The 537,045-nt window shown below is 48.8% G+C and overlaps 1 protein-coding gene across 7 annotated transcripts; it reads right to left on the minus strand.

Moving 5' to 3' along the window:
• Positions 1 to 28,964: 28,964 nt before the first annotated feature.
• Agap1 (ArfGAP with GTPase domain, ankyrin repeat and PH domain 1) lies at positions 28,965 to 461,506 on the minus strand. Of its 7 annotated transcripts, none has more exons than XM_052192067.1 (18): positions 461,283 to 461,506; positions 315,472 to 315,530; positions 310,814 to 310,901; positions 292,925 to 293,010; positions 290,473 to 290,614; positions 287,429 to 287,563; positions 260,142 to 260,269; positions 258,554 to 258,709; positions 252,686 to 252,778; positions 197,008 to 197,112; positions 179,326 to 179,494; positions 157,696 to 157,854; positions 135,183 to 135,344; positions 91,919 to 92,073; positions 88,844 to 88,934; positions 83,411 to 83,633; positions 36,400 to 36,655; positions 28,965 to 35,488 (listed from the first exon to the last, which is right to left on the minus strand). In XM_052192067.1, exons 1-18 carry the CDS (start codon positions 461,443 to 461,445, stop codon positions 35,285 to 35,287), a joined length of 2,574 nt encoding a protein of 857 aa, XP_052048027.1. In that variant the 5' UTR covers positions 461,446 to 461,506; the 3' UTR covers positions 28,965 to 35,284. The 7 variants fall into 7 exon arrangements, with proteins under 7 accessions (XP_052048027.1, XP_052048029.1, XP_052048024.1 ...); XM_052192069.1 differs by lacking the exon at positions 461,283 to 461,506 and adding an exon at positions 365,989 to 366,094; XM_052192064.1 differs by lacking the exon at positions 461,283 to 461,506 and adding an exon at positions 338,539 to 340,025.
• Between the last annotated feature and the right edge of the window lie 75,539 nt (positions 461,507 to 537,045).

Consider the following 537,045-nt stretch of genomic DNA (forward strand, 5'->3'; position numbering starts at 1 on the left):
ACCTGAAGGTCGGCACTTGTTCCCTCTCCTTTCTGTTTGGTTGAGCCTAATTGGTTTAACCATTTCAGCTGTGTCTGGTGAGCCTCCCACAGGGCCTCTTTAGCCTTAGGCCCGATCAAGGCTCGCACTGGGTGCCCTGGAGGTTGGGAGGGACATTCTAGCTCACTCTAATTCTCCTTTAGGACCTCTCAAGCTCCTCAGAGCTGCCTTGAGGGCCTGTCTGTAGCTGTCTCTAGCAGCCCTGCCAGCCAACTTGGCTTTGGTACCTTCTCCTTCTGGACACCAGCTATGATGCCAGCTATGACAGAGCCAAGTGATCCGCTTGGCCCAGCTGTGTGGCCCTTGGGGAAAAGGTCCTGTCCAGATGTGCACAGCTGGGGCAGATGGGCTCCTCTCCCCACTAGGAGCTGATCTAATGCCCTTCCTTTCCACCAGCTCAATCAGGTCTAGCTTAGCCAACTTTTGGGATCTAGGAGGGAGCCACAGCCCAGGTCGACAGTGATGGCCTGGACAGAGAGAGGGGGCATTAGTCTTCATTTGGAGCCCTTATGGTGTGTAAACAGGAGAAATATGATCTTGCTAACTGAACATGAATGCAAATCACACCGTCAGAGTAATAAAGCACCTGAAACCACGACACACAAAAGCAACACCATATGTATGAAGACAACCTGCATAAATTATAAATTACATCATAAAAATTGATTGCCTATTTGAACAGTTTCGAAGTGGGAACCCTAAGCTGACTTCTGCCCTCTGTAGCTTTGGGGACAGGTCAAGCTGTGCCTTCTCCCTCTGTAGGCCCCCTAATCCGAGGACCCGAGTTCAGGTTGTGGCAGGTAGCATAGGAGACAACAGGTATGAGGTGTTGGAATACCTGCATCTACTGGGTTGTGATGTCAAGGGCATGGGGGCTGTGGGTGATCACTGTTCACCGGCCCCGCGCCCCCGCTCTGTCGCCCGACCCCCGCCCTGTGCTTCTGCCCAACACACAGTGCTGTGGTCCCAGAAACTGCTGGGATGGTCTAGGCAGCTCTCCCCAGATGGAGTCGGTCCGCGGTGAGCAGGCAGTGAGAGCCGGAGCAAGTGAGAGCAGTGGTAGGTGTGTGACGTGTGTTTCCCCCCTCTCTCCAGCTTTCCCCCACATCCCCAAGTCGGCTACAGTCAAGAAGAGCTGGATGAAGAGCGCCCATTGTGCTCCCGCAGCTTCTCGGGACCCCACCCAGCCGTGTATCTCTCTTTCTAGTAGGAAGCCTGCCTTAGCTGCGCCTCTAAACTCTCCCAGAATCTCTCTCCAGATACCCAGATGCTCCACTTGGCCTGAGTTCTCTCCTACATCGCAGCATGGAGTTCCTCCCCGGCCTCTGGAGGACTGAGTTCCAGAAGCGCCTCGTTCACCCTCTCCAGTCTGGCCTCTGGCTTGCTCAGTCCCTACGGTGCAGACACACCCGCGAGGCCCTCTTCCTGGAACACCAGGCTATGTATGGTTCTTCCCCGGTCCTCTGTGTTCCCTCCGTCTCCAGCCCGTCACCCACCGGGGTGGCTGCCCAGGAGCTGCACCCAGGCTGACCTCGCAATATCGAGGTCCGAGCTGCAGAAGGCCACCCGACCCCACGGAGCTGGCTCCTGCTCAGCTGTTCAGGCTCCCCTCCCCCGAGGAACATCCAGAGAGAGGCTAGAGAGAGGCGTCCAGAGACTGACGGAGGTCTCCATGAGCTCCTGACTCCAAAGTTGAGACCCATGTGGCCAGAGCGCAGGCAAAGGCCTGAGCAGGCTAGGTCCTGGAGGCACATCCACCCCCCACCCCCGTGACCCCTGCCTCAAGCCTTCATCTCTTCATTTCCCGCCACTGGATCTCTTGTGGCCTTTGTCGTGCCAGAGCGTCTCTAGTGGCCGCGCGTCGCCTTAAAGGGCCCGACCCCCCACCTCGGGCTCCCGGCAGTTCGAATGACAATGGCTGAAATGCGATTACACTGATCTGATCCTATTAAGTCCGCCCCGGCCCCCGCGGTCCTGCCCAGCCAACTCCGATCCCTCCCACCTCCTCTTCATTGCCCCTCTGCCTACCCCCGACCCGGCTTCCGGGGGGGGCGCACCTGGTTGCACCGGGATTCAGCGGAGCTCTGAACGCCACGGGGGTTTGGAAGTGGCCGCCTGACCCCGGGAAAGGAACTGGGCGGTGGGGGCTCTGAATAACAAAAGCCAAGCGGGGAGCCAGGCCCCAAAAAGAGAAAGGAAGGGTCAGCCTTCAGCCAGGCCTACACTGGCCCTGACCGGCTTGCAGGCTTGCAGAAGGGGGTGCTATGCTGGCTGCCTGGTTCTGCTAAGCAATCTCTATGGCACCTCTTCAGGGTCCCAGGCAGGCAGTGGGGCGTCCAAGGTGCCAGGAAAAACCTTATGTCCAGCACCTCAACTCTCCGCTCCTGTCTCTTGCAACCCTAGAGGCAAAACTAGACTTCCTGTTCGCAGACACTGAAGGGCTGGTTGGCAGAAAGTCGGCAGCCCTGCTTCCTCCACAAGCTTTGAGCGCCAAGGCGAAGGCTCCAGTCAGAGCACTGGCCCGTGGATAGCAGGGCTGGGGGATGAAGGCCGGAGACAGAATCAGAATTCACGTAATGGACTTTTGATGGGCAGGGGTGGGCAGATGCTAGACTCTTGTTACAAGTTCATCTTCTCTTCTTAGCACATCATCCTTACTTAACACCTAGTAGATGGTGCAGGAAAATAGCATAGCATGAACAGGTATGAAGCAATCTGGAGAAGGGCCATCCTCACAGAGGCCAGCCTTCACCAAACCACTGAGAACCAACCTTCCTTCCTTCCTTCCTTCCTTCCTTCCTTCCTTCCTTCCTTCCTTCCTTCCTTCCTTCCTTCCTTCCTTCACTGCTGCTCACCCTGGCCTAACCTTCAGAAATCTCCCCTTTCTGGAGGCTTAATGATATGCAGGATAAGTGTTGCCGACACATCCGAGCCACCTGGCAGCCTGCTTAGAACCGCTTCCGCGGGCAGTTCATTCTTTTAGCCAAGCGTTTTCTAGTCAGCACCTGCAGGAACTGATGCAAGCGAAAGTGAACCGGTACTGGCAGACAGTGAGCGTGTGGACCTTGCTATCTTCCCAAAGGCTGGCTCTGCTGTCCAAGACGGAGCAGAGACCAGAAGTTGGTGGGCACGTTTCTCCCTAGCATCCACCCCCACTCCAATTCTGTCCCTTGTGGAGATGAAATGGCTGCTTCTCTTCACTCACTTGGAAGACCAGAGTTCAGGTCCTGTTCCTGATATTTTCATACCTGAGGTATGTGTGGGTGGGAGAGCACTGGGGCTGGGGACCACCGTGCCAGGGACACCTTGGTGGAATGGTGGCTTACCTCTTCATCCTGCAATACCACCTCAGCTCAGGTTTTCCTTGTAAACTGGCTCATTTGCCTACACATCCTGTCTCATCCAGCCTATAAAGAGAGTCTGGACTCATTAAGGGGTCCCTAGAGCTGGCAAGGGATGGGGACAGGGACCGTGGTCTGTTGGCAGCTCTCAGTGAATGTGCAACTTGAGTGCGGCAGAGACCTCATCCCAGGAAAGCCTCATCACACCTAATGTTTGCACAGTTCCACAGACTCTCCCGTCTCCCCGCAGAGCTGTCTGCTGTGGATTATTGAGAGAGCTGGCAGGAACCCAAGCATGGCGAAAATGAAGATAGGAATTTAAGCTCTGCGCTGTCACCATCTTTAGTCGCAGTCTCTCCAAACCAGGCAAGATCTAGGCAGACATATCATTCAGTTTTCCTACACCACAAGAGTACCTGGATCGGTGTGGCCACACACGCATGCACACAATTATTACTTTTACACTTTGGGTGATGGATCATTTTAAATGTTTATAATGGTGCATTCAAATAGATTTCCATTTTCCATGACTATGGCTAGAATTTCCTCCCAAATAATTTTCACATTTCATAATGTTGAAGGCTATACATTGAGAGAGAGAGAGAGAGAGAGAGAGAGAGAGAGAGAGAGATTGAAAATCGCCTATCTTTAAATGAGAAGTTGTTAATTTGGGATTTATAAAGGACTTTCCTTAATGAATAGTAGTGAGGGGAAATTTGTCTTCTTGCCTCATTCTCTAAAGTCACATTTGTATAGTCAGGAGAGTTCTACAAGGGGGCAGAGGCTATCCCAGACCAGGATATAGCTTTCCTGGGGGTTCTGTTCTAATTACTTCATTGTCCTTTCCTACCCGAGTCAAGAAACTTGGACACAGGACAGATTTTAATTGTATAGGAATGTCCATACATGCCAGAAATATATCCCAGTCACGTGACAGACCAATGTCCCAAGCTTGGCAAACATCCACCCACTGACCCGGGAAATCCACAGGTGTCTGAAGAAAGACAGTGAATTCCAGCATTTGGGGACTAATGTGACCTAAAGCCCGTGGGAAGACCCTCCATGTCCCCAGCTAGCAAGGGTAAGCAACGCATGGCAGGTCTGCTCTGAGGAAGGCCAAGGATGAACAGGCATTAACTCCATCAAACACAAAGCTGTCTTGTCAGCTTCCATGGAGTCTGGTCTACGCATCTCCACATCGCTGTGGCTTTAGGTCTGCATCCAGTCTCCACTTAGTGGGATTAGTCACCTGGGGCTCAACCGCTGACCACTGACCTCCTGCCCTCAGGGGTCACAGCTTCCTTTACACATTGCTCCCTGGTAAGTCTCACCCTGTCCTGTTAGCTATGGAACAATCTCATTAGAGCACAGCAATCACAGCCCACCACAGAGATGCACAGAGGAGCAGGGGGCAGACCTTGGAGTGCCTGGGCTTCCAAGCTGACCCTGGACATGAGTAGTTCCTTGGGGCTGGGGCTGCCCAGTCTCATTTCAGGTGCCTTCTTTTCCTAAGGCACCTCCCTTGACAAAGGCAAACAATTTAATAAGTGGTTCAAGGTCTCACACCCTGGGATATGTGGACCCCTGGCATTCCTAGGAACAGGGAACTTGGCTGGTGGCAGCCTAGAGAGAGCTCTTAAGGGGTCTGAGCTTTCCAACTGTCCACTGAGACTTTAAGAAGATCTTTTCAAAAGGAATGAATGAGTGCTAGGGAAAGATTATTGATGTACACGCACACACACACACACACACACACATACACATTCCCAGGCCCTACTTAGTCACCAGACCAGTGCAGGAAGGGGCCTTCCAGCTCAGCTTGGAGATTGCCACGTCCAGGCAATTCAGTACATTGAGCCTGGAGGTAGCCAGTGCCATCTTGACTCCGCTCTGTCAGCTGCAGGAACTCAGCGGTGTTTTCTGGGTATTTCCTCACAGGGTTGACTTCTGCTTGCAGGACTGATTTAGTAGGAGGAGTTCCTTGGCCTTGGGTCCCACCCTCAAGGCACAAGATGGAATCCACTCTTCCTCCTCCTCCTCCTCCTTCTCTCTCACCCTGGCTGAGCTGGGCCCTAGGAAGAGGCTTCGGGCACAGGGAACTCAAGTGTGCACTCCTGGGGACCACGGACATGTCAGAAACCCAGTGGCCCTCTGAGATTTGACCGAATAGATCAAAGTACACCTGGTGGAATAAACAGATACCAGAGCCGGGAGGTTTTGAAAGAAGAGGGTGTGCTTGCTTTCACAGAGCCAATGCTGTACTGAGGGTGACAGCCACTCTCCTGAGCACTGGGCACTTAAGTAATTAATAGAATCCTAAGAAAACCTTGAGAGGGGATTGTCTTAGAGTCTCTACTGCTGTGAAGAGACACCGTGACCATGGCGACTCTTATAAAGGAAAGCATTTAATTGGGGCTGGCTCACAGTTCAGAGGTTCAGTCCATTATCATCATGGCGAGAAGCGTGGCCGCAGGCAGGCAGACAGACACGGTGATGGAGAGGGAGCCCAGAATTCTACATCTGGATCCACAGGCAGCAGGAAGAGAGTGCCACACTGGGCGTGGCTTAAGCATCTGAGACCGCAGTGCCTGCCCACAGTGACACGCATCCTATATATCTATGGGGGCCATATGTATTCAAACCGTCACAGGGATATTACATTTTATCATCCCAAGTGAATGGTGTTGATCATTTGGGGCCCTACACTATTTCAGAAAGTAAAAGTGCTGGCTGCTAAGCCTGAAGACCTGAGTTCAATTCCCAGAGTCCACGTGGCAGAATGAGAGAACTGACTCCCACTACCAGTCCTCTGATTGTCACACGCATGCGCTGTGACAGAGGCACAGGCACACAGAATGAGTGAATGAATGAATGATGAAAAATGGAATAGCATTTGTACATTTTATCAGGCTGGCCACTGGTAGACCTAAGATTTAAGTCTAGTCAGGTTAGGGGCCAGGCTAAATGACTTAACAGCTTTAATCCCGGCCCTCAGGAGGCAGAGGCCGGCAGATCCTGGTTAGTCTGAGGCTATCCTTGTCCTCATAACATGCCTGCCAGAGATCCGTTCAGAGACGTGTCTCCACTGATCAATTCTTCAATCCAGTCACGCTGAACACTGAGGAGCCTGTGCCTTTGAGACCCCAACACATAACCGACCCCTCAGAAGTAGCCTCTAGACCAGCAGTTTTCAACCAGCGTGTTGTATGTAACCCCTCTTGGAGTGACTCGACCCTGTCTCAGGGGCTGCGTATCAGAAATCCTGCATGCCAGATAGTTAAATTACAATCCATGACAGCAACAAAATTATAGTTAAGAACTAGCATAGAAAATAATTTTATGGTTGGGGTGGGGGTGTCACAACAACACACGGAACTGGAACTGTATCCAGCAGCATTTGGAAGGTCGAGAACCACTGTTATGGCTTAGTTTGTGATAGTTTGTGGAGAAGGAAGAATCTGTGATTTGGAAAACTGGCTAATTAGGAGGACAGAAGAGATCACTCTCTTCCGCGGGCCACATATCAATTACAGGTGGATTAAAGACGCATAAAGGAGCTTCCCCCAGACCCCGCCCAGGCTTAGCTGAGTCATTATCCGCTGGAGGGGGAGGGGCCTGGCGTGGAGGGGGGTGGGGGAGGGGGGCTGGGGCGGGCGGTGCCTGAAAAGCCATCCACCTGGGAACTGAAGCTACTGTTCATTCAAAATTCATAACGTGATGAAAGCGTTGAAGAGCAGGAGAGACACTTGTTGGGAGCAGAAGCAGACGCACCAGCCCGCGTTCGCAGAAAGACCAGAGAGGAAAAACAAGGGCTGGAGAGGTGGCTCAGAGGTTAAGAGCACTGGCTGCTTTTCGCGAGGAGGACCCCGGTTCAATTCCCAGCAAAACACTAATGCATTCGGCGGTACAGGTTTTTAATCAGAAGCAAGCGGTTCGAGGCCATGTATGTCGTGAGGATGACGGATGACATAAACGGATGAGCACACGCCGTGTGTCATAAAGACATGAGTGGTAGGAAGGGCAATGAGGCAGGGGAAGGAGGGGGTGGGAGGCATGGCCCTACTCTTGGAAGAGGAGTGGGTATAAGACATTCACAGATCTGAGGAAAGAGCTTTTCACCCAGAAAGGACAGGCTTAAAGAGGAGGGTGGGAACGCAGGTTCCCAGAGACAGCCAGGCACTCGACCTTGGAGAGGGTGATTGTGGTCTGGTGAATGAATTTTTATTTACCAATAAATAAATACAGTGTTCAGACTCAAAGGGGCACACGTTAAAATGGAGTAAATGTGTCGCACCACACAGATGCTAAGGAGGCGCAGTTAGGTGGACCCAACCATAGCTGGTGAGTTCCGTGGGGTAACAAGCATTCTCCAATCTGTGAGACACAAGAGGCCGCAGAGAGGGAAGGAGAGGGACTCATGCTGGAGAAGCAGGGTGAACATTCCTTTCTCAGCCTGTTGTATACTTGTTAATCAAGAACTGGAAAGTGTGCTGTCAAAAACAAGAATAGGAAAAGCAACGTTACCTCTGAAATTAGAGATCCTTGCCACAGCAGTAAGACAGGAAAACATGTAAGAGGCATAATGATGGGGGGAGGGGGGTAAATGACTGCTTAGTTATGAAAGATGCATTTATCTAATACCCAACAGTCAGTCCCCAAGGCAATATGATACTGTGTGAGCAGTTTGTATTTAGATGTGTGTGTGTGTGTACATACATGCATGTAGGTACAGTTAATGAGAAAAGCAGCCATGAATTTGAAACAGCAAATTTAAAGGGGAAGAGAGGGAAGGGGGAGGTCATGTAATTATAATATACTTTTAAAGTAAATATATTTTAGAAAAAGGGAGGATGCCTTTAAAAACAAAGATGTGTGTCTAGAGAGAGACGCTTCAGAGGTTAAGAGCACTTGCTGCTCCTGCAGAGGATTCAGTTGCTCCAGTTCCAGGGCCTCAGTCGATGCCTTCTGGCCTCTGCATGCACCGGGCATGCACATGGTGAACAGGCACACAAGGTGAGGCAAAGCGCTCATACACGGAAAATTAAACCGGAAGAAAAAAATTGCAAATATTTGATATGATTCTACTTAATATGTCCTCACGATATTTGAATAACTGGGGTTAAAACTAGCGTTGACATATGTCAAAAGGAAGTTAGAAGGAGGGGTCCAGATATGCCACTGATCAGGCTCCTCGCAGGTTCTAAAGCTGAAAGAAGTCACGGTGAACAAGGAAATAAAAGGGGAACTGGGGACAATACCTTGGGTATAAATGTGGATACTTGTTTTTTGACAGAAACTTGGATTCTCTCTCCAGAGAAAAGGAAGAAATGGAGATCCGTAATGAGACAGACAAACGCCAAATAAATTACAAATCTTTTTTTTTTTTTTTGATTTGGTTTTTTTTTCGAGACAGGGTTTCTCTGTATAGCCCTGGCTGTCCTGGAACTCACTATGTAGACCAGGCTGGCCTCGAACTCAGAAATCTGCCTGCCTCTGTCTCCCAGAGTGCTGGGATTATAGGCGTGCGCCACCACTGTCCGGCAAATTACAAATCTTAATACAAATACTTTAGAGAGCTTTGGAACAATGTAGATATGTGTACATACTATCTTTTTTGAGACAGGGTCTCTCTAGCAGCCCTGGCGGTCCCAGAACTCTCTATGTAGTTCAGGCTGGTCTTGAACTCACAGAGATCCAATCACCTCTGCTTCCTGAATGCTGAAATTAAAGGTGTATGCCACCATGCCTGGCTCTGGGCAAAGGATTTTTAAACAGCATTTCTGAGAGAGCTCTCTGTTAGGGAGGGCTGACCTTGATTTTTCTATGTAGCACAGGTTGGTCTCATATGCCACAATCATCCTGTGTCAGCCTCAGAGGAGTGTTGGGATTACAGATGTGAGCCATTGTCCCTGGCCTCTGAGGACATTTTTTTTAAAGCTTCAAATTATAAATTTTTTTAATTACAATTGGTATTAAAAATAACATAAGCCAGGTGGTGGTGGCAGCATGTATTTTTAATCCCAGCACTCTGGAGGCAGAGGCAGGCAGATCTCTGAGTCCTGGGCAGCCTGGTCTACAGAGCAAGCTCCAAGACAGCCAGGGCTACCCAGAGAAACCCTGTCTCAGAAAAAGCCAACCCACCAACCAACCCACCAACCAACCAAACAAACAAACAAAAAAGCCCCCCAAAAATATATGTGGGCTTTTACAGAGATGAAAACATGGCTGGTGAGTATTTTAATTAGTATATAACTTTATCTTCTTTGTAATCAGAGAAATCCAAGCAAAAACATTTTTACATTTTTCAGACTGGCAAGGGTTTAGAAATCTGGCAATATAGACACCTTAAAGTTCTTCCACACACAGTTAGGGGAGTATCTGTGAAGGTTTGCACAATTACACGAGAAAATGTGATATTTTACTGTGAAGTCAAGTATCTCCTGCCACAAGGCAACTTGATCTTTTAGCTTTTTTTTTTATTTTTATTTTTTGCTTGCTTGTTTGTTCTGGTGCTTGTCTGTTTATTGTTTTATTGTTGTCTCACAGGTTTAGAGGTCATTTCACAGTCCTGGGATCTGTCGGCTGTGGATCCAGCAAAGCAGAGCATCCCAATGATGGGATGGGGGCGTGTGGTCAAAGCTACTCACCTTAGGACAGACAGAAGCAATGAGGATGGGGAGACACAGGGATGGGACGCTATCTAGCCCTCTGAGGACAGACGCACGGCCGATTCCTCCAATGAGACATTAGATTCTAAAGCTTCCCAAAACATCCCAAAACAGCACAGGGAGCTAGAGACCGGGCTGAAAACATGGGAACCAGGGAACATTCCACACTGCCACCTTCGTGAGTAGATGTTCAGACACTGGGTACCAACAGAGGTGTCTTTCTGTGGAGCTTGGAGAAACAATGGCTTTTATGGTGTCGGTTCCTTCACTGTTTCCTCCGACCTCTACCTGGTCACAAGTCTCCTTGACCTCCTTCCCTTCCCCACAGGAAGCTTTTTCTTTGATATACCACACAGGATGTAGCAAGTCCAGGCTGACCCACACAGACACAGTAAGACACCAACCTTAAGGGTAGAAGAGCGAATGGCTGACCATCACCTCATAAATCAGCAAGGTGAACAGTCCCCAAAGACAGGGACAAAGCACAAATGAAGTTATCATCAGACCAGTCATTAAAAACAATTTCAGCATTTAGAGAAAGGAGGACACAAGAAGTTAAGATAAATTAAAAATTCATACCTGGCACATTTTCCATTGCAGAGAACTAAAGCCAGGCGATCAATGAATGGTTGTTTTTTTTTTTCTTAATTATTTTAAAATTCTTTGGCAGTTTTGTCCAAGTCCAGACAATTCTGTACACTTGGGTTGTTTCCTCGATGCCCTCCCTCATTCCCCTCCCTTTCCTGATGAACTCTTCCTTTTCTAAAAGTCTCCCTCCTTCCTACATTATGTCTTTTCGGCTGTTTTGTGACTTTCATGGTGGCTTGCATGAGCTGGGGTAGGCAGTTTACTAGAACACAGCGACTATCACTGGCTACACTACTGAGGAAAATAACTGCCCCTCCACCAATAACTATTAATGGCTAGCATCTCCTAAGAGAGTAGGCCAGGCCCCCCGGTTGGTCATGGAGTGTTGACAGGTCCTATCCTGGGCAGTAGCCACAGCTGTTGTGAGTTCCTGTGAAGCCCAGAAGATCACACAGCTCCCCTTTCTCCAGCCCTTAGATCTTCCAACACTCTCTCTTCCACTAGGTTCCCTGAGCCTCTGAAGGGGTGACACAGATGTTCCATTTAGGGCTGAGTGTGCAACGGAGCCTTATTCTCAGCTGTTGGACCGGTGCTAAGCCTCTGCACTGACTACCGCAGACGCAAGCTTCTCTGGCCAGCGCTGGAGCAGCACTGATTTGTCCAATTATTAGCTGTTTTTTTTTTTTTTTTCTGACCATCTTATGTTTCTTGCATGCTGCCAGGAGGTCCTAATCATTTTCTGGTTTCAGCCGGGTTCTTGTTGTCTGCTTACTTTTTGAGACAGTGTCTCGTGGAGCCCCAGGTTAGCCTTGAACTCCATACACAGCTGAGACCCGGACTCCACCTCCCAAGTACGGGGATTACGGAAGGCATGCCACAGCACGCCTGAATATTTAGATGACTTGTGAGGAGAGATGAACGAAGCAGCAGCTTCAAGGTGGGAGATGGCTGCTGTAGATATCCAGGGTGTGACGTGACGTCCTGCTGACGAAGCTCAGGTGTTCCGAACTGCCCCTGGGAACATCTTAAAGGGTAAGGGTCATCTTGACTAGAGGGTTCAGAGCTTATGTCTGTGGCCCGCTCGCTTACCCCTAGGAGCCAGGAAGCAGAGGGGGCAGGGGGAGGGGCTGGGATCTAAATATAATCCTCAATGGACACATGTTATGTGACAGCCTTTCCCTGGAGAGACACAGCACACACACTTCCCAGAGAGGAAGCTCATAACAGACCAAACTACAGAGAGAGCCAAAGTCCAACTCGATGAGCCAGTGAGTTTTATTGGGGTTATTTACAGAAATATGAGGGAGGGGTCACTTACAGGAGCTTAAGACAGTGGAGTCACCAAAGCCCACCTCAGCTCACAAACCCGGGAGCCTGGAGCACACTGCACAGCCTGCAGGCAGCTCAACAGGGTGGAGACGGACCTTTCCAGGTGCCTCGGTTTATCCAAGCCAGTGGTTCTCAACCCACTTAATGCCACCCCCCTTTTTTAAAAAGATGTATTATTAAATGTAAGGACACTGTAGCTGTCTTTAGACACTCCAGAAGAGGGCGTCAGATCTCATTACCGGTAGTTGTGACCCACCATGTGGTTGGTGGGATTTGAACTCTAGACCTTTGTTTTTTGTTTTTGTTTTTGTTTTTTTGTTTGTTTGTTTTTTGGTTTTTTTTGGAGTTTGTTTTTTTTTTTTTAAGACAGGGTTTCTCTGTGTAGCCCTGGCTGTCCTGGAACTCACTTTGTAGACCAGGTTGGCCTTGAACTCAGAAATTCGCCTGCTTCTGACTCCCAGAGTGCTGGGATTACAGGTGTGCACCACCACTGCCTGGCTTTTTGTTTCTTTGTTTGTTTGTTTTTTGTTTTTTTGGTCTTTTGGTAACTCAGGACCTTTGGAAGAACAGTCTTAACCATCTCTCTAGCCCATGCTGCAACTCTTTAATATACAGTTCCTCGTGTTGTGGTGAACCCTCCACCCCCACCCCCAGTCATAAAATTATTTCATTGTTACTTCATAACTGTAATTTTGCTAGAGTCATGAATTGTGATGTAACTATCTGATATGTGCCCCCTTTGAGACCCCTAAAGGGACTGAAATCCACAGGTTGAGGACCACTTCCGGGCATCTTGGCTAGTCACACTTCTCCCAGGCACCTGGTCTGCTCTCAGAGTCTTCTTCGAAGTGTGGCTTGTCTGAGAGAGGCTCTCAGCAGTCTTAACTGTTTTTATAGTCTTGTGGGGAGGGACCTGGAGAATCTGGGCAGTTCCAGGGACTTTCTGAAGCTGTTTTGAGTTGGAACCAAGGCTTCCAGCACATCAGAAAATAGCACCTCCTCAGCTCGAGAGACTGCTCAGCAGCTAAGGGCACTTGCACTCTTGCAGAGGACTGGGGTTCTGTTCCAAGCACCCACAGCAGGCTGCTCACAACTGTCTAGAACTCTATGTCCATGGCATCCAATGCGTGCTTCTGACCTCTGTAGATACCTGCCCCCATCCCCAATAAATCAGAAGAGCACCATTAGCTGGGACTGTCCAGGCTTGAGTGTGTCAAGATCTTTCATATTCAAACCAGAGATTTTGCACTTCATTGGACAGTTTTTAAAACATTACAGCTTGAAGAGCCACAAGATCTACCTGTTCATGGAAGGAAGCAAATATGTCTTTGTGGAAGTGGGTGTGGTGACTGTGGTGGTGCATCCCTGAATTCCAGCGGCTGCATAGCAAGTTCAAGGTCATTTAGCAAGTAGAGGCAGGAGGATCAGGAGTCTAAGGCCAGCTTCAGCCACATAGTAAGTTCAAAGCTAAAATGGCCCAAATGAGATCACACAAACCATATGTATACACAAACACATTCATATACAATATAACCATATATATTATCTCTGTACATAATTTATAGAGGGGGTTCTGGGAATCTAACTTAGTGGTAAAACACTTACCCAGCATTTTCAGGACCCTGAATTCAATCCCCACACTGTTGATTCATTCATGTATATGTATGTGTATGTGTATATGTATATATATATATGTACATGTATGTATATATGCATGTATGTAATACATCGGTATATATGTATATGTATGTGTGAGAGAGACATGCACATACATGCCTATATAAAGACACATATTTATGAGCTATTAACCATTAGATTCAATTATGCTTTACATATTTGGTAGAATTGCCTGCTTTGTATTCCTTATAAATGGGAAGGTACTCATGGGAAACAGTAATACAAAATCTCAAAAGAACACACCGAAAAGGTATAATTTTATTTTTCAGTGCTCATATTTACAGTGTGTCAAAATCACATCTTTTCTAATTATTAAACTTATAAGTTAAAATATTCAACTGTGTTTGATTTTTATTTTACACTTAACTGATTAATTACTGAGTGTTTATTTATTACATTTATTACATGCATGAGCACACCATGGTGTGTAGGTTGAATCAGTGGACAACTGAGGGAGCTGGTCCTCTCCTTCGTGTGTGGCTTCCAGGGCCTGACTCTGGTTGTCAGGTTTGGCAGCAAGCACCACCTGATGTATCTTCTCATAACTGAGGCTTCAGCTTTAAAATACACAAGAGGCTCCGCTCTGCGTTCTCCCCATTCTCCTAGGGAGCACAGTTGGGGAAGGCAGGAGGCACAAGCCTGGGGAAGCATTTGCAACTCTGCCACACTGGGCGGGCAAGAAGTTTAACGGCAGCTTGATGATACAAACACAGGCAGCTCTGACAGGAGAATGGATTAACTGTGGTACATTCCAGACCCAAGCGAATGACTGGACCCTGGTGGCACAATGTGGACAAGCCTTTGAAACATCTGTGGAGAGGAGAAAAAATTGATTTCAGTTTTAGAAAGTTCAGAAGCAAGCAAGCCCGTTATGCAACTCAGCTTTTTGAGATGGGGGTAGGAGCAGGGTAGGCTCTGACATAATGCCAGCTGGCTGGCGGCCAAATGTCAAATATGTAGCTGAGGATAACCTGTATCACCAGCCCTATATGCTACCGGGGATTGAACCCAGGGCTTCACCCATGTTAGGCGTCCCCATCCTTTAACTACTTTTTCTGAGCAAGGAAACAATTGTTACTACATTGGATGCAACAGTTACCCTTAGCAACAGTAACTCTGGGATGCTGGTAGTTTCTGGTTCAGAAGTGGGCCGATGGGCTAGTGCACCAGTCATGGTCACACTTACATAGGTGTATGTTGCAATGCTTCATGCCTGATCCAGCCAAGTCCAGTTTCTTACTTAGAAACATTTCAAGGTCCTAGAAAAGCTAAAACTACAGCAAACAAACATCGTGTCTGCATCTGCAGTCCTCAGCTATCAGCACCTACTCTTCTTGTTTGTTGTCTGTCTGTCTGTCCGTCTGTCTATCATATTTATTACTTGCATATGTGCACAGGTGGGTGGGTGTGCCATCGCACACATGTGGAGGTCAGAGGACAACTCTATGAAGCAGTTGTCTCCTTCCACCTTTATGTGGGGATCACTCAAGTCCCCAGGCTTGAGCAGCAAGCTTCTTCCCCCATTAAGCCATCTAGCAGACCCATGTGTCCATATTGGGAGACTAAAGTCCGCTCTCTTTATTCTGCAACTGTTGTCTTCCTAAGAAAATAAACAGTAATTCTGAAACAGATTTAATATTCAGGCTCTGTTCTACAATTTCCACACTTATCTCATATTCTTATAGCTTTAAAAAAGAAAAAAGGCCCAGCATTCAATCAAGGTTCATGTATTATCTCTTGATCATTATGAATTTCAGTCTTATTCTAGAGTAATGCGCCTTTCGTCACATTGATGTCCTGAAGGCTGTGCATGCGTGTTTATGTACTTGTTCCTGTGGAGCTGGGGATGGAGCTCTGAGCCTTGTGCATTCTACCACAGAGCCACGAGCCAGCCAGCCCCATCTCTGTGTTCTGGTAAATGCTCTCCGGACCACATAGCACAGCTTCTGGGGGCTTCAGCCTTCCCAGGTCCCTCTGGCCATGCTAGGCTTGATCTCTTGATTAAAGTGCTGAGGGGGAAACAGCCTGGAGGAGAAGACAAGTGATGCATTTTATTGTATAATTTTTATGGAGTCGAATCTGTTCATTTTTCTAAGCTTTTGATTTTTATGTCTTGATGAGGCAAGCTTTTTTCTGTCCATTATTATGAAAAATATTCCTCATTTCCTAATACCTTCCTTTTGTTTTTTTGTTTTACATTGTATTAATCGAACTGGGGTTTATTTGAATCTAAACAAGTTGTTCTAGTTTCTTCTCTGTGGTTGTGGGGGAAAAAAACAACTAAAAAAAAAAAGGCAATTTAGGTGAGGAAAGCAGGCCTGTGCTTGGTTAGCTTTCTCACACACCTAGACCCACTTGCCTAGGAATGGTGTCACCCACAGTGGGCTGGGCCCTCCTACAATTGACAATCAAGACGATATCCACAGACATGCCAGCAGGTCAATCCGACCTGGGCAATCCCTCAATAGAGACTGTTTTCTCTAGGCTGTTTCAAGTTGACAGTTAAAACTAGCTGGGACAGTAGTGAGGGAGCGAGCAGGTCCCCAAATGTCTATGAGAGTAAACATTTGGGGACATGTTTAGTCTCATTGGCCACGGTATCTTTCATTCATTGAATATTCATTAACTATGCATCGATGGAACAGCTTTATTGTATACCAGGAACGAACTAAGCTGTGGGTTACTGGCCTTACAGCTTTAAATTCTGCAGTTGGTGTGTTGGCTGGTATGTTAACTTCTTCCTCACTAGTTTCACTTCATTCTCAGTTTTTCTTAGAAATATATTTCTTTTATTTTCTTTTCCAAAGATATTTTGGAACAATCTCTGATTTTTGTTTTCATATTTTCCCGATTTTTCTCTGATTGCTTTTTTCAAAATCCATTTGGACGAATATGCTACAGGGGAGTGTTGTCATTCCTACACCCTGAGTCCTGTCAGGATCATGATCCACCTCTCATGTTCTCCAGGACTTTGCTATGCTTCCTTTACCATTTAAAATGGGGGCAGGAGGAGTGAGAGATGGCTCAGAGGTTAAGAAAACTTGCTGTTCTTGTGGAGGACCTGAGTTCAGTTCCTAGCACCCATATTGGATGGCTCATAGCTGCTTGTGACTCCAGCTCATGGGAACCAGTGCCCTCTTCTGGCCTTCATGAGAACTTGCATGAATGAGTACACACACACACACACACACACACACACACACACACACACGAGAGAGAGAGAGAGAGAGAGAGAGAGAGAGAGAGAGAGAGAGAGAGAGAGAGAGAGAGTTTAGAATTTGGGGGCTGGAGAGATGGCTCATTCAATAAAGTACCTGCAATGTAGACACAGGTTTGGCTTCCAAGCACCCTTGTAAAAGGCCAGGCCTGGAATGTAGTCATGCAACCACATTTCTGGTGGTAGTGAGGTCTGGAGATGGGCACCTTGAGCTTACAGACAGACAGACAGACTAGTTAACTGTTGAGTTCTAATTTCAACCTTGTGTCAACAAATAAGGTGGAGAGAGATAGAAGATGATGTCAGATGCCAACCTCTGACCTTTGCATGCACATGCTCAATTCACACACAGAAGATCTGGAGTTTGAGAGGAATGGTGGAGGGTGGCATAGCAGACAAGATTTAGAAGTCTCCCTGTTTAGGCTTCACTTATTCCTTCCTGAGTTAATCTCTAGGTATTTGAGGAACAGGGTTGGAGAGACAGTTCAGCAGCTGCTCTTGCAGAGGATCTGGGTTTGAGTCCCAGCACCCACATGGTGGCTCACAACCCTCTGCAACTCCAGTCCCAGAGGATCAGATGATATCTGATCCCCTGGCATTGCATACATGTGTCACATAGATATAAATCAATCAAAATACCTATACACATAAAATAAAAAATGAAAAAAATGTGAAGAAGAGAAGCATTAGTAGTTGTTATACATGAAAACTTTGAGCTATAAGCATTTCTGATTGCTTAACCATGCATGATGGTAAGGCAGTGGTGGGTATGTTGCATGGACCCTCTTGCTCCAATGTGTACGCTTTGTGATTGCTTGAAGGAGACCAGCCACATAGGTTCATGTATGAGTACTGTCTCTCCAGTTGTTGCAACTGTTTGGGAAGGATTAGGAGGTGTGGCCTTGATGGAGAAGGCGGGTCACACTGCCCCCAGTTAGCTCCCTCTGCCTCACCCTAACATAGCAGAATGTAAGCTCTCGTCTATTATTTTACCACGGTGCCTGCTTGCTGCCACGCTCCCTGCCGTGATGGTCATGGATTCTACCCCTCTGACACTGTGAGCCCAATAAACATTTTGTTCTGTAAGTTGCCTTGGTCATGTTTGGTCATGACAATAGAAAGCCTAAGTCACACATCTTTTTCCTTCTTGTCTGGCATTGGCTAGGTGTTCCAGTGTAATAGGGAATGTAGCAGTGACAGTGTGGGTCTTTGAATGCTCCTGGCTTGGATGGTGGGTGCTTTCTGGGATAGAAGTCCCAGAAGACCCAGGTGTTCAAGGCTTGGGCACCAGAGTTGTATTATTGAGAGGTGGAACTTTTCAGAGGTGCAGCCTCACGGGAATGCTATAATCCACAGAAGGGACTCACTCGTGGGTCCTGTTTTCTCTTTTTTCTTTTGCTTCTTGGCCACGAGGTGGGTGGCTCTGTTTCGCCACATGCTCGAGTCATGATGTGTTGCCTTACCAGAAACCCAAGGCAATAGGGACACTTCATCACAACTGAAGCCTTTAAAACAGCAATTCAAAATAAACCCTTTATCAGTTAACTGCCTTGGGCATTGCCTTATAATGAATGGCAAACTGGAGGAGGGTTCATTTGGTTTTTAAGTCTATAAGTCACCAGAGGTTTAGGTCTACAATTGTATACACAGGCATGCCTCCAAGCCATGGCTTGATGCTCTCCTAGGGACAACTAATAATATCCCAAGGTATGTTCAGACCTTGACGAAAATCCGAACTTGCCTTTATGAAGTTGTCTAGCCTCAGGCAGCTTCCTGACCTCTGAAGGGCTCAGCTAGCTGTTTCTGCGTGAGGCAGGGGTGTGAGTCTCTCCTGGAGGATGGGTCTAGAGCCAGCAGAGTCCGTGCTGTGCCTGCTCCTCTCATCGTTATGGGCTGTGTACTGAACCTGAGATCACTGCTACCCCATAGACCGTGTGAAGGGAACCAGTTATATCTGCTGCGATCATAACATGTCTGCTTTCCAGGCTCCACTCTTGAGTCTCCTGATGGTGAAAACCCTCTTACACCTGAGTCCCAGTGTCCCGGACAAACCCGCTGGCTACCCCAAACCATGTTATAGCGCACACTTGAAGTGGGACTCAATACACCATTAAAGTGGCTCATTCAGGGGGCTTCTCTGTACATATGTGACCACAAAGCCTTCTGGCATGAAGACTACATGGAGCAGATGATGTGGTAGAAGCAGAAAAGTGCTCATTTGTGGTGTGTGCCAATTTATTTCTTCCTTCTTTTCTTTTTCAGCAGAGTCTTGTGTCCCAGGCTAACCTCCCAGGTGCTGGGATTTCAGGCACAGGCCACCATGCATGGCACGTTTGCCAGTTTCCATGGCATAGATATCCTACCCATGGCCAACTTCAGGCTATTTGAGTGACGCAGACTCAGGAAGACTCTCGGGACCCTATCTGTCCTCAGGTCATGACTGCGCAAGTGCCTGAAGATTTACATCTGCTCCCCAACGGGCCACAGTGACGTCATGCCACAGGATCGTTCCCTTGAGTCTGTTGGTGTGTATCAAGGAGTACATCACCTGTTAGCCACGTGCTGTGGTTTACCCTAGCAAACTGCATCATGTCCATCATGACTTTGTGTAGCCAGTGACTCCTGGGAATTTTCTCCATCATTAGATCCAATGAGAAGGCTTGAGTTCCACAGGTGCATCGTCCGCCTGGCCCAGATGCTTTTTTAACCAATTCCCCGATGCTATCTATGTGTTGCAGTGATTTCCAGCCTGGTCTGGGCTAGCCAGGGCTGCGAGGAATAACTTCGCTCTCTCCGGATTCATCTTGAGGGCCCACTCAAGGCCGTTGGCTCCTCCTGCTTGCTCTTCTCCCAAGGGCATCTGCAGAGTGGCTGTGAAGGACCTTTCCCTCTGTGTTAATGCCTGGTAATGAGCTACAAGGTGCCCTCTGCCAAGCTCTTGGAACTGCCACCATCCCTTTGCACACACTCTGAGCCCCACGTGCTCTCACGACACCACTCACACTCCCATCCCAGGGGCCAACTGTATGGGCCTCCCCAGATGATCCATTCTTGGAGGAAGGAGGGGACGATGGTGGGGGTGAGGGCTGGAGCCTTCTACAAAGCTATGATACAGAGTATCCACGAGCATCCTTGACTGTCACATGAGAGGGAAACGACAGGTGTGTAGGATAGGTGAGGGGTGTGGCGGGTGCAAGGACAGGACCAGCCCTTGTCTTCTTGGTTTGTTGAGTGAACCCACAGTGGGCAGCTAGCCAGTGCTGCCAAGTGGATCTGGGCACAGTGATGTGCAAAGGGTGTGACATGATGGCAGAGGCTGCTACGGTCCCCCAGATCTCCCCTTCCGTGATTACATTGCTTTGCTAAAGAAAGGCAGCACCTCAAACTCTAGACAGTTTGAGGTCACTGGTATGCCTCAGAGTCTGGAGACCCTGCAATGTTTTATCTCTTCTTCTCTTCCCAGTCTGCTGTGCCTTAGTTGCCAAGACTAAGGGTCACACCCTAGCCATGGGAAATGCTGGGTCTGGAGGCTTCTGTAGCCTGAGGCTGGCCCTGGATATGTAACATGTGTAACAAAAGTAGCATCTGAATTCCAGTTGAGTGGTCGTCTTCTTTCCCATTTGTGATCCTACGTGAAACTTACTTAATGGGGAAGACCTTGAGGAGCCCTGTGCTCCCCGCCCCCTCCCCTAGCTGCACACGGAGAACCATGAGGGTTACTAAGGACCCTCTCAAAACTACAAAATCAGAATATTCTGAATGGGACCTGCATTGCCTTCTTCAAAAGGCTCCCCTGTGACTGTAGTGGGCAGCTGCAGTTGGGATGGATAGCGGGCCACCCTGGAAGAGACAATGGGTTTCTGTTTGGGGAAGTTACCCTTGAGATGACTTAGCCATCGGTGCTTTGCGACCTGGCCTTGCCAACGCCCATTCTCAGCCTCCTTTTTCCTTTCCACCCACAGCATCAGTGTGGAGGCTTCAAGAGATCAAGGCTTGTTTTTAGACTCTCTTGCACGTAAATGTGCTCACATGTCCAAATCCTGGTCCAGGAGTAAGTCAGAAGGTTAAAATGTGCTTGAGAGTGGTAGAAAAGCTATTAAAAATGTATTTATTAATCCATGTACATATTGTAATTAGCTATATTAAATGCACACATGCAGATGCATGAGCATGTGTGCTCATGTGCACAGACACAGATACAGATACACACACACACATACACACACACACACACACCCTATACTGCATGTGGAGGTGAGAGGACTCTTGGGAATTGGTTCTCCTACTGTGTGGGCTCTGGGGAGTCAAGAGGGCTCAGGGGTTCAGGCTTGGTAGCAAGCAACTTGCTGACCCTGTCTTGACTACTCTCATAGAAAGAAACAACTTGGCCTATGCCAGGGTATTATCCCATGATTCATGTCTAGGATAGGATTTCTATGTCTCAGGGTAAGGCAGTCACCTTTACCTTTGGTGACAAAACTCTGTTAATAATATGAAGCAGGGGCTGGAGAGATGGCTCAGCGGTTAAGAGCACTGACTGCTCTTCCAGAGGTCCTGAGTTCAAATCCCAGCAACCACATGGTGGCTCACAACCATCTGTAATGGTATCTGATTGATACACTCTTCTGGTGTGTCTGAAGACAGCTACACGGTACTCACATATAATAAATAAATAAATAAATCTTAAAAAACATAATATGAAGCAATATGAAGTCTTTAAAACTTGGCACTAGAATCAGAGACCAGCTCTGGGCTGCCTGCTCTTAAATCCTTTTGTTATGTTATGTAATTAAGTCTTTAAAGACAGATGCTGTTGCTTACAAATGCTGCAAGCAAATGCTGAAATTCTTGGACTATGTCCTGTGCACAGAGGAGAGAGTAGGGGACTGAACCCTCAGGCCCAAAATAGGATGGGTGTTGCAGGTCAAAAGAGGAAGAGTGGCCAAGGAGATGCAGGGGACAGCAGAAGGTGCTGTGTGGGCACACGTGCTGCATGGACATGCAGTCTGTGTTGTGGGACCATGGGCTGTATGTACAGGTTTTTCTGACACTTGAATTTTCTATTTAACAATGTCTGGTGGACATCTTCCTGTTCCAGCACATATGACAGATCACATGATCTTTCTTAATGAAAAAAAAATTAGCCTGTCATATGGGACAGTATGTAATGTATGCATTACACATTGAAACCTGGTTCTGGGGCAGGTATGATGGGAAATGTCTTTAATCCTAGCATTGGGGAGGCCGATGTTGGTAGATCTCTGAGTTTGAAGGCAGCCTGGTCTACAAAGTGAGTTCCAGGACGGCCAGGACTGTAGCCTTGTGTACAAGGAAACTCTGTCTAAAAAAAAAAACAAAACAAGCAACCCCCCAAAATAAATACCCCCCCCAAAAAAGGAAAGAAAACTGCTTCTGAAGTTGGCGAGGATGGCTGAGCAGCTTAGAGCACTGGCTGCTTTAGCAAGGACCTGGGTTTGATTCTCAGCACCAGCACCCACACGGCTCACAATTGCAACACCAGCTCCAGAGCATCTGATGCCCCCTTCTGGCCTCTGTGGGAATCAGACACACATGTGATATACAGACATGCATACATACAGTCAAAACATACATATACATAAATAAATAAACTTTAAAAAGAAATTAAAAAATATTTCCTATATGCAGTGACTTGAAAGAGAATGCCAACCACAGGTTTATATGTTTGAATACCTGGTGCCCAGTTGGTCAAACTGTTTGCAATGTATTAGAAGGTGTGGCCTCACTGGAGGAGGTGTGGCTTTATGGGAGGAGGTGTGGCACTGAGGGCTGAATTTGAGATTTCAAAGACTCCTGCTGTTCCCAGTTAATGTATCTTTGCTCTGTGGTTGCTGTCTCAAATGGAAGCTCTCAGCTACTGCCCCAGGGCCTGCCTGGCTGCCTGGCTGCCTGCCTACCTGCCATCATTACTGTCCATCATTGTCTCATGAACTCTGACTCTCTGGAACTATGAGCTCTAATTGCCTTGGCCACGATGGCTTATTACAGCAATGGAAAAGTAACCAAGACACCACTTGTTGTTCTTTTTATACAATTAGCTAATCATTTAGAAAAAATAAATAAATGGACAAGGGCTGAAAGCTGTAATAAAGTTCCCTGGAATGATAGAAATGTCCTAGAGAAACCGATTTTGTTTACATTTATTTTATGTGTTTGCTTTTGCACCATATGAATGCAGTGCCCATAGAGGCCAGAAGAGGGCGTCAGATTCCCCCGCTCCCTTGAACTAGCTACAGATGGCTGTGAGCTGTCATGTGGATGCTGAGACCTGAACCCAGGTCCTCTGGAATAGTAGCCAGTGCTCTTAACCCTTGAGCCATCTCTCTAGTCTTTTCCTCTGTTGTTTATCAAGAGAGAGGTAGGGAGAGGAAAGGGAGCTGAGAGAGACACACAAACAAGAGAAAGCTTTCTAGTATGTTAAAACACTAGCTATGCCAATGTGGCACCTTTGAGCGTTTGTAAGATATTCCACCCTTCAGCTCCTCCGCAGGTTTAAACATTTCCAACGGTCCCTTGAGGCAGCAACGGGGGTTAACGGTTCTTGTCTCCAAACCCAACAAACTGACTTTGATTTCTGGTACCCACAGGGCAGAAGAAAAGATCTGCCTCCCAAAGGCTGTCCTCTCTCTGACCGCCAGATTCTTACCATGACATGCACCCAACCACTTGAACACTCAGAATATGTAACTAAAATTTAAGAAAAGTTAAAATCTTCTCAAATATTTAGTAAGAACTCTTGCCTAGCACGTGCAGGGTTCTCAGCTTCACTTCAAACACTGGAGGGGGCGGGGAAAGCTTTTACGTCTGTCTCTCAGGTGCGAGAAGCTGATGGCCGGTCTTCCGGGAACGCTCTGCAGATGGGAAGGGAGCTGTGGCCGGAGAGGCAGCTTGTCAAGGCCAGGGTGTCGTCCATTCGCAGCGCAAGCCACACACAGGCTGCCATCTGGGCACTTCTGCTTCCCCAGCTCCCTCTGCAGCCTGAGAACAGACCGGCCACTCCCTGTGGTCAAGCAGCCATGTGGCTGAAAGGCAAATCTATCAGGGGGACCTGATTAGAATCAGTCCCTGACTTCCTCAGGCAGTCCTACTGTGCCTGCTAGTGTGCAGACTTGTGTATGTGTGACAGCAGTTCCTTTCTGTCCTACTGTGCCTGCTAGTGTGCAGACTTGTGTATGTGTGACAGCAGTTCCTTTCTGTCCTACTGTGCCTGCTAGTGTGCAGACTTGTGAATGTGTGACGGCAGTTCCTTTCTGGTGCAATAAGCGAAGGGTTTTTTCCCCCCTTCTCCAGTGTTTAAAATAAACAGATCTTGCAAGCTAGTTGCCAAGATCGGTCAATACCATATGCAAATAAATAAGTGCTAATTGCCTGCAGTGTCTTTGGGTGTCAGGTGCAGTTACTGGACCACATTTATGGGCCAATTAGGCGCCTTACTGGACTTTAGTGGTGATAAATTGTGGCTTAGCGGCTGCTTGGAACGTGCTGGAGACAGTGGGCTGAGTGTAACTCTTTCCATCCTTGTTGGTTGGGATTGTGGAGGCTTTTGTGCGAGGCAGCAGTGGTTCTCAACCTGTGTATCAGGACCCCTTGGGGGTGTCGAAGTACCCTTTCACCTGGTTACCTAAGATAGTCTACATATCAGATATTTATATTATGATTATAATGGTAGCAAAATTATAGTTATTAAGTAGTAATGAAAATAATTTTTATGGTTGAGGGTCACCACAACACGATGACCTGTATTAAAGGGTCCCACATCAGGAAGGTTGAGAACTAATGGTCTAAGGGCAGCTGCAATCATCTGTGATGCCACAGGGCATGTTAGGCAGGGCAGGCTAGGGGGTGCGGTAGTGGGACCCTGTGGGGCACAGACATCATGTGGATGGGTAGTTGAGACCTGCAAGCCATGTGTGGCAACAGCAGTGTCTTGGTGCTGGGGAGTCAGTACAATTGAGGCTGGGCTGAAGGGCTGAGTCGCTGTGGGTGGCAAACATGGTGACAGGAGTGTCCTGGATGCAGGCCAGAAGGCTCATCTTCATCTTGAAGGGTTGCCTCCACACCAGCTTCCTCCTCAGCCCTGCCCAGTCAGGCACTCTGAGGCTTGACTTCCTGAAATGACCTCCGTGATAGCGTTTCCGTGGTTGGGTGGTCACCATACCCTTGCTGCAGGGGAGGCTCTGATTCCTGTTCCCAGTCACTTAGAAACACGGGGTGACCCTGACAGAATGGCTTCCTGGAGCTGGCAGGAGGTGCTGCAGAGGACTTGAGACCCTGCGAGGGCCTGCAGTGGCAGCTCCAGAGTGCCATGGAGGTCAGGTCACCTAATGTGACCTTTGAGGGACAGCCATAGCGTCTGAGAGCCCATAAAAGGGAGGAACTGGTCACCAACAGTGGGGCCTTCCAGGGTAGGGGAATGGCGGGCAAAGGGTTCTGAGCTGCAGAGACAGTGGATGAAGGGTGTGTGTGTCTGTGCCCAGTAAGGGGCAAGGGCAGGGGCAGGGGCAAGAAAAGGCTGAGGAGGAGGGTAGAGAGAATCAGTTAGACAGAACCCTCAGCGGGGACCATGATGGAGTTTCAAATAAGGAGAAACCAAATTAGAAGCTCAGGGCAGGAGCTATGGGGACAAAGATGGGCCAGGGAGAAGCATTCAGTGCCAGCCTGGGGACCAGTGGGAGAGGGGCTGGGAGCAGGGAAACACACATGCCTAGACCCAGGTCCAGGAGTTACTAAAGTCCTCAGCAGGCCTGCACAGTTCCAGCCACACTCGGAGGCCGGATGGAGCCTTGGCTCTTGGGGCTCTCCTTGTTAAGCTTTGCTCTTTACCCTGATGCCTCCTAATTCCTAATCAATTCGTTTCAGTAACAAAGGAGTTTATTAATCAATTAACCAATTGGTTCACTGACCTCAGCATGAGTGAACAGTATGTTAATAAACAGTTCAACGGCTTTCCTCATTGCCAAGGGGAGACCAAGAGCTTCGGCCTATACCGCCATGTAACTCTTAAGAAAGGAAACCAGTGTAAACCCCCTGTTGACATTTTAAATCTCCCAATATATTAAAAGATTATGTTTACAGAGCTCCCTCTCTGTCTCTGTCTGTGTCTCTCTTCACAAGGCTTCTGTGTAGCCCTGGCTGTTCTGGAACTAGCTCTGTAGACCAGGCTGTCCCGGAGCTCAGAGGTCCACCTGTCTCTCTGCCTCCTGGGTGGGTCACCCCCCACTGACCAGCACAGAGATCAGTCTTAAACATATCTTGCACCCTCATTTTTATTTACAGAATTTCCTTGAGTGACAAACACATTCTGAGACAGGCTCTGGCATAGCTCAGGTTGGCGTCAAGATTGACATGTAGTTTATACTGACCTTGACCTTCTCATCTTTTCCATTCATCTCTGGAGTGTCTGGATTACTGAACATGACACCTATACCTGTGGTTCAAGTCCAGGGCCTCATGCATGCTACACCAGGACTCTACCAACTGAGCTACCTTCAGCTCCAAGCTCTCTAATTATTTGTCTCTCTTTCTCTCCCTTTCCCTATGTTTTTTTTTGGGGGGGGAGGTGTATGGCACGGGGGTTGAATCCAGGGTTTCATTCACACCAGAGCCTGCATTAGTACTCTAAGCTCTATGCCTCAGCTCCCAGCCTCCAGCAAACAGTGTGTTCATTCTTCCCTTTATAGGCTGGCCTGAGTTCCTTTCTAGTTTTGTTGTAAATGGCACAGTGATGGGCATCCCACATGCAGATGTCAAAGGTCATCATCCTCTTCTAGATTTCCAAGTGGTAGATTCTCTCGGGTGCTCTGTATGACCTCTCGATCTAAGGTGGCACAGTATGTGGCACCTGGATCTGTGGTCGAGGGAAGAGCTGGGGCACTCTCACATCTTCCATCGAGTCTCTCATGATTTGTACAGCTGTTTGCATAGAAGCCTGTCCCCTAGCCGGCACTGAATGATCACGCTGAAAACCTTGGGGGTGGCTGGTGGGTGGGCCAGGGTAATGGCTCAGTGGGTAAAAGCATTTGCCATGAAAGCCGGGTATCAGCAGCCCACGTAAAAGGATGGAGGTGGTGTCTGTGTCTGTAGTTCTAGCTCCCCTGTAAGACGGGAGGCAGAGACCAGAGGATTGCTCGGAAGCCCTCTGGCTCTCAGCAAGCCTGGAGCACAGCTTTGTGGACCAGAGGCAAGAAATGGGACCCTTCCTCAGCATGGTGGATGGAGAGAAAGAACTACCTCCTGGAAGTTGTCTTCCAGCATCCACATACACCCTGTGGCAGATGGGTCTGAACACATATAGACACACACTGACATAGACACACACACAGACACACACACACACACAGTGACAGACACAGACATACACTGACATAGACACATAGACACACTGACATACATGCACACACATACATACATACTGACAGACACACACAGACACACTGACATACATGAACATACATACACACTGACACAGACACACTGACATAGACACACACAGACACACTGACATAGACACAGACATACTGACATATGTGCACATACACACACACTGACAGACACACACTGATACACACATTGACACAGACACACAAAGACACATGACACATACACAGAGATAGAAACACAGACACAAAGAAATACACACACACACACACACACACACACACACACACACACACACACACATGGACTGGGCTGTGACTCAGTAGTAGAGCACTTGGCTCACATGTGTAACGCCCAGGATTTGACCACTAGAATAATAATTTTTTAAAAAGGGAGGAAGCAAGTTTGCCTCAGTACCTGCTTTCCTCAAGATTTAAACCTGAGTTGAGTTTTTAGCCCAGAGCTTTCCAGAGCTCTGTCCTGGGAAAGGGGTTCAGATCCCACTACCGGGACACTGAAGTTGAGTCCTCCTGGGAGAGAGACCTGAGGATGAACTGGAGTCCTGAAGAGGGTAGAGACAAAGGCCCTGGGGACAGAGAGGCAGGAGAGGAGCTGCTGCTCATATGGCTTGACCAAAGTATGCGTGCATGTTGACTGAAGACAGTGGGATGACAGGGACTGTGAGTGCCACTTCCCTCCCTCCCAGCAGACTACCAACCCACCAGCCACACACCCCAGCCCTCCGTAGTCCTGAGTGACCCCATCCTGTCAGTGGTGTAAACAGGGCCAGGAGGGATTCTTTCTATTGCCTCATCCGTCTGTCCCATCTAGCTGGAATGCAGATCCTGGAGAACGGTATTCTAGATACTTGGAGGTTACAGTACCAAATGCTTGGTGGCAGGCCCAGAGCACACTGACCTGTCCAGGCAGTCACTCGTGTGGAAGAGTGACCTTCATTTCACCCGTCACTTTGTACTCAATCTTTCACCTAAGGGAAACCAGCATGTGTGGTACACCTCCCGAAAGCCTCTTTAACGTCACACTCTGGTGGCTATGATGGTCCACGTGGTACCCTGTGCACTGCAGCAGGCAACTGTGCCATGGGAAAGGGTCCAATGGCGGTGTCCTCACAGAAGCACCCATTGGCACGTTGTACCTGGAACACTGCTGAGTGCTGGGCAGGTGTGTTGGAGTGGGTGTGTCCAGGGTGGGTGTGTCCAGGGTGGATGCTCCCTTTTGTTCTGAGTTGGAAGTGATGATATAATGTACTTAGCGTAAGGAAGCCACAATGATTCTTTTGACAGTGATCGCATTAGCAGTAAAGTTCTGGATGAGATTATTTTCCCAGCAGTCCACAGCATTGCAGTCACTCATGTAGGGAAGGTGGGTGGGGCAATACTGAGCCCCGCCTCCCCCACAGAGCTTTGGGAACTGCCAAACTTACCCTCAGGGCCTGTGATTGAGAAGTGGAGGAAATGGCTGTCCAGCCAGCTTCTGGGCTCCCACTTCCTGGGTCTCTGGCTACAGGCTAAGGGACTAGTTCCTTCCAATAAGGGTGGCCTGTCTCTAGACAAGCCTCCCTTGGGCAGTCGCTGAAGTCCCTCTTCTCTGATCTACCTTTTCTGAGAGCAGGAAGCCAATTAATTGTGACAAATGGGTACCAAGAAGACACTTCACAGACGCACTGGATACATATTTTCTTTTCTTTATTAGAAAGAGGTCTCTACATTATAGCCACCTCTCTCCATTACTTTACACGCCTTTTCTTTTCCCCTTAGAATACTGTACAGTTGACACAAAATCCCAAGGCAGGAAAATACAAACCAGCATATTTCAACCCGAACAAGGTCGCATGAACGAACAAGCAAAGCGAAATGTCTGTGGATGGTTTAATTACAGGACAAACGGCATAAATAAAGCATCAGTCATCGGGAAACATAAAGTCATGGAATGAGGTAATATCACAATGCCCCTGATCGGCCACCCACCTCTGGAGAACTCCTCACTGTGCTTCTGCCTTCTATGTGTGCCAGGCAGGTGAGGTGGCCTTCCTCGCCCCTACCCAGAAACGTGCCAGCGGTGCCCTGCCTTGCCTGGGGTTTCTCTTTGCAAAGAAGCTCCTGCAGGAAGAAGACGACTCAAGGTGGAACTGGGGGAAGGAAAGGAAGAGGGAAAAGATGATACTCCGGCCCTGTCTTCTGCAGGTCCAGCCTCAGGCTGTTGTAAAGGGCCAGCCAGCTCCTGTGCCTTCCTGGGGCTCAACACCTAGAGCTCAGGGCTCATCTCAGAAGCTGGTACATTTTAGAACAAAAGTACCCCTCCCCCTAAGCCCCACAAAGTAGGGAAGGAAAGGGATGGTTTTACATACAAGAAAAGGGTATTTCCAACAGGAAGGTACAGGTGTCTTTCCCCTCTGATCACAAGGATGTTTTGAAGGTTATCTTTTGCCTCTCTGTCACAAAATAGCCAGGTCTCCACTAGACTGCCCTGGGTCCCCTCAGTACCACCCTGGTAAGGACACTACAGGACTTGATTGTTTAGGTGAGCAGTGTGAGTGGAAGCACAGGAACTAGAAGCCACATTTGGGCTGGCTCCATCGCACAGCACTCTTGGTCCCTCCCCTGCCCATCCTGATGAGCCAGGCGGGTCAGGTACCCTCTGAGCACATCAGCTGTAGACAGAGGGCTGTTGACAACATTCTGTTTTGGGGCCAGCCCTTGGTGAGTCCACACGAGCCACCCAGGAGGCTAAGGAGGGTTTTTTTTTCTTGCAAGCATCTGACAATCACTTCTAACATGTGGGCTAGTGTGGATGCAGTCCTGAACCCAGACACTGGGGTACAATATGATCCTAGAGCGGTTGTTCCCAGCAACAGTGTGTTAAGGGGCTCTCCTCGGGGCCTAATCCCATCCCCCACCCACTCACACCTCTTGGTTCCTTCATTTCACCCGCAACAAGACAAACGCTATGTCATTCCCTGCACACAGAATTCCAGATCAGTCCTCCCTTTGGCGGGAGAGTCCATCATATGGCTTGATTCACGACCCCCTGGGGGGGTCCCCAGCAGATGCCACATGCCCAGCAAACTAAAGACAAGCCCTGAGCTGACCTCTCTCTTACTCCCTGAGGCCACTTGCTTGGACCCTAGAGTGGCGGCCAGTGCTGGGTGTTCACACCCACCTGAGGCTCACTATGGAAGAGGAAGGCCTGAGTCAAGAATGTTCTGACCAGACAGGAGCAAACCCAAACCAGATACTGTTCTATAGGAAAACTGGCCCCTTGAGGTGAGGGACAGGAGGCCAACTTCTCTGTGGACCCTCAGTGTGCACTGCCTTGGGCAGGTCACCATCGAGCTTCTGGCACTGAAGCACGCCTGACCCGGATCTGCTAAAACGTAAGAACATACAAAGCTTGCTGGTTGTCTAGAACTACCCAAGATGAAACTCTCTCTTCAACTCTGACCCAGGGTCCACACCAATGTTGAAAGAGCGGCAGGCACAGAAACTAAACGGGCTCTCAGCATCTGAAAGAGCCCTGTCAGGCCAGGACTTCTGAGTGGGAGGAGACTGTTGTGACTTAAAACACTGAGGCCCCAGATGGTGTCCTTCCCCATGAAGTGAGGGATAAGCCCCGACTCCAGGCCAGGCGCTGGAATCTCTAATTAGCTGTTCCTGCTTCTTGCTTCCAGGGCTGGGACTAAAAGCCCAAGGTTGATTGCTGAATGGCACCAGCAGAGCAGCCGGGCCCCTCCCCTTCCCTTTCCCACTTCTCAGGAAGGAATGTGACATTTTGGCTAAAAACCCATCTAGCTCAGCTGTTTTAAAGAGAAGGGCCCAAAACAGGCCAGTTATGAATAGCTGGGCCATGTGGTTCTCTTAGACCCAATATGACTTGGTCCTGCTGCGTACCAGGCACACACTTGGTGTGGTGCTAGCCAGGGCCTAGCAGGAGTAGGGCCATTTAGAATCCAAGGGACAGTGGAAGAGAAGGTGGCACATTGGGCACCAATGGCCCTGGAGGCTGATGAGTGACAAGGGAGAAATCGCCTCCAGCTGTGCCCTTCACAACAGAAGCAGTGGGGGATAAATTCCATTATTTTATTTTTTTAAGGAGTTATAAGGGTGATATTTTTATCACCCGTGTCACATTTCTTCCAATTCCTTCCTGCTTTTTAATTTGTTTGCTTCAAAGTCATAAATATGATCCTGGGGGGATTTCTAGCAAAGCCTCCGAGACCTTGTAGGGTGTGAAGGATGGAGACAGACACGCTGAGAGCCCACCAAGAGGCAAGGGCTTGCCTCTCAGAGAGGTCAGTCTCTCAGGAGTTTGGAGGCCCGGATGACACAGCTCCCAGCTGTGCTGTTGTGGGGTGTCTCCAGGAGGGACAGACACTGACCATTTCAGGCTTGAAATGGGCATCAACTTCGAGGAGGAGGGGCAGAAGCCTTGGCAACCAGGAGCACAAATCAGGCTCCGGGCCAGCAGGTCTCTAGCTCACCAAGTTTAGACACAAACTCACTGTGGGTCTTGACAGAGGAGGATGTTAGAGTGCCCTGGGGTTCACCCTCTGGCCAAGCTTCTCAGGGGATAGAGGCAGTGAAGTCCAAGGTCTGAGGTGCTATGATGCTCAAAGTTAACAGGAACAGGGCACTGACAGTGTGTGTATGCCCTCAAGTGTGTGTGTGTGTGTGTGTGTGTGTGTGCGTGCATGCTCGAGTGCGCACGCATGCTCCCCAGCAGCCTCATGGTAGGAACTGCAGGGAGAAGGAGGCTTGATGAACCGGCAGCAGGGGTGCGAGGTTGCAGGAGAGGAAGCTCATTTTAGGCTTGAGTGACACTTGGGGATGGTAGGAGAGCAGTGCTTACTTAGCTCTTTGTGAAACCAGACAAAGCACTGGAGGGGCTTCCTCAGAACAAGGAGGCTTCCCTCCCTCCCCTGACACTGTTCACGGCCTGGGGAGGGTAAAAGAAACTCAGCAGAGGTAGCCCCAAGAGCCTGACATGTGCCTGGCTTTATCACTGCCTCCCCAGGACAAGTGATGACAAGTCACAGGCCCCCTTGCTGCTGAGCCCAGCGGGGAACTTCTCAACAAGAAAGGAGACTCACCCTGCACAGGAAGGCTTGCTGCACGGCCCTCGCACCTGGCAGGAGCATGGTCTCCGCCAACATGTTTCCTCTGCTTAACCTGCTTCTGACTTTTCACACTTCCTTTCCTGATTTTAGTAAGCCCACCGAGTGGCTATCTTATTCTGACGTGCTCTTCACATTAGAGGGAAGGTTTGGTACTGGGGCTGCCATGCATGACCCTGTCCCTGTTTCTCCCAGCCTTGGTGTCTGCATGGAAGTGGGAACAGGAAGGCTTTTGTTGAGGGAAGGACCTGGTGTGCACTACAAGCACAGTCAAGCCAAGTCTCTCCTTTATTTGCACAGAAAACCTTGGAGGCTCCGCACCACCCTTGCATCTGTTGCCAAAACTCAGGTGTATGAAAAGTGGGCTATCCTTGGATAGTTCAGCATGGAAAAAATGGGCAGGGGAGGGGCCGCGTGTTCTGAGGGAACTGATGGTGTTGGAGCGACCTAGGGAGGGAGGGAGAGAGGGGGGAAGGGAGGGAGCCAGGGTGAGCGACCGCACATTCAGGCAGCGGAGGGTGATGTGAGACAAGGAACCATTCGGGAAAATATCATATTATAAACACACAGTAATATGTACACACTCATATACACCCCGAGGAGAGGCCTCACAAAGGACCCCGTTTCCTTTCTGAAGTAGGCTCCCCTATGATAGAAGCATTCCTAGTGGGAATTAGCTACACTGAAATAATTTAAGAATCTCATTTATACTCTATCTGTGTTCTCTATAGAAGTCTATGGTAAAGGCTACGTGGAGGCGTATGCGGATCGCAGGGTCGGATGCTAATGCATTCTTCAAAAATAGGCAATGACAGCTAGTTTTCTCTATTCACACTGAAGTAACGACACAGTGATGGAGAGCAGGGAGAAAAACCAAACGCAGGGCCTATGGAGCCGAGCTCAGGGGCCTCAGACCGAGGCTTGCGCATCAGTGACGTTTCTGGGTACTGGTCAGTTCCGGCTGTGTGGAGACTGGAGATCACCACAGGACACTCACCCACAGACGCATGCTGTGAAGCCTGACTTTTGTCTCCATCTACTTTAAATTTTTTTTTTTTTGAAAAAGTTAAAGAGGAGGAAAAACTCTTACAAAATATAAAGTTCAAATATATAAGCGTAAGGAGCGTCTCCACAGGATGCCAGTGGCGGCTTTGCCCAGCGTCCTGTCTTCCAGTGTGATGGCCCTCCTCCCTGCCACACTGTCACGGGGAGGGCTGTGTGTGTCTCTGGCAAGGCTGTCCCAAGTTAGTTTTGTAAGAACTAAATAGTGTCACGGGTTGGTGTTCCTGTCTGACCCTGTGCTGAAGGTGTCTAGTATCTGATGCCCTGGGCCCTATGATGGCAAATCGGATGTTAGAGCCAGACGAGCCGGGCCCTACGGAGTCTACAGACTCAGGAGCCAGCTGTGCCACAGCGGCGAGCAGCTGCTCACAGGGCGCCTTTGTGGGTCTGGTGTTTGGAGAAATCGCCCCTTCTTGCCACAGCCCCTCGGTTTGGTTGGGAAGATGGTCCTGGTTCTAAAACCGGCCTCTGGGATGAGGGCTCACACCCTGCTTCCCCTCCCCCTTCCTTTCCTGACTTTAATAAGCAAATTGTGCCACCGTCTTATTCTGATACGCACCTTTTAAAAAGCTGTTTATCACATTAATGGAAGTGTTCGCTGCTGGGAGTACTTCCCATGGACAATGATCTGTAACCCTCTGATCTCAACCAGTTGCACGTTATTAGTTCCTATCCAGCTCAATTTATAAATTAGCATGGGTGCCATTTGTCTGTGCAAAAATCAATGCATATTTATGAACTTCTTTTATTCAAATAGATTTTCACACATCTTATCTACGACAGAAACCTGGGTAATTCAGACTTTGTGGACGGGGAGTGGCCGAGGCCTGACACATCCGTTGTGGCCAAAGTACAGAAAAATCTCTTAGAAAAAAAATACCCTCACTTATTTCCTTAGTTTTGGAACATATGTGAAAGCTGTTTTCAGCTGAATTCATGATTTCTTTTGGAATTTCCAAGTTACTCTTTATTTACTTTTTTTTCCCCCCATTTTGTTTTTGTACCAAGGAAGAGGACTGAAGTCAAATAATACCTGGCAACTGATTTCCTCTCTTTGGACTGAAAAATTAAACAGATACTAAATTATGACAGTGAATTTAGAAAGGAGAGCTCCGAGGGCTGGAGAGACACGTCCGGGATAATATGATGCTGCTAGGCGCACTGCAATCATATTGTGGCAATCACCGGAGCGTGCCGCGTAACTACCTCCTCGGCTAATATGCCTTCTTCCCGGTGATGACTAATCACGTTCTATTAAACAGCGGTAATGCTGGAGGAACTCGACTATACAAGTGTAATGAAGCCGGTATTCTCCCTGGACAGATTAGCTACAACTGATTTGACACCTACCATCATAGGGGCTTCAGACCTGACAAACTGTGCTTGCTTCTGATTTATGCCGTCGAGCTCCCCCGAGAAGACGGGAAATCCAAGCCTCCTTTCGGTCGAGGTGAAATGTACTGATGTGCTTAACCACCAGTTAGGGACGCTGTCCCTTCTTCTTGCTACCCCTCCCCCTGCTCGGTCTCCAGGCCACTGGAACAGGAGTCTCCCTGTTGTCGTGTGCTATCCTCAAAGCCAGGAGGTGGTCGGTTCCTCCTACGTTGCTTCCGGAGGGTGGGAAAAGAGTTCCGTTCTGTGGCCTGCAGCTTCCTCTTCTCCCCTTGAGGATGTCCAAGTCTGGAGACTTCGTGGGGTGAGTGAGTGGCAGGTGGGTGGAAGGCGTCCACCAGGAAGAGGGAGAGAACTGAGGGACTCACGTGGTGTTGCAACTTCCGGAGCAGGCGGGGCTGGGATCCCCGGATGCAGGCTGAGCTCAGATGACACTGGGCGCCCTCCCGCTACTGTTGTTCCTGCTGTTGTTTTTCCTGGACAGGTTAGGGGTGGCCATGAGCACAAAGCGCTCGTCGGGACAGCCGTACTGTAGAAGCACGTCGATGCACTCCTGGCTGGAGGCCTGCCGGGCATAGGCCAGCGCTGTGTTCCCGTGGGCGTCTCGGGCCATGACGTCCACCCCGTACTGTGGAGGCAACAGAGCACGAGTTAGTGTCCCTGGAAATTTAAGGGCAGGCAAGGATAGCAAACAACCTCAAATCTACATAGGGACTGAGCTGGGGTAGACTCCTGGTGACCACGAAGCTGAAAACCAACGCTCACATGCTGTTTAGAACAGGCTCTGGACCTGTTGTTAGGAAAAGACCACCCCCCCTGTGCATCACACAAACAGGTCAAAGAGGACCTCAATTTGGCTTTCCAATCATATATACATGGAGAAGGGCAGAAAGATGGCTCAGAGGGTAAAGGTTCCTGTCAAGACTGAAATCTGAGTTTGATCCATAGAATCTACATTTCTGAAGAACACAATGCATTTCTGTAAACAGCATTCTGACAGCCACAGGACTGTTGTGTCCCATTCTCACGCACACATGCATGCACACATGCAGATGCATTAGTTTTCACTTGCGTTGGTTCCCTGTCACTAGAGTGGAGACAGGGTACTGGTGGCTGATATCCCTGAGGTGTTTTTATAAGCTGCCTGGGAACGTTACATTTTGTGTTATGGAAATAAAAATTCAAAGGTTTGGTTGGCAAAGGGACTCCTAGAAACCATTCAAGTTATTTATGTCCCACCCCAGAAGATAATGAAAAACAGGTCCCTTCCCCCCAAAATGCTTGACCTAAGAGGCCGTACGGAAGACACTTGAGAACCGCCAGCAAATGGGCGTCTGTTTCATTTCTGCTCTGTCCCCAGTCACTCCCTACCCTATACCTATACCCTCAGGCAGGTAAGTCCAGATGGAAAGTTCAAATCCCACTAGGGTCAGCTCTCAGGCATGGCCTTCTACAGACAGAGGTCAGGAGAATATGCATTCTGACCCCAAAGAGGCCTTACCCTCTGGTGGGCACGTGGTGGGCACCGCAGTCACTTACCCAGATCAGCAGCTGAGCCAGGACCACGTTGCCCTTGCGACAGGCTAGGTGCAGCGCCGTGCGGCCGTCTCCTTCCCCACAGGTTTCGTTCACCTCATCCCGGGAGCCATGCGCCAGAAGTAGGATGACAGTCCGCAGGTCCTCCTCGGCGGTGGCACGTAGCAGTTGCTGGCCCAGGGAGAACTCCGTGCATGGCAGTGGGGCCAGGAAGAGTTTCTGCTCATACTTGGCCCGGATCCACCTTTCCTTTTCTTCCCTGCGAAGAAAAGTCACCACACAGGCACGAATTAGAATTGAGGCTGGAACCTCTGCTCTGGCAGTCACCAAGGTTAGGATGCACAGGAAGGGAGCAGAGTCAGTCTCCTCTTCGAATATGGCCCCCCTGGGGGGCGCTTGATTCGGGGTTCCAGAATGGTACCCTTCCGCCTGCAGCATTACTCCCAGTTCCAGAGCCAGAACCCCTGGGTGTGGTTTGTGAGCTATTGCTGAGGCCACTGTGAGCGGGGCACTATCTACCCTGCATGGCCTGGGGGCCTGCAGCAGAGTAATACAAACATGGGCTCTGTAGCTCAAAGGCTTGGACTTTCTGAGAACAAGGAAGGGATCCCCTAGCAAGATGTGCTTATATTGACCAAAAAATAAGGTCCCAGGTGAGCTGCCCCTATGCTCAAGGGCTGGCAAGTGACCAGGCCTAGGGGTAGGGCAGCAGAGACTTCATCTGAGGTACCGTGTCCCTTTTGCTCTTAATTCGTTGGCATTCTGGGACGGAGGCACGGGTGAGGGCCTTCCATCACTTCTGGCTGAAGAGACACTCAAGATTCACACAAGATTCTATCATCTCTTCGGAGACTTGTGAAAGGCTTAAGGGAAGGGCACAGAATGTTGATCTCTGAGGAAAAGTGTTCCAGGGCCCAGTCTCAAGGGCAAGAAATGGGCAGCCTCTGAGGCCGGAGTAAAGCTCGGGCCAAGAGAGCAGGGTGAAGCCAGAAGGGTCCTCAAAGTGCCAAGCCCTGATCATGTGATGGACAGGTTTCGTCTTGTCTCCAGCTCCTAGCAAGACCTACAGACTAGGCCTGGCCTCTCCCCCAGGGTCAATCTATCACTTGGGAAGTATTGCAGATGAGGAGGAAGGAAAATCTCCTAGGGTGCTGTGCTTATAGATCAAGAAGGTAGGCTCTGGGCGCAGTGAAGCGGACCTTTAATCAGAGCCCTCGGGGGAGAGGGGGCAGACAGGTGGATCTCTATGAGTCAAGGCCAGCCTGGTCAACACAGCGAGTTCTAGGCCAGCCACAGGTATGTAGTGAGAGGGTCCCGAGAACTGCCTTTGCGCTCTGGGATAGTTAGATGTGGGTGCAGGTTTCTCAAAAGCCAACCAACCAAAAAACAAACAAACCAAACGAGAAAGGATGAGACACTGAACTCCAGGTCCTCCCGATTCTACTCCTCATTAGGAAAAGGGTCGAGGTGTGTGTGTGTGTGTTTGTGAAAAGAGGACCTGCAATTTCATGAGTAGCCCTTAGAATTTTCCCAGCAGCCTGTGGTGCGTTCCCGAGGCCTGAGCGCTGCTTTTCTCACGAGGTTGGTGTAGAAAGCAAGCAAACCCCACACATATGGACAGACTGTAATTATCTCAGACTTCAGTAAGACCCTGACTCACAGTGACTTCTGAAACCCAGAGCCTCCCTCGCACAGGAATAATCAGAGCACAGAGCGATGGCTGGCTGCAGGGAGGAGTCAGGGGCCTTCCCCAACCCTCCAGAAAGAAAACTCATTACATTTCTGCTTCCAAGGCCCCGAAGAAAGGCCTCGTTTACACCTCTGCACAGTGTTTACATTGCGCCTGGTGACTGAGTGTCAGGTTAGCCCTAATCTGTTTTTAAATACTTAGGCAAACAGATTCTTCCAGGAGTAAATCTGGATTAGTTTTGCTTCACTTCCTGGTACATGTGAGTGACCCCCAAGTGACCCCTGACTCTTCATTCAGAGACTTCCAGGACAAACACTTGGCTGCAGCTGAGATAGATGAACTGGCTCCGGGAACCTCTCTCTGCAGGGGAGCCCCTCAGAGGCATCCTAACTCAGGCAGAGGATGGGGGACAGCCAGGGGATGGGGGGCCCAGACCGCAGTGCCTCCCACTCTGCTTTAAAAGACTGTTTCTAACACTAATGCTAAACGTTGGTCGAGGCAGTTCATGGAGGAGGAAGGAGAAGGCAAGCGGGGAGTTAAATGAGAAGGGCTAATGGTGCCGGAGACGCCCAGACCTCCAGTTTCCAATCTGCTAACTCTCATTTTTGGGTAGGCATTAAAACCACCCTGTCTTATTCTGCTCCAGTTCATTTTAAAAGTCATTGCCAGATCATCCAGGGGTAACGGGAGAACTTAACATCAGAACTCCGGTCTTAACTGCGATGATTAAAATTTCATTTTAATATTCAAATACCCAGCCAAAGACTGAGCACAGACTTCAGCCTCCACCAAGGACAACCCCTAGACCTGCCAGCCGTGTGGCTTTAGTTGCAGATGGAACAGAACCCTGCAGTGTGTGGCTGCTGGGCAGGACCCCTGGCTTTGGAGCTCTCCATAAGTCTTAAGTGAGGCCACAGGCTTCATGCTTGCATCAGACCTGACTCTTATTATTTTTTTGTAGCTGAAATCTATTTAGGATAGAAATAGAGTCTGGTCCAGGGCAATAGAAGGTTTATAGGCGAGTTCAGTTGCTCCCACCAACTCCCGAGTACTCCCTGTTGTTCAGAGTCTGTCTTCTGTGGCCACTGCCTACACTAACAAGTGCACCCCAACATGTAGCTTGGCGAGTTTTGTCCAGTGGTTGCTGGGAAGGAAAAGGGGCCCATTGCTGCTGTAAGGGTGCGCTCTCTCCTTTAGAGAGAGGTCTCAGGGCCTCAGCACTCGCTCTACTGGCCCTCCCCTACTTGGACACTTGTTTTGCCACCTGTAAAACATGCTTATTAAAGTTAGGGCTGTTGAGACTTAAGATCTCTCGTGTGGTTTACACACTGGCCACAGTGGTCCTTCTGTAAGCAGCAAACTGTAGAGAATCTATCTTTCCTCTCCCTCTGTCAGTCATGGTCAGACACGCAGCACTCGCCAGCGTGGTGTCTCTGGCGGACAGGCAGAGATGGAAGTTTCCAATGAGGTGGGAGCAGCAGAACTCTCCATGCTGAGCATGGGGAAGCAGGCTGCTCTTGGCCAGGGGTCTAGTGAGTCCCTTGAGGGTGTGGAGACCCTGGACATTTCGGGCAGGGGCCTTAAGTGATCCCGTGGTTGTCGGTGTATCTGGGGTTAGGTTTGGGGTGGGTGTATGTATGACCCTAAGAGGCCGAAGGGTCCTCATTGTCATGGTCCAAACTGATTGACCCCAAGCTCACATGTTGAAGCTTTAGCCACTAGTGTGGCTTCGTTGGTGACAGGTCTTTAGGGAGAGCATAAGATCAAATGGGGTCCTTGTGGAGGGTCTCCAGTCCACTATGGCTAGGGTCTATAAGAATAGTTTTTAAGTCACCCTCATCTCTCAACACACAGCAGAAGGGCCATGCAAGCCAGGAAAAGGCTCAGGGATGAGAGTCCACACACGCACACCTTGATCTCCACCAGGCACGTCCAGTTCCTGAAGCCTGCACAACACTTTGCTCTGGCCGCTCAGCCTTCCTTCCCCACAGATCTCACCAGTGTGAGAAGACACTCTAATCATAGTTTCTTCTGTTCTGTCAACATCACCACCCTAGGAAACCTTGGTGCCGGCACGGTGGGCTCCAATTGTTACTCTCAGGTCCCTTGGCCATGCGCTTCATTGTCCCCAAGGAAGGCCACTTCAAGAGCAGCCGAGCTGGCAGTAGATCACCTCGCCTCATTCCAATGCCCCGGAGGACCACTGCTCACAGCCTCTGTTAGCTAATGAGCTAAAAAATGAATTATTGGCTCGGCTGCCATCAGCAAGGAGGAGGGGCTGGCCCCTCATCAGGTCCTGGTGCTGACACACCTTTAAATAAATCAACTGCAGGGAGGGAGGGAGGGAGGGGGTGCTAACCTGTCAGGAGACAGACACTAACCCCATCCCTAAAAACACAAAGAGAGTGTTCAGGAGATACCTTCTCCTCCCTGAAATGGAGTCCTTTGGGGTGGCCCCCTGCCTCCCTCTGTGACTATAAAGTGCCTGGTGTGTAAAGCATAGGCTCACAGTGACCAAACACAGGGCTTGGGGATAGAGAATGGGTAGGCCGGGGGTGCAGAGCTAGGAGCATCTCCTGGGCTCAGCCAATCGTGCTCTGACACTAGGGTTTGATGGGTAGACAAAGCTACTCCGGATCTTAGGGAGGGGTGACCTGGTCAGGCCCCCAGCTGCCACCACAGGAACAGCTGCCTAGTGTCCTGCCTGGTTTTATCCCAACTTGACATAAGCTAGAGATCTCAGAGGAGGGAGCCTCAGTTGAAAAACTGCCTCCGTAAGATGGGCTAGAGTCAAGCCGGGAGAGCATTTTCTTAATTAGTGATTGACAGGAGGAGGGCTCAGGCATTGTGGGTGGGGCTACTTCTGGGCTGGTGGCCCTGAGTTCTACCAAGAAAGCAGGCTGAACAAGCCAGTAAGCAACACGCCTCCATGGCCTCTGCATCAGCTCCTGCCTCCAGGTTCCTGCCCGCGTGGTTTCCTGTTCTGATTTCCGTTGATTGTAGTCCTAACGATGGACTGCAGTGTGTTAAGTGTAAGGCACATATGCCCTTTCCTCCCCAAGTTGCTTTGGTCATGGTGTGTCATCACAGCAACAGTAAGCCTAACTAAGCCACCCAGTCATGTCCCACTTGAGGTCTACCGGTCAGAACAGGCAGCTGGTCACTCAGAATGCCCAGTGACGCCCACACTGAGAACGTGGTGAAGGGAGGGCTGGACCATGACTGGCTTCGTGGTCCACAGCCTCCTGATGGCCTGCGAGTAGAAGTCAGAGGTCACGGACGCAGGGCCAATGACTTCGTGGTACCAGATATCAGGATGGGGACAATCGCTACCACAGGTGAAGGAAAACAGGAAGTCAGGGCATGCGGAGGACTCTGTCACTTCTGTGGAGAGCTGGGACAGGAGCTCTTCACTGTGTGCAGGCTACGCCGGAGCCCTAGGGTCTGGTCCTCACACGAGTTCCTTGTGCTTAGTGTCGGAGGAGTGTTAACTGCAGAGCTTGTCACCAGGGCAAAGCCAACCAAATGGCAACACTGTCGATTGCTCCGATGGTGATAAGTGTGACATGCCTGTGCTCAGGTGACGGAGGCTGTGTTCGGGAATGCGCACACCATTTCTAGCTGCCTAGCACTGTATAAGGCTTTATTTCCCATCTCAGTGAGTGAAAACCTGCCAGCAGGACCCTTCCTTGAGCCCATGAGGGTAGTGCCTCAACAATCCCGCTCTGGAACCAGGATGCTCTGTACATACGTGGCCCCCAGCCCCGAACTCCTCTGCGGAGACCACAAACCCCAAGATAATGGACTTTTGAGCCAGGGTTTTGAGGAGGATATTGTTTAGCCAGCTTAGTAGCTAGAACGTGGGAGATCCTGGGCCCTGACTCCAGTTCCCCAAATAAATTCCTCAGTCTAAGACATTTGTTACAACCACCCACTAAGACCAAGAGGAAGACCCAGCCTCTCCGTATCATCTCACTTTTATTCACAGCTGCATGAGCCAAGTGGAGATGGGTCATGACTCCATGGATGGAGGCTGGGATGGAGACGACAGAGTGTATCAGGGTTGGGTTGGGCGGAGAGTGCATATAATCATAATGACTGTCCTGTTAGGTCCAGGATCTGGAGGGCTCCCACTGGTACCCATTGAGGATGCCACAGATACAGATTGTCTCTGCCACCGCAATCTCCTCAGGTTTTCCCTTCTAACTTTCTTCCTTACTGAGATCATTTCACTACCATTAAGAACAAAAAACCAACCAAACAAAAATGTGCAGGACAGGTATAGAATAAAGAGAAAGAAAATTACAACTGAGTGTGTTAGGAGGGTGGGCTAAAGCCACTGTCTGAGGCTAAAACCCACCAGTGGGACACTACTGGTAAGCACTGTCATTTGAGCATTGCACGAGGCCTGGGAGTGGCAGAGGTCACACTGTGCATGGGACACCTTTCTCAGAGAAGGGGGTCCTGTTAGTTTTTTGTTTTGTAAGACAGAGTTTCATGTAGCCCAAACCAGCTTTGACCTCACTACATAGCTAAAGCTTGCTTTGACCTTCTGATCCTCCAGCCATTGTCTCTGAGTGAGGGATTACAGGTATACACCACGTCTGGTTGTATACAGTGCAGAGAACCAAACCCAGGGCTCCAGGCAACACTATGACAACTGAGTTTCACCCCCAGGCAGAGAAAATCCTATGACAACACCCGATCAGAGCGCTCTCTGATCGTCTTGCAAAGATGCCCTTTCTCAATCCCTCCGAGAAGCCCTGCCGACTGTCGCCAGCTGTGTTTTGGGTCTGGCAGGGAGGGCTCAGCACACAGCCAAGGGGTAAGAAGGTTAATGGGTGGATTCCCGGAGCTTCTGACTGGCTTTCGGCACAGTCCTGCGGATGTCTAGGAGATGCGTCACCAAAAGGCAGACGTGGGGGTGGGTGGCCAGACAACCCTTGGTCTTCAGGGAGCCTGCTGTCCTGGCTGGTGCTAGTGTTTCTGGGCTGCTGTGATGAGCTGTCCCACAGGGCCTTAGTCCTCAGCTGTCAGAACTCACAATTCTGGTTTGGGAGGCTCTGTCATACCAGGAACTTTTCCCAGAAGTCTACTCGCTGTGAAGCCCTCTGAGTTTCTTCTCATTTGAACCTTCCCCACGAATGGTAAAAGACCAAGACGCAATTTTGTGTTCGCACACGTCACCGTGCTGCTCCTTCTGGAAACATCTTTGCTCCCTAAGGCATGAGAGGGGATTTCTTTTTAATACTGATTTTATAGGCTGTCCTGGAGTAATGAATGCCCTCTGGGTGGGGAGGTGAAACTGGAGGAGCTGCTCTTAGTCCTGAACTGGTGACAGATGAGGAGAGGAGGACAGAGGAAGAAGCGAAAAGAAAAGGCTAGCAGCAAGGAATTCGCAAAGTGCTTCCTGCCCGGAGCTAAACAGGAACTGGGAGAGGAGGCATGGAAGACGGGGCTGGAACAATATGTTTGGGGAAAGAGGGGGGCTTCCTCCCTGCGGGGCAGGCCGGGGCCCAGTGCTCGCAGAGCACAGACCCCTGCTCCCATGCATACCTTCTCCGGAGCTGCGTTGCTAGGGGTCAGGCCACAGCAGCCAGGATGGCCAACAAAGACCAATGGATATTTATTCCTTAATTACTGGAAGCTTTTAAGAAACTGGCCACTGTAAATCCCACATGGAGGGAACAGGAGGCAACAGACAAGAATTTATACTCACGGAGCAAAGACAAAATAAATATCCGGCCTGACTTTTGATCAATATTATGACTGTTTTTTTGCCAACCTGCAGGGTATTTTATGAGCATGGGGGGAACAGAACAGGATCATTATTAATTAAATAAAGTCAACTGTATTAGGCTTATTACTTCTTCGAGTCACAGGGAACTGTGCAGGGCCATAGGGTCTGCAGATCTCCATGCAGGAGCAGGTGCAGGCATCAGAAGGTGGCAGGTTCCTGTCCAAGTCCTCCCTATTCACAGAGGCCATTAGGATCGCAGTGCTTGGTGTAGCCCACGTGGCCCAGAGGGTACCTGGGTAGTAGTGGAGTTTTCAGAGCTCAGTCTCACCCTGTGTTCTGATCTAAGATAAGGCTGACACCTGGAGCCCCTCAGGGTCACACGTTAGGAACACCAGGCCCTTCTCCACATTTGCCCCTAGGAGCCTGCCGGGGTGCTAGGACTCAGTACTGGCAAGGGCCCAAAGACGTCTCCAGGACACGGCCCAGCAGCAGACAGACATGCCTGGAGTTCCCTTGTAAACTGCCAGGCCTAAGACCCTTTTAGCTCCAGCCATGATCACCTCCGTGTGTCTCAAAACTGGAAGACAAACAGAGCAGAAGGTCTGCACTCAGCATGTGTGGGGGGGGGAGGAAGACGGGACACATGGGTGGAGGGGTGGGTGTGGGTGGGTGGGTGTGGGTGGAGGGCTGGTGGTGGAGAGGTAGGGTTGGGTTACAGTGCAAGGTACTTGGGGACTAGAGGGCGGGCATTTGCAGCCACCTTGGATTCTGACCCTGGAAATGCTATGGGTTTGAGCACAGCCTGAGCTAGGCTGACAGCCCTTGATGTGAGTGCTGAGCTTTGGCTGCCTGCTCCATGTATTTCCAGTCACACTGGCTGTCCCCATGCTACCTTGAAGGAGGCTCCTAAGTCTGGTAGTTTACAAGGAAACTCAGCCGGGGCTGCAGAGTGAGACCTTTTCTCCAAAACTCAGAAGAGCAGAACTGAGGCAGGTGTGCTGCTTTTTATCTCTCCATTCTGACTAAACAGTCAACAGCTTTTCCTAGCCTTGGTCTTGGCGGGAGCTGGTTAGGTCAGCCACATCTTCCCTCATGGAGCCAGCAGAGCACGTCAGATTGGATGCAGAGCTCTAACTGAACTTGCCCAGATCTCGTCAGAGCATCAGGGGCAGGGTGAGAGAGCTGCACCTCCTGGCTGGCACTGCCCCCAAGCAAGGCAGTTTTTTCGCTATACATCAGGCTTGACATGGTGTCTATGTATTAAGTGGCTAAGGACTGTGGCTTCAGATAGGATTCTGACAGCGAACCTCAGAGACCTGTCTCCCCAGGGATCACAAGCTGCCTATGGGAACTAAGAGCCTGAGGGTAGACACCCCAGGCACTGGCCTGTGAGAACTCCCCTAGGAGGCTGCAGGAATGAGTCTCTGCCCAGGCCCTCTGCTTGGTATCTCTCAGAGGACCCGGGGCAGAGTAGCTCCTCGGTCAGCGGCTGAAGGTCAGATCTTGTATTTCCTCAGCCCTGGGTTTGAAGGCTCCCTTAAACTCTGTGGAGTGATATCAGGCTCATTTATTCAAAAAGATGAGACTACAAGTTATCCATATAGTAAAAAATGGAGAGAGGCTATGTGGGGTGTGCGGGGTGAGGGGCAGGCCAGAGATGGGGTGACGGGGTATCTGAGGAGGAAAGTGAACCAGGAGCGAGTGTAGGCTGAGGGAAGCCCCAGGAGAAAAGTGGCAGACAAGGCTGACTCTGCCTCAGAGGACACAGTGGATGCCTAGCGGATGTCTGACGCTTAGGGCTGATAGACAGGCAGGACCAGGGGCTCGGGACGACCAACAAGTGGTTGGGATGCACCGTGGAACTTGAGCAACAGGCAGCCACTGCTTTGGATGACCTTTCTTTCCTTTTTCTGGGAGGTCATGGGGAAGACACAGCAGGAAAGGACAAGGTTCCTGACTGGTACTAAAGGAGAGGAGCCAGTCTATAGAAATGGGACGCAGGAGGCAGGGCGAGTGAGTGGGCCTCTCAGACGGAGATGGATGCGAGATGGATGCCTGGGAGGCCGGGCACAGGGAGCGGAAACCCAGGTCCGGACTAGCAGGTAGGACACCGACAGAACTTAGAAATCTAAGTTCCAAGCAAAAGACTTGAGGATATGCCTCACTGTTGGAGAAAGGAAAAGCCTACTTTGCCCCCCGCCCCAAACAACCAAGATATGATGCCAACATTTCCCTCTGTCTTGTTTCCCTGTTTTCTACCCTAGAGTAAAATAACACAACGAAACACAAACACAAAGGAATCCACCCCAGCTTTGCCTCTTAAACACAATTTCTCTAGGGGAGACTTCTCGGTTAAACCAGGCGCAGACACATTAGATGTGTCTGAGGCTTGATGGTGGGACGAAAGCAAAGAACTGTCTATTTTAAGGCATAAATCCAGGAAATCTGTGCCAGGCGAGGGCGAGCCTGGGCGAGGGGAGCGAAGCAGATCTAGATTCCGTGTAATGTGGCATGAAACACAACTAGACCTCGGTGGCCCTCCCGGCTGCCCTGGTGGCGGAGACCCCATCACAGCGAATTAAGTCTGCCCTAACAGAGGCTGATGCGATGGGCTAAACATAGAAGGGAAGAGAAATGGCCCTTTTCCTCCACCGGGATAATGTAAGATGGATGCAATCCCTCCCCTGGTGTGCACCGCTGCCCTTTAAACACAAGGGAGAGGACTTCCAAGGCCCCTTCCGCAGGGAAAGGAACCACAAAACGCACCCTCCACCCATGGCTTCTGGAAGTGACCCTCAAAACAGGAAAGGCCCCAGGTTCCTAAGCTGCAGCCCATTTAGAAAAGCCATAGGAAGTCCTGAGCGTTGGCCAGGACTGACGGGCCGCTTTCGCCATAAGCTGCTGGCCGCCTTTAAGAACATAATCCTTGGTAACAGTCTTTAAAAAAAAGATGTAAGACCACTGGTTTTGAACAATACAGTATCTTCTTAATGTACCTTTTTCTTAGAATCTAGGGGTGGGAGGAGAGTCCATAGTCACAGCTACCAACCACACAGTAAGGACACAGGCTTTCCAGGAGGGGAAGGCATTGAGAATTTGCAAATGTGGAGACACTTAAAGGTAATTTGCATTTTAACTTTTTTTTTTCAAAGTAGAAAAACATAGAAAGTGCTGTGGAGGTGAACAGGATTAGTAGTCTGGGACCTGCTGATCCAAGTGGGCATTACCACGTTTCTTAGTGGGGAAGGCCAGCCTTTGAGCAGCCGAGGATGGGCTCTGCTACAATGGAGTAACAGTGAAAATGTTATTGGAGACCAGAGAGCTCTTTCTCGGAGGAAACCTTACCAATGAACTACTGCTGGTTTTTCTTCATCAGCTAATGGGCTGATGTCACTAATGACGGGAGCTGGGGTGGCCAGGGATGGGTGGCTTGCTGTATAGCACGAGGGCCTTAAGTTTGGGTCCCCAAATCTATATAAAACAGTAGTGTATGCTTATAATCCCAGCACTAGTGGGGCAACAGGAGAGTCAGAGGTTTGCTGACCACAAGTGCATACAATATTTCTTTCTCTCTGTCTGTATCTGTCTCTCTTACTCACACAAATCCACATATCCACTAGGTAATTATCCAAGTATATAGCTCTGTTTCAGTGGACCTGACCACATTACAATTCATCTTAAGGGCATGAATTCATTTTCTGTGTAGAGAAAGCTGTATTATTTAACCAGGGTCATTGAAACTATTTCATTAAAGTCACCAAACCTCTAACTAATGGTATCAGGAGGCAGAAACCTGGCCAGATGTTTTATTTTCCACAAGCAATGGAATCTAGCCTACTTTATGCCATTGGCTTTACAGGTAATGTGAGAGATGAGCTTTCTCAGGGAGAGAGAGACCTCAGAGCAGGGGCTGAAGCAGACCCTGGCCCCAGACACAGCATGGCCGCACAGCTTGCATTGTGGCTGCACAGCTCTGTGGCACAGGGAAGCATGGCTTGTGGTGAAGATTCTACTGTCATTGTCAGAATCTCAACAGTTACTGCTCAAGGGTCCCAAGAGTGCTCTAGACAGTCCCGAACAGTTCAGCTGACTGAGTACCAGCTAGTTGGTGGTGGCAGACTTTTGGCCAGTCCACAGAGAAACAGCAGAATGGAACCCAGGGGATGAGGGTCTGTCAGAAGATTCTGAACCCACTCACCACACCCTCTCTCTGCAGAGAAGTCCCTAACTGAGACGTTTTTATTGCTGGCTGCACAACTGTCCACAGCCTAGCACTCTCTGCTCTGGAGCCCGGAGTCCATCTTCATTGAGAGCTTTTTTTGCCTTTTTTTTTTTTTTTGTTGGTTTTTTCAAGACAGGGTTTCTCTGTGTAACCCTGGCTATCCTGGAACTCGCTCTGTAGACCAGGTTGGCCTTGAACTCACAGGAGGAGAGATGGGCCGGCCTCTGCCTCCTGAGTGCTGAGACAAAAGGTATGAGCCACCACTGCCCAACCATTAAAAACCCTTTTAAAAGACTTCTAGGGAAAAAAAGTTCCAAGGTATCAGACACTTCTTCTGGCCTCTGTGAGCACCAAGGATACGCATGGCACAGACATATGCACATGCAAAGCATTCATACACACAAATAATGACGTGATGATGATGATGGATGGATGCTACAGTCCCTCACAAGCAGGTGCCTAGGGCTGTATATGAAGCATAGCTGTACTTAGTGCCAATAATGTAAATGTTTAAAGAGTTAAGATGGCAAATTTTGGATAACATATTTTACTACAGCTGTTCTTTTTTTTTTTTTTCCAAGACAGAATGTTTCATAGTCCATGCTGGCCGTGGACTCCTTATATAGCCTGAGATGACCCTGAGCTACTCATCCTCTTGGTCCCCTTCCTACATGCTAATATTACCCACACTAGCCACCATGCCTACTTTCTATAGTTCTAGATACCGAAACCATGGCTTCAGGCATGCTTGGCAAATACTCTGTCAACTGAGTCACTCCTTGATGTCTGCAGTCCGCGTTATTGTCTAAAGTTACTTTTCTACTGCTGTGATAAGACATCACAATGACGACGAAGGCAACTTTATAAAAGAAAGCATTTAATTGGGTTTATAGTTGAGAGGGTTAGAGTCTGTGACTGAGCAAAGGTAGCAGCGGCAGGAACAGCTGAGAGCTTGTATTTTATCCACAAACAGGAAGCAGAGAGGGAGGGGATAACTGGGAATAATGCAGGTCTTTTGCAGGCTCCAAGCCTGCCCTCTCCACCTCCTCCGAGGCCACACCTCCTAATCCTTCTCAAACAGTTCCTGGTACCAGCTGGGGACCAAGCATTCAAATGTATGAGCCCGTGGCACCATTTGCATTTAAACCCTCACAGCTATTGTGAGTGAGGCTGTTAGGAAAGTTTTATGCATTTTGTGTTAAATTTTTATTTTCTTTCTAGCCAAAATGTCTAAGAGTACTAAGTACCAAGTCATATAGGAAATCAGCACACATCCACCAAGCTTGTTCTCCACGCTAGAAGAGATGAGGCTTTTAAAAGCAAATACTAAGATGATCAAGTATATTTTAGAGGCAGTGGCAACCCCGTGCCAGTGTGTTGTAGACTCAGCCCAAGCTGGCATCCACTACATCACCACAGAAGGTGGTACACACTCACAGGTACAGCTATGCCAAAGTCTGTTAGAATTAAAATACATGCCACCAAGGAGAAGATAGCACACAGGCGTCAAATAACAGCTGGTATATATGTTTGAAGGGTTTGTAAGTGGGCTTAGAGAGATCCAGTCTATAAGGTTGTCAGCAACATCTGTGAGACAGCCATATCTGCTGGCTTTCAGCAGGAAAAGTTAAAGGTCTGAATATCTGGACGTATCCAAGAGAGGGCAGGACCTCCCAGCACTGCCAAGGCCCTAGCCGGGTGGCTCAGTTCAATCGCCCATTTTTCCATGCCTCTCTTCTGTCTCTTTGTAGTCTCTTTGGGAACACATTTGGAAATTATTGAAAAAGATAAAATGACTCTAATCTGTTACCAATTAGAAGAAATGCGAAAATTATTTTCTAATTTGTGACTCTGGAGCATACGTCTCAAAACCCCAAGAGAAGTAATTGGAATAATCACGCCTGCTCCTGAATATTTCTATTATGCTCTTGAAATAAGAAAGTGGCTCTGTCTCTTCTGAACCCTATGCCTGGGGGCTGAAGCTCTGGTGGCGAGTCACAAGTCTATCTGGGCCATGCAGAGGGCCCTATGTAGCTGGCACCTTGCTCTGGGCCGGGTGCAGGGGCATGACTGGAATGAGAGGAACTGTGATCCTCCTGCAGTACAACCCACCCCCAACTTCCCCATCCTGGAGACTCATTTGTAGCTAGAAAACCTCTGTCTAGGCATAAGCCTGATTTATGAGAGAGAATGTGGGTTCCCCCCCTTTCCAAACCTAGTTATCCTACGACTTGAGTGACTACCCCCTGAAAATTGATAATTTCTTGGTGCTTAACAGTAGAAGGTCCACCAATGAGGAGTGTGGCACGCTAATAAATTTATAGGGCGTTATAGCCAATTAGAGCGCACCAGCCGTTTGCCGCCAGTCAACTTACCACTCTGCAAATGCACTCTTTATGGCCCGTACTCTGGCGGTTCCATCCCTCATTGATAGGTTTGAAAAGCAGCGCATGAATGCTGATGGTACAGGAATCTGGGATTTGTAGCAGGCCTTCTGGGGAAGGACCTCCCTTTTCCTCAGGGTGGACTTCTCTTTGTTCTCTGGTGGGAGGTGTAGACTTTGAGATGGGTACGGCACCTGCACAGAACGACCTTTGCTCAAGATGTTGGGTATCTCCCGTGAGTGCAGGCCATTTTGGAACCTTCCTGCAAAGAGTAGGATGCTGCTGTTTTTTGAAATCTCTGCTTCCTAAGTTACCGGGCAGAGGTTCAGAGGGCAATCGGAAATGGACAGGCTGGGAAGTAATTGGTCAGGAGGAGGAAATGGGAAGCCCAGCTTTGTGCATAAAGCATTGGCTGAGATGTCTCATTATTTCTCGTGGGGTGGGAGCTCTCCATAAGGATTCCGCTTGGCTGCGGCCACAGGTCTGCGCAGTCTGGCCTGGATGGTTTCCTTGGATGCTGTGGATGTCTCTCTGTCTTTCCTCTGTTGTTCCATGGACACCCCCTTCTCCTTGGAGTTTTCTGGGAGATTCTTGCTTCCGTCCTTTCTTTGCAGCAATGCACTCCTCACTGTGTGTCTTTCTAGTGTTTGCCCTGTCCCATCCTGTCTTGCAGTCATTGTTTAAGGGACTACCGGTTGGGCATTCTCAGTATGTTGGTGAACCTGTGACATCCACACGGCACCATGTGAGGTTCTGGAGCACGTGGGTGGAGGTGAGCAGAGGTGAACGTGTTGTCATGAGAGTGACATTGGTGGAATGTGCACTTGTGTACTGTGATCCACGGGAGTAAAACCAATCAGCACAAACCATGTTCTCTTAGTTTCTAATATACAGACAGCCTAAAATTAATTAAAGTAAAACCCAGATCAAGAATTAACACTGCTTCTATCAGCTTAGGAACATAGAGGGACACCAGCAAAAATGAGCTTATCAATATACAGAACCAAAGACACAAACAACAACTGGTACTCAGAGGCACCAAAATATCTCTGTGCACCACCGTCTGCCAAGAGCAGACGATACCAGCTGACTGACACACTCACCAAGTGCTTTCCGATTCACTCAGCAGTTGCAGAGTGACCACCATGATGCAGACTTCAAGGTTTCTTATTTTCTATCAGAGTTGGGGTCACCTTGCTCTTCCTTGGGGTACAAGTACCACATGAGGAAACTACCTTTGCCAATTTCCAAATAAAAAATACTCGTGACTTCTTTTAGCAAGAGTGGAGACTTTCCTCTTAGAGACCTGACTAGAGTATGGCAGAGGAGCAGGCTAGGTACCTCGGGTCTAGCTGGTCACTTCAAAGTGAAATGCACACTAGCCAAGAAGACCCTCAGCTGTCTGGGAATGAACATTACGGAAAATCTTTGTGGCTCCAGAGTGAGGCCCTGCCCAGAGTGTATGTTAACATACTGGGTACGTACATGACCCTCCTACCTCTGTGCTGGATTCACTGGGCTTCCCATGTTGAGGCTGTGCTGGAGGCTGCCATCAGCAAATCTGACCAACCGAGCCTTCATCTTCAAACACTTCTAAGGCAACAGAGAACAATGGGACCTCCTCCTCACCCTCTGGATCTGTCATTTCCCACCAGGGCCCACCCTACAGTCACATGATAGGAGCTAGTGAATCAAGTTTTACAGACACAACTTGATGGACAGAGGAAGTAGCTACGCCTTTAGCTGCCATATGCAGATGTCACGGTACCACATACAAATATAGAAAGCTCGTGGTGAACAGGGTGCCCGGGTCACCACATCCATACACTTCTACTCAGAATACCACAAGTGGAGAATTCTACCACCACCTTCTTAGGCTGAACCCACCATTTCAACAGAGACTGTGGGTCAGGGACAGGCATGTCATGGTAGGGTCACGACAAATGGACGGTCATAATATTTGAGGTAAATGGCCCTGAAAGAGGACCAGCTCCTTTATAGGAAGGGGCTGGGGGACTCTTTCAAGAATGAACACAGAGCACACAGAACGCTGTCCCCACCCCTGCCCCCACCCGGGGCTTTGGCTTCCTCTCCTTCCCACCTCGGCCCCTAAACAGCACTGGAATGCCCTGTCCCCTGATGGGTTTCATAATGAGCAGAGCTGTCAATCACAGCTCCATCAGCCTGGACAGACTTTCAGTTCCTGAAACAATTTATTGGATTCCCAGAAGCAAATGGGCCTTCTTCCTTTTCAGCTCTGTTTTTAGGGAGCTATTCAGAGGGAGTGTGTGTCCTTCTGTCCCTGCTGGGCCGCCTTTGTCTCCTCCATCTACTCATGAAAACAGTTTCCTGAGTCTACCTACCTCCTCTGTCCTTGGTTTTCCTACTGTTTGCCAAAATGTCTTCCCTCCCCTGTTCAGCTGCCTTACAAACTCACCAGCTGTTTCCAGCTACTGAAGCAGGGAGGCAGCAGCGAATTTTATTTGCAGATTTTTGGAGGGGACAAGAGCAGGGGGTGGGGGAAGGGAAGAGGCACATTACATGAAATTAAGCTGATGTAAAGAAAGAGTGAGCGAGTCAGTGAGGGGTAGCCAGTTTCCACCTGGCCTGTCATCTCCAGGTTCCCACCTTACCTTTCCCCAATAGGAACTTAGCAAACTCCATAAAGAATGAGTAAAGATGTAGCTGCCAAGTTTTATCCACAAGCATCCAGTTTTCCCAACTGCGAGGCAGGATTGTAGTTGCTCAGGCTGACCGCAAACTCTTGATCGCAGCCGGCAGAGCCCTGGGTTACATGTAATTGCCCAATGCCTGCCAAGTCATTTTGAATGCATGAGGTCCTTAACATTTTTAGGATCTATGTTGATGATGACTGAAGTTATGTTCTGACAAAATTTTCAAATTATATATATATATATATGTATGTATGTGTGTGTGTGTGTATGTATAAAATCAACCCAGTAACCCACACTTAAGGTCTCTGTAACTTTTGGTCTCTGAGCAGGAGAGGGGGGCTGAGAATTATGTCCCATAACATTTCTTTCTCTGCTCTTCTTGAAGAATGACATGCACAGTGCCCCTGTCCCTGAGCAGGAAGGTGCTTCTTTTAGGCATAAATCACTTTAACTTTTAGCCTGGGAAAACAGGCTGCAGAAGCAGAGGGCTATGCCTTGCCTTCTGAGGCTCTTGTGTCAATAGTAAATTGGGGGACACCATTGTGCCATGGAGATCCAATCAGGATAAAATTATGCAGTCATGTACGAAATAATATCTATTAGGCTAATTTAATCACCGAATACTTTACAGATGAATTAGAATTTAGAATCCAATTATTTCCAACATTCGGACTGTCAGAGCCTGTTTCTAGGAAGGAGGAAGAAAAAGGGGGAGAAAAAGGAGATGATGATTAGGGTTGGCTTTAAACATGCAGTCGCACGGCTGGGATAGTGAGGGAGGAACAGCGGCTCTGATCGGGGTTTCTTGGGCACACACTCTGCCCCACCCTACTGGGACCAGGACACAGATGCGTTAGCCCTGATGGACAGCCATTGTCCTGGCCAGGGACCAGACAATCCCCAAAGGGACCCTCCTCCTCAGGGCTGCCACTCCACAAGGCAGCTGGCTGGACCATATCCTGGGGTGGCCAATGGTGCAGACCAGCTAGCAGGGCTGGGGGTTTGCAGTGTGCCCCAGGAGGACACTGTAGAAGCCATGGTCATTTCCTGGGTGATCTTGGTTCTCTGCCCCCAGCCCCTGCCCTATCTAGTACTGCACTGCCTTTTGGGGACAGTAAGGCCGTCTAGAGACTGGGAGAAACTGAGAAGAGAGCAGAAGCCTGTGGACCTCTGAGGTGGGAGATTTTGTTACAACACAGACGAGGAAGTTTCTGTGGGGGAAACTGAGGCCTGGAAAGAGTGGGTCAACAGTAGAGGCTGGGCTCATCTTAAAAAAAAAAACAACTAAAACTGGAGTTGGAGAGATGGCTCAGCGGTTAAGAGCACCAACTGCTCTTCCAGAGGTCCTGAGTTCAATTCCCAGCATCCACATGGTGGCTTAAACCATCTGTAATGGGGTCTTGTGCTCTCTTCTGGTGTGTCTGAAGAGAACAATGGCGGTGTACTTATATGCATAAAATAAAAAAAAATCTTTAAAAAAAAAACCTAAACCGACTCAGCACATTTTTTACTCATGTTCTATGCATGCATGCATGCATGCATACATGTGCTATAGGAGGTATGTGGAGGACAGGGAGGAGAATCAGCAGTCAGGTCTCACCTTCTTCTGGTGAGTCCTTGGGACCGAACTTAGGTCTTCAGGCTTGGCAACAAACACCTTAAGCTTCTGAGCCATCTTGCCAGCCCAGCTGGGTGTTCATCATGGCAAGAACAAACTGAGCCAGGAGACTGCCCCTTTCCTAAACAGAGACCATTCTATTCTCAAAGAATCAGGCTAGTGGTTTTTATTTCTCTATTTTTCTAGGTTAGTTCAGGTAGCAATGGGTAGTATAAACAACTATTTAAAAATTATCACTTGATTTATAAATAGAAGTTTGAATCTCTGGGTTTCAACTATTTAAATCCCAACAGAGGTTTTTGTGAAAGAAAATGGCTGAGACACAAATTCTTCTTCCTTTTTCAATGGCACATTTTCTTTGGGGAGTACAAGCACGCAGAGATCTTCTGCATCTGGGCTATTTTGCAATTCTCAGGACTCTCCCACATTTCCAATAGTAGAGTTGGGATGTTAGGGGAAACCCACCACTTATAATTCCTTCCAGAATGATCCTTATAGCATGAAAGGAATGAATGCACTATCCCTTTAAGAATCAACTTAAATCCAGCAGACTACAGGGCTATTGTCAAGACTGAGTACATTTGTTTAAGTTTAAGACAGCCATGGAGACCCCTATTCCTCAGGAAGACACAGACACAGTTAACCTCCTTGCCAAAGCCACTGTCCAAGGACCTACCCCGCCCACTGCAAGGTGGGAGGGTCCTCGATGTCTGCAGGCCTCAGGGGGTTTATGATGGAGGCTTCCTGCCTGGCTGAACAGAAAGCCTGACCCTGTAGACTTTGGGGGTCCTCCTGCTCGGTTTCTTCCTCCCAGCACAAAAGGTATCCTTATTATCCCTTTAATTACTGACCGGGCACTCTGCTGGGCCTGCCCCCTGTCCTCAAGGACTTTTGTGTGTGTTCCTGGGTGGATGCATGTGTTTTCACATCTGCTTCTTTGATTCATTTGATTGAGAGCAAGGCTCTGGATGGGATCTCTAAGGAGGCAGTCCTTGTTTTAGGAGGGTTTATTGCACCTTTTAATACCACCTGTCCGGGGGCTGAAGAGTTAGTCAGCTAAGCTGTTAAAAACACTGGCTGTTCTTGTGGAGGACCTGGGTTCATTCCCCAGCACCTACATGGAGGCTCACGCCATCCGTAATCCAGTTCCAGGGGCTGCACATGCCTTTTTCTGAACTCTGTGGACACCAGGCATGCACGTGGTACACACAGGCAAAAACCTCAAACATGTAACAGTAAGTAAATAAACAAATGTCAAAACAAAAACCAAAGCAACACTTGCCCATCAAAAACTAATCTTTGTGTTCAGTTTCTTTAAAGTCTTAAACATTTTTTTCTTATGCAGTTATTAAGAAAAAAAGAACCCCCCTCCCCGTTATTGTAACAATAGAAACTTGGCTGGAAGTGTCTGCTCACACCTTTAATCCCACACTCAGGTAGTAGAGGCAGGTGGATCTCTGTGAGTTGGAGGCCTGCCTGGTCTACTAGTCAAGGCTACTTAGTAAGATTCATCAAGCTCCACTTAAGACCAGATATAGAGGGACAGTGAGGGATAAAGGCATTTGTCACTAAGCCTGGCATTCTGGGAAGAGGACACTGACTTCTGCGCATGTCATAGCCTATGTGTACCTCTGTAACAAATCAATATAATAAAGACTTGAAAAGAATATTCATAGAAGACCTGCCAAAATTTGGTGGAGCGCTCCCTGAACCTAGGGGTACACTGTGCTCTGTGCTCTGTGGAAGTCTGATGAAGGCCCTTTAGCCAGGGGAATGTAAGCAGAGGTGGTGGTTGCTTGAGGAAGAAGGCCTTTTGATTTAAAGTCTGTGTGTAGAGGGGACCACATGCAACATTTCTACACCAGTCCTGATCGGTTCAGGAAGAAATAAATAATCACTTCCTATGTCAAAAGGAAAACAATCCTTTCCTAATTCCTTTGGGAACATTATACTGTCCATTTGATAAGACCTTGAGGAAGATGACACTTCAGTCTTAGACACTCCCCAGGAGCCACCTACACTGCCCACACCACCACAGGCTCACCTGAAAACCTGACAAAGCTGAGGTGAGCCTTGGGCAAGCTCACCCAACCCATTTATGTGGACAATGAGGTCTCTGACCAGGTGACTTTCACCAGCCACTTGCCTCTGTGGGTAGGCTGTTTGCTCCTCAACAGCCTTTAGGGCCACACCTTCCTTTCCAGAGTGACAGAGGAGTGGCCCTGCTTCCCTGCGAACCAGTGGGCAGCAGACGCTTGGCAGGACCTGGTCGTCAGCTCCCACCACATGCTTAATTAATGACCCTGCTGGTCGCAGCTGGAAGAGCAGAGCTGGGGGTGATTAATTAAATTAGCTGGCAGAGGAAATTACAGTGGAAAAGCCAAAGTTTGATTGCTCCATAATTAACCGCAGCGCAAATAATATCTGCATCTATAACTTCCAGCGATGGGATCAGAAGCCAGTTGAATCTGGCGCTGATTGAAGCTGTAAATATCCTGCGGTGAGAAATGATAGGTTTGTTCTAGAGGGAAAACTCGCAGAAATGGACTGCTAGCAAATGGGATCAGGGCGGAGAGGGCATCAGAGGAAGCTGCAGGGAGGAGGCCCCACCTTTCATACTGCCTTTGGCCAACGTTAAAACAAGTCTTTTCATATTTCCTTTGGATTGGTGGCGAGGTGGGCCTGCCTACATGCCCCAGCTCCACGCTTCCGATCTGATTTCCCATGTGCCGGCCAACGCTGGGGTTCCATGCCCACCTTCATTCCAGGGATTAAAACCCAGTTCTAAAATAATTTCATAGGCTAATAGATGGGAATACTTTCATCTCCCCGCGAAGAGGAGAAGGCTCTATTTGGGCCATCCAGTGCGTGTGCTGTGGCTGCTCTTCTGGCGAGTGGCATTTAGTATTTGCAGCAATTTCATGTCCCAAATATGGTTTCATTAGCAACAGGATTCTACTTAAAAGGGGGAAAAGTATTTCATACAGATAATTGCCTTTGGGGGGCACAGAACTTTCAGCAGACGAAAGCATTACTTTTTTGACTGCCCACTGACCATTTCAAGGCTGAAGTGACCGTATCAAGGAGGCTCTCAAAGGGATGATGGTGGCTCTGTACCACGAGGTTTGGCTTCTGCCTGCAACTACTCAAGAATGATTGCCCCAATCTTGATGCCCAAGAAGCACTCAGTCCATCGGAGGGAAACACATCACTGAAACGGGATGTTGGTTTCCTGACTCACACATGATGTCAGACATACACACCTGGCTGCCTCCCTCTGAGCTTTACAACCAGCGGGGGGAGGAGGGCAAATCTGACTCTGATGAAAGCTCTGGATATTAACAGCATGGCAGGAAAGGGGCGAGCATCCTCATGCCAGCCCAGACACTCCTCGTGAGACCCTACATTTGTTTAGAGCAGAGGCTGGCTCCCTGTGCACACTGGTCTGAGATGACCCATACGGATCACAAATCTGGATGCGAGGAAATGAGCAGACAGAGTCCCAGCTGTTGTGTGTGAGGCACTGGTGACACAGGCTAGGCCCACAGAGAGCAGACGGCATAGGTCCATATGACAAGGCACAATTCTGGCTCCCAGAGATGCTCACATCCTAGTTTTCTCAAGCTGTGAGTACATCAAGTGACACGATAACCCGACTGTGGGTATGAAGAGGCCAAGGTCCTGAGGACGAGTGAGCTTAGGATACCTAGGTGGCCTGTGTGATCACAAGGTTCATGTGACAGGGAGGCATAAAGACCACCGTGATGAGCCAGAGTCCGAAGTGGGCACCTCCGGAAGCAGGGAGGGTGGGAACAGTGGTTTCCAGAGAAGCTGCACTCAACACAGGTGGAGGCTCACTGTGGACTGCTAATCTCTAGGACTGTGAGAGAGCAAACCTGAATGCCCTTCAACCACCGGTGTGTAGCCATTCCCTCTGTGGACAAGGGGCACACATCCGCTCTGTCACAGGGAAGGACTGAGAAGGTAAAAGTTGGGATGGGCTATCTGTGACGTAGCATGGGCTGCCCTTGGTGGCATCCACTGGGCTCACCCCCTTGCAGCGTGGGGCCTTTTGCTTAGGCCTCAGGATGGAAGTCACACAGACCCCCCAAACCAGCCAGGTCACAAGCCCAAGCTAGCCCAGTGGAGGGCTGCAGTGACTAGAGATTGCTTCTGTGAGAGGTTGCCTGATCCTTGTCCTTAGTCCCAGTGAGACGCAGGGAGTCTTCCCTGTTTTCATGTCTTTCTGGCACAGGCTATGAGTGCTCTCAATAGACTTTCCAAGCATGCACACAGTGGGACAGTCTTGGAAGTCCATGGCTTCCTCCAGGGCTCCGGTCAGCTGTGAGCATTGTAAAAGCTCCGGCTGGGGGATGTCTCGGTTGCTAAGTGTTGGCTTGAGTTCAATCTTAGAGTACACAGAAAAGAAACTGGAGAGTGATGGCACACGTGTGCAATCCCAGCGCTAGAGAGGCAGAGACAGGAAGACTCCTGGAGCTCCCAGGACTGCTAGCCCAGCCTAGTGGCAAAGTTCCAGCCCAGTGAGAGACCCCATCTAAAATGAAACTGTGGCCAGCATCTAAGGCTGTCCTTTGGCTGGCATGTGTGCCCGTACACTCATGCACACCTTAACACACACATAATAAAAACCCTGGCCCCTGGGCCAGGCTCCTCGCCTACCATGGACCTGACTACCATGGGACCTTCTATATACAGTATTCATTGGCCCCAGGACTCATCCCAGTGAGGGGGCAGGAACTGATCCAATGACTGATATTCTGGCCACTGCTTCCTCTGTCTGACAGACACACTTTCCTTCATTACCCCAGAGGGTCATTTGCCAACCAGTCAATGTTGCCAGTTGGGTACAACTTCAGATCCTTGACATTTTCCCCCCCTTTTCCAGTCTTACCCGGAGTATTAGTTTACAGCAAACAGTGAGATGCTCATGACTAATCTGAGCTAGGGCTCCTTCCTGTCTCTGTACAGCAGGTCCACTGTCTAGGCCCTGGGGGGATTGTCTCAGCTCCCTCTACTCTACCACAGAGTTCGAGGGGCCGTCCCATTAAATATTTCTCCTGTGTGTGCCTCTATTTCCAGGCTCAGGAAACTGCAGGCATGATGTCACAGTCAGGGTTGGGGGTGAGGCTGGCAGAAGGAACTCTGCTGCACTTTGTGTAGATGTCTGTCCCTTCAAGGGGGCAGGAATTGGGCTACCATCCCCAGCTTGTGTCCCGGCTGAGGATAGGACTGTGGTCTTACTGTTGGGGGGAGGAGGGTTAACTGCAGTGAAGGCAGGGCTGTAAGCAAGGTTGTGAGTGGGTGTGGTCACTTGTCTACCAAGAGGGGATGGAAGACTGAAGTCTAGGACCAGTCTGAGGTTCCTAAAGGGAAAGGGGCCACCAAGCCCAGGTCACAGGAGCCAGGTAGGGCCAAGCTATAAGTGATAACCACGTGGTGGGAAGGGCTCTGCCTGCTCAGGAGTGTGTATGGAGTGTGTGTGGCTGATATTGCCTGTCTAGGGAGCAAAATCCTTAAAAGGCAGAGAGCTCAGTAAGATCTTCTGCTAAACTGGAATTCTCTGGACGGCTGAAACCACAGTAGGTGATGGTCAGTGATGGTCAACCTCACAAGGCCCTGTGGCTGAGCCTAGGGGGTCCAGTGATAGGCTAGGCCTTAGGTAGATGTGACTCGTACTCATGTAATGGACATGGCTTTAACAACAAGGTGGGTGGGGTGGACTCATCAAATTAGTTGGATCCTGGCCCAGCCTATTGCATTACTACTATCCTGTGGCCAGACAAGACAGACAAACCAGTTCTCTAAACATCTTTCTCTTACACTCTCCCCTCTCCTCCCCTCCCCGCCCAGGTCTGTTTGCTGGAGCAGGGTGGGGTAGGGAGAATGTTTCAGAACTCAGTAGGTTTGAGTTGAGCAACACTGGGTCCGCGTTTCAGAATCCGAAACCTGTGGATCTGGGATGGGTTCTGAGGAGCAGCAGCAGCAGTGAGAAAGGACAGAGGTGGAGAAGCCATGCTGACCAAAGGCTCCTAGCAGCCCATGCCCTCCGACTAGCTGGGCTCTTCTAAGGAACCCATCTTTACAAAGGAATCAGTAGTCCCACAGAGTGTGCCCACGGGCATGCCCATCCTGGCATCCTCAGGATCGCTTCAATTCAAACTGCCCAATGCACAGAGGTGAGTGATGAGACCCCCCCCCATTATGTTATATGCCACTGAAAGTAAACAGTGCCACAGTCAGAAGCCACAGCCTCACATGTACCAGGCTGGGGCTTCACACGGGAGGGACTACATACAGCGCTAGCTCTAAAGGCGTGCTTCAGGTTTCTACAGTGAAAGGGACAGAGGATCCCAGCAGCCTGAGGGAACAAAGGCAACATCCTTTGATGAACAAAGGCAAATGAGTAAGTAAACAAATAAATATTGCCTTGCTTGCATGTATGTCTGTGCACCACACCCGTGCCTGGTGCCCGAGGAGGTCAGGAGGGGTTGGAATTACAGGTAGTTGTGAGCCGTCATATGAATACTGAGAACTGAACCTGGGTCCTCTGCACAAGCATAAGCACTCTTTCGTGCTGAGCCATCTCTTCAACCCTCTCAAAACCTTTTTATTTATCAACTAAAATTCGAAGGCTAGGCGGTTAACACTGAGCCTCCTTATAAGGTGGCTCCAGGACGACCCTGGACTTGAGTCTCAAGCCTCAGTTTCTCCTCTACTGTAGGAGAGATGGCCCCAGGCTCAACTCTCAAGGCTGTGTTAAACTAGGTGTTTAAGAGAAATCTACACAGGAATACTATATAATCTCGCAAACACTGAGTAATCTGGAGCAGAATCAGTGCCCCCTCCCCCCCAGTCATCCTCACAGCAGCCCTTATGAAGGGTCTGTTTGGGAAATGCTGCAGAGGCTGGTGCGCTCAGCACTAGGGTTTCCCCTTACCACCCCAGAAGCTGCACAATGTTGAACATTTTCACCTTATTCCCCTTCTCAGTTTCTGGAAACGTCTGTTACCAGTGGCCGGGACTAAAATTCACAGGGGCATATTATAGCTTTGGAAATCCTGGCTTGGACTGGGTGTTCTGGTTCCCGTGCCCACATGGTCAAGACGGTTTCAGGAGTTGGTGATCTGCCTTCCAACTAGTTGCCAGACTCTCTCAGTGAGAAGTCTACATCTGTGGAGGGCCCCTGCAGGCAAGGATGGCTGTGGTGAGGAGTGGGGGTGCTTATAGCCTCAGGCTGGGACTCACAGACTTCTGATCCCTTCCAAGCATACTTCTCTTGAGATTAGCCTCAGATTGCAAGCCACATACTTGAAAACACATCTCAGACCTAGAATCAATGGTGGTGGGCCTGACAGCATGCACACATGGGTGTGTGCCTGTGAGTGAGCACACGTGTATGCGCACGTGTGTGTGTGTGTGTGTGTGTGTGTGTGTATGCGTGCACACAAGTCTGTGGAGATAGGAAGGTGGATCTTGCAGGTGTAGAGAGGCTTTCTAGAGGAGGACGTGCTCTGCAGTCCACAGAAGACTTGCCATGTATCCTTGGAAATTTCCAGGATTGAAGAGGCCTGGCAGATCTGTATTTACCCGGAGGCTTTGAAACCCTAGGAAACCAGGGCTGGGGCCAGATGGCCTGCTCTCTGGCTGGAACTCAGCTCACTGTTATGACCACTGGGGAAGGGAGGGTCCCTTTGTGCTCCCCCCTTTGTTTTGCCTTTTTGTTTTGCCCTTTCTTTGGCTTTCTCAGTAAACCGGGAGCCCCCTGGAGTGGGGGCGGCAGTGCTGAGTCTTTCTCTTCCCTAACAGCTTTATTGACGTATAATTTACATGCCATAAAATTCACCTGTTTTAAACATACAGTGCAGTGATTTTTATAAGTCCACAAGGCTGCACAAGTATCTCCAGAATCTGGTTCTAGCCTGTTCCCATCTCTCCAGAGGATACCTCACGCCAGGCTAGGCCGACTGCCCCACACTAGCAACACACCATTCCTCTGTGTTGTCTCTCCAGATCTGCCTTCCCTGGTTATTCCACACGGGGGAATATCACAGTGTGAGGTGTCTGTGTTCAGTTCTATCACAAATAATATTCAGTGCATACACAGTGAATAAAATAAAAAGGGAACGAAAAGCCCACCTCAAGTGCTTTGCCAGGGGGAGTTTCTAGTCTCCGTTAAGTTACTTCTGTGAATAATCTGTGAGAATCCTACACTTCTCTTTAGGTTTGGTGTGGATCAGAAACACCACTATGGTAGGTACTAGGTTTTAGGGGATAATTATTTAGCAAAGAACAAATGACCCCTGTTTTTTTTTTTTTTTTTTTTATCCCTGTTCAAATAAATTGCTGACTTTTAAACTTGGGAGAATTAAGAGCCTGTGCCAGGCTGGATAAAATCTGAGCGCTACCTTACAGGAGTGGAGTCACATTCCCACCTCTCCACCTTTGGTTAGGCAGATGAGGCAGCTCTTCCATTCTAGAGATGTGGATGGGGAGTTCTGATGGACGGGGAGCCCGAGCTCCCCATCCCCCATCTATCATGTGCACTCAGCTTAGCCCATAGCAAACACCTACACTGATCAATTGACCACAGGTGTGCGCCTCTGTAAGCAATGGGGGAAGGGCAGGTGCTATGGGTTGCCCACATTTCAAGGGACTCCTGATTTTCTTGAATTATTCTCAGCAGAACCCAAAACACACCACTTAGGCACCCATCTGTGAAGTGGCGCCCTCGGGTGGCTGGGACGCACAATGCGTCTCTGAAAAGGCCATTAGGGGAACTCTAATGAAAGAAGCCACTGGGTTTTTATGAGGAGGCTGAGACTGTAAAAGGCCATCTGGAAGTCAGGAGTCCTGGGCTGTGTTCCCAGGAAGCCACCTCCATCATCCTTTGCCTTTTCAGAAGTAGCTCTGACTTCTCTAGAAGTGAATATGCTTTCTGGAATGCATGTGTGCTTAAATAAGGGGCCCTAGAGACCAGGCCCGGAACCAGGAGGTTTTCGTATACAGCTCTAGGGCTAACTTACAGAGCTGTGTGTGGATAATGGGGCCTGGGGCGGCACCAAGCTGGTAGTAACATGGCACATGAGGTTCCATTGGCCACACAGATGCCTGGTCCAGGCAGCTGCACTGATGCACAAGGTCTCAGGATGGACTCTGACACTGTTCATGTCCGCAAGGGAGAAACATGAAGAGCAAGCAATACTGAAGACAAATACTGAAGAGCAGATAACAGGTCTGGGGAAAAATATGGGTGTTCCAGAGTGCTGGAAAAGCAATCAGGGCTTTAGGCATTTGCTGCGGTTTGGATGGGGACTGGTCCCCAAAGGCTCATGTACTGTTAATTGGACTTCACGTTACTGTTAACTTGAGAGGCTGTTGGACCGAGAGGAGGTCTGATCTTAGGCATGGCCCTTCTGAATGAACTCGTGTCTTTCTTTTCAGACTGGGCTGTCATGGATGGAGATAGTACAAACCTTACATATCCCAATCAGGTGACTGCTCCATCCCCATAGCTGTACTGAAAATTGGCAGGGCAAGTGGTACTGTCTCGATACAAGTGGTATACACATTGGCTGGGCAAGTGGCGTTCAGATCCAGGATGTCTAAATACTAGTGTCCGCTGCACACCTGAAGTGTGGCTAGGCTCACTTAAGATATGTGGTGTACACTAACATATTGTTAACACAGGCTTGGTACTAAAGAAGAATCGAAATAGTTCACCAATACTTTCAATTGTCTGTCAGTCAGTCATGTCCCATGGTATGTATGTAGAGGTCAGAAGACAACTTATATAGTCAGTTCTTTCCTTTTATCATGTGAGTCCTGAGGCTAGACCTTGGGTCATCAGGCTTGGCAGCAAGCACCTTTACTTGCTGAGCCATCTTGTTAGCACCGCCAACACTTGTCTATAGTGATTATGATATTGAGATTAGGACATCAGCTAAAATTACTTTCACCATGTTCTTTGATTTTTCAGACATGACCACCAGAGAAGTGACAAGTGAGGAGTAGAGGAGAAAATGCCAGGCCTTGGTAGAGGCTTGGTGCTAGAGAGCTGGCTAGCACATAGAAGACACCAGCAATAGGAGACCCCAGCACACAACATAAAAAGCACACAAGGAAACTGCAGCAGAAAGCAAGGGAAAACAAAACAAACACTTCTCAACAAGGATATGGAAGAACCACAGATAACCTGTTCTTAAGCTAGCTTAGCTCTCTCCTGGAAGTGGTCATCATTTGAAGGATGATCAACTGGTCTAAGGGTGATTCTTACCAATGGTGCCCAGCTCAGCATCTCTGACCTGCAGAGACCCTGGGGGCATACATCCTTCCCACTTCCCACCACCATTGGTCCTTGTGAAAATGGTCTCTTAATTCAGCTCTTGCAGACAGTCAAAGCCAGACAGCTGTATATGTCCACAGGGCTCAATTCCACGGAGGTAAGGGTTTCTTAGAATAGAATTCTGGGTTATGGCTCATGATTGGGGGGAAATCAGGGTAGATCTGACAGAAGCTGTAGTGTCAGAATACAGCCCTATATCCATTAAAGAGCAGAGAGGAAATGAATGCACTGCAGCCTGCCTGGATCCCTGCCTAGGGAATGTGCTGCTCACAGAGGACTGAGTCTTACAAAATCAATTCACAGTTGAGACAATCCCCCACAGACATCCACAGGCCAACTTACTATAGACATTTTCTCAGTTGAGTCTTCATTCTAAGCTGTGGCAAGCTGACAGTTAAAACTATTACATTGTTCCTCACAGTTCAGAAGCCCTCCCCTGGTCTGCCTCAACCACATCTTTTGGAGACTTTAGAACCTGCATGCCTGGCTTGAGCTATTCTTTGATCCTTTAGAAAGAATGCTAGGGACAAGACCACTGATGGTAGAATAGTGAGTATGAGCTGCCTCTAAGCCTGGCTGGGCCCTGTGAGCCCTGTGGGATTTCTACATAGTTACAGTCTGTCCTGAAGAATCATACGTGGGGTCTTCAGTGACTGGCTTCTTTTAGGATAGTATCAAGGTTCAGTTACGTCAGAGTGTATGGTGAGATGCCATTCATTAACAGTGTGGATAACAGAATGCACATAGGCCACATGCGTTCATCTGATGACAGTTACAGCATGCTGCTTGTTCCCACTTCTTGGCTGACAAGAACCATGTTGTTACGAACATTAAGGTAGGCAGGTGTCTGAGTGTGCGTTTTCTTTTTTAAATATTTAATTTTGCATGTATAAGCGTTTTGCCTGCATGTATTTCTATATACCACTTGTGTGCCTGGAGCCCAAGGAGTCCAGAAGAGGACACAAGATCCTCTGTAGCTGAAGTTACAGGCCCTTGTGATTCACCATGTGGGCTCTAGGTACAAACCTGGGTCCTAAGCAACAGCAGCCACAGCAAGTACTGCCGGCTGCTGAGCCACCTCTCCAGCCCCTGGATGTGCACCTTCTTTTGTCTTGAGGATACACCTGGAGGTGGAATGTTAGGTCAGACCGACTCATTCCTCAGTAACTCGTGGTGTTACGGATGCTCTTGCCTGTGAAAGGCCTTTAGAGTCAGCTCACGCTCCATCTTATTCACAGAGACAGGTGAAGAAGGCCATCAGAAGGTTGCCCTTGACCCTTTATCCCCCCCACCTGAGATCTCACCTATGGGAACAGTACCTCTTACCAAGAGGAACGAGGAGGTCTGAGGAGGCCAGAGCTCAAGGCTACGTGGTTCTTAAGAACAGAGCAGGACTCAGGTCAAGTGCAAGGCTTCCTCCAATCTCAGTGTTCTTAGCACAGGCTCCAGATGAGCGCACAGACAAGTGTGCACCCAGGGTGCTACCGCCTGCTTGCATGTGGTCACTCATCTTGGGGGTGCCCCATCCCTTCAAGGCTTTGATCTCACAGGAATCTTATTCACATAGTATCAATTAACAATTTAGGGTACATTCCAATTGATAAGATACTTTGTGTATACTGTGGCCATCTGTCAGTTACTACATTTCTAGTTGTACTATATGTAATGGCTAAAATGTCATATTGTATATGCTACAGGATTATAGCGCAAACATACAGAAATAATATATGTGTCACACTTCAAAAATGTATGGCTAAGTAATTACAAGTATTACAATACAATGTTTGCATAGATGACTGCATTTATGTGCCGCATACAATATTCTACATTAAATTATTATATATACCAGGCCTGCTGAAATAGTTCAGTGGGTAAAGGAAGCACTACTAAGATTGAAAACCTGAGTTGTATCTGTAGGGCTCACATGGTGGGAGAAAAGGTCTCCCAAACGTTGTCCTCCAACCTCCACATGTGTGCTGTGACACATTTCCCCAATCCCTCACAAATGAACAAGTGCAAAAAATTAGAATAAAATGCTGCATCTACGTCAATTTACCAATCTTGGATTCTTGCTCTATCTAAAGCCTGAACTGCGGATGCAGGAACAGGGCAGGATGGCTGTGCAGAGTCCCCCTACACATGTCTCCCACTGATCTGGGGAAGTGTTAGGGAAGCAGCTTGGGGTCAGAAGCCACACCACTGCAGAGGCTGTGGACTGTGGTGCTAAGCTCTTTCCAGGAAGGGTCTTCTCTGTTTTCACTTTTACCATCAGTGTTGGGAAAGGCAGAAGGGAAAACGGGCACATTTCCATGAAACCGTGGCTACTCTAGGGATTCCTGGATTTTCTTTTAGGAAATCAAAGCAGGCTTGTCCATTGGCTGTTTCACACTGGCCTGCTGTTGATTATCTCAGGTCAGTAAGTCTTTCCCTGTTACAGGAACATCCACCTCACCCTCCTCCTGCCCAGTGAGTTGGTGCAGGACCTGTGGGTGACCTCGAAAGTCTACAACTTTCCCTTGGGATATGGTCTCCAGTACACACTGTTCTGCGGCTTCCTTGAGTCACCAGGGAAAGGCACTCACTGGAGCTCCCATGAACCCTACAGGCTGGCAGAGAGCCATGTATCTCTCCAGCATGGAGAGAAGACAGGCTCTCTTTCATTACCTCAGGTACACACAACCCTTGGTTTCAGCCTATAGTTCAGGGCATATACTATTTCACACTGTTCATTGAGAAAGCTATTAATCCATTCCAAAGGGCCTGGATCAATATTAGTTGTTGCTGTAGATGGTGGTAAAGTGTTGCAACTATGTCATTGGAAATTGTAGCAAAGATGACATGGTTACATGACAGCTTGTTTTTCCTAGTTTGATGGTTACTTATTTAATATATAGGTGTGTTTTGTCTGCACATATGTTTGTACATCATGTGCACATAGTGCTGGGGCTGGGTCAGAAGAGGTAGCTGGATGGTTTGGTGGTTGTATGCTGTCATATGGGTGCTGGGAATCAAAACCCAGGCCCTTCAGGAGAGCAGCTAGTGCTCTCAATGGTTGAGCCATCTCTCTAGTCCTTTCATTGTGATGGAACTGGTGAGTTCCAGGGTCAGTGAGACATGTAAGGTGGGGGGTGGGAGGGTGGAGAGATGCTCAGAGGTTAGGAACACTTGCAGAGGGAGCCAAGTTCCATTCCTAGAATCTAAATCTTGTGGCTTCACAACTGTCTGTAACTCCAGCTTCAAGGAGTCTGTTATTTCGGCCCTGTCAGGGACTTGTACAGAGGTGCACATACTAATACACAAACAGATCCACACACATAATTAAAAATAACTCTTTAAAAAGAAGATGAATTGCCGGGTGGTGATGGTGCATGCCTATAATCCCAGCACTCTGGGAGGCAGAGGCAGGTGGATTTCTGAGTTTGAGGCCAACCTGGTCTACAGAGTGAGTTCCAGGATCGCCAGGGCTATACAGAGAAACCCTGTCTCAAAAAAAAAAAAAATTCCAAAAGAAGATGAATTAAGGAAGAAATGTGGTGTTGACCTCAGGTCTCCACATGCATGCACATCCATGAACATGTGCAGATGCACACATCACACATAAAACATTCAGGGGTGTCTGCATACAACCCAACTATGATGGCTCTCTGTGCTAAAATATCATGCAAAGTAAACCTATCTATGATTTTGCAAACTGCCAGCCACAGGTTGGACACCTACCCCTGCATTTAACATGTGGGTGGAAATACCAGACACCCGGAGCCTAGGGCACAGTTTCTGTGTGTATGAGGGCGTTTCCAGAGAGGAGTAACTGAGTGGAAGGCCTGTCCTAAATGTGGGTGGAAATAACGATGAGCTGAGGCCCCCAATCCAATCAAAGGGGGAGAGCGTGTTATGCACTGGTCTTCCTGGTCTTTCTGGTCTGCCAAGACATGTGTGAGATGCTGCTATGTGCTGCTACCATCGGGCTACCCAAAGGTCATGCCTACCCTGCCAAGGTGGAAGGCATCCCCACAAACTAATTTACACAAGGCCTTCCCCCTTCCCCTCTTCAGTTCTCTATATCAACAAGAAAGTAACTGATACACATGCAGATCACATGCCTCTGCTTATAGGGATTTTTTAAAGAGATGAAACTAACCTGGGCTAATAAATATTAGATGCACAGCTGTCTTAAACAGGGAGGGCAAAGAGGAGGGAACTCCCAGGGGTGTAGAAAGGGCCATGAATAGGTACATGCATGCAGCTACCAAAGTTGACTTGGCAGCAAACCTATGATGTGTACAATGCAACTGCAAAATTGACCTCAATTTAAAGTTTTATATTAATTTTAGGTTTATGTGGGTCTATAGGCGGGTATGGACATATGTAAGTTCAGGTGGCTGTGCAGTCCATAAGAGGATATTGGACCTTACAGGACTGGAATTAAAGGCAGTTGTGAACCATTCAAAGTGAGTGCTGGAAATTGAACTATGGTCCAATGAAAGAGCAGTCCACTCTCCTAACTACTGAGCTATCTCCCATCCCCTCAATATAAGTTTTCTTTTAAAAAATATTTATTTTATGTGAGTACACTGTCACTCTCTTCAGACACTCTAGAAGAGGGTATAAAATCCCACTATAGATGATTGTGAGACACTATGTGGTGGCTGGGAATTGGACTCAGGACCTCTTAACTACTGAGCCATCTCTCCAGTCCCCTCAATGTCACTTTTAAAACGATCAGAGGCAGGCATAGTGGCATATGCTTTAAATGCCAGCAATCAGGAAGATGCAGGTGGGTCTCTGTGAGTTTGAGGTTAGCCTGGTCTACAAAAAAGAGTTCCAGGATAGCCAGGGCTACATAGAAGAACCCTATCTTAAAACAAAAACAAAAAACCCAAACAATATTCTAGTTGTCCTCAGTGATCCAGTTGTTCACTTTTTTTTTGTTTTGTTTTGTTTTTTGGATTTTTGGATTTGTTTTTTTCCGAGACAGGGTTTTTCTGTGTAGTCCTGGCTGTCCTGGAACTCACTCTGTAGGCCAGGCTGGCCTTGAACTCAGAAATCCGCTTGCCTCTGCCTCCCAGAGAGCTGGGATTACAGGCATGCGCCACCACCACTGCCTGGCTCACAACTTATTTCAATAATCAAGGATGGCAGTCTATTCGGATGTTTCAAAAAATGCATTTACATTTCAGGTAATGACCTTGACATATTCCCTCTACCTGGCTGGTCAATGAGCCACATTTTAGCCAGTAGATCTGTTAGGGATGGAGGTCAGTCCTGGAGGAAGAATGGTTTGGGGTCAAATGGGCTAAGGATAGTTTCTAAGGATACAGGACATCCTGAGCCTGGACAGTACATTCAACAGGTAAAAGTGGATCAACTGTCACTGACACATGCTCTATCACCCTGGGGCCAGTCCGTGGAATCTTGGCTGAACCTCCGAGGGAAAAACTGTACTTACTGCAACTTTCTATTTAGTAGTGAAGTTACTTCCCCAAAGATGAGCTCGGCAGGCAATATTATGGGCTTTCAAAGGTGCTGTAATCCTCCTCGGACCGTGGACCCTCAGCCTTTTGTTTAGCAAGCAGGGTTCTTAGTGAGGTGGTAATCAGCAGGGTCCTGGTTTTTAAACGGGCAGTTCCAGGGACAACTGACCCTTCATCCTTGCCTTTAAAATAGGATTTTGTGGTAACTATGTGTGTAAAATCACTGCCTCTTTTCCTAGGAGCGCCTGGCCTTGACAAGCCCCTTCAGACATCACTTGCTTGACCATGGCCTGGTCAAACTCACCTCTGATTCATGCAAACCAAAGCCAGAGGTGTGCTCCCTCTGTGTGTCACTTAACTCCCCTTGGGTGGCCATTTTGAAACTATAAGAGGAATCACTGTTCACTGCAATGCGGTCCTGAAGCTAGAGGCTTCCATGCGCCCTTGTGGAGTAAGAAGGGTGGCTTCCTGTCTGTGTCTGCACCTGCCTCCCCTGCAGACTGTCATAGTGTGCAGAGCACCAGAGGATGGGGCAGGGGGGGGGGAGGGCGATGGGGGGGGGCTTTTGCGAGCACCAGGCTCTGGAGGATACTTGAAGACTGTTGGAACCAACACAGCTGTTTTTGTACGTGGCCCATCTGTGATGGACACACTTGGACAGGGCCGAGTAAGGATAGCAGACACAGTGTCTGAGGGAATCTGGGTTCAAGAACTAGCTCCAGAAAGCCAGTAAAGGGTGAAGGCCAGAGTCTCATGCCCATAGTGTGGCTACACATGCCCTGACAATGGCTGCTCCCAGAAGCCCAGAGTCCAGGTAGAAGATGCTGTGGCTGGTGTGGCATTGCGCGGGTCTCTGGCCACAGCAGGAAACTTCTTGCTGGCCTGTGAAGGGTGCTGGAGGAGAAGGTTGGGGGCCTACAGACATCACTGAGGGTACAAGCCTCAGTGGCAACTTGGCAATGTCGCTCCTGCCACACCACGGCTGGTGCCCAAGAAGGCTGACAGAGGAAAGAAAATGACCTGGGGTAAGAGAAGCTTTGCCTTCCTGAGGTGTCCCTTTCATTCATCTTTATCCACATGGAACCATGGGCTCCCCCCTCTAGCTTTACTGTTGGCTATGGAGTGGGATTCCACTTTCCTGGGCCCCGTGGCATCCCTCAGATCCCAGAAGGCTGTTTAAAAGCAGGTCTGCCGTAGCTCCCAATGGCAGGCTGTGTGGGTCCACGCTTCCTCTGGTGTCCCAGTGTAGTGTCTCTGAGTTGCCCAGCGTGGGAGAAAGGGCCTGAGAGCAAGAAGGAACTACCACCATGCTCAACACCACGTCACTCTCAGAAAGGAGCAAAAGATGCGCAAAGAGCAGACAGCCACACTCAAGGACACCGGGTCCATCCTACACACGCAGACTAATGGCACCCGGGTAGACTGTCGCACACACACTATCATACACACGCAGCAGCGAGTGCTTCGTGGCTCTGTAGAGCACTGTTGCCTAGCGTCTTCCGAGGACAAACCCGGGCTCCTCCAAAGCTGCTTAGAACAGTGCTTCCCAGGCATGTGGTCAAGCAGCCTGGACACTTGGTGGCTAACATTCTGCACAAATGTGCCCAAGCCAGCATTCCACAGCATTCTGTCTGTGTGGTGTCCCCATTCCCTAGGAGACAGATAGAAGTGTAAGTCAGGGCACAGGGAGGGCCCCAGGTGACACTCTGAATAGTACCTGCAGTCACCCCTCCTGAGCTGCCTTCCTGGCCTCTATGACTGACCAAGGAGGAAACCTGCTCACCCATTTTCCTGGCTTTTGCTTGAAAGAACTTTGAAGGTGCCCCTCCCCACTCAGGACACTGTAAGAAACCCACTCTGTCAAGGCAGCGTTACTTAAGTGAACAGTCATGGGCGTGCCTGAGGCCCAGGAAGGGCCAGGCTTGAAGGCGTCTTTTGTCTGCTTTGCTCTCTATTCGTGTCTCCTCCACCTCCCCTGCCCCGGTGGACTTCCATAGTTACGGCCACAGCACTTGGACTTAGCATCTGAAAGCCACGAACAAACCTAAAACAATCCTACAGCTGCTCGAGACAGGTCAGCACATCACATCTCCCGCGTACTTTCTCAATCCGAAGCCGAATTTTTACAAGTTTACAAGCAAGGAATCTGTCTGCACCTCGTGGAGTGTCACCTTCATCAGCCCCAGGTGCCGATGCCTCGGCAGGTTTGTGCTTCCCGCAGGGTCTGGGCCCCTCGTCACAGCCAGGATCCCATTTTCATCTTTGTCTTCCACACACACAGCTTTATCCAGTGAGTCTTAGGGAACTCCACACCCCAGAGTTTTCTGAACCAACTAAAAGCTTTAAAATTTTCATTTATATCTATATCTTTATTACGTGCAGATGTTTGTCTCTACATGTAGGTATGTGCACACAAGTACAGAGGCTGAGGATGTGGACCACGTGCTGCGAGCGGCCTGGCAGTCTGAGTGGCCGAGCCATCCTTCTGGCCCTTTAAACAAGCTTTGGACTACAGAGCAGGCAGCAGCATGAGTTAAGATGGCATGTTCTGGGGTTTACCATATTCTACACAGTCTTTGGAAAGACAGATGGTCTGTATTTTAGGGGTCACTTTAACCATGTGTTACAGCCCACATTTAGTTTGGGTTTTGGGGATAGAAATCTATTACTAAGTGACATAATCCCTCAGTGAGTGCCTGCCACATCCCTCTGGATGCTACAGGTGTGACTACTCATACCTTCATTTAGCATTATTTAGAAAGGTATCCTTCAGCACACTAGGGTGAGGACACACCTGTCTTTCTCGGCTCATTCATCCCACACCTGCCTGGGAAGGTAACAGGGTTCCCACGGGGCCCTGGCAAAACAATCTGAAGGACACTATGGTGGTTTTAATGGGAAATGTCTCCCATAGTCTCGGGCAGCTGAATCCTTGTCCCCAGATGGTGGTTCTATGATGTAGCCTTGCTAGAGGATGTGTGTCACTGGGGGGCAGGCTTTGAATTTAAAAGCCTCGTATTGTTTCTGTCTGTTCTTCATATTCAGGTTTCAAGGTAAGAACTCTCAGCTTCCTGTTCCCACCACCATGCCGGCTGCAATGCTGGTCTTCCATCATGGACTCTAACTCCATCTGAAACCATCAGCTCCAATCAATTCCTACTTTTGTACTCATAAGTACAAAAGTACTCTACTCATAAGGAAGACTCCAGGTGCCTTTGTTACTGCTTTTTGAGATAAAATTATTTGGTCAGTTTTATACTCTTACACATCTAGACCAATTATATTTCTCTATCAGGTTAGCCAATGTTTTTGGTGAAAAAATAGCTATGATTTTGGGAAAGATGTGCTGAATTTATACATCAATTTGGGGGAGCTGCCATCTAAGCAATATCAGTGTTCCAAATCACAAGCCACATCCTGACAGTGCTCCTATATCTTACAATTATGCTTTGTAGTTTTCTGTGTACAAGTTCAGTTTTTTAAATATTTATGTTTTTGTGTTTTCATTTTTTGTTGTTGTTGTTTTTTGTTTTTATTACACTGTGATGGTTCATATATGATTGGCCCAGGAGGTGTGGCCTTGTTAGATAGGTGTGTCATTGTGGGTGTGGGGTTAAGACCCTCACCCTAGTTGCCTGGAAGTCAGTCTTCTACTAGCAGCTCCAGATGAAGATGTAGAACCCTCAGCTCCTCCTGCACCATGCCTGCCTGGATGCTGCCACGCTTCTGCTTTGATGACAATGGACTGAACCTGTAAGCCAGCCCCAATTAAATGTTGTCTTTTATAAAACTTGCATTGGTCATGGTGTCTGTTCACAGCAGTAAAACCCTAACTAAGACAGACATACACAGAATTGTCCCCTTAATTTTATTTTGGCTGTTTACTGATAGTTTTAGTGATACACTTGAGTTTGTACAAGGATCTTCTGTCCTTCAATCTTGCTCAGTCTGATGGTTACCTGTGATGGAGTCTTGGGATTCCTTTCGATTTTTAACATAAACATTGTATCATCGGTAGGCAAATGTTTTATTGTTTCTTTACCCCTGACAAATTCCCTGGCTTGGAACTCCAAGCACAATGTTGAAATGAAGCAGGACAAATTGTGTCTGGTTCTTAAGCTTAGCTGCGAGCTGGCAGCTCCTTACCACCTGGCTATGAGGGACCTGTTGCCTTTCCATGGATGTCCTTCCTCCAATTTGGGAATTTCCCTTTTACTCTTTTTGTAAAGGCCACTGGGGTTTTGTATCACAAAAAGCTATGGGTTTTGTCAGATGTATTTTCTACAACTCCTGTGATGATTACTTTAGTATACTATACAGTCGTGTGTGTGTGTGTGTAAATAAGGAGAGAGAGAGCGAGAGAGCGAGAGAGAGAGCGAGAGAGAGAGTGAGAGAGAGAGAGAGAGAGAATATGTGTGTGGTGAACTAACCTTGCATTCCTGGGGTAAACGCTACTTGAACATAAAGTGGGAATGGTCGTCTGGGGGGCCAAGGGAGGTTCTGTGGCTGTGACTCTTGCTGGATGATATTTTAGATGGACTGAAGTGTGGCAAAGGGCAGAGAGTCCACAGGCAGGGTTATCGACATTCTGATCATATGAACAAAAGCTTCTTGAACTACAGCATGTGTCAGAATCACCTACAGGGTTAAAGCACATTTCTGCACTTTACCCCTGAAATGCCAATTGCCCAGGCTTGGGTGCGTCGCGAGGGTGTGTTTTTAGATGGTACCGATGCTACATAAGCCAGTGTTCAGACACTGTGCAGAACAAGCACTGATAACATTTTCCATGCACCCAGGGGAAAGCACAGAGGCCACCTGTCTCTTTTACTAGCAGCATGCAGGATCCAGGAACAAAGCCCAGGGCACTTTCTAGATAAGAAACTTCATAAATATTGTTTTCTTTTAGCATTAACTCTGCATGATGAAGTGGGCAGGTATAATGACTAGTTTCATTTTACAAAGGATCAAACGCCATGGCTTTGAAAACCAGAATCAGAAGATGCTGAGCTACAAATCCTCTGGCAGACTCCACATCTCATCACGTAGAGACAGTGGTGGGTGAAGCGCAGCCTTCATGGTTTTGTAAAGGGAGTTGTGTCAGGGACACATGCAGAGTGAGGCCAGGGCAGGAACAGGGCACAGCCTTGTGGGACGCTCAGCCAGCACGTGTGCTGGGTGCCCAGCGGCTCACCATTCTCAGTGCCATCTTCTGCATGAGAACCTAAGATCAGTACCAGCTGCCAAGAATGCAGATTCTGACTCCTGAGCAGAGTACAGGCTTGCCTCGTGACAAACGTCCCTCACCGTTTTCTTCCTTTACTGCTGTGAGGCTTTTAGAGTTTATTAATGGGAAGGCATGGTGGACACATCATCATATACAAGGAGCTTTTACAGCAATGCTCACACCCAGACATAGGACAGCTAAGGACAGAGAGACCGAGTGCAAGCCGGGCTGGCCTGAGTCATGGGTACTGCTGACATCACAGCTTCTCTGGCTGCTGTGTGGCTGTAATCTCTCCTGAGCTGCAGAGCTGAGAGGGAACGGGTACAGAAGGACTAAGGACAGTGCCAGGAGGCAGGTTCCGGCTCAAGTGGTCAGTATGATTCCAGGCAGGGGACGTGGGATCCTATGCCTGCCTTATCCTCATTTGCAAACCACTGGCCATCTCTCTGAGCTGAGAAAAAGCACCCAGGGTGCTGGGGACATGAGGGATGCTCACCCTCCTTCCCTTCAGAATGGCACAGGGAGAGGAGCATTTCCCACGTGGAACCACATAACTGCACTGAAAGACACGAGCCTTTGGAGCGTGGCACGGGAATCAAGAGAACACATTTGTTGGCTTGTGGTTTATAATTCAAGCCTAAAACAGTTAACCTCCCTGTTCCCTTCCTCCACAAGCTCTTCCTAGTGGACAGGGGCTCGACTGCCCGAGGTGCCCAAGAGACATCCTCTAGCCGCGGGCTCCTCACTCAACTGTCTCCATGGATACACTTCGGAGAGTCAACAACACAGATTCCCAACCCAAGCCTGCTCTCCGGCAGCCAGGCTGGCTTCCAGCTCACACTGGCTGGGTATAGTGGCATAAGAAGCCCGCATACCACCCTGTCCCAAGGCGAAGGTCAGTACAGGCATCGTCTGTAAATGGAAACCCTTTATGGTTAAGCTTAGAAGATTCTTCTTCGAGCAACCCTTCCCAGGATAAGAGCTGGTCTGTTCAGGGCTTAATCGGAAGCTCCCTGTGTGAGCACAAATTTTCACCGAGCTGGCTGGCCTCGGCTCGCGTGAGAAACTGCTCCGCTTCTTGTCACTGTAATCTATAGGTATTATTTTTAAGGCAGTGTTAATGCACTCCTCATCTGTACATTTTCCTAATTGGCTTAATATTTATAGTAGAATCTTTGGGATCCGGGCCCAGTGCTCTAGTAAACCCACGCATATTTAGCAATGTGCTAATGAGGCCCGTCCAGTCAGGAGGGCTGCCCTGTGAGTTATGGCGCTTTAGGTCGGATTCCAACTCGGCTGCTAAGAGAAGTTGCTAAATATCTTAAGTAAAAGCAGAGGTTCCCCAGGCAGCTGTTGGGTTTGCAGAGCCGAGGATGGATAAACTTTATTGGCAGTAAATGTCACTCCTCTGAGAAGATGCGTGCCTGCAAAGCCTCGGCTCCTTAGGAGTCTGCCGATGCTGGGGCTTGTGCTGGACACGCGGGACAGGGAGGGTGGCCTTACTCTGTGGTTGGGGTTGGGGCATGGCCGCCGACAGGCACGCAGTGGTGACAGAAATTCACTTTGAGTTGCAATTAGTGGCACTGTCATTTTCGGGGGCTCCTGCCAATTAATTAAGGCTGTCAAACAGAAAAACCACAGCGTTCACATGGTAATTTATATTGGAAGAGACAACGCACAGCAGCACAGCGGCTTCCTCCACAAACAGATTTCTCCCTCAGAGCACTGAAATAAACACGGGAAAATAACCAAGATAAAAGACGCGCGTCGTGTGCACGCGTGCGAAGGGGTCTGCGTGGGCAAAGAAGAAAGTTAAACTGCCCTTGTTATAACTGTTAACTCTGGTCGCCAGAGAAGAAGACAGGCTGATTAAAACTCCAAACGAGCCCCCAGCTCCCTGAACCCTCTGCGTCCAGGATGATAGAATCAGAGGAGTTTATTCATGCCATTAAGCCCCAGAGAACTTAATTGAAAGAAGAGCACAGCCCGGACCTTGACAAGCGGGAGGTCACAGTAATTGCTGCCGGACATATTTAACATTAAGATAATCAGGCCATTAATTACCCTTCGGATCATTAAATCAGCCAGTTGCAAAATGAAATTTCTGCCTCTATTACTCACTTGAGAGACCACAGGGGTGGCCTTTAATTTATCAGGGAGCGTGAGCTACAAAGGCTGGGGCTGGGGGAGGGCAGCCGAGGAGGGGGCTCCCCCACAGGCACGCTGTGGCAGTGGTGGCCGGGCAGGCATCAATCCGCCATGCTTGGTGATCGTGGCAAATTAACTAGGTAAGATAACCTCCCCGTGCAAAGGCAGAAGCTGGGGGTATGTAAATAGATGAGGGCAGACAGGGAGCTCAGAGTGTGCACACCACTTAGGAAGATAATAAAGGGAATCATCCTTGATTATCAGTGCTAATTTGGACACTGCCGGTAGCTTGTTATGCGTGTTCTGAGTAGCATTTAATTAATTCAATTGCTTGTTAATGAGGGAAGTGACATGTGGGGAGCAGATGCCACCCAACTGCAGATGGACTCTGGTCAGCCCAGCAAAGGCCTTTTTTCTGTCTCCGGTTCCCCCCCACCCTCCTTCAGTTTTTTTTTTTAAAAGAACAAGACTAGAGAAAAGTGTCCAGCATAGAGGAACACTCAAAAGACACAAAACATTGACCTCAGCAGGCCAAGAACTGTTGAAAAATAATCAGATGAGACAATCCCAGGGCCGCGTGGGCAGTCATGTCCCTGAGGCCACATTTAGAACAGTGCATCTTTATGCCAGAAATTTGAGCCTGAGATTACTATATTGTGATCCTATGATCAAACCTAACAAGACAAAGACATGGCCAAGTGGGGCTGCTTTTAATATCTCAGAGTCAGCTGCGGGGATCCAATTATTTTCAGTTTGGATACATTTCCCCTTTATCAATATCGCCGTGTGCATAAATAAGATGAAAGCGGCCCTGCAGAATCAAAGGGAAGTGGTACTCCCCTTGCCGGGCAGACTGGTTGGGTCTGGAAGTGTGTGGTCAGTCTTCTCCCACGCAGGTTTCTGATGTGGGCCCTGATCTTCCTATCGATGGCCACGTTTCTTTATAGGTTAAAGACAGAAGAGGGTTTAGGCAGGGAGATGGAGTTACGGATAATGAAAGAGGGGTGGGTGGGGAGGATGCTCAGAGAATGTGTACTAAACAGGCCAACGGTCCCTTCCAAGAGGCATCAAAGTGGTAATGGGTGATTTCGGCTGTGCTCAGAGTTTCTCTCATGAGCTGTTGTTCCTGACAGAAACATAGTTTGGCGTTCCAACTCCCTTCCATTTCCCTGCCCAAGCCAGCAGGTGCCAGGCACCATGCAAACAGGAGGCTACCTGCACTAAAATGAAAATAGCATGGTCCCTGCTGACCCTCCCTGGCCAGATGCCATCAGGGAGACAAAGATAGGAAGCAGAGTGGGGTCAGCTACGCCACCAAGCCTCCCCTTGTTTGGTAGGAGAACCACCTCCACTGAAGCCAATATAACCAGCTTCAGTGTGAGAGGGCACGGCTGCGAAGGGGGACAGTTCAGCACTGTGCGCAGGAAACACAGCCATGAGGACAGGTGTCGCAGGGGCCTGCGGGAGCAGCTTTGCTGTGCTACAGACTCTTGAGCTTCCTCTCACCCACAGGAGGGGCAGGAGGCAGAGACGTAACAAGAGCACCTGAGGTGACCACGCTGTGTGCAGTGCATGGCATAGCCAGGCACGACTCATAATGCTTTTACCATAATGTGGCCATTTTTGTTGCTCTTCATCTCCAAGGGTCACACTCCCTCCAGTGACAGCCAATTAGTCTCTTCCCACTGGAACCCAGAGCCCTGAGCACCTGCTGGCTCCAGACTCAGCTGGTCCAACTGTCTACAACACAGCTTGACACATAAACACATCCACGGAGAGTCATACAGCACACCCCCATTCCTAGCCTCAACTCCAGGTAATTCTGTCCCCTGTTGCTGCCTCTATGGCCACCAGCACCCCCATTCACAATCAATATTTTAAGTTGTGTGCTTAAATGGTATCAATAGCGGAGGGGGGGCTATTCTGATTCTAGCCCAGATGTAGTTAATTGTTGCCACACATTGATCTCCCCTCTAACATGATTCTTTCTCCAAATCAAACCACCATTAGAGAGGGGTGGAGGGCATCTTCTCCCCTCCTGCGACAATAAATTTAGTATCGAATGCACTAAAAAAAAAAAAAATGGCAGCTGTTGCAGAATCCATCCAAAAAGATTTTTTTTCTCCTTCCTGGGAGTAATTAAAAGATGCTTTCCTTGACTAATGATCCCCCTGTTTAGGAATGGGAAGTCGATACTGCTTCAGCTGTCGTCAGCTCCGATTGATCACAATGCTGCTCAAGTTTGAACGGCAGTTCTCAGGGCGGCTGAGGATCGCTGGAACCAATTATAGGCTATCCAGAGCTGGCCTAATAGGGGTGTGGGGACGGCAGGCAGAAGGCCAGCCAGCTGTGCCAGGCTCCTGTTCTCCCAACCTGCCTGCAGCCATGGCTAATGCCAATGCATGGTTATTTCAGGGGACTGGCTGCTTCTTTGCAGAAAGATATCGTGTGTGCTCTTTCTCCACAGTGCTATGTATGTATCTAAGCACACAAGAGTGTATGCATTCATGTAAGCAAGTCTATGCACATGTATGTGTTTTGTATGTTGGGATGTATATGTATATGTTGGGATATGTGTATATGTGTGTTGGGGTGCATGTATGTTTGTATGTTTGAGTGTATGTGTATAGCACAATTTCCATTATATTCTACAGTCAGATGCATCTCCTGAATCATCTTGAAACAGACCTAAGTGCAGTGGGAAAACATCTGGGCCCTTATTTCAAAGAGTGACACTTGGTTTTTCCATGAACATCAACTTTATGGAACTATTTACTTTTGGGATTGACTTCAGTCCCCTGGATTTCTACTAACTGGCCTTGCAAGCTTAGAAGGTAGGAGGGCCGGTGGGGCATCGTAGACAGGCAGTACCTATAGACAGGCAATGCCTAGACTAGGTGTCTATTCTCTTGGGGTGAATTCCAGACTGATTCTAGCCAAGACTTCTAGGCTTTTGCTCCTATTTGGGGGAACAGTGGGAGGTGGGGAGGTGGCAGGTGGCAGGATTGTCACTGTACGTGGGCTGCAGTACGTCTCATTTATGATGCTGTCTCTAAGGCTGGGAGCCAAGGTGGCCCTTGGCTTGCTCTGTGTTGGTCTGGTCTTTTCGAACCACCCTGCTGCCAACTTCAGCCTTCCCTGGATGATGAAGAGACGGAACCTTGGCGGACACAAACACAGACTGTGGGTCCTACCTGAATCCTTCTGTATCAGATACTCTGGCTCAAGAGCTTCCCAGAATAAACCCATTCTTGCTTCTTGTTCTGAAGAGGGTCCAGCCCTGCAGGTGGCACACTGCTAGACTCGTGTGCTGCAGGCAGAACTTTAGCTTAGGTAGTTTTATCCTCCTACACCTCTCTCCTGGAAATCGGCCACGAACTTCTCGGAGCCAATGTCCTCAACTGGTCCCAACAGGGCCCACCCAAAATGAGGCTCCTGATCCTTTATTCATTCCCTCCCTTTTCTTCTCTCCCTCCCTTCTTGGGAATGCTTGGTGAGACCCTCCTCCCCTAAATAAAACCAACCAACCAACCAACCAACCAAAAAAACACCCCAAAATGAAACAAAACAAGCAAAAAACTTGGGAAATTTTTACCAAAGGCTCAGGTAAGCCTCTGGCGCTCATGCTTGTCTGAAAGTTCAGAGATTCCAGAGTCACCTCTCAAGATGCCCCAGAATCACGCCACATCACCACAGCCTTGGGGAGGGTCCTGACTCAGAAGGGCTCTCGGGAGGATCCAGCTTGACCAAAGCTAAGAGGCTCAGCTGCAGCCACTATGTTTGTGAGGAGGAAGACCCCCACCCATCTTTAAGCAGTCGGGGGTGGGGGGTGCATAGTCAATGCTAGGCAGAGTAGAAAGCTCTAGCCAAGAGCTCAGGGCAGACAGCAGTCAGAACTGTCCACTGCCCACAGAGCAGTTCCTGCTGGGTGCATGAAGGCGATCACACATGGTGTCTAACTGTTCTAGATTCTAGAAGAACAGCAAAGTTTCTAATTTACAGATGGCATTAAACACAGCCTATATGTTTCGTTTAAGCCTAAGTGATCAGGTGCCTAAAATGAATTTTTTTTTAGCTCATTTCAATGATTTTCTTCATACATTAAACAATTTAATTTCCAATCATTTTTCAATTTTTAAATTGAAATTTAACCACAGCATGGACAAAATAGGTACCACAAAGGAAATCAATGTTTTAGGATTGTTTGGAGTGAAGAATCCCGCTGGCTTCCATGTGAATGTTAAATCAGGAAGGGCAGGTTCCTCGTAGGGCAGGGTACCTTTGACTTGTAAGAAAGCCACCCCTTGTCTGTACTACGCAGGCCAGGGGAACCACGCACCGAGGAGCTGTCAGAGCGAGCCCACCGGGTTCTAACAAGCATACCTTGTGCACCTTGCTGCCTGCCCTTCCAGTTCCCCTTCCCATCAGGGCTGACGTGAGGGTGAAGTGTACACCAGTTTCTCTCCTGATTTGCCCCAGAGGGGGCGCCACGCATTTGTTTTGCAGTGTTAGTAAAATAAACTCAGCCAGCGGATCTCAGGACATCACTGTCCCCAAAACCTGGACATGTAGCTTACACAGCGACCAATTTATAGTGGCTCGGTTTCTGACTGTGTCTCATCACTGGCAAAATATACCAAACTATAGACGCTGAGCAGGACAAGAGCCTCTTCTTCCTGTTTTCTTGAGAAGCACAGTAGAAGCGGGCCTCACCTCCTGCCCGCTGTTGGGGGTGGGGTGGGGGTGGGGGTGGGGCACACAAGAGCACCCAGTACCCAAGAAGCTTGGATGTCCTCGGTTAGACCAACCAGAGATGGGCTGGCCCTTGTGCTACTTTAATTCCTTTGAAATTGGGCTATTTCAGCCACCTCTTGGGGGAATTAAATATGTATGCGTATTCTTAAAGATGGTTTATAATCACCATAAATGAAAAATGAGAAACTAAATGGCCTCAAAATAAATGCGCTTTTATCCCGGGTAACAATTAGCATTAACAAGGAGTCAGCCTACACTGGGCTTAACTGTACTTCCTTGGATATGTTAGAAGTCTGTTTCAGAAAATAAAATACGTTTTCTTATCATAAGCTCACTTGTTGGCAGGGGCACGTGAGAGGGTTGAATACCCACAAGATGCTTAACAAGGGCGGAAGAAAGAATACAAAACCGCAGAATCAAAAATTTATAATTAGTCTTAGCACAGCCTGTGCCTATTAGAAATATATTAATTAAAGTAATATATTCATAAGACTAGAAACCCAATACATTTCTAAGAGGGGAGAGGAATCCCTAAGGCCTAGAAGTAAACATAAAAAATTAAGGAGTTTGAATCATCCAGTCTGCTCTGCACCAATTTCAAATACCGATGCTCCTAGACTAGGCCGATCAGAATCTCTCTAGGTTGTCAGCCCTGGCTGCAGCGGCTACGGAGGTCAGCCCCAGCCGTGTACCTGCTGGTGGAGTGGCTGTGCGTTCCTACCTGGTGGAGTCCAGTGAGGGCTTTGTCCGTCCCTGGCTGCCCTCTTCCCACACGCTGTTGGCCAGCTCATTCCCGATGGAGGACATCACCTTGATCAGCTCCATGGGCCAGTCGTCCAGGTCTAGCGATCTGACCCGAGAGAGGTGGGTGCCGAGATTCCGGTGGATGCCTGAGCACTCGATACACATGAGGGCTCCCAAGTTCAAACTGGCCCAGTTAGGGTCTACAGGTAGAGACAGAGCAAAACTTAGTCAGACCATCACCAGTCTCTCTCAATGTCCCTGGACTCTCAGACACCTGAACAACCAGTCAGTCCCCATGTGACTTGGAGCTGCTCTTGGTGCCAAGGGAGACGTGTGTTGCTGGCAGCATAGTGCTCATCTGGACAGAAATACCTTCTGTGACACCTCCACAGGTGCACAGCACAAAAAAATCCTGTATGTGGTCCACTGATGATCAAGGAAGGAAGAAGCAGTGGGGAAACTGGGTGACACCAAGGCCTAGGTCACACCTGAGGCTGCACTGGCTCCCATAATCTTTTTGCTATTGTCAGCATAGCTTGGGCAAACTTCAAAGATTAAAGAGGCACGCTCCCGTGAGAGGGTATGGCCGGCAAGGGCCTAGCTTAGGAGGACTCATTGCAGCAATGCACAGGGGTCCAGTGGTCACTAGCAGGTCAGCAGGCAGGGAACAGAGTTGTATCAGGACCCAGTTCCTCCAATCATAAGGTTTGAAGTGAACAGTGTAATGTTTCAAGCTGGGATGACTGGCTCATATAGAGAATGGCTTTGGGACAAATCTGTCATTGTGTGAAACTGGATGACATCATCAGAAGATCAGGAACTTGGATGCAGGGCTGGCTTTGGGCTGACATCTCTAGGTGTTTGGCAAAGACCCGCTGGCCTTGATGGCTCCTGCCTCTCAGTGTTGACAGACAGAGAGGCTTGACCCACACAAGCAGAACTGGCATTTACCCAAGTGTATCAGAGAGTCATCAAAAGCTATCTGACCCAGTTGGGCGATATCTCAGCTCTCTACAGAGCAAATGAACATTGATGGTTGTATGGTGCCTAACCAGATGTCGGCCAGTCACATATTTAATGTGAGTACATTTCTACAAGATGGCTGGTTTATATCCCAGGGGTGGCCCTGGCAGAGGCCTGTGTTTTCAGAGATGTTCCGATGGGGAAGGGAAAACCTAGGTCTCACACAGAAGCAAAGAGAACAGGATACAGAAACACAGAGGCTCCATGAGAAGACAAGGAGGGACTAAGTTATAGGTAGGAGACATCCGTGCTGTGGTTGTGTGAAAATGTCCCCCATTGGCTCACATGTCTGAATACTTGGTTTCCACATGGTGGCGCTGTTTTGGGTGGGTGTGAAACCTTCTGTAGGCGGGGCCTAGGTGGAGGAAGTGGCTCTCTAGTGGGAAAAGCCTTGAGGTTTGCAGCTTAGTCCCATTTCCTGTCCTGGCCTGACCTCCTGTCACCAGAGGACCCATCCCCACCACATGACAACTAAAGTCAAAACAAACCCCTTCCCTCCCTACTTGCTTCTTGCTGGGTATTTTATGGTCTCAGAGTAGTCTCAGAGCAGCAAGTGGGCACGGCAGAGAGGCAGCATGGGCAGATGGAGGCCTAACTCAGCTGCTAAAGAGTCGGCTATCCCCCACAGCTCGGCTTCGGCCCTGCTCTATCGCCCTGTCCACTGAGACAGCCACAGCTGCCAGCCACCTCCATGGCGAAATCCTTCAGCCCATTGCTGGCCTCATGTCTGCTGCCCATCTCCTGACCAAGTTGAAGTTAACTGTCTCTGAACTTTTCTCCATGGTTTTCGTCTTTCCCCCAGCATTTTCTCCTCAAACTGGCCCTCACCTTGGGTCCTGTCATCTCTTCTGATGCCAGTTTCTATTCTCACAGACCAAGCTTGACTCTGGGTGTAGTGACAACCTAAATTCTAACAACGTTTAATGGCTCTCACCTCCCTCTCCCTCCCAGTGGAATCCTGCACAGACCTCCCCGCTGTCAGCGTGCCCTGATGAGGGATTTTTCTGTCGGTCTTCTTTCTACTGCTCCCAACCACACCAATGCTCGCTCTTCCAGGATCTGGGGAGTTGACACACATGCTTCTGTCGTCCCCACAGGTACTTTCTCAGATTCAACACTTTGTTCTTGAACTGAGCCTCCACTCCTGTCCTTATTCTCCCCACACACTGTGGTAGGACTGTGCAAGCTTGTGTTTGTATGTTCACATTCTGACCCCTGCAGGCCACCTCCTGACAGCAGTCATGAAATGTGGTACATGAAATGTGTAGACCTAATCATGTAACACTGAGATTCAGAATCTGCTGTGGATGACACCTGCCCCTGGGATCAAGTTCAAGGTCTCTGCAGGCAGAATCAGAACTGAGCCCCATCCCTTCCTATCTCATGCGAGACCCTCAGTATCTCCACCCACCTGTGCACAACACTCATGCCCTCCCCGGCATGCTGCTTGCCCTTGGTTCTCAACTAGAATTACCTTCCTTCGGAAACCTTTCTTGGTTACTGTCTACCCACTGCACCCCCAAGATAATAAGGTGACATCACAGAACCCATGCTCTGCTTTGGGCAGGACTTGGTTGCTTACTCCTCCTGTTGGTTATGGCATTAGAGACTATGGCAACACACCATATCCAGATAAATACAGAGCAGCCCCACCATGGCAGCACCTAAAACTAAGGGACCGAGGGATGGTAGGAACTGGATGACATCATAAGATCTACTAGGGCTGGTGGGTGAGGCAAGATCTACTAGGAATCGACCAGGCTCTAGCCTGACTGTCTGGACAGCACTAGCAATGACAGAATGTCATGGAGCAGGAGTCAGAGGCTACGGGCGCTGCCTCTCAGTTTTGTTCTGGAAGGTCTGGCACACGGGTTTGGACCATATGTGCACAGGGTTCTCCAAGCTCTGGGATTCCCCAGGTCCCTCTCTGAACATGCTCCCAGTGGCTCGCGACTGGTACCTCCAATACACATTTCCACTGTCAGTGGATCCTGGACAGAGCTGGCTGGGCCAGGTTGTCAGCTCCCTCTAGGGCAAAATTCTCAAGACAGTGATGGGCCGTTCTTTTCCTAAGAGGTAGATACCATTGACTTTTCCAAATTCACTGGAATAGAATTTCTCCTTAGAGACAAGCAGCCCATAGCTAAGGTGCCCAGTGCCACCACTGGGACAGATTAAGTGTGCAAGATGGAGGAGATGCTTGGTGATCTGCAGTGGTTGTGGCTTCAAATCCCACACTGCACTAAAGTCCTCAAGCCATAGCCTCAACCCCCAGAGGGGTGACACACATGAAATGGTGTGCCAGTGTTGACTCTTAGGTGGGCTTCCCCAAGAGTCACATGTCTGTTACGCCACCAACTGATGTCATCAGTATCTTTCCGGAATCTTTAGATGTGGGTGGCTCTGACTGCAGTCCACAGTCAGTGTAGAAGGGCATCTTTAAAGCTATTGTCTGCTCCCTTCCTGCTGGCCTCCTTCCTAGGGGCACTGCTGTAATCAAAGACGCTCACCCTTTATAGGTATTTACCACATTGCCTTGACCCCCTGAGGACGTGCTCACACCACATTGCTTGTGGGGTATGGAGACCTGTTTCTTGGCATTTGCACCAAAACTGGGTATTTATACTTAAAATTCTTCCCTGACGTACTCATCAGTCCTCTAGGTATCTTAAGGCCTCTGAGGGAAATCAGAGGACTGGGAAGGGTGTGGGTTGAGTGGAACAGCCCCTGCTTGCTGCTGTGGCCTTGACAGACTGGAGACCCTGGGCTCTTCCCTCCCTGTCAAGGGCCAGTGACCATATGAACTCTCACTCTTGATAACTCGAAAAGACAACACGTGTGAGCTGGGTGCAGCATACTTGCTGAATGGTCTTGAACCTCTTTTCCTGACGAGTCTAACCCTGCCTGTATCATCTTGGTCCCATCTGCCCACGTGGCCTGGTCTACAGTCTGGTCCCATGGCCTCCCCCTTCCTGCCCATCCTGAGCATGCATGTGCCCACCCCGTGTCAGGAAAGACCCGTGACCTCCAATTTGCCACATGCTATGGCTCCTGTAAAGCCTGTCAAGGGGTGGCTTCTTTTTGAGGAATCTTTAGAAGCATGCTGGAAACAATTACAGACGTCAATCTCTGCACTGGATTTTTTTTTTTTTTAATATGCCTCAGGTTTTGCACTTAAAAAAAAAAAAGACTGATTTAAGGAAAGTTTTGGATAAAAACACACTTCAAATAAATGTTCTCTTTTCCAACTCACGTTTTGAAAGTAAAATTTAAAAACTCAAAAAAAAAGAGACACTTTAAAGCAGTATCCAAAGGAGCCTGAGGAAGATGCCCTTCCTGCCCTGAGGACGGGCTCCTGCTGGGCTGTGGTCAGCCAGGCCATGTGGACAACTGGCTGGCCAGGGCCCTTGGGGGAGGCTCGGTTCTTCCCCTCCGTCTGGAGCAAGCCTGGCCTCATGCCTTGGTGTCTCCTGCGGAGATGTTCACCATCCACCCCCAGGTCTCCAACACACGTTACTGTTCTATTCCCATACAGTGAGCTGGTGTGCTCAGGTGTCTCCCCCATAAGCCAGCTCCAAGTCCTGCTCCTGCTGTGGAATGCGGGCAGTCCACGCCCGCCTACGAATGCACAAAGCCCTCACCATCTCTCCTCGTGGTCCCTGAGCTTCTCCATCACCTCCCCGTTTCCAGCCCGGGTTGCCACTCCTCCTTTCTGCTCACCCAGGGAGGCCTCTTCAAGGCTGCAGCCTCCAGTCACATCCCTTCCTCATCCCCTGCTCTCCCCCAGAGGCCCGCTGACAAGCCAACTCTGGCAGGAAGCGTCCTCTGAGGTGGAAGGTCCAGGTCCAAGGTGCCCTTTGCTCTTTCTCCAAGGCTCTAGACTACACCGTGTGGGCTGATGCCTTGCCCACTGGGCCCACTGATGTCTCAACCAATGACAGAGGTGCTCAGTTCCCAGACATCCCTCATGGGAACCAGCACCTTCTACTGAGTGAGCTTGAACTGCACTTCCCCTCTTCAAGCCTCTTTGTGGCAATAAACGGGCAAAGTCTACACTACACAGCTTCTGAGGGTATAGACGCAGAGCAAAAGCAAGGCTCTACACCCCGGGATGTAAGGAGGAAACAGGAAGCGTGACATAGAACCGGTCTAATGTCAAGGGATGCAGCCATTACAGTTTTGGTCCTTCGCCCACTGTGTTGTTTGAGGCCTAAGCAGGGCTCAGAGCAGTCCGGCATACAAGAAACCACCTGCTTCTGCCAGGGAAGCCATGTAAAGGATACGGGGTTAAAATAAAACCCAACTGAACTATGTCACGCCCTCAATGCCAGCAGCCCTCTCCACTGGCCGATGAGGATCCGGGGCCACTGTCATCCCGTGTACTTACTTTGTGTGTCACAGTCCACGCAGTGTGAGTTTCCTCTCATGTTACGGATGGACTGCAGGGCCATGGCTTCGCTCTGGCTGGTTAGTCGGGACTACACACAAAGGAAGGCAGAAAATGCAAGATGTGAACAGTTGGGAGAAATCCACACATCTTCTAACAACGTCGGGGGGAAAAACCCCAAAAGATTATACACAGGTACAACAGTGTGTGAGTGCTAAACAATTACTCCTTTTCTGGTGTCTGTGAGGGAGAGATAGGTCATACATCAGGGTTATTGGCTGAGATGGACTCTGCCCAAAATGAACAATGTAGTCAGAACACCATCATTTGTGAATAAACCAGAGCCTGCTACTCGGAGAATGTCACTGGCTAACACACCTTTATGGGCACACACCTCCTTAGTATGAAGATAAAAGAACAAGGCAAAAAAAAATGTATCTGTGTATCAGCCAAGGGTCAGGCCTTATCAGCATGCCTGGTCCTTCATCAGGAAACCCTCAACTAAGCCACACATCACAGCCCTGAGAGCTTGCCTCATGTGCGGTTTCTCTCAGTTGCTACGGCATCAAATGAAAGTCACTCACTGGAGTGAGGCAGGGGCATTTATTCTTAAGCATACTTGATGGTCTTCAGAATAGATCTTTTTAGAAAAGGCTCACCTGTTGTGGACCAGGTTAGAAAATGTGGGAAAGACACAAGCATTTATAAAGTAGGATTTGATTATCCAGAGAGCTTCTAGCTCAGTGGTTCTCAACCTGTAGGCTGTGAACAATATTTTTGGGGTCAGAGATCAGATAGCCTGCATAGTGTATGTTTACATTATGATTCATAATAGTATCAAATTAGTTGTGAAGTAGCGATGAAATAACTGTGGTTGGGGGTCACAACATGGGGAACTGTATTTAAGGGTCACCGTGTTAGGAAGAGTCACTGCTCCAGCTATTTCTCTGCACCTCTGTGCACGGGTGCCATGGGAAACCCGGCCGGGCATATGCTGCCTTCAGTGTGCCTTTTCAGCCTAGTCATTCTGTCCGTTGCTCAATGCCAACAGAGCCTCCGACTTCATCACTAAGTGCATGCATATAGCTCACTTGGTGAGGGCACAACAAGTTCCTTGACTATACATTTGGACTGTTCTTATTGTCCTAGACCCTGGACAGTGCTGTGAAGAACGGGCTACCTATAAACTGCTACACACATTCCCAATTAGGCAACGCAAAAAGGATGAAATCTTGGAAGCAAAGGTTCAGAATGGGTAATAATATGTGTATTTTTAAAAATTGTGTTTATTTAATATGCATTTGAAATTACAGTTAAAGCAAAAGCTGATCAGTTTCAGAACTTAGAATAAATTGTTTGTGTACAAATTCCCTATAAATTAAGGTACCTGTGCTAAACAATTTATCGCTTGCTACTTAATAATAAGGCATTTGTTTCTATTGTTTAATCAGCATCATGGTCTACTGTATTTTTAATTCCCTTCTGGAATCAGAAATCATTTTTTAGCAATTCGGATTTGCATAAGGAGGTGTCACACACACATACAGAGGGGTCTGCCTATCTGTCTGTTTCTTTCTCCATAAATTCTGTGGCTCACTGGTCAGCTTCTCCATCTGGGTCAGATTCAGATTATCTACCAGGAGCTGAAATACTGGGTGCTGCTCTCTCTAATGGAGTCTGGACTTTTCTCGTCATCTGTGAAGCCATTTCTACAAGTATGCTTGCCCATGGGTACAAAGGCTTGTATCTGCCTCTGGTCCAAGACATCTTACTGTCTAGGTTCAGGGTAGCAAGCTGGAAAGAGGCTCTCAAGGAAGTAAAGTGGGAGAAGCCAGCACTGGCCAGAGCTTCTGGAATCGAAGAGAAAGGGATATGGCTTCAGTCAGAATATGTGAGGTTAATTTGCCCATACGACCTGGGATGTGCTTGTCTGATCAGCAGTGTGTGTCCCCTCCCCTGCTCTGAAGCTGGGACTCCAAGCCTGTGGAAGGTAAGTGTCTGTCACTGTGCCCATTGGTGAGGAGGGGAGACACACGGTGGTTGGATGGAGACATGACCTGAGAATGCAGGGAGCTCAGAATAATAGACTGTGGTTCTTCCCAGTTGGGTATAAACTATCTTCTAAGAGAGAAGCAAATTACATAATGCTAATAATGGCTGTGGTCTGGCTTACCCTGCCTGGCTCAACACACCCTGGCTCTCTGAAAAAAAAAAAAAAACAGACTCCCTTCTTAATGACCAAGCTGGCCATACATCATGGGCAGAGGTTTCTTTAAATGCTTATAAATGAAACTGCAGGTGGATGGCAATGTCTTTCTTTGGTTTCCAGTCGATCGCAGTTTGAAAAACCAAAATGCTCACTAAGAGTCTCAATGGGTCAGCAAAGGGTTCTGACTATCTAAGGGTTCAAAGACTGAAATGGAAAGAACCCGGCTGGGAAAGACGGGACCAGTACAAGGAAGATCGCCGAGCAGCGGCCCCGAAAATGCAGTGAGCACACTTTTATTTCTGGCCAAACAACTGCTGGGGGACTCTTTTTAATTACTGAATGAAACATATACCAGACTTTAAAAAACCCAGAAAATTCACCTTGCCCAAACTCCCTACAATCTCCTCTGCGTTTGTATCCCTGTGACATTGGAGACATTTATGAGGGCAGCATAGGGCATCTTTTAAGTCCATGTCTCTTTTTCTGATTTATTCTGCCTCAAACAATAACAACAAAAAAATAAGTATGGGCGCATAAGCAGGCAGAGTCCAAAGGCTCCATCGCCTACAGAGAAAGGCGAAAGCTTCCCACGTAGCGCTGGCTGCCACAGCAAAAGCTTCACGTCGGACACCCTGCCACACGCGGATGGCCAAGCCAGGACACCAAACATGCACAGTGTTTGTAGATACAAAGTGGTTTTATCTTTTCAATTACTTAGTTTTCTTTTCCGTCACAAAGCATACGTGGGTCCTGTCATCCGCACAAGCCATCTGACGCCTCTGTCCCCCCTGGGGCTCCACTTGGGCCTTCTCTTCCCTTTAATGATCAGCAGCCTTGATTTTGGGGCGGCCTGCTGTGGACCTTACCTTATTCTTGCTGCTCTCGCACGACTGTAGGCTGGCGAGGATCTGGCTCTCGATGGCTTGGACCCATGCGTCTCGCTCCTCGTATGTGGTGGCTTCAAAGTGCCACGTCTGGCCAGTGAGGGACACAATGATAAACTCCAAGTTTTCCTCTTGCTCTGGAACACAGAGGTGGGATGAGAGCTCACTTTCATGACAGCGGTGCCCGGGCCCATCCTGTCACAAGTGCCTCTGGATTCAATGGCACCAGCATGGGGCTGGTGGCACACACAGGACGGGAGTGCTGAGATCTGATCTACACACCCGCCGCCAACACGCAAAACCGGCTTCCGAAAGCCAGCAGAGATAACTAGGCTTCAGGTGATGCTTGGGGGATGGGGAGAAAGGAGGGACTTCGTGGAATGTCAGGATCTCTGTGTGGGCGCAGAACAAGCAACTTAGGAAAGTAAGTTTGCAACTTATTGCTGGCCCTTGGGTCTGCAGGAGGAAAATGGAGTTAGCTCTGCTAGATATGAAACCGGGCAAAGTTGGGTCTGGATCCAGGTAAGCTGGGAACACTAAGATGGGTGTCCTTCCAGGGCCGGGCCACTATCAGTGGGAGTGTTAACTCTCACTGTGCTGAGACTTGGACAAAGTGAATCCAGGCAACTCAGAGGTCGTTAGTGGGCACAGGTCTACCTGGGTGGCCACAGAGAGACATCTGCTATGAAAGGGGAAGAGAGAGGCTGAGACTAGATCCTGTGATACTACCTGCCCTCTGCCTTTAGGTAAGTCCCACTCCAGAGGCTCATTTTCCTCCCTTGTGGACTGGGCACAGGCAGCTTCTAAGGAGTTTGGCACGAGCTAACTATTGTGCATGAGCACACAAGGGCGCAGACCGGCCTCGGGAGACTGTGTGTGCTCAGTCCTTCCTTCCCAGCACTTGATCAGAGGTGAGACTGCTCAGCAAAACATTGCCAAAAGCCAAGGCTGGGCCCTTCACATGCCTCAGCAGAGAGGGAATCTCTAGCACTGGCCTAGCACTGGCTATGTGGTCTCGTACAGTTACAATGAAAGAGTAACCTGCAGGCTGGCTTATTAATGTAGTCATCACCCACCTCACGCCCACCCCCATCACCCTTGCACAGACCAGGACGTGGCGGCTCTCTTATTTCCAAAGACCCCTTCCTGCCTCCTCATCTCAAGGACAACATCAACCCCACTCCTAGGAACTGGGACACTGTCTAGGACTGGGGTACCCATTGATGTTCTCAACGTAACACTTCCACCACCACTGCCATAGCATGCCACCAACACCGCCACTGGTGGTGCCACACTTATGTGGAGTCTTTCGAGTTCTGAAGATTATAATGCAAGCAAGCTGGCGCTTTCTGGACTTTTGAACCTCTGAGCAGGCCTTAACCCTGCTAGTGTGAACACTGTCTGGAAGACGGGTAAGCACACCTCTGTGTAACCCCTCTAGCTTCTCCCAGAGAGCCCTGCTACTCAGCACTGGCCATGTTGTGTTCTCTTGGTTCTTGGATGTTGAAGCCTGAGGAGTAAGAATTCAGAAGGCATGAATGGTGATGTGCTGTCTTCGAGCTCAGAGAACAATGAGGCCTATATCTGTGTGGAGTAGAGCAAGTCCACACACTGTGTGAAGGATGGCTGGGGAGGAAGCCCTAGGCCTTTGGACATGGGGGCTAGTCGTGTTTCTATTAAAAAGTTAAAAAAAAAAGAGAGACCACTCAGTAACTTCAGACAGACAGGTTTCTCCGAAGCTAATCTGCAGCTGCGAAATAATTCACAGGTAGAAAAGAGGGATACTCGGTTATTCACGGAAGGCCATGAGTACTATTTATGAAGATGTCTTTGCACAGCCTTATGTCACCTGGTGTTTGTGGAACTCAAGTATGGTAAGAATGTTCCCTCTGGTCAGGATTTACCACGTCCAAGGGAGAAATGACAACCATGAGCCTCTTAGTTTAGATCTCTGTCCACTGCTCTCTCTCGGAGGATTTCTGCCCGTGCTTCTAGCTGGGGTCACAAGCTGCAGTGTGAGCTAGAGGCAAAGGGCTTTACTGGCTTGGCTGAGGTACAGGCGTGGCCCCAGGCTCTCTGCCACCTGCCCTATGCCTTGGATATCAGGGGAGGCAGAGGCCAATCTCTGAAGGATCCTACTCTGTGGGTACACACTCACCCGGATGCCGGCGGGGCACCCAGGCCAAGTGCTACGAAGGTATCACCGAGCTGTCTGTGTCTTCTCACTCCAGCTTGGACAGCTGTAATATTCAGATGAGCTGTGGAGGCTCACAGCAGACCCCACGCACCACACCGTGAGCTTTCCCCAGCGGACAGAGATTTCCCTCTGCCCTTCTGTCACTTAGAACCCCACCTCCCATTCCTGATGCATCCCTGTCGCCCCTCTCTGCTTTGTTATGGCTACCTCTCGCATCTTCTGGGGGATTCTGATTCTGTAAGGATCTCCTCAGTCTGCTCGAGGCTCCTAGAGTCCCTCTAGAAATGTGCTGAGCGCCGTGTAGGGTGTGCACTCCATAGTGGACACCTCTCTGCCCCACTCCACACAGCGCCATCGCACACTCTGACACTCCTGTGCTCAGTCCTCCCCTGCTCTCCCTCACAGACACTACTCTGACACCTCGCTTCCGAGCCTGTGAATGAGCACGCAGTCAGGCCAGGGCTCTGCTGTCTTCTTTCCCCTCAAGCCCGTTTCTCTGGAATAGCCGGCACCACGTAGATACCTCTTCTGTCTCCCCAACGCTCAGCCACGCAGAAGGGAGGAAGGTATTCAGCTGGGAGAGGAAAAGGGAGGTTGGAGAAGTTACACCGCGCAGTGACTCCCTAGATGCGTCCTGGAAGCGGGTTGTATGACCTCACACGCCTGTGCCTCCCCCCCCCCCACCATGTTTTTATAAGGGTCTTGAGTAAAGTATGCTCATCCATTTTGAAAAAGAGGGAATTCAGGGAGGACAGTAAAGTCCAGAGTCAGAACCAAGTACTCTGTGGATAAAGTAATCTGAAAACTCAAGAGCAAAAAATGTTTTGAAACCTAAAACTTTGAGTCTTGACATAATACATGCTTCATTCTAGAACATGACAGATGTTAACCCACAAAGCTTAAGCATACTCTGTGCGGTCCTGCCCTGTCCTCTGGTGGAGGTCACTGAGAGCCACTGCACACTGCGGAAAACAAGTGCTAGGAAGCCCAAGAGCTCCCAGGGCCCAAGCGCGATGTTCCTGCAGCCAGCCGGCTAGAGCTTCCTATGCCACAGCTGGTTACAGGGGATGCTTTACTATCCTTACGGCCTTTTCCACTTTACAAAGGTTTCTGTCACTTGGAACAAGTACTGATGAAGCCAGTGGACAGGCACTGGCGGGCCATGCCAGGTGACAGCCAACGCTTACTGATGGCACCCCAGAGGCCTCCAGACTTGATCCATGCTCAGACTTGTACAGTGTGGCGGTGACTGAGAAAGCGGATGGCTGGCCCAGTGGAGCATGCTCCTTCCTGTAAGGCTCAGACATTTTACCAGGTGACACAGTGCCAGCCAATTCCCCAGGGGCCATAAGGCTATGTTACTTTATAAACTGACAGTTGATCATCTTAGGGCTTAAAAATGATTGTAAGCACAGCTGGCAGTGTGGGATGGGTCCGTCAGAGAGGCTCAGCACTACTGTCCTCTACTTATTGGTCTTTTGAATCTGGGCCTCAAATTCAAGACCCTGCCTTGTCTCTGTCTCCCAAGGAGTGAGATGACAGGTGTCCCTCCACTGCCATAGCCTCTCCCCTAAATGACAGATGCTTTGACAGTGGGCCATTTAGGTTTTTTATCCCTGGTGTCATTTGCAGATACAAACCCCCTATTAATAACAGGTATAGTGGCTCGTGCAGAGTTCATGTTAAAAGGTCTCAGATTATAGGACACCCTGCTGGCATATATGTTAGAAGAATATTCTTAGTTGGGGACATCCACGCAAGCACAGTTATTTCCTACCCCAAGGAGAAGCCCACAGGCCACCTCACCCTAGCCTGGACCTCTAGGCTAATGTACCTTCTGGTCCCAGCCCACTGAAATGGTGATTGGGCTCCGGGGGACTTGAACAGTTTTCTGTGTTTAACGGTTGGCTGTGGAAAGGTCCACTATAATAGTATTTTAGAGCCATGAACCTGTCGAAACCAACCTGCCCAATTATTCCCAATGACATTAATAACACCGGATATCGCACTAATTGTGTCCAGTTTCTATGCAGACGAGGCCCCGGGGGGCTAATTTTGCCTCCTCAGGGGCAAGCATCTCAGCCATCAGACCGACTTCACAGGGAATCCCTCCTCATTACACAAGTCTGGGCTGTCAAACTTTTTTTCCCTTAAAGGTTAATGGGCCAATCAGTCATCAATTATTTTTGTGGAATTCTAGCAGACAAAGGGTTAAAGGGCTACAGACAGCTGAAAATAGTTCAAATATGCGGCGGCTGTTTTTAACAGGAGACACCTGATGAGGGTGAATGCGGAGAATGAGGAGGGGGCGGGAGGGATGGAGAAGTAGACACTTGCAGATACTGGCCATACAGATGGGACGGGAAAGACAGCTTCCACCAAGACCAAGGCCCCACCAGAGCCACGCTCCAAAGTGGTGCGACCCGGCAAGGGGGGAGGGGGTTTGTCTTCCAAGTTGAAAGGATGAATGGCCTGCAAGGGACACTTATGTCAGTTTGTCACTGGTCACATGTAAGCCTGCACTCTGACCATGAGGTCCATCAGGGATTCCGGCCCTAAGGTGGAGCCTGCTTCCAGCCACACTGATGGACTGGTGCTTGGCAAGGGCGTGTGCTTTTGGCACTGCGCAGAAAGGAGGGCTCAGGTGAAGGAGGGAGGAGGTATCCAGAGGTCTGACTGATGTCAGTCACCAGTGCAGTGAGCCTAGAGCTATCCAGATGGGTACTACTGAGCATGATCAGAAAATAAAACAGCCAAAGCCCTCAGGGAGAAGGGCATCCTGTCCTTGGTTTCTGCCACAGAAGGGCGGGCCTTTGGTAGGGCACACCATACATGCCTCTGCTCAACATCAACACCAACTCTGCCTTCCATTCATGAACATTAGTTAGCAAGGGGTTTCTGCAGTGGGAGATAGATCCACACGGGCGAGAAGGGTTTTCTCTTACACTCTGTTTATCGGGCGCCTAAAAGCAGGTCGTTCCATCTCTCTGTAAAGATTCATGCCTGGGTGTGGGTGTGCGTGAGGGTAGGCACTCCCAGAGGGAGGAAGGAGACTCTGGATTGTGTGAAGCTGGGGATACAGAGAGTTAGCAGGCACATTCTTGTGGGTGCTGGGAACTGAACTTGGGTCCTCTGCAGGAGCAGCACGGACTCGTAGGCACCGAGGCACCCATCCTCTCCCCACCCTTTCTGGCTCCCAGCTACATCAGCATTAGCTGGCTAGGGATGACCACGGCATGCTGTCCCACCTGCCTTTTGCAAGAGAGATATCCCTGGGATCTAAAGATCCCACTAACTATTGTCCTTGGTGTAAACTGTAAACAGAGGGACAGTGCTCACAGTTCCAGCCTCTGGGTCCCTCACCACCTGGGCCCGTGGGCCTCTGTGAGGCCATTTCACACACACACGGCCTCAGCCTTGGATACTAATATTTGGAGCAATATATGTTGTACAGTGTGTCTGTGTGTGTCCTTAAGCAATGTGTATTGTACAGTGTGTCTGTGTCTGTCCATTAAAAGCCCACACGCACCTGGCAGGTAATTGAGGTATTTTATCAGGTGGTGGAAGCCACCTGTTTAAGATGCTAGCTCAAACCCACCATAGCACAAAAGTCAGCTTTGCTCTTAAATTTTCTCCTATTTCTAAAGGGGAAGATGAATATGATGACCATGACGGCTGATAGTGCTCTGCATATTTACTGCTGGGAGGCTGTCTATGTCTTAGATGTTCAGGGTCCCCTGGGCTCCCAACCACCCTCTCTCGGCTTGCCCATGCATGCGAAGTACCCAGCACAGCCAACATGGCCAACCACACTTTTCTCCCCGACGCTAATTCTGGAACAGAGGTTTTACAATCCGGCTTTAGTTCCTGTCTGAATCCTAGGTCCCAGTTGACAGAACTGATTGGGAAGGATGAGGAGGTGTGGCCTTGTTAGAGGAGGTGTGTCACTGTGGGTGGGGCTTTGAGGTTTCAAAAGCCCATGCCATTCACAGTTAGCACCCACTGCCCCTCTCCCTGCCTCATGGTTCTGTCTCAAGATGTGAGCTCTCAGCTCTTGCTCCAGTACCATGCCTGCCCACCTGCCTACCTGCCGGCCGCCATGCTTCCTACCATAATGGTCATAGGCTCATTGAATCTGTGACTCCCAATAACCCCTTTCTTCTATAAGCTGCTCTGGGCATGGTGTCTCGTCAATGACTTAGTATGGTAAGTAAAGCAATGCATCAACACAGTCAGCACTTAGGTATGTTAGCTTCTGCCACTTTGTCCCTATACTGACAAGTGACTTTCCACGGAGTGAGTCTGGGTTGAACTCCACAGACCAGATCTTGCTTGAGAGGCCTATGCCACACAGTAATGACCCACTGTGGAGAGAGCAGGACCACAGGGTCTTTTTGGATATTGGGCCATTTCTGAGTCTGGCTGATCCTTGGGTACAGGGGTCATCTGCAGTGTGAGGTGACTATGTCCAGGCACTCTACTGACTGGAAGAAGGAAGGGGTAGGCTCTGCATACCAAGCAGGGCTCGTTGCTTCCAACCCCTCTTCCCTTTCCGTCACCCCTTATCCACATATCAGAAGTACTTCTCTAAGCCAAACAGGCTAACGCACTGTCACTCTGGTCCCTTGGCTGATGAGGCCACTTGCCTCTGGCCACTAGGGGAGGGTAGCCCTGTCTGCTATGTCTCACTGACCTGGGGGATTACTGCCACAGAGGCCCCTGTTTTTTCTTCTTGGCTCGTAGGCACTCTCTAAGAAACATGTGCTGCAGAGTCAAACACTCAAAGTGAGCCCATTCACCTGACATCTAGACCTCTGTTTTGCTGGGGCTACGAAGAGGGCTGACTAGCACATCACAGCACTAACAGGCCCTGGGGCTTGCTCCACAGACTTCTGAGACAAGTTAAACCTGCAATTCTTGCTTAAGGACTTGCAGTCACTGTCACCAACCACAGGCCAGAGTTTAACCACAAAAAGGCAGCAGGGCTTTAACCCTGCACGGTAGAGGTGCTCCCAAGGGTCTGCCTCGCTTTTTAGGATAAGCAGTCCAGATGGGCAAGGGTTAACCCAATGCTGTCCTAACAATCCACTCACACACATTCTCTCTCTCACATACCATGGTCTCTCTCATAGAGTTCTATAAATGAGTGAGACAGAGAGATGAGACAGAGATAGATGGAGTGTGTGTGTGTGTGTGTGTGTGTGTGTGTGTGTGCGCGCGCGCATGCAGGGGATGTCCTGGAGCAGGGGAACTTCCCACAACCTCAATTCTCCATGTGTAACACAACACCTCCTTGGCAGGGGTACTATGAGGAGCGAATGAGACAAGGTGGCCCAGGGGTCGGAAAGGAAAGAAAGTGAATAAAAAACAAAACAAATCCCAGTCTTTTGGTGAGATCCTGGCTTAAAGTACAACCTGACTGTCTCACAGCCTGTGTCCCCAGGATGGTTCAACAACTTCTTCGGCTCCTACCAGAGACTGGGTTGATTAATTGCACCCCCTCATTAATAAAGTTAATTTTTGCATCTAGGGAACTGAACTCTGGTGCCAAACTTATTCTGGTGTTTTCTGGGTATCCCTAAATAAATCTACCAATTTTAAGAAATATTACATTTCAAGATGCGCTTTTCAAATTATCTAACAAAAGTCTGAGTGTTTAGCATACACATTTTCATAAAGGGCTAGTTTATAGACAGTGGTCATGCGGTACACATTAATTGCCTGGAATCAGAAAAATATTTTGATAATTTATGGAATTATATGAATTCTGTAACAAATTATCGAATGTCATATGGCATGAGGCAGTATGCGCATGCGCGCGCGCGCACACACACACACACACACACACACACACACAGCAGCTTACTGTGGCTGGAAATATGGGAGGAACTGGAGGGTGGTTCCCCCACCCCAACCCTCATGGCTACCTGTGTCTCGATCCCCATAGCTGCTTGCGCCCAAATCCCTGTGGATCTGCTCATCGCCTGCCCTCAGCTGGTCCTCCCAAGTGGCCTCCTGCCTGAAGCTCTGGCTGCCAAGTCCCCTGTTATCGAGTGGTGACAACGGAGAAGCAGGCCTTCTGGTGACCCCTCACACACACAGTCTGTCAAGCCAGTCCAGCGTGTCTTCTGGGAGGCCCTCCTGGTGATGGCAGGAGGTTTTAGCTAAAGAAAGGACTGTGTGCCTTTCTCACTACTCAGTATTCAATGCCTTAAAAACCAGTGTCAAAACTTTAGTTTTTAAGGCAAGAAGTCAAGCAGTAAACCTATCACTTCCACCATATAAAAGAAAGACGTGCATGGCAGGGACTCAGGAAAGAGAGAAAATTCATACCCTGAACTGAAAAACCCTGGGCAGGGGCACGCTAACATCCTCTAAGCTCAACAGAAAATTGTAATTGATGACATGGCTTAAGTCCCTGTTCTCTTAGTTTTGTTTTCTGAATGTTCTGAAGGGACATGCGGCCAGGCCATGCAGTGGTGCCAGGGTGGATGCCCCCCTCCCCCAGTAATGCAGACACAACTGTGATTACAAAACGGCTTTTTAACAAGCCGCCCCGTGTTTTGTGCACTCCCTTCTGCCTGAAAGCAGGGCTTTTGGTGGGGAGGTGGGAACAACCGTGAAGGGACTAGAGAGAGGACAGGACATAAATCAGGAAAGGTTAATGACCGGGATGCGAGGAAGGGACTTTGTTTACGGAAACGGTGTGCAATTTAAAATTTACAGGAGATTTAATGCCACTGCTTGGCAATCGCTAAAATCAACAGCCCAGAAAACAGTGACATTAAGAAAAATATTACAGTTATAATCATACCCAAATAAGTCAATTAGTGTTAGGGCACGGGGATCACCATTACTTGACCCATTTGGCTCGCACTTAAGTGAAAAAGAAGTCCCCCCATTATACCGAGCTTGCTGGACTGTGGCCTGCTTTGCATCGTGTAGTACCGCCAGCCTCTCTTCCTTGCACCTGGGTGGATGGTGCTGGTTTTCCCTTGCCTGGCATCAAAATAATTCTGACCCCTGACATTTGTAATCATAAAAAAAAAAGGCAATTTATAATTGTGTTGTTCAAATGAAGGTGTTGGGGGGGGGGTTCCAATCTGCTATTATACAAAAGCAATGACGGCTGTCTTCAGTGGAAAAGCAACCCAAGTCAATTTGTGAACTTTGGCACCAGACGACCTTTAGAAACAAAACAATATACGGAATTTACAAGCAATAGCAGCCCATGCAAATGGCCCGGGCCTGCTGCCTCTGGATTAGAGCTGCAGAGAGCATTATGGAGAATGCTCCCACAAAACAAATTAAGACTGTTACTTAAATGTCACGGCACACTATTGTATTTGGCTACAGATCATTACACCTGATACTAACACTTTAAAAAACTATAATAACTTGGGAAATATTACATTGAGTGCCCACATGTATAAAGGAAAGGGGGGGAAAAAGAGGAGAAAATAGGTTTCCAAAGTAATTTAAGCATCACTACCCGACGACTGAAGGAAAAGGTCAAAATTTAAGTAAGCTGAAAGGAACATGAATGGTAAACAGAACACACAAACAGAAGGATGAAAAGACCACAGGGCGGACTGCAAACACAGCAGGGGGCATGCGGCTGCGGGGTGGGTGGGCGGGGCGGGCGCATTTCCATGTCTGCATGGGGAGGAAGGCAGGAAGGCAGGAAGGCAGTGCGGGCGGTGCGGGCGGGGTGCGGTTACCTTCGGTGTTGGTGCTGCTGCTGCTGTATATGTTTCGCAGGCTACCAACACGGTTTAGTTTCCATGCTTTGCGTTTGGCTGCATCCCGAGAGCAGAGAGGGCAGGGGGGAAAGAGACAACAAAAAGGAAAAGAAAACAAATGAAAAAGGGAGAAAAGAAATGTCAAAGTAGCGCGTGAAGTCACCTCTGAGCACGAAGCAGGGGGGCAGCTCCCATGGGCTCCTCGGAAGGCTCTCCACTCCCCCTGGGACAGCACAGAGGGGCTTGAGAAGGTAGGTGTGCCAGCTCTGGTAGTTGAGTGCTCACAAAATCAAAGCTGTTCCCAAGCAAATGTGCATACACCCCTTGGTAAGTCCGAGGCTACTCTCTGAAGGGCAAACGCTGGCCTTCGGGCTGTTGTAGGCCATCCTTCAGAAGCTACAAGTTCTTTGTCTGCCAAGAACAAGAACGCGCTCAAGCGATCCTGGTGGGAAGCAAGTTAGGTGGAATGTTTCTGAGGCAGGTCTTTTAAAACAAGAGCGTTGCTGTTAACTCCTCTTCACCCCCATATTAGATGAACACTAGTGGAAAGCAGCTAAGCCCCGGGACCATCTTGGAGACCAGGTGGGCTCCCCCACAGCAGAAGACTTCTCAGACTCTTCAGAAAGGACAGACGCCAAGTCACTTCTAGAAGAATGCTAGGGTTAGCAGTGAAATGCTGAGCCAATCGGACATAGTGCAGCATAGAGCAGTGCAACCATGGACACTGCCCAACAGACTGTGATAAGATACTCCAAGGACACAGGCATGTTACACACACACACACACACACACACACACACACACACACACAGAGAGAGAGAGAGAGACAGACAGACAGACAGAGACAGACACACAGAAACAGACAGACACATGGAAATACAGAGTCACACACAGATACACAGACAGACAGAGATAAACAGAGACAGAAAGGCAGAAATGCCATGCATGCGTGTGATAAGGTACTCCAAGGACACAGGTATGTTACTTACACACACACACACACACACACACACACACACACACACGCACGCACGCACGCACGCACGCACGCAAGCACAGAGGACACCTAAGGCTTGGAAAAATAGGACTTCAGGATTCCCTCAGCCCTTGAGGATATAAGTCACAGAAGCAACAGGAGTTGACAATTTGGCTCCTGGGAGCCAAAGGCAGAGCCATAAATATTCACCAGGGGGTGAAAGTTGCCGTGCTCCCAAGGAAGGGTACCATGGGTCATCTGTTTCTCAACTCCACATTCAGAAAGAGAACCTGACGGAAGCTTACATCAGGTGATGTGGCAGGGTAGGAGGCCAGACTGACCCTGACTCAGGACAAGTTAACCACCCCTGTCTGCTGAAGTGTTTAGGTCATTCAGCTGCAGCAGTATGGTGTGAAGCCCTGATCAGGCTGTGTGACCACGGGGTCTCTGATGGGTAGGAAGTGACCTAAGGACATGTCTAGGTGAGTTCAGTAGCTGGAGACACGCTCCTTGTGTTCTTTATAAAGATTGTCAAAATAGATGGGAGAAACCCAAGCTATCAAGGAAGCAGAGTTGGTTCTGAAATACAGCCTTATATATTTAGTGCAAAGTTTAATCACAGAGCAAACAACTGTAAGGCCACTGTCCATTTACTTAAAATGATTAAAGTTGCTCTAATTAAACACTTAAGGCTCACGATATATTTGTGGTGTCAACAACAACAAATTTGATAAAAAATGTAATCCCTAACCAGTAAATACCTGCAGCTGCTGCCTATTGTCTATGGGTCGAGACTGAACTTTTCATGGGGGGTCAGTGTGGGGAAGGGAGACGTCGTCAAGGTCTGTCCCAGGAAACAAGACACCTGGGAAGGGCTGTTCAGATATCGGCCAGCATGGATGTCAATCAACCACGGGCAATGAAGGAAATCCAACTGCTCAGTCCAAGAAAACAAAGGCTTGCTGCACACACACACTCTGTCTCTCTCTCTTCCACAGGTTACACTGTGTTCCCACAATAGGGGATGTGTCTCCTTTGTCGCTAGTGGATGCTCCCAGAGTCTTGGGGCATATTTCATAAGTTCCTGGGAGAAGTGGTTACTACAAGGCGTCCTTTCGGAGCATTTACATATAAATAGGTAGAATCCGGGCTGCCGGCTTGGAAACCTCTTCCTGGTTACTCTGCATTCTGCATTTTTCATGCTCTGTTCTCTCATTAAGGTTGGGATGTATAACTAGGAAGTGAACTTACAGCCTGGATTTCTATTAACCTATTGATGAAATAATCAATTTTAACTTATAAAATGTCATGGCTTTTTCTCCCTTGTAAACAAATGGCTGTTTTCTGGCTGATACCAAGGTCCTGATATGAGCATTTGTCTCTGGGGCATTGATTGCTTAAGTCGCCTTGTTTAGGAGATTTTCAACAAGAACTACAATCATGATCATCGATAATGTCTTCTCAGGGAAAACAGGCACACAATACCAAACGGAGCCCCCAAAACTCCAGCCCCATGCGGTGGGCTGACCATCACATACCCTGCAGTACCCCCTGGTCTCAAGTCATGGCCAGAAGCCTGATGCCTAAGGCTACCAAGCTCAAATGGTTTCCAGTGCAAACTTTACTCTTCTGAGAGGGTCTGAGCTTTTATCCAGGCATGTCTCCGCCTCCTCTCACCTCAGCCTCAGGCCACAGACAGGCTACGCTGTACCCCACTCATAATGTCTACATTAAATTACAGGTTTTTCAAAAACTTTCATGAACACTGTTTTGTCTGTTTTGTTTCTAAACCACAGGCTAGCATTTAGGTTTTTGTTACTAATGTTCCTTCTCAGAATTTCCTGTGTAGCTAGATAAATGGCAGCCTGATAGAAGCCGTGGTTGCTCCCCACCCCCCACCCCCAGCTCTGCGCATGGGACAAGCTCAGGTTAAGTTGGTTACAGCAGTTACCTAACTCACAGGGCACACCAAAGTCTCCAGTGGTAGACAACTCCATGGACATGACATCCCAGGAGATACAAGGCTGGACCCAAGCACAGACCCTGGGTGTACTATCTCCTCTCCTGTTTTACTTTACAAATGAAAGTTCAGCATAGGAGGACAGAGAAATCACTAGGCTTTGCAACACACAGCTATGAGTACAAGGGGAAATGTCACCCTCCTCATAATGACAACTAAACAGGCACACAGAACTGAGTCACACACAGGCTTGCTTTGGGACATACAGAGGCAAGCTGGTTGATGGCGGAGTCCTTAGGGCAGAGGGTTAGAAGTACCCTCCCTGGACTGAGTAATACCATTCTCATTGCTGCAAGCTCAGCGTAAGGAAGGTAGGCTGTGTTTGGCATCTGGCTGGAGGGTACAGTCTGTCATCATAGGGAAGGCTCGGGAGCAGGAGCTTGAAGCAGCTGGCCACACCGTATGCACAGTCAGAAAGCAGAGACAGGTGCTCGCGCTCAGTCCCCCGTTCTCCTTCTTACTGGGTCTAGGACCCTGGACTGTTACAGATAGGGTATGGCTTCCTTCCTCAGTTTACCCACTTGAGCAATTCAACTACAGTGGTCTGTCTCCAGGATACTTCTATGTCATACCCAGATGATGGTCAAGATTATACCCAACAATGGTTGCAAGGTTATTTTCTAAGGACTAAAAAGTTGACGCACTCAAGCCAAAAGTGCAGAGACACAGTTGGTGACCCTGTGATCCAGCAATGGTATGCCCGATTTTCTTTGAAACATACACTAGTTATGAGCACTGTGCTAGACTGAGAGGACCATTCTTGGGGACCAGAAGATATCCCAGCTGGAACCTGTGATATCAGAACAACCAGGGAAGATGAGTGTGCTGAATCCCACAGTCCACTCTTCAGTCTTTTTTCTAGTCTTATAGCCGCCAGGCTGGCAAAGAGGTGGATGCCTTTCAGATCTGTGGAGCTGTACGCTCTGAATGGGAATGGCAGGTGTAGCCCCCATGCCAGTGCCTGATGGCCACGAAAGCACAACCCAGGGTCCACCCTGGCAGAAGAGGTACGGCATATTACTCTTGACTCTTGGTAATCACTAACAGACAGCCTCGGTCTTTTCAAAGACAAGGAAGAGAAAAATGTGTAAATTACAGCTCTCTGAAGCTGGAGAGGCTGGAATCACTTAGCAGCACGGCTCTTGACTGCTGCATTCCTCCTCATTCCTGGGAGCTACGGTTTTTCATATGGGCTGGTGCAACCTTCAGGGACTCAGAACTTCATTTGAAAGGAAAGTTTCTATTATTCTGTTTTCCTAAGTAAAACAATAGCTTTGTTTTATCATAGTATGAAAAAAAAAGGTTAAAAATCAAAATCAGCAGATTCTCAGTGCTGAGACTTCTAACCAGCTTTTATAAATAAATATTATAAAATAGAATATTTATAAAAATATTCCTTAGTCTGCTTGCATGTTTAAGACAATGAGGCTTTATCCTAAACTCTCCCTCCATCGCTACACCAGAAAAACAGACTTATTGTTACAGTTCTTCTTCCAGCAGCTGCCTTTGCTGATTAGATAAATATTTCCTGGATAGCTGATTTAAAGATGATGCACCCATGAGGAGGTTCTGTCCAGTTGGGATGTTCCTGGTGCCCATGTATTATATCCTGGGCACACACAGAACAGCTGATGGAATGAGGCTCCTGCAACCCTCAGAGTCAATTAGGAGAGCAAGCAGGGTCTTTTTACCTGCTCGGAGGAAGGGGCTGGACCACTCACTTCTAACAGTGTCTCATCTCAGGAAGGAACAAATAACTCTCCTGCCCATACTAGGGAGGATAAGCTGCTGCCTTTAAAAGACCCCAACCTGTCCCTTGTCAGACAGGGTGATTCCTTGTCCACACTGGACATGTGTAAATCTAAAGATGTTACCAGTATAAATCCCATCAGTGCAGAAAACAGCAGCTTGGCTCCTCAGAGCTGCGGGCTGACTGTGCCACCAGGGCCACCTCCCAGGAGCTTCTGCTGGGCAGTGAGCACATGGCACTGTGGTTTTGCGTTAGGCTCCCCATCATCTTTTGTCTGCAGCAACTGTGTCCTGAGATGGGATGGGGAATTTCCTTTGTCCACTGTGTGATCATTCATTTGCTCGACCAGACTGTACAAATGTTTACTTCTCTTATAAAAGAGGCAGGGACTCCACCATAAGATGCAACCCAGAAGATTTTTGGGTCATGTGAACTCATTGCTTGTGCTGTGCAGGGCCTTTGCAAAATGGCTGCCTCCCAGAGGAGGAGTCCTGTTGAAACATTCCTCAAGAGGAACTTTGAAAGGATTAAACAAAATCTGAGACCAAGCAGATGGATATACCACAGGCAACTTTAGAAGACAAAATACCTTTGCTGCTGGTAGCACCCAGTGAGACCAGTCATCTTCCCAACTCCAAACCACAGCAATAAAATATCTCCTAAAAGGAAACTACTAGAACAACCCGTCGATCCTTAATTGAATAGTTGCAATTTAATTTCTAATGACTCGGAATGGCTTTCTTTACCACAGACACCATTTTAACACATTGGATTTGAAAACTGCCAAGGGTTTTTATGTAGTGGACTGATACAGGTACTTTGGGAAATGTCACTAACCCTGGCAGACAGCATGAATAAAGTCAATGCAAAACTCCAGACTCTCCAGAAAGCCAGAAGCTCTCAAGATGGGGGTAGCGGGACTCTTTCCTGGGCTAGAGATGCACTTAACTGAAGAAGGAAAGCTCCAGGTGGCCCAGGCAACTGGGTGTCACAGTCTGATGCTAGTGGGGGAATGTGCAAAAAGACGCCAGCAGAAACAAGCGTTGTCTCCATGATATGTGGCTATAATGTAGATTTGTTATCTGGCCCACTCTCAGACAGGTCAGTAACTCGGGGGAGGAAACTCAAGGGGCATCTCTCCTGGTATTCCTGGGACAGTGTTTCTAAGGAGGCTGAGCCCGGGAGCCCACGGCCTCTCGGCTTCCCTGTTCACCAGCGCTTGTAGGAAGAGTGGAAGACAGCCCTGAAACTGTGGAGAACACTGTCTCCATTGTGCCACAGTGTGCTGCAGGGCTGATGCCTGGCTTCTATCAGTAATGTACATGCATGCACACGTACACAGACACACACCCCCCCATATACATATGCACAATGAGCAAACTGAATTCTCACTTAGTTAACAAATGAGGGTTTACCAGTTTCCCAAACTGGTACGGTACATAGGAAGAAATGCTATATGAATCAACAGGCAAGCAGTACCTGGCCCAAGAATGGCCAAGGCCCTGACTTGATTTTATTTCATCTAGGACTATCTTGACATTCTGTGGAGTCAGTCAAGATGGCAGGCGGTGGTGAGGGGTGGGGTGGGTGGGGGTGGGGAGTACAGGGCACTGAGGCCCTCAGTGTCCCACGTCAGAAGTGAGTGATAATGGGAAACAGCCATCTCATCGTTGCCTCTCACCCCTTCCCCTTCTCATCTAGGCCCCCACCCCTTCTGTTTCTTTATTCTTCTTTTCTTTCTCAATTTCCTACAAGAAAAATATATTGCAGATTTTTTTTTCTTAAACACAAAATCTTTTTTAGATGATTCCAGGGGGAAAAATTGTTTTTTAATAAAACTCCAAATTGAGTTATCATATTTCAAAGCATTGACTAGTTAAGCAACTAATCAAAGGCATAATTATTTAATGACCATTGCTCGTGCTCCTGCACAGGGCTGTAATTGAGGGGCTGTGATCACTGGACCACCAGCCTCAATGGCAGCAGACAAGGGCCTCTGCATTTGATCTGCTGTTTCTGCAGCCGTGTTCGTTCCAAAGGGCGGGGGTGAAACGCTCCACACCGCGGCTCCCTCACATGTGGCTTCTGAACCTGAGAAGAATTGCTATCGGATCGAGCAGAGGCAGGCGAGCTACTCCCATTTGAGGCCAGCTGTAGAAACCTCCAAGGGTATTTATTGCTGATATGCAGCTTCAGACATCAGAGTCTGGAGTCTGGAATCTGGAAGATTCTTGGTAGTCAGTGTGAAAAGACAGGAGAGGAAGAGAAGTCTAAACTCACCCTCCCTGTTCAATCAGACATTTATTCCTTTACACACTAACAATCTCTTCCCATAAAACTGCTCTGACCATACCGTCAGGGTCTCTTTAGCACATTCCTTAGTCACTGTGAATGATTAAACAAGGTCATTACCATTGAAGGAGGGCCAGGGAGAAGTGCCGCAGTGCTGAGCCATCAAAATAATAAGGCGTCTGCTTTCTTTCATTAGAAACTAAATACATCAACTTTGTCCAGGCTTAACCAAGAATGCCAGGGGAAGCTACTTCCAATATGGCAGAAGTGAGCGGACTTCCTGTTCCCAGCCAGGCTTTCCTTTCCACTTTCCCTTTAGAGGATCTATCACATTAGAAGTGCCCTGCTGACTCACGTATACAGACTTTTCAACAAATGGTCCAAGATAAGCTATCCCGTTATCATAGTCAGCAGGATGGTGAGGAGCAAGATGAGCTAGTAGGTGGGTCACATTATAATAATGGTTCCTGTTCTTTTTTTTTTTTCCTTTTTCTTTTTTTCTTTTTTTTGGTTTTTTTGAGACAGGGTTTCTCTGTATAGCCCTGGCTGTCCTGGAACTCACTCTGTAGACCAGGCTGGCCTCGAACTCAGAAATCTGCCTGCCTCTGCCTCCCAGAGTGCTGGGATTACAGGCGTGCGCCACCACTGCCTGGCCTAATGGTTCCTGTTCTATGCTACGGATATGACATATCCGTACAGAACCAGTACTATTTAGAGAAGGGACAGGATCTCAGAAATGTAGGAAAACCAAAAGGTAAGGCTAGAATATCTTACATGGTAGAATTTGATGAAAAAGCTTAAGATAGAACCCCTCCCCCCAAGCCCCTACACACTGATGCTGCTGCATTCCAAAGGTCACAGACTATTGTAAGGGCAGCTGACTGCCTCATCTGGGATGCTTCCAGTAGCCAAGCTAGGTTACAGGCTAGAATGTCAAATAGGCTTCCATACCTAAAAATGTCAAATAGGCTTCCATACCTAAAAAATGACTCCAGATGATAACAGTAACAGGTGAGGAAGAGTTGTTGATTCTCTAGAAGGATTACAAATAATTTCTGTAGGTCCTCTGCCCTCAGTGGATGATGGATACAGTAACTTCCCTCGAGAGAGTCCATGATGGGGTAAGGACAGAACAGTTCACAGACTGAGGACCTAGTGTGACTGCCACACGCTGCATGAACAAGGACAGTGTTGTCATCAGCAGACAGAAATCATGCAGTGAGTATACAGGGTGCACAGACATGGTGTGTTAAAAACATCCAATACGTGCTAGTAATGGTGTCTATCAGAGTACCCCATGATACCTTCCCAATAGGTGAAAAAAGTCTGAAAAAATGCCCCAGGCAGGAGGAGCCCAAGGCCATGGAGAGGACTGACAACTAAAGGTCATGTGCATCCTGGAACAGAAAAGGTCCTTAGATAAACACTGAAGAAACCTAGGTAAAGTGAGGACTTAAATCACAAGGTATCAGTATAGGGTTATCAGCCATAACCAATGTCAGCTAATGATAGGCTTGCAGAGGAAGTGTGTGTGTGTGTGTGTGTGTGTGTGTATGCGAGCGCGCGCGCGCGCACATGGGATTATCTCTATTTCACCTTTTTTGTAAAAAAAAAAAAGATCTGTCTTAATCATTTTTTAAAATAAAATTATTTTATATAATCACACCGCTAGTTTAAGAAAGCCACTTGAAGGCGAGTCCATTCCCAAACTCTTGAACACCTCAGTGAATACCTCAGTTACAGTTTATCAGTAAAACTTTTCTCCTAGGACATTGCTTTCTCTCACTTACACTGCTTCCTTAGAACCAAATGTTGCTATTAATGCAGCGAATTCAGGGCTAGCAGTATCTATGGTGTCAAAGAGGTACAACATTACATTTCTACTTACTGGATTTTGCAAGTTAACATTGACTTGAGGTATGACTGTGGTATATGCTAAAGTGCCACTGAGCCAATCGGGAAACCTGTGACACAAATTTGCACATGTTTATTACTGGGCTGTCATGCATTCTTTCTTCTTTGCAGGGTGTTTTTACAAAGCGCTTAGGCCTGCAAACTTCCAAGAAAAAGGAACAGGGTCGCAACACGTGGAGGTCCTGAGGGTGGGCAGGTTAGTTTCCAGATGGGAAAATGACCACATCGGATCAAAATATCAGGGTTTACAAGTATCTTCTTCCAGCAGCCCTAGCTGCCCGGAAAGGGACAGGCAAGTGAAGAATGCAACAGAGAAAGGACAGAGTCACAAGCACTCTGGAAGCACTGCTGGCCGCACTTGGCAATGGCACAGGTGGCTGTGGAGTGACTTGGGGTTTCCGTGCCCTGGACTCCTTGTCTGTGCAGAGAGACCCCCATCTCACTGACACAGTCAAGAGGACCACATGTGTGGTCAGGGGCTGGGCACATGCTACTGTCCTTCCCTGGCTGTGGGACACTGAGCCCATGCAAGGCACAAAGAGTCACAAAGTAAGCATATCACACAAAGGAGAACATTGGATGAAAGACACAGAGATTGTGGGTTCAAAGTTCACGGTGCACAATTCCTGAATTAGCTTTTACATTTCTCTGAGGAACCACCCACTGCCAATCTCCATCCTTATGGGAGCAAATTTTCCAATTTGAGAAGTGAAGTCAGCACGTGTTTCCTGAAAATCCAGCTGCCCTGGACCTTTCAATTCTGATGCACCTCAGATCCTGATCTTAGGAAGTCACCAGTTTTAAAAGTGCACTTGAGATTGTACTGAATAAACTGAAGGGTGCTATGAATTGGATTTCCGTTAAGTCACTAAAACTAATGGTTTTATGAAATACTGTTCTTCAGGGTGGCTCTCATCTCTGTCCATCCATATGACCCCTTCAATACTGAGGTGACCTGTATTTACCTCGGAGGGACAGGAAGATGCAGGGAGAATTACACTCAAAGACTAACAGCCTCTGGTGGAGAGAAACAGATGCACTTCTCCTTATGAAAAGACCCTGCACTAACAGCCAATGCTCCTCTTGAAAAAGGATGACAGGGGCTAAGGGAAAGAGTCCATCAAAGAAATGTGCCTTTTGCACAGGCAGGAGCACCTGAATCCGAATTCTTGGTACCCACATAAAAACGGGTATTTGTAGTACTTGTCTGTGACCTTGGCCCTGGGCATGGGGTGCGGGTGTGAGACAGAGACGGGTGGGGTCCTTAAAGCTCACTGGCCAGGCAACCTAGCTGAATTAGTGAGCTCCGGGGTCAGTGAGAGACCCTGCCTCAAAAAACAGACAGAAAAGAGGGGGGAGTGATGGAGGAGGACAGCGGTGTTAAACTCTGGCTGCCATGTGCAGACACATGCACCCCACCCTCACATGCATGGCAGACACTGGAGAGAAGGTACGTCGGACGGGGCATGATAACATGTTCTTTCCATATCATATATGTCAAAAAAGCAGCATCTGAGGCAATGTTGGATACAGAGTCTGTCTTGTGTGTTCTCTGTCTCTGTCTCTCTCTCTCTCCTTCCTCCCTCTCGCTCTCCTCTGTAGCTACTGCTTGTTCTGCAGGGCGTCAGTCCCACTGGCACAAGGCTGAGATAAATCTCCTCATTCTCTATTATGGCCTCTGTATATCCCTCAACCCTGGTTGTCTCTAGTGGGCTCCTCACCCCATATCCTAGGACCAAGCAGCTATCATAGCATGTCCTCAATGTACAAGTCTCACTTGGGATAAGAGGAACCGAACTTGGCGATTCGGGAGACTGTCAGAGTGGTGATACTGCAAGCTGAAAGGCAGGAGCCTGGCTTGTGCGCAACCTTTGTACAACCTTCAGCAGGGCGTCTACCACAGACAACACTCTCAAGCAGCTGTCCGTGGCTTCTGGACCCTTACCCTGTGAGACAATAACACAAAAGTAAAATTCCCTAACATACCTTCTCTATGCCTAGAACCCGACTCACATGGGGAAGAACGAGTCAACCTCTCTTCTCCAGGGGTGCCTCCCCTCAGCTCTTCCTGCTCTCTCCTCCTTCCCCTTCACACACCATGCCCTCCAGAAACTCCTGGAAGCCTTCATCTCTTCTCTCCTCCCATGTCAGCTAGAATGCAGAGATGGTCCCCCTCCCCTCCTACCCTCTGCAGCACACTAGGTATAGCCATGGGAGGGGCATCTGTAGACTGACCACTGACCACAGCAGGCTTTTGCAGTGTGGCCTGGACGGTGCACCACAACATGGGTGGTTCAAAACGACATAGGTGCTCCAGGAGACTGCTCTCCTTTGGAAGGCTCCAGGAGGCTCAGTTGGTTCCTAGAGTCTCCTGGCTTTGGCCATCTTCTTCAGCCATCTCATGACTGTTACCACGCCCATCTCCTGGTCATCTCCACATGGCCTCTATAATCCTCTCTAGCATGAAGAATCAGTGACAATGACCCTATTTCCAAGGAAGCTGCATTCCCAGGCACTGGGGCTGGGACGTCTTCCTTTGAAGGGGTGCATTTAGTCTCTGACACACAGAGCTCAGGAGACCTCTGTGATGTCCATACTCTGCCTTGCTCACTAAGTTCTTCGGCTTTGGGTGCTTCTTTTCACCCATGTCTCAGCTGGACACCTCCTCTTTAGAGGTACCCCTGCAAACACAGCTCTGTCAATCTGCACCCCAATGAGGGCTCATGCCACCACTCCACCTGCGATGCTTCCTGAGCAGCTGGCATCTGCACAGTCACCCGTCCTTTCCCTCACTGAACGCTGCACCGGAGGGGGCAGGAACACAGGTGGCCGGTCTTGCCATGCTCCTGGTGGTTACAGCAGAGCCACTGCAGGTCTCCTTTCATGAGCGGGGCCGTGATGAACATCTAGGAGGGGGCTTGGAGGGAATTAGGTAGTGAGATGCAACACCATCCCTCCAAAAACGAACGTCCTCTCCCTCCCTTCCTCTCCCCATCCTCCCTTTCTCGGAGAGTGTCCTACGTAGCCTGCACTGGCTTTGATCTTACTATGTGGAGGAGGCTGGCCTTATCTGCTTATTGAGAGTGCGTGCATGCTGGAAGACGACGGCTGGTGTCCTCTGCTGCTCCCCACCTTTGTCTTTTGAGAGAGTATCTTACACTTAACTTGAAGCTCGTGATTTTGTCAAGGCTGACTGACCAGTGAACTCCTGGGACCCAGCGGTCTCAGTCCTCCAACACTGCGGCTATAGGCACGCATGGCCACGCCTGGCTTTGATGCAGGGCAGAGGATATGAACTCAGGTCCTCCTGCTTGCATGAGTAATGCTCTTACCCACTAACCATCTTCCTAGTGTCCTGCAGACTTGTTCTCCATCCTTTCCAGCTCTGGAATTACTACAGGGATATACCGCCACCTTTGGTTTCCAAACAACTTTTCCTTTAGACTGTCTGCCTTACTATGGGAGTTGTCACAAGTCTGTATGATTTCATAATTGGAAAGATAAAAATAAGAATGTAACATGTGGCTGTCCAATGAGCCAGAGACACAGACTAGCCCAGAGGGATGCGAATCCTGACAGACGCTGTAAATCTACAGCGGTAAACAAACTTTGGAAGGATGCAGTGAGCAGGGTGATACTGACGGCTGGCCTTAAGGTCTTACTTCTGACAGTAATTAGGATAGGGATCAATTGGCTGTTAGCCTACTGCTAATTCATGGCTATAAAACTCCATACTCGGTGTAGAAGGATTACATTTAGATGCTCCAAAATGATCAAGTCACTGCTTACAAGTACGAGAGAAGTCAGAACACTGCTGTGCTTTAAGAGTTTGGTTTTGTCATTCCCCCACCCTGCCCCACTTTCAAGGAAGAACAAAAGATTCAGGCTCTAGACAACCTCAGACTCCTAACTGCTCTTTGCCACCCACTAACTCATAACAACAAGCAGACCATAATGACTGCTGAGCAATCAACTGCACCCCTGCCACCACCATTAACATCATTGCCACTGCTACCACCTCCATCATCACGGTCACAGTCACCAGTGACCATGATCACTCTGCCATCACCCACCTTCTCCATTATAGCGTCACTGTCATCACCAGCACGTCAGCACTACCACCATCCTTCCATCATCACCATCCTTCCATTACATGGGTACCGCCGCCATGGCCATATTGCTAACATCAGCATCACTGTCACTGTCAGTACCACCGTCCGAAGCATCACCAGCATCACTGTTGCCACCACCACTGACCCGGGATAAGCTGAACACAATTCTGACGACTTAGCATAGCTACCTCTCCTTTCAGTGTCCTAGCCTTCCCACAAGTGAACGGCTCTCCTACTAGCTTCATTTAGGGGCTGAAAGGACCAGGATAAAGTTCTCACAGCTTTCCCATGATGGAGGTGGCTCAGGGCTCAGGCAGGTTCCAGAGCCTGTGGGCTCAGCTCCTCAGTACTCTTATCCTCACTACTCATGGGGCCCAGGAGATGTCTACAGAGCCTCGGATTCTCCAGTCCTTCCTCCCAGGACTCTCCCGTACTGCCAACAGCACAGATCTTCCTGGGTTTTGTCCCAAGTGAAGCCTCTACTGCCCATGGCAAGAGAAGGGCTGAGACCTGAGGCACTGCACATTATTAGCTGGAGCTGGTGGTCTTTCTCTCCTGTCTGAGCCGGCAGTCATTGATCACACTAAACATCCTCAGGTGGCCTTCCAGGGGCCAGTCCTCCAACCTGTTAACATTGTCAGTGCCTGGGATGGAACCGGAGCATTCTCTCTGCACGTGCCACTCCTCCATGATGGGACGAGGCATTATAATTAAAGGGACACCCTGGAACTTTCCATCTGAGATGGGTTGGAGTTTAGCAGTCCCAGTTGCTACTGCATCTGGGAAATTAATGTCCTGGGGGGTGTGGGTAGCCTGGAAGCTTTGAAAACCATCTTCTATTAAACAGATGCCTTAAGAGAGGTTGGCCTGATAAGCCAGATATCTCACACTTGATCTGCAGAAAAAAGACCTCACAGAGTGTCAACCCATCTGAGGAGACACTGAAGGTAATCTTACTTAGGGCAGCATAGTAATGTCCTTGAAAATAATACACACGATTCATGGGTATTTAAAAATTATGCCATGCTGTTCCAAAATCTATACATTATAGTAAAGGGAGCGGGCCTCCCTTCCTTTGGGGGGCTGCATTCCAGAATCTGCAGTATACCCCTAAAATGGTGACAAACATCAACTGTGCATCTGTTGTTTTTTTCCTATACATAAACACAGATAAGAATTAATCATTGATAAGAATAAGATAATGAATCAAACAATGCTAACAATAACTAATAAAAACTAAAAACACTGTAATAAAGTTGCAGTAACCATCACTCTTGTATCTATGGCTACTAATACATAAAATGATGGTGACATGCACCCAGCACTCGATCCGGTGGGGATGTGTATGTAACTGTGATGACCTCTAAGTGACTATTGGGCAGGTAGCATATAGACTGTGGCTCTGCGACACAAACAGCCATTTGCATTTGAGCTGGATAAAATAGGATTTTAATCACACTGATAGAAAAAAGGCTTAACTTGAAACTTATAAATTCATCACAATGTTTTATTCCAATATTTTCAAAATGGAGGGAAGATCAGATACAGTAGACATACACTCCACTGCATGCAAACACACAGATACAGTAGACATACACACCACTGCATGCAAACACACAGATACAGTAGACATACACACCACTGCATGCAAACACACACACTAACTTCCTAAGGACCTGCAACCTTAGCCATTCCTCCTCATCTCCAATCCATTAATGAGCAGTAACATTTTCTTTTCACCAGCTCCACTCTCGTGGGTGACAGGCAAATGCTGGCAATCAGTCTCTCTTAGTAGTTCCCAGTTTCAAAGGAAGCAGTGCACAGGCCCAGTGCCGGCCACGTTTCAGCAGCAGTCTGACATGGCTAGTCCTTGGGTAAGTGGGATGTGAACCTAGACTTACTTCCAGACACATGAAGGAAGCATGGGCTAGCCTCAGCTTGCCTTCTGTTGCTGTAATGAAACCATGACTGAAAGCAACTTGGAGAGGAGAGGGTTTATGTGGCTTTCTTTCCACAGCACAGTTCATCCCTGAGGGAAGTCAGGGCAGGAACTTAAGCAATAGCCTGGAGCAACCAATAACCCGTTGACAAGGAGACCATAGAGGAACACTGCTTACTGGCTTGCTTCCCATAGCTTGCTCAGCCTGTTTTCTTATATCATCTAGGTCCAGGGTCTCAGAGGTTGCATTGCCCCAGTGGGCCAGACCTTCTGACATCAACCATTAATCAAGAAAATAACCAACAGACTGGCCTACAGGCAATCTGAAGAAAGCATTTTCTCAGTAGAGGTTCCTCTTCCTAGATAACTCTAGCTTGTCAAGAGGACAAACAACAAAACAAAACTAGCCAGGACATCTCTGGAAGTCTGTCATGCAGGCTAGGAGCCGTGTCAGTATCCTCCATTCCCCAGATGCCAGGCTCTGTGAGGACCAGTGATGCTGATGCTAATAATGCAGGAACAAGAGGGCATCTCTCCAATCAAGAGAGCTGGTGATTAAATCCAAGGGTAAAAATGTTAGAACAAAAGGTCTAAGAGGAGGTAAATGAAGACTTCCTGACCATTTACTCTTCTCAGAGCTCTAGCCAGGCAAGCTAAGTATGTAGGTGATCACATGCAATCAATACCATCACTCTGAAGGCAGAGGAAGGAGGAGAGCAAATTTGAGGCTAATCTGGGTTATACAGTGAGGCCCTGGCTCCAAATATCACACTTAGCAACTACAGCAGGAAAGACCTATGTCAGACCCAACTTTAGGGACTCAAAACATGCCTGGTAATTCCCAACTCTAGTCTGCAGTATGAGTGACTGGCGGCGGTGAGGACTTCTACGCATGTGCAGGTATGACGCTCTGCCCATCCAGCATCAGCGGCATGTGGCTGTTAAGCATGGATGACTAAGTGGCAAAGCTCCTACTAATCATTTATTGAATAATGAAAACGACACAACTGATAAAAGGTTTCAATTCTGAGAAAAATGATTTATCGTCCTTCAGTTTCCTGGCACTGCTATTTGTGTGACAAACGGCTGGAGAGCCCCCAGTTAATCTCTGCGCGTCTCCAAGCCCGCTGCCGAGACTTTGGTGCGTACAACCAAACAATCAGAAATGGCTAATGATGCCGCTCTGAAGCTGGGAGGGCTGAGGCTGCTCTTTCATCAGGGGTGAACTCCAAATCAATTTGCACAATGGATTTTTGGGGGCCGGGTGAGAGAAAGGGAAGAGCAACAGCCCCAAAGGCAGAGGCAGAACCGTCAATAGACTCAGAGTGCAGGCAACTTCCGGTCTGCTCTGTAGAGCTCACGCAAAATCTGACGCGTAGTGTCAAAGTGCTATCAGGGCTGTCTGTCCCTGTGAAATGGGGTTCCACAACCCCTTTCCTTGCTATGGAGACTTAACTGACGAGCTCTGAACACTAGCTCTTTCCACCGTACTATTAGTCTGTTGCACATTTCTTCCCAGAAAATCACAGGACTTGGATTTCTTGCTCTCTTGTCTCCTGAGTTGGGCAATGTCAGGGCCAGGGTCAGGCGCTGGCAACGAACTTGTCAGGACCCGAAGAGGAAGAACAGGCTTCTGCTGGCCTGCCACTCAGGCGTCACTTTATCTGCACGACAAGAAGGGATCTTGAGGTATGCCTAACAGACTACACATAACCTTCACCCACCACGATACCTGTGGTTAATGGGAACACTCAGGTGTTCCCATTAACTTGAAGAGATGCAGGAAAACTCACCCAATATGATAGACTCCAATAAAAGCAGACTCCAGCACACTAGGAATGTGTGGTCTCATTGGAAGAAGGAACTAGAACCATGCCTTACGACTTTGGTTGACATATAAAGAACTCAAGCCCAGAGACTTAGCGGAGCAAAAGGTTGGGCACACCTGGCTGGACTTACAGCAAGCCTATGTGCTGCAGAGCCCTATCGTGTCCTGTTCTGCTTTCCGTACTGTGATACACACTGTGACCAGAAACAACCGGGGAGAAAAGGGTTTACTTCAGGTTACAGTCTATATCATGAAGGGAAATCAGGGTGGAGACTAAGGTCAGGATCCTAAAGTCAGGATCCTGAAGACAGGAACAGATGCAGAGGCCAGGGACAGACACTGCAGACCAACCCCTTCCTCACAGTTTGGCACAGCCACTTTTCTTATACAACCTGGGACAACCTGCCAAGGGATAGTAGGGCCCCATGGTGCCCTGGGTCCTCCCACATCAATCATTCATCGAGAAAAATGCCCCACAGACTTGCCTACAGGCCAACCTGATGGAGGGCTTTTCTCAATTGAAGTTCTCCTCTTCCCAGAGGATTCTAGCTTGTGTCAAGTTGGCAAAACTATGAGGATGCAGGGAGAGGCATCAATCCTCACAGCACCCCTGCTCTAGAAAGCACTTACCCAGGATCTATGTATCTGGGTTGTATACCAGCCAAGCTCCAGGTGCTCGCCAGCTAGCCCACATGGAAGATGAGGTCTCCACACTTTTTTTTTTGCATGTTTTAAAAATAAAGTAATACAAACTGTAGTCTTCACTTTAACCAACGTTTCCTAAGTGTGTCTCTGGACACAGGGTTCGAGCCGGATGCCATGGACTCCAGAGTTCAAAAGATGGGTACACTACATTATGCTCGGAGAAAACCTTTCATTTCAGGTCTTGCTGGGTTTTGTGTCTGGCTTATGTCACCAAAAGCCATAATTACGAAGAAGAAATACCCTAGAAATCAACTTAGCATATTCACGACGGCCTAGGGAGGTGCCCTTTGTCGTCCAAGAGCTGGTATTAGCCAGAATGTCAGGAAGCACAGGCTAGTCTGTTTCTTCATATTTTCTTTTTTTCATTTTGAAAAATCTGGCTCAATGTAGCATAGGCTGGCCTTGAACTTCCTATGTAGCTAAAGATGATCTGGAACTCCTGGTCTCTCTGCTTTGCTCCCCTAAATGTTGGGATTACAGACTGTACAGCCATCCCTGGCTGTCCTCAGATTTCCATCTCATAAATGGATGGGACAAACCCATAGTGTGCAGTCCAATGTCCCACAGTTCTAGAGAAGATCACCGTGCCCCTCCTTCAAAAGGGCCAGGTCTGACCGTCAGCTGCTGGTGTCCTTTATAATCCTAAACTGCTGCTTAGCAATGTGAACTCCCCATACCTGTGAACAGGATTCTTGGCTAAACTCATCTTCACGCTACACAGAGCTTGAGAGTCCCAGGGGCCTTAGAGAGAGGAGCCCCCTCTTCAGGGAAACAGCTTATCGGCCCACATTTTATCTGGTGAGTCAACAGACTCAGACTGGGATATGGCCTCAGATTGGAATACTGTGGGAGACTTGGGAGGCGCCTTAAGAAGTACGAGCCAATGCTACTTAGTGCCTGCTCGTCCACATTGGCCAGTAAGATCTGTATGAACACACTTCAAGAAATGGAGCCAGTTACCTCAGCAGGAGGTGGAGCAGGGCTCCTGGCTGTGGCTCCCACCTACTGCTGAAAGCATCTTCCTGGCATTGCTGGGGCTGCTTTGTGCCCTGTTCTTACATGGCTGCCTGCCTGTCTACACAGGATGCTTACAGCTGCTGAGCGGAACCAAGCATACCTGAACCATGATAGAAAAATCTGGAAGCTTTGCAATGCTGGCTGTTTCATGATTCAAGTCCACATTACCAGAGACGTCCAGAGGTCAAGCATTTTCCAAAGCCAGGCTAATGAGGAAAGATAAAGCCCTTACACGATATTCAGCAGCAAAAGAGAACCATTCATCAATAGACTAAGGGATTGCAGAATGTAATGTCTTAACTGTCCATGGAGAAAGATAACCTTGTGTGATGGCTTCATCTTTGGAGTACTGAGAGAGACAATAACTGGCACGGGATGCTTGCCAGTTTTTCAAATGTTGGAAACTCTGATGCCATTTGTACCGAGTTCCAAAATCAACCTCAGGTGGGATAAAGTTATTTAGAAACTCTTCTGCACTCTGCTCCTTTATCTGAGTGATGTGTGTATTCCGTGCACTCCCTTGCATGGAATGGCTCGTTGCACCCATTTTTTAAAAACTCTACAATCTTCTGATTCCCGTGTTGTTTGGACAACTAAATCCTGTGAGGACCAGAAGGTGGTTGCAGACCATGAAGAAGGCAGAGGGTACTGAAAATATTTTTATGTTGACCCCTTAAAGAATGGAGAAATAAGAAAGGCACATATTCTTTAATATATATATATACACACATATACACATATACACATACATACATATGTGTATATATGTATATTAAAGATAAATATATATATTCTGTTTAATCTCCAGAGGATAGTTGCAAACTGAAATGAAGTGTGGTGGATAACTATAGCTGCCAACCTGAAGGGAGTTAGAAATGTCCAGGAGATACATCTCTATGTGTATCTCTGGGGAATGTTTCTAGGTGTGATGGCTACTTTTGTGTCCTGACAGAGTTATCAGAGAAGAGAGAGCATCAAGAGATGCCTCCATTAGATTGGCCCATAGGCAGGACTCTGAGGGCATGTTCTGTTTGTTTGAGGATTCACATGGGAGGATTCAGCCCACTGCAGACAGTGCCACCCGTAAGCAGCTGGGTCGTGGGTGGTATAAGAGGAATGAGCAAGCCATGGGGAGTAAGGCAGGAAGGCAGTGTTCCCCCAGGCCCTCTGCTTTAAGCCTGCCACTATGTCCCTGCCCTGACTTCCTTGGATGGAATGTAAGCTGCAAACTGAAATAAAATCTTTCCTCCCAAGTTGCTTTTTGTCATGGTGTTTATCACAACATTAGAAACCTAATAAGGGCAGGCGAGACAATCAACCCTGAGCTGGAATCCAAGGCTTAATCAAAAGGATAATTTGAAGGGTGCAACATAACTCAGTGGTTAAGAGCACTCGCTGCTCCTGCAGAAGACCAAAGTTTGGTTTCCATTTTCCACATGGTAGCAAAGAAGGGCCTTGCCTGTCTATCTGTCTGCCAGCCCCCCCTCTTCTCTCTCTCTCTCTCTCTCTCTCTCTCTCTCTCTCTCTCTCTCTCTCTCTCTCACACACACACACACACACACACAAAAGGTTGGGGGGGGGGGGGGGGACACAGGCTTTGCCTACAAATACCTGTGTGTCTTCTGGCCTATTGTTACCTGGGGGTATACATTTGTAATATTTTAAAGATAGGAATATTTATAATTCATAGAGAGCTTCTGCAATTCCATACTAGACACAAAAAAGTAAAAGCCAGACTGATGTCAAGGACAGAGAATTGGGACGTTCCACAAAAGCTAAACAGACTGACCATATGACTTGGGAATGCTCTAAAGTATCTGTATGACTGTAAATACTGGAATCAGCTAGTTACATGTGCCCATCTGGGAAGCTCACCATACCATCACTTAAAACCTCTGGGAGGCAGAAGCGACCCAAGCATCCATCAAAGATGAGAAACAGGTGCACCGCAGTCCAGAAACCAAATCCAACTCAAGATGCTCAAAGACAAGAACGAGGCAAAGCGGTTCTAGAGAGGGGTGGGCGACAGCAAACGAAATGCATCGCATACATCTAGGATACTGTCAAAGAACAAACTTCACTGGTAAAAAGAAAAGAAATGCCATACACACGCTGCAATGTCAAACACAAGTACGTTGAGCCAAAGAACCCAGATTCAGAAAGACACATGAACATGTCTTCCTCTTTCAGTCTCCAAAGGACACTGGACTGAGATGCTGGAGCTAGAGGGTGTGGCCCAGCATGTGCTGTCAAGTCTCACAGAGGAACTGCTCATGCTGCCTAGGGATGGAGCTTCTCCACTTGTGGCTGCTTGGTCCTTACACTGAGCCACATACTCCTCTCCTACCCAATCCCCCTTCTCCAGGGGCTTCCCTTCCAACCCCAGCATCCTGGGAGGTAAAGTTAGTTTAAAGAGGGAAGCATCCATGTTTGAAAGTGACGTTTATTTGAATGGCAGACAAAATGGCCAATCAGAGAATATTTTGACAAAATAGATATGCACAGCTCTCTTGAGAAGAAGAGAGGAAAGGGAAGCTACTTAAAAGGACAGTGGAGAGAGGAAGGAAGCAGTTTTACTGGGAGAGTTTTGCAGAGACAGGCTGAAGAGAGGACAAACTAGACATAGGTAAAGACAGAACAAGCAGTGAATGAGACAGAAGATTAAAACAGATTGTCAAAGTTTCTATAAGGCCAAGCAGAGCAAGTCAGCAGAGGCAGTCCGGGCTGGGGAGCAGACTGAATCAGCCAGTTTGGAGAGGAGTTTGAGCCAGAATAGTGGGAGTGAACCAGCCAGCCAGAGATCACAAAGAACTAGGAAGGGGTGAGCTTATTCCACAGGAAGTTTCTGGGGCTAAAAATGGTCCAGGCCTAGAGAACATGATATGAGGCGAGGAGCTTCCAGGGCTAGGCTTAAATGAGCCAACTGAGGCAGTAAGCCTCCGAGATGACGATTACATCAGCCGAGTAACAGTTACTGTAGCAGTCAATGTTTCTGACACAAGAACCTGGAATAGACCCCACCCTGAGCAAACTCATAGATATGGTAACCCTTACCCTCATGGGGAAGAAACTCAGTCACCTGTTATAGGAAGACTGGGAGCAATCATGACAACATGAGTCCTGTCTGATGGGATGGGATGAGGGGTAAGGGAGTGGGGTTGTCTGTTCCTTCCTCCCATAAACTGGCTGATTAGTATTCCAAGCCATTCCCTGACAAACATGGGCAAAACACCTCCGTATCTCATCCCCATGCCTGGGATAGCAAGGGAAGAAAGGAGCCGGGTACTTTATCTTCAGTCTTCACCCACAAGCCAAGGACAACCAAATACACGCAGACACTCAGGAAGCCTGACAGTCACTACATCATAGAAGGGGCTTTCTGTAACCTATGTGCAAGGCAGGCTCCCTGCAGCCAGGCAGATCCTTCATATGCATCTTCTACCTCAGATCGCAGCACTAGTAGTGTCTGGAAGGTTAACGTAATGCTAAGAGGGATCAAGAAAATAGCTAATAGATCTCAAACTGCATGACTGACTGGCAGGAACTCCAAGATAGTTATGAGAGTTGTTCTGCATTCACTTAGCAAACGGTTCCCTTGGGTCTACCAGCTAGCTAATTCTTTTTAATCCTGGGATCTGGATTCTCCCACTGAGGTCAGGTTATGTTTTTTGAGAGGTTATTAAAATGGAGGAGAAACATCCCTTTGGTTGATCCTTTCCTTCATACAAACTGAATCCACAGGAGTTGTTAGGTAAGGCAAGCTCTGAAGAGAAGGGGCAAATATGGCCTTCCCAAGGAGGGAAGGTCACCGTGGAGGCAGCTGCGAGCAGTAAGCAGACCACTGGTGCGTTCAGTTCCTGTGGATCTGAGGTACAGCTTGCTATGTCTGTGGCCTTGAGCAAGTTAGTTAAAGTTTACGACCCTCAGTTTCCTCAGCTATAAAACCAGGCAAAAGGGGCACCTGCCTCGAAGGCTTCCAGGGGTTATGACAGGACACACAGAACTCCTTTAACAGCAGTGTCTGGCACCCAGCAAAGTCCAGCAACTATCTGCAACCCCAACGTGAACAGGATGTCAACACAGGCTTCTCAAGTTGTGGCTGATTTTCTGTTAAAAGGTATCAGCAAATCAGAATTCTTACAGGACATTATTCTCCTGTCTGGTGGTTTCTCTCTGGGCAGGTGTGGGAGTGGGGCCTGCCACGGTGCATCATGGCTTTTACTGTGCTGACTGGACAGGGAAGCAGTTCTCACCTTCAGATATCATGAAAGACCCAAATGAAAATCAAGTAGAAGAACAAAGCTTCCAATTTATCTCATTAGGAAGAGCCAAATCAAGTTATTGAAATGCCCAGCAGAGCAAGTCACCACTTAGTTCACACATCAAGCTCGGTGACGGGAGGCTCCCAGGCACCATGCTTTTAGTGACTTCAAAATATTTCCCAGAATGTGCTACATGGATAACTTACTCTGTGGTGTCCAATTTTGTGGCCTGGCACAAAAACATGAAAAGGTGCTTTGAAATTCTCCTGCCTGATAGTTCTAGAATGATATGGAAGCCAAGACTCAGATTTAAGGAGTTGACAGGAGGAAGCAAAGTTCTTGGCTCCTTAGTCCCCTGGAGATGCAATGATTTGTTTGCATGGCCTTCAGACCAGGCGACACAATATTCTTGTAGCATTCCAACCTTCCAAATATGCCTGGACTCCAGGACAAAGCCAGAAAGATCAAAATCCTTTGCAGCAAAAAGCAACAAAACACACACCAAACTATCTAGGACATAACATCACTTACAAGGAGGCAGCCCTGGCAAGAAGTGACTCTGTCTCTCATAGAGCAAAGTAGCTTTGGGTTCCTTTTCGGAGACCACAGAAATTGATCCACAGATCACCTCAAAGCTCTCGGGAGGCCTGAAAGAGGTAGCTACGTATGTGACTGAGCCTATCCAGCCTGCTCAACATGTGTGCCTGGAGGCAGACATGTTGATGTGTCCCACATATTAGCAAACATTACGTCATTAGGCAGAAATTAGACGGAAAACGAAGGGGGCCTAAAAATTGACCAGGAGTTCGGATGCTGTAAATGGCTAATCGGCCATTTTTCACCTGAAGCCCTCTCCAAATGCAGTTTTGCTATTAAGCAAAACCCCAAGAAAGGTAATCAATTCCAACTAAAAAGCACTTATCCTGAAGACGGTGTGTGTGCGCGTGAGGCACTTCAAACTCCTGGCTGCCTGCCAAAGCCAGACAACAGCCATCAATGTTCCTGCCTTCCGAGGAGCACAGGGGCCATGCATAATTGACTAGAAGATGGGCTAAAACTGTGCCCAATCAGTATGTGATCAAAAACGCGTGGAATATTCAGCGCCACTTGATTACACGGGCCTCCGTCCTTCCACTCTCCTCTCAGAATCTCTTCAAGGTCCGCAGTGCTGTAATAAGACCATTACTGTCAAGCGGTACGAATCGTGGGCAATGAGTCTTGGGATGGGGAGTCATACTTCACAAGCTCCCCTGGTTTCTCGCTCTCTTTTTTTTGTGTTTTACTGCATGCAGAGGCGGCAGGGCGACGAGGTGGCAGATAATGATCACATCACTGTGTGGTAACTAGAAAGGCACTTTTAAGAAAAGGCAGAGAGAAATCAGCTTAAGAGAAACTAAAACATTTCCCTTTGCTTTTTCCCCCCTCAAAAAAATTAAATAGAATTAAACTGTGTGCAGTAGGCGCTCTTCCTGAACTCTTATATAAAGTCATTGCATGTAACCATTTGATAGATTTTCATATTTCACAAAGCCCATTACCTCACAGAAAAATGGCCAATTTCCTCCATCTCCTGCGTACTGAAGAAGCCCCCGGGTAAGTTGTGTGCGCGCACACGGCAATGGCTGTTCAAGTTTCCACTGCCCTCCCTTCTCCCACGGGAGAGACACCCATGGCTCCATACATGCTGCTCATTACTTGTCTGAGATGAGAAGAGGGTGTGGCCGAGAGGAAGGAAGATGCTGCAGAGGGCTAAACATACAGCTTTCCGGGGAATCACGCCTTCTCTAAGGCACAAGTAACACATCTCAATAAAACAAGAGGTCATCAGGATCAGAACTGGAGTTAGGGCAGCCAAGTCTTTGATCTACACCTGAATAATACTCCTATGAATGGCAGAGGGCTCAACCAATCACTCCCTGCTTCCTGCCAACTCCAAACGGCCCTTGAAATGCTCACTCCCTTCATCCAAAACAACAAAAAGAATAGGCAGTATCATCCTGAGGGTGAACACAAAAACTGGTCATGTTTCAAGAAACTGCAAGAGAGACTGCCCTCGTCAGTCAGTCAGCGACTAATCCTGTATGTTCTAATCGCTTACAAAGCAGCTGAGCAGTGACTTGAGCCTTTACACTGTCCAAATCAGGGCAAACAAGAAATATGTTTGCAAAGAAGCCAGAAGGAGATCAGTTTGCGAAGGATAGTTTCCCACTCTCAAGAGCAGAGAGGGCAAGGACCCTGCTGAGCCTGACTGTGTTGCAAAGAAACACAAGTGGACCAGGACAGTGGTACCTCTAGGGTCTCTGCCCAAGCAAATGACCAGGCACAAAGCTAAACACAGACTACCCTGACCTAGAGGCCTAAGAGAGCCTCTGATGTCAGCCGCCATCACTGTCTGGGGAACATCACTGCTTTTCGGACCCTTTCTCTATACTTGTGATACAGAGGGCCCCCATCCGTGACTACCCACACATGACATGGTTCAGGGCAGTGATGGCCCTGCTGTGGCTTTGTAGGTGCCTGAGAATGTATCTGACAATGGATCCCGTGATTTGGGAAGGGACTGTCATGGTCTATTCAAAAAGCTTGAGAGAAAGACCCACGAGGCAGGGCAAGATGAGGCGCAGAAAGCAGGTGATGACTTGGATTGGGGAGGAAGCAGTAACTAGAGGGGTACAGCATGAGAGGCCTCTGCCTCTCCCAAGGTGGTCTCAGGTCACAACTCCATCACTGAATTAAGTGACAGCCACTTCACATGAAGACTTCAAGGCAGATCCTGACTGCGAAATGTTAGCAGACCCAGGAGCTCCTAGCTGGGCAGAGGAAAATATGTTATTACTGAATCTTTGGAGGCATGCTGGACTGACAGAGCTCCTCAGGCAGGAAGAGCGCCTCCAAGGCCAGGCAAACAGCAGGGCGTGGAGGCCTGTTGCACATCTGGGTTCCACAGTGAAGTCTTGCAGAAATGGGTTTATTCTTCTGTATGGTGGGGGGAGGGGTCAGGGAACTTCAACTGATCACTTGTCCTGTCCCACGGCAGTCTCCTAAGGACAATGAAAGGGCTCTAAGCTACCTCCTAGGACTGCTCTCATTTTCCCTTAACAGAATTCCCCTATTTTTCCTGCCTTAGGAGAGTAGACATTCCACACTCTATCATACACAATGGAGATACTTTGTCCTTTTGTGGAGTCTCCCGGGCAACCAGGATGTTCTGGCACCAGCCTTTGCTTCCTACGGTCTCCATCACTGCTCCCTGGCTCAGGGGAACTAGTTCCCATACAGTATCAAGCACAGCCCTTGGCATTCAGTAGGTGCTCAATGCACTTTCATGGTCCTGAAGCTAAACCTGTTAGTTTGTGTGGACTTACTAAAAGACCAAAACCCCTCTCCTATCAGCGGGTCTGTCGTGGTGGGAATCCTCTGTTCTGGCTTCCCCCGCAGTAATCGACTCATCTTTGTTTACTTCCAACCTGCTGACTTCCACAAAGGATCTGAGAGCGCTTACAGCTTGTGTGTGTTTGTGATGGATGAACTGTACCCTGCAGGATGGCTTTTGAGTCAACTGTGTCCAATATACAATGTCAATGTCTAGAACAAGCTCAGTCCTGCTTAGTTTCAGCAGGTTTGTTCTCTGAGAGCTGGAGGGAGCTGCCTGAGGACTCTCTTTGGAAAGCCAATCCAGTGTGTGGGCATGAGTCCATCAGGACCCTGTGGTGTCTTATAGAACCCACAGCTCAAGGGTGGTGAGACCCTGCCAGTCTCTGGCAGCCTTGGGCAGAGAATCAAAACCACAATATTATAGTTTTATCTTTGTGAACATGGTGGGATCCTTGGTTTTTGACTTTTGGAACAACTCAATGAGTCAGGATGCCCCCTGCACCAACATACATGCCTGCTTAATACTAGGTTAACTTCAGGATGCAATACTAGATAAGTCTCACGGCATGCAAACAACTGCTGACTAAGCACTCTCCATGCTGCTGCTAATGGAGACTTCACAATCCCTTTCCTCCAGGCCAGCTGCCAAACTCAGAGCAAAAGCTGCCATGCAGAGGGCTGCTGAGAGAAAGAACATGCAGTGACAGGTGACAGCATCCCTCATAAAGCTCCCACCTCCTCCCCTCCCAGAAATGACACAAAACTGAGAAATACATGTTCTCTGGGATCACATGTGCACAGCAGGTCCTGAACCCATGCTGCAGGTCCTGTACACCATGCACATCACTGTAATAGACACCCAAGAGCTTGCTATGCTCTGATAACAGAAGAAACACCGACCACCTAACCATGATGGGTTGGACCCCCAGCTTACCCCAACAGCTCCAAACGCGTGGCACTCAACACAGCCAAATGGCCAGAGATTAAGAGCTGCTATGTGCCTACAGGTTACTTGCTGATAATCCTAAGCAATGAGAAAGCAACCATTGGCTGCTGGTGCATAACTCTTTATCCTCTCTGCAAAGACCTCCGGAGCATCAGCTGACACCTCTCCTGTGGTGACTGCACTGAAATGTGTAGGGAAAAGTGATCTCTTTCTAAGATTTATTACATGAGAAGCATTGTATACCAATCTAAAGCTAAGTTCCAAATAGACCAGATGAGCCTTCGCTCACATGTAACCTGAGCATGTGGCTATGCCTCTGAATACCAAATCTTTCCTGGGCATTCCTTTGCCAGCCTAGGTATATACCATTTCGAGTACCTGTTTGTGCCATATGAAAGTTCTGAATATCCTGGGGGGAAAAGCAGACCTGGATTTTAATTCTCACTGTCTCCAATGGTGCCCACTCATTTCCCCATGGTGGTTGCTTAATATTTGATGGAAGAAAAATAAATGATTCAGAATTTCAGGGTCTCCTCTGCGAGAGTGAAGCAAAGCCAAGTGGACGGCGACCTCTGCCACTTTAGACTTAATGAAATTTGTCAACATCTTGGGCCTCACTTCTGAATGCTTGTGAGAGCAGCAGGGAGGAGAAATTCATTTTCTGCTGTAACAGAGAGGTTTGTGGGCAACTTACCTTGTCTAGGATAATTCTTTAATAGGCATTCAGGATCAACCACTCAATGGTTCAGTAAAGACCCAGAAAGCACTGAAGGAATGAGATGAGGAGGAAATAAACTCCCGTTGAGACCTTTCACACAAAGCTCTGTGAACTGGGGGGAGCTTGAGGGGGGCAACTCCAGGAATTCCACAGACGCTGTTGTATAATAAGATTGGATACACTGAGACGGGTCTTGATTTTTAAGAGAAAGATCTTTGCCACACAAATCTATACGTTCAGACCTATATGAAAGCACGGGTCTTATCCGTGGAATCTGGGAAATTCAAGGAGGCTTTCAGAATGCTCCACTCCTAGATTCAAACGCCGCTTCCTGTACCTCAAAGCTTTGCTTTTTGCCTGACGGAAAGAAAATCAAGAGACAGACGGCTCTGTCACCCACCAGCAATCTGACCCTGGACAGGAAAGACACTTAACCTCTCTCTCCTTCAGTCTTCTCACTGGGGAAACAGGGAAATTAGTACTTGATGCAAACTTGCATGAATGTTATAAAACTAATGAGGACCACCATACCCAGGGCCACCTCCCTGGCTGTGACTTCCGTTCAGCAACAATACATGACCTCACCGTTGGATGACTGCTAGGAAGGAATCCAGAAGGCATCAAGATTTACAGACAATACCCACAGTTAAGCTGTTAGAGACTAGGAACTCCTTAGTGTCTGAAGCTTTCCCAGGCACACGCTTGTAAGCACGGTCCCGGGACAGAGAAGATGGTACTAGCTGTCTTGCAGAATCCATAACCCTCAACTGTAGCCTAGTCAAGCCTGTACCTCACTGCAGTGCTGGGCCATCACCTCTTAGAACTGCCTGGCTCTTATAGCTTCCTTCTAACCCAGAGTTAGAGGCTTTCACACAAGGGTCTCACTGACACTCGACTAGTCAGGACCACCTAGTACTTGATGGTCATCTGGCATCAACTGTGCATGCCATATGCCCTGCACAACTAGTCTGTTACCAGAGGTCCATGACAAGACCCAGTGCTCTTCCCACCATTTCTAAACTCTTCACCCGTCCATGATTATCAGACCTAAATGACACAGCCAAGTTTTTCAGTATGTGTAATCATCCTTAACAAATTAACCTCAGTTGAAGAGCTAGAACATCAAAGGTATTTTCAGGCAGTGCTGGTGACAGGGCAGGAAGTGGGATCATATGATCATATGAACATGGGAGGGAACAGGTGTTAAAGGGAGAGGATGGCGGCTTCCACGGTGCCACCTGTGGACACGTGTTAAAAGAAAGGCACACAATGAGAGAGGGGATGTCCACTGTCTTGACTTTGCCTCTTGACTTAGCTTCATTCTCCTCTGAGCCTTCACAGGGCAGGTAGGGGATTGGAGCAGGTGGGCAGGAGCTACACAACCTCCACTTCTTAGGACTCCTTTGATGCCCATAGTTAAGAGCCTGAGAAGGGGCTCAGACTCCCCAAATCCACTAATAATCCCTAGATATGATTGTCAAACTACCATGCTGGAGTCCTAAATACTTACAAATTTTAAAGTGACAGTCCCTACTCTTGTAATTTACTGTGTTCATTGGATTCATCTTACCACTAAATTTTAGATTAGCATACAAGCAACAGGTTTCAACACAACATCTACACACATACATGTTAGTATTAAGATCAGAACAACTGCTCTGCTAGGTTGGTAAGGCATCTTCTGCCACGTGGCAGAGACTGCGTTAATGCTCATCTCCAGAAAAGCGAGTGTAGGGGAGCTAGAGTGGCCACTTCTGTTGTACTGAGGCCCCTGCTGGGCACCATTTCTGAAGCTGAAGCAACATAAATCCTGACACGATCTTTCAGCTCTCCAAAACCACAGAGGGAAACATCTCAGGAAGCCTGAGGAGCAGCTCTTGCCATGCAACTGGGGGTGGCACCCGGGGCATGCAGGGAGTCCTGGGGCTCCATGGATGAATACTACACCCCTTAGCTCTCTGAGGCTTCTGGGCTATGCCTATGTAAAGGAAGGAAGACTATGGGCTGCTTTCTTCAGGGTTATACAAGAGGCCCCATGGGGCAGGCGTGTGTGGGCAGCAGCTCCAAGGCTTGGGTGTTTGGCCACTGGTACACTTATACTGAGGATGGGGCAGAGATGAGGAGGCTGGTGAGACACTCCCTCCACCTCTGGCTTCCATGGACGTCCTGTACCTGACCTCTAGGGAAGGCCACGACATCTGCCAGGGACACTCCTCCCCTCCCTCCTCTTATTTCCTCTCCAGGCCCCTTCTCATGTCTCTGGAGTCTCTTCAGTAAGTCTCTAGTGACCGGCCTGGGCACACTATCAGCTTTTCCCCTAGGACTCTGATTGAATTAGCTATCCATGGGATTTTATTATTCCTATACTCATTTGACTGTAGTTGTCTGTTACTATCACGAGGTGGAAGGCAGAGAGAGCCACTCCTACTTGACAGGTCTCTTCTACAGTGTGATTTCTTACTCGGTACACCCATGACCCCACCCTTTGGTCCGCTCTTGACTATAGTATTTACCCTGAACTCATATATAAAAATATAATGGAAATACAGAAAACAGAGACTTTTTAGCATTTTCATTCCTCAGAGTGTCAGTGTCAAGTTAGTCTATTTCTGAAATGCACTTAGAATGCTTGATTTTTAAGGACTTCTGCTGGAATTGTTGACTTTCATTATGAATGAAATCATTAAATGCATTTTGGCTTGGGACAGAATTTCCAAAAATTTCTGAAGTGGTTCTACATATATGTAGTCCGCTGCTTTGCACTATGTATTTATGAAAAGTGGCATTCCCAGCCCTGATGATTATAAAATCAAAATATTGATCAAGTTTGAAAAATGTTGAAGATGCTCTAGGCATCTAGGATGTTGGCTCCAACATCCAGCCATGATTTAATTCTTTATGCAAAAAATAAGGAAGCATCCATCTCATGAGTATACGGATGGACTTTTGTTTCCTAAAGATTGTGTGTGTGTGTGTGTGTGTGTGTGTGTGTGTGTGTATGTGTGTGTGTGTAGCTGGCATTGCAGGTGGCTATTGGTCAATGCACATGGGTCCTGGGCACTGAACTCCAGTCCTCTGGAAGAGCAGCAAATGCTTTTATGTACTAGGCCCTCTCTCTCTAGCTACTCTTTTGTCTTTGGTAAGTTTTATTATATATATGCAAGAAAATCTTTTAAAAATACATTAATAATCTATTATTTATAGATCTAAACACCTATTTTATACATCTTTATTTTCAGGTGGAAATGGGTCACAGAAAAGAAGCCCTGTGCTGTGACACAGTCTACGTCTCAGATAAGACAGGAAGCCATGAGGCCTGCTGGAGGGGACCAGCGGTCAGTGCTGCAGGACAGATACAGACACCCACAGCCAGACAGTGGATGGAGCTTGGGGCCTCTTATGGAAGAACAGGAGGAAGGATTGTGGGCCTTGAAGAGGATAGGAACTCCACAGGACCCTTGGGGCTCTCAAGAGTCTGAATCACCAACCAAAGAACACACATGGGTTGGACCTAGGCCTATACGTAGCAGATGTGCAGCTTGCTCTTCATGTGGGTCCCAAACAACTAGAGCCGGAGCTAACCCAAAAGCCATTGCCTGTAGGTGGGATATGTTCTTCTAGCTGCACTGCCTTGTCTGGCCTTAGTGGGAGAGAATGGGCCTAGCCTTGCAGAGACTTGAAGTGCCGGGGGTGGTGGGGGTGGGTGGGGTGCCCAGGGGGTCTCCCACCTGCTCAGCAAAGAAGGGGTGGGGGGTGACTGGGAGGGGAAGTGAGCGGGATGCAAAGTGAATAAGTAAAAAAATAAAATTAAATTAAAAATAAAAGAATTCACTTTCTATTAGAAACTGTGAGTGAACCGAGCGGCATCTCAGCAGACCCATCTGAGACTTCTGAACATGTATGGTCTGGACATCCATCCTTGCTGGAGATACTGCAATGATTTTGTGATCTATGTACTTCTGTGGTACCTATATGCATGTACATATTCCTGGAGAAGACACAGGGCAACCTTGGCTATTACTCCTTTGGCACTGTACACTATTTTTATTTGTTGGTTTTGTAAGCAGAATCTCTCACTGTGGACTGCTGGCCAGGGAGTTCCAGGGATCTGCTTGCCTGCCCTAGGTGCTAGGATTACAAACATGTACCATCAATGGTTTAGGGGTGATCTGGGGGCTCCAACTCAGGTCCCTGTGCTTGCAAGGCAAGCACTATAGAAGACTCTCCCAAAGCAGCTGTCTTTGTGTCTGCTAGGACAGATCCACCCGGTTACAGCTTGAGGATGCAGTACAGCACAGCACCTACCAGATGACCTGAGAGTTCAGAAAGCCAGCAAATGTTACTTTCCACATTCCTTCCAACTCATTAGCTGCAAGTGCTTCTGCTGGCTTGATCTTACAGTGCTTATGCCCAGATCACATCTGGGTAAATGAATGCATGTAAGCAGCCTCAAAGAGAACTGACCATCAGCTGTGCTATGACATTAAGAACAGATACCAAGTGGAAACATGTCACATGCCCTAGACACTCTTGTTATATGACACACACTCATTAAGGGAAATTTTGCTTGGGTCTCCAGGCTGGAGGCTGGAATGGGTGGCAATGATCCCATCTTGTCACAAACCTCTTCTTGGGCAGGTTGGCGCTGTCACTGGCTGGTGGCTCTTGTTAAGGTCTCAGTAACAGCATTTGTAGGAACCTTTTTCAGCGGGAAGGGCTCAGTGCCTGCACCCTTCGATATCACTGTCCACGACTGATGACTCTGCAGAGCCATCCTTATTTATCCCCTAGTAAGGAAACTGCTCTTCAGTTTCTAACCTTGTCAGCAGGAAGCTGCAGGAGACAGAACCGGATGACCCCTAGGGAAGAAGAGGAGCTTCAGGACCTGCAGGAACCCCAAACTGCAAGGCCTCCTCAAGACATCCAAAACAACACAGCCCACCTCACGAAGGATGGGACAGCCTGCTGAGCCACACTGGCCCTTGTTGCTCGTTTTGTGCTGTGGGTTCACAAAACCACTTTCTCTATTGGGAGAAGCATCATGGCGTCCACAGTTCTGAACATTCTAACTGGGAGAATGTTCAGGCAAAACCTTGGCAGAAGGAAAGAGAAAGGTTCTGAGTGATAAGGCTCCAAAGCCTCTGTTCAAGACAGAATTCTGCTATTGTCTATCTCGCCAACCAAACTCGGTGTTAATACAACGGCATTTTGAACTCTGGACTTCTTCTGACTGATTTCTGTAGTTTAGTTGCGGTCATCTTTCTCATTTTCTTTGTGTGCATTTGTAGGTGTGTACCTATCATTACAAGCATGTGTGGAATAAAAACATTGAAATTTACTTGCAGGAGCCATTTCAGAAAGCCCACATCTGGCCACCAGATAGACAGTGGATGTCACAAGCAAGGGCGTTTTCCACAGTGCAGACACTCACTCTGGGAGACCAGGCCCCTTACCTTCAGCAGTGCCCGAGAGCCCATCAGCCTTGAAGTTGCTGGTACTTTTCTTCCTCCGGTGCTTCTTTCTGTTGGCGTGGGGGGAGGGGGGTGGGTCGAGCTTGGGGCTGGTGCTGCTGGAGATACTTGGGCTGGAACACACCGAGTCACCCAGCCCCGTGTCTGCGGCCGAACCGGAAAAGGCAAAAGAAGGCAAAGGTGAACTTGGACCACAGAGCAAGGAAAGGAGGAAAAACTCAAGCAATGTCTTCCAGTGTAAGGCATGAGGTCTCTCCTGAGGCACATAGGCACGAGGTGGCTGGGCTGGAGGCCCAGGCCTCGGCAATGAGAAGCAGCTCACGGCACTTTTGTCCTGTGCACCTCCCAGCCCGAAGCAGGAAATTCTCTGCTTTGTGTGACTGGACTCCTGGAACCCAGGCTCACACTTGGCATCAGGGAAAGCAGCGTGGAGAGGTTTCCATTCTGTCTCCTTTCTTTCCCCTATTGACCCTGCTGCACCAGGAATGAGAAACTGACGCATGCACAGCCACAGAGACGTGTCCTGAGTGGTTGTGAAACTGTAAACACAGATGAACAATTCCTGGCCACCTCCCTGAAGCACGACTTAAGTGCCGTGTGGCACAACAAGCCACGAGTCACCAAGAGCCTGCAGGAGTATCTGCAAGACCGCAGAACTGCAGGCTGAGGAGTTCCTCATACTCCTCAGAAAGGCTTTAAAGCCAGTATGCAAACACAGCACCCACTTTATTATTTATCTTTACCAAAAAGAAGGCAAAAGTGATGCTAGAAGACTGGGGAGAGACAGAAGTACAGAGACGGAACAGAACCCTGAGCAGGGCCAGAGGAGCCTGGGTGTCGCACCTCTCTCCACCCCAAGCTTTCAGAGTCCTTTTGTCTTGAGTCACCAGTACGAGGACAGAAAGGCCTGCACTGATGCCACTTGCCTGGCTCCTGCTTTCTGAATACGACCACCCTCTAGAAGCTGGGGCTCCACCACTGAGAAACTTCTACGACCCTTGCTGATGTGCACCACGGTACGAACTGGGGCCTACTGCCTTCTGTTCCATCCCTGGATGCTACCACCCTCCCACTCCTGGCTTTCCAGGCTCCAGGCTTTCTGGCTCGCGAGCCTGCTTCCCCTCCCTGGGTAATGTGTACTTCAGTGAGAGCCGACAGTCCTAGCCCCATTTCAGCCTGTGGTCTGGCAGGCTGGCTTAGGTGGTGGTGAAGGTCAAGGTAAAACAGCTTCTAGCTTCTAGCTAGGCACAGTGGCAAACACCTTTAATCCTACCACCCATGAGGCAGAGGCAGAATCTCAGAGTTCCACGCCAGATTAGTCTACATAGTGAGAACCCAGGCTCAACAAAACCCAACCCAACCAACCCAATCCAACTAATCAACAACCAACCAACCAACCATCCAACAAACAGAACAAACCAATACAACCAACCAAGCAACAACCATCACCACTAGAACCAACCAACAATCAAGCAATCTGTTTTCCCAAAGCCCTCGTCTAGTCTCTGGGACAGGTACCAGACTCCCAGATGGTCATCCATCCTAAAGCCCCCCTTCTGTGTGCTATCTAGTGTCTGAGCACCCTTTCTCTTAAATATTTCACACATAGATTTCAAAAGATGGCCCCCTCTTATGTGCACCCCCTGTGCCAGGCCCACTAACAGTGGTTCATGCCTGTCTTGTCCCTATAGGGTTCACTCATCAGGCAGGAAGACAAAGAAAGCCACTCACTCCTACCCAAAGACCTTTCCATGTAATAGGCTTGGGTGTCCCACTGTCCTGTTCCTTTAGTTTTACACTGACACCACTGCTATACACTGTATCAGTAATTCTTCATCCCACGCTATTGTGTTAAACCTGTACTCTGGGGGTCTGAGTGTGGATACTCTGCACTGGGCAGTTAGCAGTCTAAAGCTAACTTCAGAGCAATGAAGGCTTCCTTTCCCCAAATGTCCTGTAGTGCCTAACACAAGGGCTGGGGTGCACTGTAATTAAACTACTGTCCACATCCCCGTCTCTGTGAGACACTTAGAGCACATACATGGACTCTCTCTTGTCTGTGCACTATCGTCTCTAGTCTCCCTTTCACTACCTGCTTTCCACTGTTCTCCGAAGCATGCACGGTTCACAAAAGCACTCCTTCTCACTGCCAGCTGCTCCTCACTTCTCACCAGTGCCTCCGAGGGCTCACTTGGGTGGGCAGGCCTCCGGGGGCAGCATCTGTTTCCCTGCATCCACTGTGGTTCATCCCTCCCTCTCCTCAGATGGGAAGGCAGTGAGGTCTGCACAGGAAGGTGGGGTGGAAACCACGAAGCACAGGAGGAAGTCTGGGAGAGGCTGGCCCACAGTGTCTGCCCTTCCACGCCTCCTCGGCGGCCTGGTTCTCTCCAAGTGGAGACAAGTGTCTGTCACAGGGGCATCACTGGCTGGCTATGATGTGATGTCAGCTTTATGGACCAGGGTTTGCGTTTTCTCTCTTCACCAGGACAGCAGCCATGGGGAACTCTACCTGCATTTGCCAATTTTACCAAAGAACTGACTGCCCAAGTGCTGGCCCAGATGGGAGGGGACCCTGTGGTCCCCGGTGAAACAGCAGAGCGCCACCAACTCTGCCATGTCCTTGAAAACTCACTCACAAGCATGCTTTTGTGTTCACCACTGTCCTGCAAGTTTCCAACTGTCTAGAAGCTGTTTTTAGGTCAATGACTACAGCCATGAATGGTATCTATTGGCAGTGAGAGAGTCTCCCTTACACTCAGCCTACACTTACTGAGCATGCACTTTGAGCCAACTGCAGTCAAAGAATAGAGGGCAGAACCCCTGTCTCCATGGAGCCCATTTCTAAGGCCTGCAAAGAATGCCTATTTAAGTTCTTGCTTGATTCCTTCAATAAAAGACTGTTTTTCTTGGGTCCTGCCCCTGGAGCACAGAATGCTGAGAGACCCCATCTGCAGCAGACATGTCAACCCTACAGTGAACAGAAGGAGGAGAAAGGACTCATCCACACTCATGGACTGTGGCTCTGGGGACAGTAGAGGGGCCCCTCAGGGGCCAACCATTAAGACTAATGGGAAGACGGAGGTGCCACCGTTGTCACCAGGAGGGTGTGGGTAGAAAAGATCAAGAGTTGTCTTCCTATGGAAGACATGGAAGTGCTTCTGGGTCTGACCAGGTCAGAAAGCAAGCCTTATGTTTACTCTCAGGTAAGGAAGGAACGGAGCCAGTCACTGCTGCGTGCCCTGGGATCCACAGGGCACAAGACCCCAAGGGGGGAAGCCCAGCGACCCTTCCTGCTCATACAGAGATGGAGGCAGGAGATAACTCCTACCATCTTTCCTTCTGCATATTCCACATGTGCCAATGTGAGGCCCAGGGCCTGGAATCCACCCCCATCCAGCTTTCCTTTCCCACCAGTTGGGCAGGCATCGATGTGCCTTCCACAAGTTCTGCCTCTTCACCAGGCGAAGGGGGAACCGAGGAAGGCACACAGAGGAGGAAGGTACACTGAGACCTGAGGGACCAAACGCAGCCAGGCACCAGCGTCTGGCTGACGAGCCTGTGTGGAGACTTGCCCGAGGCTGATACAACCAGGCACTGAGAAGACTGTGGTGATGGCAAGGGATGATGGGCATCATAGGGGACTTGTCCCTTGGTCATGGGAGACAGGGAAAGTGGCCTTGGCTTGAGACCTGAATGGGCCAGACTGACAGCAGCCTTGTGGACACAGGGTTGGTTCCTTGTTACTGAGAATCTACACACAGGCACCTGTAGTCTAAGTATTTATGCCCTGCCGCTGAGATCTTGAGACTCCCCAGGAGCTGTTTAATATCGTCTCCTGCTCTAAAATACGAGCAGTCAAGTGTGTGAGGCTTCTACCCACGCTTCCTCAGTCCCCATTGGTCCTCAAGTCTGACAAGATGTCCCGCTACCCCACCCTCAGAGCCCACCACTTCTCCTGACTGCCTATGAAGAATGCATTTCATTTTGTATCAATTACCAGGCAATAAGACAAGAGACTTCCGTCTATGGCGTTGAATACAGGAGAGAAGCAAGGTGAAGCAAGGCAGTCAAGTTAAAAAAAAAAATTCCAGTGCCTCAGTACTTCCTGTTTGAATGTGCTGTGGTGTAGGGATCCCCCAGATGTGGTTGTTGAGCCAGGAAGAGCTGGCCCATCCTATGTGTTCAATGTTGGCTATTAGTTCTTCCCAATCGGGCATCAATGTTCAACACATACCCCCCAAAATAGATAACATGAGCAATGATGATCACAATCTGCAGGCTCTCGGAGCCCCGGCATGTGAAGTATGAGTCAAAGAAGCAGTTTCACTTTTCACTCGGGGAGCTGACAAGCATGACCAGAGGGAGAATAAAATAACATTCCACTCGCATAAATATCAAGCAGCCTGCTCGAGACTGATGGGCCAGGAATGTATTCTTAGCTATCATTCCGGCAGACAGGCCCAAGGACACTCATAACTTATTTTACAATCATTTAGTTTCAGCTCAAGTGGAAAACGTGACAACTTATCTCTGCCGACAAGATGCTATATCGAACCTCACAATTAACTCTCCTCCGATTATCTGCCCAGCCGATCATTAGTCGAGCCCATCTTGATGGGCTGTTGTGGGGGGCTCATCTTGGGAAGTGCTTCTACCAGGTGTAGAGGGTTTCTCATATCCAAGGGCATTTCCATAGACAAGGTGTCAGTTTCTCACTCCTATACCCCATTGCTTTTGTGGGCAGGGAGCCAAGATGTGTCTGTTGGGAATACTGGGACTCTTCACGAATCACTCGTGGTACTGTTCTTGTATGTGAGTCCCGAGTTACACCTGTCTGGTACCCTCCAAAGCTCTGGAAGTTGCCATTTCAGACATTATGGAGACTGGGGGCTTCCTGAAGTATACCTCCACCCACTGTCCCTCAGGGGTGTGGTTGGAAGACAGGATGATGTGGCCTTGCTCCTGTGAGCCACTATAATCCAGATGACTGGCTGGTAAGATGGCTGGCCATCACCAAAAGTATACAAAATGCTTTAAACTGTGTGTTCCTAAGAACCACGTTTCCATGAACAAAAGAGGGAAAGACAGACACCAAGAGAGAAAGGAACAAGGTGGCTTGTGTAGTGTAGGTGCTAACTGCTCCGCAGTGTCCACAGGTACCTTCGCTTCTTTGGCTGTGTTAGGTACAACACATTGCTAAAATCTTTTAGGTTTTTTTTTCCCCCCTGTATTAAAAGAATTCAGGATTTTCAAAGACAGAGCCATTTGGCACTGCCAGAGGGAACCGCTGAGGGCTAAGGCCTTCCACAAACTCAACAGCAAGTCATTGTGGGAAGTAGAAAATTAAAGGCCACTTGCTTTGATCCAAGGTCAACAATGGGAGACTCATTTGGATCTTTAATAGGGCCTCTGTCCCTTCTGAGGCTCAGAGGGATGTGTCGGCTGGTAAATAAAGAAGAGGCCACCTTTGCCATTGGAGGAAATCACAACATCCCGGGTCCCTGTTAAAAGGTGAGTGTGAAGTGAAGTTCAAACCATCGCCCTGAGCAGGAGCTTTTGACGGAGCTTGCAGCGGGAGGAGGCTGACTTCACTCCCATCTCTGAAGATGTTTCAGAGACTGCCATTATTGTGTGCTTCCTTTTGCAGCGCACGCAGGGGTATACAATGTCAGAAGGGGCAGAGGGACACGGCAGGGGGCGAGGAAGATGACAGGTGTTGGGGGAAAGGAAAAGACAACACAGTGTCAGATGGAGTTACAAAAAACAGGGAGGGAAGGCGCACAATAGGAGGGGCCAGCTCCGAAAGAGGGTCCAGGGGAGAATAATTCCTTCCCTGGCCACTTTCAATTACACCTCGGCTCTGCAGAGGAAGTTGGGATTTAAGAGAGCTGCTTGCCAGCTAGATAAAGCGCTTGCTACCAAATATGTTCATAAAGCCCTTTTAAAAGGCACAAACTGGGTTCGCTATTTACCTTAAAAAACACACACTGGGCTCACTATTAAGGGTCCATGGTTTCTCTTCTCAGGTAGTGAAATGTCCTGAAGGTGACTTAGGGAAGGTTGCAGAGACCTGTGGCTGTATTAGAAACTATTAAGGTACACTTCAAATGAGTTAAGTACTTTACGTGAATTTCACCTAAAAAGAAGTAGGGTTTTTTTTTTTGGGGGGGGGGAGGTTATTGTATTAAACACTACAAAGCAATTAAATAAAAAATGCCAGAAAAGAAAATCCACTTTGGAGTGTAAGAAGATTGGAGAGCAGTTTAGGGGATCCTTGGGCAAAGGCCAGCACCCGTCTTGGGCCATCAGACTGAGTTTAGAGAGTGAAGTGGCTGCCCCACCTAGACCACTTTCCAGCCTGTGGCTCCATACAGAGGCAGGAGGATGCCTCTTCTTGCTGGGGGCAGCTTATCTGTCACGAGCCCCTTCCCTCTCCTGCTTCCCTGTGTTACAGCTCCACTGCATCACGGCGCTGTTCTTGCATTCTGTGGGTTCCTGTGTTTCTCTTGGGTCTTATTCATAACCAGAGGCTTTGGAAAATGCACTCTCAGTATAAAGACATGCGGGCACCAGACAGCATCCCTCAATTCAGAGGACCACACAGTGATCAGGGACACGGATTGTCCCAGGAAGCTGACGTAAGCCTGTGCCACAGAGGAAAGCAACTGGCTATGTGGCTATGTCAGTCAGGATTTGATATTTAAGGGTCAGAAATCAACCGTTCTCTAGTTGATTTTTAGCTGAATGCAAGCTGCACAAAGTTTAAATTAATCTAGTGTACTTGGAAAGACGCAAAGGCAGGCTGAGCAGGGCACGGGGGTGGGAATGAAATCATTTCAAGAGATTCCCATTCCCTTCCAGCCGCGTCTCCTTTTACATAATCAGCCACAGCCATCTTTCAAGTTTGGTGCTTACAGCTGCTAAATTACAAAGAGTCTGTTTCCCAAGGAGGGCTGCCCTGGCTGAACCAGCTGGGGAGAGACCAGGCACATCTAACAAGGAGAAAACTCCAGAAGTTAATTAGATGTATGATTGCTCTTTGATAGCACGATTCCATTCCCTTTTGGAAACTTAGCCATTTCTATAAAAAAAAAAAAAAGTCACAAGAAGAGAAGAAGTGAGGTTCCCAGTTCCTGCTGAAGCCGGTTTTAGATGGCTAGGGCCCGGTGTCCCTGTCCAGGGTCCTGAAGATGGCCAGTTCCGAGTTCTGGGCAAAATACACCTAACTTGCCAAATATGCAAATATGCTGAAGTGGCGGCTTCACTGCAGCCCAGCCTCTTAACCTCCCACCTTCTGATGATTCTACAGCGCTGCACGGACCTGACATACAGAAACACAGGCCTGGAAAGGACTCAAGCTGATTTTGACATGGTGCCCCAATGATTCAGGGTTACATGTCAAAACACGTAAGCAATAGGACTCCTTTTTCTCTTTCAGAGCTCACAGGCCTTGGATGGTGTGACTATTTGCTACTGCTTCCCAGGGCTTTGGTTTTAAGTCATGAATCCACGCTTTCGTGCATTTAGACAACAGGGAAGTCTTTGAGGCATGAGTCCACGGAAATAGGTTCTCACAGGGCACTAGGTGCATACTACTAAACTGTTTCTAGAATCCAGTGCTCTCCCCACCAATGATTTTTTTTTTGGGGGGAACAGTCAGGCTGTCACTGACAGGCAGTAAGAGATGCCGTTCAAACTCCAGGCTGGCTGCGGGCTGTGTTGCCGTGGTAACAACACATAGTTTAATTTTAATTTTTTCCCACGTGAGACAGGCAGTCCTTAACTCCTGCTCTGGGCCTGCCACACCTGTTCTCTTCTCTGCCCAGGCCAGGAGGAACCCCGCCCCCAGCTCCAAACACACGGGGAGTAGCAGCAACACTTGGGCTTCTGCCATGTGGCCAGTGAAGTACAGACGGGATGGATGGACAGACAGACTCACTCTCTGACCAGCTAGGCTCTGCAAAGAGACCACAATACCCACAGCAAACAAAATAGGAGCTCTAGCCTGCATCACAGAGGTTCTGTGGAACAGTAAAATCCACCACGCACAGCCTGCATCAACAAGACGGCAGAGACTGCTGCCCACTGAACAGAAGCCCGAGGTTTGGGAGAGCTGGGATGGTGAGGGGTGACAGCACTACAGTGCAGCCTCCCTCAGTCCTGAAGACTACGCAGCACACGCAGACACCATTCTCCAATTCCCCATCCAGCAGGGTTAACCTCAAGATGTCCCAACCAGCCGGGCGGTGGTGGCGCAAGCCTGTAATCTCAGCACTTGGGAAGCAGAGGCAGGCAGATTTCTGAGTTCAAGGCCAGCCTGGTCTACAGAGTGAGTTCCAGGACAGCAATGGCTATACAGAGAAACCCTGTCTCAAAAAAACCAAAAAAGATGTCCCAACCAGAGCTGTCACCAAACAGACATTGCTTATACCAAAGAGTGGCTATTTCATAGGGAAAGTCTTGGTAACTGCTAGAGAGGCTCTTGAGCGATTTACTTTCAGAAATGTCATGACTAAAACTGGGTGACTCACTGTGAGACAGACCACAGGCAACGCCCAGTCTAGCAGACATGGGGGTGGGAGCCACCTCCCATTTCTTCCACTGTGGTTCTGCCTTCTGTGCCTGTCTCTTATGATATTAGTGCTCCCCTACCCGCTTTATGTTTCCATATGGATTTATTTATGTCTATAGGTGTTCTGTTTGTACATGTGTGTCTGTGCACAACTCTGTGTGTGTGTGTGTGTGTGCACGCGCGTGCCTGGGGTCTGAGGTGGTCAGAGGAGGGGCATCAGATCTCCTGGAGCTGGACTTACAGATTGGTGGCAGGAACCGAACCTGTATTCTCAGGAAAAATAACCACTGAGAAATGTCTCCTGCCCTCTACTTCCCCTTTAGTTTTAATCTTATCAGTGTGACTGGGGTACAGAAGACATCAAACACTGGATAGCTGTTTAATAAAAAAAAGAAAAAAGAAACAAAACACGCCAGGGGCTGTTGAGATGGCTCAGTCAATAAAGTGGCCTGCCTTGCAAGCATGAGGCCCTGAGTTCAGATCCCCAATCCCTATGTACTAGCTCAGTGTGACAGTACATTTCTATAACCTCAGCACTGGGAAGCCAGGGACAAAAGGACTGCAGAGGCTCCTGGGCCATCTAGTTGAGCCAAACTGACCAGCTCCAGTGCCAGTGAGAGCCCTTGTCTCAAAACACACAATGGAAAATGATCAAGAAAGACACCCAGCTTCCACACCTGGCCTCCACATGTGTATGCATACATATACACGAAATACACACACACACACACACACCATGAACAAAATCAAGTCTCTGCAGAAAATACCAATATACCCAGTATACCGTCATGCAGTAGACTCACAGGTAAACATAAAACCCAGGGCTTCTAACTACCAGTTGATAAATCTTCCTCCATGTCTTTACAGCCAGAGTAATATGGGGAATAAATTGCCAACATATTATGATGATAAATTATAACTTATTTTCCCTTGGGGCTTGCATGTAACCTTTTGTTATGTTTGAAGCTGATGGTTGAAAACACCAGGGTATTTTTTAAAAAAATGAAATCAAATGCTAATTTGTAAAATCCACCCTCCTCTTGTTGATACTCCAGGAACCTTGTAAACATCTATAAGGTTTGAAAGCCCCCCTGCCCCCTCCCGTGTGATTCCTCCTAAACAGGAGTCAGGTGGGTGGGTCATGAAGAGGGAGCCGTGTGGTTCCCAAGCCTTTGTTGAGGGTGGGTGGCATACTGCAGACACAGAAGACAGAGATAACATCATGGTGTCCGATGCCTCAAAAGGAAGGCCTGGCCACTTAAAAGAGACCTCCGTTCCCCAGCCTGTCTGCCACACCTGGGCTCTGACAATCGGCTCAGTCAAGGGACAGAGGTTACCCAGTGGGCAGGACACCCTGCCCTTCAATCTCTGCTCACGGGGAATGCTTTGAAGGTTTTTGGTTCTTCTTGGAATTAATCTATAGTGACCCTGAACAGACGGCCTTGTAGCTGTAGCAATAAGGGTGAGTGGGTCGTGGGACAAGGCAGGTGAGGCTCAGCCTTAGAGAACTGTAGCACTGCTGACACTAAGGAAGGGTATGTGTGGAGACAACAGAGAATGGGTGATGTAACAGGGACACCCCTCTGCCCACCCCTACCATGTGTGTATACACGCACATACAGACATAGTGGGCAGCTCTGTCTTGGGCCTGGGAAAGTTAGTGGAATAAGACCACATGAAAATTATCAGTTGGAAAACAAAAACAGCAAAAACTAGATGCACTATAATCCCGATAGCCTGAGAGCTAAGTCAGGGGGATGGCAGCCATACCACAATGAGCTCCTGCCTAAACAAATCAAAAAATTTGTAATGCAGTACTCTCATAGACTAATGCAATCCTATTCTTCAGTAGGATGGATTGATGCAAAGATGCAGAGGCTCTGTAAAGTTTCACTGTTTATAACACTTGTTAAGACACCTGCTTTCAACATGAGCCACCTTTGAATGATATCAACAATTTTGATAAAGGTATACTTCAAACATGCCATCTACGTTTTGGGAATTGCTCTATGAGATTAAGAAAAGAGTAGGCGGAGACTTGGTGCCGACATCTGAGCACCCCGCTCTTTGAGTTTTGCTAAGGACCATTTCTCACTTCACCAAGGTTGGTGCCCAGGCTTGGAGCCTTAGAAAGAGCCTGGTGAGTCTATCCTGGCTCTGACTCTCACCCTGCAGAAGTGTGCAACCTGGAAAAAGAGGTGCGGAGACAGGGACACAAGGGTCATTGCGTACTGACAATTTAGTGTACTAAGGTTGTCATCTGGTGTGCTGGCCCACTTACATCAAACATAGCCAATGCGGAGCCCATGCGAAGATGAGCGCCCTCCATCTGAGCTGCTGCATGAAGCACACGTCCCCGGAACGACTCAGGAGCACCAGACTAATGTGTCCTATTGTCTCTTCCACCCCAGAATAAGAGATGAGGTTGCAGAGGAGGCTTAAGAGTTATTAAGGCTTCCTGCTCTTCAGGGGACCCGGGAGTTCAGTTCCCAGCACCCTCATGGTATAGCTCACAGCCACCTGTAACTCCAGCCCCAAGGGGTCTGATGCCCTCCATGGCCTCCATGAGCTCATGCACATGTGAGGCATATACTTACAGATAAAATAAAATTATGTCTGAAAAATAACCGGCAGACAGTCCCTGAATTGGACAAGAGTGTTTAATAACCAGGACTGTGGTGGGGTGCGGTGCAGTTGTGAGGGATAACCTCCCATGTACAAGGTTTCAGGTTTAATTACTACTTTTGTACAGTGGAGAAAAGTAACAGTATTATCACTCCTGGCAAAGTAATTTAGCATTATGTTGAACCACTCAAAAAACAAAACAAAACAAAAACCAGAACAGACTTCATTTGCTCCAGTAAACTTCACTGTGTTACTCCTAACACTGATTTTGGAATTCGAGCTTTGCTCTAGAAAAGAAAGAAAAGGAGAGAGAGAGAGAGAGAGAGAGAGAGAGAGAGAGAGAGAGAGAGAGAGAGGGAGGGAGAGAGAGAGAGAGAGACCCATCAAAGTGATCCAAGAACCAGGGTCAGACTTCTTGGGGTTTGAAGCGTTTTCTTCATCATGGCTAGAACTTTGTCAATACACTTCAGTCAGACCTGATCTTTGGGAAAATTGCTTTAAAATCAAACGAAAAGATAAGATTGTGTTCCAAAACATAATAACTGACATTTCCTTCTTTTTCCTTAAGCAAAAGCCCCAGCCCGCTGTGGCTGGCAGCAGGGTCAGGAGTGGGTGCAGCAGGGGTGGGATCTGGATCGCTCTCCATCAAAGCAAGCCTCATTCCCATTCCTCTCCCCTACCGCTGCCTTTGATCCCCCAGGGTGAGGTTAAAACAGCAACTCCCAGAAGCCTCCTCAGCCTGGGGGGACCCCTCTCCACCTGCGGCACCGCACCGTTTCTACGCACCGCATCATTTCTACGACTAGAGCCCTCTCCTAGGCTGCACCACTCTCTTCTGCGCCCCGCTACTGTGCAAAGCTTCAGACCATTGCTCATTTTCTCTATCTACTCACATCTGCCCACGATACCCTCTAGCCTGGCACTCCCAGCTCCCTCTGATTGACAACCTGAGCGGCCTTGCTGAGCAGGAGGAGGGTCAGTTACTACCAGGTGAGAACTTTTTCCAGGTGAGCAGTCTGGGCCAGGTACCACCAGGAGTTTCTTACTCCAGAGTTATCTAGGTACACCAGCACCAAAACCCAGACCAGATGCAGCGTTCACTCTATGTCCCATGTTCTCAAACTCCAGCATAGACCGTCACGGTGATGGCTAATGTCAAGTTGACACAGGTTAGAATCATCCAGGTCTCTGAACTCATCTGTAACACTAATTCTAGATTAGGTTGAGGGCCTCGGGCAGAGAAGCAACTGAACAGCACTCCTCTCTCTCTCTGCCTCCTGGCTGCAGATGCCATGTGACCAGCCGCCTCACTCTCCTGCCACCGTGCCTTCCCCACCATGATGGACTGTGGGGCCCTGGAACGGTGGGCCCAAACATCCCCTTTGTTCCTTCAGTTGCTTTTGTCATGAATTTGATCACAGCAGTGAGAAGGAGCCATACAGCCAGGTAGACTCCGACTTTCAGGCAAACAGCTTCCTGGCTATTTTTAGCATCTCCCAATTGGACCATGGCTACAGAGCAGGAGGCAATAGGTGTCATTCTTTCATCTAATCTCTCACCCTCTGAGGCAGTGGGGACTGGATGCAGGGCTTCATACAGATGAGGCAAAAATCTCTCACTCTGCTGCAGCCTCACCTCACCAACAGCACTTTCTAGTTCCAGATCCTGGGATACCTTCTTTCAGGCAAAAGGCATCATTATCTTTTATCTCTCCCAGCAGAACTTTTCATTCTTCAGTAACAGAGACCCCAATCCTGAATCCTGGTGCTGTGACTGTCAAGGGACTGAACGAACAAGCTGTAGATCAGGGACCGGCAGCTTCTGCTGGTTCTCCAGGGGGATTTAGGCCACTGGAAGAACTTGTCACATTTGGTTCTTACTTCATGAGCAGCAGAGGAAAAAATGCAAAAACAAAAAAGAAAATTAAATTTCCTGATATTTCAAAGTGTGCAGGACTTCCAGGCTTTCTATAAAAAGTGGGCACATGCTCAGCCTCAAGTGCATGGGGATTCTAGTATGCTGCAGCTAAATACGAGGCCTGGTTGAGTATCTACCCACTGAACTGTCTGCTGTGCTATGACTACGTTTATTACAGGTCATACGTGAACACGTTTCTTAGGGAACCCTCAGTGACACCATATCTGCAAGTATGAACCTGCTCCTATTGAAGACACATCTGATCGCTTGCAGAAACAAACCTCCAGCCCGCTAACGTGCTGGAGAAAGGCCTGGGGCTTTAGTCCTAGCCAGGGGAGAGGCAGGGTGAGTCTCGGGGGTGTGGCTTACTTCACCTGGTGCCATTAATATAAAATTTGATGCCAAACAAAGGGCCTACAGCTGGTTTAAAGCAGAGTTTCCAGTCCTGAGAAATTAGGCTTAACTTTTTGATGCTTCTAAAGGTATCCTGCTCCATCTGTAGGAAATACTTGTCAAGTTCTGTGTTTACCTCAGCTATGTGCAGGATCCAGAAAAGGATTGAGAAACAGTTTTAAAAAAAAAATGATAGTATGCCCACCTAGAGGAGATGATCCAGAGAGCTGTTACTATGACAAATGCCTGACAAATACCTTGGACAGCTGTGCACACACTGGTGCCCAATTCTTGAACTCTGAGCAGCTCTGATACTCACGAGGTATGCTCATATAAAGCCCTCTCCATCTCTGTCTTTGAAACGGCATTATGATTGTTTTTCTGCAAGTAAGTGCCCGCTTTAAGAGACTGAAATATACACAGAAACCCTTTTCTGCAACTGCAGTAAGATTTTAAAGCCCCCACTGTAGAAATAATGTGTCAATTAAAATAGCATTTATAACTAAATATGTTTAAATGCTTCTTCATAAAAAGGCTAAAACTTAACTCGTTTTAAATAACCATCTGCTTCTGCCATATAAAATTTTTAGTATCATTGTGTAATTAATATTAATAACACTTTCTGTTAATAATCTTATCTGTCAGATAATCAGACAGAGATTTAGCATAAGATACGTCCAGCGACCAAAGTTCAAGAATGCAAAGCTACAGAATATAAACAGGCATGGAGGAGCACACAGTGGACCCGAGGTCAGCCCGGTAGACGTAGAGCCGACCTCCACCTCTGCCAGCCCTAGACCTCGCAGTCGTCTCACACCGTTTTCCTAACTGCTCTTCCTCAGGGCTCACTTCCATCATTCACCTTCCCGCCTTATTTTATCAGATGCCCTTAAGGTCCCTAGAGAGTTCCCATTTACAGCTTCTACCACAGGAAGCAAGGAAAGACTGAAAACCTATTGGATATTACCATGGTCTGGAGAGAGTGCTCAGCTGGTAGTTTTTGCCACACGTGTGAAGACCGGAGTTCAATTCTCTGAACTCATGTTTAAAAAAAAAAATAATCCAAGTGTGGTGGTGTGTGCTTGAAATTCAAAACTCCGAGGGCTGGAGCAGTAGTTATGAGCACTCACCAGTCTTCCAGAGGATATAGGTTCAATTCCCAGCCATTAATTCCAACCCTAAGGGATCCAATAACCTCTTCTGGCCTCTGTGTACAGATGTATATGTAAGGTAAAACACCCATAAACATTAAAGAGAAAAAGCTGTAGCGCTGGGGAGTGTGGTGGTTTGAGTAAGATGTCCCAAAACATGTCTCAGGACTCAAAATACTTGGTTCCCACATGCTGGTTCCATTTAGGAAGACCTAGGATATGTGGAGCTGCTGAAGGAAACACGGCACTGGAGGGGGCTTTGCGATTTCATAAAGCCACAGGCCATTCCTGACAGACGGACGCACACGTGCGTGCCGACCAAACTTTATGCCAACAGCTGATGACTACAGCAGAGGGTAAGATTAAAGCTGCTCACACTGCTGGATTTCTGACCAAAACCACAGAAATCACAAGTGTGCATTTTTCAGGCCTATGAGTAGCATCCAACCATGGGACAAAATTGTGTCAGGAATTCATGAACAAAACACCTAGTCTTCTTTGACCTTGGTAGCCCATGCTCCCAACATGTCGCTTTGGCTTCCCCACCAACCTGTAATGGAGGCTGAAGCACAGTGCATTCTAAACTAAAGTCAAACAAAACCTCCATTTGAGTCAACCTGACACAAGCTAGAGTCATCTTGGAGGAGGGAGCCATAACTGAGAAACCGCCTCTGTGAGATCCGGCTGTAAGCAAGCCTGCGGCCTCTACAGTATAGAACATTTTCTTAATTAGTGACTGATGGAGGGAGGGCCCAGGCCACGGCGGGTGGTATCACCATGGGCTGGTGGTCCTGGGTCCTGTAAGAAAGCAGGCTGAGCGAGCGTAAAGAACAAGCCAGTGACAGCACTGCTCCACGGCCTCTCCATCAGCTCTTGCCTGCAGGGTTGGGTTCCTCTCCTGACTTCCTTCAATGATGAACAGTGAGGAAGGCTAAGCCAAATAATCCATTTCCGCCCCAAGTTGCTTTAGTCATAGTGTCTCATTACGGCAACCGTCACCCTAAGACGGCTCCTGAAGCGGGGACTGAGGAACAGCACCAGCTGTGTCATGGTGGTACTGGACAGAGTCCAGGGAAGAGGATGGGAGACGAGACAAACTGCCCTGCTGTCCCTGCTCTCGTCTGCCACGCCACACTACTGCCTGGTCGGGGCTCTGTTTGGAGCCCTTCTGGGCCTCACCTCTACCTGTTGCCCTGACACTCATGATGCCCACCACTGAGCCCCAAGGATGCTTTGTGCCAGGTCTCAGTCACCACACACCCCTTATGTATACACCACATGCTCTCAAGGCTAAAGAGGACCTGACAGCACTGAGGCCCACGTGACGTGTCTCCCTCCTTGGGGACCACTACCGATGTATTTCAGAGCCTCAACGCACCTTGTGATGTGCTTACTAATGGAATCTTCCCTTGGTATCTGGGAAGGATTGGTGCCAGAGGCCTCTGGGATATCACAAACACTGGCTGCTCAAGTCCCTCATATGGAAAGAACTCATACCCATCCTCCTACGGATGTTATGCCCTCTCTAGACCACTGAATGCCCAATACAGCACGGATGCCAAGTACACGGTGCCATGCTCTGGGGACAACGACAAGTCTATTCCTGCTCAGTAGAGACACACACCTTTCTCTAAATATTTCTGATCAGTTGAGGATTGAAGCAAAGGCACCAGGCCAGAGGGCAGTCTGGATCTGGGGGAGGAAGGAATGGGGTGTTGTGGGCAGTAAAAGCATGCTTAGTAATCCATGCGTGAACATGTGCAGGTTAGTCCGATCATGAAGACATCCTCTGCCGACTCTCACGCTCTCTTCACTTGACAAATACATTTCAATTTGTCTCCTCATTGATTATCTATCTCTCTCCATCTGGGAGAGACTGGAATTGTGTGGCTCCTATTTCAGGACCAGGCCCAGGCCCAGGGGTGGTGGGGTGACAGTAAAGTGTCACAAGCACTTGTGGGACAAGGGCAGACGTGGCAGTGAGGAAATACAGGTCACCTAGACAGATGTGCACTGAACTTGTCTCTGGTTTTACTAGTTACTCACTGTCTTAGTCTCTCCTGTTGCTGTGATAAAATATTCTGACAAAGCGACTTAGGGGAGAGAGGTTTGTGTAGGTTCAGTCACAGTCTACTGAAGAAGATGGAGATGGAGGGTTACATTGCAGCCTTTGCTTTAGCTGGGAAATAGCAGAGAATGTTTGCTAGCCAGCGCTCAGCTGACACTCTCTACGTAGGCTGCCCATATGGCCACATGTTCGAAAGCACTGGGGATCACGCCAGTGTGGGTCCATCTCAAGCCACATGAACCACATCTCCAGCTGCCATCTCAGCACTTGGTAGACATGTCTTTAGAGATTGGGCCTCATGTTAGCCCACGTTGGTCTGAAACTCTTGGCAATCTCCCATCTCAGTTTTCCAAATTCTCTACTCTAGACATGGCCTAGAGACTTAGAGGTGTTCTTAAACAGAATCTAAGATGGCAGTGCACAGGCAGGCTAAGGGCCATTCTGTAGCCTCCATCTTTCACTACCCCATCGACAGGAGACCGCTTCAAAGCTCTCCTGCCTTCCGCTGTCTGCTTTCTGCTCTTAAAACATTCCAGTTTGCCAAAACCACGCTGGAAATGTAATTCTGCAAAAGGGCCCAGCGGTCCCGGGGACCATGCTGCAGACAGGGTTGGCCCCTGCCTCCCAGTGCTTGGAGCCCCCTTCAGCTGTTCCTACATTATGCTTGTTGAACCAGAACTCAGGCCATTAGTTCTAACTTCTGACCCATTTTCAGCTCAAGCCTGGAGACCAAGGATTAGCCAAGGCTCACACTCTCTGCTCCTTACAGCAGTGGCAGCAGGCACAGGCTGCCCGGGCCAGCCTTCTCCTTATTACGGGGACTCCCCAAGCCTTGATACAGTGGTTCCTCTACCCATAGCATCCTCGGTGCAGGCAAGCCAACTGGCAAAGGGAACCGCTGAGGCGTGATCAGCAAAGCAGACGGGGGTCCAGCCTGATGTCTCCCCATAGGCTGAAGTACAAGCCCTTTCCATTCATGTCTGAGTGGCCTTCACTGGTCGGTCCTCCTCTGCATCAGCCCTCCTCCAAGTCCCACCTTGCCTTCCATTAATGGACCGTGACTCGGGATCTATACACTGAACAACCCCTTTCCACCCCGAGCCGCTTTTGGCTAAGGTGTTTCATCACAGCAACAGTAACCACGCTGTGCCCGCTGTAGTTACATATGAATGCCAGCTTCTCCCGATCCCAGCGACACTGCTGGTACAGCTTTGGGAGAAGCTGTGTAGAGCACAGACTGAGGACAAGGTCATGAAGTGACTTTCCCAAAAAGGGAAGCTGGCTTCCATTTCCTTGGAGATTCTGGGGAAGTGGGGTAGTAACTGCTGGAAGGAGCCCAGCTAGGCCCTCTGCTGTGTGGGTTCAACTACCTCCCGCCCAGGAAGCTCTTCTGTGGGTGGGGCTCTCCTATCCTCATCTCTGGTTATATCCCTCAGATTCTCCTTCCCCAACCACTGTTACTACCAAGAATGCCCCAGCCACCATTCCCTCGGTAAGGACTGTAGAGAACCAGTGGTCTAGAAGATTGTAAGGGAGGGGGCTATAATGGCTCATGGCTTTGGCCATTTGTTTCAAACATTCCTAGACTTTTGCCTGGTGCGGGTAAGAGCCCTACTGGCCTTCAGGCATAAAAGTCACTGCTCCCTGTCCTAGTGACTGGGGTGACATGGGGTTGTCCTACTACTTCTGGGTCAGCAGCTACTGCTGGAAATAGCGGATAGCCAGGAACTGAGGAGGCAGAGTACAAAGTCATAGCATTCTGATCAGGAGGGAAAGAAATCCACCCTTCCCCCTGTAGCTGGCTACCCAGGAAGCTTCTGCTTTCTCTCAAGCCACATGCAGAGAAGGGAGCCTGGGTCATCCTTCTAATGAGGCCGCCTAGCGTGGTGGATGGAGCAGCCCTGCCCTGCAGGGGCTGAGACAGGAGTGCCAGGCTTTGAGTCAGGAGAGCACAGGGCAGAGGTTGACTAAGCAGGGGGATGGCTCTCCGATGCAGGAGGCTTTGGGAGGGACTGATGGGGAGCACTTAGGATCCTGGGGAGAAAACACCTCTCTCCCATCTTGCATTTCTTTAAAAAAAAAAAAGGAAAAAAAAGATGGGTAATTTGTATGATACTATATCTTAACTCTATGAGTCCTGCCGTAGAAAAACAAAACCACATAGGGAAAAGAATGTAAGAAAGATCTGTGCAAATGTGGATACTTATTAAGGGTGTGGTCTTAGGGAGTCATTGTTCTCAAGAGAATGAATGTCAGATATGAGGCATGAAACACATTCTAACCTTCCCTCAACTTAAAGTTGCATAAACTATCAGCTCAAAGCCCAGCAGCGTCCTATCACCACCCCCTGGCGGTCAGGTTCTAGTATTGCCAGCACAATACCTGAAGACAAAACAGCAAAGCTCAAAAAACAAATACCCCAAACCAGCAAGTTAAAACAAAACAAACTAAGTCAGAGTTCTTATCTTGGGCGCACAGGGACAGTGTAATTGCTGGAGTCCCCTGCTCTCAATGCAGACTTACTGACCCTTCTTGGATGGGGCACCGCAGAAGCCGAAAGATAACGACAAAACAAAGTGCAGACAATTACCAGAGCCACGGCGTATTAAAAGAGAAAAATACTTCCGAGATGGGGAAAGTACTTGAAAATTAGCAAACCTCAAGTGATTCCAGATCAGGGCTCACCGTGTCATAATAACCATAGGTCCTGGCAGGAAGGCAAAGAATTACCAGGAGCCCCTCCCACACACAGGACCCTCCTAATCATATAGGCTTACAGGTACATGCACACAGATGGCACATACGACTTCCCCACAGAAAACAGAAATGGTGTTTGTGCTTAACACGGCCAAAGCTGCACGAGCCGGGGAGCCTGAAGGGCGCTGCAGGGCGCGGAAGTCATAGGAAGAAATGTATTCGCTGTGGCAGCCGGTCATTGAGGCAGAAGATAAACTGTTGGATTGAAGCAATCTGTGAAAGGGTGGAGTTATCAGAACAACCTGACAGCCGCGGGGATTGGGGGGTTGAGAGCGCGGCTGCCATAGCAACAGACACAGCCGAGGCCATCGGAGGCTGGCGCTTGCAAGGGGCAAGGGGTGGGGTGGGTATGGGTGCTGGGGAGTGGCAGACTGGGCCAGACACTCCACAACACTGAAAGACAAATGCAGGTGTGCGTGTGCGTGTGCGTGTGCGTGTGTGTGTGTGTGTGTGTGTGTGTGTGTGAGAGAGAGAGAGAGAGAGAGAGAGAGAGAGAGAGAGAGAGAGAGAGACAGACAGACTCTCGCCCTTGGCACAGAGGTGATGCATCTAAAACAAACACCTTGCCTTAAAGTGTGCTATGACAACCAAGTTTGCTACAGATGGCCCTCCAGGGCCCCCTGCTCGCAGCAGGAATGCTCACTCCTGCCTAACGCTTCCAGAGGAAATTACTAGTAAGAAGATGATTAATAAAAAATAAAAAATCGCAGGCTTCTAGTAGGAGTCGAGGAAACCCTCAGCCAATAGTTGTTGCAGAGATAATTGTTCTGAATCTATCAATAATGCTAAGCCCCTCTTCATTGACTGCAAACACCAATTTCTTTCACCCAGGATTATAAGTTGGTGTTCTCGGGCTCACTACTGCCATTACGGTGATAAACAGTTCAGACCACAACAGGATCTGACGTGTAGATCAATTCTGGGTCCATAAAGAATCTACACAAGAGGTTCCAGGACAGGAATTTACAGCCACCAGTTTTTTATTCTCTCTTGCTGCAAAAATTACTTCTGTCAAACACTTAGGAGAGTGAGGAAAAATGTAAAAAAATTAATTTTTCATGTACTACTGGAACAGCCTTTTCCAGTGCAGAAGTCCAAGACGAATATACTCTGCATTTAAAAAATTACAGGCGCAGCATGTGGTACTTAGTGGAAGAGGGATCCAAGCCCTTCTGCTGCTCACGAGACAGCAGACAGCAATTTGAAACCCTGAACAGAGCTGTCTAGATTTTTCTCCGAGGGCAGATGCTGGGCTCACGTTAGCAATGCCAAATTCTATTAGACGTTTACTTTTAAACCTCAGGTATTTAAATGTAAAGGCACACAACAGTAATAGCCATAAAGCACTGGAGCATTCCATCTCACAGATTGGGCTCCTCTTGCCTTCTCTTAATTTAGCCAGCGCCTCCTGCCTCCTGCCTCCTGCCTCCCAGTTTTACCCACTACAAAGTCATCTATCTAATTAGGAGTGGCTCACCGCTGCCTAGAGGCAGACACCCCAGGGGTACCTGGGTGTCAAAGGGGTAAGGACTGAGAAGTTCTCTGAAGCCTAAGTCTTAATTTAGGGTGGATGACAGGGCAGAGAAAAGAGACTTCTGGTGCTGGGCCAGAAGACAAGCCCTTCACAATGCAGGCTGAGGTAAACTCTAAAGCATCCAGGCTGTCTGCACCACTGCCATCGGGCTAGATGCTGCTGCCCCCACACATAGATCAGAGGTGGGCCTGTGGGGCAGGGGGAGAGAGGTTTGGTGGTAGATAAAGTGATTACAAAAAGAAGAGTCTTGTGTCCCAAGAAAGAAGAAAATCATGATGGAAAGCCCTCGGGCTTGTCTTCTCAGTTGCTATCGTGGAGCACCGCAGGGGAACATTTGGGTGCTGAGATGCTGCATAATGCGCTTACACACACATAGGATTCTGTACTCCTGTGCTCCTTAAAGATGGCGGGAAGGGGGGCTGGCCCCAGATGGATCTGTGCAGTAAATGTGGGACAGTGGAAATGGGTGGGAGGTGGCACATGGTGCCTGCCCTAGTGTCGGGGAGTAGCCTGGGTTTCTGCCCTTCTAGCCAGCTCCTGGGAGCTGTCTGACACCCCTCTGTTCAGATCACCTTTCCTGACCCTGCTTCTCTCTTGGTTTTGAGAAGACTTGGTCAGAAGCATTTGTTTGTTCCTGTCTATTGGAGCGCCGTGGAACGATCAGAAGTAAGATGGTGTTTACCCAAAGCAAGCGTCCTGCTGCAGCAGCCGGTGGGTCCACAGGGAAGACCTGACGTGGAATCTTTTAATTAGAACAAATTATGCTAAAATGACTCTCAAAACCCTGTCTGATAGATTACATACAACAGTGGGAATTCCCTTAAATACCGGTGAACAGGCCACAGACAGAATGCCACGGGCAAAGCAAGCAGCAGCAGCCAGTGCACGGGGCACGCTGCATAATTCATGCTGTCACACAAACATCAAAGGCAGTTTCCAGGGTGCCACATCTGTCCCCCAAGAAGCAGGCCATACTTGTCAAAAAAATGTGGAAATCTAGGAGAGATGAGGGAGGGGATTCCCCAGAACTTAGAAGCTACGCCAGGAATCCTAAAGACTGAGAGGCAGACGAACTGACTCAACAGTACAAAATAAGTACGGGTGGTGAGATGCCATTGATCCTGGTGGGGCAGAAGACTGAGCTATAACATCTGACATTCCTTTTCAACTTCACTATGTCCCTGTTACGTAACCACAGGTAAGACACCTGTCCCATCTGCAGCCTCCACTTCTAGATCTGACAGGTGAAGAGGACTCAAGGTCTATGCCCTGAGCAGAGAACAGATGGATGATGGGATGTAGATGAGACAGGAGATCAAGGACAAAGTGCTCACAGATGACTGCTGAGACATGCGTGCCACTGTCACAGCAGCCCATGGCACCATGCTCCCGATGGAGCACGGGTGCCCTGGGCATTGAACCCAGCCCCTGGCTTTCACAGAGGACCAGGAGATGGCCGCAGTTGTGCCCCCTCTTACCACTGCTGATGGCTGAGTTTGCAATGACTGTAGCGTCACTCCACTGGTCGGCACTGGAGACTGAGTAGGAGCGCTGGTGCATGCCATCGGGTCGGCTGTTGAAGGAGACCAGGCTGATGCCGCTTGCCATCTGAGACCCAGACGCACTAGTGACATTCCCTAGGAATAAACAAGTCAGGTGAACACCATGCTGGACTGCAGACCACAGAAGCCAGCATGACCTCATCTGTGGGGCTTCACGCTGGCATAAGTACCTGAGCCCTGCACGCTACTGTCATTTTGCCTGGTAAGTCAAAGGAAGCCTTGTATAGCACAAGATCACGAAGAAAAGGACACTGTGAACCCCAATGGTGCCCCAGTGAACAAGAGTGAAGAAAGGCTGTGGGCAACTGCCCATAAATCCATTCCAAAGACAAGTAGTCCTGCTACAATCTCTAAGGACAAGAGAACCAGTGAGAACAGAGCAAGTCACCACGGGACAAAAAGAGGACCATGGGAGGCTGGTCATGCCAACCTACCCACACAGGCTCATCCACGGGGAGGCAACTGTCTGTTACTAGGGGACGCTGCTCATAGGACAACTGTCCCTTATAATCAACACAGAGGCACTACAGTGGAGACCCTCACTACTGACCTTGTAAAGATTCTCAAGAACAAAAGTCACCCCGTGCTTCAGAGCTCACAGGGGCTGAGAAGGAAGATAGTTCTTTTGTAGGCACGATGATTTGAGTCAGTTGCTCAACATCAAAACACTTGATTGCCTGGTCACACCAATTTTAGACTCAGCAAGGTAATTACTTAGCTGCTTTTCTCTAAGGCTTAGTCAGTCACAACCATGCTTGTGAATGGGTCTGTTAAGAGCAGTGTGGCTCTTTGGAGATACTGTTTGGGTTTTGATTTGTTTGCTTTTGAAGACAGGGTCTTTCTACATAGCCCTAGCTGTGTGGAAACTCACTATATAGACCCCAAGCTCACAGAGAAGGCGTGCACCACCATGCCCAGCTACTGGCTTCTCATTTTTGAACTTTCCTAGTGGTTTTGGTTCAGAACTATCTCAGTGGAAAGTTTTCCTGGAGCAGGGCTTTGAGTGAGTGGTCCACCATTAGTGCCCAAGTCTCACCAAGCAGAGGCTTTAGAAATTAGGCTTCTGACTTTCATGGATAAGGGGCAGGGCTGAAAGAATATGAATTCACACACACTCACACACACACACACACGCGCGCACACAGTAACTTAGTTGTTTGGTGAGAGGCAGTACGGAGCAGAACACCACAATGTGTTAAGTAAAGACTGCTGGTTATCTGTCCCATCACTGTGACAGAACACCTGAAGAAAGCAGCTTATGAGAACTTTGTGTCTGACTGACAGCTTGAGGAACTGGTCACATTGTAACTACAGCCAGGACCCTGAGGACCAGTGCTTAGCTGGGTCCTCCAGATCTCTCCAGCCTGGGGCTACAGATCCTGGTATGGTGCTGCTTGCACTTAGGGTCCACTCTTTATCAACTACATCCCAATCTACCAATGTCCTCACACACCAAGATGATCCTACAACCAATTCACATTAACGAACATAAAGATGTCTCTCCATCAAAAACAGAAGCACAACAGAACACCGGTTCTTTGCTGTTGTCTGAACTGAGTGTTGTTTGAACCTCAGAGGGGAAACCACCTGTGTGGGTCCAGACCAAAACCCAGAAGTCACAGCAGAGGGAAGAGCCGAGGGCCACAGACCTTCCCGTTCAGTGGCATCCTGGGAACAGAGAAGCAGGCCTGAGAGTGTCCAAACTGCAGAGTCCCCGACAGCCTGACCCTGCTGTCATTCTAGATGGCCAGGTTACATGAGTCGGAGCAGACCTTCAAGAACTCTGAACTAAGACCAACATTCAACATAGGTAAGTGCAAGCCAAGCTCTTCATCCCAACAGACATTTGGGCCAGGTGCCTGAAAGCTGTTTGTGCGTGCGAGCGTGAGTGCGTGCGTGCACGTGCACGTGTGTGTGTGTGCGCGCGCGCGTGCGCACACGCGCAGGGGTGTTCAAAGCCTCAGGGCCAGCCTCCCCCAGCTGTCACAGTCTGCAGGCATAGGAGTATCTAAACACCCTGGAAAGGAACACTACTATTCTGAGGCCCATGGTCTCAGGGACAGTGCCATGAATAACAAGACCCTGTTCCTGCCCAACACCTCCTAGCAGCTGGGGAGGGGCTGCTGTTACCAGGGAGACATTATACACAGCTGCCAGGATTCCTCACATGCCTCTTCTGAGGCCACAGTGGAGCTGCCTCTTGGTAAACTCATTCCCATAGTACAGAGACAGCACCCTTCCTCTGAGTGGGTGAGGGGGCTCCCTCCACAGGAACAGAGCTGTGGTTCCGTAGCCCCTCTGCCAGGCTGTTCTGCTGGGGGCCGCCTACATGAGCTGTGTGCACTGCTCTTAGGTACTAGGAGAAGAGGAGCAGGGCAGGGATGTAAAGGAGGGAGGGCAGGGAGACTTGGGGAGTCAGTTCTGAGGCCATTCCCTGAGCCTGCTTTGGGCTGGCTGCCTCTCTGCTAGCGTCACTCCCACTGGCTCTGGAACCCACACTGCCCATCTAGTCCCCTTTTCCTGGGCACACCGATGCCATATGTCTACCCATCGAGGCTGTATTTACAAAAGGACCACCACCCCACCCAGTGTCTCCCCTGGTTCCCTCCCATTTCTATCCCATGAGGTCTCTGCAGACAGAAGCTGCTATAATGGAAGAAGAGCCACGCAAGACTGAGAGCTATAGTACTGAAGAGGTGGCGACTGTACCACAGTGAGCTCCAGGCCAGCCTGTACTACAAACCACAGGCTAGGAGGCTTCTTCTCAGAAGAATGAAGTGGGGTGGGGAGGTGTTACATGCCCCAGGGAATGAGGGGGAGACGCCTTTTGGCCTTGGACATCCTCTGAGTCCATCCAGCCTTATAGAGACTCATACCAATTAGCAACATGTCAAGATGATTCTGCATACACATGCTTTATGCCCACAGGTCCAAACACCTCAGAAACTGAAAACAAGCTTCATCATCTTCTGGTCCAGGATGACAACACTCAACACCAGCCACCAGCAACACTCTCCAGCAACAAAGCTGTGATGGTGACTTAGGGTTTGCACTGCTATGAAGAGACACCATGACCGAGGCAACTCTTCTAAGGACAACATTTAACTGGGGCTGGCCTACAGGTTCAGAGGTTCAGTCCATTATCATCAAGGTAGGAGCATGGCAGCATCCAGGCTGGCATGGTGCAGGAGGAGCTGAGAGGTCTACATCTTCATCTGAAGGTTGCTTGAAGACTGGCTCCCACTGCACAGTGACACACCTATTTCAACAAGGCCACACCTCCTAATAGTGCCACTCCCTGGGCCAAGCATATTCAAACCACCATGGATGGTTAGTTTTAACTGCCATTTTGACAATCTAGAGTCACCTGGGAAGAGAGTGTCAATGAGGGGCGGCCTGTGGGTACATCTGTGGGGGACTGTCTTGGTTGCTTTAATTGATGGGGGAAGGGCCGGCCTGGGAGTGGAAGGGCCCTGGACTATAAGAGGAGTGAGTGTATGAAGTCTGCTGAGTGTAAGGATGGACACATTCATCTCCCTCTGCTCCTCTCGGTGGACTCCTGCCTTGACTTCCCTGAGGTGAGGGGCTGGACGCTGGAACTGTGAGCTACGGCAAACCCTTTCTCCTTGAAGTTGCTTTTTGTCATTGCATTTTATCAAAGAGACAGTAATGAAGAAACTCACAGGCATCCAAACTTTTGACACTATCATCAGTGAAGACTGAGAATAGGGTAATCATGTTATAATACGTAGATAAAACTGAATAAAGCTTGTGGGACTTGTTCGGGTGAATTCAAAACTATCTTCAGCTCTGTGTGACCTGAAGGCTGAAATCCCTTCCTGAAGGGCGGGCCTGCAGGACAACCCGCCTAACCCTTCTGAAGTGACTTTCTTGGAATTCCCAAGTCTTCATCATTGACTAGGGAAACAGGCCTTGGGAGGAACCACAAGCACCTGAACCACAAGTCCACCTGAACTTGCAGGAGCAGCACAGACATTTGGATGGAGATGTCTGAAGGAGTGCTCAGGGTTGCTGGGATGCCAAAGCGCTGGGAAGTGAGGGCAGATTTTCTCACAGTGCATCCGCTACAGACAGCACCAGGACGAGGCTGTTCACACATTCCTGGCTGCTGCTCTCCATGGCAAGCCTCTTCCTGCTGTTCATCAAATGACATTTAAGCACTAGCCAGACGTAGTAAGATGCTGGTGAGGCAGCTCTGGGTTTGGCAGGGCTCACCTTCTGAGCAGGAGGGAGTCTCCAGGGAGGCAAAGAGGACTCGTGGCCAAGGAGACCTGCGTCTAGAAGGGCCCTGGCTATCCTAGCTGCTCTGAGAAAGCAGATACTCTGAGAAAGCAGCCCCCATCTAACCAGACACCCCACATCCCAGAGGCAAGACTAAACCGACTGCAGTTATGAAGGGAGACTTCTGAGCTGTGTGCTAATACCCTGGCCTGGAGTAATGGCCAGGAAGTGCTCACAGATAACAGTTCTGCCTACGTACAATGATTTTTATACCCTAAGTAGAATTAAATTGGAGATTTTATTTCAAAACAATCCATGGTTTGGGTGAGCAAGGGGTTCAGCTAACAAAAACATTTGCTCTCTGATGACTTGAGTCTGATTCCACAGAGAGGAGAGACCTGACTCTTTCAAATTGTCCTCTGTTCATAAAATATCCCCCCCTCCAAATAAATAAAAAATCAAAATATATGGCTTTTGGCATCACTTAGCTAATGAGAATGTCTGACAGCTGTGGCCCTGGCTTTGCTCCTGACACCATGAGCAGAGGCAGCATCACCTGAACTGTCTGGACGCATCAGTCTTGACATCTTCTCAGACCCCTGCCCACTGGTTCCTACTCTTTCATGACTCAGAGTAAAACAGTTTTCCAAAAATAGAGGTAAATATCCCAGAAACCCAACAGTTCTGATTTCCTCTGGGATTAAAGCTCTTTTTTTTTTCCATATGTACTATTTTATTCCATTTTAACATGAGTTACGACTTGTACCAATTGTGACACAATAAACCAAAAATGTCTTCTTTGTCAGGCATGGTGACATACACCCAGCATTCAGGAGCCAAAGGCAAGAGGCTGGCTGGCTGCAGGTTTGATGCCAGCCTGGTCTATATTATGAGCTCTAAGATTTAAAAGGAGACCTTGTCTCAAAAACAATGACAGCATATTAAACCAGATACCCTCATGGGTGATGCAAGTATTTATTTGTCCAATTGAAAATAAGAAAGATATGAACACCAGGAATTATTTCTATACTCAATACACTGTTCAGAAGCCCATAAACATACATATATAAGACCTGGAGGCAAACCACTACCCAAAGCTGCACACACCATATAGAGTTTGCTTAGCAGGGTCAAGAAGCATCTCCAATAAACACATTTCTGGCTGTTTCTATCCCTTTAGTGAGTCTGCCATGCAAAGGAATAACCCTACAATGTTTAGGATCTACTGAGCATTCTTTTGTACCTACACCCATTTTTAACTGCATCAGGGGACAATTTCTATTCTAATTTCCTTTCCATTTCTATAATAAAAACACACAAACCGAAAGAAGCTGAGGGGAGGACATTATTTGATAATTCTAGGTCACAGTCCATCACTGAGAGAAGTTGGGGCACGAACACAAGCAAGAGCTTGAGGCAGAAACCACAGAGGAAGACTGCTGACTGGCTCACAGACTCGGGCATGCTTAGTTAGCTTTCTTATCCAGCCTAGGGGATGGTGCTGCCCACAGAGGGCTCGGCTCTCTTATATCAAACAAGAATCAAGACATCCTCCACAGACATGACCACAGGAATTCCTGATCTGGGAAATCATCAGCTGAAACTCTGGTCTCTAGGTTATGTCATACTGATCAGGGCAGTATCTTAATGCTTTTCTTTTCTTTTCTTTTTTTTTAAATATACACCTGCAAACATGTAACACATAGCTCCACTTGTTTCCAAGTGCATGCACATCGCTAATTGCTCAAATATTACTATCCCCCATGTATAGTGTCCACAGGGGAGTATCTAGCAGGACCTGCCTAGGCCACCACATAAGGAACTTACACTTCTGCAAACATCTACACACACACACACACAAGTAGTAGTTATGCTTAAGATACTTTTATTCTTCAAGCACTTGAGGGCTAGGACTCTCATTGGGTGGCAATTCACTTCATGCTGGCAAATTATTAATTAGGCCAAGAAGCAGGAGTTCTTATCTGTGAAGGACTGTGAAGTCAGTCCTTATCTAACTGTCTGAGAGCTAAAGACCTTGACCTCAAGACCACTTAAGGCAGAAGTGTGTATAAGCACTGTCTCAGACACCTTCAAAACCAGGCTGAAGTACGCCAGTGATGTGGCAGCTGGCTTTGATCCCTATCATTAAGTTGAAGGGCTAGGGTGCTGATGCTACACACGTTTAGTGAAACCTGTAACTATACTATGACCAGGGTATATCTTGAGCTTTTGCTACCTAGTGTTAGAATTTCAAGCATGAGATGGTCAACAGGATTGAGTTACAAACTAAATATGCCAGAAGTCCTATAAGACACAATCACACCCCCAGCTGAAGCTGCCAGCCTGCAGCAGCCATGCCAAGGGAATGGCCAGCAGAAAAGTCTAAGGTAGGTCTCAGCTGAGGAGCAACCTGTTTTTTTGTTTTGTTTTTTTTAAAGATTTATTATTATATGTAAGTACACTGTAGCTCTCTTCAGACACTCCAGAAGAGGGAGTCATATCTCATTACAGATGGTTGTGAGCTACCATGTGGTTGTGGGATTTGAACTCAGGACCTTTGGAAGAGCAGTCAGTGCTCTTAACCGTTGAGCCATCTCTCCAGCCTGAGGAGCAACCTCTTAAAAAGATCACATGCATACTTTGTCAGACAGCATTTTGCTGGTATGCCTGGGAAGGTAACATAAATTTGGGGTCTTTGGGATGTGGAGGATTCTGAAGGCCAGAGCTGGTACCCACTGGAAGCCATATTAGGTCTCCTCTTTGATGGGATGGAAGACGGACCTGGGAGGGGGGTGTTCTGATGCAGTCACAGACCAGGGCCTTGAAAGGAGGTATCTACTTCCTGAGGCCAAGAGGCCACCGGACTCCTCAGGGCTGAGTCTCTTGGAACAAGGCCATCTGCTTCTTTTGCTCCTGCACCCTGACGCTCTTGTGGCCTCACTGTACATGTCCTACTCGCCACAGTGGGCAGGCAGCTTTCTGTGGATCTTGGTTTTCCTTGAATCTTGTGGGTGTGATCACCAGCACCTTGTTTTATGCCTTTTTCTCAAGGGTGTCTGCAGAGCACACTGATGACAGGGACAGCGCATTCCCCAGAGAAGGGCAGAAATTTCTACTGCCTGTGATAATGTCAGTTCCTATGGCAAAAGTAGGCTTGCCCCCAACCACAGAAGACTGTCCTTCATTTAGGTTCTGGACTATATCAGCATGCTATGTGCCATGCCATCTTGAGAGAACTGGGCCTGGGGTGGTGGCAGTGCTGACCTTCTGGCCACTGCTGCTTCTGGGGTGGGCTGTAAATTATCCTGGCCCACAAGTCTTATCAGCCAGGCAACAGGTTGGAACAGAGGAGGGGTCCTCTGTGTCTTTCTTGCCCCGATTCCTTGTCTTAGAAGCCTTGTCTCATCACACTCAGGCCCTGTGCACCTGGCACGGACACCCTCAGCAAACTTGTAATCTAATTTACCTGAAGGAGTCTGACAACCCCAGGGTCCCCCATTCATGCACAGAGACACAGAAGCCTTCAGAGAGACTGAGGGGCAGGGGGCTCCCCCTGCTGGAAGGCCTCCCTTGGAACACTGTAAACTTGGAACACTGGAACTCTAAACTCCAGAGTTTAGACTGTGGAGTCACACTATCCCTGGACAATGGAGGGGGAGTGGAGCCTGCAGAGGACACACCGCACTCTCACAGGGCAACCTCAGACTTGTGTTAGCACAAAGCTCCACAGAGTGTCCGAGTCTGGTTCACTTCTCTTTAAATATTTCCCTCTTAGTTCACCCCTCCCCCAACCAGGTCCATGTCCAGATCGGTTCAACCATGGCTTCCCAGAAGCACAAACGCGGACGGCCACTGTGGTTGCGCTCCATACTCCCATCCTGGATGTTAGCAGCTGGACCCGCTTTCCACGGGCACGCCACAGCAGTCATCACCCACATACCACCGGAGTGGAGGAGGCACTGACCAATGGCAGGAGGATGAGCAGCACACAGACCAAGGGCAGGTGGCAGCAAGGAGGACCACTCAGGCTGTCAGGACTGTCAAGGGGCATGTCACATCAGGGGATGCTAAGTGACAGGGGCCATGCTTGTGTGCACTGAAGGCAGAAACGGGGGGGGGGGACCTCAGGGCTGCCAGCAAAGCCCCCCCCCCATTCAGCTACATTTCAGAATACTTCACTGCCTTTAAACATTTTTTAATGAATGTTTGTGTGTGTAGGTGCATCCTTGCCCTAGTGTGGAGCTCACAGAACAATTTTTTGAGAGTTGTTTCTCTTCTTTCACCATATGGGTTCTGGGAATCAAACTCAGGTTGTCCGTCACCTGGCAGGTGCTTTTATCCACTGAGTCACTTCCCCAGCTTGAGTTTTGCACTTTTTACACAAATACTGTATTGGTTACATTTACCCTTCCCACAAAGTTGAAGAAAAAAAAAAACAAGACCTGCTGCCCTGCTGGCTTGTGAATACAGATGCTGCTTCAAAAGCAAGGACTGGGATAGGCAGAGGAAACTTCGCAGCAGTGAGTCCCAGGGCACGACCCTGCTCTGAACAGTCTGGGATGCCGACTCTCAATACGTCCCTGAAGCACCAACTTGGCTTTTCATCTGGGAACTTCCTCCCAAATATTACCAAATATTAGTCAGTTACCTGGCCAGCTCAGGGCTTAGGGAGACTCTTCCTGGAAAACCTGCTTCCGGGATCAGCTGGTGCTGCCTGATTAGCAGGGGGCAGCCGCATTACCATGCTAATCCCCGTCCCCGGGCCTCTTCCTTGATATGGATATGTGCTGTGCGTGGGCTTAGCTGCTCCTCCTGATGAGCACAAGCTTCCCAGTGTCAGAAGCCCTGATATTCTCTCCAAAGAATAATTTTCCTTGTACTTACCTCCCCTAAAAGTGTAAGAGTTGATTTGAAAAGATACTTACCTCCACCATATGCTATTTTTCTTTAAACAATTTGCATTTCAAAGTGAATATGGCATTTATATCTGAATGAGCATCAGTATGTTGCCTGAACTGATCTCAAATGAGCGTGGAAAAGATGCTGCTCCTCTATTGAACGAGGATGTTTTCATCCCCCAAATGACATCAAAGACAGACTCCCTCTTTTAAGCCATAAGCTTAGTACATTAAAAATAGCCTGCTCTGATTAAAAAGAGTACATCCTCTGAGACGATGGCTTTCTGCAGCCTTCAAGTGCACGTTCATCAACAATCATCCCTTTAAAACACATTTTCATTACCTATTCTGTTTCCTGTCTAGCTTTACAAACAGGTTGTAACTTTACCAAAGAGTTTAACTAAAGGGGGTGTGTAAAAAAAAAAAAAACAACCAAACAAAAAAACCCAACCCAAATCCTTGGCTTTGGCTTATTGGTTAAATAAGAATGAAACAATTAATTGCTTCAGTTACTGATGAAATGGCCATGAACTTCCATGCATGCTGGGTGAGAATGAGAAGCTAGAAAGGCTCCTGTGGAACACCAAGCCAGAAACAGTCATAATGGAATTCTAACTTTAAAAACCCAAACCCAAACCCTAACTCTAGAATGTAATGGAAAAAAACCATTTCCTTACTGAGGCCTTCACTCAACTAACAGTCAGAGAACACATCTCCAGTCCAGGCTCCCAAAGCTGACATGGGAACGGATACGTAGGAAAACAGGGTCCCAGAAATCACTGCTGGATGACAGGCTATTCCAACGGTCAAGGCATTTGAAACTAGGCTGTCCCCAATATTAGGACTGACAATATTCTGTCCTCTAATTACAAGCAGAAAAGAATAAAACTCACACCACCACCATAAAAAGTGAAATCCAAATGATTGACGTGCCTGTGAGAGAGGCTGTCTGCTCCAGTATTTGCATTGGAAAGCTGCCCTCCTTTTGGCGACCAGAATTTCTGTCCAAGAGAATTGCTGTTCTCCCCAAGGCGATGTCCAGTCTTTTATTCAGGTGCAGAGCCCTGGCCTCGCAGGCCATAGCTCCCCTGCATGCTTCGGCTCCTGTTTTGTAGACAGATGCTATTCAACATGCTCACGACTGAGACATAGAGCTGGGATTATTTGCTGTAGGGTATATCTTTCTGTTACTATACTTTTTCAGTCTAGACCTCGGAGCAGTGAAACATCTGATTAACTAAATTCCCAGGATGACCACACTCAAAGTCAAAAGCCTAGAATTAGAGAAGTTGAGATGTTCCCTAAAATGTGCAAATAGTGTTTCTTAGTCTGATTTCTCTCTAGTTATGGTGCCAAAGGAAAATAATGAAAGTCTATCTTATTGCATAAATTCCTTAAAATCAATTTTGCCAAATGAGTAACTCAGGTTAAGTCCATCAGCATCATGGCAAACAGGACCACACTTTACTAGATACATGTAGATCTTTTCCTTAGCTACAACCATAGAAAAGATATTTTGCTAAATATCCTTTTAAAAAAACTCTGGCGTGCATGTGTGTAGGCACGCATCATGTGAAGGTCAGAAGACAATTTGTGGGAATCGGTTCCCCACTTTTACCGTGTGGGTCCCAGAACTGAACTCAGGCTGTCGGGATCGGGGGTAAGCATGTGGTCTGCAGAGCACTCCCTCTGCCTGGCCCTGCTTCCTGATACTGTCACACGACCGTTTATCTTATTTGGAGACCCAGACTCCAGCCTGTTGAGTTAATGTAGGCACCTGGTATTGGTGGCTCAAAGGCGATTCTAGTTGCACGTTCCCATGGTTAGACACAAGATAGATTATCGTACACTTTGGGCTTTCCTAGGCTAACTTCTCGGAGGGGTCAGGGCTGCAGTGAGTGGCGTAAATCTTTCCGATCCACATTTCGGATCATTTTCTTAATGACCAACGCCCCAAAGAGGACTGCCAATATTAGAACAACGCAGACCACATTTTATAAAACATAAAAATGAATGTGATAAGGCCAGTAATAAACAAAGAAACGATCAAACCATACACGGTACTCTCTGACCACCTCGAGAGTTGGCCATCTCATTGATAGTGGGTTCTCCTTTCCTCTACAGTTTGTTTACTTAGTTTTTAGTAAAAGTTTCAAAGCGGCTAACTCTTCCATATCCAGACAGAGGGTCTGCATGTGCTCCTTGCTGGTCTGCAGGCGATCTCCTAGTCGTGCCTAGGCTAGCTCTGGGCTCACAGTTGGCTTCACTTCATGTGAGCTCACTAACTCACCGGGCAATGCCACCGAATACATCCGGTGGCCAGGGAGAAACTTAGCACTGGGGATAACCCATGCTGTGCTGTGAGATGTAGCTTCTTCTTCTCCCCTCCCCCACCCCCAGACAGGGTTTCTCTGTGTAGCCCTGGCTGTCCTGGAACTCACTCTGTAGACCAGGCTGGCCTTGAACTCAGAAATCCGCCTGTCTCTGCCTCCCAAGGGCTGGAATTAAAGGCGTGCGCCACCACGGCCTGGTGAGATGTAGCTTCTAAAAGAGGGATAGAGAAGAGAGAGGAACACATGTGGGACACAGGGAACAGTAAGGACTGCTTCCTGTCAGTGTGTGACAGGCAGCGAGAGGGCAGCAGAGCTCCTAGCACCATCACTGGCAGCTAGTCTTCCTCAGGATGGAAGCATCAGCACATCAGCACAGCTCAAGAGCCAGCGCTGAGCATCTCAGGGCAGTTTCCATCTAAGAGAGGTGATTTAGAAAGACACATGTATTCCCAAGGCAACGCCAAAGCCTTCCCCACCAGAACCAGCACTCAAAGTTCAACCATACAAGCCCTTCTCCAGTTTGCCAATTTGCATCTGCTTACCAGCACCTGCTGGAAAAATACTGTGGGTGTTCGAGGGAAGCCATCAGGAAGCTCGCTTGGCAGCAACCCACTACATGTGTAAGTAACATGACCAAATGTACACGCAGGGATGGAATCATTACACAAAAGGGTGTTAAAACCTGGGCTTTTTGCATCAACCAAGAGCATACAGGCATAGTCAGAAAAGTAGTTTTATAAAACTTTCCAGGGTTATTTATACCTGGTCCTTATTTGGCTAACCTTCCAAAAAACAAAATGTTCAGTCTCAAGAGCCATGCCTAAGTGTTCTTAAATTAATATATATTCACATACATATATACACATCTATTTTAACATATACAAATATCTTTTGCTTGCATGTATGCACACCACATGCATGTAGTGCCTGCAGCAGCCAGAAGAGGGCATCAGAACCCTTGACCTGGAGTTACAGATGATTGTTGTCATGTAGGGGTGCTGGAGACCAAAAGCTGGGTCCTCTGCAAGAGCAGTGAAGCATTCTTAACCCCTGAGCCATGGCTCTCCAGCGCCCTTTAAAGCATTTTTTTTTTCTTTTTGGGATCAGAGCAACAGGTGTCTTTTGCACAAAATATACTTGTTTACAGTTCTTTTTTGAGGAGACTTGGCTATTGTCTCTCTAGAACAAGACAAGTCACTGGAAGAGGCCAATGGCCCTGTGGCTTTACCATTCCCCTCCCTCACCCATCCCACTGTCAATTCTTGTAGCATACATATTGTACCTAATGATGACACAGGCGGCACAGAGCAGTTATGAATACTTGGGGTTGGTGTTAGCACGATAATTAAGTCGTTTGTGGTTTTTCCCCATGCTCTAGATGTATTTCAGAAAGATAAAATAGTCTGCATGATGGCTTGATTTAAGTGTGCTTAAATTAATATATATATTCACAGTTAATATATAATTAACACACACACACACACACACACACACACACACAACAACAGTGCGGAGAGAGGCAGACTGAAGACTCAACTTCTCTGAGCTTCTCGCCTGCCAATGCTGAGGTCTGCACACTGGCTTTTCCTTTTAAAAGGCTGCTGGGGCAGCAACTGGGATCATGGCTTCCGCTTGTCCCAGGCTGTTCTCACGGGTTTGTCCTATGGTTTCATTAGAGAAAACACTGAACACACGCTTTTGAGGTGCAAAGTTTCTAGGGCCGCTTTTATCTACTTGTGGACTTATAGGTTACTATAGAAATGAGTAGTTCAGGACCACAACATCCCCTGTACACCTGGCGTGGAAATCCTATAGAATCAGGTCGACCGCTTTGCCAGAACTTACACAAAATAATAATTTACTGTTAGTTTGAGTTTCTGGGAAGGATCTTCCTAAGTTGGAAGCATATTCCCGTTTCCTTTTGGATTGCATCCCAACAGTCTACAGCAGGAAGTATGTTACTCAGAAGAAACTAAAAATGTCCTTCTTCATATTTATTACTTGCTACTCACATCATGAAAATAAAAGAAGCGTCACCAAACAATTGCTTTATCAAAATTTAATTACTGAATACCCATTACAACCTATTCTAATAAATCTGGCTTCCAGAAGCTAGGTATCATATGGTAACTGGATTTTTTTTAAAGGAAAGTAATTTCTAACCAATAGCTTTGGGTGACACATGTTCTTTCACTCCTCTGAAGGGTACTGAGCAGAAGTGCCCATTTCTGTATCAGAGGGTAGAATGTTGTAGCCAGAGTCTAAAGCATGGGGAATTATGGGTAAGCAAGCAGGGCTGGGAGAGGCCCAGCCCCAGGACCATAGGCCTAGTGCTGTTCTACACACAGGCAGGGGACCAGTGGACCCGCACTGCCCACCCATACTCTAGAGTTATTAAAATGTTTTCTAGACCATTTGAAACTAAACAAAGAAAAACTTTGTCTCTCTGACACAACAACGGATCTCATTTGGACGCTGTGTTATTATTTTTTTTCTTTAATAGCTATTACCACTGTAACAGCAGCTTAGCGACTCCGTCTGCAGCGTGAGCAGTTTTGATAAACAGCCTCTGCGGGCCACACAACGGGGATAATGTATCCTTAAGTACCGCCAATGAGCTGCCGTTCTGCACAGCCAATTACTTCTGTGCGTCTGTCACTCAAAGGAAAAATGACTGAGCCCATTAGATCAAACCTTTGTCACTGTTCCTAATGCACTCTTAGGCCTCATTAATCTCCGGGAGCAGCAACAGAGCCGCCGGTGCCTCGCCGCCTCCCCCGAACAGGCCCACGTGAAGCCTCTCATGTCTCCCCCAAGTGCGCGCGTTAATCAAGCTCTCCTTATTGCCCGGGTCCCTGTCACGGCGGAGAGCGCTCCCTCTTAAATGCTCTCATTATGACCCATCCTCAGAGCCGGCTAAGTGGAAAAAAAGAGAGAGGGAGCGAGGGAGGAAGAGGACGGGAGAGAAAGAGAAGAGAGCAAGTCCAATCCCATTAATATTCATGACAATAATTAGTATTCTAGGTCACTGAATATTCATGCTATTAGTTTGGTTTTTTTATGGGTTTGCTGGATGTCCTGATTGCTGAAGTGTGGAGAAAACAGCATGGCTGAGACTGTCGATGTCAACCGCAGTTCAATACTCCAAACACATTCCCCGTCCACCCTCCCCCACCATGGTACTCAGAGCATCAGCTCAGCCCTCCTGCAGGCTGGCCTGCCTCCAACTGCAGGGGACCTCAAGTGGGGGAGGCGGAGGAAAAGGGGCAAGGGTTCCTCTTACAGGGGTCGAGGTGCCAACCTGGGTAGAATGGGGAAAAAACCCATAATTGTAGAAACCCAACAAAGACACATGCTACAAGAGCAGGAACACAAGCTATGGCCCCAGAACAAAGATGTTGAAGTCAGAAGTCATCGAAAAATTGATGTCAAGGTACAGAAAAGGGAGAGGCCTTCACAGAGATCACGAACACCTCAAAGGACACTTCCCAGGCCACCCAGCACGGCCATCTAAGTAAGTATCTAGTGGGGGACAGTCTAGATACGTCGTCTGTCCGCTAGCAGGCATTTGAAAGGCAAACTCAAAAAATGTCATTTGGCCACCCCTCCCCCACCCTATCTTGTCAGGAACCAATGATAAGGCCCTGGAAGTCACAGACGCCAAGAACACAGAAGTTAGAGTCAGGGAAGCTGAGGCATAGAAACAGACCTGCACTGGAGGGCAGGGCCAGGGTTCAATGCTGTATTTTTGATTCCAGAGTGGCTACTCTTAGCCATAAGCTTCTCTATTTTGTACAGAGACATCAGATAACCTAAGGCTGATACAATTTTATCTAGGTCACATGTGTGTAGCAAGATTTACCAAACCAGGTTAGCTAAAACTCACTAAAGAAAACATATAAGGGCATTTCAACTCTCTTGGAAGGATTTTAGGAATTAAACTTGGGAAGACTCTCAAAACGCAGCTACTGATAAATTCCCGGTTACTATGGCAACTAGGGTCCCTCCCATAAGCTCCCTGCTAAAGGAACAGAAATGAAGCTTCCCCTGGGCGTCCAGAGGGGAGCCAGAAGAGGGACAGATGTGTCATGAAAGGGATTTCAGCCAAATGTGGATCATTTTTTTCTAGATGTTTCCATTTTACCATTTATTTTTGCTGGAGTAGGTCCTCATGTATTTTTTTTTTTAAAAAATGTTATATTCAGACAGAAATATTCTCTCTCTCCAACTAATGACATTGGTAGCCAACCAATGACTTTTTAAAAATTATTTCTGTTCTTACTGGCTTGCAGCAATCAAGCTTAGAACTGGCTTCTAGAGGTCAGGGTTATTTGTTCTGAGAAGGACGCACCCGCTCTGTCGCCAGCATCCTGCATGGGCACCACTCTTACACGCCTACAACCCGGGGTTCTCACAGGTCAGAATTGCGAACTCCTATCTGGGCATCTTTTACCTTTTTTGTTTGGTTTACAAAATTTTCTCTTCCATCCAACTCAGAGTTTGACTTTCAGACTGTCCTACTCAATGGCGGTAATTTTCTTCTGTAGCATCTTAATCAAAATTGTCTTTACTCATGCTTATTTCTACTTGATGATTTTGAAAAAAAACTTTTAAAAATGTATTTATTTATTGTGTGTGGAGGTAGAAGACAAAAGTTGGTTTTCTGCTCCCCCCAGTGCGTCCTGGGGATTGTACTCAGGTCAACAGCTTGGGCAAGCACCTTTACCTGTTGAGCCTTCACACCAGCTCCATATATTTACTTAGCTGAGATCCTTGTACTCCAGCCTGTCCTCAAGGTTGCTGTGTAGTCAAGAATGACCTTAAACTCCTGATTATCCTGCCTCTATCTCTCAAACGCCAGGAGATATATCCCCCTAAAAGCAGCCTGTGTGGGTCTGGGGATCAGACTGTGCACTGTAGGGTAGGCAAGCATGCTACTAGCTGAACCAGAACCCCAGAAATATATGGGGAGCCAGGGGGAAAGGACTGGCAGGAGGAACACAGGAAACTCAAGGTACATGAGGTACACAGGGTTCACTGGGAAGCTACCATGACAATGTGCTTTGACCACCTCTTTCCCCAGGAAAACTGGACATTAAGATTATAGCAATTCCAACAATTCAACATTCACATAGGGGAAAGAAAAATAAAACCTCTAAATTTAAAGTTATGAAATGCATAAAAGTAAACTATAACAATATTCGATAAACATAATATGCTGGTATCCCAAATACACAGAGACACATCTCTAGCCAGGTGTGATGGTGCACACCTTTAACCCCAGCTCTTGGGAGGCAGAGGCAGGAGGACTCTGAGCTTGATGGAGAACTAAACAGAGAGACACTGTCTCGTCAAAACAAAACAAAATAAAACAAAACACAATCATCCAAACAACAACAAGAAAAAGAGCAAGAGCAAGAGAACCGTATAACAGGAGCCAGGCCCCATCTACCCCCTCAATACCGACGGATATCTGCAATGCCTTAGCAGTGTGCTTAGTGCAGTAGTACCTGCACTGAGCTGGTGGGCTCCTGGAGGGTTAGCCTGCTCCTCTCACCGCATCTTCACAGCAATTGTTCAAGGCTAGGCACATAACAGACCAAGTAGCCAAGGAAGAAGTGCTGTGTCTACTCATAAACTGGATGGAGAAATGAAGTCAGTCCAGAACAGAGCTGGGCAGACGCTGTGGTATGGAACGGAGATACAGTCATGAGATGTGTCCTGTAGCTCACCCAACTAACATGACTTAGGTTACATGGCTGGATATGAAAATAAAATCTAGGGGCTTTCGTGTATGGAAACCACTGAGATCATGTAAGAGGTAAACCATTTCCCTGGAAAAAGATCAGCATGGTGACTGGAAAATTCTGAAGACGGAATGGATTAGCAAACTCTCTAGGACCTGAATGAAGACCACAGCTGGGCAAGACCAACCTGAAGAAACCCAGAAAGAGCAATGAGTCCCCTTCCTCACCCCCACCGTGCCCATAATTAAACCCAGTGTTAGGGACTGGGTTTTACACTCGTCACTATTACGCAAAGTATGTGTGGTGACACATGGCTATAATTCCAGTACTTGAGAGGCACAGGCAGGAGAATCAGCAATTCAAGGTCATGTTCAGGTGTGCACTGAACTCAAAGGAGACCCTGTCTCAGAAAAAAAGAAAAGAAAAGAAAAGAAAAAGGCCAACAGCATGAGATGATTTGGTGGTGTAGTTGTTTTCCAGTTGTTCTGAGGGTCAGGGAAGAGAGAGCAGAAATGGGCAGCAACAACTTGGGTAACTTGCAGGTCAAGGCGGGGTGTTGAGGCATTCCCTGCCATACGGAACCAAGTCTGATGTGTAACACACTGTGGCAGAAATGCAGCAGCATACAACATCTCACAAAGAACAGTGGATGGAGCAGAGAGCCCCCAGAAAGTGCATTTCATCCGAATTTAGCCGTACATACAGACGGTGCAGGATTAATGAAGATCATTCAACAGAAAAGACAGGTGGCTGCTTGAATTGACAATTTGCTTATTATTTTCTATCAGATATAATGGATCCAAACAAATCGAAGGTGAATTAGAAGTTAATGATATTTTTAAAAGGGTTTAACAAAAGAATAATAAAATTTGGAAAAAAATGTCTATCAGGTGCAAACAGACTTCAGACCATTTTTGAACAGTTCAATGTACAAACTACATATGAAATGACACAGGAAAAAAAAGAAGAAAATCCTATGTATAAATTTAAGACTGCAAAAAGTAAGAAAAAATATTTTTTTAAAAGATTTATTTATTTTCATATGTAAGTATATCATAGCTGTCTTCAGACACTCCAGAAGAGGGCATCAGATCTCACTATAGATGGTTGTGAGCCACCATGTGGTTGCTGGGATTGAACTCAGGACCTTCGGAAGAGCAGACAGTGCTCTTAACCACTGAGCCATCTCTCCAACCCCAAGAAAAAAATATTATATTTAAGTTTTGCATATTATAAAATACCAATATCCTTAATATATAAAGAGCTTTCCCATATCAACAAGAAAAAGAACCCATAAAAAGAACACATAAAGGTGACACATAAAATAATTACAAAACAGATACATGGGCAATAAGCCTAAGGATCACTCAGCTTCACAACTGATGAAAGAGATTAAACTTTATACCCAGCATGGGGTGTTTTTACCCTGTTGATTTTGAAAATGACAATTAAAAGCAGTACCAGGTAGGTACTTTATAGGAGCTATCTCTAGAGGTTATTTTGGAAATATACACCAAGAACCTGACAGAGAGATCACTGGCTGAGCCACACTACTAAAGGCTGCTGCTGGCTTCAGAGAGTAACTGTTGAGTGCTGAGGCTTAGTACGTGCAAGCCCCAGGCCAGCCAGCCAGAGTAGGAAAACTAAGTAACAATGGAACTTGGGAACTAAGTACCCCACATACTCAACCCCATGCTCTCAAAACATGAAGACAGCAGAACTCAAGAGTAAAGAGTATCATCAATTACTCGTCCAATTGTAGCAAACAGCTACAATAACTATTTTTAGCTCAAAGTCCATCACAACACTTATCTACTTGTTCCTCACACAGGAGTGTTTTATTAGTAACAATTTCAAAGCCAGGAAACTCAACTTGCAGAGCATAATTTAGCGTCTAAGAACGACAACCCAGCAAGTGCCTTAATTTCTTAAGTGAAAAGCAACATGTCATTTTACATTAATGTCCAGATGTAAGAAGTCAATTTGAATTAAAGTTTCACAACATGCTGGTGAAGTAGCTGTCTCTTACAATCCCAGACCCATACTCCAGCCTTATTTATACCCAAGGACTAGCAGGCATCGCCCAGGAACGTGGTCTGAGGCCTCACTGAGTCTCACTGGAAGCGATGACATCACCCTTATGCCTACTGAGGAAGCCCAAGCCACATTGCCCACGTTATGACTGGGGCCCTGGGGCCCTGTGACTAATGTCATACTCCTACTTCCCTGTCCCAGCTGACGTCTGCAGAGCTAAGGAAATCAACTAGGTGGCCTCACAGATCAACCTAGTGGAGGGTTGGAAAGCTCCTGTCCTAAACCTGAGGGGCGTGACTATGCAAAAGGGTCTGACTCTTGCCTCTACCCAACAAGCAAGGCTTTTCCTGCAGAGGAGATTGGGGTGAGGAACAGAGCCCCCATTCTTAGAGAATCCGGCGTATGTCTGGTGTGTTACTTGGAAGCCCAAGAACTCATGTCTCAGCACTAAGAGGTCTGAACACCTTAGTGTTATCCACTGTCTCCTGGCACACACCATGACTCTTCCCTTACGTAGGTCTCCAGCAGGCTCTGCTGCCCCCCTCCAGAGCAGTTCCCTGCCCCTGGGTCCCGTCCTAGAGATCCCAGCCCTTTCACAACTGCCACCCTGGACCCGAGAGTGCCTCTGGTGCGTGCTCGGCTTTACATTCTGGGTCCCTGGGTTTGGGAACACAGGGAACACTACAAAATTAGCAGTGACTTCAGTCAGCCACAATGTAGACAGAGTGCCTGTCATAAAGGACAAATACCTGTTACTTTTGTCAACTTAAAAATAATTTCCCAAGTGTTACAGTCCATTAAAATGTATCTAGAAGGTGTTCTAAATCCTTCCAGGGAACTCCCACATAAACGTCAATGTGGGCAGAAGCAATGCTCGCTGCCATGACTGAGCAGTGGACAGGTGACTGCCAGATACAGGGAGAATTCTGGAGGCCAGAGACTCCAAAGTCACTGTGCGCATAATGGATAAGTATTTCATGACTAAATGAAGGGTGATGTTACATAACAGAGAATGGAGACCAATGTTCTATTCATTCTTGACTCGTTCTTCTTCCTGGGGTACCACCCTCCTCCCTTCCCACCTGATGCCAGTTTTGGGAGTCAGGAGAACAGGCCAGAAAGGGCCACAGAGCAACACCCTCACCCTTCTGGAAGGAACTGGTCTTCCCCTTAGGAGAAGTCAATTTTTAGTTTGATTATTAACTGCCCCAAATCCATCACCTCTGCCCCTTCCGTGGTCCTCCTGTCTATGCTGACACAGGTAGGTAGCCAGGCAGACCTGGGTATTGACTTGACCAGCACTGTAAGATACGGAGAGGCACTGTCACTGTCTGGGAGCCACACCGGGACTCGCCCGTGGCACCCCACTTTCACCAAGCAGTCCCATTCACCCTGTACAGTTCATCACACTGACTTTAGAAGCACCTGGCGTTTCAGAAACAAGAAGCCCATTGTTCCAAGAAGCCGACACACGTTAGCACCTGCAGAAAACTCCTTGAGAAGACTGAAGCAAGTGGGAGAAGGAACTTTTTGTGAGTGGAAACAAGGCACCTTTCTGAAGAGATTCTGCATGCTGAGAGAAGACTCCAGCTCTTTTCCTGGCTTCTCTTGACAAGCAATCACAGGAGGGCCAAAATGGCTCCCAATCACCTACAAGCGTGACTTGGTAAAAACAAATAAAATGCCAGAGGCTGTGACTGCACAGAAGTTGGCAAGTTCCCACCACACCAGATTGAAAGAGAATCAAGAACAAAGTTGCTTAGTTAATGAGGAAGGGAAGGAGGGAGAGGGAGAGGGGAGAAGGGGAAGGGGGAGGGACAGAGGGAGGGGGGAGAGGGAGAGGGGATGAGGGGGAGAAGAGAGGAAGGGGAGAGTGAGGGGGAGGAGAGAGGGAGGGAAGAGTGAGAGAGAGAGGGAGAGAGAGAGAGAGAAGAGAGAGAGAGAGAGGGAGGGAGAGAGAGAGGAAAAGAAAGAGATGTGCTAGTGAAGAGAGCAACGGATAGTTCAGCTCAGTGAAGGTCTGGGTGTGCTGCTCATGGCCTCTTCCTCTTGCAGTAACCAGGTATTCATCTACCTTTGAATGACCTTAACCAGCTGATCCACGCACGCAATTGCTCTAACCCATCCTGGGAACGCCGCCCTGGACCCTTATGTTAGTGCAGCCGTGGCTTGCCTGCGGCCACAGAACACAGGCTCAGAGGGAACAAGGCTTCAAAAGCCTGCCTGAAGCTACACCATCTACCTGCGGCAGGAAGTCCTCGGCTCCTCAGCTGCGGCCGAGGCTGAGCTTACCTGAATTTGGTGAGATGTGTAAACTGCTCATGTCCTTGGCCAGGCCGTTGGTTTTGGGACTGGAGATCGGGGCGCAGGCTGACGTGGCTCGGGGTGGCCTCTTCCCCGGCACCTTCACAGTGGTTCTCAAGAGGTCTATCTCTTTGCCGTGGACATTCTGCATGTAATCCTGTGTGAACGTTAAACACCCAAGAGAGATTAGAGACAGGATGGGAGCCAAGACCCTATCGATGTCACGAGCTATAATCCTGTGGCTGTCACGCTCTTCTGCAGGGTGTGGGTGACATCCTTCTTCAAGCCCAGGCTAGGCATCTACATACTGACCTAATCTAGGACTGGGAATGGGGGAAAGAAACAACTTGGTTGGATATGTGCCAACTAGATCTTAGTTCTTTGAACTCTTGCTTCCCAGATGCAGTTTGGGAATGTAGGCTCGTGCTGTGAATTCTGAGACATAGTCCATGGGGATAATGGGGAGATCCATGAGAACAGTCCAGAATTTAAGGATGTAACTAAGTTGTGCAGGCTTGCTTCATATGGACTTTGATGAGCTACACTTATCTGAAAGGAGGAAACCTCAATTGAGTAGATGCCTCCACGAAATCCAGCTGTGCGGCATTTTCTCAATTAGCAACTCAAGTGGGAGGGAGGACGGGAGGGCCCAGCTTAGTGTGGGTGGTCCCTGGGTTGGTGGTCCTGGGTTCTATAAGAAAGCAGGCTGAGCCAGCCAGAGAGAGCAAGCCAGTAAGCAGCACCCATGGCCTCTGCATCAGCTCCTGCCTCCAGGTTCCTGCCCTGCTTGAGTTCCAGTCCTGACTTCCTTCAGTGATGAACAGTGATGTGGAAGTGTAAGCCACATAAAACTTTTCCTCAACTTGCTTTTGGTCACGGTATTTCATCACAGCAATAAAAACTCTAACTAAGACAGACTGGGGGACACGAGGTACCACCACCACCACCACCAACAACAACAGGAACAACAACAGTATGTTCACAGTGGGCACTAACAAGAATATATATGTTCTCCTATTAACATCATAAGCCCCTTCTACAAAGTCACCAGCATGACTGCATGCGAAAGGCCATGGAGTCCTCAACCCCACAAAGAACTACAGGTGACGGAGGAGAGCTGGGAACTGGAGAAGGTGGCCTTTCCCAAGGAAGAGCACACCGGTTGGCTGTCCCATGCCAGCCCTGAAAAGATTCAGACAAGTAACATTATACGGATTTGCAAGGCCTTATCTGGGGATGTATGTGCACATATAAATATATACATGTGCGCTGTAACAACTGATGAAAAGAGAGAGGCCCTGTCTCTTGAGGGAGTAGGGAGGTGCTTACGGGAGGGTTTGGGGGGAAGAAAAGAAAGGGAGAAATGTTGTAATTGAAATACAACCTCAAGAATAAACAAACAAGAATGCTTATCCTGTGCCTCCCATAAGAAATGCCCCCACAGGCTGTGTGTTTGCACACTCTGTTTCTGGCTTGGGGTGCTGCTTGGGAAGGTTGTGTGGCCTTTAGAAAGTGAAGGCTTCCTGAAGGAAACAGTCACTAAGAACATGCTGGAAGGCTGAATGGATTTGCTTCCCGAGGACAGGGGTGATGTGACCAGAAGCCTCCCAGCTTCTGCAGAGCTGGAGTAGAAATCCCACCCTTCCTTCAAATGCTTCTTTTCAGGCAACTGAAAGAAGCCAAAAATTAAAGACAAAGGGAAAGAAAAGCCTAGAAACGAATCTACCGGTCCCCTGGCTCCTGAATGTTGGCAGCCAGCAGCCAGCAACTATCAGAGGGTAGCCTGGGCTAAGTCATTTAACAATCCTCCATACAATGGCACAAACACAATACCTGGGAACAGAGTGTCAGGTAAAGAAGTTGTGTGAGCGTCCTTGAAAAACGGCTGTGTGCCGAAAGCCTAGCTGTCAGCCTGTGGTGCTCTTGGGGGGCGGTGAGACTTTAGACGGCAGGACTCACCCATCACACATCAAAAAAGGATACATCCTGAATCAGATAAATAATGTTTCAGGTACTTTAACAGTAAGCAGGAAGTAGGACTAGGAAGGAAGCAGGAAATAGGATTCTTGGTAAACTCAGGAATTTGTGTTGCCCTAAGTGATTCAATTCAGGTTGGAGCACCTTTGGAAGAATTGACTTGTTCTGAGCTCCCGGCTGTGCAGCTAGCAGCCGCAGATAGATAACCCACACATGCAAAACAGGCAGGTCAGAGCTTTAGTCTGCTGGAGATCAACAGGGTGGTGCATACTGATGGAGTGGTGGGGGGTCAGGACAAGTCTGTCCTCACTCCTGGGAAAGAGGCAAGCCATGTGATGTAATCATAGAACAATGTCCACGGTCTAGCGGACCAGGTACCCGGAAGCCGCCTGTGATGGTTACTCTTGACTGCCATCTTGGTTATGCTGAGAAGTATGTAGGGCAGAGAGGAACTGGGCTTCTAGGTATGCTGACAGGAAGTTCCTGAAGACTAAGCTGAGGTGGGAGCTATGAACACCGTGGCACTATGGGTAAAGCTTTCCCAGGATTTATTCTCTGCTTCCTGGTCACAGTGATGTGAGCTGTATTTTCCGTGCCCCGCCCCAAGATGGTAGGGTATGGATCAACGATAGAAGTTTTTATCATCATCAAGTCAGACTGAAGGATGGTGTGAACTCTGGTGGGAGGAAACCGGCACTGCAGACAGCAAGCCAAACTCTGGTCTATCAGGGAAGAAAGGGACTCCAGCCAGGGCAGGTTTTCAGAAAAAAAAGGCTGTTCTTCTCATCTCTAATGCCTGCCATTAACACCCACCCACACGCAAGCCCATTTCCAAACAGAGCTCTGCTTGCAAACAGCGAATTCTTTCCTGCGCAGTTACTCCTCTCAAATACCAACTTGCTGTAACTTTCTCCTTTAATGCCGATTCTTGACAAATTAAAATACAATAACAGGAGTGTAATTGAGCATTTATTGCTTATGAGTTCCAAAATGAGGCTAATCAGAGAGTGACTAAGGCCCAGCGTGGGCTCTTTTAATAGGCATGTTTTAACATACAATAACCAGGATATTTTATTTAAAATTATTGTAGAAATGTAGAGTCTGCTTTCTGGATGAGAACAAGATGAGAGAAGACATTTATCTTGAGCCCAGCATGGGCTGGCCGATCTGTTTTCTTGCACATGCGAGACACTGCAGCATGAGAATTGGCTCGAGGAAACTTGAGTATCAGAGGGCTGAGGGTGGCATGGTTGGCGAGGTGCTTGCTTGACCTGCAGTCTGCCTATGATCTCCTTGTTGGGGAGGTGGGTCAGCTGCCTAGCCACACTTGTGTTGCAGGTGGGAGAAAAAGTGACAGAGACACCCAACTTCAACCTCTACCCTCTGCAGGTTCAGGTGCACACACATACACACCAACCCACCAACCAACCAGAAACCAGAATATTCATCCGGCAACTCCTGCATGTCCACTCTGCCTTGTTTCCTCTCCCAAGAGAAAAACTGCTCTGAGTTTGATCCTGCTTCTATAAGAACATGGCCTTTTCATCTCTGCCTGGCTTGGTACTTGAGGAATTAAAGCTGGGATCACTAAACAATGTGGTGTCTTCAGAAGCTGACAGGATGTTCGGATCATGGGTGAGTGTGAGGCAGGGACCTCGCTGGGTAAAATAAAGACAGCAAGCTTATTTTGATATGCAAATACCACTCAGCTACCCTTCTCCATGTTAGCTGCAGAAAATGCTGATCGAAGATAAAAGAGGGGAAAAAACCTTTAACAAGGCATGAGGGTAATTCAAAGCCAAGTACTTTTAAACAGCACTTAACAAGTCCCTGGGGCCCACTCAAGAGCCAGGCCCCCCAGAGGTGCCGTCTCCCGCCCCTCAACAGCTTGAAAAAGTAGTAATTGCAAACCTATTTGCATTTTTCTCCTCAACTTGTCCACGCTTATCGTGTAGATTCTTTTTTCCAAGCGGGTACCAGAGCAAAGGGACCCGTTCAGAATGCGCCAACAGCTCGGCAGCCATGCTTGCTGTCCCCCTGCACCCGCGCCTGCACCTTTGCCTTCCCCTGTTTTTTACATTTTGCTCCTAATTACATTGCATCTATTGCCGTACACTTAATTAGCTGCATTAATGTGATTTCTTTTCACATAGTCAAGCAATTAAGAGCTATGATTGAGTTTCATTCAATTAGCCTCAACAAACATGCTAATTGATGTCCCAGATGCAAATGAGGTGCAATGAGAGAGACCTGCTTGCAATTGAGAGCCACGTCAGAGACCCAGAGCTTTCGGCTTGCTGACAGAAGCACAGTTTAACGTGGCTCCTGCCTTCTGTAGGGTGGCCTTAGGAGAAAGATGGGGGGCCATTAGCGCCTCTGTGTTCCAGATCCTTCCGGATATTGAGAATTCACTGTTTAGCTGCTGTACAATGTGGACCCACACTTCACTGTTAGGTGTCCCTGGACTAGAAGGTGATCAGCTGGGTAACATTTGGCTGCTGCAGACTGAGTGCTGCACAACTCCCATCAGCAGACAGTTACAAGGCTGTCAAGAAAATTTCCCCCAAGAACCTCAAAAGCAATCCCAGCCATCCCCAAGCCTTCTGTGTGCGTGATAGCCTAGACGGTGTTCAGTAAAGGGGAAGTTCATCTTCGTCACCTCTGGGGCATTTGGCACTTGAGTTAAGCACAAAATACAGCAATCCATCAATAGTTCCTAAAAATATTCTTAGCAGATCGATTCTCGCTGCCTTGCATCTGGAGGTTACGTTCAGATGCCTGTGAAGGATGGCTTGCTGATGCATTCGTGGGGTTAGCCAAAGCAGTTAACATGAAGCCAAAGTGAAATGCACAAACTGTGATCTGTACCCCCAAACTACATCTACTACAACACAAGGCCTGCTCTACTCGCTGCTAGCCTAGTTAAGAATCAACCAACACCACTTTTGTTAAACAGATAATTTTAAAAAGAATTTCAATGCTTAAAGACAAATGTCAGACAAAGTAAACCTTTGCTACAGTTAGATTTTCCCAATATGCTCTGGCCTCTAAGTATACAATGTGTTGATAAAGTTGACACTTTGCTACAATATATACTACTTTGTTTCAGATAACTTTTACACACATGTCAAAATTTGTTTTCTTTTAAGATTGTATTTATTATTTTTATTTACGTTCTCTCTCTCTCCTCTCCCTCCCACCCCGTGTGTGTGTGTGTGTGTGTGTGTGTGTGTGTGTGTGTGTGTGTGTGTGTGTGTGTTCTGTATAGGTCAGAGGATAAACTTGGGTCCCACACCAGAAGCCTCTCTACCTGGTGAGCCACTCCCTTTATGTAAAGTAAAGCTTAGGAGTTAAGCACACAAGACCACCTTGGAGGACCACCAAGAATAGCAGTGGCAGCGGAGTAGATCAACCTGAACTTTGAGTGTTATAGAAGGCAGAGCAGGAGAAGTGACACCAGCTCTTTGGAGATGCACAGAAGATCATGTGTGGATCTCAGACATTGGAACAAGAAGCTGTGAAGCTGAAATTGACTTGGGGACCCTAAGATGTTAAAGATGCCAGAGCCACAGGATGCCTGCCAAGGAAAGCTGCTAACAGGGAGTGGAACAAGCCCAGGAGACAGAACTTTGTTGAAGTCAACAAAGATGAAAAAGGAGTTGGAGATCTGAAGACTGCTTTGCCACCAGACATGGAGATGCAGAGTTTGGACTTTGCCCAGCTGGTTTCCAGTCTTGCATGGGGGATTACAGTTAAGTGATTAGATAAATCTCAAAAAAGACCTTGAACTTTGGACTTGTTGAGACTGCTAAAGACTACAGGGACTTTTGAAGTTAGACTAAATGTATTTCGCATTATGCTATGTTTAAGTATGGCCCCCATAGACTCATGTTTGAACAAGCCTATGGGGGCCAGGGAGTGGAATGTGATGGTTTATATATGACTGGCCCAGGGAATGACCCTATTAGGAGGTGTGGCCTTATTGGAGTAGGTGTGTCACTGTGGGTGTGGGCTTAAGACTCTCACCCTAGTTGCCTGAAAGTCAGTCTTCCACTAGCAGCATTCAGATGAAGATGTAGAACTCTCAGCAGGAGGCTGCACCATATCTGCCTGGATGCTGCCTTGTTTCTGCCTTGATGACAATGGACTGAACCTCTGAGCCTGTAAGCCAGCCCCAATTAAATCTTGTCTTTTATAAAACTTGCATTGGTCATGGTGTCTGTGCATAGCAGTAAAACCCTAACAAAGTCAGAAGTTGGTCCTCCCTTCTGTAATTTAGCTTAGCAATCTTCAAAGTGTGGCCCTCCGTGCCTGTTAGGGGATCCTGAAGACAACAAACAGTTCAGAATGGCTCTAGGAGGTAATTTGTTTTTTTTTTTTAATTGTATGGCAATTTGTTCTAATGTTGCAAGAGTGACAGGGCATTTTACAACAAAAAGCTACTTTCATTTTCTGAATTTCAACCATCAAAGCCTTCCTTCTTGTCTGACGGTCATTGGGTGCCTCATTTGGAATTACCAGCTAAACTAGCCATTTTTAAGGGAAGCAATGTTTTCATTTAATAGAAGGACTGTCACACAAACGGTATAGTTATCTCTTAGGAAATTAAAAAAAAAAAGAATAAAACTAGTCCTTCAAGGAAAATAACAGATAGTATTAGCGACTAATGAAGGAATCTGAGCTCCCTTGCAAAAATGAAAAATTTAAACCCTTATTTCTCTCTAGCCACGAGGTTGGTATCTTTCAAATACTTAACATTTTCTGAAAAGATTGGTGATGGTATTAATGCCAGGCCTATGTAGATAAAACACACAAAAAGTCATTCATGGTGCAGTGTGCCGGGCTCACTCCTGAATTCTAGGATGCATGCACTGTGCTTTAGTGTATCATCAAAGAGCAATACTAAGGATGAGTGGAAACAGTACTCATATAAATCTCCCTCTTCCACTACGACTATGTGAGTAGATGCCTTATACCTTGAACAAGAATTGTCAGGACTTAAAGAGGTTTGGAAAAATGGAAAAGAACATTGCTACTTCATGGCTTTCTTCTAAAAACTACTCTCCTTTTATTTATCTATGGCAAGAGGCACATGTGGCCAGCCAGCACCTGTAGTCTCCTCTTGCATTCTGCCATGTGACTTGCAGGGATTGAACTCAGGGTGTCAGGCTTGGTGACAAGCACCTTTACCTACTGAGCCATCTCACTGGTTTGTAAAATATATTTTCATAGAACTATTATCTACTTGAAAACAGAATGTGTAGGTCCTTACTTTAAATGAACTTGAACATTTAAAATTTTGTTTGAATGCTTGGCATGAAAAAAAAGACCCATTTCTTATTTTCACTATACTTTGAAAATGCCCAGGTTCAAAAAGGAAGCGGTAGTTCATTAACTTCTGTTTAAAAAAAAAAAAATCTCACACAAAAAGTGTATGTAAGAGAAGCCATTGTTAGATACACTGCTATTCCCAAACTCCATTTAATATATTTTTTCAAAGGAAACTAATCCATAAAGACAGATATAGCACCCGCCATTCACAGAGATCAAGCACATATGAGAGTCCCACACGTATGAATGATAAACAATAGCCTCATGCATAGTCACGGGCAGAGGAGAGGCGCACACCTAAAAATACCACGGAAATGCTTAAGGACTACGAAGAATCTGGCCACATCCTTTCAGATCATGCAACTCAAAGACCACAGTTTCTCCTTCTCTCCAAAGGGTCCTGGTCACAATAGCAAGGTAGGAGGCAGCTTCAAAGCTACAAAATTTCTATGAGGAATAGTTTTGTTTCCCAAGACACCTGACAGAATTCCAGTGCTCTGCTTTTGCAAGGGCCTTCTCGAAGAAGGACACTTTTCAGTGCATATACACCTGACCCTGGGCCATCTCGGGAACAAGGCAGCCACCAAATAAGAGTCTCACAGTGACTGAGACTGAGGAATCAGTTAGGAGACTGTCTGCCCTGGTGAATGCCTCACTGGTCTGGGTAATTACGCTACTCCTGGCAGCTGGGGGAACCTAGCTGGGGTTCACTGGCAGTCCGCTTTCCCTATGACAGTACAAGGGCCAGGGTGGGCTCACCCCTGCACGTCAGCAGGGCGACTCTCTCCATTCTGTTCACTAGTGCGACCAGCATCTGCTATGATGGGCGAAATTCCAACATCAGCCCAGGGGGATACGTTATTGTAATATAAATCTAAATAGCAGAAAATCCCACAGTGAATTATGAATATACCTTTGGCCCTTTGATTGTATCTGTCTTGATTGACTTACTCTACTGAGCATCACACTGCAAGAAAGAGTCTTCTTATTTTAGGTTCAATTGAACATTAACCAGTTGTAACCCATGCATGTGCAAATGTAGCCTGTGCCGGACGAATGCGCCCGCTATGTGAAAGACTGTCTGTCACCTGAGGAGCTGCAGGCATCTCTGAGGGCAAGGCATGCTTTACCACGGCAAACTGCTCAGGCAGGGCAGTGCTAGCTAATACTTTAGTTTATTTAAATACTGGTAGAGTCGCGGGTCATCTTAGCATCTGCTCTACAGAAATGTTCGGCACAGTGGTGTCTGGCTTGCCTGATGTCTTTAAGTCTTCAGACTGTTACTGAATAAACTGGCTAGAAGAGACACACTGTAAGAAAGAACTGACTTAGGAAGAGCAGGCTCTTACAGTGGAGGGTACAATGCCTTTACCTCTGTTACGTGACCTAGGGGACACTCAAAGGTCCCACTGGAAGCACCACAAATTTTAAGTACTTCTAATTTATAAGAATCCATATAGGCCTGCTTAGAAATCTCCTGTTGTCAGATCTTTCTGTGAGCTGCTTTCTCAGATGTCCCCGTTTCCCTTCAGGCCCACAGGGGTAGTTGACAGGACCACATACAGGTCTAACTTGCATGAGGGCAGTGACTCAGGATTTTCATGATCGCCTGTCCCACACTGAGGTTAGAAGACAACACGGCTTCTCCAGATGAGAGGGCAGGCCTCCACCAAGCAGCCCGAGTGGCTGTTAGGGACCATGACCACTTTCTCACTCACTGTGAGTGTAGGGATGGTGGCGCCAGCATCCTGGTCTACGCATCCACCCGCAGCCTTCCTGCCTTGTGGGAGGACTGCTATGAGGTTTAAGCTAAGGTGATCCACGAAAGGCTTGAGAAAGTGCCTCAGCTCTTAGTCAATAAAGGCCCTCACCACTTCTGCCCACTGCTTCTCCCTCGTCTCCCACTTTATACAGCTATTTCTTGAGCTAAAGGTGTTATTCCCAACCTCAGATAGCAGTTCCGACACGAGACGCCATCAGGGGACTGTGAGTCGATTTTTCACTTTACAGTATAGGGGAAAACTCCCTTGGTGTGCTGTCATTCTCTACGTTTCTCCCCTCCTCTTTTTTGGTGGGGGAGGCATGTATCTGGCAGTCAGACATTTTTATTGCAAAATGCTGTCTGGAAAAGATGCAAAGTAAAACCTGCTAAAATGCAAGGGCAGAAACCCCCACAAAACTAAGGGGGGAAACAAAAGGCCCCTTCCCTTTGCTTATTGAGTTCAGAGGCATAACAGGCTGCACCCTGCAGCAAGCGGGAAGCTACACTAATTTTAAAGCCATAAAACGCTATCAAGTGCCCTGCGGGGCAGGAGGCTCTGAAGCTAGTGGCACCTAAATAAGACATGGTTCATTTACTCCGTAGCTTAGCCTAATGTAATCATCAGCGGTTTCTTAGCCTAGAGTTGTTAACAGGCGAGTAGCCGGCACAGAGGCGGCCCTCCCAGCCACTGAGGGGGCTGCAGCTAGATTGCTGTTGATTAGAAAATTTTTCAGTTTTGACAAGCACTTAATGAACATAAATCGCACCTTGATTGGTTTCCTTTCGGGGCCACGGGCACACCTGAGCAGAAGAGACAGGCCTCGCCAGCGTCACCCTGCCCTACCTTGCAAGACCCTAGCAACAAGCGGGCAATCAGGTTATGAGCCATAGAAGAAAATATTTATAAAATAGAATAATGAAATCCAATCTCTCAGAGGAAGAGGGAGAGCATTTGCTATCCCCTTGGCCATCCTCTCCCACTGAGACCTCGGTGGTGACTGTCACCACAGGAAAATATCGGGTTTTGATTTATCTGCCTTTCTGGGGAATTTCTGGCCACAATTTGTAACACTAAAAGGCCCCCCAAAGGAGGGGGTGCAAAATGATACAAATTGGGTACAAAGGATAGCCACTACTATGTGGACTGTCATTTGGTATATTAATGTTTCCTGGACTCTTCTAGAAATTTAAAGACTCAGAACCATGAGCCACACGGTTAAGTCTGTGTTTATACACATGCTCGAGTTCTCTGTTTCTCTCTCTCTCTCTCTCTCTCTCTCTCTCTCTCTCTCTCTCTCTCTCTCTCTCTCTCTCACACACACACACACACACACACACACACACACACCCTACTTTCATTTTACTAAAACAAGCAAGGCAGCAGTGTCCATCCTCAGGAAGCAGTTCAGCGGAGCCCTCAAACATCGGTCTGCCGGTCTGCCTCACTCAAGGTACCCTTCATCAGCATCCAGACACATGTGCACAGGAGTGAGTGCACATTTTGGCTAGATGCATTTACATGGTCTGATATGTGTATGTGAGCCTGTGTTCATGTAAATGTTCATACCTATGTCATGGTATGTGTGGGGGTCAGAGGTTAACCTCCAGTACACCTGGCCTTCCCCCGTGAAAGTCTCCTTTTCATTGATGGCATATGTCAGGTTAGTGGATCAAGAACTTTGGAGCATCTCTCATGTCTGCCTCCATCACATGGAAAAAGCCATGGACTACAGATGTGGCTCTCTGGACCTGGCTTTCCAGGTCTTCTGAGGACTCGAACTCAGGTCCTCACACTGCACACAAAGTACAAAGTGCACCTTCTCCTCAGCTTCACTTTTATTTTTAAATCTGAAACATTGCCCAAGACCTGGAGTAGCATAAAATAAATTCTTTGGACAGAATGTAACTTTGACATAGACTCTAACCATGTATATGAAAAAGTCTGGGTCTCCCAGGGGGCCCCTGAAAATGCAGACACTGTCACAGCAAAGTCAGTCCAAGTGTATGACACTGCTTTTAAACATGCTTACAAGAAATTTGGATGAATGACAAAAATATTTACCAGGCCTCCCCTATCCTGTGGCAGACTATAACCACAGGACAGCTAGGGAGAGGAGTCTGGATGGCCAAAGGGCTTATTAAGAAGACTCCAAGGCTCATGAGGGGGTCTGGAGAATGTCCCGTGCACATCTCTCAAAGTGGGGCTCTGGAAGGCTGGCTGGCTTCACAGTTACAGCCATTCCTATAGCCCTCCCACAAGTAGGGTTTAAAACTAGGTGCGTCCAGCTCCCAGCAGTCACTTCTTGTTGGTACTAGGCACCGACTTGAGACTTGAACATGCCAGCCAGCTGAGCAGTTTACCAGTAAGTGCCTTGTCTGTCCAGGATGGCACCTTTGTTGTGTAACAATAATGACTACAATTTACTACAATTAAAGAACAAAGTGCGGCAGCCTCCACCTCCTGCCCATCCATCACATCCGTTCCCCACAGGACAGATTCTGTACCAGGCTGTGGCTTTTCCCTGTGGCTTTAAAAGCACCACTGAGTGAACTCTTCCCCTATGACTTCAGGAGCGCTAGCCCTGAAGCTTTAAGGGCAGGCGAAGTGGCACAGTCTCACTCCGACCTCCCACCGTCCACCCATCTGTCCTCGCTCCACGCCTCACCTGCTCCATCAGCCCTGCATCCCTCCACTGCTTGCTCACCTCTACCTACCTCCTACCACAAAGCATCTCCCTCCCCACTGACTTGTCCCTCTACCCATCTATCCAATCCCACAAACCCACCTCTCAACACACCTACTCCATCCACTCTCCACATTCACCCACCCAAACAGGATGTCAGCCCTCACGGCAGTAGAGAGCTGGTGTGGTGCTATGATAGCTGAAGGATAAAGAATAAAGAGAGGAGACTCTCATGGAGAGAGAAAAAGCCAACACAAAAATGATGTTCTTCTCTGGAGAGATGGCAGGCTGCAGAGAACTTACAGCAGAGTGCCGTTACTCTGAGGAAACCAGGCAGAACCGGGTACTTCAAGTAACTTCTGACATGTATGTGTAAGAAGAGAGTTGGCTGGCTCACAGTTTCACTCCAGGCAGGCCTGGGGTCATGGCTGCGCACTGTGGTTGGACCACTTGGCAAGGGGAATGGTCACTGTATGGTGTTCGGAAGCAAAGAGAGCTTCAGAAAGGTGCTGGGTCCAATGTCCCCTTCCAGGCCTGTCCCCCAAATAGCCTAGTTTTTGTTTTGTAAATTAGCCCTCATTCCTTAGAAGTTCCCTCTCTTTTGGTAGAGTCCCAGGGCTAGAGACTATGTCTCCAACAAGGCTTTTAAGGGACACCCAGCAGAGCAACAAATGCCACCTGCAGTGACAACATTCACGTAACAAGGACCTTGATGTGTCACCCATCATGGGCTTACTGGGCCTTTATCCCAACATGGAGGAAGCCCTGCCCCCAAGGATGTTCTCTTGAGACCCAGAAAAGCCACAAGCTCTTTTTACTTTCTGCCATCCTCGGAAACTTAAAAGAGGGGTCCCAGACCAGAACAATACTGACTGCTGGGGGCAAGATCCCAACCTTTGGTTTTCCATGTTAAGACTGTAACATAATCCTAATCCAACTCTGAGAGGGCTCTTCATACTGTACTACTATTTTCAGGTGGTAAGACATTATTGGTTTTGTGTGTGTGTATGTGTGTGTGTGTGTGTGTGTGTGTGCGTGCGCACGTGCTTCCTACTCCACTATGCTACTCCATGATGGATCACCCGTGTGCACATTTTGTGGTCAACGATCCTAATGGTAAGGTCTGGAACTCAGGCCATCTTGGATCAAGGACCCTACAAAGCCACAACCCTGACATCCAGTGTGACCACACTGAGGGCGACACAGCCCAGAGGCAATGAGCAATGCTTGTGTAAACCACTGGCCAGGGCAATGGTGAGAACAGTGCACAACAGCCCTGGCACTTATTCACTAAGAAGCAAAGCAGCCCACTATTCCTAAGTGACACAAACTCAAGCTATGCGTCACCAACATGACTCACTGACTACGCTCATGTTCGAGATACAGGAAGGCTGGCCGTTTCCTGTCAAATGGCTCTCCATGTGGGAACAAGAATACGGTCTTTTGAGCCTGGGATCTTGCTGAGGCAGAAGCCGGTCTGTTTTCTGCATGGTGCTGGAACAGCTATCCCTGGGCTTTGAGTGTGGCTGCATGTTCTCCACAGGGAGTAGGAGGTTCACTCTGGCAGATGTGAGGTGCTGTGGGGAGGCATGATCAGAGATTCTGCCTCCTCCAACCTCAAGTCTCCCTGTGATAAACGGCCAGTGTGCTCTGCCTGCAGGGGCTGCTGTGAGAGGAACTGCTTGTTCAGGAAGACGTCTTTCAGAAGACCTAGTTAGGAATCATCTCAGATCCTGTTCTGATGTATCAGTCAAGCGGTTTCCTGTCTGCCTGTAGACGCTGGAGCTATTAAAATCTAAATTCTGACGACAATTTCCACTGTAGCTACTTATTGTCTCAGAAAAGCGCCAAACTGAAGGCTCGCAGTATATGTGACTACGTCTTGCTAGAAGCATGGCCTCAGTTATCTAATCTCTAATGGATCTAGAGAGTAAAAGGTGTCCCTTCCTGAGTCTAGTTCCAACTTTGCGTATCAGGGAAGAAAACCCAGGGCTGATCTGGTTTCAAGAGGGTATCAGTAAGGAGGAGAAACACATCTGTAGAGGGAAGCGATCCATACAGACCCGGCTGGCCTGATGCACAGGGCGGGCTGGAGACAGCTGCCAGGCCCCTTGCAAGGAAGGCAGAGCTGGTCCCGACCGTGGCCTGCTTTCTCACACAGGGTCCCCATGTCATGTCCTTGGTTTGCAGGGCTCATTCTTACAGACATTTAGGAAGTCTACCACACAGAGACTACTCCAAGAGGAGTATTGCCAGCCATGCAAGTGGCTGTTCCCCGACAGACACGGAAGATGAATAGGCCGCGGTGCTGCTGCGACGCAGAGCCCCAGGGCGAAGGTTCTTTCTCATTATCCCTCCATTTTCCATCATGGTGCTCCCTACGGCTGAGAGTTAAGTCCACGGAGAGAGAACCCAAGGATCTCTCAACGCGTTGCTCTGCACCCACCCCACCCCTCCCATCAGGATCCAGGAATGAGCCTTAAATCCAGGAGAGCCTCATATATAGATCTCCTCCCCAGGACAGAGAAATGCTTTGAGCCTTGCAGTTCAGGGAGATGAGTGATTTAAGATCTTTTCTTATTATTTTATTTCATGTTTCTAAGTGTTTTGCCTGCACGTGTGTCTGTGTACCACATACCTAAGAATGCCAGAAGGTGTTGGATCTCCTAAAACTTGAATTAGAGTTGGCTTTGAGCTAAGATCTTCTGGAACAACAGCCAATGCTCTTAAAGCTGAGCCATGCCCAGCCAAGACAGATGATGATGATATCATCATCATCATCATCAATTAAGAGCAAGCCTTTGAGTCAACAGATGAAGGCACCAGCAGGCTTCACAGAGCCACTAGGCTTGCTCTTGGTTGCTTCAGTTCTATTTAAAAGCCTGAAGTTGTCAGGACATACGCTCCAGTAGAGGTAAACAGCAGACTTGGCTTGTCAGTCCTGGACCAAGGCAGCAGACAGCCCACACTCCTTTACAACTCCCATCCCTTTGCCCAGAACTCCCTCCGTCCTGAAAAGGCCGAATGTTCCCTGTGAAGGTATTCATTCTTGCCTCAAGTGGGCATACTTCCGGTTACCTAACCTGGCTCTCAGGTTCACTCACTCAGCATCAGCTGAGAGAGAAAGAGGAGGAAGCTGAGTGGGTTTTGGGGGATCCCAGTTTTAGGCCCAACATGTAACTAAGTGATCCCCTCAGCATCTTTGGTTTCTGGAAGGGCTTTTCCTTGGATATCCAGCTACATTAGCTTTTTATTTTGTTCAGTGTGGTGGAAATTTCTGGGTCCCGCACTCCAAAGGGTTGAAAGCCATCCTGAGGGCTGTATCTCCAAACTCCCTGCCTAGTGAATGATTCTCTGGGTTCCAGGAAAGACATCTGCCAGCCACACTCAAGGACACAGTATACAACAATCAAGGCTCTGAACGTCAGTGCGATCTTCCAACTTCCAAGCAGACCACACAGCCCATGCCCAGCACTGGTCTGGGGCAGAACCTGCTGTACTGAGACACTTTGCCAAGATGGCCTCTGGTTTCACCATCTGGAGCCCCATGGGGCCCTGTGACTATGGTGGGCACCAGTCTGCCATTATGTGCTTCTCCAGTGCCTCTGCCTCTCCCCTCCACATACAAGCAAGGAGGACCAGGGTCTGCACCATCTAAGCCTTGGGAGAGACTAGGAGAGGGAGCAGAATGGGCTACAGTCACTGGGCCAGGGTGTTCTTCTGGAGACAACCACTGGGCTCCCCAACAGGAAACAGGAAACTGAGGAGTTTCCTTCCATATATCCCATGAGGACAGGGGTGATATGGCATAGTCCAGGATAAATACAGGGCAGAGAGAAGTGGAGCCACCAGCCAAATTTTAATTATTATTGTTCACCGAGTCCCAGCTCTGTTCTCTAACGCACATGAAACACCAGAGCTGGTAACAAGAGGCCTTTGGTCTGACAGGATCTGAGGAAGAACAAAACCCAAGACAGGGCAGCCTTCCTTGTCGATTGGGCTGCTGCAGGGTAGGGAGGGCCTGGAAAGGCGCATCTCTGTGTGCTCAGGGATGGAGCCTGAGGGCGGAAGAGTTGCAGAAGCACATGGTGCTCAGTACAGCAGCTCTGGAAAAGGCACAGGCCCTGTTGCAGGTGGGTCTCCGGGATTGGATATGCCATCCTTCCACCATCAAGGCCGCCTGGAGAACCACATCTATTCCCAAGGGGTGTTCAAGCGAGAGCCACACAAAGAGATTCACACCCAAGAAAGAACGTCTGTCCACGCATGAACACAACTGCACCTTAGCATATACCAGAACCTATGAACACATGTATAATATGTATCTTCCATACATGTGCATACACAAATATATACACACAGACAGACAGACAGACAGACATACACCTTAGGATGGGGATATATATACTCTGAAAACACAGTATGGAGTGTCCTGCTTAGCCCAGCCCATCTGAGTCCTATACAGGACTTGCCTGCATCACCCTGTACTTGGGCAAACTCATCTGAGCCAGGGTCTGTGTCATACTCACACACTGACCACCTTCATAGCTCTGCTGCGTATGGTACTGAAAACGGCAGGGTGGCTGTACTGGAAGGTTTCACGCTCATGTCCAGTCAAAACATCCTGTATGGACCACTGTAAGCCAGGCATGGCAGGCACCCCCATTAGCACTACAAGCCTGCCAGGGACAGAGACTGAAGCAGGTGCTCTCTAGGGTGGCTCTGAAAAGTATAGCCACTGCTATGCATCCGGGGGAGAAAGTCACAAAGTCATAGCAGCAGCAGCACACACGATACTGGGGGCAGTGGCGGCAGGGAAAGATGCTTTAAAAAGGTGAATGTTCTTGAGTGTGGAAGGGAAAGGCCTCTCCCAAAAGGCTTTTAGGGGAGAAATATGTGCATACAGACCCCAGGGATCTGACATGCATGCTCAAGCCAGTAATATCATATAGATAAGACTCTTGAGCTCTGCAAACCGATCACTGAGAGTCTGTTAAAGAAACAGGTAAGAACCAAAGAGATATCAGGAGAAAGCCCATGCCATTCATTCATTGCCTGTGTTTTATTGACTTGAGATACTGTTGAACCATCCAGACTAACATCCATGCAGTGGCATAGTGGAATACTATACAAACATCAAAATGGTGCCCCATATTTGCTTTCATGGAAAAACACTTGTGACCTATCCCTGGAGCGGTCAGAGGAATGTGAGCTGTGTTCCTGCCTGTGGGAGCACCCAGCCCATGCGCAGAGACACACAGGTCTACAGTCCTAGCACGCATAATCAGGGAATGTTTTCATCTTCCATGCAGCATGCTTATCTTAAACCTTTCTGTTAACAACTGCAATTTTTGAAGTATTTCAGTTTTTAAATCTGTAAAAGCTCAACAGGGTGGTAAAACCCAATGGCCAATTCTCAACCTGGGCAAGTCATGGATCTGAAACAAACAGTCCCACCTTAACAGCCACCCATTGTGGACAGAATGACCGGATATCTGCCAGAGAAAAACTGAGTCCGCTCTGAGAACCTTATAGAAGTTACGAAGGTAACACATGCTGAGGAGAACAGTTTCCTGCCTTCCAAGCCGGCACCTGGGTTTGATGACTGACATCGAAGCCTGGCTCTGCCTCTGTTCAGAGGGCGAGCCTGAGGTCAGATTCAGCTGGTGTAGAGCTGCCCATAGACACTCTCCTGGCTCGCCCCCTTTGCCACTCTCATCCAAGACACTACTTCATAAGCAATGTGTACTATAATCTACTCCAGAACAGACGGACCTGGATTAACAGATGAAGAGGACGGGAGTCTGAGGGCCTGGCTGCCTTAGCTACCTCTCAGGGGATCTAATACCACTGTCCGCTTCACAAAAAGGCAGGAAGGGGTGGGGCCCTGCTCCCATCTTTGACCCGCGTACTCACGTGTAAGCTGGGGTGGTAGGTCAGCACGCCGTTGTCGCACAGGGTGACGTACTTCTTCTTCCACTCCTTGTTCAGTGACTTGCCACTCCGCTTCAGCAGCATGCCCTGCGGGGGAGAGAAGCGGGAGGAAGGCCCCATGTGAGTGAAGACAGGCCTACAAGACACAAAAGGATTCAGAGACGACGGAAACTTTCTGGTGGGGTTTGCATTTCCAGAGAACATTATCCTTGCTTTTAGATTTAATCTGGGTTTCCTTCTCTTTCATAGTCAACATGCTAGGTGATATTTGAAACTTGAGCTTTACGATAGACTCTTCTCGGTTCCCTGCTGATCGACAGCTGAAGTGGCCATCCCTGCGGTCCATCAAACGGCCCGTGGCACTGAGTCATACTGAGTGGAAGTGCCTAATGGAAAGGTGCTTTGATTCTTTGCTTGTTGGTTTTCGAGGCAGTGGGAAGTGAACCCGGAACCTTGCACAATCAAGAAAAATGCTCTGCCATGCTCCAGCCCCTGCCCCAGCCCATCCCATCCTACCCCAGCCCCATCACATCCTACTCCAGCCCCAGCCCCTGCCCCATCCCTAGTCCCTGTCCCAGCCCCATCCCATCCTACCCCAGCCCCATCCCATCCTACCCCTGCCCCATCCCATCCTACCCCAGCCCCAGCCCTAGCCCCTGCCCCATCCCATCCTACCCCAGCCCTAGCCCCTGCCCCAGCCCATCCTGCCCCAGCCCATCCTACCCCAGCCTCAGGAGTAACATTTTAAACACAGAACCTAAATTGCCTTCTCTGATAAGAAGGCAGCAATGATCATCTCACCGTAATTTTATAAACACTACAATTCCATGTTACAATTTCTTTACAGAATTTTAATTTATTCAAACTGAAATTCCATTTGCAAACTTTAGTAACAACACTGGGTGGGTGAGCAGTGTGTAATTCACCTCGATCGGTTTTTAATGAAGTCCCATTAAGGTTTCTGGGAAAGCTTTCAGAATGTGAAGCTAACATATTTTGGAACTCGCCTGTGGCCTAGCCATCCCTGGATGGCTGCTGTGGATGTGTTCCTGGTCTAAGTGCCAATTCCCAGCAAATCCTGCACCTGTTCACCTGTCCCCTGGGTAAGGACAATGTAGGGGCGATCCTAATGGGGGTCAGGCCAATGCTTCAGCCTGGGGCTCCCCTTTTTCTCGGCTGCAGCTTTCCTGCCCCACTTGCCCACTCCTGCATTCTAATTCTGAACATGTGCAGAGAGGAAGGCTCTTGCCCGTCCATAAACTGCGGCAATTATGAAGCTGAGAAGGCACGTGCCTAACACTAGCTAATTAGAACAGTCTTAGGAAGCAGGAAGCTGAAGGTTCTCAAATACACCTTGACCCCTTGGGGAAACAGAGGCAGCCCTCTACTGCTTCCTGATCTTGCTCTTCCCTAGGAATCTGCACAGGAGACTGGAAGAAGCTCACTTGTCAATTACCAACACTGCGAGGATACTGCTCTGTTTACTCATATCATAAATTGGCTTCAAATCCCAGACTGGGGATCTGGTACCTGTTACTGGGCCATCTGAACAACCCGTAAATGGACCATTGGAAGGCCATGGCTCTGCAAGATCTTATCTTGTAAAGAAAGAACCCAGGGGAAAATGTTTGTGCTGAAAACTAAAGCAACTGAAGTTCCCTTGTGTGGTACAAATGGACAGGAGACGGTAAGTCACACCCAGGGACACAATAATAAACCAACATCCTCTAAACCCTCACATTCCTGCCCCATAGGCAACTCCGTTCTTAACCCAGCAACAGAAGGCCACACCCAAATTCTCCTATGAGCTCATGCTTTCCATCATCCACTTCACTGCAATGTCACTGGAAGGTTAGGGCGGCTGCGGGCTTCAGAAGGCCAAGGCCCCTCCTGCGCAGGCAAGCGCCTGCAGATGTCTAACACAACTCCTTTGGGAGGGAGGCTCATGAGCACTTTCATGAGCTAGCCCTAAGCTTCTAATTATCCTTTCACCAGTGAAGGCTGCAGAGAAAAAGAGGAGAAACTGGCCAGGCCGGAGGCATGTGGAGAAGCCCTCCCAGTTATCTGGGGACTAAAAGAAATCATTTTTAAGAAGACTTTTTTTTGATTTAACATTCATTCATTTATTTATTATTTGTATGCCACCGTGTGTGCACGAGCTGGGTCAGCGGACAAGCTGTAAGACTCAGGTCCCTCCCTTTACCATGTGGGGTCCAGGGCTTGAACTTAGGTTACCAGACTTGGCAGCAGACGCCTTTACTTACTGAGCCACCTTGCTGGCTCCAAGCCGATCAATTTTGTTGCTAGGAAAATAATGTCACCAGGACAGAAAACATGAATGTTGACAATCGTGAATAAATTAACCTGCTCCTCAGAGGACACTGCTGCTTCGCTCCTTGTATTAGCTCAATATTCTAGGAGGAGGCAGGCCGGAAGAAGACTGACCTAAGGGCCGCCTCTTTACGCCTGCCTGCCTTGGCCCCACTGACTTAAGATCTCCTTTGACATCTGCCCTTCAAGGTTACAGGAGAGACCGAGAACCCCAACTTTTCTGTTCACACATCCTGTCTATGGTCAGCAGGGCCTTGAAGGCCTTCTCCTTCCATGGCCTACACACTGGCCTAGTACCTGGCTTCCTCGAGCACCAACATGCTCACTCCCTCTTGCTCACCACCAAGCACAGGCCAGAGGCCACAAAGGCAAGGACACAGGTTCCTCCCTGTAGACAAGACTCTGAGCCACACAGGCAAACTCATGCCTAACTACTGTGAAGGGCAGGCCTCCCATTCCCACCATTCCCTAGTTTTCAGCCACGGCGAACAAAGCTGGTCTCACAGCATAAACTCTAAGTGTCTTGGCCATTGCCGGACCCAATACCCACAGCCTGGAACTACCAGCTTCCGGAAGCACAAATACAAAGATCAGTGCCTAACATCCTTAGTGGGCACCTGTGACAGGGTTCCCTCCACAGCAAAGTCAGACTGCATGACTGTGAGGAAGGCAGGTACCTCTCTGCTTCACAGCTCTTCACAATTTACGGAGATGTTCAGCTACTAACAAGTTCCAGGTTAAGCTGGGCAGTGGTGGCGCACACCTTTAATCCTAGAACTTGAGAGGCAGAGGCAGACAGATTTCTGAGTTTGAGGACAGCCTGGTCTACAGAGTGATTTCTAGAACAGCAGGGGCTACACAGAGAAACCCTGTCTCGATAAAACAAAAAAGAAGTTTCAGGTAGCTAAGGAAAAGGACTGGACGGTCTTTCTTTTCAGGCCGGCCTGGGGACCCTGCCTGACTCTCAAACTTCCACAGAACATAATGCATTCAAGCTGGGCACTGTGGTGCATGCCTTTAATCTCAACAATAGGGTGGGAGAGGCAACCAGATGTTTGTGAGTTCGAAGCCAGCCTGGCTTACATAGTGAAAAAGCATTCCTTAGGCTGGACTACATCTGAGTCCAGAAGAGGGGGTTCTAGCAACCACCCCGACAGCAGGCAGGAAGCATCCTCAACTCTGAACATTTCTCAGGCAGGAAGAAAATCGGTGTGCATGATGGGAATGAATCTCTTTCTACAAGCAAGCTCCAGGGGCACAGCGGACAGGGCTGAAGGAGCCCTAGAGAATCTACATCATGTCATCTGCCTCTATTGTCAGGGTGTACAACAGAGAAATGGAGGGTAGGCTAGCCCTGTCCTGTCCTCCTCAGTATAAGAAACACTGGACTTGCTTCAGATAGCTTAGCTGAAAACATTGGCAACATCTCAGGAGATTTTTGCACAGAACGCGTATCAGTTTCTCCTGTCCGCAGGCCTGCAGGAAGGCTAGCTGCTTGAAACTTCGAGACAAGAGTCCTGGCTGTACCAGACACTAGGTTCTTAGCATCTGAATGCAAATATGGAAGAACTTGAGAGAGAACACGGGGCAGGAGTATGGAGAGACAGGTAATTCAACGCTGGGCTACAGGCTGCAGAACTGCAGACAGCATGCCGAGAGTCATGTTCCAACACACGTCAGCAGCTTCCTTGATAGAACAGGTCTCCATATCACACAGCCATAGATGAGGCCTCAGCCTGACAGCCAGCATGGGACTGGCCAAGTGAGGGCACCTCTGGCCACATCTCAGCCCACAGAGTGCTGTTACCAAAGGTCTCACCAACACAAGCCATTCCCGTTGTGAGTGTGACCAGGCCCAGAGACTCTAAAATGTGAAATGCATATGGCGACCACTTTCTAGCCCGCAGACACAGACGCAGGGCAGGGTCATGGTACAATGAGGCAAGTCCTAAAACAAGGAGTGACCTCCACCTTGACAGCTGCATACAGAGGCTGGAGGAAGAGATGGGCTGGCTCCTTCCATCTTGGGACCAAATGTGTGCCTAGACCCAGGGTTCTCTTGCAAAGATATAGTTTTCAACAAGTCCCCTAAACTGTTTCCATTTTTTAAGGCCATGCTCATTTGATGGGGTATAATTAGAGTCATCAATGAACCCCAATGGATGATGCCTGGGCATCACATGATTAAAGCATGTCTTCTTCCTTCTTAAGCTCACCCAAAGTGGTAATCACGGTGTCAGTCTACACTCTGCCTCTGCCAGGAGGTAGGTTGCACATTTTCTGCTATGGTCCTACAAGCTCTACCAGGACATGGAGTGGCCAGGGAGTCCTAGGGTGGACAAGGCCTGTGGTAGGCGCAGAGTTCCATGATCTGCCAGCCTGAAATCACACCCATCTCTGACAACCAAGACAAAGTGGCAAGCTACACAAACGGGTCATTTTAGACTTTCAGAGGACACAAAGCCAGTCCCGCCAGTCAGGAGACGACAGAGGCCGGAAGGCTCCTGGCTGTCTAGACACAGGCGAGGGGGGGGGGGGCAGGCGAGGGGGGGCAGAGGCTCCCATCAGTGCGTGCAAATGGCCCTTATGATTCTAAGTCTCTTTGAGTGGCTGTAACCTAGGGCAAGAATGCATGGCAGAACGTCAAGATGCATCCTTTGTCCATCTCTCTCTCAGATGACAATCTGGTACACATAAAGACAATCCTCGCTTTAGAGGGTTCTTGCTGGTCAGCATAGCCATCCATTTGAGAACACTTTATTTCATATTGGTGTGTGTGTGTGTGCGTGCCTGTGTGTGTGTGTGTGTGTGTGTGTACACCATTTATTTGGATGCTGTAAGTTTCAGGAGAATACAGGGTTTCACTCAAGAGCCTAGTTTGTTCGATGCATATACAATAGTCTACAGAAAGCCACAGCCTGCAAGCATCTGCCTCCAGAAAGCTCAAGAGTACTACTACATTGTGTAATTCCAACATCTCTCAGTGACTGAGCTGCCCAGGTGACTCAAGTCAACCCATGGCACCAAGGAATGGACCCTGCCCATGTACATCTAACATTTGTTAAAGCCCACAAGGGGCCAGAGAGATGGCTCAGCAGTTAAGAGCTATTGTGTATCTTTCAGGACTCAAGTTCAGTTCCCAGCACCCACGTGGGATGGCTCAGTTATCTGTTCTTCCAGTTCCGGGGGATCTGACTTCCTCTTCCAGCTCCTGTCAGTACTTGCACTCGCCTGCATCTACCCACATATACATAAACATGATTTTTCTTAAAAAGATAGTAAGTCTTTAAAAAAAAAAAGACAGAGCAGCTCTAGCTTTGTAGAACTCTTGTGTGACTCTTTGTCCTCAGCTATGGTATCACAAGAGATGACAAAATGAATGTTCACACCATCAGATTCCAGGGTGGATAATGCGACTTGGCATCCTGTACCACTGTGTATATATAGAAAACAAACAGCTCCTGGCCTTGGTGTGGACAAAGTCAGCAGGGACGCCAACAGGACTCAGGAATGTTAGTGGAGCGTTGTGGAGAAGGATGCAGTATCATCAGAGGCTGGACAAGGGGCACCAGGCCACAAGATGGCAGAAACGTCAGTACACCCACAACCCAAATGTCATGTGACATTTCATCAGGACCTGTGCACATAGCGGTGGATTTTCACACTGAATTCTGAAAGGACTGTTAGTCCCAACTGTAGGGAGAAGAAAGGGCCAAGTGAGTTTCCGACCAGAGAAGAAAAGAAGATCGTCCCAACTCCAAACTCCACCGTTACAAAACAGTGCCTTGGTGCTAGCTGCTTCTCCCAGTGGGAAGCTCTGGAGGAAGGCCTGGCCTCAGAGCTCAGATCAAATGCAGGCAACCGTGGTGGATAGGGCCAGGAGTGAATGAGGGTCTTATGGGAGGTGTGGCAGTCTGATCCTTTCTTCAGACCTGGGAAAAATGTCAACATTATGTCAGTTACCTTTTATATAGAGTTGGGGCTAGGAATGGTGGACAGATCTCTGTGTCACAGAATGGACTATATCTTGATTCAGCAAAGGACAACAAAAGCTTTTTGGTCGTTTTTTTTTTGTTTTTTTTTTGGTTTGTTTGTTTTTTGTGTTTTAAAACCATCCAACCTTGAACTAAAATGCTCTAAAGTTCAGAATGAAGCCTGCTCCCTGGACCCTACTCTAAGCATGTCAGGAAGGAAGCAGGACCAGGTGGTCACACATCTACTAATGCAGGCCATTTCTTGAAAAAGACAGAAGAAACAAGGACCCAGGATTCCCTGTGCCCAGGGCAGGGTACATTATGAACAGGTATCTGGCTGAACTTCACAACTCCTATGCGCCAGCTACTGTGTGTCTAGTTCCTCTCCACCTGTTTACCATGCGGGGAACTATTGCAATCTGTCACTGGGTCACTGCTAAATGGTATGCGGGTGTTATAATTCAGCTCATCTCCTGAATCTCCTGCCTCAGACAGGGAGAACTGGCCCAAGGACTTCATCCAGGTGTGCCTGTGGAGGCAACTACACCACGCACTTCCAGCCTGAAGCTCCACAGACTTGAGACTCTGGGCATGCTGGGATGGGCTGTGGGTGGGCACACTGAAGCCACAATCCTTCAGAGAAGACCTGTGAAAACCCAGCCCTGGTGGTGTTCGCACCCAGATGGCCCTGCTTCAATTTAACTGGTAGACTGTGGGATCATCTGTACTAGTTCCATCTTCAGCTTGACAGAGCCGGACAGATCTGGCTTCAGTGCCTGTGGGATGTCTAGACTACCCTTATCCAGCTACAGGCAGTGGGAAGGGAAGGCCCTGAGACTGCCCAAAGGGAGCACTAGGTACCTGAAGGATGGCTGTCATCGCTGTCTTGCTGACCTCTGCCCCCTCCTTTGCTGATGTTCTGTACATGTGAGTGAAGGATTCTGGTGCTCCAGCCCGAGGTATGTGTAGTGCACGGAAGAGCCACTGCTCCCCAGAACCCCAACAGTCTAGTAAATAGGAGCCACTGTTGTCTTATACTCCAGGATTGGGTTCAACTGCACAGCACTATAGCCAGAACACAGGCAGGGACAGATTCAGGCATCTGGGCTTCTGCTTGCGACCTCCTTGGAAACCACTTCCCCAATAGAGCAACTGTAAGACTCTGCAGCTTCTATGTTTGTTTAAGAAATTAAAGGGCTTTTGTGACAGCTCGCATTATTCCTTGCAAGTGGCCAGTGCTGATCTAATTACCTCACCTGATTCACTGACACACTGAAAAGACTGTGATTAAAATGATCTACAACCACAAATATCAGGGTCCCAGGAAGGGATGTCCCTTTTTGCTCAGGTGTCCTCTGTGGCACAGCGGCAAAAAGCAGGGCTGTCTAGCATACTGCAATCTCTTTATTCGTCTTAGGTGTGCTTCTAGTCCCAAGAGGTCATTGAAAGCCAAAAGCAATGTTAAGTGTACAAGCTTTAAATAACTTACTAAGTTAATATAATGAATGTAAGTGCGATCTGAAATCCATCACTCACTGCTTGCTGCAGCCCCAAGCTGTGATAAAACACCACTCATAAATTTATATTAAAACTCTACTCGATAGCAATTATTTACCAACAAAGATTTATTGACTGCATTAGAGTCTGGGGGTCTTTCCCAGTCAAATCAGCCTTTGAGTCTCGGGCTGAATGGCGTTGGTCTCCACTCAGACAAGGTTTGCCGTGACAAATAGGAAACAGCTGATGGCCGGGCTCCACTGCAGCAATGGAGCACCAGCTGAGACATGGCCACCCATGTAAAGACCAGATGACCCGCCAGCCCAGCCAGCCAGGTGCCTTCCTTCCAGGCAGCATGCCCAGGACCTGGTTTAACACACATCTGGGCCATGCATGCACGTGTCTGGTTTAAGAAAAGCACACATGAGATTTAGCGGGGACCAACACTGTGTCTCTGAGAGAGCGCTGATGGGCTTTTCCCCCTTAATCAAGTGTAAAAGGTAACAGTTCACCAGGAATGTGGGCGGTTTCCACTTCTCCAAAGACAAAATGAAGTTTATTAGACATACTTCCTACAGAGCCAGCAGCTCGGAAGGCGGACATATCAAGGTGACCATAGTGAGTCCCTGAGGGCTCACAATGAAAGAGCTCTCAGAAACAAATGAAAACCCAAACAACAAAGAGTATGGTTTGAATTCCATGTGGTTCTAAAGCAAGCCAGTGCCATGTTCGAACCACTTGAGAAGATTCTCATTACAGGAGCTAAAGGCTTCTGTGATTTTCTACAACATCTCAGAGGAACGTGAGCAGCTTGCACTGACATCCCAAAGACCTGGCTGCCAATCACTGAACTGATAGATCTACAATAGATGTTCTCATTCTAATTAAGAGTTCCCTCAGACGCTGTCAGTCAGCTGGCTATCACTGTGACATGTAGTCCCCAAGAGGACCAGTTTATGAGGAAAGGTTTATTTTGGCTTCTAGTTCTATGAGTTTCATTCCAGGGTGTCTCAGCTCCATTGCTCTGAGCCTATAGCATTAGAGCTCATCACGATGTGAGTTCACAGTGGCCTGGTAACCTCACCAGGGTAGCAAAGCGGCAGACAGGCAGGGGTGGCTGACTATCTCCCTGCAGGACAGACATCCAGTGACCTAACTTTCTCCAAATGGGCCCTGTGTTTTCACAGTTCCAGCATCTCCCTACTGTGTTACAGGTTACCTAGCTTTCCAAACATGGGACTTTGGGGACACGTATACAAATCATAGCATGTAGGTTACAAGTGGCTGTAAAAACCTAAGACAAGTGGTAGGTGTTTGGAATTCCACTGCCAGAAACCAGGCTGGCACAGGGCCTGAGCCAGAAGTGCCGTGCTTAATGTGTTTAACGTGTCCCCTGCATCCAAAGCACTAAGGGTCCACCCTAGTCCACCTTCTCAATGTGCAAAGCGGCCTCATGTAGGTAATAATATTTCCAAGAAGAGGCCTGGCCTCAAGGCATAGGAAGTGACGGTGCTGCACCTCTGTGGAGGCCTCAGGGGGAATAGGTGTTGCTCCTGCCAGTCAATCACTCAGGCACAGCTGGAGCCAGGACTGATCTTGAACATTACTGAGTACTTACATCTGACCCGGAGCAACTGTGAGGCTTTCGTGGCCTTTATCTGTTTGCATAGTAAGAAATTTAAGGGTTCTGTGATACCTTAAATTATCCCTCTTGTTGCACTCTGAAAAGGCTAGGGTTGATCTAATAGCTGTACTTCAGTTACTGATGCATCAGGGAGACTGTGATTATAATGATCCCCAACTACACCCATCAAGAGTCCCAGCAGGCGCTTGTGTTTTGTTCAGGCCCTGTCTTTGGGATGACAGAAAACAGCAGTATCTGTCACTGGCAGCCTCTCGTCACAGGTGATCTTAAGTCTTCAATACAATGATCTTTTTATAAAAAACTTTTTGCATGAGTGTTTTGCTTGCACATGTATGTGTACAATATATATGTGCCCAGTGTGCCCAGAAGTCACAGGTTGGTGACCAAACACCAACCAGAACTGGGCATGGTTGCGAGCTGCCACGTGGATATGGAAAGCTGAACGTGGGCCCTCTGTAAGAGCAACACGTGCTCTCGACCACTGAAGCATCTCTCTGGCCCCCAGATAAAGCTGTCTTCGCAGTTTCTTACCCAGCACTCTCACAAAGGGTGCTTGATGCTAACACGGTATAGGACCATGGCTGGCACACACCAGTCAGTGGGCTGAGTCTGACCTTCCAACTGTGCTTATAAACAGTTTAATCAGAACATGGTTGGATACCATATATCCTGTACAGAAGAGATAAGCAATTCAGGATTGATATTTGTTCTAGTTTCTTGTGATAAAACTCTTACCAAAACCAGCTCTGGAAAGGATTTACTTCTGCTTACGATTACACTCCATCACTAACGGAAGTCAGGGCGGAAACTCAGGCATCAATCTAGCAGCAGAGCTGGAGCAGGGACTTCTATGGAGGAACGTTCCTTACTGGTTTGTTCAGCTTCTTTCTTAACTCCAGGACCACCTGTTCGGGGTGGCACTGCCCACTGTGGGCTGGACCCTCCTCCATCAAACATTAATCAAGAAAGTGCCCCACAGATTTGCCCATGGGCCAATCTGAAGGAAACATTTTCTTTTATATTTCTGGTTGTGAGCCCTCTCTCCAGCCCACGAAGCGGTTTTTCTCAAAGTTCCCTCTTCCCAGAAATGTCTAAGTTTAACAAAAACAGACCTGCACAGCCCCACAGGCTATGCTGCCTGTCTGCTTCCAGACTTTTCCAGAGGGGGCTGGCTGAGACCTGTCACAAGATGGGAAAGGATAGAAGAGTCCAGCAGCCATCTTCCTCTCCCTTGCTCCCTTCCCACTCCCAGCATCCCATCTGTCCCTTGGTGTCTACATGGAGCTGCAGGCCACAGGCTCTGGGCACCCCAGTTTCTGTTAAATAAGCAGAGATGTTCCTTAGCAGCCGCCGCAGTCTCTATTGCCAGGTTTAGCAGTGCCCAACCTCTTCCTGGTCCAAAGTGGGAGTCCCGACCCTCAGCTCCCCAGAATGCAAAGGCTGACGGGACCTCCACTTGGGCAATTATATCAAAGTAAGGCCACAGTCTGGGGGAGGGGCTCTATGACTACAACATATGTCCTTATGAGGAAAGGGAAGTAGAACATGAAGGTGGCCAGACCATAGGAAAGGCTCCAGGAGAAACCACTTCTTATCCTTGGACCTGATCTCTAGCCTCCAGAGCAGTGAAGAAAATTTGTTTAAGCCTAAGCCTGGACTGTGGCATGCTGTCTTCAAATGATCCGCATGCAGGCATATGGATAGGCTGTGCAGCATTCCAGGGCAGGACCGCAGCCAGCACTAGACCAGACTCGGGACCAGTCTGGTGCTCTCACCACACACGAATGCAGGCTGCACGCTCTGCCTTCGGTCTCTTGCCCATAAGGAACCATGTTTGCTGGTGTGTCTCAGGTGCTGCATGCCCGCCCAGTCTACAAGGCACATATGGTGTGTTTCCTTGTGGACTGGCTCTGCGTCCAGATCTCAGTTCAGTATTGCACAAGTGGGGGGCCAAACCCTAGCTGGCACCTCATGGGGTGTGTAGGAAGAAAAGATGTGGTAGAAATGCCCAATCAGTGTGGAGGAAGATTAGCTTGTCATCCAAGGTACAACTCCTCTTAACTGGCCAGAGTCAATCAATAACAGAGAAATCATTAGCCGTGTACAGGGAGACAATCCCAATTACCTGGCTTTTCTGCTTGGCCCGTGAGAGGAAAACTTCTGGAGGATCACTTAATAGGTACTCAGATGTAACATCTGGTGGCTGATGGCCAGTAGACATAAGCTCCGCCTGCTTCTAAATCAGTTCAACTTTCCATCTAGTTTAAAGTGTTTCCATAGAAACAGAAGGGATGCCTCCAAACTGTGCTGAGAGAGAGAGAGAGAGAGAGAAAGAAAGAGAGAAAGAGAGAGAAAGAGAGAAAGAGAAGGACCTGGCACTGTCCGAGCAGAGACCTCTTCCCCAGCCTGCCCAGCATAGGGCTCAGGTGGGGGAAGGGATACAGGGATTATTCTAGATCTTTAACCAGCTCCCTGGTGACCCTCCCCCTCCCCCATTCTGGTTAGTAATATTTCTGTCATTCTGCCAGGTTGTCGGGTACAAAGGGTTACACTTTAATTGAGCTGTCAGCATCTCCAACCATCCTGTAAAGCCCCGATTATGCACGGCGGGGTTAGTGACACACTGGTTATTGTGGATGCCCTATTTGCGAAACCCAAACCTGCACCACACACAGGTCAGCTCACCCGCTCGACCTTCCTGTCATTAGCCGCGTCTATTCCTACCTCACTGCTGAGAAAATCACACGGCAAGGGCTTCAAAGCGCAGGCTGGGACTGGATTCGACCAGGAGCTAATCACCCACAAATCCAGCTCAAATGGCAACAATTGGCTAAACTGCTCCCCTCTCCAGAGCTCAGCAGTAATTTGGGATCATAAAGAAAAGAATTATTCAGCTAACTGCCCCAAAATGTATGCTTTGTGACCGACACACTTCACATTTTAATAATGATGGACAGAGAATCCAATTTAATACAGTCACCCGAATAACAAGACCAGGCACCAGGGCCATGGAGATGGGGGAGGGGTTTGCTGTGCTCCCTCCCCCGAGGGGAAAAAACAACCTGACCATGAGTGTTGCTGCACCAGGCCTGCCTGGTGCAATGGAGGCTCAGTTCAACTCAAATGTGGATGGCAGGAAGGAGGGGGAGAGGGGAAGAGGGATGGAGGAAAGGACAGAGGGCGCAACAGCAGAGAAACTATTATCTAGAACAACGTAAAAATAAGACCCTCAAGAAAGCCCCAAACCGTGCATCCTAGGACCCAGTACATCCCCAGCAAGCCTGGCAGATCCCACTTTGACTTGGGCAGTTGCATCTCCTCCGGTTGTGCTGTTTGCCCTTCCTTATGTTCTGTTGGTCCCTCTTGGGATTTTCAGCACCATGGATGCTGGTTTCTTAACAGGCTGTTAGGGAAGAACACACCTAAGTATTGCTCTTCCACATTAAGTGGCACTGGGGTACAGGAACCCTCACCAGCTCCCTGCCTACGGCCTGCTCCTCCTGCCTGGACAGCCTGGAGGCGGGACTCCTAAATGCAACCAGAGTCTCCATTAGGCTTAGCGCCTCTGCCCTGCTGGCCTAGGAAGCATGGGAATGCACCCAACCAGTCCCGCACAAGGCTACAGTCAAGCCCCTGGCAGGATAGCATGAGTTCTGCAAAGATGCTAACGACTTACCAACTGCCATGGCCGTGGCACGGCAGAGAGGAAGCCTGCAAAACCAACAACAAAATCCTGCTGCTGCTTTATTCCAGCCATGACCCCTGAACACCACCAGCACTGCAGGTATCACAGGCGCACAGCGACAGCCTATCGATTCCCGTGGGAACAGTGAGTCAGTGTGCTCGGGCCCCACCTGTTAGGAGTCAAAAGCTAATGTGTCAGGTGCGTGATGGGGTTGATTTTTATATCTGCATAAAGCACTCAGTGTCTGCTGCACAGGAGACCGTTCTTTGTCCACAGCCCATGCTTTCAAATATATAATATTCTTAGAATACACCCTCTGCTGGCTTTCTCTAGGCCTTTCCTCTAGCCCTGGGAATCTGTCGTTGGCCTGTCGCTGGGGAGCTGCCACTCACATCTAAGAGCCCACTGCTGTTGACGTCACACTCCTAGCCAGGAGGGCTCAAGCTCCCCACACTGTCTCACTGTGCCGACCCAAAGCAGCTCCTCTTCACTGCCCTGACTCATGCTCGAGTATGGCTGCAGTGGAGTGTCTGAGTTGCTCTTCCTGCTCTGTGATAAACTATGCCAACAAAAGCAAAGTACAGGAGAGGAAGGGTTTCATCTGCACATAATTCAAAGCTACAGTGTAACCATAGGGAAGACAAAGTGGTCCAAGTCACATGGCCTCCAGGATCAGGAAGCAGGAGGGGACGACTGCTCGCTGCTTGTCTCCCTTTCTCCGGTCCAGGATCCCTCCCGGCCAGGGAATGGCGCCTGTCTTCCCACCTCAGCAACCCTTCCAGGTTACCCCCAAAGGCACATCTGGGCTCATCTCTCATCTCCCAAATAATGCTAACTTCCCTTCCGCTGACGATAAACATTAACTATCATGGGGTGTAAGCTGTACCCAACCAAGTACTTGCAATACTCCTAAGCACGAGAGGCACCACACGCCTCCTCCCAGACCGCCTCAGCTTGAAGAGTCAATGTTGAAGACATGCTCTAACAGTGCCACCGTAAGGTGCAACAAACAGCGAGGGAGTACGGGTTGGGTCCTAAAGGAGCTGGACTACACGGGACTGCGGAGGCTCCGCAGGACTGACTCAGGTGTTAAATAAGACATACCAGCAACGTTAATTTCATGCTCTACTCCACACTGCTGCTGTTCAGACAGCACTGGCCCAATGATTTGGCCTTCATCTCTAAGGTACTGGCTTTCTAGACAAGCCCATTCTGACTTTGCTAATTCTATATACTAGATGCCTTGCAAATAAATATCCTTAAGTGCCTGACAAATGACTAAAGGCTTAGAACCATTGCCACAAGTAGAGGCTAAACACTGATGTCAGGGAATAGGAACAGTAAGCGATCTCACACTGCCTGTGGCCTCCACATACCACAGCAATAAACACTCATGCACATATATACACATACATGCATGCATGCCCCTCGTACTGCAGGGCTGGTAAGAATTACACACATGGTGGTCCAGTGTGTGTAGCCCAAGTACACCCCACAGTCATGGCTGAAGGACACTGGAGCAGAGCCTGCCCTTCAAGACTCACATCTCCCTGGATGCTGACCTAAGTACACAAGTGGACAAAGGCCAATTCAATCCAGACACACTGGAATGCGGTGCGGAAACCTGTCAGGGAAAGGGCTGGCCTACTTACTGGCAAAGTATGGAACAAGATGTGCTCAGATTAACCACCACAGATAGGACATACTTCAAAACTTATACCAAGGAAAAGTACTGGGCTCCAGGTGGACATTCAAGTCTCTCCACCCGCTCTTATCTCAGATCGTACTGCAGCTCAGGAGCATGTGCCAGGCAGTATGGCAGGCCCTGCTGCTGTGTGGAGGGCAGCAGGAACACCTCCAGCTGCCCTGAGCTGCAGCACGGGGTGTTCCTATATCCCAGTCCGAGCAGACTGACAGCCAGGTCAAGCACCAGAGCTAAAGGCTAAGTGATTTATCAGAAATATGAAAACATTCATGATTAGAAGTGGAATTAGAATCCAGAAGGCATACTGGATCTGCAGGTTGCTGCCCTCCAGGCTGGGTGTGCAGAGCTGCCCACGGACACTGAGGCACAGCAGCTTTGAGCGCCTGACCTCCACTGCACTCACTTGCTGTGGAAGACAGGTACCCCTGCCAGACGACACACTCCCCTGACCAAGGAAAAAGGCACAAATACAGACACCGAGGGCTCTCAAGAGCACGGGACAGGATCCCTGACACCCCCTATTCTTCTGGGTGATTCTCTCAGACTCTAGGGTCTTCTCCACTAGTTTCATGTGGAAATGCAAGTAGGAGGGCACAATAGATTGGGCTTAAGTACAGTCAGAGTCATCCCTGAGACCAGGCCTCAGAGAAACAAGAACTACACCACACACACACACACCTTACACTACAAGGCTGTGACTACTCCTAAACTGTCAATGGCAGTGGCCAAGTGCCTAAGCCTGTCTGGAACTAAGGTGAAGTGGAGAGCCTAAGTCAGCACACATCACACCCTGCAAATCGCACACGTGAGAACAAGAGTTGATATTTTATCTCTGTGAAGCATCCCTATAAGAACCCTAATGCCCCAGCATAGATGCTGCCACACAGCAAACTGCCGTTGCTATGAGCACAGAGCATGGTTCCTCATGAGGAAGAGGAAACTGCTATGATGCCCAGAACATCACCTTACTGATGGAAACACATTGGATGAAATACCCAGAAGTCATCTAAAACACATGGAAGAGGACATATGTCAGGCGTCACTCCAAGTCCTCACCTACCCACTACTGGTCATGAAGGAGGGTGGAGGCACACCAAACAATTCCTTGGCATATCTCACTTTTAAAAATGGACTGGCGTGGCCCTTCTTGAGGAGCTGATTGTTAATCAGGGCAGCCTGATGATGAACAACTGCAAACCTTGCGTCAGCAAGTTAAAAATGCCCTTATTGTTTCTGTGTGAGAATCACTTAGCACATGCTATATGTAGAGACTGCATTTCACGCTCCATTTAATGTAACATATTAGTGGATTCAGTCATCAAGGGACAAACGTCCCTTTGCCTGGCTCAGATATTGTGAGGGCGTGGGAGGGGCTCCTGGGTGCAAGCAGAGACGAGCCTGGAGGTTCCCTGACTGTGCACAAGCAGATAGGTGGCCCTCCTCACTCTCTGGTCCTGTCAACAGTGTTAAGTAATTACATGTCAACACCGCAGCAGCAAGTCTTAGCAAATCCTGAATCTGCAAACATAGTTACTAATTGAACCATTATTTGGTGTGCTGTTCTTTGTCTAATTTATTTGAGATTACTCAAAAGGACCACTGCATAGTACAGCCTTCCTGCAATTATTTGACTGATTTCACTTCAGCATTAAAAGTGTCAGAAGTATTTATCAGTAGGAACGGAATGCATGCTGCATGCCACAGGTCTCTGCAAAGATCAGTATGCTAGGATCCTTTCAGCCTCTCAGCCCAGGGTCCAGTGTGACTCCTGGGCTGGGCACAGGACAGAAGAGCCAGCTATTTCCCGGGCTGGATTCCCTTTTTTTATTTAACAGTATTCATCCGAGATGTTATTATCAAGTCTCCTTGGGACCAGAAGACTCAGAGGCAAGAAGGTGGTTAGAGACCTGTGTGGTTTGAGGAAGGCAGCCTGTGCACAAGAACACACAACCCACCTGAAAGCAAGTACTGACAACTCTTGAATTCAACTTATTCAGGACAGAGCTAAAGGTAACATAAGTGGTGCTCAGAGGATGGCTTCCTGAGGGAGCTTGCAATTATATTTTCCTTTTTACCTTGACTGACACAGGGTGCTCAGGTGAGCCACATTTTAAATAAGTGTATATTTTCTAATACACTTAATCCCCTTTTCCTTAGCTTGTTTATTGTTTTAATGAGTGCCTGAGTTACTTCCTGTGGGGGGTCGGAGGAGGAGGAGGAGGAAGGAGAGGGAGAGGAAGGTAAGGGTATGGCTTGGCTTCCCACTGTTGAGGACCAAAGTTAGGCAGGTGGGTGGTGTGAGAGGGGAGGCGACTGGGTTGGTGAGGCCAGCCTGGGGCCTGCTCAGGAGATCTGCAGGGGGCAGCAGGTGGAGGGCAGAGCAGTGGGCAAAGGAATGGGCTGTCTAGAACCCAAGTCACAGCTCTTTGGGGCCCACAGAGGGCTGGTCTGAGCACTGCATCCATCACATCACATCGGTCCTTTGAGTCGCTCGTGGTGCTGCAAAGGGCGGGCGACAGCTCCTCAGACAATAGCTCAGAACTTATTCAGCAAAGCTTGCTATTTTTTTTCCTTCAAAGGTTGAAGTTTGTTCTGCAGATAAAAGTAATGCCTTTGGGAAAATGACTCTAAGGTTTTCCTTCTTGACAAATGGAAGTGGCTCCGAGAATCAAGTCACTATTGTGCAGGGTTCGGTCAACTGTGGAAATAACAGGAAGGCAGGGGAAGGCAGAACTTTTAAAGAAAAAGCTCAAGAAATAAAATAAAATAAAATAAAAACAGGGAGCTAGACAGTCGGTGCCAATTAGTCCTCTGTACCTGAGTGCTGGCAGACCCAAAATAGTAGCCAGTTTGTGGAGGAGAGAGGCTTCCATTCTGGACAGGGGGAACAAAGGAGGCCTGCACTGCACATGTCAGGCCCTAGCACCAGAGTGTCCGGGAAGGGCACTTATTTCAACCACAGATCTGGTCTTTGGCTTCAGCAAACACTTCCTGTTTCACTTTTAAAACTTCCCAAGGGTGGAGAGTAAGTTAATAAAGAAACAATATGTATTTAAAAAAAAAAAAAAAAAGGCAAGGTGCCCAGAGTACGGCTAATGGAATTTGATGCTGGCTTTAATTTTAATGAAGAAAGTTGCCAGTAGCAACAGAACTGTCAACCGCTGCCGAGCGCCATTAATAAAGATCCAGACAACATTAGTGCCCAGCTCCAGTACAAAAGGTTCCCCTCGCTTCATGCTGTGCTAAATTGGCTGCCCAATTTTTCTTAAGTGTCCATTCTATTTAGAAGACAATTTATTAATTTTTGCCATTCATTGTCAGTTGACAGGCCATCATTTTGTAGCCCGAATTTTAGATGAAAACTAATTGAAAAGACTGGCAGTATTTATGAGGGGTATTATTTGTCAATTACAGCTGCAAATACTCCTTGCTCCCACCAACTTTGATGCGCCCCCCCCCCATCCTCTGGGTGTAGGCACTATGACTGCTGGCATTAAAATATGAGCTGGTCTCGCCCAGCTCATCAATTTCAAAGGCACACACGAAAAGCACCTTTCCTGTTCTGGGGACCCTTCATGCTAGAAGGAGACATTGAAACTCATGACAAAGAGTAAATCTGCATCACATAACAACTGCAACCATATACCAAACAGACTTCCCGGCGGGCTAATTCCCACGGACTGCTGTCTTTATTTCAGTACAGCTATCGGGAGTAAACACTCTTGACCTGAAGTCCAAACTGTGGTTCTGAAATAGTTCCTGCCTTCTACTCCAGTGTCTGAAACAAATCATAGAGGGGTGAACACACATGCACTTAAATATTTGCATGCGTACTCACAGGCTCTACTAGTCAGCCTGTCAAAACGAAAACAAAATGCCTTGCTTTAAGAACAACATGCCTTTCCTTTTCAGAGGAAAATATTTGTCAAGTAAAAAGTCCTCAGAATGCTCCAGCTGAAGGGTTTTAACAAGTTTATTTCATTGAAAAGTGTTATGGGGCCAGTAAGATTACTTGTTAAATCTAGGTACTTGCAGATAAAACCTGATGACCCCAGTTCTGTCCCTAGAGCCCATATTAAGGTAGAAGCAGAAAAGCAACTCTGCCTACCTCTGCCACCCACCCTCTCTCCCCTCTGTCTGTCTCTGTCTGTCTGTCTGTCTGTCTGTCTCTCTCTCTCTCTCTCTCTCTCTCACACACACACACACACACACTCTAATACTACTGACTGATAAATTAAAATGCTATGGTGCACATTTTCTAACAGATGTGATCCCAAGCCCAATAAAGGAATGCTAGGAATAATATCAACTTGCTTATCAATGGAAGAAAGATCTAAGGAATTACGATGCATGTAACCAACTTAAGTCTCCTTCCTGGGATGATGCCTTTGCTGAGGTCTGTAAGAAGAACTGCTATGCAGCCTGCATGATGTTCAATTTTCCTTTACACGAAGTTAAAGGTCAGAGCTATTAAGATGCATGTTTCCCAAAGGAGTAAGAAGAGAGAAAGGGGGATGGCTCTGAGCCATCCTGAGGTAGAGGATGGAATTCTCTGAGGTTGTCAGGGCCATGGCTGTGAATGTAGTTACAGGTACCCAATGCCGACAGCTGGTCCCAAAGGCCTCCCTGTGCTTTTTGTCCCTGCTTCCTGCTCTGGGACTCACAGCTGCTTCTACCCATCCCTTACTAGACTCCACCTTGAACTTGGAAACAAACTACTAAGGTGTTCTGCTGTGTCACTTTCTGGAGACCATGCACATGAAGAGATGGATGGTGTGTGGGTGTGTGGGTGTTTGCGCATGCGCACAGACACATACACTTTGAGTGTCGGAGACGGGATGGGAGGAGCTCAAGACTGCAGAGTCCCTGAGAGTACTCCATTAGAAGGCAAAGGCATACCACCTCATGTTAGTGCTATGAAAGGCCATCCCAGCAGTTGGGTGGGTGTCCAAGAGGCCACTGCAGAGGGAATGCCACTAAACATGGGTACCCCTACTGTCCTGATAAGGTAAGCCAGAATTACTTGGGTTGTATGTACCAGCAAGCCTGCCTCACATGCTGTTAGCATGGAGTTGAGGTAGCCCCAAGCAGCCTTATGAGGCCTCTCTTGATTTGGATCTCCAGGCACTGGAGCTAACAGGTTAGCAGTGGGCTTCTGGATGTTATACTCACATGGACCACATCTCAGAGTGCTGGGTGTGTTTGCAGGTCTGCTGGGTTAGCACTGGGTAGGAAGCACTATCTGAACATCCATTGCCTTGTGCGGTGTGGCATCTGTGAGTTCTGGGTCAGGTTTCAGAATGTGTGGCACAGGGGCCCTTCTGACTTAAGTCTGTGAACTCTGGGGATTATTCAGCCAAGGCAGGGCCATGGTGTCCTTAGTCACAGCGACATCACATTGCTATTGGATAGCAGACAATGCATTAGGACTACTCTCAGCAAATCTGAGCCACTCACTTCTGGACTATGGTTTGAGGCTACTGTTGCCCAATTTAGGGGCCTAAGTTGACATGACAACGCACAGGGCCTGACAAAGGCTCCGGTCCAATGAGATCAGAAAGAACTTTAGGTCCTCTGACACGTCCTGCTGCCAGGATCACTGAGACAGGAAGAGTGACCACGTGACTGTGCCATGCCAGCAGATGCTACTGGAATCATCCTGTGCTTGGCGGGATGCAGCTCTAAGAAGGATGACAAAAGGGCTGTTAACTGAGAAATGTGAGCATGGTGATAGGAAGATCTCCTGGGAAAAGACCAGGTGTAGTGGGGTCCTGCCAAGCGATGCCCACCATCCCCACGGTTCAGTGTGTGACCTGTGATGGCTTGTCAACAGGACTGGATATAGAGTCACCCAAAGAATCAGCTCCTGAGCCAGCCTGTGAGGGAGGGGTTTTCCAGAAAGGCTTAAATGAAGGGCAACTCCTTTCCCAGAGCCGATGCCACCCTCCCATGCCTCCACCTGGAGAGATTCAAGGGAAATGGCGTTGCCTGTCCCACCTCCCCCTTTCCTTGTTGGTCAGTCTACCAGTGCTGCTATAATCAAGCCTTTGCTGACATTAGAATCCAGCTTATTTCGCCTTCAAACACGGACTGCACACCAGTGACTCTCTAGGAATCCTCCAAGTGTTCAGTGCCAGAGCAGGCATCCAGCCTCACAGAGTGCGCAGCTGTGAGATTCTCTGACTCTCTCTGGCACACTGGTGGCCATTACTGGGAGGCCCAGCCCTTGCTGCCTAAGCCAGTCTAAGTTTTCTTTGTTCTGACTGTTGGTTTCATTCTTCTGGAGAATTGGACTACTAAATCAACCTACCTGTGCAAATCCAATGAAATGAAGCTTGAAGAGACTAAGAGACATTGCTGAGTTCAGAGTCACTGGGTGGGGCGACTTGCCACGACCTGGCAATAGGCTTCGTCCAAAGCCTCCAGTATCTTGGCCCTGGGTGGAAAACTAACACCTATCTAACATGGTTGGTGCCCATTCCCCTTGCAGCAACAGTGACAAAAGCTGCAGTGGCCCATGTGACACAACTTAGAGACATTTCCCTCGGGAAGAAGAAAGGGAGCCAGGTCCCAGGTCCTATGGTCAGCAGATGGGAGCAGAACAGGTTTTGATAGCAAACAGTGGTGGGGGTGTGGTCTCTCTCATGCAGTATTTTCTGTATTACTTGAATAAGAAAATGGGCCTAAATTTTCTGACAGGATGAGGTCCAAACCTGGAGGTTTTCTGGAGGTGACCCCTGAACTCTGGAAGACAGGGGAAGGCTAAGTGGGTGAAGCTAACACCCCAATGCCAGCCATCTGGCTTCTATACTCAGGTCTCAGTCATTCTGGGAGCTTGTACATCTGATTCCTTTCCCTACATGCAAAGCAAGCTCTGGAGGAACTTATTTCCAGTTACCTGCTTCATTAAAAACTTAAGAGTCATTAGGTATGGCTCAATTACAGCATCTAGTGTTTCTATATTGGATGCTAATGAAGACGCTCTACATTTATTAGTACTTCCTGCTAATGCCAGTGCTCCCCCAATTAATTCTGTGCATAGCTTACGATGACTTGCAACCAGCACCCTAAAAGCTAGCACACTCCTTACCCGCCAGAGCCCACCCATCCAAACACTGCTTCCTCCTCCTATGCCCCCAGAAAGTGAAATAATACCCGGGGTACATTTCAGCCCTTTAGTGCCAGGACCACACTTCACTCCTCCAACGGGGCTGAAGAATATCCTTGCCTGATTGCATTTTCATTAGCATCTGAAATCAGCACCAATCATATTATTTTATCAAACATTTTAGCTTTTGAGTCCCTCAGAGAGTCACCACAGGGTCTCAAAGTGACAACTGGTTATACCAACAAAGAAAAAAAAGCCCTGTTTTTTATGATCCCTGGATCAGAGAGCCACCGTAGGGGATGGAAGACTCCGTTCTGGGTGCAATATCCCAGCTGTGAGGGCGGTGGGGGTGGGGTAGGGGGTTATCTGTACCTGCCCCAGAAGCTCATTAGAAAGAACAGAAAGATCATCGCCATTTCTAGGTCGGAATTTGCTTAACTCAGTATCATGAGCGGAGAGAGAGCCGCAGGCAGGCTCCTAATAACGGGTTCTCCCTATGCTGGTATCAACTGGATTTAAATCTTGGAAGTCAGAAGGGGCAACCAGAGTCTCAAGTCGCCTTTGATTTTAATGCCTTACTTTTGAGCACTGATTGTCTCCAAAACATGCAATGCACCAATAAATGGGATTTTCCTTTTTTCTTTCTTTTAAAGAAGTTTCCTTCAAAGAAGAGTATAATCTCTCACTGATTCCATCTTTTGTGAAGAGATCGCCTGCTATAGAAATTAAGGGAGTCTTTTGTGAGTTGCCCAACTTCTGGAGGAAGGAGCCATCGCTTTCTCTAACCTCTTTGTTGCAAAGTGTCAAAGGTCCATCAGGGATGCGCTGAAGTCAGGACAACGGAGTGACCTGCCAGCTATCGGCCAGGGGATCTGCAGTCCACCTCTGTGTTAACTCCCACCGCTAATTCATCATGGCGCGGACAGCTACACTGATTGTGGAGCCTCACAGCACAATGTGAGGCTCGGCTGACCATCCCTCCGTCCTGGCCAGGGGGAGGGCTGATGGGCACGGGCTCCGGAGGCCCGAGATAAGTGCTGGCTGTCAGAGCAAGGACAAAGAAGGGCAGGCCCTGGGGAGAGAAAGGAGATGAAAAAAATCCCCCACAACTGCTTTATCTGATGAGGGTTATGGCTAATTAATTATAAACTCAATTACCTACCCCTTACTTCAGCAGTCTCTATTCATTAAGAGATAAAACTTGACTGGCAGCTAACTTTCTCACACACTCAGTGTGCTGCCTTCAATTTATACTCACTGACACCAATCCCTAAAAAGATCAACAGAGACTCCTGTACCTGTCAGGCTCTTGTCAACACACAGCCTATCTCAGGGGTTCCCCCACCTCTCTCCCCTAAAGTCCTTTTCGGCACCCCAGGAGGCCCCGAGTTCACGCTGGGCCTGGCGTTAGAAAACAAATACAGAACTAGACAATAGACATCATGTGCTCATGTGCCCTGTGGTGCTACCACGCATGCCTCTGCTACATTTTAAGCCAACCATTAAATCTGGGTTCTAAATTTGAGGCGATTGACTACAAAACTATTTTCCTCCCCAACTGGAAAAGGGAAGATGTGGAGTGCAGGGCATCTATTATTTTAAACACAAATTTCCACTGTCCCCGACTCCGGACGGACGGGCCTGACCTCCCGCGTCAGCTCCCGCACCTGGTTTCAGAGGCAGCAGCCACAGGCCTGCTTCATCAATAGGGCTCTATTCAGTGGAGGTTGTTAATCTCTCTCACCCTCTCTCCGCTTTGCCCACTTTAATGTATTTTCATGTCTATAAGTTCTTTTAATAAGCTGGGAGGGTCTGAGAGAGAAATACTTCAGGTTTCCTTACTGCTCGTCGCCAAAATTACCTCTGGCAGACTGCGGAAGAGATGAGCTAGTTGTGTGTCAAAACACTTCGCTTTATTTCTCCTCCTGATGGAGGTGCCCAGACCCTCAGGTTCAGTGTCAACTCAATTATTTTTACGGAGAGGACTCAGAAGCCACCCTGTCACTCTCTTCTTCCTGCTCCTAAGCTCCTTGCCCACCCTGTGTTCCCGGGAGCTGCCCTCCGACTACAAGCACACTCCAAGGGATGTGAGGGTACAGGAGAGGTGACTGACTGCCAGAGCAGAGAAAAGCCTTCCAGGCAGAACCATCCCTGTGCCTCTGCCGGCCACCATGACACACTGGTTATAGGGTGGGGTAGAGAGGGAAGGGGTTGATGACAGACACTGGACGGGGGAGCCGGGGTGAAGCCGCTTCTGTGCTACCAGGAACACCTGGTAGCTGTGGGGAGTTGCTCTGCTGCCCTGGATCAGGGAGAGCGCTGGGCAGGCATACAGCGCTGGCATCTTGGCATGATTGGGTTAAGAGGTCACACACCCATGGGTGGTGGATCAGACCGTTCTTCCTACAGAATGTTCCTCCTATGTATGTGGGTCCAGCCAGTGTCTTGGGAGCTAGCCCTGCAGGTTGTGCAGGGAAACGGAGCGGAGTAGAAGCACCTGGCACAAGGCTTGGCACCATCACCTCCTTACTAAACTGCCTTCAGGATGGGGCAGCTGATCCAGCAGGACAGACACAGTTCTAGAGGCCACTGGACCTTGAACCTCAGGGTCCCCTGATCCTCTGGACTGTATTTGAGCTCAGTAGGCTGTGGGTGAGGCATAGAGCCCTCTGCCTCTATGGTGCAATCCTTTTCTGGGATGTAGAAGTTCTCACCCCACACTGTGGGGTAGCAGGAAAACGATCACCAACACGAGCCCTCTTGGCAATATCTCTACACCAACCTAACTTCCTGCAGCTTCCTAAACCTGCCAGTATTGCAAGGAGTAATTGGTTAACAAGTGCAGAGAGGGACAGCAGAGACTCAATTGATGCACCCCATGCACTGCACAAAGTTGGTGACTCACAAGTGCTGGTACCCAAGGAAACCATGTCAGGCGTCACCCCTGGAAGGTGACAAAGGACATGAGAGCTGCCACTAATTTGCAAAACCAGATTAGTAAGAAAGAGGCCTTTAGTCACCTAGGGAACTTGACATCTCTATCAGGCTTGTGTTTTAGAAAGCCCGAGCTTTCCCCTGGAGAGTGGTTTTGCCATGCAGGGTGAGAACACGCAGCCCTCTCATGTGCCCAGCTGCCCATGTCACGCTTCGCGTATCCCTGCAGTTATTACTCCTCCGTCTTCTTGTCTACTGTGAACTGTAGCAGCCTGGGGTCAGGGATGCAAAGCGAAGTGAGGCAGGCAGGGGAAGGGTCAGGTACAGTCACAGGGGAGCAGTGGACTAAGCCATCTGGACACATTGCCCCCATTCATGTTCTTCCTGGCCTCTGGCCCCCAACAGAGAGGAAAAGGCAGTGGAGGAGGCACAGGGGGAGTGACAGTGGTGGGACAAGAGAGGGTCACAGTGGAGGAGGAGAGGCAGAGCAGGGTATGCAGTGAGAACAAGTCCTCTGGTGACTTCCATCTTCCTCCCTCAGAAGCCAGGTGGGGAGATGGTGAAGTGGAGATGCGTCACGGAAAGGACTGGCCTGTCGGCTGAGAGAAACAGAAAGCAGACAAACAAGGGGTGTGGTGAACATCTGCAGTTGGGCCATTCTCTTCTGTGGTGCACACAGCTGAGAGGATGAGAAAGGAGATGAGGCTTCCATTCTCCCAGGACACCTTCCAGGGTGGCACCTAGGGAAGCTGAGGCACACTCAAACCCAACATGGAAGGAAAGAAGGGTAAGCACACACTGGCCTGTTGACAGCAGCGTTGCTGGGATGGGGGAGCCGCCATGATGAATACCTGGAGAGACATTCCCAAACAAACTGGTTCATTATGGTCCCACATGCATCCACGATGGGCCCTGGTCATCCAATAGAGGGAAGCCATTTGCAACTTTCCTTAGAAAATTATATTCTGAATCCTTCACGAGGTGGACCTCGTCCTTTTCTGAGAAAACGATGGCGGTCTTTAGTATTCACTGGCGTAATTAGGACTGCAGTTAATTTCATTAAATTCTCTTGCTGCTAAATGAAGCAGATTATGAGACATCTTTTATTGCAAGGCGTGAAATTACAGCCTGTCAGCTGCCAATGGTGGGGTGAAACTAATGAATTACAGGGTAAATAACACCAGAATTAACCAGCCAATTTAACACAGCACCATGGAACAAAGTCATTTTTACTTGGAAGCTTTGAGAAACAACATGGACGGGACATGGATAGAATACAGGGGTGAACAGGAAGAGGGTGCAAAGAGCCAGAGGCAGGAGGAGGAGAAGGAAGCGGAAGATGCTATGGTTACAGCCCCTTAGACCCTTCTGGCATTGCCGATGTATTTAGAGACCTCCGACAAAAGGGGGCAAAAAGTATTTTCAGGCAGGGGAATGAAGTTGAGGAGCTGACTGATCCAGGAGAAGCTCTGAGGGAAATCATATCTGGAAACTGGATGCAAACAGAATCTCAACAAATGGACAGTGGAGTTTGGACAAGACAAACACATCACACATGGTGCCTTCTATGTGGGCTAAATGATGTGTATTTTTTAGAGACATGGTCTCATCAGAGGCTTCACAGGCAGAAGTTTCAAGGTAAACTGTTACCCCTTTTTGATGAGTCCAACTTGTTGTGGTAACAGTCAATCTCCCTGTCCCTCCAACCCCTACTTCTGACACTGAACAGGCTCCAGATCTACCAGTGTGAGAAGCCATCCGTTTCTGAGGGTAAGGCACTCACCACTCAGCTGGCCAGATACCATCACAGCATTATGCTGGGTAAGAGACGCACAGGGATTCAGCCATTCCCTGAAGAGGGAGATGCTGGAAGGCAACCTGAAAGGTCCACGCATTCGGCTTAGTGGTCCGTGGGGTGCTGGAGGCACCAGCCAAAGGCCCTTGGCTCACACTCATGGTGCAGCTTGTGGAAGGCATGATGGAGAGTAGCAGACCCACACAACACTATCACCACCCATGGGTCTCTGCCAACAGCATGTGCTTATGGAACTGTCTGCAGCACACGCTATGCCAATGGATTTTAATGTTTCCTACCTCACTGACCAGCCCTTGAGGAGGACTATCATTCTAAGTCTATCTCCTACAAGGTATGGATGTACAATGGGGACAAGACCACCTGGTAAGAACCCTACACCCTCAGAGCAGGGGTTGGGTCAGGCTATATCTAGTCAGAACCACACCTGAGGTGTGGGTCTACGGAATCACTCTCAGGGTGGACACACACAGGACATGGGTTTTAGCATCCACAGGCAGAAACAAGGGCAGATGGCAGCTCTTCCAGGGAACCAGCAGCCGAACTGCACTTGAGTGATGAGGACTCAAAATATTGAGAATTCCTCTTGTTTGATAAAATGACACAGATTAAATTACTCTGGCTGAAACAGTTTTACGATAAACTTGATTCATTTTAACCCTGTCATATCTTTTCAAAGATGTAATTTTCTATACAAAATGAACTTGGGGCTAAATAATTTATGAAGTGGTTCACATTACTTATGAATCCAACAGAGAGTGTGTACACTGCAACAGCATCATTTTCACTGGGAACCATTTTTCTTCAGGACCCAAACTGAAAGCAGGTCCACGCAAAGGCAGGCAGGAGCCTTCTGCATTTAGGATGGCACGGAGAGACAGAGGAGCCACGCTCCACACTGACACCCAGCTACAGGCATTTAAAGGCCCACCTTCTTTCCTAAAGCAAGTGCTTCCCTTCCTCTTCCATTCACAGCCTGTCAGGTTGCTCCGTCTTTAAACCTCTACTCATACCCAGAGTCAGCATTTGGCTCCGCAGTTGGCCTGAGGAGCACTAACTAGGCAGAGTCTCAACCTCCTGTGGTAGGAGGAGGAAGACCCTTTGGAGGATGGAAGAGAAGACATACAGGCTGTGCTCCAGGCTGGGAACCAAGGATGCTCTACTTTTACAATAGACAATGGTATAGTTTACAAATGACTTGCTTTTATTCCAAATTGTCTTCATCTTCCGAGTCTTTGATTCATGTTCCCAACAGACAAGAGAACTGGTCAGAATGCTTCTTGTGAACTTAATGGTTTGCGTTAAGTGAGCAGACCAGTAGTCCTCACTTCCTCACCTGAGCACTGTACAGACATAAGGATCCATTCTTGTTCAGGACCCATGGCCAAGTGAACAACTCAAAGCCTCTAAACAAAACACTACAACAACAAATTTTAAGATTTACATTATAAATTCTAAAAATGTGATGAAATCTTATGCTACCCTGCCTCATCTATTCTGGACCGTCTTGTTCTAGACTATCCAAGCTGTATACCCTACTTACCCAATGATGATTCTAAACCATCTTATCAAATCAATTGTTATAGTATCAGAGTACTTCATTTTCTTATGGATGGTTCCAAAACACAGAAGTGATGATAGACAAAAGGCATCATACAGATAGCAGGTTAACTCTGGCACTAAGTAGCATTACTGTAGGACGATAGGATGGATGGATGGATGGATGGATGGATGGATGGATGGATGGATGGATGGATGGATGGGTGGATGGGTGGATGGATGGGTGGATGGGTGGATGGGTGGATGGGTGGATGGATGGGTGGATGGATGGGTGGATGGATGGGTGGATGGATGGGTGGGTGGATGGGTGGGTGGGTGGATGGGTGGGTGGATGGGTGGGTGGATGGGTGGGTGGATGGGTGGGTGGATGGGTGGGTGGATGGGTGGGTGGATGGGTGGGTGGATGGGCAGGCAGGCAGGCAGGCAGGTAGGTAGGTAGGTAGGTAGGTAGACAACTGAGGTTGGTACTAGCCACAGCTTCAGGAATCTACTACAAGCCTCGAAACACATCTCTCTTTGATAAAGGTAAGCTACTGTACAAATAATCACAATGAAATATGGAACATGTTATAGTGAAATAAAGTAACTACAGAGAAATTTCTAGAAAAGTCATGTCTTTTTGCCCTACTGGAGGTGGCATGCTTGGGGTCTTGTAAACTATTGCTATCCTGACAGTTCACAAGAAGAACTTGCCAGGATCCTGCCTGCTGCTGTTATAGATCCTGAGGGCACAGCACAGAAGCAGAAGCCGGAGCCTCAGGCACAGGCTTCCTGGCCTCTGGAGGTGAGTCACACAGGACACACCTGTTTCTCTAGCAGCCAATGGCACCAGCAAAGCTGTCGACTCAGGAAGCTCATTATATCTGGAGGCCTGGGGTGTTTCAGGGCTTGTTCCACAGGTATCCCGTGCCCAGAACATACCCAGCTTTCAGACTACTAAAGGCACAGCAGGTTTATTCTTTGTGTGTAGAACAGTGGGACACTTCTTGGCCACTGAACCAAGTTCTCAGAGGCTGTCCAGGGACAACTTGTAAGCAAGCCCTTCCCAAGGACAGCAGTTTCTGGCAAAGAGAAAGGTAATGGGCACCAGACAAGAGCATTCTAGTGAAAGCAAGAGTGGGTGGAGCATTTCACAGGACTTAGGAGCACCAAGGGACCAGAGACAGGGAAGAGGAGAAGCAGGAGCTGGATGTAGGTTTCAAACCTCATCCAGAGGCCACAGTGAGCCTGGTACAGGTTTCATCTCCATAGCTGCATTAAATTGTAAATAGAAAGGCATCTATGGGGCAGGGAGGGGCTGAGGGCTATAGATCAAAGGCCGTGTACAGCCAGGAGGCCCCAACACATTCTTGGCCCATCGACAGCTGATGGTAGGTATTCTAGTCTTTCCAGGATTGATCAGTTGAGTATCCTTAGTAGACTGCCCAAGTCACCTCGTGACTGACTGGCTGTGACTATACCCAGATTCTCCTCCATCATCGTTTTTCCTTTCCTAGGTTCTTGTCTCATTGTTGCATATAGAGCCTGGCTCTTGTAACATCCCTCCTAGAACTTGGCCATGGACCACAACTGATTGCTTAGCTTCTGTGTGGCCAGCTGTGTCTTCACTACTGTGAAGCCTCTTCTGTTGTAGACCTCGTGTAGCTTTCGGTTGTCTGTACATGACAGACCGTGGCCTGTACGGTAAGTCCTGTGGCTGCTTCTATAAGTCAGCTGCCCTCACAGCTCCTATGCATGGGCTGTAACTCTGTCTGTCCTCCTGCCCCTGAATTCCAGTCCACTGAGGGAGGCCAAGGCAGGAATTTAAACAAGGCAAGAATCTGGAGGCAAGAATCTGGAGGCAGGAACTGAAGCAGAGGCCATGGAGAGGTGATGCGTACAGCCTGCTTCCCATGGCTCCTTCAGCCTGCTCCTTAACAGAATCCAGGACCACATGCCCAGAAATGGCCCCACCAACAGTGGGGGACCCATTAATCACAAATTAAGAAATTTCCCTATAGGGTCACTCACAAGCCAGTCTTACGGAAGCATGTTCTCAATTGGGATTCCTTAGCTGAATCTACTTTGTATCAGGTCTGAAAAGAGAGACCTCTGATTCAGGGTAGAGAGGAGGTCCCCAGGTATACAGCCTGGAGCTGGACAGAGCGACAGTGAGGTGGACATAGCAGCAGCAGCAGCAGCAGCAGCGCGGGCTCTACAGGAGCACGGGAACACTTCAGAACTAAGAGGGAACTTCACATCCTCACAGCTGTAGAGCTCAGAGGGCTGTGGTGTAATGGTAAAGGAACAGGACTTTTGAAAGCATGATCTCCGGCACTGACGCAGGGCGTAGTCCTACAAAGCAAGCTGGGATGGAGACTGTGACTCTGAAGGCAGAGGGTCCAGAGTTGCTGGGGCAGAAGAATGGGGATAGGGGTGCAGGACAGCAAGGAGAGAGAAGGAACCTTCCAGCAGGAAAAGGGTCCATCGAGGGCAGAGTAAGCGACTGGAGTTCGTCCTCCCTAGACCTGCCTTCCAACAGGAGAGGGTCTGTGGGCTCGGGGCACGGAGAGGCAAGAAGTGCTGAGTGCCATCAGAGCCCATCAGGACACTCGGACTCGATGGATGCAATGTGCCAAACCCAGAAGGGCGGGCACCAGCACCACGCACACCTAGTTTTAACATCTGAGGCTTTAATTTTACCTACTATTTTGTCACGGCATGAAAACATGTTGAAGGTATGGACGTGACCAAGGCAGCAGCCCATAGGGAGGCTGCATGTGTGTGGTCTTTCTCTGTCCTTCTCAGAAGAATACCTTCCATGCTGACGTCTTGAAAGGCAATGGATTACAAAAGAAACAACTATACTGAGATCTGCTCCCTAAAATATAAGAAACCTCTGTGGGTGAGGAATGGAGACATCTTTATTAGGATAGACTGAGATACATGGGCGGGTCCAGTACCTACCATACCGCCGAATAATAAATCAAAGCCATCAATTACTATGGAACCACAGGATGACAGGAGATGGCTGGGACTTGGAGAATGGCCAGGCCACTGGTTCTGCTAAGGTTATGTGCTTATCTGAAGGCACAGCTGAACTTCTGGCTATTTCCCCAAGCTACTCAAGGCGCCCTGCATTCCACTTCTAGAGTCTCGGCAAAGAACAGCCAATCCAACCAATCACTCCAAGCCATTCCTGTAGTAACAACAGAACATAAGCTGTTTGTGACCCTGGTGCCATTGAATATGTGGGTTAGGCTCTGAAACCAGGACATGGAGAAGCAGCAAAGCCCAACACTAGTGGGTACTGGAGACAGGGAGAAGGGGGAACCCAGAGATAACGTTTCCAATGTCGAGGTGAGGTCTTCTATATAAGTGGCGCCTCACATCACAGAACAGTGATCCGAGCGCCGAAGGGATGTGGCCATGAGTTTTCAGAATGCAAGCTCTCAAGTCACTGCTCCAAAGATCTGCTGGGGGGAGGGGAGTCAAACTTGGGGAGCTGAGAGCAGTGGGTACAGAGGCTTGGGGTAAAGAGGAGTTCATGAAGAAATGATACTTGAGCGAAACTCTGGGAGGAGATTTATACTTAAAATCATTATTCTTTCAGCCAGAAGGTAGCAGGAACTCAGTGGAGATCAAATGCCAGATGTGCAGGAAGTCCTTGATGGGTGCTGGGAATTCTTATACATCGCCAAATAACAAGCTACTTACTATCTTAAGATAAATGTTTCCTAGACTTTGGTCACTGTGCCATTGTGTTACCTAGCATCTTCCGGCCTGGTCCTCCCTGCCCCCTCTTCCTCAGGGTGGACTTCTCAGTACTGTCTTCCCGGTTTCTCAACTCTCCATTGCTCTAATGACACAAATGAAGACATGCTTTTAGTCTTTTTCTATTTCATGTTTCTCTTTTATCTTTAAAAAAAAAAAAGCAAATCTCTCCTCCTCTTTAGTATAAATCTCTCCATTTCCTTAGGGATTTCAAATTTCTTATCCTTGAGTAAATGTGCATGTGCATATTTGTGTGTATATGTGCTGGTATATGTATACATGTATGTCACATGTATGTAAAAGTCAGAGGTCAACCGTGGGTAAGCACATGTATATGTTATGTCCCACGGTACACATGTGGAGGCCAGAAGGTTCTCCTTCTCTCTTATGTGGGCTTCAAGGACTAAGGCTGGTACATCAGGCTTGTGAGACAAGCACTTCACTGTCTGAGCCATCTCTCTGGTCTCATCTGAGCTTACTGTTTTTTAGGTAGGATCTTTCTTAGGGCTGGGAGTTTGCCCACTCAGCTTCAGTAACTGTCTAGGGGGCCCTAGGGATGCCCCTGCCTCCATCTCTAGTGGGTAATAGGAGAGTACCACTGCACCCAGTTTTTACCGTGAATACTTGGGCTGCAACTCCTGTTCTCATGCACTGTAGGACTGAGCCGTCCCACACCCCCTGCTGCTGTGGTGCTTCTTCAATCACCCACAGCCATTACACATAGCATCCTGATTGTATGGCCTTCTCAGTCTCTCTCTGGGATCCTGCCCCTCTGGCCCAGCCACCATGACCATTTGACCACACCTCGTTATGAACCACTAGGAACCATGACTGCTGAGTTCTAACCCTTTACCTGCAGACCTTGAAAAAGAGAAAGAACAACAAACAGGAAACCGAGGAGACCAAGGAAGAAAATGAGCTTGGAAGTGACGGTCCTCACCTAAAAAGGACACGAGGTGCCCCAGGGACCCTCCTGTTCCCACCTCAACATTCCTCAGTCTTCTAAACAGTCACCACAATAGTCAAGTCCACCAGACTGCTGCCGGAGAGCCATTCACCGTCCCTGTCAGCCTGGTTAGGCTTCAGAGAGGTCTCGGACCGCCCCAATCACAATACAGGCTGATTACAAACATTCTTCTCAATGTTTTGAATACGCAGCTAATACACTCTTAGCTAGAGAATTATTTTGCCCATAAATTATTTCAGATTTTAATTTTCCCCCTTTCTGGTTATGTTGCCTCCCTCCACTGACTTTCTCATTTCAGGGGAAGTTCATAATTCTTTCTAAGTTTCTCTCACCCTGTGCTGGTGACATCTATTTCTGGGTGGAAATCAAGCTAGAGAAATGTCTTTCAATGGTAATAATCTGAAAATAAGGAACCATTTTCACATATGAAACGGCAGAGGCCTCTCCCTTCCTTAAAAGTCCCAGGAAAAGGGCGGCAACAGCCCCTGATAAAACATTTGCCTTCAGGAGGGGCTCTCGTGGGGTGTAGACCAAGGGCAGAGTCCTCACAGAAGGGGCTACCCTCACAGCATCGATTCTTAGAGGAGAAAGTAGCCTCGGAACAACATTCTTATGGGGGTACTGACAGCAGGAGCCCCATGGGGACACACATGAAGCACCATTCTCACGGGAACAGCCAGGCTCCCACCTAGGAGTCTTCATTTAGTTTCTCAAGTGAGTGGGTAGTCAGGCATGCCAGGGCATACGTGCAGGACAAAGGACAGCTTCGGGGAGCTGGTTCTCTCCTTCCACTGCATGGGTTCTGGAGATCAAACTCAGGTCATCATGCTTGGTGGCAAGCACCTTTACCAATTAAAGCACCTCAGCTGCTCTTAGAGCAGGGGTGTCTGTAAGTGCTAAGCAGGTCCACAGCAGGGGGTCTCACAGAAGAGGCGCTCTGACAGGTCTCCAGGGTTGCAGACACACTAGGAACTAACTACCCACAGATTCTGTGCCTAGCTTCTCTAGCACAGTTTTGACTTTTCAAACTCTTCAGGTTGTTCTGTGACCACCTTAGGGAAAACTCGGAGGAATGCCAGGCCTCTGCAGGCTGAATGACCGCCACCTGCAGTCTGAATGACCGCCACCTGCAGTCTGTCCTGTATGTAGTGCACAGGCCTCTCCAGGCTGAAAAGGGCAAGTCCAGGGCTTTGCAGTCTCCCCTGTGAGACATCCAAATGGAAAAGTACAAACATTTTATTTCAAACACAGGCTGTTATTTGTAAGCTTGTTGCCATTAAAAACTGCTTTCAAGTAAACAGGCTAGGCTCCTGGGAATGGAAAACACTCAGGTGTGTCTTCTGACACTTAGATTTGTCATGTTAAATATACAATATGGCCGATTTTTAAATATGGAGACTTCTACATGTTGTCTCCTGAGGAAATCCCACATTCATCCCAGTTGGTTGGGAGGGGAGCTTCATGTTTCTGAGTAAATCCCTAGCGGTGACATTTAAGCTGGAAAGTCTTAGAAAGTGGAGTGTCACCTAATGTCCCAAATTAAAGGCTCCTTCTGACTCAGGCTCTCTGTTCAGGAAGCCTGAATCAGTTCTAAGAGAAAAGTTTTGGCTTCTCACACGTCATCTGTAAAACACAGCCAACACTAGAGACAGGACAAGCACGGAGTACTGCAATGAATGTCCTCGTCAGGTTCCTTGGGCAATTTTGCCGAGGCCTGACTAGGCCACAGCTTCTGAGCTGGTCCTGACCCTCCTCACAGGTTACAGGTTCTCAGAGCTGACCCAAGCTCTCTCTAATAGATTTCCTCTTTGCACCCGGGGGAAGGCTGCCAGCACACACACCAGAGAAAGCTGGCTTCCTGGCTCTGAAGTTCACCACTCCACAGTATTTAGGTGCAAGCCACTTCAATTTCACTACATTTTCCAAACACTCCCTCCTGGGGAGGAACAGGTACTTCAGAGAGTGTGGCTTCCATCCATGCATTCTGTGGCATGGAATGTTCTGGCACATGACTTAAAAACATCTTGAACGCAAATGTTTACAAGACCAGCCTGTTTTCAGTCAACAGTACCATTAATTACATTCGTCAGATGGCTCAGCTACACATGTTAATTGTGTGGAAGTTGGCTTTGTAAACTAGCTTCCCGTTCCCTCCACATGCTTCTGTCGTGCCTGCATTCTGTGGCATAGTGCTCTTTATGTGTGCTTACCCTTTTCACATTTATCTACAATTAAGAGAAATTCACTGATGAGGCAATGTACTGTGTCCAGTCACTACTGTCCACGGGTGTAATAGGGTCTTGCCTCATCCTTACAGGAGTGCACGAGTGCAGTGCTGTTTACTGAGCTACTATTTCTGCCACCTGTGTCACATGTCATGAGTTATCTTATTCCATCTGACAAAACTAGAGAAGAAGGCCTCTCTCTCACTATTACCTCATAATGACCTGAGGTTTAGCAAGCTCTGATGGTCTGTGAAAGGGTCAGAGCTATGAAATCCCATTTCAAAATTCCGACTGGTGTTTATAACCAGCACTCACGCCTTCCATGCAACTCCGGGGTCAGGGGTCAGGGGTCAGATCAATGCCACGGATTTTGATCTTTCAGCAAGGCTCTCCCCTCTACAGAGCCAGGCTTGGCCTTGTCGAGCTCAGCTGCTCTTCATCTACTGAACTTGAGTCATTCTCAAGACTCTCGGGCACCCTCTGGCCTGCCTCTTGTCGGAGCACCAACCAGGAGAGAAGCACGCATGGGCTATCCTTTCTCTCTCTTTGTGCTAGCCGAGGCTCTAGCTGCAGGAGGCTAGATGCTTGGGGCTGCTGGATACAAACAGCTCCCCGTAAGGAGGACCTGCTTCAGTTTTTCCTTGTGGTCTCAGGCCAGGTGAGGCCTGACCATATGAAACCCTCCATCTGAATGGAGGAAATATTTGTCCTTAAAGGCAAAGCTCCACATGAGCAGAGCCCCAGGAGCCAGGATGCCAGACCCCAGACCCCGTATATCTGGTGAAGGGCTTGCAGCACACAGGCTGAGTGAGACACTGGCTTAGCACTGAAGTGTGCACCAGAACTTCAGTGACAGAGTGACCCCGGGTGCTGCTGCCATGCCCTCTCTGGAAATGCCTCTCATGAGAGATATTTTGGGAGTTGTGTCTTGCTGATTTTCTGATGGGTTCCATGGGACTAGCCTGCCAGAGCTCCAGGCTGCTTCTGCACCTCTCTGACTAGCGCTCAGTCTACATGGCTTCTGACCACTGCGCCTCTACTGAAGAATTAAGGTAACAGGGATCATATAACCATATTTACAGTGTCAAAGTTTGCTTCATTCAGAAACCGGCTAAAGGGCTTTAGATGCTGGCTGTTCAGTTTACTCTTCTGATTGCTTTGCTGCTATGTAAATCAATTTGTTAATGTTCCTTACAAAATGCATGAGCCAGTTATACTGACAAACACACAAAGCTCATTCGTAATTAGCAGTTAATTAGTAAGAAGGAACAGATGCTGCTGGAGAGTCAGCAGGCGAACAGGTTCTGTAAACAATGCTTATAAATCTAAATGAATTTATTAACCACAATACGACTGTCAACATTTTTTTGGCAACCATACAAAATATGGTGGAATCCCCAAAATGTCTTCACAACATATTAATAATCGTGGTGACAGCCGAGCCACTCCAGCCAGTGGTGAGCTGTTCTCTACCGCCTTCTTTGCCTCACTGAGAGGCAGCAGAAGCATCATTATGTCCCACCTTAATCTACACATGCTGATTACCACACGGCGTGAACGGCATTCAACTCAACATGAGCTCCCCACAATGGAGGCAAGATCCCGTTAGGGGGGTGCGCGTAACACACTAAGGGTACTCTTGAAACCCATTGTCTGGGGGAGCCAAAGGTGGGCCCATCTCCTGACAAGGTCACCTGAGCTAACAAGTAGACAGGGTGCTAAGAGAACTCCCAGCTTTGGGCAGGGGGCATTCTTATCCCTTACAACCAGAAAGGTATTAAGGCAGAGAGAGCCTGGAACGATGTTTATAAGACAGACAATAGGTGGATGAGGATACGGGTTTCTGCCAGTCTAGAAGCCAGCCCACAGAAACTATTACACAGTGTGTCAGTGTGCACACCAGGAAATGTGACAAGGCATATGGGAGCGTGTGTGTGTGTGTGTGTGTGTGTGTGTGTGTGTGTGTGTGTGTGTGTTGAACTGGGTGAGACTCAGGCTAGGGCTTCTGTGCCTCTGAAGGAGTCAGGACCCTTCACGGCAGGCAGTAGGTACCATTTGGTCCCTACTGCTTGTGACCAGACCCTCTAACATTTTCTGTTAGTTCCGTTATGGTTAAGTTTGCTCACTTGATGAGATTTACAGTTTACTTAGGAGACGAAATTTGGAAGAGTGCCTGTGAGGGCATCTCTTTTTTAAAATTGTTAAGTTTTGCATGTATGTGTGGCTGTGAGTGCTACAATACACATAAGATAACTTGGTGGAACTGGCTGTTCTATTGTTGCTAGGTTCCAGCCCCGCCAAGTGCTTTCTACCTGTGGGCCATCTCCATGGTGAGAGATTTTCTAGATAAGGTTAATTGAAATGGGAAGATGAGCCCTAACTGTGGTCACCGTCCCACAGTTGTTCAACCATCTTAGGCTGAACAACAAGAAGAAATCCAGCATCCATCTCTCTCTGCTCCCTGCCTATGGATATAATGTGACCAAGTCTCAATCAAGCTCTTGCCACGGGGCCTTTGAGGCAAAAGGGACTGTACGCTCAAACTGTAAGCCGGGCCAGCCCTACCTTAAGTATTCATCTCAGATGTTGTCCCTTGGTTTCGTGTGGATACTTCTCCAAGGGAACCATGTTAGTGCGTGCTGTGCACCTGGAGGCTGTTGTGTGACTGGGGAGGGTGGAAGTGAGCAGGAGGAAAGGGCTGTGACAGCAGGCAACACAAGGTTACAGTGACTCACCCTGATCTAATTCCTGAAAGTCACTACTGTCCAGTAGTGATGATTACGTAGATTAGTGATACTACGGCGAGGAGTCTGGAATTTTCCCCCCGACAGAGTCCGTTCCGCTTGCTTAGAGCACTAAGAAGGGCTGGGCCGTCCCTGGGTCCAGAGCTGTGTCCTCCAGCTCCAGCAGGGGATGGAGCCGATTCTCTGCACAAGTTCCCAGGAGGTGTGAGCCTTCCTGCCACACAGGCTTTCTCTCCAGCTGCCTGTCTGATTGCAGAGCCTCTCCTCCTTGGGTGACCTTTTATTTAAATGACATTTTCCTATCCTCTCATGGGGACCTCCTTCATAATAGTCTGCTAGATGAATAATCGGCAAAAATGGAGGCCAACTCCAGCATAAGGTGCCCCAAATATGACATTCCAGATAAAATATTTTCTCAAGGCAGGCTCAAATGTGTGAATTAAGTGTTATAATTACAGCTGGGCTGCAAAGAATGGGGGACCTCTGCCCTCCTGACACACAGGGACTTAGTGAACTCAGCAAGGTTAGGCAGCCGGGAAGGCAGGCAGTTACCGTGCAGACTGGGCGGAAGAGAGCAGGGAGGTATATGGAGATATCTGCACTGATAATCTACCCCCGTGGTTTTGTCTGACCCTGTGTTATCATTAGGAACTAGTCTTGAACCACATCCTAGATGGGTCAGAACAGCGCTTTGCATCTGTAGGTAAGAGTGAAGATGCCCTGGAATCTTTCTCCCACAGAGTGCTAGGAGCCAGGCAAGCGGAAGTTGTGAGCGCGCCTTTAGCCTGCAAGCTCCACACTCAGCCGACCGGCTCAAGCTGGAAGGAGAGCAGATCTGGAAATGTGGAGCCAGAGTTATGAGCACAGGACAACAAGTAGGTCAGACAATCGTGGCTGCATGTAGCACTTACACAAAAGAGCAGGGGAGCTGAATGAGGACAGGGGACACTGAACTCCTACTCCACAGGAGAGCCACTAGGACACAGCAGAGCAATGCATGGGATGAAACTAGTGGGCCTTGCTGGGTGTCCCACTTGCAAAGTGCATTAGACAGACACTACTCTGGTCATTCGCTGTTTCTGGAACCAAGACCTCATGCCTGGAACAGGACTTAACTCTGATGTAGAAGCCAGAAGATGGAAGCTTTGAGGAGAATCTAGTTTTGATGGAGAACGAACAGACCCTTGATATTCCCTCAGTGTTGATACACAGGGTCACCCTGTATCCACAGGCCTGCTTGCTGGCTCCATCCTGCCAGCAACCATCCCCAAGTTAGCTACCATGAGGCCACCCAGTCATTCTGGTGGCCCACCTAACCATCAGCTGCTCCAGGTCTCATCTCATCATGCAGTCTCAGAGCCAAGTCCCTGGTACTGTCAATTACAGAGCGTGGTACTGTGGGTATCAGCTGCCCTTTGCCCAAGGGAAGAGGAGGAGTTACCTTCTCCTAGAATCTCTCCTTTCTCCTCCAGTTCACAATACCTACCCATTCACCCACAGTATTTTCATGGATGACCACCTGCTTTCCTGTCCACAGGTTGTGCCCCTCTCTCCCCTGGGCTCAGCAGGGTTGGTGAGCACATGGTCACTCTAGTCAGCAAAACTGGAAGTCAGGATACTCTGTTCACTGCTAATTACAGAGATCAGCACTGACCCAGGACAGAGAGCATGGTTATGTATCATGCATGTTACACATTCCTGAATGCTCATCAACTGGGATTAACTTTAAGCACCTGTAATATGTAATTTATAACATGCATCACCCATCCTGAGGTCCTGGGCAATTTAATCATCAAGAGTTGAGGAAGCACTCACTCACAAAGTTTTAAAACATCATAAAAATGGCTGCAGCTGACTTCTCCAGTAAACGGTAAGGAAAGTGGTAATAAATATTACAGACCAAACTGAACAAGCCTGAGATCAGAAGGAAAGGGAGCAACAGTAAGTGTCCACATGGAGGATCGCTGGCAGGGAGGAGCTGCCCAGCAGCCCAGACCAGGGGAGGTGCTTACAGATGACACAGCCATGAGGACACATCGCCCAAAAATGCCACAGATGATGAGAATCAGTAGCAAAGCAAACAACTCAAGTTCTAAACGGGCCCCAGACTGGAACAGACCCCACTGAAGAGCCTGCCAAGGCGGGGAAGCAGGCCTTGGACCCTCAGTACTTTACGCCACTGGGAACCCACAGACGGAAATGAGGAGACAGCTGTGCAGCCCAGAGAACTGCCAGGTGCTGACAAGTGCTGACGAGTGAACGGGACAACAGGAGTCTGTGCCTTTGGGGACTGGGGGTGGGGGATGCAGGACAGTGCAGCCACTCTGGAACACAGTTTGACAGTTTCTTACAAAACTGAAAATCCTTCCCATACAACCCGGCAGTCAGGCTCCTTGGCAGTCACACAGATGAGCTGAGAATGTAGAGCCACAGAAAACCCTGGCTGTAGATGCTGGAAATCTGCCTTAACTAGCACTGTCCAAATGCAGAAGAACCCACGAGGCACATGGGCACTTGAGGCAGACTCTGACAAACAATGTGTTACAAGCTCTAAGGAGAAGAAGACGTGGCCTGGTCAACCATGGGAAGAGGTGAAAGAACTTTCAAGTGTGTGTGTGCGTGAATGCATGTGCCCTAGATTAATTTCTGAGGCTGTGATTAAAAGCTCTGAGCAATTCAGGAGGAAAGTGGGCTCACAACTCCAGGTTACAGTCCACAACTGCGGGGAAGTCAAGACAAAAACGCCAAGCAGCTACTCACATTACATCTCGTCAAGAGCAGAGAGAATTGCATCTTTCATGCTCTCCTGCTTAGTATGTGAATGGCTTCGGTTCTGCATTCCCAGGACTGCCTACCTAGGGAATGATGCCACTCACAATGGGCAGAGTCTCCCTACATCAATCAGTCCCTCATACACATGCCCACAGGCCAACCCAAAGGATTCAATGCCTCACTAAAACTCTTCCTACTTGACTTCAGGTTGTGTCAGCTGAAAATGAAAGCTCACCAGCCTACCATCTTAAAAGGCTACTATAAGACTCCACCTATATGATACTGTGTTTTGCAAAAGGCACCATTATGTGGACAGTAAAATGGCCAGTGGGGCCTGGAAATGGGGGAGAGAAGACTGAATAGGTAGAAAGGTTCCAGAACCTTTGAGGGGTACCACACTGTAATTACTTGAAACAATGATATAGTGGTAGTGTATACTCTTGGTATATGTTTGTCCAGACCTATACAATGCACTATACCAGGAGTCAGCCCTCATGTGAAGTAGAGTCTGGACAATGTTGAGTCTCGTGTGACCACAATTTGTATGAAATGTATCTTTAAGTGGGCTCCCTGGTATTGGGAACCCTGTGGATATATTTTTGGAACCATCCCACCATCAGACATGTTTGGGAGACACTGACTAGGATAATGGTGACAACTTGCCCAAAGAATCCCACATCCTCCAAGACCACTTCTCTCAGCCAAAGTTCTGAGCCCACAGAACCCCACAGAATCCCATACTGAATTCTTGAGCCCATGATGGCTTCCTTCAAAACCTGCTGTTAATCCAGGAAAGTACAAACTTTATCCAAAACTTTCTGGGTTACCAGAGAGCTAACAGAATAATGTTATGGAAGGAAAACAGCAAACCAATCAGTTCAAAGCCTTCCTGTACCAGGTTTGCTTTGACCTTGGGAGGGACAGTGCCACTGCTGACAGATACAAGAGACTCTTGAGGATTACCACAGAGCATAGAAAACCTCAGCCTGGTGAATACTTAAGTGACCCTTTAAACATAACCGCCTTACTGATAAGTACACTGAAGCACGAGGGGCCAGCCACAGTGATTTCAGGTCAGCCCACCAACTGTCATGGAGATTCCTATTTAGAGCAAAGTTCTTCCACATCCATTATCTTCAGTGCTCCTAAGCCATCTGTCTTCATGTTCTTTCTGTCTTAATCCCAATGGCCTTCCACTGAACCCTGTAGATGGTACCTGTCTTAGGGTTTCTATTCCTGCACAAACATCATGACCAAGAAGCAAGTTGGCGGGGGGGGGGGGGGGGGGGGGGGGGGAAGAGTTTATTCAGCTTACAGTTCCAAATTGCAGTTCAACACCAAAGGAAGTCAGGACTGGAACTCAAGCAGGTCAGGAGGCAGGAGCTGATGCTGAGGCCATGGAGAGAATGTTCCTTACTGGCTTGCTTCCCCTGGCTTGCTCAGCCTGCTTTCTTATAGAACCCAAGAATACTAGCACAGAAGTGGTACCACCCACAAGGGGCCCTCCCACCTTGATCACTAATTGAGAAAATGGCCCACAGCTAGATCTCATGGAGGCACTTCCCCAACTGAAGCTCTTTTCTCTGTGATAATGCCAGCCTGTGTCAAGTTGACACACAAACCAGGCAGTCCAGTACCCAACCTATAACAGCTCAAATCAAAGTATTCAGTTCTATTGTAGAATAAACAATGGAAATAGGACCGTGGGAGCTTGTTCAGAGTATGAAGCAGGGGTGACAGTTTTGGTAAGCCCTTTTCTCAAGAAGGGTCTTCTAATATGGAGGAAGACTTTCTCTTCAATCAAGGATGCAGTTTGGGGAAGAATATATAGTGTGGAAGGAGCAGGGAATCCTAGATGGCCAGTTACAGAAATCAACCCTGTCCATCAATGGAGTGACAGACATTGCCCTCACATCCAAATGACTAGTATAAATTTTGAACCTGGCATTTTTCCCTGGGCTAGGGGATGAGGTCTCACTTGTTTTGAGACACTGGGCAATATGTGAGTACAGCCCCCATTAGACCCACAAACACAACAGCAGCAGCCACCCCGAATCTGCTGTGTGCCATATAGGGTACCCTTGGGCTAGCTAAGTGCATTTCTGACTCCCAATTGCATTCAAGTTTCAATGTGTAAGGGGAGCCCTCTGCAGCTCAGAAAGTCTCCATGTTCATACTTTTGAGCCTGGCTAACATGCCATGGCACTTCCATTAGGAGAACACATTTGCCCTTCTAGACTGGGGAGACATCACTGTCCACCATACTCAAGATGGCAAAACAGACTTGACAGAGGTCATAAGCTCCAGGTATCTGCAGAAAATGGCTTCCCTCACTACCAAGGCTAGGGCTGATTCCCCCGCCCTAGGTGAAGTGGGAGGTCTGCCCTAGGAGCTCTGGATAGAACAGTGACAGGAGGATTACTACTGGCTTCTTGACCTTGAGTTCTGCATACCAGTGGGGGCTGGCAAGGCCCCGGAACACGTTAGCAACACGGAGCAGCTGCTTTGCTGTCCTGGGAACTCAGTCGCTGCCAGTGCCCAAGAGACACCCATTTCCCAGGAGCCCGAGAACAACTAGCAAATCCCATCCCCAGATTTAAAGGTCAAGACCACGATCAACATCATCTTCCTCTGAAGGACTTGTAATGATTCTATCAGACCACCTTTCTGGACAAAATTTCAGCAGATTGTTCAGTAGTCTCAGTAAGCCCTCTAGAAAGTTCACCTCCACACAGAAGCCTGCCGGGCTGGCTTCTCTGGACCACAAGAAGCTTCCATCAGCAGGCCTTCCTCTGTGGTAAACCTTGCCGAGGCACTTAGGGCACAGGACATGATTCAGGACAATACCTATCATATACAGCTCAGAGCGCATGCAGGCGGGGGTCCATGCCCTCTCCCCCCCCTTCAAGACTCACGTATGACAAAGGAATACACAACAAAGTACCCTCACACTTTAAGAACTTTTAAAAGTCATCGATGAGGTTTGTTAATGTATCAAAATGTCACCTGCTCAGTTCGAGCCATTAAAAATTATTAGCACGAGTATTAGGAAAAATAGTCATTAGAGTGCAGAAATATCCAGAGAAATACCAAGCAGATACAGACATCACCTTGGAGGTGCCCTGCCAGTCCTCGTCTCCCGTGTCAGGCCTTCAGCCAAAGCCCTGAATCCTAGCACACACATGATGATGGGTCTTGGTGGAAAACCAAATTTAGGGAAAACCCCTGAAAAAAATTAGTTAGCAATCCCAGGGGACATAATAGAAATTATCTTCAAACATGAGATGCTTGCAGAATGCAAAAGTCCTATTTGTAACTTCTGATGTTTACAATCGTGTCTTCCCAATCTGAAAACCAATGTAATTCCTCTCTGCTATTTGGGAGGCAGTGAGATCCTTGGTAATCAGCAGCCCAGGGTCGTACATGTTCATTGCTTCTTGCATCCCTCAGGTCCAAGAGGGACTTCCTGCTGAACGCTCTTATTAAGTGGAGAGCGAGCCTTCTGAGTTATCTGAAAACCGAAGGCAGTTGATCAAAATGTATTGGAGACAACAGAACCAGGAAGTAAGGTAATGAAGTCATTGCTTTGGTGGATGCCGCCCAAATTCTGACCTTTTATAATGTGGTAAAAACAAAGGGGTGAACTGAGGTAACTACAGGAACTTCTAACAAATGCAGCAGAGTTAGGTCTGTGGGGAAATGGTGATGAAAACATTTAAGGGTTTGGGGAACCTGACAAGGAGGAGGAAGCTAAACACTAAACACAAGACAGAGCTCCCCTTTCATGACTGACACCAGAGTTCCAGCACCTCTGAGTGGCAGAGGCTGTGCCCTGTCAGACCTCAACAGGCCACAGGCTAGCGAGGAGCACTCCAGCAGCCAGAAACCTGGTGCTATGTGAATCTAAGACTCCAAGCTAAATCAATCCCTGGGCCCATCTGACATGGTAAAGGTATTCAGATTAAGCATTACATTGTATTGTTTACACCCACCAAGGTGCAAATATATCTACCAGATGAACAAGAGAATCTCTGTGTCAAACTGATAAAGGACTAACTAATCCTACCCATAGCCTTATTCTAAAAAAGCAACTGCTAAATGTAAACACTGGCTGTTGTTCTTGTGCTGCCGAAAGTCCTTCAGTTCTTACCTGAAAATGAAGTACCACATGGCCTGGGCATGTATGCAGCTCAGTGACAGAGAGCTTGTCTACCAGGCACAAGGCCCTGAGTTCAATCCCCAGTACTGGGATAAACTGTACGCATAAATGATATTTACATACACAGGTGGCACAGGGCAGTAAAATACCCAACTGAGTAGTTTAAAATAAGTGGAATCACATTTTTCTAGTAGTCTCCCATATTGCTTATTGGGCCATGTGTGTAGCAGCCCACAAGAAGCCAAGAATGTCTTTCTCTAAGGGACAGTTCTGCCTTTCACAGGAGCGGCACCAACATGCATCTAAATCCCAGTGTCTGTTCCTTTGAGTCTTTCGGCCGGAAGGCGAAGGGGCTCAGGCCTGGGGCCTAGCAAGCCATCTCCGACCAACCCAGGCCTCCCGGGGTGTTCCTTCTATGCACACTCAGTTTCAGTGTAAGTAAACAAGTCTCACTGTCTTCGGAAATCATTTCCACTAGCAATTTGCACTCTCCAACAACAAATGGGCTTGTGTGTGGTTATTCTTGCCAAATTGTAAACGCTAGAGTTCTATGAATCAGGTCTACAAGTCCTCCCTACTGTTGAGAAAAAGGAGGGATTCCATGAGGGAAGGAGTGGGAGGGGCCTGTAATCTGGGACATAAGCCATGCTCTCCTGAAGGAATTGTTCCATCCCACAAAGGCATGGCCACCTCTGAGAGAGCACCTAAACCAGCCCAGAAAAGCTGTGGCTGAGACAGGTGCATTTGGGTGCTGCAGGTATGAACGGACGGATGCAGGATGATGGAAGGGCATTATCTAATCTAACTGTGAAAAATATTTTTATTGCTCTGGGAATAGTCACTGTTAACTGAATGCAACAACAAAAAGGGGGGAAAAGAGCATGCGGGCCCGAGGGGATTACCAAATCAATTAACAAGTAATTCAGGAACTAATTTCTATATTGCCTCTTAGCACAAAATTGTATCTTTAATTTCTCCTGCAATAAGCATCCCTGTGATGGTCCTAACACACACTGCCGCTGTAAATGAGTTTACAAGTATCTCTTTTTGATTGGCTATACAGCATTATTTCTTCACAGTTCAATGCTACTGCAGCCAAGTGCTCTGAAATATTTAATTACGCTGGTAGCTACCAGTTACCAATTTGCAAGACCCACAGTGAGTACAGTACATTTTAGAAAACTAGTAATCAGCTAATTAAAACCACAGCGAATTCCAGCTACTCCAATTACCAACAACGGCTGTTGGATACACTCAGAGGCTTTGCTTTAGGGGAAGGAGTCCTCAGGACTAGCTGTACCTGGATAGAACATGGATGCCATACAGCCAAGGCTGCTCCTGACACAGAGAGCTGCACAGCTGTTCTGGGTACCATTCTGTACCTAAGGCTTTAACATACAGTAACTGGTGAGAAGTTGCAGTGCTGGCTTTAGCAGGTTTGGAGAATAAGCACACTGGGTTTGAATCCCACAAGGTGAAATTTGGCTTGCTCATCTGTTAAATCTAGGATGAATGGCATGGCATGCCACCTCGGGGCTGCTGAGGGGACTAAGAAGCTTGCCTGATAAACACACACAGACAAGAGGGTGAGCTCTGCTATGAGAAGCAGGTCTTCTGTGTGCTTATTTATTTCCTTCTTCAACATGTAGGAGGTTTAAAGAAAATAGCCAGCGACAATGCTAACGAAATCTGGCTTATGACAAGACACATTGTTTATATATGTCCTTAGATGAACATGGGACAAAGAACCAGCCCCTGGTATTTTCTGTAGACAGAGCTCTGTAAGGATGGATGCCTAATCTGCCCTGCTGAGAGCTTTGTTCATTCTATCCTTCCTGGAGCTCAGTTTCCCTAAATGCAAAATGGGTAACTTTTCCATTTTCAAAGCAGCTATTTACTGTTCTCTAAGATTTACAGCTTGTCTGCCTGGGGTGTCTTAAAAACATCCGCATGTATCTTTGGAGGACAGGCTCTGTCTCCCCTGCTAGAAACGTGCCCGCCCTCAGGAGCTCTTCAAGAGCTATCAGAAGGTCCGAGATGGCTGAGCAAACGTTCCTGACACTGGGTCAAGACTGTGAATGGCAGAAAGACTGGAGAACTGTATTAAGTACAGGCGGTGAGGTGCGCACAGCAAAGGCCTGGGAAGAGGGGGTCAAACATTGGGTTGGATTATGGGGTCAAAGTTGACCAGGCCTCTGGATCCCTAACATCACATTGGTTTTGAAAGCTGTGTGAGAGGTTTGCAAAATGCTTGCGCTGGAGGAATTGAGGATGACAGACAGGACTACCAGTGAGGGCTCTTCCCAATGTTCTAAGAGGCAGATTATTTCCAAACAAAAGACTGAGTTTTTTAACATTTATTCCGTCTCAGGTCAACCTCTGTGTTTTCCTAAACTCCAGTGCCCAGCCATCCTTTTATACTGTAACTTTTACAAACAGCTTATGGTTTTTATTTTAAATTTCTTACTACACAGTTGTCCCATCTCCAAGGAGGCTCCAAAGCAGCCACTGGATGGCTTTTTCCCTTCTTTCTTCCCACACTTACTGTGACCATGCTTCCCCACGCTCTGCCCTCCCTAACTCGCTCTCCTTCCACATGGCTGCCCGCCCACCATGTCTGCCCTCCACGCCACCTCCAACAGCATGGCTTCTAGTCTTTCCTCCGTTCTTCTCTGAGCAGCCTCTGAGACAAACAGCTCAATTGCCCTAGGGTGTCTTAAAAATATCCTCACATATCTTTTGAGTCCATTCTCAAATTCCTTTATTAATGAGACAAACCCCAAGAGAGGACACTGATTTCCTCAGTATCAACTGGTATACCAGATGGGACTCCCCAAATTCCGGTTACAGTATCGGAGACATCTTGGCATGTGTATATTCCAGTATCTGCCCTGCTATTTATAAACTTTAAGCAATTTTCTATAGAACAACAAAGTGGGTAGTGGAGACTGAATATTCATATAGTATTTTAGCAAGGAAGCCATAGGCTAATATCATTAAAATCTGTGGGTTTAATGTTTAAACGTTCCTTAAGCAAAATGATGGGCACAAAGACATTTATTTAGAGACAAATTTTCCAAATGAGTTCTAAGAAATAGGAAAGACTGAAAGAAACCAGTTGTTTGAGATGATTTCTGGGCCACTGACAAAGGCTTTTATTCTTTGAAGAATAGACAGAGAATGGCCTCTTGTGTAATCCAGATATAGCACCTTATATACATGAAACACAGTTAAATATAGAGAATGATGGGTTAAAAATTAGACCGCTTCTAAAGAGTAACAATGTATAGCACAGCTTCTTCAAGGTTAACGTATCCTTTGACAAGAATTTAAAATTCATTTTAAGGGAAGAAAAAAACATTCGCGCCATCAACTTACACATTTTTCACCACTACCATCACAGCTGTCACCGTTGTGAAGTTGTCACCTCCACAACTCCACCACCATCACCGCTGCTTCACCATCCTCTCCACCACCATCACAACCTCTTCACTAAGACCACCTCTACACCACCAACAGCCTCACCTTTACTAAAACCACTCCACTCCCACCTGTGCCGTCACCACCACCACCATCATCAAAGTCAGTAAGACCATTTCCACCATCACCGTCACTGCCGCTTCCACCATTACCACCCTCACTGAATCCTCCGTCGTGTCCTCCTTGATCTGTAGACACCAATGGAGACAGCATTCCATCATGAGTACACACAGGAGGAAGGAGAAAGAAGACCCCACTATTCAACAAGGTGTGGGGGGGAAGAACAGGGAAGATACTGCATCTCATCAGTCGTCAGTACACCTCCTGGAATAGGCTTTGAGCCTCAAAGGCGACAAGCCCCAGGAAACCTCACGTACCTAGATAAGGGAAACCCAAAGCATGGAGCCTGGCCCTGCACCATCAGCATCACCTGGCAAACGGATGCTCAACTTACAGTCTCAACCTTGACTCAGCCCCTCCACCTCAGGTAATGCTATAGGAGCTCATGGGGTTTACATACTGCACAGCTCCCACACAAGACAGTCACTGGCCGCCTTGAGCAGAGTATCCTGTGAGCTGGATGGGACGTGCAGCTGGGAAGACTTGCTGAAGGCATGCTGTCGGGCCGTGAGGCTTGATGCCAGTTTCTCCACTTGTTAGTGCTGCAGACTCAGTCCCCCAGGGCCTTGGACTCCATTTGTAACAGGGCCCAGGCTGGTAGAAATTAAGTGGGTTCTGAATGAAAGCAGTAAGATGCTCTAACACATTAGAAGCCCCTCGCATGCATAGGGCACACTCAGCTCATCACTGCCAGCGCCCCACCACAGATCACACTCAGGAGCGCCAGGCACTTGGCCAATGCTGATGTGCCATACATAGAGGCCGGAGTAAGTATGGCGGCAGGTGAGGATCTGGTGTGATGCGAGAGGATTCCAGGATGAGAACCGCTTAGTGTTTCTGTCTTCCCTAGTCTACAAATAATTCTGATTCTTGGGACTTCAAAGGAAATGAAGAAACCTAGGAAAATATTTCTTCCGTGTCAATTTTAAATCACACCAACCTTCTCCCTATATAATTACAGCTGTCAGTGTTGGCATCAAGGGAAAGTGGTGTCCTTGGCTTTAAAATGTGGCCATTAGGGGCTCAGTTAAAAATAAATTCTCTTCCTGAGATGGAGGACCGAAAAATGTGCTTTTGCTCCAACCTGATAAGAATGTCACTGTGTGATGCCTTTCTTGAAAAGCCTAGGACACCACTGAGGACTTCCTCAGATGTCCCCTTCTCAGCGGAACAGGTCCACAGGGCAATCCTGTCAGTGTGGTGGGGCAGTCTACTGAGGAGCGCAAGCAGGAGCTCTGTGGCCAGTGCTGCCACTGCTTTAAGCAGAGAGAAACAGCGTCAGTACCACAGTGAGGGTGTGATATCTGCCTGGCAAGTAGTTGATGTCTCCGTTTACACCAGTCTACAAACAGCCCTGATATTAGGTATGTAAACAATCCTATACAAACATTTCCCAAACTTCCATTTTGCAAATGAGGAACTATCAGAGCGTGGTGCAGATACCCCAACCATCTTTGGGGTATCCAGTCTGAGAGTCAAGCCATACACCCCAGGGGACTCACTGCTGCTCTTTCCAAACAAGGGTTTTTGAGACAGAGCAGAGGGACCCCTTTCACCCTGAGGCATGGGGACAGGAATTAAGCAGGCGGGACAATGCCAGATGCCATACTTGAAGCTAAATACCCTTGGAAAGGAAAGTCACAACACAATGGAAATGCCTTCGTATGACTGCGAAGATTTAAAAAAAAATTGAATTTAATGTTTTAACTTTTACTAAGGCTCTCATGTAAACACTCTTCAATTTTCTTTTCTGTGAATAATCCAAACCCTCAGGAATGGACCATCTAATAGGCTCCTCCCTTATCAGGGCAGCCTTGGAAGGTGAGCTGCCAGCTGGTCAAGTGCCCCTGCGGCAGCCTGGATGTTTGAGAAACCTCTCAGTCTGAGGCACCCCAGCATCTACAGAGGGCAGTTACAGCCACAGGGGAAGGCATACTCCCATGAGAACCACTAGCCTTTACGATCAGTATGACTGTTAGCCCTCTCTTATTCTCTGTCCACCAGAGGGGGAGCACTTCCCCTGATGGCCCAGAAGGTGGCCTTGGTCATGCCCACCCCCTGGCCACATAACCAGGCTATTCAGTTCACAGTCCTTGTCCCAAGAGGCAGCCTCTTGCACTGAAATACTCTGGCCCATAAATAGCTTCTCCAGAATGGTCTATCTTTGTACTGGCAGGTAACAGGCACATCAGGGCCACCAAGTAACAGGACAACAGCCTGTGACAATATACGATGCTTAATCTTCTCTGTCAATCTGCCTGGATTTGGAGTCACCCAGGAGACATACCCCTGGGTGAGTGTGTGAGGACATTTCCAAGGAGAACTCCTGCTGCAAAGAAAAGCCATACTGAACATGGGCAATGCCACCCTACGGGTAAAAACGCCACACATAACATAAAGGGAAAGAGGATGGGGGTTGAGTGCCAGCCTCTGTCTCTCTTAGTTTGCAGACCGTGGGTACAATGTGACCAGCTGACCCACACTCCTGCCATGATGGACCACAACCTGGAACTACAGCCAAAATCAGTGACCCTTCCTTCCCATAGGTCCTCTGTAGGCATTTTGTCACAGTCATAATACAAGTAACCAATACTCTGCAGTACTGTCAGGTTACAGCTCCCCAGCACTCAAGCCTCTGCACAGAGTAAGAAGTTGGGGGACTCCTATATGTCAAGACTAGGGTGAACACTGCTCTGAGAGCAAAAACCCCACCCCCACTTTAGGGCACATCACAGCTGGAGAGCTGTGGCTCCCTAACCACAGCACAGACGTAGGGCGAAGACCCAAAGCCCTGGAAACTGCCTGGAGAAACCAAGAGTAGCGTGCGCGTGCGTTCCGGCAGGAGGGTTGGGGTTCTCTCCACACCTCCTTAGGGTTCTTCAGTCGAGGTTAGACCCTCTCGAAATATCAAAACCTCAGGCCAAATTAGAAGCCCTGGGCTTCTAAAAAGCAGAAGGCAGAAACAGTGCAAAACCTCCAAGCAAGGACTCCAAGCAAAGCAGAGCCTGGCCTGTGGGAACCCTGCTCTGACAAGACAGGGTCTTCACTGGGACCTGATTTCAACAGTTAAGCAATCCTGGCAAGGCAGGCTCCCAGGGTGGGGCTCTGAGCCTATCCACTTGCAGCTGGCCCGCATGGAGAGTGAAGAAAAAAATTCCCCAGAAGCCAGTTAAGCAGAAACAATCGTTTTCAGGTTTGGAATCTCTAAGACCTGTTTGTGCTGTGGACACCAGTGGAATCCACGTTCAGTTGTGGAAGTGTGATGGGACACTGAAACCTCGAGCCTGCTCTCGTGTGTGTGTGTGTGTGTGTGTGTGTGTGTGTGTGTGTGTGTGTGTGTGTGAGTGAGAGAGAGAGAGAGAGAGAGAGAGAGAGAGAGAGAGCGAGCACGCACACACTCCTGTCATCTCCGACTCCCAGCGTGAGCATTAGGTCCTGGCTCGGAGTCCACGGAAGGGGAGGAGGCTGAGGCTTAGGGCTATGTATCTGCACTCAAATATAGAGATTAAAAAATGCTAAAGAGAAAGAAGAAAAGAGTACACAGCTGCCGTCCCCCAAACAGACCTCCCATCTGCCACCCACGATTTGCATGTCACCTTCTCCGGGCTCATTTGTACTTCATTAACTGCCATTGACTTAACAAGATTTATGCAAATGACACCATAGGAGCCCCCTAACTCCCACTGCAATCAAGTGATTATGTATGTACAACTTGCCACAGCGATGAAAAATTAATACGTGACAAGCCCACTGGCCGCTGAGCTGGGCCGCTGGCTTTTATTTTCCTCGCTTTGCTTTTTTCAATTCCACTCAAATAGACCTTATATTAGTAAGAAAGGAAACGGGGCTCTCTACATCCATCCGCTCTGGGTAGCCAGACAGGACAAAAGAAGACTTGGGCCCAGATCCTGAAGAAATGAAATTAAAGTCTAGGAAACAATTCCTTATTCTTGACGAACCTTAGCATGGGGGAAGAGAGAAATAGTCCTGAGGGATGGTGACCTGGTGACTGACTTGTAACAAGCTAAACAGGAGGAAGGCAGTACACGGGCAACCAGTCCGGTCATGAGGTCATAGGGCGTGCACTGCCCCATTCAATTCACAAGTACTCGTGCAATTCCCATGAAGGAGCAGAAGTGACCCGAATACCAAGTGCTCAAGCACAGGAGCTTTGCAGTGACTCCTCCCTCCACCCTGAGGCCAGGGCTCTTCTAGTCTTTACCAAAATTCACTGAAGGCCAAGGACTCTTGGCTTGTGAGAGAGGGACACAGGCAGGGCGGTGTTTCCCCTGAGGACAGATCCACACTCCCCCGTATCCCTGAAGGAGCACAGCCTTAGACATACTCTACACGGTACACGATACCTTTGTGTGAGGTGAGGGTTCTCATGGCTGATTTAACACATGTAAAACTTGGGGCTGAAGAAATGGCTTAGCGGTTTACACCGCTTAATACTCTTGCAGAGGACCCAAGTCTGGTGTCCTGCACCCACATGTGGTGGCTCCCAGCGAGCTGGAACTCTAGTGCCAGGGGATCCACTGCCTCCTTCTGGCCTCTGTGGGTACTGCATGCACATGGCGCTCATAAACTCACACAGGCACACCCCCATAAAAACAATGTTCAAAACTGTAACTTTGCTTTAGAGGGTTCCTGCCACCGAGTAGCACAGATGTGAGGTGCCTAGCTGGCTAGCCCTGAATATTTACCGTTTGTGAATATTCACCCTGTTTGTGGTTAACTTAAGATCAACATAACCTAGTGGCCCCTACTCTGCTAGAGGTTAAACAGGATTCTACAGAAAAAGACATATAGATAACAAGCTCTTATTTAAATGTTCATTTATTCAAGGAATTCACCAGTGGGTTTTCTAGAACATTCTAGGCAGGTAGTGCCCCTTTCAGGCATTGCCCTCTGCTGTGTGAGGTCACCACAGCAGAGAGAGGGCTGCAAGGGGTGTAGCTACTCTTCCTTGATCCACACTTTGAAAATTCAGGCATACACAGCATGGAGCACTATAACCCAGACCACTATAAGCTGCACCTTACTCCACAGAAAGGGTGGGGTACCTGGAACACCACAGACAAAAAGCCTGCAGGCTGAACGGAATATGAACATCCTCTATGGGGAGTCTAGGTGTGGTACCTGAGCATCGGCTAAAGTGGGACCATGGGGCTGGGAGCAGACCTGGTAGGAGTTAGTCCCTGGGCCCTCACTGTGGACACCTAGTGGAGGAAATCAAATGCTCCCTCCTCCCAGGAGTCCCAAGGAAACCACGATTAACATTTCAACAAGAGTATTACTGAACATTCAGGACAGAAAAGCTTCCCAAGGGATGGATGTAAAGCACTCACTTTACACCAGCTGGTCACATCCTCGCTTTGCAAACTCAAAGTTGGGTTGGGAAGCTGACCCTGTCCAAAGATGAGCAGGGAACAGATTAAGTGAGGCTCCAATTACACCAGGGCCTGGTTGGCTCCCCAGAAGTTTCCGGTTGGGACAGTGAGCCCCCCTCAGGCTGAGAGTGGACAGGACGGGAAGGTGATGGACATTAAGAAGCAATCCTCTTCAATGCCCCAGCTCTGGTTCTTACATGAAGAATAGCTGTGTAATTTTATGACTCTACAGGAGACAACTTGCGCAGAAATCATACAATAAAATGGCCTTATGTAGAGTTATATTATAATAAATAATCAAATTGAGGAATCAGCTATGTTCACGGCCCTCAGAAGTAATGAGCCTGTTTATAAGGAAAATACCGCCCATCACTAGGAAGGTTTCTTGCCTTGTTTGTAAACACATGGAAGGTGAAAATTTTTCTTCATGGTGCTGCAAAAGCTGGCTCCTAACTTTGTCACCTAGTATGGCAAGGGTGGTCCTATGCAGACGCCTAACAGCCTCGGCTAGCACTTCTAGCCCCCTTCCTCTGGGCCAATGGCTCACACCGCCCCACGGGCGAATGTTGCCCACGGGGCACTTTGGTCTGCAGCAGAGCGGAGTGCAGCAGTGCAGTCTTGGCTTCTCAGAAATCCCCTGCGGCGGCTCCTCAGCTTTCCCATCTTCCACCTGAAATGCTCCTCCCGCTCCTCACGAGGGCTGCAGTCATTAGCTGCAAACAGGTGAAACCTGCACTGCACACGTGAGTCCACTGTATTTGCATCAATACTTTCCCCCTCCCTCGAGGCAACCAGTGCCCATGCGCACAGACCAAGGGAAGCCGGGAGGAAGCTGCGGAAGAGGCAGCGGATGCCCTAGATCACCCAGAGCTCCCAATGGGCCACCAGCGTCACCCATCGAAGGCAGAGCTGTGTCCTACCCACAGATTTACCACCCCCACCCAAACAGAATAGAGTCTAAATCAATTGGCTTTCTTTATCAACCAAAAAGATGACATTTCGAGAGCCGCTGAGCTGGGTTGAACTCTTTATTCTTATTGTTTCGGAAATGAAGCGGCAAAAGACGTCACACACGAATTCCAGTGTGTCTTGCTAGAGACGTGAAGTAATTTAGGACCTGGTTTCCGGGCTAATGAAAACCCATTTCAGGCTAGCAACATTGGCCAAAACAAATGCTTGAATTCAAGTCCTGTTGTGTAATGGGGAAGTTTAATTAAGGCCCCACATTACAGCTGTAAATGTTCCTGTGTATAATAAGGTCTAAATGAAACTGAACCTAATCAAAGTTACAATCCCTTCATTAGCAAATTACAAACAAGAGCGCACAGCTGACACGCCAGCTAGGATTATTACAACTAATTGCCTCGTTGTTACAGACCGGCCTGAAACAGTGTTCAGATGTCCGTCTGCAAGAGCAAATTAGGGCCACGTCAGGCTATTCCTGTGATCACAAGGGGTTCTTCTACAGTGATCTGATTTACCCCTGTCGCCTGGCGGCCAGCGGCCCAATCAAAGCTATGCTACAAAGGCAGCCTTTGAAGCCAGTGCGGCATGGAAACACACTCCATATGCAGGCGGGCAGACCGCACTTCATTAGGGCTGCTGTCGCATTCCCCCTTCTTATTCTAATGATCCCATTTTAATACTCACAGGAACCCCTTCTAATTGATGTCAAGTGAGTGACTTCTACATTCATCAACAGAGCACATCAAACAAACCCTGGTGCTCCAGCCAGCAGCATCCCAGGCTGCACCGAGGTGTGTCTCCAGCGAGGCGGGGAAGGGGACAAGTGTACCTGTTTAATTGGGATGGCTCGCCCGCTCCCGATGCTGTCCGCGCGGCTCTCCAGGCCTTTCTTCTCTTTGTCTGGGTCGCTCCCTTTCCTAGACTGAAAAGCAAAAAAAGTAAAGTTAGCATTTGGGCGAGGGTTGTGGCTGCCAGACGGGTCTTGCCCCTCTGCGCGGAGCTCCTGCCAACAGGATTGAGGACCGCCACCCCCAGCAGTTCATCCGCACTGACTCATCATTCCAAAGAGAATTTTCTAAACTTTCCCCCTGACTTTTCTACTGCGAAATTATCTTTTAATTCTTTTTTAAAGAGTTCAAAATGCAATTACTAGAAACCAATGGACCATCCAGGAAAGCAACGCCCAGCGAGAAAACACACTCTAGAGCTGCAGTGCGCATGGCTGAGGAGAGAGGGGGCCTCGAAGGTTATCTGGAAGCCCCTCCACAGAACAGTGTGGATTAAATTAATGTCTGCATGATTTAGAAAAGTCTATTAGCCACGCAGCAGTGTGGCTTACTGGTATGCCTCCATGCACCGTTTTAAGGGGCAAGCAATGTTTCCTTTTACTGCTTCTGGCCGGTTAGAAAACTGATTTCAAAGTTAGAGCAGTCTCCTGTGCAATGGAAGGATAACAGAGGCAAAAACTGAAAATCTTTCTGACAAAACGTCAATATTCGGGGAGCAATGAGCAACGGCTTGTTTGCCAGGTTCCTGAGCCAAGCATCTTGGAAGGGTTGTTGACGCTGCTGCTGTGTGAACTGCCCAGTGGCTGGCAGATGTCGGGAGGAGGGCACCTGGGGAAAGCCGCGGAACGCCAGCCACCGGTCACCGACGCCCCGGCTCCTGCTGGCATGAGCAAGCGTAAGCACGGTGATTGTCTGACAGATTTATTTTATTATGAGAGAAAGATCTGAGACTCGTCCTCCTTAATAACAGTGCTGACAAGTGACAACTTCACTCCATTACTTTTCAATGGGAACATTACTCACGCAATATTGAAAATGGAGAAACATTTTCCTGTGCTTTTCAAATCTGAGATGATATATGGAACAGAGAGACTCGGTGGTGTCCGGTACTGCTAGGAGCAGCTAATGAAATTCAGATTCAAAAGGATGTGGGAGGAAACGGAGGACCCTTCTAAAACAGCATCCAAAAGGATAAGGCTCTGGGATTTAATAAAAGCAAAGCCTGATGGGACAGCTTACTGCCAAAATTTAGTTGGAAGACAGAGGGGAAGGTGCTTGTGACATCGACTGGGCTGGGGCACTGCAGGGCGCTGACTTTGCCCCAGGGCAGTGCACACGAGAAAGCACACCCGTAGCGATTTCAGCAGCTTCTGCATTTGTCCGTGGCTCCTTAGTGCCCCATGCCGCTGCCCTCACCGTGAATCCCAGATCTGTCATAGAAGCCCCTTCGCTCTCTACTCCTCAGTCACTGACAACGCACGACAGGACCGCACACAGTCAGCTCTCTGCTCCACAGGTCAGTCTGTGGGCAGGTAGGCACAGGAAGGCTCCAATCAGAAAATTAAGTTCCAAAGCTTGTAGATGACAACATTTCAGGGAAATTCTGGATCAATAAAGAGCATTAAAGGCATTTTGGGAACCTTATCATCTCTAAATACCTAAATTCGAAAATTAATCTTCATTATTCTCCATTAAGTAGGATAATTAACAAAACAAACATTAAAAAAAAAATGAACATTTTCCTGGAGGCGGCGCATCTGTCCTCGGTTGCTGATCTCAGAGCAGAATTCTGAATTCCACAGAAGCAGGAAGCAGCAGCCAGTGCTGTACACAGCTCCAAAGTCGTAAAGAGACAGAAGCCTTATTTCACACAATCATATGCTCAGAGACAAGTGAGAAACTCAGCGTATTCATTGGAAAAAAAAAATCCACAATGATACAATTTTCAGTGGAAAGTGCCATAAAACTAAAGGAGATCTCTGACAGGCTGCTGAGCAGAAGTGTCTGCTGCCCACGACAGGCCGACCCAAGAACAACTAAACCACAACCAATCCAGCAGGTATGACACCCTGCACCTCGTCATCCCTAGGGAGGATTCCCTGCATTCCTGCCCAGACTGAAAGACTTCAGTGGTCTACATCCTCCCACCGCCGCTGCCAAAACTGTTGCCTAGGAGCTGCTGACAGCCCTTGGTGTCTATTGCTGTGTCCAGCCTACGCATTCCTCAGAACCAGTTTTATCACACCCACTGAGGGCAGGAGACTTCAGGCCAACCACTTCAAGCTCAGAATGACTGCTGCGTACCTAACACTGAAGACAGAGGGGAGGGAAGGGACAGATTATCTACTTCGTTTAAAAAATGGTTAGCTCCCTCTATGTAAGACACAAAGTCACAGAGGCAGCCAGTCCCTTGCACATTTAGCAGGGAATCGCCGCTGGCATCCCTGCCCATCAAACAGAGCCTGCTCCTCACTTCCAGCCAGTAGGCTGGAGCAGACGGAACACGCCATGCCAGGCGTTGGGGCTCCTGTTCTCCGTGAGACACTGAGTGTCAATCCTTTTATACTATGGATTTCATTGTGCCTTTTCCTCCTGTGAGCTTTGCTGAGTTAGGTACAGGTTCTGTGTAATCCTTGGGTACTGGGAAGCTAGGCTGTGTTTAATGGTATCAGCATCCCATGGCAAGTTTTTTATGTGGTTTTAAAAATGCCACATAGAGACACAATTCTTTAAAAGCTTGTAAAGAGATAAAGCAACACCATACAGAACTTAAGAAGCCTTGCTAGCTTAATACCCCCAAATGCAGACAGCACATATCGACCCACCCAGGTAAATGACCATCCCTGGAACAGGCAGGGGAATGGATAAGGTAGTTCAGAATTTCACTGAGGAATATTTTAAAATATTATTCCATGAAACATTCTAACCACATGTAAACCAGGCTGCTAAATGAGCTGTGCGCCCACAAATTGAATATTTCTAAAGTAGGCACCCAATGGGAGTCATCTTCTAATCTTTCATTTCTCAAAGCCATGACCTTACATTAAAAAAAATTAACAAAACACAATACAAGTTAAATTCTCATTGGTAAGGCAAAACTGCCACTGCTAAGTAATTTATAACCTGCTACAAATGGAATGATTTGGTTAATGTAATTTCATACAAAATGCATGGGATTTATTTGTTTAAAACTCGTATGTTTGCAAATAAAAACATCTAGAGAGCAGAAGATCTTGTCCCTGTGTGGCACACACCACTTTAAAAGGCATGTGTGGACAGGCTAAGTACTATGTGTATACGGGTTAGCTAAGTGGACAGAGCCCAGCAGCTGTCTATCTACATTCTGGGTTGTGGGAGGAGCTAACTAAGATGGCTTGCATCCAGGACGGCTCAATGGCATGTACACTTTGACAATGTTAGTCAGAAGTCACCCACATCAACAGGAATGAAGACTCTGAAAACTGGACACAGTTAAAGACAGGAGCAGACTGTTACCTATTAAAATCTGGCTTCTTAATTGCTTAGATTTCAGAATCACTTCACCTCCTTTTCATTGCTGGTATAACACTGACATCTAGTGGAGTCAGTGTTTCTAAGTCCTTTAACTCAAAGTGTTCCCCACGGCCTTCACCACCACTCTGCCCAAGGCCAAAGCCAAGCCTGAGAAGAAGCAACACACTAGACTTTCAGGAATTTCAGAGAGTTCATCCTGCAGTGCCACAGCACAAAACCACAGCAGCACCAGATTATTGCAGGACTCCAGATTTCTATTCCATGAACACTAGCTGGGAAACTGGGTTCAACTTTTTCTCTCTTCTGACATTAAAGAGGCGGACGGCAAAGGCAGCATTCTAAGACACCTCCGTGATTACGCTGCAGTTCACAGGGCACTTCAGTCACTGTTCTCAACAGCCCCTTGCACACACCCTGTAAGGCCTGGAGCACTGTGGCTTCCTGGCTTCTCTGTTCTTCTTTCACTGTGGCCATTTCCTAGACACTGAGTAGAGCCAGGGCTTTGAAGACCAACTATTAGCAAACCTATTTCGCTCCATCCCTCTGCCTCCCCCACCTCCTTCAGATCTTAAAATTGAGATCCTTAGAAGGTCATGTGAGTTATCACCCAGGCCCCAGGGTCTTTTTGGATAGAGGAAACAGAACCACCCTATTACTAGCTCTATATAAAGCAGTATGTCCTGGCTTTCATATGCCAGAAACCAAAGTTACTTTGCACTGATTGGTGCTAGGCAAGAACCTAGCTAGGCGTCCTCTGCATGGCCATCCTTGTAGCATGGATACAGAAGGTTCTCATCCACCAAACCAGTACATCCTTGGATCTCAATGTCTAAAGACAGCTGTGACAACTGTTTTTTGTTGTTGTTTGTTTGTTTTTTAAGGGGGAAGCCAAGTCACAAATGAATGAGCAGCCTGTTTTGGGAGGTGACATCTCTTTAACCATCTATCCTACTCTGGACATCAGCGACAGACTGATGGTGGATGTGACTGTTGTGGTATGTCTAAGAAACTGTATGGCGCACCACCTTGCATCTGTGTACTACTTGCACACGTTAGACCCTTGCCTGCACCGTACAGAAGCCAGAACGACCCCAGCAGACCTACCCCGCAGTCCCACCTACAGCCTCTGCTGAATACCACTGGTGTCCATGTTCCAGACTTCAACAGCAGTGAGAATAACATACATTTGGCTGCTATAGCTCCTCCGCCCCTCTAGAGTTTTCTTAATAGTCCCACGCAGACTAGCTCCTGCTCCCAGATCACAGAGGTTCAGTGATTTGTGTAAGGCCAAATAGTGCCATCAGCAGTGTCTGTTAGCTGTACCATACAGGACAGCGAAGGAAAGAATGGGATGCCTCAGAGGGGACCTGCTATCATCAGCAGACTGAGCATGAGTGACTTCACCATGAAGACAGCCACAGACATGTGAGGAAAGAGTGAGGCGCCCACACCTGGCAGGTACCTACCTGGCAGCACTAAGTGAGCATTTTCAAATGACGGCACCAGGGTGGACAATGAACTTCTAGCTACTCTGGGAGACTTTAGGAAGATAACAATAAGATGCTTCCTTGTGACTGAGTCAGTAGCATTCAACCAAATCCAGGGGCCAAAGGATTTGCCTGGGGTTTATTCAAAGATGAAATATTACAGAGCTGGCCAGAGAAAGACTTCCTGAAACCATACCATAGTACCTCTGGGCTCAACTACAAAGCCATCCATGATTAACTGGTGATATCTGCTGGACATAAGAAGCATAAAACAGTATGGTTCCCTTTTCTGTATTCAGGGAACACCTGTACCCAATGGCTCAAAAGCTTGGAAACTGCACACATGTGGCCCTCCCTTAGACTCAGAGTTTCTAAACCAAAGTTAAGATTTCCAAACCAGGATACTTCCTAGAGGGCTCTGAGGAAAACCCAAGAGAAGCCCACGGCAGGAATCCCTAGAAACCCTAGAGAGAGAGAAATGGGGTTTGCTATACTGACGGGCAGGCAAATCCTACGTGCCCACCTCTGGAGCCAGTTCTCGGACCCAACAGGTGAATGGGGCTATAGCCAAGGTCTCTCTGTGATTGGTCAGATGCAAACGGAAATTCTCCCCAAGACCTTCCCCATCTCTGTATCTAACACAAGTCCTCAGCAGGAGAGCATGAAAGTCCTGGGAGGGTAAAGATTATGCATAAACTCCTCAGGATTCCCACCCAGTCCCTTCTGGGAAACTCCCATTCTGCTCAGGAACCAAATCTCTGCTTCTCACCATTTCCTCAGTCTCCAGGACAGTCACTGCAGTTCTCATTAGTTTAGCTTGGGTTGTGCAGACATCATGGGACCCTAGGACAGACGCGTGATTAAGGCGCCAGTGTCATTGAGAGGTTGGCCCCCAGCACGGACACTCACTGTGAATAGGTTGGACCTGCGTTTGGACTGCTTGCGGACAGGCGTTGGAGTGTTGGCAGTGGGAGGGACGTCGATCCGAAGCTCCTTCTGGCTGGTGCTCGGGGTGGAAGGAACGGATGAGGAGTAGTCACTTAAACTCCCACCTCCGTTACTTGTCTGTAAACGTCAAAAACAAAAGCAACACACTGTCAGTGAAACAGCATAAAACCCACCCCACAGGGCACAGCAAGAAAAACGGCAGGTGACCATGGAGACGTGCTCTCTGTGAGACAAGGTGTCAACTCCTTTACCTGGCCAGTTTTATTAGCACTGATTGCTGTTAGAAACAAGAATTACTTTGTCTGAGAAAAGAGAGCTCAGGTCTCCATAATGGGCCTTGAAATTTTCTTTCTATTTCTTGAGAAAGGGCCTCATTCTGTTGCCTAGGCTGACCTAAAACTCACTATGTAGCCACACTGGATTTGAACGTGAAGTAATCTTCCTGTCTCAGTCTCTACACTACTGAGACTACAAGTATCAGTACCAATGCAGTGAACCTTGAAAAAAAATTGGGGGGGAAAAAACCCAAAACAACTTTATTTCTTTCTCTGAAAAACAAGGTGCAGTTAAAAAACCAACCCTGTGGTCCCGCCCCTGTTCCTCCTGGGGTGAGGAGGGAATGGGTACTCAGAACAATGTGCAGCCTCTTTTAAATGAACCTCATAAAATCTAAAACGTTTATTGATCACTCAAAAGCTGAAGACACCAATAGTGAAGGGGTCCAGGTGTGGCTGGGCCACCCTAGGCCCAGGTGATAAGAGCACCACGGTAGCAGCTTCCCAGGCAAACTGAGCGTCTGGAATGGGACAGTCACCCACGGAGGGCTGATCACAAAACAAGGACCAGCTCCTTAAGGAGGCTCCAGGTGGATCCCTCTGACAAGTACTTTGTTTCCAAATTAATAATTTAGTGAAATATTGCTGAGGTGCAGTACCAGCTTCTACAGGACCTAAAGGAGATAGTAACTGTAGCCAAACACCAGGTCTAAGCTTAAGTAGGTTCCTGAGGGTAAAGGAGGCACAGGCCTTTAATCCCAGCACATGGGAGGCAGAGACAGGCGGATTTCTGAGTTTGAGGCCAGCCTGGTCTACCAGGACAGCTAGGGCTACACAGAGAAACCCTGTCTCAAAGAACAAAAAAAAAAAAAAGTGTGTTGCTGAGCTGGTAAGATTTACTCCTAACTATTGCTGCCATAAACCTATCAGGAGCAGTGCTAGTGATTTCAATCAACAGCAACGACAGCAGCACACACCTGGCACCACCCTGTGCCAGCATGCCTCATAACGCAGGCAGTGTGCAGAGAGAGCATTAAAGACTGACTCCCATAAAGCCCACTTGGCCACAGCAGCTTCTCTGAAGAAAATGGGAAGTCAATTACTGACATGCTGTTATTTACAAAATTAAAAAAGACAAAAAAAACCAAAAAAACAAAAAAACAAAAAACAAAAAACAACAACAACAAAAAAGACTGCTGACAGCCTTGGCGTGGCTGCGCGCCCTCCTGCTCCACTCTGTGCCTCATCTCCCACGTCACCGTGCACGTGCGTACCTGGCTGATATGGACCGCGGACACTTGGGCAGAACACACAGAGGAGTGGCTTGGAGAGTTGGGTAAGGACTTGCAGGGGCCTATGGACAGCTGCTGCTTCTTCCTCGTGGCAACAATCTTCTGGGCAACTAGTAGACAGAGACAGGAGACATCGCTGTGAGGCTGCTGGCCGCGCATGAGGTGAACAACAGGGGCCTCTGGTGATCCCTGGCTCCTGCCATGTCATGTTCTACAGTGAATTTCGTCTGGACACCTACTACCAGGATATATAGGACATTTCCCAGGGCTTCTGGATCCCTCCCAGCTGATCATGGCCCACGCACAAACCCTGGCCAATCAGGACAGAGCACAAGCAAGCCCTGGCCAATGGGACGAGAAGAGGAAGCTCATTTGACCTGTCCTGAGGTGAGAGCTGTTCTCTTTGAAATGGACACACGAGACTCTGGTGCCAGCAGTCACCAGGTCCATTAGGTGACTTGGACCACACTAGTGAGATAGGATTCAAAACAGACCAGCCCTGACTCCTGGAAGGGCCTCAGCCTGCCTGCTTGAACCACCTCAGGGGACTGAAGCGTGTAGCAAGAGGTACAGAGCCACCACAGATTATCCTAATCAAATAGCAGTTTCCAATTATTTGATGTAAGAGTAATCCCAAAAAAGGAAAAATGAACAGAATCCCTTTTAAAATTCCTTGAAAGAATGACTTGTAACAGACTTGTAGAATTATATACTTAAACAAGAGTATCAAGAACACTTTCTTTTTCCTTTTTTCCCTTTTCCTTTTTTCCTTTTTTCCTTTTTCTTTTTTTTAAAATTCTAATATACTCCCACATACACTAGAAGTTTATCTTAATCAATACAAATATAAATTCAACCAGCCATAACTTCTCTCAGCAAATAGGCTTGCTGATAAAGCATATTGAATTTAACTGCAAGGAAGATCAGTGATCAGAAAGCCATTCTTATAGCAAGAGGTGTCAGTGCAGAGGAGCAGCTACAGAGGCCCATGTGGAGGCTGGGGAGTCTCTGGGGAGGCTGGAATGGAGCTTCCCAGCCCTCACCTCCGCACACTCTGCTGCTGCTTTGAGCCACTCTGCCCCTCTAGGACCAATGGTTACAAGAACCAGGCCACACGGTGTTCACAATTTCATTTCCAAATGAATACAACTTTAAGCAGAAACTGGTGTGTCCACAGCTCATGGCTTCTGTGCAAAGGAATGATAGTGTTAAATGTGACTATGTGGAAATTCAATCCATTAAAAATGGTTCCCAGAGACGAAGCAGGCGCTTCATCAGTCACGACCCACCTCCAAAAGGCTTCTCATCACCCCGAAAGGATGATATCAATTAATTTATCTTCCCGCCACATATTGATCATAACCTTCATCAGCTAATCATGTTTAAATTACAGAGGAATTTCGTGGCACTCCGTCATTTCAAAGCCATTGGTGTATTGATCAGGGACCGTTGAAAATGTGTATTAGACGATCTTAAGAAAAATCATTATGTGCAACTCAAAAAGAAAACCTAAGGTCAGTGTCCAGGAACTGCAAATACCTGTCACACGGAGGTTCTGAAATTTCAAACCCCAAATTCCTCCAACTCCTAACTGCCCGGGTGGGTGCCGGGGTCTGGATGTAAAAGCCGCTTTGGGCTCATCTGTCGGGAACTTACTACCCAGTTCAGGAGGCTCCTGAAGAGTTGTTCAGGAGGCTCCTGAAGAGTTAGAAGGTGGAGCCCTGTTGAAGGATATGTATCCTTTAGCCTGGTCCCACTTCCTGTTCTCTGTCTTTCTGCAGATGAAATGTGATCAGCCAGCCTCCTGACTGCCAGTCCATCGTCATCTTCATCTTCCTGCTGCTATGCCCTCCCCACCATGACAGGTCCTATCCCCTCTGCAACTGTCAGTCAAGATGAACCCCCTCACCCCAGTTTCTCTTTTTGTGAAGCCTCTTGTCACAGCAATAAAAAAGTAAGAACGCACCAGGCGACTAATCATTTGCAAAAGGAGGCTCAGATACTCAGTGTTTTGTCTTCCTCCCAGCCTGAGGTCCCACCAAGGCTTAACCACGGACCTTAGAGAAGAGGCACAAAACAGCTCCCCTGTGCTCTGCAGGCCTGCTATGAAGGCCTTCCACGAGAAGGGAAGGTTTAGGAAACTGAGAAGTTTGTTACAGAAACTCACATCGTGTGAAACTTGGAATGCAAATCCCTGCCATCTTTCCTTCTTAGAAGGAACCGGAAAAATATTCAAGAATAAAGAACAGAGCTCAGAGCAAAGCTACAATGTGTGCAGCACATGAAGTGTAAACGCCTCTGTGCCCCCACAGCAACTGTTCCTCCAACCTTAATCATCAGAACATAGACTCACAGCATCTAACAATTGGCACCATTTATTTTTACTACATTTTATTTCCTGTTTGACCTACTTCCTCATTGTTATTCTTTAGACCGTCTAACTTACACCAATAAAGGAAAGAAAGTGATTTTTAAGTTTTTTTGTTCTATGATATGAGTACTTTGAAAAGATAAAACTTAAGAAGAGGGCACATCTACTTAATGCCAGACAAGAGGATTCTGGGTAAGGATAAATGGGATGAGAAAAGGAGAAGATGAAGAAGGGTTGTCCTGTGTTGAAGGACACCTTGACACCTTGACACCTTTTTTGCCTAAGGGAAAATGGATATTAACTATTCAGTAACTTCCTGTTAACAGTGGCTTCCTATATTGTGTACCAAGGAGGAAACATCATGCCTGGTGCCTCGGCTGAAGACTTTCCTAAGCATCACTAGGTGACTGAAAAGTACAGACAACTCCAGTCAGGAAGGAACTATACGTACGATCATAGGACCATGACCACCATCATGGGACTATGTGGGAATCTGGGCAGGTCTGATCCCAGGAGATGACTGCTTGGTCCCTCCCCAATCATCAGTCTACAGCACAGGCCACAGGGACAAACGGCAGGCCCTGCCCCTGTGAGACTATAATTATTGCTGATACTTGGAATAAGTACTGGTGGGTTTACAACAATCAGATATAACCCTAGACTCCGCTGGCTGGGTGATCTCATTCTCTGAGTTTGCTAGTACCTTGGTCATTCAGCAAATAAGCTGCTACATATCTTACATCATCCGTATACATATGTAAACATCTCCTTTTATGTGTTATCCACCAAGTACACAAACACCCATGGTAGAAAAGGATGTTTTTTGGGTTTTTTTTAACTGTTGAGATTTACAATTCTCTCATGCTTGGTGGGATCCCACCACTACAGGCTCTGCTCCAGCTAAAAGTGTCACCTAGGACTAGACGACTATTGCCCTTTACCATAGAACCCCAACACTTCCTCTCTTTGGGGTTCTTTAAAGTTGCTCCCTCTACTTGTCACAAGCTTTCCGTTTAGACTTGAATAGTGGGGGCGGGGATGACAGACAACAAGAAGTCTTCCTTTGTACTTATGGATTTAATTTCATAAAGCTCACAATGGCCAAGTTCAGGCAGAGGAGCGTGTCAGAAAGGCACCGCCTTATGCAGGGGGGAGGCTAGTACCTAGGGGGTTGACAAAATTCTCTGGGTTGGAAGCTCTCCATCTTAATCTGGGTTAATATAATCCCTAAACTGAAACAACCTTCATGCACATAGCTGCATTCTCCAATTAGAAAAAGTTGCAGACTGTTAACAAAAACCGACGTGGGCTTACTTGCTTCTTCCAAAACTGTACATTTTCTACTGAACGAGGGAGCACTGGAAAATGCTGAGACTGACTGCTCCGCTGGACCCCAGTCACACAACCGTCTTCTTCCATGACGTTGTTATTGGCTCGGCCACACGAAAGCTTGAGTCACCTTGGTCCTAGCAGGAGAGTGAGCCCTCTGCTCACAGCCCTGTGACCACGCACAGAGAAGCAGTGGTCTCTGCTGGCTGAAGACTGAGCATGGTGGGAGACCTATGACCACACTCTGTCCAGTAGATAGAGTTGGGGCTCACTGGTCTTACAGAACCTGAAAGACTGAGGCAGGAGGAAAACTACTAGTTCTAGACCAGCCCCGAATACACATAGATCTAATCTCAAACCACGCCACTTATAACAAATGAATACAAAAACCAAAGCAAGGGGGGACAGCAGCTAGGACCATGCCTGGAAGGCTCAAGCAGGACCTCCAGCCCAGCCCACACTGATCCAGGACAGGAGTGGGAATCCCTTGCTCTCCAACTCCTTCCCCATTTCTAAGGGTTCTTACTTGCATAACCGCCTGTTGTAATTGAAATGAGATATTCACCCCACAGTCTCCAGCATTAGACATCTTAGTTCCCAGGGGGCGGTGCTGCTTGGGGCAGAGGCTTAGATGGTATGCCTTGTTTGCGCACACCTTTAAGGCAGAATGGGAGCTCCTGATGCTTTTTTTCCTCTTCTGCTTAGTTGTGCTTGAGGTTCGAGATGTGAACTCTCAGCTTCCCACTCCAGCTACCTTGCCTGTGCGGCTTGTCCTGACAGAAACATAACCCTCTGGAACTATAAGCCCAAATAAACTCTGTCTTCTCTTACTCATACAGTGACATAAACAAAGGAAGCTTGTTGCCAAGACAACAATGGCGTATCAACCAAGCAGAGGCATAGGCCCCTCTCTCCAGCAGCCTCCTTCAAGCCTGTGTCCTTCTCTGAGGCTACACCCACCCACAACTTCTGACCCCTGCACCTTAGGAGCTGGTCTGTCTCTGTGACCTCGTGTGGCACCTAGGGTCCCTGGTAGCTGCCTGCAAGTCAGACCACAGTTTCCTACCTGAGCCCTGGGCAATTTCTGGGGTAGCTGACTATCCTGTCCAGTCCTTTCTTTTCTAGGCTTCCAAAACACACAAGGTCCTTGGCCTTTACTCCTCAATTCCTTTGTTAGCTTCTCACAAGGTGCTTCCAGGGCTCTCTGGTCCTTAGGCTCCTCAAAGTTCCAGATTCTCTCCTGGGGAGGCACCTAGACATTCATGTTTTAGTAACCCTTTTCAATGCTGATGGCTCTGTTGAGCGAGCCTGTCCTGATGAGGCCCTGCTGTGTTCTAAAACTACAGGACCACAGCCAGTCCACCATCGGACTTTACTGTGCTGCCAGCCCATACCTCCTTCCTTTCCTCTGCAGTCCCAGCCGCCTGTGCAACTGCCCCTGGCCCCACACACAGAGAGGACACAGAAAACCATTGGTCCAACCACCAGAGATGATCCCTGACCAAGCCCTCAACCTCCCATGACTGATTAGAGACAGACCTAAAGGACCCCTAACTATAGCCTGGGGCCCAAGCTTCAGGGCCATCTTCTCCAAGATCTTGTCCAATCTGATTGTGACATTGAGATTGTGGCATTGTTCTGAGTAGGTTTTCAATGACTCTGGCCATACAAACCTTATGCGGGTTAAGGGTGGGTTTCTGCACTCCTGTGACAGCCCTACCTTAGCACACATCTCACCACCTCTTCTAGAATATCCAGAGATCTCAAATTCCCACGAGGTTCTAGAGCAGCAGTTTTCAACCTGTGGGCTTCTATCTCAAAAAGATATTTACACTACAATTCATAGCAGCAGCAAAATTATGGTTATGAAGCCGCCATGAAAGTTATTTTATAGTTGGGGCTCACCACAACCTGAGTAAGTGTATTAGAGGATCACGGCATTAGGAAGGTTGAGAACCGCTGCCCTAGAGGAAGCAGAGGCACCGAGGATTGGCAAAAGCAGGAGCTCACAGCCCTGCCATCCAGGGTATACAGACCGAAGCACTTAAGACCCAAGTAAAGACGGAAGACAGTAGCACACTGCTAGCCTAGAGTAAGAAGGCCCATTCTCAGGGCACTATTTTAGATAATTAACTATATTAATATTTTTATAAAAGAATAAAAATAGTATTTTCATTGTAACAGATGCTCTAACAAAGGCCAAGAGCCACATGACAGACGTGAATTATACATACGTGAGGTACTTGAGACAGTCTTGCTCTGTAGCCCAGGCTGGCCTCTTATCAGTAATCCTCCTGCCTATACCTCTCAACCTCTAGGGTTACAAAGTTCGCCAATCTACCTTGCCCCAAAAATATTTTAAAAGTTTAGTTGCTTCAGGTAGTGCTTCTCTCTTGTAAGTTAGCCCCAAAGCAATGCCTATTACACCTTTCACCATAAGGCCCTGGTGGAGAGCTATGAGGGGCTCACCGGGGAACCCCCATAAATAACAAAAATCAACTGCGGACTGTAAATCTTCCAGGGACAAATAGAAGATCCACTAATGTCTTCACTTTAAATTACAGGAAAATGATCATTAAACTAGCTTATTAATTAAGGAGAAATTAATTACCAAGTTACCTATATAGCTCTAAATGTGTGACTTAGGAACGAAAAAAAAGGAAAAAAAAAAGAAAGAAAGAAACTAAAGTAGAATATTTCTTACCAGAAGACTGGTAAAGTCAATCCATGTCAGAGGCACGCTCCATTCTGCTGGTGATCCAACATGTTTATACAGTACCTAAGTTTTCAGCAAGAAGAAAGCTATACCCGAAGGAAAAGGTGAGGAAAACAGAGCAAGGCTGGGGCACCGCATGGCTGGAAGAGTACAGGAAATCTGGGCTACCCTCTGCCCAGCACAGCATAAGCTGGGCGAGATGGTGCACACCTGTAATCCTGGCATCGGGAGGTGGAGTCAGGGTGTCACATCAACCCTTGCTACGTGGAGAGTTGAAGGCCAGCCTGCTCTACACGAGGCACTGCTTCAAAACCAAGCCAACAACAAAACGGGAGATGTGGGAAAGAGAGTCAGCGTGAGAGAACGGAGAAGTAGAGACGTGCGCGCTCCTGAAGTTGAGACTTCCCGAGGTAGCTGAAGGCAACTCCCAAGCCAGGAAAGAGCACAGCCTGCCACCTCAACACCTGGCTGGGATCCAGTCAAACCGTGAGGCCCTCTGATGCAAGCTTTAATACCTGCATGGGTCACTCTGCACCCCTGGGAATGCAGGAAGGAATAACTGACAGAGGGGGTCTGACAGGACGACAGCTTAGGACAAAGGAGGGAAAGAGAAATGAGAAGGGGAATTGGAAACTCAAGAGTGCAGCGGCTAGCCTGAAGGCAGCGAGGAACATCTCCAGTCCTCTGGGGTAAGGACACTGGTGTGGCTTGCACGAATCACGCCATCCCCACCTGGACACCTGAGACAGGAAGCGTGTCAGAGTGCTGTGGGTAGACTGGCGTGGCACTGGGCTCCAGAGCCTGGCTGCTGGTGTTTTGATTGTCTACTCATGTCTGTTGTCAGTCTACCCTTCCTGTTGGGTAATGCTCACCAGGCTGGCTGTGCGGCAAAGCTAACAAAGACTCTTATTAAAGGGGGAGAGGGGTCTCACTGCTCAGGGACATTGTGGCAACACCTCACAGTCTCTTTAACAGCATGGGACGCTTCTGTGGCTGACTCTGCAAGGGAAATCGCATTAACCTACGGCTAAAACAGGCTTCAGTCCCTGCCTGTCACCATTCAAACCAGCTCTCAACTCTTCGCAAGTCTAGTTCCTTCCATCTACCTGCATGGCCACCATCCCTTCTCATTTACAAACATCACTTGGCCCAACGGCATCCATGTTCCCTAGAAACCTCTCTCTAAACCCTTAGAATAGTCTTCCAATTAGAACAAATACTAACGAAGAAGGCGACTTTTCCTGCGATTGGACAAGGACTACTGAACAGGCCTTGTGGACCTCTGCTTTTCAAAGTCTTGCTGGTGGAAAGCCCAGTGAGGGGCTCTGAACAGAGCCACAGCTATGGTCCCCACGCCACCAGCAAGTCAAGAGAGGATAGGTGGCCATGGTGAATGGAGACTCTGTGGTGACTTACCTTCCTCCTAACTGAGACCAAGATGTCTACATACATCTGACTACTTCCATCTTTCTGTTTACCAATACATGTATATCAATAAACTAGTGTGTATTTATGTGTATCAATCAATCAATCAATCAATCAATCAATCAAGTAGGCTTGGTTGTCTTGATTTTTAATGCTGGGACTAGACTCAGATTCTTAAATATGCTAGGTAAGTATTCTTTTGCTGAGCTAGCCCCCAGCCCTGACAATATTTCTATTACTCTCTTTAAAATAAAAAACCCTCTAATCTAAGACACATTTAAAAAAGCCACATTGCAATTTCTTCTGGTAAGGCCTTTTGAGTTTTTCCTGAAGTAATGTAGTCTGAATTCTTAATCCGAGATTCAGTTCTTGTCTGTATTCTTTTTATCTCGTTGTATTAAAACAAATTTATCTTCATTTATGTCGCAATTACCTATTAGGGTTGTTAATTTGCTGGAAATGAAGCTATTGTTTAATTGCTCCTATTAATCGGGGATTTAAATGCCGACTGTAATAAACAGTTACCTTCAGGACGGAGCAAAGTCAAGGCTGGGGACATTAATTTCAGAATTTTAGAACCAGGGGAAATTTCTGCATCCAGGGCCACCAGATTCCTGCTCACAGGAAAAGTAAAAAGAATCCTGAATACTCACAGGAGATTCAATGGAACAACGCAGTCTGCCTGCTCCTTTTTACACGTGTAACAGAATGCCACGTAAAATAAATGAGTGTGACAAAGGGACAGGAGAGCTCGCTGCAGGAAACACCCATCCCCCTGGTCATCCTGAGCACAGTACCAGCGGGGATAGACCTGCAGATAACCCACCTGGGTGCTAGCCCACAAGGGACAAGGTAAACGTTCACTGCTCTGAGGGTGAGCCTCGCCGTGCCCCGGCTGGGGACGGCCTTTGGCTGGCTCCATTTCCACTAGGATGGACGTGGGGCTTCGGTGGGCAGAGCTTTGTACCACACACTTCTAACACGTCAGAAAAGTGTGCTTGCCAAAGCAAACAGACTCATGGGTGTCCTTTAGGGTAACATGTCAGGCCCTCGCCTGTTTCCTGTGCAGACACAGTGAGGTCTGCATAGTCAGGGTGCACTAAGATGCTGGTGGCTTCCCCAGCTGTCCCCCTCAGCATCTCAACTGACACCTGCATCTCCTTTTCTCACACAACTGCCATACCGCTGAATGATGGCAAATCCTGACTGGGTTTGTCAGGATTCCTCTCTAACCCCGGACCTTCAATCTGCATCTTTGCTTTCCTTAGCGTCTCAGCTCAGCGGCCCTGGGCTCGGTCTGAAAGCTGCCCTTCTACCATACTGAACAGCAGGGCCCGAATGATGCTCTTCCCTGGGCTTTCAGCCGTCTCAACCCAAGTGTGAGCAGAGCCCTTCTGCCCCTCCCATCCCAGTGGTGTCAGGACCAGGCCGGAAGATCTGCATGCTTACCATAGCTCAGCCCCAATGCCAAGTCCCAGGAAGGTCCCAGAAGGCACTTAGTCATGTTCATAGTCTCACGATGATGCTACTGTTCCCAGCATGCTCTTGTTTCAGGAATGTGCTTGTTGACTCCAGAATTCTCTCAGTAAGACTGTAGGTTCTAGGTGTATTTAGTTACGTTGCTGCCCTGATTACTATTCACTACATTCTTGGTTAGTGTTCCAACAGGTAATGCGGCTGATGCCCGTTCCACGGTTGACGCATGGAGCCGGCTGCCTTACTCGGCTGTACGCCACCGCTCAGCTCACCAACAGCTTCATCCGCGGTACCACTGACCTGGTGCACATACCACTGGATATACGTAGGAGCAGTGGAGACTGCCAGGCCACACTGGCTGGCCACCAGCACGCTAAAACTAAATATACTACTCCATCACTCCCCAGCCCAAGCATCCTATGGAAGAGACGAGATCTAATTCTTCAGGACTTTGCTTCCTGGAGTAACAAAAAGTAGCACTCCGCATCCCAAACGCCTCTGCTTCTTGGCACCTGTCTTGGAATTCAGTTCTTCCTGGCTTCCCTACTTAATGCTAGATAACACAAACAGTGCTGCAGAGGAGAAACAACGCAGGAATTGTGTGCACCAGGGAAGCAATGAGAGTTTGCAGATACCGCAGAGAAAGCTATGACAAGCAGGCAATGTTTAGGCAGATAAGGAAATGTGTGGGAAGTGCCTGACCTACAAAGCAAGCGACGGCAAGTTCACAATGAGAAAGGTTTGGATGCTCCGCAGACCTACACACACGGTATACTGCACCAGGGGCTCGGGCAGTGCTACGTGCCGAGTTCTAAGCTAGGACCGGGAAGGACACAGACTTGAGAAGCTGATGTTTCCCACAGTCTGGAGTCACATGACCCAGGCCAGCTATACTCCTGACCACCAAAGCCTATGTCCACATAACTAGAGCTGGACCTCTGATAAGTCCAGCTTCCTCAAAGATGCTTCAAGGAGACAAAACTAATATATGCTTGGAAAAGCCACCCCAGAGAACCAGGAAAACGGACAAGTGTGGAAGCATGTACCAATCTAGATAGCTCATGCACGACACAGGAAGGCACATCCTCTTACTGGCTTTCCTCGGGGGTGGGCTCCCTTCAGACAGTCACCTTTGCTGTTCTGCACTGAGGACCCTACAGAGAGAAGCTGACCACAGCTTCCCTCACTGCCGGTGAGCATTCACTATTATCTAACTTCACTCGATCCAACAACCAACAAAACAAATAGCCCAGCCCAATCGTAATCCTAGCAGTCAGGCAGCTGAGGCAGGAGGATCGAGAGTTTAAGTCCAGTATGTGAGGCTGACCTTGCAGGGTAAGGAAGCAGGAGGTTAGGAAGGAGACGGGAGAGGAAAAGAATGAGTGAGCAAGAGGAGGAGGAGGCGAGGCTCAAGGCAGCTCACACAGCTGGCACTTGCTTTGGCCTGACATGAAGCGAGAGATGCAGGAGCTGAAGCCCCTTGGGACAGCGAGCTGCATGGCCAGGCATGCTATACTCGGATGTGAGGTTTCAGAGAGGGGAACACACACCCACATTGATGAGAAAACATGTAATGTTTCAAATGCCACAATTAAACACTGGGGGGAAAATCTCTTCAGAAGCCAGGAGATGATTAACCTCCCTTCTCACTTGTCCTCAAGTCGGATGCAAATCAGCGCCTTCTGAGCCCAGGCAAGTGAATATCCCAATAAATTGGCAATACAATTCGGGTGGCAGGCGAGGAGCTAAAAGATAAATGGCTTAAACAAAGAGGGGGAAATGAACCTGTCACTTCTCCTCAGCTCAGCAAGCTGTCTCGCACAGAAGCGATGATCCCGGAGCAGGGCTGCTTCTGACACCCCGAAATGGGAGCTGGGGGGCGGGGGGCTGACTGGGAATTCTTCATTCTGCAGACTGGCTCACTGGCCACAAGTACAGACCTCACAAAAGACCAAACTGGTTACAAAATAACCAACACACTTTTATCAGTGACATCAAAGAAAGTATGAAGGAAATTGTGAAGGGCCAGGCTGCCACAGAAGCCAGCTAGAGATTGGAAAGCTAGTTAGGAGATGAACTGAGTAAGGGCTTTCAAACATGGAGGGGTGTGGGGGCAGGGGGGAGACAGCGACAGGCAGAGTTATGCAGACGACTGGGTAAACTTCCCAAGCCAAGGCAACAGGTCAAGATTTGAAAGATTTTAAAGACATCAAGGTCAACGAGGCTCAGGAGACAGGCAGGGTCCTGAATAAGAAAGGGAGGCCAGGCGGTCCAGTGGTAGATGCCAATCACCTCACAAACCTGGGAACTAGTGATGTTCCGAGCAAGGGTCAGCTTTCCCTTTAGTGACTACTGTTGTCCTAGCCAAGGGTAAAGTCTGACTCCATCTCCAGTCTGAAGAGCAAGGTAAACAGAAGCCAAGGTGCTCTGAACCATCTCCTGCCTCCACACCAATCTTCAAAGAGCTTTAAACTGCCAAGGGGAACAGCTCACAGGTAAAAGCTCTTGCTGCCAAGCCCAGCCAACATGAGCCTGACCCCAGGATGCAGGCCGTGGAGGAGAAAGAGGACTCGCACAAGTCTGTCCTCTGGTCCCTACATGCACATGCTCTGAGGGAACAAGGCCCCTCCTCCTGCTGTCAGTCACGATGCCTCGTTGGAAGGTCTCAGGGAACTGACAGTGACACACAGGTTGAATTATACAATGTATTGTGATGTGATTAGAAAGAAGGATGAGGTGACAGAACACATTTCCACTCTGTTCCCAGCTTGGCTTTGTGCATTGAGTTACAGCAGCCCCCTCCCCCATGAACACACCCCCCCACACACGACACACACACAGACACACCACACCATATCCAAACACACCCCCCCACACACACACACCCCCCACACATATACATACATTATTATCCCTAGCTGGCACCACCCAGAACCCTGCACTTGCCAATGCCTCACGCAGGGTTGCTAATGCAGCAGGCTTGCCTTTGGAGACACTACAGGATTCTGGCCATGTGAATGCAATGAAAAGAATTGCAAGATTGCTCAGTGAGTAAAGATACTGATGCCAAACCTGATGACCTCAGTTCAATCTCTGGAATCCACAGGGTGGAAGGAGAGGACTGACTCCTACCAGCTGTCCTCTGAACAAGAGTACATGGTATGTACGTACACACACACACACACACACACACACACACACGGGAATCCACAGGGTGGAAGGAGAGGACTGACTCCTGCCAGCTGTCCTCTGAACAAGAGTACATGGTATGTACACACACGCACACGCGCACACACACACACACACACACAGACATGCATAGCAATAATCTTTAGAAGTGACCAGGCCTATGATGACTTCCAAGAGTCCAGTAAAATACATGGTGTAAACTTCTACAAAAACAACAGGAAAGCCTTAACAGTTCTTTTAAATGGACTGCGGCTGCCAAAGAGTTAAGTAGACAGTGGACAGAAACTTTCTAACATTTCTTTCCTTTAATGAGAAATTAAGTTTATCAACTGCCATTATAATTATGCAGAGCACCTCGGTAATTAAAAGGGATCTAAATCTAATTTTATTTACATTTAGAATACCTGAGGTCATCTCTGATCAAGACTTCACATTCGTGACTAATAATACTTCAGTGTTAATTAGAGCTCAGCAGAGAATGCTGATTGATTTTGAATCTGTAATCAGTGATTTAGCAACATTGAGGGGGCTTTAGTACTTCTTCCTGGAACGCAGCTCATGTGACTGACTGGCATCCAGTACTTACAGCTCAGAAAGTCTCAAAAGAGCACAGATGCTATACTGAGCACTTTATACTAGAGAGAAAAAAGACCTTCATATTAAATATAAATTATTCTTAGTATAGGATGAATGTGGTAGTGTTATAAATACATAACTACTGTATTGACTTGTCCCTAAAACGTTTATAGTACAAGTTTTTCTACTGAGATGAACACACATTTCTGCCCCACTAGACTTGATGGTAATGTGCTGCTATGCCTACTCTACTGCACACCTACGCATCCCTCCTTCATCCCCCATCCTTCTTGTGTCTCCCTCCCTCCACTGTATGATGTATTTCAAGCTTCGTGCAGGCTTCAGTTCACCTGCTAACACTTCACCAGCATCCATAAACAAAAGGTTATGAAGAAGGCTGGAGAGATGGCTCGGCGGTTAAAAGCACCGACTGCTCTTCCAGAGGTCCTCAGTTCAATTCCCAGCATCCACATGGTGGCTCACAACCATCTGTAGTGGGATCCGAAGCCCTCTTCTGGTGTGTCTGAAGAGAGCTACAGTGTACTCAAATATGTAATTTTTTCAAAAAGGTTATGAAGACTCAGACAAAAAGTCAACCCATCTCTTCTCAAACTACTTGCTTTCTACTTGAAATTCTTGCTTTAATATATCCTAAGGAAATATGATTTTTCAACAAAGTAAAAACTACTGTTCTTTGTGACATTGGGGCTAGAAGTCACAGGGAAATAAGGATTCTAAAAGTCTGTGGTGGTCGAGGTTAGGCCTGAAGACTTTCAAGCCAAATTGTCACACTGCAAACTAACACAAGCCACATGAGAGAACCTGTAGGTCAGAAACCACCACCGCCTCCAAGTTTAAAGTACCAAAGCAAAACATAGACAACCTGCTGCCTGCAGTGAAGGGAGCGGGCACCGTGTGATGCTTATGCTGCTTCCCAGCACACCCATGCACACACGCACGCACGCACGCACGCACGCATACATGCACGCACGCGCGCGCGGGAGTCCACACACACACACTAGGCTGGCCTTAATGCTGAACACAGAAAGTCAGCAGGGCCAGGCTGTGATTCTACACCATTTTGGGGTATCACAGAGAAGGGAAGACTTTTATGAGATAATTCAAAGAAGGCAGGTTTTCCTTTTAGGGTTGGAGTCCTTCACTTATTTGGTTCAATATCAAAATGAACAGGAAAATTTAGATCATTTCTCTAATTATATGTATGTGCATGTGTGCCTCTGTGGGAATGTGCCCTCTAAGTTGAGAGGAAGATGTTGGGGACAGTACCTGCTCCTAACTGTCCAGTCATTACTGCACCTACGGCATTTTACATACTAAGAATACATTCTTTACACATGAGCTTCTCCCGTGAGGATTCTGGGAATTCATCCTGAACTCAAGGGAGTTACAAAAGCTTGCTTGTGCTGGTTATCACCCCAATCCGTAGTGCTGCCTCCGACTCAGAGACTGGAAAGCAGCGCCCTCTCTCCATGGAGACGCTCACAACAGGCCCACAGGTGAGACCCTAAGTGAGAGGCACATCACAGAAATGTAAAGTGCCAAAGGACCACACTACCAAACGAAGCTCACACATTGGGCATCCAGTAGATTGTTTTCCTTCCTCAAAAACACGTGAAATGGCAAAGGTATTATGTGGCTTTGTTTCTCAAACAGAGTTCTCTTTTCACCAAAAAAAAAAAAAAAAAAAAAAAAAGGATTATAATAAATCTGGAGAGGAGTCCACACTTGCCCTCCCTCAAATACATTGAAATAGTCACATAGCTAGGCTCTGAGCCAAGGTCCGCTGAAGCAAGGGGTCGCTCTGTTCCTGCAGCTTCTCTGGAGGGCTAAGGTTTCAGAGACCACATCCACAATCAACACATACAACCCCAGGGGCTGACCAGAAGCACTAGGGCGTGGCGGATGGGAGCCACGGGCAGGACTGACAAACATTTCAGTAAGCCTCCATGATCCAGGGCCTGAGACATCCCACTGGAGGAGACAATGGCTTATTTCCCCAGAGCAAATTGCTAGGGAGATGAAAATTGCTATTGGTATTTTGAACTTGCTTGCACTGGCCAAGGAACAGTGAGGGCCTTACCCTCTCCAAGCCACAGAAGCGATGGACAGAGTCTGGCTTGTCCAAGCCTCTAGAAGCCTAAGACAAAGCCAACTGGAGAGGAGCCGGGAGCCAATGAAACTAGGCCTTCCTCTGGGAGCACAGCTGAACACCCAACAGAGGCCCAGGCCTTCCTGCGTGCCCACGCGAGCATCTAACTGTCATAACATCTATAATTCAGCCTAGAAAAGGCATCGCGGAGCATTCATTAGCAATCTCACAAAACATATAAGGCTCCCCTGCACCTCAATCATTTGCTAACAGTTACAATAAGATTGTATTAAAAATTTAAACTGCCCTACTTAAGCAATTTACCTTCAAACGTCCATTTCCAGGGAATGAGTCCGAGGGACATGAATGTCGAACCCTTGTTCAGATTTATTGCGCTGGAGAATATTTCTCCGGATAACGCTTTGAAGAGTGAAGTCTAATGACTTTAGTTTTATTACTTTTTAAGCACTTAATGGGAAAATTTAGACATTTTCACAAGACTGAGCTTCAACCCGAATGGTACCTTTAAAAAATGACAGGCAGAGGCAGGTCTGTGAGATTACCACAGACGTACCCAGGTTAGCGCCATGGAGGTTTTAAGGCAGTGACTAATTCAGCAGGCTTGCCTCCGCCGTTATCAGTGTGAGCTCCCCCACCAAGCCCACTTTTTTTAAACTGTCTTAAATAATAACCCAGAGAATGTTTAGCAAAGACTAACTGCAGAGAATTTTATCATTATACGTGTAGAAATTTAAAGCCATTAAAAACCCCAGAGTATTTAATCTTTTCCCTTGCACTCATAAACCACCTTCCATGGGGAAGTTACAGGGCAAACACCATAATTATCTCAGTGCCATTACCCAAGCCCTGGTCAGTACGGGTTGCTTCGACCACCAACCATCTTGCCAGCAGGAGGACCACCTTTGAAACAAATATGGAAGTTTCTCTTTACCCCAAGTCATTTTCCCTCAACTTCAGCTGCAGCTGTGATCAGTCAGACTTCAATTAAAGTGCAGGCAGTCATCCTATCAATCACGAAGGACGATAAATTTCTTATCTTTCTCATTAGCTACCCCGTCACACGGCTTAAATATAAACATACCTTGCAACAGGACTGTAAATCACTCAGCCCGTGGTGACTCTGCCCAGCAGTGGAAGAGGCAGGAATGATCTGAGGAAATCCGAGGCACAAGCACCACTAAAGCTGATTTACACAGCTCGAGAAAATAAAAGGCCTCCAAGAATCACACTGACAGCGGGTCTCTTTGAGTTTGTTTATTTGGCTTAAAACGGGTAATGGCCTGTCTTTATTAGTATGACTAAGTTTTATGTGCAAAATCCAATTTTCTGTAGAAATATTTTTGCTGCATCTGCCAATAGTATCTCTTGCAGTTACCTGTAGCTATTAATTTTTTAAAAAGCTAAATCCCTAAACATTTTTTAAAGTTTTAAAGGGGAAAAAAGAGTAGAAAAACCAACCAACTATTTTTTTGAGGTAAAATGAACACGAGCAGAGGCAGACAGCAGAACTGGCTGTGGGAGGGGCGCCCCCAGAGGCCATCACTCAGAGCCACTTCTCAGCAGTGTTCATGTATTTTTTTCTCTGGGCCTGTCGTAAGATGTGGGCTATGGCTGTGCGTCTCCAAGAGCAAACTTTATACAGCCCTCAGGACACAACCCAGGTTATTCTGCTATCCTACCGTGGGGCCACTACGAAATCAAGCAGCTGTCACTGCAAGGGAACCCATTTGTGCCTCCGGTGTGAGCTTCCAGGCTCCTACACGCCACATCCTGTGTGTGCCTAGATTCACTCTATCTTTCTAATTTAAATGGAGGCAACACAAGGTCTTGCTACCATCTTTAGCCCACAGGGGCTCTAAGTAGGTTTCTGCAGATCACACCTGAAGTCAAGGCTGCATAGTCTGAAACCCTAACCAAAGGGCAGCCCTAGCTGTGACTGCACTGCCACCTAGTGGCCTACATTTGACTTATCTGGTACAACCACAGAGCAACTAGTGCTGTTTTGACAGCCCCAAAGGATGTCTCAGTGATGATGTAACAGTGAACACACTGAGAGCTGAGAGAAAAGTCAGGCCAAGACAAGCCCGAACAGGTGACCACCCCACTGGAGTTGACAGTGTGTGACCACTGGCTCAGGAAAGCAGTCACCTGAAAGCCACAGCACTCCAGCCCCAATGGCTACAAAGTATCTTCTTCAAGGAGCTGTGATTCTCCAGCTATTGGGATTCTGACAAGTGGCCAATGGCTTGGGAATCCTGGACACAGAACTGCTCCGGTGTTACAACTGATGACCAGTGTGATCTCTGGCAGGGTATCTGACCTTTCTGTGCCTCAGGTTCCTTAGCTGAGAGGTGCATGCACGGCATCTGTATTGGCTGATGGATGAGACACAGCCTGGTAGTGAAGATTTGCTATGAGATAGAGAACAGACACCAGGCAGGCAGCCGCCACCCCCTTACCCCGCACCAGCACCTACTCTAGCTTCAGCAAGTGCTGTGTTAAGTAGATTATGACCTCTAAGAGAGGAACTTGGACTCTGTCCAGCTCAGCAGTCCTGGCTTCAGATACAAGACCCGAGGCAGGCAGAAATAAGGGAAGCAATTATTCTAAGACCCTAGTTTTCAGCTGGGACATCCTAGGGGCAAAAGCAAGGCTGGAGAGAAGAGACAAGATCCAGAAAGAGAAGCAGAGCCTCAGCAAGAGGGGCAGAAGGGCAGGATGCAGGGCTGGAGGGTGCACATGCACAGGACCTTTAGTCCTGGCTGCCTTCCATCCAGAAGGTGCCCTCCCATCATACCTGCACCAAAGCCCTCTGGAGTGCTGGGGAGAAGGCATGGAGATGAAATGTGTGACTCCACACGGGGTGGACCAGGTGGGCATAGGGAGGAAGGGCTAAAATGGAGCCAGAGCTGCCTGGTAGTCTAACCTAGGCGTTGGAACAAGGGAGGCTTACTATTACTTGGGGGGCTGAGACACCCAAACCCTGACTTCTTCCCAAGAATATGCCTTTCATGACTACTAGACCACTTGGCCACACTCAGAAAAGGTGTATGTGTCCCAGTGTGAAGCCAAGGCCACACCAAAGAGTGCTAGTGGCTAGGACTGGGTCCGAGGGGGCAGGAGGCAGGTGGCAGTGCCACATCCTCTCCTGCAGTGGGAGACACTGTAGCCTGGTGTCCGGTGCCACATGTGCTTCTCACCTGAACACAGGCTGCTGTGTGCTTGCTCCAAGGGGGCAGCAGGTGTGGACAGAGGAGGGGAGTCTGCCAGGGAATCTCTAAGCTGCACACTGCTTCATTTTGTGACGGTTCTGCACCTGCTGTTCCTAGGACCTCTTTGGCGCTGGCACACTCACTTTCCTGTCAGATTCCGGTCATCTTGAGCGAAGCCACCCATTTAAGGGGTGCTGAGAGGATGCTGCTGGCTGGGCTAGGATGAACACAGAGATCTAGGGATCCGGGGAATCTAGGTGTCGGAAAGGCTGAGGGGACCTGAGACTCTGGTGCTGACATCTGCTTCACATGTGGTGCGGGCTGGACAGCTGCACTAAGCCTCTGTGATAAGGGAGGCCATGGGAGCTTCACACAAAAGACACCACATGTAAGCCTAGGAGGTGGGTGGCTGTCCCAGTAGGGAGGTGTCTCGCTTTGGTTCCAGCACAGAGGAGGCCGCCTCTAAAGAGCTTCACAGAAAGTGGAGAAAGTCCATCATGGGGCAGTTGTGAAGCATCGTGTGTGTGTGTGTGTGTGTGTGTGTGTGTGTGTGTGTGTGTGTGTATGTATGTGTGTATATGTGTGTGTGTTTGTTTGTGTGTGTGTGTGTGTGTATGTGTGTATATGTGTGTGTGTGTGTTTGTTTGTGTGTGTGTATGTGTGTATATGTGTGTGTGTTTGTTTGTGTGTGTGTGTGTAAGTGTGTATATGTGTGTGTGTTTGTTTGTGTGTGTGTATGTGTGTATATGTGTGTTTGTTTGTGTGTATGTGTGTGTGTGTGAAGCACAACTGCTCCTAAGTGTTGTGCCACCTTTCCAGCACTTCCAAATTTATTTTAGAAGTTTGAAAAATTCAACAGAATACATTAATCATTAAACATTAGTCTAATACTGCAGCCAGGTTTTTGGATGTTTGCCTGGCAATGTACAAAGCTCTGGGTTCGAACCCAGAGCCACATAAAGCAGGGGTGGTGGCACCTACCATCTTAACATGCAGGAGGAAGAGGCAGGACGGGCAAGGGCATCCACATATAAAGTCGAGGCCAGCCTGGGAAACAGGAGAACCCATCTTAAACTAAAATGCCATATATGTCTAGTGGTGGGGTCAACAGACCACTTTTTATTGGCATCTTTGTTGGTTATTTTCCTAACATATTTTAATTGTACAAGTGCTAAAATGTTTCTAAGCAGATATAAAATATACACAAATCTACTGAAATCTATTTTTCTACAAGTAAGCATGAATTTATAACAGTGTGATAACATTATCTAAGAATAAAGTCTTCCGTCTCCCAGGGCCAAATGGCTGCCTCTGCTCCTGTCAGCTAGCAATGTTGACAGACAGAGACGGCAGGGAGCCTGTGCTGGAGCTTCGCCAGTGGCCAGCGGCAAACTGAGTTAGTGGCATATTGCTTCCTTCTTCAACACCTTCCTCGCTGCCCTGACCTCGACCCGGGGCTCCCACTGTAGGGACAGCCTGGAGGACAGAAGACAAGCCAGCAGGCTCTGGGACCTCTGCTGCTCCAGTACGACTGAAGACAACAGCCTTCAACCTTACCATCACAGTGTGTGTGCACGCATGGATGTATGCGTGGATGTGGGTGTGAATGTGCCACAACGCGTGTGAAGGAATCAGACAACTCTGTAGGCTGACTCTCCCCTTCCTCCTTTAGGTGGGTTCTAGGGATCGAACTCACGATTTTGAGGTCCAGTTTATGCCACAGACCCTAAAGTTAAACTTTTAAAAATATGTCAGTATTCTCCACTGTGATAGCAAAAGAGAAAAGAAAATCCAGAATGAAAATATTTTAAGTGCTTCTGGCACCCCCTAGTGGCAGCTCACTAGATTACAACAGCACTCAACCCTGCCTGCCAACCTTGTAGATCCTGTGAGGAAACCCCCTGGATGGGTGGGTAGGGATAGTCCACTATAGCTGGTTAGTCCCCAGAACTCAGAGTGTTGAAAGGTTCTAATCCTATGAAACACTGAGAGATTCAAGCATTTTGGTTCAGGCTAGACCTTGATCACGGTGGACTGAGGGCATGATTCTGGTAATGTGCTTGCCTAGCCTGTGAGAGCCCAGAGTATTAAGTAGATAAATACATAACCAAGGGCTTTCTGTAGGCCATTCAACACCAAGGTAACACTAGAGCCAAACTACAGAGAGCTGAATGTGCCTGCTCTGCTACTGAACTGAGCGGTACCAACTGCTCCCCTGTCTGGTGAAGCCAACAAGGCTTTCTACCTCTAAAAGCCGCCCAGTTTGTAAGTCAGGCACGCATAAGATCAGCATCCTGAGGGTCGCATTTTTTTCTCTTCCATGAACCGGGCAAGCGGAGCGCTGCTAATCAAGCATCTGTAGATTGTGCCTTAATGAATGAAGATTATTCAGAGCAGAGGGGAAGAAGGGTTACAACTGCAAGATTTCAAAGGAGTGGGAAACCTCAGCTACAGATTATAACAGCTCTTGACTGTCCTGGCTAAGTGACATTTTCTTATTCTCTTGATCAGCGCCTCTGTAGAGGGCTAAATAGGTCAAAAAGCACATCACTGTTCAATCATTTTAAAAACATTAGGGAGAGCAGAGCACCGTGGCATTATGAACAGATTATGAACAAAAATAAAAGCCATTTGTATGCATTAATGATACATCAAGCTAATTCAAGCTGGCAAAAGTCGTTAGGGGAAAATCCTGGGGCAAAACACAGTACTGGTGCTTCGGCACAGACTCAGAGTAAAACAACCATTTTCTATGTCATTGATAAAATTAATTCTATGAGCCAGGCATGAGTCTTAACATGAAAATCTAAACAGAGCACTCACTAATAGTGTGCTTAACGATCTAATTCTGGCAGCATGAGCATTGATGCAGGATCTCTGCACAGAGATACGGGCATCTGTGTACAGAGCCCAGAAGAGAGCAGCAAGAATTCCAGACTGGAGTGAGACACTGCCACAGAGCACAGCCCCCCTTTTCTATACCACCCTCCATGCTATCAAACAAAAAGTCACTGCTGTCTCTGGTTGTTTCCTTGAGACTCTTCTTCCTACTGTAGCAAATGGAGACGGTGAGCGTAAGAATAAGAAAGGTTGATGTGGGCTCATGGCTTCAGAGAGGTGTACCCATGGTTCTCTGGGCCCCAATGCTCTGCCCTGGGGGGGGGGGGGAGGGCACATTGCTCTGGGAACAGGTACAGAGGAAAAACTGCTGGTCTTGGACTCCTGAGTGTGAATGAGAGAGCAGGGACCATCTCCTCACTGTCCCGTCAAGGGCCTGAAGCCCTCTGAAAGGTTCAGTCACCTCAACAGTGAAGGCCAAGATGTTAGCACCAGACCTCCAGGGACACTTCATATCTGAATTAAGGCAGAGAAGAATGCCTTCCTTCAAGAGTGAGCAGGATGAGACACGAGGGCTAAAAACAAGTGAAAGCCAGCCCAGGGCTACACAGCAAGACCCTATCTTCAAACAAAACCGAGACAAAAGTTTGTGGGCTAGAACCCAGCCGGAGGGTCCCAGCGGATGTCCGGGACCATGTAAGGGAGGCATGGTAGCTCACACCTATAGTTCCAGCACGTGAGAGGTGTAGGGAAGAGATTCAGGAGTTAGAAGTTCATCCTCAGCTACACAGCAAACTCAAAGGCAGCTTGGGCTACCACGAGAACCTGTCTCCACAAAGGAAAAGAGAATGACCAGGTTTCAGAAATGACCCGAACCATCAGGGCAGCAGCTGTGGTATGGACCACCGACCTTAACAATCATTATGACGATACCCACTGAAACGTGTCCATTTTGCATGGGTGACTTTAGACTAATCAACTAAAAAGCTAAGGAATGAATTCTTTTAAAGTCCATCTTCTGGGTCTACTGAACAGTCCAATGAACCGGAGCTAAAAGTGGAAGGCCTAATAAGAGCGGGCAGACTCACAACCTGAAATGACTGAAATAATGACACCCAGAAACTCTGGGCTCGGTCAAGGATAATCACCTCAAACAGACCCCAGCTCACTCTGGAAAAATTCAGTGTCACTTTAAGTAATTTCATCCTGACACACTCCTACTTCCTGTCTCAGGAGCCAACTTTCATGTGGTTAACAGTTTAGAGACTGTAGATCCAGCTATGACGAAGGCTTCCATCCAGGAAGTTTCAACAAGTTTTCAGTCAAGGAGCATTGAGAGGGTCGGGAGAATTGGGGGTGACACAGAAAAGTGCAGGCAGATACCAGAAATGCCAGTTTTGTGGGGTACCAGAAGCGCCTGAGACCCTGGGAGCAAACACCTTTGTGCTCGCCTAGTGGGCCCCGCCTCCTTCACCAGAGCATGCTCACAGAGCCTGGCTCGTCAGCTCCCCTTCCCAATTATGTTCAGTGCTCCCAACACTTTCAGATCATCTATGGCTGTCTTGCTTCCAAAGATGAAAAACCTTTTTTGAATGTATTCTTTTACTAAAACACGTTTAGTTTTTCGTAAACAAAGAACAGCAACAGAAACAGAAATAACTCAATAATCACCCCCAATGACTCCCAAACAAGAAGCTGACGGCAGGAGAGGATCAGGCGAGCCCCAGAGACGACAAAGCTATGCAACAGTGATGACAAGGAGCTGTGGTGTCAGCACCGCACAATGGTTCAAGGTGCTCCAGCCTAGACTAGGACACGCACATAACGATGCCCCCGCATGTGCTGTCGGGCTGCACAGCACAAGCAGGCTCCTTAGCACAGCCACCTTCGCTTGACTGGGCAGCTGGAGATGTGTGATATGAAAGCTGCTTCTCTGTGTACCCAATGCCAATCTGTGGGAGCAGCAGATGCCTTCGCATGACATAACCAGGAAGAGGCGGGCGACCTCTCCCAGCACAGGCTTCTAGCCAGCATTTGCACATAGGCAAGCTGTCAGCGGGCAGGGATAGAATGGCTAAGAAAATGCTTTCCAGAATGTTAACTAAAGCATAAATGTGACCCACTAGGATGGTGGAGTTAAACTAGAGGATTGTCACATGCCTTTGCAGAACAGGGACCACTCTGCCAGATGCCTGCCCAGGATGATAGGTAACAGCCTGCAAAGGAAGCCCTGGCAGGTGAGGGCCAGGGACCCAACCAGGGGTGCTCGGAACCTTCTGACATGGGGTTTCCCATTCTCGTGCATCCAGAGTGGAAACGTTTCATTTGACAACAACAGATCTAAGTAAGAAAGGATCACATATGTGATCTATGGTGGGTTGATAGGCTCGCGTATCTGGATGCTTGGTTATTAGGGAGTGGCACTACTTGAGAAGGATTAAGAGGTGTAGCCTTGATGGAGAAAGCATGTCACCGTGGGTGGACTTCGGGATTGCAAATGCCCAAACCAGGCCTGGTCACTCTTCCTCCTGCCTATACAACTCTCAGCTACCTCTCCAGCACCATGTCTGCCTGCCTTGATGACAACGGACTACATTTCTGGACCTGTAAGCTAGCTCCAATTACATGCTATCATCTGTAATCATAGCACCTGAGAAGCAGAGGCAGAGAGAAGATGGTTCAAGGTCATTGTCAACCACACTTAAGCTCAGAGATGTCCAGGGCCACAAGAGACCTTGCCTTTAAACACACCCACACACATACACACTCTCTCACATACACTCAGATTCTCACATATACATACTCTCACACATGCATACACAAGAAAACAAGTGATTTGTAAAAAGGCAGAATTAAACATTCCTAACAATGAGCAAAACTTTCATTTAGAACAAAGCACAGCACCAGAGAAGTCATGCCTGAACAAACGGCCTGGTTTTTCTGTAACTCACTTTCACGTACTCATCTAAGGCCTGAGAGAATACACAACATCTTGAGAGGGTTTCATGCTAACGCTGAAGTGACTGCTCTCCCAGACACCCCAAACAGCAGATACTGTCGAGGAATGCAGTCTGAAGACACCAGCAAGGTGACCCTGAAATGGCGATGACCCTGTAACCCACTGCTGCCCAAGCCTGTGCTCCCTCCCTGAGGTGCTGCTGGCAGGCCAGAGAGCCACATGCCTGAGGTAAGTCGGCCTCTGGATCCATTCAAACAGCACATTGCTCCTGCTGAGTGACGCTCATTTCAGGAATTCATGGTGGACATTCTGCCCTAGTCCAGCAGCCTACATGCCCCAGGCCGAGAAGAAGGAGAGGGCAGAGAACACCAGGCCCATCATAGTCCCCCCTCTTTACCCCACTCAGGCAAGATGGAGCTTACATTTCAGGGAAACCATCATCCTCCCTGGGGGACCCAAACCTAATGGACGGGTCCTCACTCCTCACTCCTCACTCCACATCCTGCCTGTCTCCAGCCAAGGACAGACACCTAGTGCAAAAGCTGAGCTCAGGTGAGCAATGCGTGAAGGTTAGATGGTAGGACAGACGGCCACACCCCTCCTACCCACAATCCTCTGTCCCCCGGGCTACAGACTACCCAGAGTGCCACGCACTGACCACAGCACATCAGCCACAGTCTCGGAGCAAAGCAGACAGAACTCTGCTTCTCTTCCCATGTCACAATTCACCTGTTCTGAGACACCACGAGGCCACATTGAAACACCAAGAACTCTCTTAAAGCTGGCCAGCTGGCTGGTGGGGACACAGACTCTGGTGTGGGGGAAGCACTGGGGACGCTGCTGCCCACACTGGCCATTCAACCTTCCTCAGCTGTACACACAGAGGAATGCACCTCAATTCTGAGGACCTCGTGTGGTGCCCTTTAATGACAGAATGGCCCAGTGTCTGGTTAAGGCTTAAGATTCCGGGCTCCCCAAACGGCAGATGCAATCCTGGCTCTGACCAGGCAATCATGTTCGTTTTCCTGAGTCTCAACTGTCCTTGCTCGTGTGTCTATTTCTCTTGTAATACTGGGAACCGAACCGAGGGCCTCACACTTAGCACTGAGTCACATCCCTTATCTTTCTCTTTCTTGAGATGGGATCTTGCCACATAGCCCAGGCTGGCTCCCAATTTATAACCCTCCTGCCTCAGCCTCCCAAGTGCAGAGAGTTCACAGCCCTCAATGCCTCAATCTCTTTAAATATAAAGACTTGTATCCTAACAAAAGGAGTTTATGGCTTAAGTAAAAGAAAACGCCTAAAGGTAAATACCATATTAATGCAGGATAACTTCAATCTCATTTTTAAGCTTCCTTCTTCATATCAATGAAAACACTTTTATGGACAAAAAGAACAGAATCTGCCCTGTGTTTTGGATGTCCTGGCCCCACGGCTACTTTTCCTTTTGAGACCAGGTTCATTCTAAAATAAGAAGTAGGATGAATTCAAGTCTGCAGCCTGTGGCAACAGACCCCAAGAACAGCATGTGTCCGCAGGGAGAGGACAGAGAGTGGGTCCACACTAGCACTCCTGTACTATCTCCCCATCCTGGCATCTGGAATGAGCTAGTCCCCTCGGCAGCATGCCCTCCCGGAGAGGACAACGGGATGTCTCCATCCACAGATGGCTTCCAGGTGTGACCTTGAGCTGTCTGCTGTGCTGGGAACAGAGCATCTGTGTCACCCAAATTCCTACCTTGAACTCTTCCCCCTCCCCGCTGCCTTAGTGAGGACACTGAGGACAGGACAACAGGCCTCACCGGGCTCTTGACCTTGGGCTTTCTGCATTAAGGCCTCTGAGGAAAAGCTATCTGCTGAGAATTTGCTGCAGTGGAGGAATGAACAGAAACGTTTCCCTGGTGTCTGCCGGTGAGTGCCATAACCCTGACAGCGCCCACTGTGAATCTGCAGGACCACTTGTATAGAGCTGGCTCCTGTCGCTATGGAAAACGCACGGGCACTAAATAAATGCAAGAAGTCAGAAAGGCTTGGAAAAGAAGGAACCCACACCAGCATCCTCTGAAGTCCACATGAGACCGCCATTCTCCGATGGCTGGCGGGAGGGCATGGAGTCTCTGCTGGGACCTCTCGATCATCTACAGCCTCTAAGCAGATGGCAGTAAAACCCATCCGTAGAAGCTGAGTCAACCTGGTCAGCTCACACAGGTGTTTGGGGCATGCAGGAGCAAATGTAAATCTCACCATGTGCCACGCCTTGGAAAGACCTCGAGTGTTCCCCTTTACCAGGGGAAGCAGCCAGCCCCAGTGCAGCTCGTACGTGAGGCTGACAGGACGGAGGCTGCTCCGGAGTATGCACCACAGTCAGAGGCACCTGAGGAGGCCCGGGATATACAGGGAGGGCAAGAGGGAAGATGAGACCCAGAAATGCATGTGGTGTCTCAGAGCTATCCTGGGCTTCCTGGGAGCTGGCACTGGGAAGGATGAAACGCAGAGCAAGACAGAAGGAAGAGAGCAGGACGGAGACCCAGAAAACGGGTAACAGTCTGCGAGGCAGACATCTGGAAGAGCCTGGCTGCTTCAAGAGGGGACATAATACAAGGGTGGCAATGTGGCCCAGTGCTCAAATAGAGTACAGCAGAAAGAGGTGGGCCCGAATCTCAGCTGCAGAGTCAGTGAGATAGCCCAGGCCATTCAGTCACACAATCCAAAGATCACAGATTCCAGTTCAAGACTGGGTCTCTCTCATGCAGCCTGGGCTGGCCTCACACTTGCAATGTACCCAACCCTCTAGCCACGAATACGTGCAGAGTGGAACTGACGGAGGTTTTAGTACTGGTCCACCTGTGCAGAGCAGGCTGCAGTGACGCCCAGGATTGCTCTACAGGGCCCCCTCTTCGGGACACAGCCCCTGAGAGTGGAACTGGGAGCTGCTGCCCAACACAGCTGCCCACACACTGCATGGTGGGCCTCTGCCCCCACCTCCACATGTGACTGTTCTCCAGAGTGTGTCCCAGAGCCCCTGCAGTCAGGAAGCTGGACATTTACCGTCCTGGAAGACCCGCTCCACGTTGAGCCCATAGGTGGCACACGTCTCATAGTAGGTGCACCGCTTCAGGTCGTTGGAGAGCTTCCGAGCCCTGACGTCATCGATGACCCTCGGGTTGGAGGAACTTATGGCATCTGCAACAGACAGGACAGGGGGTGCTCCTTAGCAACTGCTGCCCACGACTTAGAAGCCACGTGACTTAAACCTGCCCTGCAGCCAGTTTCTTCCTGCAGCTCTGGGGGCCCCTGCAACTCAAAACCCATCAAAGCCCAGGGAGAAGCCATTACTCCCAGAAGTTGGGATTCTAAAAACAGTTCACCCTCAAAATTAGACTCAACTCAAGCTACAGGAAAGCTGGGGCGAGGAGACCACTCATGTCCTAACATTTAGGAGGCCGAGGCAGAGGCCGAGTTCAAGGCTTTCTTGGAGGGAGGCTCTCCACCCTATCCTTCAGGCTCACTTGGTGTGTCAGAAACTAACAAAACAAAACAAAAACAAAACTATGTGTGACTTGGGACACTCAGCGTCCATGTGACAACAGCCTCCCCAACAAAGGTTCCTTAGACACAGCCCACCAAAGAACATGTCCATCTGTCTTGCCCAACAAGTAAGCATATCTGACATATGTTTACAGCAAGTAAGGAGAAGGTCCTTTGTACAGGTGTGAACATTTTGTTTTTAAAGTAAAATAGGAAGGAAACAAATTTAAACCCTAATTTCTCAAAACCTTTTTCTAATTTGGGAAACACAGGCCACCGAGCCTCCACCCAGCTCACATTTTATCCAGCTTGGGGCTCCAAGCTGCAGACACCCAACCCACATATGAATTCAGGTCAGTGTGTCACAGAGGTGGCCCGGGGCCCGCAGCTTAGCTCAGCTCTACCTGGCCCTCTCATGTCCCCACTTTAACTTGGCATTGTCCTAAGGCTGCATGTCCTTCTAATCAGTCTAACTGGCACATCTTTGGGGGGCAGAGCTGGCCTAATGAGCACAGGAGGGGCCTTCACTCACCCACATCCCCCACATGAGCAAGCATAGGCTACCCCTGCCCTAGAAGATACACTGAGCTTGGCACCGTGTCTCGGCACTGACCTCCCAGCCTCCTGCATGTCAGGCGTCCTAAGGGTTTTAGTGCTCTCTCACACCCTAACAACCCCTGGCCTCTAAAGCCACCTACCCTAGGCAGCAGAAAGGAAACCCCAGGTACCTTCTCACAGCACCCGAGAGCCTTGCACCTGCATCCCCAGTGCTGCCCAGGTGCCTCAGGAGCCCACTGAGCATGCAACACATGGGGACTGACAGCAGATCACCGGAGAGCCACACACAGTCCACTTCCTGCCACAGGTGCCCTTGGTCCCTCGGCTTAGAAACATGGTGCAAGCAGTGCCCCAGCAGAGCGGGCCCCACACTGAGATGACAGTGGTAAAAAGTAAAACCTCGATCAAGGTCAAGCCATGTCCACTGACCCTTGACACACGGCTACTTGACTTCCATCCATTCTTCAGTTCCCTCTCCCAGAGCACTGAGGGTAAAGGTCAGGCCGCCTGGCCACACTAGCTCTAGTCCAGGTGTGTGGACCAAAGCCTGGACTCTACTCCACTCTACTGCACTGCACTAACAGAAACAAACGCTGTGGGATGAGAAATGCAGCAGGCAAGTCTGTTCTTTCCAGCCAGCCACGAGCCACGAGCCACGAGCCACGGAGAGGCCACAACGGTAAAACACTGTGTCTCAGATGCAGGCCCACACGGCTCTTACACACCAGGCTGCTGCTGAGAACTGCCTGGCCGGTCATAGGCAAAGCTTTTGTTCAGAATTCCTCTCCTCTGCTCCAAGACAGCTGTGGAGAAAACTGCCTGAGAGACGTACTAGATTTAAAACACCACTTGAGGACTTTCCAGAGCAGGCACCTTAACTATGTCAACCACCATACCAGGACACTGCTTTGTATTTTTGAGACAGTCTAGTTTTGTAGCCCAGGCTAGCCTTCAGTGGCAATCTGTCTTGGTCAACCTCCCTAGTGCCATGACTAGAGGTGTGTGTCACCTGTATGTTAATTACCCCGTTGTTGGACCCCATGAAGACAGGAGGACCAACTGCACATTAAGAACCAAAGCGCTGTCTCCAGGTGACCAGTAGAGGGAGCTATGGGAACAAAAAAGTCTTCTATTTGGTGTAAGATCTGGTGGCAGAGTTTTTCTCTGCATGCATCAAAAAAGGGAGAAAGGGTGGTCTCCATGAAAACAATTATAATATTTTACGAGTGACACATTGAGGGCAGGCAGGCAGTGCCTCATTACACGGCTCTCAAACCCTGACTGCACTTCAGCTGGTAAATACCAGGTTTACTAATTCCAAAAGAAATAACAAAAGCAGCTAAAAATTTGGAATAGCCAGGAAGGGACACTGCAATTTTGCCTAAAACCTTGGCTGGACTCCTGTGGCCAATTCACGAAATGGAGTCTGTGACCAGGGCTGAGGGTGCTGCCCGAGTCTGTGTGACAATCACCTTACTCAGTCAGAGGCCATGCTTTAAGTGACATGAAAAACAGTAATAACTGAAGCCACAGGGACCCTGCGGCCTTTGCGAAGGGGCTGCAGGGTAGAAAAGGAGAGACCACGAGATCCCGGAGAAGAACAAGGGCAAAGCCCAAGTGTGTGTCACTTGTCACAGGCGAGTATCAAAGGGGCACTGAAAGTCAAAATAAACCAGACACTTATTGTAACAGAAATAAATAAAAGCAACCTGATTAAAAGGTGTTTTGTACAAAAGGCAATTAAAACATCGTAATGTAGAAAAACCATAGGTTTTCCTAAAGCACCTGGGGTGTGTGTTGAGGGTGTGCCAGGGACAGGTATCTTTCAAGTCTGAATGACATCTCCACAGAACCAATCAAGAAACGGCCCGTGATGGTAGTTGTCACTCTGAATATCAAATTCAGCCCCAGCCCCCATGTCCAGCTTCAGGTCATTTCCAAATTCTTCCATACTTTGAAGACACCCACAAGACCTCCAAAAGCAGCTGTGCATGACTGGCACTCACCCTGGGTCCCCACCAGCACTAGTGGGATCTCACTGGTGTTCCTGTAGTTGGCCATTCGGCTGTAGTAATGGTAGACGGTCTGGAAGCTGATCTCATCTTCCAAGCTGAAGACAAAGATGACCGCGTCCACCCACATGGCAAACTGCAGAGAGAGGAATGGAGAAGTGCAGCTGAGCGGCGCCCAGGCAGAGGGTGTGCGGCCTGACCTTTGGGAGCTTCAGGACAGCACTCGGCTGTTGCCTGACCTCTGCTGTGTGCGCTGTGGCCAAATCACTGATATCTCCCCTGTGATCCTAAGTGTCTACCCTCTGGCATGACCAGCTAAACCCCAGCCTGCAGACAGAAGGCCTGACCTGTGCCCTGAAGCCTCCCCATCTGGGGACAGGTCTTGGAGGTCGGTCCACACAGCCTCCACAGAACCTTCAAAAGACGCAGTGGCCTTAAAGTTGAGTGGGGACTCCTCTGCAACCACACTGTGTGCTCAAAAGAGTTGTGGTACCCACCACACCCACCAGCAGAGATGGATCATGTGTTTTCCCAGAGTTCCTGCTACAGCAGAGGCTGAGCTGCCACCAAGCCCACTCAGCTTCCTGCTGGGAAATTACTACTTACTTGTAAGAAAGTTAAAAGGGGAGTGGCAAGGTTAATCTACACCCAGGCCTCTTACATCATCTTATTTACAACAGCTCTGTGGGGAGGGTGAAGACGAGGGAACAGGCTCCCCACTGGGCCGAGCAACCCACTCTCACAGAAGCTGACAACAGCTCCTCTGATCGGCTGGATCCAGTCTGCATCCAGTACTGAGTTCCCTTCTCTTCACATGTGTAAACAAACAGGTGAGCCCCAATCTCCCTCTGCTTTCTCTACAAGAAGCTTAACCTGAGGAAGCTCTTAGGCAAGGCAGAGCTCCTAATTGTGTGTGCCTGCGTGCGAAGTGACAGCCACCTACAACAAACCACATTCGTTTAAATGTGGAATATTTACACAAGAGACATGCAGCCTCAAGCTCGAATGGCACATGCACAGGTCAGTACGACCCTAGGGCACAGCTTTCTTGAGGCAGACCACGGACACTGTCTGGTGCACAGGGCACAGTGGTAACCGAAGTCTGGACTCTTCTTTACCTTGGTGACGGTTGGTGTCAACTGTCTACTTGACAAACCTATGATCATCAAGGAGATGGGCTCTGAGCCTGTTCAGGGGGCACTGTTCTCATTGTGTTAATCCAGATGGGAAGGCATGCCCACGGTGGGCAGAATCATTCTCGAGGTGCAGGTCCTGGACTGTATAAAATCAAGTCTGCTGAGCACCAGCCTCACTAATTCTCTGCCTCCTGCTCTTGACTGTGGCTGTGGAGCTGTTTCAGGTTCCCTGTTGCCCTATTCCCATGACACAATGGACTGTACCGGGGAATTTAGGCCAGTTAAACCCTCTTCTCTAAGGTTATGTTGCCAGTGAGTTTTATCACAAGAAAAACATGAAACTAAAACACAGTCTCCTCCTAAATGCAGAAATAAGGCCCTATCTACCAGCACAAGAAGTGGTCGAAATGCTTCACATGAGAGTGCAGCCCCTCATATGAAATCAGAGACACCTGCATCTCCTTCTCCCCAGCCCTCCGTCCATCCTAGCAGGTGTGAGCTGTCCCAGCAGGTGTGAGCTGTCCCAGTGGGTGTTGGCTGTCCCAGCAGGTGTGAGCTGTCCCAGTGGGTGTTGGCTGTCCCAGCCGGTGTGAGCTGTGCCTACTTCTGGGTTCTTTTCACTTAACCAGAAGATCATGGTGTCAATAGAACAGTATAAAAGTGCTGATGCTATCTTTTAGAGCTTCTTCAGGGGAATCACAGCACACTGTGGCCTAAGGTTCACTGAGCAAGAATGAACGTGGGCCGAGAGGGCCGGCAAGCTGTGGGATGCCCACTCCTGTCAGCTGCCAGAAAAGCTTTGCAATTCCATCCAGCAGACCTTGAAAATGACATTGCTCTGAGGTCAACCAAAGGGAAGGGGACAGACCAGAACATGATGTATTTATAAGTATTAGAATTTCTAGAAGCCATTCTGACAGTCATATTTCAGAACAGATGCACTTGCTTTTCCTTCTTAAAACCATATAAACATAAAAAACAATCAGCCACATATACCCAATCTTCCTGGTTACCTAAATTCCATTTTTTTTTTGTTTTGTTTTTGTTTTTTTGGATTTGGGTTTTTTGAGACAGGGTTTCTCGGTATAGTCCTGGCTGTCCTGGAACTCACTCTGTAGACCAGGCTGGCCTCGAACTCAGAAATCTGCCTGCCTCTGCCTCTCAGAGTGCTGGGATTACAGGTGTGCACCACCACTGCCCGGCCATTTAAAAAATTCCATTATTTTAAACTTGATTCTTGTTCCAGTCTTTAGATCAAGTCATCAAAGAGCAAAAGATCAGTCTGGCTTGGGTGTGCATGCAGTACTCACCTGTGCCTCTGGGGGGCCCCCTTCATCCCTAATCAGCAGCAGATAACTCTGTCCATCAACAACAATCTCCTTCTTGAACCTGCCACCTGCCACACACAAAACACAATGTTACAGAAGAAGATGGAGGGGGTGGGGCAGACAGACATGGGCTTCGCTTGTGGAAAAATACACTCCAGGCCAGGCAGGGAACTGGCTGGGAGAAATGAGGAGTAGATTTTATATATCTCCCACAAGTGCTGCATTTTTAGAGCTGAACTCAGATTTAAATATTTGTCTAAGAACCCGTGCTCCTTTCTGGTTACCAGGCACGGCCTCCTGTGCAATGCCAGGAACCCTGGCTAAGGAATGTAGACTTTTCATGTAGAACTTAATTCATAAGTCCAGAGATTCTCGCCCACTGGCAAACAGTGGGCGGGCTCTCAAAACCCAGAAACTCTTTCCATACTAGAGCAGCACCTGAAAACCTGTATTCTCCTCAAGGGAAACCCAATGCTTGGGAGGGAAACACACAACGGCATGAGGATGGCGTCTCCGGAGTCACAGGCCACAGTTAGGGAAGGATGCCCGACTACTACACACGTTAGACACAGCTACCGATGGAACTGCACAATCAGACAGAGCACTGCAGCAGCTGACAGGGAGGCGTTAGAGACCACACGGGGTTAGCGAGAAACCACCTGGGGCCCTGCTGGGATGTCAGGACAAAAGGCAGAGAGCACTGGCAGAGGGAGGCCCACAGGCCGCCCAGACACAGCCAGGACTGGACTGTGAGGTCTGCACAGTGGAGTCATGCCATCTCCAAAAGCTGCCCTCCACATTCAGGGCTCTGAGGCCCTCTGGTCTGTCTTCTCAGGGAGGAAGGGCTCTAGTCTTCCTGGGGGTATGCGTCCCTCCCTGGCTCGCATCTCGGAACTTCTGTAGACGCCTCCCAGGGAACCCCCAATGAACCCACCAAACTCTGCAAGAACCTTCCAGAGCTACTTCTGCTCCAGTCTCGGGTCCTGGCCACTTCATCACAAAGCTAAATAATTACAACCCACACACAAACTCAAAGGTGTCCAGGACCTACATTAAATAAGTGGTTCCTGAGGCAAGAGGGGAGCTCTTCCTACACAAGTATAGACAGACAGACAGAAACACACACACACACACACACACACTCCTTTCTCTTGTGTGTGCCTAACAAGGAGTTGTGCTTGCCTTTCCTCCTCATCAACTTCCTCACTGACAGAATACAATAAACCAACGCTGCTGTCCTAGGACACACACTTGTGCTCTCTCCCACCAGAGCAGAATCACAGGAAGGCGCCGGTGGAGATGTACTGGAGAGTGAGCTCTGCAGGGACAGGAGAGCTGCCCCCCAGAACAAGCTTAAGAACACCTCACATGGGCATGTCAGCGCCATAGGAGGAATTCTGTGACCTCAGATCCCCACACCATAGATTCTTCAGCTACAGAGGGAGTTGACATCTCTTCTCAAACAGGCTTCTGTCACTCCTGACACAGAGCAGACACCCAAGTATGACAGCTGAAAGCATAGTTGTACCCACACTCTACCATCATTGCCAACTCTGAATCAGGGCTGCCCCCAAACCAGCCTCCCCAGTCACCTCCCTCCACAGCAGTGACCCAAACTGGAAGACGTGAGGATGACATCTGGTGGACTACAGTACACAACACAGCATGAACAGCAGGGTCCAGCATGACTGCTGCTAATGTTCACAACTGTGGTGTGCTTCTAGAAGGACACACCTAACAGCCACAGAACTTGCTTAGAGGTAAAAGTGCACACACGTGGGGTGGCCATCACTGTCACTTCACAGATTCTACTTTTGAAATAAGAAATGGGAAACTTTGTTTGTTTTTTATTTTTAAATTTATTTTCATTTTATATATGCTGCTGTTTTATCTGCATGTATGTCAGATACTCTAGAACTAGTCACGAACAGGTGTGAGGCTGGCTCATGGGTGCTGGGAATTGAACCCAGGTCCTCTGGAAGAGCAGCTGGTGCTCTTAACTGCTGAGCCATCTTGCTAGCCCAACCTTCTATTTCTTGATGAGACAGATGGCAAGTCAAACTTCAAGTAAAAAACAATGTTTGCAAAGCAACCTGGCATTCTTGGCTCTGGGAAATCCCTCCTGTTTACCCCTGGACCTGGACATGCGGCTAGACACACTCACCAGGTCTGGGGAAAGCAGTCTGTGTGGAGTTTAAAAATCTTTCCCATGGTCTTCTGAGATCTAGCTTTCATGGTCTGATTGATGGTGTGATCACTATCACCAGAGCGGTGCCCACTGCCGGACAGACCATCTCTGAGGGTCACGGCAGCTGGCAGGCAGGTCTAAGACATGCTCTTGAAGCTCTGAGTCACAGGAGAAGGCATAGTAGGGGTGACCTAAGGGTCTCCAGCAGGGCACAGATTTGTTTTACTGGGTGGGGCTAACTTCGTGGCACTTTGCTCCCATCCTCATCCCAGAAGTGCTGCCCGGCCATCCCAGCAGTCCCTGCCCAGTGGCCAGAGGTAAACACCAAGGCTGAATATACACGAGGCTCCTCTGTCTTGCTCGGGACAGTCTGGCCTTAGCAGTAGCCCTGGATGCCACAAATGCCAGTCGCCTCACTTCCCTCTCCAGATCTAATCATGAACTCTGTGCAGTGACTGCCCCTCCAGAAGGCTCCCTACAGAGTCCCTGTATAGTCCCTTGGACCTGACCATAAGAGCTGTTTCCAGGGAGACAGGCACACCAGACCCTCCCTCACAGGCCTCCCCAGCTTCACAGAGGCCATGACCCCAAGAGAAGGGCTCTCAGACCCATCCGCGTCACTTCCAGGCAGAGGAAGGTACCTCCTTCCACCTCAAGGGTCTCTGCAGACTGACACCTCTGACATCCCAGATACAGAACACGTGACTCCTACTGCAACACTTCTTCATTTCAGAGAACACCCATTCAGCCAAATTGGGAAACTATAGGGAACGTCCCTGAACCCAGACGTGTAATATAAGGAGATTAAAACCCAGCCAGGGGCGGGGGCATGCAGCTGTGAGAAAGCAGTCCACGACAGAATGGGATACTATCACCACTCGGTCACTCTGCGGGACAGGCATGCCTAGGTCCAGAGAAACCAGGTCCAGAAATCTACCAAAATAACACACTGACACTTGTCCTCCATGGTCACCCAAAGAGGGAATTGTCCTTGGCAGGAAGTGGGTACCTCTCTAGCAACTCCATTCTGAGGTTGGGATCCTGTATCTGAAATGCCAGAAACAGGAAGTATTCTCTTGAGATCACAAGAGCCCGCTTGTGGGACTGTCACCTGGGCCTCACCAGTCCAGCACCTTTCACTTGAGCATCTGATGCTTTCTGAGAATCAAAACTACTGTGGATTCTGGGATACTTTGGATTTGGGGGTTTTCAAAGTAGAGATACCCGCTCTACTTTTAAATTCAAACCTGCCATTTCATCTTGGCCATTAGGTCCTGTTTTCTACCAAAAACTTCAGAAGATGAGCAAATTCCAATTTCATTGTTAATGTGGGCTTTTTTTTTTAATGGAATCTGAATGCCATGTTTTCCCAGAGGTCATGTGAGTCTTCTCTGCTATTCCAACGTTGGTGTGTGTGTGTGTGCCAACATACACATAAGCACTCAATATAGATGTAAAGTGTCTATTTAATATCCAAATCCAAGTCATTCTCTCACAGGTCTACCTTACCCAGCTATCCACTTCTAGCGTCACGGTCTTACTATGAAGCTGTGCTGAGAACTGTCAACTTCTCTGACTATTGGTTATGATAACCTAACATTAAATTGCAAAAGGTATCACCAATATACACCTGGCCTCTCTGATGGATAGATGTCTGACCCGTGCCTAGTTTACCTCGTGTGTGTGTGTGTGTGTGTGTGTTCACGTGCACACGCACACACGCCAGCAGTCAGCCTCGGGTGCTGATGCTTGGGTCCCTACACCTTGCTTTTAGAGACAGCAAGACTTGCTGCCCTAGAGCTTGCTCTTCAGGCTCATCTACTAGGGAGCCGGGCTCAGGGAGTCGCCTGTCCCTCTCTTCTACAAAGGTCACAAGCATGCATTACTATAGCTGGCTTTATAACAACAAAAACAAATGAGTTCCGGAGACTGAGCTCAGGTCCTCCTGCTTCTGTGACAAGCACTTTACCAATCTAACACCCCACTCCCCAGCCAGCTTGGGGTGCGGAAAGACAAACTTCTGCTCAGCAATACATATGGCCAGCACTTCAGAAAGAACTGTTCAGTGGAGGAGCAGCACGCTGGGGAGGAAGGGCACAGCTGTGCTCTCTGGCTTTAAAGCATACTTTTAAAGGTCTGATTAGGGGTGTTTCTCACCATCCGACCTCAGCCAATTTCAAGGTGACTATTCTGAGACTCTCGCTGTAGGAACCAGCTCTAAATCTGGGACAGCACATGCTAGCTAACTGGGTTCCTTCTGTTTCAGCTCACACTGGGAGGAGCTGTCCCTCTTACTCCTCTCGCATGCTGGGCCAGGGTCCCATCTCTGTCCAGTTCTGCTTTGAGGGGTAAAATAACAGTAAGTGGAATTTTCCTATTCCAAAAAAAGGAACTGCCTGGCGTTAGTAAGGCCACAGATGTCTGCCTGTTTCGTCATTCCCAACACTTGCACTGAAAGCAAATACCGTATCCCTAACAGTTGTTCAAGAAGGAAGACTGAGGACAATGAAGGAGCTCCTCTCAGTGACATGGACAAGCACCACTTGACTTATTTCCCATAACTGCCTGTGACACAGCATCAGAGACCGGCCCAGAACCTCTGGGAAGTCTTTTAGACACTAAGGGACAGAGAAACCCCTGCCCTCCCACAGGCTGCTAGGGAAGCTGGAGCTTCTGGTCCTCCAACTGTCCTCTTCCATGGGACACCAAGTCCTACATGACCCAAATATGACCCTGTCTGCAAAGTGTCATTCTCCTCAGCCTTGGAGCTGGCACAGGATACAGAGAGCTAAGTAAGCCTTCTCCCAAATAAGCCTCCGCTCAGGGGGCAACCGCTCTAAACCATCGCTGTGCCTCTGAGACCACAGACCTCTGCTGAAACCCCCAGGACTTCTTGTGGTTGTGCCCATATCTGATGCACAAGGGAGGGCCTAAAGCTACACTGAGCCGGAGCTCCCTCTGTGAGGCCACTGCAAAGGGGAGGGCTCAGTCTCCCCCGAGCCTAACCCAGTGGCCCTTACAGTAGGTGCCAGCTGGCCCAGAGCCTAAACCCGGGAGACGGGGCTTGTGCCAGGTCTCTTCTTGCCACTTCTAAGTAGATGTTCGTGAGATCGACCTTTTCCACCTCAGCTTCATGGTAAGGCAGGACAGGCCCCTGCAGACGTGGTCACCTTGTCATCTACAGCCATGGGGACGGAGAGAAGCTGTGGGCTGCAGGCCTTTCCTGTTCTCCCTCGGGGAACATAAACTTAATCACAAATGTGCCAAACTCCTTTAAAAATTAATGCGGCTTTTAAACTATGACAAAAATATTTAAGCCAGTACTTTATGAGATTGGGGCTCTGGAAAAGTTTAGTATTGTGATATTTGAAAGGAATTTTGGACCACATAGTATTTTTACAGTGGGAACAGAGGTTATTGGTAACACTCGTTATAAAACTTAACCAAAACAAATTTCCTCCGCCATGCTTTTTAAGCTTACGGTGGGAAATAAAAGACGACCAGAGCGGTGTGCTAAGAGCGAGTGAGGAGCCAGCCACAGAGCCTGTCAGAGTCTCTGTGGGTGGGTCACTGGGGAGGAGGGTGACCCAAGGTGGCCTCACTTAACTCAAGTCCCTGTCAGATGAAAACGACTGGGAAGGAAAGGACACCTCAGTCCCAAGCAAGCTGGGGTGGCACACCCGAACTCCACGGGGCCTGAACCGACTCCTCCATTCCTGGGAGAGGTGAGGGAAGGGTGAGGCAGCACGAGAAGGAGCAGCCCAGGGCAAGGCTGTGGGAACAACCTGAGGCCCCGCTGAAGGAAACAGAGGCCTCTCCCACAGCGGACTCCAGATGAGAGTGAATGCAAGAGACTTCCCATCTGCAGAAGCGAGGCCGGCACTCACAGCAACCGAGGGATAGGCAGTGATGCTCCGTGCCCCAGGACACACAACGAATGCTGGGAGAGGGCCTTCAGCAGATGCACAGGGCTGCAGGGCCCCGGTCCCTAACCAAGAGAGAGCTACTTTCCTGGGGAGAGAAACAGAGGGAGCCAGGACACTATGATTGTCAAGGCTGGGGACGCTTAGCTCACCGGGAGGCTCTTCAGGGCTCCGTGCCATCCTCCCCTGCAGCTGAGGAGTTAAATGAGAGTGGTCCACAGAAGGGCATTTTCTGAGGAACTGGCACTACAGCCTTGGAGCCCTAGTCAGTGTACATAACCCTAAATGATACAGATTACTCCTCACCAAAAGAGAGAGAGAGAGAGAGAGAGAGAGAGAGAGAGAGAGAGAGAGAGAGAGAGAGAGAGAGAGAGAGAGAAAATGAATCAATACAACCCAGTCTCCATGGCAGTGATAGGACAGAGATGCCCACGAGAGAAGTGGAAACCATAAGTATAAAATATTGGGCAAAGATCCCATCAGGTGAGGGGTCAATGGGGGAGGGATCAATGGGGGGAGGGGTCAATGGGAGTGGGGATAAAACAAACCCCAAGCTGCAGAAGGGCACTGTGCAGCAATGCTTTACACTTCAGTATGACACAGCCAACAGGCAGGTGTCGGGCAAAAACTGAGGGCCAACAGAGCACGCGGGGCCCAATGTCTACAATTTGACAGAGAAACAGCTTTGGAGCTGAGACAGAGCCTGCCACGGCAGCAGAAGCTGGATCCTGAAACCCCAGGTTATGTGTACAGGCGACACCAGTGCTCTCCTCTGACACGGCCTCGAGAGCCATTTCTCAGACAGCCCTGTCACTGAGCCGTGCCTGACTACACTGCAGAAGGTAAGAAGCTATTTCCATAAAAGGCCAGAGTATTTTAGGCTCTATCAATGCTTATTTTTATTTCCTTGTAAAAGCCTCTCCATAGCTCACAGGCAGCAGCAACTCAGGTCCAGGTAACCACTATCTGAAGGCTACTGCTGGGCCCCTCCCTCCCTCGTTCCCTCCCTCCTTCCCTTGATCTGATGCATGAAGTACTAGGCTAAATCTCCAATAATTCTTTAAAAAGATTTGTTTTATATACGTGAGTACACTGTCTGTGTCTTCAGACACACCAGAAGAGGGCATTGGTCCCATTACGGATGGTTGTGAGCCATCATGTGGTTGCTGGGAATTGAACTCAGGACCTCTGGAACAGCAGTCAGTGCTCTTAACCACTGAGCCATCTCTCACTCCCATGTCAAGAACTGAACCCAGGGCTTCAGCTAGCTAAGGCCCAGCTACTGAGCTATGTGCTAGTCTGCATTCTGAAGCCTCCTTTTGTAGACGCATGTGTTTACTGTTCTGAAGGTCACTTGTGTCAAGTCTCTGGGGCATCATTCGTGTTGTAATCCTACACAATTTGTTTACTAGAAGGATTGCACCAGGTTTTGCCTCAAGGCTTCTACTCTTCCTGAAAGGGGCTCTCCACTGCGAGGACCCACACCTCACACTGAGGAGGACCCATCAGCACACTAGCCTCCTGTTTAGAGCTGGCAAGCAAGATGTCCTTGTACCCTCTTCCTGGGGCTGGAGCTTCTGGGCCTCAGGCTCAGCCCAAGCCTGACAGACCTCGCTTCATCCAGGACCAGCCTGCATCTGGAACGTCTTAGAGTAAGGTCTATGTGCTCTCAACACTGGTGTGTGGGGCCCCAAGCTGGCATGTCTGTCTGAAAAAGCCAACAATCCTGACAGGACATGAGGGCGGAATACAGAGGATTCCTGTGGATCACTTTACCAAGATCTAGGTCAGTTCCAAAGCCTAGAGGAAGTCTGGGAACTCCTACCTACATGCCCCGCTCTCATCTCCAAAGCATGCACTACATCACCGTCACTTCTACTGGACAGTGACCCCATGCTTGGGTTGGGACAATTCTTTAGGAGCCCTGTTCTATTCAGGCATTGAACTTTACTTCACGCAACCTAAGCCATCTTCCTATGGGCGTGCAAGGGCAGGCGCGGTGTGGATGGGTTCTGTCCTCAGGCTCCCTCCCCAGTGGCCGCACACTGTCTGTTCAGCATAGCTGGTTCGCTCACTGGGCCCTCAAAAACAACTGTCCTGTTTCATTATTGTTTTTTCATGGTGTTAGCTTTTTTTAAAAATTAAAAATTAAATGTTTATCAATAAGCAGTGGACTCAAAAAGCCAGAAACTGCTGGCCACATACACTGACCTCACGGTCACAGGGACAGGCCAGCCTCAGGTCCAGTAGCACACATGGCAAGTGTCCCTACCTAGGTCCCCTCAGAATCCTAACACAGTGTACCCTGGAAACCTCCACAGACAGAGGCAGGACAGCACTACCAGCTATAACCAAACACAGATAAATCAATTACACAAACTCATTAGGGCCACGCAATATAGGCCGCTGTCAGTATGAGGCCCCGTGCTGAGATTACATACACAGTGTGGGCCCGTGCGGGCCTACACCCACAGTAGCCCTGACAAGCACACACATCACTGTGGGAACCAGGGAGGGAAATATTTCCAGGGAAGAGCAGACCACCTAGGCTCAGTGGAGCCATAACAGTTAAGGAGACACCTGTGAGAGGCAGGTTTGGGGTGTATGGACAGTGCTCCCCGACTCTGGTTCCTACCATGCTCAGTCAGTGAAAGGAAAGTGAAATGTACTGCACAGGCCCACTGTTTAAATTCTCAAGGAACTCTGGATAGGACACAGGCTTGGTTCTACCTCCATAACCAGCAGCTCAGGAGCCAGCAGTGAGGCACACCTCGCTACTGTGTTCCAGGAGACTAGCTGACCAGAACGTCTCCTGAGACCTAGACTACAGGCCGGTTCAAAGAAAAGGCACAGGGCCGGAGCAAAGTCCATCAGCACAATCTCTGAGTATTTTACTAGAAAAACAAAGAATTGAAAAGCAAAAGGGAGAAACATTCCACTTTTTCTCTGTACTGGATATGAGCACCGTGGTCAGGGGTCAACAACATGGTGGGAAAGCTAACTAGCCAGCTGCTAGTGTCAAGGCCAGGACAGGCAAGAGCCGGGAGAGGGAGGAGCCCCATCAGTCTAAGTGCATCAGAGTCTGTGCTCTAGGAACAGAGGTCGAGAAGGAGCAGCAGACCTCCCTATCTGAGCTGCTCTAGGTGGGTCCCTATCCCTCGTCCCCACCCATCTGCAAACGGATCTTCCTCCAGCCAGATCCCAGCAAGTTGTTGCTACTAGGAGCCTTAAAGTAGAAGCAGGCTACCCATTGGTGGCAAAGGCAAGGGTGAGTGAAACAACAGACACAAGGACTAATGTGAGGTCGGGGAAGAACAGATTTCAAGACTCATGTCTGGCGGATAAAGGTGATGACCTTCAGGGTAAGACACCCTGTGGAGGTAAAATGTATCATGAAACATACCCCGGGCTTGCAAATGGGAAGCGGAGAATTCTTTCCTGTGGAGAATGGTTGTGCTGCTGGACTGGGGACGCAGCTCAGTGGGGAGAGTGCCCGTCTAGCATGCATGCATGGTTCTGCTTGCTGCACACATACCCTGGGCACAGTGTGCATGGCTGCAATCCCAGCATTGGAGAAGTAGAGGCAGGAGGATCAGATGCTCAAGTCACCCTCTGCTACATAATGGCACCAAGGCCAGGCTACAACACACCAAACCCTACTCCAAAAGTATTAAAAAAAATAATGGCTGTCCTCAACTCTTTAGATTGCTGGGACAGCAACAGGCATGTGGAGAGCCAGGCCGGCTGATTCTGACTCTGGAGACCAGTGGTATCCAAGTGCATGCACGTCTACTGACCATGACCTGATGATCCTGCCCAGTACATGCCAGCTGATCTACCCTAGCTGGGAGGGTTGGGAGACTTGACCTGGCCAGGTGTACATCAGGTCCATGTAACGATCAGGGAAACAACTGCTTCCTGGATGTACACGCCACCTCAGACCCTGGAGCAGTTTTCAGTGAGTCTTCAGCTTCTTGCTGAAGTAATGATAAAAACACGGGCAAGCCACTGAGTTCCTGCCAACCAACTGAAAAGCACATTTTGTTCTGGCAGACTCACGGATGCCAGAAACATGACAACCTCCTCTTTTCTGGCTTTGTTGCCCTTTCTCCTTGTTCACAGTGCATGCTTCTCATTGCATCTTCTAAAGTCTGGTAAAGAACTAAGTGTCCTTCACCTGTCTTACGCAGTATCGTGTGCAGGCTCTGTGCTATGCAGGGTAACATCGTAGACTGCATGCAACATACAAGATGCCAGCATGGAAGGTAAGGTAAAGTATATTCCTGTTAGTGACCAGGTTAGCACCTCAAACCACCCAGAATAACAACTGAACTGAACTATGGAACCGACCAACCAGTGGGCCCAATATCTCAAAGCTCAGAGAGACCCCTAAATAGTTGCTTTTGCTAAAATCCCTAGGTTGCAAGCAACAGGGTAAAATTCACATTAAAAACTGTAAATGGGTAGATTTCAAAAGCACTCCAGGTTTATTAGGGTTATATGGATTTTTTGTTTTGCTCAAACGTCAAAGAGGATCCAGAAGAGTTTGAGAAGAAGCCTACCATCTGTGCAGCAATAGTGGCTTACTAGACTTTTTAAAAGTTTACTGGATTTGGAAAAGGTTCTCAGAGCCAATGGCCTAAATATGTTTCAGCAACTCTGAGAGACCAGGCTGGGTGTTTACCACGGCGTTTGTTTCTAGGAGACTAAGCAAACATCTATTAACAAAATATTTCAGATCCACATGCTTCTGAGAACACACTCACTAGCCTGACGCTAGCCAGACACATCTGTTAGGAGAGCAGTCCAGGCAGGCCTTCCGGGGGAATACCAAGACAGAGGCATGGGACAGTGACTCTCAGGCAACTTCTGGCTGGATGTAAGTGACCACCGGGAACCTGCTGTAGCATGTGACATCAGCAGCCGAGAGGGAGAGAGAACCTCAAATAAAGCCCACACGGAACCCAGTGCCCTGGTGCTACACGTGGCACAAACAACCCCACTTCCCACCTATCCATCAGTGTGGCAAAGAGCCTAGAGCTTCTAGACCCAGGAGAGGGTACCAGCCACTCGCCATCTTGTTCTCTGATCTAAGTTCCTGGTGGTCAGGTGTGGTCCCAGGTAACATAAAGGCTGTGCCTTCCTTGGTCTCACCTGCGTTCAGGGGATGCCCTAAAGCTGTCTGACGGTTTCGTGTGTTCATACAGAACAGTGAATGAGTCCTTGAGCTGAGGAAAGCACTGGTGACTACAGCCACACCTCTGAGAACATCAGTGGGAGCTGAGGCCCCAGAAGGAGTGGAGTGGGAGCCTCTCGTGGCACCCACATGACAGGCCCACACAGGAGGAGGCCACCCATGACTGAGATTTTTCTGAGTATTCTACTCAAGTCACTCTGTGTGTTCATCAGATGCTGAATGTCGTAAGGTTGATGAACGGCCAAGATGAGCTAGGAACCCTGAGTATTGTGCTCCAGGCAGTCATGACAGGCTTTAGCAAGGAGTTAGGTGAAGAGACTGCACAGCAGCCCTGACTGCATCCCTGACTCCCAGGTTATGGGGTGCATTTTGTTCCCTTCCTTTCAGACCCCACTCCTCTCTTAGTGCCCCTTCCCCAGCCCCTACACACATTTGCACATCTCAGTTTGTCTCTCTCCCAGATGTGGACTGCACTCCTTCCCACAGACTGCTTTCACCAAACCTGAAACCACTCCATCAAAAGTAAACAGGCAACATACATGTAAGTCAGCTCCGAGCTTCTCTCAGGGACAAAGAGTTGAGACCTGTCGTCTGCACACTCTAGTTAGCCAGGCATAACAAAGAGCACTGGCAGATTTTTGCTGACTCAGGCTCTAAGTGTGAGTTATGAGACTGTTGTATTATGCTTATCCTCTAAGGAAAAGATTGGCTGGGCCTTCTTCCAAGAGTCAACTGCCACTGGTAGACCTGTGGACTGCTGATACTCTCTCAAAGGAACAGGGGACTGGGAGGGTCACAGGACCCTCACCTGAGAGAGTCCAGCCACATCTCCCAGCCAGTTGTTCACAATCGTCGCTAACTGCACATGGCCTCAGTGCCTCCAGAGCAGATGGTCCATGCAGGCTTAGAAAGGGGAATGGGAAGGGACTCCATCTAAATGGCTATGGGGAGGCCATCATGCATGCTGGGTAAAGACTTTTCAGCATGGCTACCCTGGGTCATCACACTCCTGCCAGTATGCCCTCACACCCAGGCTCTGGAAGGAAGCCCCAAACTCTCATTGGTTCTTCAGGGTGAGCTGTGGTGGAATGGTGCTTGGTGGAGTTTGTCACTGGAAGAGTACAGCATCATTTAGGGCTCCCCAGGGCATTCTGACCCAGTTCACTTAGAGAATCAACCCTCCATATACCCCTGTTGCACACCCAGGGATCCAGCCAACCACAGATCAAAAATGCCCCTCATAACAAATCATACCTACTGAGCATGCCCGATGTTTCCTCACACCATCATTACCAAAAAATACTACAACTGCAACATGTGCAACATTTGCACATATCCTGTGTCGGCTCCTCCGACTCCCTCCAGGGCTTCAGTGGGAAAGATACTGCCATCCCCTCCCCAGGGAAAGAGCCAACTTGGATTTTCTGCCTCTACCTCTTGGGTTACTGTGCTGCAAAAGGGGTGACTCAGGAGCAGACATGTGATTAGCTGTTTTCTGACTCTGCAGGAGAAAGATAAAAACCTGATGTGGGGATCTCCAGGCTACTGTCTGTGCACCTCACTGTGTGTGGTTGAGGCCATTGTGCATAAGCCACTGTGTATAAGACATCTGGATAGCCAGGAGAGCACAGAAACAGGGCTGGGCAGAGAGGTAGAGCCAGGCCTCCTGGAGGTGGGTCTCCATCACCAAGCTTCTGGCCAGGCCCCTACTGGCTGTCGGTGTAGACATATCTAGGGCAACCACAACCTTGAAGTTTCTGCCTCCAAATTTCAACAGGTTAAGAGTCAATGATCAATGGAAAAGTCAGTGACAAGTGGAACAAGTCTCTTATGAATTATGCCCATGTGAACCGGAACAGCCAGTCCACCTACTCCCACGCCACATCTGGATGTAGACCTCTCCTGAAGCTGTAGCCAGTGGTAGTCACTCTTGGAGTAAGACTTGCCTTCCTCCCTCTTCAGGCAGTGAGTGAGTGGGTCTTAGAGCAGGCAGGCCTCAGCCTCCATTTAGTGTATGTGCGTTTGTTTACTTTGGCTCTGGGTAACAGGAGGTGGTTTGTAGACAATACGACTTCAACCCACAGTTCTAGCCCTGAACCATCAGCAGACTGCGGCTGAGAAGTACAGCTAGGGGTGATCAATGTTCTGCCATTCTCAGCTTTGCTGACTTTACCTTAAAGCCATCTACCACTCCATCCTTACAGAAATGCCAAGGCCACTGGGACTTCAAGCTTCTGCAGTCTCAGTGCCCTTCCATCCCCACGGCCCTCATAGGAGGGAACAACACCCAGAGAGGCTGCCCAGGGCCGAGCGCCTACCATCCCTGGAGGACACAGTTAGTGTCCCAACACCTCCCACATGCTGTTGGCAAGCTGTTTCTCTATTTTTCTCCCCACAGAGAGTTAAAATTCCATGAAACACAGGGGTTTGGTGTGAGGGAAGGCAGGGTACACAGTGAATGCTAAGCACTTAACACATGAGAGGGATCTGAAATTACACAGCCCAAACACCGTTCACAACTCTAATTAGCAGCTATTAATAGAGTTCTGAAAGGGAGGTGTGAGGGTCACACCCAGTCTGGTCCTGTCCTGTGGGACTTAAAGCCAGCAGTGCTAACCAACCAGGGTCCAGGGGAACAAACGAAGCTGAGCCCTCCCTCCATAGCTGAGTACACTGGGGCTGCCACTGCCGCCACCACCACCATCACCAAGACCTGCCCTGCCTGCCTACTAAAGGAACCAAACTCACCTAGTGATATTACTTCTGCTTTCAGCCACTGGGTCTATGGTATATTGTAATAGCAGCCCTGGGACTCCGGTATCAATCATACATCATATATCACCCCACATTAACACACACACACACACATAAAGGAGACCACCCATACAATAACTATACTCTTTTAGTTCCTTCCAGGGATCACAGACTCCCTGCTGAGATAAACTGGTTTCCCCTAAGTCACTAATTAAAAGTAGCATTAAATGTAATGCAAGGGGCTGGAGAGATAGCTCAGTGGTTAAGAGCACTGACTGTTCTTCGGAAGGTCCTGAGTTCAACTCCCAGCAACCACATGGTGGCTCACAACCATCCATAATGAGATCTGATGCCCTCTTCTGGGATGTCTGAAAACAGCTACAGTGTACTTACATATAATAAATCTTTAAAAAAAAGTATGTATACACACACACACACACACACACACAGCATAAAGTGTTTTCTCTTGACTACATTTCCCAGGCTTTCAAGTCAACTCTCTTCTCTCAAGGAATAAAATGCCAACTAAAAAGGATCCACTCAAAAAGAGAGAACTGAGCCTCCCTGTGTGGTGACACTGAGAGGCACCTGAAGAAAACAGTCCGGGTGACTGCACCTGAAATGTTTCTGTCAGGAGGCGGAGCTCTTCTCCAAGAGTATTGTTCTGGTCTAAGCTCCTTACCACATTATCCCTCCCATTACCCAACACCCCCAGGAGCAAGCCAGGATCACAGTGCGGTGGTTTGAATATTCTTGGCCCACAGTGTGGCTCTATTGGGAGGCATGGTCTTGTTAGAGTGGGTGTGGCCTTGCTGAAGGAAGTGTGCCATTGTGGGAGTGGGCTTTGAGATCCTATGCTCAAGTTCTGCCCAGTGCAGAAGATCACCTCCTCCTAGCTGCCTGCAGGAGTTCTCCCCTGGCTGACTGCAGATCAAGATGCAGAGCTCTTAACCCCTTCTCCAGCACCATATCTGCCTGCGTACAGTACACTTTCTCCCATGATGATGACGGACCAAACCTCTGAACCTGTAAGCCAGCCCCAATTTAAATGTTGTCTTTTATAAGGGTTGCCTTGGTCATGGTGTCTCTTCACAGCAATGAAATCCTAACTAAGACACACAGCAAAGGATATTTAGTATGCTTTAAGCCAGAGGAACAACCCTGTGACACCATGAACAAGAATGGAGAGAATCCAGTGAGTTGCACAGCCTGGCAGAAATAGCCATGTGGATGGTGGGGTGGCTGCTGTCCAGCTGAGCTGCCCGCTCTAGCAGTCATAGGGATGCCTGTGACTTGGACATGCTTGAGTGTGTCTCCAAAGGTCTGTCTCCCAACAATGGAAGGTGCTGAATCCTTTAAGATAGGTTATAATGCAGGGAAACTACTCATTGGAGATGCTGTCCTCGGAAGGGTTAATGTAGGTATGGGAGGTGATGGTTCATTCTCAGTAGAAGGGGTTCTTGTAAAGATCAAAACTGTCCACATCCCACACTCAAATTTCCTGTCTCAGAATGTGATCCCTTGTCATACTAGCTCTGGCTAAGATGCCACCAGGAGACCCTCACCAGACCCCAAATATAACTGCCCATTCATGGACCTCCAGTCTTTCAAAATGTGGAGTAAAATATACCAGTTTTCTTTCTAAAGCAAAGGGGGTTTCTGTCATAGCAAGGGAAAATGGAGTGTCACAAAGGACACTCTGAAGGCAACTGCAACACAAAACATTAGGGAGTTGCAGAGGTCACTTCAAATCCAAAGTTCCAGCCAAACATCAACCACACCTGTCCTCCTGAGCTGCACCCTCCTACCTGTACCCTAACAGTCACTAAACCAGTGCACCTCTTCAGAAGCACAGAGACAGAAGGCAGATAAACATATAGGTAGGCAGGGGACAGGGTGAGAGACAGCCTCAATTCTGTCTCCAGATCCAGGAGTCCTCAGCTATATGTCTGCCAATGTGATGATATATTCTCACTCTGCAGGGTGGGGGTGGAGGGTGTTAGCAGCCAATGAGGTCATCTCACGGCACAATTTTTACTTCTGATGTGTGAATGTTCAAAAGAAACACTTCTGTGTTGATCAAAATAGAATGTCATATTCTACACTACAAATAAATCAAGTCAGACACAGGCGTGTTAGGACAGACTGGACGTCCAATGGGAAAAGGACAGACACCACAATAATGACCAAATGTAGATGTGGTCCAGCCTCTTCCTTTAGAATCAGCAACATCAGCACAACCTCCTCTAAAACTGCCAGACCTCTGAGCCACAGCATGACAGCAAGAGAACCAGGGGTTGGCATGGAACATCTAGCAATCCTAGCTCACGTGATGGAGATGTTCAAATCAGAGTTGCCTGAAAAAGGCAAATGCTTGTCTTGCAGTGGGGCTGGCTGCTCACCCTTGGTTTCACCAACTGTCCAATGGTGAGTCTCACACATGGAAGTCCCTAGTCTAAAGCACTCCAGCCTCCCAGTCACACTGGCTGTGGTGACCATCCACACTCAGGCACGATGTAGAAAGCACTTGCATAGCCCTGGATGGGTCTTGGGGGAAGATACTACCTTGATACCTCCCTCCCCCACGCTGTGGGTTCCAGGCACCTGGGTCTGTAGACCACACAAACCCAAGCCTTTGCCCATCTGGTCTCATTCATAAACCTGTTTGGATCCCCTCCTCCTCCCAGACCATCATTCCACTGAGAGAATTTAAAAAGTGGGCGTTTCTCTGACAGGACAGCCACAAGGCTTTAAAAACATGGCTGAAAAACACTGCAGGGTGGTAGCAGAGCCCCAAGCAGGCCCCTCAGAATTCTGTTCTTTCTAAATGGCTCTACAGTCTTTAGGACAAGAGTTAAGGGGCTGAAACGTGTTACAGAGGACACGGGAAGCTACTTTGAACTACTACTCAAAGACAGCTAAGGGACGGAACAGGGTGAGATGCTGAACTCAGGAAAAAGGTGAATGAGACGAAGTAGGATGAGACACACAACAGGGTGGAACGGGGGCGGGCGCTACAGTACAGGGGTGTGCCTCTCCTCTCTCCAGAACGAGACAAGCACTGCATGAAGAAAATGTATAGTTACCTGCGTCCATATCTGCAAAGAATGGAACAGCCAGTAAGAAAAAGAAGGAACCAGAAATTCAGTGTCTCAGAGTTGGATTTCAAAAGGTTACACTGGGAGAAAATATAGTTCAGGAAGTGGCTCGTGGGCTACGCTTGCATCTGGGGGACTAAAGGGCTCCCTTCCTCCTACCACTGTTGTACAAGTTACTTAGGGCAAGGGGAAAAAAAAAAACAAAAAACAAAAACGGAACCACAGCAAGACATGGATATGTCAACAGAAGAATCAAATGTCTAATGGCAAAAAAAAAATGCCTAACTCACATGCAAAATGATTATTACATGTTCGTAATACAATATAAAGGGAAACATACTTAGACACGTGGCAGGGTGATCTGGATTGTATTTAGAAATGCCGGCGTCTGTGACTAAGTAGCATCACAAGGTCAGTGTCCAGTTCGAAGGGTGTCCGACCAAGTCTCAAAGGGGCCTGCACTGGACTAAGGTTCCGAGGGACATGCTCTACAGGGGAAATGCACTCGAGAACATCTCGACGTTAATGCTCAAAAATGCTGGAGCGCTGCGCTAAAACCCCTATGGGAGGGAGCGTATACCTCGGTCTCTTTGCTGCTTGGTGTCTTTCCTATGGCTTTACCATGGGTCATCAATGATTTAGAATATGCTAAAGAGAAAACTGAAGCCCTGAACTCTAAGCTGGTAACTAACCACCTGCCGAACAGCATACCTTCTGGAGATTCCTCCTGCACGTACGTGCCTGTCAGGTACCGGTGCACCAGCGCAGACTTGCCACTGGCCAGGTTACCCACAATTCCCTGTGGCAAAAAAAAGAAGACAACAGAGGTGATTTTTTTTTTTTTTTTTGCACATGTGGTCATAATCACCCCACCAAAATGTTGGAGAGACGCTGAAAAATGAATGCAGCAACTATTTCTATCGGAGAAAAGTGTCAATCCCAAATGAGCTGCTCCTGTCCTCAATTGTGCTGGGTACTGACAGGGTGTCAGCATGCTGGCCTTCTCCTGGGAACACCCTGCTTACTCTATCTGGCACATGTGCTCTGGCTCAACTGTCCACAAAGATAAATTACTCCCTCTACTAAGGAGGAAAGGTTCCATGGGACACGATGCTACACAGTCACGTGTAGACAGGACCATCTGACGTGTTCTACCCTAAAAAGGTGAACATGGAAAAGACTTGGGAGGTCGGAGTAACTGGGTGGGAGAGGGGAGGCAGAGCCTATTGAGAGTAGACAGCAAGCCTGCCTCTCAGAAACACACACAACCAAGAGAAAAACCACAGTCAAGCTGTGGCCAGGATGGCCCAGGTGATCACAGTGGGTAGAAGATAACACTGGCAGGCTAGGGTGGGCGAACGGGCACCTGGCCTGTGCCAGAGTCCTGCCCTTCCCCCACAGTCCCTCGGGAGCTGCTGCACTCAGCAGCCTTGTGCATTCTACTCTTCGCTCAATGACCACGTTATGAATTCCCAGTCCCAACTGCCCCCAGCCTGCAGCCACCCCTGCACCTGCAGGCTGCCCTGGCCCTGCCCCCTCACCATGCTTCCAGCCCTTCAGCCACTCGGCTTCCCACTTCCTGGCTTTGAATCCTATGTGCACAAGCTACCAACCTCATCTCTGTGGACTTGCTGTCTCCAGGTGAGTAGAACTTTCTACACCGACTGATCACAGCCCCAAGTCCTACTCCAACTCAGGATCAACAGCCTGTTCAGAAATCACATCCTTTGGCTTCTGTTCAGAAAACACTAGCTCTGAGGTCCAGCCTTTGGCTTCTGAAGGCTTAAGTCCCCGGGTCCCAGGTGTTGTACTGGGGAGTAGGGCCTCTGATTGGTCACAGGAACACTGGCCAGATGGGATCAGTGTACGTTTGACTCTACCTGTCATCTTCAGGACAGATGACCTCCAAATCCTAACCAGATCCCAAATCTGTAGATGCCTTTGGCTCCCAACCTCTAGAACTATGAACACAGGTTTTACTGTTCACAGCTACCACATCTTGTCACAGTGGAGGGAAGAGAACACCTTAATGCCATACCCTCACCTGTAGCCAGCAAGATGCTCTCAGACCCTAGGTCCTGCTGCTTCATGGCTACACAACTCAGTGTTCAACAGATCTCAGTGTGAGGCTGGGACTTCCAGCCCCTAAAGGAAGGGACTGTGCCTCTCTCATCTTGTTCTCCACCCTGCCAAGGCACCTGGCCCAAGGGATGCCGGCACCAGTCCCCACAGACCCACTGAGTATAAATGAACTTTCTCTGCCTCAGAGAGCTGGGCTGAGGACTAGGGCTTGTGGACGGTTCCTGCACAAAGAAAGGGGCCTCCCCTCCAAGGCCAGCCTGCATCTTCCTACCTCGAGCCTCCACAGTTGGAGAATATCTGCCTATTAATTATTCTTTTGCTCAAGGGCACCTGCTGCTTGTCAGCTTCAAGCTGGGAAAATCCAAGCCAGTATTATGCCACAGAAATGAAATTTTTAATTAAGATTACTTTCTCTTCCTGGAAGGAATGTCCCCTATCCAGCACTGTGCAGCTGGGCTTTCTCTGTGTGGCGACACCAGCCGCTCTTTCCTGCAACAGTGGGCAATGGTATAGCGTACACCTGGGCAGCCCAGTGCCGCCCGCCCCAGGGTTGGGACAGAGGTTTCTTTGGCCCCTGCATCCATCTCATAGGTTGTGGGATGCACCATTTTAACTTGAAACACTGGCAGAACTACCATGTTAGGATAGGGCCCTCCTGGGAAACTGTAACAGCTGCTCCGAATGTCACTTGCAGAAGAGGAAGTAACTCACCCTGGGTCCAAGGGCTTCATGAACATAAAGGGGTACCCTGATAATGCCCAGGCTGGGTTTCTCAGGCAGGTGGTGTCACCCGCCTTGCCATCAGTTAAGGCTCTGTGCCTCATACTGTCACACTCCCAGAAGCAGCAGAGCATAGCACCTTTATAAACTCAATTCTCTAGCATCCTGTGTTTTCTACTCAACTACTAAACAGGAATCTGCTGTCAAAATGTCAGTTAAAAATCCAAGCTGACAATATAAGCAAAATACATGGTGGCACCTCTGCGTGGTCTGCCTCCCATTTCCACCCAGATGAAGGCACGGAGCCTGTGGAGCCTGGCACCAATCTGCAGTGCTGAGAGCAACTGTGACACGGCCTCAGAGAGCCCCAGGCAGAGGCCTGCCACCCTCACAGGAGCAAACAGTGAACCGTATGCATGTCCTGATGGGTTCTGAAAGAATCTCTGAGAAAAACTCCATAAAAGGTCCATTGGAGACTCAGTGACATCATCCCATGGCTCCGCTTCCAAGCAGGGCTGAGGGTCCCACAGAGATGACCTAAAGGGCCACCTGTCCGTCTGGGGTGCTGCATGAGGGCAGAACAATAACATCCCTGTGGGCATGGGAAGGGAAATGCTTACAGAACAAAGAAGTGCCTCTTCAGATCTGAGCATCCTCACCAGGCAAGGACAGGGGGAGGTGCCTGCTGATGCCGCCACAAGAGGGCACCCACCACAGCAGAGCGCCTGGCCATCCTCAAACCAGGGATGAGGCCTTGAGCTCAAGTGAGCTTACTTGCTAGACACACCGATGCTTACCACAGAAAGCCATATACCAGAAAATAAGGTTTTGGTAGCAACAATTCTCAGTTATTATTGGCTGATAAGAATATGTGGACCGGACCAGACATGGCGGCATAGGTCTGTATAATTCTAGTCCTTGGGAAGCGGAAGAAGAAAGATGGTGAATTAAAAGCCAGCCTGGGCTACACGGTGAATCATGACAGCTAAGATTACATATAAGATGCTGTCTTAAAAAGCCCAAACCAGCCAAATTAAACCTGTCCAGGCCCTGTCAACCCGAGGGACCTTTAACTCCCAGGCAGTTTCTCGGGAAGATGAGGACCGACAGATACCGCCTGGTTCCCAGCCATCTCTTGTGCTGCCAGGAAGCTGAAGCACCCACCCCACCCCACCCCCTGCTGATCTCGCTTAAATGGACACATGAGGCCAGAGGCTACAGCAACAGTTGGGACAGGTACACAGAAGGCTCTCCAAGGCAGTGCTGGCTTCGAATCCCAGCTCTACCTAACTGGAGGTGGCTTCTGGGCAAGGTTTCCATGTCTCAGACCTTACCTGTGGCACAAGCTAACAGCAGGGCCTGCCCCTCATGGGGTAATTGTGAAGACAGAAGGCCATAATTACATGCAGGCAGAGCATGCCCAGTGGAGTATATGCTTTATAAACATCTTGTGAAAACACCACGGCCTTGTTAATTGGCACTGAATCTAGAACCAGAGGGGTCAGCGCCTGGGTTTCCTACCAGGAGTATCTGAACCCGGGCAACCTGTACGAAAAGGCACTGCTAATGGCACTGGCACTCTGTGCCCCTCATTAGGTATTTCCAGAACACTCTGTACACTGTACAGGTTGCAGAAGCTACGAAACAGAGAAGACAGACAACAGAGCTATTTCGGAGCCAGTCTTGCAGAACCCCAGAGGCTGGGAAGAGAGGTGTCTTCCATAAGTGGATAACTCCATTGGGGGCCATTGCTGAAACACATCAGTGTCCTAGAGGAAGTGGCTTAGTTCCATCTCAGGTGTGAGACACAAAAGTCCTTATCCCAACCTCTCAGCATCACTGAGGTGCGGACAGCAGGACGGAAGGACGTGGGGCCTTGGAGGTTCAGCTCAGTCACTGGGGAGAAAGAGTGAACACACTGGGAAAACGCACAGTGAGTGGGTGGGCCAAACTGAGGGCCTTCATCATCTGAAACTTTCTTCTAGCAGGTAAATTATAGAGCCTAGCGAGAGAGAGAGAGAGAGAGAGAGAGAGAGAGAGAGAGAGAGAGAGAGAGAGAGAGAGAGAGAGAGAGCAGACACAGGAAGGTTTGTCCCTTCCTTCCATGCTAACGTGTGAGAGGAGCAATAGAGCTAGGCTCTAAGAGGCGACTGCAACAGGAAACACTCACAGAAGCCAGCTATAAGCTTTCAAGCTATAAGCTTGACTTATGCCAAGAATTCATAATTGCATAAACAGTCATTGCTTTTTAAAAATTATGACTCCTGATAGCTTGTTACAGAGGCTGTCATAACACCCAGCAAGGGACAGGTCAATCCCTGGTGGCATATGTAGAGCAGTGTACGTGTAACACAGACACAGAGCAGCACAGTCGGGCTGTTGGATGGCTGTCACAGCTTGTCAGAGCACACTCAAGGCTGTAGCTCCTTATGGCCCGTGATGGCCTTTTCCAGGTGCACACACCCCAGACAGAACACACCCTACCTACAGGCCTCAGAAACAAGCTTGCACACTCACACCCTGCTTATTCCAGCCCCTCCCTCCCCTGGGCCCGAGATGCCACTCACCACTTTGAGCTCCGGGACCGATCGGCTGAGTGTCCATTCCTGGCTGTTCACGAAAGCATCTGTAATAGAGGGTGGGAAACGTGAGGAGGCTGGCCACCACTCACAGCAAGTCAGAACATTCCCTAGATGACATTTTTGGTAGAGGGGACCACGAAAGCAGGGTCCTACCAGCTGCCCATGTTACACCTACCTGGAGGCCAAAACTTACCCAAGTTCACACATTGTCTAGCCTCAGGGCTGTGGTGTAATGCACACTGCACTCATCAACACCCAAGGCCCCTCGTTTTGGCCATTCCTCAATCACTCAAGATTCAGGCTTTCCTCGTGTCCACAGAAGACCTGAAGGCTGTCCTGGTTCTCGGCACAATGTAGAAAAACTGAGACAGGAGCCTGACTTGCCTGGGCCTGACCTTGTGTCAAGCTAGATTTTCATCTTTTTTTTATTCTATTGAAACAGTTATTTTCCCAAAATCAATCTCTCTCTCTCTCTCTCTCTCTCTCTCTCTCTCTCTCTCACACACACACACACACACACACACACACACACACACAGGATATAGACAATGGCTAGAGCTAGCAGCAAGACTGCAGAATATTTGGATCCTCAGAAAGAAACCAGACAGCTTTCAGCAAGGGTGGCTCAGGATAGGTCAGGAAGACAAGGCCCCTCTGTACCGCGGAGCTCCGCAGGGTGTTTATGCCCCGCCTGCCTTACACCTTACGATCCCACAACCAACATCCCTAGTTTTGCTCACAGAATTTTCATGCCACTTCCTGTCAAAAATGATAGCCTGAGGTAGTTAGTACCTACTACAAGCCAGCCACAGGCTTCATGTCTCTTTCCAATATAGTTCACTCTTTTGCCTTCCTCAAATGCCGACTCCTGTTATCTCTAAAGCTGTCCAAAAAGTAAAGCCCCTCACAACACATTCAAGATCAAGTCGGTCAGCATGCTGAGGAGGATGCTTGGGTACTCAGACCCAGCGGGGGTCAGGGCTGGAAGCAATGGCCTGCTGCTCCTCTGTAGACAGCTGGGAAAGGGTGAGAGAGGTGCCAAGCAGACGGGAAGACAGTCCCCGACACCAAAGAGGCTGCAACCAACACAGGGCAGACATTAATGGCCCCGCACTGACTTAGAAACTCCAATGTCTAAGGGGACAGTCACCCAGAAAAAGGCCTCTGTTCAGGGGAGCTAAATCAGGAGAACCTGGGTAATCTGCAGAAGCCAACATACATCCATACTGTAGCCTTGTGTGACATTGTTGCAGAATGTTCATTTTTGTGGCAACTAGGTTAATAAAATAGTTGACTTAGGAGGAAGAAGAGGAGGAGGAGGGAGGAAGAGGGAGAGAGACAGAGACAGAGACACAGTCAGTCAGTCAGTCAGTCAGTCAGTCAGTCAGTCAGTCAGTCAGTCAAAAGAACAAACAGTTTCATCATTAAACCTTTCTTTAAAATCCAGGGCCCAGTCCGAAGGAAGAGAAGGCTGGCCTGCTCTGGATCAAATGAAAAATGACACTATGTGCTTTAGTCAAAGACTTCTGCGCCACAATCTCTGTCACCTTCCTCTGTGTGGCTTCTCAGTGGCTGAGCCTTGTGCCACAGATAGCAATGGAAATGCAAGCTACACAGCACCTACAGAGAAACCTCACACAGCAGGGAGAGGGGGCCGAGGCAAACCACATCTCTGTCCCTCAGAAGACGACTGTGCAGCTGTCTGCTTCAAGGAACAACTCAGGGCATGTGTGCACACACTTCCCAAGGATGTTCCCAGTGGGGCAGAGCCCGAAGGCACGGCCGTTTGTGGGCTTGCTTACTAAGCACACAGTAGGCCCAAGGTTGACGTCCTGCACTGAATAAAGAAAGCTGGTCTGGCGCACGCCTGCCATCTCCACACTGGAGAGGTAGGATCCTAAGGATCAGAAGCTCCTAGGCTGCACAGTGAGCTCAAAGCCAACCTGACTACCCTGACTCAACACCCTCACCAAAAACAATGACACAGAAGAAACTGTGGTGCCCACTTACACCTCACTCCACAGAATACAGTGACAAGAAAGAAACACATTCACAGGCACCGGTTTAGATAAAGTACTACTGGACTGAAATGTAACAGTAGAGCAGAGATTCCCAGTGATGGGTGTGGGTAGCCCCGTGAGCCTCTGCTAGGTGTGGGCCATGCTGCCTGCCTCCTGTTGGATGCCACAGGGTTCTCCGCTGTGGCTTATCATTATTCATCACTAGCCTAGCACGGGGCTTCTACTACAGCCTGCCACCCTCCCCCCACTTCCCCATCCCCCACCCCTCACACGCATGCGCACGCACACACACTTTGCAGTGTGGTGCGACCAATGCAGGGTCTCCACATACTGGGCAAGTGCTCTAACACCAAGCTACGGTCCCAGAATTTAACAGTCTTTAGTCAGCTCAACAAAGGAAGTGGGTACTGTGTCCTGACCTCCCCCTGTAGTGACAGGCTTGTGCTAGCAGAATCCGCCACAGGAAGGCCACAGGATGAACTTCCGGGGCCAGGGTTGCCTTCATGCTCTCTGAGCAGCCCAAAGGGCAGATCTCGCTGCACAGGGGCCCTTTTCAGCAAGGGACACCATTCATCTCCACAGGGCCCACCCACTTTAGGGACACCACAGTGCCATCGACCCCACCCCGCACATGCAGACAACAGCCACCCTAGGCTTCTGTGTGGACCTCCATAGCCTCAGTTCCTCCTGGCTACATCAACTCCTGGTAGAAACTAAGGATCGTGGGGGGCCAAAGGCACCCTGAACCTTCCTTTCCCTGAGAGGCCTTGGTCTCCTTCAGAGCAGAGCCCTATTCCCTACTACAGGGAGCAGGCCATCAGCAACTAGGGAAGGCATAGCAGAAAACAGGCCGTTAGGAGGCTTTGTCCTTCTGACGGCTGGGGTTTGTCTGAGAGACAGGTCAGAAGAGCTGGAGCTGGAACAGCAATGATGTCACATGGGTCAACCCACAGCACCCATGGTCACGTGGGGGGGAAATCGGCACGATGTCATCACAAGCCTGTCAGCAATCCACAACATCTTAAACAATCCAAGATCCTCTAGTGAGCAGGGCCAAGCAGGACAGAGAGCAAGGAAGATGACCAACTGGTGGACGAACTTGAGCTGAGGCAGCCGGGACCTACTGGGTCCTCGCCTGGAGGAGCCTGGTCACTCCACGGCTCCACTGAGTGCCTTCCTGGGGCCAAAGTACCTTGAGCTAATAGCTTGCTAATGCCCTTTATGAGGCCAGAGTCTTAACTGCATCGTCTGGCAGGTGGACACAAGCCGGGCACAGCCAAGACCCGAGGTACGGATGACAGTCTGATCATCACAATGACGTCATGCTCCCTGCCCCCACCTTGCTGGGCTCCACCAGGGACCACAGACACAAGCTCCAGCCACAGCTCCTGAAGCTGCCAGCAGAGTAAGAGAAGGAAGCTGAAATTGTAGGCGAGAGGGGAGGAGGAAAACACTGAACAAAACACACTCACACGGTCTCGGGTCCTGGGATGCTCTTGAAACCTTCAAATTCCACCAAGGTGTTTAGAATTGCACTCTTTTTAGCAACAGACATGAACTTTTTTTAACCAGAGAACATTTGCAAAGCCCTGAAATAGGGAATAGAACATCAAAGAAAAGGAGCAAGTCTACCCAGAAAACAGGCACTGGGGAAAGCCAGGTCCCTGGCCCTGTCAAAGCCTTGCTGAGGAAGGAGACAGATGCTCTACTGAGTAATAGGAGCTTTGCTCAACAGTGATTACCACCCAAGGCAGCAACAGTTTCCAACACTGTGTAACAGTGTGACTCAATGTCTTATCAAAAGTCCTCTATTGCCAGTGGGGCAACCCATGAGTAAATCCAGCCCTCAAGGGTGCTCGCTGATTGCAAGACTCCCAATCCTGCTAGGTGCTCCTCAGTGACCCTAAATATTCACAGCCAAGGTGGCTCTCTCCCACACATCCGGGATGATCACCTCCCCCAGTCACGAGACCTTAGCTTTAAAGAGTGACAAATGTCCCATCACCAAGACGCCACCATGCCCACCCATTCTCTGCAGGTGCCCACACTGTATGCCCATGCCACAGCCTCCATCCCAAGCATCTCTACCCTGAACCTTGATGCACCCACTCAGGATTATGTAGAATCGAAAAGCCCCAGCTGAGGTGTGATCTTAGGACTCTAGGAGTTGGTTGAGCGGGGCGGCTCCCTTTGGTGAGATTCCTCATAGCACCAGGTGCTCGGGGAGAATGGTGCTCTAGGAGCACTGCCTCATGCTGCATGAATATCAGCACTGGCTTGAGAGCACCCATCTGACAAGGAGAGGAGAAAATGTGTGGATGTGAGATTGGAAAGGAGGAAGCTATCCCTCAACCACGGAGGCCAGCCCACAAGCTGAGGGGAGCTAGGGACAGCAACTACAGCTTCCTGTGTGACTTGATACAACCACATTCCAAATCTCCCTGAGAAAGATGTGTGCTGGGTGAGCCGAGGCTGAAATATTCTGAGTGAAATATATTGGCAGCCCCGAAGCCTGTGCCCTCATTCCATCAAATTTTCATCTCACGGCCGTCACCCAGGTGATGAAGGCATCTGCTGGGAGCATCTTCCCGGGCAGGCTACAGATCCCCAGGGGAGAAAGACTGCAGTCCCAGCTCTTTCTGAAAAGCAGAAAGAACAAAGGCCATTGCATCTCCATTGCCCCCCCAAGGCCACCTGAGACCAGTGTCCAGAACGGACCCTTCCCAGGCCTCTTTACGACCTGTGGCTACCCAGGTGAGGCCGCCTTCCTGTTGCAAAGGTCTCACTACAGCTTCACTACAGCCTGTGCTCCAAAGCTGGCCAGCACACCCTGGTGCGAGGCATTCGGACACAGCCCTGGCTGATGGCACTCTTGGAGAGTTTATAGGAGACCATTCCCAGTCTGCTTTCTGTTCCATGTTTATGATTAAGGAGCTTCTCCCTCTCAGCTTCGTGTTCCTGCTCCATGCCCGGAGCTGGGTGCCAGGCCTTCCCCCACTGATAGACTCTGATCCCCCTGAAACCATAAGCCAAAAATAAACTGTCTTCCATAAAGCAATTCTGGTCACAGTGTTCTATCACAGCACCAAGAGAAAAGCGACACAGGCGGTTATTACACTCAGCTCAGTTTAGGGATCCCTGGTCTCCATGTTCTGGTGATCCAACACCCCCACAGGGCCTCTCTGTAATACTGCTGCCCTTACTGTCGCCAGCCCTGTGTGGCTGTATCTGACATAGTACAAACTCTGCTGTGGCAGTCATATACGCTTGGGCAGAGGCCTGTCCCTGACAAATACTATAACCCTGAGCAAAATTAGGCTTCTCGCGGATAAGGTCCCAAAATAAATTTGGTGTAACATATGGAGCACAAAAACTAGGTCACAGACATGTGCAACCAGTACTCAGTCTGTCTACCAAGTAATTAACTAGGCAGAGTGTGAACACACAGGAAGATGGAGGGATGGCTAAGAGGCTGGGTGGCTGTTTCTCCTCTCGGGGGCGGGCCTTGCAGGACCTTGCTTTCCCAATCATCAATCAGAGACCTTTACAGACTTCAGTCCTGTCACCAGTCAGAAGCATCCACTACTTTTCTAAGAAAGGGCAATAAAGGAACTTTTGCAGCCGGGGTGGTTCCTCTTGTGCCTGGAGGATCACAAAGGTTCCACCTGGTGGCAGAGATGGCACACTCCTTAGGTTCTTAAAGGTCAGCCTTGCACTGAAAATGCCACAAAGCATAATTAGAAAATGCATGGCAAAGGGCGCATTACTCTTCCCTGTCTCCCTCCTCAGGCCACGAGGGTCAAAGGTTCTTATCTGCCTTCAAAGAGCTTTTCAAGAGAAAAATTAACAGAAGACTATTTATTTAATACACACATCACCAGCTATAAGGAGGGGCTCAGAATCTCCCACCCATCACAGAGAGCCTTTATCTCTACCCAGAGTAACACACCATCCCAGAGGCCACAGCTGAAGATCCCATCAGGGATCCCTGTCGGTGCTGTTTACATTAAGGGAGGAAGGAAAACTCAGTATCGTGTGCTCTGGTGCCCACCTTGCCCTGGGCATAGGTGCTCACAGCCTGGGACACATCTGCCTTTTACTCACATGTAACTGTGCAGGAGAGAAGATGAGCACCTCCAGTCTACATCCAAACAAGGTGAGGAGGTCCTCAGAACCAGCAGCACACATCCCAAAGGGGCTCAAGATGATGTCTGAGCAAGGCGTGCCAAGTGACCCAGAGAAGCAAAAGACACCCGAAAGGACCTCCCCAACCTTGGCTGGATCCTTCTCTGACTGAACTGAGGACAGGTGAGCATACACACACACACACACACACACACACACACTACAGCCTCCCAATTCAGGTGGTAATTTCTGCTGCTTCCAGAAAAAGCCCACAATACACAAGACGTCAAATACACCATGATTCTTCCATTTAGACAAGTCACAAACTACCATGGAACCAACTCATAAGAGCTGCATTTTTGCCAGAATAACCGTTTGGGGTAGGATGTGACTTCCTGTGCAATTCACTATTCCACCTGATCTATTCAGCCTCTGCTGGACCAACAGGTACAGCTCTGCCAGGTTCTTCAAAACCAGCCAAAGAACACAGACAAGTGTGGTGGGCGCTGGTCCCAGTGATGTTTGTCATGGCTCAAGTCCTTCAGGCAGCTGGCTGAGGCGGAGACCTCCTTCTTAAACTGCCCTTGGCTGGAGAGTGGAGCTCAAGACATGACCCTACGAGGGTTCAACCAGAGATTGATGAGTATAAACGCCTGGCGTGTGGCCTCAACCGAAGCAACTCACCATCTCAGCTGTCAGCCCACCAGTTTCTGAACTCTTCAAGGAGTCCAAACCGTACAATAGAGCAGCATTCTTCCCATGTGAAAAGGTGGAGAGAGGGTCTCAAGACGTGTCCTGCGTGTCACTCTCCTCCAGTGCCCACTTCCTAACTGGCCTTCTCCGTGGTAACTGCTGCAGAGCCTTTCCAGAGCATCTGTCAGGATGCAGCCCAGACAGGAAGCCCCTCTGAAGACACTATGAACACTTAACCTGGCACTCATGGACCTTCTAGGGACATAAAGTCCAGGAAGGCTTTCTCTCCTCCTCACAACACTTGGCAACTCCCATAGCACACTTGTCCACAGCATCCACCAAGTGTTTCTAGATCCAAGCCCTAGACCCCATATTAGTGATTCCCACAATCAACACCAGGCCTGAAACTGCCTTTGAGAAGCATGGATGGGGGGGTGTCATGGCACACCATGCTAAAAGCTACAGAGAAGTACAAGAGAGAAGAGAAGTCTAGCTGTGGAGTGTGCTAGTCAGGGGGTGGTCTCTAAAGTGCTGCTTTAGAAGCTAGGGAGGGAGGGAGAGGGGCAGGTGCTGCGGCTAAGATGGAAAAGGAGTCAAGGCAGGACGGGATGAGAGCAGTATGGTGCTGGTGTTGGCACAGTGCAGTAGGAGTCACCTGGGAGCTCTGAAGGGGAGAGGATGGGGTACAAGTCGCACCCTGCTCTCCAGAAGCCAGAGGTGCGATGGGTGGGATCCAGACTGTGGAGGATACAAGAAACAGGTGGAAGGGGTAGATTCGAAGAGAAAGAGCCCTCAGAAACAAGGATGAGCCAGTGTGGGCAGAGAGCAGGTCCCTGCTGGAGCAGCAGGGCAGATGGAAGGTGGTTCGGTGTTCTCACAGCGGGGAGAAGGCAGAAGGAGCAAGCCCAGGGGCTAGGTATGTCATCGACACAGAGGCTCCTTAACAGAGAGCACCCTCAGTTCAGACTACAGATAAGTCCGCAGTCTAAGCCAAGCTTAGCGTGACCACTTGGGGTCTGAGATTATTCTGCTCCACTGGCTCAGTCATGAGACATCTCTGTAGTTTCTGGTAATTCACTCTACCTGTAGCCAGCAACTGGGTGCTCATTTCTTTGACAAAACTTACAATACATTGACTGACTGTATACACTGGGAAATTTAATCTCTAAATCTGTTTTACCAGGCATTGTCTGCAAGCTACCCCACCCAGCATTTCTTCCAGGTCAGGAGAGTGGAAGGAACATGGTCAAATAGTCTATGCTGGGAGGCCATACTCAGAACCGAGGAACATGGAAAGGCAGAACAATGGGTCCCTAGACCGAGGTCCCTGGGCTCCTCTGCAAAGCCCTCTGCAGATGTGATGAACTCAGAACAGTAAGGATCTACTGAGACTTCTGGGCATCGACAATCCAATACCTGTCACATGTGACCCTACCATAACCACATGTTCATATAAGTCATCTGGTCATTGAATATCACCTGATGTGGAAATAAAATAAAAAATAAAAGAGAGAGAGAGAGAGAGAGAGAGAGAGAGAGAGAGAGAGAGAGAGAGAGAGAGAGAGAGAGAGATCAGAAGCCAGACATGGTTTTCTCAGATCCAAGTGACTGGTTCTACTAAAAATCTGTGGCAGGATGTTCATATCTGATATCTGTGGTCATATGCTAGAGATCTCTCTACACTTCTACATACGCATCTCTATACACGGCAACTACACTATAGAGGGCAGTCAGTAGACCTCTAGCACGTTCTTCTGATATACCCTGCCTGGCCACAGAACTTTAAAAAGCTCGCTTTCTCAATTCCAGAATAAAAGAGTGACAGCAGCACCACAGGTAGAAAAGACTGGCCCGCCCCTGGATTTGACAGCTCCACAGTAAAGTGTATAGGGCTAACTAAGTCCAAGCCACCTGAGCATGCTCAGTCCCGAGGGCCCCAGAGCTAGACTCTCACCAAAGTGACGGGGGCCTTAGAAACACCTGGGCAGGTTTTCTGTGGTTACAGATCTCCTGAGCCCCTCCCCCAATAAACCCCCATCAGAGCAGGCTGAGATCCCAAGCTCACAGCCCAAAAGGAGAAGAGCCCACAGTGAACAACTTCCAAGAAGGCTTCTGGTGTATCAAAAATAGCAGCCTCAAGTCCATGCCAAACCCTCAGTCCAGGCCCAAAGTGTTTATGTGGCTCAATTTAGAACTCTGGATATAAAGCCATTGATTTCAACTTCTTGAATCTAAGAGTAGAGCCAGACTGGAGGGAAAAAAAAAAAAAAACCACACACACACACACACACACACAAAGCAGGAGGATGTCAGCCAAAGACAACCCAGAGCAGAGGGCGGTGCTGGGCCTGGCTCCTCCCATCCCTGCTCTGCTAGGGACCTGATAAGGACACTATGCTGCAAAGAATTCACCTTCACGTGGGGACCACGGCTTGAGTAAAGGAGCTGGAAGTTTTCACAAAAGGAGCTAGAACAATCCCTGCCGCCCATGGCTGTGACTTCTCTAAACTGAGGCTGCGTTTACACTATTGCGATGGCATGGTATTAAATCCTGTAACGTGGGGCAGAGATGAGCCTGAGGGAAAATCCTTGCGTCTGACAGACAGCCCCAGCTCCTCTGCCTGCCTTTGTGCTATTCCAATGCCGTGTGCTACACCTCAGCGGGGGACGAACTAGAACACTGGTTTCTGTGCATTGTGGAAGGAGCTCGTGTACGCACAGCTCTGAGAGCCTGCGAGGGGCGGCAGGCCCAGCCAGGTCCCATGAGTGGGGCTGCCATATGTGGATGCACCAACCCCACTTTCTCCATCATTTTTTTTCTCCTTGTTGCTAGAGAAAGAACCCAAGGCTTTCTGCCTTGTTAGTTCATCTTCATTCCCAACTTGAGATTTGCAATCACCATGGAAACAGACATCTGGGTGTGTCCATGAGGTGTTTCCCAGAAAGGTTTACCAATGCAGCTCTTGCATGGAGGACCAAAAGTGACCTGAACACCAGCACTCCCTCTCGGCTTTTGACTATGGATGCAGTGTGATGAGCTATCTCACGCTCCTGCGGCAGCCGAGTCTTCACCACCTGATGAACTACAACCCTTTGAACTGTGAGCTAAAATAAACCATGGCCTCCACAAGCTGCTTCTGTGAGGCATCTCATGACAGCACAGAAGAGTAATTAACATGCACACACTCTAGGAAATGCTTTACCACCTGCAGCCACCCCCAGCCCCTCCCATCATGCTGGCTCTAGTTTCTAATCTTGTCCATGCCAGGTATCCTCAAGAAACTCCCTTACTCCATGGGACACTGATCCACTGCATGGGCTGTCAGGGCAGTCAGTACACGGCTGACTGGCGCATACCTGCAAGACATACAGCCTGGCCAACAGACCAGGGAAGGGTCAGTGGTGGCAGTGGCTGCCGCTGCTGAGATTGCTTCTTGTGACACAGCAACAACAGTCTAGGAGTCAGGTCAGTTCCTTGAATGACAGCGTCGAAGGACAGGAGTTTGACACTAAGGCATGGGACGAGGCTGGGAGGAACCCGGCCATGCTCCTTTGCGTGTCTCCTAGCCCTCCGAAGCCTGTCTCTTCTGTAGCCATGAAAGGCACAGTGGCTTCTTCGCATCAGCGCTCACTCCCCTGTCTGAGTCCCAATGGTTACTCAGCAGGCGAACTCTCAGCAAAGGGGAAGAATCCAAATCCCTACTTCTCTCCTCACATGAGGGTGAAATGGGTGCAGGGCGGCTAGCAGGGCCTGGCCCTCGGTGTGGTGGGATCTAGGCTTTTCTGAAAGCTGCTTCTGGTGCTGCAGAGAGAAGCAGAAAGTTCCAGAAGTGTGCTAGAAGCCAGGGGCAGGGTGGAGAATATGAAAGGTGAGTAAGCGGATAGGTCCCCTCCAGCTCCAAAGAGAATGAGGTCCCAGGGCCACCCTAGACCAGTGAGGGAGATGGGACAGAGAGGCCTGCTCAGCCTGAGTTATGCATGCAGGACCCTGGACACCAGACAGGGAAAGTGACAGGTCAGACACACAGACCAATGACAACACCACAGGACAACACAGAATATACAGGAGGTTTCTGACCGGTGTCAAGGTAGAAGTTAAGAGAAGACTCTAGGAAGACCTGGAAGGAAGTCAAGATTCACCAGAAAACACATCTTTCCTTGGGAGAAACACACTGAGGGAAGGTCCCTCAAACCTTCCTGGTCCTGCTAATGTCTCAAGGGAAGCCTCCAGCAACGTCCTGTGTGAGACTAAATCTGACCAAAGTAGAGGTGGCTTCCCATTTTTGCTAGAAACAAGGGGATTAAAAAAAGGCACACTACATAGGTGTAGGTCCCAAAAACCACCACTTCACAAAATACAATTTGATCTTCAAGTCTTATCAAATTAAACTGATAAATACCCAGTAAATATGTAAGGATACAGATTTTGTTTTATACTGAGACAAGGTCCTGTGTAGCTCAGGGTAGCCTCAAACTTGCTACAGCATACCTGAGGCAGCCACAGAACCAATCCTCCTACCTCTGCCACCCAAGTAGGATTACAGACAGACACACACAGAGATACACAGATACACAGACAGACAGACAGACAGACAGACAGACAGACAGACACACACACACACACGAATACCTCTTTTAGGCAGTGCCTGGGTTACAATCCAGACCATACATATACACAAATCAAACTGTCACTGCCCTAACTTCACCTAGGACAAATAAAAGTCACATGTGGGAGGTTCTCCCGGAGCTGAAATCCCACACTGGTCAACACTGACCACCTGGAACACAGCAGCTGAATGGCTACACCAGAGTGAACCTGACCACTTCGCCTGCAAGGAGATCAAGGCTATCTTAGTCAAGAAAGTGACTCAAACCTCTCCTGAAGTGTGGAGATTAGCTGTCTTTAAAATGTTGATATGTGTAACAGCAAAGGCCTAAACCAGTGGTTCTCAACTGTCCTAATGCTGCAACCCTTTAATACAGTTCCTCATGTTGTGGTGACCCCCAACCATAAATTTGTTTGCTGCTAATCCATAACTGTAATTTTGTCATGATGTAAATGTGTTTTCCAATAATGGTCTTAGGTGACCCCTGTAAAAGTGTCATTTGACCCCCAAAGGGGTCATGATCCACATGTAAAGAACCACTGGTCTAGACTGTGCCAGTCCAGAATACCCCAAACTGTGTTTGCTTTCAAGGAAGGGAGCATCTCATTGTAAACACAAGGAAACCGGAGCCAACAGGTTGCTCCCAGCTGCTCCCATATGACGACCTCTTCTCTGCAGTCTACTGAGCATCTCAATCCCAGAATAAAAGTGGTGAGGGCCACAAGATATCTGAAAATCAAGACAGGAGAGGAGGACTGGTCACCAGATGGATGGTGAAGGACCTGAGTCCTCAGAACCAGAATTTGACAGGGCCTTTGCACCTGTCAGTGGCTATGACCAAGCTCATGCTTACACATGAACCTAACTCCAAGTGCACAACTGTATGTAGTCCTCACGTTACGGTATGGGTAGCATTAGAAACTTTATCCTGGGAAGTAAATATTTTACAATATCAAAACTCCATCTCCCTAAGCCATAGAGAAAACTCCCAAGCAAATCACACCTGCCAAGGAACAGACTCAAATCGTCCCCTGACCTCCTACTCACCTTAAACACTGCTCTTTCTCTCCTGCCTGGTGCCTGTCCTGGTACCATGAGCTTTGCCTGTCAGCTGCCAATCAGGGCCTCCTACTTAACTGCGCTGTACACTTTACATTCCTACAAAGAGTTCTGACATTAAATATTTTTATTTCTAAAGTTCAAATGGTGCTAGTAACACATTACATGTGGGTTCACCTCTCTGTAAGGAGGGGGGCAATAATGGCACAATTGTCACCTGCCACCCCTGGTGTCATCAATTAGACAGTATCTAGAATCACCTAGGAGATGGGCTTTTATGCATACCTGTAAAACCATCTTGATTGTATTAACTGAAATGGGAAGACCCACCCACAGTGGATGTCATCATCCCCTTGCTGGGGTCCTGAAAAGGGAGCAGCTGAGCCTGTGTTCATTGCTCTGTCTTCTGACAGTGGATATGATGTGACCAATTGCTTCAAACTCCTGCTGCCTGAGTTCCCAGGCATAATAGACTGTGTCCTTGAACTATGAGCCAGAATAAACCCCTTCTCTGTATCTGTTTCCCCTCACTGTCCAGAATAACTCCTTCTTGCTTTTGTCAGAGGGCTTTATCAAGGTACAAGAATGTAACTAAGACAACAGTCTAAAGGGTAGCACCTCAGCCACTCTAGGAGGCATCAGAGATCAGGAGCAGAGCAAAGACTACTCCAGCTGTAGAGGTCTGGGTGCTTTCCCATAAAAGACAGTGGAAGCATCCTGGGCAGGTGACAACAGTGCAGGAGAGGAGCTAGCAGGACTCAGTGTGGTCCAGAGAGAGAACTCCACTATGTTGAACATTAGAAATAAGCGAAGTTCTGCTAAACATCTACAGGATGAACTAGTATTTGATTGAATCAGTGGGTGAGTGGGTAAAGAAATGAAAAACTGTCCCAAAGTAAGGCCAGCAATAACCAAAGAAGACTAGAAGGCCAGGCCTTCCCCCAGTTACCAGCTTCCCAGAAGTGGGCACCAATACCATAATAAGGGGTACCTCAATACCATGGTTTTACAATGGACTCTCCACTCTCAGTGAATCTACATAACCTGCACAGCCCAGCAATCACATCCCTTGGGACTCTGACCATTCTGAACACAGATTATCCTAACACCCCAGGCCCAAGGCTTCATGATGGTCACAGAGCCATAGAGCATGCCAATTTCTAGACCAGGCCAGTGACCTTGATACATAATGGCACATGATCTCAACGGCACAGGAGAATGCCCTAGATGATTCTGTTAGGTGGCCCAATTCTTCAGCTCTATAAGATCCTCTACCATGGAGAAGGCACACCCATAAGCCACTAAACTCACTGGTGCAGCTTCAAAACTCAAGCAGAAACCGATGGCAGATGGCAGCTGTCATCACAGAAGAAAATGCACCATGGTTCCTGTCTGTGTTTCCTCTGCATGCATCTTCCAATCCATGTTGCTGAGGGACTGTATTTCCAGTCTTGATCTAAGACACTGCTCTGAACCTGACATGCCAACACCCCAAGTCTCTAGTTCTCCAAAGGAGCCTACAGAGGAGCTGGGTCCATAAAATTAGATTTGAGAATTAACAAGCAGGGCTGGGTGTGGCTCAATAGTTAGACTGACACTCAGGCAACCTGGCTTGCATTCCTCACACAAGGAGAAGCAATTAGCATGTACCATGTATGCCATAGGCGGTGCCTACTTTTGCTGACAGCCAATCCCAGGCCAAAGGAAGGGACAAAAGTCTTTAGGGCATGTATCCTCTACCCGAGAGTTTCTCCCCCTAAAAGGTCACTATGCACTTTCAAGTTGTAACAGATTTGTAACTGTAAATAAATACTAAGCTTATTTGATCATCTATACATTTTGTAAATATATTATCATGTGCAGTTAATTCTGTAGTGAGAATTTTGGTTTCTTTAAAAACACAGAAATAAGAATGTGTTTCCATTTTAACTCCAGGTGTGGGATACAGAGCTGTTTCACACTGTCCACAGCAGCTGACTAGGATTTGCTCCAACAGGCGTGTGACTTTTGTCAGCTGCAGATAATTTTCAAGAGTATGTGACATTTGAATTCTGGGGACTTTTCAGAGGATATATAAATGCTATATCCCTGATAGAAGGGACTGGTTGGTCAGCTAGTAGTTAGATGGAGTTTGTTGCAGTTTGTCAAGTAGTCATGTGTGAAGAAATGAAAATAAGAAATTAGATACCCTGATGGTGAAGATCAAGCAATATCATCACCGCCTTCCCCTCTTTTCTTTTTTCTCTTCTACCTAGTGTTTGGAGTTGGAAAGGAGTGTGGAATAAAGAGGAAAGAAAGAAGTACCATAAAGGAGCCAAACCAAGCTACAATCCCCAGTGCAATGCATATCAAATGGAATCTTAAAGCTTTTCTCAGGCTCTCAGATTTGTGTGGTTTGGAAGCAGTGAGTTCGAAAGCCTGGCATCTATCCATCCGTCCGTCCGTCCGTCCGTCCGTCCGTCCATCCATCCATCCATCCATCCATCCTTCCATCCTTCCATCCTTCCAACCATCCAACCAGCCATCCAACCAGCCAGCCAGCCAGCCCTCTCTCCATTCCACAATCCATCTGCCTGTTTATCTTCCAGTACAGCGTGGTCAAGGAAGGTTATATAAAGACTCAGCCCTCAGACTGGAGCTCTCAAATAGTATTTAGCACATAAGAAGGGAAGCGACTCCATGCTGTACGGAGTGGACAGCCCTTTGCCCAGTATAGAAATGAACAGGGTAGAAGCAGTAGAGCTACAGCAGGAAACCAACAACCCTCTTGTCCCTGCTTATGCTTGGTCAATCAGTTTAAAAGCAGCAGCCACATGAAGGTTATGAGAAAATGTTTTATAAGTTGGGAAAGGAGACGCCAAGGCTAGCTTAAACTGGCAGCTTTAAGAGCTTCAAGAGCCTAGCCACCAGGTGTGCATTTGACCATAATCCCAAGCATACCCACATGCTAGATGTCGCAGGTTCTTTGCAAAATGTATCACAGGCAAATGAACTGAAGCCTTGACAGTAGTTGCACAGGTTCAAACCTGTTGGCACGCCTACTTCTGCACCTTCGCAGGAACCGAAGGAAGCTTGAAAGAGCTACTTAAGTACATGGGGCAGACTGGGCTCAGGGGGGCTTTGAGGCCTGTCTGGGCTGCATGGCTAATCACACTGTTGCAGCAGAGACACAAACCCATGTGACCAACCCCAGTGACCTAACTTTCTCCAAGTGGCAATTGAGATGTTTTCTACAACCATCAGAGGAAATCTTTTCCTACTTCTGCCCTGGTGCTACACATCACAAACTGGTTTTTGAGAAAGGAAGAGGGGAAACCTACGTTAAGGTCAGACTTAGTCACTGCCCATCACCTGGGCTACAAAAGCACTCACTGGTGGATCAGGGCTCAAAGGGCCCAGAAAACGTTGCCCATAGGGACCCTGCTGAGGAGGAGGAGGTGGTGGTGGGCAGGACCTTCACTAAACCTCCCTAAATCAACAGAAGCCAGTAGGGAGCAATGGTGAGATAGAAGAGGCAGACAGGCCAGGTCTCCCCACTTAGACACATTCTAAAGTACATCTTCTCTTCCCGGAACAAACTATTCATGGGAAGAGAACAGATATAAATATCATCAGGACTGTAGGGGCATGCCTGGTCTTTTGGCAATGTGCCACGATCGAGGTTGTCATCTATACAATTTATTACTTGAGAATGGCATAGCCCAGTCACTAAAAGAAAAACAATACAAGAATCTCCTTACAACTTTAAGTTTACATTTCTGTGTTGAGCCACATTCAGAACCATCCTTGGGTGTGTGGGGTGGAGGCTGAACACTCCCAAGACCCAGCACCTAGGACAGTAGAGGAATAGCATCTTCGTAACTCTACCCACAAGCCCTTAGCCCTCCCACCATTCTCCAGCATGAGAACTCTAATGTGGGAATGTCTCAGCTATTCAGAAGGCCTGGTACAAGGTGGGATGCTGCTTGGAGGCGGAGTAGCAAGCCTCTTCTCCAGGAGTTTAGCTAAAGCCTGCTGTGTATCTGCTGTTTCAGTTCCGAGGAGACGCCTGCAGGACCCCATCTTCTCTCCCGAATTGCAAATTCTCAAGATTCTTCATTGAATGTGGCTTCCAGATTCTACTAGGAGCCAAGTAAGGCTCTGAAGTTCTGGTGTAGGAACTAAAATGGTCAAAAGAACAGTATGTCTACCCATCCTGGAGCTCTGCGCTGTAATGTGAAGCCCTGGGCAGAAAGAACAATGCAGCCCTGTGCACTGTGGGTAAAGCCCTGCTTCTTAGACAACAGGACTCAGATTACAGGATGCAATTATTCTTTTTGTTTGTTTTCTCTTTGAGACAGGATCTCTCATGTAGCCCAGGCTGGCCTCAGATGAGGATAACCTTGAATTTCTCACCCTTCTGCCCACATCTCATTGCTAGGATTACCAGAGGGTATCACCACATCCAGTTCATGTGGTACTAGCAATAGTACCCACAGTTCATGCACACTAAGCAAACACTCTATTGTGCTGCATTCCCTACAAGTTAGAATTTTTGAAGAGCTCACTAGAGCAACAAGGTAAACATTAGATAAGTACCTGTCTCTCATCCCAGCAGAAGCAGCATCAGAGTAATTCTGCCCTTGTGTAAGAACTAATGGGAAAGGGAGGAGCCTCCCACCAAGGCAGGCTTCTGTCATTGTTTATGGAGTCAATTCAAGTGTCTGACAGTCAGCAGACCCGCTCAAAGCAGCCCTTGCGATGACAGGCACCGAGGACAAGAGGGAACACAGGATTCCCTGTGACAACCATCTCAAACAAAAGGACATCCACTCTCAGCCCTTGAGCCCCGCTGCTCTGCGCCATGCACAAAGAGAGCCTTCCTGCTGCTGACCAGACCAGCTGGCATGCACCTCACACCAAGCTCACCCAGAGACCAAGTCGAAGGAGACGCGGGGCTTCTCTGCTCGCCAGCGAGGGTGGTGTGGGAATGTAACTCTCTTTTCCCTTCCACTCCCATGGACAGAAAGAATGTGCCTCGAAAAATTATCTCCACTTGCTGGATAAAGGGCAGCCAGGGACCCTGTCCAGCACTCACCCTGGTGCGCCCTGGTACTAACGGTGAGGAGATGGGGAGTTCGCCATCTCCTGGGTCAGACGAGCTTACTGCTCACCAAGCTTTCTGAGCACTGTACCCGTGAGTGATGCTAGGAGAGCAGCCAAGGGAAAACAGACCCAAAAGCAAACACAAGAAAAAATGGGGGTTACCGAACCCACTTTTAAATTAAAACTAGCCATATGGAAGGCATGCAGCTCCTTTAAGGTACAGGGGCATTTAAAGCAATGTGGAAACCAGTGGCCAGGAGGAGAGCAGCCAAGCCAGATGAATACCCACCACCATGACGGGTGGGAGCTTAGGGTTCTCACCCACTGGCAAGCAGACTCAGGGCTCAGAAGGAGGCAAACCACCATGGGCAGATGGTCCTTCTCGCAAAATAATGAAAAGATAATAATCTCCCCTCTTCTCTGCTCATCTGTTGACCTTAATACCCATTCTGTCCTTAATCATGTGGAGAGGCCCACACAGCTGTAGTCCCCCAACAGTGAGGCTGCTTTTGGTAAGGAAAAACTTCTCTTTCCTTTCCTATCTCACTTGCAGTGACAATTTAAATTAATGTAGCTGTCTCAAGTCACTGCTCTGCAAAAAGAACACTTTATGTCAGGAACATAAATATTGCTTAGAAGATTATGTCTTTTTCTTTTTGTCTCCATATATTAGGTCTGATGACAGGATGGGGTGCTTAGAGGCTCCCAAAAGAAATCCTAACCAACTTGTTGGTGAGGAGTCCTTTCCACATGTAGTAACCCCCCGATGATCCTGCAAGATCCTGCCCATTTTACCCCAGAACCAGCCAACTCCTTCCCCAGCTCGAGACACCTGCTCCATCCTTTGTGTCCCCTTAGCTCTCTCATCCATCCTTTCTGCAAGCATTTAACAAGAGCAACCCTGTAGTGCACTTGCACAGCGCTAGCAACACCAGCACTAGCCCAGGAGGAGCTCACTATTGTCTGCTGCACACAGGAAGGGCCTGGTCCTCCACTGGCCCTCAGATTCTGCTGCCTAGAAAATGCAGAGCACACTGCAGATGACCCCGTGGATGTGTTGGTGCAGCAGAAAAACACAACAAACAAAATTCAGAACAAAACAACAGTGTCTACAAACAAAGGGTTATCCGTAAGAACTGAGCAGCCAGACCGGTGGCTGCGATGGGCTCCAGCCTCCAGCCTCAATGCTCCTCCAGCAGCGTATTCCAAGCCCATGTTGTCACAGTGAGATACAAGCAGGTGAGCTATGCTGAAATGAAGACTTAGAAACACCGCACAATCCTGGTTGCCCAGATTCCCAGGCTGCGCTCTACCTAGCAAAGCCTGCACTGCTGCTGAGTCTAAGCAATCCCAGCCCATTCTGCCAAATAACAACATACAAACACAACAGACCAGACTGAGCTATTCTTTTATTCTGAACATTACAGCTGCCAAAGACTGAGTAGATAATCACTTCAAAATGTTTCAAATGTGAAACTGTGAACAGTTTCATTACAAACTATTTGCCATGTCCAGTGGCAAATCAAGTGGAAAACAATGTAGCAAGTTGTATCAGCTATTTAATTGCTATTTCCTCCTTTTGGCCACTAATGGTTCTTGTTTGTTTGATACTCTTAACAGCCTTTCATCCCATAATAACTAAACAATACAAGAGCCAGGAAATCAGAAACGAAGGGGCAATGGCACTGGTGAAATGAACAATCAGAAATCAGTTGAAAATTACTAATTTAAAAAGCGAACTGTAGCCAAAGCTATCACAGAAATCACTTTATTGCAGTAATCAATCCTCTCACATAGTAAAAGAAGACCCTGCATGTATCTCCAGCCTGGTGGCTCCTTCCCCCAGAAGTGTCAGCAAGGTAGTCTGATGGCACCTATCAGAGAACAGGCTCCAGCTTGAGACACCAGTCGGCGCTATTAATCCTTTACAATTTGATCTTTCCTTATACTGAATTATATTCTTGTCAACAGACAGTCCTGACACATGTGTCACCTAACACAAAGCTGCCCTTGACCTGACACAAAATCTCTGAAAAATGTGTCAAACCCATGTAAGTCCTGGACTCCACACATCATGGAGAAGAGCCTTACCAGTGAAGCATCCTGGGAAGTTAGGCTGTTTCCATCTTTTCATCCTAAAGTTCTTGAAATAAGAATCCAGAAAACCAACTACACATCTATCCAGAGCCTGTGTGTGTTTTAAAATGAGGATGTCGACATTTTGCTTCTGCCTATACTAACAGAGAAATCTCATCTTAGACCAGCCATGTGTTCTAGGACAGGGAAGCTGTTTACAGGACCACAGCTTTTAAAGTCACTTTTCCCAGAGCTGACTCACAATTTAATAGCTGTTAGAGTCTCTGGGTGTTGGCACCTCTAATTCCCTTTAGAATCATGACCTCCAAACCATCATGGGCTGGATTTAAAGTCAGTAAGGCGTCTGATGATGCTGATGGTACCTCAGGTCTGTGGGGGCTTAACAGGGTGGGAACAGTGGCTTGGAAGTGGCATGGGCCAGGCTTCTGTCACTCACTATTCAGCCCAGAAGCCCTGGCTTTGCCCTGGAGGGATGCAGCTGTAGAAAGCCTGACATTTCACATACTGCAACAAACACCAGTCTCCCTTATAACAAAATTTTGAATCCTGCAAAGCCATCTGAGTCCCAAAGTAAGTTTAGCCGAGGCAGGATGAGGTCATTCACAAGGGGACTCCAGGGCTCTAGGGCACACAACTCTAACTTTAGGGCAGGAATTTTCATTTACATAACAGTTAAATTCTGGACTACTGATATCCTTTAAGAGTTATTTAACTATGTATTTGAGTCTTGCATGGGTATGTGCCTGAGTGCAGGTGCCCAGGGAGGGCACCTGATCCCTGGGGAGCTGCTGGTCCAGGCCAGGCCATCGTGGGCTGCCTGACGTGGGTGCTAGGAACTGGTTCCTCTGCAAGAACACGTACAAACTCCTACCCACCCTGCCACCTCTCTCAGCCTCGCTCTTAACAACTGACATTCTAAGAAACAAATACGTAAAAGCACAGGATCCTAACCAATTGGATCAGAAAGCTGGTTGCTTACAACCCTGGCTCTAAATGCCTCAGGACTGGCTGCTCCCAAGTCTTGAGGACTGACTTGGCACTTCTGACATTTTCACCAAAGGCAAAGACTTCATCTGGGTAGAAGGTGTAGAGCTTCTCACACACACACACACACACACACACACACACACACACACACAACCAAGACTTAACAATAAAGTAAGACCCCAGAGTTCTGTGTATATGGGTCTGCTGGGTCTGCTATGACCCAGTACACTTTTTTTAAAAAGCTGCTTTCAGCTTGTGTTTCCCCCCCTTTTCTAAGACAGGTCCGATGTAGCCCAGGCCTTGAACCTGATCTATGTATTTATTGGACGGTGATCCTCCCAACTCTACCTCCCAAGCACTGGGACTAGAAACACAGCTTGTGGGTTTTCTACAGGACCCATAAAGTGTATGGTGATGGTCAATCCATAGAGACAAGCAATAAGATCATTACTACAGCCATTACTATTAAAAACTTGCACCCCTAGAGGGCAAACTTCCAACACTTAACACCTTTACTACTGCAAACCGGCTTTCGAGCATTAGTCCCAAAGGAAACATCAAACCTCAAAGGCTTTTAACTTGTATCCAGGTGCAGCAGAAGCAGGCTCATGCCAATCACTCTGTGCACCTCCCCGCCTCTCCGTAAGACAGGTACTTATCTGGAACCCAGGCAGCTAATTACTATTTTCTACCAAGTCCACAAAAACAGATGCAATCCCACTGGTAAGCAAGAGCCTTTGAAATGGCACTTCCTCTGTGCAAGTAATAGCAACAGCCACTTCATGCCCACCAACTCTTTCTCTTCATTTATGTTCCTGGGTGAGCTCACCGCTGGCACTGTGGTTCGTGTGCAGAGGTCAGAGGGCAACCTGGGGGAGTTAGTTCTTCTCCTTCCTCCATGTGGGCAATAGGGATCAAACTCCATCATCATCTTGGTGGCAAGTGCCCTTACCTGACTGAGTCAAACCCATTGGCGCCAAAAATAACTCCATTTCCTAACACTGTAAAAGCATGTTTTGAGGGAGAGAAGGAGGGATTGATGGAATGCATCAAGAACTCTGCCAAAATGCTGCAAGGCATGTTAAAACTAGACAGGCAAGGCAACTCAACCTAGCAAGCCTGGTGACAGGTAACTTCATAGCAAAACAAAGAACACAAGCAGGCCACGGCAGGGTTTGGCTCCAAGCCTTCTCTTCCCTAGCACAGTCCTAAGGACAAGGCAGTGACATGGAAAGAGTTTGTCTTTGGAGTCTTGTTCTCTGCCAAGGGTGGGTTTAGTGTGAACTGGACCTTGTGAGGTCCAGCGGGAGGAACTCTCTCCAGGATGGCTGGAGCCAGCTGAGCCTGCCTCAGGAAGGACTATACTCCAACCTCCTTCTCCCTTCACGGCCTCAGCAGCAGCCTTTTGTAATCAGAAGCATGGTTAAGGAATCTTCCTGGTGGAATGCCCACTTCCCTTCCCACACAGCAGGTGTAACAATTACTCCACCCATGCCCAGTCTTTTTCCCTCCAGGTGATATACAGAAACCATTTCCATGCTTTGTGGTTTCAGGAGGCTTCTGAACCCCCCCTGCCCCCCAATGTTATCTGATATCTAATTTATTGTTTTCAGTATCCACGCCCAGAAACTTCTCCACGAGGCCCCAGGAGTCTTGTGAGAAAGGGACCCCTGAGATTTCAGGGTGGGCTGCAGGACTGTCACCTCACTCCTCAGCATTCATGACCAGTCCTGGCTTGCTTTCCCAATGCCATGTGTGTGTGGGGGTGGGGTGGGGGAAGAGCCGGATACCTGCCATTCATTTTCATCAGTAATGAGCTGACCCCACCAAAAGCTCCATACATAGACCTGCCACATCAGCCACTTAGAGATGATGGAACCAACAGCCTGCCCCACGTCTAGGAAAAGGAGGCAAGGATCGACTCAAAAGGAATCCAGGCTCCTCTTGGTCAGCCAGGAGCTGCACCACATAGGACTGTCCAGGACCAAGGCTGCTATGCACAGTCCACCCCCAACCCCGGGTCTAGGCAGAGGCATGCTCTAGCTCCGTACTTCAGATGGAGGGCTGAACCAGCACCAGCTAGAGGCAACAATTGACCACATAACCTTAGCCCAGTCAAGCTAAGGCCAGGTGGCAGGCCCAGAACTGCCAAAGCACATAAAACACGGAGTGACAGCATTTGGTAGCACCCAGGCCGCTGCACTGAGCAGCAGGTTAGCTCACACCTTAGCGACCACTGGCACCGACTGGACACCTAGAAAAGCAGGTGCCCCCGCTGTTCCCGGGCCTCAAAGTGCTCACACCGCAGTCTGCTGAAGCGCAGACCCAGCCCCCACCGCTCCTCATCCTGCCCAGGAGGCCCCGGCGGGGCTGCCCACCTCTGCGCGGGGACCCCTCGATGCTCTCGGCGCTGGACGAGTGCGTGTCGGCCGGGGCCCGCCGCAGGCTGAAGTAACCCCGCGAGCGCAAGGCGCCGCTGCGGGGTGAGGGCCCGCCATCTCTGCGCGCGAAGATGCCACTGAAGAAACGCAGCAGCCGGTGCTCCGAGGCGGCCCCAGGGCCAGCAGCCGCGGCCCGCGCGCGCTCCAGCCGCTGCAGGTCGCTGTTGTCCAGCGTGCGGTTCTTGCTCTTGCTGCGCTCCCAGCGCTCCAGGTCTGAGAGTGCATCGTTCTTGCTGAGCACCTCGCCCACGTCCAAGGTGTTGCGCTTCTCCGCCACCGGCTGCGCCCCGGCCACCGGCTCCGGGACGACGTCCGCCTCGACCTCGTCGTCCGGCGCCCATGCCAGGCTTCCGGAGCTGCTGTGGCGCCTCCCGCCGCTCAGCGCAGGGCTCCGCGGAGCCTCGGGCTCGCTCCAGTGCCTAAAGCTGAGGCTCCGCCGCAGGGGCGCTGCCCGCGCCTCTTCCCCATCAGGACTGCTGGGCCCCTCAGCCGTGGGGCTGCCCAGCAGGTCCCCGGGCTCCGCACCGCGTGCGCACGGCCGCAGCCGCCCGAGCTCCAGCTGCCCGGTGCTGCGTGTGCGAAAGGCACGGAAGTCCCAGGCGCGCGGCCCGATCTCAGGATCCTCAGCCGCCGCCTCCTCCGCCTCCTCATCCAGCCTCCCGGGCGCCTCCGGGGAGCGCGCGGCCCGAGGCCGCCGAGTAGGACGTGGAGCCGGAGCGGCCAGCTGCTCCTTCCTGACCATGGTCACCGAGATGCGGTAGACGGTCTTCCTGGGGGGCGTCCCGCGCGACATCGCGTCCGCGGGAGAAGACGCGGGTTCGCCGCTGCCGTCCAGCAGGTACATGTCCCCAGGGGCCGCGGCCGCCGCGCCGCCCTCTGAGGCCGGGCTGCATCCAGCGCCACCGGCGGCTGGGACGCGCGCCTCGGGCGCAGAGCTGGCCAGGTGCAGAGCCCGAGCGGGCAGGGAGCGGCGCCCACGCCCCCCGCGCGCAACGAGGCCCGAGCTCAAGCTGCGGGAACAGCGCCCCTGGAGTCTGCCCGTCCGCGTGCCACGCGGCCCGACTGCCGGGGTCCGCGCCTGGGGAGCCGAGCCATGGGGGGCCAGGCGGGCTCTCAGGCACGGAACCCGCCTCGCCGGCAGGTGCGGCCTGGGTGCGCAGAGCCCGCGGCGGGCGGCAGCGCCCGCGGCTTCATTGTCTAGTGCTCCGGGCCCAAGCGCATCCCAGGGCCTTTTGCAGCACAGCTCGGCGGTCCGGCAGCCTCCGCCTCTCCCGAGGCTCCGGGGCGCGCGAGTAGCTGCGCCGGCCGCGGTCGGTCGAGGGGCGGGCGGGCGGCGGTTTAAAATGGAAATGCGCGCCGGGGCGGGGCGGACGGGCGGAGGCCGACGTGCGGAGACTGCGGGCCGCGCGCCCAGCGGGGCCTGCGGGTCCCGGGAGCGCGGAGGCGGTGGCGAGCGCGGCGGAGGGCAGGCCTAAGCACTGGGGTGGATCCCCCGCGCGGAGCGGATCAGCTCCTAGCAGTAAACCAATACTGCACTCTCCAGGACCTGCTGCAAGGTCATCTGAGGCCTCAGCTATCCGTGAAGCTCAGAAAATAAAACTCAAAGGACTTGCTGGGAAAGCACCCCCGCGAGGCTGAGGCAGGAGGATCTTTGAGTTTAAAGCTAGTTTGATCTTACAAGTCCAGTAATCCAAGCCCACCCACCCACCCACCCACAAGGAGATACTGGATCTCAACAATTACAAAGATTCCTTTGGAACCGGTAACTTCTAACAGTTAATTCCTAGGAAACAAGAGGATCTGGAGAGATGGCTCAGCAACTAAGAGCACTGACTGAGTTCCTACAACCCACGCAGGGGCTCACAAGCAGCTCTCACTCCAGTTCCAGAGGTTCTGATGCCCCTTGTGTCCTCCAAAGGTGCCTGTGTTCTTGGTACATTGTACATACACATACTAAAAAATAATTTTAAAAGAAAGATAACACAAAATTAGTCACTCCCTGAGGCCAGTGGTCTCTAAGGTAATTTAATCAGTGTTTTCCAAAATATAAATCTGCTACCTGGACAGCAGGCTTAGAAGCAGGAAGAGCAACTTGCCAGTCTCCTCTCCTTCCTGACCACCCAGTTCTCCACCTATAAGATGAAGATAGCCACTAACTTAGATTAGCACTTTTGAGGCAACTGGACTGTGGATCAGTCAGGCACACTCACGTGAATAGTTAAAAGTTGCATTTCGCTTAGACCACGGATGTGCTGCTTCGGTCTTCCTGTTTACAGGTCCAAGAACAAAGTGCATTATATATAGGGCCTTAAATAGGTGCTGATGGGGCCTCCTCTTGGCCTACAAAGGCCAGGGGTCCCTGGAGGCTACACCTAGGCAAGGCACAGGTGGCTGGGAAGGTCAGGCATTTCAAAGATCTCTCCAGCTCAAAATGTGGGAGGCATCTGTGTATTCATGCCAATGATGTGGAAGGATGAATGCATGAGTCAGGTCTCCTGAAAGAACTGAAGTCTATGAAACCTGGATTTTAATGGGAAACTATTAGAAAAGCTTCTATGTAACCCACTTATTTATTGCCCTCACGTGGGCAAGCACATGTGTGAGTAGTAGAATATGGGGGGGGGGTGCACATGAAGGCCCCAGGTGGACATCAGTGCCCTTCCTCTCAGCAACTCTTCCTTTTACACATTGAGGCAGGGTATCTCACTTGAAAGAACTTGATTGGCTATTCTAGCTAGCCAGTTTGTTCCATGGATCTCCCAATCTCTGTCTCCCCGGTGCTGGGGTTAAGGTGGACTACCACATCCACCCGACATTTCGGTGGGTTCTGGAGTCCCAAGTCCAGCCCTGATGTTTGTATGGCAAACACTTCTCCCACTCAGCTGTCTTTCCAATCTGTATTTCATTTTCAAGTTTTTTTTCAGAATAACTTCAAAATACAGCTAGCCACCACCGGTGACTTCTACCTCAATTACAAGATCCCTACATCAATTATGGTCACGGAAGACCTTCTGTTTGAAACGCCTGATCTCTACGATGGTCCTTCAGACAGGCCATTCAAAGGTCAAGGTCATGTTCCCCCTGTTTCAGTAAAGCAGCTCTCTCTGATAAAATCCAAGAAGCACCAGCTATTCTAGGGTGGAAACCAGGAATGAGCCTGTTAAAATGTCTACCTTTATCCACTTAGGAGGATGCTGAGGCGCCGAGGCTCAGAGGCTCAGGCTGGGAGTATCCTGGCCCGCACAGCTCCTGGGAGTGAGTGAACGTGGAGTCAGACTCTGTGCCGAAGTCCGCACTCGTGCCTTTTGCTTCAGTGCCTTTACTAGCAAGGGAGAGCGGACAAAGTGCGATTAGCACTGGCCTAGGCTCCGTTAAAAATAAACTTCCTGGTATTACCAGGAAATGTTATTAACATGCTTTCGTTGTCTTCTATGGGCTCATCTAGTCATTCAGAAAGACTGAGTGTGTGTGAGAGAGTGTGCTATACCACACACAAAAGGACAAGACAGGGTCTCTTTCCCCAAGGAATTCACAAACTTATAAAAATGACGTTTGTAATTTTAGGACTGAAAAGAACTATGGAGGGCAGTCTCTCTCGGAGTGGCTGCAGTAGCCAGCTGTCCATCTAATAAGTCAGCGCCACCAGGACCTGGCCACAGCCTTGCCTTACAGTGTACAGCCACAGCACAAATTCCAACTCACCAGATCTACAAGATGAGATATGAGAGCTGCACTGGGGAAAGAGAGCTTTGCTAGGGGCAAAGACAGGGATTTAACCCTGGGGTCCCTGGAGCTGGAGGCTAACTCTCGGTGTGCAAGAACAGGGCTTCCTTCAAAGGCCGACCTGAACCTTAATAGTATCTAGTGCACAATAAAGAAAGGGAAACACATTTCCCTTATTACCTGAAGCACGCTTAACAAAATGAGAGTGCAGGCAAGTGTGTGTGTGTGTGTGTGTGTGTGTGTGTGTGTGTGTGCGCGCGCACGTGCGCACACACACACAATTTTGCATTCCTTTACAGCAGTGGCTTTTAACCTGTGGATCACAACACCTTGGGGGATCGAATGACCCTTTAACAGAGGTCACCTGAGACCATCAGGAAACACAGATATTTACATTACGACTCATAACAGCCGCAAAATTACAGTTATGAAGTAGCAACAACATAGTTTTATGGTGGAGAAACTGTATTAAAGGGTCTCAGCATTAGAAAGGTTGATAAAGGATGCTGCTATTCTTTCTTGGCATGGAATCCATCCCAGGTTTTGGGCATTACCCTACAAGGATGCAGGCTGCAGAGTAGAAGAATCCATTCCATCCACCTCAGCTGACACAGTCTCCCAGGGAGACTCAGAGCACCCAGCCAGCCAAGCTGCTGCTGCTCTCTCTCTCTCTGTGTACTCTAAGCAGAAGGAAGCACAAGCCCCACACGCCAGTCCTAAACACCCCCTGAAGGCCTACATGTCCCCCATCATTGTGTGCGACCTCTCCCCGCAGCCCTGAAGACTTGGGCTCTCCCAGTCTCAGAAGACACAGGATCCTGAGCCTGTCACTCCAAAACCTAAATCCCCTGCACAAAGCCAGACCTGCCTCTGCTAAAAGAAAATGGTTCACAGGCGTGACGAGTGTCCCTGGAGTATTTTGTTGGGTGTCCCTAAATGGATACTACCAGACCACATCTTGGATTCCTCCACACATATCATATAGCATATCACCATTTTGGAATGAACACTCGCGCGCACACACACACACACACACACACACACACATACAGAGTGTCCTTGATCTCTTTGCTCCATCCTTCAAAAGCACATGGGTAGGGCTTGGGCACTGCAAGGATTCAACTGTCTGAATAAGAAAAGCCTTAGAGGGTCCAAACAGCCCTCCCAATCAAAGCCCTAACTCCTCACCTTGGCACCTGGCCACCACCCCCATCCCCAGCCCTAAGCATATAGAAATGGCCTATGTCCAGTGCCATTTCTAGCAGGTCATCAATTAAGCCTCCTTCATGAACACTGGATTTTTCAAGTATTGGTTAGAGCCTATAAGCCTTATTTAAAGGGACCTCTCTCTGCACATCAGCAGAGGAACCGGCTGCTTCACAGGCCAACTTTCCAAACAACACACTTTGATAGCTAGTAATCGGGGTCGCAGTCTCCTAGATCCTTGTCTGTTGGCAAAGGAAGCACAAAGTGTGGTCCTTCCCGGCCTGGGCACAGATGCCCAGAGCCACAATGAGCTTCGTGCTGGGCTTCAGAGCTATCTTCTGGTAGCTGCTGACTGACAGGGCCATGCTGTGTCTTTTTCGGATCTTCTCAGCATGACCTCGATCCTCCCAGGAGGGCCATTTCAGAGGCCTTCTGATTTGAGATTCGAGCTCTGAGTACTGTCACCACCTTAGATGACACAGTCCGTGGAGACTCCAGCTTTTAAGCTGAAGGTTGCAAATCGAATCCTGCCAGGCCTGTTATCCCAGGAACTTGGGAGGCTAAGATAGGAGGGACTGCAAATCTGAGACTTTTGTGGGCCATAGAAGAAGTTCAAGTTCCTCTGGGTAACTTAGCAAGACCCTGTCTCAAAACAAAAAATACAGCAATGGAACGTCTGCTGTCTAACAGGTGCAAGGCCCTGGGTTCAGTACCCATACCCAACTCCCCCAAAGACACAGGGAGAAAGGTGAATGAAGAGTATCTGAACCTGGCGACTTACTCAGGAAGGGAGCAAGTGTTCCTCTGTAGGGCGGGGACATGCTGACTAAGCGGGAGGGAGGACCACACGTCCTCTGAGCACCGCCATGCTTCCTGTACTGTTCCTCATGGGGCAGCCACAAAAGTCAAGGCTGTCAGGAGGCCAGACACCTGCAGGCAGTGTGCATCTGTGAGCATTTCCATTGTGACTGGAGATTCCTGGCTGTCACCTCAGTGACAATGTCACCATATTTTAGACACTAACAAGGAAGGAAGTCTGGTCAGGGAAACTTACCAAAACCAAATTTGGCTTGACTCCAGGACAAAGGGCTCTGCCCTCCACCCCCTGTTAGAGGTGCACAGTCAGAATCAATGGGGAATGGTCCCCAATGTGAGGGGAAAGCACAGGGACCTTTGTCCCCTGGTAGCGTAGAATTATAGTCCAACTCAGTCCCAGGGATTCCTAGATGTCAGGTAGGCTCCACAGGAGGCGACACCCACCCTGCATGATGCAGTGGCCAGGACATGTGTCCTCCATCCACAGAGGGCTCAGCTACCAAGCGAGGGAAACCTGACAGCCCTGCTAGGTGCTAACAAACTCCCAACAAGAGGCCAACTGTTCACCTGCTGCTGCTGGTGTCTGCAGCTGGTCTTAAACCGTACAAGAAAGGCTCACTGGGGGGAGAAGCGGAACCTGCAGGGCCAAAGGTTGGAGAAGTAGGAAGCCGTCTGCTAAGTGAAGCAAGGGCCAAGGGCGGAGAGCGGGAAGTGTGCAGTGCCCACAGTGCGCGGTGCCCATAGTGGGCAATGCCCACAGTGCACAGTGCCCACAGTGCATGGCAGGGTGACACTGAGAGGAAGAGGTTCTAGGCCAGGCCCCCTCAATGCTGGGACACTCTGCAGGCCAGTCCTCCCCCAAATTGATCCCAGTGATACCCCCTTCCTGACTCTACCAGTAGAAATGTCTCGAAGTGTTGGCAAGTGTCCCAAGGACAAGACTGCTACAGGTGAGGCACATCTGCTCCAAAGGCGTAAACTCTACACTGAGCAGAAACTAAAGGGTGGCTCCCAGTCACACCGTCCCAGCTCTGCACGGTTAACAGTGGCCCACAGATCTAGCTGAACTCTCTGTAAGAGAGACTACAGACTTTCCAGGAATCAGCCATAAAACCGAACAGCAACAGTGAGATGCAGGCCATGAAACCACCCATCATCCTGTGAGGATAGACAGATCACCTACCAAAATACTGAATGAACAAGCCTTGTGGCCATGAATAAAACGTTGGGAAGGATTTTGTAGAAGTTTACAGCTAAGCAACAACACACTCATTTCATCTACAAATGCCCCAAGTTAGGTGTACAGGGGTCAGGAAAGAGCAGCACTGACCAGCTTCTCCAAAGCCTCAGGATCCTCCACTGTCACTCCCACAGAGATGCTATCCTATGACACTGGAAACCACCAAGGAATAGAAGCTAACCGAGCCTTCTGCCGAAGGGCCAGAGAGGAGCCCAAATGCAGCCACAGCTTTTCAACCCAGCCTGGAACAACCCAGGGCAGTCCCAAACCCAGCACACACCTTCCCTCCAGCGCTCACCATGGAGCAGTGGGGTGCTGAGGTTTTCTAGCGTGTTCTGCAGAGCATCCACCGTGTGTGGCTTCACTGCCACACAGGGAACTTTCCATGTGTCAGTGAAGAAGACTTAAGGCATTAAGTCAGATCTACAAGCCATCACTTTTCAGAAATGAATTCAAGCAACACTTAGCACAGCAGCTCCCACTTAGAGTGACTCCCCAAGGATTCTACACAGCCACAACGACATCGTGCGGAACGATTTCCACCCCATCTTCCCTCCCTCCAGCCTTCCACACATCAGCTGTGTGCATGCAGTCAAGGAAAAGGAATTAGGAGGCATCAACAAACGGGACACGCCCCTCCGTGGCTGTGAAGTATGCCCCAGTGTCATGGAAACTCTTCCCCTAGAGGGCTGGAAAGATCTACCCCTTTCATCAGAGCATCGAAGACAAGCCAAAGTGTGGTTGCCCCACAATCCAGCCTGGAGAACTAGTGAGTTGGTCAGGCTTTCTCAGCACGGGTCAGGAGTTGCTCATAGGCGGGCAGCTAACCCCAATGCAGCTGCACCCCAGAACAAGCGGCATCCCCAAAACATCCAGAACGTCTTGCCCAGCACCTTCCTAGCGGATGCACAGTTGGGTCTCCTTTCTAGTGGTCTTCCACAGTCTATAAACTCCAGCACCTGCGGAGACCCCAAGACCACACGCACGTACAACAGAATTACATAGGACTGGCTTAAAGCGCAGGACAGAGTAATTGAGATCCCATGAGGATTCTCTATAAAGGACCATCAACAGTTAAGGAGGCCTGATCTTGAGAGTCGCCTGCATGTAGGCACAGCTGCTCCAATGAAGACGGCAGCAGCTAGGCAGAAAGGAGGGCACTACTCAGCAGATCTTAGTAGAAAACGAGGAAAGAAATCCTTGGGCTACCCCATCTTCCTACACTGAAAGATTTAACAAGTTTTCCTGGCATTTACATGAAGATTGAGGTCAAGGCCCCAAATGATGCCCCAGGTCTGCAGAGGTCCTGAGGAGCACATTTTGACAGTTACCACATCTGCATCCCAGGCTGGCTTCTCCCAGAGGGAGAAGGAATCCAAGGAATCCTATGACCAGAGGTTTCAAGGGAGGATCCCAGGACTTGCCGTGGTCCTCCCACCAACTCAGCACCGTGTGTTAGGAGTGATGGTAAAGATGGAGAACCGTCGGCCCACACAAAGGCAAAAGTTCCAAGAGCAGAGACTCTGGGCACTGTTGGGCAGTGCCCTCTGATGTAAGAATCTGGAGACACTGCTACATAAGGGCAGCAAGGAACACACAAAACAGGGGCTAACTCCAGGTCCCTTGGCCTCTTATCCCTCCCTCAAGACCGGTCCACCACAAAGGGAACCATCACCCCTGCCCGCCCTCTCATGTTCCCTCCACTCCAGGGCTCCTCCCCTAAGCCACACAGGTGGCATACCTAGGGCTGACAGCAGCTGAAGTTCAAACTTTCTCGTCTCTATCCAGCAAAGAACAGGGGACATCACACTCCACAGCAGACACTGTCCTACCTGGCCCTCGTGACTCTAAGATGTCATACCTGGTCATGACCCAAAGGAGATCCTTTGAAACCCCAATTCAGACATGGCCTCTGGACCAGCACAGACATCACCTAGGAACATGTCTTCCCCTATCCTCATCCCTAAGAGGGACACTCTAGGACACATGCAGCAGCAGCAAGATGTGTCACCAACCTCTCCTGTAAAAACAACAAGACCTAGGCCCTTACTGCAGCCCCGGCTAGCCCTGTCCCCACTCCAATGATTTCAAGCTGCCTGTCCTCTCTTACGATGACCTCGGGTCATACATCTGAGTTGGCAGATGACCCTGTGTTGTTCATTACAGTCACCTAGGAGGGGCCCTCCTCCATCTGCAGGCCTGCCAGACAGCACCCATCTCCTGTACCCTAGTCAGAACTGCTTCCTTCCCCTCTCAGGATTTCCCATTCCCTCCCCCATCCCACACAGAAGGATGGCCAAGCCAGGTATCCTTCGCGACGACTCCACGCCTACACTCAGCTCCCTCTCCAGAAACAGTCCTCAGCCCTGATATCACGGTTTCACAGTGCTACTCTGCTCAGTAACCATGTCTTTCCTGCAGAGTAAAATGCACACTCTTCAAATGGCACCAAGCCTGATACCTTCAGCCACCCTGCAGAACTCAGTGGCTGGAGCCAGGTTCCATGACTTGACCCAAGCAAGGGAGCCCTGAGCCTGTGAAAATATGACAGAGCTATGGCACCCAGATAGACATCTGGTGTGAGGGGTTGACACAACGTTTACTGCAAGGCTGCCCCCACCTCCTCACCTTCAGCAATCCCAACCAAGTCACTTGCAGTCACCCCATGACGCCTGTTAGAACCAGCAAGATGGAGTCTAATATGTTTTTTTCCCCTGCTGGCCTTGGCCATGTCCTCCCTGAAGAAGAGTCACTCTTCCCTGTGTCTGCCCTGGGAACTTAACCTCAAGTCTCAAGGACAGCAGCTTCCCCCACTCCCCACCACCAGCTTCCTGATAGACAAGTCCTGCTGGCCGGGGTTCGGGGGTCACCTCGGCAGGGCAGCAGCCAGCCTTGCCCCACTCACAAGTTGGATCAGCTGGCTTGCACTGTACCCCCATGGTGCCCCTTTTCGGACCCCTCTCCCACACCACACGGAAGTTTACCCATGCAATCTCCAGCAGTTAGGAACAGACACAGTGAAGGACAGATGGTGAGTCACTTCTTCCCTGACCACAAAAATCCTGAGTGCAGCTGACCCGGGGTGGCCGCCCTCTGTGATAGCCTGTTCCTCCCTCAGTGGAAACCATGAAAACATACTCACTGTGTGTCCTGGGGGGAGGGGAGGGAAGGGTTTCTCCAAATGTGACAGGAAACAGGGTGCTAAGCATTAGAATGGGGGGCTACCAGAGGCTTCTGGTAGCCCTTAATGGTCAGTTCCTCCAGGCCCAAACTGGCATCCCTAGGACTGGAAGTAGCTTGACATTCAAGGGATCTACAGAGATGCAGGCCTGGGGCTCAGAAGAGGCAGAGAAAAGCACTTGGAATGACCTGGGGCTACTTCAAAGAAGAAGACTGGCAACAGGCTTGCAGCCAGGGCTGGTGGAGTACTCCAGCCCCCAGCTCCGCATGCATTCTCAGTCACTGCTCTCACAGCACGGGCTGTGATGGTGGATATGCAGGGATCCCATCCTGGCTCCCAGAGAAAGAATGGAGATCTTACCTGCTGCTCCCATAGAGAAGCAACAGACATCGTGGGATGTCCCCATCAGGCTAGGGAGGGGTGGCAGACAGATAGCATCCCCTGGGGTTTTTCTCTGAAAGACTGAAAAACTTGGGGTTTACACCCAGGGGAGCAGGAGCCTAACGCAGCACACACTGCACCCAGGAGAGCAAGCTTCTGAGATCCTCCGTTCATCTGCCATCAAACAGCAACACTCAGGGTCAACTCAGGGGTCACAACAGTGCCAGCCCCCTGGCCTACACTCCTCCAGCCTAGTCAAGGGCTGGAATAAGGACGTGGCGCCTGTAGCTCTTTCCTGTGAGGGGTGCATGGGGCATTTAAAGCTGATCTAATTCAAATAAGATACAAGAAAAGATAACGGAGACTCCAAGGCCCTAAACGCTCTCCCATGTAACTGTTAGCAAAACATCTCATCTCTGGAAAGTAAGGCCACTGCCAATCCAGGGGTATCACAATTCCCAGCTCCCCAGTCTCTAGCACCCAAGCTCCTGCTAGGGCTCCCCTTGCCCCTGCTGATACCAGGCCAGTATTTGAGAAGGGCATTCAAGGGCAGGTGTGACTACTTCTATTACTATTTTATGAATAGATAAAAGTCACAGGTTCTAACTGTGTCTGGATCCCACAGGAGACATGAAAACCTGCTGAGGCCAAGCAGCCCACGGGACACATCTATTTGCTGGGCTATCCCACCCCATGCTGAAATCCAAGGTGTTCCAGTTCCTTACTTGGAAGGGTGTACTGGTGGTACACAGTTGTGTCTCTAGAACACTTAGCAGAACTAATCATTACTTTGTTATGCTGTAACTTTTAAGGAAATAGTCACAAGGAAAAAGGGCTACCTACACATGCTTGTTACCACTGCGATTTTGTTACCAATATGTCTGGTCAGTGGTCAGCTGAAGCTGATGCGGAATGCACGGAGGGGCTGTGATTCATTCTGCTTGCCTAAGTGGAAGCAGGAAGAAAGAGGAAGAAGGAAATGGTGGAGGGGGAGGAACGGAGAGAGAGGAAGGGAAGCAGCATGGGCAGAGGGGCTGCAGAACAAGTAGGCAGAAACAGTAACTGAGGGAAAACATGGAAGCCAGAAGGCCCAGGACCAGAGCTGAGGAGGAAGGAGAGCAGGGTTAGGACAGGCCCCACGATCTCACCCCGACCGACCCTCTGCCCTCCTGAGCTCCTGGAATGAGCCAACCTGGCTCTGAGACCACCCCCTTGTTGACTGTCTGTTGGTGTTTGCCTTAACAGCACCCCCCACCGCTAGCCCATGGCCGTCATGCCAAGCCCATCCGCTGGCAGGGGATCTGCTGTCCTGCTACCCTACCTACCCCAGGCCAGCCACTGTGGAGCTCCAGGCCTTCCTGGGCTGGGCTCTGCCATGCATCCTCCCAGGCTCCACCTCGAGCCTGGAAGGCATGAAGGCAGCAAGGGCTCCCGACTGCCAACTTCCCTTCCCTAAATCGGAAACCCTCACTTACAGAGCCATAAATTCTTCCCCACGGAGGCATTCTGGATGTGATTAGAGCCCTCCCCAGGTCTGGGCACCAGAGGAATTGCTTGTTCCTCTGAAGACATACTGACCCTCGCAGGAGCCAAGGGCAGCCATGCTCTTACTTCGGCTAGTGGAAGCAGAAGACCTTTCACTACCAGAGAAAGATGCTCGCGCTCTGCAGGCAGGAAAGGAACATGCAGAGAAAAGGCTTTCTTAAATATGGAGTTGTTCAACATTTTGTTGGCCCTGGCTAGAGCCACCCTGTGTTAGCTAAGGCTGCCACCATGTAGTTCCACAGACTGGGGTCTTCAATGACAGGTGACAGATTTTCATGACTCTTTAGAGTGGCAAACAAGACCAAGATGTAGACAGAATCAGGGTACCCCTTAGTGGATGCTGCAGGCCACCTGTCACATGACCCCCTTCATCCCTGTGTGCATCTCCTCCCCTGCATGTCTGTCATGTTGATTTCCTCAGGGTCATCAGCGCTACTGAACAAAGGCTCCTGTGTTAGTGTTAACCACCTTGGTAAAGTCTATCTCTAAATACAGTCACATTCTGAGGGGCTGGGAGCCAGGGCAACAGCCCACAGCACTCACCATCTCTCTCTTAGTTAGTTCTCTTGTTACAAATTGACTGGCAGAAATACCTTACGTTTTGTTAGGTTTCTTGGGGCTCAAAGGTTAGGCATACCACACCACCGTAGCAGTAAAGCAGGAAGCAGCTAGCCACACATCTGTAGTTCTTCGTTTTTTGTTCAACCTGGGACCTCAACATACGGAATGGCACTATCCACACTTAGGGTGAATCTTCCCACATCAATTAACCCATCTAGAAGTCACTCACAGACATGCCAAAGATCTTCCGGATGATCCCAGACCCTGGCAAGCTGGCAATGCCAACCACACCTTTAGAATGTCTGAATAATACTAAGGATCTTTCCTCAGTAATCAACTCAGGACCAGAGCAGCATAAACAGGGCCCAGTAGGCAACCAGTGCCTGTACTCCCAGCAACTTGCAACTGCAGGTCACCTAGGGATGGTAGGGAAAACTCTGGTCTCTCAGGATGAAGCCCCACCTCTCCAGCAATGTCAACCATAGACACCTCGTGCAAGGCTTCACCCCTTTGCTTTGAAAGCTGTGTCCGGAAAAGGCTGCAATGAACTCATGCACATCCAGTCTGAGGCTGGAAACTAAACACAAGCACACTGGGCCTGCCCAGCACAGCAGCTGCATCTTCCTGGATCCAGGTATCTGCCCCTACTAGGGCCTGAGGAACCAAGACAGATGGTGGCAATATTCACTCCCTACATGTGGCCTCATTAGCCGGCAGTAGCAGACGCAGCCCTGGAGGCATCAGAATGGGGGTTGCAGGTTGCAGGAAAGGACAACCCTAGGAGCCTTGCAGGGAAAGAGCTATGGTCTGCCTTCTCCGGACACAGCATTCCCTGGGCTATCATGGGTGAGTTACATTGCCAAGATAGTTATTTAGTTAGAAGCACCAAAGCTCTAATCACTGCCTGCAGCAGCAACATGCCCCACCCCCTTTATAAATCCCTATAGCAAAACCAGGCCCTTTCTCCAACATCAATCACTCCAGGACACTCATAACAGCACCACAGGCAGATGTGCATGCACACCACCCACACCCCCCCCACACACACACCCACACACACACACACACACGGGATGGGGGAGAGATTGAGAAGGGGTAGACAGAGACACAGACACACAGAGAGAAGGAGAAAGACAAACACACACACACACACACACACACACACACACACACCCAAAGGCCTTAGAGGTTACCACTGAACACATGCGTGCACGTGATTCCTGCTCTGTGAAATGTGTTAAAAATGCATGCCTGGCACAAGAGCTTCCTTCCTCAGCAGATAAGGGACCCTGCTCTGAGGCACCCTGCAGTGCAGCAGGCTGAGCCAAGGCCCTGCCCCTGCCTGACTCACAGGCAGCCATGCCAGAGAAGGCCTGTGACGGGTTTTAACTGATGAGATAGATGAGAGCACTCAGCACAGCTCTGATACCTCAGCCTTCACTTTGGGAAATGGGGACAGAGAGGGCAAGGCTGGACACAGGCAGGAAAGGCCCCCATGCAAGAAAGCTCCGGCCACTGAATGTGACTTTCAAAGGTGCTGCCGAATCCCACTGATCTTCAACAAAGCCAGGGCCTCCGTTTTGCGTCTGCCGGTTATCATCCTCACCTGCTCAGTCTGGTGATACACAAGTGGAGTGTCCCAGGCGCTGACCTCCCAATGGAATAAAATGCTTTAAAGAACAAAAGCGGAAGCCACAGCCTGCCTGTCTTCCGGCACCTCTATACCCCAGGAACTCCTGCTCTCAGCTCCAGGAGGAATTACATTTCAAAGCGTCCATCTGCTTTTAAATCTAAACCGACCTTGTGCTTCTAGATGAACACACACCTCAAAGAGGGGAGGGGACTCCTCTGCGTACGGCTGTAATTAATATTCCTTCTTCATGGAAGACATTTGTTTGAAATGATAGGATCCCATCAGAAAGTCATTTTCCTTCCAAGTTCACTAGGCTTCCAACATGAATGTGAATCCCAGCGACGGAAGTCACACGGAACCAAGCCCACTCTGTTTGCTCTTTGCATTGTTTGACTTTGGCCTAGACACAGCTGGGAAAAACGACTCGGAGATCCCAATAGACTATGTTGGATGTTCGTATTCTAATTTGCAAATAATTTGCCTATGTCAAAATAAAGCAGAGATCCAAGGCGGAGAGCTTTCTGATCAAATTATAATCAAGGGCTGATGTGTGGGAAGGAAAAGGAGTAGTCTTCAAGTTCCTGTGCGCCCCGTCAGAAGCCTGTCAACACATGTGCCGGGGGCGCTGCTAACTACTAATAACTACTAGTATCTAGTTCACGTCACTTCAGATGTGTCACCATCTTGGGGTCACTCATCTGTAGCATACCCACATGGGGATCTCCAAGGATCACCTTCACCTTGTCTGACCTGCCTCTTCACTGGGGTGTCTATGTGAGGGCAGTGGTGTGCCTATGATGGTCTCTCTCATCACAGTGCCATCTATGGTGGGCTCCCATATGACACTAATATAGATAGAGCTGTAAACAGAGCCCCCTCTGTTCACAGAGCCTTTCTTCACCCTGCTAAACCTATGCTAAAGTGAGCACCCAACAGACTGTGAGGCCTGGAATCTACTCTAGGTAAGGTACACTAATAACTACTTTTTTTATTGTTTGTTTAATGTTTTAAGACAGGGTAGCCAAGGATGACCTTGAATCTCTGGGCTCCTTCTTCCGATTCCACCGTGCTGAGATGGCAGGCATGGACCATAATGCTCAGCTTTCTGCGGTGCTGGGGATCAACCCAGGGCTCTGGATGCGTTAAGCAAGTACTCGGTTGAGCTATACCCCCAGCCCTAACAAAAGCTATTTTTAATTTTAAAACTTGGATGCAAACTGGCTTTTCAACAATTGTGTTTATGCTCTGAGCAAAAACACAAAATAGCTTTTTTAAAGCATGGTTACATCTAGCTCTGCGGTTTGTTCAAGCCAACCATTTCTAATTCTATCTTGGAAAGTCTCCCCATACTTAACCCATCAGTGGAGGGCAGGTGGGGGTAGATGGGAAGACAGCAGGTGCCAGACCGTGAATGTACCTACCTTTTCATTCCAGAGACACAGGGTTTGTGTGCTCTCAACAATGGGCACCTCTTCCTTCTCATGGAATAGAAACTAGCTTTGAGGGGCTAGTGATGTACTCATGGGCATCTAAAGATGAGAATCTAAAGAGAGGTTCAAAGACATTGCTGACCCCCACCCACTCACCCAGCACTCCGCTGAGCAGTCAGAGCACCATTTCTGATCATTTCTATGCTTTTGTTAAACTCTAGACTCAAGTTCTCTTCCCATAAAATGTTGGGGTTGACACCCCACACGTCAGCAGTGTTGCCATCAAAACAGAAGCATCACTGTCAGCCCACTGACAACTAAGTAACCTGCTGAGGCTGCTATTCACCGAGGCTGACAGACCAAGCACAAAGACTGTCCAGAGGAAACAGGAGGACTGTGGGTAAGAAGGGGAACCAAATGACCAGGGTAGTGCTCCCTGAAAAATATGGAAGTCAGGGCCCCATCAGAGGCCACAGGAGTCAGCTGGGCTGTGCCCACAGAGACACCTTTGATCAAACTGAGGGATTGTCTATAAACTCACTGCAAATAATACTGTCTATGTCATCCAGAAGGCTGGTCTGCCAGACACTTTGCAGGTATCTTTTAAAATGAAAATAAGCTGACCACCAACTTCACTGCTATCTATAGCTATGAACCCTTTGGTCTTCCTGGTCCCTTTAGGCAACCATTAGAAGACACTTCAACCTGACCTACTTATCTACCCCTTCCAGGCAGGTCCATGCCACTTGTACACCAAGCCAGGGAAAGAATCAATCAGTGGAAATCAACCCACAGTGGTAGTAAAAATCAAAATACTTGCCATTTCAGCGAACAACCCAGGGGTCAAATCTTTTCTGTAATCCCATTTCTACACTTGGGAGGGGTAGGCAGGCCCCACAAGAAGCCGGCTTCTCATTCGAGCCCACCTGTCACCCAGGCTACAGCCACAGGCCTGGACTCTCTTAGTTTTCACATTTCTAATCTTGGCTTCTTCTATCACCAAGAGCATCTGAGACGTACTATGTTTGTCCATTTACCTATGAGGATTTTGTGTCTGCGTGGTCTGTTTGAACTCTCTGGGCACCAGCAACTGATGTCTGTCTAGAACATCACCACAGACGTATCCTCTTTAAACTTATCTAAATGGAGAGTCAGGACACAGCACAGGGACATGAAGACTGGGTTTGGTGTGCATATAGGAAGCACAGTTTCCTCAGTGGTCCCCGAGCTGCTCCCATGTGTCCTCATCCAAGAGTCACTCTGCATCTCTTCCACCAGATGCCTCTGCTTCCCATAGAAGTTATCTTTTTCCCTGCAACCTGTACTGATGCCAGTCTCGCCCTCTCTTCTCTCTTAAAGCCAACAGCGCCTGGTATTTACTCCCAGGAAGTCTCCTATCCATGTGCTAACAGAGCCAGGCATTGCTCAGCTCCCGATCAGAGCGCGGGGTCAGGATGGGATGCCTGCAGCCCCCACCCACCTCTGCAGCATGCCCTGGCTCCTTCCAGGACACTGTCCGTGCACACGTTCTTCTGAACTTCTCATTCACTTCAAGATGAGCTCAGAGGTTTATAATCTAGAAAACCACACTTTTCCTATTCAGAAAATTAGTACTTCTTTTCATCCCCCTGCCTAGAACCAATGGAGAGCATGCTCAACTAACATACTCAGGAGGAGGAATGGGTGGTTTGTGGGTGAGCAGGGTGGAGGAATAGCAAACCTAACTCGCTGCTTACCAGTAAAGGGCTACCTTGCAATGTCCTGCCTAGGGTATGCCCCAGTGCAGTGAGTTCTTACTGTAGCCTTCTCAGTCCAGAGACCATCCTGCAATCCAAGGCTTCTTACCTAGATAAGATGGCTCAAGCCAACACTGTGGATGATAAGCCAGGAGATATGCTGTGAATTCAAGGCCAGCCTATACAGAAAATACCAAACTAACCAGGGCTTTCTCAAAAAGGAAAACCTAAGTATCTCTCTGATGACACAGTGCAGCCACACAGTTTCATTTACTGAAATCTGTCCCTTGCAAATCCCATGACCCAAGCTGGACAGTAAAGGGCACTCTTTTTAAGTACAGGGCACTCCTCTTTTGAAAAGGAGAGGACATGCATGCCTGAATGCCGGGCTGATAAATCTACCATACTTAAGATGATATCGTGCTCTAGGCACTTTGGATTAGGGAGTGCCCGCAAGCCTGAAAAGGCCATGTGCAGACTAGGTTCTGTAGGAAGTCTGAGGGTTAGAGTGTCCCCTGTGAAGCCTGGTGGAGGGAAGAGGTGGGCACTCTCAGTTCCAAGGCCCTGAACAACAGTGGGACAAAGACCAACCTGAGTCTCCCTCCCCAGCAGGTCAGAACACCTGGAAGTGGTGGGCTGGGCCAACCTGAGCCAGGCTCACTGGAGCCAGGACGCCAGGACATGGTGGCTTTCAGCTGTGCTCTCTCCCACTGTCAGACATCTCCCTGCCAGTTCACAGTGCCTGGCTTTTGGAAGGTTTAGTGAAGATGGCAGTGGAGGTGGACAAGACACAAAATCGGAGCCAGCTATGCCGACCTCACCCATGCCCCTGATCCCCTTACTCCTGCTCACCATCTGCAGGGAGGGAAAAGAACAGACTGAGCTTCGAAGTCAGCCTGAGGGGAAGGACAATGCTGGTGACGATTTAATAAGAACAGAAATGGGGGGAGCTCCAGGCTCTTCCCAAATCCCCATTCACTGGCCAGGCTTGAGCCTAGATAACAAACAACCATGGTTAGAAGTAGGGAGGCAGCTGAGAGCAGAGAGCTTGCTACCCCACTGCGGGCTCTGGGCTCCCACCTCCACACTGCAACTTTAAAAAAGAAACTTCCAGAATAGAGTGCTACACAGATGATTCCGCAAGTAAAATCACTTGTGGAATCAGCCCTGACAACCTGATTTGATTCTTGGAAGCCATGTAAAAACCCAAATGCTGTGACACACATGTGTAACCCCAGCACTCCTACAATGAGAGAGGGGAGCAGGGGCAGCGGGTGATGGAAGTTCATGGGCCAAGTATCCTGGAGCAAGAAGCCTGGCAGAAGCAGAAGCTCCTGCTCATAGGAGAGAGCTGAGCGCTGGAAGTTGTTCTCTGGCCTCTGTGTGTGTGTGTGTGTGTGTGTGTGTGTGTGTGTAGTCTTCATCTCATCTAATGCTGAGATGAAGACTAGGAAGATTTGCTGTGCATGGGTACCTGAAGCTCACCCCAGAGCAGCAGGAAGCCCTTAGGCCTCCACAATGCGATCCTGACTAAAATCCTCCAAAGGGCAAGTTCAAAGGGACTGTGGGAGCTGAGACCTTGCTCACATCACTTGGGGACCCTCCAGCAAAAGGCTCAGCAGACATTTGAATACCTCAATGGTAGGGTGGAGAGTGCCTAATTATCAGCTGATAATTACACAACCCATTTACATACAGTTGTGATCAAACTCTTCACCTTGAAAGCCAGCAGCTGTCCCTCTGCTGCTGGGAAGAACTTTCTAACACATCACTTGCCTTTCCTGACAATGAATCTCCCCTTGTCAGAGCCATCTTGGCGCCCAGCGGAGGATGGCTTTTATGAACACCTTGGTTCCTCTCATTTAAGGTCTAAAGGTGAACCCCGTAGGCTGCTCCCCCACTACGACTCCAGCGCTGACCATTCTCCATGCAAGGAGAATGGGAGAGATGGAGTCCAGGGAAAGCTGCAAGGCAGGGGTACAACAAGCCTCCACCCCAGACATGGAGAGGCAAGGCCACTCTAGGTCAGACTCCAGCTAGAGCTTAGCCTGAGAAGAGCGAGGCCTGATCAGCAAGGAGCGGCTGAGGTGTATCTGACTGCAGTCAATACAACTATTCCCCTGGCACACTTAGGAGTCACTGTGTCAACCACTTGCATCTTGGGCTTTGGCAACAAGGCCTGTGTAGCAAAACATCTTGCAGTAGAATGTACTCTGGTCAGGAGCGCAGCCATCTTGCCCTGGACCGTGCTCAGGTTATAAGAGCTTCTTGTATCTACAGGTACTGGATACGGTCGGTCACCTTGGGAAGAGTTTTTTCCTGGTGGTGTAACACAACCCTCCGTGCATGTCCTCAATCCAGAATCTACACTCTCTTGGCACCACTTCAGGTTCCAGCAGTGCACTTTTGAAGGGGCAGCCATTCGATTCTAACATACTTCCCCCACACGTGAAGTTTCAGGGGAGAGCATTGCTCAGAGGTAGAAACACTCGCTCCATCCCCAGCGCTGCAATAAAGAGGCTGCCTTCCTGGAAACAGAGTTGGAACGGGACACTTCTGTTCTCTCGCCACCTTCACTTGGACTAAGGCTACCTTTACAGGTAACTCCAAATCAACTGTGTTACATCCTTTTATTTTAGGAACAGTTAATCATTTTTCTACTCTAATTCCACCATGCCTTAAGCCAAGACAGAGTCTGATGCTAGGGTCAGCTGATGCTGGCCTACTACACATCAGTGAAATCTATGACAGAAGCAAAGGGAGCAGGGGTCTCTAAGGTTCAGATAGAGGGGACACAGTGGGACAGATGTACAGTGCAGAGACAGGGCTAAGTATCCATCTCTGATTCCAATAACTAACTCTCTAAGTGGACTGCTTACTCTGAGCTAATGATGACAGATGAAGAGGAGGAGGGGGGAGGGAAGGAGCTGCTAGGGGATAAACTGGGGTACACCCAGGGTTTCAGGGTGTAGACTTGTGCAAGCACCAGAAGGAACATCAGGCATGGACTCTCTGAGAAGTCCCTACAGACAGCCACATATCCGCAAACCCGTCACGTGACAAGGGTATCCAGAGGAAGCTGTATTGGCGCTGAGTCTCTCCCCCCACCCCACTCTCCCTCCTCTTATCTACCAGGAAGAAATCCAACAGTTCTTCCAGACTCATCCCATCCAGCCTCCAGCCTCAAGAGGATTACATCCAGCATTTCCCTAGCGGCACCTGTGGCAGCAGCTTCTGGAATCACCCCATGTCATCTGCAGGGTTGGCGCGTGGCTCCCAGCAATCTTTCTCTACAGAACATGGAGCTGCTGGGCAGTACAGTGCCCACCCCAAAAACCATATCCAGGGAGCCCTCTTTCTTCTCACTCCAGACCTTCTCAGTTACACAGCCAGTGAATATAAGCCATACACATCCTGGCCTCTGGCCTCGGCTTCCTTTCACAGGATAATCTGTTTTTCTTCAGAGGGTGATCAGAGGACAGAGCAGACCAAATGTGTGTGTGAACTCGGATCCCAGGGACTTTATTAAGAGATCACACAGTAGAAAGGTGAGAAGTTTTTACAAGGCATGTTTCTGAGAAAAGCAACAGGGTTATACTCATGGTGATCTGCAAGATGGCCTTACCTCACACAGCCTCCGTGAGGGGCCAGTGTACCCAGTGAGCTGTATCCCGGTGAGCTGCTTGGAGTCTCGCTCAACAACAAACAGTGCCGGCTATTCTTTTCTACCACATTGTGAGTCTTCTCTGCCCTCCTCCAGCTCCATAAAGCCACTGTGATTCTCCTTGACAGACAGCTGGAGCTCAGGGAAAGCACGTGCAGAGCATCCGCAAAGCCCTGGGTTCAATCCCTAAAACCAACCAATAAAAACACAGGGATATCTGGTTGTGTGTGTGTGTGTGTGTGTGTGTGTGTGTGTGTGTGTGCGTGCGCGCGTGCGTGCGTGCCTGCCTGCCTGCCTGCCACTAGAAACTGTAATAATCCCTGTAGTCATGGCCACTTACTTGCCCTTCAGTAGTCTCTTCTTCAGTGTAGAGACCTTCTTTATAATAAGGTTGGATGCCACCGTGTCTCTGCATTCTTCTGGAAAATTTCTGCACAGCTGACCCTTATCCTGAGTATTTATCCCTCCTCTACACAGAGAGCTTCACTAGGTTCCCCACCATGTCTAGTCCAACCGAAACCAGAGTCACGGCCACAAGAGATGAAGCCAAGCCAAACAGCTTAGGATCCCCCTGCTGTTTGTAAAGCTAGACCATCTTACCCCCATACAGCCAAATCTCTCTTGGAGAGCTGCATGCTTCTCCAGGGATACACACACACACACACATACACGAGTGCTTCCCCTTCTGGATGCAGACCATGGCTGTGTTCATCCCTAAGACAGAGCCCTCTGCTACTGGTACAACTTCTGGGAGCACAAAGACACAGGAGGAAGAGGCCAGACACCAACTGCCTCACACCAGGTTGGTGTGGAAGGCTGAGCCAGCTACCTTCCAAAGTAAGTGTGCCTGTGGGCAGCTGGCCCGTTGTAGATGCCAGTGGACAGCTAGCCGTGAGAACAAATGGGGGCAACAAAGAGCAGACTAGAACCCACTGGCCCTTGGTGGGGCTCTACCAAACCAAATAAATTCTTATCTAGGGCCTGCTGGTGCTGAAAAACTGTCCTGGACCTTCAAACGGTCCTTCTGGGCAGAGGCCTCACCATGTCCCTAAAGCCAGGCCTGTCTTGTCACTGTTACACCCTGAAGTTCCAAAGGACAGGGTAGAGGGCAGAAGGCCTTTGCCTTGGGCTTCTCTGTATATCCTTCCCAGGGAAGGTACTGGACTTACACAAGATATCAGCAAGACACACAAGACAAGCCCCTAAAGCCAGTCAGGCCACAGTGTTTTGGATGAACAGATGCCCTTTGACGACCCTCTGTGAAAGCACGTGCACAATCCTGAACCCAGAAGCTGCCGCTGATACTTTGTGCTGGGTAGAAGCACAAGATGTAGGTAGCTCTGACAGAAATGGGCAGCCTGTACAATGCAATGCACAGGCTGTGGGGATGGAGACAGGCGAGCGGTGGGGCACCTGCCACAAGGGCCAAATAATCATTGCCAGGACAAAAGTAAGGTAAAAACAGGAATGGCAATTTCCAAAAATCACTCACTGTTGATACACGTGGGGAAAAATAAGGCTGATGAGGAAAGAATAACACATAAAGTGACCTGTTGGAAACTGAGGGTATCTCTGAAAAAGTGTGCTTTAAGTTAAGGAGGCACTGTCCCTGGAAGCATTCCAGAGACAAAGTAAAGTTTTAGAGAAACTTTACTTTTTAGAGACAGAAGCCCAGGGCCAGGAAAACAGCTGGAGCAGACACAAGCAGGCCGACATACACCGCCCTGAACCTCCAACTTTTTGACATTTACCAAAGTGCAGCTTGAGTTATTCCCAGGAATGCTAGGAAGGCATTCTACCCCCAAAAGGGGGAGGAAGGGTTGGAGACATTTATTTTCTAACCCCAAGCTTGCCTAAAACACAATCACGGCACACTAAGAAGAGGAATTCCACATTATTGGAGCCTACATATACTTCTGCTCAGATCTGTGTCCCTGAATCTGTAAAATGCTAGTGTCTCTTGTCCAGTATTCTAAACTCCCATCATGCATCTCTTCAGAGAATGTGGATGTGTGTGTGTCTCAGTCTGCAGATGGTAGGCAGAGCAGGTACTTCAGGTGGCTCATGAAAGACCTCCAGTCTTAACCAGAATTACATTTCTGAAGGAAAAGACGACTCCTGCAGGCAATGTGGGTGGTGGCTCTGCAGAAGCAGCAGCATCCTTTGTTGCTAACCTGGAAAACGCTGGAGAGAATGAAGCTCACCTCACCCAGCCTAAGCAGACTGGGAACAGGTCCTAATCGGAGCCTACATCTTCCTAGACAGAAGGCCAAAGGGTTTGTCTGCCACTAGGCTTCAGAATTTGCTCCAGGACACTGTTAACAAGACCTTAGGAGAGTGAGAAGGTGGCAGGTAACAGGAATGAATAAACAGACAAGAGAAGAGAAGCCAGTCTGTCCCACACACGTTTCACGTTTCTCCTGCAGTTCCTCCCAACTAGACGATTTAATTACAGACTCGGCTTTACACACTGCCCTGTGGTAAACAACCAGGAAATGCAGCTCTGTCTCACTCTCTAATTAAAGCAACCCTGTGATGGGGGGCGACGGCAGTCTGAATTTTAGGGTTTCCTCGTTCCTCAGTTCTGAGTTTGGAGTCTAGGAACTAGGAGGTGAGGGAGAGTTCAGTCCTTTTCTGGAACAGTCTTTCTATGTCCAGTGAAAAGCTGGACCCTTGAGTTGAGGAGGGGGTGTATAGAACACCACCTTCCCTCCTGGCCTGGAGCCATCATAACCCTCCCTTACTGACCATCGTCTTCCGACTGTGGTAGAGCCTAGGGTGTGGAGCTGGGTCAGTGTGAGTCAGAGCTCAGACACTGCGCGCATCTCAGGCCTGTCCAACCCGCTGTAATCTCTATCTGGGAACTAGTCGACAGCACTGTGAAACCCTGGTAGAGACTTGGCTCTCGACAACTGTCCCCCTCAGGCAGGGACAGAGAGCATCAGGATGGATGGTATGCCGTTCATGGGAAGAGAAAAAAGAGCCTGCAAACAAATCACTACACAAGTGGGCCCTGGAGGCTGGTGACACACCCCCAACTCAAGAGAGGAGGACTTGCAAGAGCCTAGACTGCCAGGCGCATCCCTCCTGGGTCTCAGGGACACACAGGGGCATCTACACAGTGAAGAGGAAACTCTCCGTCCTTGCTCTTGCAAATAACCCAAGGACGAAGCTCTAGGGCAGCTGAACCATATGATTCCCTCTCAGCCCTTAGAAGCAGACTGTGCCATCCAGCTCGCAGGACGGAGTGTGTGGAGTTTGGCCTGACAGAATGATGTGCAGCAAGTCAAGCAAGCATACATCTTACACAGACCCAGCCGTGATAAAGGTGCCAGGGAAGAGGGAGAGGCTCCACCCACTATGAAGTCACCCACCCAGGCTTCCACATCTGGTCTTGAACATCTTCCTCCTCCGGTTCTCCTCCCACCTCTTTGGCCAGAGTTGCTGGGCAACAGCAACCAAGAGAAACAAACTCCCTTTCTTTGCTCTTCTCCCCCTGTCCACCCTGGAAAGTCTGGGATTCCCCAGGTCCTACCCCAGGCCATGAACTCTCTGGCCACACGGCCACAATGGATGACCTCATCCACCCCAGGACTTCTTCCCAACCTTATGAGGACAGAGCTCAGCTCTGAGCTCCCTCGAGCTTACCTTAGCCTACTACCTCATACACATCTGCAGAAGGCTCTCAGCATCACTGACCCTTGTACGGTCCTGCCCTCCAGAGCCCTGATAGCAGCCATTCAGTCATCCCACATCCAAGCTCCACCCACCCTTCAGGCTTATCTCAAGAGTCTGACCAACTAGGCCGCCCACTAAAGCTCTCGAGGGGTAGTGTCAGTTCCCCAGCCCTGGTGGGTCACCTTAGTCCATGGTTCTCAACATATCACCTTGCCCCGCAGAGGACAGCTGGTCTGGCTTGTCATTAGGATTAGAATGGTGCTGATGCCGTACTGTGCATGAGGCCAAGGCTGCTAACAAATACTGTCCACCCCAGGCACCCACAACAGAGACGAGCCTGAAATGAACGCGGACTGTGCCTGACCTGAGAGCTGACGCCAGGGCCATCCTCCTCGGTTCACTGCCGGCCTCCTTTCCTGTCTCCCAGCCTCTGCTTTCCCAAGCTGCCCTCCACTCGGAAAGCAGAGCAATGGCCGGATCCCATGACTACACACTCTCCTCCTTTGCTGGTTCTGAAAAGCAAAGCCAACCACTTGAATGCTCTCACTTGCTAATCCTGTGCTCTCTTCTGGACAGCTACATTGGTTTGGAAGGGTTTGGAATTTGCTTTTAATATTATGTGTTTGATATATTCAACCTACTGTTTGTTAATTTGTCTTACATCTTGTTTAAATATTTGTGTGTATGCACATGTTTCCACATGTGTAGACATATGTGTCTGCGTGCAGCACACAACATACATGCAAAGGGCAGAAGACAACTTTATGGAGGCAGCTCTCCCTCCACTTCCATACATGTTCAGCAGATTGAGCTCAGGTCACCAGGACTGCAGGGCAAGCATCTTTACCCATTGAGCCATCTTAATAGCTGTCTTAGTTGGAGTTTCATTACTGTGAAGAGACACTGTGACCACAGCAACTCTTATAACAAAAGCATTTAATAGGGGCTGGCTTACAGTTTCAGAGGTTTAGTCCATTGTCATCATGGCGGGGGTGGGGCGGGGGGGGGGGGATGGCAGCACGCAGGCAGACATGGTGCTGGAGAAGGTGAGAGCTGTACTCGTTGATCCAGACACCAAGGAGGAGACTGTTCCTGAGCTTAGGTGGTGCATAGGAGACCTCAAAACCCGCCCCTACAGTGACACACTTCCTCCAAGAAGGACACATCTACTCCAACAAGACCACTCCTCCTAATAGTGCCACACCCCTTGGGCCAAGCATTCAAACACACCAGTCTATGGCAGCCATTCCTGAACAAACCACCACACTAACCTACCCTAATTCTTAATGAATTAAATTAACATTTTCTACCAATATTTGAGATATTATTTTTTGACTCTTAGAACACATTCCAACCTTTTTCCTTCCTTTGGTGTTTCTGGAACATTCTAGGGACACTGCCCACTGGGCATTCACTCTTCTCACCATTCCGGCTGTTACCAGTTCCTTCCACAGAGGTGTCCTGGTGGTTCCACTACCCTGCCACTCGGATTTCTGTGAGTGAACACACACATTGACAGAGAGGAGGACGGGAGGGGAGGGGGGGAGAGAGCAAGGTCTCTCCCTAAAATGGCATCATAGCCATTTGTATTGGGATGTGACCACTTTATATTCAGGAGTTTTCTTTAGAAAACACTGTTTATTTTGAGATCAAGTCTCACTGTGTAGTCATGGTTGGCCTAGAACTTACAGTTTTTGAGACTTCATTCTCTCTCTCTCTCTCTCTCTCTCTCTCTCTCACACACACACACACACACACACACACACACACACACACACACACACAGACACCACAGTACACATGGGGTTCTCAGAAGACAATTTGGAATTGGTTTTCTCCTACCACCATGTGGGTCCCAGGGATCGGACTTAAGTCATTAGGCTTGGTAGCAGAAGCCTTCTCACCAGATCTCCTGATTTTCTTGAGCTTTATTTTCTAGCTTTTCTGTTACTGTTTTCTCCCTTTAAGCAATCACAGTCTCTTCCTCCAAGAAATAAGCTTCTCTTGCTAATTTTATTATTCTACACCAGCTATATGCAGCTCTATGCGCTAGGTACAGCTAAAGGCTCATAGCCACTGTACACGACAGGCACTGATGTCATTCCCACTGTACACACAGGGATGAGGCACAAAGTGATTAAACACAGCAGGGTTATATCCCTGGAAAGTGGTAGAGCCGAGATTCAGACTCTACAAGTTCACAAGTCTGTGTATCCCTCTATACCACAGCCCTCTCCTACTTCCTAGAGACAAGAGCGTTTGTGTCCATTGATGAAGATAGCCTGACCCCAAACTGTCACTTTTAATCATGGCTACTTGGTCAATTCCCCATGTTCCAACCAAAGCCCGGGACAGAGGGACCCTGGAAAGATGGAAGAATGTCCCTAGCACTCACAGCCAGTAGGTGCTAGAAACCAATAGATATGATCTCCCAGCCACCTAGCAATACCTGGGAGGGTAAATTTATGTGTCAACCTAAATGGGTCAAGGGAAGCCCAGGCAGCTGCTGTAAAACATGACTTCTAGGAGTATCTACAAGGACGCCTGGGGAAGAGGCAACATCTGGATTAGCACACTGTGCAAAGCAGCTCACCCTCAAACACAGATGAACCAGTCCACTGGGAGGAAAGCAGAGCATGAAGGTACAAAGATCGCTCGCTCTCTTCAGCTGCGACATCCATCTTCTGTCCCCGGACATCAGCAATCCGGTTGTGTGGCAAACTCAGAATTTCTTCTGCATAGTCACATGCATGGCTTAGTGTTCTGAAAAATCTCTGTCTGAGTCTGGCCTCTCTCAGGTTGCTTAAGATAACCTCTCTCTATTCATTTCCCCATGTGAGAAGACACTTCCTCTTCTGACCCAGACTAGTCTGATATACCCTGCCCTCTGGCCTAGAACTTTTCCCCTGAAAATCATAACTACATTTTGAGTTCTCATGGGGTACTGGCAAACTGTCACAACAGCTTAAAGAGTGCGGCTAATCCTTAGTGGAAAAGGAAGTGGCCTCAGGTAACCACCATGTACAAGCATGCAGAACCAAGGTGTCATGTATAATTTCAGTGGCCTTAGGCTGCTGTAACAACACACCACAATCTAAGAAGAAGCAAACAGAAAGGCATGGTCCCACAGCCCTTCTGAGGGTAATGAGACAGAACCTGCCCCAGGCCTAGCTGTGGTTAGTTTTGGAGCAAGCTGTGACATTCCACACCTGGTAGGCACAACATCCGCAACTTCTGTCTTCATTTTCACCTGACACCTGCATGTATGTCTGCAACCTTTCTACAATAAAGACACCAATCCATGGATAATAGAGTGACCTCACTCTAATGAATCACATCTGAGGAGACATTATTTCCATTCTGAAAATCACACTCTGAGGTACAGATGTTAGTGGTGCAAAGTATGTATTTGGGGAGAACACAAATAAACCCATCACGCCAAGGATGTGAGGACGGCATCCAGCTGAGTTACCTTCAAGCCTGGGGGCAGGGAGGTCCTGGAGAAGTTAGAACCCAGCCTGCTGCCTCTAGACACTGACAAGGAGAGAACCAGTCATGATAGAAGCCAAGGCCTCGAGAAGGGGATGCTTCCTGTCATCTTTTGGCTCCTGTCTATGTCCTCTGCTGTCCCCAACATATGACAGCTTTGACTTTCCCGCCACATCATGTCCAACATGGTAAAGCCTCCACCTCGTGTGCCCTCTTTGAGCCCAGTGATACCTCAAAAACACAGAGAGAAAACGCAGCCATTTTCAGTACTATTGTTCCCTGTCACATCAGGGTAACAGACACCACCCTGACAGGTCACAGATTATCAAAGTCCTGCAAAGACCCAAGAAGGAAAGACTTGACGCCCTTCCTGAAGCAAAGACCAAAACAGAACAGAGGGGTGAGGCTATCCTCAGTCCTCAGCAGCTCTTCCTCCTACCACAGGGCTTTCAGGGGACTGCAGAGCAAGCATCTGTCCTTCCAAGATCTACCTGATGCCATTCTGCAAGACGCAGCATCCCACACAGGGACACATCTCGGCAACCAGGGCGCCACGCCCCAGCTCTGCTTAGAAGTGTGGGGTCATCCTAGAAAAATCATTGACTAAGCAGACTCCCCCTAAAATAAAACTAGGATATGTTCTTTTCTGTCTTCTTTAATACTAACCAATGGTCTTCAAATCATGCTCCATGACCCTGTGATGCTGAGGTGACAGAATGGAAGAAAGGATGCGTTTAACTTATCTGAAGACTCGTAACAAATTTTAGAGTAATGAGCTTTCCAGGTGTGTCTGTCACCAAGTTAATCCTTCTTCAATCTAAAAGCAGAAGGATGAAGCAGCCGCACTTACTAGCTCGGTGATGCAAAGCTCACCTGCACATGGGTACCACGTTCTCCCTCAGCCTATCCTAGCCAAGCAACAATTACTAACCCACTTTCCAGCCAGAGACGCCAAGCACAGAGTGGCTCAGTGACCTCTCCAGACACACGCTGAAGTCAAGGCCAGGAAGATAGGGACCAGGGGCTTTCTGCACAGCCTGGGCTGCTGGCACTCCCAGGAAGTAGCATCACAGAAAGAAACCATGGGTAAGGAAGTCCTCTGAGGGGAGTGCTCCATGAGCACCCTCAGGACAAGGGCCCTCGCCAGTCTCATCTTCAGAGGACAGACTGGCCAGGGCAGACATCCAGGCTCAGCGTGGTCCTTGGCTCAGTCCTCACTTCCCCAGCCACATCACAGCCTCTTTCGCTGGCCCTCCTCAGTCCTCACTTCCCCAGCCATGTCGCAGCCTCTTTCGCTGGCCCTCGTTCCACCTAGCTTCTCCCTGCTTTCGCATACAGCTCATCTGCGCCCAGTGCCACATCCTTTATGTGTTTCACGCGCGAACTTTTGTTTACCTCTATGACAGTAGTCTTTCTAAGCCCCCAGGCACACCCTGGATTCCCCTGGGATCTGGCAACACTGTCATCACCATAGACTTTGCCATCTATTTACGTTTAGAAGGAAACAGTTTCCACGTGTTTACTTACAAGGGTGGTGAACCCTGCCGCTGCCAGTCTCTAAGTCCTGTGGATTTCCCTTGAGCTTATTGCCTGGGCATCACTGACAGATTAGCATACGAAGGAGTGTCACTGTGGACCTGTCAAAATATTTTTTGACAGGCTAAAGACACATTTTACAACGGGATTCGCAGTTAGCAGAGGGTGGTTGGCAATATGTTTCTGCAATCTGCCCACCATGCAGACGTAGCTCTTTGTTTTGATCAGGCTGTGGCTCCCTGTCACTCCTCGTTCATACATTATGCAGACCCCAAACAGCAGGGCCAACACAGAGACCGCGTTCAAATAATTAGGAGGAGGCTGCGGGGCTGAGCGTTGCCATGGCACCACAAGGAATGATGGTCGCATTCTGAGAAGGACGGAGCAGCTGAGGACAGCAGGAAATGAGCACCATCACCTTCCATGAGACCTGCAGGAGAAATCACCCCTTACTCCCCAAGCCAAACCCCTAACCCTGTATCTGATATGACTTACAGACAGCATGGATTTCCCAGATCGCACTGTGGGAAATGTTTATGGAGTAAGACTACAGAACCCTATCTTGAACATCTTTTCAAATGATATACAGAGAAATGTGGAGGAGGAATCCCACCAGGAAAAAAAAAATACAAGGGCTATGTGATAAGCCTGCAGGCTTCCAAAAAATAACTTTCTCTTCAACATGTGTTTTGCTTGGCAGAAATATTTTCCATACAACTCTATTTTGAAGTTTCAAGCTCACGCCATGACCATAGAGCCAGAAAAATGAAATGCAAAAAGGTCGCTGACGTAGAGTGCTGCGGCTGCTATCTCACTTTAACAAGGTATAAAAGTCCCTCAAGTAAGGGTCACTCAGGAAGTCAGCCATGTCAGACGCTCAGTCCTTTCTTACTCTGAAAGCCGGACGTGGTCCCCGTGTAAACTGGACAGTGCCAGCCTGTGTGCCTCTGTCCTGCTCACCTCCCCCCACCACCGCCCCCGTCAGGACCATCCTTACAGCCCACCGTCTTCCTCATTCTCTGCACAGCCCGCCATGTTGTAGCTAACGGAACAGACAGGTCAAGGCTCTCCAATTCCCCAGGTGGTCCGAGGACCCAGCAGTCCCGCCCATCTTCCTTCGAAGATCCAGGCTCAGTCCTTCCTCCCTGAGCACCACCCACTTGCTAGTCTACACCCCCTTCTACCTGCTAGTCTACACCCCCTTCCACCTGCTAGTCTACATCCCCTTCTACCCAGCTCCCTTTCTGCCAAGCAAGTGCCCTGGAAGCAGTAAGTCCCTTCTTTCTGTCTCGCACTGTGCCTACACTCCCTCTGCACATCTGAGGATACTGCTGGCACTCTTTCCTGGACACACCAGTCGCACTAGGTGTGGCACTCTGCTCCAACAGAGGCTCCCTGCTCTTCAGGAGAAGAACCACAGACACAGGGCAGTAGTTCCCGACATGGTGGCTGATCTATCTGTTGGACACTGCATCTGTTTTCTCCCTATTTGCTGACCAACTGCAGCACTGTGGGGTCTCTGCTCCTGTGTCCTTCTGCTGGACCTGCACCTTCCTGGCTCAGGAAGGATGTGCTAGGTAAGCGAGGCAAGGGCCAGGGCCCTCTTCTTCATGTCAGCTAGAGACGCCAGCCCCTCAGTTGTCTCCAACCTTCTTCCTACCTCCCACACCACTTCCTTTCCTGGTGATCCTCTCCCTCCCACCAGTGGGGAAGATTCCAGGACATATGTCTTTCATTCTGACCCGACCCCCATTTTCAACTTGGACAAAACTCAAAAACAACTTTCAAATCACTGAGGAAAATTATCAAGTATAACTATTTCCGGTATCAGCAGTTAATGAGTCCTAAAGTCAAATTATTTCCAATAGGAAAGTGCAGAGTAGACGGAATGTGCACATTCATGTAGTAGACAAGCACGTGTGTGTGTGTGTGTGTGCGCGCACACACACACACACACCAAGCCATTGGATGGAGGAAGCTGATGCCTGGTCACCACGTAGGCTGGAGGCCACCTGGGAGCATGGCCACACCTCCATTTTCCTCCCCTTGGCAGTTAGCAGTGCCCAGTTCCCCGGGACGGCTTACAGCCACGTGGTGTGACCTAACATGGTTCTAAGACAGTGTAGAGTGGAATGCTTTGAAACATAAACACAGAATACACCTCATTAAATATGACCTTCTGATATGCTGTGGATCCTGGGTATTCTGTAAATACAGGAAAAAAAAACCATAATGCTAAGAAAGACAATCTGATGTAAGCTAATGACCGGAGGGATGAAGGCTGAGATACACTGTAGCCCACCCAGAAAACAAGTAAAACCAAGGCTTTCAAAGCTCCAGAGGGAACGAGACACAGAAGCTCTATCTCACGCTCCACATTCCCCACCCCGCCTGGTCCCACAGGCAGGAGCAGCTGGCCTGAGCCACCCTGGGAGGACCTAGCAACAGGGACAGGCAAGGTAGTGAATGAAACACATGTCCTTGGACTGGAGCTGGCTCAGGCCATCCTGAAACCCTAAGGCAGCAGAGCCAGCAGCCGCTCAGTGAGGAACAAGCAATCTAACAACCCGACATTTCCCAATTAACTAATTTTCCATCCCCAAAATGTTTTGCTAATGTTTGCACATTGAGGCAGTTCACTCTCCATGTGTAAGCTGACGCCCAGAGATGTCTCTGTTGTTCCCAACAGGCGCCATCAACAGGCAGAGAGGTCAGCCTGCAGGAAGGTCCCAAGCCTCCAGGGCAGCACACCCTCCCTGGGGTCCAGAACTGTTTCGGCAGCTGCGCTGACAGTTCTGAGGGAGAGGAAAGCCACATTTGTTCAGAAATATCATAACCATAGCACTGGAGAACACAAGGCGACTGACAGGAAAAGGAGCTGCCAGTGTGCCCTCCCCAAAGGATTTCCAGCTGGCTTCCACATAACCAAGTTCAGCAGCGGGCCACTGTGTGACCCATCCCCCTCCGGTGTCCCTCTGCGTGTGAGTGAAGAGAGCCGAGCCAGGAGCAGAGGTCCCGGGGCACCAGGACCTTGTGCTCTTCTCCCTGCTCTGAAGCACGCTGACCATGAGAAGAGATGGGACCGCCATACTGCGTCCTCCGGTGACTACCAAGGGCATGAGTGCAGAGCAGAGCAGACTGTCACTCTAGGGACCCTTGCTGCAGAGCAGGGATGGGAACTGGCCAGTGCTCAAGCCCATCAAACACAGTAGGGCTCAACCAGCTTTAGCTGTGCACCAGATGATAGAAGACCCGACTGTGGTCAGCGAGGACCCAGTGAGCCCAATGACAGGAGCCACACCGCACCCCTCAGTGACTGCATAGGAAGCAGGACAAGGGCCAATTGATGGTCTGTTCTTGTTGAGCACAAATTCAGGGAGGGAGGTTTTCAAGGCTGAAAATCCATGGTTGGAACCAGTGGACATGGTGTCTGCCACACCTAGCAGAGAACAGATTCCCAGAAGGGACAGGGGTGGCCAGGGTGACAGGGGATGGGGGAGCACACACCTGCAAAACACCGACCAGTGGCAAACCACTAGCACAGCACAGCTTCGTGGTGACAGAAAGGTCCCAAGGGTAAGGACAGGAGCTACCAAGGTCCAGAAAGGCAGTTCCACTCCAAAACAAGCCACCGCGGAGAGCCAGGACTACAAAGGTCAGCTAACTTGGGGCAAGCATGGGCTCAGGAAACCACAGACATTCTACTCAAAGCCTTCAGGGAATGCAGAAAAGCCCTGGCTGCAACCTATGAGAATGGCCTACATGCCTAAGCTGTGACCCAAAGTGGCCACTGAGCCCCCTGACAATGTAAAGAATCCCAGGACAACAGAGACACCATGACACTGGAAACAAGCGGGCCTGGGAACGGAAACTAGTCACCAGTGGAAAATCGAGTCTTAATGTAAAGTTTAGGAGCGGAAAGCCCAGTGAAAGGGCAGATCCAAGATCCGAGATCCAAACCCAATGAGCAGTAAGGAACCAGAGGCAGACACGCACGGCCCCCCAGAACCTATCCACAGTGCCAAGAGCAGAAGGTGGAGCCACAAAAGCCAATGGCTCCCCAAATCACCCACAAGACTGCTAGACTCTCTACTTCAATAACAATGATACAGAAAACACTAGACAAAATATCCCTCTCTGGGTCAAGCAGAACAGGTTCTCAGCACTGTAGTAACTGAAGACACACACAGGGGACAGACACTCTCTGCCACTGAGACAGTGTGCAGCCATGGTCAGGATCATACACACTCAAAAATAAACAAACAAACAAACAAGTCAAAACCCACCACATGTGGGACAGGAAGCCTTCCCTACACTGCTGTAATAAAACCAGTAACATCCCACTGGCGGTGGATCCCTCATGAGATACTATTTATAATTTACCCCCTCCCCAACTCTACCCCATACAAGTGAGACTTGGGCTCCCAAGCTGAGTGTTTAAAAATAAAAACTAAGAGTATGCAGGCTGTGTGTGTGTGTGTGTGTGTGTGTGTTAGAGAGAGAGAGAGAGAGAGAGAGAGAGAGAGAGAGAGAGAGAGAGAGAGAGAGATCAGGCATCTCCAAACTACACAATGCTCTCACTGAAGGAGCAGCCTGATCTCCTGATCTCGATCTCACTCTCTCTCTCTCTCTCTCTCTCTCTCTCTCTCTCTCTCTCTCTCTCTCTCACACACACACACACACACACACACACACACATACACACATACACACACACATACACATCTATTTTAGGAATCGGCTTTCCTATATCATAATGAAACCTTAAAAAAAGAAAAGACAAAGAGTGTCCAAGACACACAGTGGACCCAGGTTTGGTTCTCAGCACCCACAATGTGGCAGGCAGCTCACAAGCTCCTGTAACTCCAGTCCCAGGGAATCCAGTATCTCTCCTCACCTCCACTGGCTCCTGCACACAAATAGTGCACAGACATATACATAAATACTTAAAAGAAAATAAGGGCATATTCATCTCCAAACTACACAATGCTCTCACTGAAGGAGCAGCCTGATCTCCAAGGGTTTCAAAGCCAAACCTGCTGAGGAGAGGACTTGCTGCCACCAAGCATCTAGACCCTGCAGGAGCAGGCGCAGGCGCAGAAGACCCTGAGAGTCACTCACTTCCCGACTCCCAGATACCCAGAGTTACCAAAGCCAGAGTTACCGGAAGAACAATTTCAACTGACTCTTAGAAACTCTCAATCTCTCTCTTTCTCTCTCTTTCTCTCTCTCTCTCTCTCTCTCTCTCTCTCTCTCTCTCTCTCTCTCTCACACACACACACACACACACACACACAGAGAGAGACACACAGACACACACACACACATCTATTTTAGGAATCGGATTTCCTATATCATAATGAAACCTTAAAAAAAGAAAAGACAAAGACAACCCCATGGCTGGGTCACTTCAGTGTGCCAAAAACTAAAGCCAGAATTTCTCTCTTCCCTGCAAACTCATCAGATGTAAGCCCTGCCCAGCCTCCAGAGAGCAGCTAGGACTCCAGCTTTACTCTTCAGTCAAACTTAAGAAAATTAAAGATTCCCATTTGTTCACTTCTGAGCATCTCTGGGGACACGGATAACGGCATTCACATTATGCAACACCCCTCCTCCCCACCTGCCCAGGATGATGCAATGTGAGGAAGTCTTCCCAGAGCTTTCATTAAGCTACAAGTGAACTTCACAATCAGCCTCAGGATTCCTTCCTGACTATTCATTTTTCCCACATCTGTTTGGGGCAAAAACACTTATTAAGGGTCTAAGTCAGCCAGGAGTAGTATTGCATGCCTGTATCCCAAGGAAAATGAAGATGCAAGGCCAAATTGGTTGATATAAATAAAAACATGTATTAAAAAGAAATGTCCAATTGGGCAGCAAGAGACCACAGATGAGGCTGAAGTATCCACCTCCAAGAGCCTCTCTGCAATCACACAGATATCTACTAGAAGGCTAGATTAAGCTGGGGTGAGGTTAATCCAAACCTAACATCTCCAGGTAGAAATTTGCAAACATTTTTAAGGTTTTTGATAGTCTGGTATATTCTTCTCTGTACAGTTATCCCACTTTCCCTTCCATACACCAGTGTAAAAAGGAAATATTTCCATGTTCCACAAACTGAACTGGTTCAGGATCTTAGTTTTAATATTGAAATGTGAGCCAATTATTTTAATTGTTCTCTAACAGAACTATCATTACCAAGTATATTTACATCTTATTTGACCATGCATTTCTTCTTTCATGGATTCTATGACCATTTTCTTTTGTTGTGGAATTTTCCACATTGTTTTGTAAAAACTGTTTACATATGAAAGACCATTCCTAGTCATAAGCCGTAAATACTTCATGTTTGCCCTTTAATTTTGCTTACAGTGTTTATTAGAGCCAAAAAGTATTCAATCATTTGGATACTGTCAAAGCAAAATTCTTTTTTTATACTTCCTTTGATGTCTACCCCAAAAACATACGAGTACTCAGAGAGGCTCTTTTTTAAGGAAAGAATTCTGTCTTTGGTATAGACCAAAACAAAACAAAGATAAACAATGATCTGACCCAGTTTTGAAACAGCCCAGCTCCCCAGAGGCAGACCGCATAGCTGTCCCATGAAGTAGCAAACAGAAGACAGCTGACCCTCTGTACGAACTTTCTCTTGGCATAAAAATTGGTTAACAATAGCCGGGCAATGAGAACACCAACAAGCACGCATTGAATCAGGTCTGCGGGCAGATGTGAGCATGTGCAACAAGCCCTCTGCCAGATGCTTCGGCAAATGCAGCTTTGGAAAACACCTTTCCGGGTTTGTGGAAAGATGTAGTCATCTACCCTGGCCATCATCGAAGACCATCCCAACAAAAAACACTGCAGGTGTGCTGCTGGGCAGACCCTGTCCAGAGAGAACACACAGGGATGGAGGCAGGGTACCAGGCTCTAGGAGGCCAAGATCTCCCACTCCCAGCCTGTGGCCCTCAAAGACTCAACTACAGCTGTGGAGACCAGGGAAAGAGACCAGGTCTAACTCTGTGAGCCCCCTCTGGCCATTAGAGAGGAAGACCATTATCAATTGCTATCCACTAGCAGCAGGGAAGCCACTCTTGGGAGCATTCGGCACTCAGCACGAGCCCTGGGCAGACGGCAAGTTGAACTGGACTATTTGGTAGTTGGATTTGGAATTACAGAAGCCAAGTGAACAGACTCTGTGCTGGAATATGACTCACAGACACACAGATAGACACACACACATACATACACACAGACAGATACACAAATACACAGACAAACAAACAGACACCACAACTTTGAGCAGGAAACCTCCAAGGTAAGTAACTGATAACCAGAAAGCCACACTTACTGTGCCCTCCCTGCATCCTGAGGTGTAACGCGGATGGGGATCAGCCCTCTGCTCTGAAGAACCATGTTGTGTCATTTACCCTCTGACCCCTTCCCTGGCATTGTGAGAGGTGTGCATTCCCCAATTCCCAAGCTAGTCTGTGCTGAGGTGGGAACGATCTGAACTCCTACCTTCTAATGCAGCAGGTGGGAACCAAACTAAAAAGAGAGTTGATGACAGAAACGCTGCAGAGATGGTCCACTGAGGTAGGCTAAACGTCAAGGCCTGCCCTTCACACTTTCTGTCCTCTCTGAGCTACCATAGCCTTCTTCCTGTTCCTCCATACACCCTTCCCACCAGAGAACTCTGGCACATTCTTGCTCCAACTAAAGCCAGAGCAGGCAGCAGCTGACTAGACCGGGTCCACCTTCCAGCAATGTCCGACCAGACCCCGTGACACACTGATCACTTTCCTGTCGCTGCTGTGACTCTGGCCAACACCTACGCTTCCACTGCTGCCACGTCAGAGATCTCTCTGGCACTGCTCTGCAGCACCCAGAGGCGCCTCCACACCTGCTTGGTAAGCGTCTGATGAACGGGTGAGAGGGACTGAGATGTGTTTGTAATTATCTGGCAGAAGAAAGACTCAGAAGCACACCCCAAAGATCCATCTCGCCCTGGCTAACAATGAGTTCTGCTACCCAGGTGTCACTGGGGCACCACTGCCTGCTCCCCAGCACCAGATGGGCAAGGCTCCCCGCAGGGGCCCAGCACTGCTGTATGCTAATTCGCTGTTAATTGCAGAGGACCAGAGCCCTGTAGGGAGGGCTGCACCAATTAGGCCACTCACAGAGGAATAGGTGAGGAATTACCAGTTTATTCCCCGCTTCCCTTTAATCTGTCAGTCCACACCTGGAGAATGCAGTGGCGCTGTAGGCGGTGTGTTTCTCTTTTCGCCCTCTCCAGCCAATTTTCAGCCTTACTTAGGGAGAACAGGAAGGGATGAGTTGTCTAGGGACAAGAATGAGTCTTTACGCAGCCTTTTCCCCCTGGCTTGCCGCCCCTTACAAGGAGGGATCCTGGCCCCTTCTGGGCGTGCTGTCTCCACTTGTCAGGAAGCTGGGAGGTCTTGGGGTAGGGGAGGCGCACAGGGAGGAGCTGCATACGTGCACATTACAGGCACACAAGTATAGGTGCCGCTTTAGAACCCACTTAGGAAAATACGTTGCCAGGTCAGAAGGTCTTAAAATCTCTACGACTGTCCGCTTCATAATGCTCAGACAGAAGCTGGAGAAATGGCTCAGTGGTTAAGAACACTGGTGCTCTTCCAGAGGACCTAGGTTCAGTTCCCAGCACCCACACAGTGGTTCACAACCATCTTCACTGCAGAAGATCCAGACCCAAAGCCTTCTTCCGGCCTCCTGTAGCACCTGGCATGCAGTGCAGAGACATACACAAAGGCAAAACACCCAGACACACACAACAACACAAACACATCTTTTTTTTTTTAAGTACTTAACCATTTTATTACAATTTGTAGTAACTCCTGCCTTGGGAAGCCAACTCTACCTCCTATCAGAAGACGTGAGGCCATGATCAGATGTCGTAGGTCAAAGGTTACAGTGTCTCACAGAGAAGACACTGGGACGGTTAGGCTGTAGATGTACAGGAGCGCTGTGCCAGCTGGGAAGGTGGCTGAGACTCTGAGCTGGGTGTGAACCCCAGCGTACGCTCCGACCTGGGTGAGATTTGAGTCGCCTGGCCATAGATCCACCTGAGTCCCAAGCCTTATCACACAGGTTCCACACCTCTGTGGGTGCTAAGGGCAAAGGGAACTCACCTTCCATCAGTTCACACCCTTAGCACCTAAGCATTGGCCCACCCACTATTAAATGTGTACTTGTCAGTCTGAATAAGCACAAAGGGGAAGAGCACTTCATAGATCATCGGAAGGGCCCGGCATGACAGGCACAGCCCCAGAGAGCTCATTATGGCCGCCATGAATTATTTACACGGGCCTGGCCCACTGCACACACTGTTACATGTGCTGTTAGGGGGCACCTGGGCCTGCTTTAGCTGGGCCACCAACCAGGGGCTCCGCCTTGCTACCCAATGATAGAGTCAGCCAGTCAATTAAGGAAACCTGCAGGGATTAGATCTGACTCACAAGGAGGGTCTCCCTGCCAGCACAAGAACGCGACCGGCGTGGAGCTAAGGAGTCCACCGCCTCACCACACTGAAGAAGAGGCCTACTAGAAAACAAAGGGCAATTTAGGATAATAAGCAAGAGTAAGCCTGTCTGATCATTCTCTGGAACATAGCAAGCTGAAAAGTGGAATGATTTTACATAATTAACAACACTGATACCGAGGGACAGCCGCCTACCCAGCAGCCTGCGTTCTCACCAGCAGCCTGGAATGCGGTGCTGGCCCTGTGAAGTCGGGTCACAAAACAGGGCACCGGTAATACCCTTCTGCCATAGAACACCAGCCAGACGTTCTCAAACTGCAGCAGCCAGAGAGGGTTCTTTACATCCCAAGTAAACATATTTACGTGAACATCCACAGAGGTAAGAAGCTGAAGTCCTACATGTAACTCATGATGCCTCTCAAAGAAATAAAGGAATTCGTCCCAAATCTAGATGCCAGCTGGAGCCCAGGGCTGTTCGCCATAGCTGGCTTGGTCTTCGGCTCACGAGGGTAGCACCAAGTGATATCCAGCTACAGGGAGACTACTCCTGATGCCCATTCAGTGACAACGCTCAGGACCGTGTGACCCAGGAATGCTGTCACCCTGACATCACAAGGCTTGCGATCTGAGATGGTGAAGTTCTTGTCTCCACAGTGTTGCGTGGGTTACAGGGCTCTAACTCAGGAGCACCAGCCTGGAAGGCGTCACTGGGTGGCAGGCAGATCAAGGCTCCGGACCGTCCAGGAGAGAGGAAGACTCCCATGGGAGTCACTGAAGGGCCAAAAGGAGCCATGGGGAGGAAGGGCTCCACAGAGGGGAGACCTGCAGGGGTGTCAGCCGCCCTACTGTGTGCCTCTTCTCTACCTAGACGCAGCTCCAGCCAAGTAGAGACTTCAAGGGAGCCACTGCATTAAAAAAAAAAAAAAAAAAAAAAAAAAAAAAAAAAGGGAAAGCCACCCAGAAAAAGATGGGGGAAGATTGCATGCTCTGGCTGGAGTGATCCAAAACTCCAACACATAGCAGTTTAAGGAGGGTTGTTAGGAGGCTGTTGGGATTAGATGAAGCCATAAAGATGCTGCACCCTGCCCCCAGCAACAAGATTGGTGTTTTTATGACAGATGCCAAGGCGTTCACCCCCTAGCTTGCTGTCCTTCTCTTGGTTCCTCTGTCTCTGTCTCCGGGAAGACAGACTTCAGCTGCTAAAGCGTGAGTTCTGATTACATCGCTCTGCACACTCGCAACAACTGTCTCTGGGGAAGGAGATCCCTCTACTTTTCTGACTCAACACAAAGTCAGGAGTAACGTTTTCCATCCCTCCACACAAGCTCCCAGCCTTCTCTCTGCTTCCTGGGTGCTGTGGAGTCCCGAGAAGCACTCAACCAGTCTCGGCCTCTGATTCTGAGCGCAGACAACCCATCCCAGCCGGAGCAGACAGACAGCAGCTCTCCCCACCTGCCTCAGGCTCCAGTTTGCCAGGGAGACACCCTTAGCTTTTTAAAGGTGCAAATGCTCTGCACCAACGCAAACACAGGACCCTCTCTCTAAGCAAGCTTCCCCTGCCCAAATGAGGACAGTATGAGACAGGCCACCCCTGCCAACTGGGACTGCGGGACCTGTCCTTGACTGTTTGATGATGTCATCCCTACCGGCTGTCCTGCTGGAGGTTGAGGTGATGCAGCCCTGTGTGGAGGCCTATCCCTGGGGGAACTAGACAAGTAAAGCCCACCACTGGCTCTCTCCTCCACTTTACACAGAAGACAGAATGGTGGGCTTTTACACCACCACGCTCTGGCACCATAAGCCCAAAGAAATCTTTCCGTAATCTTTCACCTCTGTAACCAGTACAGCCCCACACCCTGTGTCCACCATCGTAACCAGTACAGCCCCACACGCTGTGTCCACCATCGTAACCAGTACAGCCCCACACCCTGTGTCCATCATCGTAACCAGTACAGCCCCGACACCCTGTGTCCATCATCGTAACCAGTACAGCCCCACACCCTGTGTCCACCATCGTAACCAGTATAGCCCCACACCCTGGGTCTAGGTTGGATAACACGGTCAGAAGCAGAACCAGAGCCTTGCTCTTACTGTTAGGTCACTGGGGAGCAGCTGGGCCAGCCACCCCAATGCCCGCCTGCTGCTGTCACTTCACGGCCTGGCCAGTCCCCAGCCAGTATCAACTTCCACGCCTATAAATCTTGAATCATCTGGCTCAGCCTGCCTGGCTATTTTTCCACCTGTTGCTGGAGCTTCCTCTATTTGCCAGCTCCCCATGATTTCCTCCCAGGCCTGCCCTGCCATGGGACATCGGCCCTGCACACCCCCTAAAAAGCTGCTGGTCTCTTCACCTTCAACCTTTTCTCTGTGTTCTCACTGCCCATCTGATACCACAACCAGTGACCACCGAGTGCTCAGTACCCCTCACAAACCCCTCCTGCCTAGGAAATGGAAATGGAGAGACATCCTTTGAAGTGGCACAGCACTGCCCCAGCACCCCGCAACTCCCCTGGGGCTCTCCCTCCAGACCCTGTGTCCTGCGCTTGTTACTCACACTGGTGCTATGAACTGTCACTGTCATGTGCACAGTTTGTGGCTGAAGGGATTCAGGGAGAGGAGAGAGCAGAGGTCATGGGTTAGGATAGGAGCTTCTGAGCACTGCAAACTTCAACCTTCCTCGTGGGGTTGTTTTTGTCCCCCTCATCCAGACAACAACAGACTACAAGACCTCTCATGAGTTTATGGATCAGAGATGACTGTTTTTCTTTCCCATTAAAAATGGAGACGGTTTAAGACTAACTGAGGAGTGGAAGAGAGATGACCCAGTGAGCAAAGTGCCCACCCCACGTGCTGGTTGGTTTTTGTCAACTAGACACAAACCTAGACCTATCTGAAAAGAGAGCCAACTGAGAAATGCATCCGTAAGAGCAGCAAGCCTGTGTGTGAGGCAGCTTCTCGGCTGACGGCTGCTGTGGGAAGGCAAAGCCTGGGTATGTGGTTAAGTAAGAAAACACACTGGGCAATCCAGGAGGAGCAAGCCAGTAAGAAGCACTCTCCCGTGGCTTCTCTGCTGACTCCTCTGCTGCGCCTGCCCTGATTTCCTGAGACACACCCTTTCCTCCCCTAGTTGTTTTGGTTGTTCTAGAAGCAGGAGGATTCTTTCCAACCTGCATGTCTAGCAACTGGTGAGCTCCAGATTCATCCAGCGATCCTGTCTCAAAAGAAAACCATTCACAGAGGACAGCCAATGCTAACTTCATGCCTATACACCCTACCTACATACACACACATGCACACACGTGAAAGTTTGAATGCGAAATACCCCCCATAGTCTTGCACATTTGAATATTTGGCCCCGTCTTGGTGGTACTATTTGGAGAAATTCTGCCTTGATGGTTGAGATGTATCCTTGGATATGAGAATATGTCACCTCCCTGTTTCTAGTTTGTTCTCTCTGCTTTGTGTGAGCTCTCTGCTTCCTGTTCCTGTGGCCACACCTGCCTCCACCCTGCCAAGGACTCTTATTTCTCCAGAACCATAAGCCAAAATAAACTCTTCTGTAAGTTGCCTTGGTCACGGTGTTCTGTCACAGCAACAGAAAAAAAGGCATGCAGCACATCCTCTCTCTCTCTCTCTCTCTCTCTCTCTCTCTCTCTCTCTCTCTCACACACACACACACACACACACACACACACAAATCTTTTAGGCAGAAGCCAAGGAAGAACAGGACATGAACGAGTCAAGAGCCCCTGTCCAGTCCTGACAGTGCCATCTTCCAGGTCCAGGACACGGGATGACGCTTGACCATGTGACTTCTCTAAGTAGTATCACCTCCCAGCATCCTCTCCATCCTGGCTAGCCACACAGAGAGAAGCAAGCAAGCACCTCAGCCCAACACAAAGCCAGGCAGACAACTGTCTCTACCTCTACCATGGGCCTCAGGACCTTGCCACAAACAAGGCACCTCCCAGTGCCTGGCCTGGGACAGCTCCACCTACTGAGACCTCCATCCACAGACTCCCCACCAAGCCCGTGTCTCCATCATAATAACTGGCAGGTCTCCCACCACCACCCGAGCACCAGATCACAACAGGGGGTGGAGCGGTACAGAATCTAGCCATGAATCCAGTTGGCTGCAACAGCCTTCAGTGCTGTCTGCCAACTCTGTTCCATGGGAGAGTAAGAAGGAACTAGAGCTGTACCAGGGAGGAACCCAAGGGGAAGAGTGAGTAAGGCCAGAGCGGAACTCCACAGTGGACCAAAGTGTGTGTGGATTCCTTCACCCAGTGACCCTGCCAGCCCACTCAACGGGATGTCCTGAAACAACATGGTCTACACTGGATGGGCATCTGTGACACACGGACACAAACACACCCAGATCTTCTCACTGGGATGCACAAACTGAGAAGAGCCAGGAAATTTCAGTCCTAACACATGTTCAGAGTAAATGTCTGTTTGTTTTCCCTTTGAAAGTCTAAAATACTAATAAAACCTCAAAGAAAACAGGAATATGGGGCCTGGGAGCCCGCACTGTTACCTCTGCCGCCATTCCTGAATACCATCTCTGAGGTGGCCTTCAGACTTCCACACACACAGAATCCGGACTACTGATCTGAGCCATCCTCCCCAGTGTGCCAACTGAAGGGGGCCTCACAAGGACGGGGTTCAGGCCCCTCTGATTACATGTGAAACAGCTGACTGAAGGCCCAGGAACTCTGCATCTTGACAGTGAACAGCCAGGCCTCAGGCTCCAGCTGTCAGCCACACACCCAGCAGAGAGCAGATTCTTAGTGCTCGCTTGGTGTGACAGGCACAATCACAGGGACGAACGGGACGCCAGAACAGTTATCTGCGCTTCCTAGCCAGACGGCACACAAACTAAAGCCATGCCTCACATTTTAGGATCATGCTCATGTCTAAGGCTGTCCTTTGTCTAAGCTGAAGGGGGCTCCAGCACAAGACAGAGAGGGGAACTCTGTCCCTGTGCATGCAAAGCTGTAGGCCAGCGCTCCAGAGGAGGCGGGGTGGTGGAAGGGAGCAGTGCTACACTGATGAAGGCCTGGGCTCCCAGCTCCCACAATCCTCTGTGGGAATGTTCTTTGAGGTTTTATTAGGACTTTAGACTTCTCTAAAGGGGAGATAATATCTGCATGCTGTTTTTCCCAAACGCACTCTGTGTGCATAGATGAAGGAAAACATTTCTCCTCCAAGCCACCCAGTCCTTTCTTTGTCCATGGGAAATAAGAACACTGGCTTCCATCCCCACTCTTAGCCAGGTGAAGCCAGGTGGGTGGCCACATCTGCTTCAGGGTGAGAAGTGTTGCTTTTTGAAACTCTATGGTGCTCATAGCCGCTTCTATCAGGTCTGGCTTTAGATTCCATCATAAGGCACAGGGCTCACTCTGACGCACAAGGGACTCTGTTAAAATGGCTCCTTCTAGACTCAAGAACCAGACCCGCATCACAGTGTAGCTCATGTTCTAATGGATGAAGTCTCAGAGAGTCTGCCTGCCGTACCCAAGCAGGTGCCAGTCCAATAGCTGCCAGAACATCTGGATATCCACAGCCAGAGTTCTGAATTGATGGGTGCTAAGTGCTGCCGACGCCAGAGTGACAGAATTGTGCAAATGGCCAAGAGGAGGGGACTGACTAGTGAATAATTATGAATGATTATCAGAGGCTCTCCAGTCCTCTCTGCAGACCCAACACTACTTAATAGTCTAGAAGTCCTTCCAAGCAGAAAAGAACATACCATAATCCCACCCAGTAAGTACTCTGTCCGCAGCACTGTTAAACAACTGTAAGTATCCAGACTAAAGGCTGTGGACCAGGGGCGCGTCCTCTTTCCTCCCCGGCTTTCCAGAGTCACTGGCTGGGCAGACCTTAGGAGGCTTTCCACACAGAATCTGCATGGACTTCTCAGCTCCTACTGAAAAGTACATCTAAGGGCTGGAGAGATGGCTCAGCAGTTAAAAACACTGACTGCTCTTTCAGAGGTCCTGAGATCAATTCCCAGCAGCTACATGGTGGCTCACAACCATCTGTAATGAAATCTGATGCCCTCTTCTGGTATGCCTGAAGAAAACTACAATGTACTTATATATAAAATAAATAAATAAATCTTTAAACAAAAGAGAAAAAAGAAACATCCAAAACCATTAGAGAGAGAGAGAGAGAGAGAGAGAGAGAGTGTGTGTGTGTGTTTATGTGATGCACTTGTATTTCTGGATGCTGCTTTCCTGTTCTCCTTTAAGGGAAAAGATCTGTGGGTACTGACCTGTCACACCCACACTTCATCTAGCAACAAGACCAGAGGAAATAAAAGACACAATGGTGCAGGTGACCCAAAGTCAGTGAGGCCATGCTGAGCCACATGGCAGCAGGAAGTTAAACCTTGGGAAGAGCACCATAGGACTCGGCTCTTCCAGGAAACGCTGTGCATCCTGGGACAGCTGCAGGCCCCTTGAGCAGGATTGTCTTCATCTGGAAAGAGGGGATAAGAATATCCGTGAAGATGACGGACACAGAATCCATGGCCCAGCGTAAGGACACCAGTGTCAGCCCTACTGACAGCATTAAATGTCACCTCCTCCAGGGGACCGGAGACATGGTACGGTGGCTAAGAGCGCTTGCTGTCCTTGCAGAGGACACGGGTTCAATTCCCACACCCACTCCCAGCGGCTCACTGCCTCCTGTTATCCCAGGCGATCTGATGTTGTTTTCTGGCCTCGCCTTGGTGGGCACCTATACATATATGGTGTACAAATACACACTAAGTCACACACATGTACATATAAGATAGTTACTTGCAAGAAGTATGAATATAATATCAAAGTATGCATATTCCCTTCCTACGCCCACCAGGGAAAGATGGATTTTCGTTAAAATGCTGTTTTAAATCTATTCCTAATGCCACCTTCTGGAAACTGCCTCCATTCCAAGTGCAATGATTATATTTACCTTAGGGGGGAAAAACAAAATGAAGAGACAAACAAATTGCACCACTAGAGACTGTCTGACGAGATCCAGCTGCTACGGACATTTTCCATCTACATCCTTAGATTAGGGATCTATTAATAGCAAGCTTTCCCAAAACAACAGTGAGCCAGCATGAGGGTGAACACTGTGAGAAGGGCTTCACACGACGGACACCAGAAGAAGCAAGCGTCCGGTGGATCATTCCACACATGCTCACACACACTGGCATGATGCACCAGCCAGTATGTGCCTTCCTTGGAGAGGGTGGCCCAGTCCCAGCTGAGTGCTCAGACTGGAGAGACTGCTGAACTGGGACAGCAGAGAGCAAGTTCACAGACAGAAGAAGACACGACTGTGGAGAGGAACTTGGCATCCAAAGGAAAAGCTAAAACCACTGTTTTGCGAGGACCAGGCAGGCAGGGTGGCACTGAGGCCCGCCTGGAAAGGAGGTCCAACACTAACCCTGCACCATGCATGCCCTTAGGATCAGATCGTTCTCCGTGTGAAGACTGAAACAGGCTTAAGATGATGAAAACACTACTTACTTCAATGTGGTCATCACAAGTCACATACGTCATCAAAACAGCACAATGCGCTCCATAAACATGTACAATTATTGTGTCAATTAAAATAAAATTTGATGCTATGACATGCTTATAGACAGAAGCCTGGCATGGCTGTCATGTGAGAGGTTCTACCAGCAGTTGACTGAGACAGATGTAGAATCTTACACCCAACCACTGCACTGAAGTCCAGGACCCTATAGTTAAATTACAGGAAGGATTGAAGAAGCTGAAGAGGAGCGTGACCCCATAGGGAGACCAGCAGTCTCAACTAACCCTGACCCCAGGGAGCTCCCAGAGACTGAGCCACCAACCAAGAGCAGGTCTGCCTGGTTTGGCCTCAGGAGGAGAAGATAAGCCTCATCCTGAAGAGACCCTGCGAGGGTGGAGGCCTGGGGGAGGAATAGGAGGAACTATGGGAGCAGGGACCAGGAAGGAGGAAAATGACTGGAATTTAAATCAATAATTAAAAATTAATTAATTAATTAATTAATTAATTAAAAAAACAAAGCTTGGGAGCAGGAGAGACGGTTTGTCGGGTAGGAGTGCTGCAAAGCCAGCATGCTGAGCTGCCCCGGCCTGCTTTATAATGCTGTGACAAACACAGTGACTCGGAGCGACTTGGGGAGGAAAGGGTTACTTCTGCCCCAGGGCTCACAGCTCACTACAGAGGAACTCAGGGCAGAAATCCAAGCAGGAACCTGGAGGCAGGAACTGAAGCAGAGACCCTGGAGGAGTGATGCTTACTGGCCCGCTCTCTATGGTTGTGCTGGTAGCTGGTAGGTTTACTTACACAGCCAGGACACAAACACACACACATGCACATGCACACGCACACGCACACGCACACACACACACTCACACTCTTCCAGTGGCAAGGAGGCAAAGGAGCACTACCCTACTAGGACTTCAGGTCTCATGGACTCCTCGGCCCCTTGAGTCAAATGACTTGGCCACAGAGAATACAGAATGAGAAAGCAAGCGCCAGTTTCACACTCAAGTGTGTCAAGGAACAGCTGAGAGGTCCATGTTGCTCAGGGTGCACTAGTTTTGGAGTTTACACTGTGACTTTTTAAACTTTCCCAAGCACTTAAATTGTATCATTATTTATTCTTCATTAAGTCCTTCAGCAACACAAACTGAATGCTCCAAAGCCAGTTCCAACCAACCGATGGCCACACACCAGTACCCGGGGAGGAGCTTCTAGACCAGCACCGTGGTGTTCAGGAGAAAAACGGTCAGTGGAAGTCTGTCTGACGCCAGGCTGGAGAGAGATCACCTCTCCTCTGGTAAAGAACACCCAAGCCTGTGTGCATCCCTATCACTCACATTTTTGAAGAGCAAGGCATGGGTTCGAGATGGTTCCGTAGGTAAGGGCCCTTGCCAGCAAGCCTGAAAACCTGAATTCGAGCCACCGGACCCACGTGGTGGAAGCAAAGAACCAACTCCTTCAAGCTGTCCTCTGACTGGCACACCTACGCCATGACAGGTGTATACCCCCCCACCACCCACTCAAAATAAGCAGAACGCAATTTAAAAGAAAAAAACATATGCCAGGCATAGGCAGGAAGAGAGTGGGTACTCAGGGTCGGGGGCACAGGAAGAACAGAGGCCAGAGGTGTGGAGGAGAGGGGTGAGGAGAGGGGTACAGCTGGAGCTTCAGGGGAGGGAGCTTGGCAGAGAAGAAGGAGGCAAGAAGCTGAGCAAGAGGCTGGCAAACTCCTGTCAAGGGCCAGAGAATAAATAGTTCAGGCTCTGTAAGCCGAGAGACACCACCAAGGATTAGTATGTCTCTGTCTCTGGCTCAGCCATGTAACTCCACCAATGAACTCAGACAGCACATGAGACACCAAGCATGATCTAGCTCAATAAAATGGTGTGTGTGACTGAAATCTAGATAGTTTTTAATTTTCCTGCACGTCAAAGCTCTCCTGAGAACCTCCAGCCAGCCCGCAATCCACAGGCATGGTCCTGACTGGAGGAGCACACATGTAGGCCAGTGTGGTCTGGCCCGTGGGGTCAGGCCTGCTTGTCCTGCTCTCACACTGCATAGGCTAAGGTAGGAAGGGACTGGGTCTTCAGTGTGTCAGAAAGAGCCACCACACGAAGAAGCCAGAGGAAGACCTTGGATCTTGGCTTTCACTGAGTAACTCCCAGGAAATTGGCTGGAGCTCTGGGCTGGGGCGGGGGTGAGGGGAGGACGACAGCAGGGACCCACAAACGAGGCTAGTACACTGTCCCAGGTAGGATGTGCCTGGTCATGTTGATCCACTTCTCTGACATGACTGCTGGGGACTTGTTCTTCAGAATGGAACTACAAGTCATTACATGAGGCCTCAGGGTGTGCCCATATCCAACAGACCCTGGTGCCCCTTCTCATAGGAAGAGCGGAGGAGCAGAAACAGTGATCTTATCCCCACCCTTAGGCCACTGCTGACCTGAGAAGCTAAGTGAGGAACCAGAGAGGTGTGGTCTGCGAGCCAGGAGAAGCCTCACCAGAACTGACCATCGGCTTCCAGGACCTGGGGAAATGGACTGCTTTCTTGGACGCACCCTTTCAGGGCCTGCCGTGTGGCTGGGTGACACATACAGAGACTATCTGACAGTGTGAGCTCTGGGGGACCAGACCCATTCCCTGGGTCCTTCCCTAGGTCCTCCCTCAGAAATCACGAAGGAAGAGTCCATAAAGAACTGTGGGATGGAGAGCAACCGGGAAGCCAGCTGGGGAAGTAGCCAGGTGAGCTGGCAGGGGGGACAGGAGGGGCAGACAGTGCAGGGATCAAGCCATAATGCCCGAGCATGGCCTGCCACTGTAGAGCTTCTCCAGAGAGGACAATGCCAGCCACACAGCCACTCCCACCTCGAAACCATGTCCTTACTAGTACTACAGGGGCAGGTCACAGTTGTGCTAACATAGGGTGAGACCAAAGGCAGGCTCCAGAGAGTGTCAGCCTGACTGAGCTGCACAACGAGGTGTGGGATCCTCCCTCTCAACTTCTGGATAAGAGATGTGAACATGCATTTGGGAGGAGACTCCCTGGAAGCCATCCATGTGGAGCCACCCGGGGAAAACAGTAGCCATTAGTTAACCCCACTGACACTTACTCCCCAGTGAGCTACACAGAGGCATGGGCCACCAGCCTGACAGTCCCACAGGCTGAGCACTACCTACCCCGAAGCCTTAACCCAGGATGCTTGAAGCGTACACCAAATCCTCAGAGAGTGATCTCAGAGAGTGAGCACACAAAAGGATCCAATAGGAAATCCGCAGGAGCATCAGGGGCGTGCCCACAGGAGGCCCCGCCCTCCCCAATGTCACTGCTGTGTGTGGCCACTCTGTGACATCTATTCAGGAGGCTTTTTTATGCTCATGGGTGAGTCGCCCATGTTGAGACCCACACAACTCTGCAGCCTTAACCACCTCACACCTCATGCCCTCAGGTCCAGGTGTGCAAACACACCTTCCCAAAGTGCACTAGCGTCTGCCAGTGGGGACCACATCTTTGTCCTTCCCCCGTATGGGACACCAGTGTGTAAGAACGTTCCCAGCTTCCCTGGACATCATCGCTCTGTCCTCAGGTTGTTGCTGGGCAAATTCACGCAGATACACACAGACACAGACACACACACACACACAGGTGGGAGGCACTCCACCCAGATGCACACTTGCTCAGGCTGTGCATCTACACACTCACAGTGTAACACACTCATTTTGTATGACCTTGTTGACTAGAAGCACACATCTGCATGGGGCCCTCAACACATGCAAACCGCCTGGCTGCAGTACAGGCAGGCGCCCTACAAACATCAAGAAGCCACCACGCCAGCTTCAAGCATGATATCCGCAGGTGAAACACAGGCGCCAACTCACCCATGAGCACCCAGGGTAATCCCGTCTTGTCATCTGCTCCAGGAAGAAGGAGCTCACTGGCCTACACTGGGCACTCGCTCTGGAGGCAGCCAGGCCCCCTCGGCCAGCCAAATACGCAAAGTGACGCAGCTGAGCCTGGTCACGGCCCTAAATATTTACACCAATGAGTGACCAACTGGCTCTTCGTGTGCTTTCAAAATGATTCCGTGACTGCACACACAGCCAGAGAGAGGAATGTGGTGGGACAGAGCACACGCCATCTCCCTGGCTCTGTCATAAACAAGCATAATCGCCCCACCTCCTCCACTATCCCTGGGGATTCAAAGTGTATCAAAGGCTAGCAGCTTCCTATAGCCTACCAGTAATGCACCCGCGATTTGACTTTCTCCTCTCCTCTGGGCCTCACTGTACAGCAGGCAGTACCTGCTTGTGGAGGACACAGCTCTGAACTCCCAGGAAAAAGTCCCAACTCCTCAGGCTGCATTGAGATTTCCCTCGGCACAATGCCATGGCACCTGATAACACCCCCAATACTCCTACCCTCTGTGGGGGCGGGGGGCATACAAGTATAATGCCCAGTACCATTATGGGGGACTCCATCATTCATGCTGGACAAATTCAAGGTCTCTGACCACTGCCGCCACGCTCCCTGAAACCTCGCACTTTATGATCACCCTCTGTTCCTCACAGCCATGCATGGAAAGCAAACCCGACCAATTAATTATCCTAGGAAGCACCAGGGAAGCACCCTGCGGGCCACTCTCTCCAGCCTTGGGTTGGGAGGGGTCTTACAGGTGTTTTCATCTCTCATTTAGCTTTGTAAACCTTTTAAAACTATTAAACATTAAAAATTAAAATCAAAGATGCTGCCAGTAGGGTCCAGTAGACACAACATATTATCAAGACATTCCACGGCCCAACCCAGGGTCACCTGTCAGGACCACCACATCCAGTCCCAGTCACACTCCCAGAGGGCCAATGGAGCCCACAAAAACACCTGCCACAGCTCTGGAGGCGTGGGCATCTGAGGCCACTGGGCCTCGCTCGCCAAGTCTAAGATGAGCGAGTCACTGCAGTGACACAGAGCGAGCTGAGGTGCTGCATGCAGCGACGGGACGCACACACTGGCTATTTCCCCAGCTGCTGAGAGAAGGTTCTCTGAATGGGACACGCTGCACTGGACTTCCGTTCTCCTGGGAGATGAGAAAGCTGGGGGCAGTGCTGGGTGGTCTGAAGGGCTTCACTGTGTGTGGCCCTGCACATGGCGGTCCTGATCCAGAGTGAAGTCACCTAGGCCCCGATCTCCGGAAGCTGTGTGCAGAGCAATGAGTACTGAGGCCCCTGTTGGTCAAGGGTCAAGGTGCCTTCCGAGTCCGACGCCTACAGGAGTCTGCTCACTCTCATCTCGTGTCTCCCACACAGCGCTGACTCAGTCTTCCCCAGGGCTGCCACAGACTCTGTGACTTGACCAGACACAAGCTTATGTCCAAGGTCGGGTGCCACCCAGGACACCACGGATGATGACAGGCCATCCCTTAAAACAGTGATTCACAGCCTTCCCAAGGTCGAGACCTTTAATACAGTGAGCCTTTAATACAGTCCCTTCTGTTGTGGTGGCCCCCAACCCACAAAATTATTCCCTTGCCACTTCATAACTGTAATTTTGCTACTGTTACGAATCATAATGTGAATATCTGAGGTGCAGGATATCTGGTAGGTGACCCCTGTGAAAGGGCTGTTTGACCGACCTGTGCACAGGTGGAGAAGCACTGCCTCAAGCTAGAGAGCATTTGGTCCTCATTATGCATCGCAGCGAGGGCGGGGACACCTGCCTGCTTTGCTGGATTTGGTTTGGAAAGGTCATCTCACTATGCTGCCCAAGCTTCCCTCAAACTCCAAAACTCCAAGGATTCTCCCTGCCTCAGCTTCCCAAGTGCTAACACTATAGACACCAGCCAACTGGCCCCATCTTCATGACCTAATCCCTAAAACCGTTGTGAACGTCACAACCCAGTCCAGAGTTCCAACTCATTTCTTCTCTACGACTGAGGTCTAAGAAAGGAGGGAATGTGGTCCCCAAGGCCCCTTCTCTGTAGGACCCTGACATTCAAAAGTCATCAGAAACACTAGCATCTGCTTCTACCAGCCTGGCAAATATACCACAGGGGACCCCAGCTCCTTACCCCACCCCAATCCACCCAGACCAAGAAGCATCGCCCAGAGTCCATCAGAGACATAATTCTAGGTGTCTCATGCCTGCTGGACAATTCAGCATGGAAAGAGGTCTCCAAGATTCAGCACATGGACCATGAAGGCCCAGAGGGCTCCAGTCTGAGCCCAAAGACCCTCTCCAGGGACTCCACGAGGCTTAACCTCCTATGCCAACCTAGACCTACCACCCAGGTATAAGCACATATTGGCTGAGAACACTGAGGGCCACCCCAGGTGTCCCAGCTGGCACCTTGACCTTGAAGCTGTCTACTCATTTCAGGCAGAGTTAGGTTCTCGGCATTCATGGCCAGCTGTGCCATTTCACTAACATGAAATCAGATCAGGACAGCGCTCAAGGGTGACCCCTGGAAGTATGGCATCCCTCAAGACTGCAGCAGTCCACGGCTTTGGAAACCTCACAGGTAAGGAGCCGGTCCGCCCTCAATGTACAACTGTGCACAGCAGTACACCACCAACCCTGTGGCTCTCCCCTGGATTTCTACAGGCCACTCTGGCTGCTGCTGACTTATCAGAAAATGAGTGTTTGCAAGCCAAGCAAACGTGTGCGTTTTCCTTCATTTTCAAAGATGATTGAAGATTTCATAAATGGCTTTTGTGGCTTCATCTTGCTACCAACAGCTAATTCCTGTTGATTTCTTCCAGCTGCAAACACTTGGGCACACCCACACCGAACGATAAGAACACACATCGTTAGGGATGGACATCCCAGACACCAGGCAGTGGGGACATCCCAGACACCGGGCAGTGGGGACAGCACTCTGTTTGCATGTCTCACTCCCTCCATCTACTGGTGGCTGAGGAAAATCGAGTCAACCAAAATCCTGGCTTCAATTTAAAACAATTGGCAAAGATCACATGACCCACCCGTACCTGGGAATCTACCCACAGGGCCAAACATACCACAGGGACACCTATCCGCTCGCCCAGGCCTACCGCAGCGCTGTTCACTGCAGCCCAGCTATGGAAACAGCCCGGTGGCTGGCACCAGATGAACAGATGAAATGTAGCGCGTATACACACAGGAGTTTTATTTAGCCATAAAGAGAAAATAAAGTATGTATTGGCAAGAAAACTGACAGAGCCAGAGACTGTCATAATAAGTAAAGTAAGCCAGACCCAGACAGAAATACAGCCTTTTCTCTGTCACATGCAGAACACGGGTGTTATACACACCACACCACACCTCCACACACACCGTGAAAGTGGGAGGGGAGCTAACTTGGAAGGAGTGGGGCTAGACGGGAGAGGGGAAAGGATGGAGAAGACTGTGACGGAGAAAGATACACTCGACGCCATTATAAAACACAAGCTTTGAACAAATACAGAATAATGAAAACCAGCAGCACTAACAAACGTCCACAGCATCATTTTTGTCACAAATAGAGAAATGGGCGATTCACAGCCAAGTCAGAATGTGAGCAGGCAGCAGAGAGGGCCGGGGGAAGGGGGACTGGACCTCACTCCCTTCCTAGGATGTATTCTCTGCATCTTGGACAGGGTTTCTATCAGCATGTCTAGTGGGCAGGGCATCTCCCAAGATACCTGCTCTTCTACTGTCAGCCGGGAGCCGGGCCATGCGGAAGTAAGAGATGTAACCACGAAAGCTCCCTCACAAGTCCTTCATTTCCCCCTCTACAGCTTCCTGCTTTCTGGACAATTCTTATCTATCTCATCTGGGTCCTCCTTCCTGCCAGCTGACCTGGGCCCTGACTCCACCCACTGCTCCCCATGGGGGAGATGACACCTCCTTTCAGGATCTTTTTTTTCTTTAAGATTTATTTATTTTATGTATATGAGAACACTGTCACTGCTGTCTTCAGACACACCAGAAGAGTGCATCGGATGCCGTTACAGAAGGTTGTGAGCCCACCCTGTGGTTGCTGGGAATTGAACTCGGGACCTCTGGGAGAGCAGTCAGTGCCTTAACCGCTGAGCCATTGGCCTTATAACCATGTTTCTATCTTTTAAAAAGAACTAACAGGCTGGCTTAGTGGTTCACACCTTTAAGCCCAGCACTCAGGAGGCAGAGGAAGGTGAGTTCAAGGTCAGCCTGGTCTTCAGAGAGAGACCCTGTCTCAAAAATAAGTAAATAAAACGGAAAAGAACTAGCAGCTTACAATGCGCTAATCACTCTCTTAATTCTTTCAAACAGAACAAGAAAAAAAGGTTAAATCTCATGGAACTCTGGACATGAAATAATACCACAAGTCAGCTGAAGGAAGGGTGGAGGGAAGAGACCAAGAAAGGAAAAGATTATCATTTAAGGTATCAGAAGAGGAGATCTGGAAGTCATTCTTATTCTTGGGAAAGAAAGCAGGGTCACAGAAGGAGAAAGACGACCTATATATAGTGTATACAACAACTAATCCAGCTGTTTCCTGCTAAGTATACGACCTCAAGGCAAAGTCTGACGTGGACAGCAGGGGGCAGCATAGGCGAGCGAGAAGCTAAGCCTAAGATTCCAATATCAACTATTTCTCAAGTTCACTTCCTTCCTGCTGCTTGAATTGCTCTATTTGCTGAACGTGAGTTTACAATTACTGCAGAACAAAAATTTTAACCTATGTGTACTCTTAAAATTCCCCTAAGAATGTGCTTCATCTTCCTTTCTATACTACCTGAATAAATAAGTTTGAAAGCCTAAAAGCTAAAACTTCACAGTATATACACTTAACTGTATGTCTGTTTGCATGGTGATGATGTATTTATGTTACAGTCAGTTAACATTACTTGCTTAACGAGGCAAAAAGTCTTTGAAGATTTTTATAAAGCAAAGTTCATGAGAAATATTTACTATGTAAATCAAGCAGTAAAATGTGATCAAGAAATAAAAAAAACAAACAATAATAACACACCTCACTACTACCACTGTAACTCGTCCTGACTTTAAGCCATTGCTTATGAAATTAGACTCTTAGGTCTGTGGGGGTCATCAGCTGCCCATGCCTCTGGGCGATGACCCCACCCATTGGAATCACTCCTTTCACCACAAACCCACGGGGGTCAGGAAAAGCTGGCTGTGTGCATTCCAGCAGGGGAGCCTGGAGAAGGTCTGACATCCACTGCAGAGTGAGGCACGCAGCCAGCATGCAGGACTGAAGCTGCAGCTCCCGGCGCATACCTGGACAGGTAAAAGAGGGGCTGACAACCGGAGGGGGGCTGACTCTAGATGCTCGGTGGCCCTCAAAAGTAAAAAAAAAAGTGGCTGTCCCCCATGCCACAGCTCAGAGATCCTTTCATCTGATCACAACTGACAGCAGTCAGGAGACAAAACTGGCTCTTTAGGTCACTGAAGTCTCTGGCCACCCTGTGTCTATTTCCAGTTGGCCATGGTCTAATGGCCACCAACACCTTCAGCCATCATGGCCAAGGCCAGGCTTCTCCCAGAGAAAGGAGGGTGCGGCAAACCAAGGCAAAGAAACGTGTGAACTTCTGGAGAAGAGGAGATTCGTGATGGAGCACGGGCAGGGCCAGCCACGCTCTGCAAGGGGCCAAGAAACCAAGCTGCCCGGGAGCCATCGCCGCTGAAGACCAGTCTCTAAAAGTTCCCTCAGCAACAAGAGTTTCCACAGCACTGCGCAGCAGGGCACTGCAGTATCTGCGGAGTCAGCCCGTGGTGGTGGGCTGGCATCTGTGGCAAGCTGAATCTGTAGCTTGGGCTGGCGATCTCAAACTAAGAGATAGCCTTAAGAGGGACAGGAACAGCAGTCACTGGTGTCAAGCTGTGGACTGAAGGAAATGAAGAGGCTGGCCAGAAAAGGATTCCAGAGTACCACATGGATGAATACAGCTTCCCAGTAGTGCGGCCTTTAGAGGGTGTACAAAACTCCAATGGCCACTTTGTACCTAGATCTTGCTATTCGGAGAGGCCATTGGTCAGAGGCTGGGTGGAAGAAGATGCCAGTGCGTCATTGTGAAGAGTGAAAGGAAACCTGTGAGGCACTAAAGACCACTCACAGAGACAGGTCTGAGGGGTGGAGAAGGCCCAGTGATCTCGTTTTCCAGGCTACCTTCCCTGAAGTTCTCATTAAACATCAGTAGAACTAAACTGTGCGTTAAAAATTACTGTTGCTCCTGCATCAAATGGCTCTACTTTCATTCCTGAGGCCCACAGGAAAGGAGTAGCAACATCCAGACCCCACCCACCCCACCCACCCCACCCACCCCACCCACCCCACCCACCCCACTCCATCCAGGCATGCTCCACAGAAACCCTCGGGCTGCTGGCTGCAGTCACAAACCCTGGCTACAAAGCTGCCCTTCGGTAAAATAGATTGTTTCAAGACCACGGTGGCAAGAATCCTCTCCCTGAGGAGACGTGGGACATCATCTTCAACACCCCCTCCCTTATAGGGTGCCAACAACACACCACACAATAAGATTCCACTGTAGTCCAAGGGGAACTAAGGAAAGCACAGGAGAGGGGTTATCTCCAAAGCAGTTGCCACAGGGAAGCCTTGCCCCGTCACAGATGATGGCCTCCCATAGCTGCACAGGAGTCCACCTCCCCAGCTAAAACTCCACCATCTAGAGTACTTCCCCCAGACCATGTGCAACTAGCCAGAATTAACCTCTAACTGGACAGCAGATGTAAAAGAGGGTGACTGTGCTCAGCGGAGGGTCCAGGGAGCCTCCTTAGGCCTCCTACGAGGGAATACATCCAGTCACATCTTGGAAGTCTCTCACAAGTAGCCACAGCTGCTCCAGTGACACCCACACTGGGCCCAGAGGACAGCGCTCAACAGCAAAGACTGAAAACAAAATGGTGTGTTTCATCCTTTGGAGAACGGCAAGCACACAGCAGGCGCGCACGGGCCGGGCTCCGGACCTCAACGTCATACCTGTCATCTGGACTTGGCAGAAGCGCAAGTCAAGGACAGCTGCGGCTCTGGCTGCCTTTCACTCGCCAGCTGTCTGGGGCTCAAGCAAGAATCTTTCACCCTTCCACTGGGCTCTCCTCTTCCACCCAGGAGGCTTTGCGAGTATACAAAGCAGGCAGCAGGCAGCAGGTCAGCAAGCTCGGTTAACAAGGGAGAGAGTGGTTCTGGTACTGTCATCGCGTTTATATGTGGGCGATATGTTCTCTCCACTAATGGCTCAAAATTATTCATTTCAAGTCATTGGCTTTTCCGAGCAAGTGAGGATCTAGTGAGCCTTTCCATTTTCACCAGCACGAAGATCAACAACCGGCAGAGTGGGGTAAGTAAAGTCAGTGTGGACCTCGAACCCGGGCCCTGGTGGCTCTGAGCCCAGCCCAGGGACTTTCTCAAGCCATCCATCCATTCATGGGTATGCACAGTATGTGAAGGACAACAGGAGCCCAGAGAAAGCTGCTGCTCTCCACCCCTCAACAGCTGAGGCAGAATTCCTTGAAGGGATCTGAGGACCTCTCCCTAGGGCGTGTGGTCCGGTGAGGGAATGTGCCACACCTCCAAATGGTCAGTTTGCTCCCACATCCAAACTGCTTTCTACAGAGTCCTGGGCAGCCTCCTGCTCACACTATACACACAGGAAGGGCTGTGAGGCCAGAGCTCGGGATAGGTGGGTTACAGCACAGAAACGTCAACCTGCACAGGCCTGGACCACACAAAGACTGCAGAGTTCATCAGAGGTCAACATCAGCTGTACCTTGCACTTGAGAAGCAGCAGAACAGAGTCGGCCCTCCAGCCTGCCCATGGGGGTTCCCTGGCTACTCTCACATACCTCAAGCCTCATGGCTAGGCCTCCTACACATAGTAGGGTTAGGTAGGTGAGGTCAATGTGGTTAATCTAGCCAGCATGAAGAAATAGGTCTTTGAGATTAAATGTAATGTCCAAAAGACAGCCAAGGAGCTCACTGGACATGTCTAGTGCTCTGGGCTGATTCACACTCAGAACTCAACAAAAATCCTTAAACTACCATTTTCTCCAAAACGGATTTCTCAGCAGCCACTTCCCCACCCATCAGCATTTAACCAGTGGGTCATTACTGTTCTAAACCTCCCTTGTTTCACATCCTAAGTTAGGGGGAACACTGCTACGATGAAACACCAGGACCAAAAGCAGCTTAGGAGGGAAGGGTTTATTTTGCTCACAGTTCCATGCAACCGTTCTTCATAAAAAGCAGTGAGGACAGGAACTCGCACAGGGCAGGAACCTGCTGGCAGGAGCTGTCACAGAAGCCATGAAGAGGCACTACAGGTTCGCTCCTTATTGCTTGCTCAGCCTGCTTTCTTATAGAACCCAGGGCCATCAATCAGCCCAGGGGAGGCTCCACCCACAATGAGCTGGGCCCTCTCCCACTGATCATTAAGAAAATGCCGTACAGCCAGATCTTATGGAGGCATTGTCTCAATTGAGGTTCCCTTCTCTCTGGTGACTCTAGCTTGTGTCAAGTTCACATAAAACTAGCCAGTACACACCCCAGGCCTCATCTGTTGGAAACTCTCGGAAGGAACATGCCTGAGCAACACCGTGTAACACAGGAAGACTGACTTCTACAACACTCACTCTCCCGTGACCTCGGCTTTGTCCCGGAGACCCAGACAATGAGCCCGCCTTTCTTTCTGCCTTGTCTGCACACAGTGACCCAACAGCACAGCAGGAAGACAATGGTGGGCGTAGAAGACGGTGTAGAACGCAGGAGACCGCTCCTGCTACTGCATTCTACCTACATGCCTTTAACAAAGTAAAGGACAATTAAGCAGAATGCGGATGTTCAGATAGCTGCCACACACAGACCCTGAGAATCTGCGGCTTCGTGTGACAGAGTCACTTCCCACAGGTATTCAAGTTAAAGACTCGGGGCTGAGGCTCCTTCCATGACTCCGGGCCATGCAGTGACCCGAAGCAACCCTCAGAACCATTAGGACCAGGAGGTGTGTGGGGGTCTGAGAGGACTATGCAGCTGTAGGGATTGAGGGAGAATCAGGAGAAGACTATGCAGCTGTAGAGACGGAGGGAGAATCAGAACTGTGAGCCACGGCAGGAGCAGCTGGGAGGGGCCGTGCATGCTCTGCCACTGAAGGCCCGCAGCCTTTGAGTCAGCCCTGTGATGCCCCCTCACTCCTGCTCCTGGAGCTGAGGTCACGCATGCGTTCAGAAGACTACAGAGTGACATCTGAATGGCCAGCTAGTGTTTGACAAATGGCCAGGGAAGTGGGAGGAAGAGGTTCAGAGCTAACAAAGCCACTGCTGGAGGAGATCCAGAGTCTTGACCAGAGGGGAAAAAAGAAGAGGTGAGAGGCTCTGGTCACGAGGGGAATGACACACAGTGTCTGCGGGGACCCTCTTCGAGCTGTGCACAGCTTTGTAAGTACAGGAGACCCAGTGGCCTCTGTCATTTCTCTGAGAAGTCAGCAGAGACCACCGAGCAGCAGAGGGTGCAGAGGAGAGGGCACAGGGACTCAGACTCTGCAGCTGTAGGTAGTTATGGACGGATGTGCACAGCAGCAGGAGCTGCTGGAGTTTTAGACCTTCAGTAATGAGCCAACCCAGGTAGCTTGAAACAATGGCCATTTATTCTGACAGCTCTGGAGGCCAGAAACTCCATGTGCAAGGTGAGTGGCCTTGCTCCTCACCAAGGCTCTAGGCGAGCACTGCCTTGCCTCTCCCGAGCTTCCCGAAGGCTGTGCACCCTGAGCTCTGGTCTCAGCCACATGGCTGCAGCTCTTCCTGGTCCCTCCCCTTAGCATCTTCCCTCCAGAACAGGAACCTGGGACACCAGCACTGCCCTGGTGACTTTCTCACAGTGACTTGACTTCACTTACGTGCCTAGCTGACTCAAAGAGGAATGAGTCTCTGAACATCAACCATTTAGTGACAGAACACCAAACTCTCCCAAGACTAGGCCTACGAAAGGTAGAGAACTGAGAACACTCAAAATTATACACCTGCTTCTAAATGGAGGTCTGGCAAACCTGTGTATACTATACACAGGTGCATACTGTACAAGGTATATACTGCACACAGGTATATAGTGCACACAGGTATATACTGCACACAGGTATATACTGCACACAAGTGCATACTGCACACAGGTATATACTGTACACAGGTATATACTGCACACAGGTATATACTGCACACAGGTATATACTGCACACAGGTGCATACTATACACAGGTGCATACTATACACAGGTGCATACTGCACACAGGTATATACTGCACATAGGTGCATACTGCACATAGGTGTATACTACACACAGGTGCATACTGTACACAGGTACATAGTACACACAGGTATACACTGCACACAGGTGTATACTACACACAGGTATATACTGCACACGGGTGCATACTGCCCACAGGTATATACTGCACACAGGTGCATACTGCACACAGCTATATACTGCACACAAGTGCATACTGCACACAGGTATATAATGCACACAGGTGCATACTATACACAGGTGCATACTGCACACAGGTGCATACTGCACACAGGTGTATACTGCACATAGGTGTATACTACACACAGGTGCATACTGCACACAGGTACACGGTACACACAGGTGCATACTGCACACAGGTACATAGTACACACAGGTATATACTGCACACGGGTGCATAGTACACACAGGTATACACTGCACACAGGTGTATACTGCGCACAGGTATATACTGCACACAGGTGCATACTGCACACAGGTATATACTGCACACAGGTGCATACTGCACACAGGTATATAATGCACACAGGTGCATACTCTGCACACAGGTGCATACTGAACACAGGTGTATACTGCACATAGGTGTATACTACACATGGGTGCATACTGCACACAGGTACATAGTACACACAGGTATATACTGCACACAGGTGTGTACTGCACACAGGTAGATAGTGCACACAGGTGTATACTGCACACAGGTGTATACTGCACACAGGTGTATACTACAGACCATAAACACTGAAAAGCACTGTGCCTGAACATAAAAATTGATTTTAAACAGCTTTTTTTTTATTGTGGCAAAGACAACATAAACATAACAATAAAACTCACTATCCCAGCCATTTTTTAACACACAGTCCATTGACCATAATTACATTTATACAGAGTCATGCTTACTACGGTTCTTTTTACACAATGTAATACTTTCATTAGTTCTTTGAGACTAGATGTAGGGTACTTGCCTCAATTAATGTATTTGATATATTTTGTTTGTTTTGTTTGGTTGGCTTGGTTTTTTTGTTTTGGGGTATTTCAAGACAGGGTTTCTCTGTAGCCTTGACTGTCCTGGAACTCACTCTGTAGACCAGGCTGGCCTGGAACTCAGAGATCACCTGCCTCTGCCTCCAAAGTGCTGGGATGAAAGGCATGCACCACCCTTGGCAGCCATTTGATACAGTTTTTAAAGAAGCCCTCACCAATGGCTTCTCCCCAAGCCCTTAGCCATGGGTCCTTGCCACAGAAGGTGAGGGGTGTGACTCATCCAGGGCCTGTGTGATGGTGCCTCAGACCACAGCTCCCGCACCTGTGCATCCTGCACCACTGCCCTCTGGGCAGCTCCCAGGATCCTGCTTCCTGCTTTGCCTGGGTCCTCAAACTTCCAGTCAGAACCACATTGAGAACTGCTTCTCATGAGGGCTAGTCTTGATGGACACACACACACACACACACACACACACACACTCATGCACGCACACACAAAACCACATACACACAGACACATATGCAAGCACAAACACACACACACGTGGGGGGGGGGGAGGGAGGGAGGGAGGGAGGGAGGGAGGGAGGGAGGGAGGGAGGGAGGGAGGGAGAGATCAGGAAAGCAAGAGCAAGCCCTGTCCAGGCCCCGCTAGCTTTGTCTTCCCTTCAGTACAAAGGCAATCTATCAGGTCGGAGCCTACAGACGTGAGGCTTTTGTGCAGCACTGAAAAGGGGATCGAATGTCAGGAATAGCGAACCTACTCTGTCCTGGAGGAGGACTGCAAAGCAGGCTGCTGAATGCACTTTTTGTTCACTGGCTCAATTAGCAGAGGCATCGAGGGGATGACGACACACACTCTCCACTTGGCCAGTGCTGGGGAGGCGAGAGTTCACTGGCCAAAGAGAAGTCACAGAGAGGGAGAGGAGCTGCTAACCGCCTGCTGGGCGCCACTGCACAGCCACATTCTGGGCAGCAAGGGACTCTCAGACACCACCATCCTGCAAGCAGCCAGGGGTACGGGCACCTCAGGTGGGCAGACAGCAGTTCCTCTGGCAAGGGCTCCAAGCTGAAGTTGACACCACAGCTGCCGGCCGCATGCAGACTGGGCTGAGGCTGGAGCTAATGCAACAATGCAACCAGTACTAAGGAGAGTGCTCATGCTGCGCCAATGGAAACCGCTAACTCCAACTCAGAGGGTGCGTCAATCCATCAGATTAAACAGTTTAGTCAAGTCCACACTTCTTTGTGCTGTTCTTCTGTGTGACTACTAGAAAGGGGTAAATGACATCAGTGGTTCCATTTCCAGCAGACCTCAGAGAGCCCAGGCATGGTGGCCATGTAAATTCTGCTAGCCAAGGATGAAGAGGTGGGACTTAGTACTTATGGCTGAGTGGCAGGGGCGTGTCTGTGGAAGGATCCTGAACTGGGATGGACCTGAGGGAGCTGCTATACAAGCCCATGCATGCATGGTGTCACCTGCAGAGATCTGAGTCCAGGATGGGGGGGGGGGCGCCTGAGAAGCTGTGTGAGGTTCAGTATGGACTACAGTTATCGCTGCTCCACATCTTTTATGAAGACAGAGAAGAAGGGATGGCTTTATCCGATTATAGCAGATTGTTCAGAGAAGATGGGCTTTCCTTCCTAGACCCAAGAAGAGTTAACTATTTGAAAGTGAGAAGGGGACCTGAGCAACTTGTGGAAGAAGTCCAGACCATCGCCATCTGCCCTGTTCCTTCTGGAGGCCTTTCTCCAGGTGCCAGGGACAGGTCCAGAGCTTCTGACTTCTGCGACAGATCCACTAGTACTGCCCCTGCCCTCGCGGGTGAGTGGGCACCACTCACTGCTCACTGACGCAGAGAAGTGGCAGGGCAGGGCACGAGCTACAGGGAGGATCACCATCGCGTTGGTTCTGAAGGGCAGGCCTAGTCCTGGCTCCTGGGCTCTGCTTTGCCAGTGCTCACTCACACCACCTCGGTCACACCAGCCACACTCAAACCCACCTCTACTGTCACCTGCTGAGAAACCCCTCCCTTCAAGCCTTCTACATCTAAGGATACCCAGGCAATACCTGATGTCTTTCTAATGCAAACTAAAATGTAAGTAACTAATGAGCACACAGCACTCAGCGTAGGCTCAGAACACAGCACCGTACTGAGTTATAAGCTCGAAGGCCTCTAGGAAGCTGGACGGGCAATGAGTCATCCCCACCCCTCCCCCTGCTCCTCTCATCTGCACATCACATTCTGAACCAAAGGTGAGGCCCACCCATGCCATCCACGCCTCCCTTCTTCCCTCCTGAGTTTGCCCAGCACATTCTTGATCCCAACCAAGTCCCTCAGAGACCAAAAGGCCTTCCTCCCCTCAGTGCCACGTGCTCTCCGGCTCAGCAGCTGTCAGGAAGGACTCCCAACATCCATTTAGTGGGTGCTCCTGTAAGTTAGTGAGAACTCACAAGGTCAAGGAGCCAGGGAAGGCTATTGACACCCTGTGCATCCTAGAACAGGCCACACCCTGTGCCAGGCTATTGATACCCTGTGCATCCTAGAACAGGCCACACCCTATGCATCCCGATCTGCGGACAGATGAGCAGCCACTGCCACCTACTCCCACAGCAGGGACTGAGTCCCTTGGCTCCTTTCACTATAATGGGCGACAGCTCTTAGAAACCATGAGCAAGAATAAAGCTTCCCTCCCCAACACTGCTTCTGTCTGGTAGTCTAGTCACAGGAGTGCAGAACGCTGAGTTGCTGATCGCTGCTGCTGAAGCAACCCAGATGTAAACACCTGTGCTTACAGCTGCAGTTCGCTCCATCAGATAACACACGTGAGCTTCGTCTCAGTAGACAGGCTACGTGTTTAGTGAAACAACAGTGGCGTCCTAACACACAATTACCTCAGTAATTGAACCATCCCACTAAATGTGAACCATCCCACTAAAGGGAGGCAGCTTCTCTGCCCCGGTTTCCTGCCTGGTGACAGAAGTATGGTGGACTTAATGGCTAGTTTTTGCTTTTCAATTTTATTATTTTAGATTATTTTATTTTACACATATGAATGTTTTGCATAGATATATGTATGTACATCACCATGTGTGTGCTTGGTGCCCACAGAGGTCAGAAGAGGGTGCAGCATCTCCTGGAACTGAAGTTAGAAATGGTTCTGAACTACTATATGGGTGCTAGGGATTGGATCCAGGTTCTCTGCAAAAGCAACAAGTGCTCTTAACCACAGAGCCAACTCTCCTGCCCCCTTCACGGCTGTTTCTAGAGTGAGCACACACATGGATGTTCACCTGTCAAGCTTACGGAGGCTTAAGGGGCAGGGTTCAAAACACACTCACTCACTAATTCCCAGCACGGACTCCTGCTGGGAACCAACTTTTAGAGACTTCTGACCTAACACCAGTTCCGTGGGCTAAAACCCCAAGACACCCAGAAGACAGGCCTCTAAGTGAAGAAGTTGTGTAGGCGTTGGGGAAAGCGGGACAGAATGCCAAAGCTCTGGAGCTGGCTCCAGCCGTAGGGCAGAAGGTGACAACCTCCTAGCTGGTGAGCCTCAGTAATGGGCGCTGGATGTAAACAGATTTTAGAAACACACACTGCACAAAGCCACCAGCCCTACCGTCCCAGAACTGAGCACCTCCATTAGCCAGCTCTCGTCTTCATACCTTACACCGGCCAAGCTCACCCTTGTGGGCAATGGCTGCCACACCCACACACGTCCACTCACACCAGAGGACCTAGACCTTGAGACCAAGTCTTGTTCCCAAACTTACATTTTCTTCTAAGAGTAATTACAGAGCTTAACTAAGCATCACACCAACTGCTTAATGAGTTTTAATAAGAGTAACTGTAATTATATCAGTAGACAAAACATTGCATACACAGACTAAATCACTTCAAGAATGGTTTTCCTCTGAAAAACAAATCAGAGGACATTGTAGAAAGGCTTGATGAAGATAGCTTACCTTTGAAAACAAGGCATCTGCAGAGACATAGGCAAGGATACTTGAAATCCTGAATGGGGACAGTGGGGCTACCAGGGGCTGCTTGTTTATTTACATACATTTATCCACACCCTAAAACAACTGCAGTTAGGACCAGGTGGCCCCCAGGCTTGGTCCCTCACACCCTGCAGCACATGCTGGGCACATAGTAGGTCCTCATTAGGGGCAACAGTCAACAGTGAGGCTGTGAGGTCTCTAGAAAGCATGTTATATTCCTGGCCCAGATGAAGGTGGCTATGTCCCAGGCAGGTGAAATCCGAGCTGGGACAAAGGCCTTGGTGCAGACAAAGGGACAAGAGCAAGCACAGACAAGCAAATCCCAGAGCCGGTGATGGGCAGGCAGGGTGGAGGGAGGGTGATCCAGCCGCAGGCTGGAGAGCCGGGAGACTTGGGGGGTCTGACATGGACGGACACCAGCCCCATGACATGGAGAACATCCCTGGGGGAGAGCACACAGAACAGAGGAAGGAAGGTTCAACAGGTGGGTTCAACGGGGGAAGCCTTCAGGCCAGGGCGTCCATAGGCCAAATGCCATGCCCAAAATACACTTACAGAAAGCCTGAGTCACAAGGCACAGCTGGGTTCTGGCAGCTGGAATAGCTGGTTGACACAGGATAGGACACTGTCTCTCCTCACTGTAGCTGTCAATCAAAGCACACTACTCAGACCCAGTCACCAGCTATGTCCCACTAAAGCCAACAGCACAGGTCTGGGCAGGACTCAGACCTGTAGCTGTCCAAGAAAGGCAGTTGCTTTCCCTCCCCTGAATGCTGACTGTACCCTGGGGCGTGTAAACAACCCATCTCTAGATGAGAGGCCCTTCAAAACAACTTCACAGGGCCCATATTTCACAAAGGTCTATGGGGTGCAAAAAAGCCGGGCAGGTGGTACAGACTTGTGATCCCAGCACTCAGGAGTCTGCAGGCCAGTGTAGACTATACTGTAAGACCCTGTAGTCCAACACAACAAAACAAAACTTAGAATCAAAACAAAAAAAAGACAGAAGTACCAGAAAGCCAAGTTTCAGAGGGTTAGACACTGATGTACGTGGTTAACACATCAACTGTGGTCACACACTGTCCTAATGATGGCAGTCATCCACAGCTGTGGTAAGGTCACTGCAGCAGCACGTGGCTGACTCCTAGGAGTCAGGAACTGCTTGGTTTGGTTTCCTTTCTGAGACAGGGTCCCATGTGGCCTCCAGCTGGTGCGCTGTGGCCGAGATGGCCCTGCCTCCCCCTCCCAAGTGAGGATAAGCAGTTACAGGTGTGAGCCACCACCCCCAGGGCTTCATACACAGTAGGCAAGTGCCTGCCATCTGAGAATGTCTCCCACACCTGAGAATGGATCGTTAATTTAATTTAAGTAGCCAGAGGTAGCTAGTACCTGTCACACGGTGGGCACTGAGCTGGGGAACACCTACAGAAAACCTCCAATGGTCTGCTACAAGCAAAAGACGCATAGCATGTCTCCAGTAAGAGAGCAGAGAGGGCCAGCATGGTGCTGTACACTTTGATCCCAGCACTGAAGATGTGAGCAGAGGCAGGAGGATTACTGCAAGTTCCAGGCCAGCCAGGGACACATAGCAAAGCTTTGTTTCAAAAACACAATTTTTTTAAAGTTAATAAAAAAGGTAGATGAGAGAGCAGACACTGTGAATGTAGCAGATGAGTTTAAAATTCATCCCAAAACTACACCAACTCAGGGAGGGTACGGGAAAACAGGGTCAGCTCAGTGCTGCCCAAATGCCCACACAGTCCATACGAAAGCAATCACTGTGAGTCCTTTCCATCCTCTATGCATCAGAAATGCTCATGAATAAAACACTGGAGAGAAGAATAATCCAGTAGCCACGCATCCTTGCCAACTCTTGGAATCTAAGTCACATGAGGCCATTCCACACAGGTCAGGAAGAAGTGTCTTCACACTGATATCACACACGGGTGCTACAGACCTCTCCCCGCCTGCCCTTTCTTTCTTACATCACACTATTAATTATGCCGGACATGGTGAGCCCCAAGACTGCTGGGCCAAATGCTGAGAAGCAGAGCGTTAACGGGGTCGGCACCTCCTTGCTCCTGAGAAGGAATCACAGGATTCGGAGGGTGTCCTTCCCACCCTGGTTACACATGCCACCGAGCCAATGACACATTCACACCTGGCCCCAGGTGACAGTCCAGGTTCACACTTAGCCACATGTCAGCTCCAAATTAAACAGTTCTGCAAGAACCTGAGCTCTGGGCACAGCTAGCACCATACATACAGCATGCTAGGGCATCAGTCAGGACAGAAGCAGGAGGATCTGCAGAAAGGAGGCAGCGGGTCTCAAGTATTTGCTCTGAGCAGCTGGACTCTGTTGGTCCCGCGGGTTGTCTCACCTGAGGCCTCCCAGGCCTACTACTGTACATCAGACAGAATCAGTGTCTGTGGCAAATGATACCAAGTATCAGCACTCACCTCCCCAGCCAGTCTACCTCAGAGCAAGCTGGAGGCCGACATTTAAATCCAGCTTAAGGAAGCACCACACTCCTGGTTGTTAGCAGATGGTCTCTGTGAGGTCCCAGAGGTACAGGGTAGGGCTGTGGTCATAAGTAGAGCTTCAAAGGTTGTGTGGGCTGGAAAGAAATGGTGCTTACAGAGAAAGCCCAGAGAACTCTCAGGAGTCACATTCCAGGAACGGCACCATTCGCTCACAAAAAAAGGCTCAAGAGAGGCACCAAGAGCCAGGCTCTGGGAATACACGGCCTACTGCGGTCACCTGGCTTCCTATGGAGGGCCAAGTAACCAGGGTCAAGCTCCTTAACCTACCCACAGCTTAATTTTCTTATCTGTAGAGATAGTGACAGTATCTAATTCACAGGGACATGAAAGGGTTAAATCAAACAGCACACTTAAGGGAGGGAGGGAGGGAGGAAGGGAGGGAGGGATATGCACCTAGCAGAGAAGGATGCAAAGTGCAAAGACTGGTCTGTCAATCAGCCTGCCTGCCTCCTTCCCCTCAAGCTCCTCCTCTCTCCTCAGGTGCTCCTCCCTAAGCCATAGGTCATTACAATAAATTTCGAGAAGTTACTCAGAATCCAAACTTCTCCTACTCAAAGAACAAGATGCCCTGTATTAAGAAGAAAGAGTCCGTGGGCTATAAACCTTAATAGAGAAGGTCAAAAAGCTATAAGGTCAGGCTAGAAAAACAGAACAGTGTATGCAGAGGAGCCTGGATCCAATTTCAACACCCCCTTCCTCCACAGAAGGGACCAAAGTGTCCCAGCATTCACCCAGTCAAGCCCTTGAACCAGAGAAGCCAGAGACCTTTCCAGAAGTGGCATGTGAGGTGCAGGCGTGATGGGACCCTTCGGCGGGGAGAATGCATCTCCTGGCCAGGCGTGGCGACTGGAAGTGAAAGCTACAATGGTTCCAGAGAGTAAACAAGCTTGGGCAGAGCCCGCTGCACAGGTGGGCAGTGGAGGGACCCAGGCAGAGAAGCAGACTGAGGACCACAGGGTGAAGAAGACTGGTTTCACCCAGAGAAGGTGAGCGGAGGACTTAGAGCAGGAGGGTAACAACAGACTTGAAGGGGAAGGAAAAAAGCAAAACAGGTCCTCCACCACATCACGTCCAAGGAGATGTACCAACTTCACTACTCAAGAATCAATCTCTCTCTCTCTTTCTCTCTCTCTCTCTCTCTCTCTCTCTCTCTCTCTCTCTCTCTCTCTCTCTCTCTCTCTCTCTCTCTCGGCAGTCTGCAGGAAACAGACTCTTAACAATGGAAGCCCTGCATCCCATCCCACTCCCCCCCACACAACAGTGAGAAGAATCCCCATACACTGTAATCACTCGATTACAGTCATAATATGTTCTGATTTGACTACACAGCTTGCTTATTATGGGCATGAGAAAATAGAGGAACAGTTTCAATTACACTTCGTGTAACAGATGAATAAAAGGGAATAGCTTTCAATCACGGTGAACGGGTGTAAAAGTTCATTAAACGCTGATCCCTTTACGACGGCCGCCTGAGATGATCCTCAACAGGCAAAGTTTTACTGCATACTTACCGCAATCTCTAAGCTCAAATATTGTGTCACCATTTATGAAAATTAGCTTTTTTTGTTCATTTCAGCAACGGTGAGGTATTAGCTCATTTGTTTGGCATAAAAATCCCAAGCTCATCCACAGAAGATCCAGAGAGTTAAAATTAAAAGCCTACATCTTGTAAAATAGACAAAAGTCCAACTTGGGAGGGCTGAAAGAAGTCACATTCCAGCCAGAATGGAAGCCAGCAGCCTTCCTCTGCAGATGGGGGGGCAGTGGGGGGGCTCAGCTCAAGTCCATCAGCAGCTTTTAAATCAAAGGCCTGCACTTCTGCCTTAAATGCTAGGTCAATTAGAATTGTAATCCAAAAATGGTCCTTAATGTACCTACAGTAAAGTTCACAGCCACTAGTTCCAAATGCTGAGTGTGTCGTGTAAGCCCCCGACATCCTCACCAGAGAAGCTGCTGAGCCACAGAACTCTGGCTAGAGGCACCTGAGGCAAGAGACTGGCTCTCCTCAGGTCTCAGCAACCTCCAGCTCAGGCAGGAAGTAGGAGATAAAGGGCTTCTGTCACTGGTACACACAGCTGCCAGCTGCAGGGCTGTGCACGCCTATTAAAAGCTGGGTGTGGTGGTACACATTTGTGCCCGCACTGCTGGGGCACAGGTGGATCCCCAGAGCCTACTTTGTGAGTTCCAGGCCAATGAGAAATCCAGTCTCCTCACGTCACAGTGGGTCAGTCACAGCGGTGCGAGCCTCACGCAGACAGTCACTGTGCATCCAGAGACTCAGGAATGCTGGCTGCTCAGCTCAGTCAATCCTTCTGACACAGTCCACGACCCCAGGCTAGGGAATGGTTCACACCACCCAGAGTGGCACTAGGGACAATCTCACCCCAAATTCAGCAAGATAATCTCTGTGACAGTTATGGCCAGAGGTACTTCTATACCCTATCAAGTTGGCATGATAAACCATCACACTAAATTCTCTTAAAATAAAAAACTTTAGTGCATCTGAGAACACTCCGAAAAACATCAAAAGACAAACCACAGAATGAGTGATGCATCCAGGATTCCAGCCTGAGAGGAGATAGATACCCACCCAGAATACACGGGGAACACGTACAGCTCAACAAGAAACACACAGCCCAATTTAAACATGGACAAAAACCTGAAAAGGCTCTTCTCCTAAGAATATACGCCAACAGATGAAAATCACAGGAAAACCATTCAACTCTATTAGTACTGGAAATTCAGATCAAAACCACAGTGAGGCCCTCCTTTTCTCACCAACCAAAGCAGCTGCAATGAGAGAGGCACAACAGTGTGCAAACTAGAGCCCTTAAAATCTGCTGGAGGGAACTCACAGCCAAAAGGCAGAAGCAATCCAGTGCCTACCCACAGCAAAAGGAGATACATGTATACCATGGGCACGTTCCACCCTACCTTTAAGAAGACATTCTGACGCATGCTATGACATGGGGAAGACCAGGATGTACATACATACATACATACATACATACATACATAAAAACATTACATGTTTCCATTTATATGAAACTGCTAGAATAAGTAAATTCACAGAAATTAATGTTGCCAATGCTGGGAGAAAAAAGAACCTGAGAGCAGGCACTAAGGGGTAGAAATTATATGGAGGTGAGCCCGAACAAACAAGAAGAAGCCAGAATTAGGTAGTACTAATGAAGACGCAAATACAAGCTTTGAATTCAGCATTTTAGAATCTTTATTTTTAATTGGAGGATGCGCTTGAGTGCAGTCCCCAGAGAGACTGGGAGAGGACAATGGAGTTATAGGAGGCTCTAAGATGTCCAGCATGGCTGCTGGGAACTGAACTCAGATCCTCTGTAAGGACAGTATGCACTCTTAACTGCGGAACCCTCTCTCCAGCCCCAGGCTGTACACTTTGAAAGGGATAGAGTTTAAATGGGTCGCTGGGATGTGCTCTAAAAGATGCATCTTTCCTCCGAGCCCTTGTGCTTTGAGCACGAGGCTGGCATCTCTGTTCTGTCAGACTTCCCCACCATGATGCGTCTGCCTGCCCCAGATGGGGATCAGTGTAGCCACCTGCCTATGGCCTAACACCTCTGGAACTAGGTATAGGCTTAAAGAAATCTTTTTTCCCTGAGTTGCTGCTTTAGGATATTTTACCACGGCAAGGGAAATCTAATAAGCCCTCACGATGGCACCTAGTGTGAGGTCAGAGGTCCTGCAGGATGGTGTGCTTGGAGGGACCCGATCTAGCCTCGCTCTTGTCTCTAGGAGGTGAGTATTTCCCTCTCTGTACTCTTGCTCTTCCTTCTATACTCAGGCTGGGCTGCCACAGGCCCAAGCAACTGAGACAACCAATCAGGGACCAGTACCTCTAGAACTGTGAACTGCTGTCAGCAGAAGAAAGGCAGCTCTGGAATTGAATGGAGACAAACATGAATGACCATGACCCAGGAACACAGGTCCAGGTTGCCCTGAATACTAAGATCCAATGTGGTAACTATTTCATGATGAGCTTACAACAGGAGAATAAAGCAAGTTATAAATCAAGACTCTTTTTACAAACAGCACTAGTAAGCATTAGGAAGGTAGGTGCGGCAGAGCTGGGAGACTGCCTTGCCACAGATTCAGCTACTGTCCAATGACATTCTTACCCTTGGGTCGGTAGAAGCTAAGGGATTAACTGTTTTTGCAAATCCTGAAGGGTCTGCCAGCTATGGCAAGGAACTTAAGTCACACACAGAGATGGACAAAAATGCCTAGGATGGCCCAAGATCATTGGGGTCTGGACCAGCAACATTCTTTTATAAAAACAATAATTTATTTCTATTTTATGAGCATTGGTGCTCTGCCTGCATGCACGTCTACATGAAGGTGTCAGATCCTGGGAACCACAGACAGTTGCTATGTGGATGCTGGGACCCCTACCCAGGTCCTCTGGAAGATCAGTCAGTGTCCCCAACCACTGAGCCATCTCTCTAGCCCCCATCCTACCCTCTTAAATCATGACTTTCTAATCCACCAGTCCTTATATGTGCAGCTTCTTTTTAGAGACTTTTGTTCACATCCACAATAAACATTTCATAAAAACCTGATGGTCCCTATTTTCAGAAAGAAACATGGAAACTATCTGAAAATATGTGATGTACCAGGGACCAGTGACTACATCTAGGGATCTGAATTAAGAATCATGGGGAGGACCCTTGAGCATCGGGTTTCCATCCCTGGCTAGCTTTTCCTGTGCATGCGTGCGTGCATGTGTATGTCGTGTGTGTGTGTGTGTGTGTGTGTGTGTGTGTGTGTGTGTGTGTGTGTGTGTTTAACTGACCTTATACACCTGAGAAAACAGCTTCTGATGAGGCGTGTGTGTGTGTGTGTGTGTGTGTGTGTGTGTTTAACTGACCTTATACACCTGAGAAAACAGCTTCTGATGAGGCCCCCTCCGCTGTGATCAGCTACTAGATAAGGGCAGCATTACCAAAAAGAAATAAGTGTTTGTCACACATAAGACACCAGTGCTAGCTTCATCAGACAATCTCCATCCACTCTCTTCCCATCTCTGTTTTAACCCACCTTTCCCCCTGTCTTGCCTTCAGGGGCAGTAAGAGACTGCCAGAGATATCTTGAGACCCCCCAAATTCCCTCATATGGTTGGTAACATTTTTTAAAATACTTAATGAAATGTGCCATGAACATACCGTTATGAAAAGCAGATGTGTTCATAGCTGTAATGAAGTGAGGGGCTCAGATCTCTGTGTTCCACTTCCACTCAAACACCCTGGGCTCCTTGGGAAATCTATTTATACCAAGCACCTTGGCTACCAGCACAGCCATGTTACTGTAAATTACGGGGCTGTGGGAAGTGGAGGAATCCTCTGAATTCAGCATCTCAAGGCTGAGTCTTTGGTGAGGAGTACAGCCCCAGTCTGTCAGAACACTCATGGGAAACTCAGACAGGGCTTCCTGGAACTCCATGTGAGTGAAGTGGGCCAGCCTCTCCGGGGTCTTTTATTGTTCCTGAAGGCAGGACAGGGGAAACTTAGGTTAAAGCAGAAAGAGAAAGGAGGTGGATGGAGGCGTAAGAACATTTTGGTTTATCTGGTCACATTTTATTACTAGAACCAACTGTATACATGAGAGGAGAAATGGAGACCCAGAGAGACCCAGAGCAAAACAAGGACACCACGAACAAAGGATCATCGGGAGGTGGGGGGAGGGGGAGGGTGTAGAGAGCAGGACCACTTTTGCAGGTAACCAGATAGTGGCGAAGGACTGGGAGTTTTGAAGATGGGGAGGGCCCAAAAAAACCCCACTCAGTAGGTAAAGCATTTGCTAGGCGAGCCTGATGATCCCCAAGTTCGATCCCCAGAACCATGAAAGGTGGAAAGAGAGAAGTGACTCCACAAAGCTGTCCTCCACCCTCACCTCCACACACTGGCACACCCACACAGACACTCAACAGTTTTTTTTTCAAAGTGTTTTGGTTGAGGATGATAGCATTCATTGGGTGTAAACATGTTATGAGGGTAACATAATTAAATCAGCCATATAAAATGGGGAAATAAGTGTGTGTCTCACACACACACACACACCAGCATCTGAGAGCCTTAATCCCTCACGTAAGTCCAGTACCACATGCCTATATTAGTCTGGGGTTCTCTAAAGAAGCAGAACGGATCAAATGAGTGGATTACATGCTGCTGTGTAACAATTGCTGCCTCCAGACTGAAAACCCGAGGATCCACGATTGTTTAACATATGAGACTGGATGTCTCAGCGTCCCAGTCTGGTGCTAGAGTCTTGAAAGATTCCTAGAGCGCTGCTAGTTTCCAGTCTGTATTGGAATCCTAAAGAAACACATCCTAACACCAGCAAAGGAATGTTTCAGCTACAGATGGATAAACTTGCCAGGGAGAGCAAGCCCCCTTCTAAGTCCTTTTATATATATATGGGCTGCCACTAGAAGGTGTGGTCCAGACTTGGGGTGAGTCCTCCTACCTCAAATGAACCAATCGTGCACCTAGCTGTTTGGGTTTTCTTTGATTCTTGATGTAATCAAACTGGCAGTTGGGATTAGCCATCACAATACCCTTAGGACAAGCACATGGCCAGGCCTCCTCTCCATTCTTTCCAGGTGGACTGAACTCCTGCAGATAAACTCCAGCTCAGGAAAACAAAACACTGAGCCCCCCCTCCCCACCAGGTCATAACCTGCCTGTCACTGCAATAGTCAGTTCAGACAGACACTGAAGGGAAACTCCCTTGTCCAGAGCCACAGCCTCATGTAGACCAGAAGAGACCCAAGGAGGAACCTGAACTGTCGGGTGGGCATCTGACATTTACGACTCCAGTGAACTGCACCGTCCCACACTGCTGCGTACCCAAACAGTCCCCAGACACAGGCTGCTAACCCTGAATCTCAGGGCCAGCGGGGAAGACAAGCCTACCGGTGCCTTTGCTGCCTAGGATCTTCTGGAGGTTGGAGGTGCCTACTTAGTGCTCACTAGCCTAGAAAAACTATATCACCAAATTCAAGTAACACAAGCCTCGATCCAAACCCACTTTCCAGTTTCAAATGAGGAATAACAGAGGTTGATGCTGAAGGTCCCAATGAAAACCACACTTCAGAGGCACATCACCCAGGACAGCAAAGGATTCAGGGCAGATAAGGGCACACCCGCTCCACAGCAGGCACATACTACTGCTTTAGCTCTCTAGTGGGACAAACAAACTTCCATATTCCTGCTCTGTGGCCTTGAAGGGTGACCCTGTCAATGTTCTATTGTTATGAAGAGACACTATGATCAAGGTGACACACTTCCTCCAATAAGGCCACACCCACTCTAACAAGGCCACATCCACTCCAACAAGGCCACACCCATTCCAACAAGGCCATAACTTTTAATCCTTCTAATCCTTTCCAAGAGTGCCACTCCCTGGTCACTAAGCTTTCAAATCTATGAGCCATTCTCCTTCTAACCACCACACAGGAAGAACAGTTATAGTCAGATGACAGTGCTTCCTGGGGCCATTGGTCTACCACAGCCATACTCACATCCATCAGCTTCTGCCATTTCTGTGTAAAGCTCATTGCATTGTGAGAGCCACAGAAGCAGAGGAATCAGGACCAACTCCCAAGAGCTAAGCAGGCCGCTCCTCCCCAGGCAGCCATCCTGGGCTCTAGATTGAGCAGGACATGGCTGGAGCTAACATTACTGGCCTTTCCTTTGGCTTAGGTCACCTATTCCCCATAAGCCATGTATAGCACAGGCTAGAATGTCACACCTCATCCTGAGAGACCTGGGTAAAGGTGGTGAGGAGGCAAAATGAATTTGGCTCATGTCTTGGGGTCAGCTTTCCTCTTTTCTGTAGCTACGAAAGCATTGGCTGCAACCTAGAACACAGAAGGCAGATGCAGGCCAAGGACAATCACAGGCCAGGATTATCACAAACCTGCTAACTGGTCAGGACCTGGGGCCTGCTCAATGGTCTCATTTGAGGAGTTTCCAGTGCTCAGTCAGGCTCACTAGGAAGCAGCAGCAGCAACCTAATGGGTAAGCCCAGAGCACATACAAGCATACCTTCCTTATCCCCTCGGGTCTCAATACACCTGCACCTCTTCACAGAAACTTCCAGAAAGTCTCCTCAGTGTCTAGTCCTCCCCTCCTGCACACCATCCTCCCATGCCTCAGTGCTCCCCTGCACAGCATCCTCCCATACCCCAGTGCTCTCCTGCACAGCATCCTCCCATGCCCCAGTGCTCCCCTGCACAGCATCCTCCCATCCCCCAGTGCTCCCCTGCACAGCATCCTCCCATGCCTCAGTGCTCCTCTGCACAGCATCCTCCCATGCCCCAGTGCTCCCCTGCACAGCATCCTCCCATGCCCCAGTGCTCTCCTGCACAGCATCCTCCCATGCCCCAGTGCTCCCCTGCACAGCATCCTCCCATCCCCCAGTGCTCCCCTGCACACCATCCTCCCATGCCTCAGTGCTCCCCTGCACAGCATCCTCCCATGCCCCAGTGCTCCCCTGCACAGCATCCTCCCATGCCCCAGTGCTCCCCTGCACAGCATCCTCCCATGCCCCAGTGCTCCCCTGCACAGCATCCTCCCATCCCCCAGTGCTCCCCTGCACAGCATCCTCCCATGCCCCAGTGTTCTCCTGTACAGCATCCTCCCATCCCCCGTGCTCCCCTGCACAGCAGCCTCCCATGCCCCAGTGCTCCCCTGCACAGCATCCTCCCATCCCCCAGTGCTCTCCTGCACAGCATCCTCCCATCCCCCGTGCTCCCCTGCACAGCATCCTCCCATGCCCCAGTGCTCCCCTGCACAGCATCCTCCCATCCCCCAGTGCTCTCCTGCACAGCATCCTCCCATGCCCCAATGCTCCCCTGCACAGCATCCTCCCATGCCCCAGTGCTCTCCTGCACAGCATCCTCCCATCCCCCGTGCTCCCCTGCACAGCATCCTCCCATGCCCCAGTGCTCCCCTGCACAGCATCCTCCCATCCCCCAATGCTCCCCTGCACACCATCCTCTCATCCCCCGTGCTCCCCTGCACCTTGTCCTCCCATCAGGCTGAGCTCTCCTCCTGCACAGATCCTCCCTCACAGCTCCAGTGATGCGCGACTGCCGTCAGCCCACAGACAGACATATCAATGATAGCAGCCAGGTCTATGAGGTTCTGCTTTGCAGCGGTGTGTCACTTTTCCTCATTGTATAGGTGGCACAGAGTAGGTGTCCTCCACAATACAACCAACCAATTTACTGGTTGATCTTCTCAGATCAGCCAGGTAGCAATCTGCCTGGCTAAATAGTATATATCTCATCCTTGTGACACCAAAATGGTGATTAACCCAGCCATGCTTCATGAGAGGGGAAATCACAGAACAAGTCAGGATAGAGGTTCCTGACTGCAATTCATCTGCCTCCTCTGATGAATTCAGGCCTCCGTAAGTCCCACAAAGCCAGGCTCCACACAGGACTCTCTGGTGTTCACTGGGAAACTATGGGAGCTAGAGCACACTGCACCTGCCTTCTTCACCTGCACTAGGGAACTCTCCCATGAGGTCTGGCCCTGAGTGTGCCACTTCTGGGCCCCACCCACTCCACCTGCGCGTGCTCTCTGTGTCTACCTGCAGAGGCTCAAAATGGAGGCTGCTGTGAGCAAAGCAGTGGGGGACTTAAGAGGTAGGCAGCAGGCGTTCTGCATCACAGAAGGGAGGGAGACAATAAAAGCACACTACATGCAACACGTAGCTTGGTCCTTTAAGAAGAAATACTCTTCCCAGGAGCCCAGATCTCTGAGGCTCCATCTGCAGAAGAAAATCCAGTTGGCTCAGCTCTGCCAGCTGCTGTGATGCTAGCCTGGAGCTGCACTAGCCCCAAGTAAGAGCCCTCCCTGCTCTGGCTCTACAATCCTACCAGGGCTCCCAGGGCTCCCTCGGGCCTAGGGTAGGAGAGCTGAGAAGCTGCTCGTGTCTGGGAGGCCCCCTCTGCAGGACTCCTTTGCAGGATACCTATGATGTTTTTCTTTTTCTTTCTTTTTCTCCTCATTTTTTGAAACAGTGTCTCTCTGTGTAGCCCTAGAACTCCATCTGTAGACTAGGCTAGCCTAAAACTCACAGGGATCCACCTGCCTCTGCCTCAGAGTGCTGGGATTAAATGCATACACTACCAGCTAACCTCTGAAAACAAAAACAAAAACAAAACAAAACGCATTTTATGGCAAACTTAAATTTCAAATGCACGAAGACTTGGTAGGAGCACAAGGGACTTCTGATGCAGGGCTCCTGTAGACTAACATTCTTGCTTTTATCTCTAGAGAACAGCTGAACCATGGCTGTGGGTGGGGAGAGATTCTAGTACAGCACTGTAACATGAAAGCTTGGGTGGCTAGGAAGTTTCCTCTCCTTCCCAGGACCACTCCAAGTGTGCCCTAGAATGCCCAGGTCTCAATACTCCAAGTGTGCCTGGCCCCCACCCCTTAGCCACAATCAAGAACTCAGACATCCTACAATCCAGAGACAGACCGCATTGTGCATTACCCCGGACCCCTGCAAACTTCCCACATAAACATCCTGAATAAGCAGGCGCTCTCGGGCTGACAGTGCACGTGCTGCCCAGACTAAGCAGGGCACTAATTAAAACACAATGCTCGAGAGCAGCTCCTAATTGCCCTCGATTTAATGTACTTTCCCACGACTCCCTGCCTTCAACACACCTTTCTATGGGTGAAGCTGGCTGGCTTCCCTTGGAGAGCAAGTCCCCTGCAGCCACCTGGCATTTGCTTCAGCAGTTTCCTTCTTGATACTTACAATCCAGGTGCTCCAAGAAGAGGCTCCATCCACCCAAAAAGGGGTCCCAGGAGGGCTGACCTCAGCCCAAGCAGAGCACAAAGTGGTGGTGTGTAAGAGAGGTACTGATGGATCCAAGGTTAAGTGAGCCGCTGGTCATGGAAACATGCCTTGGACTTCTGACTGTGGAAGCTGCACTCATCTGGGCTCTGGCTGTCCTGCACAGCCCCTCTCCGAGTCTCTCACACAGGAAGGGATCTTTGCCCTCGGCTCCAAGCAAATCCAAAGCCTGGGAGGGTCTCAACGATCCTACTGTGGCTCTCAATGCAAATTGCTAACTGGCACCAGCAATGACTAGACTCTGCCTCCTATGGAGAGTCAGATGCTGTTCCCAAAACATCAGCCAACAGGGCTGGCAGAAGGACTAGGAAGACGAAAGTGACTGCGGCTCAGCTGACAACCTGAGCTCAATCCCGAGGATCTCTGCGGAACAAGGGGAGAACTGGCTTCCCTCTCAGGATGTCCTCTGACCTCATGTCTGCACCATGGCACACATTCACACAAGAATTAAATGAAACAAAATTCTAAGCTACAAACACACTGACAGTGACAGAGACCAGTGACGAGCCCAGCTCGAACACCCATGAAGGAAGCTCCAGTTGAGTAGAAGGAAGACCTTAGCCCCAGTCTTAGCCATCCTCAAAGGCAGGAGCTGATGCTACTTACAGATGAAAATTTTTGGGGAACAGGGTCTCACGTTGAAGGCTAGGTTAGTCTCATAGTAATCCTCCTGCCTCACCCTCCCACCTGCTGGAATTACCAGCATTGAGACATCATCCCCAGCTGTGTACTATTACACTATTGTTCTCAGCTAATAACTTTAAAAATGGAAGTGACACTAGCATATACAAGAACAATTCCAAGTGGAAGGGGGGGGCAGTAAAGACAGTCACAGAACAGCCTCATGAGCAGAGATCAATACTGAGGATGCTACTCACCAGATGCTAAGATATACACAGCACGGCCTTTATCATCATCATCATCATCATCATCATCATCATCATCATCATCACACAGAGAGAGACAGAAAGATGGAGAGAAGAGAGACAGACACACAGACAGAGAAAGGCACAAAGAGATCCGCAGAAAAAAGGAAAGTAAGCAGTGAACAACAGCTGCCCACAGGCTTGCTCGAAAACAACAGAGCTTCCAGCGAGGTCAGGTCTATAGAGGGGAGACCCAACGGGCTGGATGAGGAGGACCATACTGGCTGATGAGTGCTCACATTCCCTCTAAACCTCAACCAGAACCCTTCTCCTAAGTAATGGAGATGCTCCAGATGCACCGATTTCACTGAGCTATACCTACAAGCTCCTCCCACCTTAGCATTATCAACTTTCTAAGCATGCCTTTTTATGCCAAGTTCATATATACACACAGGCCCCTCCCAACCACCTCCCACCAAGGAATGGTCAACTACCGAGTACAAGCTTTACACACAAAAGGTCTATGAAGTACTACTTGTGTGGCCCACCATTTCCAAAGAACTACACTCCCAAAAAAGGAAGCCATAAAGCATTCAGTCACTGCATGAGCTCCCAGTGCCTCTAGACTTCTTTCTTCCCCACAGACGTACAGTCCCCTGTCAGAGCAGGGCAGACGCTCCCCAAAGCAGGCAGACAGGCAGCTTCTCTACAGAGGATCATACCCAAAGCAGACCAGCAGTCACAGGTGACAGGTAAACAGAGGGCAGAGCCCAGCTCTAATAACAAGGACTCTGGGCTGCACTGTTGCCTCCACCCTCTAACAGGAAAACAGGGAAAGAGAAAAAAGTGAGCTGGTTGGCCCTGGCATGTTGCATTGTCTCTGAGACTGGATGTCACCATGGGTATCAGTGGCATCAGTAGCAAGGACAGGAGCCCCTGGGCTGTGCACTGAGTTTGTGCCCGGAAGGGCAGAGTCTGGCTACTCTAGAGTCATCACAACTTTTCAGCCTCTTCCCGTCTGTGTCTTGCTCTAAGATGGGCAGAAACAGCAGTCAGGGGCTAGCCTGGGTAAGCAATACCTCCCACTATGCATGCATCCCCACAGACATGCCGATGAGCATGTGGCCAGCCTAGGCTCTCCACTGTTCAAAGCGCAGAGACCATAGCATCTGCCTGTCAGCTCCACTACGAACCCACCTGGCCCTGTGAACCTGGCCCCTCTCTGCAGCAGAAGAACATGAGGATGACGTATATGGGGTGTCTAGGTCACCATCATGGCGATGTGTGCAATTCCTGGAGAAAGCAGATGTCCTATGACATGGCATGCAAGTCATATGGTCACCACTGCAAGAGAACAAGCATGGTAATGCATTTCCAATCCCGAAGTTCCTCAGACGTGCGGGGCTCTGGGTAAGTAGGCAGTGCAGACGGTCTGCTGCCCCAGCATTGCTCCCTACCTGCCTGCCTGGGCCTTCTGGCCACCCTTCATTCAAACCAAGTTGTTCTTGAGGTGGAAATGTAGGCAGCAGCTACCCGATTCCGTATGTGCACTGAGAAGTAATATAATAAAGCACAGATGATAACTAGGAGACTGTGCCTCGCCTCAGAACCCTCCAATGGTGAAGAGGAGGAAGGAACCTGTGGGTGGGGATTTAAGCACAATCATTTCTCGTCTATGCACTGGACTGCCAGTTTTTTTCTAGGTTGGCGTCTGGTCTCGTAAGGTGGTAAGATAAACTCCCCCATTTCGCCACTCTGTCTCTAGCACTAGTCACCATGATGTAGGGTCCCGTTCGTCACACTATGACAGTATTCTGAGCAAGCCCCATGCAGAAAGCCAGACACAATGACATGCTCTGTAAAGGAGAGTGGGTGGGAAGCAGAGAGGACGCTCAGAAATGGGTGTGTAAAGCCTGCTCCTCCATCCGGGGATCCCTCGACATGGCAGCACAGGTTGTCACCCCCAAGCCTCACCCCTTGTCCATCCAAGAACACAGGCTGACTCCACAGGCCATGCAGACTGGCATCTATGGTCAGCCGTGCCCTCCAGGTTCTACCACCCCAAGGTGCCAGGACCCTCCCTCACTTCTTGTCTCGGCGGCAGTCCATCAAGTGCCAGCTTGCTCAGATAGTCTGCTAATAGATCAATGTGTGTCAAAAGCAGTCAGGACCTTTGAGACCAAAAGAGTCAGGGTAAGTCCAGCTCGTCTATGCTGAGGCACATCCCACAGGGCAAAGACTAGACGGTCACTAAAGGTAGCTACGGATGGTGTCTAAAAGGGACACTGGAGCACCCACTTCCAGACTCCAGGTTCAGAATAGGAAACCCTTACCACCAGCAGCCTTGGTAAGCAAACAGCTTCAAGAACCGGATGAAGACTTATTTAATGGGAACCACAGTGTACAGAAAACCCACCTCCATCCCCTGCCTGCAGGCCCAGGCAGGCTCTAGCTCCTAGAGTACACCATGCCCTAAGTACACATGCAGCTGAGGCTTCCCACACTGACCCTGTGGGACCTCACTGAGAGTAGGATGGACGCACGGCTCCCCGAACCATCAACAGATGGGGCCAGACTGTGAGCACAGTGTCTGTCTGTCTGTCTGTCTGTCTGTCTGTCTCTCTCTCTCTCTCTCTCTCTGTGTGTGTGTGTGTGTGTGAGAGAGAGAGAGAGAGAGAGAGAGAGAGAGAGAGAGAGAGAGAGAGAGAGAGTAGGCCTACGTGTACAAGTTCAGAGCAGGACATCCATTATGTCCCTCTACGCCCTCTACGTACTGCCTAGAGACAGAGTCTCTCTCTAAACTATAAGCTCACCATTTCCGCTAGGTTGATTGAAGATCCACTTGTCTCCACCTCTCAGTGAAGGGCTTAAAGGCTCGCATGGCCATGCCCACTCAGCTCTTTACTCAAAGAGCTGGGAACTCAAACTCAGGTCCTCGTGCTCTGCCCAGTGAGCCACCTCCCAGGCCCCATCTCCACTATTTCAATATAATGAAGAAATGAGTGTGTTCACACGAGCCAACAACAGTACTGTTAGGAGCCTCTGAGCCTGGTGCTCACTGCGTAGGTCTGAGAGTGCCCACATCACACGTGCATGGGTCACACTTCCACCCAATAGATTGCCATCTAACCCTCCAACGGGCAGTCACAGGGTAAGGAAAGATAGGCTTAGCAACCAAGGGCTAACTGTGATCACCGTGGCAGCACAGACAGACTGAAGCAAGGGTGGCACGCAAAGCTGGGAAGCAATTGGACAAAGGAAGGAGGAGGGGGAGGGAAGAGGGGGAGGGAGAAGGGGGAAGATGGGGGGAGGGGGAGGAGGAGGAGGAGGGAGCAGGCTTTGTGAACCACACAGGCACAAAGCTATCAAGGCAAAGGGCCTACCCGGCTCCTTACACCACTACCTAGCTTAGCCAACCGTAGTTACAATTATAAAAATGTCTGCCCATGGGGACACTGTAAAGCAGCCAGGAGAAGCAAAGCAGGCCTGAAATGCAGGACCAGAGCCCAACGGTCTCCCTGGAGTCCACATTCCAGCAGGGAGACACATTCTCCCCTATGGTGGACTGGAAATCCAAGTCCAACAGCTTGGCCTGGGAGGGCCTGCAAGAGAACTTCCGGCTACAAAGAGAACCTCAGGTTCAAGGGCATCTGTGAGGGGAGAGGCGGTCCAGCAATCGTGTCCAGGTCCACCAGGTACAGGGCACACCAAAGCCTCAGTGGGCAGAGACCAGATGCTGGATAGACAAAGTAAACAGTCAGAGGGGCTTGAAGGTTGGCCAATCAGTAAGGACATTTGTCCCAGCCTCTGGCTTGGGGAAAGAGTATGTATTTTCAACCTTCAAGGAATTGTCTGTCTCTGTCTCTCTGTCTCTGTCTCTCTCTATCTGTCTCTCTGTCTCTCTGTCTCTCTCTCTCTCTCGCACACACACACACACACACACACACACACACACACACACCAGCAAAAGTACCCAAAAGTACCCTGTCTTTCTACCTGGCCTGAGAGAAATCAAGCAGAGACGCCCAGGCAATAAAGTCAGCTTGTGATGGGACTCAGGCCTCCCAAGCCAACCAGTAACTCCTAAACATATCGAAACTACAACCTGCATCCCAGGCCTGGAGGTCCTGCTCCATCCTGCCTGTCAGTCTTCACCCAGTTTCAACAACCCAGGAGGAACAAACTGGCCACCCCAGAGAAACCATCCTTCAAGCTTCTAATCACTCAGAAAGATGGGTGCGTCCTTCACATACACAGAAGTGTCATTTCAACTCCTGATCATCTTCCTCGGGAGCCTCACAGATAGTCGTCACGTCATCACTTGGCATTCAAGCATGTGGTCTTGAATAAAGGTGTAGTGACTTGGCAGTCAGCACTAAGGAATAGGGAGAGAGCAGGCCCAATCTAATGCAGGTCATGAGGGTATCCCAGACAACAGGGACATGATTGCTAAGTGAAGCTAGATGTAGCCCTGTTATCTTAGGATGTGATTTTTCTAGTCTCTGTGCAGCCTGAGAGTCATGTGGTCTTGTGGGTCACAGCCCCTTTGGTGGTCACATATCAGATATCCTGCAGATATGCAGACATTGTGATTCATGACAGTTGTAAAATTACAGTTATGGAGTAGCAACAAAATAATTTTATGGTTGGGGGTCACCACAACATAAGGAACTGTATTGAAGGGGTTGCAGTGTGAAGAAGGCTGAGAACCACTGCCCTCTAAGAATGCAGAGGCAGACAGGCAGGGCCCTCCAATCATGGCAGCCCCACTGAGGTCGCAGAATTGCCACGGAAGCTCACTCAGCTCATCCTCTGTGCTGTCAGAACCTAAGGTAAAGCTGTAGGCCAGAGAACACTGAAGCCATCCCTGTGGCCAGGCAGGGCTGCCCCTCTCATCTGGATGCTCTGAAAGATCCTGTCTTTGGGTTCAAACATGAGTGAGAGCGCTGTCAAATCCCTGGCCTGAGTCCAGCTTCATGCAGCCCAGCATGGTCCCACAAAAGCAAGGGGCCTTTTATCCCAAGTAATGGCTGCTTTTTAGCAGTGGGTTTTCTTTCTCACTGACCCTCAGCCCCCCAGCTCCCTGAGCTAAGAAAGTCCCCACTCAGAACCTGCGGGTCATACTGAGCTTGTGACTGGCATGGCAACTGGCCTTTGAGCCTACCTGTGCCCCACTACCTCTTTCTTCAAGGAAGCCCTGGGGCACTACAGCCTGGGCAGGACAACACACTGTCCCCAGGATCTAAGGTGGTGGTTCAACTGGCTCAACAGGTCCCAGCCCTCCTGAACAGGAAATCACATCCAATGGTAAGAACTTAGTAGAAGTGCCCCAAATCCTAAAACCACAGCCAAAATAAAATAAAAACCACAGCCAAAACTAAACTAAAATAAACTAAAATAAAATAAAATAAAATAACCACTCTGGTGGCCAGGATCACACAGGTACAAGTGGGACTGTCTCTTTTAAGAGCCACTGAGACCGTTGTTAGGACAGCTGGGGGAAGGACAAGCAGGAGAGAAAGACACAGGAATAACACCCCATCTGCAGTGAGGTTGAAGGCCATGAGTCTGCAAGGCTTTGGGAGCTGTTCACAGTTCAACAATAGTGTGTGTCTATACTCTCAGCACTCCTAGTGCAAAGTGAGAGGCAGAGGCAGGAGAATGCCCACAAGCCATCCCGCCCAGTGTGCACAACACAGCAGCAAACTAAAGAGCAAGAGTCAAACAAGGCGGAAGGTGAGGCCCAACACTGGGACTGACCTCTGACCCTCACACACACACACACACAGGTGCACAAACTTTAAAAAAAAAAAAAGTCATACTGAAAATCTTCTCAGACAGCACAGTTTTAAATGCTTCAAATGCCAGGTACAGGATTTATAAGCTCTTTTAAGCTTTGAACGTACAAATCAAGCACATTATTATCAGGTGGTTTTGAAGGGGTTCCACACGGGTCTAGGGGTTTCCTGCTACTATTATAGCCTTTTATTTGAGGCAGTAGTTGAGAGCAGATGGGTTCTTCTGATCTACTGCTGGCAGAACGCCTGAAGCTGCAGGTAGACAGGGTGAAACTACAGGTGGAGCTGCAGGTAGAGCTGCAGGTGGAGCTGTAGGTGGACAGGGTGAAACTACAGGTGGAGCTGCAAGTGGATCTGCAAGTGGACAGGGTGGAGCTGCAGGTGGAGCTGCAAGTGGACAGGGTGGAGCTGCAGGTGGAACTGCAGGTGGACAAGGTGGAACTGCAGGTGGAACTGCAGGTGGAGAAAGTGAAACTACAGGTGGATCTGCAAGTGGACAGGGTGGAGCTGCAGGTGGAGCTGCAAGTGGACAGGGTGGAGTTGCAGGTGGAGCTGCAGGTGGAGCTTCAGGTGGACAGGGTGGAGCTGCAGGTGGAGCTGCAGGTGGACAGGGTGGAGCTGCAGGTGAAACTACAGGTGGAGCTTCAGGTGGACAGGGTAGAGCTGCAGGTGGAGCTGCAGGTGGACAGGGTGGAGTTGCAGGTGGAGCTGCAGGTGGAGCTTCAGGTGGACAGGGTGGAGCTGCAGGTGGAGCTGCAGGTGGACAGGGTGGAGCTGCAGGTGAAACTACAGGTGGAGCTTCAGGTGGACAGGGTAGAGCTGCAGGTGGAGCTGCAGGTGGACAGGGTGGAGTTGCAGGTGGAGCTGCAGGTGGACAGGGCCCATTGATGCTTCCTGATCATATAAGGGTTCTGTTCCACTGAACTCCAGGAAGAGCTCTCTGAAGGCTAAGACCAAGATCCCAAGCCCTAAGCCCTGTGCTCAAGGCTTCAGAACTGCAACCCCTGCTCTGACAAGTCCACCGAGGGGCTGCCACTTTCACTGTACTCTGTTCCCCAGGTCCAACTCTGAAGTTAAATGCTATGAACGAAAGAGAAGAACATGAAGCAGACCCACAGTGCTGCACTGTCTGCAGCACCCTGTTTCCATGAAGACTATCAAGCCTTCATTCACCAAGTTAAGTCCTTCCTTTAAAAAGTCACCTCTGAGAATGGAGAGATGGCTCAGCAGTTAAGACCACTGGTTGTTCTTGCAAAAGACCAGAGTTCAATTACCAGCACCCATATGGCAGCTCACAAACTATGTAACTCCAGTTCCAGGTGATCCAACACTCTCACACAGACATACATGAAGGCAAAACAGCAATGCACATAAAATAAATAAACCTTTTTTAAAAAGTCGCTTCTTATCTTTCATCTTCACCACCACCACCCACCACCACCCACCACCACCACCACCATCATCATCATGCAGTCACTAAAAGAATAAGACAAAACTATGCTGGAATTTGTACTGTAAGCTTCTCAAATGGAATGCTACACAGCAGTGAACATGAAAAGGACAGGCACATGCAGCATGTCTGATCACCGACAGTTGTATTTAGCCAAAAATGAAATACCAATTAAGTTACTCCTTTGTGAAGCTTACAGAAACCTGGGCCAATGAGGCATACAGATCCGTAAGTGAAGAGGTGGCGAAGACCTGTGCGGAGGGGGACAGCAAGCCCATGGACAGGAGGAAGATTCCAGAAAGCATGCATCACAGCATTCTGAAAAGGACAAAAACTTCACAGTGAGAGGTGGTGGCAGGAGCCCTCCTCAGGTAACCTCAAGGGAGACAAGTCCTGTCAGCCACACCCATCCCTCTAGTTGGACGATGCTATAACATAGGAAACTCCCCTAAGAGGTCGGCTACTTGCAACCACTGCTCTCTGCCCTCAAGCTTGTCTTTTCTCCTGTAGTGTTTTTACAGTGCTGACATTAATGTTGTCTGAAGCAGAGGCAATCCCATAGAGTCCAGAAAGTTCCACCAGAGATGACAGCCCTGAGAACACATTTCTCCCTAGCAGCATCTGAATACACTATTGTCCCCAGTGCGGTGCAGGCATGTCAGCAGCTCCCAGGCTGCACGTGAGGGTGGGGGGATGGGCTTCCAGGCCAACAGGACCACCATGGACAGAGGGATAGTATGCCTCATACCTGCTTGCCATTGGCTCACTGACCTGTCAGTCTGTGGATCTGGAAAATGGGAAGGCAGATGGGCTGTGGGGCAAGAAGGAAGGTAGTCCTATAGCTTAGCAGAGACAGCACTTGAACTTAGAAACCACAGCATGAGGACACCTCATGGGAAACGCAGATGAAGATCCAGATCTCGCTCACTGCAGCATATAGCACCAACACCACAGCCTGCCCAGTGTGGGAGAGTAGGCAGAGGACGACACACCACACATGCAACTGTGTGCACAATACACATATGCATTCTGAATGGGTATTTACTTAGTTATGAGCGTCTCAACAAGACAGACACCCAAACCACCCCACAGAAGAGACCAAGACAAAGCTTGCATGGAGAATGGTAGCCTCCACCTGCCCTTAACTGACCATTAGAACAGAGACGAAGGGAGACAGATTATTCCGATCAGGGATGAACTATCAGGGGCAAGAGAAAAATGAAACAAGATACTAAGGTCGACCTTACAAGGCTAGGCAGTCAGGGAGACGGAGGGACAGCAATGAAAACCAAGATGACCTCATCCTCTCCTGCAGGATACAGTGGGAAGGCCTCCACACAGAGCCTGAAAGGCCAGGCTGGCTGAGAGGCCGGGCATGCCTCCCACCACCAGAAGGTTCTGGAAAGTGGATATGCAGACTTCCCAAGCCCATTGTGTGCCACTTATTAAGCATGAAAATAGAAGTTTTGCTCAAGGCGGCAGAAAGGCTTCTCTCTAGAAAATTAAAGTGTCGAACTGCAAAAACCATGAAAGGCTTGAGCTCGGAGGCGATGGCCGCCTTGTGCGGCCTGGCCCGGTCTTTGAGGAACCCGTTAGCACCTCCCCACTCTTTACTGCCTGCAGTGCAGAACAGAGAAAGGGAGGACAGGAGGACGAGGACTTCATCTCCTGTGCTTTTCACATCCCAAATACCATCCTAAGATCAATTCCTCCCACGCCTCCATGGGGGGGACAGGCGAGGAAGTTCTAACTTCATTTACCAGCAGCTGACATAACAAGGGTCAGACACCAGCGACCTCCACACCTTCTTCAATAAACTTGCGTACTGGCGAAATACTTTGCTTTCGTGAACTCAGTTCCCCTGGAAGTTCATGTGCACACCTGCATACATTGAAAAGTTGGCTCAGATGAGACAGGCCCAGGGCTGGCTCCAGCAGTATCCACAAAGGGCAGAAGCCACCTAGGCAGGGTCCAGGACTGGGGGAAAGGGTGTGGGGGTGACGTCTACAGCTGGCTCACACCTCTGTGTCCTTAGTGGCAGAGGCTTCCACATCTCAAGAACACTTACCTGCCTGACTCCTAGAAGGAAGAGGGAAAATAATCAGCAGAGGGCATTTGCAGAAAAAAACATCCCAGGATGGATTCCTGGAGCAGGTGTTTGCAGCACCCCAGGGTGGCTTCCTGGAGCAGGTGTTTGCTTCCCACGGCCACTCACCTGCGCAATACTGCAGTAGGCTGTAGAACATATCAACCCCTCACAGGCATCCTGGACATAGAAGGAGGAAGGTAGAACCTGACAGCTGAGACACTCTGCCATTCCCTACATTAAATGACACAGTACACCGTTGAGAAGACGCTCTGCTAGTCCCTACAGCATGAGACACTGCTTCCTTGGGCTCCACTACTGCTCTGAAGAGGTACTGTTGGTAGCCCTGTGCCACAGAGAGAAGAAAACGGAACAGCCTATCCCTAAGAGGTAACATGCACTGGGCATGGATTTAAGCTCAAACTAAATAATTTACAGATGGATGTGCATATAGATAAACCACCCATCCCTGTAAGCATCAGGTCAGACACACTTCAAAGTAAGTGTGTGTGACCTTGAAGCTGAAACACCTCATGGAGACCAAACTAATCAACCTAATGGTGATTACAGCCACCCAAAACCCATCAGATCTGTGAACACAGCACACTTACAGATAGATACCAGAGGCAGAACCCAAGCTCTTAGGAAGGGCAATGTTTAGCCAAATGAGGCCTCCCAGGGGTGCTGACCTACAAATGACAAGCGCCTTGCCGAAGCCCTGGTACTAAGAAGCCCTCTCTCATTCGGCTCTTCCGTGCCTCAGTGATGGGGCAGTGGGCACTCAATTTCCTTTCCCTTCCTTCACCTCACACCACCATCTGTAAGCTGACTGTCTTCGATTTGCAGAGAGCCACCCAGTAAGCCCTTGGCCCACCACACCCCGCAAGGCTTGGAATCTGGAGACTGACTGCACTCATAGGGAGACAGAAAACCATCAAGACCTCACTTGCCCCAAGGTCCTGTAGTTCACTGTCCAACACTGGTGGAGAGGGGGGTGGCAAGCCCCCACCATGTGCTACAGAAGCGCTACTTACAGCATGCAAGAAGCTAGAGTCAACAGAGCCCTGGCCCACCAAGACCCCAACCATTGCCTCCCCAACCCCAAAAAGAACACTTCCGGCACCAAGGGGCAGGTGAGGTGGGATCGAACCCCATGAGGCCAGCTAAGGAATCACCCAAGAGGTCGGAAGCATATCAACTGCTCATGGGTGAGAAAGCCTAAGGGCTGATTCCCGCTGCCCACCCCCAGATCCCAGAAGCAGCCTTTCTCAGTAGAGACCCAGACCTTAACTTCGGAGCAGGAGTCATGCCCCGAGTTTCATCTCAGCCAGAGCAAAACTCTCCAACTTTCCAAGCAAAACTTTGATTTTAATCCTTAGCACAAATGCCACCCAGTTCCTAATCACCTAACATGCCTCTAGACGGTGTTAATTACACAGAGTAACAGCCAGACATGTGTCCCTAAAACTTTCTACTTCTCTGATTCAGAGAAATTAGTCATGAGGCTTTCTTATGTAATTGCTTATTAAAATATGCCTGATTTCCTGCCTGCCACAAACACTGAGAGCCTCGGGAAACATGAAAAATAGAGTCAAAAGCTTCTTTCATCTGGAGGTGGCTGCCGGTGGCTTCCGGTGAACTTGGCCACTCGCAGGTTTTCCACAGACCCGCAGTCTAGAATGCTGCACATCCCTGAAAGTTCTAACTTCAGACAGCCATGACCGTCCACATCTCCACATCTCCACCAGGCCCAGCGACAGGGAGCCATGGGTTGCAGAGGAGGGTTTCTGTTGGTTGGTTGGTTGGGTTTTTTGTTTGGATTTTTTATTTTGTCTTTGTTTTTAATTGGTAGTGGTCTTTTCTTCCCTTTTCTAAAGATTGATAATAATTTATTGATAAATATTGGTTGTTTTTTTCCCCTTTCAAGCAAACAATACCATAACTAGTCTGTGTAGCACAAAGCCAAGAGAAGCCAAACTTCAGAGTCATGGAAGTGAGTAAAGAGACTTGTGGGCTCAACACTGGGTGTCAGCCAGGTACTGAATTCAGGCCTCAGCCTGGAGGCGCCCCTCCCGCGTGTTCCTTGTCATGAGACATGAGACATGAGACCAGAGGAAGGAGCAGAGCACATGGATGACCTTAGTTTTCTTGGCTTTTTTTTTCTTATGATTTATTTACTTTTTTATGTTGTATGTAAGAGTGTTTTGATTACACACGTATGTCTATGTACCACGGGTGTGCCTGGTACTTATGGAGGTCAGAAGAAGGTGTGAGGTCCCCTGGAACTGGAATTAGGGATGGTTGTGAGCTGCTATGTGGGCACTGGGAAGAATCCCCGGACCCTCTGCAAGAACAAGTGCTCTAACCCACCAGCCAACCTGTCTGCTCTCTTCCCCTTTCAAACCTTAACGTTTGTCACTCTTCACCTATAGTATCTAAAAGGTTGAAAATTTAGGCTGAGTCTGTCTCTACACAACCATGACCAAACACCATGCAGCCATGTTTAAAGAACACTAGTGACAGAGGTATCAGAGAGCAGGTAAGCATCACCTGTGATTACAGGAACACCAGCCACTCCACTGTATAAAACAGTCTTGACCTTCCACAAGCACAATGGTGAGAAGCAGAAAGCATGACAGCCAGTCTGAGCAGCTGCTCCAGCCACCTGGGTGACTCAGGGAAGCCCTTGTCTTCAATCAGTGAGTAACACACATCACGATTAAAGGAAAAGAACTCATTTCCCAGAAGCTCTCTTTACGGTCAACTCTCCCTTGCCTCCCACACTGGCTTTTCTCTTTAACATCTAAGCACGCACAAGGTCCGGCCAGAGGTCAGGTTCACTGTACTCAGACTTGAGTTCCTGCTTACCAGAACAAAGCCAACGGAGAAGCGTGAGTCTTCTATACTGTCCCAGTGTGGGTGCTGCCTGAACAGGGGCACAGGCTTGAGTCACTATGGAATCACCAGGAAGAAAGCAGCAGGTGGCACTGGTGGCAGGGGCTCAGCTCATATGAAGCTGAGCCTCGGGTGTGACACCGAGTCTGCCTGGCTGGGGAACCTGTAGAAATGAGCTAGGCCTCTCCCTGCAGCTGAGTGACCAGCCAGCAGTCCCAGGGAGCTCCAGAGCCCAGAGCATCTCGCCCTGAATGATGGGAGCAGGAGGAGACTTCCACACTGGTCTCCTAGTGCTGAGCTAGCTGAGTATACACAGAATATAAACACTTGTGTTTGTTAAGACACTGTAGTGCAGGCTGGTCCCAGCTCATGACTAGCTCTGGCTATCCTCCCAATCAGCCTCCTTGTGTTGGGATTGTGGACATAAGCAACCACACTGGCTAAATAATGTTCTTTGTATTTTTTAATTATTTTTTAACAATTACCTATAATGTCAATACCAAAAAGACAATGAGGAAGCTGTAGGTATGTAGCTGAGTCTCAGGTATGATGCCTCCAGCAATCTCAAGGAGGACAGAAGGAGGATCCCCATGAGTTAAGCCAGCCTGGGCTACAGGATGAGTTCAGGCTAGCATGGGCTAGCAAGATTCTGTCTCAAACAACCAGAGGGGGGGGGGAGGGAGGGAGGGAGGGAGGGAGGGAGGGAGGGGGGGGAAAGAAGGAAGGGGAGGAAGGAAGGAAGGAAGGAAGGAAGGAAGGAAGGAAGGAAGGAAGGAAGGAAGGAAGGAAGGAAGGAAGGAAGGAAGGAAACTTAAACACCAGAACTTTGCCTAGATAGGAAACATCTGTTCACCTAAAAGATGGCAGAGAAACTGGTGAAGAAGCTGTGTTTACAGAGCCAGTATCACAAAACCTACACCCTACGGTGCAGCCAGGGAATCTGCACTGACTTGCTCAAGCACCTAGCACTGGGTGGGGAAACCCTAAGCTACTGGTGCTCCCCAACCAGGGTGCAAGGAAACGCTAAGCTACTGGTGCCCCCCACCAGGTCTCTATTCTGAATAATCGTACAATGAACACAAATTATAGACATTTAAAATAACAGCATATTTAAAATAACAGGACGGCTTGGGCAGACCGCAGTAATTGAGGGCTATTGTTCAAGGCATTCTGCCCCCTTGTTAGCACCACCATGAATGAGGTCAATTTCAATGCCTAGCTAGCCACACCTCCACACTGAGAATCCCCAAATCCGCCCGGCTGGTAGAAGTCTCCTCCAATCACACACCTGCTACCAGTTCAGTTTCCAAGGGATTTAGGATGCCTGGTCCCTCTAGGTTTAGGGCTTGACAGGAACAAAGCAGTCACACACAGCAACTGCAGCATCACAGACTTCTGCCAACCAAAGTTCCACAGTGTTCCCATTCAGAGGACAAACAAGCTGCCTGCAGACCCCCACCCCAAAGGTGGAGCCCTCAAGGCTTCCCAAAATCAGACAGACAGACAGACAGACAGACAGACACACACACACACACACACACACACACACATTTGTTCCTTTGCTCCCCTCATCAATGGAAGGGGGACAGTTATCAAAACTCCACAGGTGACCCCAATATCAACGGTCTGGCTAGCCATGCCTGTTTCAGGACACCCCATCACTCACCTCTTCATTAACATAGTCACCTTGTACATTCCTACGGCCTGCAAGATAAGGGATTTTTATCTCCTTCTTCAAATACTGTTCACAGAAGGCTCATTAACTCTTTGTATGCTGCAGATTTTCAAGAGGCTTCAACTTCTCCAAATCCGTTCAAAGCCAGGAACTGAATTCCCAGACTCCACGTTAGCAAGGATGAAGTAGAAGCAGAGGCTTGAGCCCCCCTTGGCCTTCCCAGGGCAGGAGGCCCAGCACACAGGAGGCACCCCAAAGCCTCCCCATATCCTCGTTCCAGGAAAGTCACGGGATGAAGAACACGCAGCCCGGGCCTGGCTCGGCACACTGAGAGAACACAGCCATGCCCAGCCATTGGCTGTAACCCCCCCACCTGCCCACTGCATTACACAGCAGCCCTCTCTATCAGAGACATTTGCTTACTGTCACATCAATATCTATCTTGACTTTCCAAAACAGGCACTGACATAAATACAAATTTAATATTAAACCACCACGGGGGGGGGGGGGAGTAAATGAAAGTAATCAATCTCAATTTTCTTTGCCAAAATCCTGCCTGTCTCATCTACTAACTGAAAGAAATTTAACCCTGACATTTTAAGATGACATTTGCATTCTGCAAACTAAGAGGAAATGTATGATAGATATTTTTAATGAAAAATCTTATTCTGCAATGAAGACATCTTACATACAGGGTTTCTCCAGAATTTAATAACTCCTTGGCCAGCAATATCCAAGAATCAGGATTGGTGGGATGGCTCAGTGGGTAAAGCGCACTGTTACACAGGCCTGAGAACGAGAACTCAGATTCCTAGAACCAAAGGCTGGGTGAGTGTGGCAGCCCATCTGGAGTCCCAGCTCATGGGGCTGTGAGCAGGTCCGTCTGTGCCAACAGGCCTAATGGGCCCTGGGTATTGCTGGACTCAGGGTCTGCTGCTCTCACTGCGGACACCCAAGTTCAGTGAGGCATCAAAGGACTGACTGTGGCACTGTCCACACCAGTGACTGTGCTGAGCAAATCAATGAAGCTCCTACAGTGTGACTCATACCCTAGAACCCTCACCTCAAGCTCAGAGCAAACAGCTATCTGTGCTGTCACTGACCAGAGGGGAGAACGGAGAATAACCCATGAACCCTGGCCAGCTCACACAGCACGGTGGATCACTTAACTCCAGGTGTGGTAGGATAGCAATACAATATAGCACTTAAGACAGAAGTTCAGGGCCATCCTGGGCTACACAGTGAACTCTAAGCCAGTTTACTCAGAGCCTGTGATCTTTAAGTAAACCTCCAGCCTGCCTGAACACTGAACACTCACATGGGGCCTCTCTAAGGACAGTTCTTTATCCTAAACCCTAACCTACTCTCACTGGTTGGGACAGAACAATTCCCAAGTGAATTCACAATGGGGCTGGGGGCGCAGAGCACAATGGGGACTTAGGGGCAGGTCCACCCTGCTGTAGGCAGGGAACCTAATCAGGGAGCTGTGGTCGGTGCGTAGCTTCTAGTCAGGGAGGGTCATCTGTCTCAGCCACCAGGATTCACCTCCTGACAAAGCATCCCTTTCCCCAAAACACTCCAACTACCAAGAGGCTCCAAATGTATGAGATGGCCAGAAACACACAGGGAAGATGAAAGACCACCTGTGACTCCCCTGAGGCACACAGAAGAGACGCAGGATGCTTCATGCCCACCTGATTACACCTGATTGCCAGCGTCCACCAGGACACAAGCCCTAAGCCCCAGGGGATATTAGCAGGGCTTCAGGAAGTGAGCATGTTTACGTGAAGCCATGGGAGCACGGCCCATGGGAGAAACAAGGACCACACTTATTCTCTCTCCCTCTCCCTGCCACTTAAAGACACAGCAAGGAGGCAAGGCCCAAGGAGCTGCCTCTGCCAGCAGCCTGACCTTTGATCCCTCTGCCCTCTCCCCCACAACCGGAAGGAGAAGTTGGTGACTGTTAAGTCACTGCTACGGCAGTCCAAACAGATGAATACACCCACAGCATCTCCATGCCAGCCACCAATCCTAAATGTAAGCAGAACAATCCACCCTTCCCCGCCCCTGCCCACCAGCTGCCCAGGACACAAGATAGTCTAGAGCAGCACTGGAAAGACACGGCCTTAAATGCCAGTACCAGGCCTCGCGGCACCTCCACCTCATGCTCTACAGAGACAACAGGAGCAGGCTCAAATACCGCAGCCGCCTCCTCTGCCCCCTCCTCCCCCTCCTCCCTCTCCTCCCCCTCCTCCTCTTCTGCAGGCTTGTGTCCCCATTCTGCCATTTCCATGCTCACTCATTCAAGAGCTCTCTCTGCCTTCCTTCGCTCACAGTCACACCCTTTCTCCTTGTGGCCAGAAACGGCAAGCTTCCACAGGGTATTCTGGGAATTCTGTCCTGGGTTTCCCCCTTGTTACAAAGCACCTATGTCAGAGCAAGTATGATTCCATCAAAGTCCAACCTAGCCTTACTTATGAAGCACATGGGTGGCCCCAAAACAGCCACACCAAGGTTAAGTCTCACCCCAGTGTGGACAATGACGCTCCCTCCCGTACATGTCCACCTTCCAGTCTACCATGCCCACGCCACCATGTGGGATTGAGGCGGGATAAAATGCCAAAGCTGGGTTGTGCAGGACAAGTGAGACAGGGTGAGAGTCCGGCAGCCTGCTGTCTCCACGCACCTCCTTCTGGGAGGAACCACCAGCAAGCAGCAATCCCCAAGGGTTCCGCACAGCACTCGCAAACACTCGGACCAAGGCTACTAAGCCTGGAGGATAGACAGCCGTCTACAGCGCAGGGGCTCACTGTGCCTCCTCTGTCTGCAATCCTAGGGGCCTGGGTGCACCAGGCGCCCTCCCTCCCACTCCCACTAAAGCCTGACCTTCCTCCTGACAGGCCTCCCTTCCCTGCCAGCTCAGGTGCTGCCCTGCGGCTCTCTCTCAGCCTTGGTTTTCCCGATTCTCTCTCCCACCATCTGCACATCATGTCCATCTCCAGCACCCTCCGTCCTGCCGGAGCCTCACATGTGCAGGTAGACCTTACGCTGCAATGGAAATCCCTAAGCTTAGGTGGTACCATACCATCGTCTGGGGTCCCCGATTCAATAAAAACAATAAGGCAAGTTGAACACAGCGTTTCCTCACCCTCCTCTTCCTAACTACGGATACGATGTGACCAGCTGGTTTGCTCCTGCTGCCATGATGGACTGAACACTGAGACTGTGAGCCAAAGTGAAGCCTTCCTTCTTTAGGGCGCTTCTGCAGGGTACTTTCTCACAGCAACACAGATCAAACGATGCACACGTGCACACAGGAGCAAAGTGCCTCGCTGTATAAAACTGCATTCGCTATAGCAGACATTGCACCCAGAGGAAAATGAGTCAGCAAGCACTCAGTCTGAGATCCTGACATCGCTAAGTCGAGGATGATGTCTTTGGATTGCTTTGGGGACTAAAACAATTAATAAACTAAACAGCACAAACTTTGTTGCACAGCATACAAATAGCTACATTGACAGTACTAGCTGCACACATGCCACGTCTGTGTGAGGAATGCTCTCCGGTGTGGGACCCGCAGGCCAGAGTCTCCTGTCGGCACCAGCTGTTGAGGCCCAAGAGCAAGATGGTGAGTGTGCGAGAATAAGGAAACCCACAGAGCTACTGCAGCTCACACCCTCAGAGGAGGAGAGGACATGGATGTTGGGTTCATAAAAAGATAAAGAGGTTTAAAGAATATGGTATCCGGCGGTGTGGGGAATGGGGTGCCCCAGCGGACCCATGCCCAGGCATCCCTTCCCCTGGGGGACCAGACACACACAGACATGGTATAGACGAGAGTTTATTCAGGGCAGAGGATGGGAGTTAATGGGGTAATGGAGGCAGAGAAAGCAGGGAGGGAGGGAGGGAGGGAGGGAGGGAGGGAGGGAGGGAGGGAGGAAGGGAGGGAGGGAGAGGAGGGGAGGGGAGGGGAGGGGAGGGGAAGGGAAGGGAGGAGAGGAGGCTGGCCATGACCATGTGAAGAGAGGGGGAAGGAAGGAAAGTGTAGGTACCTGCAAAGCTTGTGACGCTTCGACAATGTATGGTTAAGACAATGTATAGGTCTGTTGCCAAGGCAACAGCTGCCGTTTACCCAGAATTCCATAGCCTACCTTTACCTGTAATTACGGCACCACCGGTATATAACCGGGCAGCGCTTCTTCCCCGTCCTCTTTTCTCTTCCCTCTTTCTCTCCTTCCTTCCCGCCCGCTACCCCTTCCCTATCTTAAATAAAGTCCCACGTGGAACTGTTTGGCCTGGTGTATCTCATTGCGGCCCATGGCTCCACCGTATCCCCGCACTTGCTCGGCGAGCAGACAGGACATTTGCCCAGAAACCAACAGAAAGCCCAAGAGGAGCAGAAAGGTGAGAGTGCCAAGAGGCGAGAGAGGTAAGAGAGAGAGAGACGGGGAAAGCAACCCCTTTTATAGTGTCTGGAGCATCACCCTCCCATCAGCCCACCTTACCATCCTTCATCCTGCCATCCTTACCTTGCAGAGCCAACCAATGCCTCTGCCCGCCTTGTGCAGCAGCAGCATCTGCATGCTAACCTGATGGATGCCTCGGATGAAGGCTCTGACAGAGAAAAGCCCCCACACTCCACTCCCCATGCCAGGCAACAGCCACACCACCAGCTCTAACATCTCCTAAGGAAACCCACATCCACACAGTCACCACTTGACCAAAACCCAGGGTTTCTGGCTGTGACAAGAGGCTAGGGGCACAAGCTAAGAATAGATATCAACTTAGCTGCAGCTACCCCACCCACAGAGCAGGCAAATGGCCTGGGGCAGCACTGATTGTTCTCTAGGGCCCAGGGGACAATCACAGTCATTTCCTTTGGACTCAAGTTAAAAGGCCTAAGATGGGGTGCAGCCACCGTGTTTGCTGTGTTTATTTCTGTGGCTGGAAGGAGCGGTAGAATATTCAGGAAACATTCACTCCACAAGCACTTACTGCCAGATATGCATGGGAGAAGGATGCCAAGTGCCAGACGGATGGGAAGACAGCAGACTGTGACCAAAATGTCTGGGAGGGAAGAACAGGAGCCCAGCCAAGAGGAGCCATGGGAACGGGAACACCCACTTCAACAGCACCACAGCCTGAGGGGCCGTAAGCAGGAGCCCACACCTGAGCTGGAACAGGCCACCACCCACCAGCATCCCCAGAATGACCCAGTTGGGAAAGCCACACTTGTCCCTACAACTGGTCCTAGCTGACCAAAAGCCACTTGCCCTCCCTCATGTGTGTCTCGTTTCTGTTAGGACCACAGCCCCAACCCTGCCCTTTACCCAGTTCTCTCTGAATGTCATCTCCAAGCTTTGTCTACAAGGAGCTCAAGATGTTGTGAGCACAGGATTAGTCCACACACCTGTGTCGTAAGTCACCAATGCAGCATTCCACTGTCCCTGCCCTAAATGCTCTACTATGTACTACTCCACAACAACCCAACAGACTGCAGCAGCAGGACATGTCACCCTGGACTTGAAGACTGTGCAAAGGAGCCTGTGCTGACAGCTCACGGCTGGCAGAAGAGCCGTGTGAGGCGGGGGAGTCTACCTCGAACAGATCCTGCTGCTCTCTAGCCCTAGCCTTTGGAGCACTTCTGTATTTTCTCTAAAGGACCAGCCTGCTCCTTTCTTCTCTTTGCTGCCATCCTGATGAAACTGTCAATCAAATTCTCCTGCCCTTCCCTACCCTGCCCTACCCAACCAAGCACTGGCAAAATCCAGGGAGACAGTTAACTCGAATAGCCCACTGATGACCCAAGGAGCTTGGGCCTGCCCCTTGGATCCCAGGGTCAGCTCATCTCAGTGGCTCTCTGGTTGAAGCTAAATCTTTCCACCCCCCTGTTAAACCCTAGGTCATTTTGCAGTATGCAGAATGAGTTTCTTAGTTTCCCTAGCCAACGACCCAACTAGTCCCCAGCTGGAGGTAAATCAGCCCCAATACTCTCAAAGCAAGAAGTGTGTACTTACAGAAAAGATACCTTTTTTCCTTTTCTTTTGTGAGACAGGGCTTCATATATAGCTCATCTTGGCCTCAAACTGGTTATGTAGCCAAGGCCAACCTTGCACTCTAATGCTCCCGCTTTGGTCTCCCAAGTGCTGAGATCACAAATGTGCACCACCACATCCAACTTAAGAAAGGATCTAACCTGGGGTTTGTGCCTGGTAGGGAAGCACTCCACCAGGTGACAGGCAAGCACTCCACCAGGTGAGCCACTTCCTCCATCTGAGATCTCCTGAGGCCTTTACTTAGTGCCATAAATTCAGATGACAAGTCCCAAAGAAAGGGTCCCTCAGTGACAGTTGTGGCAACCTCAGCAACCTGAGTACACAGTCTTACCAAATGGTCCTTTCCTTACAGAACCTCAATCCTTGTCACCACAGATACAAATAGCCCTCAAGGCCACAGAGGGTGCCACAACAGCCAGGCTCCACAGGACACTCTGCAAACCCAAGTCCTAGGTGAGATGCTGTCTCTGTCACATGACCACAGTCCCTGAGCACTTTGAGCCCTGCTAGCAGAGTATGCTATGTTCAGTCACCCTTAAAACAAAGTGCACACAGTCACATGAATCCCCAGGCCCAGCCCTGGCTCAGCCAGCAGGAGCCATCTACATGACTCAGGGAATCAGTGATCTCAACTAACTACTAGGATATATAACACAGGCCCCCAAGAGTCAGGACACAGATGACCCTGAGCCCAACCTGAAACGTAGGGCAGATAGGAGACAGCCCAAAAGAACTGCAGGTGGTACCCCATGCTGTCTCCTAGAAACGAGTTTATAGGCAGTAGGCAAGATGTGGCTGAGGAGCAGACAGGCCCGTTGCAAAGGCCCGGGTGTTCTGTTGGGTGATTACATTCTTTATTTGCTTCATGACTTATCCTCAAAAGCCTTCAAGGCAAGGCCAAGAATGCCATTTCATTCTGGAAGCCCTAGTGGGCCTTTTAAAGGCTTGGGCAGAGCAAGGCCTAGCTAGTTTCACGCTCTCAGATCTATTTATGGACTAAGTTGTTGGTCAAACACAGCGTTCTCTGTGCAGACCACAATGGCATGCAAAGGCGGGGCTTGCAGAGTCACCTGTGTTTGGTCACACCAACACTAATGCAAGACTATGAAATATACACATCAAAGGTAGGAAAATCCAGGCTGGGTAGCTCCGGAGGGTGGAGGGAAGGAGTTAATACCATGCCTTGCAAGCATGAGGACCTGAGTTGGATCTCCAGAGTCTCGGGGAACCTGCATGTGATGCTATGGATTTGTGATTCCAGTGCTGGGGTGGAGGCTGGAGACAGAAGGATCCCTGGAGTTTCATAGCCAGTAGTCAGTCTAACCTAACTGGGGAGCTCCAGGCCAGCAAGAGACCCTGTCCCAACAGTGTAGCCAGTCTTTGGGACATGACACCCAACCTGCACACACATTCACCTGGAAACACATTACTATGTACAGGCATGAAGGCAGAGACACAGAAATACCGGGAGCTCCAGTTTCAGGCAGCCATGAGTGCTGGGGACCAAACTTCAGTACACTGTATGAGCGGCCAGCATCCTTCACCACTGAGCCACCTCTCCAGCCTTAGGGGTCAAAGTGAAAATGCCAAAAGCGACAACTGGATGTTAAACTCGGCCTCAGGAGAGCTGAACAGCAGCAGGTATTAGGCCTTTTGGGTTTTCCACTAAAAAGGCATGACAAGGGGTCCAGACACACTGGTACCACGAGAGACACATGGGTCCACTACCATATAAGCAGGAAGATAGCAGGAATCTTCTCTGTCCCCTGACTCAGACCCACCTCCTACTCCTCATACCATGACAACTGAATGGAAAGATCCAGATCATCATAGCAGTGCCCTATCTGGGAACTGACAGGAAGCTGCAGACCAGGCACCACCCTGACCTCCCTTGCTATCCCTCCAGGACTGAGGAACTGAACAGAGAGAACACCAAAACCCAAGGGGTTGAAATCCTATCTGTACAGCGAGCTTTCTCTGCATTTTGCCTGTGGCATGCTCTGCTACCTGCAGTCACAAATGCAAGACAGTGCTGAGCTGCTCATGGAGTGGGGTGGGATCAGCACAGCTGAGTACAGATGCAACTTTACGAATATTTTCAATCCACAGGTGGCTAAATCCAAATGCTGACAGTCAGGGTGACTACACCCTATATAAACACGTGGGAAATGGAGGCCACAGGGTGGCTACACGCTATGTGAGCCTGTGAGAAACAGAGGCTGCAGTGTGCATACAAACACACCACCATCAGCAGCCCTCCTGAACATGGAAGGGAGAAAGTAGCCAGTCGTCATATTTCAAACGTCATCACATCCAGATTATTCCAGTACCAAGAGCGAGCCAGGAAGCCATGTGTGAACTAAAGGTATGAGAGAGGCTGCTGGAACTGACACAAAGCCCCTGGAGACTGACCCTGATCAGACCAGGTGCCCTCTCCAGAGGAGTGCCCAGGCAGCCAAGGCCTGCAGGCTGCCCGGGCTGTTTAGAGACGAGGAGCGTTCTCTGAAGGCACTTGTTGAAAGACTACAACTTTCAGGCACCCATTTTCCTGATTACCGGGACAGGGAGGCAAAGGCGGCCTCTCTAGCTGGTACAAAGGTTACAGCCAATAAGGGACAAAGAAGCCACGCAGCAGTGACTCGCAAGACAGAAGAACCAGGAAGTCCATCCGGCATCTGCTTGGCAGAGGCATGTACCAAGGCATGTCCTAGCAGGGATGGTGAGGCAGGTCAGGAGGGATGAGCTCCCACTCTAAAGTCTGCACAGCTCTTAGCATTTTCCAGATGGAAACAGACTTTTGACCACGATCAAAGGCAGCTTCCCAGTACTGCTGCTGATACAGTGTCAGGTCGAAAGTGGCTCAAAGACATGATTATGTCATGGACAGTGACTAACCATACACTCCACACAGACGTGGGCAGTATGGGGTGGACAAGCAGGCAAACACGGATAGGGAAAGAGAGACCAAGACAGACAGACTGACATAGAGAGACAGAATAGGATGGACACACACAGTGAACAAACAAAGAAAGAGAAACAGATACACACACACACAGAGAGAAGCAGACACCCACTCAGAAGAACAGACACAGAAAGAAACAGACTCACACAGAGGAAAAAAAAGAGAGACAGAGAGGAAGGGATGACAGACAGACAGACAGACAAATGCCAACATACTGAACCCCTCCAGGGGCCTCTCTATGAACAAAAGTCCCCAACTGGGGAAACTGCATGGGTTTTTCTTCTCCCCTGTAAGTAAGTACCAGAGAAAGGTTCTAGTTTGCAAGTTGTCCAAAAGGGTTCCACGTGAAGGTATCCAGGAGGCTTGCTCCTGGCCAGAGAACAAGTCAGTGATCTGGCCAAGCAAAGGTTAGTCATCAAAGAACTTAGTCAAAAGTCTACCTATGTCAGTCACACAGAACTGGGGTGGGGTGAGGGTCCTAGAAGTGTCAGGCTGCCCTGGCTTCTGTCCCAGGACCTGGGGCAGGCAGTCCTTGCTGAAGAACCAGGGATCACAGGTAGCCTTGGTTATATGGAAGGGCTGGGTCACTCCAGCACACATACCTCCTAGAAAATGCCACCATTTCCACCTTACACAGGTGTGCAACCTTCCCAATGCAGAAATTTCACTGCAGAGCAGAGACAGAGGGGAGCCCAAGGCTCTCAGCCTCAAACTAACTCTAGGCTGTCCTGGGCACTAAGATTACTTAGCAAAGTCCCCGCTCTCTACCCACAAGTAGCCAGTAACATCCCTCCTTTGTTATGCCAAAGCAAAAAACAAACAACAAATAAACAAATCTCTACACATTGGCAGCAGGCTCCACAGAGGACAGCAGGGTTTACACACCCACCACACCCTGCACCCCAGAATGGAAAGTGATCTTAGTCAACACCCAAATTTACATACAGGGAAACTGAACCGCCAGGGAAGGGAGAGGCATGCTGGCTCCTGTATGTACTTTGCAACCTCTATGGCAACCTTTCCCCCTCCTTGGTCTCACCCCTACAGCTGCTCATCCCGCAAACCCTGCTGAACTTGAACCCACAGCTGGGGAGACTGGAGAGCCAAGACAGAAAAACAGTTTGGCAGTTTTCTTATCCGTTAAACGTATACCAGCCACACCTCCCAGCCACTCTGTTCCTGGATATCCACCCAGGAGCAACAGAAGCACCTGCCTATCCAAACATATCTGCTCACGATAACTTTATTTGTAAAAGACACAAACTGGATACAATCAACTAATGTCCTTATGGGGGGAGTGGGGGACACCACATACAAATCCAGGCAGTGGAATATTACTCTGCAGTTCGGAGTAAAGCAGAGGATACATGAGTTGGATGCATCTTCAAAGCAAGCTGAGTTCACAGGGGCCTCTGCCGCAGGAGCCCACTGCTCTGCAATGACCCAGGATGGCAGAAAGTGAATGGAGGCAAGTGGACGGTCAGGAGAAAGGGCGAGGTGCACAGGGGTGTGAGGAAACACGGAGGGGGCACGGGTATATTCCACAGTCCACTGTGCCTCATGGCAAAAGCCATCAAACTGTATGCCGGCAGGACATGAGCCACTCCCCTCAAGTCACAGAACTCAGCTGCATGCAGAAAGAGCAGTGTAGGTATAAAACTAAGACACTCACCATTCGCACCCTGCCCGCCTCTAGACAAGTCCAGCTCCAAGCCAGGGAAGGGCACACAGGGGGGACCCTCCACTCTCAGACACCAGCGAAAGGGTGTGAGGTGACGTGGCCTCATCTACTCTACTCCTCCCACCCAGTCAGCAGGCTGGGGCACTCCACACAGTCACTTCCACCTGTCACCTCCCTTCTACAACCTCAGGGACACCGCTTTCATTAGGAGGACATTGATTTCCAACAATTACACTATAATTGCAGGTCTGAATTATATCTGTTAAAAAGTGACTTCGGTTGGTGATGGAAGTTGGTCTCTAGCTTGAGGGCCTGAGTTCTGGTCCCAGCAGCCACTGAAAGGGAGCAGGCATGGAGGGTTGCATGTATAAACCTAACACTAGGGAGACAGAGACAGACAGACATCTATCCCCAGGGCTTGCTGGCCAGGGAAAGGCCATCTCAAAATACACTGTGGACAGCTCCTGAGGAATGACGTCCAGGGATGACCTCCAGCTTCTCCTGTACACAGCACACTGGACTGCTCGCTGACACCTTGATTATGAATGCCACTGTGTGTGTGAGGCTTGAGCTTAAAAGCTACGGTCTCACCAGTGAGAGCTGCCAGCCAGGTGCATTTCACAGGCACAGCATTTGGAAATCCTCCCTCCTGACTGCAGAACCTGTAATCGCAAGCAGCCAGCTTGCCACGTGCCTCCTCCTCATGCAACTGAAACCCTCAGTCACAGCTCTCAGCCACCGCCAAACCTCTAAGAAAGGAGCCCTGCTGCTGCCTCTGCGGAACCTCTGAGCAGCACAGTTCACAGATCAGACGGTGCGGAGCTGAGGGAAGCACTCTCTCAGGACAGCCTCGCTTGCTTTTGTTGTCATTTGGCGTCATTGACATTATGGCTGTTGTGGTTGGTGTGGATGGTCCTGGGTTCAGATCCTGCCTCCATCACTGCCACTAGGTGCCTGACCTAAAAGTGGAGGTTCTGCCATCCTATTATGGGATGACCCAGGTGACAAAGGCCTCAGCATGGGGTCAGCGGGGAGTAGAAAAAAAGGACAAAATGAGAGGAAAGGGAGTAAGTTGTACATGAAGTGTCTGATAGAAATTTCTGGAATCCAGAAGCAGGAGCAGCTGTCAAGAGATGCCTGCAGGCAATGCTATCATTTACAAGGCAAAACCAGTCCCTGTTGGTGAGGCAGACCTGATCCTGGGAGCCAACCCTGCCCACCCCAGCAGCTGCCCTCTCCCTGGCCCTGGCCCTGGCCCTGGCCCTGCTCTCTGAAAGCTCACACCCTCTCTTCTAAGGACTGCTGAGAATGTAAACCTGAATGGAAGCCCTGGGAGGTGCAGGGGACAGTGAGCACTCCGTGCTGGACAACAGACTCAGCACAGCAAGTCAGACTTGGGCAGGCTGCTTTTCGCAGAGCTCTGCACATGCAACAGTAGACTGCTACATGTGAACCCCAGAAAAGGGAGTCATGGCCCTTCCAAGTTCAGGGTAGAATGCCAAAGATTTTAACACACAGGGGGCTCCCCATCCCCATCCCCGTGAGCAGAGTTTCCAGGAGTTTAGTGGGGAGAGGTGCAGTCTGTTCATCTCCCCTGCCTACCCTAGTGTATCTGTCCAATGCTCTTAAGGACAAGGAACCAGAATCTAGACTAAGGGACACAGTGTGTCCTGTGGCACACTGCTCTGGAGGCACCCGACCAAGAACATTTCCGTGACATCACAGTCTACAGCCTCCCAAAAAAACTCAAACACCTAATGAAAACCCCCAGAATAAATAAAGAATAGCTTAGTCTCATGACTTAGGTCATATTTAAAAGAAAAAAAAAATGGAACCCTCGATTGAATCTCAATCTAATGGGAGTTATGTAACAAGAGCCAAGGTAACCGTAACCATGGAAAAGGATCTTCTAGACACGTTTATGGAAAAGTTTGCCACAATTAGCTTGGCACGGCATCTTCCTACAGAACCTGAAGGCAGGTGCTGTTTCAAAAGTCTACATTTGGTTACAGGATGCAGAGCGCCCTGTGACATGAGCCACCACACCAGGACTCATCCCATCTCCTCAGTACACACCTGCCAGACACAGGGCCAGGCTCTAGGATCCAACTGAGAATAAGACAGACACTTGCCCTGGCTCTCTCAGAGAGGTGCATGCATATGTGCGCTTGCACACACACACACACACACACACACAGCTTAAGCTTTCACACCTGATACAAGCCTGGTGACCAGGTCCAATGTAGACACTAATGACTATTTCTGAGGAGTCTCCTTTTTTTGAACCTTCCTCCCTGATTATGTTAGCTGTGGAGGGGACCTATGGGTCACATTTGGTAAGATACACGAGCAGGCTAGCTCTCTTAATTCCAATCATACAAGGTCAAAGAAGTCCTGAGTTTAGGAACAAAGGAGTAATGGATGTGTCATTTCAGGGCAGAAGAACTCTTAAAACCAGAGCCAGAACAAGCTGTGATGGCCCACACAAGTAATCCCAACACCATCGAGTCAGGTAGATCAAAAGTTCAAAGCCATCCTGAGCAACTCAGCAAGACCCCACCTCAACTAACAACTAACAATAGCAGTACTGGGTATGGTAGGTGGCCATGCCTGTAGAACTAGCACAGGGGAGGTGGAAGGAGTTTAACATCCTCAACCACACAGAAATGGGGTACATGAGACTCTGTCTCAAAGAAAATAAAACATAAAAATAAAAAGACTCAAGTCCAGCCCCATGGGTCTTAAGATACAGAAAGGGAGACACAGAGGAACAGTCATTTTCCTCAAGGGCCCTCTGGCAACGTGGTGTAGCAGAGGTCTGTGCCAGACCTGTAGGTCTGTGTGTTCTGTTCCCAGCAGACCAGACAGAGGCATCAGGACTGTGATCCTCAAGGCATTATTAGTTTGTTTCTAGAAATCAGTCACGGTATTACAAGGATATCTCTCTGCTCTGTACCAGAACCGCTCATAAAAGCAGTCCCAGCAAGCTACCAAGGTCAAAATATGGGGCCCTTACACACACACACACACACATACACACACATGGGGGGGAGGAGAGAGAGAGAGAGAGAGAGAGAGAGAGCACCAGAATGTGCATGCGCCTGTATCTGTCAGTATGTCAGTCTGTGTGTGTGTGTGTGTGCTGGGCTGTGACTTAAGTCAGGCCACAGGCTTCCCTCTAATCTCATCTGTGAACTGTATCAGGGTTAACGCAATAAATAATTTTTTTTAAATAAAAACAACTGTCTTTTCAAGCATATACCGTATCTGTATCCCCAGAAAAATGAGACACTGTCATCCAATCCCCACTAAGCGGTCCTTGTCTCCACCGTACCTACCCACGCAAGCAGACCCTTTAAACTCCAAGCACCAGCTGGGTCTGTCTTGGTAAACTTTGGTGGGACACAAACAGTGCTCGCTAGGCTGCCCTGCAGGCAGTGGGAGAGAGGGGCACTGGGCGGCAGCAGGGAAAGCTCTCCCTGCAGTCATTCGGCTCCCCTGCATGCTTCAGGTTTTCATCTTGAAATGTTGAAGAAAAGACTCCCTTGGGATATGTCGAGTTAACAACCAAATCACTAGGTTAAAAACCACACGCTCACACAGACCTCAGGCTATCTGACTGGGGTGTACTCTGCACAGCAGACAGAGAGGGTGCAGAGAAAGGTGCCCACAGGAGGTTTGCATCAGTCAGGGAGCCATACACTCTAACCACCCCCTAAACAGCAGAAGCAAGCGGATGCCTCTGGCCACTAGTGGAATAGCATCCTGGCGCTGCGGCTCTAACTGCTCTACCGTGGCTTTCTCTAGCAAGGCCACATGCAACCCAAAAATCCTATTGTAATGTCCTTGGTGACATTACACTGCCAGGCACCAAGAATGGATGTCAGGTTCTGGAAAAGAGGCACCAGTCATGAATGCTGATGTGACAGCTTTCTGTGCCTCAGGCTGAAGCTGAGGGCTCAGTGCATACCAATACCCCCACCCCACCATGGCATAAGGTTGCCCACCTTCTGGAAGCCTCTGCAGTGCCCCCTCCCCTCAGCTCATTCACAGCAGGCCAACAGCAAGCTCAGGACCCCTGTACCTCAAGGCTAGAATTCCATGGACTAAAGCCTCTGTGTGACCCAATATACACACCTGGTGTTGACAGAGAATCAAATCAAGCAGGTTCCATGTGGCATAAACTAAGTGCATTTCACAAAAATCTGCTTGGTTAGGAGCCTTCAGCGACCCCTACAACCCAAGTGGCCTGGACAGTCTCAGTCAGCTAAGCACTTCTGGGCCCATACAGCCCATGGATGTAAGCCACAGTAGCCACAAGAGACTGATATACACCTCAATCCCTCCTATAATAATCTACAACCAGCAAGAGGCTACAATACTGTCCCTGCCTCTTCAGACTTCCAAGGCCATCCCTGCAGACAGAGACACATCTACAAATCCCACATAACCGTCATGTGACCTTCCACCCAAACATGGAGCGCAGCCCCTGCTCCCATGTTGCCAGAATAAAACCTCAGTGCCCCCGCCCCACCCCGCCTTTCTTCACCCCAATGCTCACAGACACTATTAGGCTGCCCTCCTACTACATCTTTTAGAGTTGTCTGTTTCCCACTCACCCAAACCCCTGCCCTGGTTCCCCACCTCCCTTACCAAGCCCTGAGAGCAACCACTCACCACCCCTGCCACTGCCTACCACCTCAGCAGGGCCCCACAGCCCCACCGGCTCTGCCCTGCACAGTGATCCCTCTCAGCTCCTGTCATGTATACGTGTAGGCTTGGACAGCCCTCTCATGACCTCCTACTCCCTAGCTTCTACACCCCCCCCACCCCACAGAACTCTCACTGCTGGTCTGCCAGCCCCCACCACCACCCCCCAGCCTGAGTGCAGCTCCTCCCACTGCAAGGACTGGATAAAATCTCCCCACTGCTCCCACACTGCAGTTCTCTTCCCATCCCAAACAAAGTGAGGATAAGCAAGACCCTCCCACCACCAGCCCTCAAAATAAATATTTGTCTTTGCAAAGCCACTGAAGAAATTCACACAGCCCAGATCCATGTCCTGTGTCCTTCCTGGTTGGCCCAGAGCAGCAAGGGCTGTAGAGAGGGGGAGGGGCCGCTCCTGGGACAGAGCAGCAAGAACAAAGAAAACAACCCCCTGAGAATCCAGTTGGCAACACTTGGCGTCTCTTTCTTCCTTTGTGTCTTAGCTCTAACAGTACAAACAACAGCAACTGAGTGGTGTTAGTATGTTGTCATTAGGACCACAGACAGCTGGGGCCCAGCTCCACAGCCAGTTGCCTTTCAAATACCAAGGAAAGCTGCCCTCAACCCTGGGGCAGGGGAAGAGGGTGAGGGGACTGCAGCTTGACCACATGTCCCAACTGCCCAAGGTCTACAGTAGGCAGGCAGAGCCTGAGGGGGTCTGAACTCCAGTCCCACCCAAAGGACGGGGCTGCTCACTGCAGGACTGCACATATACAAACTGCTACACACAACAGTGCGTTATTTGACCAAGGAGAGAACAGTCACCCAGCAACCCTAGAACTGATGATGTGATGGCTAAGTCAGGGACAGGACGGTGCTGGCTCTCGGGTCTTTACAGCTAGTGGAAAAGAGGCTGAGCTCTAGACAGGGAGGCAATGAACTGCCCGCCCACCATCCTGAGTGCGCTCAGGAGAAGCCACTGCTCTCTAAGCAGAGCTGGCCCAGCTGTTGTGTGCAGAGGGAAGGAGAAAGCCAAAGGGCACTACTTGCCTTCTGGCCTGGACACTACAGAAATGTAGACACAAGTGGGCAAAGGGCTCACCTGAGCAAGTGCCCTTACCTGAGACTGGGCACCCGCGTGCCCATCAGTGGAATGAGAAGCCCCTGGTGCAGCTAAGCCCCTGCCACCCGTGCCTGGTCTACTTTAATTAGTATGTAAAACCTTCCTTCCTGTTCCACGGGTGTCCTTGTCATATGTTGAAGCAAGGGGCTCCCCAAAGTGAGCGAGTCTGAGGTTCTGTCAGTCTCCCCCATTCTGAGGCGCCAATGACTTTTCAGAGCAGAGTGAGCTAGAACAGCCAGGGTGCTGGCTCGAAGCAGCCCAGGAGCTCTGATCGCTGCCCAAGGCAGGCAAGCAGGCTTCCAGAAGCCGCACAGCGGAGCTTTAAAACAACAGGGAGAGTTACTATTGACTGTCAACTTGACAGGATCTAAATCACCTATGAGATGACCTCTGGGCACATGTGTAGGGAGCTCCTAGAGTGGGTTAACTACAGTGGGAAGACATGGAAACGCGTCATCATACCACAGGATGATGTAGTCCTAGGCTATATAAAAAGGAGACAGTGAGCTGTGCCTGCATTGATCTCTCTCTGCTTCTGACTGTGGTGCAGGGACAGGCGCCTCACTCCCCTGTCACCATGGTGGCAACGCTCTTCCTGCTGCAACAGACTGCACCTTCAACTGAGGGTGCAATAAATGTTTGGTTTGGTCAGGTATTTTGCCCCTATAATGACAAATGTGTAGCCAATACAAGTCCCCAGTACTGAGAGTGCGGGGACTCTTATGAAAACAGAAATGACAAATGCTGGGTTCTCCTCAAACATCCTAACATCTTCAGTTAGTATGCCCATGTTAAGTAAAACTAAAATGCTTACGTTGAAACCAAACATTCCCAGAATGGCCGCTTCCTCTTTTAGACTGTGATCTGAGACTACTATGGCGACAAAAGGCCTGCCCTAGGCTGTCTTCAGCTTGGTCCAATTTGCTGGGGCCTGTTGAAAGTCCACGTGACTGGAAGGAAGCGTCTGCTGAGGATGGTCAGTAAGTACCTGGAATTCTTCTCCCAGAAGCAAAGTGTCTCCCATCCTTAAAAGCTTCTACCCATGATGCTACTGACAGGCAGCCACCATGAGCAGCTTTAGGGATGAGACAGTTGCTTGTATAGAAACACTGAACAAACACTCCAACATTGCAGCCCGAAAAAGACAATCCCTACCAAACAGCGGGAGAAGTGTGAAATGTGCAAATGAGCCTGCTTAAACAAAAACCCAATCTGCTCCCGAGAGCAGGGTGGCCACCTGTTCAGGGCTGGTGGAGTCCTGATTACAGAGGAAGAAACAATACCAGGGAGATGACAGCCCCCTCTTGGGTCCTGGTCCCCACCCTCAAGCCTATATTTAGTCTGCTCTCTATGGAAAATGTCCCGACCCTGCACGCAGCAAACAAGCTATTTGGCTGGTTATTCAAAGGCTCCATTAACAACCTCTTCTGCCCACGTGGTATTTACCCCTCCCCCACAGCCCCAGACACAACCCTGCTGCCCCTCTGACTTCTGGCCTTGGTCAGCTATGAGCAGACAGCGCAGGAAGGTAAAGAGATTGCAACTGAATCTCCAATATCAGGAAAGGCACATGGCTGGGCCCGGGTTCCAGAGCACTAGACAAGGGGAACCAAAAGTCCCTTCCATCACTTCAGAGGCCAGGAGTCCCTGCAGCACCACACAAAGCCTTTCTTCTCCAGCCACACAACAGAAATAACAGATGCTGCAAAGATCAGAGATTAACATCTGCAGAGTGCATTTTCTTCCTCAGAGAAAGGTACTTAACAAAGAGAAGGAATTATGCAGCTAAGCACCAGATCGGACCCCCAAACCTGGGCTTTAAAAATAACTAAGCCTCATCCGGCTTTCCCAGACTCAATCACTTAAGCTGGGGATGCAGAGGGAAGGGAGCACAGTGGGGACACTGGTCTGTCTGCGTGTTGGAACCATTCCACGAGAGACCACGAGAGAGCGGAATAGTGGGTACAGTGATCTGATGAGCAGTAAGAAAAAGAAAAGGCTCTAACTGGGGAGGAAGGAAGGAAAGTAAATGCAGAAGGGGGTTGGGGGGATAATAAAAGTAAGGCTGTCTTAAAAGTCATCAGGAACCAGACTATCATCTACCTGAAAAGACTTGTAATAGATGCCAGTCAGTGTATAAATATACATAAATAGTATCAGTGAAATTTTCTCATCTGGGTTGACAACCTTCCCTCCAAAGTCATGGACCATCTAACAAAAACTTCAACACCTGACCTGAGAGCCCCTCTCTGAGTTGTTCACCATTGTCCAAGAGACTCCCAAATTAGTACAGGCTACGGCTGTGGCCCTTGGTCACCCAGAGGTGGAAGGTAAATCCCTACTGAAGACATCCATGCACTTCAGACACAGGACCAACAGGACCCAAGCTGAATCTGACCTGAAGGTCTCCTCCCTTAGGACTAGTTCTTTGTCTTTTGTTCTTTTGGGGGGGGCAGGGGAGGGTTTCGAGACAGGGTTTCTCTGTGGACTCCTGCCTGTCCTGGAACTCACTCTGTAGACCAGGATAGCCTTGAACTCAGAAATCCGCCTACTTCTGCCTCCCAAGTGCTGGGATTACAGGTGTAATCCCGCCTGGCCTTAGGATGGTTCTGATGGCAGCAGATGTCATGTAAGCTTCCAAGGGAGGGAAACCACCCAGCCATGTCAAAGCAGACAAGTGACACAGTACCCCTAGTGACACACACCCTTAGCAGTACCCAACAGCTCTCCAACTAGACTTAAGGCCCCCTCAGCAAGAAGAAAAACAGAAACCCAGCCAACCATCCAAGGCTAGGGAAGGAGGAAAACCTACAACTACCACTTTCTTAAACCAGCGTAATCCCTAAATAACTCTAAACATGTATCCTCATAACCACAGGTAAGTGCAATGCTCACCTTCCTCAAGAAAACTTCTATTTACAACAGAGAACTGCATTACAGAAGACTTCAATCAACCAAAATGCGGAGTCAATCAGAATGATCGATCTACAATTCTGGACCTTCAGAGATCACCGTGGAAGAAAGTCTGGGGAGCAGAATGACTGTAAGGGCCAGAGGAACAAGGAGTTTGCTGTGAAGTAGTGTCTCCTAGAGATGTCAGGAAACCGACACCCGGGGAGGCTCACCCACACGGCTCCCTGACAGAACTTGAGCAAGGATAACACCAGCAGACTTGCTAATGCTGAAGAGGGAAAGCTCACAAGACCTCGACCCCAGACACCCCCCACCCCAAAAAAGAACCATAGGTAACTAAGGCTGAGTGGGACAGTCTTCCCAAGGAAGAGCCCCCAATGGGTTATCCAATACCAAGTGGCCAGCCCTGATATCAGGGGTGTATTTGTGAATGTGTGTGTGTGTAACATTACACAGGCTAAGCAGGTTATATTTATGTATTTGGGGATAAACACAGACACAGACGTGTGCACACACACACAAAAAAAAAAAAAGAAAGAAAAGAAAAGAAAAAAAGAGTCCATGAATTTGAGAGAGGGGTGGCAGCAAATGGGGGGGGGGAGGTGTACAGAGGGAGGAAAGAGAAGCAAGAAATGAAAAAATGCAAAACCTCGACTTTTTATTATTTAAAAACAAACAAACAAAAAAAGCCAAACAGCCCAGGGAGCTGCAGCCTGCCAGGTGAGTCCGCAAACAATCAGACCCAGCAGGGCCTGCAGAGGAAGGAGGGCGGCCAAGCGAGGGATCCGGTTGCAGTAGAAGAGAAGGGCTGGTTTAGACATAAACAGAGGTGGAAGCGTCAGGGCCCAGGTCTTGCTGTGTCCCTCCACAGCGGGACCTGCCTCTCTTCCCTCTCTCGAGTCACTCCCTTCAGGCTCCTCCTCTGTGGCTCCTGTGAGCTGCTCTCCTACAAGTGATTTCTACACTAGGAAATCGAGGTGACAAAATGTATCACCTACCAAATTATCATAAGAAAGCAAAGGCTGATGAGCCAATCTAAATATGCAGGAGGCTGCTCTCCAAAGTGACCCAGGAGGAAGTCAGGCACCAGGGGGTTCTGCTCTCTCCTGGACCCTCTCCATAACTCCACACTCACAGGGTATTTATACACAGTATTCTATGAGCATCATGGAGACAAGGTGAACTTGAACTTGAAACCAATCAAACTGGCTTCCCCACTGTTCAAACTTTTTGACATTAGCAACTTCCTAAGCAACTGGTAGGGACCCCAGTGCTGGCTGTGAACAGTGCAGGCCAGAGCAAGTGCCCAGCCAAAGTGTCCTTTCCTCTTTTCCACTCAAAATGGGATCCCTGAACTGCAGACCTTAGAAACACAGGTGCCCAGGCGCACCCCAGCCCTTCGGAACCAGAGACGAGGTTGCCATCTGTTTTTGCAAGTCCTCAATGTCATTTGCTTACCCACTTAAATTTGAGAACCTCTGAGTGACAGTCTCCATGACATCAGTGACACAGCCTGTCACTCATTAATCCCTCTGGGTCAGTCTGATTCTCTGAATTTAACCAGCTCCTGGCAGAAAGAACCACCAACTTTACAACCACTGATTTGGAAAAGCCCCCAAATCTATCAAGCTTCTCCTTCCCCACAACACTACACACACACACACACACACACACACAGAGTCATGTTGTTTTAGCCCTATGAAGCTAAGCATCTACATCCAAAACTTACCCAGACCCAACTTCCATGCTCTGGACAAGATTTCACTTCTACAGGAGGATAACTCAGTTCACACCCCCAGTGAGGCTCAAAAGGAAATGGCCACCCACTGCCCACTGCAGGGCATCTTCAAGCGCAGATGCTGAGGCGCCAAAGCACCAAGGACTCAAATGTAAGCGCGGCCTGAGACCTGCCCTTGGGAGCTCCCAGCTCTCCAGGCCAGAAGCAGGAAGGTGGCTGAGCCGAGGGCAGCTGGCACGGGAACAGGAAGGTCTCTACTCCAGGGTGCAAGGCCAACTAAGGGGAACACTGCCCTGCACCAGGCTTCAAGGTGTCTCTGCAAAGGGGTATCCATGGCACACCTACAAGCCACCAGATTGTGCGAGCTTCCAGCGCTGGCTGGGCATAAGGTTTCAATAGGAAGCAACAGCTGGCAACAACAGCTTCCAAAGGAGATGGTGAAACTACCTCCTCTGAATAAACCTGTAAATACACCTGTAATACCAGCAGCAGGCAGCTGGAAGCCAAGGAAGAGGTCACCCACCCATGGCAGCAGGAAGAAACTCTTCCCTACACAGACACACCTGCAGCAACCACATTAAACAAACTCTTACCAAGTTTACTGCAGTAACTCTACAGTGAACAAGGTGCCTTAGGTACTTGGGGCATCCTCAACCCTGCCTCTCCCTGGGTCAGGCCTAGGACAGACAGGTATGGGAACTGCACAGGGTAGGGGCTCCAACTCTACCTCCACAGCTCACCTCAGACAACCTACTGGGTTGCAGGGCCGTGCCGGCAAACACTTTCTTCCGAGATTGAAACATCCCATCCTGCAGGTAAACTCTTTTAAACAGGAAGGGGAACAACTCGAAATAGCTCTAAAAAGTCCCTGAAACTGACCAGACTCACTAGGCCCTCCCTGCCTCCCTCCCAGAGTAAGCAATAAAAAGCTGGAGAGTTCCTCTCTGACAAACCGAGCTGCAAAGAAGACTCTGAGACCAGACCAGCTGCCTGGAGAAACAAACTAGTGGAGCTGCTCAGAAGAGGTTGGGACCAACTGAGTGACTCGGGACGGACACTCTCCGACCTGCTGAGCTGCCCTGGGCTGTGCAGTGTGCTCCAGGTTCCCAGCTTTAGTGGGCCATGCTGGGGTGTGCTTTGGTGATACAGCTGTCTTTGTGTCATTTCTGCTCCTATAAAGGCCCCTCACCCACATGACTGCAAGTAACCCCAGTAAGACTCACTGGTTCAAGTTGGACTTTGGTGGGATAGCTTTACTTTGGTCTGTCATGGGATGGATCCCTTTCGGCAGTGAGTGTGTGAAAAAGGAAAGCTTTTGTCATACAGCAGGACAGTAGCCATGTTTTGGGATGGTTACCACACGATGAACTGGCAGGCATAACATGGGTTAAGTACCCAACACTCCAAAGGGCACAGATGTTCAACAACACAGATGCATCATGGGACTGAGCAGACTCCCTGCTATCTCCAAATGCTGGGGCTTAGATGCCATCAGAGAGCTGTCAAACTTGCACACACATTTGCATATACCCTTAAGAGGACATGAAAGGACCACGCCCTTCCCCCTCCAGTCTACTGAGGTGGACCAGGGCAGAACATAGGTATACAGATCAGCCACCTAGTGAGGATAGCAACATGAACACTGACGGAGGTGGGGAGGTGTTTCTACTTCAGAGACTTGGTTAGATTTCCCAGCAGTGCCTGGTGTACCTGGGCTGCTGTACCTTAGGTGCGCACGCGCGCGCGCGCGCACACACTCACACAGAGAGAGAGAGAGAGAGAGAGAGAGAGAGAGAGAGAGAGAGAGAGAGAGAGAGAGAGATCCTGGCTCTGCTGCTGCTGGCGAGAGAGGCAGTGGCTGGTACACCTCAACCCATCCTCGACTAGCCAGAGGGAAAGCTTACGAAGGAGGCTTGATGGAGGTGAGGCAGGTCCCAGGCTCACTTCTGGCCAGGGGATAGCACATGCTACATCCCACAGCAGACCACGCCCCTGCAAGACACCCCCAGCAATCTGCAGGGCTCAGTGTGAAACTGATCATTAATGTTTCCTTAAATTGAAAAGATTCAGGAGTCAAGAAGATTCTCAGAGTAAGAAAAAAAACTGGAAAAAAAAAGTTTTGTTTTGTTTTGTTTTTTAAGGTAGTGTTTTAAACAGAGTTGAAGATGAAAATCGCATGTGTCCCAGGCCTACAGACAGTCTCCTCAACATACTGTTATATGGAGATTTCAGTGGGCTCTTACAACCATTTTTTCTGTCTTTATTTTCCAAGGACGCCAAAATTGACTCACTGAGACATGAGCAGCAACCGAGACATCTTCCTCTTTCCCAAGGCTGTTCCTCACCCCAAGAGCAGACACTCATAGATGCCGGAGAGCAGCGAGGGCTTTTCTGGTTTTTATAATCTTATTCTTTTTCTTTTATTTATTTATTTATTTATTTATTTATTTATTTATTTATTTATTTGATTGGACATTTTCTTTGTTTGCAGTGAGAGCTTTTTTATTTTTTATAATCTTATTCTTTTTCTTTTATCTATTTATTTATTTATTTATTTGACTGGATATTTATTTATTTATTTGATTGGATATTTTCTTTGTTTATATTTCAAATATTTTCCCCTTTCCAGGTCTCCCCTTAGGAAACCCTCTATCCCATCCCCCATCCCCCTGCCTCTATGAGGGTGCTCCCCCATCCACCCACCCACTCCTGTCCTCCTACACTGGGGCATCAAACATCCTCAAGCCTGAGGGCCTCTCCTCCCACTGATGTCCAACAAGGCCATCCTCTGCCACAAATGCCGCCAGCTCCACATGTATTCTTTTGTGGGTGGTCCAGTCCCCGGTAGCTCTGGGGAGTCTGACCTGTTGACACTGTTGCTCCCTCCATGGGGCTGCAAAACCCCTCAGCTCCTTCAGTCCCTTCTCCAACTCCTCCATTGAGGTCCCTTCTCCAACTCCTCCACTGTGGCAGAGCCAAATGCTGGTATGCAATGTCAACACAGAAACTGTTTCTTCAAAAGCTCCCTGAGGCTGAAAAGCCCCTGTCATGACAATCCAAAGACCTTGATAAGGGGGCCACAGATGAGAGAAAGTCTAACTAGATAGCTTGGGAAATGACAGGTTTGGTTTTGTGAGACAACTGATTTTTTTTTTTAAATATTTCCAATGATATGCATACCCTTTCCTAAAAGATTCATGTTTTATAATTTCTCATGTTCATTCTTAGTCACATCAGAAGAAGACACCTGAGTGTGTCTCTAACAGGGATGGGGGTCTCACTTTGGTAACTGTGGTGGTCCTGCACGGACTCTAGTCATGGTCTCCAAGCTTGTGTCACCTTGTACCACCAAGGCAATGCCTTCCCAGGTCAGCATCAATGAAGACACAACTATCCAAATTTGGTGTATGTACGTGTTGTATCTTGTGCCTGCATACATCTGTGTCTGCAGGGATCCACGTTTTTGGTTGGGCCAAAGAGGGCATCAGATCCCCTTGGAGCTGGAGTTACAGGCAGCTACCAGACGTGGATGCTGGGACCTGAACTTAAATGCCATGGAAGAGTAGCACTGTTCTTAATCACTGGCCCATCTCTCCAGCCCCCCCCAAGAGTTACTGATTAGTGGGATACCACAGACTCCTAAATAGACACTCCTTAAAGTCTATTGGTATCATTCATTAACATCTAAGGTTGACAAGAAGGTCCTATAGCTGATGATACCACACACATAAGACATGAAGAAATCAAGCTGGTATTGACCTTGGGGTTTCATCCCCACTGGCTAGCATTCAGTGCTGGAAGGTTCTAGCTATGCTACCAAGAATTAAAAGTATTTGAAGGTTTTACCCAGCTGTGAATCCCACAAGCTATAACAATGATTGGCCTGGCAAGATATATCCACTGGCATATGGCAATATATGTGTTAGTGGCACAAATGTTAGAGGAGTAACCAACCACTTTCCGGTTGGAGTTAAATCCTGTTCTATAAGACACACTCTATGTCTGGTATTGCTAACTTGCCAAAAACTCATGTCCTGCTAGGTTACAGGCCCTAGGGGAGAACCTAATACTACTTATTATTCTCCTACATGGACATAGTAACAAACTGCACCTTAAATTAATCTTTATATCCTTAGATTAGTGCATCTCTCAAGCCTCATCAGAGAAGCTTCTTTCTGCAGGAAAGATTCTGAGACACCCACAGCCGGGCAATATGCAGAGCATAAGAAACTGGCAAGTGCCCAGCTCCAAATGGACACCTGTAACACTCGCTCCCTCTCACCAAGGCACAGGGATCCTTGCAGAGGAGGGCTCCGAAAGATGATAGCGGATGTTGACACTGAAGCAGGATTTGCTGGCCATGACAGTACTGTGCACATGAAGAAAAGCCAGCCGTGACAGTGTTCACAAGACCAAGGCTGCCAAAATCAAAGCACAGGCAGAGAAGGGCTTGCCCCTGGCTGAGGAGTTCCTGGCACATAATGACTGCTTCGGGGAGGAAGAGTCAGTTGTCTTCAAGGATGTGGCCCCTAAAAGAGCAATCCATGCTCCAGTGGAAAATTCGACACCTATGCACATATACACAGCAACAGTAAACAGACTCTGTGGGTTGCTAAACGGCAGCGAGAGGAAGCTCGTGAAGTTGGGAGGGGAAATGGGAAGTGACTGGGAGGTAGAGATGATCAAAACACACACATGAATGTGTGAGGGTCTCAGTAAAAAAGGTTAGTTCTCTTCTCACCCAAGACCATCATGCTACCCCAACTCAGCCACCCTCCCACCATGCCAAACATCACAGGAGCAGATGACAGACCTGCCGGTATCTTAAAACTGACACGGACAGGTCATTCCGTTATGACCCATGAATTAGGGTTTAATTACAAGGGGCAGGGTGAGGTTCTCAAACAGTGATGCTTTGGGAAGACAGAGACCCAGGGCCCGAATGACCCCTTAGTTCAGAGGTCATGACCCCTCCCATATCTCCACCTTGTCCTCTATAAGATGAGGCTGTTGTGAAAACCAAAACATCTGTCCTCCAGTTCCCCACAAATGTGCAGTGTACCACTGTAGACAAGGGCACAAAGAACAGAGGTAGATACCACTGCTTCTCCGCACTCACTGAATTTACTACTTGGCACAATCTAGGCATTCCTAGTCCTAACCAAAATAATAGCATTATCAGAGTTTCCAGCAAGAGCCATCCAGTAGCTCGGGTTTCACTAAAAATGGCAAAGGTTACAACAAAAAGGGGACTTGGACTCATATTATTAAGGTGAGTATTCAGCTATCAAGAAGAGATCATTGCAGAAGGACAATTAAAAAAAAACTAAAGAAAGAAAGAACATCCTCTTGCTAACAAGACATAGAGTGTAGCTTTAAGAATGGGAAATGAGTCACTCTCAGCTGGAGGTCTTTCTCTCCTCCAGAGCAAGGAGCTCCAGTCAGGTGCATTCCATTCCTGGCATCCACTTTCAAAGGGTTTCATCAGACTTCTGTATATGCAGCCAGAGAGCTGAGCAGCCTTCTGAGGGAAACACGAGAACCTTTCAGCACTTCTGACAGGGACCCACACTTTAGAGGAACCCATCAGCTCTATCTCCCCACCATTAGCTGGGGGGGAGGGGGAGGGTATGAGGGGAGACAGTGTCCTCCTCAATACCACAAGACTCCATGCCACACAGAAGAAGCCCTGCCTCTTACTGAGTCTGGAAGCATCTGAAGCCACCACAGGCAGCCATGAACACTCGGGGCCCTCATAGGGACGGAGCTTGCTTGGATCCTCCCCTAGAATTACAGTACGTCAGTCTTCCAGCCTGCCTGAGTCGTGGTTCAGGCACATGAGGCTGCCAAATGCCAAGAGGATCAGCAACAGAGCCTCCACCATCTCCATCCAAGCAGCCAAGTTTTAAACCCAAACACTTGAGGGTTAGAAGTTCAGACTGCACGGAGCCAAGCTTTCCTGGGGGCAGAGGCCTTCTCCTGAGAGGGAGAGGAGCCCAGGGCAGTACCTGCACCTGTTTCTGAACACACTCCCGCTGGACTTGGAAGGTTCCCATGGTACTCAACAGAGGACTCAGCAGCCTTTGGCAGGCGCAGGATTATACTAGGACAAGCCACCTGCAGGCCTTTTACTGTCACTGGCCAACAGCAACTCAAGAGGACAGGCTGCTAATCCACTGGCTGAACTATGACATGTTACCCACTTAGATGCCACCTGCTCCCCCAGGTAAGTGGTGGCAGGCCCGGAGGAACAACCCAAGGAAACAGTTCAGGCACCTAGCAGGGGAGAAACGGGAGCCATTGGTAATCCAATTAGAACACAGCCAAGGCAAAGCCCCCAGCTCCATCCTCCCCTGCAGGGATACTGCTCTGCCTGACACTGGGGAGTCAGAACAGTGTTCGGTACCAACCCAGGCTTACAGGCAGCAGGATCATCCACTTTCCCCCTTCTTGGGTGGCTCCCAAGTGGCAGGTGTATTAAAATGTCCCCTTCAGCAATAGAGTAGCAAGGTATCCTGCCTCCCTAGAAGGGTTATAATTTGCCTCAGGACTTTAGTACAAAACGGCCAGCGTTTTCACAACGCCAGGCCGATCAGCAGCACTGGGACAAGATGCTGCCTGAGTCCCATTGGCTTTCTACATGTGCCAAATCCAAATGCCTCCCCTGTACCCGCGAACTTGGGGGGGGGGGGGCGGGGAGGGGAGGGAGAGGAGACAGCCATGAAGCAACTGAATAAGCTGGCCGGAACAGCACCTCCAGCAGCAGCGCTTCTCAAAACACATCTTCAACGTCCATGGAAGACGCTCAGGCCGGGCCTGATAACCTGTCATGGAGCGAGTGGCGCCATCCCAAGCAGCTGCCCCCAGGCGTCTGCTGGGCCCGGACGGGACACGCCAGCGGCCCAGTACTCAGCGGCACCGTGCCACTTTCTCACAGGAGAGACTCCATTGTCCATTATCAAATGAACGCTGACAATCCATCTTCCCTGGCAGACTGGCCGGCCTTGCGGGACAAGAGGCACCGCAGTGCTCTCTCTCTCCGCCGGGCAACCGCGTGTATACACACGCAAGCACACACACGCGCGCACACCCCGCCGCGCCAGGGGCGCCCGCTCCCCCGCGCTTTCCAGAAGCCCAGGGCGGCCTGGCCCTCACCTTCGATGGCGATGACGTGCTCCCGGATCTGGTTCTGCAGCACCGGCTCCTCCACGCGCTCCAGCAGCTCGTAGATGGAGTAGATGTTGGGGTGGACCGACTCGAAGCGCTGGATCTCGGCCCGGATGGCAGCCGAGTTGGCCAGCTGCTGCTGGTAGTTCATGGTGCAGGCGCGGCGCCCAAAGCCGCGCGCCCCCCGTCGCCGCCGCCCCGCGCCCCGGAGCCCCGCGGGCCACCGAGACCCGGGGCGCCGCAGCCCCCGGGGAGCACGGAGCCGAGGAGGCGCAAAAAAAGAAAGCTGACGGTGAAGCAGTAGAGGGGCTCAGTTCATGGCAGGGACCAGCGTCCCGGGTCAGCGGGCCGTCCAGGGAGACCGCGGCGCCATGGAGCGCGGCCGGCCGCGGAGGAGGCTCGCTCGGGCGCCTTCCCGCGCCGCAGCCGCCCGCACCCCTACGCGCCGGCCGGCCGAGCAGCCATTAAAGCGCAGGCAGCGCGGCGCTGAGAGCGCCGGGGCCAAGGCCCCCGGTCAGTGGCCGCTCTGCTCTGGGGCGCACGGCTGCGGCTGGGTCCGCGCGCTTGTGAATGCCGCGCTGCCGCGCGCTCCGGGGCCCTCAGCTGCCCTGTGCCGTCCGCCGAGCAGGGACCGAGCTGTGGGAGCCTTGCCAGCCGCGGAGACCGCTCCGAGCGCCGCCCGCCGCTGCCCGGCCAGCCCCCTCCCTGGCACGCAGGGCTCTGGCCCACGTCGGCCCCGCCCCCGCCCGCGCTCACCGCCCTCCGGCCGCCGCTGCGTCCTCCGCGGCGCTTCCCAGCGCGCCGGATCCCGGGGAATTGCGCCAGACCCCGCCCCGCGCTGCCTCTGGGCTTGCTGGGACTTGTAGTCCATTACGCCGGCTGGCCCGCGCGCGTGGGGTGCACTCTGCGCTCGCGTTGCAGCGCACTGGGCGGGCCCCACGGGACGTCCGGACGCCGCTTCAGCTGGCGGATCTGCGTGCTGAGCGCCCTGGGCGCTGTCGGTTAACCCTACTGCCCCGTGCCAGACCGCGCGCCCCGGTACCGGGAAGGTGGCGCGCGAGCCCGCCCGCGAGCCCGCGCTTTTGTTTGTTTGCCAGTAGAGCGCTTAAGGAACCTCTGCGACGCGCGTGGTCCCCTCCCCCGTCTAGCAACTTTCTGCCTCCTTTTCTGAACCCAGCAAGAGAGTTACCTCCCTTCCCGTGGGATACACAGGAGTCCAATGCTTCATCAATAAACTAAACTTGAGGCTGAGATGGTAGGTGGGACGGGATTTTACAGGGACTTCTAGGCTTTTCTACGAAAATGTTGCACAACTAAGTTGTAGCTTCCAAGCCGCAGCCCTTCGAGCGCCCGTCACTAACCCCACTTTAGCTCAGTCCAGGAGCCCATGAAACTGGACCGCACTGCACCTAAGAGCTCGTCCCAACGACTCCAAGTGAATTAAATTGTTGTAGATTTCCAAGGACCCAGGGTGAGTCCGAGGATCTGAAGGTCCTGGGTCTATGCATTATGGCAGAGTCCTGTCTCGCCATGCAGGGATGTTTCATAAACAGCCCCACATTCCTGATTCAAATGTCCCGTGCCTTACCTGGTTCAAATGCAAGCCAATGGACAGCCCAGGGACCCAGGGAGACAAGCTCTTGGCTCTTGGAACTCTTCCCGGTTCTGGTATTTTTCAGGTGGGTGTACAGTTCAACCTTCCTTGTCCCTAAAACAGCAGAGGCCCTGGCTTGTTCTGTGCCTTGTTCTGACTTTGCCCTTAGAGTGACAATAATAGAGATGCAGGTATGTGGGTTCATTTTACTGTAAGCAATTTCTCCCTACTCCACCTTGAAACCCCAACTCTCTGTGAAATAGTTCCAGGACTCCCCTACTTTATATCTGGCTTCTCCATCTCTTTTGGGGTTCCTTTGTTCTCCCCTAAGATTTAAATATGGATGTCCCTGAGACTTGTCCTTAGACCTGTTTTGTCTCTCTTATGCCTTTGAATATCATATAGAGGTTGATGACACTAAATTTTCTGTCCCAAACCTGACCCCCTCCTCTTCACATCCAATACCCAACTGTTGGATTGAACATAGCTTATCTCATGTCAGACATCCTGTAGTCTCAGCACTCAAGAGGCTGAAACCAAGGATTGCTGTGGACCCAAGGTGAGACCCTGCTTTAAAAAATAATAATAAAATAAAAGGCAGGCATCTTCCGCATGCCTGGGAACCTCTTCCCATCCCAGTCCGAGGCAGAACAGACCTTTGTTCACCAATCTGAAAATGCAGTGTGTACAGGTCATTTCTTCTCTTGTCCTCTTAGATCCCACAATGTTGTCAGCTTTGCCTTGGACGAGCCAGAATCGTCTCACTTTCTGTCACCCTGCTAAGGCTTAACTATGTAGTCTCTGAATTAGTGACTGGGAACTAACCTAGGCTTCAGCCTCCTTCCTCTTTCCTCACTGACCAGTCTCAGGAAAGTAGTTCTAGTGAGCCCTAAGCCTAAGCCGTGGCTCTCCTCTGCTCAAAGCCCTCCCTGCAACGCCACCCAGCCTCTCTGGCTCCCCCAGCCCTCCTGGCTTGTATACTTACCAAGAGCTGGGCAGAGTCTCCATTTCCTCAGCTTGTGTTTGTTTTTATTTTGAGACTCACATAGCCCTGGCCACCCTCAAGCGTGCTATATAGCCAAGGTTGACCTTGAATTCTGATCTTTGTTCTCATACATCCCAAACATAATTAGGATCATAGACATGTACTACCAACACCTAGCTTATTCTGTGCTGGGGATCAAACCCAGGGCCTCCTATATTCTGGGCAAGCATTCCTCACCTGATGTGCATCTCCAGTGTGCATTATCCTACTAAGTGTGTAAATTAGCCTACCACAATCCCAAAGACCCTATAAGGAGACACAAGACTCCATTGTTCATAGCAACCACAGTGGACAGAGCAGTGGTGGTTTTATATGCCAATAAACTGACTTCCAAGTCACACAGGGTTGCCTCAGGGACCAGGTGATGCAGGGTGGCTCTAGATGAGCAGAACTCTGGGCATAAGAGTCCATTTCCTTCAGAGACGAGCAGAAAGGACCCATGTCAGAAGAGATGGAACTCCGGGCTTCAGGGCCCACCTCCTTCTCAGTAGCTCTAGCCTCTGTGTCAAAGCTTGAGAGACCACACAGCTCAAAGAGCAGAAGGGTAGGATCCAGGTGTCAGTCAAGTTGGCTCCTCCTCTGGGCCCCTCCTCAACTTAGAGATGATCATTTTCCCCCTGCGTCCTCGCCCGATGTCCTCTGTGTCTACACTATAATCTCTTCATTGAATGACATCAGTCCTGTTGGATCATTGACCTCGTCACACAGTTGCTGCTTTAGAGATTCGGTCTCTTAATATGCCCTGTTTTAGGATCATGGAGTTTAGAACTTCTACTTAGGTGTCTGAGGGACACAATTCCGCCATGAAAGCGTCCCTTTCAGTAGGCCACCTCTGCTTCCACCCCATCATATCCTCTCCAGGCACCCTGACCTTCTTGCTGTCCTCTGAGAACACCTGGTGACAGGAGCATCTTCTCTCAAAAGCATCACTTCCTGCATATATTCACAGTAAAACCATCCTCTCTGGAGACCTTTCCTGATACCCTGTGCAAAGTGGCATCCCAGTTCACCAACACTAGTTCCTCACCTCCTTGTGGATAAAAAGAGCACTAGTTTCTAAGGCTGTATCATGGGGCTCCTGGAGCTGTCTTATAAGTTCAAAGGGACAGAGCTCTGTCAACATGCTTTTGACCTCTGACCTTTGGAACCATGGGATCATTGACTTGGGCTATTGTTTTACAGCTGTAAAGAATACCAGTACGCTTGCTTGATTTTCTTCATATCACTTATCCCTTCTAACTCACGACTCTTTACTTGCTTAACTAGGATATAAGGCCCCTGAAGGCTACAACTCCATCTGTTTTATCTGCCATCCATCCTCAGCCCCTGGAATAGTGCCCAGTAGAGAGTAGGTGTCCAAGAAATGGTTTTCCCATTAAACTTCATTGGTCATGAAGACGGGAATCGCATGTCTCTTGGGCATTCTATAGTGCCTAATGTAAAGAACTACCATCAGGGTCCACTCATCATGTCCAGCACATAGTAGGTGCTGGATAGAGCTCCCTTATCAACACTACCCAGGGAGTATTTGTTCAACTTTTGCAGATTCCTCTCCAGTAAACACAGCCAAACACTGTGATTATTTATCACGCAATGGTCTTTCTAGACATTCAAAGTTGTAAGTGAAGGTCCATTGATGAGAGGCATTTTCAGTCTCGTGAGATGTGATGACTCTCAAAGTGGTCACCAGAAGTCTCCAAAGCTGGTGCTGGAGAGATGGCTTGGCAACTAGAAACACATAATTGAATTGCTTTTGCAGACAACCCAAGTTCAGTTCCCGACATCCAGGTTAGACAACTCACAACTATCTGTAATCCTAGCTCCAAGGCATCTGACACCATCTTCCATCCCCCTGTGGACTCCTATACCCAATTTTAAAACAATAAAAAGGAAAAATAAGGAACTTTAAAAAACAAAACAAAACAAGGAAGGTGTCTGGAGAGGCAACTTAGCAGTTAAGAGCACTGACTCCTCTTCCAGAGGTCTTTGATTCAATTCCCAGCAACCACATGGTGGCTCACAACTATCTGTAATGGGATCTGGTGCCATCTCCTGGTGTGTCTGAAGACAGTGATAGTGTATTCACATACATAAAATAAAGAGATAAATTTTTAAATTAAAAAAGGAAGGAAGGAAAGAGAGAAGAAAAAGGATGGTTTAGGTTACAGTTCAAGGCAGCAGAAGTCAGAGCCAGCGGGTCCCATTGAGTCCATGAGAAAAAGAAAAGAGGACAAGTATCCAAGCTGGATGTCTCCTTTTTATTTAGTCTGGGCCCCAAGCCCATTGAATGATGCTATCTACACTTAATTTGGGCCTTCCTACCTTGACCCAATCTAGAAATTCCCTCACACATGTGCCATCTATTTGTTTCCTGAGTAAGTCTAGATCCCATCCAGTTGACATGCCTTTGCTGTCCAAAGCTTGGCTAATATGAATCACGACATCTATAAGAACAACTTTATTGCCGTGCTTTAAACATCAAACTGTTCCCTTGAACTGTTCCCTTGAACACAGCTCCATAGCCCTTCCTCCTAAACTCTCTGTGAGGCGCATCTGAAAAATGCAGGCAGGCAGCCTCTTGTGTCTGGGGACTTTACTGTGCTACATCCACTTCCCTGCACTTGACCTGATTTTGTTCAACTCCTTTCCACGCCAAGCTGAAGACTGTTGAAGCTCCCATATGACTGTGTGTGCCAGTCATGTGGGCCTGGCATACACGCAGCACAGGCCATAGGTCTTGATGTCCAGTAATGAATGGGAAGTGTCTTACAAAAGTTCCTGGTGGCCCTGGGGGAGAGGTCACAAGAGGAGAGGCAGGAGGAAGGAGACTCCAGAAAGCACAGCAGATAGTTGATTCTCGGGAGTTTGCTACTGTCTGACGAAATGACATCACAGGGGAGATCAGGGCACTCTATGTTCCTATTTGGTACTTGATCCAAGACTGTGTAGCTGGTACCAGATGTCACAGATCTGACACAGGTCTCAGAAAAACCACTCTGAGCATTTGGTTTGCTGTCTCCCTTCTGGATCTGCTGATGTGGTTAGGCTCGGCTCTGTCCCAGGAAGCATTGCGCAGAGCCAAGGGGCTCTGGGGCCTTTGTTTTTTTTCACTAGAAAAGACAGATTACAATAAGGACAGCATTCAGTAGAAGGATTGGCAGGTAATCATCATCCAGAAGCCTACTCTGACAACTGGCTGTAGCAGGATTTGAATCCATGACTGTTTTACTCCCCACTTTGATGAGAGCCGCAACCATGTTTTCTCCACGCACACCACCTCCAGCCAGAGTGCAAGCTTTTATGTGAGATGTGTAGGCTGGGAACCGTTAACGCTCAGAGCCTGGCAGCCTCTTCTCTCCCTCCCCCTCTACTTCATCTGCTCTCTCATTCTCTCGCTGTTCCCCCAGGCCAGCATGATGTGAAGAGGGTCAAACTACCTAGAGAGAGCTTGTGTAAATACGAGCCTCTCTAGATGATTCTGCCTGCTCAGTTTCAAGTCTTTCAATTGATACCCACATGACATGGTGACAAGCCATCCTGTCTGCACCTCCTGTGAGTCCCTGACACGGGAACTCAGAGAGAGTGCTGGTCAGAGGCTAGCATTGCTTTAGAATGCCCCAATAATCTGATCTCTCTCTGTCTCCCTCCCTCCTCCCTTCCCTCCCTCCTCCTCCTCCTTCTTCTTCTTCTCTCTCTTTCTCTCTCTCTCTCTCTCTCTCTCTCTCTCTCTCTCTCTTGTTTGTTTGTTTTTTTTTGAGACAGGGTTTCTCTGTGTAGCCCTGGCTTTCCTGGAACTCACTCTGTAGACCAGGCTGGCCTTGAGCTCAGAAATCTGCCTGCCTCTGCCTTCCAAGTGCTGGGATTAAAGGCGTGCACCACCCCTGCCCAGTTCTCTCTCTCTCTCTCTCTCTCTCTCTCTCTCTCTCTCTCTCTCTCTCTCTCTCTCTCTCATTGTTGAGCTAGCCCAGTCTAGCTTCAAACTCTGGATCCTCCTCTCTCCACCTCCCAGAGCTATTAGTGCTGGGATTATGCATTTGTACCACTGTACACGGGTAATCCGTTCTTAATTTAGATATACTTACAGGATCCCTGGAACATTCTCATTGCAGAACTGTGCTGTGTGTGTGACTGTACTTGCAAATGCGTGTCATCTCTGTGTGCCCCCATTCATCAAGCTTTGCATGTTGAACAGGTCCCTGGGATGTCCACCCCCTTGCACTTTGATTGTCACCCTCAGGAAGCCCTTGTTTGAGGGTCGTGGCTCCCTTGGAACCTCATTACCAGCTCTCTCTTGCTTCCCCAGACTCATCGACACAAACACAAGGGCATGTCTGTATGTCAGAAGTATGGCACAAGCTCTCCAGTCAAAATCACCATATCCACAGACTACTGGCCCTTTTGAGGGTCTGGTGGGATCTCCACTTTTCAAGGCTGTGGAGTGCTTTGCTTGGCTTGAGGCCTCTGCCTCTTTCAAAGCCAGCAAAGGTGACAAAGTCTTCCTTACTCTGTCACTCCCGCCCCTTCCTTCTCCTCCAGTCCCTACTCTTTTGGGACCCTAGGGAGTGGACTAAGCCCAGGAGGATAATTCTGCCTCATCACCTCAAGGTCATCTAGATTAGCGCTTTTATTCCACCTGCCACCTAGAGTCTCTCCTTTGTCACCTACGATACCACAAGCTCAGATTAAAGAGGTACTGGGCTAGGGCTTCTGTGGAAAGTGGGCACACTATTCTGCCTATGACACTGTAATAAACTCGCCACTGTCTGTCTGTCTGTTACAGATCTTGGATTTATCAGTCATAGCTGGAGTTGCCTTTGATTTTGGATTTGGTTTTTTCGAGACAGGGTTTCTCTGTATAGCCCTGGCTATCCTAGAACTCACTCTGTAGACCAGGCTGGCCTCGAACTCAGAAATCTGCCTGCCTCTGCCTCCCAGAGAGCTGGGATTACAGGTGTGTGCCACCACCGCCGGCTGGAGTTGCCTTTGAAACAAAGAAAACACATAACCAGAAAAATATTCTGAACAAAACAGCAGGCTGGCAGATTAGTCTTAGAGCCTGCTATGACGGCCTCTGTGGGGTCCCTCCAGCTTTGTGTGGTCCGATGGGTTAACCACCACTAACTTGTTCAGAATCTCACTCTAAGTTCTTATGTGATAGGAACGGATGCATAGGTGGGCACAATTAGTTCTTGGTGGTTCTGTGTCACTGTTATTTTATTTCATTACCGTTACATATGTGTGTGTTTGTGGGGTGAGGGGCACGCATGAGCCACCATGCAAACATGGCACAGTGTAGAGGTCAGAGGGCAACTTGGTGTGGTTTGTGCTCCCTCCTCCTGCTTCCACCGCTACGTGAGTGAGTTCCATGCACTGAGCTCAGACCGCCAGGCGTGCACTCAGCAAGCACTTGGCCTGCAGCGCCATTTCACTAGGCCTGTCTTTATTTTCTTTTTTAATTTTTTGAGATGAGGTCTCATGTGGCCCTGGCTGGCCTTGAATTCATTGTGTAATGGAGGATGGCCTTGATCTTCTGCTGCCTCAAACTCCTAACTTACACGTCTTGCCTCGTTCGAGCTGGTATTTTTAGGTCAGTGCTTATTTTTCAGGACACAAAGGCTGCCTTCCTGCCACATAAACAACAGGCAGCAGTACTGTTTAGCTTAAGGTCACTTCTTAAAAGATTTTTCACATCAATTGAATATCTGTACGATTACTTTAATGGGCTACTTACTGTTGAAAATCCATAATTCAAAAAATCCTGGGGGCAGAAAAGCTCCGAAGTCCTAAACTCTATGAGCACCACCACGGTGTCACAAGAGGAAACATACCACAAAACTTGGTCTTATGCCCAAAACCATTAAAAATATCACACAGCCGGTGAGATGGTTTGGTCCATTGAGGTGCTCACCAGCAGGCCTGACGCCCTAAGTATCAAATCCCCAAGCCCACATGGTGGTAAGAAAGATCTTACTCCACATCAGAGCCACCGTACTCTTGCGCTTGTCCCTGAGTAATGACTCTCTCTCTCTCTCTCTCTCTCTCTCTCTCTCACATACACACACACACACACACACACACACACACACCACAAAATATAAATATATAACACATCTTAAATGACACAATCTAAAAATAAAACAAATGTGATTTAAAAATTACCTCCAAGCCACATGAGGCTATTGTGAAATGCTGTCTTCCATGTACAACTCTGATCACCCACAAGAGACCTTCTCGGGATCCTGTTGTCATTCTATGATAGAAGGAAGGGGTGGGAAGGGTCATTAGACCCTCACCTCCAATCCTAGTGTCCCTCACCTCCAATTCTACCGTCTCCCTCCAGTCTGCATCCCTGGCCCAGGTACAAAGGGTGACTGAAGGGGGTTCCGCCAAGCAGCTCCCTGGTGGTCGCCACCCACGCAGGGATGAGATGGAACTCTCAGTGTTGTGGCTGTTTGTGGCGGCTCTCACTCCTGTACGGAAGGCCTGGCCCAGTGCTCCTGTAAAGTAAGCCCCACAAACTACCCAGTTCACCAAGGTGGACTTGGATGGAGTCACTTCTGTTAGTCGCCGATGCCCTACCTAGGATGAAAGGACACTTTCTTCATATCTCACTAAGAAAAGGTAATGCAGCAGAAAGGTGTCTGAAGCACGCAAGGGTTTCACACTTCTCTGGTCCATCTTCCAGATTTCTCATTACACAAAAACGTAACTATTCTAACTTCGGGAAAAAACGTAAATACACCCGGGATCGCAAGCATTTTGGGTGAAAGATTAATCTCCATGGCTTTATCAAGATTGTCAAATCTCATTGCTACTGCAGATGATCCCCAGTTGAAATCCAAGTCTTATTCTTCCAAATGACACTGAAATAAGGACCCTTAGCTTTGAGTGGGTGTCACAGGATGACAGAACGCTGGACAGTGTTTGGCTTGGAAACCGCCTCAGTCCTGGCCACGTGCTCATGACCAACTCACAGTTGACCTTCACCCCCAGGACCTGCTCCTACCTCCTCCTTTCCCTCTTTTTCCCTGAGGGCAGCAGTCACTCCTTCCCAGCCCTCTAGGGTTATCAGGAAGGAATCTGACTCAAGTCCTGGTATGTTATGATGGGGGAGGGGCGTAGCTCCATAGTTTTCCTATTTGAAGAATGTCATTCAGAGATGATCAGATGAGTCAGGCTTTTTTGCAAGGCTGGAAAACCAACTGTGTCAATGGTGGTGGTGGTGGTGGTGGTCATACGGGGTAGGTCCAGATAGAATGCGGTCAGGGTGGTTGGTGAATCTCAAGGGATAGGAATCCCTTTGTCCAGGGATAGCAAGTGCTCTCTGGAAGATCGTGCTGAAGATAGGGAAGCTCGAAGGCATCTTGTTTCCCAAGAGACAAACAATGTCAGAAGTGGGTCCCTCTGGGCTGAAATCCAGGTACCAGCAACACTGCCCTCCTCTCTGGAGGCTCTAGGGAGCAGCTACTTCTCTGCTTTCAGCCTCTGGAGAGGCTCCTACATGCCTTGGCGCTTGGCCTGCCCACTGTCTTCAGAGCATCAGAGCATCTTCAGGTGTTTCCCTTCATCCCTTGCTCACTTAAAAAACTGGTGAGTTGAGCCGGGCGGTGGTGGTGGTGCACGACTCTGGGAGGCAGAGGCAGGCGGATTTCTGAGTTCAAGTCCAGCCTGGTCTACAGAGTGAGTTCCAGGACAGCCAGGGCTATACAGAGAAACCCTGTCTCAAAAAAACCAAATCCAAAAAACCATAAATAAATAAATAAATAAATAAATAAATAAATAAATAAATAAATAAATAAATACTGGTGAGTTACAGGGGAGACCCTCAGGAAGTCCCAGATAATATCCCCAGCATTTGTTCTCTAATGAAAACTTTTATGTGGGCTAGGGGATGCAGCTCAGTTGGTGAAGTTCTTGCCTAGTGTGCATGATGCTTTTGGGCACCAGCACTGCATAAAGTAGATATGTGGCACACACCTATACTTAGCATTCATTAAGTGGAGACGAGGAAATTAGAAATTCAAGATCATTCTCAGCCATGTAGTGAGTACATGACCAGCCTGGCCTACAAGAGAACCTGTCTCAAAAACAAACAAATAGAAACGAAGAAATTAAGACAGAATTTCTTTTGGTAAGATGGTAAGATTCCTTTTACTTTTTAAATGTGTGTGTGTGTGTGTGTGTGTGTGTAGGTATGCATGTAAAAGAAGTTGGGACAATGTCAGGTGTTGATCCTCATCTTCTACCTCATTTGAAAAAGGGTCTCTTGTCCTCACCAGGCTAGCTGGCCTAAGCTCTCAGGGATTCCCCTGCCTCCTTCTCCCATCTTGCTGCTGAAAGACAAGGATTACCACATCTGGCATTCCTGAGTTCTGAGGATCTGAACTGAGGACCTCCCAACACCAAGCGCTTTATCCAATAAGACATTTCCCAAGTCCAACCTTTTAACTGTTCTGTTTGGTCCTGTTAATGATATTTCTGTGGTCCCTCATCGGTTCCCAAAACTTCCACCTACTGGAACCAAAAAGTTCCACGTGCACTAAACACTCATTTTTAGTGATTCCCTGGCTCCTGACCTCCACCATATCACTCTGCATATCACTGAGTATAAGCAGAGTCACTTAGCCTTCTGCGACAGCCTTTGTTCATTTATCACAATGTCCCCTGAGGCTCCATTGTGGTGCAGCATGGGGCAGACCACCTTTGGAAGGCTGACTGATATTGCACTGTATGCAGACGCCATGCTGAAATAATTCATTGTCTGTCCCAGGCGTGTGCATTGGCTCTGCCTTTTGGCTCTAGTGATACTGTTGCTATGAACACAGATATACAAACATCTCTTTCAGGACCTGCTCTCAGTCCTCTAGGGTGTGTGTGTGTGTGTGTGTGTGTGTGTGTGTGTGTGTGTATTGAGGTGGCATTGCTGACTAGGTCCAAAAAGCCAAGGTCACAGTTCCAAAGATTTATACTCTAAAGGAGCTAGCTAGAGAAAGTCACAGTGAGGATGCTTTAAGAAGGACCTTAGCACATATGTCTATTTGTTTTCTGTTTAGAACACTCTGGCCTCAAAACCACAGAGCTCTCCCTCTGCCTCTCCCTCCAGAGTGCTGAGTTAAAGGTGTACAACACCAGGCCCTTAAAAGCAGCAGTGAGAAAACTGAGGCTACACAGGTCCAGTGATGACCCATCACTTGCCCACAGATCCTGGGACATGGACCAGGAGCAAGTCTGAGCCTGGGAAGCTACCCAGCACTGAGTCAGCACGGATGGAAATTAACTGCCTGTGGTTCTGGGTGGCAGAGAACAGAGGTGGGGCTTCGATTAAGAAGAGGAAGAAGAGACCACAAAGAGGTATCAGTGCAGGGAATCAGTGGTCTTTTTCTGGTAGATCTGTGGTCCCACAAAGTTTTCCTGAGTCAGCTACTGCCTTTTTTTTTCTTCTCTATTTCCAGGTAAGAATGCTAGGCAAAGACACACCTTATTCCTCAGGCCACCTCTTCAATCTGCTTTCTGCATGTGTCACAAAGACACTGGTCCCCAATGCAGTCAGCTTCCGGAGATGATGAGCCCCCACGACGAAGTCACACACTCACACCCACTGTGGGGTTTCAGCAGTGTGTATGGTGGGTGGTTATAGCCACACACACTAACGGAGTTGTGGAAATTTGTTTCTCTGTATGTCAACTGCAAAATGCACACTATTTCTCAGCTCCTGAATTCTCCCATAAAATGGAAGATTAATTTGCTTACACACATTCTGAGAGCTGATTAAAAAGCTGGTTTTATACACATAGCTTCGGCTGATGAGCAAATTAGACATTGAAAAATCAGATGCAAATGAGTAGTTTACAGACACTTTTGAAATTATATAATCGCCTCCTAAATTGTATGAAAACCAAAGAAACTGATTTAGAATGGGCCTGTGGAAGCCACTGAAAGAGGATTTCTAAACATTTATCAGCTTTATTTTTTATTGTATCTGTCGTAAATATTACATTCGTGTGTGTGTGTGTGTGTGTGTGTGTGTGTGTGTGTACATGTGGGTTTACATGGTTGATCGAAAGGCAGCTTTGGAGGGTTAGTTCTCTTCCATCAAGTGGATTCTGGGAATCAAACTCAGGTCTTCATGCTTGGCCTCAAGAACCTTTACCCACTGAGTCAGCTTACTGGCCCTGGTTACAGATTTTTAAAGTATCTTTGGAATTTAACTTTTTATTTGTTTGGGTTTTTTGTTTTGTTTTGATTTTTGTTGTTAGTTTGGTGTTCTTTTTTTTGGTTTGGGTCTGGGTTTTTTTGTTTTTGTTTTTGTTTTTGTTTGGTTTTGGTTTGGTTTTTTGATATCATCTGTCACAATATCCTGGGGGCTCTTGTGATGTTTTAGGATGTAACACATCCAGTCACTGGTTCATTTCAATAGACTCTCTGAACAGAAAGCATGCAAAACAACAACCAAAACACTTTTCTAGTCAATTTTTTCTACTGGAAAATAGAAACTCTCAATAGAAATTCAGTGCAAATGTTTACAGGACGGCCACTGCCTGCTATGTTAGCTGGAAGTCAACCATCTGCGACTTCCAGGGAGGTTGCTGTCATCCGCAATGGTCCACATCTCAGAGACTGGGAGAGAGTGACTTGTTCTAGGCCACAGGCAGAGGTGGGCAGCACAGAACATGTACTCCGTGTCTCCCAGGGCTAAGTCTAGGTGCCCTTTCCCAAGGCACAGGGAGTTTCCTGCATAGAGACCAATTCATCCTATGATGGGCATGTGGGTTGCAGAGGGCATTTGATGGATGTGCCAAGTTCCTTCCGGGACTAGGTAATGAGTATTTGCATTGCTTTAGCCCTCCCAAGGTATTCTCCCAAGGCAATGTTTTTTCACTGAGTTTTATGACCTGCCCAGCTCAGCCTTCCAGCTAGCGGCAGAATCCTTTCTGCTGGGGCTGAAGGGACATGACAGAGGACCTGCCAGTACATGCCCACTGGGACCCTCACCGTAGTGTGCAAAGGGGACTGGCTCCAGACTCCCAGGGATACCGAGCCCCACCATTATCCACAGCACTGAATAAAATGGTGTGGTGTTTGCATGAATTTGTTTACACTCTCCTCTCTTCTGCCAGTCATCTCGATGCCATATGATAGCTTACACAATGGGAATGCTTTATAAATAGCTTTCACAGACCTCGGCAGAATCGGGACCCATCTGGGCCTCGTAAGACCCTGTCTCAGAACAATAGCTGTCACTCCGCATAGTTTAGGGAACAAAGACAAGAAAGAAGTTTGCAGCATTTCACACACCATCACAGGCTAACTACAGTCCACAGAGACTCCTGGAGAGGGAGGCTAAGGCTGGGCCCATGTGCACCACAGAGGAACCACAGTGCTCGCTCACATATGGAAAATTCAAATTTTTCAAATGTTGTTTCTCTGTCTCTCTCTCTCTCTCTCTCTGTGTGTGTGTGTGTTTGTGTGTGTGTGTGTGTGAGACAGAGAGAGACAGAGACAGAGAAAGACAGAGATACAGAGAGAGAATGTTGAATTCATGGTATTAGAATGTTCTAAAAGCTTCCTAGTTGGTCTGTCCTCTGTCTATCTCTGGGATACAAAAGAAGGAACTGTTATAACTACAGGGGAGGTACTGCACACGTGCAAGGACTGGGGATATGTCTGTGTGGGTCACTCCACGTCTCCCAACTTCCCATCACCTGGATATAGGACATCCTCTCCTGAACCTCCATTTCCTTCCCTGAAACATACCATCAGGAAGGCAGATCCTGTAGGCCACGCTGCATGGACTTCAAAAAATATTTTAGATGGACCTGGGCAGATGACTCAGAGGTTAAGAGCCCTTGCTGATCTTGCAGAAGACCTGGGTGCAGTTCCCAGCAACCACACGGCTTGCTCACAACTCTAGTTCCAAGGGATCTGATGCCCTCCTATATGGCCACCAGGCATGGACATAGTGCGGAGACATATGTGGTAGGCAAAAAACACCCATACACATAAAATAAATCTTTTTTTAAGCTTCAAGCCATAGCTCTTTATACAAGGAGGCCCACTGTGTGTGTGTGTGTGTGTGTGTGTGTGTGTGTGTGTGTGTGTGTTAAAAAAAATGTCCTCAGTTCTATTTTATTGTTGTTGTTTTATTTTGTTTTGAAACAGTGTCTCATGAAGTCCAGACTAGCTTTGGACTTGCTGCATGGTGGTTGGACTTGAACTAAGCCCACTCTTCCTGCCTTGGCACCCAAGTGCTGGGTTACATGTACGTGCCACCACTCCCTGGACAAGTCCCTAAAAGTTACTCAGAAGTGAATTCATTCCTGTTCCTTTCTCTCAACAATCTCTTTCCTGGCATCCAAAAATCTTGACTGTGCCACCGCTGTGCACTGCTTTGCCTAATTTTTAGAGGCAGGAAGTCAGATTTTTATAAGGTCAGATGTTCCTGGCAGGGCCAGGGTCGGTGTGTGTGGTACTCCAGATGGATGAAGAAACAAAAGGACCACTCACCAGTGGTGGAGAAAGGACCGGGGCTTTGTCTAGGAAACTCCCACAGACAAGACTACCTGTGCTAGGCCCATGACCCAGATCCCATCTCAGACACATCTGCAGCCTGACTTGTGGGGACTACTCTTGTTCAGGTTTCAGTTTCTCCATCTGCAAAATGGAGCCTCTAAAATCCCAGTCAGTCCTGCGTAATACTATGATATTTCTGGGAATGGAGTCTCTCCTAATGGAGCATCAGAACATGAAAAAAAAAAGAAAACGTAATTCCCACACATGGGATTACATTGATTAATGTTCTTGTACACGTGTTCTCATACTCAACAACAGCTAATGGGATCTGGGAGCACTTCCCTATGCAGTAGCAGCCTATCTAGGCTAACCTGGGGTTAGCATAAACATGGAGTCATGAACTAATGGACAGGTGGCCCACTGAACACAGGCGCTATGTGATTTGGAAATTCAGGACACCATGGTAAAAGAAATGCAGTCACTTCCTTCTCAGAACTGTCAGGGTGGGTGGAATGCAAGGCAATACCTCCTCATCATTAATTAACGAGATCCAGTGTGCGCTCCAAGGACATGAAGTGAGCCACACTTTACCTTGGCTGTGGCATCTGCAGCTCTGAGTCTGGGCCAGATTCCCTCTTCCTGTCTCCTCCATTGATGCATTTATTTACCCTGCAGTACTTGAACTTTCCTGTGACCTTGACCTTTATAAGCTGAACTCCAGAAACACATTTTGAGAACCGGAAGTTGGTGAAGCCTTGGTAGAGCTTAGTGTTTGTTTGTTTGTTTGGGGTGGGAGGTGAATTCAGATGAAAATGGAGCTGAGGAGTGGTAAGGCATCGATTGGCCTTTAGACTCCAAGAGAGGAGACAGAGAAGAGGTTGGTAATGGGCAGGCAGATCTCAAACTGCTAGGAAAAGCAGTGTGACTAATAGGAAAGTTTCATTAAATTTTACTGTATGGCGCCCTTCACTCTCCATATAAAAGCAGCAAAGTCCACATTACACACACATGCATTGGACCCAAACCGCGATTTGGGACTGGGGGGTGCTGAGTGGGTGGAAGAGCAGTTGACATCACTTATAGATCCACCTCCTACAACTGTGGGTATGAAGACTGGGTCCACGCTGAGGGTGCCGCCTCTGTACACTGCCAAGGCAGCCTCTGTGTGAACTCTCGGGACCCATCGTACAGTGTTGTACCCGGCCCACGTGGGGCTACAGAGAACACCACATGGGTGAGGGAGGGCCCAGAGAGAAGCTCGCTGCATCTTTACTTGAAGTAAAGATCTCTTGATGAGAATAGACAGGTGGGTTCACGGTGACAGCTGGGGCGGGCACCAGTGGTGCAAGGTGATCCAACTGTATGCATCTGGCGCCTCTGAACTCTGCCTCAGCCATTGTGCCACCTGTCTCCTGGGTGCTGGAGACAGCAGTAGGCCGGTCACAGTGCTGTGAGATATACCCCTGCTTTGTTATGCCAGCTCCTAGTGGTAGTTCAGGTCCACCTAAAAATACTGGCCTGAATCAGTCTCTTGGTCTCAGTGGGGCTTCCTGCATCGACTTAACTCCCCCCCCCCCCGCCCCGTCACCCTCCCCCTTCCCCTTACCCCCATGTCTGTGAAGGTGCAGAGTTTTGTTCCCTCTGCATGCAACCCCCCTATTCCCCCACCCTCCACCCCCGAGACCTCCACAGGCTCCTCTACAGAGCAAAGGCTGGTGTGAAGCCTGGGCCAGATCTGTCCTAAGAGGGCTCTGGCGCTTTCTTAGCAAGCAGTCAACAATGGTTGACTGGATTTTGTCTCTCTCTAGATTAGCACAGGGAAGCCCCAACTGACCCTCAGTATGTCTATATTTGTCCATGGGGCTTTAGGGAGGCACTTAAGGTTAAACGAGGTCACTAGAGGAGGTGCTTGAGATGGAGTGGGGCCCTAAGTAGCCTTCTCAGAAGTCTCTTCCTTTCTATGGATGTGTACACCAGGAGAGGGCCACGTGGAGACAGCAAGAAGGTGGTGGGTGGTCCTTAATAGAACAGGACCACGTTAGCACCTTCACTTAGGATTTCTAGGGACTAGAGAGATCATTCAGTAATGTAAAGTGCTTCAGGTCAATCCCCAGAACCTGAATTCGATCTCTAGATCACAGGAAAAAAAAATAATCTGGGTAAAGGACCAAAATTAATAGTACACACCTTTAATCCCAGCACTCCAGAAGCAGAGGCAGGAGGATCTCCATACATCCAAAGGTTAGCCTATCTACATACAGAGTTCTACGCCAGTCTACAAAGTGAGATTGGCCATGTCTCTACACTCACACATCTCCTCTCTTTCACATACACACACACTGCACACTCACACACATCCTACACATGTTTGCACACACACACACATGGTTGTACACGCTTGCAGTCCCAGTGTGCTGGAGAGATGGAGACGGGTGGTTCCCTGGGGCCTCACTGGCCAACCAGCCTAGCCTGATCTGCAAGCCCTAGACAGTGAGCGACCCTGTTGTACAAAACGAAACAAATACAAGGCAGATAGTACCTGAGGAAGGATACCTGAAGACACCTCCAAGATCCACACTCACATGCACACACATAAATGTGTATGCACAGGTGCACACAAAGACTTCCAGCATGTAAAGCAAATTTCTGTTTTTTTTTTAAGCCATCCAATCTACAGTATTTTGCTATAGCTACTGGAGCAAAGATAGCTTCCTGGCTTCCTTGCCCCATCCTCCCTGCAGCTCATGGGCACTAAACACAGCCGTATCCAGGCTGGCAAGTAATGGCAACATACTGGGAAAATGCTTATAGCTTTGGCCTTATAATTCCAGTCCTGAGCCTTTTTAGAAAGTCATGCAGGGAAGAACCTGCATGCCTAGGTCAGTCTTCCAGATGACCCATCAGAGGGATGTGACAATATGGAGCTTTGTCACAACAGGGAGCTGTGTGTATGTGGTGAATATTGTATAAGGAACTACAACCATGAGGCTCACATATCCATACTTACTATATAAGGGGTAGAGGGTCTCTGTTAGCTTTCTATAACCTCAGACAATCTACAGTCATCTGGGAAGAGGGAACCTCAATGAATTCCCTCCATCAGGCTGGCCTCAGGGAATTTTCTTGATTGTTAATAAGGCCCAGCCCACTCTAAACAGCCCCATTCACTGGGTGGGTAGGCAGTCCTGGGCTGTTTAAGAAAGCCAGCTAAGCACAAGCCAGGAAGCAGCTTCTGTCTGTGCCTTCAGCTTCTGTTCCTGCCTCGAATTTCCTCAATGATGGACCACGACCTGGGAGTGTAAGCAGAAATAAAGCCTCTCCTCCCTAAATTGTTTTGGGCTATGTTATAGCAACACATAAGCCAACTCTAGAAGCAGCATTGTGAAAATGTGTTGTGTAGGCTTTAAGAAGGAAAAAGTGCTACCTTTTGTGACCATTTTAACCAAATATGTGAGAAGTATGGCCCCATGCACAGGACATAGAAAGAATACAGTCTAGTACAACATTCCCAGGGAAATGGGATATTGAGGATTTTTTGACATGTTCATGAAGGCTAAAGGTTCTTCAGAGAGCACAGCACACCCACTCTGAGGCTTGCATCCTCGGCAGTATCTCTCTTCAAGCACACGTCTCTTCTAGAAGTTTCTGGACCCATGAGGTCTTCCATCCCTGGTCCCAGGGGCTCCATTTTCCTATAGAAGAGAACGGCCATCTCTCACAGGTCCCTATCCTCCTCATGGCATAAACTGGTCTCCCTCCTCAGCATCTTGTCCCTAATGACACGGGTGCTTAGAGAAAAGCCTCCTCCATGGAGCCCATAGCCAAGAGCAAGTGTGGTTTTCCACAGTCTTGTGCTGGCCAGCCACTCTGCTCCAGGGTGTCACGTGGCTTTCTCTCCATGACAATATCCCTGGAAACCAGATCCTTCTGAGTCAGCACTGAATCCTCTGTTGAGTATCCAGTGGCCTCAGGGAGCTGATACCTGCCTGGCTGCTTCAACATCAGGACCCTCGTCCCTGTTTGCAGTATGTGCCGCGTGTAGCTCTGGCACGCAGACCAGGACATCTAGGTTACCTTTATACATTTCTCACGTACACACAGCCCTCTCAGGCTCACACTGATTCTGGAGACAACCGTTTTCTGTTTATATAGCACCTTCATTTGTTTTTTGAAAACATTTTACTTTTAAGGTAAACAAGTGAAAGCAAATATTTAAGGGTGAAAAATAGAACAAAAAAAATCTAAAGAAGAAAACAAAAAATGTCATTGAGAATAACTGTTAGCCGTTCCTGTGGTCCTGTGCATCCATCTTATTTGCATATATGCAAAACACACATATGAATATTCTATATGTCTTGAAGACAAAACAAGTCCAAATTAGGTTTGTGCTGGACACTGTCTAACTATGAATTTTTCACATCTATATTTTGGGATTTTACATATTTAGGTGACTTTGCATATTAGCATCTCTCTCTCTCTCTCTCTCTCTCTCTCTCTCTCTCTCTCTCTCTCTCTCTCGTTTGACAATGTTTATTCTGTAGCCCAAGCTGGCCTAGAACTCTCAACCTTCCTCAGCATCAGAGGTGCTAAGGTCGGAGGCATGCAATGCACTACCACCATGCCTGGCACACTCATAAATCTGTAATGGAAATGTTGTACCTCACTGCATTGCTACAACAGGGTTGTTTTGTGTTTGTTGGCAATACTTGGCAATACTGGGGAATGAACCTAGGACCTCATGCAAGCTAGGCAAGCACTCTAACCACTGAACATCAGCCCCAACCCTAGAATTTTTAGACAGGATCTCATTACATAGTCCAGGCTAGTCCATAACTCCTGGTCGTCCTCCAGAGTGCTGTGGTTACAGTGTGTATGGTCATACCTGGCTTGTGTTGTGACAGGTGACATAGTAGGTAACTGTTCTGTGAATATAATTGTAAGTACTATACGTATGCTTGTAGCCTACATTCTTTTTCTAAACATCAAATTAAGTAAGTAATTAATTTTAGTTGTTTCAAAGTCAGGATTGACACTGTAGCCCAGGCTGGCCTTAAACTCAAGAGCAATCCTCTTGCTTCACTCTTCTGAGTGTTGGATTTACAGAGAGAGAGAGAGAGAGAGAGAGAGAGAGAGAGAGAGAGAAAGTCATGCACAGCTTTAATTCTAACACTTGAGGGCACAGGCAGGTCCCGAGTTTCAGGCCAGTTTGGTCTGCAGAGTGAGTTCCAGGACATCCAAGGCTATATAGTAAGGCCCTATTTCAAACAAATGAACAAACAAACAAGCAACTCCCATATTTTTTATTACATGTTATTTACTTATTTTGCATGCGTGCTTGTGTGTATGCACATGCACATGCCACAGTGCAGATCTGGAGGTCCAAGAACAACCTTCAGGAGTTTCTCTCCTTCCACCATCTGGGCCCCAGGAATCGAACTGGTTCCAGGTCATTGAGTTTGGGGCAGCACCTTAACCTCTGACTTATAGGGTAAATTCATAATGAGAGGAAAAAACGTAGTCTAAGGTATCCTGCATTTTAAAATTCGGCTTCTGCCCCCAGAGTGGTTTGTGCAGGCCATGTTCCAACAATGTGTGAGCCTGCCAGGCCCCCACAATCCCCAAATGCAGATCGTCGTTGAGTGACCTCATCCGTGACTTAATGGCGGCACCATCATTATGTAATTTGCATTTCCCCAATTATGAGGGAAGTTAAGCACCATTTAACGTAATTATATATTTGTTGGTCATGTATATTTGTGGCTCCGTGAAGGGCTTTGTCCTTTTCTAATTATTTTATTAAGGAAATTAGTTTCCTATCTGGTTATAGGTTGCAAATTCTCTTTTGTTTTTTACTATTGAAACTTAATTATTTTTATAATAAACAATTAAAATTGTGTGCCTATCAAGTTGAATGATTTCCCCCTTGGTTTCTAGTTCTGTTACTTTTAGAGACTTCTACATTCCAAATTTCTAAATATCTCTGTTTATTTTTCTCTATACTGTTTAGTAAAGTCCAAAATTGAAACCACCAAAATTGGAACCATCTAGAGTCCAATTTTGTAGCCATCAGCCTCAGCCACATGTGACTTTGAAATAGTTGAAGTTTGGCTGTCCCAACTAAATAAAACAGTACTTACTTTTATTTAATTTTAATTTAAACTTAAGCATGTGACTACCGGTTAATTTTGAAAATTTCAAATTATTTTTTTTATGCATTCGAATGTTTTGCCTACACATATGTCTGTGCATCATATGTGTGCCTGGTGTCCTGGGAAGCCAGAAGAGGTCGTTGGATCCCTGTAATTGGAGTTAGAAAGGGTTACCAGTGCTAGGAATTGATCTCACATCCTCTGAAGGAAAACATAGGGCTCTTAAACTATGTGCTGGCTAATCTTGTGTCAACTTGACACAAGTTGGAGTTATCTGAAATGAAGGAACTTCAGTTGAGGAAATGCCCCCTAAAGATCCAGCTGTTGGGCATTTTTTAAATTAGTGATTGATGGGGGTGGACCCAGCCATTATGGGTGGTGCCATCCCTGGGCTGGTGGTTCTGGGTTCTATAAGAAAGCATGGCCAGGCAGTGGTGGCACACACTTTTAATCCCAGCACTTGGGAGGCAGAGGCAGGCAGATTTCTGTGTTTGAGGCCAGCCTGGTCTACAGAGTGAGTTCTAGGACAGCCAGGGCTATACAGAGAAACCCTGTCTTGAAACCCCCCCCCAAAAAAAAAAAGAAAGAAAGAAAGAAAGAAAGAAAGAAAGAAAGAAAGAAAGAAAGAAAGAAAGAAAGAAAGAAGGAAAGAAATAAGGAAAAGAAAAGAAAGCAGGCTGAGCAAGTCATGGGGTGCAAGCCCAGCAGCATCCCTTCATGGCCTCTGCATCAGCTCCTGCCTCTAGGTTCCTGCTCTATTTGAGTTCCTGTCCTGACTTCCTTCAATGATGGATTACAATGTGGAAGTGTAAACCAAATAAATCCCCTTTCCTCCCTAACTTGCTTTTTGTCATTAAGTTTCTTTGTTGCAATAGACTCCCAAAGATAACAGATAATCTCTGAACCATCTCTTTATCCCCCTCCCCCTTTTTGAGACAGAGTCTCAATTTGTAGCCCTGGCTGACCTGAAACTCACTATGTAGACTAGGCTGGCCTTGAATTAACAGTGATCTGTCTGTATCTACCTCTCAAGTGTTAGAATTGAAAGCATGTACACTCAGCTTTAAATTTGTTTTTATTACATTTTATCTTATGTATTGTCTGTGAATGCATGTGAGCATGTATGTGTGCATGCATGTGGAGGTCAGAGGTCAACTTTCAGCAGTCCGTTCTCTCCTTCTGCCATGTGGGATCTGAGGATGGAACACGGGTCATCAGGCTCAGCAGCAAGCACTTTACCCACTGAGCCTTCTTGCTGGCCCAGCTCTTACTTTTATTTACTTAATGTAAATTTATTTTAAGTAGTTGTGTGTGACTAGTCATTTTCTAGCAAACCACATACATAATGTAGAATTCTCCCCACCCCGACCCATTTTAAAAGGTGTTATAGCCCAGATTGGCCTGGAACTCACTTTGTAGCCAGGATGACAAAAGACTCATGACAGTCTGCTGTGTCAGCCTCCTCAGTGTTGGAGTTGGGCATAGCATACCCAGCCTAGGGTTTACATTAGTGCTAAGACTGAAGTAAGGCTCCCAGCAACTCTGCTGCCAAAGGTCTGCCCAGTGGTCTGGCAGCACCTATTGAATCGACCTGGTCCCTGGATCTGAACTGCTTCCATCATCACAGGTTCAAGCCCCCTGTTTATGTGCTTTATTTCTTGACCTCTACTCAGGTCCGTCAGTTACAGGGAAACATCCTGCTTGCACTGGGTTCCCTGCAAGCTTCCCCAGATGCTGGCTTTCGGTGCATTAGGGTAACTTAACAGACGATCTCTTCACTAACCATTGTCCAGAAGGGACAGTGGGGTGGGCAATTCATTCCTACTTGTTTCCTATTCTGTTTTTAACCTTAGTATTTTCACCTCCACTTACCAGGACAGAAGAGAACATAAGAAGTGGATGAAGATTGATGGCTGTTATCTTAAGAAATGAACATTCGCATGCGGCCGGGGCGGGGGCGAGGGGGTCAACATCAGCATCTCCATCCCTTCATATCACACTGATGGACCATGCTGCCCTGCACAGCTATACATTATGGGGCCTCTGAGTCTCCTACATCTGTCTTTCACTTAATCTCAGAAGAACCTGGGTTGACACCTTCTAACAAGAAAACACTAATGATCATATCAGAATGATCTTACTTTTTAGATAAATGAAGGATGACTTGATGATGATGATGATGATGATGATGATGATGATAATAGACGATTCCCATGGAGTTTCAGGTTCCACGTGTAAAGGAGACCCAGACATCCTGTAGTGAAGTCATTTTGTCCCCTAAGGGTTTTGCTTCTTTTTGTTTATGTATTGAGACCAAGTCTCATATAGCCCAGGCTGGCTTCAAACTTGCTTTGTAGCCAAAACTGATCTCCATCTCTGATCGTCCTGCTTCCACATCACAGGTGCCGGTATCACAGGCACGTGACACCACACCCACCTGGGAGATTTTGTTTGTGACTAGTCAGTTGAACTGCCATCTCATAGTCAGGTTCTGACATGTGCTTCTAACACACCTCACCTGGAACATCTGCTCTGCTCTCTCTACCCAATCCTCCACTCTCTCCTGTCTAAGCCTGAGGGTCAGGGCTGGGGTGTGGGCATCAGAAAGAAGCCATCCATTCTGAAGTTCCCTTAACAGCTCTTCCGTGGTTCTCAATGTCTTTAGCCAAAGTAGGCGCCTCGAGTGGAATCTCCACAGACATGTTTGAAGGATCAGCTCTTAGGACTGGCAATTCTCTGCTGACCAAAATAGCATACCTTAGCTCCTACCCTGTCTACTCCACAGCTTCCTAAAACTGAGGTGGAAGAGCTCTCATTGTCTGTTTCCAGATTGGCCTGGAACTCACTTTGTACCCCCCTGAGGATAGGCTCCCTAACACATGCCCTAGAATATCTTTTTTGCTGTGCCTCAAAATTCAAGCATCACGCTGGGTGTGGTGCATCCCAGCACCAAAGAGGCAGAGGCAGGCAAATTCCTGAGAGTTTGAGGCCAGCCAGGTTTATATAGTGATTTCTGGCTACAAGGCTTACTAGGAAAGACAATACCTTAACAAGAAGTGTCCCCTCCCCCCCCCAAAAAACCTCATACCAAAAATCTCAAATAGTACCTCCTTCCACTCAGAAAACAAAAATGTTGTTCAACCTTACCTAATTTCTCTTCCTCTCTCCTCTGTCCTCTTGACACAGCTCAGTACTTTCCCCAGAGTTCATGAACTTTACCACCAAACACTAAAGCAACAGTTAATTTAATTATAAAGGAGATATTAAAGTTGGCAAGAGCAGCTGTACAACCCATTTTGAATTCAACCCGTTTTGAAGTCCCTCCCACCCTCCTTTATGCCCCACCACCCTCCTTTATGCCCCTCCCCCCACTACTGGGAAGGCTTTTCCACTTCCGGCTAAGGCAGGCGTTTAGTCCGGGAGCAGGCAGTGTGGAGCAGGGGGACATCCTAAACCTGGCTTGGCAGCACACCACACCGCAGTTGGTCAGAATTAAACTGCAATCCAGGTGTAAACCGTGGAGACACCGGGATGATTGGCAGGGCTACAGGCTCCTCATGGGACCAGTAGAGATGATAAGAAGTATCTGATTAATGAGAAATTTAAAGAAGATCCAATCTGTTCCCTACAGCCAACAGTTTTCTACAAATTCCTCAGACCAAGGCTATTGAGGGGCGGCTCTGTTACAATGGGCCTAATTGTCCATTATTGAAAAACAGCAGGGCACAGTGGATAGTCAGGGAACTGGCTGAGGGATGGAGGAGGCATCCAGTTCCAACCTCTTTCTTTTTTATTGTTGGGGTACAGAGGCATTTTCCTCCTCAGTGAAACACAAAGGGTTATTTTCCTCGGTGCCAGTGTTAGCTTTGAAAGTCGGGCTGTGGAGGCCCCTGGTGTCATATTTAAGTGTGGGCCCCTCAGAACTGTAAATGGAGCCTGCCAGGCCTCTCTGTACTCAGCACCCTGGATCTGCCTGCTTTATCAGCTTTCTTCAAACAGAGTAATTATTTTGTGACTGCACCCCTGCAAAGGCCTGCTAACTGGCTCCTAAGGGAGCATACGAGGTGGTTGCAAGGGACAGGAATGTAGGTTCTAACTCTGGACCCAGATTAAAGTCCGATGCTGTTTCTAACTAGTTCAGGGGGCTGCTTGCAATACAAAGTGCTACCAACCAGAAACTTGAAACAGCAGAAATTTATCAAGCGTGCCTGGGCTTCAAATGGCAGAGTAATGGTTGTGAATGTTCTTTTTGCATGTTTTAAAAGTAGTTTTATGGGCATATGTCTTAGTCATTTTTCTATTGCTATGATGAAACGCTAGGACTAAGATAAATTATACAAGAGTTTCTTTGGGGACTATAGTTTCAGGGGGCTAGAGTTCATGGTCATCATGGAGGGGAGCACGGCAGCAGGCAGGCAGGCATGGCGCTGGAGCAGTAGCTAAGAGCTTACATCTTGAGACAGCATGCATGAGGCAGAGAGAGTCAACTGGAAATGGCCTGGGCTTTTAAAACCTCCAAGTTGGACTTCAGTGACACACATCTTTAACAAGGCTACACCTCCTAATCCTTCCCAAACAGTTCCACCAATGGGAACAATTACAGCACAGCATGCAGCACAGCATGCATTCAGGCATGTGCGTGTGTGTGTGTGTGTGTGTGTATGTGTGTGTGTGTGTAAAGAGGAATACTTGTGCGAACCATTCATTCTCTCCTTCCATTGTGTGAAAGGAGGGTCAAAGTCAATGGTCAGGCTTGTTGGCACTGAGCTCTCTTGCCAGCCCCCTGATGAAGGTTCCTTATTTGATGATACAAAACCCAAATTGATGCATTTTTAAAAAGCAAACCCTAAGCTGGGCAGGTGCAGCAGTACACACCTGTCATCCCAGCTCTCAGGAGACTGAGTCAGAAGAATCAGGAATTCAAGGTCAGCCTGGGCTACATAGTGAGTTCTAGCCCAGGCGGGGGTACACAGTGATACCTTTCCTGCCCCACCTCCAATTGCAGAAGGTCACAGTTAATACTTGAGCCAGTAAGATCTGTTGTGAGGCCTTCTCCACACATCTTATGTTCTCCATGAGCATCAGTCTTCAGTGCAGTTGAGATATGATAGCATTTCTTTTCTTTAAATATTTATTTATTTATTTATTTTGTATATGAGTACACTGTAGCTGTTTTCAAACACACCAGAATAAGGAAGGCATCTTATTTCCACATGCTTGCTGGGAATTGAACTCAGGACCTCCAGAAGAGCAGCCACTGTTCTTAACCACTGAGCCAGCTCTCCATTCCTGATAGCTTTGCTTTTGCCATGCCTGTTTCTTCCTGAGGTCTGAAGTGAGATCCTGTCTTGAAGGCCCACACTTGTCACAACTGTTCTGACTCCTGGGCCCTGTAATCATGGTGCTCTGTCACCAACACCCACCCTGTTTCCTGTGCCTGCTCTTATCTCTGGTGCCTCCCAGCAGTGACTCTGAGCTGTCCCCAAAGGGCTGTGGATTCCACTGGCACTGGTGGAACTTTCCATCTCTTCTGCCTTGCCAGCACGCTCCTTTCAAGCTCAGTCTGAGAACTCGGAGCTGGCTGATGCTGGTGGTTGGGATGCGGAAGGGTTTCCCACCGTTGTCCTTCCTCTTTCTCCATTCCTTCACTTCCTCCCATCATCCCCATCACTCCCTTTTTCTCATGTTCCTGCCCCCCATGTTCCTCTTCTTTCTCCATCATCCCCTCTTCCGTTAACCCTATGTCCCCCATGTCCCCCGACCTTTCCAGCCTTCTTCCTGCTTCCCTTGGCTTGACTTTCCCTCTTTCCCTCTTAGCTCCTCCTGAATTTGAAGCTCAGGCATTCATGCCCTTGGCCATTTCCAGAGGAAGAGCCTGTGTCATTGTGCCTGAAGTTAAGGTTTGCAGCCTGGGCTGAGGACCTGATAGAGGACAGCAGAGAGAGACAGAACCAGCAGAGAATTACAGTCCAATCTGCTGTCTTCTGGAGGCCTGTGCTGCACAGAGCCTGGGCGCTGCCTGGCTATAGATCTCTGTAGGCTTTGCAGGGTGCAAAAGTTTCCTTCTTTCCTTTCTCCCTGTGTGTGTGTGTGTGTGTGTGTGTGTGTGTGTGTGCATGTATGTGTGTATGTGTATATGTGTATGTATATGTGTGTATATGTGAGTGTGTATACATGTGTATGTGTGTATGTATGAGTATGTGTGTATATGTGTGTATGTGTATGATGTATGTGTGTATGTGTGTATATGTATGTGTTCATGTATGTTTGTGTTTATGTGTTCACAGGATACTATAGATATTGCTAAAAAATGGCTTTGGTGCTGTCTAAACAAGCTTTTCTTTGATTATCTTCATGGTTTGGCAGCCAGACAGCATGGGTTCAAATCTCAGCTCTAGTGCTAGCATTTGGCTTCCTATCCTTTCATCTCAGAGTGTATGTGTACCCTATCAGAGGCTGTGATAGAGGGCTGCCTGGGCCAGTGATGACAATTCAAGCTGGATGGCAGGGCTTGTGAGGTGCCTGGGCCACAGCATGCAGCCAGCGCTTGGCTGGGGTCCATGGCACTGGCTTTCAGAGCCATAAGTGGCATTCTTCCCTCTGCCTTCAGACAGAGCTCAAGGCCACCTTCAGAGCTACGTTCCAGGTTTGGGAATGACCTTCGAGCTCTTCGCCCATTGTCTAGGTTCACATTGGCTTGAGGAGAACTGGGTTTGTGCCCAACTGTTGCACTTTGCCTGTCCCCGCAAACCCCCAGTCTACGCAAAGGGAGTGAACAGGGCTGGGTGGGGAGGGGAAAGCCAGGGAAGAACTGGCTCTGGGCTGTAGGGAGCTCGCTGTCCTGCCCACCTTGGGGCAGAGGGTCTGGAGTATTCTGGGACGTCTTCCTCAGCAGAGTCAGAAAGTGGGTATCAAGGTTCTTTGGTTTTCCTAGGAACCCGGGGAAGTAGACAAACGCTGTTCCCATAAAGCTGACTGGCACACTCTAAGGAAGGGATGAACTCAAGGTCAAGGAGGTGTTTCAGCAAGGTCAAACACCTCCTATTCAGTTTGCCTTTCTCACCTCAAGTTTTATCTGGCTGTGCTATCTGACATCACTTATTAGGGTGTGGTCCTGTGATCTGTGGCATCCCAGAACACTCCCAACAGGAAGGGACATGGAAAAGTCAACCAGTATCTGAAGGCATTAGCAGGTTCCAGGGCGAGCTGATGAGATGGCTCAATGGGTACAGGGGCCTGTTGCCAACTCCGAAGACCTGAGCTCAATCTCTGGGTGGAGGAGAAAGCCTACCCTCATAAATTGAGCTCTGTCTTCTACATGTGTGCCCTGACATGTATGCATGTGTGTACACATGCATGCCTACACACACACACACACACACACACACACACACACACACACAAATACAAAAGAAAGAAGTTCTTGGAGATAAAAGAAAACCAGAAAATCTGGCCATTTGCCCATCACAGCTTTTGTGAATTAAAAGTCAAGGGAATGGGTGATAAACATCACATTCCCAGGTTGCAAGTTCATCTCTGGCTCAGATAGAGGATGCCCTCTTAAAATCTTACTCTAGGCTGTGGAAATGGTGAGAGATCCCAGGGAAAGACACAGGATATAAGATGCAAGAGGTCTAGAGCAGAGGGATGGGGCTTTTTAACAACAGGTACAAAGGCATCTCATGACCCTCCCAGTGCTGATAGCCAAACACTGGCCAGGGAGCTGACCGCATTGTGCTTACTTTGTAGAAAATGAAGTTTGAGTGAGTGAGATTAAAAAACTTACTCAAGGTTGCATGGAGTAGCAGGCAGAGGTAGGAGTCACAGACATCTCCTGTCTGCTGATAATATTTATAACCATAGTGTTTCACCCCATCGCCTCAGCTGTGTTCTGTTGCATGGAAGTGAGTCACAGTTCCTGCCCATATTCATAAAGAGGCGGCCACATGAAGGTGTGAGGTGTGGTCATCCAGGGATGATGTCATGTGGTTGTTTAAGGGCCTGTGCACCACGGTATCTCCTGGAAGCCAGTTAGTTCTCAAGTAGCGTTCAGAAGCTAGTTTTCTTGACAGCAGACCACGAAGTATACAAAAACTCTCTTCGCTTTATTAAGAATAGAGGTGGCTGGCTTCTATATTCCTGTATACTCATATTCCAGCTCAGCTTCCCACCACCATTTACTGGTTAGGAAAGAAGATCCTTGCTGGTCCACCAAGAAACACACGAGCAAAGAGAAAGTAGCCTGGCGAAGCACTTTCCTTTTTGTGAAAATGGTATGCTATGACCCAAGCGGAACACGTGGATGGCCAGGCGAGGATGAGCCTGGCTGTTTCTCATTGGCTGAGGTTCAGGCTCACAGTCTGGACAGTCTGAAAAGCAGTGTAAAGGAAATAAAGGGAAGGTGGAAGGGGTGGGTCATTCTAGACCGTCAAGCACTGGAGTCCAAGACTGTAGCAGGGGCTTTGTGTAAAGGAACGTTTTCCTGGGTGGGGCAGATTTATGGAATGCTTTCCTGTGGCAGGCTAGCCACCTTTGATAGAAAAGGGAAATTCTCACAGCGATGTGATGATTTGAAAGTCAATGGTCCCAGAGGCTCATAGATTTGAGCAATTGGTGGCCAGTTGGTGGAACCGTTTGGGAAGCTTTAGGAGGTGAGGCCTTGTTAGAAGAGAAGTTTTAGGGCTGTCTTTGACGTTTCAAAGCCCAAGCCATTCCCAGTTAATTGTCTCTGTCTCTGCCTCATGCTTCTGTTACTGCTCCTGCACTGTGTTCCTTGACAGGATGGTCATAGACTCTAATCCTCCTGAACTGGGAGCCCCAAATTAAATTTTCTCTTGTATAAGTTGCCTTGCTATTACAGAACGGAGTTGTATCATGGGTCTACAGAGCCATGATATAGCTAACAAAGGTGGACTATTCCAGAGAACATCAGATACCACTATGGAAATGAACCATGTGCCATCTAACAAGAGCAGATACGGAATAAAAACATTTGCAATGGGTATAGTGCATGCGTGTTGTGCAAACTTAAGGGCCTATGATTAGAGTTGTCCATGGGGTATCCTCTGTGTCGATTTAAGGTGGACCAGCTGTACCCAGGAAGAGCAAGGATAGAACGCAGAGTTCCAGCCGTCCTTAGGAGGCCTCTACCACCTTCAAATGTCACCGGAGCAAAGAGCTCCCAGTGTGTTAGTCCTTCCTGCATCCACACATAGCTACTACAAATAACACTTACGGAGGTTGACTCGTTGGGCACAATCAACCCAGGCACTGGTTTACCAGGATGCATCACTTTGTAATAGGTAATATTTAAAGACAAACAGATGAACGACCCAGAAGGGGTAGAGTCCCACTCCCCTTCGGGGATTCTTGCTCTTGCCACTGATCCTTCCATCATGTCAGACATTGGTCATCTTCTGAGCAGTGGACTTGGAATTGAAACCAGCTGAGAGGCTTCCAAGGGCTCTTCATTTAGTCAAGTGAGACAGCTGGTATTCTGTCCCACACCTCCTATAGTGGGAATTAATTAAAAAAGTACACCCTGCCAGGCCTCTTCACCATAGACCCTTCACTATAGAGCCCTGTGCTCCCACCTTGCACCCAAATACCTGGTAAAGCATGACTCTTAAACTTAAATAGTTAACCAAGTATCTTTATGTATATAAAACTCCCAATTACATGATGCCAATTTACAATGATAAAGTGTTATCCCAATATTTCTAACCTCTCCAAAATACCAGAAATACGTCTGAAGCCATCTGGATATCCCTGTCCTGCTCTGCTCTGCCTGTCTGGACCTCCCCCCCCTCTCTCTCCGCCCCTCACTTCCCTTAGCTCCTCCTCCTCTCTCCCCTCCAATCACTGGCCTCTCACTGCCTCAATGTGAATGGAAAGGAAATATTTTGCAACAATCTCCTTTTGTGACAGGGTTTTTTTGTTTTTGTTTTTGTTTTGTTTTACTTAAGTCAAGAACCGAAGATGATTTAGAATACAGGAGATAGAAGCTCTGAGCGCAGGCTAGACTCCCACACCACCTTCAAAGGCTGCATTACGTCCCATCCTGCTGGCTGCCTGAGGAGTTTCCCCTTCTTGAGCCCATTGCTCTTCCTCATTCCTCCCCTCCTGGTGTTTATGTCTACTTTTCCCATGATGCATACCCACAGGCTCCCCGTCCAGACAAGAGGCTTCTCACAAGCTTCAAACAGAACAGGAAGCAAGAACTCTTTTTATTTAAATGATGGTGGATCAGTAAGGGCTGAATTACATTTTTTTTGACAGTTATAGTTATTTGCCTTCTAAACCTTTAAACCTGCAGGAAGTCGTGACTGTCACCAAAGCGGTTCAAGGTCATGTTGGAGCTGCTTGAGTTTCAGCTGGGAGGGAGTATGAATTTGAAGTAACGCTCATCTATCTTTTCCTTGTTCAGTCTAAGGAAAATGACAGTGGGTTTGGGTGCATCAGGCTTTTCTCTGTCTTGTTCCTTTGTCCTTGGGCAAAGTCCTGTAAAGTCAACAGTACGGATGTTGCTCTTGGCACCTTCAGCCACTGTGGTCTTTCCTTTGGGTCCATGCCAACAGGATAGCATGGGCATTTGGTGCCAAATGACCCAGAAACAAAGGCTGTGAGCGGAGCAGAGTGGAAAAATACCTTGTCTACACATGGCTTCCCAGACAGTTCCACCTGTGAGCTAGCTGTGATTTACTAAATATATGGAGTAGGGAGAAAAGCCCCTACACATTTGCCTCACAAAGAGCACAAGTCCACTCTGAGCACAAGTCCACTCTTCTGGCAGAACTGTCTGCGTTTAGACTTTCCTTCAGCAGGGGAAACACCTGTGGGCTAATGACATCTCATGGTGCTGATCATTGTTGATCCAAAAATGAACACTTCTCAATGTTGACATGACAGCTTCAACCAATGAAGGATGTAAAAGGAGGACAGTTGTTATTCTTTGGTTTGTTTTGTATCTCGGGGTGAGGTGGTTTCAATGAAGAATGTTCCCCCCAACCTCATGCATTTGAATACTTGGTTCCAAGATGGTGCCACTGTTTGGGAGTGGGTGGGGGTGGAGCAGTTGGGAGATGAAGTCTTGTTAGAGGAAGTATGTCACTGGAGGCCAGCTTAGAGAGACTTTTTTTTCTAAATTTAGATTTATTTATTTCACTTTGCGTGTTTGAGTATTTTTGGTTGCATACATGTAACTGTATTGTGTGTGTGTGTGTGTATGTGTGTGTGTGTTGGGTGTTGTGGAGGGCAGTTACTTACCAAGGTCAGAAGAGAGCATAGGGTTCTCTCGAACTGATCCACCATACAGGTACTGGCTACTTAACCTCTGCCTTCTGCAAGAACAAGTGCTCTTAAGCACTGAGACATCCCTCTGGTCTTAGGTTCCAGTTGGTTCTCTCTGCTTTGTGTATGCAGTTCAAGCTGTGAACCTTCAGCATCCTGTTCCATCCACCATGCCTGCAGCTTGTATGCAGGCTTCCCTGCCATGATGGACTCACATCCACCGGCAGCTGTAAGCCCAAACAGACTCTTCCTTCTATACACAGCCTTGACCACGGCAATAGAAAAATAACAAACATACAGGACCACAAAATCCTGTGTGTAAGAGCTCCACCTCTGTAAGAGCATCCTGTCTTCTTCACATCACCCCATTTTAAAAAAATGCCACATTCTTCTTTTCTTTTCTACCCTTGTATCAAATTTTGCTTAATTTCTCCCCATGGATTCTGTTTTGAGTGACATATATGTCTTCATTGACTTGATAGATTTTTATATATGGACTTTGGTGAATCACACATGGTCCTTTATGTGTTTTTAAACCCGCCTTTCTCAGCTGTCATCTGAGAGGGTGAATTATGCGCTCCTCATATCGGCACTCGAGTTCAGTCTCTCTCCACTTCTGGAGCCTATTGCAAACTGTTCTAAGTGTGATGGATCACCTGGTCTATTCCCAAAACTACCAGGATGAGAACAAGCAAGATCTCTCCAGACATGATGCACCAAGAGTGACAACATTCCCTCTCAATAGCACATAAGGAACACTTCCTAGACAATCAAATCCAAAGGGAGAAAAGTCAGGAAGACATGAAGCAAATCCTTTGTGGTTTGAACCTCTAGGTCCAACTGTTCCTGAAGCTTACCTTTGACCTCTCTGTTAAGGGAGCTAACATCTTTTTCACCGTATGCTGACGTGATATAAGATAGGGTCAGCTGGGAAGAGGAAGCCTCAGTTGAGAATATCACTCTGTCATATTGGAGGGCAGGCAAATGTATAGGGAAGTTTCTTGATTAATGATAGGTGTGGGAAGGATCCATTTACTGTGGGTGGTGCCATCCTTGGCTAATGGTCCTGGGGTGAATAAGAAATTGGGCTGAGCAAGCAATGGGAGCAAACCAGTTAGCAGTGTTCCTCCATGACCTCGCCTTCAGTTCCTGCTTCCAGGTTCCTTTTGAGTTCCTGTTCTGACTTCTTTGAATGATGGACTGTTAACCAGGTAGTGTGAGCCAAATAAACCCTTTCCTCCTCAAGTGGCCCTTTTAGCCATGGGCTTTATCACAGCAATTTGGAGCAAACTGGGACAATATTTATTGATTCAGCAATACCATTTCTAAATAGTGTGTCCTGAAGATGTAGTAGATGAAGAGGAGAGTTCACCACACTGGGTGAGAAATGACTCCTTACACATAATGATGATGCACACAGAGACTTAGCCTGTGTCCACTCTGGGCAGTGGAGAGAGACGGATCTTCTGTGAGGTACCACAAGTCTTCCAGGACAGATCTGTGACTCTCAGAAGTGGACATGCAGAACAGCAAGCCACATCCACATGCTACTTTTTGATGTATACACTCTGTGAAGGGCCAACCAGGTCACATTCTCAGAAGAAGCCATGCATTTTGCTTTGCAACTCTCCCAGAAATAAACACTTCAAGAGCTCACGCTAATAGGCAGAACGTGACTTGATTCTTGCTTTAACTTGAATTTCTGTGACTACTAGGGGGCTGAACGTATTTTCATCTACTAAATGGTCGTGTGTTCTGGAGAGGCAGTGTGATCACCTTTTGCCTTTCTGAGGCGCAGAGGGAGCTGAATGGAGATAGTCTGTGTCTCAACCTGGGAGCAGAGCTGCTCTGCTTCAGAAAACAAAGCTGGTCCAGCTCAAGCCAGGAGGCTTTTCCTAATCAATTTTTCATTTGTCTGATATTTAATATCAATTCCTTCCCCTCTACTGGTCACCACATGAAGTAGAAACTTGGGTTCTTTGGAAAGTCAGTTGTGTTGGATGGTGTTTTGCTGGGGCAGACATGTGAAGGATTATTTCGCTGAAGCAGACACAGGTGAGGTAAAAGGATGTTCTGCTAAAGCAAGCACGTGAAAGAACACATGATGAAGGATGCTTTGTTAACAACACGCATGTATTGGTCCGCCTTACATTGCATACTTGGGCCCTATTTATCAGGACTCCATAGAGAGAAACGCACCAAAAACCTTTGGGTAGTGTGCTTCTGCTTCTGGCCCCTTCCACGAACTTGGGCTGATTGGCAGAGTGATGTCATCTGAGACAGATTCACATGCTGAGGCAAGGCACACGGTGAGGCAAAACCTGTGGTGGACACTTGGGTTTTGGAGGAAGTATAAACAGTACTCAACAGATAGTGACGGGAGCTTGCTTAGCTTACTTGCATAGCTGAACTCTTCTTGGTCTCAAGACATAGCTGAGAACTGTTCCTGGTGTTTCTGTTGGCCCTGGTCCCTCCTGCTGAGTTGTGCTGATTTGGCTGCAGCCTGGCTGTTCCTGCTAGGTCATGTCACTGCTGCTGCTATCCTGACACTATCAAAACTGGACTGTTGGTATATCCCTGAAGTGTTTACAAGTAGATTGGGCTGCCACTGCTGACCTGTGAACTAAGCTGCTGATTTCCTGACAACGCAGATGGGATGTACTCCAAAGAACCATTTCTAAACAGGTCCACCTTTCCTGTATTCTTTCATTTCCACTACCTCTGCTGGGTGATGGATGGGCTAGAAGGGAAGTTAAAGTGTTGAAGAACCATCATTAAAAATAAGGTTTGAAAAAAATTAATCTGTTCTAGGGATTGGGCCCCTAGACCAGAAGGGGTAAGGTCATGGTGTCCAAGGTGGTTTTGCTTCAGGAGACATGACATCCCGGTCAGTGGGAGGACACCAAAACTCAGCTTACATGGGAGGCAGGGAATGAACACAAAATGGGAAGAGCTGGACATGCTGGGCACCTCACTTCAGAAGAGCGAAGATGGACTCTGAGAAGAGGAAGGCGTATCAGAGGTCCATTCAGAGTGGCACTTGACACGATGCACCCATCGCAGACTGAAGGATCTCGTGAGAGCCTGGCAGACCGGTGAGCTGGCAGGCTACTTCTGTGTCTCAACATCTGGATTCACTGGTTTCTCCTCAGCTTAGAACAAGTCTCTTCTTTTTCCAGGATCCTAGTCAGGGTGGCTATGAGGTGCCATCTCCTGCTTTGTCAATACAGAGTGCCACGGTTTAAGGTAATATTAGTGCCTGAGCTCCACGTGCTCCTCAGAGGCCCCTGTGGTGGTCTTTGGGCTTCTAAGTAAGGCTTTGGGAAGTCTCTGTATCAGACCTCCAAGATGTATCCACATATATCTTTCAACTCTTTCCAAAGTGACCAATGTGGAAAACCAAGTAAACAGAGAGGATTCTTAGCTGTGGCTGCAGGTGAAGAGTCTGGTCCTGTGTGCCTGGGATTTCCGCACCCTACATGGTGGAAGCAAGCCTGAAGAAACAGCCAGTACTCCGGGACTAGACCGTGCCTGGGCCTGGGGAGTGGCACTACAGGTACGGCAGGTCCTGTGGTTCCGTGTGTCCCAGGCTCAGGAGCACATCTTTACCCCCATCCACCCTGAGCTTGCTTAAGACTTTCTCACTTAAGTTAGCAATTAGCATGGCCTCAACACACTCTGTTTGTTTACACACCTTTTTTGCTTACCCAAACTACCTGCTCCTTGGAAGCCAGAGATAATATAGCCCTGTCTTTTATTTTCCCATCGCAGCAGGAGATTGTACACAGCAGGTGCTAATTACGCATTTGCTGGGTTGAACTGGAAAGCCTCAGTGGAGTGTTCTCCGTTCTCACGATGAACTGTTCCTTCTGCTTTTGAAGTTGCGTTCAGGAGCCTGGGTGATGTGAATCCACAGATCACTGGCCTGAGTTAGCTCTGTCTCTTTATGCGGAGAAGGAGTTTTTAAATAGCTGTGCCACCCATTCTCACACTGGCTACTTTCCTGGGAGGATAGCTCTGCTGCAAACCGCGTCCCTTGCTGGAAAGGTGGGTGGATGCTGAGTGGAATGGGGGAGGGAGGAGGCGTTCAAACGCCAGGAGAACAGGATGCGCTCAAGTAATTGAAGGGCCAGGGTGGTGGCTGTGTCTCCCCATTCAATTAAATGACTAACACGGTGATTAACTAAATGGAACATCCAAGAGAGGATGTCCTGGCCAGCTGCAATGGTGAGCATCCAGGCCTGCTGGCTATAGCTGTCACACAAGCCAGGCCATTGGAGGGAGGGGCAGATGATGGCTTGGGACAGGAGAGTGGACTTTAAAGTTAGGGTGCAAGATGCAAACTTTGGCCCAACCTTGAACTCACCAAAGACCTTGGTCAGCCACTTCTTACCTTTGCAAGTCAATGTCTCCACCTCCCTGGGCGTTTGATGGGTAACCTCTGAAGACCCTTTCATTGGACACTTTGGTTCTTCTAGGTCCTGGCATTATGTAGCTGAGAGGAACAGACAGTGAGGGAACAAGATTTTGTGGCTGAGGGGACAGCATAGGGAGGCCCCAAGTTGACACAGCTCAGTGGGAATCTCTAAAACAGTCTTGGGAATGCAAACGGAGATCAAAAGTCTCACAACAATCCTGCACTCTCCCCCCCCCCAATCTTTCAATGTACACAGCTATTGAGGATATGGATGGAAATTTCCTTTATATGTAAATGGTAGGTCATATTTCACAGTGAGGTTGAAGGCTGTATATAATCACTCATAAGCACATTGTGGCAGCCTGTGATCTGACAAAGAGATGTTCTATCAAGACAGCTGCATAATAAAATGCTGGACGTGTTATGTTCACATTCAAATAATACATAATGCCGTGGGAAGGGGGCATTTTGTATAGCGTATGAAAGAATCTTGGGTTCTACTTAATCACACTTTCTCTGAAAAGGGTTAGATCAGGGCAGTTCTCTAACTCAGTATCTTCCAGACTTGCTGGACAGTGATAGGCATGCATGAAGAACATTCCAGGGACTCCAAAAATTCTGTCTTTTACAAAGACACATGTCCCAAACCACGCAATTGATATAGTCTTTTGGGTACATTTTCTAAGTCGGAACTAGCATACTAAGGGGCTGGAGAGATGGCTCAGGGATTAAGAGTGCTTTCTCGGCAATCATGAAGACCAGGGTTTGTATTTCAGCACCTGTGTGTTCTCATATCCCTGCGAACGGAACCTGTAACCCTGGACCAGCAGGGAGGGTTGCCAAGGTGACAAAGCATGGGACTTAGGTTCAGAGAGAGGCCTTTCCAAAAGAAAAAAAGCAGAGACTGATAGAGGAAGATGATCTAGGACCCTTTTTGACCATTGCCCTCCTGCCAGGTGTGCACGACACACACAGGTGCATACACACGCAGGTGCACACACGTGGGTACACATACACACAAATTATTAAATACAATGCAATAATAAATCAATAAAAAGAAAAGCATGCTAAAACTATTAGATGCTGAGATCTTCTAGTCAAGGTCATGAGTTCACAGGGTCATGACAGTTGTCCCAAGGTACTGAGGCCCTCAGTAACTTAATTCCCCTGAAGACCCCAGCAGACAAGAGCCTGGCTGGGAGTGTGTCCCGACATAACCATTTATTATAAGGCATGTATCTGCATTTCTTGGAAAGCAACTTAAATATTAATGGTTACTTTAAAAGCTGATAAACTATTTATAAAGAGAAACTTTTTTTTTGCACACCTATAATAGGTTACTTCAAGAGTTTTGTAAGAAGTATCTGTGTGCATACTGATGATCTCTGACAAATGGTGGGATTATATCCTGAAAGACCCACTGTGACTATAAGTAACAAAAACAGGTCTAATATTGTTAACCCACAGAACACTCTTGGTCTACCATAAAATGTGCTCAGAACACTCCCAGTGGCTGACAGCTGGGGGAAATCAGCTCACACAAGCCCATTCATAATAAACTGCAGAATAATACACACAGCGGGCTGCAAGCCGCAGCACCCTGCTGCTACCGGGCCCTCGCAAGAGAGCACTGTAAATATTGCTAGCCTGGGGACAGATCAAAATTCAAATTTCAAAGTACACTCACTACTGAATAAGCTTCACTTTCACACCACAGTGAAGCCGGAAAATCCTGTGGAGCCTTTGTGGATTGGGACCATCTGTGCATTATCTGTTACCTGGGGTGGCATTATAAAGTAACCGCGTACTGGAGCCTTCAATAACAGGCGTTCACACCTGCAGGTTCCGGAGGCCGAGGTGTCCGAGGTCAAGGTTCCACTAGACAGGTAGATTTCACTCCAAGGTCTCTCTCCTCTTCCTTGTGGGTGGTTGCCATCTCCCCGTGCGCTAGCATGACCCTCTTTTTGTGTGTACTTGGAGAGAGATGAAACTCTCTCTTACAAGGGCACAAGTGCCACCGTGAAGCCACTCTCCTGCGCCACCTCATCTGACTCTGGTTATCCTCACAAGTTCTATGTCCAAGATACTTTCACATTGGAGGGTAGGGATTTCCACAGAGGACATTTGAGGGGATGCAAACCTTTAGCCCGTTAGCATGCTTTAAAAAAAAAAATATATATATATATATATATATATATATATATATAATTTATTCACTTTACAACCCAACATCAGCCCTTCCTCTCCTCCCAGTGGCCCCCTCTTACAAGTTCTCCCCCTTCCACCTTCCCCTTCTCTTTTGAAAAGGGAAACCTCACTCTGGGTGTCTCCACTAACACCCCCACCTCCCAACCCTCCACCCCAACACGTCAAGTCACTACAGGACTAGGTACATCCTCTCCCTGATCTGAGACCAAGCAAGGCAGTCTATTCAGGGGTGCAGACTCCACAGGCAGGCAGGCAACAGGCTCAGCTACAGCCCCTCCTCCAGTGGTTGGGGGACCCACATGGGGACTAAGTCGGTCATCTGCTACTTAAGTGCAGAGGGCCCAGGTCCAGCCTGTGCTTGCCCTTTACTTAGCGATTCAGTCCCTGGGGATCAAAGACCTCAATGTAAAGGTCAGATATACTAAAATCTAACAGAACAGGAAGTGTGGAAATAGCCTTGATGTGTTGTTTTTGTTTTTGCACAAAGATATATACTCCTGATATATATTTGCTTAGGTGATAAAACCTTTTTCAGGATAGCCTTGAAAAGCCCATAGCATCAAAATCAGGATAACCTGTTTGGCATTTGGGCCATGAGTGAATTGAGTAGATCCAGAATTGAGGAGAACTTAAAGACACCTCCAATTTGTCTTGCCAGTGGTTGTCAGTGCAGCTGTAGAGCCAGCTTTCTGGGCTTCTGCCTCCCCCCTTCCCAGACCTCCTTAGCACGTCTGAGATCAAGCACACGCTTAAGCTAGTTGGATGAATTCTAGAAGGCAACATGGAGACTTTTATTCTGAAATGTTGGCTCAGCTCCTGGCCCAGGGCAACATTCTCAAACCTAAGAGAAATCCTTCTCCTACTTCAGGTTCACAGAGTTCAACACCCACAGCTGTTCCTGTGTCTTGACTTCATGCCAACATGGCAGGCTGGTTCTCTAACTGTGCCCCTTAGACTGTGCCTCTCTATGGCCCCTCTCCTGGCTGGGGGACTGGAAAGGATCACCCAGCACCTCTTTGTGCCTGAGACTGTGGTCTGGAGAAATGGAGACATGATGTTCTTCTGGTTTTAGTCCCGTAAGACTGCCAGGCAAGAGCTCAACTTCTGCTGCCTCAAAAAGCTACCTAGTCTTATAGCTTGCCTTCCTTTTTAGAGGGCTTCAGAGCAGCTTCCTAGAAATTCCTAGTACTCCCCAGGGTGGCTGTGGTGCTCCCCGGGGTGGCTGTGGTCCTCCCCAGGGTGGCTCTGGTGCTCCCCAGGGTGGCTGTGATGCTCCCCAGGGTGGCTCTGATTCCCTCATTTGCTGGCTCCTTAGATGGAGAGATGGGAAGGCAGGTTGGATCTGGAGTCCTAGTTCAGTAGCTTGTAAAACACTGCCTGGTGTCAGGGCCAGAGAATGTCCCAGTCTTTGCTTGGAACCTGCTCACAATGAGCTAACTATGGGAAGGCAAGAAGGTTGAATTCAGAGCTAGAGAAAGTCTAACTCTAGGCTGACTGTGCGTAGCGGAGAAGAGTGGATGCAGTGTCCCAACCCCTGGTGCCTCTCTGGAGCATCCATGCGCCTTTATTCTCTGTGGCTTCCTTTCCCTGCCTCTTCTCCACTCCCTCACTGCAGCAGCCTCTGGTCCTTGGCTTCTTGTGGGTCCCTAGCAGAAGCTCAGGTCTTTTAGAGTCTGTAGACCAAACCATTCCTCAAGCAATGGTCCTTATCTAACTTCTAAAGCGTTGCCCAATCCCTTGACTCAACCCAGAGTAACAGCACTTCTGCTCTGATGAACAGTGTTTTATAGAAGACCCTGTCTGAGAGAAATGTTTAAGGAGAAGAGATAGAGGAAAATGCAAGAGAGGACAAATGAGATGTGACAAGGAGAGAGTACAGGGAGGAGAGAAGAATGGAAGGACGGAAGGAGAAGAAGAAGAAGGAAGGAGAAGAAGGAGAATAAGAAATGGAGAAGAGGAGGAGGCAGGGAGGGAGGGAAAGAAGGGACTGAGAGAAGGTGGAAGGAGGAAAGAAAGGAGGGAGAGTAAAGAAGAAAGGAAGGAAGAGAGAGAAGGAGAGAAAAAGAGATGGAGAAAAACAATAAGCATTCTTCTTGGTCTTCTTGGAGCCTCAGTCTCATCTCTGAGGGGACTCAGGATTTTTCCCTTGGGAGCTGGGATAAAGCACGCAGAGGGGGATTCCCCCTCAGACTGATCCTGCACGCTCAGGAAGTCCTCTGTCACGTTCCAATTCAGGTAGACACTCATGTGCCCTGAAACAAGGGAATACACACCATCTTCCTAGGCTCTGTCCTCAGAAAACGGCATCACTAGTGCTCCCATGACTGCTGTCCCATGACCCCACCCACATGGGGCACCCTTCTCTCAGCCTGTCACTATTGCAGAAGAGTCAGGGCACAGAGAGGACCTGCAGTCTCCCATGGAGACTTCACAGCATAGTGGCTCTTCAACAGCCCCTCCTCAGATACACAAGTCTCTGTATTTCTTCTTCTTCTTCTTCTTCTTCTTCTTCTTCTTCTTCTTCTTCTTCTTCTTCTTCTTCTTCTTCTTCTTCTTCTTCTTCTTCTTCTTCTTCTTCTTCTTCTTTTCTCCTCCTCCTCCTTCTCTTCCTCCTCTTCCTCCCCCACCCTTCCTCCTCCCCTTACCCCTCCTCCTCCTTCTTCTATTTTTTATTTTAATATTTTTTTATCTGATATATTTTTATTTACATTTCAAATGATTTCCCCTTTTCTGGCCTCCCACTCCCTGAAAGTCCCATAAGCCCTCTTCCTTCCCCCTGTTCTCCCATCCACCCTGTCCCACTTCCCTGTTCTGGTTTTGCTCTATACTGCTACACTGAGTTTTTCCAGAACCAGGCCACTCCTCCGTTCTTCTTGTACCTCATTTGCTGTGTGGATTATGTTTTGGGTATTCCAATTTTCTAGGCTAATTCTTTCTTCTTCTTCTTCTTCTTCTTCTTCTTCTTCTTCTTCTTCTTCTTCTTCTTCTTCTTCTTCTTCTTCTTCTTCTTCTTCTTCTTCATTTGGTTTTTCGAGACAGGGTTTCTCTGTGTAGCCCTGGCTGTCCTGGAACTCACTCTGTAGACCAGGCTGTCCTCGAACTCAGAAATCCGCCTGCCTCTGCCTCCCAGAGTGCTGGGATTGTAGGCATGCGCCACCACCGCCCGGCTAATTCTTTCTTCTTAATGTATGGCATATGACTGTTTTGTCTGCATGTGTGTCTGTGTATCCTTGTGTGTACATGGTGTCCAAAAGAAGGTGTCAGATCCCCTGGAACTGGAGTTACAGATGGTTGTGAGCCGCCATGTGGGTACTGGGAATTGAATTCAGGTCCTTTGGGCAAGTGGCCAGTGCTCTCCAGTTCACTGCATGCTGCTTTTTAAAATGTTAGGTTGGGGGCCAGCTAGATGGCTCTGCAGATGAAGGTGCTTGCTCCCAAGCCCAAGAGACAAAGCTTAATCCCTGGGGCCCAAGTGGAAGGAGAAAACTGACTCCCAAAGGTTGTTCTTTGATCTCCACATGTATGCTGTGGCATGTGTACACTTGTGTGTGTGTGTGTGTGTGTGTGTGATTACTACACACAATGTCAAAAAATTAAAACTGTCAGCTTTGTCATTGAAAACTATGATGCAATTTTGGTGTGACTGGGAGATGCGAACTGGAAAATACTGCATTCTGGAGTCAGTTTTTCTCTGTATTCTGCCCTGCTTTACGCTAAATATGCATGGAGTGTTTCTTCTCTAATAACAAAGTCCTTGAATCATGTCTTAAACATGGTGTCAGTGTTAAAAGCATTATTCTCATCTGGGGAAGAAACCTACAATTTCAGAACTGTAATGCAGGCCTGAGGCAGTGGGATTGATTTTCTTGTCAGAATGATGCCCCATTCCGACCGTGCTTCAGGCAGACCGTGGAATAAATAAGGTTTCTTCTGTGCCTTTCTCACAAAACTACATTGCATTTAAATTGTGCTTCTAGGATTCAAAGTGCTTAGCGTGCTTCATACCCACACTTCAGTTTCAGGGCTGTAGATTACGTCTCTCACTTTAGAGCTGAGGAAATGGAGGCCCAGAGAGACGGAGTTACTTGCCTGCTCTTAAAATAGGAGTACAGAGCCACATTGAGATAAAGAGCCCATGTATTCTTTTACTGTCTAGAGATTTGCAAATGCTATCTGCCCTGTATTTTTGTTCAGTTTTAGGGATTTAATTTTAAAACTGTGTGTGTGTGTGTGTGCATGTGCGTGCGTGCGTGCGTGTGTGTGTGTGTGTGTGTGTGTGTGTGTGTGTGTGTATGTGTGTGTGTGTGCATGTGTATGTAAGTTTAGGTATCTTCAGAGGCCAGAAGAGGGTGTAGGGTCTCTGGAGCTGGGGTTACAGGGAGTGAGTTGTGAGCAATCAACTGTTGGGTCCTTTCAAAGAGCAGTCTGTGCTCTTAACCACTGAGCCATCTCTCCAGCCCATTTTGGTGAATTTATGCATCAGAATTTGTGCTTTGAGACCTTGTCAAAAATCATGGTGCTGACCCTCTGCTCTTCAGGGACCGCTGTCATTTTGAGCCCTGTGCTCTCTTTCCTAGGGTGACAGGTTACAAATGCAGGCCTTCTTCCTCCCAAGGGTGTTTATACTGAGAACGTTACAAACCCTGATTGCCTTAGTTTTCCCCATTCTTCCTTACTCTGTTTATAAGCTGCAAAGAAAACAGTCCTTAGCTGTGGTAGTGACGTTCTAAATAGAGTAGGTGCTATTTAGGGTCTGGGTTGTAGGTCCTTGCTAGCCCAGAGAGTCACAATGCAGCCTGTTGTGGGATGGCATCCTCTGGCATGACATGACCACTGCCTTTGTGAACTGTCAGTATCTATGGTTACCCATACAAGGACTATACTCATTGATAAAGACTGGACCCATTGGTGCTCTCTTATAGATTTCTGGGGAATACAGACTATTTTCTTCAGTGATATAGCTGCCCATACGTTGTCCAAGTTCCTGTAAATAGTTGTAGTCAAGATCATTGGTTCACTGAAGAGGAGGGCGCTCCACCACAGTAGCACCCAGGCTGATGAGTCTTCACTCTGAGACCCCCATTCCAGAGCACACATCCTTCTGAGAGTTCATTGATGTTAGTTTATTGTGGCTGCCCCTTATCCTTGATGCAGTGATGCCCAAGTCAAGCATATACCCCACAAAACCGAGTTTAAAAGGGTTACTTGGATATGAAGTTGAGCTCAACATTCTTTTCTAAATCCTTGCATCCTGTAGTGGGCTGAGGGTTACTCTAGAGTCAAGTCCAGTGGGATCCATGAATGTGGCCTTATTTGGAAATAAGGTCTTTGCTGCCAGGATTGAGCTGAGGGTTGGCTGTGCTAGTTACTTTTCTGTTGCTGTGATAAAGTGCCCAAGGAAAGCAACTCAAGGGAGAAAGAATTAATTTTGTCTTATAATTCTGGGGTCTACAGTTCATTGTTGCCAGTAGCCATGGTGTCAGGAGCCCTCTGGTTCCATTGTACCCACACCCCAAAAGCAAAGAGTGAGCAGGAAGAAAGACTGGGCTATAAAACCTCAAGGCCCACCCCCTGTGACTCACTTCCTCAAGCAAGGCTCCATCTCTTAAAGACTCTACAGTCTTCCCAAAGAGTGCTACCCTCTAGGAACTGAGTGTTGGAACCCACGAGCCTAGTGGGGCACATTTTACACTCAAAGCTCAATGGTGATCCCTAAAATCAGTATTACTATCTTTCTTTAAGTACGAGAGCTTTGGACACAGGGAGGGACAAATATAAGAGAAGGCTATGTGAAGACTAAGTCAGAGACAGAGCTCAGGGAACTAGAAGACACAAGGATGGGTTCTCCTCAGGAGAATGTGACTCTCCTCTCTTTGCTCCTTCAGGAGGTGTGGAGTTTTATAAGCCCCTCCCCCATTCATGATGGACAGTTGATTGTTCTGTTCTGTGCTGCTGGTCACTGCTGCTGTGAATTCATGGGTGCGGCAGTCATGCTATGCCCGGAAGACAGTCAGTCATTCACAACACTCCAGTTCTGCATTCTTTCTTCCTCCTCTTCCTGGATGTTTCCTGAGACCTCCTTTTTTAATTTTTTTTTATTTAGTCAATATATTTTTTATTTACATTTCAAATGATTTCCCCTTTTCTGGCCCCCCACTCCCTGAATGTCCCATAAGCCTTCTTCCCTCCCTCTATTCCCCCAACCACCCCTTCCCATTTCCCTGTTCTGGAATTCCCCTATACTGCTGCACTGAGTCTTTCCAGAACCAGGGGCCACTCCTCCATTCTTCTTGGACATCATTTAATATGTGGATTATGTCTTGGGTATTCTAAGTTTCTAGGCTAATATCCACTTATCAGTGAGTGCATACCATGATTGATCTTTTGAGACTGGGTTACCTCACTTAGTATGATGTTCTGCAGCTTCATCCATTTGTCTAAGAATTTCATGAATTCATTGTTTCTAATGGCTGAATAGTAAGTACTCCATTGTGTAAATATACCACATTTTTTGTATCCATTCCTCTGTTGAGGGACGCCTGGGTTCTTTCCAGCTTCTGGCTATTACAAATAGGGCTGCTATGAACATAGTGGAGCATGTGTGCGACTTCCTTTTTTACAACCCCCACCCCTGACTTCTTTATATCTTTTGACGGGGTCTTGTGTAGCCTAGGATGACTTCAAACTTGCCAAGTAGGATGAACTTGAACTTCCTACCCTCCTCCTGGTTGCCTGTGGATCAAGATGTAGAACTCGCAGCTCCTTCTCCAGCATCATGTCTGCCATGCTTCCCACCAGAGGTTTAAACCTCTGAAACTGTGAGCCAGTCCCAATGAAATGTTTTCCTTTATACGAGTGGTTTTGGCCACGGTGTCTCTTCACAGCAATAAACCCAAACTAAAGACACTGTCTTATGTTTATATTGTTGTGAAGAGGAACATGTCCTAGACAACTTATAAAAGAAAACATTTAATTTGGGTTCACGGTTCTAGGGGATAAAAGTCCAAGAACATCGTGGTGGGAAACATGGCAGCAGGCAGGCTGTCATGGTGGTGGAAGAGTAGCTAAGAGTTCACATTTGATCCACAAGCACGAGGCAGAGAGAGTTAACTGAGAATGGCATGGGCTTTTGAAACCCAAGAGCCCACCTCCAGTGACAGACCACCAGCAAGGCCACACCTTCTAATCCTTCCCAAACAGTTTCATCAGTTGAGGACCAAGCTTCAAACTCACAAGCCATGTGTATCTACAAATGAAAGAAGACCAAGAATGCAACCTGACAACCTCAAATTTGGGCAGATATAGATAGAAACTGCCCTGGACAGAAAGAAACGTGTTTCCAGTGTTCTGTTTATTATGTAGGACATTTATGTCAGGGCATGTATGTGGAGGTCAGAGGGCAACTTTGTAGGATTGTTTCTCTCCTTCCACCTCTATGTGGCTCTCAGGGATAAAACTCAGGTCTCTAAGATTGTAGAGCGAGTACTTTGTGCACTGACTCATGAAACTTTTGCTAGAATTGTCTGTGAAAGCAACATACTCGATTTTTGGAGTCCCAAAGCAAACAACTCCTCCCTCTATATGCCTTATTTGGCACTGTTTATTGAGAGAGTTTCCCTGGGCTGGTGAAGGGTGTGCTGGGGGAGAATGCTGTCCAGCAGGAGGTTTCACTTCCTGTATCTCTTTATTGCTCTGCTTTTCTGAAGCAAGCTTGTATTACTTTTGTGATCAGGAAAAGCAATAAAGAGAAATTAATTCCTTAGGGCAGAAATGTTGGGAAAGAATAAAAGTCCTTTAGAAAACAATTTTTGGAAAGCCTTATAAAAAAAAAATTAGAGAGGCTTCTGTTGCTAGGTGGTTGCCAAGGAACCGAAGTTTCTAATAGAATCTGCTGAGCAGTGATGGATGGGCGGAAGACAGCACCACTCCCCGCAAAGGGCAAGAGAATGTTCTTTCCTTCCACTTGGAAGTCGTCCAGGAGGAAGTTCAGGGTTAGTGCATCAGGACACTGTCTGGACTTTTGGAAACCCCAGGAGAGGGGTCAGGCAGAAGTAGATGCAGCAAAGACCCTGTGAAGCATGGTGGCACGAAGCAGGATCCAGTGCGAGCATTGACAGACTATATAACACTAGCATCCTGCAAGGTAAATACAGCAACAGAGAAAGAATAAAGAGGTGGATGATGGCTTATTTTCCCCCCTCCTACTACTAACCACAGGTCTGGGACTCATATCTGTGCATGACCCCAAAGATGGTGTTCTGACTAGATAACCTGACACACACTAGAGTCACTGGAAAGGAGTGAATATTAATTGAGAAAACCCCTCCATAAGATGCAGCTGTAAAGCATTTTTCTTAATTAGTGATTGATTGATTGATTGATTGATTGATTGATTGGGGAGGGCCCAGCCCATTGTGTGTGAGGCTAACCCCGGGCTGGTATTCCTGGGTTCTATAAGAAAGCAGGCCAGGAAAGCCAGAGGTCTAATCCAATAACCAGTACTTCTTCATGGCCTCTGCATCAGTCTCTGCCTTCAGGTTCCTGCCCTGTTTGAGTTTCTGTCCTGACTTCCTTCATGATGGATCCCCATGTGGAAGTGTAGGCCAGATAAATCCTTTTCTCCCCAAGTTAATGTTGGTCATGGTGTTCTGTCACAGCAATAGAAACCCTGACTAAGACATAAGGGAATCTTTCCACTACACTAGCCTTGTTGAAAGAGAAATTGATGCGAGATGGAAAACTTCGGGTAACAGCTCAAACGATGAAGTTATAGAAGTTACTCAAATAGTCAAGGGTAGTAAACTCCACCCACTGCAGTTCGAATAGCTTGTCTTCTAGGCTCTGGTTGCCTCCACTCCACTGCTGTTGTTGGTTTTGGTGGTTGTCCCATGGTACTGGCATCTCAAGGACGCTGGGATCCTCTTCAGCAATTGGGTTCCTCTTTCACCAATAGCCTCTCCTGGGCTTTCTTCAGGAACTCCAGTTCTGCCACACAACCCTAGGCCTTTGAAGGATCCCAGAAGACTGTGAGTAGATCCTAGATGTGGGACACAGAGTTATTCACACAGAGTTTGGTGTTTTGATTTATTCTGGTTGTGACCATGATGTGGAGGTGTAAACCAGGTGTAAGAGGTAGCAAGCTTAGTTTCTGTCATTAACTGATTCCCAATTCACAGACTCAGTTTCGGTCTTTGGACTTGGATTATTATATACCCTTCCTGCTAGTGGGGTTCACTGGCCAGGAGTTTATAGACACTGACACACAACTCACGGATTTTTCTGAAAGTAGGAGGTTTTTCCCAATGTGCAGGGAGCCAGAAGGGGGATATGGGTTGGTAGAGAGGCTATGTTTCAGGTGAAAGCGTGAACATTAGGAGATGTGAGGAGCTGGCTGAGGGACTTTGGAGTGAGCCACACAACTGAAAACAATTCGCCTCAAAGCCATTTGGAGAAAGCAAAGTGGCCAGTGGGTCCATCTGGGAACTGACAGATTTGTCAATGGAAGTCCACCACACAACTTTAAAAATTAGTAATTCCCTTGCAGCACAACGATGGTTTTTGCAACAGGTTTTCTTTTTTTTTTTCTTTTTCCTTTTTCTTTTTTTGGGAGCAACTTCCCTATTCAATTGTTTCCCTTATGCTATTTAATTGAAGTTTCTCATTTGTATCCAGTGGAATGTTGGGAGTTTTCTGGAGATGGAGGAAGAAGGGATTTTGACGCAAAGAGGGTTTGAATGACAGCTCAGTACACGTCAAGGCCAGCTTGGACCTGAGGGTCAAGTGGTCCCAACAGACTGTTTCAACAATGGTGGCTTTTGAAAGCCTTGGATTTTGTCTGTCCTGGGTAGTATCTTCAGAAGATGAGAGCACCTGACAGCACCTACATTCAGGATCATTGCAGGCTTTGGTAAAGTCACCCCCGCTGCCCTTCTAAGTCAAGGGAAAATGCAAGGGGCTGACAGCAGGCCTGGAGGCTGGGTGGATTTAAGTGTGAAATCCCACATAAATGGGAACGCTGGCTGAATCACACTGCCTACTGCCCTGTCCTTCCCTGCCACGTAAACACCTGTACCGCAGCCAGCTACGTCTGCAGGGCCTCACCCTGCTGGGACGCCATCAGCTGTCCCAGCAGCTATGCATGCTGTGTACTGCACACTTTGTGTTTGGCACATTGTATAGACCTTTGATTGTTTTGTGTGTTTACTTTGATCCGGTGAATTGTAAGCTTTTCATCATGTGACCTCCCATGGATGGAAGGGTTCATTTTCTTGGCGGAAAAGCTCAGAGGTTAAATACCTCTGGGCCCGTAGCAGAGAAAAATACCTGCTGGGAGGGAGAGGCTGAACCCAAGCTGCTTTTGCAATGGTGGAAAGATGTCCCAGTGGCCCAGGGTTAAAGTGTGTGACACGGGCAACAGCTATACCTTCTTTGAGAAGCGCACACAGTGGCGAGAATGGCGAGTGTTGGTTATACTCTGTGATGTGCCATGGTGTTTTTATTGTTTCTTTCTTTGCAGACATACTGTGTGCGGTGACACAGATCTAAAGTGTGGTGCTGCTCACAGTCAGATCCTACAGTCGTAGCCTGGACAGAGCTGACATTTTTCCTTTGCTTCCTTTGGGAGGCGCATTGCTACTGCTGCTCCTACCCTGTGCGTCACATGACTCCACCTGGTGTGACACATGTCTGTCTCTTCTCTCAGGAAATTTCTAATGTGTCAGGAGTCAAGTCCTTCCTCTCTGGATGGGGTTTTCTTCATGGGCCTTTCCTATTGTTATTGAGACACCTGTCTGGGTGAAATCCCAGAGGAGTTGGAGTGTGGCAGTCCTCTGCTTCCCAAAGGCACCTGTTCCAACCAAATGCTAGAACAGAATGCTGTCGGCCTGAACTTGCCTGTGCTCTGTGGAAGTCAGCTATGAAGGATACATACGGAGGGACTCAGTCATATTTATACACAGGATGGCGGGAAAGCTGCATCTTCACAGTATCTCATGTGTTTACAGAAAACACACATATGGCTTGGTGCTGTGTTGAATATATATGACACGTGTCTATTTCTATGCTGTGTCTACATTTAAAGCCTTAGATTACTGAAGCTGAAATGAGAGAGGACATTTTTTTTTTTAACAAACAGGTTTCAGTTCTTCATTTTGAGTGAGGAAAGCAAAAATCTGCTGGGAAAAAATGGAAATAATAACTAGCCCATGGGAATGAAGTTTCTTGAGGACACCGCCAGGCTAGAAGGTAACATGGTACTTGGCCCCAGCAGGATCCTCCCCTCCCCTTTTCCAACCCCTCTGACAACCCTTGGAATCACATCTCTCGGTATATTTATTCAGTGACTAAATGTTTGACAAGAAACAATTCAAGGGAGGAAGGACTTTTATTCAGCTTACAGTTTGAGGAGATACAGTCCATCACTGTGGGGAAGATATCACAGCATCAGGATAAGTTGGCTTGTATTAGGGTCCATCAAGAAATGTGGACAGGAAGTGAAGATGAGCTTTAGAACCTCAAACCCCTCCCTTCTGTGACCTACTTCCTATAGCAAGTCTCCACCCCTTAAGGGTTCCATGACTTTCCTGTCTTAGTCACTCTTCTATTGCTGTGCTAAGAAACTATGACCAAGGCACTATTTATAGAAGAAAGAATTTACTGGAGACTTACATTTACAGAAGGTGATTCAAGGAATGTGGCAGCAGGTAGGCAGGCATGGAGCTGGAGCTGAGAGCTTACATCATGATCCACAAGCAGGAGGGAGGGAGGGAGAGGGAGAGGGAGAAGGAGAGGGAGAGAGAGAAGGAAAAGGAGAGGGAGAGGGAGAAGGAGAAGGAAAAGGAGAGGGAGAGGAAGAGGGAGAGAGAGAAGGAAAAGGAGAGAGAGAGAGAGAGGGAGAGAGAGAAGGAGAAGGAAAAGGAGAGGGAGAGGGAGAGGGAGGAGAGGGAGAGGGAGAGGGAGAGGCAGAGGGAGAGGCAGAGGGAGAGGGAGAGGAAGAACTGGGAATGCTATGGGCTTTCACCTCTAAGCTCACCCCCAGTGACACAATCTTCTATACCAAGGTCACACCTTCTAATCCTTCCCAAGTAGTTCCACCAATTGGCAACCATGCATTCAAACATAGGAGCCTCTAGGGTCATTCTTATCCACAGCATCACACTTCCCCACCATCTCCATCATCTGGAGACCAAGTGTTTAAACGCATGTGGTTAGGGTGGAACATTTTACATTCGAACCACAGTACTTAACTCCATTTCAGTTAACATCAGGGTAGGTTTTGCAAAATCCCAGAGGGCAGATGGGAGAGGGACTGGGATTATCTGTGATATCCCACAGTTGCTGTGAACTCCTCGCCTACTGACAGTACTCATTGGAGTTGGACTTAGCCTTGCTTTAGTCTGTGGATCCTCAGGATTTTTTCTGCTGGGATCTGAGGTCTGCTCTATTTGAACCCTGAAAGCTGGCACAATCCTCGCTCTGGCTTTATTTGATAGACATGGCATTGCCTCTGTCCTAGTCTACCATCTACTATTATAGCACCCCCCCAGACCAAGGACTGCAGTAAGTAGAAATTTATTTCCTATGGTTTTGGAGGCTGTATGGTCTAAGAGCTTAGTTCTGGCTCCTAGCAAGCATCTCTGTGCTGTGCCATCCTATGGTGGATGGTGGATAAATGAGTGTGTCTGAGAGGAACAAGTGAGTCATCCCGAAGTCCACTCTTGCCATAACTAACCCAATCCCTTGATAACTGTAGTAATCCCTCCCTAATCACTTAATCACCACTTAAAAGACCAGCTTCTTAACACTGTTGTATGAGGAATTTGTTTCCAACAGGTGGATTCTGGAAGACATATTTGAGCCCTAGCAGCTTCTGATCATTTGCCCTGCTGGCCCATATTATGGTGAAAATCATAACTGGGTGCAAGGGCTCATAGCAAGCGCTGAGGCAGAGCCATGGTATGGACCCCACTGCAGGCAAGAACATGTCATCTTGTCCTGAAGTGACAGCCACTGTGGGTCACCACAGCTGCCAGGAGCCTCCTTGTCCCCAGCAGACACCCTGTCACAAAGCAATTTGCACGCTGGGGCTGTGGGGTTCTAGGGAGGGCATGTAAATCAGAGCTTTTCATTCTGGGTGGCTCACATCATAGTGGGAGAAAGGTCATCGGGTGGTCACACAGCCCGGGAACCATTCAGGGGGCCGTGCGGGAACTCTAGAGAGCGGAAATGAAATGTCCTGGCTCAGAGTTACCCGGCCAGATGACATGCCCCACACAGTCACGACTTTATTTTTGAGGCCGAGAGCCATACAATGCATGTCCCAGGGCTGAAGCCCCATCACCAAGGGAGACAGAGGCCTTTTCTCTCTTAGGCTGGTGACTTCATTATGCATTCCCCGGCTGTGGGCAGCAGTGGGGAAAAACCTCTTCCGCCAGTCCTCCGGACAATTCTGGGAAACTAGATGAGGGAGAGGGTGCTGGACCAGACCTGGCAAGAAATGGGTGAGAGAGAGTGTTTTGGTGAAAGATTGCCACGCCAGTCATGCAGAGCTTGGGCCAGCCACAAAACACCCTCTGTGTGCGAGAGTCAGTGGGGTTGGCTCTGGGTTCCTGTCACAACTCCTCGTGGGAGGAAGTATAGACGAACACAGCCATAAACCAAAGCCAGGTAGGGTGATTAGACCCTGGTCGAGCATCCACAGACACCCAATTGCAAGGGACAGGTATGAGTTTTGGAAGCTCTGCGACTGTCCTCCTGTCTTTAAAGATGTCACACAGCCCACATCCCCAGATGGCCACCAGATCAAACTTTATAAAGTATATAACAGCCATGGCTGAGATAAAAGGAGTCTTCCACAGTTTAATTTGAGATATGCCCCATAAGCCGGTATATTAGGACAGCGAGTCCCCAGTTGGGAGCATTGGTGGATGGAGGTGGGTCATTGGATGGGCTTTTGAGGGTGAAGCAGCGGGCCTGCCGCAGGTCCTTGGTTGAGAAATTGCCTCCTTCAGATTGGCCTATAGGCAAGTCCGTCGGGAGCATTTTCACCCGCATGATGTGAAAGTGGCCCGTGCCACCTTGGGCAATGGTATACCTGGTCAGGTGGGACAGCGCTGTATAAGAAAGGTGCTGAGCAAACTCTGGGAAGCAAGACAGTAAGCAGTAAGCAAGCCACGGCTCCTCCGTGGGTCTCTGCTTCAGTTCCTGACTCCAGATTCCTTCCCTGATGTCTCCCAGGGATGGTGAGCATCCTGGGTGTTGTAACCTGAAATAAACCCTTTGCTCCCCAAGTTGCTTTATTGCTGCAATAGGAAGCCAAACAAAGCCAGGTGGCTTCAAAGAACTGGCTCTGATGTCTCCCACTCCGAGGCTTATTATGGGTCACTTCTTAGCACATGGCAGGGGCAAGAACTCAGTTTCCCTTCTGCCCCCATGCCGGGCCAGCTAGTCTTTGCCATCATCTTGCAGAGAACCATACAGTCGAAATCCTGGGCTCTTCACTGCCAATCACACAATGGTCAGCAGGACAAAGGATTGTCAGAGCCACACACATGACCCACAGAATAGGATATAGGAAATGGTTGTCTGGGTAGAGTGTAACCCTCCATGTGCTTTCTAGGAGCCCAGAACTACACAGACAGGTGAGACAGGTGTTTGACTCCACCCACATGGAGGAAGAGCACTTCCAGGCATCATCTGCAACTGTGTACATGTGTACTAGTTACTTTTCTTGTGGCTGTGACAAAGTAGCTGACAGAAAGAAACTGGAGAAATGGAAAGTTTATTTTATTTGAATAAAGAAGAGGGGGGCTGGAGAGATGGCTCAGCCGCTAAGAGCACTGACTGCTCTTCCAGAGGTCCTGAGTTCAATTCCCAGCAACCACATGGCAGCTCACAACCATCTGTAATGTGATCCGATGCCTTCTTCTGGTGTGTCTGAAGACAGTTACAGTACACTCATCATATACATAAAATACATAAATAAATAAAAATAAAGAAGAGGTACAGCCCATCATGACAAGGAAGATATGGTGATTAGAATATGAAGCGAGCATACTACATCCAGTGATGTAGCAGATAGAGGTGAATGCTTGTGCTCAGCTAGCCTTTTCCTTTTTATTCAGTCTATGGCCCGAGCCCTAGGGATGATGTCACTCGCATTGAGGGTGTATCGTCTCACCTCAGTTAATCCAGTCTGGAGACTCACAGACCTGCATAGTGGTCTGTCTCTGGTTAAGTATTGACTGCCAACTTGATGGAATCTAGAATCACCCATGAGCCTCTGAGCATGCTGTGGGGAACTGCTTTGGTTGTGTTTATTGACTTGTAAAGACTTGCCCACCAAGTGGCCACCATTCCCTGCTAGGATGTTGGGCTCTATAAATGGAGAAAGGGAGCTAAGCACTAATGTGCTTACATTCGTTGTTCTCTTCTTTTGACTACAGGTGTGATGGACCAGATGCTTGACCACAGGTGTGATGAACCAGATGCTTGACCACAGGTGTGATGGACCAGATGCTTGACCACAGGTGTGATGGACCAGATGCTTGACCACAGGTGTGATGGACCAGATGCTTGACCACAGGTGTGATGGACCAGATGTTTGACCACAGGTGTGATGGACCAGATGCTTGACCACAGGTGTGATGGACCTGATGCTTGACCACAGGTGTGATGGACCAGATGCTTGACCACAGGTGTGATGGACCAGATGCTTGACCACAGGTGTGATGGACCAGATGCTTGACCACAGGTGTGATGGACCAGATGCTTGACCACAGGTGTGATGGACCAGATGCTTGACCACAGGTGTGATGGACCAGATGCTTGACCACAGGTGTGATGGACCAGATGCTTGACCACAGGTGTGATGGACCAGATGCTTGACCACAGGTGTGATGGACCAGATGCTTGACCACAGGTGTGATGGACCAGATGCTCCGAGCTCCTGCTGCCTTGATTTCCCTACCTTGGTGGACTGTGCCTTGAACTGGGAGCTACAATAAACCCATTTTCCCTTAAGCTGCTTTGTCAGGATAATTTTTTCACAGTGACAATAAAAGAATCTGAGATAGTTCTGGATTCTGTTAGGATGACACTATTGACCATTGCTGAAGGATATATATTTATATCTATCTATCTATCTATCTATCTATCTATCTATCATTTATCTGTCTGTCTGTCTCTATCTCTATCTATCCATTACCTACCTCTATCTATCATCTATCTATCAATCATTTATTTCTATATCTATCTATTATATATGTATATGTATACATATACATATACATATACATCTTTATCTCCAATCTAATGGAAATAAGATTCCATTATCTTATATCTACCCTGTATCTTAATAACCTAATAATCGTATTTGCTTAGAAACTATAGGATTATGTAGGAATAAAATTGAGGTTTTACATAAGTGTGCTGAGTTCTGCTAGCTTGTTAAATAAAACCCCTTCCTCTTTTCTTAGGAAAACAAATGTTTGCAAGAATCTGCCCTAAGAAATGATTATGACAGCTATCTGGTCAACCACAGAGTCAGTTTGCTAAGGAAAGGATGTTTGAATTGCTTCCTGCAGTGTTTGTTCCTGCAGTCATGTCTTACTGGGATGGAAAGTTTGCTTAGTGGTCATGGAACTCAAAGGCTACCCTAACATGGTCATGTAGACTGGGATTTCAACATTGTTGACCAAACCATAAAAGCTATGAAGAAACTACATTGCTGCTGGGCTTAGGTCTCAGCCCTTGAGAATAAAGCTGGGTTGCTCCACTCTCCAAGTACTTGCTGATTTCTTCACTGGTCAGTATTTCTATGACATTAGTAGGTATGTTTGGTACATCTGCATTCTCTCAACTGGTTCGTCATCTTTGGTGGATTATTGCTAACTATTATCCTACCTTGATCATTAGCAGGCCATACAGGAGTGATCACCAAGGTGAGGGCCATACCCTGCTAGAAGCAGTCTTGCCTGAAATCCTAGTCCTAGCAGGAGCTGTGTGAGGGTGGTCAAGTTCCTCTCTTGGCACGTCTCTTCCATAAAGTGTGTGTGATCATTTTCTATGGCTGCTGCGTTCACTAAGTTTGTTCAGAGAAATGAGGTGCACACAGTTGCACCCATCATGTTCCTAGGCATCTTCAGGAGACTGTTTCTGGGTCCCTGTAGATATCCAAATCCACATGCTCAAGTCCACTAGACAGTATGCACATGTTACCTGTGCACATGTTACTTCCTGAATATTTTGCGTCATCTCTGTGGCAAGTAAGGCCATGTAAGTAGGTGCTGGAGATGCCTGTGTTCAGGTCAGTCATAATCTCTTTTTCTCAGTGTTTTTTATCTACAGTTGGTTGAAATTGTGCATGTGGAACTTAAGAATGCAGATGGCTGGCTGTGCATATACATACAGGTCTTGTGTATTCTCTTTTTAACTAAAAGATAATGTAAGGGCTGATGTGATGGGTCAATGGGTACAGGTTCTGAGGTTGATTCCTGGGTTCCCTATGGTGGGAAGAGTGAGCTAGTTCTTGTGTGGTCTACATGTGTACCATGGCTCATGCATGCCTACATGTGTACACACATACACATAGGTATACACACCAAATAGTTATGAAATGATAAGTGAAATAAGAATGTATCCACATGACAATTGAGGTTTTTTGTTTGTGGTTTTAAACAGAGTATACATGTGATCTTGTCTCTTTATTCCCTTTCTTCATAGTCAAAACTTACAGAGTTCTGCATACAGAACTAGTACATTTCTTCTCATAGTCCACCCCCGTGGCTGTTTATTTGACTCACCTCACACTTGTGGTCTTTAGTTTCTAGTTTCTGCTGTTGATGTCGATTGTCTGTGCAATTCCTTGGGATGCAGAGATACAACATAGATCACACTGTATAGACACAACAAAAACATTCTCCAAAGTAGCTGGGATAATTTCTCTTCCCAACAGTGATCTAAGAGAAGATAAACCCTGGCAAGTGAGGTGACTCAGCAGGAAAAGGTGCCTGTTACCAAGCCTGACAACCAAAGCCCCAGTCCTGTCCCCCACACAAGAGAAGGAGAGAACTTGCTCTTATAAACTGTCCTCTCTGCTCACACACTCTATGACTTGCATATATAAAATAAAGACATGGGTGTAATCAAAATGAAAAAAAATTCCCCTTCAGTTCCTGCTTACGCTATGTACATTTAATATTGTGTTAAGTATGAGTCTCATTAATGAAAGTGGCACCCCACCGCTGTTTTAATTTTCAGGGTTCACTAAGAATTGCCAAGATTGAGCAAACATATTTTATGGGTTTTGCAATGTGTCTTAATGAGTAACGTACTCACCTACCATGTCAGTTATATATCAGGAAGAATCTGTGAGAGACAAATAGTTTTGACTTTTAGAAAGCTTATTTTAATATAAACTTGTGAATGCTTACCATTAAAGAATGCAAAACTTGTGCTGCTGAGATGACTCCACTGGTAAAGGGACTTGCTGCCAGGACTGACAGCCCAAGGTTGATCCCCGGGACCTACACAGTAGAAGGGAATCCCTAACTCCTGCAAGTTCTCCTCCACTCCTCTGCGCATGCCGAAGTGTGAAGGCCCCAAATAAATAAATGCAGAAAGAAATGAATGGAAGAACCCTCCCCAGATACAGAACCCTACAGGATAAAATGACATAAAACATAAGGTGTCCCAGCCTTCCTGTAACAGGACCTGGAGTGTGGTGAACAAATGATTTACCACCCGGGAAAGGTCCTGATAAGAGGGACTGTCATGCATTTCAGTAAAAGGTAGAAGCCAGGCTGTGCTGGGTAGCAGCCTCTGTGAACACTCTTTGGCTGGCACGCATCTCCCTGAACATCTGTGTCTGAGCTCACCGACGCTTAGCGGTAGATACGTCAGGGGCCTCTTTCTGTGCCGGTATATAATAATTGACTTCTTTTTTTCCTATTCCCTCACATGGTTTTGCTAATTTTTGGATTTCATTTTATTGTATTTGATCATGAATTTTCTCCCTCTCCTGCTCTCTCCCTAACCCCAGTATGGACACACACACACACACACACACACACACACACACACACACACACCATACACACACTGATTGATATTGCAGACACATTTAGAACTGAACATTCAAGACAAGCTGTATTTCATCGCTGTTTCCATGTGTATCTCTGGAGAGCAAAGAACACTCACATGTACAGAATGTAAATCATACATACAATGCTATCTCCTAACGCACACTCCGCACTCAGATTCTATTTTCTTTTCTTTCTTCTCTTTTCTTTTTTTTTTCAGGAATGTCCCTAATTGCGATTCATTTTTCTGATGCAGGACCCGGCCCAGAGCACTTCTTGTTATTAAAGGCTGTTATGCCTTTAATCTGGCACTGCCGGTCACTTCTCTGTGCTTCGTGACACAGAGCTCCTCTAGGCATGTAGGCAGTGGTGGTGTAGGCAGTGGTGTAGGCAGTGGTGGTGTGTCCCTCGACTTGAGCTCAGCCCAGTTCTTCCTTGGCTGGCTCTCACTGGTGGCTCCGGGGCTGTGTCCGAGCTGCTGTTTTGCTTAGTGTCTCACGCCAGGAGGCTCCTGATGTCAGTGTCTGAACCTTGGTACATACAACACCATCATGACCGCTGCATTCCACGCTGAGGATGTAATGTAATTACTCCAACCCTGCCCTGTGGACGGCAGGCACTCAGACTGCTCCCAGTGTTTGGCTAATGAAAGCTGTGCTTGCAAGGAACACTGTAAATGTCAGAGGGTGAGAACCAGCGTGGTCAGGAAAATAAGGAAGAAGAAAGAGTGATGGAGGAGGTTATTGGAACCCTGAGCTGCCTCAGGTGTGAATCTCAGGGAAAGGAGGTAGCTTCTGGAAACAGTATGTTGGGGCAAGGACACTCTCGCTTTGGCTGCCATAGGGGACGGCTGGAGACATGGAGATCACGCTAGAGGCTCCTTATGTGGCCAGGGAGGGAGAATGCTGGCAGACTGGAAATGGGAGGAGATGTGTGTAGATAATTTCAGAAAAGTATTGAAATGCTACAACATGGGCATGCCTCAAAACCATTATGCTAATCAAAAGAGGCCAGTTACAAAAACCCACTCTGCACATTTTGTATATGACAGATCTGATTTGAGGCAGAAAAGATAACGAGACTTCATTTTTGACAGCAATAGACAGAATGGACAGAATAAAATAGCCAAGAACGAACCTCAAGAGTGTCTGTCACTCACATGAGGAGAGTCACAACAGCCTCCCGAAAACCACAAAAAAAGCAGAACATCAGTAGACGGAAAAACAGACGTGAGCTATGAGGAAGGAGTCAACAGGTCCTCCACGTGCGCATTCAGCACCGCCCCGATGAAGATGCCCATGGGTCCCTGCCGTGGGGCTGATTGTGGACTTTGTTGGGAAGAAATAATGAGCAAGAATAAACAGGAAACCTGAAGACAGCGTGAAGCCTAGAATGAGACATGTCAGAGCTCTATCGTGATGAGCCCATAGGTAGAGCAATGAATGCTGGGAAATGTCTGGGTTTACCTGAGGCTCCTAGGCTCCGCTGGGGCATCATATCCGTGCCATCTGAAGTCACAGGAGAGCCAGCACTTGAGGATGCTGTCAGTGGCTGGTGTTGGGGAAGGGTGGAAGTTGGAATGTCAGGAATGAGGAACCCTAAGGAGGAATGGGGGTAGCTTCGAAACAGCAACAGTTGTCCCAGAAAAAAAGGGGTGAGAGAGGCTTCTGCAAGGAGATGATGACACTGAGTGGGTGAGATCCTGGAGAAAGGACTGACCATTTATCCCGTCTAAGGTTTTTGTCAGGAATCCACTTGCGTCATGACTAGCAGCCCTCTGGGATGTGAAATCTGAGAGCATGAGACAGAGATGCGAATAAAAACAGTAGAGATAATGACCACATTTGGGTGGCTTTTCTCCAAGACGTTCCCTCTGGGTGATGCAGGTGGTCTCTGTGAAGACAAATTGCTGCTGACACCAGAATGCCTTTATGTGCATATGTGCCACTAAGTGACACATTGTGAAACTACTGATGTCATGCCCTAGTCATTGTTCTACGTCTGACTTAGCTCAATAAGCGGCTGGGGAGGAGGGAGTGGACTGAGGCAAATGACTCCACACCTCATCTCAGTGCAGGTGCCTGGGTCAGGCTTTCCTCTGCAGGCTTGGGAAGATGCATGTGAATGAGACATTCAAAGGTCCCCACCAACCCCGCCCTCTCCCAGAAGTCTTATCACTGAGTGGGTGTTAAACGCATTTACTTTGCATTATGTTTCTGGAGGTTCAAGGTCAGAGAGTCACATGTGGTGAAGGCCTTGTTGGCACCGTTTCAAGACAGTACCAGGTATCATGTGTGGACAGACATAGGTATGTAGCAGTAGCCAATTAATCTGTACTCAAATTGACCCGGCAGCAGTGGTGTGTTCCTCTCTACCCACTTTAAGTTCTGAGTTCCCGAATGAAAGGCACACACACACACACACACACACACACACACACACACACAGCCTTATGTTTTAATATGTTTTAAACAGTTCAATGATTGAGCCACTTGCAAACCTCCATGCAGCTAACACACGGTCCGCTCTGATGTTCCTGAGTTATTACTTACTAAAGCCTATTTCCCATCTTTCCTGCCCTGGACCCAGACCTTCAGCACCTACATCACGGCTATGTTCTCTCTCCTGCATCTCTCAAGCCTAGCATCCAGTTCTTCCTCCCTGGCATGGTGCTATCTCCTCTTCCGCCCTTGGTCCCTTGCCTGGGAACCATTAAAGTCCTGCCTCTGTCTCGCTGCCCAACCATTGGTCAGCAGCAACTTTATTTACCAATCAAAATGCTGAGGAGGCCCTCAGCATCTTACATGCAGACGGGCAGATTCCCGTGTGATTTTGGGGACCAAAATAACCATATAAGTAGCATTAGACCAAATCCACAACATATGTAGGGCTGGGGAGATGGCTCAGTTAGTAAAGTGTTTGCTTCATGAGCATAAGAACTCGTGCTTGAATCCCAGGACCCACAGAAAAGAGCTAGGCTTCTTGGCACGTTGCTTGTAATCCTCAAAGTGTGGAGCTAGACAGAGGTGGGTCCCTGGTTCGCTGGGAAGCCAGCCCAGCAGGATTTAGACCAGTGAGAGAGTCAGTCTCAGAAACATGGTGGATGGAAGGCGGATGTCATACTGAGGAATGACACCTGAGGGTGACCTCTGGTCTCTACCCCTACACCATGTGCCCATAAGGTCATGTGCAGACATGCAGCCTATCTTGATGGATGGTGACTAGAGAACAAGGTACTGGTCATACTTCACCTACAGTCAAGAAGCAGAGAGCTGAATCCTTATTTAGCCATGGATCCCAGCCACAGTCAGGGTGAGCCTTCTCTCTTCAGTTTAACTTTTCGTCCCCACAGACAAGGGTTTGCCTTACGTGACTCCATTTTTGTCAGGCTGACCCTTTAGAGCAGTGGCTCGATCTTCCTGCTGCTGCGACCCTTTAATACAGTTCCTCATGTTGTGGTGACCCCCCAACCACAAAATTATTTGTTGCTACTTCATAACTGTAATTTTGCTACTGTTAGGAATTGTAATGTTAGTTTCTGATATGCAGAATATCTGATATGAGATCACAAAAGAGTCACAGCTCACAGGTTGACAAATGCTGCTTTTGATCAACCATCACATTAGGTCACCTGCCTGATCTCCAGCACAAAGGACGGTAGTTGTTAGAAAGGACGATTGGCTAAGGGCCATCTATAATGCAGGAACAAGTTGTACATATTTGTAGGATAATTGATTCCTTTGGACAACAAGTGACAGAAATTAAGCGATGACAAAAATTTTGATGCACCAAAGTATTCTGTTAAGAATGGAATTAATCAATATTTAATTACAATGTACACTGATAAGACAGAAAATATGGGCAGCATGTAGAAAGTATGAAATGCACAGCAGTTTAAAAATGTAATTTAACAGTGATGTACTGCCAACCGAGGCAGAAATCATAGAGCAAAACACTGACAGATTTTACAACATTAAAAAACCCTTCAGCATTCCAGAACATACTGTGTACAAAAATAAAAGCCAAGCAACAAATTTCTTGGAAAAAAAATCAAGTATGCGCAACAGGAAAGGGGTCAATATTTTTTTTGTGGTTTGTTTTTGTTTGTTTGTTTTCGCATTTGAAACAGGGATTCACTATGTAGCCATGGCTGGGTTTGATGCTGTGGCAATCCCCCAGCCTCAGCCTCTTGAAGGCTGGGATTACAGCTGTGCTCTGTCATGCTCAGTTATACAAACCCTGGGCCTCTAAATTCGTGTCCATCTTAGGCAAGTCCTCTTACATTGAGCTTCAAACCAGTGCACGCTTTCTTAATTTTATATCGACCTCACAGGCTTGGGGTTTTAGCTCTGTGCTAAAAAGCCTGCTGCTGTGGTTGACTGAGAATGGCCTCCACAGGCTCATGTATCTGAGTACTAGGTCCTCATTGGTAGACCTGTTTTGGAAAGGATTAAGATGTGCAGCCCTTATGGAGGAGATGTGTAGTAGGGGTGGGATGAGAGGTTTCAAAAAACCCATAGCAGGCCCAGTCTCCCCACCCACTCCCCCAGCCCCACTTCAGACTTGTAGATCAAATGTATGCTCTCAGGTCTCTGCTTCAGCACCAGACCTGCCTGCCTACATGCTCCTTGCCACAAAGGCCATGGGTATAAGCCTCTGAAACTGTGAGCAAGCATCCAATTACATGCCTTCTTTTACAAATTGCTTTGGTCATGGTGTCTCTTCACAGCAATAGAAAGGTAACTAGGACATTTGCCTATAACATACAAGGCCCTGGGTTCTAGCCTCAGTGTGTGTGTGTGTGTGTGTGTGTGTGTGTGTGTGTAATTTAAAAGTCTCTCAGAATCAGTAATAGAAAGACAAACAGGGGCCAGGCAGTGGTGGCGCATGCCTTTAATCCCAGTACTTGGGAGGCAGAGGCACGCAGATTTCTGAGTTCGAGGCCAGCCTGGTCTACAGAGTGAGTTCCGGGACAGCCAGGGCTACACAGAGAAATCCTGTCTCAAAGGAAAAAAAAAAAAAACAAACAGTTCAAGCCATAAATAATCAGAAAAATAAAAAGATTGGGCTGAGGATGGAGTATTGGTTGGTAAGATTCTTGCCTAGCATGCATACCTGGGTTCAACCCTAGCATAACCTGATGCAGCGGCATTCACCTGTGGTGATCTAGGTCCTTGGGAAATAAAGACAGGAGCTTTATAAGTTCAAGGTTATCTCTGGCTGTTCTGTCCTGCTTCTGTCTTGCGCTCTGAAGCTACAGGGAGGGAGGGCCTCATCTACCCTCATGGATCCATGAGGAAGCTTCTACAGCCTGGCTTGGAGCATTGGTCATATATGGGCCAACATGGCCCATATGGGCAAGTAGGATAAAGAGCATCTGCCTGAAGCCTGATCACAGCCACACCCCAAGGCCTCTGCCTGCGTCCACTGTGTGCTATGGGAATTCTTCTGACTGCCAGGTTTCACTGTGTAATGACACAGAAACAGTAGTGGATGGAATCTTTCTTGCTTTTCTTGGATCTCCTGATCTAGAACCACAGGTTGGCCCAGTCCCATTGTGCCTATTTTGCTATTGTGGAGGTGATTTCTTGTGGGTGGATCCTAGCTCATCCTAGGGAATTAGGAGGGTGTGGGTAATTCTAGGGAATTAGGTTGACCCATGAACTGGGATGAGGGAGATCCCAGAAACATGGCTGTGCTATCTGTACAGGGAAGGGGCAGTATCTAGATCCTCTCCCTGGGGGAAGGCAGACCCGTGATGCTCAGAAAGTAGCCATAGGAGAATGAGATCTTTCGGCTGAATCCAATTCATCTTGTATGCCTTATCCCCTTTAGAGCAGCGGTTTTCAACCCTTTAAATACTGTGACCCTTTAATGGAGTTTCTCATGTGGTGGTGACCCCCATCATGAAATTATTTCATTGTGACTTCATAAATGTAATTTTGCTATGGTTATGAATTGCAATGTAAATATCTGGTATGAAAATAGCATTAAGTAACCTTATAAAAAGGTCAATTGGCCACAAAGGGGTCACAACTTACAGGTTGAGAACCACTGCTTTAAGTCTCCTCCTCTGGTCCTCCCTTCCCTGAAGCATACTCTCCTCTTCTTCCTTCTTTTTCCCATCGTCTCCCACTGTCTATCCCATCCCTCCTCCTCGCCCTCCTTTTCTTCCCCTTCCTCCTCCTCTTCCTCCTCTTCTTCCTCCTCTTCCTCCTCCTTATCCTCTTCACCCCTCTCTTGCCCTTCTCTCTTCACCCCAGTGTCTCATTATATATCCCAGAGTGGCCTTAAACTTGCAATCCTCCTGCCTCAGCCTCCTAAATTCTGAGTCACTGCCCTGGGCCATTATGCCCAATGTCGCTCCCATATATGATGCAGCACCCAGTTCAGATGACCACTGTTTCCTTCATGTGCTTTTTCACTGGTCTCACTGACACTGTCATTTGAAACCCAAAGTCAGGTCCAAGCGCCATCTCCCTGTCCTGTGTGAGTGGAGCTGTCCTCCTGCAGGCTTAGGCCTTAGCCTACCTTCCCCTCTCCTCTCTCATCCACTGCCGCCAGAGAGGCAGAGCTTGCCTCTGGCCCCATCTCTGGGCCTGGATAAACTCTCTGTCCATACAGCCCTTGCCTCAGTCATTTTGAGATCCTGTGTCACATGTGTGGTGTCTGGTCTATACTGCCTGGCACGTGGCAGCACTCTGTTGTGGATGCTTACCCAAGGCTTGTAGAAAAAAGGATCTGCCATTAGTAAGGTGTGTGATGTATGAAGGGGAAGGGAGGCTGCTGAGGGTGTGGGCTGGAGTAGGACCCGGCATCTAATGGGAGCTTTGGAAAAACCATAAAGTTACGTATTTATTGAATGTGCAGGTACGTGGAGGTCAGAAGACAACTTATGGGAATCAACCCTCACCTACAACAATTGTTTGTGCTTTTATCCCATGGGTAGAGTTGGTGACAGGTCTCTGATGTGCTTCTGGAGCCCTTCCTGGGAACACACCCCTTGCTGGTGAAATGAGCAGAGGCCCCTCAGCTAGTCAAATGTGCCTCCTCCTGCTCAGAACAGATTCTCACAGATGGGGCTCACTGCTCCTTTTCACGGTGAGATCTGAAGCTTGTGAGCAAAGATGAAGTCTTTAAAAGTGCTCCACGGCCGTTCCCAGGGTCTCCACGGAAGTGATGCACGCTTCTCCTTGCCATGTTCCCTAGGCGACTCTGGGATGTTTTCTCGGATGCATCATAAGCTTGTGTTCCCTTGTCATCCTTCCTTTCCCAAGTCACCTCACAGATTGTACACAGTCAACAGCTCTAGTCTTTGTCACATGTTACCCCTCTGCATGTCATAGGCTGGAGGCCTTCCAGTCTGGGTTCTAAAGTAGTCAGCAAGGAGAATGACAGCTAAACCATTAAAATTTTAGGTCTGGGGTTAACATGCTAATGACACAGCAAGCATTCGTGATGTGAGTATTTATGGGCAAGCAAGGTGACATACATGAGGATGTCTCTGCCATTTCTGTCAGACACTTAAAGAGGAGCGCAACCTCCTGGCAAGCTGTGTAGGCATCCTTACCATTTCCATGCTGATATACCTCAGTGGCTCTTCTTTTTTGAGAGAGGGTGTTAACTAGCCCAGGCTGGCCTTGGACACTCTATGTAGTCGATGATGACCTTGAATTCTTGATTCTTCTGCCTCTACCTCCTAAGTGCTGGGGTTTCACATATGCACCACAATGCTTAAGTTATGTGGCACTGAGACGCAACCCAGGGCCTCTTAAGTGCTAGGCAAGCCCTCAGCCTACCGAGCTGCATCCTGGCCTCTTAGTGGCTTTTATAACTAATGAATCATCATGTGACTCCATGTGCGGCATGGCTGCATCAGTCTTATTGCCTCTGCTGTCAGAGCTTTTGGTGACAGGGCAGGTCTGGCTTAGAAGCATTTCCAGTTGACATGGAGCAAAGATGGCCTAGAAGGAACAATCTGACTTAGCCTGTCCACTGACTCCTGAGATGGCAAGCTTGAGTGGTGCAGGGTTTTTAGATAGTATGGTGAAGGCAGGGATGAGAAGCAGCCAGATTCTGGATGCATTCCAAAGGGAGTGTTTCATGGCGCTATCATGGGTTGGTTGCAAAGTGGCATGGGTAGACAGCAAGGAGATCCCTGTTGTGGCCTGGGCAAGTTGACGGCTGACAGTATTCCTCATTGGCATGGGCTGTGCTGGGAAGCAGAGGCAAGGGGCTAACCTAAGAGTTCCCTCTGGGGGGTCAGGCAAGTTTAGACTCTCAAGAGGCATCTGAGGAGTGGTGGGAAGAGACCACTGCCTCTTTAGAAAGAAAATGTCTGTGGAGCCACTTGGTGTTGGATTTGCAACCTAGCAGCTCTGGTGATCTTGACTGCGTTGCACTGAGGGGAGTAGGAGGGAGCCCTTGATACAGAAGGTTGGCATGTGGGATGTGTGTATGATAGATAAGCCATCTAGAGTGCTGAGGAGAGAACAGGAAATGGGGCAGAAGCAGGCCAAGAAGCCACCATGCAAGCAAGGCTGATTCCCAGGACCTCAGCTCTTAGAACCTGGCTCATGACTGCTTGTTTCCCCTGGGGCCCAGTATGGCTCACAGCCAAAGGAACCTGGTCTTGGACAGGTGTTAATTTGCACTGTTGGCTTCACTAAAGCTGGCATAGCCTACCATAAGAATGTCTCTAATCAGGAGACAACCCCCTACCTAAAAATAACACTACATGGACCTTACACAGCGCTTTCCTTGCTAATTAGCTCATTTATACCCTTGGATGACTGGACCTCTGCACTTCCTCTTGAGGTGGGGAAGGCAGAGATCCTAAACCATTGCACAGGATTAACTGAGCCAGGCTCCTTACACGATGGTGGCTCTTTGGCCTCCAGGCAACCCTACCCTTTTTTTTATGTCTGCCTGCCTGTCTGTCTGTCTGTCTGTCTGTCTGTCTGTCTGTCTGTTAGCTCTCCTTACAGGAGATGAGAAAGAGGGCACCTAAACAGCCATGAGCAAGGGGTTGGGGTTGCTGGAGATACCTGGGCTGTTAGCTGGAGCCATGAGGCTTCCCTAGTGAGAGGGACAGATGGAGTCACATGACAAGCAGGAGGCTGGTGAGCTCCTCGACTGCCTCCATCCACACCGAAGACATCATTTCTAATGAGGCCAAAGGTTAGCATGGCAGCATGATTTCTGGGATTTCTTAAATTAATTTATTTATTTTAATGTGCATGCGTTTTTGCCTGCACATATGTCTGTGTACCATGCATGTGCCTAGAGTCAGAGGAGCCAGAAAAGATGTTGGATCCTTTGGAGCTGGAGTTAGAAGTGCTTGTAAGCCATCATGTGGATGCTGGGAATCAAACTTGGGTCCTTTGTAAGAAGATCCAGTGTTCTCTCCAGTCCCTTGGTTTCTGTTTTTAGAAATTTATACATTTGCTTGTTCTCTCTTCTTCTTCTTCCTCTTCTTCTTCCTCTTCTTCTTCCTCTTCTTCTTCCTCTTCTTCTTCCTCTTCTTCTTCCTCTTCTTCTTCTTCTTCTTCTTCTTCTTCTTCTTCTTCTTCTTCTTCTTCTTCTTCTTCTTCTTCTTCTTCTTCTTCTAATATTTACCTTATGTGAGCACATTGTCACTGTCTTCAGTCACACCAGAAAGGCACATCTGATCCCATTACGGATGGTTGTGAGCCACCATGTGATTGCTGAGAATTGAACTCGGGACCTCTGGGAGAGCAGTCCATGCTCTTAACCACTGAGTCATCTCTCTCAACTTCTTTAAAATAACAAAGCATCCTCTTTCCATGTTTCCTTTTTCAGTCCTGGGATTTGAACCCAGGACCTCAGGGGTACTGGGCACTAAAACAAAGCAATGTAAAGAAAGCTTGTGTATAGCTAGCTTTCCCTCTGTCAGCACTGAGGGCCAAGTATGAAGGAACTTATGCCAGGGACACAGTGGTTAGGGCTAGCCCGAAGCTAGGGCCCGAAGATAGGCTGAGCCTGGGCAGCCTGACCAGTTTCCACGTCTCTCCTGGAGTTTTTACCCTTTCCCTCCACTCCAGCCTCTAGGCTGTCATCAAGAAGAAAGTGCAGATCACTCTGCTTGGCTAAGATCTTGCCCTGCTTACTGTTCAAGCCTGTGCTCAGATGCAGACAGCGGAGGGTCCTGGGGACAGAACGTGGGCACTGTCTCCTGGGAACATGTCCTCTGAGTAAAATGGAGCCTGTCAGGACTGGTATACTGTCTTGGGTACCAAATGAGTGAAAAATAATGCAGCCCTATGTGCCATGGAGGTGGGAAATCCTTGTGCAGACGTGAGGAGACAGACCTGGACCTGTGCTCTCCAAGGTCCCCAGGTTTTCTCTACCAAATAGCTCGCTGTGCTTCTAGGTATCAAACATCTGACTTGCAACATGGCATTTTCAAAAAACAGCAAGTAAGCATGTAGTTATTTAACAGAAAGCCAGAAGCTTTGAGAGTAGAGGTTGTCTTCCGGTTAGCCTGAAGAAGACTCCAACATCCCCAGCTGAACTCGGCCTGCGGTACTGGAGGGTCTGCTCTATCTGTATTCCCTGAAATCCCATGCATCAGTAGGGACTCTTCAAAAAAGCCAGAACCACTTATGTGCACTCTCTCTGTCTCTCTGTCTCTCTCTGTCTGTCTCTCTGTGTCTCTCTGTGTCTGTGTCTGTGTCTGTCTGTCTGTCTGTCTGTCTGTCTCTCTCTCTCTCTCTCTCTCTCTCTCTCTCTCTCTCTGTGTGTGTGTGTGTGTGTGTGTGTGTGTGTGTGTGTGTGTGAAGTCTCAAATCTGCAGGGCTGTAGGCAGTTCAAGACTAAAGGTTATCTGCTACAAGATTGCTTCTAGCCTCAGAGAAGGTCTCCCTCGGGACATGCTTTATTCTAGACAGACCTAAGGATGGAGGAGATCAACCTACTGTAGGTGCACTTTATTCAAAGTCAACTTATTTGAGTGTCAACCTTATCCCTAGACAGCCTCACCAACACATCCAGGGCAAAGTCTGAATGCACAACAGGCAACTGTCGCCCATCAATCATAAATACACAATCTGTTGCATCATGGGAGGGGCTTTTCAGATGGCATCTAATTCAGTTGCTTTATATTTAAGGAAATGAAAACTTTGAGACATTAAGGCCACTGGCCTTTACTGACATTTAAGACCAGTGTCCCACCTCTCCTGGAGGTGTCCTTCCATCTCCAACTCCCCCACAGCTTCAGGAAGTCTGTGTATGCAGGAAGCTCTCCTGCTTTGCTCCTGATATGGCCAAGGTCCTCTGAGGCAGAAGGAAGCTGTTGGAGCATCCTCTCACTCTTCAGAGTGTGCGACATCAATATAACATGTGTCTTTCTGAACTGTAAACACATTCCAATCTTAAGTCTTCATTGTGAATTGGGGCCTTGCCTCTACTTTCCAGGCAATAGACGCTGAAAAGCCAGTGTCCAACCACAGCAGTAAAACTGCCATGGTATCAGAGGAACCACCAGCATATTCCTCTAGCTCTGGACCACATCCTGGCCCAGCCTACTTGGCTGTATGAGACTTTGGGCAAGTTGCTTAGCCTCCCAGTGCCTGCATCAGGATGCTGATGGAGGAGGCAGTGCTTCCCAACACATGCCCCCAACTCTTTAGGGCTCTCCTTGTCCACACTTGTGTCTTTCTTTCTGGTTGAAGGACACAATGCTGGCTTGCACCAGGGATAGATCCTTCAGGGGCAGAGCCTCCTACTCCTCCTTCTGGGGCAGCTTGGCCTGGTAGTTCCCTTCCACAGCTGCACCTCAGCTGCTATGTCTTCTCCAAACTCCCTGTTGCCACAGAGTTATCAGATCCTACAAGACCTGGCAGGAACTCATGTCTGGTGCTGGGTACTCCAAGAATAGACTTGCCACATGGGATCTACTCATGGAAGTCTAGAGGATGCTTCTGCCATTGATCAGACAGGAAGTACATAGGAGAGGGTCACTGGTGTCTCTGAAAAGGTCAGGGGGTTGGTCCTCCATGGCTGGGATGAATCAGATGGGCTCCTTCTGAACTGGGAGAGATGTGTTTAGGAGCACTCACCCTGCAGGCATCTATCTCAGTGATGGTCCCTGGATCTCAGAGGCAAGCAGAGTATGTGGGCCCTTGGGGATCTGTGTTGGCAGAGGCTGAGTAACCCTAAACTGAAAATCTGATGTCTGTTGAGCACTGTGATGTCATATACAGAAAATTCCGTACTCAGAAACTGTTTTGTGGATAAAATTGTGAAAATTACTAAAGTATACATGAAACAAATTAATTTCATGATTATACTTGGGTTCTGCCCTGAAGAAATCTAGTATGTATGAACTAGAAATATGAACTGTTTAGAAAACAAACAAACAAACTGGGATGCTTTTGGGCCCAATGTTCTCCAGACACCACTCAGCCTGTGATGATTTGATAGATAATGGTTTTCTTAGAAATGAGAGATGGGACAGAAGTCGAAGTCTGTTCTCTCTCTCTCTCTCTCTCTCTCTCTCTCTCTCTCTCTCTCTCTCTCTCTCTCTGTTTTCTTCTCTCTCTCTCTCTGTTTCTCCCTCTCCCTTTCTTGATACAAGGTCTCATGTAGCCCAAGATAGCTTCAAACTCACTGTACTGCTAAAGCTGGTTGATAATCCTGCCTTCACCTCCCATTTGTTGGAATTGTAGGCATGACTCCCCTGCCTGGCTCCTGCTAGTTGATGTAGTTCAGCTAGATATGGTAGCACAGGCCTTAGGAACATCAAAAGTCTGAAGCCACCCTCACCCTACATAGTGAGTTTGAGGCCTCCTTCGGTTGTAAAAGATAAAAGTTACTACTTGAACCATATCCTCTGAAACCAAATGTGGAACCCCCTACCCTGTACTTGTTAACTTGACCTTATCAGGAACAGGGTCTTTGCAGATGTGATAAAGTTGAGATGAGGTTGTCCCTGGGTCAGGATGACCAGTAAGTCCAGTAAGTAGTGTGCTTATGGGAGAGAGAGAGAGGGAGGGAGGGAGAGAGAGAGAGAGAGAGAGAGAGAGAGAGAGAGAGAGAGAGAGAGAGAGAGAGAGAGAGAGATTTGTATAGAGGCACAGAGAAAGTCATTCACCAGAGGAAGCCACATGACTTCATGGATCAGCAGAGAAATGTAAACACTTGATTTTGAAGTCAAAGCCTGAAGACCTTGGAAAGCATAGATCTTTTTTGTTTTTAGTGCAGCTTCTCATAGCAGGACCTCTGAAACTCATATGCAACTCAGAACCAATGAGGAGGATGCTGCCTCTGGCTGGGATGGCAAAGCGCCCATCACCCAGACATCCAAATCTGGATCAGATCCCAGCAGGGCTGGGATGACAAGTGCTTCCTGGTGTATTCTTTCCTAACATGTAACTGGAATCGACATGCCTAGAAGATGAAGGGACAGCGTGTTCCCTGGTGCCTGCAGAGAAAGCCATGAGAAAGAGAATTCCTCTTTGGAGCTCCCCCCATCCCTGCAGGGACACCTGGATGCGAATTCCATCCCTTCTCCTTGCATGGCACTGTGCTGCTGAAATCAAGCAGCCACAAGGATGGCTGCAGAGGCTGCTGCAGCTCCTCCCATCCCCTGAGCTGCAAAGTTCTCCCACACCATGCCGCATCCAGGTGACTGACTCTGTAATATCTCATGAAACATGGAATGAGTTTGAGAGCTCTGTTTCTGGTTTCCTTTCTTTTGCAGTAATAAAAAGAAAAAAAAGTCTGATTCAAAGAAACACGGGAGGAAATGGTTTGTTTCAGCTTATAGATCACAGTCCCTCCTCAAGGGAAGCAGGGACCTAGGGGTAGGTCTGGTTGCTATTCCATACAATGTTGTCACTGACCAAGGAACTCACTTGTGAATCATGAAGGGATGCTGATGGCTAGCTGGTTCACACAGGCTTATGCTCAGCTAGTTTCCCTATACAGCCCAGGGAATGGTACTTCCCACAGTGGCTGTGGCCTCTTTCATTAATTATCAATTAAAAAAAATCCCCCACAGACATGACTGTAGACCAATCTAATTTGGGAAAACCCTCATTTGAGACTCCCTTCAGTGATAACTCTAGGGATGTGTCACGGTGACAGTTAAAGCTAACCAGGACAGTCTCCTCTTCCACCATGCAGCTACCTTGTCTAATGCATCCCGCCCACCACCTCTGAATCTCATGATCCTAACTGAATAGGATCGGCACCCAACTGACACTATTGCAGTCTTTCCCACCTGCTCAATCCCAGACAGGAATTGAGTCTCACACACCACTTCCCTTACCAGCGTGTTCTTAGTTCTTTAAAGCAATGTCATAGAAAAAAAAAGAATTTAAATAAATTTGTCTTAAATTTCTTACCAACAAAACATTGGTCCTTCAAACACTCATCTGTGTCACCTGTAGCCATGAACAGAGTCATCTTCTCCCTCCTCACCCTCTGTGCCCTGGTGGATTCCCTGGCTTTCAGCAGACCTCCCTGGTTGAGGATAAAGTGAAAGGGGTCAATTACAGTTAGAGTGCAATGCCCTAGCAGCTGACTGGATTACCTTGGTGGGAGGTCTATTTCCCACCTGTATTTGGCTTTGTTATAGTCACTTGAACGATGTTCAGGTGACTCTTTTGTGTTCTTAAAGTGTCTCTGTAAAGATGGTATGCTCTGAGGTATAGCCATGGCCAGGGAAAACAAGCTCATTAAGTAAATCTGACCAGAGACATGGGTCTTAGAACAATCACAGGTCCCTTTCCACCTCTGTTTATAAAACGTCTGGAAAACTCAAGAGACAAAACTGCATTCCCACAACTCACAAACACAAAGACCTTTAATATCCCGAAGTGCGTGTGTAGCACTCAGTGTCTGAAAGCAGGAGGAAGAGAGATGCAGTCTTCACAGACAAGGGGGCTCTGGATCTTCCCCTGTGGTCTGTAGCTTTGCAGGGGCTTCACAAAGAGCCACTCCGCAACACAAAAGGCAGGTTCACTATAAAATCTGCTCTGACCCTGCATCTATATTTAGACTTTCATTTATTATGGAAATATTATGATAGTCCTCTCTCTCTCTCTCCCTCCCTCCCTCTTTTTCTCCCTCTTCTTTCTCATCTTTCTCTTATCTATCTATCTATCTATCATCTATCTATCTATCTATCTATCTATCTATCTATCTATCTATCTATCTATCTATCTATCTATCATCTATCTTATCTATCTGTCTATGTTTGGTTTCTCATGTCAGAGTTTCTCTGCGTGTCCCTGGCTGTCCTGGAACTTACTCTGTAGACCAAGTTGGTGTCAAACTTCAAGATCCATCTTCCTTTGCCTCCTGAGTTCTAGGATTAGAGGATTATGTCTCCACCGCCCACTGTGTTGCTACTTTCTTCTTGCTGCAAACAAAATGCCTGACAGAACCAGCATATGGACAGGAAGGTTTACATTGGTTCATGGCTTCAGAGAAAATTGTCCAATGTGGTGGCATGCTCAGTGGTAAGCATGTGGCAGAGGGTCATCCCATGATGATGAACCAGAAAAGAGTCTGGAGTCAGAGGTGTGTATATTTCCAAAGGATCTCCCAGGTAACAACTTCTGCCTGCTTCTCCTCTCTTCTTAAAGGCTCCACCTAAATAACACCCCAAACTGTAAATAGCACCCCAAACTGAGAATTCAGAACAGAAGCCTATATGAGGACACATTTCAGATTAAACTATGACATTTTCAGCCCTGGCTCCCAAAGGTTTATGGCAGTCAAATAGTCTGAAGAGTTCTAAAACTCTTCTAAAGGCTCACAGTCTACTCTAAAAGGTAAGGCAATCTTCTTGCTGTTGTAGTCTTTCAACGCACAATGAAACAAAAGAAGCCATCCTCATTCTAAAAGAGGGAAACAGAAAGCAACAAGGAAAGATTGTTTTGAAGCAATACTCAGAACAAAATGTGTAGTTCTATGTCCATCATTCAGAGAACTGATGTCGGCATCTGGACTCCAACAGGTTTGGCTTGCTCTGCCTTTAGAGCCCAGCCATTTTTAGCATGCATGGTCCCTCCCTTGGGTCTGCTCCCCTCTGCCTGTAGTTTCTCCCAGCAGACAGTCCATTTTCCTGTAAGTTCCAATATTTTGTGGTCACAATTACTACTTAGGCTTCATCCTTACAGGTTTATAGCCTCCTTAAGGGCTCCCTTTAGGGAATTTGGTCCTGTTACACTTAGCCTGGCCTCATATACCTTTCTTTGGAATCTTGGTACAAGCTACTCCAGGTGCCTCTCCTGGGGATGCTTTTATTTTTCTTTTAACAATACCAATACCTGTAGCAATCACAACGTTTGTTTCCGTTGATTTTGTCCATGTCTCCCATACACCCGTGTTCCCACATTTCATGTTTTCTGCTCCATTATTTGTTGCTCTTAAGTCTCACTATAAACATGACTAAAAGCAGCCAGCGGCAACCATGCTTCTTACTACCTGAATGTTGTGCTGTCTTGAAAACTCATTTGCAAATAGGTTAGCCCATTATTTTTGAATTTGGCGTCACTTTAAGATTTCAGAACCCATGCATACCATAACCAGGGCCATTGCCAGAATGTACTATAAATGATCTCTAGTCTGATTGTTGAGAGAGCCCTTCTTTACATTTAGGATATTGTCTGTGTTTTTATCAGAATTCTGGTCTTGGAAACTCCAAGATTTCTGCTTTGGGGGTGTTCTTTCTCTTGTGTTGTCAAACTTGTTTACTTTCCTTCTACAAACAAGTTCCAAAGGCCCACTAATTACCACGAATCACAGGCCAGATTTACTCATAGCAAAACCCCCACTACTCTAATACTACCTTTTCCTCTTAGTTATTTTCTCATTGCTGTGATCCAACACCATGAAACAATATAAAGCAGGAAAGGTTTATTTTGATTCATGGTTTCAGAGTCCCTCTTGGTGGGGGAGGACATCAGAGTTCATGATGGTTACAGTGTATGATGGTGATACATCACAAGATACTGAGAAAGCAGGATAGAACCAGGGCAAGCATAGCCTTCAAAGATCTGCTCTGTGTGAGCTATTTCTGCCAACTGAGCCCCTACAGTTTCCAAATAACACTATCAGCTGTGAACTGAGCTCCTAAATTGTGAGCCTATGGGGGAAAGTTCAGATTTAGGCCATAACAATTCTGCAAGATGTGAGCCTGTGGCTGCTGACTCTCCTGATCTTCTCTCTCATCTTTTTTTTTCCAATACCATCCAGGGGCCAATGTTGGGCAAAGCCTGTGTTATGGCAGCAGAACCTTTCCTGGTTCCAGTATGAGATGAGATGAGATGAGATGAGGTGAGGTGAGGTGAGGTGAGGTGAGGTGAGGTGAGGTGAGGTGAGGTGAGATGATGATTGGAAGCTGATGAGTAAGAGGGTATGAGTGCAGCTACATAGCTAGGAGCGGGGAGATGGCCAGTGGGTAAGAGTTTGCTGTCTCAGCATAAG

Source organism: Apodemus sylvaticus, chromosome 9 (genome assembly GCF_947179515.1).
Source record: "Apodemus sylvaticus chromosome 9, mApoSyl1.1, whole genome shotgun sequence".
In the NCBI taxonomy this organism is placed as follows: domain Eukaryota; kingdom Metazoa; phylum Chordata; class Mammalia; order Rodentia; family Muridae; genus Apodemus; species Apodemus sylvaticus.

Coding starts and splice junctions, on each gene's coding strand:
- Agap1 (XM_052192064.1), bottom strand. CDS start 339,445: ATGTACCTGCTGGACGGCAGCGGCGAACCCGCGTCTTCTCCCGCGGAC. Junction 135,345..157,695: donor AAACTCAGCCATCAGCAGTG/GTAAGAGGGGGC, acceptor GTTCGGCCGCAG/ACACGGGGCTGGGTGACTCG. Junction 35,489..36,399: donor TGGCTCAGCTGCTGATCTGG/GTAAGTGACTGC, acceptor TTGCCTCCACAG/TACGGGGTGGACGTCATGGC.